The sequence below is a fragment of the Moschus berezovskii genome, chromosome 5 (assembly GCF_049115385.1).
Source record: "Moschus berezovskii isolate FMDL1 chromosome 5, NW_MosBer_1.0, whole genome shotgun sequence".
In the NCBI taxonomy this organism is placed as follows: Eukaryota; Metazoa; Chordata; class Mammalia; order Artiodactyla; family Moschidae; genus Moschus; species Moschus berezovskii.
The window spans coordinates 48,376,331-48,953,046 of NC_142464.1; the positions used below are offsets into that span (position 1 = coordinate 48,376,331).

Below are 576,716 nucleotides of genomic sequence, written 5' to 3' on the forward strand. Positions count from 1 at the left end.
CTCTCTTGGTATTGATGATTTAAGTTAAGTTTCTGTTCACTTGACCTATAGACACTTCTGCTTATACAGAGCTGGTAAGAATTGAACTGCTCATCTATATTCTGCCAGGGACACCATCATTAATACCTAACGCCAAAGGTCTCTATGAGACAGACTATTCTCACTGCTGCTTTGATTCCAATGTCAACACGGCAACCATACCTACCTTACCTTTGGTGGTTAAGTGTGGCCACATAATCTCTGGCAACCTGGGATCAGTTTGTCCCAAGTGCATTTAGGGACCCAGCTTCAATGGCAGCAGTTTCCATGTAATTTCTGACCAACAAGGAGTGACCACAGAGCTCTTCAAGGATTCTGAGACTCCCCTCACACCTTTATTTTTGAACTGTGGTATTGGAGAAGAGTCTTGAGTCCCTTGGACTGCCAGGTGAACAAACCAGTCAATCCTAAAGGAAATCAATCCTGAATATTCATTGGAAGGACTGATGCTGAAGCTTAAGCTCCAATACTTTGGCCACCTGATGGGGAGAGCTGACTCACTGGAAAAGACCCTGATACTGGGAAAGATTGAAGGCAGGAGGAGAAGGGGAAGACAGAGGTGAATATGGTTGGATGGCATTGCTGACTCAATGGACATAAGTTTGAGCAAGCTCCAGGAGATGGTTAAGGATAGGGAAGCCTGGCACGCAGCAGTCCATGAGGTTGCAGAGTCGGACATAATTGAGTGACTGAACAACGAATGGTGAAAACTACCTTCCACTTGTCCCAGTGGTTTCCACTGCCCTCCTAGGCTGGGTGAGCAGATCTCACGTGGTAAATTCACTCTAATGTTCCAATATACCCCAGGTTGTGGATACCTTCCTCTACAATACAGTCAGGCGGTTCTGACATTTCAACTAGACCTCCTGAAGGCCATTTTTTTGGTCCATGTTTCAGCCAACCAAACAGTTAGAGCCTTTTCTGACCCCTCAGACTACAACTAGATTCAACAAATAACCCTGCAGTTAAGTGAGCAATGTTTTTTTTTTTTTTCATTTTCTTTCCCAATGAAATTATTAGTTAGCTTATCCAACAGTTATTTATTTGGTAGTTAAATGTGCACTTTGAACATAAAGTCTGTTTTTAGGAAGAAACAGCAAAATTTATTCTGTGCCTTCTGTTTTATCTGGATAATGAGATTTTTCTATCACATAATATTTTCACTCAAGAGCCTGTTGTTTTTTTGTGCTTTTATCCCATAATCTGAAACCTATTTCAAAAAAGGCTTACTTTTGAAAATTGTAAAGTTCTTGATTATTATATGCTGCTGGGCTGATTTTAAATGTTACCATGATGATCTAAGCCTCCAATCATATTTTATGTTTACATTCTTAAAGTTTATTTGCACCTTTCCTCTTTTGACAATTCTTTTAAAAACTTCCTTTGACGAATTCAGATCCCATAACCAGAATATAACTATTAGTATGCCTTTTATACATAACCCAAACTCTTTGGTGGGGGGGGCAATCTCTTTACAGCTCTGGGCAACACCAAGTATTTCCTTTCTCATGTTAGTAAGGAAGATACTAGAAAAAAGTTAGCATCTTCAGATTTTTAATTAGGGCAACACCAGAGTATAGAAAATTAACAAAACAAAAGGAGAGTCTCAATTCCTTCTGCATTAATTATTATATATGCATGTAATTCTAAAATGTTGTCAGTATAAATATATTTCACCATTGTGTCACTCTCAGTCTTCATAAAATCCAATTTAAGGTCACATGTTCAAAGACTGGCATACACATCAACAAACGTTTGTTTTATATGTGTCAACAAGTTGATCTGTTTGTCCAAAAGAAATATTTTGTTTCTAGGTTTGACATAACTCTTCAACAGAAGACAATCATAAGACACATTATAGGAAGAATTAGAGGGCTCTGAATGTTTTTCTGTGCTCTTGTATTAGTTTGGCAGGACTGCCATAACAAACCTGGTGGCTCAAAGCAATGGAAATGTACTGTCTCATGGCTCTGGAGGCTAGAAGTCTGGAATCGAGGTGTCAGCAACATTGGTTCTTTCTGAGACTTCAGAAGGAGAATCTGTTCCCAAGCCTCTCTCCAAGCCTGTAGCAGTTTTCTGGAAACCTTTCATGTTCCTTGGCTTCTGCTGTATCACTCATCTTTGCCTTCATCTTCTCATGGTACTCTCCCTGTGTGTCCATCCATGTCTGAATTTCTTCATTTTATAAGGACACCAGACACCTTGGACTAGGGGCCCATCTTACTCCAGTATGACCTCATCTTAAATAACTACATTTTCAACAACCCTAATTCTAAATAAGGCCACACTCTGAGGTACTGAGGGTTAGTATTTTAACATATACATTTTGGGAGATAAAATTCAACCCATAAAAACCTGAATGCTGACAAAATGTTCTTTCTCTCAGTGTAATATTTCATTCAATCACTATGAAATTATTATGCATGTGGAGGATACCTCAGTGGAGGATTCCATTCTCCTTCACTCCAGTACTATGGGTCTTATGATACTTTAACAGGAAACACTCCTTATCATCAAGAGGCAGTTTCTGTTTCTCCCTCACACATCTTAAGCTGTAAAGCACATTTCCTCATCTGGAGAATCTTGTGTGTGTGTGTGCACATGTGTGTGTGTGTTTTTGGTCACTCAGACGTGTCCGACTCTTTGCTCCTTCCAGTCTCCTCTGTCCTGGGAATTTTCCAGGCAAGAATATAGGAATGGCTTGCCATTTCCTTCTCCAGGGGATCTCTCTTGGTTAAATGCAGAGTCTGACTCAGTAGACCTAGTTGGGGCTCCTAAATGATGATAATGATCTGAGAACCACTCCATAAGTAGCAAGAATGTAAAGGTATCTCCACAATCCATGAATTAGAAGGTAAGTCAAATGTTGAAAACAATTTCCTTAGCAACAGGCTGTACCATGGAGTCTTAACCATTGATGTTTTATGGAATAAAGTCATTTGAACCGGTTTCCATTATAACCTGACATCATCACCATGGACACCTGTCAGAGCGAAAGTCAAGGCATTCCATTTCTTTTAGGCTTATTGCAAATGACTGTAAAATAATCTCACAATTTGTATAGAAATACGAAAAACCTCTAATAGCCAAAGCAATCTTGAGGAGGAAGAATGCAACTGGGGGAATCAACCTGCCAGACTTCAGGCTCTACTACAAAGCCACAGTCATCAAAACAGTATGGTACTGGCATAGAGACAGAAATATAGATCAATGGAACAAAATAGAAAGCCCAGAGATAAACCCACACATCTATGGACACCTTATCTATGACAAAGGAGGCAAGAATATAAATGGAGAAAAGACAGTCTCTTTAACAAGTGGTGCTGGGAAAACTGGTCAGCCACTTGTAAAAGAATGAAACTAGAACACTCCCTAACACCATACATAAAAATAAACTCAAAATGGATTAAAGATCTAAATGTAAGACCAGAAACTATAAAACTCCTAGAGGAGAACATAGGCAAAACACTCTCCAACATAAATCACGGCAGGATCCTCCATGACCCACCTCCCAGAATATTGGAAATAAAAGCAAAAATAAACAAATGGGACCTAATTAAAATGAAAAGCTTCTGCACAGCAAAGGAAACTATAAACAAGGTGAAAAGACAGCCTGCAGAATGGGAGAAAATAATAGCAAATGAAACAACTGACAAAGAATTAATCTCAAAAATATACAAGCAGCTCCTGCAGCTCAATTCCAGAAAAATAAATGACCCAATCCAAAAATGTGCCAAAGAACTAAACAGACATTTCTCCAAAGAAGACATACAGATGGCTAACAAACACATGAAAAAATGCTCAACATCCCTCATAATCAGAGAAATGCAAATCAAAATCACTATAAGGTACCATTTCACACCAGTCAGAATGGCTGCTATCCAAAAGTCTACAAGCAATAAATGCTGGAGAGGGTGTGGAGAAAAGGGAACCCTCTTACATTGTTGGTGGGAATGCAAACTAGTACAGCCACTATGGAGAACAGTGTGGAGATTCCTCAAAAAACTGGAAATAGAACTGCCATATGATCCAGCAATTGCACTCCTGGGCATACACACCGAGGAAACCAGAATTGAAAGAGACACACGTACTCCAATGTTCATTGCAGCACTGTTTATAATAGCCAGGACATGGAAGCAACCTAGATGTCCATCTGCAGACAAATGGATAAGAAAGCTTTGGTACCTATACACAATGGAGTATTACTCAGCCATTAAAAAGAATACATTTGAATCAGTTATAATGAGGTGGATGAAACTGGAGTCTATTATACAGAGTGAAGAAAGCCAGAAAAAAAAACACCGATACAGGATACTAACGAATATATATGGAATTTAGAAAGATGGTAATGATAACCCTGTATACGAGACAGCAAAAGAGACACAGATGTATAGAACAGTCTTTTGGACTCTGTGGGAGAGGGTGAGGGTGGGATGATTTGGGAGAATGGCATTGAAACATGTATATTATCATATGTGAAACGAATCGCCAGTCCAGGTTCGACGCATGATACAGGATGCTCGGGGCTGGTGCACTGGGATGAACCAGAGGGATGGGATGGGGAGAGAGGTGGGAGGGGGGTTCAAGAAGGGGAACACATGTACACCCGGGGCGGATTCATGTCAATGTATGGCAAAACCAATATAATACTGTAAAGTAATTAGCCTCCAATAAAAAAATAATAATAAAAAAAGAAAAAAGAAAAATTGAAAAAAAAAAGACTCATTAACTCAAGATCAGAAAAACAAGAATTTGTTTTAAATTTTAAAATTTGTTTTAAAACCTAGGATTTAATGAACTAATTTAATTGTGGTTAATTTTCTACTTTCTAATATTATATCTAATAGATGTAAGAAACCTATTCATTTCCTGTCTATTTCTAGCCTTCAATTTAATAGTCTATATTTGAACTAAGTGGAATGAAAAACTGTAACTGGTATATCATTCTTACTGGCATCTCAAAACAGAAAAAAATCCTATAGAAGATCACCAAATAGATTATAAACTAATATAATAAAAATGTTTCTGCAAAAATAATATTTTCTGCTACCCCATGCCACTTCATGCCAAATGCAGCTGCAGTATTTTATGCTAATTCTCTCAGGAAGGGGCATGTCATGATAAAAAGAAACTGATAAAAGTCAAATTTTTTGCTTTGAAATTTCAAAAATCATGTTCAATGGATCAGCCATTATTTGGAAGATTTGGAAGAATAAATTATAACTCAAAGTCAAGGTCCAGATCTGATTGCAAAGAGACAGTGTCTTTTGATTCGTATTTTGCTTGTGACTGTTTCTTAATTACATATATTTGGTCATCAACATTTTAAAGAAAATATCAAAGGTATTATTGGCTTGACGTAATTACTTTAAAGAAACTCTGTTCCTTTTTGTACAAATTACAGACCAACTGATCATGTCCAATTATACTTGCCTTCCTCTCCCTCCATACGGGTCCCTGGGCAATGTCACAGAACTAATAAGGATCTGGCTACCTCTGATCCCAGCAGGGTGAAAATCAGAAGAAATGGACACATGGTGTGTCTAGGCAAAACTCAAAGGCAGTGTCACTAGATTTCCATGATCTCCACAGTGTGGAACCCAACAGGCGGATTCCTCTCACTTCAGCTGGAAAGAATAAAGTATTTCCTGGGTTCTTAGGAGAAAAGAATGAGAACCCTGAAGGAGAGATACGCGTGTGCTATCCACAAAGACAGCGACTGAAGGACTGAGGACCAGAAAGGTGAAAGTACATCTCAGCAGAAGGCAGCACAGGCAGATGACAATGGAGGGCTAGTTGCCCCACCCCTCCTAGCATCACTGCCCTTCCACAGCAATGGAATAAGTTCCTCCTCTAATCCAAGAAGATTAAATTTCTTCTACTGACAGAAAGAAAACCTGCAAAAGAAATTAAATTCAACTTTGAATTGGGAGTTACATGAACTTATTCTAAAATCAGAAATTCATAATCAATTAACTTTCCTTTTATATTTTGCATCTATTTTCCAACATCTAATGGTATGTTCTACATACAATGTGTGCTTGGTAGGTATCCATTTCCTTTTTTCTATATTAGTACAACTTTCTTACACTCCAGGCGAAGAGGCTAAAATATTATGAGCTAGGTGCTGCCAAGGCTGCCGCTGAAGATGCTAGGAGTGAAGAAAGGGTCAGGTGATGCAGTAAACCTTCAAGAAGCTAGAGAAAAGAGATGATACGGTGAAAATAGCTAAGGAATAGAATTTTCTTTTCTTTCTTAAAAAAATACTTAAATATGCATTGGGCTAGATATTGGGGATAGGAAAGTGATGGAAATAATTTCAGACCAGTGGAGACCATAGGAAAATACAATATAATGAATGTTAAAAGTTAAGATAGACTTGTATGCAAGTTTTGCAGAACATTAGAGAAATTAGATATGCATAGAATTCATTCGTTCAGTGCATTTAAAGAGTATTTCCTGAGGCACCATTGTAATGCCCTAGAAATGGAGAAACGGAATGAAAAAAGGCACAGTCTTGTTCTGAAGAAACTCAGAGTCTAGTGAAAATGCTTCTGGGGCAGCAATTAACATAACAAGCATGGCGTATCAGGGGTAGGGAAAGTGTTCAAACAATGTCAACTGTATAATCAGCTGTTACCCGAGCAATAAGTTAAGGCCATGGGTTGACAAAAAAAGAGGACGCTAGAAAGGTACACGATAGACAGGGCTGAAATGGTTGGGTTTTTTACTATGACACCAAATGCTTTTGTTGCAGGGGACGCGCATTTTCCTGCAGTGTTCATTTTATTGAAATAATCTGGGGTACACAAACACATTTATTTTAAAATTAAAGTATGTATGTATCACGTGCTAAGTCGCTTCAGTCGCGACCAACTCTTGGTGACCCTACGGAGGCGCTCCTCCATCTATGAGATTCTTCAGGCAAGAATACTGGAGTGGGTTGCCATTTCCCTCTCCAGGGGATCTTTGGGACCCAGGGATTGAACCCGCGTCTCCTACGACTCCTGCACTACAGTTGACTGCAATAGTATATGAATTAGTAAAATATGACAGGCAAGGAAATTCCACAGCTGGGCGGGCAGATGGCTCTGGCCTTAGCCGTAGAACACACTGGGGCGAGTTCAGGGTCCTCAGCTATTACAGGATTTAGGGCAACAATACACGGAGACCATCGAGCTAAGTGTGCGGGCGAAACGTACGAGTTAAATACATAGACTAGGTAAGGCTGCGGCGCAGGTAGTACAAGGAAGCTGTATTCTCCTTTGCTCCTTGACCCTATCATTCCGAAAATACTCTGCTCCTGGTACCCCTTTGTCACTGGAAACTGAGCGCCAAGTTCGCGAGCTGCCCTTTCAGTACTGGGCGCCTCGTTGCCAGGGCAACCATTCCTGCCCAGCACAACTCTGCGACCTCCACGTGATTGGCCCGAGGACGCAGGGTGCGTCCGACGTCACCCTACGTCACTGCGCGGCGCCGCATGATCCGGGAACCCTGCGGAACCTGCTTTCTCCCGGTCCCCGGCGGCCGGCGGCGGGACCGGCGGCTGGTGGCCCAGCGGGTGCTGGTTGGCCGCTGTGCAGATCGCGGTGGGAGAGAGGAGCGGTAGGAACGGGTCCCGGGAGCGGTGAGCTGCACACGTGCGGGCATCCGCTGTGCCACCCTCATTCTCTCGGCAGAGGCGGCTTCCTGGCTGATCAGTTGCTGTGGCCGCGGGACCACGTTGCTAAGGAGCCTGGAGATGCTGAGCGCCATGAGCCTGGTCAGGCTTTGGTTGAGAGTTGCCTTATTTGAAACTGGAGCCTTTACCCACTTTTATCTGACCTTCTTAAAAAGAAAAAAAAAGCAAAACACAACTCTTGTTTTTCTCCATTTTTTTCTTCTCCAAGTCCTCATTTTCTAACTTTGAGAACGTCCCGGCCTTGGACTGGTCTTAGGTATTAGGAAATGTGGAGGCGAAGAGGCTAGGGAAATGGAAAGCAAATATGAAGACCGTTAATATTGTCTCTTTGGATTTTCTTTACGGTGAAAAGGATTGGGATAGGTGAATACTGGGCTGTGTCGCTCTTCTTTGAAATTTGAAGGCGCTTTAGAGACGGAGCTCACCTTCTTCTGTGGGGCTCCTGTTACACTTTTGGAACTTTCCAAACACCAGATTAGAGAATAGGAAAAAAAAGTGACCTCTGTCTCTGAGAATTTAGCAGGTAGTTTAGTGCAGTGGTCTCAAAGGCAAGTGCGGGAAGAATAGGTATATGGAAGAAGAAATAAGATATGTTGAGCCGTCCAAACAATGAAAGAAAAGTACTCTTTCCTAGCACAGACCCAGATGCCTCTAACCCCTTGTAGATGACCCGCAGCATCTAAGGAAACTTACGGTGAAAAATAAGGGGTCCACAGTGGGGCCTTGCTTAGTTTGTTTGCTCTCTTGATACTGTGACATAGTTTAGGTGTTGGGGTTAAGTGGATTAATAGATTCTAGTGTCTATTTAGAATCTTTATTTTGTTTTGTAAAAGATTGAAAGGTGTCCTTCATAACATAACACAAAAGAGTTACTTTTTCATTTCTTCCCACCATTACCTCTTTACACCACCCTCACATATTATTTAATGAAAAAGCTAGTGTAAGATGAATTAAGGTTTTTTCCTTTTACAAACAACTCATGCTCTGGGTTTGTTTTCGGTGGTATGCTCCCAGGTGGATATTATTTTTAAAAATTGAGTACACTTCATTTGTCCATAAGGTAAAGGGTGATATTTTAACAGTAACTGAAAAACTGTTTTGGAAAGAAGCTCTAACATAGGTGTTTTGGAAGTGAACAGGTAAATGTTTGCATCATTGTGTGTGTGTATGTTTTGGTATTGTTGCTGAAAATTGCATAATTGTATCATACATAAAAACTGTCCTGTATATTTAAAACCTTTGGAAGATCAATATTCTGACATGTTTTTCAAATTAAGAGTTTTCAGTAGCCTTTTGAACTTATTCAAAATCTAATGTAGCACTTTCCAGTTAATACCTTATAGAAACAGCTGTTTGACCTAAAGAAACAGAAATTGTGTCATTCCAACTTGTTGAATAATCACTAAAGGGCAGTATTAGGTTCCACTTTAAATAGGTCATAATTAAAGTCTGCGTTAGCTTAGGATAGGATCTAACAAATTTAATGAGCTAATAATTACCATATTTTTAGAAAATGCCTTGGGGATGAATATGAAGTGTGATATTGGGAAGTAACTCATCTGGTAGTAGGCTGAGAAAATTAGGTCAGCATATCAAATTAAGAAAATCGAAATTTAAAATTACTCTGTTACAGAAATAATCTTACATATAGTTTATCTTATAGGGTAGTTTGATCTGGTCACATTGTATTTAAAATATTTAGAGGCTGAATGTTATTACATGGAACTTTGCCCTCCTTGTGAAGATTTCTAATTTGTCAAGTAAAATAATCTCATGTTACTACTCATTTAAGAAGGCATCAATGTTTATGTTGAAGAAGAGAGAACTAAAGAGTTGTGATTTGTGTCCCCAAATATTTGAAAAGCTGTCATTTACAAGTAGAAGACTACATCTATGTGGCCTTAAGAGAAGATCTTATAGATCTTATAGAAAAATGACTATATTAAAGACTTAAAGTGGGAAGTACTCTAATGGAGGAATATTCGGAGTGTCATGTAAATGGGGGAATGGAGTAATCAAGGAGAAATAAGGAAGCAAGGCAGAAATCCAAGTGCTGTGGAAACGTGCATCTGAGAAACTGATGATCAGGAAAGCCTGCATGGAACTTGGGATTGGCGCTAGACCTAGAAATACCAGCAGGCACTTGAGTGTATAAGTCTGGGTGTGTGGTGGAAGATTCTTTGAAATAATTTGATTCGGCAGGAAAACAAGGGCTATGAATTAGAGACCTCCTGTTAGCAAAGAGGGAATTATGGGAGAGGGAGAAGTGAACCATCATTCACTGGATAAGCTTGACATATTATCTTCTTTAACCTTCAGTAATAGCTTTGATAGGATTAGTATCTCCCCCATTTTCAGAGCTCAAGAAATCAAGGCTTAGGAAGATTAAACAGTCTGCTTAAGTTCATAAACCTGTAATTAGTAAAGAGGAGAGGCAGTCCCAAATCTGAGCTCAGAGCTCCTTCTACTTCATCATGTCACATTGATCTTATCTGTAGGGTTGAGTGTAGGAAATGGAAGAAAAGGAGACAATAGAGATCCTGAATTTTTCAGCCTGAGAGATCAGAAAACTGGTGGTATTTTGAATTGACAGGTGGATCATAACTTCAGTGTGAAAACCTCAGTTTGGGTGATGTTAAGTTTAAGGGGTCCATTTAGAGGAGAGTTCATTATGTCACTGGAAATGTAGAACTTGATATGCAGATATGAACACTGGGAACTCTGGAAATACAGAGACCAGAGAAAGTGGAGACAGTAGGGGACATGTCAACCACTTTTCTCAGAAATCTAGTCTATATTTTCTCTGTATGGCCAGAGGATTACAATTGAGTTTCTAAAAGTGTATTTGGACTATTTGAATGGAAAAATGCATATTTTTATACATTTTGCTTACAGATATTTTTAAAAAAATTCATTGGCATGACATGGTTTTTAATTTACCGTTATGGTATTATTAAAGTTGATAATTTTCATATGTTCTTACTGGCTTTTTAGGCATTTTGCTCCATATCGTACCTTTTCTGTGGAACTTTTACTGTATTTCCTACTCTGTTAGGTTTGGTCTTTACATTGATTATGAATCCTCCTCCCCAGAAACAGTGTTGAAATCAAGTTTCATGTAACTGCAGGAGTAAAGGAGAAGCAATGCAGAAATCAGAGAGCCATAGGGGTGTACAGATGAGAAACAAACTGACAGGTACAGAATGTTGCTTTTTAAATGAAGAGGTATATTTTTGTTAATGACACACTGTTTTGTACAGATGAATGCAGGGTGAGCTTTCATTTCTTTTTTGTTGATGTTCTGTTTTTCAGATAACTGTGATCTAAGGACATCATCAAGTGCACAAGTAAAACATGGGACTACAGTTCAACAAAGCAAATCTTCATCATCAACCAGTTCTCCAGAATCTGCGAGAAAACTTCATCCTCGACCAAGTGATAAACTTAACCCTAAAACAATTAACCCGGTAGGTACAAAAGAGATTCCTGACGTAGTAGGTTTTCCAAAGTATTAGACTTTTATATACTCTTGAGCCAGTCTGAATGGTATCCCGTTGCTTTTGTTAGTTTTAAGCTAGTTGTGAAGGAAGGCATGTGGTACTCATGAAGAGTGGAGGTAATGATATGAATGTGGGAATGAGAAGGTGTAAACTAGAAATCAGTCAGTTTTGGTATGTCATATCACATTCATGGGTGAGTACTATGGAGTATAAAATAAATTGCTTATCAGCTTTCTTTTTTTTTTAATTAACTGTGATTATTGTACTTCCCAATATCAATGAGTAACCTTGTAATCCCGTTGCCTAGGATGAATTACATGCTTTCATAGTTGCATAAAGATCTCTGACCATTTCTTTATGACCTGCAGATTAGCTCCAGCAGAATTCCTAACTACAGCACTAGCTTTCTTTTGCTTTCTCAAAGCAGGTGAATCACATTTAACAAACATAAGGTTTATATACATAAAAGTACATAATTGTAAGTTTCTAGGTCAGTTTATCCACAAAGTGAACATACTTGTGCTCCAACACCAGACGGTGTCTGGTCCAGCCTTACATAGATGATGATGGTTTCAGCCTTTAAAGGGGATTATGAGAGTGGCTGAGACACAGTCTTCGATGACAGGTAGAAAATAGCAGATACTTAAGCAAGGATACAATGAACTATCCAAAGGCAAGAGGAGATTGTCTGGCTTTATAAAAGAAAAATGGAAAATAGTTTAAGCTTCTGTGTTCCTTTGCTTCTTTCTGTCATTTGCAGCGTCAAGAATTTTTAGGTTCTTTGACCATCCAGACTGTACATATTTGAATGGAGGACAAGTAGGACGTATGTGATATGCAGGAGGTTAAAAATTCATCTGCTTTCCCTGGACACCTTTACTCCATTTAGCCTTCACTTTGAAAGGTCACAGTGGAGGAAGGGTGGAAAGATACATTATCTTTATTGTATTTGTTTATAATATTTAGATTTAATTATATTTATCTACAGTATGTTTATTTTATATGTGGTTTCAGCTACCTCCAAGCCTTTGAAACAAGGGTTAAAGGAAATATACAAAATGTGGAGAGGATTGATCATTTTTCTCAACCATTTTTCTGAGGAGAATGATGCACTTGATACAAGCGTGGTGGGCTTGAAAGTCAGGGTGTCTGTTTGCCTTTGACCTCAGCAGGATTGAAATTGATTAGGTATCACTAAGTGGAGATGGTAGTAATAATTATTGTATTCTTGCCATTTTTTTTTTTTTTAAATTTTAGTTTGGTGAACAGTCACGAGCCCCTTCTGCCTTTGCAGCTATTTACTCTAAGGGAGGTATTCCTTGCAGGTAAGATCAATACAAGTTATAACTGACCATATTATTCAAAATAATTGAGTAAAATCAATACAGTTTTCAGTTTAAAAGTATTGAAAGTTTTATTTACTAGGGAGGTTGAAATAAAGGTGAGTTACTTATTCATACTTTTGTCTTTTGGATTGATATAGATCCTGGGACACTGTTGAAAAAAAATAATTTTAATTCCAAAAGAGAATTACTGATAAATCTGTAGTAAACAATCAAATAATTGAAGAAATTGAATGAAACAGTTTCTAAAACAATTTAAGGATGCATAGGCTTGGGAAAATTTCAGATAACTAATCCTCTTTTGTCTGAACTGGAAGTTGACAACTAAATGAAATTGTTTTGTTATTTTTTAATTATATTTCAGAAATCAGATATTTCAAATTTTATTTGAACTTCTATTTCTTAATGGGTAGTATAGCTGTTTTTGTTTTCTTTTGATGTAATTTTTGTAGCCTTTCTTGGTGGATATCAAGCTGTTTTAAAGAAGCAATACAGGTAGTTACTAGTAGAGTAACTCCTTTTAAGAGTTCACTACTGAGAAACATTAATTTCTACTAAATATATCCAGTTTTAATTTGTTGTAGATGATAGAACATTTTATTTTCATTGTGGAAAGAATAATCATAGCATTCTTTTTCGTGTTTGAAATTTAAAGAAATGTAGTTTTTAATGATATTTTCAGATTTGGAGGCCTTGGAGTGGAAAGTAAGCTCAGGAGGCATTTTTAAATTTATTATTGTTACTATTTTGTATTTCATTCTGAACTGAAACTTTAAAGGTCTTATACCTTCTCCCCACTCTGAGAACTTCTTATTGCTAAAAATGAAAAAACAGTGGTGCCGAGTTCTTCTTAAAACTTACCAAATTTTACACTGTATTAACAGTGTCCATTTTTATTTCAAGTTCTGCTTCAACAAAGGCTGTTAGAATATTAAAAAAAAAAAAAAAAAAGGCAGCAACAGCAGAGACTTTAATTCAAGGGGCTACCACTTTTTCACCCTGCATGGGCCATTGTGTATTCCTGGCCCCAGTTTTCCTCTCTTTAACAGGGATAAAACCTGGCTTTCCTTTAGATTGTTTTTGTTTACGTTAAATGATATATGGGCTTCCTACGTATCGTTAGTTGTAAAGAACTCACCTGCTAGTGCAGATGTAAGAGATGCCAGTTCAGTCCCTGGGCCAGGCCCCTGGAGGAGGGCATGGCAACCTACTCCAGTATTTTTTTTTAATTAATTATTTTAATTGGAGGCTAAATACTTTACAGTATTGTGGTGGTTTTTGCCATACACTGATATGAATCAGCCACGGGTATAAATGTGTCCCCCTGTACTGAACCCCCCTCTCCCCATCCCACCCCTCTGGGTTGTGCCAGTGCACTGGCTTTGAGTGCCCTGTTGCGTGTGTCGAACTTGGAATGGTCATCTGTTTCACATATGGTAATATACATGTTTCAGTGCTATTCTCTCAAATCATCCCACCCTCGCCTTCTCCCACAGAGTCCAAAAGTCTGTTCTTTACATCTGTGTCTTTTTTGCTGTCTCGCAAACAGGGTAATCGTTATTGTCTTTCTAAATTCCATAGATATATATGCGTAAATATACTGTATTGCTGTTTTTATTTCTGACTTACTTCACTTTGTATAATAGGCTTCAGTTTCATCCACCTCATTAGAACTGACTCAAATGCATTCTTTTTTTTTAATAGCCAATAGTCCATTGTGTATATGTACCACAGCTTTCTTATCCATTTGTCTGCTGATGGACATCGAGGTTGCTTCCATGTCCTAGCTATTGTAAACAGTGCTGCAGTGAACACTGCCCTCCAGTATTCTTGCCTGGGCAATCCCATGGATGGAGGAACCTGGCAGGCTACAGTTCCTAGGGTCACAGAGTTGGAAACAGCTGAAGTGACTTAGCATGCACAATGATACATACCTGAAAATTAATATTGCTTATGAAAAAAACATTATTTCTAATTATCACATTTGTTTGCTTATTTTGTGATAGGTTTGCTATTGGTTTGTCTAGGGGTTACCTATTCTGTTATAGTTATGACTGAACCGTATGAAATGTAACATTTGCATTAAGACGCAAGTAGTACTCCAAAACTGTAGGCTTAACAAATGTGGAGATGTAGTTTTGTCATCAAACAATTTTGTTAAAAGGGTAGGAATTTGTAGGATTGTAAATATGCAATTATTGCTCTATAAGGTGCCTTTGTAAGATCTTTTAAAGTCATGAGGTACCTACGTGTTACAAAATAATTCTAATATGGTTTTGTTGAAGAAAGAATATGTATATCGTGATTAGTCACTGTTTGGTAAATAAGTCTCTTGTTGTTGTCACATTCACTGACTTTTATATTTTAGGTTGGTCCATGGTTCAGTAAAACACAAGTTACAGTGGGAATGTCCTCCTGAGAAGCTTCCATTTGATCCTCTTCTTATTACTTTAGCTGAGGTAAATACTCTATTTTTTCTGAGTGTTTATTTTTTCTAATTGCATTAAATGTTATTTTGTAACTCATCAGTGAATCTCCTTCTTTACTTTTTTTTTTATTTAAAAAAATTTTTTTTATTTATTTATTTTTTTCCTTTTTTTTAAATTAATTTATTTTTTTTTTTAAATGAGGCTTTTAATTAATGTTTGACAGAGCTGATTCAAGTTGAACAGACTAAATTTCTTTAAACAAACTTACTTATACTCCAAAGTCCTTTAAAAACTTAATAGCATTTATACATTGAAGGTATTTGATTTTCTTGTAACTAGCACTTCAAATGCAACAAGCATTTGAAGCAACAAGCATTTGACCCAACAAGTAAAACTTTCTACAGTTCATAACTTTTATAAATAAAATAAATTAAATGTACAGTGAATAAGTTCTCTGAAATATTTCAATATTTCTGCAGGTTTAGTAACATCGTAAAATACATTTCAACTAAAATTCACAAGTCTAAAAGCCTGTTAGGCATTTTTAGGCGTTTTAAGTTGGAAATGAAGGCCAATGTTACATCGTAATATGCCAATTACAAATAGTACTTCAAATAGCAAATACTACAGTTTGTCCCAAACTTTAAAAACTATTCATGAACTCAACACTGAACTATTGATGGCTATGAGAATTGTTTCCTAGCCTTTTTGAAAATTTCAACCCATTTACGTTTAAGGTAACTATTGATAAGTACGATCCCGTAGCCATTTTCTTTATTGCTTTGGGTTCAATTTTATACACTCTTTCTGTGTTTCCTGTCTATAGAAGATCCTTTAGCATTTGTTGGAGAGCTGGTTTGGTGATGCTGAATTCCCTCAGCTTTTGCTTGTCTGTAAAGCTTTTGATTTCTCCTTCATATTTGAATGAGATCCTTGCTGGGTATAGTAATCTGGGCTGTAGGGTATTTTCTTTCATCACTTTAAGTATGTCTTGCCACTCCCTTCTGGCCTGAAGAGTTTCTGTTGAAAGATCAGCTGTTATCCTTATGGGAATCCCCTTATGTGTTATTTGCTGCTTTTCCCTTGCTGCTTTTAATATTTATTCTTTGTGTTTGATCTTTGTTAATTTGACTAATATGTGTCTTGGAGTATTTCGCCTTGGGTTTATCCTGTTGGGGACTCTCTGGGTTTCTTGGACTTGGGTGATTATTTCTTTCCCTATTTTAGGGAAGTTTTCAACTATTATCTCCTCAAGTATTCTCTCATGGTCTTTCTTTTTGTCTTCTTCTTCTGGGACTCCTATGATTCGAATGTTGGAGCATTTAACATTGTCCCAGAGGTCTCTAATATTGTCCTCATTTCTTTTAATTCATTTTTCTTTTTTCCTCTCTGTTTCATTTATTTCTACAATTCTATCTTCTAGTTCTCTTATCCTGTCTTCTGCCTCTGTTATTCTACTGTTTGTTCCCTCCAGAGTGTTTCTGATCTCATCTATTGCATTATTCATCGTGTATTGACTCTTTTTTATTTCTTCTAAGTCCTTATTAAATCTTTCTTCCATCTTCTCAATCCTTTTCTCCAGGTTATTTATCTGTAACTCCATTTTGCTTTCAAGATTTTGAATCATTTTCACCATCAAAATTTGAAATTCTTTATCAGGTAAATTCCCTATATCTTCTTCTTTTGTTTGTGTTGGTGGGCAATTATCTTGTTCCTTTACTTGCTGGGTATTTCTCTGCCTCTTCATCTTGCTTATATTGCTTTGCTTGGGGTGGCCTTTCCCTCTTCTGGCCGTTTGTGGAGTTCTCTTTATTATGTAGTTTCTTCGCTGTGTGTGGGGTTGGACGGGTGACTTGTCCGGGTTCCCTGGTTAGGGAAGCATGTGTCGGTGTTCTGGTAGGTGGAGCTGGATTTCTTCTCTCTCCTTTAGAAGACAATGGGCTGCTTTTCTGGGAGCCTGATGTCCTCTGCCAGTATTCAGAAGTTGTTTTGTGGACTTTATTCCATGTTCAAATGTTCTTTTGATGAATTTGTGGAGGAGAGAGTGGTCTCGCCGTCTTATCCCTCCGCCATCTTGTTCCTTCCTCCCCAGAACACTGGATTCTTATATTCCACTTGGTTGTGGAGTATCTCTTCCCAGCTGCTCCAGCAAGGTGCAGCCGCTGTACCTTACCTTGGACGAGGGGTATCTCCTCAAGGCCGCCCCTCCTGCTTTGAATGTGGATCAGCTCCTCTCGGCCCTCCGGTGCCCAAGCAGCCACCGCCTCCTGGATGTGGTACAGCTCCTCTCGGCCACCGCCCTAACCCTGGGCGCGGGGCAGCTCCTCTCAGCCACGATTCTGCACGTGGTCGGTTGCGCCGGAGCCAGACGTCTCTCGCGTCTGCCTCCTTTACTTTTGAAATAAAAGCCAAAGAACAGATATTAAAACACCATACTTCCTTAGGAACTAATTATGAATGGTGTATGTTTCTCAGAAACTGATTAATCAGCTTTATAAACATGAAATTAATCTGCACAGGGGTTTGTAGATAAGTAGATAAAATATTCATACTTAATTTAAAGAGCTTGGAATCATATTGAACTAGTCAAATCGGGAGGATATCATCATTTAAACTCATACAAGAATCAGTTAACAGTGACTGTTTGGTCTTTCCTTAAAGAACCTTTATTAAGTCACCTATGTTTAGTTCAGTTCAGTTGCTCAGTCGTGTCCGACTCTTTGCGACCCCAAAGAGCACACACGCCAGGCCTCCCTGTCCATCACCAACTCCCGGAGTTCACTCAAACTCATGTCCATCGAGTCGGTGATGCCATCTAGCCATCTCATTCTCTGTCGTCCCCTTCTCCTCCTGCCCCCAATCCCTCCCAGCATCAGAGTCTTTTCCAGTGAGTCAACTCGTCGCATGAGGTGGCCAAAGTATTGCAGTTTCAGCTTTAGCATCAGTCCTTCCAATGAATACCCAGGACTGATCTCCTTTAGAATGGATTGGTTGGATCTCCTTGCAGTCCAAGGGACTCTCAAGAGTCTTCTCCAGCACCACAGTTCAAAAGCATCAATTCTTCGGCGATCAGCTTTCTTCACAGTCCAACTCTCACATCCATACATGACCACTGGAAAAACCATAGAAGTCACCTTTAATATGATATGTTTCTTAGGGAATTGATATCAACTACCTAAACGTTCTTTTGGGAAATTTTCAGGGCTTTTGCCTTCTTGTACATTTTAAGTAAAATATCATAGAGATGGTTTTTGTAGAGGATTTCAGAAAAACTTCTCATATATTCCTTTATATTAACATTTGTATCAGGAACAAAGTTGGCAGAGTATTAGCCTGAAGTGAGTCAGAGATATCTTTTGTAAATGTTATTATTTATAAATGTATAGAATTAGAGACAGAAGTTGAGAAATGAATTAACCAATTGTACTTAACCTTAACTCGTCTTCTTTAAGACTTCAGGATCATTTTTGTTCTTGTTGCTGTTAAGAAGCAAGTCCTTACATTAGAGCCTTGATGGTATTAATCTGAATAAGCAGTGCCTGTGGGATAAGTCATACAGTAGTCAGGAATCCAAAAGATATGACACTGAAAAAATTCAGATTATTTTTTTCTTCACTCAAAGAAACATTTGCTTTTCCTGTAAAACTTGTGGGAAGGGCCAGATGTCAGCAGAGCTGAAAAAGTAGACAGTTGTGCTGATTGAGATATCTTAATTGTAGTGAACGCTTAGAATTTCTAATTCTTCCTTTAGTTTTCCAAGTTTATTTACTCTTTTAAATAGACATATCAGTTACTACTGGGGCTTCCCAGGTGGTGCTAGTGGCAAAGAATCTGCCTGCAAATGCTAGAGATGTAAGAGATGTGGGTTCAATCCCTGGGTCGGGAAGATCCCTTGGAGAAGAAAATGGCAACCCACTGCAGTATTCTTGCCTGGTAAATCCCATGGACAGAGGAGTCTGGTGGGCTACAGTCCATAGTGTCACAGAGAGTCAGATATGACTGAAGCGGCTTAGCACACAGACATCAATTACTTCTGAAGACTACCAAGTTATCTAAGGTCTTAGCTTTTCTTAATTTGTACCTCAGCCTGCAGAATGTATTTTGGTGAAGAAGTAGTGGATTTTTATGGATAGCCTATTTTGAAATTAAATTTTAATCAGTCTCTTTTAAACTTTGTGTTACAAACTAAAGATGTTTGTATTCCATTAGTTCTTTTTTGAGCTTTAAACTTTTTATATATGGTAGCACACAATTTTTTAGATGAATCAAAACTATAGTGATACCTCTGAAAACATACTCGAGCTAATCATAAGACAGGGGCAGTGCTTTGACTTGAGGAATCCTCAAAGGAACTCTGAGTTTAGTTTAGATCTCATAGAGTCAATCTTTAAAATATCTGATTTTCCAAACACCACTGCTTTTATTTCTGTCCTGCGTAAACTTTTCTCTTTCCCCTCTCCTCATTTAATAACGGGAAGCAGTGACAGAACCACTACTGTTGAATCCATTTCACCTTGACCTAAGGCTCCACATCTCTAAAACGAACAGGATAGGGGTGCTCCTAAGACCATAGAACCTGTCTTCTGTGGTGCCAGTGTGCTTGGCGGCATAGTTTTCAAAAGCATAACGGCATGTAGGAAAAGAAGTGTTTCATCACCATTTAGAAGCCGATAGTTTTGTTTGGGGATTTTTTTTTTTTTTTTTTTGGCTACACGGCATGCAGGCATGCAGGATTAATTTCCTAATCAGGGATCAAACATTTGTCCCTTACAGTAGAAGCAGGGAGTCCTAACCACTGGACTGCCAGGGAGTTCCCCTGGAAGCAGATGGTTTGTCCACAAGGACAACTTGGTTGAAAATTAGTATTTTTATGCACAACCCTGCAGCTGGTTATACTTAATTCCAGCTAATGATTAGTCAAAGTGAGGGAGTATTGCTATTACTTTGTTTTTTTTTTTTCCAAAAAGATGCCTATTTTATCCTGACTCAAAATAATAATTAAAAAGAGTACTGTCTAATTGTTCCTAATGCTTTTAGGGTGAAAGGCTTTGGTGAGAAATGATTTACACAGGTTTTTTTTTTTTTTCCCCCATATTTTTGTTTGACTTTCTGATGTTAAAAATGGCATTTGAAATCTTACAGTGCATTTTAAACACCCGGGGCGGATTCATGTCAATGTATGGCAAAACCAATCAATATAATACTGTAAAATAATTAGCCTCCAATAAAAAAAAAATAAACAAAAATAAACATAGTGTCAGATTTGTCTTATAAGTATCTTAGTATTTAAATGTGAAGGAGATATAATATTTTAGAATCTCATTAAACAAGTTGCAAAGTCATCTTTAAGGTAGGGGGTCCAACAATTTTTCATTCGTAAAGTGGGATTTAGTAACATAGATTTTAAACTAATTTGTTGTGATTTCTGGCAGTGTTTGGGAGTATAAGCAACATGTTTTTAGTATCATAGTTTTTTTTCTTCTCTTTCTTTTTATTTACCTTTCCTCTTTCATCCTCCTTCCTCTTTTTATTCTCTTTTCTTTTTCATTTATTTTTCCTTGCTTCTCCTTTGCTTTTCCCTGTTCCTTTTATTTTTTCCTCTTCTTACTCTTTTTCCTTTCTTTCTTGGTTAAAGATCCTTTTTGTCTCATGCATGTCCCATGTTCCACAATTTGTTAGTTTAATTGAAATTGTAATTATTGAAATAATATTTCACAAATAGGAAAATAATACTAAAACTTGATTTTCACTTACATGAGTAAGGATTACATTTTCTTTCTATTATCATCACTAAAATGGGTTGGTTTTTGTTTGTTTGTTTGTTTTGGCAGGGCCTGAGAGAAACTAAACATCCGTACACCTTTGTGTCAAAGGAGGGTTTTAGAGAATTACTTTTGGTCACAGGCGCTCCTGAGAAAGCTGTGCCTTTGCTTCCTAGACTGATTCCTGTGCTGAAGGCAGCTCTGGTATGTCCTTTATTCCTTTAGACTTTGAGCAGTACATTTAGAATATTTTACATCTTTTTTTTCTTTCAAATATGCAAATTTGTTCTTTACCTGTGATTTCGATGTGTGTGCAGAATTCGGCCACTGTTTTTCAGGGCCAGATGATTCCTTACTGGAAGATACCTTTAGAAGATGTGCTAAAGGTAAAGAAGGACATCTTGAGTAGTTAGAGAAAATAATGAACCAGAAGTCAGTCTTTCTGTAGGCTACAATGTATTTTATTTAATGTTTCAGTCAACCCAAATTTGTTTTTTGCTTCTAGATGTCCTGTACTAAAGATTATTTTTTAAATCCCGGGTTTGGCTGGTCATTTTCTAATACTGAATGTTCACTTTTTCTCCACCTCCTTACCCTTTCTCCTTATCCATCCTTCCTTTTCCCTTTCCCTCCCTGCCTGTGCACCGTGAACCACACCAGGTCCATGTGGATGATGAAGTGTTTGAAAGAGGATTGAATGCTCTGGTACAGTTAAGTGTCGTCGTTGGTCCTTCTCTAAACGACCATCTGAAACATCTGCTCACCAGTGTAAGTGCTGGAAAGATTGGAGAGGGCTTGTGTATACATATTGCTTCCTGATGTAGTGGCTTCAAACTAATCATTAAAATGATTCAAAACCTTGAAAAAAACATCATCATCGTAACCAAAAAGTATAGACATCAGACCTAGTTGTTCTTAAACATATTTTACTAATGGGCCATAGAGTCTCTTCAGTTTGTTTGTTTGTTTTAATGGAAAGCATCTGCATGAGCAAATTTATAGTTGTGATAAAAGTAAACAGAATTGAATGGACAAAAATTAATGAACAGTGTGAGGTCTTCATGCCCATGTGGATTATCTATGAATTCTAAGCAGAGCTTATAAGTATTCTTGTGGAATTGGATGTTGCCAGAGCTATGTTATTCATCTATTTTCTTTGTATTACATTATAATTTTTTTTTAGTGAGTCTCTAGGGTTCAGGTTGAGACATTTTCCTGTTATGAATAGTTTAACCCTGTCACAACCTAAATTGGGGCACTCTGCAGTTCAGGAGGTCCCCAGGACCACCCTTAGGAACTTAGAGAAGCTGGTGCTCAGTGCTGCAGTTGATTGCCTTGAAAGGATGCAGTCATCCATGGGGGGCGCTGCGTAGGGCAGGGCCAGAAGCTGCTGGCTGTCTCTCCCAATGGAGCTGTGTGGCCAGTGCCTGTGGTTTCCAGCAGTGGTGGGTCGCAGCTCGCACGGACCATTGCCAGGGTGGGAAGCTCACTTGAGCCTGGGTGTCCAGGGTTTTCATTAGACGTTAGTCACACGACATCACTGTCTGCCTGCCTGGTTGACCTTGGTCTTCAGCCTCTAGAAGTTGAGCTGGTACCTGGTGCCTGGAGGCCCTGACTGTAAATCACATTGTTAGCACTGACCATCTGGTGTGGCCCAAGGCCCCAGGTAAACCAAGTCACTCTTACCTGGCAGGACCTTCCAAGAGTTTAGAGGTTTCCATCCAGGAGGGCAAGGACCGAACCTCTCTATATATCTCCCCTCTTTCTTGAGCCTCCCTCCTCTCCTCGCATCCCACTGCTCTAGGTCATCACAGAGCTCCCGGCTGGGCTCCCTGTGTAATATAGCAACTTCCCACGGTCTGTGTTACACATGAGTGTGTATCTGTCAGCGCTACTTTCTCAGCTTGTCCCATCCTCACCTCCCCTGCTTGTCCACAAGTCCGTTCTCTTCTAGGTTCATCGGTGCCATTTTTCTAGATTCCATATGTATGCATTCCGTTCCGTTCCGTCGCTCAGTCGTGTCCGACTCTTTGCGACCCCGTGGACTGTAGCCTACCAGGCTTTTCCGTCCATGGGATTCTCCAGGCAAGAATACTGGAGTGGGTTACCATTTCCTTCCCCAGGGGATCTTCCCGACCCAGGGATCGAACCCGGGTCTCCCGCATTGGAGGCAGACGCTTTAACCTCTGAGCCACCAGGGAAGCCCATGTATGCATTAATATACAATATTTGTTGCATTAATATACAATATTTGTTTTTTTTCTTTCTGACTTACTTGACAATGTATGGCAGGCTCTGGGTTCATCCACCTCACTACAGCTGACTCAAATTCATTCCTTCTTATGGCTAAGTAGTATTCCATTTATATATGTACCACATCTTCTTGGTCCATTCATCTGTTGATTGACATCTGGGTTGCTTCTGTGTCCTGCCTGTTGTAAATAGTGCTGCAGTGAATGTTAGGGTTCATTAGAATTGTGGTTTGCTCAGGGTTTATGCCCAGTAGTGGGAATGCTGGGTCCTATGGTAGATTTATTCCTGTTTTTTAAGGAATCTCTGTACTGTTCTCAATAATGGCTGTATCAGTTTACATTCCCACCAACAGTGCAGGAGGGTTCCCTTTTCTCTACATCCCCTCCAGCATGTGTTTGTAAATTTTTTTGATGATGGCCATAAAATCAATCAATTTTAGATTGCTTGGTTCAGACAATCAGCAGTTTAACGTAAATCTGCTGCCCTCTGCCCTTCCTCCCATTTTGTGTCAGGTATTATTTGAAGCACAGGGAATATGATACTAGACAAAACCATGCATGCCCTCTGCTCTTGTGGATGTTGGTTTTGTTTTGGGGGAGAAATACATAGCAAGGACATCTGCTGACAGTACTGGCATGCAGTAAAGAGGAAGTGAGTGTAGAGAAAAGGATCCTTCCCCTAACTGAAAGTGGAGCTTCCTAACAGCCTCCCAGCCCTGCCCACCATGCTATAGGGAGCAGACCGGATCAATGGCTGAACTCTCTTAACTGTGTTTAAAGGTCCAGCAGCATTTATCTTCAGTCACTCACAGACCTCCGATTTTCCTAAGACAGGGACTGACTGAAAGGGCCTCTTCCCTTCCTGGGGTGGTACTTTGGGGAGACCAAGCTACCACACTGGCCTTCACGCCCTCGTGGGATTCCGCAGAGTAGAGGGCCCTGGAAACAGGATATGTAGGGGCTCATCCCTGGTCCGTAAACTACACACGGTGAGGACCACTGAGTTGCTCGATGCTCCTCCTCTCTCCTCTGCCCACCTCACCCATTCAGCCAGAAAGGCTGCACTCTCACGTCTCATAGACTTCTACATTAGACATTTATTTGAAGAAAGGACTCTTCTAGAAAAAAAATTTCAAAACCAGTTACTGAACGTACATACAACTGATTTTCTTCATATGCGAAATAAGTCATATCCTTTGTGAGCTTCAACTCTGAGAGACTGTTCATTGACCCTAGGACAGTGATCCTCAAACTTGAAGGAAGAAATAAATACATCACCTGGGAATCTTGCTAGAAATGCAGAACCTGGACCTTTGTCCTGAGAGTCTGATAAAGTAATTTGTAGGGCCGAGAATCTGTACTTCAGTGGGTATATGCGATGAGATGGTGGTGGTTTGTGGATCTGCCTGTGGTCATCTGTCCAAGGGTAACATGATCTGAAGAAAATGAACCTAAGATCTGTAAGAGGCACTTTTCCTTGTTCATCCCCAGGACATTGATAAGCCCTTCCTGTCCCCCTTTTAGAATTGCTTTTGTCACATATTTTATCTTTGTGGGAGTCTCTCTGACCCTCTGTAACCTTTGATGACCTGGCTGAAAGACCCCATTACTCAGTGCTCAGTGGTGGGAATTGTCCTGGTCACTTTCAGACCTGGGAAGACGAAGAACCAGAAACCAGCTGTAGGACGGGAGCTTGCTAATTGTTTGGTGATGAGGAATTCTTGCCTGGGCTCCATTTTTATCCCCAGAAAGTGGAGCCATGAGCAAGTCCTGCTGTAGCTGGAAGGTTCAGGTTTTTGGGTGAGTGTTGCAGACGTTTGGTGGGAGAACACAGCAAGGAGTTGTGTTGAGGGCCTGAACTGCACTGTTTCCCTCTTTGCTCTCGTTATTCTGACTCCTGTGCTCTCTGTCATCTCAGTCAGAGCTCCCCGCCTGTCCAAGCAGGGCCCTTCAGGACATAGCTGGGGGCTTTAGGTGATCATGTGGGTTTTAGTTGGATTCTTCTGCCTGTCATTGTTACTGAATTATTCATGCAAATGCTCTGTTCTTTGTTGTCTCTTCCATTTTTGACTGTAGGAAACACATGTGCTAATTTAGAGGCTTAGCTTTCCATCATAGTCCTCCAGATGGTGTTACAAATTACAGAATGGGAAAGAGTGTAATTTCTTAGAAACCTTACTCTGGAAAACTTACAGTATGGTAATACTGGAGGAGATTCTGTAAGTGTGGTATTATATCAAATAATATAAATCCATCTTTGTAAACAGGTACAGTGACATCTATTCTATGTAAGTTTTTATGAGATATTTCCTAAAAGAAGCCTTGCAGTCTAAAACAAAATAAGTGGTGTTTATATACTTACTATATAGTAAAGACTCAATGGTATTATTTCTAGTTAGCTTAGTAGTGAATGTTTATGGTGAATAGTGTTACTTTTTCAAATCATTTTATTCTCTTAATCTTATTTCAAAGCTTTCTAAGAGATTAAGGGACAAGAAATTCAAAGAACCAATCACCACTGCGTTACAGAAGCTGGAGCAGCATGGTGGAAGTGTAAGTGAGCATTATTCCCTATAAACTGTAGTTTCTAAAAATTTTAGTCATATTATAAAATTGATCATATAGCATGTTTTCTGAATGTTGAGCTTCAAGCCAACCTTTTCACTCACTTCTTTTGCTTAAAGCTCAGCATTCAGAAAACAAAGATCATGGCATCTGGTCCCATCACTTCATGGGAAATAGATGGAAAAACAGTGGAAGCAGTGTCAGACTTTATTTTTTGGGGCTCCAAAATCACTGCAGATGCTGATTGCAGCAATGAAATTAAAAGACGCTTGCTTCTTGGAAGGAAAGTTATGACCAACCTTGGTAGTATATTAAAAAGCAGAGACATTACTTTGCCAACCAAGGTCCGTCTAGTCAAGGCTATGGTTTTTCCCGTGGTCATGTATGGATGTGAGAGTTGGACTGTGAAGAAAGCTGATCGCCGAAGATTCGATGCTTTTGAACTGTGGTGTTGGAGAAGACTCTTGAGAGTCCCTTATACTGCAAGGAGATCCAACCAGTCCATTCTAAAGGAGATCAATCCTGGGTGTTCATTGGAAGGACTGATGCTAAAGCTGAAACTGCAATACTTTGGCCACCTCATGCGACGAGTTGACTCACTGGAAAAGACTCTGATGCTGGGAAAGATTGGGGGCGGGAGGAGAAGGGGACGACAGAGAATGAGATGGCTGGATGGCATCACCGACTCTGTGGACATGAGTTTGAGTGTACTCCGGGAGTTGGTGATGGACAGGAAGGTCTGGTGTGCTGTGATTCATGGGGTCGCGGAGAGTCGGACACGACTGAGCGACTGAACTGAACTGAACTGAACTGATATAGCATGTTATCTCACTTCAGGCTCAAGTAGCCGTGTGGAGTTAATATTATTATTCTCTTTTTAGAGCTCAGAGTTTCTGTCTTGCCTAGGTCACACAGTTTTTTGTTTTGTTTTTTTTAATTGAAGTATAGTTGATTTATGATGTCATGTTTCAGATGTACAGAGCAGTGATTCAGCTATATATCCATACGTGTGTATATATATATATATATGTATATAAGCTTTTTCAGATGCTCTTCCCTTACAGCTTACTATAAAATGTAGTTCCCTATGCTATATGTTCGGAGAAGGCAATGGCAAGCCACTCCAGTACTCATGCCTAGAAAATCCCATGGATGGAGGAGCCTGGTGGGCTGCAGTCCATGGGGTCGCTAAGGGTCGGACACGACTGAGCGACTTCACTTTCACACATTGGAGAAGGAAATGGCAACCCACTCCAGTGTTCTTGCCTGGAGAATCCCAGGGACGGGGGAGCCTGGTGGGCTTCCGTCTATGGGGTCACACAGAGTCGGACACGACTGAAGTGACTTAGCAGCAGCAGCAGCAGCATGCTATATGTTAATAGTAGGTCACACAGTTTTTAAGCATGAGGATTCAGACCCAGGTTGTATAAATGTAGGGCCTGTGCACTTTCACTGTGTTTACCCTGTGGCACTCCTTTGTAGAACAGCTCTCCAGATTTCTTTTTATTTAGTGTTTTGGATGTTTTTGCTTTTACCATTGGGAAGTTCAAAAAAAAAAAAAAAGAGGGACTAAGAGGAAGAAAGAATAGGTTTTTTTCCCTTTTATTTGTCATCTTTTCTGTCTGAACAGTTTGAAGTCTGTCCATAATCAAAGATTGAGATGAGGTTACCAGATGACTGGGTTTTCTGTCTGGAAGGTTCGTGTGCTCGCTTGAACCTGTGTGCGTGCACACAGAGAAGTGATTTAGCTGACTAGTCTACTTGCAGGAAGGTACCGGGATGTGGGGGATTTCTTTACTCTCTGTGTGTTGTCAAATAACTGGGTTGATTGCATTTTCGTCACTTGAAAGATGTATTCAAATATTCTAGTCTTGGAAATATTTCCATAATGCAGTGATTCAACCATGTTTTGGATGTTACATTTAATCAGAGTTGCATGGGATTAACATTGCAGAACTCAGTTTCGCTCTAGGCACTTGATTATAAAGAAAATTTCCATGATCGATAGAATTTTAATATGGCAGATATTTTAGTTTAAGCATTGCCTAAATTACTTACTTTGACCAATTTCAGTGACTTAAAATTGATTGTTTTTTTTTTTTTTCATGACGAAGTTCTAGGGTAAAGTTTATAATGTGAAAGTCAGTCCCTGGGCTACTAGATAATGGGTTTCTTTGTTGTGTAATTCGAGGAAGAGGGTTAACCTTCAGACACCTTGTTAAAATGCACAGAATCATACCCTAGTCAGTCCAGTATTCCTTCCCAGCACAGAAAGGAATTCTTGCTTATAAATGTGCTTATTGTTCTGAGAATTAGAATGAGAAATAATTTGCCCCTTCCTCTCTGAAATGCAAGTAAACAGATGCTAAATAATGATGGCAAGACTTTTCAATCTGAAACTCTGCAGATGGTTTTCACATATCCTGTGGCCTGGTATGGGGCCTGGACAACTAGAAAAGGGCAGTCCAGCACCTTAGATTTCATGGGGGTATGTGTGGAAGAGGGGACAGTTTGTGAGTAAATACAGGTGAGAAATGGGCTTCCCAGGTGGTTCAGTGGTAAAGAATCCACCTGCCAATGAAGGAGACATAGGAGACGCAGGTTTGATCCCTGGGTTAGAAAGATACCTGGAAGAGGAAATGGTAACCCACTCCAGTATTCTTGCCTGGAAAATTAGATGGACAGAGGAGCCTGGTAGGCTACAGTCCATGGAGTCAAAAAGAGTTGGACATGATTGAGCACACACACAGGCACAGGTTAGAAATAGCTCACTAGGATTTGGAGAGGGAATACAGAGGATGTAGGTGACCAATTCAAGGATCCCAGTGACAGCTAGCAGAGATGTTCTCTTATTGCCACTGAATCTTATTAGTTTTTAGTCATGCTAATACAGAATAAAAAGATTTTGAAGTTATAAAAACTATTAAGTATTGGGTATTCCCTCAGACTTTTTCTGTTCTTTTTCCCTCCTTCTAATGTCTTACATAATGTTTTAGTAATAATTAATATATTTGTAGTAGAAAGTTTTGATCACATATCAAAGACTTTCCCATGACAATTATTATCGTACTTGCCTTCAGTTCAGTTCAGTCACTCAATCGTGTCCGACTCTGCGACCCCATGAACTGCAGCACGCCAGGCCTCACTGTCTATCACCAACTCCCGGAGTCCACCCAAACCCATGTCCATTGAGTCAGTGATGCCATCCAACCATCTCATCCTCTGTCATCCCTGTCTCCTCATGCCCTCAATCTTTCCCAGCATTAGGGTCTTTTCAAATGAGGAGTCAGCTGTTCGCATCAGGTGGCCAAAGTATTGGAGTTTAGGTACTTTATAATCCATCATGAAATTAATGATGTTCTTCCTTTTCTAAAAACTTCAATGTTTATATCTTTTCTTTTAATATTGGAGATGGGTCTTTATGAGACAATCTTCTCAGTATTATCTTATTTCTTAGGGCTTGTGTGTATTACAGTGATCAGAGTACTCAACTTCTGGGGAAATAGAACTATTACTTACAGACAGCCATGATGTCTTTTTCTTAGAACTAATCAGTTTACTATCTGCCTTAAATTGAAACTGGTTCGTTCTTAGCCTGATTCAGTTTTCTTTTTAAATTATATATATGTATGTCTTGGGAAAGTACATACAAATACATGTCCTGATCTTTATCAACCAAGTAAGAACTTAGTGCAGGATAGGTACTCTGTTGAGTACATTTTAGACATTAAATTCATTTAATCTTTGCTACAGCCGTCAGAAGTGGATTTTGTTGTTTATCCCCCTTTAAAGAGCTAGAAACTGAGGTGTAGAAAAGTAATGAGCCCCAGATTTGATAGGGAAGTGATTGGCTAGAGATCGATTAAAAAACTGGTAGTCTGGCTTCTAACTACTTTTCTAGTTAAATATTTTTAAACCAAAAAAAGAGACAACCTATATTTTATTTAACTCAGGAAAAAGGTTCTATTTCTCTTTCCATCATTCTGCTCCCATCCTATTTGGTTTGTTTGTTTGGAGCTTTGAACACTATTTTAGGCATGCTCCTATCAACATAGTACCTATTAGGGGAACCCTGCATAAAAAATGAGGCTAAAAATTTTTTTCTGTTGACAGGGAAGCCTTATCATCATCAAATCTAAAATTCCAACATATTGCTCCATATGCTGTTGAAGAAAGGAGTCTGAATGACATGTGTTAAACGCTGACCATGGGTATCTGCAAAACCTGTTCAGAGTCACTTCAGTTTATTCTTTTGTAAATCACAGCAATCCTTCATTATTACTGGCCTTGGATGAGTATATACACAAGTACACTGAATCATAGTACAAGTTATTCACCAAAAAGAAAGAATGGTTAATAATGGAAAACTATTAAAAATGTTCCATAATAGTACAATCTTGTGGGGTTGATTTTTCTTTTTTCTTTTTTGTGATTTGTGTGAACAGCAGTTACTGGGTTTACAGTGGATAGGTATGTATGTATTTTCTGATGCCTTTTGTATAATAACATTTATACAGTCAGTTTGTACCTGTGTACATACTTTTAGATATTCTGCCATTTCCTGGGTTTTATATTTATCAAGTCTATGGGAGTTTAAAATAGTGGTCAAACATTTGTGAATTCATTGTTAATTATATTGTTTGTAAGTATGTATTTTATAATGTAGAATGTTTGGAAAAAATTTCTTTCCAGAGTATTCTACTTTAAGAAAAAGATTTTTAATATGTAAATTCTCTTTTAAGTATGGTTGTTTATTACAACTCATTAAAACTACCTAAATTTAGGTGTTAATTGTATTTAAGTAAATATATGTTTATTTCATAGTCTGAAAATACTGGTATTCAGTACATGAAGATATTCAGAAATTAAAATCTTAAAACTCTTACATGTATTCAGTTATTTTGTTGTGCTTGCTTATATTTAACAATTAGCTTGTTGAAAAAGCTAGTAAAGCATTACTTATAAGTATAGTTCTGAGTGTTGATGTAATAGAAGCTGATTCTAGATATTTCTACAGAGAAAGGAGTAGAGGGAGAGAAACAGAAAAGAAGAAGACCCTCCACCTTCTGGGCAGGAGGAGAGCCTTAGGGCCCTGAGTAGCCACACCAAGTCCAAGGCAGACTGAGCCTTCTGAAGAGATGGAGATTAGAGCAGCAGCTCCATCCCAGAAGGAGCTTCCTTGGTGGCTCAGACAGTAAAGAATCCGCCTGCAGTGTGGGAGACCCAGGTTCTATCCCTGGGTCGGGAAGATCCCCTGGAGAAGGGAATGACTGCCCACTTCAGTATTCTTGCCTGAAGAGTCCCATGGACAGAGAAACCTGGCTGGCAACAGTCTTGGGATCACAAAGAGTTGGACACAATTGAGCATGTTCACAGTTTCACATTCTATCCCAGAAGGATGTTCATCCTTTCTTTATTCCATCCCTCAGATATGTGGAGTGATCTCTTTGTGAAGATAATTCTCATTTGAGATGCAGTCTCACAGATGTAATTTAAAATCTAAGTAACTTCTAAAGAGTTCTAACTGCAGAAATGCTCCTTCTCCCTCAGCTCTCCTGTCCTTCGTGGTCCCCTGCCTCACCCATTCTTCCCGCAGGTCAGCTCTCATCACATCCTCAGGCCCCATCAGTTCACACGCCTGCCTGCCCACTGGCCTTGCTCTGACTTTTCTTCCTTGCACTTTAGCACCGCCCAGAGAGCAAGATCTCTACAGTTTAGAAAATCCCATAAGAAAAACTTCATGTGTTTCAGTTCAGTTCAGTTCAGTCGCTCAGTCGTGTCCGACTCTCCGCGACCCCATGAATCACAGCACGCCAGGCTTCCATGTCCATCACCAACTCCTGGAGTTCACTCAAACTCATGTCCACAGAGTTGGTGATGCCATCCAGCCATCTCATTCTCGGTCGTCCCCTTCTCCTCCCGCCCCCAACCTTTCCCAGCATCAGAGTCTTTTCCAGTGAGTCAACTCGTCGCATGAGGTGGCCAAAGTATTGCAGTTTCAGCTTTAGCATCAGTCCTTCCAATGAACACCCAGGATTGATCTCCTTTAGAATGGACTGGTTGGATCTCCTTGCAGTACAAGGGACTCTCAAGAGTCTTCTCCAATACCACGTGTTTAGTAATTATAAAATTTATTGAAATAAAGACCTATAACATAGACAGTAGAGTTATAAACATTTTATTTGCTTTTATTTTTTCTTTTTGAAATACAAAATGTGCACATTGAGTTTACACAAACACGCGATGGCCAAGTTCAGTGTACATGTATTGTACTACTCTTAATTTCTACACTGGTGATAGCAGGGCAGCTTTCAACATCCTATGTCTACACCAGAATAGATACCTGATTTATTTTTGCAGAGACAGTTGCAAATTTCCTCCTACTCTAGCCTCTTAGTCTTGGTGCTATTTCTGCAAAACAAGGAAGGTGTGTGTATCTTTAGTAATATTGTGGTGGCTTTACGATTTTGGCTTAAGGTCATTAAAAATAATCTGAATAATTGGAGTTTTATGATGAGCTAAATCATAATATAATCCAGAGGAGTTGCTTAGCATTTATATTCATTTTCTACTAAGTTTGGGTATCCTAGTGCTTAATATAATGGAATCAGTGGTGCTTTCAAAGTGAATTCTGCTTGCTGTTTGTACCTAGTAGGCATTGGGGTAGCCAAGATTTCTTTGTCCCTGAATGGCACATAATGTAAAGGTGCCAGGAGGGAGTCAGGATGGAATAGGCCTTGAATGCGGTTAAGAATGAACTTGCTAAGCATTGCCATGGACTAGAGGACAGATGTCCTGACCCTTTTCAGAAACCTGTGGACATCCTCGCTTTGTTTCACACCTTCTTGGACTTCCACTTAGTGACAGAAAACAGTCAACTTATAGGATTGAACAAATCCAAAATTACATATATCATGTAGGCCTTGGCTATAATATGTATTATGAAAAATTGAGAAGTGCTTATTAAATAAGCTCTATTAGGCATATGCTAACATCTGGTGATAAACTAATTTGTTTCGCGTTGTAAAAAATGCCAGATAAATGAATGTCTTAACAGAAGGTAGCAAATCCAGAGAAACTGGGACTATGTGTGTGTTTTTTTTTTCTTTTTTCCAATTACAGTAATCTTGTTTTGTTTACTTAAAGTATAATTGGAATTACAGGATTCAAACATGAAAACTAATAGCTGGAAATCAAGTACAGATGCTACTATTTTAGAAAACCATTTAAAATCCTGAGGCTGAATACATACAAGTGAGTAGCAAAAAACACTGATATTTTAAAATCACTGATAATGTGAAAGCTTCAATAATCACATGGCTAAAGAATGAATAAAACTATATGCCAGATTCTATTCCTTTTGAATATTCACAGGGTATGAAATGACTTAGAACATCCCATGGACTCAGTGGCATTATGAAAAGGATGCAGATTTATAAATGGAAAACTCAAATCTTTTGGGGGTTGCTTTATATTGAAACAAAGCTTGTTTGCATAATGTGCCTCACTGTAAAGCTGAGCAATCTATGCTAAAAGTGGTAGCTCCAGCTTTGTGTGATAGAATCGTTCACGTTTGTTTGAGGACATATTTGACAAGTTAGATCACATTTTCGAAGAGCTGCATGGAACGCATGATGTTTTCGTCCTGTAAAGGAGAAACAGTGGAATTAAATTCACCATATCTGTAAAGGAAAGTGCACTATTTTGCCTCTAAGGATCGCCAACCCCCACCAACCTCCTGTGCCAAATGTTCAAATACTGTGTCTGCAAATGTAAATACGCTTCTATCCATTTTCCACGCTGATACTATGGAGAGCCCGTTTTATGTTTTGCTGAGTCCACCAGGCTTTAAAGACCGATTTAACTCTGACTTGGTGTTAAGAGAGGATATTTCTCCATTTAGAATGCCAGTACGGAAACTGGAGAGGTAACAGAGCATATACAAAGTGAGCAATGCAAACTGCCATATCTGGTCATCAGAGGCCAAATCACAGGGACTTGTACAAATGGAAGGAGACAGGGTTTGTGTGTGAGCTAAGAGTCAACTTCATGAAGATTGGAAGTTGGGATTTAGGAGATGGGTTGGCAGTAATTACACCTGGCCTTCTGAGTCTGTTAGATAAATCTCTGTGACTTTTAGGAACATTTAAAAATGCATGTTCTCTCAATGCCAGGGAAAAGATTGTTTGGAAGAAACCATTGCCCAGTATCTGCAGTTTAGTATTTTCCTTTGAAACTTAAGGGGACTGACTGGGCCTGATGGGGTACTTGGAGATTGTGACCATTTATAGTAATGGAAAATGGTAGCAGAATTGATGACATCCACTGCTGGAGGCCAGGTAACAACACTGCCATGAGCAGGTTGACGTCACCAAGTTAATTAAGAGAAACCATGACTTTGAAATATGAGTTGAAAAACAAGCAAGCATCAGGAAAAAAGTATATCAATTTGAAAATAATGAGAAAGAGTGAAACACCAGCAAATTGTTTGTCTCCAAAATTATTTTTTTTTAAATTATTTTATTTTTTTTTTTTTGTGACTTTCTCAAAATTTATTTGTTTATTTTTTTATAATTTTTTTTCTTTACAGTTAAAAGTATTTTTATTAAAAAAGCACAAATGCAAAGAAATGAACAGAGGAAAATTTATGCGTCGAACCTGGACTGGTCACTTATGATAATATACATGCTACAATTCCATTCTCCCCAATTCCAAAATTATTTTTAAAACTCTTTAATTGAACCACCCACATACCAAGTCAAATAATTCTAGGTATACTAAATCTGGTCTGCCACCAGATGGCGGAGAACCACATGGACTTTTCCTCAGGGAGGATTTTCTGCTGTTTAATTTTGTGACTGACTGTTTTGTTGAGCCAAAGACATATCTTGTTCACAAACACTGAAGCAATGGTGTTTATATTAGAAATTGGATATAAATTTGCTCAGTGATATACTGCTGGCCATACTGGAATTCTAAATCTCTGGAGGATATAATAGACAAGATATATTCTAGTTCTGGGGAAAGAACAGTACAAATCTCACATATATTTTATCCTCAGTGATGAATATTCTAAAGGATTTGAAGATCAAAAACACACTCATACAACCTTCACCTCTCCAGCGCTTCCCTCATATCCTGCCTCAGGGTGTATTGACTAATAGAATGTGTAAATCGGTGATTGTTTTCACAGTGGCTTGTTGCATCTCAGTTGTGTAGAAGTGGTGATTTTAGCCATATGACCTTTACACTTAGCTCAGTTCGTGGTGGCTAGCTGATAGTGCTCAGTCCAGCTGTTAAGAAAGCAAAAGGGATAGTTCCTTTACTATCATTACTTACTTTTTGACAACTTTCGATGAATTCATCTATGGTAACGACTCCATCTTTGTTTTTGTCCATTTTCTGTTAGGGGATTACAAAACAGAAAACTTTACTCAGACACACCCCTCAGTACCCTCACACCTGAACTGAACAAGCTGAAGCGGATGAAAAGAAAGCCCAGCTGCTTATTTTATGGAGAGGAACTGCTTCAAAATGCAAACTAGTTTCTTGGTGATAAGATTCATATGAGGCTGACTGATTTTAGGCTGTTGCCTTTTTAATTAAATGTGGTGCAGATCTAGAGTCTCTCTGTTCTAGAAAAACCCCACCCTCCTGCAACCATAGAGTTCAGGCAACTTGACTTACAGAACCTTGATTTTCCCATCTGTAACATGGGGCTAATGAGGATATAAACAACCTCATAGTCTTACGAGAAAGGAATGAAAACAAACACCCCAAAACATGAGACATGGCAATTACTTACTTAACTTAGTCTTCTATTGGGGATATGGTGAATGAGTTCAATAAGTGGAATTATCAATATTATGATAAATTCAAAACCAAAATTGCTAAATTAATAATGGTACTATTCCATAGTTGAATGGTAAATATTCTATAGTTCTGTCACTTTCAGTAAAAAATTATTTTCCTTCACATTCTTTTGAATTGTCATGATGCTTTGCAAACATCAGGAAATTTGCTTTTAATTTCACTCCCTCTCTATTGCATTCCTACCTGGAAAAATGTTTCAACGTGTTGTCTGGGAGCATCTTCTTTGAGGACAGGATATGTACATTTACCCATCATATCATATATTGCTTTCATAATATCAAGCATTTCCTGAAAAGGAAAAAGCAGTTACATGAGGCCACAAATGATATGAAACCACTCAGAAGCCTTGACAGATTCAGTTCAGTTCAGTTCAGTTGCTCAGTCATGTCCGACTCTTTGAGACCCCATGAATCACAGCACGCCAGGCCTATTATTCCTACTCAATTTTCCAAGTGTTAATTTTTCATTGATTCTTAATTAAACATCTTTGTTGTCCCAGAGGAATAGCCTTATGCCTTAAAAGCAGCAGAATCAGAATGTAAGAATCAAGTCTGATTTTGGTTTCAAGATGAAGTAAATTCCTGTATATCTAACATGATCAGAAAACACCCTGGTTTCATATTTGGACTTCCATACAACTTCACACAGGCTATCTTTGCATTATAGGCTTATTATATATTTTATATGTTGACTATCAATTTCCATTTATTGAGAATAAAATATATTCCACATCATGAGATTTATACTAAAACTAACTGATAAGTCTCAGAGCTTATTAGGGTTTTCCGTGTGTTTTTCCTATTGTGACTTTAAAGTCACATGTAGATTAGTCAAAATATTATGCTGGAAAAGGTTTGAAATTTTAATTTTTATTAAAACCAAATCTAGTTTTTGATTTGTGATTTCCAGTCTTAGTGAAAAAAATATCTAAAATAGACATTCAGATTTATCGTTCATACTTGTTTTCTTCTTTTCAAAGTTTCCACGTAAGAGTCTGGATTAAGTCAATAATATGCACGTAGGGAAGAAAGCTGATCGCCGAAGAATCGATGCTTTTGAACTGTGGTGTTGGAGAAGACTCTTGAGAGTCCCTTATACTGCAAGGAGATCCAACCAGTCCATTCTAAAGGAGATCAATCCTGGATGTTCATTGGAGGGACTGATGCTAAAGCTGAAACTCCAATACTTTGGCCACCTCATGAGACGAGTTGACTCACTGGAAAAGACTCTGATGCTGGGAAAGGTTGGGGGCGGGAGGAGAAGGGGACGACGGAGAATGAGATGGCTGGATGGCATCACCGATTCTGTGGACATGGGTTTGAGTGTACTCCGGGAGTTGGTGATGGACAGGGAGGCCTGGCGTGCTGTGATTCATGGGGTCGCGGAGAGTCGGACACGACTGAGCGACTGAACTGAACTGAACTGAAATATACTTTTACTTTTGACAGTATTCAATTCCATTTTGAATGATAAAATTTGTGGTTTGTAAACCATAGGTGAACCCCTATGGTTTGAGTGGAAGATTGTTTAATATAGCATTATGAGATGTGTAAGATGTAAGTGATAAGAACAGCATGTTTGTGTTAAACATAGAAAGGGATTAAAAGACCAAGAAATACCTAATATCCTGGAGGCATCTGAGTACTAAATGTTTATTGTATACCAAACATACAAGAGGCACCAAGTATCCAGGAGACATGCTCAATGTACCTGGATACTTAATACTCATGAGGTCTTAATTCAGCCACCCATTTGTAAGATCCATTCTGACCCCCTGTGTCCTCTGCTCAACAAACACAAAACCCATGGACATTGATCAGGTTAATTGTTACATTATAACTGTGGTCAGGTGAACTTGTCCCTGTATCTTCAATAGAGCCAGTTAACGTTTGTGCCAAGATACCTTCTATTTGAGGAGCTTCATGCTCAAAACACAACTCTGGGGAAAGCTAGTGAGAGAAAGAACATGTAGACATTGAATCACATCCAGGATTCAGGTAATATTGTCCTTCAACCTACCTTCACTCCATCCTCAATTTGTTATCTTACCCCGTCCTTCCCCATTTACTTCTCATTGTGTTTTAGTTTAATCAGCCATTTGATATTCACATCCTAATTTGGTCTGTGAGCCTTCTTCGTTAGATTAGCCCACCTGGAAATATACTTGGAAACCTACTATTGCCTCAGGTCATTTCCCACATAATACAGGTCACTACAAAATTCACACAATGTTAAAATTGCCTCTGTTCCCACATGGACCATATTATATGGGAGAAAAAAAGGTTACAGGCCAAATATTTTAACATGGTTTGGGTATATTTTCTTCCAATCTCATTCCAACCACTCTCTTTATTCCATGTACAGTACTTACTAAAATACTGTTAGAAATCAAGATGTAATCCTGTGTTTTATAATAACTTGAAGATTAACAATAAGCTATTTTTACCCATTCAAAATTTTTCATTAGTATGTTTCTCCACCACCACAGAAAATATGTTAGATTCCTAAAAAGTGATTTTAGAATTATAATTGCAATCATTTAGCATTTCAAGTTAAAAAATGAAAATGGTCCAAAGGCTAGCTGTGTTGGTGAGGCATTTCTTACTTCTTTAGTGATGTAGCCATCTTTATTTATGTCATACAAATTAAATGCCCAGTTGAGTTTTTCTTGTACTGTCCCCCGAAGCAAAATAGAAAGACCTTTGATGAAATCCTAAAAAGAAATAAAAATACAATTTGATATAGAATTTCTAAAAAAAACAAACAAACTAATAAAATTCTTTGTCAAATGGTACAAGTAAAGCTTTCAGACCTCTGGATTTTGAACCATTTACTTAGCAAAATGGTTCATGAATTCCTGATCATCTTTTCCCAGCATTCTTTGTGGGCATAAACACTCCTTAGGTTTAACATTTCACTTTTAAAAAATAATTATATTTATTTATGGATGTATTTTCGTTGTGCTGGGTCTTCCTTGCTGCACAGGCTTTTCTCTATTAGTGGCCAGTGGGGGCTGCTCCGTGTTACAGCGCACAGAGGCTTCTCATCGCGGTGGCTTTTCTTGCTGTGTCTCTAGGGCACACAGGCTTCAATAGTTGCAATTCCTGGGCTCTAGAGCACAGGCTCAATAGTTGTGACTCTCGGGCTTAGTTGCTCCAAGGCATATGGGATCTTCCCGGACCAGGGATTGATCCTGTGTCTCCTGCATTGACAGACGGATTCTTTACCACTGAGCCACCAGGGAAGCCCAACATTCTCACTTTCTAATTGAAAACTGTGACTTAAGTCAACTGGAAATTGTGTCAAAACAGACACCCAAAAGCAAGACCCATAAGCAAGTGTTTAAGTGGTCTTACTTCCTACTACAAGTGCATAATATTTTACTGAAAAGAATCTAATGACAATGTATCTTTTAAAATACAAGCACACATAACACGCTTCCCATGGAAAAGATCTGCTAACAAGAGATGTAGATTGTCCCTAAGATATGGGCCAAGTGAAGCCTTTACTTAGAAATCAAGGTGTGGGCAGTGGTTAAGAGAACAGAGCTGGAAGCCAGGCAGCCTGAATTCAGATTCCAGCTATATCACCTGATAACTCTGTTCTCTCAGACAACTTGACATCCTTTTATCTCAGTTTTCATGACTGGAGAATACAGTATCTAACTTCCCAAAAATTTTTATGAGGATTAAAAGAATTAAGCTGCTTGTAACTGTGTGGCATGGACAGTGGCTATGTATTTGTCAAGTAAATGGAACCCTCAGTCAACATCAAGGTTAGGTAGGTTTGATTGAATTGCAGACAATCCAGATTAACTCTATCAAGTTCATATATATTTGTTGCTCAGTTGGCAGGGTTAACATCACAATATGGTGGATTCTGAGTTCACATGGAATTGACAATCCTCTGTAAGGTAGTAATGAAAGAGCAGAAGGGAATTCCAGGAGTGGACTCTGGGCAAAGTTTTATTCTTGCTCTACATTCCAACATTTTGTAGTTGTTTTCCTGTCTCAGCTTCTTCACAAATTTTTTTTTTAAAGATGGGTGACGTTCATTTAATTAAAAATGTAAAAATATGTAAGATGTTTCATGAAAAATCTTATTCCCAATTCTGGACCCCATCCACCCTATTTCTTTCCTCTAGACAACTGACATTAGTACCTTCTTGTATTTACTTCTGAATAATTTTTGTGCATATGTGAGTATAAGGCATATTTATTTAAATATCTCTTTTCCTTTTACAAAAATGATAGTGTAACAGGCTGCTTTGTGTGTGTGTGTTTTTAAAATCTTAGCAATAAAACTTGGAAATAATTCCTGTCTTTTTCATCATTGCTACATATAAATATACCATAGTTTATTTAGCCAATATCCCATGGATGAATTATTTAAAGATTTCCAATCTTATTATAAAGAAAGCTATAGAGTGACTTTATGTACACGTAATATATATTTTGAATAAGTTTGTCTGCAGGATGAGTTCCTAGAGGTGGAAACTCTCAGTCAAAAGATTTGAACATTGATAAATTTTATATACTTATTTTCAAATTTCCCTTACAATTCTCTTCTCAAAATCTATGCCTAAGAATATTATAGCTTGTCAGTACTATATGGATCACAGTTCTGATCGTCCTCAGTCTTGTAGATTAATATTTCTGTCTTAGGTTACTAAAATTCATATTCATTCTACTGTGAATAAATTTGAGCATTTTTTTGAAATGTCTTGATTTATAGAAACTCTTCACATATTAGTAAAACTATCCCTGGTCTGGAATATATCGTCACATATTGTTTCCCAGTTCGTCATTTCTTTCTTTTTATTACACTGATTTTCTGTTGAGTAGGCATCTTTTGGTTTTTATATTCTAGAATTTGTCAGCCTTTTACTTCATGTCTCTTTGTTTATGTCATATTCACCATAAGTTTTAGAACCTAGGTAGAGCTGGGGTTCAATCCTGGTTCTGCCATCCATTAACTGTATGACTTTGGGTAAGTCACTTAACATCTCTTAAGTCTGGAACTCCTCATCTCTAACATGTGGGAAGTAATACAGGCCTTTATTTTTTTTATCTGCAACTCACCACTCCCTTCCAACAATATTTTTTAATAAACTGAAAAAGAAGAATCTTTATTGGGAAGATAGGGGTGGTGGTGAATTTTGGTGCCAGAACTCATTTAATGCCAAAATCTGAAATGAAATGTCATGAAGCTATTCTAGTATCTATCTATTTATCTGTTTATCTATATCATTAATCACCTGTTGTCTGTTATCAATCATGTTAATCAAAAGACATTAAATTCTACTTTAGTATTTCCAAGTCATAGAAGCTTGACACAGTATAAGCTTATTTATCACTCACAGGCAGTGAAATATGAGTGAGGATGGTGTTCTGTCATGTGCAGTCATAACAGAGATCCAGGATTCTACTTTGCTTCAAGGCAAACCGAAATAAGTAACCTCATGGTTTCCACAGATGGGAAGAGAGAAGATGTGGTCACTTTGACCAGTCTCCCATTGGTTGAAATTCAGTCTTGGCCCCACCCATCTGGGAAGGAGGAGAGGCTGGGAATATGGGCTGATCATGTGATCTTAAAGCAGAATGCATGGGCATTGGATCAGTAGCACTCTCTGCTACATTTATTGTTGAGGGCAAGATCTAACCAGTCAATCCTAAAAGAAAGAAACCCTGAACATTCATTGGAAGGACTGATGCTGAAGCCGATGCTCCAATACTTTGGCCACCTGATGAAAAGAGTCTTCTCACTGGTAAAGACTCTGATGCTAGAAAAGATTGAAGGGAAGAGGAGAAGGGGATGACAGAGGATGAGATGGTTGGATGGCATCACTGAGTCAATGGACATGAGTCTGAGCAAACTCCAGAAGATGGCTGGCATGTTGCAGTCCATGGGGTTGCAAAGAGTCAGACATATCTTAGCAACTGAACAAAAATATTTTTAATGTACAAATGTTGCTGCTGCTGCTGCTAAGTCACTTCAGTCATATCCAACTCTGTGTGACCCCATAGATGGAAGCCCACCAGGCTCCCCCATCCCTGGGATTCTCCAGGCAAGAACACTGGAGTGGGCTGCCATTTCCTTCTCCAATGTGTGAAAGTGAAAAGTGAAAGTGAAGTCGGTCAGTCGTGTCCGACCCTTAGCGACCCCAGGGACTGCAGCCTACCAGGCTCCTCCATCCATGGGATTTTCTAGGCAAGAGTACTGGAGTGGCTTGCCATTGCCTTCTCCGGTACAAATGTTACACAGTTGATTATAGCATACTGCAGATCCTGCAGAAGACATTAATAATATAGAGTATATGCACAGTGTTTTGTGTCTAAAATCTGCAAGACTCTGAATGACAAATTCACTTGGCTCTGAGGAATTCAGGTGAGGGACTGGGAATGTATATGTGCCTTGTTGGCCAGGCTGGATGAAGTACAGCTGGAATCAAGATTGCTGGGAGAAATATCAATAACCTCAGATATGCAGATGACACCACCCTTATGGCAGAAAGTAAATAGGAACTAAAGAGCCTCTTGATGAAAGTGGAAGGGGAGTGAAAAAGCTGGCTTAAAACTCAACATTCAAAAAACTAAGATCATGGCATCCGGTCCTATCACTTCATGGCAAATAGATGGGGAAACAGTGGAAACAGTGACAGACTATTTTTTTGGGCTCCAAAACCACTGCGGATGGTGACTGTAGCCATGAAATTAGAAGATGCTTGCTCCTTGGAAAAATATTTCTGACCAACCTAGACAGCATGTTAAAAATCAGAGACATTACTTTGCCAACAAAGGTCCTTCTAGTCAAGGCTATGGTTTTACCAGTAGTCATGTATGGATGTGAGAGTTGGACTATAAAGAAAACTGAGTGCCAAAGAATTGATGTTTTTGAACTGTGGTGTTGGAGAAGAGTCTTGAGAGTCCCTTGGACAGCAAGGAGATCCAACTAGTCCATTCTAAAGGAAATCAGTCCTGAATATTCACTGGAAGGACTGATGCTAAAGCTGAAGCTCCAGTACTTTGGCCACCTGATGCAAAGAACTGATTCATTGGAAAAGACCCTGATACTGAGAAAGATTTAGGGCAGGAGGAGAAGGGGACGACAGAAGATGAGATGGTTGGATGGCATCACCAACTCGATGGACATGAGTTTGAGCAAGCTTCAGGAGTTGGTGATGGACAGAGAAGCCTGGTGTGCTGCAGCCCATGGGGTCTCAAAGAGTAGGATACAACTGAGTGACTGGACTGAACTGAACTGAACTGGCAGGATAGCACAACTGCTAAGAGATGTATGCTGGGCCAGACTGCTTGAGTTTGAATCCTGACTCCTACTTTCTAGCTGTGCGACCTTAGGCAGATTGCTTTAGTTCTCTGTGAATCTGTTTCCTAATTTGCTAAATGATGATAATCATACCTATGAAGATTAAGTTACTGTATGTAATTCATTCATCATAATGCCTGACTCAGAAAGCATGCTAAACAAGTCAACTAGTCTTATTGTATGTAGGTATTATTCATACTATTTTTAATGTTATTTGCATATACTTAGTACAGTGACTGACACAAAATAAGTGCTTGTTTTATAATCAGATTCAGAACTATCTCTCACAGCATTGCAGACAGAGTGATCATCTGGCCTGTGCTTAAATGTGTTCATTGTAAGATCACTGAGTAATAAAATGACCAATGTTATTGTTAACTGGCTTCATTGGAAAAATCTCCATTGTAGTCCTGCTGTGGTTAATATCTAATAAATATTGAGCACATATTTGGTGCCAGGCACTCAGCCAAGCCCTTAAGTGACATCACTTTGGCATCCTTCTATTATCCTGTGAAGTAGCTTTGTTTGCTGATGTTTCACAGAGAGGAACACTAAGGCTCAGAGGATCTCACAGGCTCTCAACCACTTGATGGCAAAGGGATTTTTAGCTCCAGTCATATCTGGATCCAGGGCCCTTCCTGTCTTATGCACTCCACCCTTTGGGTTTAAGCAAATTAAGTAGGAAACTTCCATTTCCCTTTATCTTGCATCAGGATGGTTTCTGCTGTACCTCCCAGGATCTACTGCTACTCAAAATACGTTCATTTCTTAATCATTTCTACTTTCTAGAAACTTTTCACGTAGCTAATCAATTTTGAAAATTAACTACAATAGCCTAGTTTTAAATTTGATTTTGATTTAACATTTATTAATTCATCCATTAGTTTGTCTTTAAAAAGACATTTTTTACCAACATGCTTATAGTATATAGCCATTACAACTAATTTCCTAAATTTTCATCAGCATTCATCACAATTACTATGATGAATATTACATAAATATTATAATAGCAACATTAGGCATGGTCTCATATCATTAACACCAGACTAAATTTACATGTGAAATTGGATACAATGTGCTATGAGTAATTGAGGCTACATTTCTAATATGTAAGTAATTTTAAGTAATGAAACCACTAGCAGTCTTTGCCTTACCCATACCCTAGCTATGAAAGATTTTATTAGGTGAACTGGAACATTTGATTTCTATGTTACGGCTAAACTAAGGCCATGCCGGAATTAATATTGCTGGGAAAGTGCAGGAAACACTAATATGATAGTCACAGGTGATCATCGGCTGCCAAATGGAAGAAATGTGACAGGGGACGGTTACCTATGATAGACTCACGTCTCCTTCACTAATTGCTGTTGTCGCATCAGGGTCAACCCATGGACCACTGCTGGCTTCTTGGTCCACAGCTTTAGGGAGCCACTGCCAGCTTCTCCTCTTATTTTTGTCAGTGATTTTTCTTGGTTACACTGTGAGATGACACACTGAGTTTCCTGGCCCAGAACAGTCATTTCAGTAGCGCTCAACCTGTGTGAGCATCTAGTGTGTGAGGAGGTACTTTGCTCGCTCTGCACCAGGGCCACTAACTGAATGACCTCTCAGGAGTCTGTGCCCCCTTTTGTCATCCTGGTGCCACAAGGTGTTGAGATATTAGTGTACCAATTTAATTTGTATACCTCCGAGCTTGTCACCTCCTTCTCTCCAACACCTTGGCCGTAGATCCAGCCGACATCAGCCCCTGTCTGAACTCGTGGGATAAAGAGCTAATTGGACTTTTTGTTTCTAGGAACATACCTTAACTTCCTGCTGAAAATTCTTCAGTGCTTATCTTGCTCCTTACCTCCTGCAGTTCAGCCTCCTTGGCGCCCTGCCGCAGATGTGTGGAGATCTGCCCTTGGCCTCCTTACCCAGCTTTCCTGTCACTCGCCCCCTTTGCGTTTGATCTTCCAGGTGACTTAACAAATGTTTTCTCTTCATTCCCAGGCCTCTGCCTCACTCCCCACTGCTCCCCATCCTGAGCCCTTATCCTCTTTAGCAGCTCCTGCTTGTCCTTCGACCTAGTTGGCCAGGTCCGTGGCGGCTTCTCTGATACAGCCCACTGGTACCCTTCCTGGTTGACTCCACACCATCATCTGCCTTCCTTTATTCTGACACTCACTGAAATTTCTGTTCATGTGTAAGATGCACTCTTCCCAATTTTAAAAAATGCATACCTTCTAAATTATCTGGTTCCCATGATACATATTAACAATTCTGCACACAATTCCAGTGTGTGAGTGGGGATTGCCTCACTCCAACACCAGATGTAATCAAGTAATCTCCAACACCAGATGTCTTACAGTTCAACTTACTTCTGATACTTTCTTCCTGGAGATAGAGCCAGATTCTACATGACAGCCCCTTCCTGGCCCCCAACTTTAGATGCTACTGCAAGAACAGGTTGTCACCCATGCTTCTGACCAATGGGCTACAGATTGGAGTTTCCAACAAACCTTTACTTGGATTCAAGTAATTTGCTAGAGCAGCTCACAGAACTTCCAGGAACATATACTTACTAGATTGCTGCTGCTAAGTCGCTTCAGTTGTGTCCAACTCTGTGCAACCCCATAGACGGCAGCCCACCAGGCTCCGCCATCCCTGGGATTCTCCAGGCAAGAATACTGGAGTGGTTGCCATTTCCTTCTCCAATGTGTGAAAGTGAAAAGTGAAAGTGAAGTCGCTCAGTCTTGTCCGACTAGTAGCGACCCCATGGACTGTAGCCTACCAGGCTCCTCTGTCCATGGGATTTTCTAGGCAAGAGTACGGGAGTGGCTTGCCATTGCCTTCTCCGTACTAGATTACCAGTGTTTAAATAAAAGGATATTTAAAAGAGCTTTTCATAAAATTCCTAGATAGCTTACCAAGACTGAATCATGAAGAAATAGAAAGTATGAACAGATATATAACTAGGAAATTGATTCAGTAATCACAGACCTCCCAAAAGAGACAAGCCTAGCAGCAGATGGCTTCACTAGTGAATTCTGCCAAATATTTAAAGAACTAACACAAACCTTTTTCAAACTGTTCCAAAAAATTCATGTGGAAGAAACACTTCCAAATTAGGCCAGCCTTACCCTGGTGCCAAAGCCAGACAAAAAAAATCACATGAAAATTACAAGCCAATATTCCTGATACGCACAGATGCGAAAGTCCTCAACAAAACACTAGCAAACCAAATCCAAGAGCACATTACAATGATCATACTCCACGACAAAGTCAAATTTATCCCCTGGGATGGAAAGGTGAATCAATACATGAAAATCAAGTAATATAATATTCCACAGTGACGGAATTAAGGATACAAATCTTATGACCATCTCGATAGATGCAGAAAAAGCATTTGACAAGTTCAATACCCTTTCAAGATGTATACTGCCAACAAACTGGAAATAAAAGGAAAGTACCTCAACATAATAAAGGCGATATATGAAAAGGCCACAGCTAACATCACACTCAGTGGAGAAAATGGAAAACTTTTTCTCAGTATTAGGAGCAAGACAAAGATGTCCACTCTTGTTGAGTATTCTTAATACAACAATAATAAAGGAATAAAAGGCTCAAAAAGCCAAAAAAATTATACCACCATACTCAAATTTTCACCCTATCAGCACTAAATCCCTTTCAGTGTATCCAAAGTCAAAGCATTATTTAAAAAAAAAAAAAAAACACAAAAAAACCCCTAAGACTTACCTCAAAACTTACAGCTCCATTGTGGTCCGTATCGAATGCATTGAACAGAAAATGCGCATATGTTGTAGAATCTGAAATGTTGGAAATAAAATAATGATAAGTTAGCATTTCAGTATCCTACAAAAGATTTAGATAGCATGTCCAAGCCTCTTCTACTCAGGAGAACATACTTTGACTTGTGTTTTTTTTGCTTTCTTCCCAGCTGCCTGTCCTCTCTCAGTAGAGGGTTGTAATTTGAGGTTCATAGGTGTTGGGTTACCTACAGAGACCATTGGTGGCAGAAGCTCCCTAAGTTTCTGGATGGGATTTCTCTGAGAACACGGGAGTCTTGGGTGATGCTACTGACACTGGGATGAGTAATGTTACCTTAAGTGGGTGTGAGGCTTAAGCGAGTCAAACCTAGAAATTGATTAGTGCTTGGCAGGGACTATCTCTAAAAGAAGTGAAATAATAAAATGCTAATAATGAGACACAGATGAATTGCTATTATCTGTGGTGTAATTATTAGTTCATCATTTTACAACCCAGATAAGAATACTGGGATTCAGAGAAGTTGAAAAACTTGCCCAAAGCCACACAGTCCATTAGCAGTAGAGTGGGATGTCACTTAAGTCTTTCTGACCAAAACGCCATGCTAGCCCCAAGCCAGTAAGGTTGCCTTATGAAGTGGAAACAGGAGTGATTTAGGAAGTTTCTGTGGCCATGTTGAAATGGATTGTGTGGTCCTAAAGTTTCCCAGTTGCAAGCAGTGGGGTGCTCCTGGTTTGCCTGGGTCCTGGGTGGGATTGAGGCTCTGGGCAATGGTAGACTGCTTGTCCCAGGGTCACACAACGCTGCCTAAGGACACTGAAGTTCTCTGAAATCCAACACTTCCTTTGAGTTTGCTTCTAATATGTTATTTCCCTCTAATTTTTTTCCTTCCTCTTCCTTTTTTTCCTTTGTCTCTGTAATCTCTGAACTTTCTGCCTTTTATTTGAAATGTATTATATATATATATATATATATATATATATATATATTTCTTATTGTTTTCTTTCCTTAGTGCACAGTTTTCATTTTTAAGTCCCTCTGTGCTTGACCCTTGATCAAATTTACGTGATTATTTTAAATGTTTCATCTCATGGGTTTTAGTCTTTTATCTTAACCTTTTTTATATTAAAAAAGAGTAACCTTTTAGATCATTGGCTCTAGCCTTTTATCTTCTGTTTAAAATCTCATCTATTTCTATTTTATAACTTTTATCCTTTATTTTTATTGGGATTTAACAAAACTTCTGTTCACCTTTTACTTTATGAATTGCTTTTTGAAGGCTGTCAAGAGACTAAGTCATAGAAGCAGTAGAGAATTGCTCTCTCCAGATAAAGGAGGTCAGAAGTCGTGCAGACTCCTCCTAGCTTGCAGGCATCTATGGCTTTTGTAGGCATAGTTTTTCCTGAATGCTTCACCCCGCTGGTTAACTCTCTTGAAGGCCATGTATTTCATGGGGTAAACGGTATACTCAATTTCTCAAAATAATGGTGACATTGTTATTCATCTCTTACCTTTAAATATGATATGGTGGTTTAGTTTCTAAGTCACATCTGACTCTTGTGACCCCATGGACTGTAGCCTGCCAGGCTCCTCTGTCCATGGGATTCTCCAGGCAAGAATATTGGAATGAGTTGCCATTTCCTTCTCCAACATATGATATGAGGAGCCATTTATCTTTAAACATATGAATTAATATGTTTTCAATGAACCAAACAAACACCACAATTGGGCCTAAGTAGTACATAAAAAGACTGTAAGTAGAGAGGACGTCCATCTAGTGTTGACGGGTTGCAGGAAGAAACCCTTTTGGGTATGGAGCCAGGATTTTAATTACAATCAACTTAGTGCGATTGTTGGGAAGTTCCATTAGAATTATCAAGAATTGTCAGCCTTTTTTGTTTTACAAACATGTTTTGCTCTCAGCAATATTTTCATAGACTTCTTGAACTATTTAGTGCCCTATGGAGAAATGAGTTGACAGATGGAATGTTAAACTTATCTTCAGGGGAAAAAAAGAGGGATTTTGCCTATTTTAAAATGAGCTCATTAAGCAGATATTTTGTTACTTTATACAGTCAGGGTAAATGCCTTTACCTTGGCAAGCAGAACTCACCATGAATACAAGGCACATAACAAACAATACTGGCAAATTTTAAAATTTAAAACACCAAGATAACATAGGCATATAATAATTGCCATTCTTTTCAGATGGGGTTGTTTAGTTTAAACCTTGACCTGTGGGACCCACACTTGAGGGTTTGCCCTAATGTGGTTCAGAGGACATCCTTTCCTCTACATGTAACTTGGCAAGTTTCCTGGAAATGAAGCCAGTTTTCCAGCCTAGATAGGAGATACCAGGCAGAGAGATGGTATCATCTCTCAGATGGCCCGAATTTGAATCTGAGCTCAACCAACTATTAATCATGTGGCCATGGCAAATTGTTTAAGCTCTCTGTAACTCAGTTTCCTCTCCTACAAAATAATAACAATGTGTACTTCATAGAGTCTCATGAAAACATTAAATGAGGTACTACATGCAAGTTCTTAGAACAGTCTTAGGCAAATGTTAAATGTTCACTAAATATCAGGTATCATTGTTATTCTTTCATAGACAAGTCACTCTCATTTCAACCACCTCAAATAAATGTGATCATTTTTTTTTTACAGATTTAATATGTTCCATCTGAAAAAGTTCCTATTTTGTGTGTGTGTGTGTGTGTGTGTATGAAATCTCTATTGTGAAAGGGTCTGAACTTCTAATTTAATGGAACTTCAAGCCCAGGGCTTCCCTGGTGACTCAGATGGTAAAGAATCTACCTGTAATGCAGGAGACCCAAGTTCAATCCCTGGGTCAGGAAGATCCCCTGGAGGAGGGAATAGCTACTCATTCTTGTATTCTTGCCTGGAGAATTCCATAGACTGAAGAGCCTGGGGTCTGGCAAAGAGTCAGACACAACTGAGCAACTAACACTTCATGTTCAGTGAAGACTAGTATCATTATGTCATGAAAAGTATTGAGGTTCTGACAAAGCTTGAATTGCTTCAGCAGGCATTTGGAGATAGTGAAAGTTTTAAAAAGGAGAATGCTGCTACTAGCTTTAGAGCTAAGGCATTGAAAGTGTCTGCTGGGCATAGAAATGGATTCTGCAGAGAAAAAGGAAACTGTCCACAAAAGGATCTCAGTCTGATTGCATCTGACTATGCTCTTCTTAAATACTCAGTAAACATCTGCTAAAAGGATGTGTAAATGGCATTCTGGAGTCTAGATTTCAGTACAGTCCAGGGTTCAAAATATGTAACAATGGTCTTTGTTCTTCCTGTATGACTTGACATGTCTCCTCTGACCACAATTCTTTCCAAACAATGAAAACAGTTACTGAATTTCATATGCTGACTTTGTTCAGTTTCTCATAGTTTTATCTGTGAAGTTGAAAATTAAATGTTGAAATTTTACAGATAGGGGACAAAATATATGAAGTCTTAGACTAGGAAGTGATCTTTCATACCATTTTAGCTATTTATCTACATTTAACAAAAGTGGAAAATGGGTATAGGTAATGTTAGGGATAGTAGCTATGGTCACCTAGTTAGCCAATGGTAGAGTCAGTAATGAAATCAAGACATTTCAACACTTACTCTTATAAATAAAGAATATTAGGGAATTCCCTGGTGGTCCACTGGATAGGATTTCAGGCTTTCACTGCTGAGGGGCTGGGTTCAATCCCTGGGGGAAATTAAGACTCTGGAAGTCATGTGGCACAGCCCACCCCCACCCCCACCCCCCAAAAAAAGAAAAGAAAGAATGTTAGACTAGAAAGAAAACTTGAGGATTCTTCTGTTCCACATTTGGTAAATGAACAACCTGCTGCTGCTCCTGCGTCACTTCAGTCGTGTCCGACTCTGTGTGACCCCATAGACGGAAGCCCACCAGGCTCCCCCATCCCTGGGATTCTCCAGGCAAGAACACTGGAGTGGGTTGCCATTTCCTTCTCCAATGTGTGAAAGTGAAAAGTGAAAGTGAAGTCGCTCAGTCGTGTCCGACCCTTAGCGACCCCACGGACTGCAGCCTACGAGGCTCCAGAGAAATAAACTATTTAAGTCATACATCTTGGCACTGGCAAAGTCTGTCCATAAACTCAGGACTCTTGACTTAGTCCAGTGCCTTTAACCCAACTATGCCCAGACCACAGTAATAATATCAACTAATCCCTTGGTTGGAAAGGCCATTAATACACATATTTCAGAATATTTGAACAAATGAACTTGGTTATCATGTTCCAGGTCTGTGGGTTGAAATCAATCAGGTTGATTTCTTTCTTCCTACCACCATCCCCTACTCCCACCTGAATTCATGCACAAGATACAGAATTAGTTCAATGCATTTGGATATACAATTCATGGCACTGTGACTGCAGTAAGGTGGATTCACTTACTACATGAGTGCTAGTTTCTGTTCACTATGTCCTCTATAAATCACCCTGAAAATTCCTAGAAGTAGAAGTGTATTCAGTGGATGCAGTTATTTGGGAAAAAGTACTTAAATCTTTATGTCCATAAAACTCATCTAAATGCCTCAAGTGCCTTACACAGTCGATGTTCAATAAATACTTGTTTGGATTCTTCTGACTGAAACTCATTCCTTCAATAACTGTTGATCAGGTGCCTCATATAGTCAAAGTAAGTGCAAAATTCCTACAACACATGCAGGGGTGAACCAGGAAACTGTAAGTTTCATGAGCTTTAAAAATGCCTTAAGAGCTTCTAAGCTAAGGCTTCCCTGTAGGTGGCATTGGAAAACACTGCTGTAATGATATAGGTAATGCGGTTTCCTCTTGGCTTGTTTTATAGGAGACATACTTTATCCCCTACAAACAGGAAGCCTCTGTTCAGTTCAGCTGTGCTGATATCCAGAACTCCAAACAAGTTGTGCTTGGTAAACCATCCTGCTAAGCCGTAGAGAAAACTCAAGAGCCTAACACAGTATAAATTGCAGGAGATTCTGGCAATAAGACAAAGTCTCTTCCTGGAGGAAATGGTGAGACATTGTGATTTATAGTCCCATCATTGTTACGACTCCTAATGAGAGACATCTGTTGCTTTCAGGCCATCAAACTAAATAAACGACTTCACACAAGTGTGAAGACGTCCTAACAGGGATTTGACTGCCACTAGAGAATACATTCTTTCTTAGGACATTTTCCCTTTTCCAGCGGTACTGCAAGATACAATTTGCATGCATGATATTAATTTTTAAAATTGCAAGTCATCATTCTTTAAAATATTTCATTTTCTTCAGTAATGCTGGATGCTTTTAGATTTATGCATTCAATTAACATGAATATTCAAAGGATTTTTAAGAGTGCTAAAGTGATTTTTCCGCAAATCCCTTTGGACTTTGTAACAAGACTCCCTTGAAAATTATTATGCTTAAGTAGATGTTCTCTAATGTTGAAATGTTATTTTTCAGATAAAGATACATTTGTAATGTGAAGTTGTATCCAATTTGTAGTATGTAATAACTTTCATTTGAGATAATCAAAAAAATCTCTAAAAGATTTCCATTTGTGCTAAGGGCTTTGATATTACTGCCTATAAATACATTGGCAGACAGTTTATAGTAAACATCATTCTTTTAAAAAATTCCATGGTTTTTGTGGATGAAATTGGAGCCAATTATACAGAGTGAAGTAAGCCAGAAAGAAGAACATCAATACCGTATATTAACGCATATATATGGAATTTAGAAAAATGGTAACCTGAACCCTGTATAAGAGACTGCAAAAGAGACATAGGCATTTAGAACAGTCTTTGGGACTCTGTGGGAGAGGGTGAAGGTGGAATGATTGGAGAGAATGGAATTGTAGCATGTATATTATCATAAGTGACCAGTCCAGGTTCGACGCATAAATTTTCCTCTGTTCAAAAAAAAAAAAAAAATAAACAAAAAAAATAAAAAATTCCATGGTTTTTAATAGTTTAGAAATATGTATTAAACAAATGATATTCTAAATTCATTATTAATACAAGCCTGGCATCTGACCCAATACCTGTCTGTGGGTGGTTAGTAGCAAGATGGGCTGGGGGGAGTTGTCACCCATGACATACGCAAATTCATGTAATAGTGGGTCAGTGTTTGTTTTCTCAGGATTTTTATTTAATTCTTTGAAAAGTCCATCTTAAAGGAGAATTTCTATTTTGATAATCCATGCACAAAACTGTCTTCAACCTACCAAAATACATAAAGCCAAAAGGGAATCGAGTTTTTGTATGAAATAATTAATATTCAAGTGTTGTATCCATTAAAAATGCCTTTTATGGGTATCACCCTATGATGAGGTAGATGCCATTCACTCATTTTTGCAGTATTAGTGTGACTAACTTGGCACTCAGTGTTCCATGACCTGTGGATGTAGCAGTGAGCAAAACAGACAACAAAATTCCGTTCCCTTGGAAATGACATTCTAGTGGAAAAAGAGTCAGTAAGCAACAACAGAAATAAATAAAATGTACATTAAAAGATGCTCTTGAGTGCTAAAGAGAATGCTAAAGCAGGAAAAGGGCATGGGAGATGTTTAAGGGGTTGAGGTTTAAGCCAGGGTGGCCAGAGGAAGCCTCACTGAGAAGGTGGCCTTTGAATGAAAGCAGAGGTGATGAGATATTGAGATGGATGTTTGGGAGAAGAGAGATTCAGACAGAGAGAAAAATGAATTCAAAGGCCCAGAGGCAGGACTTCCCTGGTGGTCCAGTGGTTAGGGCTCTGCTCTTCTACTGCAGGGGGCACGGGTTTGATCTCTGGAGTGGGTGGGGAATAAGATCCCATATACTGGTGCAGTGCAGCCAAAAGTTTTTTAATAATAATAAAAAAAAGGCTCAGAGGCAGCGAAAGGACTGGTGTGCTGGAGGAAGGGCAAGAGGCCAGGGAAGCTGGAATGAGGTGAGCAAAAGGGAGGGTCAGTGAGGGACGAGGCAGAGAGAGAACAGGAGGCAGTGACTGTGGCTTTTGCTCTGAGTAGGTGGAAGATTCTGGGCAGAGCAGTGATGCAACCTACATTTTACCAGGATAACTCTGGCCCATGTGAGAATAAACCATGGTGGGGGAGTAGAAAAGAGGGGTGGGATCAGAAAGACTGCTTAGGAGAACACTGCAGTTATTTTGGCATCAGATGATAGTGAATCTTTTAAGTGGGAAAGAAGTAAAATGATGATGACTGGGAAATGGATGGATTTCTGTGCACCTTGGTTTCCATATGTACGGAAAGGGAGAATCGTAGCTAGGGTTGTTGGAAGGTGATGGGTAACACATGCCAGGGCCAGACATGTATTAGATGCCTGATGAATGGCGGCTCCTTCGGCTCAGGTTTGGTCTATCTGGATCGATTCTTTTTTATGTCCTCCCTGTCGTTCAGCTGGTCTAATTGTGCCTACATTGTGTTCTTATAATATTATGTTGTTAACTCCCATCTTCATGTTTATTTTTCATGCTGGCACTGCCCATCTGCTACACTAGGCTCTACCATTCTTTGGGGCAGTCTCACTCCCCTTACATCATCAGCACCTAACACACGGCTGGAAACATGGAAGGTTGCAGGACAAGTTTGAGCTGGGCATCCTGCCAAGTGATCAAAGGAGAGACTATAAGTTCCACTGGCAGAAGTATCTCTTCACTCATCTGTAATATGTACACATTGTCATTATGCTCTCTTTGTTTTCTTCCCAGTTAAAATAATGTCTAGAGTGGTATTGATTTTCTTAGACGTGTGGGGAGGGGTGATAGTGAAGAGTTCCTGAAAGAGAGGGGAAGAGCAGAAAAAAGGAGCAGCAGAAAGCCTAGATAAGACTCCAGAAATATCTGGGTTCTAACCTAGTAGTAGTTGGTTGCTCAGTCATGTCTGACGCTTTGCAGTGCTATGGACTGTAGCCCACCAGGCTCATCTGTCCATAGGCTTCTCCAGGCAAGAATACTGGAGTGGGTAGCCATTCTCTTCTCTAGAGGATCTTCCTGACTCAGGGGTCAAACCCAAGTCTCCTGCACTGCAGACAGATTCTTTATCATTTGAGCCACAGTGGATTCTAGCCTAGATCTGCCATTTTAGTGGGTGTATGACCCTGAACAAAACATTTAGCTTCTCTAAGCCCCAGATTTCAGATCCAAAAAATTGAGGATAATTACACTTTCTAATTTTTAATGTTGGGTGAATGAGACATTGTAATGCATGTGAAAGCTTTGCGGCTTTCAGGACCCATCCATCATAGTCAGAAAGCGCCATGAATTTGAGGGATGTGGCAACAGGCACTCGATAATACTATTTGTATTCAGCTGAAGAGTGAACTCTCGGATATTTGATAATTTGTAAGTAGCTCACTTTTATGATGCATTGAGAATCACATGGGCAGCATGCTGTGTATTAATTCTTGGATGCAAAAATGAAAAATGTAGAGTCATGCCATGAAAGATTAAACCAAACTCAAGATTGCAAGCATAATTCTAGCTGAAAGTATGTTCACTGGTCCACATTTGTACCTACCTCCCTGTGGAAAGAACTGCGAGTAAATCTCTTTGAAGGTATCTTCATTAACAACCCCGCTGGGACATTCCTAGAGGAAGTGGGAGAGAAGCAATATGAGCAAAGTGTTCATAAAACAGATTTCCCTGCACATTTTGAAATAGGACTGTCTACTGTGCAAAGCTGAACCAAGAAAGTTATCCATTCATCCATCATTATCACAAAAAGAATAAAAGTGCACTATAAACTTCTCTTTCTTCCAGTTCTCAGAGAATGAAAAAAAGTTGCTGATGTAAAAACCTTTGCATAGTATCCACATCACGGCTGGCCTGACACATTCAAAAACACACGGTTGTTTTTAAGAACATGTACATATGTTATCAATGGGTAGGAGGAAATTTGTTTTTCATTCAAGGAGAACACTGCAAGAGGTTTCGGATATGGTCTTGACTGGACCTTCGTGTTGTGTCCTCTGCAGATGTGCTGGACACACTTCATCTTTAGTTTAATGTGAAAATGGTGTGCTCCCTTGGGTCTAAGGTGGCCCCACAAGCCCCCAGCAGGAATAGCTACTAATTTCTGTTAACAGATTGCTCCGGACTACATAATAACAAGGGTATAAACAAGTCACTTGAGTAAGGAAAGACCCCAAGATTTTTTTAAGTTCTGAAGAGGAGGGTGTAAAAGGAGGAGGCCTGAATGTAATGAATTTCCACTTTTGTCCCGTGGTTGGAGTTATTTAAGACAGATGGATACTGACTGCAGGAAAGCCACTCAGTTCAGTTCAGTTCAGTCACTAATGATGGATTATTGACTTGATGGGGCCAGAGAGCAAAGGTACCCCTCTGAAATAGAAATTTTCTATAAAAGGAACTGAAATCTAAAATGTCATACAAAGCGAAAGTGGAAGTGTTAGTTGCCTAGTCGTGTCCATCTCTTTGTGACCCCGTGGACTATGGCCCACCAGGCTCCTCTGTCCATGGAATTTTCCAGGCAAGAACACTGGAGTAGGTAGCCATTCCCTTCTCCAGGGGATCTTCCCAAGGGATTCCCAGGGATTGAATCCAGTCTCCTGTATTGCAGGCAGATTCTTTACTGTCTGAGTCACCAGGGAAGCCCAATGCCATATAAGGTCTGCCTTTATGCCGAGGTGAGGACTAATCAAGTGAGCTTGACACTGATGTAAGGGCAAAAAATTCTTTCAGTCTGGAGTTTCAAAAACAATCTGGTCAGGAATCTGAACTGGAGAGATCCCTGGAACAGCGGAGACTGACAATCACAAAGTAATTTGACATGAAACCACACATGGGATGCTAACCGCATACCGAAGGTGGGGGAGTGATAAGTTCTGTCTGGTCCTTCTGAGTAGCTTTTCAGGAACAGGCACATTTTCTGTAAGCTCCCTCACTTCAGTTCTCACAGAACCCCCCCGGTCTACCAGCATCTCCAAGATTCACTGGGCGAGAACCAGAGGTATGCTAACTCTCCTGACATTAGCCATGGATATTCTGTGTACTTTAAATTTGAGGCTATTTCTGGGAACTTCAAAAACCATTTGTGGTCTTTAAAACTCTTAACTCTTAAAATCATTGTCCCCTCATGAATAAACTTGATGTATTAATCTGATGTTTCCTTTTTCTAATAACTCGGTTACTCACAACTGTCATGTGCTTCACATGAGGAATTTTCTATTTTCTTCTTTGTTGGTTTGAAAGGTTGTACCTTTGATACATTAACACAGCTTCAAATAGTAGTTGCCAGTGTGAAGCTTGTGTTTACAGGCTTGTCAATGTGTATTTTTCCCATTCGATTATTATAAGGACATAGATATCTCCATTCACTGAAAAGGAACTACGTTCTGTGGTCAAGTGCCTCGCTACTCAGAGATCCAGTGGAAGAGCTGGAATGTGAGCTTGAAACTTTCCAGATGGTCACAGGTTTTGTATTAAATAAGCCCTGTGGAAATAATGACCCTGAGGACCTAAGAGAATTGCTGCAAAGGAAAGACAGCCAGAAACAAATTAGGAAAAAAAAAAAAAAACCCAAGCAAGCAAATTATAATTACTTTTATATGTCAATTTGTCTGGGCCATGATGCCCAGTTATTTGGTCAAACATTATTCTGGATCTTTCTATAAGGGTGTTTTTGAATGAGATTTACATTTAAGTTGGTGTATTTTGAGTAAAAGAAGTTACCCTCCAGCATATGAGTAGGCCTTACCTAATCATTTGAAGACCTGAATGGAACAAAAGGCTAATCTCTCCAGAGCAAAAGAAAATTTTCCAGCCTTGGGACCTGACAGGCAACACTGGTTTTTCTTGGTTCTACAGCAGATTGCCTTTGAACTTGAACTTCAATTCCTTCCTGAGTTCCTGAATCTCTAGCCTGTCTCCCTCTTCCGTCAGATTCTGTACTGGCTAAGCCTTCACAATCATGTGAGCCAATTGTTCAAATAAATCACTTTCTGTGTATATACACATCTATTCGCTTTGTTCCTCTGGAAAATCCTGGCTAGTACATAAACAAATGAATAATCAAGAGTTACAACTCCAAGAGGAAAGAAGATGGTGTGTATGTAGTTCATCACTCAAAAGTTTTGACTAAATGACTTTATCTAGTTGGCAGCAACAGACCAATTTTAAGAGCAAATAAGCACTTTGTAGTTAGACCCTCTCATGCATGGAAATTGTGATTTATTGGCTATTTATCTCTGAGCCATCTGCTGGGGATAGTAAGGAGAGAGCAAATAGATAGCTGTCTGCCATCAGGTGGTGAATATATGCAAGGTCAAAACTAGACACTTGCCTCAGAGTTCAAATGACTCTAGCAAGAGACAAAGATGGGAAATGAAGGGATACATACAGTTAGCAAACTTGTCAACTGTCTTTAGTCTCTAGATGCATTTGATAGATATATCTTATAATGTGAACTGAAATTCAGAAATTGACATTCTCATATGTGTTTGCTTTATGTTTAATCATATGTCTGGGTCAGATGAAATCCTTTCTCTGACAACTGAAAACTCCTGGTCAAGTTTTAGGGTGGTAAGACTCAGCAAGCTAGTTTGTCTTTATTCATCTTTTATTTATTACATTAATTTACGGTTTTAGCCCATACATACTATAGGTCTATTATTCTAGGAACTTTTCTAAGAAATGAGGCAGCAGTAATAAACAAGTTAAATGTCTTGTCTTCATGAGACCTGCATCCAGATGGAAGAAGAAATGTAAAAAACAATAAAGAGGATGATAAAAATAATCCAGGAGTGATGATCTTCTGTTTATTCAAAAGAGTTCTTATGGGAAAGCAATATATTTTACTACCTTCAGGTGAAAAAGATTAATCATGTTTTTCAGGATGCTGCTGCTGCTGCTGAGTCACTTCAGTTGTGTCCGACTCTGTGTGACCCCATAGACGGAAGCCCACCAGGCTCCCCTGTCCCTGGGATTCTCCAGGCAAGAACACTGGAGTGGGTTGCCATTTCCTTCTCCAATGTGTGAAAGTGAAAAGTGAAAGTGAAGTCGCTCAGTCATGTCAGACCCCCAGCGACCCCACAGACTGCAGCCTACCAGACTCCTCCATCCATGGGATTTTCTAGGCAATAGTACTGGAGTGGCTTGCCATTGCCTTCAGGATGCTAGTGACTTAGAAAACAGTACAATGATCTATTTTCTAACTCTTCCTTTACCAGTTTTATGGAGTCATTTCTGCACAAAAGAGGTATCTCCACCTCTCCATCAAGAAGAGTTTGACCTGCCCATGCATACAGCTAAGTGTAAACCATAAACAATGTGGCCATGTTAGTTAGGTTAACTCTTGCCATAACAAACAAGATGCTAAATACATAACAAATTTAAAAGAATGCAGTATATTTTTGCTTGTCTAATAGGAGTGATTGTACTGATCTGAGTTATTAAGGGACATGTGTTCAAACTACTGCACAACTGCACTCATCTCACATGCTAGCAAAGTAATGCTTAAAATTCTCTAAGCCAGCCTTCAACAGTATGTGAACCGTGAATTTCCAGATGTTCAAGCTGGATTTAGAAAAGGCAGAGGAACCAGAGATCACATTGCCAACATCCGCTGGATCATTGAAAAAGCAAGAGAAAACCAGACAAACATCTACTTTTGCTTTATTGATTATGCCAAAGCCTTTGACTGTGTAGATCACAATAAACTATGGAAAATTCTTAGAGATGGGAATACCAGACCACCTGACCTAACTCCTGAGAAATCTATATGCAGGTCAAGAAGCAACAGTTAGAACTGGACATGGAACAACAGACTGGTTTAAAATTGGGAAAGGAGTACATCAAGGCTATATATTGTCACCCTGCTTATTTAATTTATATGCAGAGTACATCATGTGAAATGCTGGGCTGGATGAAGCATAAACTGGAATCAAGATTGCCGGGAGAAATTTTAATAACCTCAGATATGCAGATGATACCACCCTTATGGCAGAAAGTGAAGAAGAGCTAAAGAGCCTTTTGATGAAAATGAAAGAGGAGAGTGAAAGAGCTGGCTTAAAACTCAACATTCAATAAACAAAGATCATGTCATCTGGTCCTATCACTTCATGGCAAATAGATGTGGAAACAATGGAAACAGTGACAGACTTTATTTTTGGGGGGCTCCAAAATCACTGCAGATGGTGACTGCAGCCATGACTTGCTCCTCGGAAGAAAAGTTATGACCAACCTAGACAGCATACTAAAAAGCAGAGGCATTACTTTGCTAACAAACGTCTGTCTAGTCAAAGCTATGGTTTTTCCAGTAGTCATGAATGGATGTGAGAATTGGACCATAAAGAAAGCTGAGCACAGAAGAATTGATGCTTTTGAACTGTGGTGTTGGAGAAGACTCTTGAGAGTCCTGTGGGCTGCAAGAAGATCAAACCAATCCATCTTAAAGGAAATCAGTCCTGAATATTCACTGGAAGAACTGATGCTGAAGCTGAAACTCCAATATTTTGGCCACCTGATATGAAGAACTGACTCCTTGGAAAAGACCCTGATGCTGGGAAAGATGGAGGGTAGGAGGAGAAGGTGATGACAGAGGATGAGATGGTCAGATGGCATCACCAACTCAAAGGACATGAGTTTGAGAAAGCTCCGGGAGTGGATGATGGACAGGGAAGCCTGGTATGCTGCAGAATGTGGGGTTGCAACGAGTCGGACACGACTGAGAGTCTGAACTGAACTGAAGTCACTTCAGTCATGTCTGACCCTTTGTGACCCTGTGGACTATAGCCCTCCATGTTCCTCTGTCCATGGGGATTCTCCAGCCAAGAACACTGGAGTGGGTTGCCAAGCCCTCCTCCAGGGGAATCTTCCTCACCCAGGGATCTAACCAACTTCTCTTACATTTCCTGCATTGGCAGGCAGGTTCTTTACCACTAGTGCTTCCTGGGAAGTGCTATTAAGGGACACAGGCTAATGAAACTTGGCCATTGCCATGGGGCAATCAAAGGAGAACAAGGAGATAAAGATCCAAAGGAGCTCTTTGGTTCTCATCCAAAGGAGAAAAAGATCATTGAGGAGTGAGCATAGGAACTATTTATGGACCACGTCTTAAGGTGGTACACAGCCTTTCCACTCTAATTTATTTGGTTAGAAATCACTTAATATGTCCATCTCAAACCACAAGAAAAGGCTCATATACCCAGGAAGAAGATAAGAACACACATTAGGTGAACTGTTAGCTGTGTGTCTTAGAGGCTTACTTGAAAAATGGTTCAAATGTCTGTGCTCTGATGCTTGAGTAGGACCATCATCACATCATTTAGCAGTATAAATTATTTTCATTTCCCCTGATGTCATTTATTTATTCAGCTGCTTCGGGTCTCATTTGTGACACATGAGATCTTCATTGCATCTTGCAGGTTCTTTCATTGCGGCTCACGGATTCTTTGGTTGTGGAGCGGGCTCACTTGCTCTACAGCATGTGGGATCTTACTTCCCCGACCAGGGATTGAACCTGCATCCCCTTCACTGAATGTGGATTCTTAACCACTGGACCACTTCTCCTATTATCATTTTTAAAGGATGATATTTTCAAATAAGTTCAGTAAGGGCTAAACAATGAAGTATGAATTTGTTAATTTGGCTTTCTTCACTATAAGACCAAGAAGCAGTAGAGTTCCCAGCTTTAGAGAAAGTGAGGAAAGCTCACTTATCTATACTGTGAGAAGTTACTATAATGTTCTATAAGCTTTATGGCTTCTGTATTTTATTTTCTAATGACATTTCATCTGATTATTAGCAAATGGTCATGGAGTGAAAATATGTTGTCTGTAGAAAAAATAAAGTAGATAAAAATCACCTATAATCATATTACAACAAGGATTTTTTTGGTCCTTTATCTAACTGTATATTAATATGCTGTACATAAAAAATTAGAAGTTGGACATGACTTAGTGACTGAACAACAAACAATAATAAAATTAGAATAAGAATGTAGCATTGCATCTTGTTCTTTTTACCATAAAAAAATATCCTGACTTTAACATTTCATTACTATTAAAAGCTTCATAATAATATGTCCATTGCATTTGCCATGCTACTGCTGCTGCTGCTAAGTCACTTCAGTCGTGTCTGACTCTATGTGACCCCATAGACGGAAGCCCACCAGGCTCCCCCGTCCCTGGGATTCTCCAGGCAAGAACACTGGAGTGGGTTGCCATTTCCTTCTCCAATGTGTGAAAGTGAAAAGTGAAAGTGAAGTCGCTCAGTCGTGTCCAACCCTTAGCGACCCCACGGGCTGCAGCCTACCAGGCTCCTCTGTCCATGGGATTTTCTAGGCAAGAGTACTGGAGTGGCTTGCCATTGCCTTCTCCGGCAATTACCATACTGTTGGGTATTTAGGGAATTGCAGCACATTTTTGAACTACATAGGAATAGTAATATAATTAACATTCTAGTGCATACATCTGTGGTTCCACCTGTGGTCCTTTCATTATGATTAATCCCAGAAGGAGGCTTACAACACCAAGGGGTTTAAACCATGTTACGGCTCTAAACCATGGTAAGGCTCTTCCTATGCACAGTCACATTGATTTCCAGAAGGGCTGTACCCACATGTGCTACCACCACTGGTTTATGAGAAAGTTTCACATCGAGAGGTGTTGCTGACCAGAATCATATGGTGATTTGATATTCACCAAATCCCATGAACAAACAACAATAATTTGCTTTCCTCATGAATCTAATCATCATTCTGAAAATGACTAGGGGATATCAAGGTGTCCAGATCCCTCCAAGGGATAAAGTGATATAAAGATTTTCTTGCAGACCAGGATGCTTTGATGGCAGGCTGCTGGATGACATCACCACAGTAACAGCTGTTTAATGAGTATACATTCACTGCCTTCCTACCTACAACATCTCTTTTATTAAATAACATTTTCACTAACCCTGAAAAGTAAGGGTTAGTTAGAGATGAAAATGAAGCTTGGAGAGATGAAAATTATGTACCTTGTTGGAGTCACACAGTTTTTTACAGAGGCATACATGTGTATAAGTCAGTTCAGTTCAGTTCAGTCGCTCAGTCCTGTCCAACTCTTTGCGACCCCATGGACTGCAGCACGCCAGGCCTCCCTTTCCATCACCAACTCCTGGAGTCCACCCAAACCCATGTCCATTGCGTTGGTGATGCCATCCAACAATCTCATCCTCTGTTGTCCCCTTCTCCTCCTGCCTTCAATCTTTCCCAGCATCAGGGTCTTTTCAAATGAGTCAGCTCTCTGCATCAGGTGGCCAAAGTATTGGAGTTTCAGCTTCAACATCAGTCCCTCCAATGAACACCCAGGACTGGTCCCCTTTAGGATGGACTGGTTGGATCTCCTTGCAGTCCATGAGACTCTCAAGAGTCTTCTCCAACACCACAGTTCAAAAGCATCAATTCTTCGGCACTCGGCTTTCTTTATAGTCCAACTCTCACATCCATACATGACCACTGGAAAAACCATAGCCTTGACTAGCCAGATCTTTGTTGGCAAAGTAATGTCTCTGTTTTTTAATATGCTGTCTAGGTTGGTCATAACTTTCCTCCAAGGAGTAAGCGTCTTTTAATTTCATGGCTGCAGTCACCATCCGCAGTGATTTTGGAGCCCAGAAAAATAAAGTCAGCTGCTATTTCCACTGTTTCCCCATCTATTTCCCATGAAGTGATGGGACCAGATGCCATGATCTCAGTTTTCTGAATGTTGAGCTTTAAGCCAACCTTTTCACTCTCCTCTTTCACTTTCATCAAGAGACTCTTTAGTTCTTCTTCACTTTCTGCTTTAGGGTGGTGTCATCTGCATATCTGAGGTTATTAGTATATTTCCCAGCAATCTTGATTCCAGCTTGTGCTTCCTCCAGCCCAGCGTTTCTCATGATGTACTCTGCATATAAGTTAAATAAGCAGGGTGACAATATACAGCCTTGATGGACTCCTTTTCCTATTCGGAACCAGTCTGTTGTTCCATGTCCAGTTCTAACTGTTGCTTCCTGACCTGCATACAGGAACCAGGGATCAAATTGCCAGCATCCGCTGGATCATTGAAAAAACAAGAGAGTTCCAGAAAAACATCTATTTCTGCTTTATTGACTATGCCAAAGCCTTTGACTGTGTGGATCACAATAAACTGTGGAGAATTCTGAAAGAGGTGGGAATACATGTGTTTACTTTTTAAATAAATTGTCCTTTAGTGTGTTCTATTCATTGAGCACTCTCCTGGGCACCAAGGATACAGAGTGAATTTTTAAATATTCCATTTTGGCTTTTATAGAATTTGAAGATTAGTGTAATCAAACTTACACCTTCCTGACTTCATTAATTGCCATGTTAACTTGTCTTTTGGATTATAATTTTTTAGGACTGAAGGAGTGGGCTTCTGGAGATCCACCTATGGAAATACTTCTTTCGGGAAGACACACTACGTTTGTTTGCTTCCACATCTTCTTCCATTATGGTGGCTGTGTTGGAGAGAGCCATATGCAAAAGGAAGCCTTTCGACCCAAACTGCAGTATTGATTTAAAATTTTAAAAAATTATATATATATATACACACACACACACACACACACATACAAAGATGCATATAGTCAAAGCTATGATTTTTCTAGTGGTCGTGTATGGATGTGAGAGTTGGACCATAAAGAAGGCTGAGTGCTGAAGAATTGATGCTTTTGAATTGCGGTGCTGAAGAAGACTCTTCAGAGTCCCTTAGATAACAAGGAGATCAAATCAGTCAATCCTAAAGGAAATCAACCCTAAATATTGGAAGGACCAATGCTAAAGCTGAAGCTCCAATATTTAGTCACCTAAGGCAAAGAACTGACTCATTGGGAAAGATTCTGATGCTGGGAGAGATTGAAGGCAAAAGGAGAAGGGTACAACAGAGGATTAGAAGGTTAGATAGCATCACTGACTCAACGGTCATGAATTTGTTGGTGTCCCAAAGACACCAACTTTGGGAGATGGTGAAGGACAGAGAAGCCTGGTGTGACGCAGTCCATGGGGTGGCAAAGAGTCAGACGTGACTTAGTGACTGAACAACAACACATATAATTTTAGTTTGTGAGATTTGGGGAAAATTGAAATGTTTTAAATTTCTTTTTTTTTTAAATTTTTTTAATTGGAGGCAAATTACATTAAAATATTGGTTGGTTTTGCCATACATTGACACGAATCTGCCCCGGGTGTACATGTGTTCCCCTTCTTGAACCCCCCTCCCACCTCCCTCTTCCCCATATACTCCCTCCAGGTCATCCCCGTGCACCAGCCCCAAGCATCCTGTATCATGCGTCGAACCTGGACTGGTGATTCATTTCACATATGATAATATACATGCTACAATGCCATTCTCCCCAATCATCCCACCTTCACCCTCTCCCACTGAGTCCCAAAGACTGAAAGAAAAACATCAATACAGCATACTAATGCATATATACAGAATTTAGAAAGATGGTAACCTTAACCCTGTATACGAGACAGCAAAAGAGACATAGGTGTATAAATTTCTTTTTTGAGAAATGATTGCCTTTAGTTCAGCAAGGACCTCTCCACCTCTTTCCTTACCACATACACTTTAATCTGAATATGAATGGCTGGACACTCAAGTGCTTTGGGAAAAGTCCCAGATTTTAGGACAGGTTAAGTGAACTACTCCATCAAATGTTAAGTAGCTAGGATTTCCTGGTGCTGTGCTGGCTGGGACATTAATCTGTTAAGACCAGCAAGTTTCCTTCAACGCTTCTTAAACCCTTCACAATGATATGATCATAATGTGATAAATGTAGAGTGAGATTTTCTTAGCATGTAACTGCCGCGTCATTTTGTCAGTTGGTAAAGAGACACTTGCCTTGGAGCCGTGTGTTCCCTGTTGATCCTACTCAGCTGCCTTAGGTAGTGTTATGAGACATGTGGCAAGGTCCGTTATAAATCTACTATGACTATTTTGCTACTACTAATAACAATGCTAGTAAGTGAGAAACTTTTGTAATAATAATTAGCATGATGATGGTGATGATGATAGCGATGATTATGATGATGATAAGTTAATACATTCTGTTAAATGCTTTTCCTGGATTTTCTCATGGGAATGGATAGATGCTAGCATTACTTCCATTTTACTGATGAGCAAACTGTTAGAAACTACCCACATTCTCATAATTAGAAAATAGCAGAGCCTAGTCTATTGACCACAGAGTTTGAGGATTTAAGCAACTTTAGAGCTTAAATGGGTCTCTCATGCTCTTGAAAAGTAGAATGCTCTTATAAAACCTCCCGAAAGTTGAAATAGCAGAAAACAAAGAAGTAGTCACCATAAAGCAGAGATGCTTACAGACACAGTTCAAAGCTATGGGGGCTTGATGCTGAGATGCAGAGGGTAGTTCTCGGGGGAGGGAGGCTTGATGGTGCCCGGTGGTGCTTGGGGTGTGCTGCCTCTGTAGCAGCTAACTGTAAAAGGAATGCTGTATGCTATATTTTGCTTTTTGCTTTTCTACATCAAAGTGAAAATCCTCTTCAGATTTCTTTTCATTAGCAAAAATAGGGGCTAATGTATGTCTTTATCCCTAAGGCAGGGATACCTGTAATTTTGTCTAGTGGCATCATTTTTAAAGTGAAGAGACTGAGTTTGAGGTTATAGGAATTGTGCATAAAGCACACGATGGGCTATTGAGCCTTACCTGTGTCTGGCTTTCCTGATGTCTACACAGACACCTTCATGTCCATATAATAGCTGGTGCCATTCTGTCGGGAAGCATTTAGAATCAACTGTATGTTGGAGAAGACTCTTGAGAGTCCCTTGGACTGCAAGGAGATCCAACCAGTCCATCCTAAAGGAGATCAGTCCTCGTGTTCATTGGAAGGACTGATGCTGAAGCTGAAACTCCAATACTTTGGCCACCTCATGCGACGAGTTGACTCACTGGAAAAGACCCTGATGCTGGGAGGGATTGGGGGTAGGAGGAGACGGGGACAACAGAGAATGAGATGGCTGGATGGCATCACCGACTCGATGGACATGAGTTTGAGTGAACTCCGGGAGTTGGTGATGGACAGGGAGGCCTGGCGTGCTGCGGTTCATGGGGTCGCGGAGAGTCGGACATGACTGAGCGACTGAACTGAATTGAACTGAGTGAAATGCTTATGCTCCTGGGCTCTGGAGTGAAATAGAAGAACTGCATTGAACCTCTCTTCTACTTAAAAGCTGCAGAGCTTCAGACAAACATTTCCTCTAAGTCCCCTTGTTCTCCTCTGTCACATGGGGATAACTATTGACACTAGAGGGCTGCTGTGAGGATTAATAAGATAATTCCACATTATGCTTCTATCTTAGAACTTGTCTTTGTACATCATATTTGATCATTAAATGTGAGCTGTCAGGACAATATTAATAACCTGGAATTTGGTAAACAGAACTCCATTATACAAAGAGTGACTGTAATCTCAGCATGGCTATACTAGGGTTAAATGATATCCACCAAAGCAGTTGAACCCAGTAGAGTGCTGGGCTGATATAGTGCAATGAGCCTACAAAGCAGATATGAGTTATGCCTCCCTATCTAGCTTTATAAATTGAATCTACTTTCTCTAATATCATCAGAGTTTACCCTCAAAGACAGGGGAACACTGCAATTGTAAATGACAGCTGAGAAGAATAAAAGGCCACTATACTGGAAGTAAATGTCAGAGGGAACTCAGGAGCCTTATATTCATTAAAGAAAAGTTTTCCATACTAATGTTTAGAGGAGTATATTAGAAATACAGTAATGCATGAAAAGTGTTGGGAATGGGGCTTTGCAGACAGATCCATGTATCCATAGGAAAGTGCTAAAGAAATTCTTTTTTGAGGTGCATTGTGAGTCCTTACACTTTTACCTCTTCAGAAAATCTTTTAGCATTTCCTTGAAGGTTGTCAGAACTCTGATGGCATGCTCTAAAAATGGTTGTAGTGATATGCTAATCAGATGCATTCTGTAGCTAATATTTGTCCACTCGCTGGCTGAAATCTCCTCTTCCCATAAATAATTGTGGATCCAAAAAGAAGAATTAATACAAAAATATCATGGGAAAATGAAAACTAAAAGTCCTTGTGAAATAAATAATTCCTCGGGGAGCCTTTTATATCACGTCTTTTAAGCATCTGTTGTTTTTTATCAACCCTCACATCTACTCCTGTTGCCAAAGAAGGCATCCATGTGCTTAAGTTGAAAAGCTTGGGTTTCTACAAATAGAAGTGTCATGGCATCCATATTTTGTCCAAAGACTACTCTTTCGGTTATTCTTTCTGACAAAGGAAGTAGATGACACCTCTTTAATAAGTAGCACAGCATACTACGGGCAAAACAAAGAGTGGACACTGGGCACTTGGTCCAGGGAAGAAAAAAGGGAGGTTAAGATCACTCCCCCAAGTAAGTAGAGCGTCTCACCCTTCTAGCAGAACTGATAACAAGCAAGTTGACAATTCTCAAAGGAAGTTATCTTCTTAAGCAGTACAATTGTCAGAAACCACACTTAAAGTGAGCCCGCTATGAGTTTATAAGGAGAGACCAGAATGTACCTGGAACATTTAGAACATGTGGAAATAACCCATGAGATACACAGAAAGGCAATCGATGGATTGAACAAGGCAAGAACAGGTGTCTATAGGGCTATTTATCAACAATGTCTCCCTGCTTCCAAACTCATGGGAAAAGTATATTTCATGGTCCCTAATGGTTTGCTGGGACCAAATAACAAACTACCCAAAGAATGGAAAGCAGAAGGAACACTCTAATACTGTGATTTATAAGGAGAGATATATGTTTCTTCTGAGTCTCCATTTCTAGCACAGAGTTCCTAAAACTATGAAAGAGATAAAGGTATCTCTTGTGATGTTAATAAGGTAATTGTCGGATCCCATGCAAGATCCTTTTGATGAAACTGAAAGAAGAGAGTGAAAAGGTTGGCTTGAAGCTCAACATTCAGAAAACTAAGATCATGGCATCTGATCCCATCACTTCATGGCAAATAGATGGAGAAACAGTGGCAGACATTATTTTTTGAACTTAAAAATCACTGCAAATTGTGACTGCAGCCATGAAATTAAAAGACATTTACTCCTTGGAAGGAAAGTTATGACTAACCTAGACAGCATATTAAAAAAAGCAGAGACATTGCTTTGCCAACAAAGGTCCATCTAGTCAAGGCTATGGTTTTTCCAGCAGTCATGTATGGATGTGAGTTGGACTATAAAGAAAGCTGAGCACTGAAGAATTGATGCCTTTGAACTGGTGTTGGAGAAGACTCTAGAGAGTCCCTTGGACTGCAAGGAGATCCAACCAGTCCATCCTAAAGGAAATCAGTCCTGATTATTCATTGGAAGGACTGATGTTGAAGCTGAAACTCCAATACTTTGGCCACCTGATGTGAAGAACTGACTCACTTGAAAAGACTCTGATGTTGGGAAAGACTGATGGCAGGAGGAGAAGGGGATGACAGAGGATGAGATGGTTGGATGGAATCACCGACTCAGGGGACATGGGTTTGAGTAAACTCCGGGAGTTGGTGATAGACAGGGAGGCCTGGAGTGCTGCAGTCCCTGGGGTTGCAAAGAGTTGGACACAACTGAGTGACTGAACTGAATTGTACTGATGCAAGGATGGGGGATGGTTTTCAGGGGAGCCAACCAGGTAGTTAGAGGGTTGGAATTTTCAATCCCAGTCCTCTGACCTCCCGGGAGGGGAGAGGAGCCAGAAGTTCAATTCAATCACCAATGGATAATGATTTAATCAACCATGCTGAAACCACGAAGCCTCCACAAAACCCCAAAAGGACAAGTTCAGAGAACAACTTCAGGGTTGATGAACACATTGAGATCTGGAAATAGTGACAAGGTAAAAATATATTTAAAATTCATCTGAGGACTTAATATGTATGTAATATGTATATGTATATATTTGTTGTAACATAAGTGAATGACAAATCTAGACAGTGTGTTGGAAAGCAGAGACATTACTCTGCCAACAAAAGTCTGTTCAGTCAAGGCCATGGTTTTCCCAGTTTTCATGTATGGTTGTGAGAACTGGACCATAAAGAAGACAGAGAGACAAAGAACTATGGTGCTGGAGAAGACTCCTGAGAGTCCCTTGGATAGCCAGGAGATCAAACCAGTCAATCTTAAGGGAAACCAACCCTGAATACTTGTTAGAAGGATTGATGCTGAAATTCCAGTATTTTGGTCATTTGATGCAAACAGCTAACTCCTTGGAAAAATTCCTGATGCTGGGAAAGATTGAGGACAGAAGGAGAAGAAGGTGTCAAAGGATGAGATGGCTGGATGGCATCACCGATGCAATGGACATGAACCTGGGCAAACTTCGGGAAGTGGGAGGGACAGAGAACCCTGGGGTGCTGCAGTCCATGTGGTCGCAAAGAGTCGGACACAAATGGGCGACTGAACAGAAACATGAAATGCTTATTTTGAGTATGAATCCAACTGCGTATTAATTATTTACTATTTTACAATGTGACTGGAGTGCCCCCAGATCAGATTTAAGGTCTCTTTATGCAAGGATGCTTAAGCAAGTTGTATTGTTTGATTGCGTTATATGCTGTAGCTGTATCATAATTGTTTGCATATATTTAAATTTAGGAAAGTGACTTTTATCTTCTTAGTTTTCAAGATATGAGCATATCAAACTGAGTTATAGTATCATTATTTCATAACCAAGATAATTTTTTATCCTTTGAGATTCAAAAATATTTCCCAATCATTAGTTGATTAAATTGTAAAAACAAAGCACCCCACCACCTCCAGTAAGGATGACTTGAAAGACAGATGATGTGAATTTAGTGATACAATAAAGATGATGGATGGAGAGTCTGATTCTCAGAGACATATAATTGGGAAGCCTGACTGTCTTCACCTATTATTCCACCCTGTTTAATATGTAATCCAATTGGAAAAGCATAGGTTTTGGAAATTAAATTTCCACAGGGGTTGCTTTGAAGAGTTACTCTCTTAGTTGCCTGACAATTTAAAGATACCTCCATATTCTACACTGGTAGGAGAATTTTCAAAATTTACATGGTGCCGTGCCATGAACTTGTAGTACGTTTGTCACTACATTCTGTTTATGGACTTCTCTGCCCTGTTTAGAGTTGGTAAATACGTCAAAGGCAGGGACTGATTCTTATAGAGCCCAGCATTTTTTCCAACAGAGTATTAAAAACATCTATCCTGAATGGATATACACTCAACAAATTCTAGGCTTTTAAAAGAATAGAAAATAAACTTGCTCTGGCAGTTTCCTCTAAAACCCGTGTGCAAGATTTTAGAACTCCTTGCACCCCAGAACAATTTTTTCCCTGTAATTCTTCTGCTCTCTTCTATCCAGTTTTGCTGAGGGACATTTTTGATGCCTTGTGCTCTGTTGTTCAAGGTCACCACTTTCTCTTAAATACATCTCTGTCCTTGGACTTTTGAGATCAAAATCTTGGCTCCACTTCCCAACCCTTGTGACCATGTATCATAATTACAGTCACAGAAATTAAGGGGAGACCACCAGGGTCAAAAGAAAACACTTCTTAGTTCAATACAAATTTTAAAAACCTTACTATATTTAACAATTGGATTGTTAAAAACTCATTTAAAAATAATAGGATTAGCCCTTCAGTTTTCAGAGTATACAAACTGATCACTAAGAAGTAAAACTGGTTTTACTTCTAAATTACTAAAACTAATTTAAATTTTAAACTTCTCATATTCCCAGGTATTTGAACACCTAGTGAGTCATTTATTCTTAGTCTGTTTCATTTGTAAAATAACCTTTAAGAAATATTGATATCACAGGGAAATAAAACAAATGAAAATTAAAGTAGATAATGTATGAAAAAGGAAAAAAATGGATACAACCAATATGTTTGGTATTTTGCTGCTTCCAAAGTTTGCATTAAGAACCTTCTGCATTCCCTGAATATACTCCTTGGAGCTCAAGTGATTAAATATGAATTTCAGATTGGAAAAAGAAGTGGAGAAAGACTTTCCTATGTAATACTGGAAAAGAGATGAGCGCTGGGTTATACTCAAGATTCAACTCAGCTGCTTAAGTATGGAGATGCAGGCACATTCTTAGCCCCAGAAGGCAGCACCATCTCCACGATGAGGGAGAAATACAAGGTATGAGGCACATATTCTCCTTACCTCTGGCTCCATTCTCTAACAGTTTGAAAGCAGCAAATATTATGTGAGATATACAGCCAAAACAGAAAACCCTAAAAACCAAAAACTAGGCTCAAGTTTCAGCTATACTGACAAAGAAATCATTGAAATGTCCCAAAACTGTGTGTCTCAATCTATAAAATGTGAAAAGTAATAGCACCTTATAGTGAAGAAATGCTAACTCATTGATATTATGTGTATAAAGATCCTAGCACTATTCTAAAAAATTGATAAATGTTGATTTCTTTTAACATTCTCTTTTCAGTTCACTTAGGTTGATTCTGCAAAATGAAGGTCCCCAAATTTTGCAGGAAAAGGCCTCCCAGCATGCAGGGAAGCTAAACAAATATGCTATGTTATATTATTTATTTATTTAGCTGTGCCAAATCTTAGTTGTGGCACATGGGATTTTAGTTGCTACGGATGGGATCTAGTTCCCTGACCAGAGATCAAACCCAGCCTTCGCATTAGGAGCATAAAGTCTTAGCCACTGGACCACCAGGGAAGCCCCCTAGTTATTTGCTACAAAAAAGTGAGAGTTAAAATTGTTAGTCACTCCACTGTGTCTGAATCTGTGACCCCATGGACTATAGCCTGCCAGGCTCCTCTGTCCGTGGAATTCTCCAGGCAAGAATACTGGAATGGGTAGCCACTCCTTTCTCCAGGGGATCTTCCCGACCTTGGGATTGAACCAGGGTCTCTGCATTGCAGGAAGATTCTTTACCTTCTGTGTCACCAGGGAAACCCTAAAGAGTCTTTGAAAATGGATTTTCCCAACTTTGTAAAAAAGAGGGTTCATTTAGTTGACTCACTGTGTCAATTACAACCCAGCTAAATTCTACAGGTACTCAAAACCATTTGAGGAAAGACAGACCAAAGTGCCCAGAGAGCAGGCATGTGTATCAGCTTTCTATCGCGGTGTAACAATGCCAGAAACTCGGTACTTACAACACAGGCTTATTACCTCACAGCTCTGTAGGGAAAGTCTATCATGGCTTGGCTGTATTCTCCACTCAGGGACTCACATTCAAAGGTCGCCTGACTGTGGCTGTCATCTGGACCTCACAGTCTTTTTCTAAGCTCATTCAGCTGGTTGGCAGAATGTAGCGCCTTTTGGTTGTTAAGACTGAAGTCCTTGTTGTCTTGCAGGCCACTAGCCCACGTGGCCTCTGTTCACTTTCTTTTCACGTGTGTGTGTTAGTCACTTAGTCATCTCCGACTCTCTGTGAACCCATGGACTGTAGCCTGCCAAGTTTCATGGGATTCTCCAGGCAAGAGTACTGGAGTGGGTTGCCAAGCCCTCCTCCAGGGGGTCTTCCCAACCCAGGGATTGAAATTTGGTCTTCTGCATCGCAGGCAGATTCTTTACCGTCTGAGCCATGAGGGAAGCCCTTTTCTTTTCACATAAGTTCCTGCATCTTCAGGTCATTAAATGCATGTTAAGTCCTTCTCACACTCTGATTCTCTCTACTTCTCTTATAATTTAAAGGGCTTATGTGAAGAGATCAAACTCAAGAGTGTCTCTGTATTTTAAGTTCAACTGACTTGGAGCTTTAATTACATCTGCAGAATCCCCCCACCCCTCATGGCAATATCTGGATAGGTATTTGGCTGAATAACCAGGAGACAGGACTTTTGGGTGAGTTATCTTAGATCTCTGCCTACCATGCCTGCTTTATCTCAGTATGGGTTGACTCTGGTTTTCTTAGCAATTTCAGTTTAACAATCTTTTTAATAGTTACATTCACTGTAAATCAAGCAATAGAAACTCTTCAGACTTGTACAAATACTCTACTATTTTGACCACAGCTAGCAACTATACTACTTGGAGCCTTAGTCTAATTAGATTTGGAAGGAATATATCCTGTCAGGGCTGTGCTCAGCAGTGCACAGGACCAACTGAGCCTGCAAATCTGCATATCCTTACTACGAATGCTATGAATAGTATTCCATATGCAGAGGTATGCCCTGTCCTTATTTGTTTCTGCTCTATGTCACCAAGATCATTATTCAGATTTTGTGAATTGATCAAATCACTTTCAAATTGGCATGCCATCAGCTTAATGATTTGGGGGGGAAAACTGTATTAAAATATTTACTTAAAAGAATCATGTAATTTTTCAATCAGAGAGAGTTAAACGCTAAGACAATGATGTACATGTTCAGACAACAACATCATTGTAAGATAATACATTTCCTGGAGCGTTGCAATAATTGTATCCTCTGTGTCTAATTTTCCCACCTACAAAATTGCCTAGATTCTGGCTCTTTGATAACTTCATTGTGCCTGTCATCTCTTGGCTTCTTATGTGAGAATATTTATTTTCTTTATTTTGTAGGCCCTTTTTATTTATTGGTTTTCAGTTCTTTATAGTTAAAGGCACTTTAACATAAGCGATAACCTCTTGTCATTTTATTACATCTCTCTATAGATTGGGAACATGAAAATGAGTTCTCTTTACTGCTTGCTGACAAATATGATGGACATTCTACTCTACCCAAAACAATCTAGGGATTACAGTGATATGTGTGTGTATGTAGTTGATTTGATTTGTCTAGGTCCAAATGTTTCAAAAACCCATTCGAGGGTATATCTAAAGAAGTTGTGAAAGACTGTAGAGGTTGGAGGATTAACAAAAGGGATGTTTAATGATCACCCGTGGTCTGCTGAGCCCTGAGCCTGGTCTTTTTTTTTTTTTTTATGTCTATATAATAACATTTATTTCTTTTTTTTTTTTTTGAACAGAGGAAAATTTATGCGTCGAACCTGGACTGGTCACTTATGATAATATACATGCTACAATTCCATTCTCCCCAATCATTCCACCTTCACCCTCTCCCACAGAGTCCCAAAGACTGTTCTAAATGCCTATGTCTCTTTTGCAGTCTCTTATACAGGGTTCAGGTTACCATTTTTCTAAATTCCATATATATGCGTTAATATACAGTATTGATGTTCTTCTTTCTGCTGAGCCTGGTCTTGACACATGTCATCATTAAATCCTCATAACAAGCAAAGGAGGTAGAGATTTTCTCACATGATACAAAAGAAATGAGCGGTCAGAGGAGTTTAAGAAAGTTCCCCAAGATCACACAGATATTAAGCAGTAGTAGAGATCTGATGGAGAAGACAATGGCACCCCACTCCAGTTCTCTTGATTGGAAAATCCCATGGATGGAGGAGCCTGGTAGGCTGCAATCCATGGGGTCGCTAAGAGTCAGACACGACTAAGTGACTTCACTTTCACTTTTCACTTTCACGCATTGGAGAAGGCAATGGCAACCCACTCCAGTGTTCTTGCCTGGAGAATCCCAGGGACGGGGGAGCCTGGTGGGCTTCCGTCTATGGGGTCGCACAGAGTCAGAGACGACTGAAGCGACTTAGCAGCAGCAGCAGCAGCAGAGATCTTAAGTGAAAGAGAAGTCGCTCAGTAGTGTCCGACTCTTTGCAGCCATAGCCTACCAGGCTCCTCTGTCCATGGGATTTTCCAGGCAATAGTACTGGAGTGGATTGCCGTTTCCTCCTCCAGGGGATCTTCCCAACCCAGGGCTCGAACCCAGGTCTCCCACATTGTAGACAGACGCTTTGCCATCTGAGCCACCAGGGAAGTCCAAGAGATCTGAACCTGAGTTTGACTATAAAGCTTTATACGTTACAAAGCTGTCATTGTGAAAGGCAAGTATAATTATAGAAAAGAAAAATAAACCAATAGAGAACTAATTATCCTAATTTTTTATCCTTATTAATTCACCAAAAATTCATTAATCATTGATTCAACAGATATTTCTAAATCACCAAGAACAATTATCATACTATGTGAAATAAGTCAAAGACAAATACATGATTTCCCTTATATGCGAAATCTTAGAAAAAAAAACGGATACAAATGAAGTTATGTACAAAACAGAAGCAGACCCACAGTCTTAGAAAATGAACTAACTGGGGGTGGGGAGGGATAGTTGGGTAGTTTGGAACAGTACCATACTGCTATATTTAAAATGGATAACCAACAAGGATCTATTACAGTGCACAGGGAACTCTGCTCAATACTCTGTAACAATCTAAATGGGAAAAGAATTTGAAGAATAGATACATGTGTATGTATAACTGAATCACTTTGCTGTACCCTTGAAATTAACATTGTTAATTAATTGCTATTACAATTGATACTGCAAAATAATTTTTTTTAAACAAAGGGAGCAATTAACCAGAGTCTCAAAAGCTGCCTGAGAGGAGTGTGTCTTGACCTGCACTGCTTCTAGGCTTTCAAGGCTGGCACGATGGCCCTGAGACCCCTGCCTGGTTATTGTCAGTCATAGCACTCATCACAGGGCCCTCTGGAGCTCAGAGACCAGCTGGGTGAGCAGCCTTTCTCCGTGTATTTTATTACAGTGTTTAGGCACGAGGGGGCAGCAGTGTCCTCCAGGATCGCTAGAAACTCCATCTCTAGTACATAACTTTGCCAATTCTTTCCACAAACTTGGTGCAAGTCTGGTTAGATTTCTTTCCAGAAAGTTATTTTCTCTTTATGAAAGGTGACAGGAGAGCTCCTGTTTCCAAATCAGGTAGAAACAAAATTAACTATTTCAGGGAAAGGTTCCCAGAGACTATCTCTTTTCTGGATATTAACTCCGGAAGTTGGTGATGGACAGGGAGGCCTGGTGAGTTGCAGTCCATGGGGTCTCAGAGTTGGACACGACTGAGTGACTGAACTGAACTGAAGTCAGCCTAAAATTGCAATCTCTTAATTTTAGTCATCAAAAGTTTATAGATTGCAGGTTTAAGAAAACAAGTAAGCAAACAAGACAACCACAAAAATTCTAAAGTTTGAGTCTGAAAGCCTTATAAATTTGCTTTTAAGTGTATATGGGATCTGCTTATGTGGCTATTTATTGGGGGAAAGTTTTAAATCCTCCATAATACAGGAATAATTATGATAATACCTATCTTGAGGTTATTATAAGTCTTAAAAGTATAACCTATATACAGTGTTTAGTGTGATATCTGGCGTTAATTATGATGGGGATTATTTCTATAATGGTAGGAATGAATATTCATTATGAACCTTTTCAGTTTTCGTTGCTTTTTCACTTTATCAAGGCTATTAAATTTATCTTATGTTTATTATATGCTATCTGCTTATTTATCTCAAAGGTATCTTATAATCCCAAACCAATCTTTCATTTTCTTAGTTGCTCTAAGATACAGCTTTTGAAATTTGATATCCCTAGCCTAAAATTCACTCATCACTTACTAGCTGTGGGACTTTGAGTAAATTACTTAACTTCTGTGACCTTGAGTTTTCCCATCCTTCATTTACTAATCACATATATTTGAAAATATAGTATACATCAGAGAGTGTAGTAAATGTTGGGTATAAAACAATCAAAAAGACACATGACGACCCCCATGGGGAGTTTACAGTTCTGTCAGAGAAGGCACACAGAAAGCCAAGAGCTGAACAGATAATCATTTAGGGTTGTGCTAAATGCTACAAAGGAAGTACAGGAAAACCTATTTGAGGAAGTCCCACTTTTCAGCTGGGGTAGAAGCCAAGGACACATACGTTCAAGGGCTGCAGTGATGACAAATGAGCCAGAAGTAATAGTCTCAGGCAAAGCTAGTTCATGCAAGGCCTGCTAGATGTGTTAAGGATTTAGGTCTTTGCCATTCATGTGATGGGGATATGCCTGTTTCACAGACTCTGAAGATAATTAACATAACTTATATACAATGCCAAGCAAAAGTCCCAATTATAGTCTACATGATCAATATTGCTGTTTTTTTTTTGCTTGTCCTACCAGAGCTGAATTTCTAACTCAGCTTAGTATCTATTCAACACATAATTATTTAGCATCTGCTCTGTACTAGGCTCTCTGCTGCAAGCTGAACAAACAGAAGAGGAAAAAGAGACACGGTCTTGTCCTTGCCTCGGGTCTTTCCACTGGTTAGGTATTATGTTCCTTGTGTTATCTGACTTTATTTCAGCTGAACAAGAGTTTCAACATAACTGAGACATGAAATCTCTTGCTCTCATCTCCCATTACATTGCTGTGGATTACAATGTAAATAACTCAGGATTATTCATTCTTCAGTTCAGTTCAGTTCAGTCGCTCAGTCGTGTCCGACTCTCAGGGACCCCATGAATCACAGCACGCCAGGCCTCCCTGTCCATCACCAACTCCCGGAGTTCACTCAAACTCAACGTCCATCGAGTCGGTGATGCCATCCAGCCACCTCATTCTCTGTCGTCCCCTTCTCCTCCTGACCCCAATCCCTCCCAGCATCAGAGTCTTTTCCAGTGAGTCAACTCGTCGCATGAGGTGGCCAAAGTATTGCAGTTTCAGCTTTAGCATCAGTTCTTCCAGTGGACACCCAGGATTGATCTCCTTTAGAATGGAATGGTTGGATCTCCATGCAGTCCAAGGGACTCTCAAGAGTCTTCTCCAGCACCACAGTTCAAAAGCATCAGTTCTTCGGTGATCAGCTTTCTTCACAGTCCAACTTTCACATCCATACATGACCATGGGAAAAACCATAGCCTTGACTAGACAGACCTTGGTTGGCAAAGTAATGTCTCTACTGCTGCTGCTGCTGCTAAGTCACTTCAGTCATGTCCGACTCTGTGTGACCCCATAGATGGAAGTCCACCAGGCTCCCCCATCCCTGGGATTCTCCAGGCAAGAACACTGGAATGGGTTGCCATTGCCTTCTCCAATGTGTGAAAGTGAAAAGTGAAAGTGAAGTCGCACAGTCGTGTCCGACCCTTAGCGACCCCATGGACTGCAGCCCACCAGGCTCCTCCATCCATGGGATTCTCCAAGCAAGAGTACTGGAGTGGCTTGCCATTGCCTTCTCCCAAGTAATGTCTCTAAGTAGGCGTTATTCCGAAGTCTTCCTTCACTTTAGCTAATGATTAACAATAATGATGATACTTTCTAGACTTCCCCAGTGGTCCAGTGGTTAAGACTCTGACTTCCAGTGCAGGGAGTGTGGGTTTGATCCCTAGTTGGGGAACTAAGATCCCACATGCTGTGCAGTGCAGCCCAAAAAAGATGATAATTTCACAGTTCATACTTGTACATGGTGCAGGTGATTAAGTTGGATCTGTATACTATTGAAAGGGCTAACATGGCCTCTGTGACATATTTGAGGTGCTAGCATGCTTCTGGGGAGAAGGCAATGGCACCCCACTGCAGTACTCTTGCCTGGAAAATCCCATGGATGGAGGAGCCTGGTAGGCTGCAGTCCATGGGGTCGCTAACAGTTGGACATGACTGAGCGACTTCACTTTCACTTTTCACTTTCATGCATTGGAGAAGACAATGGCAACCCACTCCAGTGTTCTTGCCTGGAGAATCCCAGGGGTGGGGGAGCCTGGTGGGCTACTGTCTATGGAGTTGCACAGAGTCGGACACGGCTGAAGCAACTTAGCAACAGCATGCTTCTGGAGGGCTGGAACACTAGCATGCTATTTGATGTAGCTAATGGCAAACCACTCCAGTGTTCTTGCCTGGAGAATCCCAGGGACGGCGGAGCCTGGTTGGCTGCCGTCTATGGGGTCGCACAGAGTCGGACACGACTGAAGAGACTTAGCAGCAGCAGCAGCAGCAATGCCTGTGTGGCTTTGTTTACTCTAAAACTGAAGTAGTCTCTTACTCTTCTGTGCTTACCTGTTTTAATATATTTATAATATATGCGTATATATTTATTTGTTTAACATATAAAAATCTTGACTTCTCAAAAATATTTCAGGTGTAGAAAAGAACCATCAAACCATCAAATCACAAAACTCTACCACTTTTACTTTTCATTTTTATCTATGCTCTTTCATTCTTAGAGCTCAAAGATATTTAAGACATTTATTTGCAAATATGGTGAAGCCATTATTCCAATCAGCAAGAGAGCCACTTCAAAATTCCTGTTATATAAGTTTGTGAAAATTTTTATTCTCTCTAGTGAGGCATAAAGTTACAGGCTTTATGTTCTCGCCACATACTGAAGGAAAAACAATGCATATTTTTTTCACCATCTCATAGATAATTTTCTGGTTCATCAGCCTTAGGGCTTCCCAGAAAGAGATTAATGCTTGAATTTCATTATGATAACTTTACCTCATGTTTTTTGTTATTTTTGTTGAGAGATAAGAAGTCTCAAGGGCTTCCCAGGTGGCTCAGTTGTGAAAGAATCTGCCTGCAATGCAGGAGATGTGGGTTCGATCCATGGGTTGGGAAGATCCCCTGGAGGAGGAAATGGCAACCCACTTAAGTATTCTTGCCTGGAAAATCCCATGGACAGAGGAGCCTGGCAGGCTCCATGGGGTCACAAAGAGTCAGACACAACTGAGCCATGGAGCATGAGGAGTCTCGAATGGTCTGACCTGATACAACCTTTTGATAATATTCCTGAAATTGTTTGAGTATTTTTAAGGGTGAAAGAGACTTAAGTTTAGAGGATACAGGGAAGCAGCCAGGAGAGAGAGGATTGAGAGAAATTACAGATCCAGACAAAGAGGGAATGGGATTAATAACACAGGGAATGGGATTAATAACACACGGAAAATAGAACATCCTTTTCTTTTGTACTGGAAAAAATAAACCAGTAAATAAATCTGAATCAAGTGCCAATGGTTCTCTAGACCCTAAGCTAGGAATTGAGGATGGGTGGTGATTGATGAAGACAGACAAAATACCTCAGTTTGTAGCTCTCTGTGGGAGAAAAGATATTTCTGTAGATGCACTGATTGATGCAATCAGGAGAGTTTTACAGGATGTGAAGGTATGTAACTGAAGTTAAAGGTAGATGAAGAGATATTTTGGGCTTCCTTGGTGGCTCAGATGGTAAAAAATATGCCTGCAGTGTGGGAGACCTGGGTTTGATCCCTGGGTTGGGAAGATCCCCTGGAGGAGGTCATGGCAACCCACTCCAGTATTCTTGCCTGGAGAATCCCCATGGACAGAGGAGCCTGGCGGGCTACAGTCTATGGGGTCACAAAGAGTCGGACATGACTGAGCAACTAAGCACAGCACAAAGAAGAGATATCTGATCATGGAAAAATAATGAGACCGTCAACTTGTGTGTGAAAATTCTGAATAAGCAGTGACAATTAGGCAAGCAGTCAGTGAGTGAAGGGAGATTATTGGTTGATCCCTGAGTTGACTTTATGCCAAACGGGTATTGAAATAAGCTATAGGTGAAAAATCTACCCCTGCCCCAACTCAGCCCTGCAGAAAACTCTAATCCCTGGAAACTGCAAATATCACCTTATATTTTGCAGATGTAGTTAATTTAAGAATCATGAGATAGATTATCCCGTATTATCCAGGTGGGTCCTAAATGCCATTACAAGTGTCCTCTAAAAGAGAGGCAGAGAGATTTGATACACACATAAACGAAGAGGCAATGTGAAGATGAAGCAGAGAGAGCTTTGAAGATGCTGGTCTTAAAAATCGAGTGGCTCAGTCACAAGCCAAGGAATGCTGGCCCCATCCAGAAACCAGAAGAAGCAAACAGTATATTTTCTCCCAGAGCCTTTGGAGAAAGCACAGCCCTGCCAAGACCATGATTTTGGCTCAGTGATACTGATTTCAAAACTATTACCCTCAGTCCGTGAGATAAAAGTGTCTATTGTTTTAAGTCACACATGTCATGGTATTTTATTACAGCCACTCTAGGAAACTGATACAGTATGATTATAGAGAAAAAGACAAAAGGTAAAGGAGTCGGGATGCTCAAGAGGTGTACTGAATGATGGATGCCATACAGTCTAAATAATATGAAACTGGGGAGACCACACAGGAGCTGGTAGTAACAAAGCTCTGGTTTGCAAAGTCAATGGGCAGGATGCACTAGGCAATAGGGCCCAAGACAATTGAACAGATGGAAAGTTGTCAAAATGACAAAACTAATTAAAGATTTCAAGAGCTGCATATTTTCAGGTAAAGCTCAAGCTGTATCCATCAAAGTGAAAAGTGGAATGGAAAAGAAAATAATGGTGTTTAAAAAGTCAAAAATAATACTGAAGCTCAGGGGGGTGCTTAGTGTATCAAGAAGATTTTAAATTCAGAGATCCAAGTCTTGAATGAGTATGATAACAGTGATTCTGAAAGTGATAGCATAGGATACCCTGACTTTAGCTTTCTGTGGTTCTGTTCTATTCTACTGTCTTACTTGCTTTGCTGCTGCTGCTAAGTCACTTCAGTCGTGTCCGACTCTGTGCGACCCCACAGACGGCAGCCCACCAGGCTCCCCCGCCCCTGGGATTCTCCAGGCAAGAACACTGGTGTGGGTTGCCATTTCCTTCTCCAATGCATGAAAGTGAAAAGTGAAAGTAAAGTCGCTTGGTTGTGTCCAACTCTTAGCGACCTCATGGACTGCAGCCTACCTGGCTCCTCCGTCCATGGGATTTTCCAGGCAAGAGTACTGGAGTGGGGTGCCATAGTCTCAATCCCCCATTTCATATGTTGCAGGTGGGGCTGTCCATCTCAATACATACCATTCTCCCTGGCTACAGGGCCAGCTCATTGTTTCAAGCTTGTCCAAGGAAAATTCTCCATCCCCCAAGTCACAGTGATTAGTTCAGGTATGTCATGGGACCAAAGTCAGATCCTTCCTTATCAGGACTGGCAGAGAGCAGAGAAGAGACAGAATCCTAACGATATTATTAGAGCCTTGATCCAGCTTGCCTGATGCTATAATCATTTCTCTATCCCAGTTATGTGATCTAACAGAACTTTTAAAATTTTAATTTAAGATACTTCAAATTGTACCTTAAGGATAAGAAATTATTGAATAAGCCAAGAAAAGGAAATACAGATTGGGAAGGAAGGCATAAAATTATCTTTGTTCTCACATGACATACTAATCTGTGTACTAAAACTGAAAAAATCAACTGAAAAATTCCTGGAACTAACAAGCAATTAGTTCCAAAGTTGCAGGATGTGAGGTTAATATATGACAGTCAATTACTTTTCTATATGCCAAACAAGAAAAAGTGAAGACTGAAATTTTAAAAAAATGATGTCATTCACATTGGCACCCCTGAAATGAAATATTTAGATATAAATCTAGCAAAATACATATAGTTTCTAAATGAGGGAAAATATAAAACTCTGACGAATAAAATCAAATAAAAGTGAAACAAATGGAGAGACAGAAGTTTGTCTATCCTTGTTTGTGGATAGAAAAATTCAAGATTGTCAACATGTCAGTTTTTTTCCAACTCAGTCCACAGATTGACTGCAACCGTAATCAAAATCCCAGCAAAGTTATGTTATGAATATTGACAAGCTTATTCTGAAGTTAATGTAGAAAGGCAAAGGACCCAGAATAGCCAATAGGAAGGAGAAGAACAAAGCTGAGAGACTGATGCCACCCTACCTCAAGACCTAGTTTGGAGCTACAGTAATCAAATGAGTGTTGTGTTGGTGAAAAAAATAGACAAATAGATCAATGGAACAGAATAGTGAACCTCAAAATAGGCCCACATAATATAGTCAACTGATCTTTGACAAGGAGCAAGGGAAATAAAATGGGTGAAAATAGTCACTTTAGCAAACGGGACTGTAACAACTTAACATACAAAAAGAAGAGAATCTAGACACAGATGTTAAATCTTTCAAAAAACTAACTCAAAATGGATCATAGACCCAAATGTAAAACATAAAATTGTAGAACTCCCAGAAAAAGTAGGCGAAAACCTAAATGACCTTAGATATGGTGACATCTTTTTAAGTACAACACCAAAGACAACAAATATTACATAAGAAGCATAAGCAATATTTGATAAGCATACACAACTGGTCAATCTTTTCTAGCTCCCTTTCACTGCTCCTTTCTCTTTTGTGGCATCTTATGAGAACTGTTTCTTGCTTACTTATGTTTATGTATTTGAATTTATCGCTACTTGTGTTTTTATGAAATTAAAAGACACTTCCCCCTGGAAAGGAAAGCTATGATAAACCTAGACAGCATATTAAAAAGCAGAGACATCACTTTGCTGACAAGGTTCATATAGTCAAAGCTATGGTTTTTCAGTAGTCATGTATGGATGTGAAAGTTGGACCATAAGGAAGGCTGAACAGTGAAGAATTGATGTTTTCAAATTGTGGTGCTAGAGAAGACTCTTGAGAGTCCCTTGGACTGTAAGGAGATCAAACCAGTCAACCTTAAAGGAAATCAACCATGAATATTCTTTGGAAGGATTGATGCTGAGGCTGAAGCTCCAATACTTTGGCCACTTGATGTGAAGAGCTGACTCATTGGAAAAGACCCTGATGCTGGGAAAGACTGAGGGCAGGAGAAGGAGGTGGGTAAGAGAGGATGAGATGGTTGGATGGCATCACTGGCTCAATAGACATGAGTTTGAACAAACTCCAGGAGATAGCGAAGGACAGGGAAACCTGGCATTCTGCAGGTCATGAAGTGGCAAAGAGTCAGACATGACTGAGTGCCAGAACAACAACAATATGGAAACAGTAAAATGATCCCTGATTGTCAGAGGTGAGGGTGGAAGGTGGGTAAATAGGCAAGAGTACAGAGAAATTCTAGGGCAGTGAATATACACCATTGTCAGGAAGCATAACAAGAGGCTTCCTGTGTGCTGTTTTGGATCTGTCAGGAATTCTCTGTTCCTTATTAATTCCTGAATATTCAGGAATTAAGAGGAGAGGCAAGCCTCTCCCGGGGGCTGAGGAATCCAGGCATTTCCTTCGTTAGTTTTTCTATACGGTGATAAATACCCTCTTCCTTTTTATGAACCATATGGTAAAAGTGATTATTTACAACTCTCTCTGACCTCATGTTTCCTTGATAACTTGTAAGTTTTTATTTTATCTCTGCTGAAAATAGCTGTCTTGTAAGACAGTATAAATACTGTTGTGTTGAATAAACACCTTTGCTCCATCAGAGCTTTGTCCCTGTGTCTTGCTTTTTCTCTCTCTCTCTTTTTCAGGCTAATTCCTGGAGCATAGAGGCTCTCTGTGTTTATTTTCCTGCCTGGGCTTCTAAGACCCTCTCGAGAAGGCACTCTGTGCTTTCACCCCATCGAGAGGGCGCCTGAGGCCTTCGTGAAAGGAGCAAGCCCCGTGCCAGGGGCTTTACTGGCTTTCTGCGTAAACCAAGGAATATCAGCCGCTTTCTCTCCCCTTTACTTTCTCATTGGTCGACTCCAGACCACCAGGTTCCAGTCCATTAAAGGATCTCAACACACCATATGATATAATGGTGGATATTTATTTATACATTTGATCAAACCCATAGAATATATAATACCAAAAGTGAATCTTCAAATAAGCAATGGACTTTGAGTGATTATGACGTGTCAATGTAAGTTCATCCTTGGTAACAAATGTACCATTCTTGTGAATGATGCTGATAATGGAGAAGCCGCTATGAGTCTGACATGACTGAGTGACCTCACTTTCACTTTTCACTTTCACACATTGGAGAAGGAAATGGCAACCCACTCCAGTGTTCTTGCCTGGAGAATCCCAGGGACGGGGGAGCCTGGTGGGCTGCCGTCTATGGGGTCACACAGAGTTGGACATGACTGAAGTGACTTAGCAGCAGCAGCAGTGCATTTGTGGGGTTGGGATTTATGAGGAATCTCTGTATTTTCCTTTAAATTTTGTTTTGAATTTTAAACTGCTCTAAACAAATTTGATCTTAGAAACTACCCAGAATTAGTTTTTATTACACATACTCCACAATATCCTAATCTATAACACGATGTCATTTTTCTCCCTGCTTTTTGTTCTTTGTAGGAATAAATGTAGTCCCTTGTTTCTCTTGTTGATGTGTTTTGGTGCTTCAGGACATAACAATCAGATGAATGAGGAAGAGCACATATATTTCTTAGTTATTATTTTAATCTCTAACCCCAGGCACAAGAAATTATGTATTAGCTTATTTCATGAACTTTGTTTTCACTGACAGAGGATTTGAGCTTCAGATAATTATTTCAAAACCCAGTAGGATGCTGAGACAATGCAAAAGAAATACAACGAAAAAAAACAAATTAATCTAAAAGAACATTTGAAATTTTAGGAAATTCCAATATCACAGCTGTTCTTATTCATTCAAATCAAATCTATTCAACAAATATCTATTAAACCCCTACTGTAAGTCAGACACATATAAATGAGTAAGATGAACAATTTGAATTGACTTCTTACTATATGAATATGAACTTCTTTGAGGAGCAAAGTGTGGTAGAACACTGAACTAGATGTTCTAGGTCTACCATGAATTAGACAGAGAGAAATATAGTGGGTCAATGTGAGTAAATATTGAAGATTATATGAAAATAAGATTCAGTAAGAATTCCTATTCAGAATTTGCAATTCTGTACATTATCTGCTAATTAAGAGTCTGAGTGTTATTATTTGGAAACCATAAAGGATCTATTCCATTAACAATATTTTTTTCAGTTTCTATGACTTATCTGACATTGAACTGGGCACTGGGGGAATACAGTTGTGAAAAAGATGGGTCCAGCTCTTGTTCCTTGCTCTGTTGTGATTTCTGGGTACCTGCCAAGGCATCATCATTATAGTTACTATCCACTTAACTCTTGACATTTAGTAGGTGATAAAACTCACATTCAAACACTAGAGTCCTCAAACAGTACAAAGATCTCTCCTAAATATTTTTATTATTTTTATTTCAGTCATCCCAAAATAGAATTCTTAATTCCTGTCCAATTTGATATCTGAATAACTGATAATTATTCACAGAACATTAGTTTGCTTGAGTTAGAAAGGCTCATTGTGTTCAAGTGTCTCATTTTTAATCTGGGTAACTTGGAAGGAAAGTTATGACCAACCTAGATAGCATATTAAAAATCAGAGACATTACTTTGCCAACCAAGGTCCGTCTAGTCAAGGCTATGGTTTTTCCCGTGGTCATGTATGGATGTGAGAGTTGGACTGTGAAGAAAGCTGATCACTGAGGAATTGATGCTTTTGAACTGTGGTGCTGGAGAAGACTCTTGAGAGTCCCTTGGACTGCAGGGAGATCCAACCAGTCCATTCTAGAGGAGATCAATCCTGGGTGTTCATTGGAAGGACTGATGCTAAAGCTGAAACTCCAATACTTTGGCCACCTGATGCGACGAGTTGACTCACTGGAAAAGAGTCTGATGCTGGGAGGGATTGGGGGTGGGAGGAGACGGGGACGACAGAGAATGAGATGGCTGGATGGCATCACCAGCTCAATGGACATGAGTTTGAGTGAACTCCGGAAGTTGGTGATGGACAGGGAGGCCTGGCGTGCTGTGATTCATGGGGTCGCAAAGAGTCAGACACGACTGAGAGACTGAACTGAACTGAACTGAACATGAGACAAAGAATGCTAAGTGATCTGTTCAAGGTCAAAGCTTGACAGAATGGGAATAAAATCCTCTTATTATCACTCTCAGCTCAGGTTCATTCCACTAAACCATGCATGTCTGTTAAAAGACAGAAATCAATGAAGACATACAAGGTTGCCATGTTTAAAGTTTTCTTACATACTTCAGTTGTACAAGTGATGATGAGAAATACTATTCTTACTATTTGTGGTTATTATACTACCTGAGTGTTCAAATTTCGGATGACTTACTCAACAAGATTGGAATTCTCACTCTAGAAGTACTTTGAATTATCAAGAAAAATTCCCCCCCCTTTTTTTTTCCCCTCCCTGTTTGCCTTCATTTATCCTACTTTCCCTTCTTTTTCTGATTCTTTGCTTATAGTCCTTTATTCCACACAAAGTTTTTCAATGAGTAGGGTGTTTATGCTGGGACATAAACAGGAGTAAGGCACACTCCCTGATCTTAATGGGCTCACAATCCAGTGAGAAGAAAGGTGCATCACTGAATCATCACAAAACAGCATGATGTGTGGGTTATGGTTCATCATAGACAGTGTTCACTTTACTGGGGAGGAAGGGATTGAGAGTTGGAGGGCTGGGAAGGATTTGTAGGGAAAAATGTCTAAAGACTTATTAGGAATTTACTAGAGTTTGAAATAAGGAAAGGGCATCCAAGGATAAGTAACTGCCACCTACAAGGGCAGGAAAGGCTGTTTCCTGCAGGTTTCCCATTTCTCGCTTTGCAGAATCTGGAAGAATGTATCATTAGGAAGAGATACACTTGGTAGACAGGAAACAGCATTGGACTACTCTTCTAACTTCTTTTTCTGAACTGTAAGGCAGGACTAGCAAAGCATCTTGCGTCAAAATAGGATTGGGATGGGAGAAGGGGATGAAGTAAGGCAGGGAGGATGAGAAAGTTTGGTATCGGTTTATGAAGGTGAAGACATAGGCAAGACCAAATATTAGCTATATAAACACATACCAATTATTTTCTGGATTAACAACTAGCACTTTCCTTCTTTGCTTTTTCTGATACCATGCCTCTTTGATGACTGATGCCAACTTGGGAATGGATTTATGATCCACTTGCTTCTCAAACAGTTGTGTAGAAACCACTTAGGAAGCTTATATTAGTGTTCCCAGATGCAGGAGCAACACTATTCAAGAATAATTATCTGGGATGATCTCTGCTGATATATCTAGCAATTAACTCAGATCATTGGAAGTTGATTTGATAACACATACAATTCTCAAGAGACCCTGGTTCTGAGTTGAGTGAGACAATTCAGAGCACAATGAGGGTAATATATTTTATTTATTTAACCTGGCTTTGTATGAGTTTGATAAAAATTGCCAAGACTTCAGCTGGTCTTTCAAAGAAAATTACAGTAGAGGATAGAGTGTAATTAGTGATTTTTAATTTTCTTCGTTATAGTCTTTTATATTTTTCAATCTTTATGTAATGAACATGAATTAGCATTTTAGATAGAAACAGATAAAAATATTATAAAAAGAATAAAATCATCATCACCATCAACACATTTACCTAAGTTCCCATCATGTTCCTTTATGAAAGTCACACATATTTAAAAAATTATTTATTGTTCCTTTAGAATTTGTACAAGTTTCTAATATGTCTCGTCACTGGCAGTTTCTTGAAAGTCTTTTATTTTTTTTTCAGACTAGGGATGTAGAGGATGGGTTGCGGCAAGAGGGACCATGTGGTGGAGAGTAACAACTGCAGGACTAGCAGTCAGGGGACCTAAAATATAGTTCTTTACCGTTTCCTATCTGTCACATGGCCTCAGACGATTCATTTACTATTGTAGTATCTATTTTCTCAACCTAAGGTGGGCCTAATAAAACATCCACCATCTACCAGACAGAGTGGCTGAAAAGCAGTACCCATATTTTTCAAGCTGGAAGATGCTATGCCCATGTGAGTTGTTTTTAAGCACAGTTATTCATAGTCATAAATACTGCCTAGGACTTAGCTTACGGAGTCGTGTTCTTGAGATTTGCTTGTTGTACAGCTGGCAAAGAGGTTCATTTGAAATGTTTACATATAGGTAGGCAGTTTAGATATGGGTACTAGAAATGATCAAACTGTAATATCTACCCTCCCCACCTTTTTATATCTGGAGAGGAAGTTTTCATGTTCATAATAATAATGGCATTTACATATATAAATTCTCTTTCAAATGCCTACATCTCCTAACTGATTTGCTGCCAGAAATTTGTATTTTAGACAGTTTTATTCAGATGACAATAGTTTATTTTAGCACTTGGGAGTTGCTGTCTTAGAATACTACGTAAGAGTATTGAATTCTGTATTATATTTGTGATGCTTTTGAAGATTTTCTTTTCTGTCTATAAGTTAATTTTCTTTTTTTGAATATTTCTCTTGCTCTTTTCATATTGATTTTATTTTATAGCACCATTAAAAATGTTCAGTGAAAAACCCTTTTGAAGTGAAGGTAGATAACTATATATCCACATGTACAGGCATTTTTCAGTGTGCTTAATTTTAGTGTAAGGCTATTATGTAATGATTATTTTGCTATCTAAATTTTAATCCTCTTGAATCAATAAGCACATTTTATTGATTTTTGAGCATTTAGGTTATCAGTAGTTTGATGAATGTTATTGTTGTAGCTCACATTTAAGTTTACAATGGTAAATTTACTTAAAAATCATTTACTTTTGTTTACAGCATAATCAGGTTTTAATGGAAATTCTCACTTGAGTTTTTTTTTCTTTTACAAGTGATTATGAGATAATTGTCTGAGTATCCAATTATACTTTCTTACTTAAGAAGGTTTTAATATTTAATTATACCTTAAAATGGGCTGTTCTGTAATAGTTTTTACCCCTTAGCTATAGGAGTTTTTCTTCGTACTTCTTTCCGCAGTATTTTATTTTTCCCTTAAACACTTTTCATTCAGTATTGTGATAGCTCATTTGCTTGTATATATTTCACTCATTAGATTGTAAGCTTTGTAGGAAAAGGACTTTCCTGTGTATCATGTTAACTTGGTATTCCTACAGGCAGTATATCCCTGATAAGTAACAGACTAGTAAGTGTTTGAAATGAACTAATGAAAGAACCACATACTACATGAGACCAGAGAAGATATGTGCATATAAATGCATGAGGATATAATCCACATGGTAATGGATGTGTTACATTAAAAAGAGTACTCTGAAATACATCAGACAACATGTTATAAAGTATTACCTGGGCTTCCCTGGTGGTTCAGACAGTAAAGAATCTGCCTGCAATGCGGGAGACCTGGGTTTGATCCATGGGTTGGGAAGATTCCCTGGAGGAGAGCATGGCAACCCGCTCTAGTATTCTTGCCTGGAGAATCTCCATGGACAGAGGAGCCTGGAGAGCTACAGTCCGTGGGGTGTCTAAGAGTCAGACATGACTGAGCGACTAAGCACACACACAGCAGAAAAAGTCAAGATTGCTATTTTTCTATACAATGATGAATGCCTTAGATCCAACAAACCAGTCTTTCCACAAAAAGGAGCAGCATTTCATCCAACCTATTATTGTAGTGCATGGTAGAAGGTGAGCACAGAACATGCTAGACTTACATCTTCTGGTGGAAACTCAGCTTTGAAAATACAGATAAAGAAGGCAGTCCCAACACAGTAGATCATTTTGGAATTCAGCATCTCATAGAGGATGTTGAAGGAAAGCAAAGATCCTCAAACAACGTATTTATACCTAATCTATGCTCATAGAGAACTTTTAATAAGTACATAAGCAAAGACTGCAAATCTTCAGCAAATTGCACAAAGTGCTGATGAAAACAAAGGAATACCCCAATGTAATTATCAAAAAGGGGAGAAAGAGGTACCAGAAGGCAATCTAGTAAGTAGTTGGTGAACTCAGAGCAAACTAAAATGGAAAAATATGTTTTCTCACCCACACAAAACAAATAATTTCTAAGGATTTAAATTAAAAGTTCCCTAATGAGGGGCTTCCCCAGTGCCTCAGTGGTAAAGGATTGGTAAAGAATCCGCCTGCAATGCAGGAGATGCAGGTTCGATCCCTGCATCGGGAAGATCCCCTGGAGAAGGAAATGGCAACCCACTCCAGTATTCTTGTCTGGGAAATCCCATGGACAGAGGAGCCTGGTGGGCTGCAGTCTATGGGATAACAGAGTTGAATCAGACTTAGTGACTAAACAACAACAAGGGTAAAGGAACAAGATGTATGCAACTGATTCTCAAATAATTCAGAATGAAAAAAAAGGAGTTCCCTGGTGAGGAGGAAGAGAGGTTGACCTGAGAATTCCTGATCATTGAATAAGATATTTTATTTCTATAAGGACTTCAGTTAATGAACAAGAAGCCATTTGTTAAGGCCTCCTTCTGGAGTGTGAATTTAGTCCTTCTCAAAGAATCTGTTGGATAAATAAAAATACTTTAAAATAATTTAAATATCTTTAAAAGATAATCAATTGTTTAAAACAAAATTAGTAACAATGCTTTTTAGTTATATTTAAAATAAAATGTATGAACACAAGCCAGGGACAGAGAAATGCGAGTATGCTGTAGTAAGATTTTTCTTTTTTTATTCTATGTGGAGAAAAATGGTATCACTTGATAATAGACTGTGATAAGTTAAAGATATGAACTGTAACACTAAAGCAACCACTAAATCATAAAACCACTAATAACACAATTAAACTTATAGCTAATGTGATGGTTAATTTTATGTGTCAACTTAGCTAGGTCACAGAAACCAGATATTTGGTAAACTTAGGTGTTTCTTTTTTAATGGGATTAACATTTAAATCAATAGACTTTGAGTAAAGCATATTGCCTTCCATAATAGGAGGATGTGATTCAATCAGTTGAAAACCTTAAGAAAGACTGACTGCCCTTAAGTGAGGGGGAAATTCTGCTAGCAAACTACTTCTGGACGCTTCCCTGATCCCAGTCTGCTTAGCCTAACCTGCAGATTTTGAACTTGCTAGCCTCTACAATCATATAAGCTAATTCCTTGAAAATATATTTCTTTATCTCTCTATATAAACACATCTAGTTGGTTCTGTTTTTCTGGGGAACTTTGACTAGTGCACTGAAAAGTCAACAAAGGAGATAAAATTAAATAATAAAATTTACTGAATTAATATAAAAGAGTCATAAAATAAGAAAAATTCTTGTATCTTCTGTGAAATGGACATTAACAACTACTCATTGTGCGACTATGAAAATCGAGAGGTTACAGATCAGCTAAAATATATTTAAACCCCTTAGCACTAAATAATGTAGCAATTCTTAAGAATATTTGCTTCATCACTATCAGTAACTATGTTCTGGTTTCCATTCTAATCTTTTTTTTTGTTTGTTTATTTACTGATTTCTTATTTTTCTTCTCAATAATGTAGTCTTTCTCTGAGTCATGGCTTTAATGTTCTTGATCCAGTGACTCAAGCCAGTATGTTTAATTTCTCAAATTTGAGAAAAGTTTTTGATGCAGAATGAACAAGAAAAGATAGAAATAATTAAGAAATAAGCCCCCTCCCAAACTGAGGGCCCCATAGAAAAGTGTTTTCAAGTGACTATATAACTTGCATAATTATATATGGAAGTAATCTGTATTACATGACAAGCTGATTTCCTAAATGCAAAATATTTCAAAAAATGGTTATTTTAATAACCCAGCAGTTTGTACAAAAGCAAAATTCTGAAATATCAGTAGTTCTGTGTTTTTCATTTCTCTTAGTAAGTCATGAGATTACTTCTATTGCTCTAATATAGAAGATATGAGGACAGGTCCTTTAACCCTAGCTGGCTCTCAGTGTTTCCTTTTACCAATCCTTAAAATGAATGTAACAATCCAGTTTTAGTGCTACAACTGAGAAGGGCTCCAGAGTGGCTGGATTTTTCTAAGGGGATATTTTTTGTTTTTGTCTACATTTATATTCCACTTATTTAATGGAAGGAAGTGATAGAATTTTTCTATCTGCTGTAGAAGCTCTTTTAGAAGAACACAGATGCAAGGTTAGAAAATACATTTTAAAAAACTGAAAAGGGAAAACAAAATCATTATTGGTTTTGAACCCTGAGGTCTTCCAACAAAATAATCAAGCATTCTTAAAATATCAAATAATGCATTCAGAGAAGTACAGTGGTATGCCCTGGCGTCCACTGAAGTCATCTTCCATGGTATGGTGGAAAGAATTCTAAGGTGGCCTCCAACATTTCCTGCCCCTTGTGTGAATTTGATAGACTTTATTTTGTGATTGGGTAATATTACCTGGCACAGTTAATGTGTAAACTGTAAAATTTGGGTCTGACCTAATTACATGATCCCTTTAAAGCAGAGAGCTTTCTCTGGCTGACTGAAGAGGAATCAACCAGAAATGGGAAGTAGGAAAATTGGAATCATCTTTGCTGACTTAAGGATAGACAGGAGAAGATGGCAGGGAATGGATGCTGTCTTCTGGGAGCTGAGAGCAGTCCTAGCTTCTCATCAGCAAGGAGATGGAAAACTCGGTAATCTAGACCTAAGGAACTGAAATCTGCCAATAACAAAAACGAGCTTGGAAGTGAATTTTCTCACAGAGTCTCCAGAAAATAACTCAGTCTGACCAACACCTGGATTTTGGCTCTATGATTCCATTGGTAGAGAACCCAGCCATTCTGTGCTGGACTTCAAACTCACCCAACCGTCAGTTAATAAATGGGCATATTTTTAACCCTTAGATTTGTGATAATTTGTTATGCAGTCATAGGCAACTAATAAACATAATGTGGATTGTACCCAAACTGTTTTTGTTCATTATTTTACATTCATTAATTTACTTATACAATCATTAATTTCCAAATATATTCATTAAATGCATATGGTGTGCCAGACTCTCAGCTTTCTCAGGAGTTTTAAACTTACAAGTCAAGTTCATGACCCAAAGCCTGAAGATGATATTATTAGGACACTGGAATGTAACATCACCCACTCTCTCCAAACATAATCAAATACAGATGATAGAGACACTGCAAGTTAGGAAAATAACAATTCAATATACAGTCTTGTGACTCATCTAGAAAGTTCAGTGGGCTTTGTGAAAAGCTGTAGATGCTGTCCATATTTTAAAAAATGATGCACTAGATGACAGCATGTCAGCCTAATTATTTTGGCCATCTCACAAGTTATTGAAATTTCCCCATAGCTTTTCAGATATCCAGTTACTATCATGCCTAGAAGTTCCAAAAACAGTGTCCCAGGTCACTTTAATTAATTTTTTTCACCACAGTGGTGGGGAAGCAAACAGGAACCTGAGCAAGGTTTGCTGTTGGATGATTCTTCTCCACTGTGCCAATGTCTACCCCATCAGCAAGGCAAATCTCATGACTCTGGGGAAATGAAGTCCTTGGCCTCCTCTGGGTTTTGCTTTTTAGACCATGAGAGGGCAAATGAATATACCTCCACTCAACATAAGGCTTTCTTCCTAAATAAGAGAAAAAAATTTGTGGCCAGACATTTCATGGCATCTGCAAGTAATGGAAGATACTAGTTGCAACCTGGTTCCTGCACTGAGGTGTTCATTGCTAATTGATTTGTAACCTATCTCTTCAGAGAAACATGGAGTGTCTCTCCTTCTTTCTTTCTTCCCCTCATCTTTCCTTTCTGTCTTTTATTCTTTCTCTCCTCACTCCTTTCAATTCATCCTCACTTCCTTCCTTCTCTTTGTGTCCAATTTTCTTCTTTTTGTAAGGATACCAGTCATATTGAATTAGGCCTTAACCTACTCTGATGTAGGGTCTTCCCAGGTGGTGCAGTGGTAAAGACTCTGCCTGCCAAAACAGGAGATGCAGGAGACATGGGTTCAATCCCTGGGTCAGGAAGATCCCCTGGAGTAGGAAATGGCTACCCACTCCAGTATTCTTGCCTGGGAAATCCTGTGGACAGAGGAGCCTGGCAGGCTACAGTCCATGGGGTTGCAGAGTCAGACACGACTGAGCAGCTGAGCACACATAAACACTAGTCAAATGTAAACTCATCTTAACTAAATACATCTGCAATTACTTTGTTTCCAAATAAAGTCATGTTCTGAGGTACTTGGGGTTATGACTTTAGAATCTGAATATTGGGGGACACAATTCAACCCATAACAATGCATACATATCAATTAATATTGCAAATATATCATTATGCCAAAAAATGCAAATCACAGAAGAACAAAAACAATATGATTCTATTTACATGGAGTTTAAAATATGACCAACCTAGATAGCATATTAAACAGCAGAGACATTACTTTGCCAACAAAGGTCCTCTAGTCAAGGCTATGGTTTTTCCCATGGTCATGTATGGATGTGAGAGTTGGACTGTGAAGAAAGCTGAGCACTGAAGAATTGATGCTTTTGAACTGTGGTGTTGGAGAAGACTCTTGAGAGTCCCTTGGACAGCAAGGAGATCCAACCAGTCCATTCTAAAGGAGATCAGTCCTGGGTGTTCATTGGAAGGACTGATGCTAAAGCTGAAACTGCAATACTTTGGCCACCTCATGCGACGAGTTGACTCACTGGAAAAGAGTCTGATGCTGGGAGGGATTGGGGGCGGGAGGAGAAGGGGACGACAGAGGATAAGATGGCTGGATGGCATCACTGACTCGATGGACATGAGTTTGAGTGAACTCCGGGATTTGGTGATGGACAGGGAGGCCTGGCGTGCTGTGATTCATGGGGTCGCAAAGAGTCAGACACGGCTGAGCGACTGAACTGAACTGAAAACATATTATTTAGTATAGATACATTTGTTGTGAAACTTTAAAGAAAATGAGAGAATTATACCCACAAAGTCTAGAAAGAGTGCTTACTTCTGGTGTGATGAGGGGAGCATGTGACTGGAAAAGGGGCAGTTAGGGCGGTGCTATCTTTCCTAAGCTAGATGGTGGGTAGAGGGCATTTGTTGTATTACTATTCTTTAAATATTCTTTAAATTATACCCGTGTTGTATACACTTTATAAGATATCTGACACTTATGAGGACTGAGGGATGAGGCTTTAAAATGAGTGATGGTGGTCAAAAGGTACAATCTTTAAGTTAGAATATAACTAAGTCATGGAGATATAATACTCAGCCTGGTGACTGTAAGTACTGATGCTAAATTGTATATTTGACAGTTGCTAAGAAAATAGATCTTAAATGTTCTTATCATAAGAAAAAATATTGTAACTATGCATGATGATGAATGTTGACAAACTTATTGTGATAATCATTTCACAATATTTACATGTATCAAATCATTATGTTTATATCTAAAATTAATGCAATGTTATGTGTTAGATATACCTCAATTTTTTTCAAAGTAGGATAAAATGTAACAATAAATGAATTCAGAGGCCAGAAAATATGACATATTTCATAATAAAATAATCAGAGGGAAGAAAATAACTTGACAAAGCTGCTCAAATAAAAATACAGTTTTGCTTTTATGATTTCTGCACAAACTATCATAATGAATATATTCTGAAATGTTATTTTTCATTAAATATTTTTGGATCATACATGAATCTATGTAGAGTGCTAGCTCATTCATTTTCAAAGTTGTTTATTTATTTATTTCTCTATTCCTGGGCATTCCTAATGTCCATCTTTCCCTATTACTGTTTTCAAGGTTTGATGGTAAATTTTCTTTAACAAGTTCTGGTTGCCTGGCAGGGACTTTAGCAAGTCACTGAAGCTAGTTTTCCTTTAGCTAAGTTTCTCCCTTTGAAAATTATTTATATGAACAATGTAGCATTTCAGTAATTAGTTCCCTTGTGGCTCAGCTGGTAAAGAATCTGTCTGCAATGTGGGAGACCAAGCCCTGGGTTGGGAAGATCCCCTGGAAAAGGGAAAGGCTACCCATTTCAGTATTCTTGTCTGGACTTTCGCTTTTCATTTTCAACTGCTTTGGTAAATATGTTACATTCTGTTTTCCTCTATTTTAAGTAGAGAAAGGAAGGTCATACTCTCTTTTGTGAGTATTCAGTTCAGTTCATTTCAGTCACTCAGTCATGTCCGACTCTTTGCGACCCCATGGACTGCAGCACGCCAAGCTTCCCTGTCCATCACCAACTCCCAGAGCTTACTCAGACTCAGGTCCAACGAGTCGGTGATGCCATCCAACCATTTCATCCTCTGCCATCCCCTTCTCCTCCCGCCTTCAATCCTTCCCAGCATCAGGATCTTTTCAAATGAGTCAGTTCTTCACATCAGGTGGCCAAAGTATTGGAGTTTCAGCTTTAGCATCAATCCTTCCAATGAACACCCAGGACTGATCTCCTTTAGGATGGACTGGTTGGATCTCGTTGATGTTCAAGGGACTCTCAAGAGTCTTCTCCAACATCACAGTTCAAAATTACCAATTCTTTGGTGCTCAGCTTTTTTCATAGTCCAAATCTCACATCCATACATGACTACTGGAAAAAACAAAACTTTGACTAGTTGAACTTAATGTCTCTGATTTTTAATATGCTGTCTAGGCTGGCCATAGCTTTTCTTCCAAGGAGCAAGCATCTTTTAATTTCATGGTTGCAGTCACCATCTGCAGTGATCTTGGAGCCCCCAAAATAAAGTCTCTCACTGTATCCATTATTTCCCCATCTATTTGCCATGGAGTGACGGGACCAGATGCCATGATCTTAGTTTTCTGAATGTTGAGTTTCACCCACCCCCACCACCACCCCTCCACTGGTACATTGTTTTGACTCTAGTCAAAAGAGTTTTTATTTATTTTTTTAATTTTAATTGGAGAATAATTACTTTACAATATTGTAGTGGTTTTTGCCATACACTGACATGAATCAGCCATGGGTGTACAGAGTTTTAAGCCAACTTTTTCACTCCCCTCTCGCTTTCATCAAGTTTTAAGGAATAAATAAACTTATCTTATTCAAAATCTCTCTGTGTGTTACCTCCAGCTCCATCTGGGCCTATCCTTCTCACTTTCCTTCTCTCACTCACCCACATGGCTTCTGTCCCTTACGTTAGAAGGACTTCTTAAACTCTATTATTAGTCTGGACGTCTCTCGTTACCTCTTGCTGTTGTTCAGTAGCTAAACATGTCCAACTCTTGTGACCCCATGGACTGCAGCCCGCCAGGCTCCTCTGTCAGTGGGATTTTCCAGGCAAGAGTACTGGAGAGGGTTGCCATTTCATTCTCTAGGGGATCTTTCCGACCCAGGGATTGAACCCACATCTGCCAAATTGGCAGGTGGGTTCTTTACCACTGAGCCACCTGGGAAGCCCTTTTCCTTACCTACAAACGTGATTATCTGCTTCTCAGTAGTTCCACCTTCATGCAACGTAATCATGCCAAAAACAACAGTTCCCCAGGGGAAGGCATCATCTTACCTTCAGCAAATATTCTTTCTCCTCCCTCCCCTCCCCACCTCAGAGACTAAATATTGCAGTCAGGATCTGGAATGCAGCCCTGAATCCTTCCATCTTTCAGCTCTTCCTATTCTACCTGCTTGATACCCAAACTTGCTTTTTTAAAACCATTTTTACTACCATTTTCTAATCCAACCTTTTTCAAAGTGTGGTCCCCAGGCAGCAGCATCCACAAGCACTGGAACTTTTTGGAAATGCAGATTCTTGGGCTTCACACCAGACTTAATGAGCCAGCAACCCTGGAGGTGGGGCTGTGACCCCTGGCCCCCTCCATCTCCTTCTCACTCAGACCCTGTAAGAGGTGCCACATTGATCTCTCAGCCCCTGGAGTCTGCCTTCTTGTACAACTGTAGTTCTAATTGTACCATTCTCCTGCTTACAGTTTGACACTGGCTGACCAGTATGTTCTAAATAAAATTTAAAAAGTCATCACTTTAAACCTACCAGGAATCTGGCTGATGCGTCCACCTCAGTCGTATCTTATCTCACCTCGTCTTTCTCCCACCTCTGAGAACACAAGTTCATCCAACTCTCTGGCAGTAAGGTAAGACATGCATTTCCTGAGTGACCCGGCTCTCTTGAACCTCTGGGAGACTTTCAGAAGGCTGATCTCCCTCCTTCGTCTTTCATAGCCACTCTACATCAGGCTTGGGTTGCTTCTCAGGGTCCTCTGTCCCTCCATGTCATGCCAAAATTCACTATGTTTTTTTAAATTAGCCCACTTAGGTTTTTGAAAGACATAAAGTTATTTGGAAATGCAGAAAGAAAGTATCTTTGCAAATGGAGCAAAGTTTAAGGTTTCTGGAAAGAAGTTTAAGAGAATATTCTTGGAGTTTTCCTCTGGGGAGGGGATAGGAAATTGGGATTAGCATGATGAGGAGGTCTACCACCTGTACTCTGGATTTATTATCATGAATGGGCTTTATTTTTATGACCTAAAAATCAGCTTAAAAATGAACACACAGTTGTCACAGGATACATGGATATGTGTTGCAGGGATCTGTGTGAGTGTGTGTCCTCAGTTGTGTCTAACTCTTTGCGACCCCATAGACTGGGATTTTCCCAACAAGAATATTGGAATGGGTTGCCATTTCCCCCAGTGATGCTAAAGGGTAAGAAATCGTGCAAATAAATAAATAAATAAAAGCAAGGCTTCAAAAAACAAGAACTTGGAAAGGAGGAAAAACGCATATCCTAATAATTATTTTAGAATTTCTCCACCTTGAGAAATGTATAAAAGCCTTTTCAATGTCAATTTTTCTCTTGATTCCCTTCTTAGTGTTTTCAAATTCTTTTTATTATTCTTTATTTAAATATGTATAGATAAACAAAGGAAGAGTGATGAAATCATATTCCATTATGAGGATTATACACACACACACATATATAATTTGTTAATCTTAAGTAATTTACACAAAGGTAGGAAGTGGCAGAACTGGGTTTTGAATCAAGGAATATGATTGTGCAGTCTGCAGTGTTTCTGTACAGTTATAAGACCAAATTAAACTCAATGAGTTAAACACAAACACATTAAAAAGCCAGTCAATTTGAAACTAACAGCATTGATTTAATAAGATAAGTGCTGTTATTTTGCTGAAACAAATTTGCCCCTCACAGTGTGAATATGGAACAGAATTCCACTCCACATGGAGCAAATTCATAGCCCTTGTGTTTGCATGGTTCTGCCAGGGCTGTGGACTGTTTGCTGAGTTCATTCACTCTCCATCTTTTGAACGACTTGAAATCTTTATCTGTAGATTGACTTTCTGAGGTTTGGCCTTCTCTCAGAACAAACATGCCATTTACAGTTAATTATAGTTAATGCTAGCCTTCTTTATTCCCTCATTACCCCACATCAGTGCAAACAGCACCATTTGGCACCAGCAGAAACATTAGTGCAAACACAATCTGAAGACCCTGTGATCGCACAGCAGTTTTCAGAAATGAGGTCATCCAGTGGTCCTCAAACAGGGGTCAAGAAACTATGGCCTGTGGGCCAAATCTCATATGCTGCTATTTTGTAAGGTCAGTGAGTTAAGAACTGTTTTTACATGATATCTGTCTTTCTCTGTCTGACTTGCTTCACTTACTATAGCTTATATGTGGAATCTAAAAAAATGATACAAATGAATGAACTTACAAAACAGAAAGACTCGTAGACATGGAAAGCATACTTATGGTTACCAAAAGGGGAAAGAGGGGAAGGATAAACTAAGAGTTTGGGGTTAATATATGGACACTACTATATATAAAATAAGTAAACAGCAAAGACCAACTATGTAGCACAGGGAACTATACTCAGTAGTTTGTAATAACCTATCATGGAAAAAAATGTAAAAAAGAATACACGCACACACAGAGCTGAATCTCTGCTGTATACCGACCTGAAACTAACACAACAATGTAAATCAGGTATATTTCATGGATATTATTTTTTTAAAGAGTGGTCTTTATACTTTTAAATGGCTGGCTATATAATGCGGATAGGAAATTGGGACTAACATGGTGAGGGGATATATCACAATGAACAAAGAACAGAGATTACTGTTGCTGTCAGTAGGTCAAACAGTAACAAAAAGTAGGCACTAAATGTTCTGCCATCCCAACCCTAATTCACTCTAACCTTACAATACATCCATGTCATATATGGCACGTGACAGGGATGCATGCGGCACACAAAACCTAATATATTTACTATTTAGCCTTTTCATAGAAAAAGTTTTCTGATTCTTGTCCTCAAATATCCTTATATATTTTTCTAAAAAAAAAAAATAAGCAAAAACACAAACAGGACAATATTTTTTAGACGGCTTTAGGACCCTTGGGAACACATTTTCAGAAAACCAGGAGGAAAACCCATTTCTTCCTATTGGAAAATGTGGTCTGTTACTCACTGTTGAATCTTTGTGAAATAAATGTACAAACACACAATTGCCCAGGAGAAACACAGCCATTCTTGATACTAAGACCACTCAGATATTACTCCTGGGATTGTGGAAATGGAAATGTTACAGTGGAATGTAACATGTAACATGTCCTTTCTGGCAAAGTTAACAGATGTAGCAATAACAGATGTAACAGTATCAGTAGTTTTATATAACAATCCCATATTTAGCCTGGTTCCATTCCGTTCCATCGCTCAGTCGTGTACATCATACCAAATGTGACTCAGGAAACATACTTATCAAGGGACTTTTGAGTGTGGGTCAGATATTTGGCTTTCTATTGATGGCTCAGTGTGAGACTAGTTTGTAGCCTCTGTGGGTATGGAGAGACTTGGGGCAAATCTCCCTCACTACCCTTTCACTTGGAGGAGCTCTTTGACCACAGGAGAAAACACCTCGCCACACAACTGAAGGTGGGCTTGTCTATGTCGCCAGCTGAATTCGTACCTATGTTTTCACTGTGGAGGAAAATGGCATATATCTGAGAGCACTGGCAATGCAAAGTTCTGTGTTAGGATTAAACACATAAATAAAACAGTTAATGATGTCATGAAAGCAATAGATCTGCTTCTTGAAACAGTTCTTCTATCTACATATTGTGAAAATGACAGAGGACCCCTGAGTGGTCACAACCCAGCAGTGACATCCATGTCAACAGGTACTGAGATGAGATCTCTGCTTTGATTTGGTAAGAAGCAACTATGCTTAGCTCTTTCAACAGACTGATCATTGTATTTACTAAATTATATACTTTAAAAGATATAATTATTTACATTTATTTATAAACACAATCATTTATATTTTATTACTAACTGCTGAGTGTCATGGTTCATCATACTTTATGCCTGTTCAGTCAAAAGTCAGAGTGCAAACAACCCGCGTGCTTCTCTTGAAAAGTGTCCTGAGAAACTCCAGGATAAAGAGTTGAGGTCATATGTGCCTGATAGGTTGATGGTGTTGCCATCAGTGATTAAAGTCATTGGTACTCTGTGTCTATGAGACAGATCCACTTCCAGAGATAATAAGGATGAGCTCATTATAACAGAATTTCAGATCACCATTTGGAAATACTCCCATCTCCATCTCTGCAGGCAACAATTTATTTTCTGGGAGCTTTATGCAACTTGGATCTTAAAATCAGTTTTCAATGATCTATCTTCCATCAGCTGTTTGCGACCTTGTCCTCTCTAGTCCTCAGTAAAGTTGATGAGCCCTTTAGGATCAGAATTATTTGTAGTTACAGCACGCTCATGGATGGAGTAAAGATGCACTGGTTCCCTCACACCTTCCATACTCGAGATACCCTAAGCTAAAAGGACTTATGTCTTTAGTAGCAGAGTCCTTTGGGGGAGACAAACTCACATTTACTTAGTTAGTTGTCTGACCTCTCCAGTGACAGGAATAGTCTGCAAAATCACTGGGAATTGGGAATCACTCTGAGAGATTTTGGCCAATGACTTTTGTTAATGAGAAGAAAATTTGAACTGAAAACCACACATGTGACTTCCTGCCATTCAGTGGGTGAATTGTGAGGTTAGAGTGAGTTAGGGTTGGGATGGCGGAACATTTAGTGCCTACATTTTTGTTGCTGTTTGACAGCAACAGTAATCTCTGTTTTTTGTGGACAGCAATCTCTTCACCCTCTGACTATGAAGTGCAAGGGGAACACTGGAGGAAGTTGCACCCTGGCCCCTCTCTGCATAGATTTGGACTTGGGCTGCTTTCCTTTCCCTTTTCTCTCTGTTTCTCCCTCTTGCTCTCTTCACTTCTGAAATGGATTGATAAATTCTCATCATTCTGGTTCTGTATTTTTATGTTTCCTGGCCATCAATTCTATGATCAGGATGAGTGTCAATTGCTGTCATGCTGCAAGTCACAGGGGGCAGTATCCACCTTCCTCTTATCTGGAAAATTTAGGCAGTAAACTACCCTCCAATGTCATATGGAATTTTCCTTCAACAGTCATGTACAAACATGAAACTTTACAAATATGCAGTTGCTCCGTGGAGGTGGCAAGCAGCTGCAACCCACCTCAGGAGTCCGCACGTGCATACGCTCTTCATTCTACTCTTCCTGCTCCTCAGCAGGCTGATACCCAGTCCTCGTTCCTGAACGAGATATCCAAAGGCTCCTGCCTGCTGGAGTGCTGTCAAGCCTGCTGCTTAGAGCAGCTACTCAGAAGCCAAATCAGAGAAACCTGATTTCTTCAGCAGTCTTGCTCTGTGTGAACTCGGCATGACTCACTCAGGCCAAGGTGAATACTCTGATGTGTACAACCAATTGCAGCCTTCAAGAATATTTGCCTCTCTCTGGCAATTGGGGCCAATCTGCTGCTCCCTAGCTCCCAGCATGGACGGTTCATCACTTGAAACAATTTTCCTCATTGTTGTGGTCCTTGGAGAACAAAGACTGCAAAAGCAAACCATTGTTCAAGATAAAATTCATTTTGTGGAGAAAATGAGGTGCTTGGACCAGTCTCTTTGTCCTTTATTTTATCTTCCCCTCTGGCATCCATTTATGGATTTGATTTGATTTCTATTTTCATTTTGAGTCTTTCCTCCATGACCTCAGGTCAGAGACAATATCAAAAGCAGTGTATTTTGGTGGGCTTATTTATCTGGGTCAATGGAAGAAGAGAGGGAACACAAATGGTAGCTGGGAGAGAGAGTGACCAACTGAGACTAAAGCTACCTCTGTATGAAAGGGAGAAATGACCACACTGGATGTGGAACTCTGACCATCTTCCCTGCTAACCCTGATGCTGTTTACAATGTACAACCTACTTAAATCTTCAACATGGCTACAGTTGTCACAGTCCATCAATATTTTATTCCATTTACAAGGTCACCAAAATGAATGGAAAGGGTTGGAGTTAGAAAAGGGAGAATAGGGAGATATCCAGCATTAAGAAATAACACAATAGATTGTCTTTTTCCATTGAGACAGCAAATTTTTATAGTAAGGATTTAAGATAACAAATTGATTTCGCAAATACTCTGTACCTGCTTTGTGTAAAATTTCGTAAAACTTTCAAATCAGATTTCGACTGGAACCTTGGCATGCTTTAATTAAGTGTATCTGTGTGCTCGTGAAATCCCACTTTTGTTGTTTCCAGCAATGTAGGAAATCGGCATGTTGGCAGCAAGAGATGGTTGATACACAGGAAATGGGTTTAGCAAGTGAACATAACACATGTGGGGAGTACACCAAGTGACCACCTGTGGCTTGTGTCAACATTGATGCCACCAAACAGCTCAGGAGAAAGACTCCTTTTCTTAAGTTAGAGAAGAAAAGTAAACCACAGGCTAAAAGTTCTTTTCAAAACGTGGGCACTCAAACTCTATCATTTCCAAAATATCTAAATGAGCAAACAAATAATGCAGTGAATATTTTTTTAAAGATGGTCAAAACATCTCCTTCAGGTGAATAAAACTGTTGACAAGAAAAAAAATTTAAAAAGCTTGTTGATGTAGTGATGCTTGGTTCAGTTTTCCACTCTGTTTCAGAGACTTTCCGTTCCCATCCCCATTTAAATGAAAAAAATTAAATGGATAAATAAATGCTCAGAAATAAGAAAAAATGGGAGCAGTCATATTTAACTGAATCTGTTTTGCTTATTAAGTATGACATAAGGCCATAACTTCCGACTTCAGTAAGTGTTTAAAACTGCCTTGGCCGCATGTTGAAAATACATGTGCCCAGGCTAGGCCACTCCTAATTATTCTGATTGGTTCTGGGTTGTTGCTGTTTAGTCCCAAAATCAAGTCCAACTCTTTGCAACCCCATGGACTGCAACCTGCCAGGCTCCTCTGTCCATGGATTTCACACATAAGAATACTGGAGTGTGTTGCTAATTCCTCCTCCAGGGAATCTTCCCGACCCAGGGGTTGAACCTGTGTCTCCTGAGTCTCCTGCATTGGCAGGCAGATTCTTTACCACTAGCACCACCTAGAAAACCTGAAGTCCTGAGTAAGGCTCAGCAATTTCCTTTTAAAACAAATTTCGCAGGTGATTCTGATGATGGTGGTACATGGACCACACTTTGAGAAACAGTATTATATGCATGGTTGTGTGTGTGTGCGCGTGTATATGTGTAGAATGCAAATGTAGTGGTAGGACTTCAAGTTAAAAAATTAATTTGGGTTGTCTTGTGAAAGCACTTGGTTGATATGCTAAGTTCATGTTTTTAATAAGGAACTAATGAGACCAAATTTGTCCTTTTAGAAGTTTAACTCTGATGACAATATGGCTTGGAGATGGCGGAGAGAAGAATCAAGGCAACAAGAAGTTTTGCCACAGATGAGGTTTGATCTAGAATTCTGCCCCCACATGATGTAGGTAATAATGATGGATAAGACATGACCCCTTCAAGTTGCTTACAATCTGGTAAATGAAGATCCAGTAAATGAGACAGAGGTGGAGAGGTCAAAGAACTGGCTGGCTGGGTGCACAGGCTGGAGATGAACAAACATTGAATTTGGCAGAGCTATTCGGACCAAGGGAGGAGTAAGTTCCCAGATGAGGATAGATCTTGAGAGGAAAGTCATTAAATTGGATCAGAGTTTGGTGGTACTGTGTTCTTTTCACCTGTGGGGCCAGAACCATGACTCTAAATTTGCAGGAGTGAATGAGAAAATGAAAGCACAGAATATTGCTTACTTTTTGCAGATCTGGATGGCAAAAAGAAAGAACTAAAACTGCAATTTTATGGCATTATAAAGCTAAAGAAGGCATATTTTTTTCTTTTTGTGCTTTTTTTTTTTTTGCTTTTGTTTGTATTACTTCTTATCTGGAGCATTGACAAATATTTGAAGGAAAAGGAGAAAGTAAAGTGAAAAGAATGGGACCAAGAAAAGTGATGAGGTGGAGAATTTAGCCTTGGATAGGAAGAAATTAGAAGGTTATAGGAGATGCATGACTCCAAGTGGCACATTGGAGGCAGGGAGGGAGCAGCAGGAGACAGAGGGAAGCTTTGAGGAGAGAAATGAGTTGCACAATAGAGGTTACCACCCAGTAGACATTACACCATATCTTTCTTAGTTTGTAGGAACCACAAGTGTAAATTTTGTTCTCATGACAATGTGCTAAGGGAAGTTTTGTCTTACCTCTCAGTCTTGGAGGATGAATCACAATTGATCTAAACTCAGCATGGCAGCCCCATTCCCTTCTGTTGTCTATTGATTTGGGGGTGGACAGAGGACCAAATGGAGAAGGCAATGGCAACCCATTCCAGCACTCTTGCCTGGAAACGTCCATGGATGGAGGAGCCTGGTAGGCTGCAGTCCATGGGGTCGCTAAGGGTCGGACACGAATGAGCGACTTCACTTTCACTTTTCACTTTCATGCATTGGAGAAGGAAATGGCGACCCACTCCAGTGTTCTTGCCTGGAGAATCCCAGGGACAGGAGAACCTGGTGGGCTGCTGTCTATGGGGTTGCACAGAGTCGGACATGACTGAAGTGACTTAGCAGCAGCAGCAGAGGACCAAATATATATCAAGGAGATCTCTGCTGAGGACACTTCTGGAAGTTATTGTGTGTGTGTGTGTGATGTGTGTGTGTGTCAGTGGTGTCCAACTCTTTGTTACCCTATGGACAAAGTCTCTAGGCAAGAATATTGGAGTGGGTTACCATGCCCTCCTCCAGAGGATCTTCCTGACCCAGGGATCAAACCCAGGTCTCCTGCATTGCACATAGATTCCCTACCATCTGAGCCATCAGGAAATTATTTTGCTCCATGATAAATAAGTTTCTTTCCTTGAACTTGGTAGTATGAGGTCATGATACTTGGAATGAGGGAGCCATCAGAAAACCACAAGGCAGAATCTAAGGACCAAAAGTTAAACACTCTGATGGAGCAGGAGAAATCTGGGTCTAATGATAACATTTAGCTAGTGTGTTATCTCCGGAACTGCTTTCCTCCAGTTTCCTGCTTGAAGAGAGATTTATAGTCTTCATTGACTATAATCAATTGACTATAATCACAATCACTTGAGTTTTCTGATATTTTCATCAAAGATAGATGTATGTGACTTTAGGAAAATTTGTCTCCATCATTACATTAAAGCAGGAGGAAGAGGGATGCGAAGCACCCCTTCTGCTAAGAGATGGAGACTCATCTGGGATATGGGTTTGGGATACGTGGAAAATCTCTCAAACTACCATTGAGGAGACTGAAGATCATAGTAAATGAAATAAACCAAAGGAAGGTAGCAAAAATAGTACACCCACAATAAAGGGAGACTGAGTGTAGCCAGAATAGCTTTGCAACATTTCTAGCTTCCCCATGAAGGAGTAAAAGAAGAGAAAGTCTGTATTGAGAATGGGTTAAAAGTGGATACTGAAACATAGCATCAACCCAAAGTCAGAGAGATGGGATGTATACAGGGGAGCAAGGGCAGTGTGGAAACATTCCACACAGGTGTCAGATCAGTTTTAGACAGTGCTGGGTCACCTCGTATAATGTATTCTGGGATCAGTTTCATCATTGTTTAGCAATGAATATAAAAATAACACCCAGCTCATAGATTTCTGTGAAAAAAAATAATGAGACAATACATGCCATTGATTTCACATTGTATCTAATATATCTTAAGCACCCAATCAATATGGGGTGGTAATTACACTCTAAGCTGTCAAAGCTGGGAAGGGGAGCACCAAGAGCCTCCCCTCAGTCCCATTAGAAGTAACGTTAAGTAATGACTTCTGAGTGCTTTAATTAGCAAGCCATATAAAAATTCCACTCACCATGCACATTAGTAAGTTTTTCCAAAGTTGAATTAAGGAGAAAGGAAACCATTTCTGGCATAAAACAGCCTGGATAGTTTTACAAGACAAACTCCAAATAAATAGGCTGCTGTAGCCACCCACTGATTATTTGCCAACAATTATTTTTTCAGCCAGCACATGCTCTTTATTTAGCTGGGCCAGCAAGCTGCTGTAGGTGTGGTTACTCATCTCATTGCTCGGGTCGGTGGAAATGTGGACACAGAGGAGTGAGCTAGCCAAGGAACCAGCTCTCCATACAGCTACGTGTTAGATCCAGGAAACTGCAGAATTCTTACGGCGTGAGATCATTTAATTTTTTTCCTCTAAAACCTCCTCCATGGTACAGCATCCTCAGCATCGGCATCACCTGAGAATTTGCTGAAGATTTTTGGGCCCCCTCACAGAATAGAAGCAGAATCTGCCTTTTAATAAGACTTCCACATGATTTGTGTGTCTATCAGCGTCCAAGAGGACACTGGTCTTATGGACTTGTCTGAAGCCAGTTCCTGTGATAGGCGAAGAATCAGTTTCTCCCAAAGACCTTTTCATTTCCTTGCTATATTTGCATGATGTTGGATGTGAGTGCTTAACCAAGGGCCAGCTTCACAGAGACTTTTGCTGTTGCATCCCACTGAGGCCAGCCCCGAGTCACCAGTGAGCGCTGCCTTGGACCCCTTTGATTAGAAAGTAAAAATGGAATGAACTTGGGTGCCACCCAGGCTTGGGTTTATTCTAGTTGTTTGACGCAGGACAAATGAACCTTGCTCTGTGACTGTGACTACCCCACCCCAATTTACAAACAAGGTACTCTGCAGCCCTGCCTGAGCCCATTCACTCTCTCGTGGTGGCTGGCACTGACTGGGACAGAGGAGGACACTCGGGAACAGGAGGGGAAGGAACCTAAGAGAAGACTGGCAGGTTAGCTTTGCTCCCGGAGTACCTGGCTGGGGAAATCAGAGACACCAGTGTCTCTCTCAGTGTTTGAGCAAAGCGGAATCGTAGGAACACTTGCAGAGATTATTTCTCTGATGTGGGTTCAGAGATACAGAAAAAGCAAAGACAGTATGGCTCTAGAAATATGAACCTTAATTCCTGACAGTTTTTCAATTTGGATCCCAGTCTCTACTGAAATTCATTGGTACTTTCTGCTTTCGGTTTCCTTGAAATACCTTTTTTTTTTAATCCAGTAATCAATCTCTCTGTCTTATGCTCTCTCTTAATCTCTCTCCCAACACTAAAAAAAAAAAAAAATTCTTCAATTCCCAAGTCCAGACCAAACAATAAATTTTAAATATATGAAAATTATCATTATTGCTACTATTAGATTATCAGCATTATTATTATTATTTGAATACCTCCCACACCAGGCTATCTTTTCATTCAGAGGTAGTACCTGATAATTCCCCAAACTATAAGAAGGCCAATCGTCTGAATATGGGAGAAAATATCACTGATGGATTGATGTTCAAAGAATTAACTAAAAAACTAATGACACCAACCATTATGGAGCATCATGATAGCTGCCTTTCAAGAGCACATTTTAGACATTAACCACTGTACCATGGAGAGAGGTAGTTGTCTCACCCTTCAGGACTGTGAGGTGCCAAACTTCTTGATTTCACAAGCATGCTAACTGAAGCCAGAAGGTAAACTTAGTGACCTAGGTAGCAAAACTAGCAAATTATAAGTGAAGACTTACAGGTTCTGGAGAAGGGAAAGGCTACCCACTCCAGTATTCTGGCCTGGAGAATTCCATGGACTATATAATCCATGGGGTCACAAAGAGTGGGACACGACTGAGTGACTTTCACTTCACTTAGCCACCATTGTGTGTATATAACAGCTTTGTTTCAAGTCTGCAGAAGTTTATCCCAGCTGGCAGCCAAACCGGGAAACCCATCTATTACACTAATCTGAATTCCTTCTTGAGTTACCGACTTCTTGAAAACACCAAACATTCATTGAAAGATTGACCGTTGAATGTGTAAAATAGTCAGCATTGTCCCATGGAAGATAGTCATCATTATCACTGTTAATGATAAAAAATAATAACCTGCACTTGGATGGCAAGGATTACAAGCCTCTTTTCAAAATAAAACAATGTTGTTAGTCATCTTATGTTTTTGTATAAAGAAGTGTGACACTTTGAGAAGCAAAATAACTTTCCCAAGATTTCCAGCTCACCCTCTAAAATCACACTGTGTTTGCTTAGTCGCTCGGTCATATCCGATTCTTTGTGACCCCATGGACTGTAGCCTGCCAGGCTTCTCTGTCCATGGGGATTCTCCGGGCAATAATACTGGAGTGGGTTGCCATGCCCTCCTTCAGGGGATCTTCTCAACCCAGGGATCAAACCCAGGTATTCTGCATTGCAGGAGGATTCTTTATCAGTTGAGATATCAGCTAAGATTATTTATCAGGCCAAGAATACTGGAGTGGGTAGCCTATCCCGTCTCTAGGGGATCTTTCTGACCCTGGAATTAATTTGGGGTTTGCACCATTGCATACAGATTCTTTACCAGCTGAGCTACCAGGAAAGCCCCAAAACATACCATTGTGACAAATACAGATAGTTCTGCTGAGTGAACTCACTTGGAAATGATCTTAGAGATCACTGAGTTGAAGGCTGAGCCTTTCTAGAGATGCTGTCCAATTGAAGTTTCACGTGCTTCTTTCGTAGAAACTGGGAAATTGACTTTGGAAGAAACTGCCTCTTATTTAGACCTGTGACTGGCCAAAGGTGGAGGGCACTAGGGATGCACCCCAACAAAGCAACCTCTGTAAGAAGCAGGTCAAAGACTAGACGATTCCAGTTGCCATGGACAATAAATCAAATATCCTCATTTCTGGCAGGTGCCTCACAGCCAAGCACAACTCAGCGTCATCATGATTTCTAGTGTACTGATATGAGAAAATGTTTCTGAAAGAGATTAGTTCTCCAGTGAAGACTTGAAGACCTTTCAGCAGTTCTTTTATCTGAGGACTAAGTAATTCAGTAGTTTTGTTCCAAGGAAAGGCAGATTTTTTATTTTGAAAATAACCAGAGTTTTACCTACTTGAAAGTTTTAAACAAAACTGAAAGGGCTATGGAGGTTGCACAAACCATTTGGGTTTTTCACAGGTTGGCATAGACCTACCAAAAGGAACTCCAGGATGAATTCTATATTTTCTTGTGAAAGAATCAGTTCAGATTCTGTTAGCCTTTCTCTGTTTCTTTGAGAAATTGAATATGTGTTGGCCTGGGGGACTTAGAAATTGGATTGTGTAATTCTATGGCTAAACAAAAATTCTTGCTCTGATATTCAGGCCAATTTTATAGAGAGTAGTAATTTAGAGGCATTCAAAGTCTCTTTCATGGAGAAGGAAACAAGTCAATATTTTATTTATTCTGAACCAACACCATTAGATCAGAAAATCTTCCTGCTAAGAAAACAATGTCATGGAGGCTCGACCAATCACTAGAAGAGCAAGAAGACTTCAAAAGAGACTACATGGTTTAAATGTGCTGGCAGGAAATTCTGAGCCCTCCTTGAGTGTGTGGAATTAGCCCTAGCCTTAGGGCTTCCCTGGTAGCTCAACTGGTAAAGAATTCACCTGCAATGCAGGAGACCCTGGCCAGGTTCCCATTTTGGAAAAATCCGCTGGAGAAGGCATAAGCTACCCACTCCAGTATTCTTGGGCTTCCCTGGTGGCTCAGCTGGTAAAGAATCAGCCTGCAATGTGGGAGACCTGGTTTTGATCCCTGAGTGGGGAAGATCCCCTGGAGAAGGGAAAGGCTGTCCACTCCAGTATTCTGGCCTGGAGAATTCCATGGACTTTACAGACCATGGGGGTTGCAAAGAGTCAGACATGCCTGACCGACTTTCTAATACCTCCTTTCCCCACACTTGACATAAACCCAGCTTCATGCTGCTCCCATCTGCCCATGCTTGGTCACCTGTCCTTCCAATGGCTGCAATGCCCCTTCCCTTCTAAGATATACTCTGTGGTCTTTCAAGTCTTAATTCAAATTTCACCTTCCCCAGACTCCCTTTTCACTCCTCTTATCCTGCCTTGCAAGCTTAATAATTCTCACTTCATTCTACCTTTACTATTGCCTTATTCTGGTTTATCTTGGTAACTCATTTTATCATTTTTCTCTCCCCGTTGAGTACAAGCTCTTTGGGGGCTTTTTATCTGCCTGCCCAGGATCCAAGAAACATAAAATGTTGGAACAACATAAATATGAATGATGCAATTACTGTGGATCTTAAAATCTAAGACCAAATCGTTATATAAGCAATATAATCATATGTTATCTTTGAAAAGTTATACTTTTTCCATTCAGTGGCTCCTTGGAGGGTTGGTGCCAGGCGATGGGGACAATGGTGGTAAAATCAATCATTGGAATTGTGCAAAAATAAAGCAAAACAAGACAGAAGTTACTCTTTAGATCCACGTCCATGCATTCATGCTGAGTTGATATTCACAGAATTAACTGAAAATGAGTGCTACTTATCGCTGTGTAACCATGAGTTTTACACAAATTCTGTGGCTTCCACTGTACAAGATGATGTTATGACTGTAATTTCTAATGACCTCAATTCTACATGAGACATTTCTTGCCCAGTTTGAGAGATGGGGAATCTGAGGTTTAGAAGTGTTCAAATGATACTTCAGATATCAAATAGCTAAATAAATGGTGAAATTAAAAGGGGAGTCCCTCAAAAAGATACATTTCAGGCTGCTATCACAGAATACCACAGACAAGGTGGCTTAAACAACAGAAATTTATTTCTTACAGTTCTGGGGGCTGGGAAATCTGAGATCAAAATGCCAGCTGATTCAAAGTCTGGTGAGAATGTGCTTTTTATTTATGGGCTCTCTTGTTGTATCCTCATATATTAGAAAGCAGAAAGAGAAGGTAAACTCTCTCATGTGCCTTCGTATAAGGGCACTAATCTCATTCCTTATGGATCTACCCTCATGACCTAATTAACTCCTAAAGGCCTCACCTTCTAATTGCCTTATATTGTTTTGTTGTTTAGTCACTAAGTCTTGTCCAACTCTGTTGAAACCCCATGGGCTGTAGCCCACCAGGCTTATCTATTCATGGGATTTCCCAGGCAAGAATACTGCAGTGGGACTTCTCCAGGGGACCTTCCTGGCCCAGGGATCAAACCTTGGTCTCCTACATAGCAGATGGATACTTAACTGCTGAGCCACTTGAGAAGCCCTTCCTTATGCTGAGAGTTAGGATTTTAGCATAGGAATTTTAGGGGATACAGGCATTCAGTATCAGAAAGTCAGGGTAGTGGGGTAATTGTGTTAGTATCAATTCCAGTACTTGTAACTGGATATGAAAGTGTCTGAAACAAAGTTATTGCAGGCTATTTGGCACCCCACTCCAGTACTGTTGCCTGAAAAATCCCATGGACGGAGGAGCCTGGTAGGCTGCAATCCATGGGGTCATGACGTGTCGGACACAACTAGCGCCTTCACTTTTACTTTTCACTTTCATGCATCAGAGAAGGATACGTCAACCCGCTCCAGTGTTCTTGCCTGGAGAATCCCAGGGACAGGGGAGCCTGGTGGGCTTCCATCTATGGGGTTACACAGAGTCGGACACGACTGAAGCAACTTAGCAGCAGCAGCAGCAGCATAGTAAACGTGCATGATGAGACTTGGGTTCCAAGTTACTGGGAGAAATGCAGTCCTCTTCAGAAGCCATGACTAGCCCTTGGTGTAGCTTGTCAGTCGATTGGCTCAGCTCTCATAACTGTGGCATTCCATGGAGACATAGTTCTTGAAGGCTGAAATTCTCTTGACATAAGTAGTTGTCCAGGGAAAGCATAGCTTTTCCAAATACTAAGGGCTGATTTTCAAATTTCCTAAGTGTAGAGTCTCACCAGAAGAATATCTGTAGCATTGCAGTGAGGGAAATTATTGCAGTGTCCACCAGGAAGAGCTCTACTTGTGTTTCTGTCAATTATAACATTAATCCAATAGGCTTGAGGCCTATCAGGAAATTAAATTCAATGTAAAATTGGTATGGAGTGGGATTATTGTCTTTTTCAAATTAAGATTCAGAATTTTAAAAAATGCATGATACTTTCATGAACACAATGATGTTAAATGATCCAGAGTAATCACAGGAAGATGGTATAATATTTTCAGATATTTACCTGGATAATCTTTACATATATATTAACTCATTTAAACTTCTCAAAGACTTTGTAATATATGTAGGCACTATCATTGTCTCATTGTATAGGTGAGATGACAAAGCTAAGCTATTAGTAACTGATGGATCTTCTGGTCAAATCACATATAGTGATATGTGTATTTATCACTGTAAATTCATTGAGGATTGAAGACTCAGAGATGAAGGGACACAGCACCACCCTCACAGTATGGTAAAGAAATGGACACATAAATTATCTACACGATATAACCATGTCATAAGCTAGGTGCACAGAATGGTCTGGGAGGTTGCTGGCAGACAGAAGGGGCTTCACAGATAACTGAGACTTGGAGTAGTAAATGGAGTACCTGAGTTAAAAAAAGCAGATTATGAAGTTGACAAGAGAACATATCACATGCTCTGGGAAGGATGGGTGTCGAGTTCTGTAGGACTAGAATACAAAATTTGAGTCAGAGAGGAAAAGGTCAAATCCTAAAGAACTTTGAATGTCATGCAAAGGAATTAAAATTTTACTTAACTTAAAGATAGAGAGTAATTGAAGAATTTAAGCAGAATTAGCATCAATAGACAGAAAATTTGCTTTAATAAAAGCATAGTGGATTGCTGATGGTGAGACTAGAAACAAGGAAGTTAATTAAGATATTGCAACAGTCAAACCCTTGAAACTGAGTAGGGAGAGTGGAAATGAAAAGCAGATAGCAAATTTGAGAGCATGGAAAACAGAGAGTGTTTAAGAGCACATATTCTGGGCTGACTGCTTAGCTCAAACCCAGCTCTGCTGCTTCCTCACTACGTGTTCTTAGGTTATCCCCAAATCTCTGTGCTTGAGTTTCCTCATCTGTAAAACTGAGATTATAATGGTATGTATTTCATAGTGTTGTTGTGTATATTAATATAAGATACTTTGTATTTAATATGACACATTATTGTTGAACATTATTGTACAGTTAATGCAAAGTGCTTCACACAATGCCTAAGAAAGGATTATACAGGAGACATTTGGAAACTGGAAGGAATCTATACATATACTTGTTGCTAACCTTCACTGATGCTAAAGCTGAAACTGCAATACTTTGGCCACCTCATGCGATGAGTTGACTCACTGGAAAAGACTCTGATGCTGGGAAAGGTTGGGGGCGGGAGGAGAAATGGACAACAGAGGATGAGATGGCTGGATGGCATCACCGACTCTGTGGACATGAGTTTGAGTGTACTCCGGGAGTTGGTGATGGACAGGGAGGCCTGGCGTGCTGTGATTCATGGGGTCGCGGAGAGTCGGACACAACTGAGCGACTGAACTGAACTGAACTGAACCTTCACAATGGGCAAAATTAGTTATTTTTCTTTTTGTAAAATTGCATCTTAAGACAAATTTAATTTGCTTAAAATGAAATTCAGACAAACAAAGCACAAAAAATCAACCTGGTTTAGAATTGCAAATTTGTATAGAAAGCAAAAACGTCATACTTCAGTCGTTTAATGTATATGGTCCTTTTGCGGTCTTGCAGTTGCATGTGCTTAGTTGCTCAGTCATGTCTGATTTTTAGTGACCCCATGGACTGTAGCTGACCAGGCTCTTCTATCCATGGGGATTCTCCAGGCAAGAATACTGAAGTGGGTTGCTATGTCCTGCTCCAGGGGATCTTCCCATCCCAGGGATCGAACCCAGGTCTCCTGCATTGCAGGCAGATTCTTTACTGTCTGAGCCACCAGGGAAGCCTAAGAATACTGGAGAGAGTAGCCTATCCCTTCTCCAGGGGAAATTCTCAACACAGGAATTGAACCAGAGTCTCTTGCATTGCAGGCAGATTCCTTATAAGCTGAGACTTTGCAGTTGCATAGTGTAATTAATTTGGAGGCTGAGTTTTCCAGAATAGGTAGCATTGTCATGTAATACTGTTTTTCATAATTGCTGTTTTTCTTGTTACTACTCAGTGCAATAAAAATGATATATAACCACAGACAAGCCAGCTCTCAAGAATTATTAACACATAATTAAATATATCATTATTTTTAATTTGGTTAGATCCTGTATTTGAAACTACTGACTTCTGCAGTCCATATACTCTGAGGATTTTAATTTGTTTTAAAGAAAAATATAAAGGGTACTTCCCTTTTAACTGTATGTTGGACTCAGACTTTCTATCTCATCTCATTCCTCAGGGTAAACTTCAGAAGCAGACAAAATGCTTTGGCTCAGTGCTTGAGAAGTTTGGTTTCATGAACAGAAAATAGAGTCAGTAAAGAATTAATTTCGATAATGCATTGCCATGATTGGTTTTCTGTTTTACTTGTGAGATCTGGTGTTGGGATGGAGACTAAATTCTGAATAGAAGATAGAGGCACATAGATGGATTCAGATTAGATTAGATTAGAACATTTCTTACTGCCTCATAAGACAGATGACATGGACTTGAGCTAAGGCATTGAGGACTGGGCTTCAGAGGAGGGGATACATTTGAGAAAATGAAATCTGACAGAGCTTGATGACTAATTGGATATGGGTCATGAAGGACAAGAAAGGATCAAGGAAGATCCCTGGTTTCTAGGCTGAGTAATTGGGTGGAAAATCAAGTACCCTAAAAGACAGAAAATACAGGGACATGAAAGAGAAAAATGAAGCTTAAGAGTATGAAGAATGGCATGTTTAGTTTCAGTTCAGTTCAGTTCAGTTGCTCAGTGGTGTCTGACTCTTTGAACCCCATGGACTGCAGCACACCAGGCTTCCCTGGCCATCATCAACTCCTGGAGCTTACTCAAACTCATGTCCATCGAGTTGGTGACGCCATCCCACCATCTCATTCTCTGTCATCCCCTTCTCCTCCTGATTCTAGAAGCCTGTGCTAGAGCTAGGCAGATGTGACAAGTAGATAATCGGACAGCTTGAGTGAGACAAGGGGTGGTGAGATTGATTTGAGATTTATTGGGACAGGTGGTAGATGGTTCTGTGAACATGGATGTGTTCCTCTTAGGAGAATTCTAATTAAAAAGAACACTCGGTCAAGAATAAAACTCCAAGGAAAAGCAATGTTTAATAGATGTATCTAGGAAAAAGAAGCCCTTGAAGATGACAGAATGCTGGATTAGAGACATGGAATGAACACAAGAGAAACCAAGAAAGTAGAAAATATTTTCAAGGGGGAGATATCTATTCTATAGTAAGATCACCTCTTTAAAGACCATCTCTGAATATGGTCACATACTGAGATACTGGGACTTGGACCTTCAGCACATGAATGTTGTGGGACACAGTAGCACATAACACTAGCCACGCACAGAGGTCATCGAGCGAGAGAAAGAGATGTTCTAGTTCTAGTGGTTCGAGCCTTCCCTGCTGAGGAATCAGCTTGTGAATGCAGAGGCTTTCTCAGATACTACATACACGAAAGGACTTCCTGCTGGAGCCCTGTCCAGTTTGAAGAATGATGTGACTCTAAAGTCTAAATCTAGACCACTCCTTATGCTTCCTTGCTGTTTTGATCACCAAATTTTAGGGAAATATGTAGCAATAGCTAACTGAAACAAATACCAAAGCTGACAGGAGCTGACTACGAAGTCACAGGACTGGTGGACAATGTGAGGATCTGTCTGTCCCTATTCAGTTGTATTTTCACAAATGTGATCACCCTTCACATGAGGCCATTACTGCATATAGAGTAAAGTTGTGCCAAACTCTTGTTAATTTCATGCTGTAGGCACACCCTTTTGTTTGAAATTCACACACAAAACCCCTTTCATCAACATCTCTTGATGGAACTAGATTTGACATGTAAAAAAATTTAAAAAAACTTACAGAAACCTGGCTTGTGAGACTGTGCTACTTCACTTGAATAATAAAATACCTGCTAACATCACTGGCTTCTGATTCAGTTGTGCCATACAAGAAAAGTTCACTGAGGATATTTATTTTTCTTTGGATTATTTTAAATAATTTGTGGAATGGCAAGAACTGGAGACTGCAATTTCTCCTGTCTTTATAACATTCTGTACATCCCTTGGGAAGTTCACAAATCTGAAACTTTAAAATCTACAGGAAGTCAAACAATGCCAGTTTAAGTAATTTCATGAAAAGATCTATATTATTGTAAGGGATTAATATTTAGTTATGTACTTTGGTTCAGTATCCAAATAAAATCAGGATCAACTCTATCAAAGGGGAGAAGACTTCACCCCATGGACTGTCCATGGAATTCTCTAGGCCAGAATACTGGAGTGGGTGGCCTTTCCCTTCTCCAGGGGTCAAATTGTCCAGTTTACCCATTTCTCAGCATCCTAATTGAAACTCCAGTAAATGTTTTCCCCAAACTGTCACCTGTTCCCTTTAATTCCTTTTGTTTTTCAAGCAACACATGTTCCAGTTTCTTCTGTTTTGTTCATTTTCTTATGTACCTTGTTCATTGAATTGTAACATAGACAAACATGCCCACCCCTACTCCCATCTCTCCATGCATATAGATTTATGATATATGAATGCTGAACACAAGGAATAAAGAATCATAATTAGGCACTTGGAAGAAGAGAAAGCTTAGCAATAAGGAAGATAGGCTTTTCTAATGCCCACATTTGCTGGAAAGGAGACAATATCCTAAAGACAGTACATATCAGAAACTTCCCAGACTGCCTCTTGTGTTGCTTTCTTTAAGTGGTTGTGTTGGTAAGGGCAGGGATGAAGTGAGGGCAAACTCACTACGGGATTATAGTATACGTGCTAAAAATATGTGAGAGTTCATCTTTAAAAGATAATGCGATTTGTCTTTTCTGAGTTGTAGGTGAGATTCCAGTCTTCTCCGTTTAGCCAGTGGTACAAATTCCAAGAGACAAATTAATCTCTGCCTTCTATGCTGTCCAATCACAAACATAGGAGGAAGGGCCTGGCCTTCGCAGCATTTTTAAATTTTTTACTATATTTTCACTGTTCAGTTCAGTTCAGTTCAGTCGCTCAGTCGTGTCCGACTCTCCGCGACCCCATGAATCACAGCACGCCAGGCCTCCGTATCCATCACCAACTCCCGGAGCTCACTCAAACTCATGTCCACAGAGTCGGTGATACCATCCAGCCATCTCATTCTCGGTCGTCCCCTTTTCCTCCCGCCCCCAACCTTTCCCAGCATCAGAGTCTTTTCCAGTGAGTCAACTTTATATTCATTTTCAGTATGCTTCCATCACATTACAATTCATTTTTTGTTATTACCATGGTTACTGCTCTCATTTATTTTCCTCGCTGGTCTCAAGCTTGAACTACTGCAGCAGGTTTCAAGCTGGCCCAGGAGTGTCCATTCTCATTCTTCTTACTCTGCTCTGTTGGGGCGACGTTTCTAAAACATAAATCTGATCTATCTTGCACTTGTTCCCTTGGTGATCTCATCTAGTCTCATGGAGATAAATATGATTTAGATATTGAGGTCACTGATACTTATTTCCCAGCCTGGACCTCTCCCCTTGAACTCTAGAATCTATATGCTACTGCCTGCCCCATAAATCTCCTCGGATGACTGCAAGACAGCCTAAATCCTCAAACAAGATGGGGCTCTTGATCTTCTTCTCCAAGTGTGGTCCTCCTTCAATCTTTTCAAGTGTCAATTCATTCTTCTGATTGTTTAGACAAAACCTCAGAGTCATATTTGAACAGGAGCTCAGATACAGCGAGGCTAAATGATATCTTTAAGTTCACGGGTAAGTAAGCAGTGGAATCAGGCTGTGAACCTGGCAGTCTGACTTCAGAGTCCGTGCTTTACCTTTCCACTAGGCTGCTTCTCTATCTTATAAAATCTTTTGCATGTAGTCTGGAATTTCATATGGCACTTGCATGACAAATATCAACTGTTCACCCCAGGACACTCTTGCTAGATCAAATTAGAATTACAAATTCTGGTTCTACCTAGTTGTCATACAAAAGAGCTGAAAATTCCCTTTGTTCAGGGCCAAGATTTTTTTTCCCCCACTCTATTTTTTAAAAGACATTCTGTGTATTCTTACAGGCTACAAGGCTGGGATTCCGGGATTGAACCTCAAATGTGTCTGTTACAATTCTGTCTCAGTTACTAATTAGCTGTATGACCTTGGGAAGTTTTTAAATCTCTTGATGTTATGATTGGTCTGCCAAAAAAATGCCTCACATTCAGTCTCTGTGGTAATAATGTGGAAAAATAAATAACAGGATACATGGTCCCTTTACTGGCTAGGGGCAAGAATCATATCTATTTGTTTACTATCCACTTTCCAGGATTTTATCGCAATCTGTCTTCTGCAGAAACTCAATAAATATGTGTAAATTGCTGGCTGAGGATTTCATGATTAAGTATGGACAAGGTGACTTAAAATTCCACAGTTCGTTTGGGAGAATGAACCCTGATTTGAAAGAAGACAAGGTCTGAAGGCAAAGAAGGCAGAGATTTATTTTTTCATTGGCTGTTTCACTGATTATCTGACATCAGGACAACGAGTCTTCACCTAGGTCACTTTCAGTATGGCCTCTGCAAAATTTGGAGAAGTTTGGGTTAGTTCTTCTCAAAGTTGTATTAACAGAGCTCTGATCGTATAATTTACCTTCACCACAAAACACACTGTCAATGTGGCACACTTTCGTTTGTGTTGGATTTATTTGGTAGAAGGGCTCAGGAACTCAGCATCAGGACCTATGTAGCACACATAAACATCTCAACTTACAAATGATTTGTTTTAGACCCCTCACTGATATTGTGGTAGATAATATTATTCCCACTTACAAAGAAGGAAGATGAAATTCAGGGAGGTATCCCAGGGTAAAACGACTAGTAAGTATAATAGGTGGGATTGGAATCCAGGATGAGGTGGCTCTCAATTCTTCTCCTTTTCCTTCCTGAATCTCCAGTCCTGGTGAGGCACAGAACAGGGCAGTGCAGGGTGCTGCTGGAGACGGCCTTCAACACCAGTTTCATCTGACTCTAGCAGACAGCCCTATGATCAGCTGAAGGATATTCTAGTCACAAAATACTCTAATTAATTAGGAAAGCCCTGGTAATTAATTGCACACTCCCATTCTGTTTTCAAAAAGTGTAATCTATTAAGTCACTAGCACTTATTCATGATAATACAAAGCGTGTTCAGTAGTAGGCTTGCCTTCCATCAGGGAACTAATATGGGGTTTTATGTGGCGTTCCAGGAGAAATCAAGTAGGAATTGTTAACATTCACTTCATTGCACTGATTACATGCTGCCTTGATTCTGTGGTTCAGTTCAGTTTAGTCACTCAGTCGTGTCCGACTCTTTGCAACCCCATGAATCACAGCACGCCAGGCCTCTCTGTACATCACCAACTCCCGGAGTTCACTCAAACTCATGTCCATCGAGTCGGTGATGCCATCCAGCCATCTCATCCTCTGTTGTCCATTTCTCCTCCCGCCCCCAACCTTTCCCAGCATCAGAGTCTTTTCCAGTGAGTCAACTCGTCGCATGAGGTGGCCAAAGTATTGCAGTTTCAGCTTTAGCATCAGTCCTTCCAATGAACACCCAGGATCGATCTCCTTTAGAATGGACTGGTTGGATCTCCTTGCAGTCCAAGGGACTCTCAAGAGTCTTCTCCAGCACCACAGTTCAAAAGCATCAGTTCTTCGGCGATCAGCTTTCTTCACAGTCCAACTCTCACATCCATACATGACCACGGGAAAAACCATAGACTTGACTAGACGGACCTTGGTTGGCAAGCAATAAACTGCTCAGTAGAGTATGGTGTATTAAAATGTGTTTAATCTACTATTAGTTCCATGGAAAACAGTATTGCCTATCCCACCTCCAGTCACCCTGGATAACATCTGGGGACTCAGAGTCTTAATATAATTACAGACCATGAGCTGTAACAATAAACCACAAAGGGGCTAATCATATCCTTTTTTTGAATTTGTTTATTTCAAATAATGTCTGGTTAACTTTTTTTCTATCTTTTTTTCATAAACAGCTCTGTATTGGATGACATTTTTGGTAAGATGATGGAAACATGGATTTTAACTACAGAAGTTATGTTATTTATTTTCTTAATGATAAGGCACTATCTGCTTGGAATATTTTATATTTTTCCTTTTTGGTAGATATTTCAACAAATATTTTTATGATCTTTTTTTGGGACAAGAAAAGACATAATATTTAGAAAGTTAAATGTTTAAATTAAATATCTAGATAACTGCCTAAACTTGAAGTGATATAACCTATGCTGAGAGGTCTTAGAAAGAAAAAAAATGATAAGATAAAGTTTCATTGCCTGTTTATTCAGAGCCAGTGCAAAAAAAAAAAAAGCTGATTAGTTTGCTTCTGAGAAGTTAAGGACTAAACGTGATGCAAAATAGTACTACTTCTCTTAGCCTACACTTTTGGTAAGTAAGTTTTCTCCTTGGTGCTATAGAATCTATAATATATGTTACACCCGTCATATTACGTATATGTTTTATGAAAGTTTCCTTCAGAATTTTTTGGTGATCAGTAGGTATATTAATTGCACTCATTTGCACAATTGCACTCATCTCACACGCTAGTAAAGTCATGCTCAAAATTCTCCAAGCCAGGCTTCAGCAATATGTGAACCGTGAACTTCCAGATGTTCAAGCAGGTTTTAGAAAAGGCAGAGGCACCAGAGATCAAATGGCCAACATCCGCTGGATCATGGAGAAAGCAAGAGAGTTCCAGAAAAACATCTATTTCTGCTTCATTGACTATGCCAAAGCCTTTGACTGTGTGGATCACAATAAACTGTGGAAAATTCTGAGAGATGGGAATACCAGACCACCTGACCTGCCTCTTGAGAAACCTGTATGCAGGTTAGGAAGCAACAGTCAGAACTGTACATGGAACAGCAGACTGGTTCCAAATAGGAAAAGGAGTACGTCAAGGCTGTATATTGTCACCCTGCTTATTTAACTTATATGCAGAGTACATCATGAGGAACGCTGGGCTGGAAGAAGCACAAGCTGGAATCAAGATTGCTGGGAGAAATATCAGTAACCTCAGATATGCAGATGACACCACCCTTATGGCAGAAAGTGAAGAGGAACTCAAAAGCCTCTTGATGAAAGTGAAAGAGGAGAGTGAAAATGTTGGCTTGAAGCTCAACATTCAGAAAACAAAGATCATGGCATCTGGTCCCATTACTTCATGGGAAATAGATGGGAAACAGTGGAAACACTGTCAGACTTTATTTTGGGGGGCTCCAAAATGACTGAAGATGCTGATTGCAGCCATGAAATTAAAAGATGCTTACTCCTTGGAAGGAAAGTTATGACCAACATAGATAGTATATTAAAAAGCAGAGACATTACTTTGCCAACAAAGGTCCATTTAGTCAAGACTATGGTTTTTCCAGTTCTCATGTATGGATGTGAGAGTTGGACTGTGAAGAAAGCTGATCGCCAAAGAATTGATGCTTTTGAACTGTGGTGCTGGAGAAGACTCTTGAGAGTCCCTTGGACTGCAAGGAGATCCAACCAGTCCATTCTAAAGGAGATCAATTCTGGGTGTTCATTGGAAGGACTGATGCTAAAGCTGAAACTGCAATACTTTGGCCACCTCATGCGATGAGTTGACTCACTGGAAAAGACTCTGATGCTGGGAAGGATTGGGGGCGGGAGGAGAAGGGGATGACAGAGAATGAGATGGCTGGATGGCATCACCGACTCGATGGACATGAGTTTGAGTGAACTCCGGGAGTTGGTGATGGACAGGGAGGCCTGGCGTGCTGTGATTCATGGGGTCACAGAGAGTCAGACACGACTGAGCGACTGAACTGAACTGAACTGAGGTATATTAAAATAGAAATAGATATATTAAAAATGAAAACAGAAATTTGTTTGTACACGATCCTGGCAAGAAGGGTTTAAAATTCATACTGGAAAGAAAAGTTTTGCTTATTTCCTTGTTGACCTATTTGAATGCTTAAAAAGTAAGATCCATCAGCTTAAATGATTCGGTAGGTGTTATTTGTGCTCACCCTGTGCATTTCTGTCTGTTAACCAAAGACCTTTGAACAGTACTAGGTCAATGTACGGCAAAACCACTACAATATTGTAAAGTAATTGCCCTCCAATTAAAATAAATAAATTTTAAAAAATGAACAGTACTAGGAAGCTGTTCAAGATGCCAATGAGTTAATCTTCTGGAGTACTGTTATCCGTTCTAGTGAAATGGTCCTATCCTCTCCTCATTGGTTTTTAAAGGCGCCCTCTTATTATTTGTAGATTACATTGTTTCAAGTTTTCTTCATGATGAGTAGATGTTGCTCTGACAAAACGAAACTGACATAAAGCTAAAACTTTAGCTGATCCAGATTCTGTCACCAAATACGTTGTGATTCTGAGTCATTCTTACAAATATGTTGCCCCTTGCTTACTTCCTCTTTCACAAAATGTTAACGCTCCTCTTGATGTGTCTTTGGAATGATATGACTTAATGTATGTGAAGGCATTTTAAGATAACGTTTAGTGCATGCTATATATCAGACTTTATTAACATATTAATAACATACCTCATCTGGTGACATGATACTCTCTTTTTCCCTTAAGATATTTCAGTGATGGTTCTCAAAATCTTTGTGGGTCATATTTGCCCCCTGAGAGTTCTCCAGCTTCTCCCTTCCATTCCTGAAGTTTTCCTATTAACTTATTAATAGGAAATTAACTTATTTAACCTATTAACTCTGAGATATTTCCACCCATTTCTGTAACATGATATTTGGTACCATATAAATTGGTTATTTATGCAAATTAATTTTATGGTGATTAACTTGATCAGACAAATATTAACTCTTTCCTCAAAGTTGCTGGGCTTCCCAGGTGGCAATAGTGGTAAAGAACCTGCCTTTCAATGCAGGAGATGTAAGCGAGGCGGGTTTGATCCTTGGGTTGGGAAGATCCCCCAGAGGAGGGCATGGTAACCCACTCCAGTATTCTTGCCTAGAGAACCCCATGGACAGAGGAGCCTGGCAGGCTACAGTCCATAGGGTTGCACAGAGTCAGGTATGGCTGAAGAGACTTAACAGGCAGGCAAGGTTGTTAGCCTCACTTACAACGAAGTTAAAATGTTTACAAATGGTGTTCCTAAAGTATTTATTTCCAGACAGATCTTAGACTCAAGGTTTATTTTGTAATTAGCTTGTGAAGCATTTAAAGACAGACCATTACTTTCTTAATCTTTGTATCTCTTTGTTCCAAACCATTTTTCAGAACCGTTAAGACAGAGAAGCACCCCTAAGCTAGGTATTTGGTGAAGAAGGGTTATGTCCTGTGAAGGGCTACAGGTCTGGGGACACAAGAATACCTGGAAGGTAACTTGTGAGGGGATCCACAATCTAGATCTCCACAGAATTCACCTGAAAGGTTGGTAAAGAACCCAGAACCCAGGGATGAAGAACAGAGATACCGTATCATGGTGAACAGGTTCTAAAGGGAAGAATTAGCCAAGAGGAACCCCCTGAGGCTGAGACTAGCCCCCGGGGCCCTTTATAGAGTGCCCACAACCCTGCTTAAGGTTAAGGAAGGAGCTGTCTGAGCTGCCCTGAACATGTTCATTTATTCAAGCAACACATACCTATTAAAAACCTATTCTGTCCCAGGAAAATTACTGGGTACTGAGTACAAGTGGGTGACCCAAGCGTCAGTGGCCCTGACCACGTTAATATCCCATCTCATAGGGATTCAGAAAACAAACAAGTTAATTAATTATTGCAGATAATCATAAATACTGAGAAAGGAACAAGCCGGGTGCAGTGATAGAATATATTTGGGAGTAGTGATTTGACCTACATAGACCTGTAATACACAGGCAGGTACTCAGTGGAGGCAAGATTTGAGATGCTATTGGAAGCATTAGGAGGAACCATCCATACTAAATAATAGGGAAAGTGTGTTTCAGAAAATAACATGTGAAAAGGCTGTAAGAGCAGAAAAAAATCAGAAGCTCTTTACCACAAGTGATTTTTTTCCCTCCAGTAATGTTAAAAAAAGAAATGCAGCCTGTAGACAGGGATTTGGGGAGGAAAGGAGAACACAGCCAAGGGCAGGGTGTGTTTTGTTCTCCCAACTCTTCCAACCAAGCCAAGGTCCTGCCTCCACATTTCTTCCTGCAGGGATCAGAATTTGGTTATTTCTCTGGAAAGAATTTGTACTTAGGAAACTGAAAGGAGTCCAACATGGCTAAAACATAGAAAATGAGTAGTGTTTGACAGAGTGTAGATATAGTTGTGGGCCGGTGAGTCCTGTGGCCACCAGCACTGCTTCACTCCTGACTACTTCCCTGGAGCTTCCCGTGCGCGTCTCTCTTACAGGGCTTGGGTGCTCGTGTCTTCATTCAATTCTCTGAGCTGCCTTAGATGCTTCCAAAGACTTCTTTTCTTACCCTTCTTCTTAGCCAGGCTAGGTTTCTGTTGCTTCCCATCCAAGAGCCTTTACTGATATAGACACTCCTCTGTCTTTATCTTGTTTTCTTTCTTGCCTGCTTGGCATCATTCAACATATTTCCTACTTCCTGGAGGGGTATGGTCTCAAGGCTGATGTGATTCCATATTCTCCTGGCTTTATCCCCATATCTCTGTGCTTCTTCAGTATTTTTTTTTTTTTTTTTGCTGCCTTTGCCTTGTTCACATCCCAAGCCTGAATTCTCTATTTTCTCTTTTCAGTCATTCCCAGTGGTTAAGAGCATGGGCTCTGAAGCCAATGGTCCAAATTCTAGACTTGTTCATTGCTGCCTGTGTGACCTTAGGAAGGTTACTTAACCATTCTGTGCTTCAGTTATTTTATTACATCATATATTATCAAGCTTACATGGAATGAAGGGAATTAATTACCTCTAAAGTACATTGAAAAGAGTTTTTTCATCATATGTACTCAATACATGTTATTTTTGCTATAGTTACTACTAATCATCTATTCTCATGACCCTATATGCTGGTGACTCTTAATTTTATATCTTCAGTTCCAACTACCAACCATAGTAATTTATAAAACTTTATGAGACAAACTGGAGAAGGCAATGGCACCCCACTCCAGTACTCTTGCCTGGAAAATCCCATGGACAGAGGAGCCTGGTGGCCTGCAGTCCATGGGGTCACTAAGAGACATGACTGAGCAACTTCACTTTCACTTTTCACTTTCATGCATTGGAGAAGGAAATGGCAACCCACTCCAGTGTTCTTGCCTGGAGAATCCCAGGGATGGGGGAGCCTGGTGGGCTGCCGTCTATGGGGTCGCACAGAGTCGGACACCACTGAAGCATGAGACAAACTAACTCTGAACTTTTGGTCACTGACCCACTCAACTTTTTTCTCCCAATTTTCTGTTTCTTAGCAAATGTTTTCCATTTGTGTAAGTCAGAAAACCTGAAATCATCTGTATTGTTACTTTTTCTACTGGTCACTTTCAATCCATCATCAAATTCTGTCATTTTTATTTTGAAAATACAGATCAGACACTTTCACTCCTTAACCTCTTTTACATCTGAAATACCACAATTTTCAGTCCAATTCACTATCATATCTTGTCTAGACTCCTGCAATATCTTCCTTACTGCTTTTCTCTTCTTCATCCTTCCCCCTTGATCAAACCCTTTACTGTCAAATAGTGTTTTAAAAACACAGGTAATGTCAGTCTCCTACTTAAACCATCAGTGGCTTCCTACCATGCTCAGAAACAAATCTACCCTACAAGACTCTATGTGTGACCTGCTCCATGCCCACCCGGGGATGGCCTCATCTTATGAATCCCTCTCTCCTTCAACCTCAATCATGTTAATCTCCCCTTTCTTAAGACTTTCACTCTTGCTGTTTCTTCCACTGGGGATAACCCTTTCTTTGCTCTTTTCAGGAATGATCCTTTCCTTAGGGCTTACATAAAACACCTAGAGTTAGTAAAGACCTTTTGTATCAGTTAGTGGAGTAGGAAATGGCAACCCACTCTAGTATTCTTGCCTGGAAAATTCCATGGACAGAGGAGCCTGGCAGGCTACAGTCCATGGGGTCACAAAGAGTTGGACAGGACTGAGTGACTGAGCACACAAGCATGTATCAGTTAGGGCGCTTCAGGGAAACAAAATTCAGAGAGTGAGACAGAGGGTGGATTTTAAAGTATTGGTTCATGGGATTGTGGAACTCTAAGTCAGAAATCTACAGGCAGGCTGGTAGGCTGGAAACTCTGTTACAGTCTTGAGGCAGAATTCCTTCTTTTCTGGAACCCCTTCTATTTTGTTCTTGAGGACTTCAGTTGATTGAGTGATGCTAACCAGATTATCAAGGGTCATCCACTTTAAAGTCAACTGACTGTAGATGTTAATCACACCTACAAAAATAGCTTCACAGCAACATCTAGACTGGTGTTTGAGGAAACAACCAGGCACCAAGGCCTAATCCAATCAACAAACAAAAATTAAGCATCACACTTTCTAGGTCCCCTGTGCCCACCTGTGAGTCTCACTCACAGAATTCTGTCCGTCTCCTTCATGAAATATACCACAATTTGCCCTTAATTATTTTTTACCTTTCTTATTAACTATATACTTCTTACACTAAACTCTAGTGTTGAAAACAATTCTCTTTTATTCATAAATACATATCCAATATTAGCCAAGTACCTGGCATATAGTGAGTATTCAGTAAATGATCAGTGCTTCATACATGTTTATGGAAAGTATTTACAACTGGGAGGAGCTTGCAATAAGTTTTGACTCAGTCTCCTAAAATTCTATGGGAGTTGGAATGTCATAAATTAAGCATAATTCATTAGAATGTGCATAGTTAAGGAAATTACTGATTCTGTCTCATTTTCTTTTGACATCCTTTTGTAGTTCTCTCAAGCTAAATTATTCAGCACAGATTTTAGAGGATATATAGTCTAACACACTCATCTCAAATGTAGCATTGAAAAGACAAAGTTTGGCAACGTTTTATTTTAATGAAGATTTGAATGCCTGCCAGGGTCACTGGAATAATTGCCATTTGGGTTTATATTAATGAACACATTGAAGTGGAATTGTAAAAAAATGGGAAAAGATCTGACTTTATGGGGTAGGTTAACTGCCGGCAACTTGCAGTGATGAATGGTGCCCTGGATTTGTTGTTAGTTTTAGCCACAAGACACCCAAAGTTGCACAGCAGGCTCTTTAAAGAACATGTACTGAATTTGAAAAAAATTATTTATTGGGCTCCCAGTGATCTATTTGTATGAATTAATTAGTTCATCCAAAAAGATGAGAAGGAGTAATACTGTTAAAGTTGATCCACATAGCATCTTACCACCACCCTGTGCTTGGGTTCTGGGTCGTGAAGACTGGATTTCTTGTACAACAAATAGTATTCATAAACCCTTAGAGGAAGCAGCTCCTGAACTTGCTGTGTATTCATTTCTGATACTGTGCTAAGTGAAGTAGCAAGCCTTGACACACTCAGAAGACAGACTATTACTATTATTTTAAAAAATTATTGATGCCTCAAGGGATATGTGAGTTTGAGGTCAGTAGACACATGACTCCCAGACTAAAAAACTTTGTCTCAGGAGGATTAATTAAACTAACTTAAGAAATCTGTAGGATTCTCTAGAAAAATTCTGTAGAATATTTTATTGATTTTTGCAGAGTACTGGTTGTTCCTCTAAACCAAATTCTCCCTCTATACTCATACACTGCTGTCCAGGTAGAGATGACATTTCTTAGCTTCCCCTGGCAGTTTATGTGGCTCCTGAGCCCATGGGATGTAAATGAGAGTGACACACATACACGCATATATCTTTTTTGTTACGTCTAACTTGGTACAATCACCTGCCCCTCTCTATGGCTCTTTCATCTTCCCTCAGGGTAGTAACATGAAAATGACCTAGTTTGCACAATGCAGATGGGGCCAGCAGCCCAGCCAAGGGATGCAGGGCAATGTGTTGGAAGGAACCTGGATCCCTGAATGTCCTGATGGAAGACAATTTCCCCATCAGCCTGGACCAGCCCTCCTGTGACTTGAGAGAAAAATAAAATTTGATCTTGCTTACAGGATTGTTGTGGGAAAAAATCTAGATTTTAGAAGTGCTTCTAGGAAATATTTGCTTTCTATAAGAGCTGCTCTTATGAAAGTTGTTTTTTAAAATTATATGCATCTCTAGGTTGCATTTTATGTTTAAAACATTACAGTTTATGTTACATCTTTTGATTTTCACAAAATCTCAGTCAGGACGTCGTTAGGAGAAATACTATGTCAGTTTCTCCAATAATTCAAAACAGAGTAAAATCAAACAAAAAGCGCACTGTTTCCCAGTGTGTCCTCAGGGCAAGGTGCGGCGAAGACATCTTAAGGAAGAGCTTCTAGACAGTACCATGATTCAAAGAAACAGCAGGATGACAGTGGTGCTAATGATAATAATAATGATGGGAGTAATGATCATAAACCTGCTTTTGGATTGTCATCACGTCACAGGCTCTGTCTCTGTGTTTTACCTCCATTATCTTTGCAAAACATCTGTGAGATGATGTTTCTACAGTTTGGCAGATGACATAAGTGAAGCCCAGATAGGTCAAGTATCTTGCCCAGTGGCAACCAGAACTGGAGTCTAAACACATTGACATTTTACTCCATAATATGTGCAGTTTTGTGTAGAGATGAGTTACCGCTGCAGGACTGAGAGTGCTGTCCTTAGGAAATTTGCTTGCAAGGTTGACCAGGAGACTGGGAGGCCATGTGGTCATGCAGGTGAAAGGTGGCAGCTGTGTGTGAAGAAACAACAGTGTAGAAGAGAAGGAAGGGGTAGATATGAGAGATATGAAGACTGGACAGTTGGCTGAACCAGGAGATTAATTAGAGGCAGGACGTTCTAAGGGAAGAGTTCAGAAAGATATTTGAGTTTCTAGGTGACCAGACCAATGGAGATAACATTTATTGAGAAAAGATGGGTTTAGGAGGCAAAGGTAAGTTAAATATCTTGCATATATATTTCACTTAATGAAACCAAAAACTATCATTTAGGTATTATATGGATGATACAGAATGAATTTTATCTGTGATTAAAGTCTAATACTTTAATTCCAAAATCAATTACTGAGTGGTACCATGAGCCAGATGCCTGGAATAATGAGTGGAGAATATTGAGGTGCATCAAGCTCAGCGCATGGTCTTTAGGAAGCTCATAGATTAAACAGAAATAAAAGTCTTAAGTCTACTTTTTATTTCTTTTTTTCTTGAGTTTTTATTTTTGTTTATTTATTTTCATAGAGGGAGAGGGGGAATGCTGGGTAGGGTTGTTATGGCCCTTCAAGGGTAAATCCCTCTTTGGAACAAGGATGGGATATCGTGCAATCCTTAAACTGCTGCCTTCCCTATGGGGACTCCCAAACAAACAAGAGAGGAGCCTGAGAGTTGGAAAGTCAAGCCACTAGACTGAAGTGTTCCAAAACAGGGAACTCCTGGTCAACATGGGTATAATGATTACCTGAAAATAAAAGTGAATGTTCATGATTAATTATTCATTGTCAGCTAAAAATGATTAATCTTTAGGATATATGTCAAAAGAATCTACCCCTGCTTCTGCCACACCCACATAAATATATGCCTATAAAAATTATCTGGAAGAATAAAGAAGAAAATTAAGAGTAGTTACCCCAGCAAGGTGGAATGGAGGGCTGATTGTAGATAGGACAATTATGTATTTCAATTTATACCCTGTTTGCATGGCATCTTATTAGGTTAAGATAGAAAAGAAACAAACCAGGAAGCATCCAATTGCCCAAGTATATATTCACATAAATTCACATTTAATGCAATCTACTTTGAGATGATATCACAGGTCTCCCTTAAGAATTTTAGTTACCCTAGTACTTAGAAGAATGAGAGGAAAATACTAAAGGACTTCAATGTCTATTTTTCACATTCTAAATGAAGGGGATTATGCAGAACATTTCTCATCATCTTCTCATTTACATCGGTATTAATGTCCTGAATCTTCAAATTAAAATTTGATACCCTGAGAGGCTAAACTATCTGCTCATGGTGAGAAATGAAAGGTTTGAGCCCAGAAGAGCACACAGACCATGCCAGACTTGGGAGTCAGAAAGGCAGCCATGTTTATCTGCTCAGACCTGTAGACAACCTTCTCCTCAGAAAGCCCTTCTTCTTGGAAGTCTGACAGAAAACTCTGCTAGAGCCTAGGAAATAACATTTTCACTGTTCTTATACCTTGAATCTAAAGTACATGAGTAATACTTTGCACTTAAGGAAGAGTTTTATCTGACTCTTTCAAGAGCTGTACAAAACCAATTATTACCCACCTCCCTTCATGATTGGAAGGGAAGATCTTAATCCCTAATTTGCTGACGGGGAAACAGAAGCTGCCAGGGATGAAGTGATTTGCTGAAGGTCACACAATCAGTCTATAAAAGCCTCAAGAATAACTCCGAGGGCTTGTGACAAAAGAGAAATTGCCTTATACAATTAGCAGCTTATTTTTCTACCCTAATCACCTGACTCCACTCCTTTCCAGGCATGTACAAAACTCCCAGCTTCTCCCTCTCCACCATAAGTGGGATTTAGAGCTTTTATGTACATGTTCTTTGTCAAAAATGTAGATCTCTATAATTTCACCCTCTGTTCCCTTAATCTATTTTTAAAGTGCAGAAGTTCTCAAATCCTTCGAGAAGGGTGGGGATGCGCCATCAAAGAATTCTCCTCTCCTGCTGGTTCCTTTGGCTATTACATCAAATCTTTTGTAGAAATCAGGGGGAAAGGCTAGTGCTACTTTTGGTAAAATACCTAAGATGTCTGGATTGCAGGCATAATATTGAGGGTGGGATTAACTGTGCTTGAAAGTGACTTCAGACTGGATTTAGCCATTTTAACCCATAGCAGTTTCTCTTTCCTCACAAACACCACTGTGATGGACACCATGCAGGTGTGACTCCCTACAAATCATGCCGTTTTTAATCCCTTTGCCTTGAGTTTTGGGATGTACAAGGGTGATGGGAGATGTTAGGTCCACGGTTATGTTACTTTAAATAAGACTCTGATTTAGTAGAGAGACTCTCTCTTTCTGGCTTTGGAGAAGTTGGCTTTCAAGTTATGAAAAAGTCTCTGATAGGGCCATTGGTAAGGGACTACAGACAGCTGCTTGGATAGTGGTCCCTAACCTTTTTGCCATCAGGGATTGGTTTCATAGAAGACAATTTTTCCACAGATCAGGGTGTAGGGGATGGTTTCAGGATGATTCTCAAAAGAGGTGAGTAACCTAGATCCCTTGCATGTGAATTTCATAGTAAGGTTTCAGCTCCTATGGGAAAAATCTCAGACAGTAATGTGAGTGAGTGATGGGAAGTGTCTGTAAATACAGATGAAACTTCACTCACCTGCCAACAACTCACCTCCGGTTGTTTAGTCCAGATCCTAACAGGCCATGGACTGGTACCATTCCATGGCCCAGGGTTATGGACCCCGGCCCTAGAAGATGAGTGGTCCCAGGTTGACAGCTAAGAGTGAGGACCTCAGAAATATAATCACAAGGAAACGAACTCTGCCATCAACCATATGAGCTTAGATGAGGGCTCTTAAATCCAGATAGAACTGTAGCTTTACCAATAATTGAATTATAGTTTTATGGGGTCCCAAGCAGAGGACCCAATTAAGTCATTTTCGGACTCCTGACCTTCAAAACTGTGAGATAATGAATGTGCATTTCTTTAAGTCACTAAATATGTGGTAATTTATTACACACAATAGAAAACTAATATAGACATCTTGCACTTTTAGATATAAAGAATATTAACACAACATTTTTAGGGAAGAATGACATTTACAAGTATTAAAGTGATACCTCAAAGATGTATCTGAATTTAAAGGATACTTTGACCTGTTAAAATTCAAAATAGTGAGAGAAAAGGAAGCAGGGAAAGACTTGGAACAGCAAGTAGCTAGGTGTCCAAAACATATTAAGTCTAACTAGTTGCAAATATCTTTCATCTTGTGCCTTAAAAAATGGGAAGAATATGCTGTAAATTATTAATTAACGAGAGGAAATGTCCAAAAGGCATTTTCCATATGAAAAATTAATGCTCAGAACACCATTCATTATCACCTAGTGTTGACTGAAATTATGCTTGATTTTGAAAGAGAACAGCAAAGGAAGTTTATGAGTTATGTATATAGATTCTTGTATGACCTTTTGGGTCAGTTTTTTTCAAATGCAACTTTCTGTTAGCAGTCTATTAAAATGGGATTTTTAAAAAATTAAGACTTTTAAAAAAAGATTAGTAAGCATCACCCAGGATTTAACTGAATCAGAGTCATCTGAGGTAAGACCACTTACACACACCATCCCACACACCAAAGGCTTAAGATTCCAAGAAGTCTGTTTAACTATTAATATTTGACATTATCAGGCTCATCACAAAGAGGTCAATTCAGTGTGTGATAGAAGCAGCTTTATGTCTACAATCTTATACATCTTGTTCAGTGGTTCTCAAACTTGTCTGCACATTATAATTATCTGGAGAGCTTTATAAATTCTGATGCTCAAGCTTCTTCTGGGAGCAATTCTATCAGACTCACCAAGCATCGTGCCAGTTATTTGTAGTTTTTAAAGTTCCCTAGATGATTGTAACATGAAATTGCTGATGTGTCGCTAACACCTTGCATCTTTCCACATACTTTTTAATGTATAATTATGTAGCTCAAAACCTAAAACACTGGTGGGGGATATTTGGGTCAACCATGACTGCCCCACTTTGATGGAACATAAAACTGAAGCTGACTGCTTAGGGCCACACTATAATAATTCTTTTTTTGCTGAACTTCATGTTTACTATCTTAATTTATTAAAAAAAACCTCCAAAACATCAAAACAAGGCAAACTCCATGTAATGAAGTTACATTATCCCGATTTGTAGAGACAAGGACAGAGAGACCACTGATTCAAAGGGATCTCCCTAAACAAATAAGATATGGACCTGAGTCTGAGTCCATAACATATGGACACCAATGTTTCTGATGTTTGAACTGTACTTGTGATTCTCAGTGTGTGGTCCCCAGACCAGCAGCATCAGCATTGCTTTGAAACATGTGAGAAAGGCAAATTCTCCACTCCAATCTCAGACCAACTAAATCATAATCTTTCCAACTGGGGTCCAGCAATCTTTTTTAATAAATCCTTTATGTGATTCCTAGGCACAGTAAAGACTGAGAAACACTGTCCTGTATTCTTCATTTCTGTCAGTAGCCTACTTTTGAAGACCTAGTTTAGCATGTGGTAAGAGAAATTAAAATGTGGGGATAAGATATGGTGAGGGCTAAGGAATTCTCTCTCACTATCTTCCTTTACTCCCATTTCCCATTTATATTAACAATATATTTTGGAGAAATGCTATCAGATATATAGGCCTGGGAAAAGATTGGGGGGGTGGGCACTAGCGACCTTTACTTTCAGGGATGTTCAACTACTTTCATATAAATACAGCTGTTTTAAGATGCTGATGAATAATTTATCCTTTTAATCAAAATATGAGAGTTTTAAACGGTTTCAGTAAAAATGAGTATCTTGGGTCTTTACCCTTCTATTCTACACACACTGAGGATGGGAGGCCGATCCCCCCAGTACCAGGCTCCTCCCCTGGACTGAGGATGGGAGGCACCGCGTTGGCGTCCTGCTGGTGAGGACCTGATTCTAAGAAAGAATGTGTGAGAGCGAGGGGTAGAGATAGGGACAGACACACAGGCAGAGAGAGACATCTGTCTCTAGGACTGACCAGGTGAAGCCCATTCCTCACCGTCTGATCCCAGCCTACGCTGGCTCCAGAGGCCAAGGCTCTCATCACACTTGTTTGCACTGTTGTCTTCAGTTTGGGTCCCTGCCCACCCGACATGAGTTCCTTGAGGACCCTTTTCCCTCGTTAAATGTTCCTGTGGGCACAAAGAGGAAAGACAGGAAAGCACCGGTCTGGGAGTCTGGTGCCCCACAGGTGCTCAGAGCATGTTTACCATCTTATGAGTGATGATAAGGTTGAATACAGAATGGTCTCAGGATAAGCTGAGATAATCTGCTGGGAAGAACAGTACACAAGTTACCAGTAGCTGCAGAAGGACTTGTGGTAAGACTGTGTATTTCTGCCTCCCATCTCCACATTGGAGAATGTTCTAATATAGAAGGAGTAGCTGATGGTTAAAAAAGGGAGAGGAGTGAAAATTGCAGGAGCAAAGTCCCTGAGAAAGTTTTAATAAAAGGCATGAGATCCTGAACAGATGTGAGGGACTGACTGCTGTTAGGATCATGTATGCAGAAGGGATGGCAGAGAATTCCTGGTCAAAGACAGGGAGATTAGGTTTGGAAAGCTCTGAGACGCCTAACCTGATTACTTGCAACTTCTTCATGAATTATTGCAGGGGGCTCATTAGAAGGCAGGAAGTTGGCTAGTGATTGTGGAGGAGTAATGAAGTAGTGTAGGTAGGATAACAGTAAAAGTTAGAATCAATTTTTTCATAGTCCTCAACTTAAATAATTTAGTATGATCACTTCATGACAAATAGATGGAGAAATAATGGAAACAGTAAGAGACTTTATTTTCTTGGGCTCCAAAATCACTCCTGATGGTGACTGCAGCCATGAAATTAAAAGACACTTGCTCCTTCGAAGAAAATCTATGACAAACCTAGACAGCCTATTAAAAAGCAGAGACATACTTTGCTGATAAAGGTCTGTATAGTCAAAGCTATGGTTTTTCCAGTAGTCGTGTACAGATGTGAGAGTTGGACCATAAAGAAAGCTGAGCACTGAAGAAATGATGCCTTCAGGCTGTGGTGCTGGAGAAGACTCTTGAGAGTCACTTGGACTGCAAGGAGATCCAACCAGTCCATCCTAAAGGAAATCAATCCTAAATATTCATTGGAAGGACTGATTCTGAAGCTGAAGCTCCAGTACTTTGGCTGCCTGATACAGATGACTCACTGGCAGACCCTGATGCTGGGAAAGATTGAAGTCAGGAGGAGAAAGGGATGACAGAAGATGAGATGGTTGGATGGCATCACCGACTCAATGGACATGAATTTGAGCAAGCTCCAGGAAACGGTGAAGGACAGTGAAGTTTAGTGTGCTGCAGTCCATAGGATGACAGAGTCAGACATGACTGAGCGACTGGACAGCAACAACCAAGTGTTGGACAGCCTCTTGTACTGGGCTATGAGTTGTTGCAGGAATAGAACTTTGAGTTACTGTCCTGTGTTATCACACAAGTAATACAGTTATCATCCCTCCACGTGACATGCCAGCATTTACAGGACTCAGTCATTCCCAGAGAAGCTTGGGGATTATTGGAATATCTGACATGGACCTAAAAGTTATGCAATTAATTTATTTACTTATATCAGTTTTAACAGCTTTATTGGAACATAATTTACAAATCATACAATAGACTCCTTGAACATGAATATGCCAGTGATATTTAGCATATTCACAAAAGTGTGCCACCATCAACACAACTTAAGAATTCTTAAGACTGTTTTAATCATCCAAATGAGAAACCCTGATGCCACGCCCCTACAAATGTACTTTCTGTCTTTTCTCAGCATTTTACATAAGTGCAATCATACTTTATATTGTTCTTTATGACTGGTTTCTTTGACTTAAAACAATATTTTAAAGGCTCATCCATGATGTATTTCATTTTTTATTATTGTTGAAAAAATTTTATTGTATGAATGTAGCATATTTATTTATCCAGTTTTCAGTTCATGAATATTTCTATTGTTTGTACATATTGGCAATTATGATTAATGCTACAGTGAACATCAGATACAAGTGTTTTTGAGTATACATAAGTTTTTATTTCTTTGGGAGTATATACCTAGGAGAGGAATTTCTGGGTCATATGATCACTGTTATTTAACTTCTGAGAACCTGCCATATTGTTTCGGAAAGCAACTGTACCATTTTATACTCCAACCAGCATTGTGTCTGACTTCCAACTTCTCCGCACTCATTTTTATCTGTTTTATTGTAGACATCCCAGCGGGTATGCAGTAGTATCTAACTGTGGCTTTGATTTTCATTTTTTTGAAACTAATTATGTTCAGCACCTTCTCATGTGCTCATTGGCTATTTGTGTATCTTCTTAGGAGAACAGTCTATTCAAGACCTTTGCCCATTTTTAAATTGTGTTTCTTGTTTTAGGACTGAGTCTTAAGATTTCTTTATATAGTATGGATACATATTCCTTATTATGTATATGATTTGCAAATATTTTCTCCCATACAATAGGTTGTCTTTTCAAAAAAAGAATGAATATCTCAATTAGTGACATGGAAATGACTTTTTGATCTTAAGGACTTGAGATAATTGGTGTTCAGGAACCCAAGGGTGGTTAATTTCCTTTCTCTGAGGCTAAACTGATTCAGATTGCTGTCATTTTGTAAAATAAGAGTGTGCTGCTTTAAGTCCTCTCTTGCTATATTTTAGACCACATTTGAGTTGTACACTGACTACAAGAAAATGAATGAAAATCAAAAGGCCACTCTTATTTATCAGAGACATTCATTAGTAATATTTTGAGCAAACTATGAAGCCCATTCATTTAAAGAATTATATAAAATATGCTTTGGGCACATTCAGATCTTTTGGATATTTATCTCATTGGATGGGGTAAGGGAACAGAAAGATAATGAAGAGAGAATAGAAAAATTAAAGACAGGAAGGAAGGGGAAGAAGTGAAAATAAGGAGACAAGAATTGACATGAAAAAGAGATAAAGGAACTAAAGGAGGAAGGAGAGATTGGAAGGATGAAGAAATAGAGAAGTGATCAGGAGGACAGGAAAAGGGGATGAAAAGAGGTCAGGAAAAGAGAGGGAAGGGGAGCAAAGAAAAAGAAGGCAGGCAAAGAGAAAAACAAAACAAAGCAATGAAAACAATGCAGACTTCAGAGCCTGGGCAATTTTTCATGAAGTGCCACTTGTAGAGGACAGACTGAAGAGATGCTGGCTCCGAAGGTTGATGGTGGCAGTAATCATGATTCCAATTTGCAACAAACAGTATGAAAGGCAGCGGGACCCCAAACGGAGAGCCCTACACTGAAGGCAGTGAAGTGATAACACAGAAGTAGTGGAGGAATGCAGGGATGCTGAGAGGTTAGTCCTCTGTTTGACAGCCATTTTGCATCTGATGCGTAATCCACTGTTGCAAGGAAAAAAAAAAAGCTTATTTATCACAAGGTCTCTCATCTGGAACAAGGAAGTTTGGATGTTCACAGGAATGCCTGTGAAGCGTTATTCTGTGATGAGCTTTAACTCAGCATTTACTTTTATCCAAGACTTGGTCGTTTTCACCTCTTCTCTTCCCCATCCTCACCACTCATTGGTTTGCTGCTGTCAGTGGTCAGTGCAACTGACTCATAGCAACTTCTTCCTCTCTCTGGTGTGGCTTCCCTGGTGGCTCAGATGGTAAAACATCTGTCTGCAATGCTGGAGACCCGGGTTTGATCCCTGGGTCGGGAAGATCCCCTGGAGAAGGAAATGGCAACCCACTCCAGTACTCTTGCCTGGAAAATCCCATGGACAGAGGAGCCTGGAAGGCTACAGTCCATGGGGTTGCAAACAGTCGGACACGACTGACTGACTTTACTCTCTGGTATAGCCTGCTGCTGCTAAGTCACTTCAGTCATGTCCGACTCTGTGTGACCCCATAGACGGAAGCCCACCAGGCTCCCCCATCCCTGGGATTCTCCAGGCAAGAACACTGGAGTGGGTAGCCATTTCCTTCTCCGATGTGTGAAAGTGAAAAGTGAAAGTGGAGTCGCTCAGTCACGTCCGACTCATAGTGATCCCATGGACTGCAGCCTACCAGGCTCCTCCATCCATGGGATTTTGTAGGCAATAGTACTGGAGTGGCTTGCCATTGCCTTCTCCACTGGTATAGCCTAGGCATAACTAATAATTCTTGAGCCTAAATTTCAAAGCCCCTTTCTCTTTATGCCTGTTTATTTGTGCGTGTCATCTTGATAGATTATATATTACAATGTATAATATAAGTCCTGCTTGTGTGGGGTAAGCACCAGTTCCATTGTATCGTCTTCCTCACCACCCTAGTCCATCCCCGCAAAGGCCACCGGAAGAACTGCATTTCAGAGACGCAATGGAAGGAAACATTTAGGAAGCGTAGGCAAGGAGAGTGGTGAGGAGCAGAAGTGGGATAGAGAAAAAGCCCATGGATTCAGAGAGAATAATGGTGGAAAGTAGCATGCAACATGCATGTTGGATCCTTATAAAAATATTCTGAAAAGGCAACTAGTATTACAAATTCTCTAGGTAAATTTTTGTGTGGATACCATAGAAGAGGCAGGGTTTTTCATCTCAATGAAGTTGGACAGAGACAGCATTGAGATGGACAGATTGAAAGAGGTTGGCATCATCAGAAATCTTTGGACACTATAGATTCCTATGAACCATGGAATGGGGACTTTAAGGGAGAAGATCTGAGAAGGAATCAAAGCAATTTCATCTAGTTCCCAAGGGGCACCTGTGGCATATGTAACTATGGTTTACAAACGTGTAAGAATGGAATACCTGTTGGGCTGCATATGTCATTTAATATAAGACCATTTACTAATTTGCAGGATGAATTACCTTCAAATAACTTCTTGACAGCAAGTGTTCTCTCCCTATTCAGACCAGCAGCTCCTTGAGGAAAAATATCTCCTCTGACTTTCGAATAACCAGCAGTATTTAGCTTAATGCTGAGCACATAGCAAGGCATCCCTAAGACTGTGTGCTTGGCAGATTGCCCAGTCCACTTCTTGACTCTCACCCTTGCCCTTTGGTGTGCAAGGACAATCACAGTTCTTGAAGACGCTCCACTCAGGAGGGAGCATGATAGGTCTACTTGGATCATAGCGAACCAGAAACAGGGACCTACAGACACTTGTGGTCCAGAGCCACGGGTAACATGGTCTTTCAGAAACTATCAAACTTACCATGACTTTTCTCCAATGCTGGGAACAGAGTTCTCTGATGGGCCCCCATCTACACACAACTAAACTTACAGATGTTAGAGCTTATTGAAATGATGGCAATATAACTGAAAGGGAAAAAGAAAAGCCCAACTAGGAATTGAATTGAGGAAACCTTTCTTCTGTACTCATCCTTGTTTGATTGTGTGAGTGATAGTGTACCAAAGTGAATCAAAGTCCAAATGGATATTGACAATTTTCATATGTAGAAAAGATTGATAAGGAGTGTACATATGATGGAATATCACAGAACTGCACCTTTTCTACTTTTCCCTCTCATTTCTCAATGATCCTCTGAGAACTGTGTGAAAGTAAAGTCAGAAAGAAAGTTCTTACATTCTTAAATCCTCTGTAAAGAATCTGGAGCTCCTTCTTGGTAAATTTGCTCTGGGCTTCCAGAAGCTCGAGAGCCTCGGGCCGATGCCTGACGGTGGCCATTTCCAGTTCATCTTCCACGCTGTCTGTGGAGGAAAACCAAAGTCTTAAGAAAAGTCACTGCTCGCCAATGGGTATTCACAACAAACAGGAAAATGGAATGAAATGCTTACTGGATGTTTGTGACACCTCCACAGGAAGGATTCTCACACTGCCAAGAAAGGTCTTTATATTTCCCAGGATATACAGTATTAAGCTAATTCTACAGAATATTTTTTCAAACTTTCTAGTCATTAAATGTCACAATATGAATGTTTTTACAATATAGATTGAAAAGTGTAAAAATTATGAACAATCTTAAAACCTCAAAACACATTTGAGGTTTTTAAGATACATATATGTATATAGACTTATATATAGATACATATATACACAGTCTCATGACCCCATGAGCTGTAGCCCACCAGGTTCCTCTGTCTGTGGGATTTCCCAGGCAAGAATACTGGAGTGAGTTGTCATTTCCTTTTCCAGAGGATTGTCCCGACCCAGGGATTGAACCTGGATCTCTTACGTTGCAGGCAGATTTTTTTGCCAACTGAGCCACCAGGGAAGCGCTATATATACTAAGTACTAGTGATAAAAATGGAATTTTGTTTAATAACAGTCAGTACCATACTTGTATCATGCAACTATGAGGCAGGACTCCACTAATACACTCTGAAGATTCCATTAAAATCAAGTATTTTGCCAGGAGCTACAAATAAGTCAATCAGATTAGTGCAGAATGAGTAAAGGCTTTGACTGCTGGTTTGACTGGCATAAACCCAGCCTTCACATGGGATGGACTGGAGCCAAGGGGAGCTTCTGGCTATACCCCACTGTGCAGCAAAGGGAATCCATACTTATAGATTAATGCTAAAATATTGTACTTTGCTTTGTGAATTATATATACATATAATTTCCCAAAGATTCTCTACACAAAATAAGAATTTTGTGTCTATGTAAACTTGGGAGATTCTGTAAAGTTTAACACTGTTTCAGAGCAAAACACTGGAGAGTTTTCAACAAAGAGTTCTATTTAACTTCGTTTAACCCATTGACCCCAAAGGGTATTTGTCCATCGAACCCCTTCTCTCTACAAGGAACCTCTGCTAAAATCTTCATATGGAATTAATGAATAAGTGAATCAAGAAACAAATGATGTTGCCACTAAAGTTTCCATTCTTCTGGAGCCCTTTGAACCTTAGCTGCCTTCTGGAAAATTATTTCTCAAACTGAGGTTAGTGGAAAGTTGGTGGATCTTGAATATCTTGTTTGGAATCACAATGTTCTCTATGCATTTTTCTGAGAAACATAGCCTGGGCAAAAGTAGAGGAAATTTTAATTAGACTTTCTGAGCAGTCTCTCAATCATAGCATAACCTCCTCTGGACCCAATGACCCTTCCATTGGAAAGAAGCAAAGTAGAACATTAACCTCTCAACCTTTGCAACCACACAGCAAGCTGAATCACACTATCAACGTGATTTCTCCCTCCAGCTGGTGCAGATTTACAGATGCTGAGACTGAGACAAAAGACCCAGAGGGTCAATGCAAGTGAACTAAGTGTGATGATGAGCATCACACACAGTATTCAAAGCATCACACTTGAATCCGCCTGCGGACTCTCGTTTACTTAGCTAACTGGTACCTCATTTCTTAATGACTCCCACTTGCCAAAGGGCTGTTTTTATTTCTAGAAGGCTTACAAGCTCTAAAAACATACCTGAAATCATTAGCAATCACCAGCATATGATACGTTATAGCAGCAGCACCGCCTAACCTAATCAAGACTCAGATTCCTAGAAGAAAACATTGCGGAGAGCACAACATGATTCCAAAAAGGACTGGAAAATTCACAGTGTGACTCAGCCACTGTTTAAAAGTGTGCGCTTTGGTTGGCTTTTTTTCTTTAATTCGCTGTGCTGTGCTTAGTAGCTCAGTCCTGTCCAACTTTTGTGATCCCGTGGACTGTAGCCTGCCAGGCTCCTCTGTCCCTGGGGATTCTCCAGGCAAGAATACTAGAGTGGGTTGCCATGACCTCCTCCAGGGGATCTTCCCAACCCAGGGATTGAGCCCAGGTCTCCTGCAATACAGGCAGATTCTTTACCAGTTGAGCTAAGAGGGAAGCCCTTTTAATACACTATTTGGAATTCATTAAGTTTCAAGAGATGGGCTAGGTGCTCTGCTGATATAATTCTAATCCTCATAATAACTCCACAATGAGGTAGAATTGTCCATTTTTTACATAGTCGGATACTGAGTCTCATAGAGGTGAAGAAATGTGTGTCCCAGTGTCACATAGAAGAAAAGACAGAGGTTGAATTTATACCCAAGTGTTCGATGCCAAACCTTATTTTTGCCAAACTCTCTCAATACCAAGAGAAATACCATTGATTAAAAATAGCATTTTTTTTCTCCTCTCCTTTGCTGCTCTGTCAACTGAGAAGTGAACTAAATCCACCAGGTCCATTTCCTCCCTCCTGTTCTCTTTTTGTCGTTGATTTGATAGGTCGTGTCTAACTCTGCAACCCCATAGACTGCAGCATGCCAGGCTTCTCTTTTTAATCTACTGCAATCTGACTTTCTGTTCTTGTTATGGGTTAAATTATGACCCCTCCAATATGACTGAATTTGGAAGGATGACCTTTAAGAACATAATTAAAGTTCAAAGATGTCATAAGGGTGGGGCTCTAATGCACTGTGAACTGTTTCTTTACAAGAAGAGAGAAGGATAGCAGGGATACACAGGCGCAGAGGAAAGGCCATGTGAGGCCTCGGTGAGAAGGCAGGCATCTACAAACCAAGCAGGGAGGCCTCAGGAGAAACCAACCTGGTTGGCACCTTGATTTTAAACTTCCAGCCTCCAGAATCATGAGAAGCTAATTTCTGTTGTTTAAATCAATTAGTCTAAGACATTTTGTTATGACAGCTGGAGCTAATACATGCACCTAAGTAACTTGTTCAAGTTCAGACTGTCTCTAGCACCCTAAACTCCAATTTTTTTAAACATCCTGATGAGAATGTTAATAAGAACCTCCATCCTCCAGAGAGCTTTTGCTCTAAGCCTGGCATATTTTATGTCATTTGAATACCAACAAAAATCATGTGAGACATATATCACTGTCTTTATTTTACATGGAATAGAAAGGGACTCACAGAAATTCGAACCTGATGTGAACAGCCGACTCATTGGAAAAGACCCTGATGCTGGGAAAGATTGAAGGCAAAATGAGAAAAGGGCAGCAGAGGATGAGATGGTGGGGTGGCATCAGTGATTCAACGGATATGAACTGGGGTGAACTCCAGGAGATGGTGAGGGACAGGGGAGGCCTAGCATGCTACAGTCAAAGAGTTGGACACAACTGAGCGACTGAACAACACAGAGATTAACTAACTTAAGACCATGTTGCTACTAAGTGACAGTGTTGGGATCTGATCTCTGACTTTTTAATGTCAGAAGATCATGAGCTTAGTAATACACTGTTTTAAAAGATAGCAACAGTTATATATCTTAGTTAAAAATCTTGGAGACGAAGTATTTTCAATCAGAAACCAAGCAACCAGGGAACCCCAGTGCTCTGGGAAAACATGCCTGGGTGCCTTGAGGAGATCACTGTGGTGGTGTTTGATGCCTTGCTGATTAGAAACACATAGAATAAGGTTTGGAAGTGATGGGACCGCAGAACTGAAAAGAACACAAAATGTTGTTTGCTTTCCTGTATTTTGTTGTTGTTGTTCAGTTGCTAAGTCAAGTCGGACTCTGCTACCCCATGCAACACAACCAGGCTCTGGTGGGCTGACTTCCACTATCTTCCTCTGTCTTCCACTATCTCCTGGAGTTTGATCAAACTGATGTCTGTTGAGCCGATGATGCTATCCCATATTTTACCAGTGAGAAATCTGGGTTCAGATAGGCTGGGTGGTTTGTTTGGGCCTAAAGCCAGAAGCAGGTGGCACTCCAGTCCCCTAAATAATCTCGAGGCTTCTGCCAAGGTGTAACTATTCAGGAGCCTTGCTGTCAGAGCAGCACTGCTTATTCAATGGTGCTTTTGCATCCTGACAAATTGAATACAACTAGTGTTTTAACTCATGTGTCTTCTAACAGATCTGTTTTTAATCAGATGACAGATTCCCAAACCCAGATACCCTTGAGCTTCTCTGTCTCTTTTTACTTTTTGTTCCTTAGACTTTAGTCTCTTAGGGCCAAGGATGTCCTATGTCTGTGTCAACTGTCCTCTCAGGCCATGACACAGTTGGGCGAGAAATTGGAATTCAAATCACCTGGAAACAATAGTGAGTGTGTTAGTCTTTCAGTTGTGTCTGACTGTTTGTGACCCCATGACTGTAGCCCGCCAGGTTCCTCTCTCCATGGAATTCTCCAGGCAAGAATACTAGAGTGGGTAGCCATTTACTCTGCAGGGAATCATGCAGGGGTCAAACCCAAGTCTGCATTGCAGGCAGATTCTTTTCCTTAGCCACCAGGGAAGCCCCCTGAAATAATAGCATGAGCTTTAAAAATAGGTTTCTTTCTCTTATGTCTTGCAACTTCTCTTAAACTACAGTAGAAGCTTATTACAGCCTGATTCATAATTACACAAATTTGACTCTATCCAAGGAAGGACTGATGCTAAAGCTGAAACTCCAATACTTTGGCCACCTCATGCGACGAGTTGACTCACTGGAAAAGAGTCTGATGCTAGGAAGGATTGGGGGTGGGGGGAGACGGGGACGACAGAGAATGAGATGGCTGGATGGCATCACCGACTCGATGGACATGAGTTTGAGTGAACTCCGGGAGTTGGTGATGGACAGGGAGGCCTGGCGTGCTGTGGTTCATGGGGTCGCAAAGAGTCGGACATGACTGAGTGACTGAACTAAACTGAAGGTTGAACCATATTCCCAGAAACTAACTATAGAACATCTTGCTTTATAAACAAATCTGAATGTGAATCCTGCCTTCCTCAGGCACATATTTATAACCAAAGCTTGTAGTGCTGAAATAAAACCTTTTTATGAAGAATAAGTCACCTCTTCCAAGAAGTTGGTTCAGAGATGAGCCCTTGCCTTATTGTAGCAAGGAACATTGTGAGACTGTTGGCATGTTCTTCCACCTGAGACCTGCCAGACTACTGAATAGCCCAACAGCATCTAATTTGGCAGACTAAAAATGCTCCATTTAAAATGATGTGAGATCAATGAATAACTACTCGAAGCATCCTAATTGTAGTGGGTCTATCAATAGAAAGTTCATTTCTCAATATAGCATGACCTTTCTCTAAAAAATGTATCCTTTTTTATCATGAAAAATCACAAATACTAAAACTTAAAATTCTATCTGAGCTGAAATTGATTTGTCTACCAAAAAATTCAAATGACTTGACTTATATTGTTTTATCTCATTTATAAAAATACCTTCTGAGTCTTTGCACCTAGTGTTTGTCCTTTTTATTAAATTAACTTAAAAGTGATCTGATCTGTATGGCAATAACATCACGATGAGGATGATTACTTTCCAAAATTACATTGTTATTAACTATTTTGAAGCTTCATCCAGTGACATATTGGAAGAGGATTTAACTAATTTTGCTCCAGGTTTCAGCTTTCTACTAAGAGATGCTGGAAGATTCTTTACTATAGCATTGGAAACTGATCCTGAGAACTTCCAGAATAAGAGGGAGATGTTTAGTATTCAAGTCTGATGTCTGTGTGCATGCTCAGTTGCTTCAGTTGTATCCGACTCTTTGTAATCCACTGGACTGTAGCCCGCCAGGCTCCTCTGTCCATGGGATTCTCCAGGCAAGAATACTGGAGTGGATCGCCATGCCCTCCTCCAGGAAACCTTCCCCACACAGCGATTGAACCCAGGTCTCCTGAGTCTCCTGCACTGCAGGTGGATTCTCTACTGCTGGGCCACTGGGGAAGCCCATTCAAGTCTGACACATTGGGATAAAGATAAAGCTGCCTGGGAGGAGCTTTCCAAAGCTAATATTCATGACACCTATGTAATTTCTTTCTTCTCTCTCTCCTTTAAAAACCTGTCCAAGCATAGATAAGATGTCATATACTCAGTGTTCCGTTCTGTTCCTTAGTTCCACGACTCCCAGTGCTCAAAGTGGCTGGAATTATAATCAGAAAAGAAAACTTAGTTTCGGGGGTTCAGAGAAGGCAATGGCAACCCACTCCAGTACTCTTGCCTGGAAAATCCCATGGACGGAGGAGCCTGGTGGGCTGCCGTCTATGGGGTCACACAGAGTCGGACACTATTAAAGCGACTTAGCAGCAGCAGCAGCAGTTTCAGAGGTTATAGAATTGGCTTAGGTTTGCACAGCAGGTGATAGCAGGTGAACTGCAATGACACTTAGCCATCTTCTTTCATGTTTTATCATTTGACTTCTCTGGATGGAGAGTTCAAACCTGGCTCAGGCCCTAAAACCCCTTTTTACATTTTGCCAACTTTAAATGCTTAATCTCAGGAAAGTGAAGGCTTGGGAGCCCTCTGGACTCTTCCTGTCTTCACAACCGTTCACCCACCCACCTGCTGGGAGCTATTTTCTGGTGCACAAGGAGAGGATAAACGCGATTATCTCGAAGTAAATCATGCACAGCCCACAACAGAAAGCAATCTATCGAAATGAAGCAGTGTGGGGGTCATAGCACTTCCCAGACCACCCTGAACAATTAGTACCCCCATATGTTTGTTAGTTGGACATGCATTACTTCAATTCTGACCCTAAAAGCATGTTAGGACACAAAAAACCCTTTATAATTAGCACTTTATCCTATCCATTATTCATATATCACATGGAAAATGAAAAGTATCTTGAAAATGGCCAATTATGTTGAATGTCCTCTGTTAGAGGTGGTTGTTGGCAATAACATTACAGTTTCCATTCCAGGAGAACTTGAATTGCCTTGCAATTTCATGATTGAATTCAATCACTTATAAAACATAACTACTCAGGGGAAAATTGCTGGAGCTATTTCTCACAGCACTTCTGAATGGATTGTCTCTACCTTATTTATAAACATAAATAACTCTTCAAACAAGTTTAGATTTTAAAATATAATCACCTAATTGGAATGCTTGTTATTAGCATGAACCATAATATTACTGCAGTCAGTCATAAATAGCCCCTTATGATAGGAGCTATTGTTCCATAGGTGGTAAGGTCTGTTTTTTTTTTTTTTTTTATTTTTCGGTAAACAAGGGAAATAAATATTGCCAGTCATTATACACAGAGGAAAAAAAAAAATTCTACGATAGAAATCCTGAGGTAGGGGGAAAAGGAACAAGAAATGTGACTGAACTTTCATATAAAAGGCATACCAAAAAGGTAGATATACTAGTTTGGAAAGTAAACAGCTGAGACAGACTATGATCAAAATTTAAAAAGTAATGAAACAGATAAAAAATGATAACCCATCATAGTTCACTAAATTGAAAATGCCCCAATAAGAGTTTCTTCTGAACCTTGATAAACTTTCTCCTGTTTGTCCTAAAAGTCTAATAATAATAGCAAAGCACTTTTATAGCATTTGTTCTGTGCAAGCACTTTACACACAAGAACTTATAAACTCCCCATCAGCAGTCTCTGGATGTTCTATTCTATTCTACAGATGAAGACGCTGTCAGCAAGAGATTAAGTAACTTGCTTCCAATCACACAGAAGCAAAGCCAGGGTATGAACTCTGGAAGGACTGGATTCAGGGTTGCTGCTGCTGCTGCTGCTGCTGCTGCTAAGTCACTTCAGTCGTGTCCGACTCTGTGTGACCCCATAGATGGAAGCCCACCAGGCTCCCCCGTCCCTGGGATTCTCCAGGCAAGAACACTGGAGTGGGTTGCCATTTCCTTCTCCAATGTGTGAAAGTGAAGTCGCTCAGTCGTGTCCGACTCTTAGCGACCCCACGGACTGCAGCCTACCAGGCTCAACCACCCATGGGATTTTCTAGGCAAGAGTACTGGAGTGGCTTGCCATTGCCTTCTCCGGGATTCAGGGTTACATAATTACTATTCTGCTCTTCTGTCTCCTACAGAAAATGAGGGAAGATGATGCTCTGCTCATCTACAAATGCCACACCCAACCCAGAATCATAAAATTAGTAGCAAAAGGGCTTTACACCGAAGATAGAGTTATGTTAGAACTGAAAGTGACCTGGAATCCAGCCTCTCAACTGTATACATTTAAATACAGTCTTAAATTTAGTGGTTGTAGACCGAGGGTTCTCGGGCACTTCGGTGACAACTGTTCCCATCCTCAGTGCATTCAGATTCTAATAAGCTTCTGACTCCACATCAGGAGCAGGCTGGGATGTGGGAGGAGGGCCATCGACTAAAAGGAGCCCTGAGGCACAGCAATAATATCCGACATCTGATGGCTGGCTCTTTGTAGGAAACAAAGTTATTTTCCTTTGTTGCTAATGCTAAATGTCATGATTATTCTGTGCACAAGTATCATAACCCCCTTTTTATAGATGAGGAAATCAATGTTGGAAGGAATGTTGTAACTTCTGAAGGACATATAACTTCATCTATAACTTCTGGGATATATAAATAGGAAGTTATAGAGTCAAGAAGGACTTAACCTCAAATTTACCGACTGTACAGTCTAGAAGTGATGGCTGATTACCTGAGAACAAAGGAGGGAACATAAAGTTGAAAAGGCGTATGAGTGTATTATAGCAAATAATAATTACAATAAAAGACTCAGGGACCAAATCATGATCTTTAATCATTAGGAAAAAAGCTTTCTTCATTTTACGTCGTTTCCAGAGGTAACGTGCAGGTGATACATTTCTAAAAGCTTCTTAATTAAAAATATTACATTTATAATATGGAATGAACATTTGGAAATTTTATTTATGCCAAATATAATGCCCAATTCGTAAGATGTTACTGTGCTGTGTGTCACTTTAGAAGGTGGAAGGTAAATAAATGGAATTCATTATCTAGGGGAGTTAAAAGCAGGTTGTGTAAGTTTAGTGATAATAAAGTCTTGGCAGCATACTAGGAAAATGTTTTCAAGCTAATGTCAGTGATGGCAGTAATATTCTGCCATAACACATTTATCCATCATGGCTGTGTTTAAAACAGTGTACTAGGAAGACTGAGCAGTGACCTAGGTTTTGTTATGTTTCTTCTGGGTTTATGCTATTGATAATTTCTTGGTTCAAGAAAGTTAGACTGTGTAGTCGACATGTCAGCTGGACATTTGTTGGGTGACAAGGACAAGTTGGTAAAACATTCTGTGCCTGAGAGCTCCCATCTGTTCAGTGCCATAGAAATAAGCATAAAGTTGTACCCAACATTGAAGCATAGGGTGACTCAGAATTAGCTAAGATTATATTAGTTAGATAGTAACATAGTAAACACTCAATTGTAATGTTATTGTTAGATTTGTATTAGTATTAATTACAATAACATCTGGTGTCACCCTTCACAGGATAAAGCAAAATGGTATCTAGAACCCTTCATTCTAAGAAATTATTCGGTAGCTCTAAGTTTTTGTTTTTTCTTGGGTCTATTTCTCACTTCTGGCACTGGACAATGTGTTTTACCACTCCAAGCTTTCATTTAAAAATCTCTAACTAGGGTTAATATTTGCTCCAGTTTCAAAAAATTATTTTGAGAGATTGCTGACATACATTAATCAATCAATAAAGGACAAAATTATGATTATTAATAGTTATTGCATACTTCCTCAGTTCAGTTCAGTTCAGTCGCTCAGTCGTGTCCGACTCTCCGCGACCCCATGAATCACAGCACGCCAGGCCTCCCTGTCCACCACCAACTCCCGGAGTTCACTCAAACTCATGTCCATCGAGTCGGTGATGCCATCCAGCCATCTCATTCTCTGTCGTCCCCGTCTCCTCCCGCCCCCAATCCCTCCTAGCTGTTTCTATACTTCTTCAGTTTGAATTCCTTTTCCGACTCCCGTTAGCTATGACCTTGGGCACAGTGTATAGTCAGTTTATGCCTCAGTTTCTTCATCCACAAAAGGGGGACAAGAATAGGACTTGACAAAGAACTACCAAGAGGTTGAAATGAAACAATGTGCAAAGAGCATTTAAAACTAGAGCCTAGCAGATAGTGTTTAAAATATTATTATATCATTTAATTATTAAAGAGTCTTTTGGGATGAGCATTATTTTATCCATTTTAGATGGCTGAACTGAGGTACAGGGTCATTGAAAAACTCATCCAAGAACACACAGCAAGGGTAATTCCATCATTTGTCAAATCCCTTGCCCTAAAAATTGCACCCAGTTTTTTTTTTTTTTTGCAGAGACTCAGTGCTGAGCAATTGTTGATCATGGGATCCAGCAGAAATCACAGCTTCCTTGGGGACCTTTTATGCTTTTCTAGTTGGGTACTGATTAGAGAATAAGGACCGTTTTTTTTTTTTGGAATGGAATTTGAGGCAACAGCTTAGCTTTATTGCTTGTCATTTCCTCCTACATACCTTATGATCTAATATCTAGGATAATTTACTATTGTGTGACAAAGCCTGCATTATCAACTTTAATCCTTTTGCTCACACTGTGTCCTCTACATGGATCTGCCTTTCTTCCTCCTCAATCTCTCTCTTTTCTTTGAAGGCTCAGCTCAGAGGGTTTCACAGAGAAGAGGCCCCCTCACATTTCCATATAGCATGTGAAATGTCTGTTGTCAACTCTGATGGTGGTGTATGTCATCGACCTGCTTGAAGAGCTGTAAGTTCTTCTGTAATATGAACATTTTGAGACAAGAGATCTATGTTAGTTATCGTGCTACCACTAATGCCTAGCATGGTTCTGGACATTAGCGACAGTTCATTCACTCATTCGCTTCGTATTTACTGAGTGCCTCTTTTAAGCCAAGAATTTATTCAAAAATAGAAAAGACAAAAATCCTTGCTTCCATGGACCTTACTCTAGTGAGTCACAAACAGGACATCGGAACAGAACTGTCAACTGAGCAGATGGATATATAGGTCTGGGGGTGAGAAACAAATTCTGAGCTGAAGATGTAAATATCAGAGTCATCAGCATGCAAGTCATATTTAAGACCGGAAGTTCAATGAGATCACTAAGGAAATGAATACCAATAGAGAAGAGTACTTCTTTCTTTTAATCAATGAAAGAATACAGAAAGGAATTAGAATGTCAAGAGAGTAGGCAAGCCCAGGACAGGACCAGCCCATAAATGATCCAGTTTTTAAGAATTACTTTTCATGGAGGGGGTGGTATTCCCTCCTGGGAGCAGCTCAAAGAATAAAGTAACTGAGTTGTATGTATGTTACATGTATGTGTAACATTCATGGAACACAGACCCAGTTTCCCCAATGGTCTTCACATATTTTCCATGTTTTAAAGCATTTATTCATGGTAAAGAGGTGTCTCTCTTTGACTCTATTTTTCCTCAGCAGCCAAAGACAGCTTGGATGTAATCATGACTCTTAACTGAAGGTGCTTAAACTCATCTTAAGGGAACTGAGATGGAGCAATTGTGGCAAAAATCATAGACTCTCCCATTGCATCACCAAGTGGGAAAAGAGTTGGATGTGACCTCAGAGAACCAGGGAAGAAAGCTATGGAGCAACAATGCGTGGGGTCTTATTGCACAGGCTCCGCTTCATCTTTACCACTAGAGTGTAAGTTCCTGATGGATAGGCTGTGTATTTGGCTTGTTCATGGTTGCACCCTCAGCACCTACGATAATGCTTACCGTGTGATAGGTATTTGTAAAGCTTTGTCAAAATGACTAAATGACCTGGGCTTGAGTTTCAGCTCGACTGCTTAGTAGCTATAGAATTTGGGGCAAGTCACTTAAGATCTCAAATCCTCAGTCTTCTCATCTGTGAAATGGAGATAATAATAGCACTCTAACAAAAACTCTGAAGATTAACTAGAATAATATATGGATTTTGCACAACGTATGATGCATGATAAAAATCCGCATTCATGCTTTTTGCTATTATGATGATGATTTTGCCATTGATTCCTCTAACAATCTGCTTATGTAAAACATTAACTAGTTTTACAGTGTCATTGAGATAAATTAAATTTTTATTTAATTTATTTTTATTACCTTCAGAATACTCACTGTAGAATAAATATCTACCACCAAGCAGATTCACAGAACACTACAAGTTACTTCGAATCGCTTTTCTACCCAAAGTCTCAAATGAGAGTGTTTTGCAAAAAGGTGAATAAGATTTTCCCTGTTAGTACATCTCCAGAACTTGTTTTTCTGTTATTCATTTTTTTCTCTGAAAGCTTACAAGCAAGGATGGTCATCGTTTCTGTGAAAAGAAAACCTTTTACCCATCACACTTGCTGCTCTATATCCCCTAGCAAGAAAGCAATTTGAAACTAGGAAAGTTAAACTTTAACCTTGTAATCTAAACAGATAACACAGCAATGCTCTATATTTTATAGACCTGGTGGAGTGTAAAATTGAGTCTGCTTGAGGTGTTAGGCTCCCATTTTAGTGCCTAAAGGAAATCAGCAGAAGCCAGACTGGACTCATGTTCAGCCCAAGTATTACTTCTGCTGCTGCTGCTGCTGCTGCTGGGTCAGTGCAAATGGAAAATAGGTATTTTGACTCTTAATAGAAACTGCACAAGTGACCAGTCATGAAGTCATTAGTTAAGAAAAGAGAAACATAGAAGACTTTTGTTTATCTAAACTTCGCTATAGCTTCTTCTAAGTAATCATCACTCTAGCCCTTTTGGACCAAATTAACAGTAAGGAAAATCATGGAAAGATCAAGTAGAAAGTAAAACATTTCATCATATAGGTAACTTGAAAAAGATGTATCAACCAACAATAAAGGTTTTATTCAATAGTGGTTTGTGTTCTTCAGACACTTTAAGGCATTGTGTCTGAAACAAAACTATCATCATCTTTTCTTAACCCGCTTTCCTGACCTCTGTTTCTTATCTTGCTTACTGCCACCACTATTCTTTTGGCAGAATCATTTTGTCCCTTTGCTGTTTTTCACTTAATACCACCAATTGTTTCCCAAAGTTTCCAGCTACACCTCCAAATCCATCCCTTCCCTCCCACCACTGTTGCTTTTTGTGGAAGTTTTTTCCTCCCCTGTACGTCTAGTGGTGGGGATTCTAAGCTTTGGCATTCACCCTGTCCTAGGTCAAATTTTTGTTTTGAAACTTGGTGATTGTTAGATCTTGGCTTAGTGATTTAGTTTTTTTGTGTGTTCTCTCATCTAAGTGGGAATTTTAATTGTGCTTTCCTTATAGGTTTGTAGGACATGTTTACAATACTTGTTTAGGCTTAGAATATTGTTGTGCCCAGTAAGAATTAGCTGTTTATATTGCTTCTTGCATAAGCTTTTTAAGCAGTTTCCCAGCTGATCTTCCTGTTTTTTGTTTTTTTAATCTCCCTCAACAGTTTACCTGTTTTCTGATTTATTTTTTGTCCTTTTCTCACTCCAATGTTTGGTTGGCTCCTTGATTCAGAAACTAATACCCAGCTAGCTCTTGCTGACAGTTTTGAGACCTTATCTATGTCTTGTCTTCAAATGTTGCTTTGATCCTTTGCTACTCTTTAACTTCAAGTTCACCATCAAGCCTTCTGAAGTTGGAATTGTGTCCAGCTCCTTTGACCATTGGCTGGCTTTAGCCTTCTCAAAACCTCATCAAGACAAAGAGTCGAGACGCGGGAGATGCCCGGCTCCGGCGCAACCGACCACGTGCAGAATCGTGGCTGAGATGAGCTACCCCGCGCCCAGGGTTAGGGCGGTGGCCGAGAGGAGCTGTACCACGTTCAGGAGGTGGTGGCTGCTTGGGCACCGGAGGGCCGAGAGGAGCTGATCTACATTCAAAGCAGGAGGCATGGCCTTGAGGAGATACCCCTCGTCCAAGGTAAGGTACAGCGGCTGCGCCTGGCTGGAGCAGCTGGGAAGAGGTACTCCACGACCAAGTGGAATATAAGAATCCAGTGTTCTGGGGAGGAAGGAACAAGATGGCGGAGGGATAAGATGGCAAGACCACTTTCTCCCCCACAAATTCATCAAAAGAGCATTTGAACGCGGAGTAAAGTCCACAAAACAACTTCTGAATACTGGCAGAGGACATCAGGCTCCCAGAAAAGCAGCCCATTGTCTTCTAAAGGAGAGAGAAGAAATCCAGCTCCACCCACCAGAACACTGACACATGCTTCCCTAACCAGGGAACCCGGACAAGTCACCCATCCAACCCCCCACACAGCGAAGAAACTACTTAATAAAGAGAACTCCACAAACTGCAAGAAGAGGGAAAGGCCACCCCAAGCAAAGCAATATAAGCAAGATGAAGAGGCAGAGAAATACCCAGCAAGTAAAGGAACAAGATAATTGCCCACCAACACAAACAAAAGGAGAAGATATAGGGAATTTACCTGATAAAGAATTTCAAATTTTGATGGTGAAAATGATTCAAAATCTTGAAAGCAAAATGGAGTTACAGATAAATAACCTGGAGAAAAGGATTGAGAAGATGGAAGAAAGATTTAATAAGGACTTAGAAGAAATAAAAAAGAGTCAATATACAATGAATAATGCAATAGATGAGATCAGAAACACTCTGGAGGGAACAAACAGTAGAATAACAGAGGCAGAAGACAGGATAAGCGAACTAGAAGATAGAATTGTAGAAATAAATGAAACAGAGAGGAAAAAAGAAAAACGAATTAAAATAAATGAGGACAATATTAGAGACCTCTGGGACAACATTAAACGCTCCAACATTCGAATCATAGGAGTCCCAGAAGAAGAAGACAAAAAGAAAGACCATGAGAGAATACTTGAGGAGATAATAGTTGAAAACTTCCCTAAAATGGGGAAAGAAATAATCACCCAAGTCCAAGAAACCCAGAGAGTCCCCAACAGGATAAACCCAAGGTGAAATACTCCAAGACACATATTAATCAAATTAACAAAGATCAAACACAAAGAACAAATATTAAAAGCAGCAAGGGAAAAGCAGCAAATAACACATAAGGGGATTCCCATAAGGATAACAGCTGATCTTTCAACAGAAACTCTTCAGGCCAGAAGGGAGTGGCAAGACATACTTAAGGTGATGAAAGAAAATACCCTACAGCCCAGATTACTATACCCAGCAAGGATCTCATTCAAATATGAAGGAGAAATCAAAAGCTTTACAGACAAGCAAGAGCTGAGGGAATTCAGCATCACCAAACCAGCTCTCCAACAAATGCTAAAGGATCTTCTATAGACAGGATACACAGAAAGAGTGTATAAACTTGAACCCAAAGCAATAAAGACAATGGCTACGGGATCGTACTTATCAATAATTACCTTAAACGTAAATGGGTTGAAATTTTCAAAAAGGCTAGGAAACAATTCTCATAGCCATCAATAGTTCAGTGTTGAGTTCATGAATAGTTTTTAAAGTTTGGGACAAACTGTAGTATTTGCTATTTGAAGTACTATTTGTAATTGGCATATTACGATGTAACATTGGTCTTCATTTCCATCTTAAAACGCCTAAAAATGCCTAACAGGTTTTTAGATTTGTGAATTTTAGTTGAAATGTATTTTACAATGTTACTAAACCTGAAGAAATATTGAAATATTTCAGAGAACTTATTCACTGTACATTTAATTTATTTTATTTATAAAAGTTATGAACTGTAAAAAAAAAAAAACAAAAATAAAAAAGAAATTAAGACATTCCCCCCCCCCAAAAAAAAAAAAAAAGACAAAGAGTCATACCCTATCTTGATCTAGCAATCCCATTTCTGGGTGTGTATCCAAAAGAAATGAAAATAGGATCTCCCCTGTTCAGTGCAGCAAAACTAAGACATGGAAACAGCTGAAGTGCCCATCAATGGATAAAGAAGTGAAGTAAGTCAGAAAGAGAAAAACAAATATTACAAATTAACACATATGTATGGAATCTAGAAAGATGATACTGATGAATCTATATGCAGGGTAGCAATGAAAACACAGCAACAGTGAAAAGACTTGTGGACACAGTGGGGGAAGGAGAGGATGGGACAAACTGGGAGAGTAGCATTAAACATGTCGATTACCATATGTAGAAAGCCAGTGGGAATTTGTATGACACAGGGAGCTCAAATCCAGAACTCTGCGACAATGTAGAGGGCTGAGATGGGGAGAAGGCGCTGGGAGGGAGGTTCAAGAAGGAGGGAACATGTGTATACCTGTGGCTGATTCATGCTGATGTATGACAGAAACCAACACAATATTGTAAAGCAATTATGTCCAATTAAAAATAAATACATTTAAAATTAAAAAGTAAAAATAATAAAAAAGAAGATGTATGTGTATATTTAAGGAAATATTCTTGATCCATGAGAAAAAGGGAAACCCTGCCATTTGTGGCAATATCGGTGGACTTAGAGGGCATTATGCTAAGTGAAATAAGCCAGGAAGAGAAAGACAAATATTACATGGTACCGCTTATACATGGGAATATTAGAAAGAGTCAAACATAGAAACGGAGAGGAGAAAGGTGGTTTCCAGGATCTAGGGGGTGGGGGAAATAGGGAGAGGTTGATTAAAGGGTACAAACGTTCAACTATATGATGAATAAAGTCTGAGGAGCTAGTGTAAAACATGGTGATTATAGGTGATAACACCGTATTGTATAATTGAAATTTTCTGAGAAAGTAGAACTTAAATATTCTCACCAAACAGAAGATACATGTGTTAGGTGACAGATGTGCTGATTAATTAAATGGGAGGAGGGAATCCTCTTACAAAGTTTACAAATATCAAATTACCATGATGTACATTTTAAATGTCTTGCAACTTTATATGTTCAGCTATAACTCAACAAAGCTAAAATAAAAAATAAATAAATAAAAACCTTGACCAGCTCTCTCCATTTCCTCCCTTTCAGTTCAGTTCAGTACAGTTCAGTTGCTCAGTCGTGTCCGACTCTTTGCGACCCCATGAACCACAGCACGCCAGGCCTCCCTGTCCATCACCAACTCCCGGAGTTCACTCAAACTCATGTTGGCTGTACGGACCTTCAAGCTCTGGTCCCAGCTCACCTTTTCTGGAGGCTTCTTTTCCCTATGTCTCACTCCTCTATCTTACCCTTGGTCTTTTCAAGTGCTAGAATATTCCTACTGCTTTTTCTCCCTCCAGTGAAATAGTTCTCTTCAAAGAGCGCTACTAAAATATCACTTCTTTGTGAAAAGCACCTGGGGGGTATTCAGTCTCATCTCTGTGGGTGAAGGAAGCCATTGTGAACATCACAAGTAGTGACAGAATAACAGTATTTGCAGCCAGCACAAAACTAGTCAGTCACTGTTATCAAAACTTCCCAAGCTCATTTAATCTTTTGATCAAATGTGTAATATTTACTATTATTACCTCCACCTTGAAGATGGGAGTATAAAACTCAGAAAGGGTAAGCAACTTACTTAAGGTTTCTATAGCTAGTCAGTCACTGAACCAGGATTTTAACCAAATCAGGTGGTCCCAGAGTTATTATTCTTAACTTCTTGACTCTAAAGCACTCCCTAGTATCGCTTCTCACAACACTTTACTTGTATTCATAGTATCTGGGTGATTTTTATACATGTTTATTTATTGCTTTACAGTGTCAGCTTTCAGTGTTCCCCTGTTCCTGGCACTATTACTGTTCAAACAGTTAGTGCTCCATAAATGTCTGCCACATCTAAGGGAAATCTAAACCTGCTAACAGGAAACAGTTGCCCTGAGACTTCTGCCTCTAGCTCTCCTGTATCAAGACTCATTCACAATTTAATGAAGACTTCAAGTTGATAAAAGATGAACCAGAAAAAGGAACACATATCTTCCTATATGTCACTAAATACCTATGCAATTTTAGATAAGCCACTTAATCTCCCCATTTTTTAGTTCGTTCAATGGAGACGACTTTAAACCCTAGAATCTGTCATTCTCCCAGGAGTTCTGTGAGGGTGAAATAACACACCTAAGAGGAAGAATTCTAAGACCTGTAAAAAGGCCATGCAAAGAGAAAGGACACATTCTAGTCAGTAAAATACATTGTTGACAGTAAGTAAATGATGTGTGTGTGTGCATGTGCTCAGTTGCTAAGTTGTCTCCAACTCTTTGCCACCCAATGGACTCTGGCCCAACAGGCTCCTCTCTCCATGGGATTTTCCAGGCAAGAATGCTGGAGTGGGTCGCCATACCCTTCTTTAGGGTATCTTTCTTACCCAGGGATCGAACCTGTGTCTCTTGTGTCTCCTGCTTGGCAGGTGAATTCTTTACCACTGAGCCACCTGGAAAACCCCTAAATGATGGTGCCAATTAATCTTAATTCTTAGTAAGTGAAGTTTCTAACTTTTCCCACTTCCTATTTCTCATGGGTAGTGAAGTGTCATGAAAGAAGAAATTTTTGTGCTAGTTTTGAACATCCACCATTTGTCAAGGCAGAAGAGAATCACTGACTCCCAAAGCTCTGGAAGGAGACTTGAGACACAACCTGTGCTTCTCGTTTGTAGATGATGAGATTGTCATTCAGAGAGGGAACAACTCATTTGAGGGGCTACCACATCTTTCTGGACAATATGGACTAAACAAGGGTGTCCTAGGTAGATTAGATAAGTTGGGAAAAAGACTCTTTTTTTTTGGTAAAACCGAACAAAAACAATGAACACAACTAGAGAGCTGGTAAAGCGCAAAGGTTGTAGAGCCCCATTTCTGGAGTCAACCTCTCACTCTTCCCCCACATTTATTACAGATGATTTGGGTGAGTTAATTAACCTCTCATCCCTTGGTTTTGTAGTCTGTAAAACTGAAATAGTAAAGAGTGTCCATCTTTCAGGATTATTTTTAGGATATGATGAGTTTAACTGTGCAAAACTCTTAGACCTGCACCAACCACAGAGTAAGCCCTAGATGCTTATTAAATAAACAAAAACAATATCTGAGAATTTAGCATTTTTGGAATTCATACATATGATGAAATTGAAGGACTGTGTTTTCTACTTGCAAATTAAGTTTACAAAACTTCATGGGTTATGCTTCTGTTCTTCCAAAGATTTTCCTGAGTACATGCCCAGGCAGAGCTTTTGCTAAGTCACCAGGAGTTACCATGAGATTCATTGTCAGAAGGTTAATTTTTGTTTTTTCAGTTTCCTGGAGATTATTGTTATATTTTTCATTGGCAGTATATTGGCAGTTCAAGTCATTTTTGAAAACAAATTATCCAATAGCCAACTGCTGATAGTTTCTCTGCCAAATAAAGGTATGTAAAACTTTTCATGATCAATATGCTACCAGGAATAACAAATACACTGAAATGTTGTGCTGTATTTGATACTAAGAAACTGAAGTTGAGTTAGGAAATTATGTTTTGCAATTACTCAAGGTAAATGCTGATGATGAGTAGTTATCAGTTATGAGTAGTCTGGCCTCAAAACAGCCTTGTTACATTTGCCCTCTTGCTCAAATCAACAATAAAACCCCCTGGATGAAGTTTAATTTAGTGAATCAATTATTTTGATTGAATAAGGGCACTGAGATTTTATTGGGTAGATGTTATTATGAAGTAAATTTAAACGAAAACATGCATATAAACACACATAATCAAGTGCTCAATATTTTATCTTTTATATTAGTTCCTAACTATTATCTAGTAAGCTTTTTGTCACCATAATGTCTTTTGAAAAAATAGGGAAGTGATTAGGAAAAATTAACCGGGGCATGGAGAGAGAAAGTGAATGATTTGGAATTATCTAAGGAAAAGATAACAACTACAGACTTGACAGCATTTATTTTTCAAAGAAAAAGTATTTGTGCTCACATAGAGTATAGTAGCTAGGGATTTCTTTTTTTTTTTTTTAAGTAAAGTATATTTGTTACAATATTATATTAGTTTTAGGGATACAACAGAGTGATTTGATATTTTTGTAGATTATATTTCATACAAGTTATTACAAAATATTGGGCATATTCCTTGTGTTCTACATTACATCTTTTACTATAGTTTATTTTAAACCTAGAGTTTGTATCTTTGATTCTTTTCCCCTATCATCCCCTCTCCATACCCCTCTCACCACTAGTTTGTTCTATGTATCTGTAAGTCTGCTTCTATTTTGTTGTATTTTGTTTCTGTTCATTTGTTTTAATTTTTAGATTACACATATAAATGAAAAAAGGGCATTTTTCATTCAGACAGAAAGATTGACTGATTTATTTCACTAAATATAATGTTCTTCAGGTCCACACTTGATGCAAATGGCAAAATTTCATTCTTTTTTTAATGGCTGAGTAATATTCGTGTGTGTGTGTGAACCACATTTTCTTTATTCATTCATCTGTTGATGAATACTTAGGTTGGTTCCATTTCTTGGGTGTTGTTAATAGTGCTGCTTGACAGCCCTAGCACAAGAGATAAAAAGAAGTTAATTTAAAAGATATTTCAGAGAGAAATTGACCAGAGGTTAGTGGCCAATTAGATGGGGGCAGGGAGCAGAAAGTAAGGGGTCAATCATTCTAACTTCAGCAACCTGGCAGCTAGAGATACAATGAATAAATGATGGTGATCATACCAGTACATCTGGCGGGTGGTTTGATCTACATCCTCGCTTGGGTGTTCAAAGAGCAGGGGGCAACTAGCCAGCTTAGGGAACAGCTAATCCTTAACTCATGGCCCAGGTGTCATCAGCCACAGTTCTTAGTCATTTCTCACTTTGATTTGAGAGTTATTAGAGTCAGACAGAAGACATTCTAACTCCTAAATTAACTCTCAGTAGATCACATCTATCACTCTTGATCAACCAGTCAGGCTGCCCCATGGGAGGCCACTGTGTGCTTCTGTCAATTCCTTCTTAAAGCCTTGTTTGTTATTCCCCAACATCTTGCCAAGAGAGTTGGACTGATTTTTGTCTGACAGTCTTCTCAAACATCAAAGTCAAGATGTGTGCTTAGCTTAACAAGATTGGGACTTACTAATTTTACCTTTTGTTAAAAATGAGTAATACATTTGTTTTGCAAAAAAATATAATAATGTCTATTGTTTTTTGTGCAGAAAAGCTTTGTCATGTGCTACTTCTTAAAAGAAGCTTTAATGCTGTCATTTGAGGCACAAGTACCAGAACTAATATTTCAAGTCTGCATTTAATAAATGCCTATAAAATACATACAGTTTCCAAATATTGAGGATATTAAGTCTATGTTAGAAAATACTCCAGAGGTAATAAGTAGTGTGCTTAAATATTTGAAAGACTAACTCAAAAAACAATTTTCTAATATACATGAGGAAGCTTGCATTCACGTAATTTAATTATTTCATACAGTAGTTTCAAATCTGGGAGAAAATAATCTAAATTTGTAGAAAATAATCTAAATGTGTTGATATATACACAGATATATTTGTCTCAGTGCTATTTATAAGTAAAAAAGAGCAAAGGGGAAAAATCTAAATATTCAAAAGCCAGGGAATGCAGTAAAATACAATATACTGTAACTATATAATGTAATATTATGATTCCATTAAAATGATATTTACATTTTAATAACAAGGTTAGCAAATATGAAAGTGTGCAATGTAAGAAAAGGATGAATATTTGGTATGGTTGCAATTATTAATGAATGCGCACCTCTGAAAAAAGATGTCATTTATTATTTGTTGTTACTTCAAGGTAATGGAAGAGGAAATGGTAACCCACTCCAGTATTCTTGCCTCTAATATTCCAGGGACAGAGGAACCTGGCAGGCTACAGTGCATGGGATCACAAAGAGTCAGACATGACTAAGCAACTGAGTACGCACTTCAAGGTAAAGGAGCATAGTAGGACTGTGTGTTGTGTAGTGTGAATATGTCACGTGTTGTGTGTTGTACTTTCCAAATTGCTGCCATGAACATGAGTGACTTTTATAAATAAACCACTCACCCTCTCAACTCCAAAGGAGAAAGAGGAGGAGGAGGAAGACGAGGAAGAAGAAGGAGCAGACATGCAGATTACTCTCAAGGGCAGAACTAGGATCCATACTGTCGCAAGTTAAAGGAAGGCTGCCTTTGGGCTCAGCATGAGCAAGACTGCTCTGCAGTCACCAAATAGGTATTTCCCTGAAGAAGCAGGAAATACCAGAGAGGTATTTCCTTGAAGAAGCTGCTCCCTGGTAATGACAGAGGGAGTCTGTCAGGGAACTGGATGAGGGAAGGCTCCCTGCAAACTCTTGGGTTCTCTGGTTTGGGGGATCTAAGTGCTCTGTAACTCAGCAGAAGCTTGTTTCTTTTCCTATAGAAAACATTTTTTTTTTCTTTTTTATTTGTATAATACTGATAAATCTCACATTCCTGCCAAAGGAATGAAAACCCTTTCTTTTCTGCCTTCCTGAGAACATAAAATGAAATTTAGAATGAGTATTGGCATCTTCACTGGTGGCTCAGTGGTAAAGAATCCTCCTGCCAATGTAGAAGATGCAGGTTCCACCCCTGGGTCCTGAAGATCCCCTGGAGGAGGAAATGGCAACCCACTCCAGTATTCTTACCTGGAAAATCCCATGGACAGAGGAGCCTGGCAGGCTACAGTCCATGGGGCTGTAAAGTCAGACGTGACTGACTGACAATGTTGACTGAAAAGTGAAAGTGAAAGTTGCTTAGTTGTATCTGACTCTTTGTGATCCCATGGAATACTATCCATGGAACTCTGCAGTATTCCATGGAACACTATCCATGGAACTCTGCAGGCCAGAATACTAGAGTGGGAAGCCTTTCCCTTCTCCAGGGGGTCTTCCCTACCCAGGGATCAGGTCCAGGTCTCCCTCATTGCAGGCAGATTCTTTACCAGCTGAGCCACAAGGGAAGCCCAAGAATACTGGAGTGGGTAGCCTATCCCTTCTCCAGCAGATCTTCCCGACCCAGGAATCGAACTGGGGTCTCCTGCATTGCAGGCGGATTCTTTACCAATAAAGCTATCAGGGAAGTCCACAATATTGATTGGCCTCTTATTAAAGTAACTTTCAGCTCTCTAGCTTTGAAGCTGCACGGGATCTGGTAGAGAATATTTCTGCAGCCCCTGTGCAGGTGATTCAAGCCCGGAACTCTCAGTCAAGTCAGACTTCATCAAGGGGCTCTCTGTGATCCCCTTGGAGATGTTCGGTGCCCTTGCTTTTCCCCCTGGTGGCCTGGGGTTGGGGTCCTCTGTAACTCTGGTCCTTATCCCCAAGCACCTGCCTCCTACCTCATGTTTTCATGTCATCCTTTCAGTCCTGTGCCCAACTGCTTAGGGCCCAGATCATGGTTAGGGGTCTAATAATAATATGAGTAAAACTTTTCTAATATAGCAATGAAATGAATGTGGTCTCCTTTTCAAGTCATCTACTTCTACATGCTGTGATTTTCTTTTCTTCGTGGCTAACAGGGAAGGTGGTGACTGGTGAGGGAGGGAGTTTTAAATCTGCAGACTTTCGTGAATCAACAAATCACAGGCCATATCTCATATGGGTTCAATAAAAGCCAGTTTTATGACATCCCATTTTTATAAAAATATCAACTTTTAAGTCAGGCTGCTGATTTTTTTAATGTCTTATTTTTTTCTTTTTAACAAATGTCCTTTTCCCTCACACTTAGTTGAAAATTGCATTGCATCCTCTGTGATCACTTATTTAGGGATGTGGCTTTCTGCAATACTGGTTCAGGAAGAGTGATAATGGGGCAGGGTGATTTTGTTCTTCCCTAAAGAAGCTGCCTGCAATGCAGGAGACTCTGGTTCGATTCCTGGGTTGGGAAGATCTCCTGGAGAAGGGATAAGCTACCCCCTCCAGTATTTTGGCCTGGAGAATTCCATGGACTGTATTGTCCATAGGGTCGCATAGAGTTGGACACAACTGAGCGACTTTCATGAGATGGCTGGATGGCATCACCGGCTCGATGGACATGAGTTTGAGTGAACTCCAGGAGTTGGTGATGGACAGGGAGGCCTGGCGTGCTGTGATTCATGGGGTCGCAAAGAGTCAGACACGACTGAGCGATTGAATTGAACTGAGCGACTTTCACTTCACTTCACTTCAGGTGAATAGAGACATCCATTGGAAAATTTCATTTTATTTGTCTACTTTGTACAGATGACTATGTTTTTGGTAAATATCTGATAAATTGGCAATTTTTATTTCAGCTTCCAAGGGGAAAAACAATGGCTCTAATAACCAACATTCACAGACAAATAGTAGCAATAAAAATGTCCACAGCTTCAATATCATGTAGAATTGAGGTTTTGTCATCATTCTGAATTGTGGCCTTCCAGGTTGCTGATGGCATATAATGTTTTGTTTGTGAGATGGTGTGTGTGTATACACAATGAAGGAAAAATATCAAAGCAATGTATCTTAACTATACAGTTTTTGTACACAGGATTATTATTGATAAAAATAATTTCATCCTGCTCACTTTCCCCACAGAAGATTCTAGTAGGAAAGTGCTTTTTTAAAGGTTGTTGTATTTACTGCTCTAACTCGCAGCACAGGAAGTGACATATAATAAATATATACTGAGTGAATAAATGAATTAATAAAATTTTTTTATTATGACATATTAACTTGGGTCAGTGCCACTGAAATAAATTACTATTCTACTCTGGGAAGTTTGACTGAACATTTTGGGTTGTTTGAGGTACTTTCCATATTTTCTTTATTTGTGTTGTTGAAAATAGTGGACTTTGACAGCATTCACATTTTTAAATCACTCACTAAGTTCACTATTCACTGAGATAGTGAAGGACAGGGAAGCCCGGCATGCTTCAGCCTGTGTGGTTGCAAAGAGACAGACACGACTTAGCGACTGAACAATAAGAACTGAGTTCATTAGTTCCTACAGAAAAGAGAATAGTGAAGTTATGGGTTATAGTCCTCCACCAGGAGTATCCCATCTAGCTTCTTAATGTTTTGTTTCCTCACTGGCAAAGAACGCCACCTTCTCTATCTGATTCTAACATTTGTTTTGTGCTTGAAAAAACTGTGTATGAAAGACTATAAACATAGAATCCTTGTAAAGGTTCATTATAAATAACTGGTGGCATATTTATGAAATAAATAGAGGGTATCCCTTTACATATCCTCTATATTTTACTCCTTAAGAATACCACAAAATTGGAGGAAAAAGAGGATGGAGAGAGGATTAGTCTGATGGTCAACTTGTCTAGCAATAACACCAGTTATGCAATCAAACATTAATCTAAGTGTTGCTCTGAAGGTATTTTGGAGACCTGGTGAAGATATTGCCCTGGAAATGTGAGTGGTCTTCACCCAATCAGTTGAAAGGCTTGAAGCAAAAACTGAGTTTTCTTGAAAAGAGAATTCTGCTTCAAGATAGCATCAAATTTGCCTGAGTTTCCAACTTTATTGACTGATCTATAAATATCAGAACATGCATATTTATATGTATATGTATATACACATATGGGATTCCCTGGTGTCTCAGATGGCAAAGAGTCTGCCTGCAATGTGAGAGCTCTCAGTTGGATCCCTGGGTCAGGAAGATTGCCTGGAGAGGGAAATGGCAACCCACTCCAGTATTATTGCCTGGATAACCCCATGGACGGAGAAGCCTGGGGGGCTACAGTCCATAGTGTTGCAAAGAGTCGGACACGACTTACCAACTTCACTTTCACTTTCATATACACATATATATGTATTATGTATGTACACACACATATGTTTGTGTGTGTAGGTATATGTGTGTGTGTGTGTGTGTGTGTGTATACAAATGGCCCAAGACTTATAATGGTTTGACTGGTTTGACTTACAATTTTTCAACTTCACCAATGATGCAAAAATGAAATACAGTCAGTAGAAACTGTACTTTTAATTTTGATCTTTTCCCTGGCTGGCAATATGCCATCTGGTAGATCCTTTCTCGTGATGTGGGGCAGCCGCAGCGACTGGTAGAAACCCATAGTCCACAGTCAGCTATGAGCTCATGAGGGTAATCAGTTGATACACTTACTATTCTGCACCCAGACAACCATTTTGTTTTTCACTTTCAGCACTGTATTTAATAAATCACATGAGATAGTCAACACTTTATTATAAAATAATCTTTGTGTTGGATGGTTTTGCCCAACTAATGGAAGTGTTCTGAGCACATCTGAGGTAGGCTAGGCTCAGATACAATGTTCAATAGGTTGGGGGTATTGAATGCATTTTAGACTTAAAATATTTTCAACTTACCCCACTGGTTTTATCAGGATGTAACTCCACTATAGGTTAATAAATGTATATGTATATGTTTGAGGTGGTTTTGTTTTTCTACGATACTGGGAAAGAGTGGGCAGAGAAAAGTCACGTTTGTGTAATCATTTTCCACTTTATAGTGTCTTTTCAGACCTAGTATCATTTTTTATGTTTGCAGTACAACACAACAAATCCATGTATGGTGAATCAGAAAACTGACAAGCAATGCAGTTTAAAATGTACAGCTGTTCCACTAACAGTTTAAGCAATGGGAATCCCAAGAGTTATCTGAGCCAAGTCCCTACACCTCAGATCAAGCATAAATTTTCAAATGTTTTGAAGCCCAGGCTCTCGTCATTAACACTGTGCTGTCAGTCTGCCAAATGGGAAGTGGTTTGTAATTGCACAGACATTCCCCTGGGTATTTAGGTAAACAGGAGTACATCAATGGAGTTGGTTTTGCGGAATACAATATATTGATTGATTCTCTTTAGAAGCAGAGAACTGCAATGCATTCAGACCTAAACAAACAAAACAGACTTTGGGGGAGAAAAACAAACAAACAAACTTGCTTTGAACAGCAGGAGACGACGTTTTGGCAGCTGAGCAGGGCAAGAGCTTCATGAGCCGCTCTTTAATGCTGCGCTTGGTGCTGTTCTGAGTGTAGAGGAAACCTAGAAGATACCGGATGGGTTTTGTTAATGCCAGCTGCAGAGAGAAACCTGGGCCATGCTGCTCCGTGTGTCAGCAGATGCCATGGCAGGCAGGATCTGGGTGCAGCCATATTTGCTCAGGCAATCACAGGCAGAGGGTTGGGACCCCAGAAGGAAACAAAACAAAACAAAACTAACTAAATCCTGGTGTTCCCTTTTAGGTTTATTTCATGTTACATTAGATCATGATTACCCCGTTAGCAAAGAATCATGCAAATAACTCTTTTGAGTAGCAAAAATAAGATTTGCTGACTTTTGGAGGTCTTAAATTGGGAATACAGCAAATATCACTAAAAGAGTGGATTGAAATTTCAACATTCAAAGTAGTGTTAAGGGCCCACGTGACATTTTCTGCACTCAACACTCCCGTCTTTGCTTCCAGGGGAGTGGGTGCTCTGCATAAATCATTCACACCGCAATCACCTGTTAGTACCTTTGCCTTCCCTGAAAGTGAGAAAATTGATGTCCTTGATATGCAGCTTTATTAGCATAAACTGATGTGCCCAGAGAAGGGACATTCTTCACATTTTCACATGTGGACATTAATGGATGGGGCTTATTCAAGCAGAGTGATTCTAAAAGACACATGGAGTATTCACAAAATGTTAACCCAGGAGTAGATGGAGCAGTATCTGTGACGTTAAGTAGTTAGTGAGGACTCAAGGAAAATCAGTCGTGACCCAGTGGGCCAGTTAGCAAGTGCTTGAAAACCTGCTGGTGCCAGGAGCCATATCTGTCCAGCTCAGCATCAACTTGCCCATTCTGAGTGACCAGAAGCCTGAATCTTCACGTCACTATATAGATTACCACCCCAAATCAGTTTGGAAAGTGTAGAATACAAAGCAAGAGCAAAAGGACCAACTTAAATCAAGGTTAGACCACCCTTAAAATATTAACTTGGCAAATGGACCCCTTGTTGCTTTTCTACTTTCTAATTCCCGTCTTGGTGTTATAGAAAGTCCTGAGTGCAAGGCTACTGTTCTATCTCCCTTTGGAGCTATTCATCCTACCTTTGGAGCCCATTGGCTAAAAAGCCTGATAGATATGATAGATCTTGTGTCGAGATGACAGTAGATGAAATAGATCATATTGGATCATTTCCCTACTTAAAAAACCCCTAAAACTTTCACGCTGTCTTTCAAAAAAATCCACTTTCCACCACGGACCCCAATCCCTGCACAACCTGGCCCTTCCTGACTCTGACAGCATTGTTCATCATCCTCCCTGCTGCCTGACCATTAGCCATTGGCCACACCACCCTTCCTGCATGTTCCCACACCAGGTCCCTCCTCTGCCCTTGATCCTTACATGGTGTGAAACATCTTGCTTAATTGATAATGCCAAGTGCTGGTTGAGAGTCTGGCACATAGTAAGAGATCAATAAATGTCTGACAAATGAGTGAACAGATTCACTTTCCATACCAAGAGAAGACCCAATTTCATTTCCTAGATTAGCATCTAAGGAAGCTTTTAAACTTATAAAATCAATCTGATTTACATACTGCAGACTCTGGTTAGCTTCTTCGTACTACATTTCTAAAGGGACACATCTATCTAAGTATACTCTCTTTGTAAACCTGTCTGGGACATGATGATTTTGCTTTAGCTTTTCAAGCAGGACATTGTGCGTCTTCCACTGGTGTCCTTTCAAACCTTCATGCCACTGGGTGTATAGTCAGGTGGGTCCTTCAACAATTACCAACTTCTACCAAGGACAAGATGGTTGGATGCCATCACCAATTCAATGGACATGAGTTTGAACAAGCTCCAGCAGTTGGTGAAGGACAGGGAAGCCTGGTGTGCTGCAGTCCATGGGGTCACAAAGAGTCAAACATGACTGAGCGACTGAACAACACCTGCTCTTGCAAACTTGAAAACTGTTCAAACACACTCATCTTGATAAAATTTTCCTGTCAGTTTGCAGCCTTCCAGAGAGAAGAACCCCCTCCCTCCTCTGCTCTATCTTCTCTGTTGTCCCTGGTTCACACACAGCCCCATTGCTCTGGGCATCACCCCCTCTTGCAGAGACCCTCTCCTGTCAAGGAGTTAGAGAGTAAAGGTTCTGCTAACCTTCGGCAGTAAGAGAGAGACTATTGTTACCTCTTACCCAGCTTCTGTGTTTCAGATTGGACTTCTTGATATCTAGCCAAACTTTTCATACTGTTCATAAGTTTCTCAAGGCAAGAATGCTTTGTCCACCTGATGTGAAGAGTCAATTCACTGGAAAAGATCCTGATGCTGGGGAAGATTGAGGGCAAGACAAGAAGGGGGCGAGAGAGGATGAGATGGTTGGATGGCATCACTGACTCGATGGGCATGAGTTTGAGCAAGCTCCTGGAGATAGTGAAGGACAGGGGAGCCTGGTGTGTTGCAGGTCAGTGGAGTCACAAAGAGGCAGGCAGGACTTCGCAACTGAACAACAAGGCAAACTCTACAATCATGCCTGAAACTGGCACATAGCAGACACTTAAGAAGTATTTGCTGGTTGCTCAGTTTCCTCCTTTTCCTTTAAATTCTGGTATCTGCCAAACTCTCTCTTTGACAGGTTCCTAGACCCTCAGGCTTGGGTGTGGAGAAGGGACTTTTATGCTTCTCAAGTACTTAAGTACTAATGTTGATCTCCCTGCCTTCAGCCCCATCCCCAAATTAATAGTTAATGATGTTCTTGCCTGGAGCATCTTTTGAACCCAGACATGGGACTACAAAGTATACAGGTTTTTGTTTTCAATCAGTAGTTGGAAGTCTTAGTTTCTAGTCCCTGTTTTATTATTTCAAGCCAAGTGACCTTGGGCAAGTTATTAAACTTCTCAGTGTCATTGTCTTTTCTTTACAAAGGAAAAGGCTTTACACTAAAAAGATCTTGGTTGTCAAAACATAGTTTTAAAGTCCATTTTAGGAATAGATTTACATGTAAATTGCATATGGTGACTACGTTATTCTTATTGTGTTTTCTCCTCAGTGAGAGCTTTGGCTTCCTGCAGGTAGGACCTGAATATCATGGAATCCTCAGGCTCTCTTTCTCACTTTGGCTCTTGTCTCTCCCTTCCAGTCTCGCCTTTTCGGTATCAGATCACTCTGCACTTTTCCTCTTAGAATGTCTGATTGTTCAAGCATGGTAGTAAAACAGCCTAGGTAGATCCTGGCACCATGGTTTTGGGTAACTTTATTTAATCTGAATCTCAGTTTCCTCATCAATAAAATGGATTAGTACTAGTATCTACCTTGTACTATTATCAGAATCTAATGAGATAATAGATAAAGCACTTAGTATAGTGACTGTTCATAATACTTTCAGTTAATGTTCAGTTCAGTCGCTCAGTCATGTTTGACTCTTTGCGACCCCATGAATCACAGCACGTCAGGCCTCCCTGTCCATCACCAAATCCTGGAGCTCACTCAAACTCATGTCCATCGAGTCAGTGATGCCATCCAGCCATCTCACTCTCTGTCGTCCCCTTCTCCTCCTGCCCCCAATCTTTCCCAGCATCAGAGTCTTTTCCAGTGAGTCAACTCGTCGCATGAGGTGGCCAAAGTATTGGAGTTTCAGCTTTAGCATCAGTCCCTCCAATGAACACCCAGGACTGATCTCCTTTAGAATGGACTGGTTGGATCTCCTTGCAGTCCAAGGGACTCTCAAGAGTCTTCTCCAACACCACAGTTCAAAAGCATCAATTCTTCGGTGATCAGCTTTATTCACAGTCCAACTCTCACATCCATACATGACCACTGGAAAAACCATAGCCTTGACTAGAGGACCTTTGTTGGCAAAGTAATGTCTCTGCTTTTTAATATGCTATCTAAGTTGATCATAACTTTCCTTCCAAGGAGTAAGCGTCTGTTCATTTCATGGCTGCAATCAGCATCCGCAGTGATTTTGGAGCCCCCAAAATAAAGTCTGACACTGTTTCCACTGTTTCCCCATCTATTTCCCATGAAGTGATGGGACCAGATGCCATGATCTTTGTTTTCTGAATGTTGAGCTTCAAACCAACCTTTTCACTCTCCTCTTTCACTTTCATCAAGAGACTTTTGAGTTCCTCTTCACTCTCTGCCATAAGGGTGGTGTCATCTGCATATCTGAGGTTATTGATATTTCTCCCGGCAATCTTGATTCCAGCTTGTGCTTCTTCCAGCCCATGTTAGATATTAATTTTTCTCAGTCCTTTGAGCATATACCCTAGTCCTTTCTACATGCTACTATCTTTTTCTGAAATTTTGTTTTACCTTATTGTGGCTTTCTCTTTTGCCATATTTGAGATTTCATTTCAATAATCACTTCCTAAGGAAAACTTTATCTGACAGACCAAACTAGATTATGAACAGTTTTATCATAAGCTCCTATAGTTTCCTATATTTCTCCTTCATAGGATTATCACAAATATAATTAAAACAATTGATGATGCAATTATGTTTTCGACATGTCTTCCCTACTACAATTTAAGATTGAAGATTTCTACTTCCAGTCTTTAGAGAATAAATACTTACTGGAAGTATTGTCTCACCATAAACATATAGCTGGACAAGCATACCTCAGAGATATTGCAGGTTCTGTTCCAGATTGCTGCAATAAAGTGAATACAGCAATAAAATGAGTCAAGTAAATTTTAGGTCTCCCAGTGCATGTAGAACTTACATTTATACTATACTGTAGTTTATTAAGTTTGCCAAAGCATTATGTCTAAAAAACATTGTACAAAGAGTCAGACATGACTGAGCGACTGAACTGAACTGAACTGAAGAACAATACAATACAAGGTTGCCACAAATCTTCAATTTGCTAAAAAATGCAGTATCTATGAAGCACAGTGAAGCTAAGCACAATAAAACGAGGTATGTCTGTACATGAGACAACTGTTCTCAAGCACTGAACAATAAGCAATGCAGAACTATGGTACTGAAGAGGGAAGAAACCCCTGAGATGAGCTCCATGAATGCTCAGCTCCCTCTGCCTGGGGCAGGTTCCTTCCAAACTTCAGAAAGATAAGGCACAAGCTCAGTGTACTGAGGTAGAATTTGCAGAGCATGGTGCTGGAGAAGAGAGAACTGTTATGTGTGTCGGAGGAAAGGACCCATGTAAGAATTAAACATGGCCACTGTGATGTTTCATTGTATGTGTCAATGTAACTGGGCTAAAAGTTATCCAGATAGCTGGTGAAATATCATCGCTGTGTATGTCTGTCTGTGAGGATGCTTCTAGAAGAAGTTAGTTATTTAACTGGTAGATTGAATAAAAAAGAATACTTTCATTAGTGCTGGTGGACATCATCCAAGAGGTTAAGGGGCTTGAATAGAACAAAAATGTAGAGGAAGGTGGATTTGTTCTCTAACTGAGTTCAGACATCCCTCTCTCCCACCTTCAGACATTGGAGCTACTGGTTCTCAGGTTTTTGGACTCTGACTGTGACTTACATCATGACCCTGGTTCCCAAGTTTGGGCTGAAACTATCATCAGGTTTCCTGGGCCTCTAGGTTGCAGATGGTAGATTGTGGGACTTTGCAGCCTTTTTGATTGTATGAGCCAATCTTTCATAAGTATCTTTCTGTTTACCTCTATATATCCTGTTGGTTCTGCTTCTCTGGAAAACCCTGACTAATACAGTCATTGACCAAGGCCTGGGTGATGCATGATCAGGGACATACTTCATAAAACTCAGCAAGTAAGCTGTTGTAAGACTGAGAATTGAACAGAGGTATCAGAAATCATTCAGTACTATGAGATACTGGAGTTCTTGCCAAGGCCAAAAAAGATAAATACATAAATAAGAAGAAAAAAAGAGTGAGAAAGGACAGAAAGAAATTGCACTGTTGCACTGAACACATCTGGCATGCACTTGAGAACTCAAATGGACTATGCTTTTAGAGTAAGGGTCATCACCCAGAGTAAGAGCCACATCCTGTAACTAATTATGAAATAAAAATGGACCTATCCTAACATTTAATATAATAGAATTGTAGTTGGCAAGACCAGAAGTGCTAATAACTGTGGAATGCCTTCCAGAACATTACTCAAAACATTTTGAAGGAAGATAACACAATGTAAACTCCCTACGGTGTACTATAACAAAATCCATCTGTGCTACCAAACATTAGCAGACATGTGAAGGACTAGAAAACTGTGACCCATACTCAAGAATTTTTAAAAAGCAGTCAATAGAAACAGACCCTAGGATGACACAGATGTTGGAATTTCAAGGAAAAAATAGCCATAGGAAGTAAACGAGTGAAACATTTCAGCAGAGAAATTAAACCACAAAAGGAATCAAATGGAAATTTTAGATGAGAAAAGCAAAATATCTAAAAAGAAAAAAAATTTTTTTAGATGGGCTTAAACAGTGGGAACAGTGTCAGACTTTAATTTCTTGGGCTCCAAAATCACTGCGGATGCTGATTGCAGCCATGAAATTAAAAGATGCTTACACCTTGGAAGGAAGGTTATGACCAACCTGGATAGTGTGTTAAAAAGCAGAGACATTACTTTGCCAACAAAGGTCCGTCTAGTCAAGGCTATGGTTTTTCCAGTAGTCATGTATGGATGTGAGAGTTGGACTGTGAAGAAAGCTGATTGCCAAAGAATTGATGCTTTTGAACTGTGGTGCTGGAGAAGACTCTTGAGAGTCCCTTGGACTGCAAGGAGATCCAACCAGTCCATTCTAAAGGAGATCAATCCTGGGTGTTTATTGGAAGGACTGATGCTAAAGCTGAAACTCCAATACTTTGGCCACCTCATGCGATGAGTTGACTCACTATAAAAGACTCTGATGCTGGGAGGGATTGGGGGCGGGAGGAGACGGGGATGACAGAGAATGAGATAGCTGGATGGCATCACCAACTCGATGGACATGAGTTTGAGTGAACTCCGGGAGTCGGTGATGGACAGGGAGGCCTGGCGTGCTGTGATTCATGGGGTCGCAAAGAGTCGGACACGACTGAGCGACTGAACTGAACTGAATAGCAGATTGGGGACTCCTAAGGAAAGAGTTGAGAGCTTGAATGGAGGTGAAAAAAGACAAATCATCCAATCTGAATAACAGAGAGGAAAAGGGATTAAAAGGTAAACAGATGAGACAATATCAAATAATCTAACATAAATGTAATTAGAGAACCAAGTGAGACAGGAGAGAAAAAAATAGAAAAATAAATGGTTAAAACATTCCAAATTTGCTTGCAAACATCAATGCACATATCCAAGAACCTTGAACTTCAATAAAGAAAAATACAAGATGAATCACATATAGGTATGTCATAGTCAAATTGTTGAAAAAAGTTAGAAAAAAATTTCAAGAAAAAGCAGACTAAAAGGACATGCCTTACATCTAGTGGTAAAATAATATGATAATGGTTTTTAATCAGAAACAATAGATGACAGAAAACAATGGAATTACGTGCTGGAGAGAAAAAAAAGCTTTTCAACCTAGAATTCTATATTCTGTGAAAATAGATTTTTTTAGAATGAAGATGAAATAAAGGTATTTTCAGATAAACTAAAGCTAAGAGAAATCATAGATACCAGATCTGCCTTAAAGAAATACTGAAGGAATTTCTTCAGGCTGAAAAGAAATGATACAGGAACTTAGAGCTACACGTAGAAATGAAGAACACTGGAAACTGAAAGTATGTGGATAAATATAAAATACTATCTCATTTTCCTATTTCCTTTGTTAAAAACAACCAAAAATATTGTGGGGTTTATTACGTTTGTTGATATTACATTTCTGACAATAATAGCATAACGTATGGGGGAAAATAAATGAAATTTTACTGTTGTACATTTTACACAAAGTGGGACAATATTAACTCTAAGTAATCTGAATAAGTGAAGGAGACATATTATAATCTCTAGATGCCAGGAAAACAAATGAAAATAATAAAAGGAGGTGCAGTTAAATTTCTAGTTGAAGAATTAAAATGTAACATCAAAAGTATTTGATTAACCCCAAAGTAGTCAGGGACAGAATAGAGAAACCAAGAGACTATATAGGAGAGTAGATTTAACATTCTACCATATCATGAAACCAGAAACTAAATCTTTCTTATTCATGATTGTATGCTCATTACTTTCCACAGTGCCTAATATATAAAGTACTCAATCAATATCTAATGAAAGCATGAAATTAGACTCTTTATTTTACACGATGGTCTCAAAATGTGCACATTGGTGGCATGTCTGTAACTGGCAGATTCATTTAGAATCTGCATGATAGGCTTCCTCTCAGTATGGAAGCAGTGTCCTCTTCACCAATTGGACATCTGTGTGTGAAGGCAATCTACTAAGGATGCTACTGAGTGCATTCCCAATAACACTAGAAAGAGATTAATTGGTGAAGGTAGGTCAACAAGCAAAGTGCCTTAATACGGATGGCATTTTACCCCCATAGAAAGCAAACACTCTTGGATAGATTAACTGGATCACATAAATATTTATTTACTCATTTATTTAAAAAGCACTTACAATAATGCATATGTTGTAAATAATGTTTGTTGTAGAATTGTGGATGCACAGTGGTCGTACAAGAAAAAAAATCCCTGCTCTCTAGGGTCTAACCATCTACACTGATGGTAACTTCTATTATATCCCGTGATGGATAATTCAGTTTCTTTTATTAAGCCTTAACTCTCTGAGGGGAGGACTCTGTTCACTGATTAACACATTATTCAAAAAAATTTATTGAATGTCTTCAGTGTGCTTTGTACTATCCCAGGTACTAGGAGTACTTCTCACTTTAACTGATCTTATAGTCAGGGAAGAAAAAGTAATAAAAAGTAATAAACAAAAATTAAAAAAAAATAAAATAAAATCAGTGTTAAGAAAAAAAAAAAAAGTAGCAAAAACTAAATAGGACTGATACCTATTGGTGAACAGGTTGGGAGGTGGAATGGGAAAGACATAATTTTCAGTGTGGTGGCCAGGGAGATTTCACTGGAGTTACATATCAGCAAAAATACCTAATGAGCTGAGAAAGTTTCTTATCCTATTTTGATTATTAGCAACCAGCACATGTTAGGCACTAACATATATATTAGTGATTCATCTTACTCATTTCTTAATCTACTCAATATTTTTTGACACAATGGACAGGTTAATACCTTAAATTAATTGGCTACATAAACTGCTGAATCCAATAATCTATCATAAATGTATTGCCTTACAAATCAAAATTAAGCCAACTCCCTTATCCCTGAAACTAGAAGTTAAATCAATGTAATAGGGTACTATTACTTCAGAAATCAGGAAACAAGATAATATAGAAAAGAGAATAAGAAGTAAGTGTGCAAGTAAGTAGGTTACTTTAAATTGTGATATAACTTGTCACGCGAGTGTATGCTCCTTGATTTTTGTCTCATCACGACAAAGATTTGGAGTGCCGGACATTAAAGCCCCCTTGGCATGTCACAGCTCTCGGGTCTTGGACAGACCATGTTATAGCTCTCAGACAAATCAGTGTTATAGCTCTTAGACAAATCAGTGTTACAGCTCTATTTTAGTTAGAAGATAGCAGGAAAATCCATCTCCAAGGCGTGAGGGCACGTCGATCCAAAGACGCGAAGAGAAGAGCGCCCCAGCGTGCGGGAGAGAGAGAGAGAGCCCTTTGGCTCCTCTTTTTATATGTCTTTTTCTTCCCCCTGGGCCTGCCCTTTGCAAATTGGGCTTAGTCAGGAGTGCTGTTCTACCTGCAGTACTCACTCTGGTCCTCGGACCTTCTTTTGACCTACCTCTGTTCTGTTATCACGGACTTTTCCCTTCCTTGTCTTTTAGCCACTGCCATTTTGGACTCCTTTTCCCTATTCTACCTACCTAACAAACAATTAAAATTCATTCATGTTTATCAATAGGAAAGGTTTCATCTTACAAAGGCTGACACTACTAAGAACACCACCATTATCTCTGTTGTTCCATATTTCTGACCCCTCCTCATCTCAACAGTGTGTAAACAAGTGGTCATTTTCACAGACTGCTTTCCAGTTACACAAAAAAATGCAATTACATGTAAACGACAGGCTTCCCGGTGAGTGATGGGCCATGAATTATCAATTCAACAAGTAATAATGATGGTAATAGAAGTGGTAGTTTCACCATAATGAAAATTACCCTTATCGTTCTCCTTTATCTAGGAGAGCTGATAGTAAGAACGGATATTTCCTGTGGCTTTGCATGGGAATAAAGGCTTCTGCTCCATAATTCACATCACTGTTTAAGCTTCCATATTGTGCTTCTGAATTATGACCAATGTTTTTCTTCTTAGATCCTAAACCTGTGGCTGTCTGTTGGAGAAAAATGGCTAATAATGTTTCCACAGACATGGTGTCTTCCATGAATCAATAACTATGACAAAATCAGTAGGCATTGCAGTGGCCCTGTGATCCTGTCTGGATCTCCTTTGAGTCTGTGACAAGCTGCCCTGTGAGCAGTGACTTGGTGCTAAAGTGACTGCAAATAGGAACTTACCACCAGCATGCGAATTTTTAAAACGGGCTTAGAGCTGGGGCTTCCCAGGTAGCACATGGTAAAGAATCTGCCTGCCAAGGCAGGAGATGTAAGAGACACAGGTTTGATCCCTTGTTTGGGACAATCCCCTGGAGAAGGAAATGGCAACCCACTCCAGTATTTTTCCCTGGGAAATGCAGTGGACAGATGAGCCTGGTGGGCTACAGTCCATGGGGTCTTGAAGAGTTAGACACAACTAAGCAACTGAGCACACACACACACACACACACACACACACACAGGGCTGATAAAAACACAGACACACTCATGCACACACAGAGTTCATTTTACCTTTTCAAATTTATTCCTTAAGAAACAAGACTCCAGATAATTTGGAGTATGTACTCTGATGATAATTCTTGCTGAAAATTGCTATCCAACCACATCAATTGTTACTGGATGCTACAGTCAACCCCCAGTCATAATGACTCATTTTTAAGAAGGGCACCAGCAGAGTTAGTGGCCAAAAATCAAGGGGAAATGCCTACATTTAGTTTTGCAGCTATGAATGTTGGAGCTATCACACTGACCTTCCTATTTTGTTTTGTCTGATTGTAAATCAAGTTGCCTCTTTATTAGTTAATCTAGAAGGAGGGAGCCAGAAAGTGCTTGAATTTGCTGGAAATAATCTACAGGCTCTAAATGCAAATAGAATAAATTTGAGTCTCCTGAGAGCTGCCAGTTGAGGACACCTGTTTCTTGTAAACGATGCTGGTGTGTCAGCCTCTCTGTCTTTCCTGCTCCTCTCACTTGCTTCAGTCTGTCCCGCTTCCTTACCTCTGTGTCCTCTCCCGCGCCGTCTCTGTGTTTCTCTGGCTCCACGTCTATCTGTCTCTGCCCTTCTTTGTGTCTGTTTGTGTCTCTCATCTCCCTGTCTTTCTCCGCTCTCTGTCTCACTGCCTCTGTCTCAGCCTCTCTCTCTAACAAGACAGGGTCCCTTTTGATTTTCTTTACCTTTGTGTTGACTGCATACCTCATGAAACATTTAGAGAGAGAGCCTTGGTCAGCGTAGGTATGGGATAATCATTGTAAACTACTGCTAGGTGAATGTCAGTAAACAACTAGACTGTCCAAAGCTACAGTGCTTCCCAAACCAGTGCTGAGTGCTCCTGTTCATCCACATTTCTGCCCTGCTCTATTGGCAAAGCTCACAAGAGCATGTTAACAGAAAAGAACAACTTGGCAAAGGTATCCACTTTCTTTGGGATCCGTTAAGATTCATCATTGACAACAACATTGTAAAGCAATTTTCCTCCAATTAAAAAAAAAGCAAATAAAGAAAATATTCATCATTGAAGTCTAATTTTCCTTTGCTCCTCTGCACAGATTGCCCAAACTGCTTATAAGGTGATACCTTTTGTGTGGGGTTGGGAAATTGTTTGGAGCTCCCTATAGGTATGGTGACAAGGTCTCCTGTTGGTCCAGGACCGTGCCAGTTTATGTGTTGTCCCAACATTCAGTTTGTTAGCACTCCCTTTTTGTGTTCAAAATGTTCTGGTTTGGATGGCAAATGATCTAGTCATGCTGTATTAGCAACTGGTAAGTTCCATTCCCACAGAGTAATGTGCAGTCATTGACTCCATTCAACTATCAGCAATGTAAACTGTGAAACTTCATTTTTAAAATGGTATTTAAAAATAGCTGTAATCAGTAGTCAAGATGAAATAAGGGTGAAAATATCCGTATTTGCATAGGATGGAATATTATTCAGCTTTAACAAAACAAAGGAAATCCTGCCATATGTGAGAACACAGATGAACCTAGAAGGCATAAGCTAACTGAAATGAGCCAGTCACAGAACATGGAATTCTACTGAGAGGAAGCCTCCAGAACAGTCAGATTCATAGACCCAGAGACTAGAATGGGGCTTGCCAGGATCTGGGGGAGGGGATACAGTGTTCTCCTGTATAAAGTTCAGTTACATGCGATGAGTTAGGTCTGGAGATCTGTTGTATGCAATACAACATAGCACTTCTAGTTAAGCAGACACTGTTGTGCACTCAAAAATGTAAGGGGGTAGATCTCATCTTATGCAACACAACAATGTAAGTAATATAGCAACATAAAAAAAATGCAATATAAAAATGTAAGTAACTTGGGTAACATTTGTAGTGGAAAGACTTATAGCTTTGGAGTCAGTCAGTACTGGTTTGAAAAAGTTTCTGCCACTTTTTGTTCACAAGATTTTGGGAAAGTAATTTAAGCTCACCAAGCCTCTTTGATCTCAGCTGTATCACAGGAATGATAATAATTCAGCCTTTGCTATGTCCTGGGGTGTTTGGAGGTTCAAGTGAGGTTACATATACATAGCTCCTGGCAAGATAAATGTTCTCCTTCTGAAATATGTTTAAGGCTTAGCACCCAACTCAAAAAGGAGTATTTCAAAATAGATAGCAGTATCTTTTTTTTAATATAGCAGCAATTAAAGCATCCGCCAAATCTCTATCTTGCATATTGCCCTTTTAATAATAATTGTATTATAAATATGAATGAAACCTAAACCCAACTGCAGTATTCCTCCAAAATACAAATAACCCATTTTTAAATATACCCCATTTAAAAATATATATATAACTCATTTAAAAATATATATTGTTTTATGTGATTTAATCATTACCTATTTTATAATTTTAAATTTTCCTTTGGAATTAGTCAATCATGTATTTGAAATTAGAAAGCTACTTATAACTGAGTAAGGTTGAGGCTTCTGATGACAAGAAACCAGAAATGTAATTTATAAATCAAGTTTTAACAAGATTTGATATTATAAAGTTCACTTTCTTGGTAATCAGAGTGTTTATTATATATTGAGTCTTTCTGCCCCTCCACTACCCCAGTCATATTCATTTTAGTATAATGCAGGCTACCCTGTTCATTTTATAATTGGCCAGTTACCCGACTGCTCCCCTTTAATAACATGCTTGAAAAAATTAAAAAAACAACAAAACTGTTTCCCTTTATTCATTCTACTCAGCTCCTTTTAGTATAAAATCCTATAGAGTCTCATAGTCTGTTATAAGAACTTTGGCTTTCACTTAGGCAGAAAGTGAAAGATTTTCAGCAAAAGAGTGAGGTAATCTAACTTAAGCTTCATTCTAAAAATATTCATTGCATACCTACTAAGAAGTGGCAAACAGAAACCTAGTTTCTGCTCTCATTAAACTTTGAGGAAGGTAAATATGAATAAAGAATTAAAAAATAAAACAAAATTTCGCTAAATTATACTTGAATATGATTTTGCCCTAAGAAACAATAGAGATAAATAATACCTAGAATTTAGGCTTCTAACAATGACACTAACAAGACCTTTCTGCGTGCCAAGTACCTTAAAAGCATTGTATCATTCAACCTTTACAAGAATTCCATGTGGCAGATAATATTATGATAGACAAATCACAGGTGAGGAAATTAAGCACAGACAGATGCATGCAGCTTATAAGTGGCAGTACCTGGATGTAAGCACATGTCCATCTGTTTGTCTTCTGGATCTGACACTTTGATTTCCTTACTGTACTCGTAACGGCTCCAATAAATACCTAGACTACTTCACTTACTGAGTGTGTCTAATTGTGTAACCTTCAGCTACAGGATATTTGTTTCACTTCGTAGAGTGATTTTTATTTCCTTCCATGCCCCTTCAGTTAGGGTTCTTAAAACTCATCTTATCTTGATGAGTATATATGAATATAGTACTGAAAACTTGGTGACCTGCATTCTTCTACCAGAAATATTGCCTCTAATTCCATTTTTTTACAGGACATCCATCAAATTCCCAGTGGTATTAAAAAATAATAATGCAGTTGAAGAGAAAGCTGCACTAGGAGATCCAATTTCTTCATCTGAAAAATAGGGGTAATAATATGTGACACTCACTAATCTCAAGGAAGTTAGGAGACGAATGAAGTAATTGTCTCTGCAAAATTTCTCAAATGTAGAAGAAATAACATATAATCCATTATAGCTTCTAATGTGAAACAGTACTTTCCTATCCTTTTGGGCCTCTGTATTCAATCTTGATACTTTCACCAATGTATTTATTCTACAGAACTATTTCTTTATTAGTCTAACAAATAGTGTTTGTTGAGTATATTGTAAGTAAGACCCTGTACTAGGCACTTGGGATAAAAATAAGATATGAAATGAAGCTCAAGTTTACTACCTTTTGAATACCAATTACTTGGTCTTGGCTGCTTATAAGAATCAAGAGGATAGCTTAGAATAATTATCCCAGCCTGATCTCTCCAGACTATCTAAATCAGGTAACTCCAATATGAAGCCAAATTTGAGAACCATTTTTCTGTTCTCAGCTGATCTCATACCAGAGAGATTTAGTTGTACATTTCTGATATCACAAACTAGCTGTTTCTACATGGACATTGTTCCAGGTTGAGAAGGGTCTCTCAGAAATTCATGCTCACTCTGAACCTCATAATATGAGGTTTATTGGAAACAGAGTTTTCTCAGATGTAATTAGTTAAGATGAGGTCACACTGAATTAGGGTGGGCTTTAAATTGAATGCCTTGTGGCTTTATAAGAGAAAGGGCACACACACACACATCTCAGAAGAAACCATGTAAAGATGGAGGCAGAAACTGGAGTGATGCAGCTATAAGCCAAGGAAAGCCAGTGATTGCTGTCAGCCACCAGAAACAGGCATGAAACAATCTCCTTCAGAGCCTTCAGAAGAAACCACCCATGCTGACGCCTTAATTTCAGACTTCTGGTCTCCTAAACTATGAGAGGATAAAATTATGGTTGGTTAAAACCATTTCCTCTATAGTTGACTTCCCTGTAGCTCAATCAGTAAAGAATCTGCCTGGGATGCAGGAGACCAGGGTTCCATCCCTGAGTCAGGAAGATCCTCTGGAGAAGGGAATGGCAATCCACATCAGTATTCTTGCTTAGAGAATTCCATGGACAGAGAAGCTTGGTGGGCTTCAGTTTGTGGGGTCAAAAAGAGTGGGACACGACTGAGTGACTAACACACACACTTTACAGTTATTTAATCCAGATGCTCTAGGAAAACTAATACAGACATCAATTAACAGTTTTTAAGTATGCCAGAAAAAAATCAAATTGTACCATAGCTCTGTATTCATTCTCAACATTATATATGGAGTCCTTGTCCATATAAGAGGGACTCCTTGTCACTTGTGACATCTTAATAGTACTGATAGGTTGTGCAAACTGCTGCTAATCATATTCATTTTAGGTAAATTAATTCATTTCACACTACAGTTGAGTGATTTTCTAACTGTGTGTGGGTGCCATGTTCTTTATTCTGTAGTTCAGTTCAGTTCAGTTCAGTCGCTCAGTCATGTCTAACGCTTTGCGACCCCATGAATCACAGCACGCCAGGACTCCCTGTCCATCACCAACTCCCGGAGTTCACTCAAACTCATGTCCATCGAGTCAGTGATGCCATCCAGCCATCTCATTCTCTGTTTCCCCTTCTCCTCCCGCCCCCAATCCCTCCCAGCATCAGAGTCTTTTCCAGTGAGTCAACTCTTCGCATCAGGTGGCCAAAGTATTTGGAGTTTCAGCTTCAGCATCAGTCCTTCCAATGAACACTCAGGACTGATCTTTAGAATGGACTGGTTGGCTCTCCTTGCAGTCCAAGGGACTCTCAAGAGTCTTCTCCAGCACCACAGTTCAAAAGCATCAATTCTTCGGCGCTCAGCCTTCTTCAGAGTCCAACTCTCACATCCATACATGACCCCTGAAATAGGGTTAGGTAAATCTCTGTTGAAGACAGGCATTCACAAAGAACTAACCCAGAAGTAAGGGTCTTCTCAACTTTGTTTCTAATTAAGTAATCAGATATTTATTGAATATTAGTTGACTCTCCTTAACACTGAGACTAATGACTAGATTCCCTACAATGGCCTACAAAGTGGGTACAAGCCTCCCACAAAAATTCATCAGTCTGTTTTATTTCCTATTTCACTCTACTCATTCTGTCTGTGCCATCTGCTAGAACTGGTGTCTGAAATATCTTATCTCAAGTATCTTCAAGGTTGCTTCCTCACCCCTTTCAGGTCTTTAATCCAAATTTACCATCTCAGCGAGAACTCCTCTGATCATCTTTCCTCACCTCTCCCTGTATTTCTTTCCTGCTCTATTTTACCTCATAAATTGCTTTATGTTGTTAGCTGGATTGTGTATTCCTTCCCTCAGATTAGTACATAGAAGCCCTGGTCCCCAGTTCCTCAGAATATTCGACAATATTGGAGACATTATTGGAGTTTTTAAAGCAGCAACTAAGTTTAAACGATGCTATTAGGATGGTCCCTAATTCAATGGTGTCCTAGTAAGAGACCCTGGAAATGTGTGAACACAAGAAAGGGCCAGGTGAGGAGGACACCGTGAGAAGGTGGTTGTTCGCCAAGGAGAGAGGGTCAGTTCAGTTCAGTCGCTCAGTCGTGTCCGAGTCTCCGCGACCCCATGAATCACAGCACGCCAGGCCTCCCTGTCCATCACCAACTCTCGGAGTTCACTCAAACTCATGTCCACAGAGTTGGTGATGCCATCCAGCCATCTCATTCTCGGTCGTCCCCTTCTCCTCCCGCCCCCAACCTTTCCTAGCATCAGAGTCTTTTCCAGTGAGTCAACTCGTCGCATGAGGTGGCCAAAGTATTGGAGCTTCAGCTTTAGCATCAGTCCTTCCAATGAATACCCAGGATTGATCTCCTTTAGAATGGGGTCAGGAGAAATCAAACTTCTAAGACCTTGATCTTGAACTTCTAGACTCCAGAACTGAGAAATTACATTTATGTTGTTTAAGTCACTCAGTGTTTTGTTAGAGCAGAGGAAGCTAACACAGTCAGCCATAAAATTTATTGTCCAATCTGGAACACTACTGAGACAGGAAAGGGTGCACTATTAATATCAATACAAGAACAATTGGCATAAGCTGTGACTTCCAGGGTGTAGCAAGACTTTCGGAAGCCTGTCCATAGAACTGGTCACTATTATCATGTGATGTACTTTGTGTGTGTGTGTGTGTGTGTGTGTGTGTGTGTGTGTGCGCGCGTGCATGGGTGCGCGCGCATGCGTGCAAAGTCACTTCAATCATGTCCGACTCTTCATGACCCTATGGACTGCAGTCCACCAGGCTCCTCTGTCCATGGGGATTCTCTAGGCAAGAATACAGGAGTGGGTTGCCATGCCCTCCTCCAGGGGAGCTTCCCAATCCTGAGATTGAACCCGCATCTCCTGTGTATCCTGCATTGGCAGGCAGATTCTTTTCTGCTGAGCCACCTGGGAAGCCCATCACACACACATGCACCTCTTAATGTGAAAAAGATGCTTACACATTCTAAGCAGTTAGCAAAAGCATAAATGCAGATTTTTAACTCATTAAATTCATTGAAATGATTAATACTAGTCATAGTATTGTACATGTTGAGGTACAAATGATTCCCACAAATCATGTCAACATGGGTTCATAATGTCATATTTAACTAAACAGTATAGTTGGAAAGATCCATAACACTTTAATCCTAAATTTTCTAATAGCACTATAGAAAAATCAAGGACAGCAAATCAATGTCTCTAAGATAGATACAAGTAGCTCTTCCTTCTAGTTTGACTTTTAGTAACTAATGCTTTAGGCTGAAACACAATGTGAAATACTGTCCTTGAAGACAGGCAACTCTGTCTGCCTCTAGACATTTTTATTTATTAGAAACCGAGTCAGGAAAATCTGAAGTTAAAATTTATCACAGCAGCTGAGGGGCTATATCTTGCTAAAGAAAATTAATTTTATGCCAGTTTGGTAGACATTGTCTGATACCTTTCCATAAATAACTAAATTGACCACATCAATAATTTTTTGAGTTGCATAAAGTGAAGTCATATTTTGAATGCAAATTCAAAATAGAGTCATATAAATAATAAAGTCTCATACCATGTGTCAATTTGAAAGTAATGCAATAATCAAATGTTTGTTACATTTGTCAAGAATTTCATAACTTAGAAGCTGGCAGGCTGAATGAATGGTGAGATATGTAAAATATCACTTTAAGGCAAATATCCATTGAAGTCTGTAACAGAAACTCCAGCCATCCTTTTCAACCTTACAGAAACATCCAATTAAGAACTTAAATTACTTGAGGTCATCAAAAACATGTTCTTCAAATAAAACATAATCCCTCTATAACTCACACTAACTAGGCTTCACCCCAAATACAGTGGGACTAAAATTTTAATCCTGAAAATCCTTAGTATCACTCATTTCAACTTTACAAATGTCTGTTGATGCTTTAGTTTGATCTTTGATGCCTTCTCTTCCCAGGGATCTTAGAGTTTTATTGGAGAGAGAGTGAACTTTTAGGAGATAAAAGTGAAAAAACAAACAAACAACGCTTTATTCAATTCTATGTCCTCCTCTATCATTCAGAACTCCTTACACTGTATTGGAGTTATTATTAGACTGAGAACACAATATTGTTTTCTCTCTGTAAGGATATATTATCTCAATCCAGGTCTCCATGAAATGAAATAGAGGGCTACTTAGGAAACCCCAACCATCCTATTTCAGACATCTGCTATGACTAAATATTATAAAAGGCACATTGTAAATACTGTCTTGTATAAATTTCTTAAAAATCATTTATCAAGGAAGAAAATGAACTCAGAAATGTTTTAGTGCACTCAAGATCTGAAGTCTAAAAACTAATGGAATGTGTCTGTGAACCTGGTCTGTCTAAACACCAAGGCCACAATACACTATTTATATTTCATTTATCTCTGTCTCTCCAGCATCATACTTGATGCGTAGCATTGGCTGTTTAATGCATATTTGTTAAATGAATGAATCAATCATTGTTGGTTGAATTCCAAAGGAGAAAGGAAGACTCCTTGTTAATGAATAAATCATGATTTTTTCAAGGTTTCCAAAAACAATTAGCATTTCCTTGGGACAATCTGAAATGCCAGATCCTAGCAAACCTATTTGTCAATTGGAGAAAAGGACATTCACAAAACTGAGCCTTGAAAACTTGCTGAGCCATCACTTCCTTATTCAATGGACTTTGGTGTTAGGCTGCTGATTACTGGGAGTTGTGGGAGCAGTAGGGAGCCCAGCATTGTCAACAAACTTTAATAGTCTGAGGTAACAGTGCTGTTAAAGTATACTCAGTTTGTAAAAAGGAACAGATTAAAGTTATGAAATTGAGATAATATATCCTTACAGAGAGAAAACAATATTGTGTTCTCAGGCTAAAATTTCATAGGAAGTTTGTGCAAATGGTTTTCTGGATAAGATAAACTGTTGTTGTATAGTCGCTAAGTTATGTCTAACTCTTTTGGGACTCCATGGACTGTAGCAGGCCAGGCTCCTCTGTCCATGGGCAGAATAGTGGTGTGGGTTGCCACTTCTTTCTCCATTGGATCTTTCTGACCCAGAGATCTAACCTATGTTTCCTGCATTGTAGGCAGATTCTTTACTGCTGAGCTGCCAGGGAAGTCCAAGGGAAATTATGGATCCTATCTTATACTCTGTATGAGTAAAGTCATTGATTTTAGCATGACCTCAGGATCCCATGTGTATAGAGCCAAGCAGGACAATTTGCCTAATGAATGTTCTTTTTATAACCAAGATAGATCTGAGGTTCATGTAGGCTTCTGGGGACACTGAACTGAAAGAGTTTGAACTTCATGTTAATGATGATAGTAACACATGCCTTTTTTGGGAGTACTTTACAAAGCACAACCCAATTTGATCATCAAAACAGACCTTGTAAAATAATCTGCAAGGGTATACTGCAGTACAGGGAACATAGCCAATATTTTATAAGTGTAAAAGGAGTATAACCTTCCAAAAATGCGAATCACTGTCATATGCCTGAAACTTATATAACATTATACATCAACTATATCTCAAATTTTTAAAAGTTTGAAAAGTAAAACAAACAAAACCCAGTCCTGAGGTATACATGTTTGGTATTATATTTTGCAAATGAGAACATTTAAGAAAGTTTAGGGAATGTACCACTCAATTGCCGTCTAGCTGAGACTCTATTCCAAGGCTTCTCACACTGGTTCCACTTTTCTCTTCTAGCTACTTAAAATGGTACTCAGACTATAAGCCTCATTTGGGAGCTTGTTAGGAATGCAGACTCTTGGGAACCACCCCTGAGCTACTGAATCATAATTTGCATTTTAATAAGATCTTCAGGTGATTTGTATGCACATTAAATTGTGAAAATCACAGTATACATCATGTCACATTAGTCATCTAGAATGCCTCTACTTTGAAAATCTCATCTGGAGTCGATATGAAGGAGGAGTTAGGGGAGGGCACTATCATTAAAAATAAGCTGGCAATCTCTGAATCTTCTCAAAACATAACCAGTTTTAAATACTGGCTGCACCAATAATGTAGATATATTTAGTACACATGCGTGCATGCTGAGTCACTTCAGTCATGTCTGCCTCTTTGTGACCCTATGGACTATAGCCTGCCAGGCTTCTCTGTTCATGGACTTTATCAGGCAAGAATACTGTAGGGGGTTGCCGTGCCCTTCTCCAGGGGATCTTCCCCACCCGGGGATCGAATCTGCATCTCTTATGTCTCCTGAATTGGCACGTGGGTTCTTTATCGCTAGTACTACCTGGGAAGCCCATATTTAGTAATGGTTAAGATAATAGACTGTGAGTCCTGTTTCACCATTTCCTGTGTGGCTTTGGGAACACTCCCTAACTCTTGAGGCTTCAGTTTCTCATCTGGAAATGAGGATAATAAGCACACCACTCTCAGGAGGCCGCTGTGAAGGTCAAAGGAGCAGAGGACTCTGAGCTGGTGCATGGTGAGCATGCAGTAATGCTCATTATTTTAAGGGTGATTCACAACAAAGATTTACTCCATATTACCAAGGAAAACTTTAAAATAGGTTCTCTTGTTTTTTCATTAGGTTAATCCTTTGAACTCTCCCAGAGACTCACTTCATGTTAACTCTGACCTATGGAATTCTGTCAGGGGCACAAGGTCATTGTTAGTTTCAAAAAATTATCCCAGAAAGAACCCTTGACACATTTCCTAGACTTTTCCTCTCAAGGATTATTCATTTTATCCATATTCTGATCCTAAGAGGCCAAAATTATTAGGTAATGGAAAGATTTGAGCTTCCACTTTTGTGGGAGACCTGCAAGTCTGGCCCTTAGAGAACTTGATAAACTTTAAAAAATTGTTTTTCTTTAAATCTGTGGAACAGCTGAAAGGAAGTTCAGATGAGTTCTCTTCTCTAGGGGTCTGAAGAGAAGAGGATGAAGGAGAATAGTCAATGCTGAGCTGCTGGAAGACAGAAGCTGAAGAAATTGAGTTTTAGGGGATTGAGCCATTCATAGCAGGAAAACAAGGACCCCATGGGGTCCTCAGTTCAGTCCCCTGGCCCCACCCTGCTGGTGCATTGGAGCATTTTAAATAAAGGTATTAATTTATCTTAAATTAATTGCATCTGCCCCCTCTGGTATGTGTAGAGGTAATATAAATACTGAACTTTCATTCCAATGAGCCAATGAACATGAAAAATGTTTTATCAAAACATATTGAATAGCAGTGAGTTATTAAAATAACCAACAAGAACCTACTGTAAAGCACAGGAAAATATACTCAATATCTGTAATTACTTATAATGGAAGATAATGAAAGAAAGAGTATATATTTACATATGTTTGTACAGCTGAATAACTTTGCTGTACTTCTGAAACAAATACAATATTGTAAATCAACTATATTTCAACAAAATTTTTAAAAATAAAAAAGAAGTGAGTTGGTGTTAGTTAACAATAGCTAACATTGTTTCTCATATATGAAGAATTTCCTAGCTTCAGTATGTGTGGTGTGTAATTTAAAATTAGGTATCATAAACCACTAGGGTAAAAGTATATGAGGCTATGAGGCTAATACCACTCTGCTGTTCCTGGATGCAGAATCATTGGTCTTTCAGTTCAGTTCAGTTCAGTCGCTCAGTCATGTCCGACTCTTTGCGACCCCATGAATCACAGCACACCAGTCCTCCCTGTCCATCACCAACTCCCGGAGTTCACTCAGACTCATGTCCATTGAGTCGGTGATGCCATCAGCCATCTCATTCTCTGTCGTCCCCGTCTCCTCCCACCCCCAATCCCTCCTAACATCAGAGTCTTTTCCAGTGAGTCAACTCGTCGCATGAGGTGGCCAAAGTATTGGAGTTTCAGCTTTAGAATCAGTCCTTCCAATGAACACCCAGGATTGATCTCCTTTAGAATGGACTGGTTGGATCTCCTTGCAGTCCAAGGGACTCTCAACAGTCTTCTCCAGCACCGCAGTTCAAAATCCATAAAAGGCAGATCGAAAACAAGGATCCCAAAACACTGCAAACTGTCAAGGTCCTACAATGAACTTAACAAAGCAAAATGAAATGAATGGCGTATCTTCATTCTTACTTTTCCTACTGAAGAACAATCCTGTATCTTTCTCTGATTGTTATTTTGCACCATTATTTGACTTGACACTTCCAATACCTCACTGATTTCCACTGGCAAATACTAAGAGGACACTGGCCAGGATTAAAGCTGGTCTTCTCATCTTTAAGGATCATTCAGTCCACCCTCTATTCCTCCTTTTATAGGAAAGAAGCAATTTTTTTCTTCATGTAGACTTAAAGACATAAATAAAAAATCATGGGTCACAGATTTTACCAGCTCTCCAAAGTTAATTTTTTAAAAAAATTTTCAAATGTAGAATAACTACTTTTCTTTAAAATAAGTAAAACCACAACATTCTTTTAACACATTTCCTCATATATATATATTTTAATTTCTCTGTTTTTTTCTGCTGACTCTGTGATGCCCACCTGGTGTTCTTTTTTTCTTTTTTTATTAAACTTTTTATTTTGTTTTGGAGTATAGCCTATTAACAATATTGTGATAGTTTCAGGTGTATAGAAAAAGGACTCAGCCATACATATACATATATCTATTCTCCCCCAAACTCTCCTCCCATCCAGGCAGCAACATAACATTGAGCAAAGTTCCCTCTGCTATTCAGTAGGTTCTTATTGGCTATCCATTTTAAATATAGCAGTGTGTTCATATCAATCTCAAATTCCCTAACTATCCCTTCCCCCATCCTTCCCACACTACTCCCCACACTTCACAACTATAAATTCTTTCTCTAAGTCTGTGAGTCTCTTTCTGTTTTGTAAATAAGTTCATCTGTATCATGTCTTTTGAAATTATACATGTAGGGGATATCATTTGATGTTTATGCTTCTCATATTTTGAAGGAACTAAGAGTCATCTTCAAATTATTTTAAATTAGTTGATGCCTAGTTTCACCTACACTATCATTCACTTGTGGCTTCTTTCTTAGCTAAATTTGGAAGATTTGCCTCTATTTTTCATTAACTACTTAAAATTTATTTCTCTCTTCAACCTCATTGAGCTCTTTCTTTTGAATTTTGTCTTTTTTCTTTTTACTGATGAGTGTGTTTATCATATTTTATTTTTTGTTTTATTGCTTTATATGAGTATTTCTTTTGTCCAGTTTATCAGAAATTTTCAACATATTTCATTCTGTTTGAAAAGTTTTGGCTCATTATTTTATTATTTCTTCAGTTTTTATAACTTGTAATCATTAGTACTTTTTAATTCCACCTTGATTTTTTCTGTTAAGACCAGGCTTTTAGCCAGTTAAATTGCTCTCATTTTTATTGAGTTTTGGCTTGTTTCCAGCACTTTAACTCAGTTTTCATCATGCTAAAAAAACTTTAAGTTAATCTTGTTTTGGCCACTGTTGTGTTTACTTTTAACTCTTAATTTACAACAGTAGTCAGAGAAAGTGGTCATAAGAGTGGTATCTGGCCGTGGAACCTATGATCTAAACAATGGAGGTTAAAATGGGGCAACATTACCTCCCTTCTTTGGTTTGTTTTCCTTCCAGAATGCAAGCTTTCTGAGGGTAGTGACCCATACCTGTTTTGATCTTGTTGTATCTCCATTGTTGGGCTCATCAGAGATACTTAATGAAAATTTGTGACGAGTAATAATGATTCACAAGGATTACTAAGGATTATGTGAATCTATTCACAACAACAACAATTTATTAGCACTATGTATCAGACATTCTCCTGAGAACTTTCCACCCATTAACTCACTTAATCCTCACAACCACCATATGAGGAAGTCCTGCCCTGATTAGTAAGTGGTAGAGTTCAAGTCTTGACCTTGAACCCTTATAATCTATTGCTGGGTTTCCCAGGTGGCACAGTGGTAAAGACTCCACCTGCCAATGCAGTAGACGCCAGAGACAAGAGTTCGAACCCTGGGTCAGGAAGATCCTCTGGAGTAGGAAATTGCAACTCTCTCCAGTATTCTTGCCTGGAAAATTCCATGGACAGAGACTGTTGGGCTACAGTCCATGGGGTCACAAAGAATAAGACATGACTGAGTGACTGAGCACACACACGCACACACAGTCTATTGCCAGCTCTCAACCCTTAAGATCACTTGCTCATCTGGCCCATCATGAACCAAATGGTCAGTGACAGGCAGGTACTATGGAAAAGGATACCTTTAAACAGATCTTTCTGCAATTATACCTAAGACACAACTAAGGTATGCATCCTCTCATAAATCAATGTAGGCTAGCTCAAGAAAGAAAGAAAAGCCTGGAACTTATCTAGAAAATTCACGACAAGCTGGCAGTACTTTCATTGCCTGAGCAAACTGCTTTGAGTGGGCTCTCAACTCCTTCCTGCTTTGAGGCTGTCCTTGCATTCTCACTCTATTAGATTATCAATTTTAAATCAAACACCGCAGGTGGTACTGGGCTCTCCTTGATGGGCTCCTCTCAGTTTGCCAAAGATTTATGGAAGCAGTATTTTAAGGAATTGCATTTGCCCACTGAGCTAATTTTCTTCTCAGTTAGAATCCCATCATTCTTTAGCCCTAAGAGTAAAAATGGAATGAAGAACAGAATCAACTTAGAACTTTCTACATTTCTGTATGTGATATATTACCCTTCTTTAGTAGAATAACTCCCAGCTCTCATAGTCAAGCTGTTCACCCAGATTTGAGTTTCAAGAGATGAGAGAAAGTTTTCATACATGCTTAATTTTATAGGGTGTTATTGGTTTATTGATTTTCTAGGGTACTGCTGATTTAAGACTACACTATTTGAAATCCTAGCCCAATCTTACAGACTTCAAAGCTTTGAAGCTGTTTGTCAATTATGCAATGATGATTCAGAAGTTGTCTGTAATTTTCTGGGGGGAAAAAAGAAACACTGTGGCTTTCATATTGTCTTTTAAGGCAAGTGCTTATATTTTATTATTTATTAAGTTATATATTTCTAAAATTAATATAAAAGTATCTAACTAATGCATGGCATTGAAACAACTCATCTATTTCTCTAGCAATCTTGATTACAGAGCCCTTAACAAAAACATGTTTAATTAGCTTCAGTTGTTTTTTTAAATCCTGATTAGAAAATGTTGAACTAATAATATAATCTTAAATTATCAAATTTCAAAATATATGAACTTTATGCAAGAACTCTTGCTTCAAATTCAATTTCATTTCTGTCTAAACAAACCTATGAGGTTGTACTTCTCCTCATGGTTATCCTCTAGGCGTTGGATTTAGCAATAGATAGCAGTCAGAGGGTGTTTTAGGAAGAAGAAGGAGAAGGAGGGGTGGGGGAGGGAGGGAGAAGGTGGAAGGAGTTATCTTTGGAAGAATGTGTTTAAGGAAAACATTTTTTCAGCACAACTCTAATATATTGGGTGATATCATTAGAATTTAAAAATAAAAATATTCCCTTGGATGACACAGCATTCTACATATAGGAGGTGTATTTGTTGACTAGGGGTGTTATAACAAAATACGAGACTGGGTGGTTTAAAGAATATAAATATATTTTCTCACAAATCTGGAGGTTTGAGGTATGAGGTCAAAGGGTTAATAATTTATTTTTTGTTTTTTCCTGAGCCTCTCTCTTTGGCTTGCAGATGGATGCCTTCTTACTGTGTCATCACATGGCCTTCCTCTGTGATGGAAAATCTCTATGTGTCTCTTTCTCTTCTTACAAAAACACATATACTGGATTAGGACTCCATCCTAATAGACTTTTCCCTTAATCATAGTAACTCATTTCCAAATACAAATACAGTCACATTATGAGAAAGGGCTGGAAATGTGGTTAAAGGATTTAACTTACAAATTTTGCAGAGAATATAACACAGCCAATTAAGAGGGGGCTTTTCATAAATGTTTGCTGATTCCAAGAGGTAAATGACTATCAACTGGGCATGAAAGTGATCATGAGGACTGCTATTCAACATTCTGCTGACGTGGTGGCAAATGGAGCTTGTTAATGTTCTTCTGGCCATCTGAAGCTTCATGTCCCCCTTCCCAGTCAATCCCTTCCTTCTTCTTGTCTGAATTATTACAATAATGTTATAACTGGTGACCCAGACTCATCTATATCTCACACTTCCATGAGACCAGTCTTTCTACAACATAATTTCAACATAACAAGACCACATTCATTCACTAATCCATGCTTCAGAGTGTGTGAACTTTACTAAAACAGGAGATGCTAGAGTGAAGTCTTTCCATTGTTCTCATTGCTTACCATATAAATTCCAAATTCCATAATATGGTATTCATTCAGTATCTAGACCTTATCTACTTTTCAGTGTCCCTTCCATAAATATCCTTACTATTGTATTCATATAAGGCTATTTTTTCCTCTTCTAAACATATTTTGCACTTTACAACCATCACATCCTATACTCTAGCTTTTCATCTTCTCTCTTACCTGTAAGAAACCTACACATCCTTCCATTCTAGCTTTCAATTCAGTTCAGTTCAGTCGCTCAGTCGTGTCCGACTCTTTGTGACCCCATGAATCACAGCAGGCCAGGCCTCCCTGTCCATCACCAAATCCCAGAGTTCACTCAAACTCATGTCCATCGAGTCGGTGATGCCATCCAGCCATCTCATTCTCTGTCATCCCCTTCTCCTCCTGCCCCCAATCCTTCCCAGCATCAGAGTCTTTTCCAGAGAGTCAGCTCATTGCATGAGGTGGCCAAAGTATCGGAGTTTCAGCTTTAGCATCATTTCTTCCAATGAACACCCAGGATTGATCTCCTTTAGAATGGACTGGTTGGATCTCCACCATTGCATGCTGTAATGAGGCTCAGGGAATCCGTAGGTTGAAGGAAAAGGATAATTTAAATATTTCTAGATTGTGTGTCTGGGGGGAATGATGGAGGGCTCATTCACTGGAGACAGTAAGGCAAAAAACAGGGTTTGTTATATTGGGGATGTTGAGTTCAGCTTTGGAAGCTCCGTGGAAACATATGGATCTGATTTGTTTACTGCTGAATCTTTGGTGCCTAGAACAGTTTTTGCCACACAGAAAAACTCATTTGACTGAATGAGTATATGCTGTAGACCATGGTAAGAAAGAAATCATTAAGATCTAGTAAGAACCCATTTATTCCAATATAACAAAGTCCCAGAACCACAAAAAGAATAAAGCTTACTCTTGAGATTCATTATAATGAAGACTGGGTTGTAAACATGAACATAGGCTAAAATTGAGGTGATTTATTTTGTCATTATGTAAATTAAAAGAATTTTTAATATATTTTTTGGACAATTAAGATAGAATAGTCAAGAATTTTGACTAAAAATTTGGAAGCTCTAAGCTTGACTGTTCATCTACTAGATTTGCAACTTTTTGTAAGTTACTGAAGAGATATCCTCAAATCTATATAAAATGCAGTCAAATAATACACCTACCCCATGTGATTACTGATTATGAAAAATCAAATAATAAACATTGAAACACATTAAAAACTGAAAATGTCATTGGGTATTAAGTATAGCCATGATAACCATGATAACATAGTCTTGCTGAGTAAACTCTATTGACAAATTCAAGTAGGAAACACATTATTTATTTAAAAGTATATTCATTGAGAATTTAAGAGAGATTGTTAGTTTGATAATTCAGAGATGTGACTACTCACTTTGATTTTTCTCTTTGTGCTGTTGTTAGAATTTAAGGAATTAAAAATAAATTAAATTTCTTTGAATAAGCGACTGTTACCAAAGTATCAACTTTATTAAGCTAACAACTTTTTCCCATACATGAGATTCCTATTTAAAATATCATACATTTTATAATATTCCTGAGGACCTACTGTAGGGTATTAATCTAATTAATGAAATTAGATATAATTGCTTCCTATATCTATCAGGCATTTTGTCATTTTTTCTGAAAGTCTAATTGTTTGAATGCTCCATATTGTCATTATGGCCTTTCCAGCCTGTTAATTGTGCTGAAAATTGATTAAGGATTGTTTCTGCACATAGTTTGAAGCTCCCATCTAATATTTATTTATTGTAAAGCTGGGAAGGATTCCCCTCAAATGGATGGATTAAGATTTATACTCAGCCATCTGTTTTCAACAGAGACTAGATCAGGGGTAATTTTTCAACTGTGCTAGGTTTTAGGGACATTTCCTCGGTGACTTTTTCCCTCACACCTTCTTCTCTTGCAGAACTGACAGCTGCCATTTGTGATACTCTTCATATACATGTGTGTGGCATGCAGAGCTGTGTTTCTTGGGCAAGTTGCTTAAAATGCTAAGGCTCAGTTTCCTCATAAGTAGAGATAATATATATCTTAGGCAGAGATATTAACAGTGTTTGCCTCATTCAGTTCTTTGAGAGCTTAAATGATACCATTAATAAAAAGTACTTATTATAGTGCCTGCTGCTGCTGCTGCTCAGTCGCTTCAGTCGTGTCCGACTCTGTGCGACCCCATAGACGGCAGCCCACCAGGCTCCCCCATCCCTGGGATTCTCCAAGCAAGAACACTGGAGTGGGTTGCCATTTCCTTCTCCAATGCATGAAAGTGAGAAGTGAAGTCGCTCAGTCGTGTCTGACTCTTCCCGACCCCATGGACTGCAGCCTACCAGGCTCCTCCGTCCATGGGATTTTCCAGGCAAGAGCACTGGAGTGGGGTGCCATCACCGTCTCTGATTATAGTGCCTACTGCTTGGTAAATAGCTCACAAATATTTGGTATTGTTATTATTGGGATAGCTTAAACCACAGCAAATTATGACAATCGATAAGTGGAGACAATCTCATGCCCACAATCAGGGATTGAGTAAATTAATTATGATAACTCCAGATGACAAAAATGATATGTAGCAATTAAATGTTGTTATAGGAGAACAGGAAAATAGGAATGTGCTCTAGATCCACTGATAAGTGAAACAGTAGGCTACAAATAGTATGCTTGTAGAATATACTAGAAAACATCCACCAGAACATTACTAGTGGTTACCTTTGGATTCTTGCCTTTTATTTCTTGTCTTATTTTACTTTTGTATTTTTCTGCTTTCTTCCTAGTTTTTCCTAGAGTGCTATCTGTGTACTGAAGAAAACCGCTTACAAGAAATCTACAGTCCTTATCACTCAGTGTACAATACTTCCCATTATTAGATACTCACACTGTGATTGAACTGGCTATTCACATCACTGTTGGCTCACCACCCCAGCAGAGTGAGATTTTATAACGCATACAACCCTCCACTAAGTTCCTTATGCACAAGCACAGAGGACACAGCCTATCATCCCATTTAAGAAGCCCAGTAGGCTCTCCCACTAAAGGGGCTGGGACTCATGAATGCCAGAAACATTCTCCCATGTTCCCCTTAGTAATTTTGTCAAATAGGACACATTGAATTGGTTACATTTACATGTACTAATTCCAGCCTTCTTTTCCCTTGCCTGCCTCCACTATAAAGACTGAAAAAAATTTATTCATTTCACTTGTCTTCTTTCCATTCTGGACGGAAGAGGAAGTACAATTTGGGCAATGAGATGTTTACCAATGTCTATTGTGTTGTTTCCATGCGTGGGTGGCAGTTTGAGACTTAGGATAAGATGACAGTTATGACTAGCATATCATTTCCCTCCCACTTGCCTGAGAGTAGGTACCACTGGGCAATTGTAATTATTTTACACCATGAATGAAAGTCTGAATCATTCTCTAAATGATGCTAGTCCTGACATTACTGAGGTACTAAATTCACACCAACAAAACTCTGCTTCCAGTCTCCTCATAAAGTGACAAATAAACTCCTATAGACTTAAGAAATCAAAAAGTTTTTCAATGATTGTAACCTTAAATTATCCCTAATCAATACATCATTTCTACTTAGTCCCACTGAGATCCAGATCCCATTGGGTTTGTGGTTTTATCAATTATTATTTTGGTATAATCATGCTTTTGTCTCTTTTTAATTTATTCAGATTTCTTGCACTGACTCACTTTCACTTTAAAATAGTAAACTTATCCCCATCCCTCAAAGACTAGTTCTCATTCAAGAGAAAGAGTGTGTGTATGTGTGTATGTGATTGTGTGACTATATGTGAAATTGTGTGTTTATGTGTGTGTAGTATGTTACTGCTGCTGCTAAGTCGCTTCAGTCGTGTCCGACTCTGTACGACTCCACATACGGCTGCCCACCAGGCTCCCCCATCCCTCGGATTCTCCAGGCAAGAACACTGGAGTGGGTTGCCATTGCCTTCTTCAATGCATGAAAGTGAAAAGTGAAAGTGAAGTGGCTCAGTGGTGTCTGACTCTTCGCGACCCTGTGGACTGCAACCTACCAGGCTCCTCCGTCCATGGGATTTTCCAGGCAAGAGTACTGGAGTCGTGTACCATTGCCTTCTCCAGTAGTATGTTAAGGGGAGGGGTTTTTGATCATCACATACATTTTTTGTCAAAAGTATATGGCCAAGTAAAAACTAACCTTTTTAAGGCATCATCACCTTTCAGATCTACCTCACTCGGCCTAGTTCACTTCTTTCTCCTCTTCTTTATTTTAAATTGGAGGACAATTGTTTTACAATATTGTGTTGGTTTCTGTCATACAACATTGCAAATCAGTCATAACTATATATATATCTTTTCCAGTGAATCAAATCGTCGCATGAGGTCGCGAAAGTATTGCAGTTTCAGCTTTAGCATCAGTCCTTCCAATGAACACCCAGGATCGATCTCCTTTAGAATGGACAGGTTGGAATTCCTTGCAGTCCAAGGGACTCTCAAGAGTCTTCTCCAACACCACAGTTCAAAAGCATCAATTCTTCGGCAATCAGCTTTCTTCACAGTCCAACTCTCACATCCATACATGACCACGGGAAAAACCATAGCCTTGATTAGACGGACCTTCGTTGGCAAAGTAATGTCTCTGCTTTTTAATATACTATCAAGGTTGGTCATAATTTTCCTTCCAAGGAGTAAGCGTCTTTTAATTTCATGGCTGCAATCAGCATCTGCAGTGATTTTGGAGCCCAAAAAAATAAAGTCTGACACTGTTTCCACTGTTTTCCCATCTATTTCCCATGAAGTGATGGGACCAGATGCCATGATCTTTGTTTTCTGAATGTTGAGCTTCAAGCCAACCTTTTTACTCTCCTCTTTCACTTTCATCAAGAGGCTTTTTAGTTCCTCTTCCCTTTCTGCCATAAGGGTAGTGTCATCTGCATATCTGAGGTTATTGATATTTCTCCCAGCAATCTTGATTCCAGCTTGTGCTTCTTCCAGCCCAGCGTTCCTCATGATGTACTCTGCATATAGGTTAAATAAGCAAGGTGACAATACACAGCCTTGACGCACTCCTTTTCCTATTTGGAACCAGGAAAGACTCTGATGCTGGGAAAGGTTGGGGGCGGGAGGAGAAGGGGATGACAGAGAATAAGATGGCTGGATGGCATCACCAACTCTGTGGACATGAGTTTGAGTGAACTCCGGGAGTTGGTGATGGACAGGGAGGCCTGGTGTGCTGTGATTCATGGGGTCACGGAGAGTCGGACACGACTGAGAGACTGAACTGAACTGAACTGAACTGATATATATATCTATAGCTCCTCCCTCTTGGGCTCTGCCCACTCTCCCCACCCCCCTACCGCCGCCTACCCCCAACCATCCTGCCCCTCTAGGTCATCACAGAATGCCAGGCTGGGCTCCCTACCTTATATGCCAGCTTCCCACTAGTGATCTGTTGTATATTTGCTAATCTATATATGTCAGTGCTCCTTTCTCAATTCATCCCACTCTCCTTCCTCTGTTGTTGTGTGTCTCCTCTTCTTCCCTGCCTCCTTCAACACCACCCCAGGGTTAGGAAAGTAAGATACAGGGCTAAATTTGACAAGAATTGTGACCATAATCCAGGTCTCAAAAAAGAACTGAAGCAGAATAAACCTAAAGAAAATTTCAGGAGAAAGTGTTTTCCTTCTTTTTTCCCACTCCCGTATTCTAATGTCTCTCTAGTCCTTTCCTCTAAAAGTTTAGGGATCTAACAGCAGCCTCTGGTTTACTAAAACTTGGAGTATCTTACCCCAGTTATTGATATCCATGGTGTAACTCTTTATTCCAACATAATTATCTCTTCTGATCTGATCTCTCCAATAAAACTCCCCTCCTCCTCTATTAGAGAAGCTATCTGATGACACTGCATTGAAGACACAGTTGTTCTAGTTCTTGTTTTGAACCCCGGCTTGGCTCAGACTCTTCTGAATGTGACATAGTTCCCAGGGGATGCCTTTGACCTCCTTTCTAAGAAAAGCTTTGCCTCCTTTAGCTGAGAATTTGCTTTTTTTCCTAGAAAATGAAATAATAGCTGTCTGAATCTTTTGGTATTCTGAGAATCTCACAATGAAGACTTCTACTCAAAAAGAAAAAATGAGCTACAGTGCAAACTATATTTCTAACTTGAGAAAACTGCATCAGATTCATTAGGACAGAAACTTAGACTTCTTGTAGCAGGAGTTTTCTGTCAGTTTCTCACAGGGCTACCCTTTCCTCTGGTTAAACAAAGAAATGGCTTGTTTGATTATTAAAATTACAAATTATTCTTGTTTATGAAAATGACCTTCTTTTATGACTAAGTTTATGGTAGAGCACAATGATCATTATTAATATTATTAAACAAGTATCCAATACTTGTTAAATCAGTAAAACGGGTTTACTTATTTTATGTACTTATATAATGTACTTTAATGTATATTTTGATTGCTTACTCTGTGCCTTAACTTTGCATGGTTTTCAGTTTCCATGCTTCATCATTCAAAAGCCATGCACTTTTGGCTTAAAATTTTGATAGACTACAGGGAACATTAGCAAAATATGAGCAGAAATAGGTTTACTTTATTTTACTATTCCTGCTGCTTTGAGGTGAGATTAATTAGTTTTAAGAGATTATGCATGAAGGAGAGGAGGGTGGGTAAATCTGTGGTAATAGTTCATAACTTCAGTGTTTTCGGCTCCCGACTCATTGTAAAAGTTAAGGGCAGTGAGGTTGAATCACATTGTTGTTATCCACCTGACATCTTAATGACCTAGGCTGGCAGTGATTAACTGAGGCTTTGCTCCTAAGACTTTTCTTTTTCTTTATTAAAAATAAATCAGTGTAGAAATGGCCTTCATATATTGCATTCACAGTCTTCTTTGACTTACAAAATAAATTTTAACTTTTTTTTTTACTTTCAACTATTTATAAATAAGTTTATAAGCCTATCAAACAGATTTGGGAATGACTCTATTATCACCGCAGTTGCAGAAGCCAGAAAATCAGGAATCGTTATGGGACTTATGCCTTCAATTAATTGTCCAGGTAGACAGACACCAGATTGAATTTCTGAAGTGATAATCTGATCACATCCCAATCCAGGTCACAATGCATCAATGCCTGCTTAGTACTCCTCTGCTTGATAACAAGATCTTCCCTAGTTTCACCACCTGGTTACTTACTAAATGTCATCTTCTCCCACACCCTTGCTCAGACTAAGGCCTTCTTAATCTGGTACTATGGTTACAAGAAGGCAGATTATTTTATGTTGGTGGCAGGGGGTGGGAGGAGGGGTGTAATTAGAGTCACTTCTCTGACTATCCTCCAGGTTAATCCTACATATATTTCAAAGTGAAAGAAAGTGAAAGTGAAGTCACTCAGTCCTGTCTGACTCTTTGCGACCCTGTGGACTGTAGCCTACCAGGCTCCTCTGTCCATGGGATTTTCCAGGTAAGAGTACTGGAGTGGGTTGCCATTTCCTTCTGCACGGGATTTTCCGGACCCAGGAATCGAACCGAGGTCTCCCACATTGTAGGCAGATGCTTTACCATCTGATCCACCAGGGAAGTCACATATATTTCAAAACTCAGATGAATTTTGAAATATATGTGACTTAATCTGAAGCAAAACTATCTCTGTATTTATCTCACACAGAAAAAATCTGAAGGAATCCATCCAAAAACAGAGTTAATAAATGAGATCAGCAAGGTCATAGTATATGAGATCAAGATACAAAATTCAATTCTATTTCTCTACAGTAGATGTGAACAAGTCAAAAGGAAATTAGGAGAACAATTTCATTTACAGACTCAAAAAGAATATCATGATTAGAAATAAATTTAACAAAAGAAGAATTTTTAACACTATAAACTATGAAATTTTGAAAGAAATTAAAAAATACCAAAATAAATGAAATATTACCCATGTTTATGGATTGCAAAACTATTTTTCAAGATAGTAATAATTCCAAATTGATTAGCAGATTCAATAAAATCCTTATCAAAATCCCAAACAAAAAAGATTTTGTTTTAGGTATTGACAGGTTAATTATAAAATACAAATGGAAATATGAGGGACTCAGAATGCCTGATAAAAATCTTGAAAAATAAGAACAAACTTGGAAGCCTCACATTTCTTGATTCAAAACTTTGCAAAGTTATATAAATCAAGGCTGTGTGGTATTGGCCTGAAGACAGGGATATAGGTAAATGAAACAGAACAGTCCAGAAATAAACCTATACAGTTATTTATGTTAAGTATAGCTTTTTTTATTTTTTTAACAAGGATGCCAAGACAATTCAATGAGAAGAGAATAGTCTGGATTAATATGTAAAAGAATGGATATTCATATATAAAAGAATGAATTTGGGCCCATAATGCATATCATAAGTAAAAATTAACTTGAGATAGGTCAAAAACTTAAATGTCAGAGCTAGAATGATGAAATTCTTACAAGGAAAATACAGTTGTAAATCTTCCTGACCTTGAATTAGTTTTCTTATAAATAAAACTTATGCATAGGCAACCAAAGAAAAAATAAATTGAGCACCATCAAAACTAAAAACCTTTTTGAAGGATATCATCAAGAAAAAACAGCCCTCAGAATAAAAGAATCTTTTTGTAAATCATATATCTGGTAAGGATCTAGTATCCAGAATGTATTAAAAACTCTTATATCTTAACAATAACAATCTTAAGATAACCAGATTTTAAAATGGGAAAGAGATTTCGATAGAAATTTGTCCTAAGAAGATATACAAATGGCCAATAAGCATGTGAAAAAGATGTTTAAATCATTAGCTATTAGGGAAATATAAATAAAAACGATAATGAGATACCATTTTATGGGTATTAGGATGGCTATAATCTAAAAGGTGGACAATAATGATTGTTGGAGAAGATGTAGAGATATTTGAACATTTATTTCTGATGGCAGGAATGTAAAGTGGTGCAGCCACTTTGAAAAATAGTTTAGAAGTTCCTCGAAAATTAAACATAAAGTTATACTGGCCAGCCATTCCAATCCTAGGTATATACCCAAAAGAGTTGATATATGCTTACACAAAAACTTATACAGAAACGTTCAAAGCAGCACTATTCATAACTGACTGAAAGTGGAAACAATAAAAATATCAACAGATAAATGGGTAAACAAAAGGTGTTCTATTCATTCAATGGAATATAATTCAGCTGGAAGAAAGAATGAAAGAGTAATATAGGCTACAACATGAATGGATCTTGAAAACATCATACCATGTGAAAGAAGTCAGACACAAATGCTACATATTACATCATTCCTCTTATATGAAATGTCTTGAATAGACAAATCCATGAATATAAGAAGTAGATTAGTAGCTAACAGGAGCCAAGGGGAAGAGAGAATGTGAATATTAATTGGTGATGGGTTTCTTTTGAGGATGATGAAAATGTCCCAGAATGAGCTAGTGGTGATGATTGCACAACCTTGTTTATATACTGAAACTCACTGAATTATACATTTTTAAATGGTGAAATTTATGATATGGATATTATATCTCAATTAAAATAGAAACTCAGTTTAGCTACTTTTTTCTGTGCAAATCTTCCTAACCCATAAGTTCAATTCCTGCACTCTTTTCCCAACTAACCCAGGGCAGTTTGCAATTATTGGCAATCATATGTAGTGGTTAAACAGGTAGGCTATAGAGATAGTGCCTTTCTTAAAATCCCTCTCTAATTTTATGATTCTGGGCAAGTTGCTTAATCTCACTGGGCCTCAATTTCTTCATCTGTAAAATATTGTTAATAATACCCCTAGTTCACAAGGTTTCCATGAGGATCATTTAATATTTAATTTAATATTGCAAAACACTTGGAGAAGTACCAGGCATTCAGTCATTCAATATGTACTTAATAAATTAAGTATTAATATTAAGGCAATTGCTATATCATATCTATTATTATTATTTAGCTTCCATTTTCACTTCTGTTGTTGTTATCATCAATGTATGCTGAATGGCAGGTTGGAAACCTCATTCTAAAAACTCTGAGTCCACAGAGAAGGTGGGTTCCATCTTTCCTCTCTGAACTAGAAGCATTACAAACACACACAGGGATGTGCTACAAATGATTTTTGCTACACAAAAGGTTTCCCCCCATTACTAAGTTAATAATACTAGGCAAGGACTGTGTATCCTGCCCCGTGACAATCCCTGTGGGAAGGGGTTCATTTGTTAAGCATCAGGGCCTCAAAAACTTTGCTGGTATGTTTGAAATGAACACAGTCTTTCTAAAGAATGCCCTAGTCATATGTATCACAGTTTTAAGTACATATACCCTTTGACCTCAGATATGCAGATGACACTACCCTTATGGCAGAAAGTGAAGAGGAACTCAAAAGCCTCTTGATGAAAGTGAAAGAGGAGAGTGAAAAGGTTGGCTTGAAGCTCAACATTCAGAAAACAAAGATCATGGCATCTGGTCCCATCACTTCATGGGAAATAGATGGAAAAACAGTGGAAACAGTGTCAGACTTTATTTTTTGGGGCTCCAAATTCACTGCAGATCCTGATTGCAGTGATGAAATTAAAAGGCGCTTACTCCTTGGAAGGAAAGTTATGACCAACCTTGATAGTATATTAAAAAACAGAGACATTACCTTTGCCAACAAAGGTCCGTCTAGTCAAGGCTATGGTTTTTCCCGTGGTCATGTATGGATGTGAGAGTTGGACTGTGAAGAAAGCTGATTGCCGAAGAATTGATGCTTTTGAACTGTGGTGCTGGAGAAGACTCTTGAGAGTCCCTTGTACTGCAAGGAGAGCCAACCAGTCCATTCTAAAGGAGATCAGTCCTGGGTGTTCATTGGAAGGACTGATGCTAAAACTGAAACTGCAATACTTTGGCCACCTCATGCGATGAGTTGACTCACTGGAAAAGACTCTGATGCTGGGAAGGATTGGGGGCGAGAGGAGAAGGGGATGACAGAGAATGAGATGGCTGGATGGTATCACCGACTCTGTGGACATGAGTTTGAGTGAACTCTGGGAGTTGCTGATGGACAGGGAGGCCTGGTGTGCTGTGATTCATGAGGTCGTGGAGAGTCGGACACTACTGAGTGACTGAACTGAACTGAACTGAACCCTTTGACTTAGTGTTACTATTCCATTTTTAGGAATATACTCAAGGAAACAATTGGATGAATATAAAAAGCCTAACTCTTAATAGTCCTAAAATATTGGTTGATGAACTCTGAGTTTATGACTATATAGTTAATATCCTTTGTTATTTTAATATGGAGAATTACACTGATTGATCTTCAAATGTTAAACCAAGCTTGCATACCAGAAATTAACCCCATTGATCATGGTGTATTATCCTTTTTACATAAAACTACATTCAACTTGCTAATATTCTCTTAAGGATTTGTATACCTGTGTTCATGAGAGATATCAGTCTGTAGTTCTCTTGTCTTGTAATGTCAAGTTTGGTTTAGTTTTTGTGTCAGAGTAACATTGGTCCCATAAAATTAACAGAAGTGTTCTGCTGCTGCTGCTGCTGCTGCTGCTGCTGCTGCTGCTGCTAAGTCACTTCAGTCGTGTCCGACTCTGTGTGACCCCATAGATGGAAGCCGACCAGGCTCCCCCATCCCTGGGATTCTCCAGGCAAGAACACTGGAGTGGGTTGCCATTTCCTTCTCCAATGTGTGAAAGTGAAGTCGCTCAGTTGTGTTCGACCCTTAGTGACCCCACAGACTGCAGCCTACCAGGCTCCTCCATCCATGGGATTTTCTAGGCAAGAGTACTGGAGTGGCTTGCCATTGCCTTCCTATATTTTCTGAAAATGTTTGGTAAGATTAACATTGTTTTTGTCCTTAAGTGTTTACTAGAATTCACTATGAAGGCGCTTTCTTTATGGGAACACTTTTAATTACAGCTTCAATGTAATAAACATGTGCTGCCCTGCACTCAGTCCCTCAGTTGTGTCTGGCTCTTTGTGACCCCTTGGACTGTAGCCCCCAGGCTCCTCTGTCCATGGGGACTCTCCAGGCAAGAATAAGGGAATGGGTTACCCCGCCCTCCTCAAGGGGATATTCCCAACCCAGGGATTGAACCCAGGTCTCCGGCATTATAGGCAGATTCTTAACCAGCTGAGCCACCAGAGAAGCCCAAGAATACGGGAATGGGTTGCCTATCTCTTCTCCAGGGACTCTTCCCGACCCACAGAAAAAGCTGGGGTCTCCTGCATTGCAGGCGGCTTCTTTACCAATTGAGCTACCAGGGAACCTATTCAGATTTTCTATTTTTGTTGTGTCAGTTTTAATAATTTTTGTCTTGTAAGAAATTTGCCCATTGCATCTAAGTTGCCAAACTTACTGCTTAGAGTTGCTCTTGGTACTTCTTTATTTACCTTTATTGTGGGTAGCATCTATAGTAATGCATCCTTTTTCATTCAGACTATTAATATTTTGTGTTTTCTCTCATTTGTTTCTCAGTCAGACTAACTATAGGTTTATTATTTTATTGATCTATGCACACAGCCAGATTTTGTTGTTTTCATCTATTTATAAATTGCTTTTCTATTTCCCATTTCATTGATTTCACATTTATCTTTACCATCACTTTTTCCCACTTTGGTTTTCATTGGCTCTATTTTTTCTGGCTTCTCAAAGTAAAAGTCTGTATCATCTTTAAATCTTTGTTGATATGAATTATACTTATTGATTTAAAATATAAATAGTACATATTTCATTGTTATAAATTATATTTATTGTTATCATCAGTAGTAGCTATTGTCTCTTCTACCCTTTGCCCAGCTGTATCCCTGAAGACATTCAGATATTTGTTGTTTCCCACTAACTAGTCCCAGGATTTATTTGGAGTCATACCATGCCTTTTTAGAGTCCACAGCTCAAATGCAGTCTGGTAATGATATCTTTGGCCAAATTGTGTAAAAATATTAAAGGTAGTGACCAGCCTACTTAAGTTGGATGATGTACTAAGCATAGTGTAAGCTGCTTCTTCTAAAAACCATGTTTGCTTATGTGACCACAGAAAGAAAGACCTGCCTCTTTAGTAGAGTCTTTAGGAATCAAAAGACAGATCTGAGAAGTAATAATTCCCTGAGAAGTCCTGGATATTTTGGTTCCCTAAGAGACTGCTTGTATATACTAGAGAGTCAAAGAAAATTTTCTGTGGTGGTTTATATTCCCTATCCAGTAGGGCTTTTCCTCTCTCCAAATGGTGAGTTTACCCATCAGTTGATAACCTTCCAGCATGACATTTATTTCTTTTAAAGTGCCAAAATGTTTATTCTTTTCATGAATATTTGTTTTATATCTCCCAGGAAATAAAAAGATTACACTAAGTTTCTTGTCCTATACACCAACCCTTGCAATCGAGCCTTAGGCAATGCTTTTCCAAGTTCATCTTCAGATCTACTCAGCAGGAGTGCAAACAAGATGAGAAAATGGCTCATTACTTATTTTTAGGAAGGATGAGTTCCAGAAAGAAAATTAAAACTATGAAGATAGTTGCCTTGTGGTACATATTTTCAGATTGGGCAAAAGGAACAAAAGGAGACATTTTAATTTATGTATGCTTAACAGGCAGCATATTACTATACATCAATTAATACAAATTGATTTTCTCCCTGCAAAATTTAGAAAATACCTATATAGTCAGTAGATGTTTTTCTAAAATAGCATTCCATTAAAATTAGCTTCAAGGCACTCTGGGAAACAATCACTTTTCTTTTTTGTCAGGTAAAAGATTTAATGTTTTCTAATGTAGAACAAAGAAGAAAATAGATACATACATTTGTATGTATATAAGTAAATGTACACAGAACAAACATGTAAAGGATTCAAAACAGAATAGTATCTAGTCTACTAGTCAGTGAAGAAGTAAACATTTTGTGATTTTAGACGCACTATTTAGCACAGGTTTATCACTGCCAGCATGACTCTACTCTCATCTTCACACAGAAGCATGATAAGTGCTTTCCCTCAGTTTAACATTGCAAGGGATGAATAAGATCGAATGCTTCTTTAATTCCAGAGAAAAAATATTTTTTCCTCTGGATACACTGGTGTTGGAAAGTCTTTGCAAACTGAATTTTTAAATTTCCATTTTTGAATTCAAATATATATATTTGAGCCATTACAATTTTTCCCCATTATATATCTATATTTTATATAAATTATATATTTTATTTTATATAAATATAATAATATAAATATATTAATAATATAATATAATATATTTATATTTCCCCATTTATATATATATACATATATATATATATATATATTCCTGACTAAATTTGTGAGAGAGAGAGTTTAGGTGGAAGGATGATGAGTTCAGTTTTCAGTGTTTCTCAGTCCTTCCATCCATTAGGTTACTCCGTGATCCTACCACAAGCAGCTTTGTCCACCTCAGTTCAGAATCAACTCTCTTATAAAATGTTCTCTTCACTCCCTCAAGTCTTTTTCACCCCCAAAATTTCTCTTTTTTGACATGCACTAACTTTTCCTGTCTACATGGCCCCAAAGTGGCTCTTTAGAAACTTTTTGTGGTTGTCATAATGCACTTGGTTTATCTTATTAAAAATAGTAATGATATTGCATATTTCTCTCATGAAATTTTCTGTACATTTACCTAGTAATAGAAAATACATATGTGGTCTCCATGTGCAACTCAAGGGGAAAATTGTGATATAAAATAGATGAGAAAAACAGCAGGGAAGGGAAAATGAATTTCCCATGAACTGATAAGTTCAAGAGATTTTAGAAGTTCATTTTAATTGATTGTCCTTAGCATCCACTCATGGAGAAGGAAATGGCAACCCACTCCAGTGTTCTTGCCTGGAGAATCCCAGGGACGGGGGAGCCTGGTGGGCTGCCATCTATGGGGTCGCACAGAGTCGGATACAACTGAAGCGACTTAGCAGCAGCAGCAGCAGCATCCACTCAAGAAAAAATCAGAAAGAATATTACTTATTATCATAGCATGTTCTGGATGCAGTTTATGTTAGCTAAACTGAAATCTAGTTTAAAATTTCTCCCTGTTCACCCAAACCTTGGAGCAAAAGCTTGCTCACAGTGTATACCGCTGATCAGTTTTCAAGCCATTTATTTTGAATCTTAATGGTCCTGCAGCAACAGTTAAGCCAAATGCATAATCTACTAACATTTTTCTAATAATCTCTGATATGATTAGCTGCTCTAATGTAAGCCAAATGCATAATCTCCTAACCTTTTTCTAACAATCTCTGATGTGATTAGCTGCTCTAATGTTCTAAACTAGACTGTTTTTGCTTAACCCCAGTTCAGTTCAGTTCAGTCGCTCAGTCGTGTCTGACTCTTTGTGACCCCATGAATCACAGCACGCCAGGCCTCCCTGTCTGTCACCAACTCCCGGAGTTCACTCAAACTCATGTCCATTGAGTCGGTGATGCCAACCAGCCATCTCATTCTATTTCCCTTCTCTTCTTTCCCTCCCTAGCTCACTCTTTTTATTTTTTGGTTCTTCTACCATTAAAAAATGTTATGCTTATCACATATTTTTTGAAGGACTCTTGCCTCAATTCTTTTCTCTAGAGGGGGCAAGCAGGTAATTATTTACATTTCTCCCTATTGTCTTCAGAAATGGCTGTCAAATACCTGCTGTATCAAACTCTGCTTTGCCCTGGGATGCAGCGGTGAGCAAAGACTAGGTCTGGTCCTGCCTTCAGGATGCTTATAGTCTAGTAGGAATGGGTGACTTATTCACACTAATGTCTAAATAACCACAAATGACTCAATGTCCTGAAAGAAAGGAAATTGAGTTTCTAAAGAAGAATAAGAATGAAAGGAAAGAATAGGAATGAAATGGGATATTGGGAAAGGACAAAAGGACAGCTGGTGATGACATCTCAGGGATGAGTAGATTATGTTTGTAACACAAATCTGATTAAATTCTACCCTTAGCTCAAATTCAATCTAACCCTTTCAGTGGCTTCCCATTGCTCTTGAGATAATATTCACAAGCTCTGTTTATTGTGAAAGTTTTTCTTGTTGCCATACCTCCTTCTTCTACATACTGGTCTCTTCAGCACTCTTTTAAGTATTAGATGCTTTATCTATCCTCCTGACACAGGGCACTGCACCTGCTCTTACATCTTTAGTTCCTTCTTTCTATTCATGTTCTGCTTCCTAAAGAGGTCTTTGTGGGCACATTTTTAGAGCCTTACTGCTCTCAAAGACTGCCTCCAATCATCCTTTATCAGACTGTTTTGACTTGTTTACTTCATAAACCTTTTCATGTAAAATTACACTTCTCTTTGGCTTACTTATTTAACTCTCTCCTTCACTGAATAGGAACTGCAAGAGAGGATACTTTGTGGGGTTTTACTTATCTCTTGGAGCTTCCCAAGATGGTAAAGAATCTGTCTCCAATGCAGGAGACCTCAGTTCAGTCTCCGAATCGGGAAGATGCCCTGGAGAAGGGAATGGCTACCTACTCCAGTATTCTTGTCTGGAGAATCCGTGGACAGAGGAGACTGGCAGGGGTCGCAGAGAGTTGAACACGACTGAGCCACTAATGCTTTTGCTTTCACTTATCACTCAATTTTAGCACTTGGAACAGTGCCTGGAAATGAATGAATGAATGAATAAAAAAAAAAGATCTGTTTTTCCAATTATACCTAGACATTTAAATGACAGCTTCCGAATCTGTGTTGTTACAAAATATCTCATAAATTGGCTGTTAAATCATTTACTTCAATTCAACAAACAGGTACTGAATACCTCTTATATTCCAGGCACATGCCAAGCACTGGTGAGAAGGTTTGGCAGGAAAGTCACAGTTTTGTGAGAAAGAAAACCTGACAAATGCTTCCAAATATTTTATAAGAGAGAAATGCCAAGCCCTGCTGGATCTTTGCTATAACTGACCATGTGATCTTAAGGAAGGGGAACTATCCCAGACAAAGCCTGACCTCCCCGAATCTCAATACAGAGTCTCAGCTCTAGAAAATGCATAAAATTACATTATACAATTAATTTTCAGGTAACTTGACAAGAGTAAGAAAACATTTGGAAAATTGAAAGATTTAGTCTTCCAGAAGGTATTTGAAGAGTCCGTTGACAGAGGAGTGATGGGAGATGAAGGTGGAAACTTACTTACCTACCACATTGGGAAAAATTTTGTTTGTCAAGTCTGTAATTTAGAACTTAACCGCTAGCAATAAAGGACTCTGGAAGATTGTAATAGGGCCAAGCTATGATTAGCCATGTGGTTTAGAATGCTCACTTTCATAACCATGCCCGAGATAGATGAGACAGAGTTACTAGTTGCTAGATTTCAGAAGTACATGTTATAGCTTCAATTGTGCCTAATACTCATGTCTCCATAAATTGAAGTGCTAAAGTCCTAATCCCCAATAGTTGAGAGAGTGACCTTATTTGAAGATAGGATCTTTACAGAGGTAATCAAGTTACAGTGAGGTCCTCATCCAGTATGACTGGTTTGCTTATATAAAGAAGAAAGTTGGGCCCAGAGATATACACAGAGGGAAGATTATGTGAACAAATACGGGAGAAGACCCCTATCAATAACAACCCAGGAGACATGTATAGAAAACGGCCTTCTCACTCGTCAGAAGGAAATAAGTCTGTTGACACTTTGCTTTTGGACTTTTAGCCTCGAGAACTGTGATTATAAACTTCTGTTTCTTAGGCCACCCAGGCTGTACTTTGTTACACAGTCATAACTAACTAATAGAGGGGGTGAGTGAGGGTCTAACTAGCTTAGGAAAAATGAAACTTGCAGATTCTGAAGAGGCAGAATGGTCCAGTGGAGATTATATACGTTCTAATCTGGAGTTTGAATCTTGGCATTGATACGTTCAACACTTTAAAGAAGATACGTAGTCTCTCTGAGCCTTGGTTTTTCAACCAGGAATAATGCCCATTTTGTAGGTTTGTTGTGACAATTTGAGACAGTATTTAAATATCAAGCACAATGCTTAGCATATAAGAGATGTTATATAAATATTATCGCTGTTAATGGTGATGATGGTAGTATTATTAAAAATTATTACTTGAGAGTTATAAGAAGGTACTGGAGAGTCTAGAGATATTAACCAACAATGGATCCAATCTCCCAATCACTTGAGTGACACAAAGGACATTGCTAGGTGGGAAGTTTGTTAGCATGGAGGAACACTGGCTTTCACTTGCAATCACCAAAAATGTCTCAAAATATTAATTCTAAAGGTTGTTTCTTCTATAATCTCTAGGAATGAAGACAGTCTTATAATCATTCTTTTCTGTGAACCAAACAGATTTGTCACTGAATGAGCTTATATTTGTTTATTTGAGTATGTCCTTTCCTAGACTAGTTGTTCCTGGAGGGCAAAAGCCATGATTTGGTCTTTTTATCCCTGGAGGACCTAGCATAGTACATGTAGCTCTAAGTTCTCAGAAATATTTGGTGGCTGTATAAAAAATGAACTAATGTAGAAGTCCATCTTTGTCTTCCATTAGGCACAAGAAAACTTGCAATGTCTGGGGAAGAAAGTGGGTAGGGGGGTGCACTGCTCAACAGATCACCTCCCTGAGTTCAAACAATCCTCAGTTCAGTTCAGTTCAGTCGCTCAAAAGAGTCAAACAATCCTACACAAATTATAAACACTGTCCCTTAAGAAAACAGTTAGCAATGAAGTGTGATTCTTCCATAAAAATCTGTTTTAGCCAGCTGACTCATATGAGTACAATCTAATAAATTGTAGATACAGGGAAAAGACTACCATTTGGGGGCCCTTTTGTCTTAACACAACTGATATAACTTGTCCTCTTATAACGTGACATAGATCTAATTTTCTGCAGGTAAAATTTTAGTTTTAGTTTTCCTCCTTTCTGAGAAAGTTCTCAGGCATTATTACAGGCAAAAGTACTGATACACGTTTGGTACAAGTTTTTTTTTGTGTGTGTGGATTATTTATTTTGGGGTGAATTGTTCAAAGTCACCAAGTCGCAGAGTCAAGAGCAATGGTAAACAAGTTCATCTCTGGTGTTGCCTACTCCTCTGCTCAGCCATCACACAGAGGGGAGGCTGATTTCAGAGAGGCATATTCTGTCAAACATTCCAGGGCTTCACAACCTCTCTGCTGGAAAACAATTTGACATCTTACTTCTTTTTTGCACTGTAAGTCTATATTCTTCTTTAAGTGCAGACGAAGAACCCTACACATTCTTGATAGTAATTGGTTTCTATGATATTAAAAGAATTCATAGGTACTAGTTATAACAGTGGTGCATCCCAGGTGGCTCAGTGGTAAAGAATCTGCATGGGAATGCAGGAGACACACAGGAGACATGAGTTGAATCCGTGGGCTGAGAAGATCCCCTGGAGGAGAAAATGGCAACCAACTCCAGTATTCTTGCCTGGGAAATCCCATGGACACAGCAGCCTGGCAGGCTACTCCATGGGGTTGCAAAGAGTCAGACCTCACTGAGAGACGGAGTGCACACACACCCCTATCATCTCTGACTCCTTTCTTCTGTCACCAGACTTTAGTGAAACTGGCCTCCAAAACCTAATTTCAGGCTTGCACATCGCTATATATGTAGTAAAAGGTCTTCTTTATTTTCAAAGATCTTGCTTTAAAGTCTCAAGAGGAGCTGTTCTCTACTTTCTTTTATCATAGAAATGTTTTTCAAAGGGCTTTAGGCATTTTGAATAAAAGAATTACAAGAAATGAAAATTACAATGTTATTATGCCATTCTTAACTAATTAAATTAATTCAGAATGTAATTTTCATGCACTGAAATTTATAATATCAAATTATGTGCAATTATATGCAATGTCCAAGAGAGATGAGAGAGAAGCCTATTTGAATTTTCTATTTTATCAAACTTATTTGGTTTTAAAAGCACTCATTTTATAAGATTTTTTCACTTTGATGGTCTAAATGGCATACTAGGCTATTCCTTGACTGTTTTATAGATGGTGATTGGAAAAGATTGATTGTCATTGTATTTTCAGTGTAAGATTTATTAATATTATTAAGATTTGTACAATAACATTAATAATTTTATAGTACAGTACTCCTCAACTTTAAACACTTTCATTTCTATCTTTACATAGTCCTGTCACATTGAGAACATTCTATATGGAAAGGATAACCCAGCATAGGCTTAAAATCATGAACAGGCATATTTGTGGAATAGTATGAAATCCAAGTGGCTGAAGCAAAGGATGTGCAGTGGGTGAGGGAAGGTGTAGCTGGGATTAAGTTCAGCAGATTTTGATGGGACATGCATGATACACGGAGGAGTCAGTCCTTATTACTATGGAAAGTTGGGAGTTATAGAGAATGACAGTGACCTATTTGTATTCTTAAAAAGAACGCTGTAGAAACTAATGCAACATTGTAGAAACTAAAGCAACTGTATTCTAGTAAAAATTAATTTAAAAATAAAAGCAAATGAAAATTAAATAAATAAAAAGAACCCTTGCATCAGGGTAGAGGGTGGATTTGAATAATAAAAAAAAAGAAACAGAAATGTTATACAAGATGTTGTTTTTATAGTTCCAAAAAGAGTAGATGAAAAGCTGAACATAGATATTAATTAGCAGTGGAAAAATATGGAGATACCAGATTCAAGAGACATTCCTGAGGCAAACTGATGAGATTGGAGGGAGAGGAATCTAAGATAAGACATAGCTGTAAGACATGGTTGATGAGAGTGCAATTGAGAGCACGGAGAGCATGGTTGCTTTGGCTCCCATTTGCATTTTTTGAACAAAAAGAGATACACCATGGATTTATCATGCTGCTGCTGCTGCTGCTAAGTCGCGTCAGTCGTGTCTGACTCTGTGCGACCCCATAGAGGGCAGCCCACCAGGCTCCCCCGTCCCTGGGATTTTCCAGCCAAGGACACTGGAGTGGGTTGCCATTTCCTTCTCCAATGCGTGAAAGTGAGAAGTGAAAGTGAAGTCGCTCAGTCATGTCCAACTCTTTGTGACCCCATGGACTGTAGCCCACCAGGCTCTTCCGTCCATGGGATTTTCCAGGCAAGAGTACTGGAGTGTTTTGCCATTTTATCATGACCACTGGTAAAAAGTCTAGATTCCTCTAGTGCTTTTAGTTGTGTATATAATATTTTCAAACACAGTGTCTTATATTAGAGCCATCTAATAACTTTGAAATAGGTAACTACACAGATAAGGAAACGAAAACCCAGAGAAGTAGACTTTGTTGGTAAGATCACCTGATAAAAAGTGAAAGGCTCTTATTTGTTTACCATGCTATTTTTCATTAAACACATCCAATGAAATACAGAAAGTTATATGTAGAAATAGAACTATTTGGGATTTTAAAACGTAAGACATATTTGGTTGCTTTATATCTGCTATTTATTTTAAAAAGTGGAATTTTAGAATTGAAATTATTAAAGACTCTGGTTAAAAAATAAATTCAGTGGCTAACTACACAATATTTTTTTTTATGTATAAGGTTTTATGTGGAACATGTTATTCTTTTGAAATAAAGGCAATAATGAGTAAGTTTTGTTGAGTTGTTAGAAATAACTATTGATCAGTCAGTTAACAGCTGAATATTAATGAATGGCTATCTCTATCATATTTGTTCATGGAAACTTTTGATATCTTTTTGAGCCAAGAGTGGCAGTATCAATAAATAGCCACCAGAATCCCAAAGACAATTACCACCATATATCCTGAGTCATCAGTGAATAGTTCTACTAATAAGTTTATCTTTCTTTTGATATATTTATATACAAACCACATATTCTCCATGTATCCATTAGAAGAAGAATTACTCTAAAACATCTTATTCTATTTCCTTATTTTTCAACTATTAGAATAATGGTCTGAGTATTTTGGACTGTAAGGAGATCAAATCAGAAAATCCTAAAGGAAATCAACCTTGAATATTCACTGGAAAAACTGTGGCTGAAGCTGAAGCCACCTGATATGAGGAGCCAATTTATTGGAAAAGATCCTGATGCTAGGAAATATTGAAGGCAAAAGGAGAAGAGGGTAGCAGAGGATGAGATGATTAGATAGCATCACTGACTCAACTGATATGAATTTGAGCAAACTCTGGGAGATAGTGGAGGACAGAGGAAGCTGGTATGTTACAGTCCGTGGGTTGCAAAGAGTGAGACATGACTTAGCAACTGAACAACAACAGTGTCCTAATTATTAAAATAGAATACTATGGTGAAACCCAAACCAGATGACTTATTCGAAATGGAGTATCTTTGGCTATTAACTTTGTTTTAATACACAATTAATTTTCCTCAAATGTTGGACTGTGTGTCTGGACATCAGTCTTCGAAATTACTCCTTCTTTATTCTCAGGGAACTTTCAGATGTACAAGCTAGATTTAGAAAAGGCAGAGGAATCAGAGATTAAATTAGCAACATTTGCTGGATCACAGAAAAAAGCAAAGCAATTACAGAAAAAACATCTGCTACTGCTTCACTGACTATGCTAAACCCTTTGACTTTGTTGATCACAATAAATTGTGGAAAATTCTTAGAGATGGGAATATCAGACCACCTTACCTGCCTCCTGAAAAATCTGTATTCAGATCAAGAAGCAACAGTTAAAACCGACATGGAACAATGAACTGGTTACAAATTGGGAAAGGAGTACATCAAGGCTGTGTGGTGTTACCCTGATTATTTAACTTATATGCAGAGTCCATCATGCAAAATGCCAGGCTGGATGAATCACAAGCTGGAATCAAGATTGCCAGAAGAAATATCACCAACCTCAGATATACAGATGATACCACTCTAATGGCAGAAAATGAAGAGAAACTAAAGAGTCTCTTGATGAGGGTGAAAGAGAAAAGTGAAAAGCTGTCTGAAAACTCAACATTCAAAGAACTAAGATTATGGCACCTGGTCCCAATACTTCATGGCAAATAGATGGGGGAAAATGAAAATAGTGACAGATTTTCTTTTCTTGGGCTCCAAAGTCATTGCAGATGGTAAGTGCAGCCATGAAATTAAAAGATGCTTCCTTCTTGGAAGAAAAGCTATGACAAACCTAGACAGTGTATTAAAAAGCAGAGACATTAAAAAACAGGTAAAGAATCTGCCTGCAATGCAGGAGACCTGGGTCTGATCCATGGGTTGGGAAGATCCCCTGGAGGAGGAAATGGCAACTCACTTCAGTATTGTTGCCTGGAGAATTCTATGGACAGAGGTGGGCTATAGTCCATGGGATCACAAAGAATCGAACACCACTGCATGACTAACACAGACCTAAGTACTTCAGATATATAATTTAGATATATAATTCATGAAACACAATAACTCTGAGGGTTAAGTAATGTTATTATCCCATTTTATATATAGAAATTGAAACTCAAGGACATAAAAATGATAAATATAAATGTCAATATTTTTTAATTGCAAAATTTAAAAATTATACGAAGAGAATATGAATGCTACTTACTTCATAGGACCCCATGCTGAGGATCAAATGAGCTAAATAAAATGTCAAGCATCTGGACCCAAAAAACACAATGTGAGTTTAGATGTCATTATTGTTTAAGGTAAAAATTTTCTGCACTTAAATACATACAAATGTAAAGGAAAAATGTAATTGATGTTGAGGCCATTCTTATTCTGGTAGCTAATATGAGTCTTCCATGGAAATGTGAACCAAGGGACAACATTCCAATGAACCTTTGTTTTGTTTAAATTATTTTCAAAATTTGAAATGAATTCTTTTGATATATAGTACACTGTTAATGATTGTCATACATCTAAACAGAAATTTAAAAAAAATTGAATTTGTAAAGCACAATTTAAAAAATGAAATTTCAATTCATACACATACTTTTTTGTAGAGATATATGATAATGTGATGAATAAAAGGCATATATATGATATGCCATAAAAAACATATAGTTAAATAATTTCCTCTGGAAAAAGTAAAAAAATGATGAACACTTTTGCCTCTAAAGAAAAATAATGAATATATGATGGGCATCAGTTTTCTATAGCAGTTAGATGCAACTTAATACATTTAAAAGATGGATGAAACAATTTATTTAAAATATCTGTACTCATAGTATGCTGGGAATTACAACATTCAGAAGTCAGTAATTAAACTTGTGATGAAAATGTTCTAATTTCAATAAAAAATATGCAACAGTGTAAATAGTTACTCAAAATTATTTTAGAAAATATGAGCCAAAAAAAAAGACTGTTTAAAAAACAGTAGACTTAGATGCAGAAGACCCACATATTAGGCCTGGTTTAGTAACTGTTATTAGTTTTAGGATCTTAGGAAATTTACCTAATGACTCTGAGCTTCAATTTTTTTTTACCTGAAAAATGAGATTAGTTATGAAATTTAAATAAAAATATATGGAAAATTCTTAAAAACCCTAAACTACTCTGTAAGTATTAAAATGTGGAAAAGGTCTTCCCTGGTGGCTCAGATGGTAAAGAATCCTCCTGCAATGCAGAAGACCTGGCTTCAGTCCATGGGTTGGGAAGATCCCCTGGGGAAGGAAATGGTTACCCACTCCAGTATTCTTGCCTGAAGTATTCCATGGACAGAGGAGCCTGGGGGACTACAGTCCATGGGGTTGCAAAGAGTCGGACAGGACTGAGCGACTATCAATACACACACATGGAAAAGTCAACCATGAAAAACACCTGGAAATATTTCTTGCAAGACTCTTACAGCCTAAGATGTGGAATTCTTTCAAATGTGCTAAACGTTCTTTAAAAATTTTGTGTATAGAAATTATTTTACAAGTTTGTTCTCCTGGTGTACAAAATGTGCCCTAAGTTATCTTTGAAAAGCTTAAATACATATAATATTTTATGGTCCATAGTTGAACCTGTGCAATTTTTGTTAAATTTGACTGCAAAACAAGAGATGGCTATCCCTCCTTAGATTGTAAACTGGCTCTGTAGATAGTTTCAAAAGAATAATTTATCAAAAGATTCTATCAGTATCATTGGAATCAGAGAATGGTTTTTTTAAGGTCATTTCATTAAAAGCTAATCATTTGCATGTATAAATCTGGGGTGTCTGCTAAAATTTGTCTTTACCTTACAGTTTTACAAGTTGTATGCTTTTTTTTTTTTTAACAAGTTGTATTTTTATTTTCTCATTTACTTGTACAAAAAACACCTCAAGTCACACTTGGCATGAAATTAACACCATGAGCAGACCAGCTACATGATGATATTAGAAACAAATTTGAAATTCACTCAGGAAACTCAACTATTGTGTCAGCTTGTGAATTTCCACATCACTCTTGTTATTTCCTCCTGATTTGGAAATGGGATCTCTGCAGTGAATATTATTAAATCATTAGTATTTTCTTGATAGTATGTTGTCTGGATTCTTTATTGTACAGAAGCATCACAATAACACAAATAGTCCATAATTTGTCAGAATGACTCTAAAATGGCTTCAGTGAGAGACACTCACAGAATAGCAATTTGAAAGAATGAAAGGATTACACATAAGGGAACTATCATTCCATGAGTTAGTATTGGTTTTCTGCTCCACGCGGACCATAGCAACATAATCAAATAACTATTTATTTCTACAAAACAAAAGTGTAGAAATAGGAAGTTCAATTTAAACCTTCTTCTAAATTTGATTCATTTAATCCGTGACTTGCTTTCTCATGCTTAAAGATGGCTGTTATAGATACCTCTAGACATTCCTAATAAGTTTTGATTAGTACATTCCAATTAGAAAGAAGGTTGAAGGGCAAAAGGCAAGTGTCAGTTGAGCCCATTCCTCTTTGTCCTCTTCTTCTTTCCCCTCCTCCTCCTCTTCTTTTAATTGGGAAGACTATAGTTTGTCTGGAAGTTCTACCCATTAGATTTCCACTTGTAGCTCATTGTTTGCAATTGCATTATATGGCTATTTCAAATGCCAAAAAAACCCTGAATGATTGTTCATTTTATCTTGGCTACTTGTTGCCCCAATTAAACTTGGTGTTCTGTAAGTGAGGAAGAAAAGAGAATTCACAAAAGTAGTGTCCAGTCTTGTCTAACTCACTCAGGTTTAATGATGAATTTTTTAAAAAAAAATTCTTTCAAAGGTTCACAAAATTCACTCCAATTAAACTCAAATAATTTCTTTCTATTTGTAGTTTTCCGGCATCTTGTCATGTACTCAATTGCATATCCCTCCTCAGGATCGAATACTGTATTTTATTCTTCATTGTGTAGCTACTAGTACATATAGCTGGTACTTGCATGTATGTGTGCTTCGCTGCTTCAGCTGTGTCCGATTCTTTTCAACCCTATGAACTGTAGCCCACCTTGCTCCTCTGTCCATGGGATTCTCTAGGCAAGAATACTGGAGCAGGTTGCCATTTCCTTCTTCAGGGGATCTTCCCCACTCAGGAATCAAACCTGGGTCTCCTGCATTGCAGGCAGATTCTTTACTGTCTGAGTCACCAAGGGAGTCCAGTGGGTACTTAACCATGATTTTTCTTATATTAGGATTATATCATTCCAGCTCTGGGATATATTAAAATGCCTGATACATTCCTAATAAGTTTTGAGTATATAATAGCTAAAATTGGACTTCTCTGGTGACTTAGACAGTAATCTGCCTGTAATGCAGGAGACTGGGATTTGATCTCTGGATCGGGAAGATCCCTGGGAGAAGGGAATGACAACCCACTCCCGCATTCTTGTCTGGAGAAGTCTGTGGACAGAGGGGCCTGGTGTGCTATAATCTATGGGGTTGCAAAGAGTCGGACATGACTTAGCCACTAACACTTTCATTTTTTATTTTTTTCAGTAGCTTAAATTACTGGAGTATTAAGTGATGAACACTAAGTAAAGTGCCTTGAAGCTTCTGTACTTTGAGCCTAATTACCTTGGTTTGATTGCAAGTATGAGATAGTCCATGTTATGTCTTTAATCGAATGAAAGATTCTTTAAACTCTGTAGTACTTCACAATTTTCAAAGGTTTTACACACATGATTTCATATAATCTAATAATAACACTTTTTTTCTTTCTTATTTTGTCCCTCCCCTTCTCCCTTTCCCCACTGGTAACCACCAGTCTGTTCTATATCTGTGAATCTGCTTATTTTTTGTTTTATTCACTAGGCTGTGGTATTTTTTAGATTCCACATATAAGTGATATAATTCAGTATTTGTCTTTGACTTAACTTAGCATATGCCTTCCAAGTCAATCCATGTTGCTGCAAATGGCACAATTTCATTGTTTTTATAGTTGAGCAATATTTCATTCTCTCATCTCTCTCTATATATATATATGTGTGTGTGTGTGTGTGTGAAAAATTAACTTTTTAATTAATTCATTCATTTGACTAACAGAGGCTGCTCTAGACACTGGAAACATAAGTAGAAGAAAAAGAAGCTATTTTCTAGTAGCTCATAGTCTAGTGTGAGAGACAGAGAATAGTGTATGATAAATGCTTTAAGTCTGTCTCCTTACCTTTCAATTGGGTTAGGGCTGTCTGCTTCCCATCATTATTATACAAGTTCAGTCAATACGTATCCAAACCCACCATGTTTTAAAATGTTAATAGCCCAGAACAGTGTTGGCTGGGAGAAATCACTCAGCAAGTCTTTTCTCTCTCTTACCAACTCTCTTTAGAGGAAAACTGTACATATTCTTGAAGTTTTTTCTATAAGAACATTCATGCATGCTCAGTCACTTCAGTCATGTCTATTTGGGACCCCATGGACTCTTTGGGGGCCCACCAGGTTCCTCTGTCCATGGGGATTCTCCAGGCAAGAATACTGGACTGGGTTGCCATGCCCTCTTCCAGGAAATCTTCCCGACCCAGGGACTGAACTCAGGTCCTTTACATCTCCAGCATTGGCAGGTGGGTTCTTTATCACTAGCACCACCTGGGAAGCCCCATCCCTGAGGATGATGTAGAGACAATTTGGGGCTTCCCCGGTAGCTCAGCTAGAAAAGAAAATGCCTGCAATGCAGGATATCCTGGTTCAATTACTGGGTTGGGAAAATCCCCCAAGAAGGGAAAGGCTACCCACTTCACTATTCTTGGGCTTCCCTGGTGGCTCAGATGGTAAAGAATCTGCAATGAGGGAGAGCTAAGTTCGATCCCTGGGTTGGGAAGATCCCCTGGAAGAGGGCATGGCAAACATACAGGGCTACATACAGTCCATCGGTCACAAAGAGTCGGACACAACTGAGTGACTAAGCACAGAAAATCACAGCACAGGGACAACTGGGGAAGCTATAGCATGCACAGTCTTTTTCTGCTAGGCTTCTTCATCAGAACCATGGAACACAAAACAATGATCTGTGTGACTCTTTTCTCATTTCTTCCTCAAAAGGAACAGAGCTAGTACCATTCTAGATGCACAGGAGAGAGTCTAATTCATTATATACTATATAAACACAGTTTTCATAACATGTGCTTGTTTTGGAAGTACAAAAGACCACCCCTGGATTTGATGATTCACTTTTGGAGCGGACACAGGACTCAAAACATGGTTCTACTCATGGCTGTGACTTATTACAGTGAAAGCATACAAAACAGAATCAAAGAAGGGGACAGGTGTATTAGGCAAAGTTAGGAAAGCTGGTGCACTCATCCAACAGTTCTCTCACAGTGGAGTCTTATTCAGTTCAGTTCAGGCCCTCAGTTATGTTAGACTCTTTGTGACCCCATAGACCGCAGCATGCCAAGCTTCCCTGTCCATCAACAACTCCCAGAGCTGACTCAAACTCATGTCCATTGAGTCGGTGATGCCATCCAACCATTTCATCCTCTGTCATCCCCTTCTCCTCCTGCTTTCAATCTTTCCCAGAATCAGGGTCTTTTCCAATGAGTCAGTTCTTTGCATCAGGTGGCCAAAGTATTGGCGTTTCAGCTTCAGCATCAGTCCTTCCAATGAATATTCAGGACTGATTTCCTTTAGGATAGACTGGTTGGATCTTCTTGCAATCCAAGGGACCCTCAAGAGTCTTCTCCAATACCACAGTTCAAAAGCATCAATTCTTCAGTTCTCAGCTTTCTTTATAGTGGAGTCTTATGGGATACACTATTTCTCCAGCAAGAGTTATGACAACATGTTGAATTGTTGTCCACTATGAATGCTTATTAAAGACACCCAAGGTTTCTACTCGGGTCAGGTTATGTAGACATTCCCTGCCTAGAATGTACCATGGTTTCAGACTCTCAGAAGGAAATAACGTGTTCACTATAAACCATAGTTTTTGAGCAAATAGTTTAGGAAGAGTGAGTCACTTTTACCAGTTATGAAATACAGGGAATCCGCCCAAAATCCAAGTGCCCTGATGCCAGACAAGGGTCCACCTTGCAGGCAACCCTTTCTGTCAATATCAGATTTAGCTGAGAAAGTTGCTTGGCCTTTTAGAGGCTTGCTATTCTTGGCTAAAGGCAAGCTTGAGAGGAGAGGTAAGGGGTGCAGAGTAACGCAGGAATATAGTGGATCCCATCTCCTCTTCTGGGCGGAAGGGGATGAAAGCTTGGACAGTGCCTGGGTTTTGCTTCCCAGGTGGTGCAGTGGTAAAGAACTCACCTGCTAGTACAGGAGATACAAGAGACTGAGTTTCGATCCCTGGGTTGAGAAGATTCCCTGCAGTAGGAAATGGCAACCCACTCCAGTATTCTTGCCTGGAAAATTCCATGGACAGAGGAGCCTGGTGGACTATAGGCAATGGGGTTGTGAAGAGTCAGATGTGACTAAGTGACTGAGCACACACAGACACCGTGTCTGGATTAATTGTATAATCTTGTCTTCCTTTTTGACTTTACTGCTCATCATAAAAGAAACAGAGGCGATTTTCAATTGCAAGACACCTTTAGCTTCTTTCTGAAAAGTACTCATATACTGTGTTCCTGGGTTTTGTTATGCATTGGAGTTTATAATGTAAAACCAACCTCTGAAGAACAATTTGGCAAAGAGAGAAATTTATTTATAAGGCTCACTTCTTAAGTTGTTCATCCTATAAATTCAGAATTTAGTGTTTTGAGATTGTATAAAAAGGCACAGTTACGTGATTTTTTTTTCCATAGCTGAGTTTCTATATGAATCAGCCCAACATACTGAACTTCTTGGAAGTTACTGAACTTAGAAGAGCTTCTCCTGGATTTCTTGCTATGATATGGGATTTGTGCTTCCAACTTGAATCCTCCCACTCAAATAATTTAGCTTTTGGACACTGGAAACAATTGTACAGCCAAAAATAAAACCTTACATCTCTCTAAACAAAGCTAGAAATTATAAAATCAACAATTAGTATCAAAATATAATCCTTTTGCATTTTTCTTAAGATATTCTTGCTGCTATTATTTTGGGACTGTTGTTAAATGGCCTTTTTCCAAGAAAGTGAGTGATTATTTTAGGGAGCAGAAAAGGAGAAAGAAGTGTGTGGGAATAAAATATTTAAATTGCTGTTTTCTTTGTAGCTGTAATAGTGCCTGTAACTTATGTGACTACAATATTTAGAACTCAATGGTATTTATCCCTATCTTAAAATATTTTGAGAACCATAATGTTTTTCAGTTGTATTTCTTTGAAATATGATGACAATTGATTAAAAGTGAAAAAAAAAAAAAAGCTTTTTCCTTGATGTAATATTAATGTCTTTGTGGAATAGCTTTACTCAAGAAAGAAAAAATGGAAGATAAAAATATTTCTTTTATGCTAACATTTTAACTTTTGGAGGAGGATTTGAGACTGAATCCTAGTTGTTTTCAGTATTTACTACAGTTTAAATAAAAATGTGTGGGATTTAGTCATAATGTCTGAATACCATTTCAGTTTATACAGCTTAGCAGTTTCAGTGCCTTCAATACAACATTTATCTATATTTTTAAAAGGGTATTTTTAAAGCTAGAAAACAATACAACAGCATATATTTTTAAACTGTTATTTGTCTAAGAAGTATTATATTAAAATGTCTACTGTTTCTAGGGCTTCTTAATAACTGAAGACATGATTTATTTCCAGGGGACTAGCTTATTAAATCGGAGAAAGCAATGGCATTCCACTCCAGTACTCTTGCCTAGAAAATCCCATGGACCGAGGAGCCTGGTAGGCTGCAGTCCATGGGGTCGTGAAGAGTTGGACACGACTGAGCGACTTCACTTTCACTTTTCACTTTCCTGAATTGGAGAAGGAAATGGCAACACACTCCAGTGTTCTTGCCTGGAGAATCCCAGGGATGGTGGAGCCTGGTGGGCTGCTTGCTGTCTATGGGGTCGCACAGAGTCGGACACGACTGAAGCGACTTAGCAGCAGCTGCAGCAGCTTATTAAATTCTAAGAGGAACAATAGAAAGAAATAGAAAAAGAAAAACTAAGAACTTAGCATGTGTGTGTGTGTGTTTAATTGGGCACAGGGAAGAATAATAAAAGTGATAAAATATATTCAAAGACATGCATTTTTCAACATACACTCTAATGTTTGGTATCAGGGAAAACTATATAAAAACAATAGATTAAATTATCTTATGCTTAGAAAATACCAAATTTCTAAGATTGTTCCAATTTTATCACACTTTATTCTTTTCTATCACAACTGACTTACCAAAACGTGCTTAAGTGCATATTTAATTTTAAGCTTTTAAATATTTTTAAATAAATTAATTTTAACATTTTGCTATGGCATACATTAATCTAGAGAAGCCTGATGGGTCATGGATTTTATTTCAAAAGCTAAGTACAACAGTACTGCACGATCGGAGGTTGGTTGAATCTACCTACATGGACAAACTGAGGAACTGAGGATATGGCGGAACTGAGTATTCAGAGCACCAACCACATATTAAGTGTAGATTTCTTCTTTTTTTCACAGCTTGGAGGGTCAGGTCCAGCAACTTCCCATAGTTCTAGGGTCAACTGTACAAGGTATGACTGTACAGTGACACTACGGTGGATTAAAAAGTAAAGATAAAAATCTGCACCATTATGGTGTCAAAATTCTAGTGAGGAGAGATGGACAATCCACACTGTAAAAAAATACAAATAGATTATTATTATTATGCCTCAAGTGCCACAAAAATTAATTCTCTCACAGTTCTGGAGGTCAGAAGTCTGAAACCAAGATGTCTGTAAGGCTGTCCTTGCTTCTAGGACTCTAGGAGAGAATTGTTTCTTGCCTTTTCTGGTGGCTCTCAGCATTCACTGGTTTGTGGTAACATTACCTCCATCCCCCGCCTCTATGCTCACATGGTTTTTTACCCTGTGTTTCTGTCTCTTTCATATCTCTGTGATTTCAATTTTCCCTATCCTTATAAGGATACCAGTGGTTAGATTTAGGATCCATCCAAATCTAACATGATTTCATCTTAACTTGAAAACATCTTCAAAGACCCTATTTCCAAATAAGGTCCCATTCACGGGTTCCAGGTAAATATGGACTTTTGGGGAGACACTATTCCACTCACTATGGAGGCAAAGGAATGTTGACTGCAGAGATAGATGGAGAAAATGAAGAAATTATTAAGATATATGGAAAGCTTGAGATTGGACCTCAAATCCAACATATCCAAAGTGGAAGTCATTGTAATTCTCTCTTAAAACCAGCTTTGGAACTCTTGCAAATACTGACTCTGGTTCTTACCTAGAAAACAAGAAACCATCTTAGACTCTTAGGTCTTGCTCAGCCTACCTCCATCTCTAAATCTGTTAATCATACTTCCTAAATTCCTACTCTACTGTCTTTATTTAGGCCATGCTTCTGTCCAAGTTCCCCACTCTTATTCTCTACATCGCCTTAGAGGAAATTTCAATGAGAACAATGTTTTCATCTCACTCTCTTGCATAATCTCCTTTAATAGCACTCCAACGTTTGAGATAAACTATGGTCTCTCCTGCAAGTACATAGACATTTCACCAATACTCTTAAAGAAACTCCTATGACTCAAAAACCCTTTCTGTGATTTCCAAAGACTTTCTCATCTTGTATCAACCAATATCCCCCATTCCTCACCCACCACAATCAATCAAACAATCTGTAAACCAGTCATTCTCAACTAGTGGCTACCTGCTAGACAGTCATGGCTGTCACCATCACGCCCACCAGTGAGCGAACAGCACCAGAGTATGTGACAGAGGTAGGTGATATGATTCATATTATAAGCTACAAGGTGGAAATATGAGAGCTTAATTTTCTTGCTGGGTCCTTTGTCATACACAGGATAGTTTTGTTACATTATAAACTAGAGTTAATAATTTTTGCCTCTCAGAACTGTCATTCGGTGGATCATCTTAATTCAAAAAGATATTTTGTACAGACACTGGCACCCTAGTAGGTATTCAAGAAATGATAATAATGATGACATGCCTTATAATGTTCTGACAGAAAAGAAGGAGGTGTTCATAGGAAAGGTTTTGCCCAAGATAAATTTGGTCCTGAGCCTGTAACAGCATTGAAGAGTACTCTTTCCATGCTGACAGATATCTACCACCTAGACTAAGGTAGGCTTACCTAACACAACCACAGGATAGTAATGGTTTTAGAGTTGTTGCTGTTTTAGTCACTAAGTTGTGTCCAACTCTTTTGCAACCCCATGGACTGAGGATTCTTTACCATCGAGCCACCTGGGAAGCCTAGTATAAAGAGGATTGTTCCAATCAGTCATTTAACAAACTTCTTTTCAGGATCTTTGTATGCCAGATTCTAAGTTTACATAGATTTATTTATTTTTAAAAATCCTATTCTAAAAAAAATTATCACACAAAAAGACATTGGTTTATGTATATATCAATATATACGAATCAATAGTAATTTTCATTTCTCAACAAATATTTATTGAACACTTACTCCATACCCATGAGCTAGTCCGTATGAAAAATATCCCGATGTTCCAATCTACAAGGTAGAGGTTTAAAATGTCAGTACTATTGATACCTACACCCTCCACCAAACAACAAAAAACATCAGTATTCAGGCTGCATAAAATATTGCCCAGATCCCACCTGTATCCACTCTTCTCTTAATCCTCCCACATTATTTGCATATGTCTCTATCATGAACTAGTTCATGAGCAATTATAGAAAAAAAAAGTGTGTCTGGTTTATTTTTAATCCCTCACTGCTTCTTACTCAGTGAAAAGCAAAATAGTTAAAATTTAGCCCCAGGCTGGTACCTGAAAAATGGCTAGTAATAAAACCACAGTTATTAAAAACAGTGCAGATCACAAACATGAAATAATAGCTATCCTTTCAAGCCTTCGCTGTGGATACTCTGGGACCTTCGCTGTCTAGGGCTTGCTTTCAGGCAGGCAGGCCAGTGGACTCATCTGTCAGCTGAAGGAAAATGTCCTTTTCTCAATGTCAGTTCCACTCCCTTGCATGGCTTTGCTGTTATAAAAGAAGAGGGATAAAAGCCTTCTTGGGGCAAGGGCTGACTTGGTGCTGAAACACCCGACAGCACCTAGAGTGTGGGGTCACTTGTATGACTTGCAGGGATTTCTTTGCTTTTCCTGGATATTCTCAAGCGCCTAAACACATGCTTGTTGTTGTTCAATTGTTCAGTTGTGTCTGACTCTTTGCGACCCCATGGACTATAGCCCACCAGGCTCCTCTGTCTGTGGGATTTCCCAGGCAAGAGTACTGGAGTGGGTTGCAATTTCCCCATTTCCTTTACCGGGGGATCAATCTTCCTGACCAGAGATCAAACCCCCATCTCCTGCTTGGCAGCAGATTCTTTGGGAAGCCCAAAGCACCAGCGAGAGGTGATCCCAAAATGTTTTTTTGTAAGAATTTCGTGTTTGAATTGGGAAAAAAATGCGTTTATGAAATCATCGTAACAAAACCAGAATACAGTTTTATTTTCTTGCCTTTATTTGATCATTTGGAATTTAGTTTCAATACATTCAGTTCAGTTCAGTCTCTCAGTCTTGTCCAACTATTTGCAACCCCATGGACTGCAGCATGCCAGGCCTCCCTGTCCATCACCAACTCCCAAAGCTTACTCAAACTCATGTCCATTGAGTCGGTGATGCCATCCAACCATCTCATCCTCTGTTGTCCCCTTCTCCTCCTGCCCTCAATCTTTCCCAGCATCAGGGTCTTTTCCAACAAGTCAGTTCGTCGCATCAGGTGGCCAAAGTATTGGTGCTTCAGCTTCAGCTTCAGTCCTTCCAATGAATATTCAGGACTGATTTCCTTTTGGGATAGACTGGTTTGATTTCTTTGCAGTCCAAGGGACTCTTGAGAATCTTCTGCAACACTACCAAGCATCAGTTCTTCATTGCTCAGGTTTTTTTATGGTCCACCTCTCACAACCATACATGACTTCTGGAAAAACCATAGCTTTGACTAGACGGGTCTTTGTCAGCAAAGTAATGTCTCTGCTTCTTAATATGCTGTCTAGGTTGGTCATAGCTTTTCTTCTAAGGAGCAAGTGTCTTTTAATTTTTTTAATTTTTTAGTTTCAATGCATAAGGGGAAATTACCAAAGATTTTTCAATATTTAATGCTTCAGGAAATTTTCACATGCCCTTGACTGGATTAAAGGTGGGATCTATTTTAGACAAGGCCACTCACACAACAAGACTCTTCCCTGTTTATAGCCTACCTTTGGTCTGTCCAGGGTATTTCATAAATAAATAACTAGGTCACTGTTATTTATGCAAATTAGTAAAGTCAAGTCAAAGGTATAATATTTCTTCAGTTCACAGTCTTATCCACAATTTTTAACGTAATTTTTTTCCCAATGATACCACACAAAGATTAAGCAGTCATTTCATATGAAGTATATGTTCTTTATTTTTCATTTCTTAGCAAAATCAAATTTTTTAGATTTTTACCTAATCAAAACTTCCTTTTAACCAAGTATTTTATCCAGATCATAACTCTTCGTCCAGAGAGTATACTTCTTACTATTTCTTTCATTCATCTTTGACCTGTCTTTATCCATGTCATCCTGCTTCCATCAAAGGCTAAACTTTAGAAGAAAACATGAACGTGGACTAAATAAATGCCTGTTGTGGGAAGGCAGAGCAAGACTGTGGAAAAAAACGTGGGCTGAGAGACAGGCTCACTGGCTTGTATCATCAAGCGTTTAATGACTTGATCACACTGAGCAAGTTTCTCAAGCACTTGGTCCTCATTTCTTCTCCTTTTGAAAGAGGAATAACAATGCTAATCTACCAGAATTTTGTGAGGTTACATGAGTTGATACCTTTAAAATATGTGGCAGAAAAATTTGATTTTCTCTTTCACTATCTAGAGATGTAATGGAAGGACTAGATAGAAAAGTTTAAGAGAGATAAATAAATATTTGAATATTCTATTTGCATGCTCTCTATTCATATTAACATGCATGGTGAAAATAGGGCTTCTCGCAAGTAAGCTTCTCAGTAAAATAAAATGAAAGTGAGTATGATATGAATTTTTTTTTTTCTTTATGGATAATGAACTTATTTCTGTTTTGCTTCCTGGTTGACAAAGCTTTTTTCTTGACTCTATGAAAGTAGGAATTGGTATGAACTTTTCTTAATTGGCCAATAAAAAAAGACAAAACCTTACCTCAAAGCAAAAGTTATAAAATAGAGATATTCTTAATAGAATGCTTAGCATAGACAGAAAGTTGCAATAGAACGTTCTGGTGTCAAAAGGATGGAGAATGAAGAACAAAAAGAGAGGAATTTTTAAAGATAGAAATTCTCTCATTATTAGGATTGATTATTTAAGCAAAGTTAGTTTTTTGAAGCTCATGGACCTGTTATGTTTAAGATGGCAAACAACAAAATGTTACTGCTAATTAGACATCCAGTGAAATGTCACATGGAAAGGTTAACTATTTTAAAGAATGTTATGTATTCTTATAGTTAAAATGTCATTGTTATTAGTTTCAAAACAGAATTCAGTCACAAAACAGGAAAGAATACATGATCCAGAGAGGGAGGCAGAAATATTTTACATTTTGTCCAGTATAGAAAAAAAGATATAGTGAACTTTTATCCTTCATTTGAAACATTCACACTTGACCATTTCTATAGTGACTTCTACCCAGAATTATTTTGGTTCATGCAGATCTGACCCCAGGCTTCCCTGGTGGCTCAGATGGTAAAGCTTCTGCCTGCAATGCAGGAGACCCAGGTTCAATCCCTGGGTCGGGAAGATCCCCTGGAGTAGGGAATGGTTACCCACTCCAGTATTCTTGCCTAGAGAATGTAATGGACGGAGTCTAGTGGGCTACAGTCCATAGTATTTCAAAGAGTCAGACATAACTGAGCGACTAACACTTTCACTTTCAGATCTCACCCCAGACAGACTTGCAAACAACAGAAAGTATACGTGTGGAGGATCTATTATTTGCCAAGTACTTCCCTAGACACTGAAGAAAGAGAATGAATCAAACAGGTGAGGTTCCTGGCCCCATGGAGGTTATATTCTAGTGGAGGATGACTTACAACAGGGAAATCACCACATAATATGATGTCCTAGAGTAATAGGTACTCTAGAAAAAAGTAGGATTCAGACACCGCTATTTCCCTGACTACCCACTATAATAATGACAGGTGGTTAAAATTCCCCTGAGGAGACAGAGTAAGCATGTGACTATCTCACGCAAGTGTCTTGCACACACAGGTGACAACATTTGGCCATGGTGCCTGGTCTTGCCTCCCCTCACTGCCACCTTTGGCCATCACTGCTGTGGGCAGGTGACTGGAGTTAGAATTAAGAATTTTGTTCTGGGCACTGAGCAAACCACCTGAGGAAAGCCATCACATTTCTCCCTCCTACTCAGCCTGTGAGACAGGCAGAGCTACCTCCATCCTCCAGATAAAGCAAATGGGATTCATGAAACTGATGAATGCATATGGGTCTCTCAGCTAATAAACTCTTAATAATTCAGTCCCCAATCCTATCCCTGAGGATTCCCAAAGCTAATGATTTGCAGAAGTAACTGTAACACTTATTCTTTAGTGAGAGCATGCTCAGCACCAGCGATTTTCTATGTATGAACTCCTTTGGTCCCCACCACATCTCTGTGAGATAGAACTGTTCTCCACAGTGCTCATCATGGAAACTGAAGCTACAGAAGGTTAAATAATATGTCCAAAATGATGATGGTTCCATAATAAAAGCGAATCCTTGCTATTTCCTTCTCTCTCAGGAGCTTGTATATTTTGCCTGAGGTTATTGATTTTAATCATGAGTCAGAATCAAAATGCTTGATTAAGAAATGCATTTATGAAAGTAACAGAAATGTACAGATGAAATAAAGATGAAATAACACAGATTTAGAATGTATGGATATTGCATTTATTTTTTGGATTCATCTTAGAATTTTTGTTTAGTCATTTTATGCTGACATTTACTATAACATTTCCTTTCAAATAGAACTCACTGAATATAAGTGGTGAGAAATTCAGTGGTGTCATACTGGTCTCTATGCTTCAGAAAACAAGAGGCTGTTAAGACATTGGTTTGTGGAGCCTCAGCTACAAATGCTCTTAGAAAGCAGCAGTGTGCATGCCAACCAGTGCATATTCTGTAAGGCCTTTGTCTCTTAGGGATATTGAGCATCTATTAATAGCCTACACTTCCAGTTTGCGGCAGAGGCAATATTTTAGTGATTAAGAGCTGAGGTTGCAATGCCTGCTCTGCAATTTACTACAATTGATGTGCTGCCTACTACAGCTGTTTTTGTTAACTGCTCATTAGGTTGCTGAATGCTTATTATGGGTCAGGGACTATTCCAGGCACTTCGTATTTAATCCCCTTAATGGTTCCAAGATGGATTATTGATCCCATTTTATGGAAGAGAAAACTGAGCTCGGAGAGGAAAAATAAATTGCCATGCAATTAATAAACTGCAACACTCTCATTTGAAACCCAGATATCTGACTTAACAGCCAGTGTTTCCTTCCCAATGTGACTCTGTAGGACTGAAGAGGGATGGTAATGTGACCATGCAAGAGCCAGTATCAGCTTTGTCATGAGGGCTAGGCTGGTGGAGCCTATACAAGCTCCACGAGGCACTATTACCTCAGTCCTGTCAAATTTGTAGCAGTTTGGATGAGTAGCCTAGCCTAGGACCGAATGTGCAAGTATATATTCTCGGGTGTGTGAGAAAGCCTGTGGATATCAGAGACAAGGATGGAAATGTTGATTCTGATAGATGAAATGGGGACTGAATTACAAGGTGAGTCAAGGTCATCATGGGATGCCTTGGCCAGTTGCTTCACCTGAGGCTATGTTTCCTCTCTGTTCTATGAAATGGGAATGACCATGCCTAACTCTCTGGGTAGTTACGATCAAACATGTGACTATACGTCCAGCACCCAACTCCATTCCTGTGCGTACACCAGACGCTCCATCTAACACTCCCCTGGCATTCTCCGTGGCTGTGGCCCTGGAGGGCCTTCCCTCCAGGCCATGATATTGGGGAGAATAGCAGAAACACCTTGACATGATGGCAACGGTACTTCCATAGACCCAGGATGTCCTCGCCTCTTGAAACAACACTGTCCATCTCACTCACTGTGACTGTGGACAGCTATGACAGATCAGGCCCTGACGAGGCTCGGTGGAAACTCCACCAGGGCTTCACTTGGTGGTGTTGTTCAGTCACTAAGCTGTGTCTGACTCTTTGGGACCCGGACTGTAACTCACCAGGCTCCTCTGTTCATGGGATTTCCCAGGCAAGAACAATGGAGTGGGTCACCATTCCTTTCTCCAGGGAATCTTCCTCAGCTGGGGATCGAACCCGTGGCTCCTGCATTGGCAGGCGGTATTCTTACCACTGAATCACCAGGGAACCCCCTGTGCTTTACTAGATGATGGAAAAGCACTAAAATATAAAGATTCATGTTATCTTTATAAGCCTAGATGTTTTCTTCTCAAATGAAATTCCCCAGAGCCTGGTCTAATATAACAATGTTCCTGACTCTTCCTGGCCAAGACAAAGAAGGCCTCTGGTTAGCCCTGGGTGCTTCCGCCAAGCTTTGAGTGGCTCCAGGAAATCGAGGAACCTGCCTAAGCCTTAGACTATTCATCTACTGCCAGGTAACCCTTCCTCTGTCTTCCCCCCAAGATAAAACGAGATAAAGTTAAGCCAGGAATGTGTGGGGACTATATCCAGTCACTTGCTCATATGTAAAAATGCCTCCTATTTTGGGGGAACTCAAAATTGTTTCCAAAGCCTTTGTTTGTCAAAACCCCCACTTCCTTGCTAAGCTTAAATTATATATTGCCTCTTTCAGACAGAGTTAGATCCCTACGAACCAGCTCAGTCAGACTAAGTGACTTTTCTGAAGATCACAGCTCAAACAGGGATGCACCTGAGGAGAATCTTAGTCTCAGAACAGCAGTTCATTAGAGCAGGCTTCTCCAGTTCTTTTCAAGGACTTCCCTGATAGCTCAGTTGGTAAAGAAACCACCTGCAATGCAGGAGACGTGGGTGTGATCCCTGGGTCAGGAAGATGTGCTGGAGAAGGGATAGACTACCCACTCCATTATTCTTGGGCTTCCCTTGTGGCTCAACCGGTAAAGAATCCGCCTGCAATATGGGAGGCCTGGGTTGGGAAGATCCTTGGAGAGGGGAAAGGCTACCCGCTGGCCTGGAGAATGCCATGGACTGTATAGTCCATGCAGTTGCAAAGAGTCGGACACGACTGAGCAACCTTCTCCTCACTTCACATTCCTCCTCACTTCTCCAGTTCTACCCTGGGCCTGCAAATCCCAGGGGATCTCTTCACCTAAAGTCTGGTTAGTTCTAATGCCTCAGTATTTGGAGTGTAGTCCATGAACTGGCAGCTTGGGCCTTATTTGGGAGCAGTTAATATTCATGAAAAATGCAGAGTGGCAAGCCCTATTGAGACCTGCTGATTCAAGACAGGGATTCAACAAGAGCCCCAGGTGATCCACTGAAACAATGAAGTTAGAAAGTCCTGCCGTGGAGGACTCCTTCTCTCATATTCCAGGGAGGGAATCTCAGCATCAGCCAAATCACTTTCCAGTGCATCCCACAGCAGAATCCATTTTAGATTTCAGGATTCCAATTCAGCAGTGTAACTTTGGGCACTATTGTGAACCTCTCAAAAGTAGGAAGTCAAGAAACACCTGGAGTAACAGGCAATATTGACCTGGAGTATGGAATGAAGCAGGGCAAAGGCTAATAGAGTTCTGCCAAGAGAACGCACTGGTCATCGCAAACACCCTCTTCCAACAACACAAGAGAAGACTCTACACATGGACATCACCAGACGGTTGACACTGAAATCAGATTGATTATATTCTTTGCAGCCAAAGATGGAGAAGAACTATACAGTTAGCAAAAACAAGACTGGGAGCTGACTGTGGCTCAGATCATGAACTCCTTATTGCCAAATTCAGACTGAAATTGAAGAAAGTAGGGAAAACCACTAGACCATTCAGGTATGACCTAAATCAAATCCCTTGTGACTATACAGTGGAAGTGTGAAATAGATTTAAGGGACTAGGTCTGATAACATAGTGTCTGATGAACTACAGACGGAGGTTCATGACATTGTATAGGAGACAGGAATCAAGACCATTCCCATGGAAAAGAAATGCAAAAAAGCAAAATGGCTGTCTGAGGAGGCCTTACAAATAGCTGTGAAAAGAAGGGAAGTGAAAAGCAAAGGGGAAAAGGAAAGATATATCCATTTGAATGCAGAGTTCCAAAGAATAGCAAGGAGAGATAAGAAAGCCTTCCTCAGCGATCAATGCAAAGAAATAAAGGAAGACAATAGAATGGGAAAGACTAGAGATCTCTTCAAGAAAATTAGAGATTCCAAGGGAACATTTCATGCAAAGATGGGCTCGATAAAGGACAGAAATGGTATGGACCTAACAGAGGCAGAAGATATTCAGAAGAGGTGGCAAGAATACACAGAAGAACTGTACAAAAAAGATCTTCATGACCCAGATAATCATGATGGTGTGATCACTCACCTAGAGCCAGACATCCTGGTGTAAAGTCTGATCTCAGTGGCCATTGTTGGACTTCTCCTCCCCCTCTTCCCTTTCCTGCCGGCGGGAAAAAGCCCTGCCAGACTCTGACTATTGTGCTCTATTCTCTCATTCCCTCCCCCACTGCTGGAGTGTCCTTGAGGTATCAGTTCCTGGCAGAGATCAACCCTCTCCTAACCTCCCCCTCCTAACCTCCTGTCCAGAAACAGCATTCTGCCCAGAAACAGCAAGAACTATTCTGCTGCGTCAGCACAAACTTAAGCAGACCGGGCAACCAACCCAGTCTTGCCCCCCAGCTAACTGACCTATGAGAGACCACCACTCCAAATCTTGCTTTAAGTTATTTAACTTGCCTCTTGCCTTTGTTCAGCGCGGACTTCCTGACCTCACTCTGTTAGGTCTTGGGGTTCCGCCCCGGGATGAGCAGTCATTAAAGCCTGTTACATTATCTATTTGGTGTCTGGGTTCTCTTATTCAACATCATTGGGCCATCTCTACCTTACACCTGGAATGTGAAGTCAAGTGGGCCTTAGGAAGCATCACTACAAGCAAGACTAGTGGAGGTGATGGAATTCCAGTGGAGCTATTTCAAATCCTGAAAGATGATACTGTGAAAGTGCTGCACTCAATATGCCAGCAAATTTGGAAAACTCAGCAGTGGCCACAGGACTGGAAAAGGTCAGTTTTCATTCCAATCTCAAAGAAAGGCAATGCCAAAGAATGCACAAACTACCGCACAATTGCACTCATCTCACACGCTAGTAAAGTCATGCTCAAAATTCTCCAAGCCAGGCTTCAGCAATATGTGAACCGAGAACTCCCAGATGTTCAAGCAGGTTTGAGAAAAGGCAGAGGCACCAGAGATCAAATTGCCAACATCCACTGGATCATAGAAAAAGCAAGAGAGTTCCAGAAAAACATCTATTTCTGCTTTATTGATTATGCCAAAGCCTTTGACTGTGTGGATCACAACAAACTATGGAAAATTCTTAAAGAGGTGGGAATACCAGACCACCTGACCTGCCTCCTCAGAAATCTGTATGCAGGTGAGGAAGCAACAGTTAGAACTGGACATGGAACAACAGACTGGTTACAGATAGGAAAAGGAGTACGTCAAGGCTGTGTATTGTCACCCTGCTTATTTAACTTATATGCAGAATACATCATGAGGAACGCTGGGCTGGAGGAAGCACAAGCTGGAATCAAGATTGCTGGAAGAAATATCAAAAACCTCAGATATGCAGATGACACCATCCTTATGGCAGAAAGTGAAGAACAACTAAAAAGCCTTTGGTGAAAGTGAAAGAGGAAAGTGAAAAAGTTCACTTAGAGCTCAACATTCAGAAAACTAAGATCATGGCATCCGGTCCCATCACTTCATGGCAAATAGATGGGGAAACAGTGGAAACAGTGGCTGACTTTATTTTTCTGGGCTCTCAAATCACTGCAGATGGTGATTGCAGCCATGAGATTAAAAGACGCTTACTCCTTGGAAGGAAAGTTATGACCAACCTAGACAGCATATTAAAAAGGTCCTTTGCCAAAATATGTCCATCTAGTCAAGGCTGTGGTTTTTCCAGTGGTCATGTATGGATGTGAGAGTTGGATAAAGAAAGCTGATTACTGAAGAATTGATGTTTTTGAACTGTGGTGTTGGAGAAGACTCTTGAGAATCCCTTGGACTGTGAGGAGATCCAACTAGTCCATCCTAAAGGAAATCAGTCCTGGGTGTTCATTGGAAGGACTGATGTTGAAGCTGAAACTCCAATAATTTGGCCACCTGATGTGAAGAGCTGACTCATTGGAAAAGACCCTGATGATAGGAGGGATTGGGGGCAGGAGGAGAAGGGGTCGACAGAGGATGAGATGGTTGGGTTTGGGTAAACTCCAGGAGTTGGTGATGGACAGTGAGCCCTGGTGTGCAGTGGTTCATGGGGTTGCAAAGAGTCGGACACGACTGAGCAACTGATCTGAACTGTGAACCTCTCTGGGCCTTTGTTTCCACATCAGTGAAATGAGGGTATTCACAACTGCTTACTTCTTAGTATAAAATACTACGACGATAGCTGTGAAAGCACCTCATTATTGTCAAAGTGAAAGTGAAAGTGAAGTCACTCAGTTGTGTCCGACTCTTTGCAACTCCATGGACTTTAGCCTACCAGTCTTCTCTGTCCATGGAATTTTCCAGGCAAAAGTCCTGGATTGGGTTGCCGTTCCCTTCTCCAGGGGATCTTCCCAACCCAGGAATTGAACCCAGGTCTCCCGCACTGCAGGCAGATGCTTTACCGTCTGAGCCACCAGGGGCTAATGCAAAAAAATGTGTGTGCCATTATAGCCAATAAAACTATTTTGAATCTTCAAATATTGTGTGTGTGTGTGCGTGCGCACTTGCATGCTCATGAGTTCTCGGAGCAGAACTGGGCCATATATGACAATTTTTGCCCTACTTAATTGACAATGTAACCTAATTCTCAGACTAGTTGCCAAAAAAAGAATCCTTTCTCTTTTAAATCTCGGAAGAGCTCTTAAAATGGATGGACCCTCTGGGACTCACGGATGTGTTTCCACTGCCACATAGTCAAAGAAGCCTAAAATCACAGGAATTTATATCAAACGGCATTAGATTTGGGGGCATGAGCTCAGGGGACAGACTTCATGGGAAAGGTGGGTGGCCTTTTATTTTTCTAATTCCTAAGAGCCACCCAAATTGAGTATAGAGTATAGAGGGGAAAGAGAAAGAACAGGAAAATAAAGATTGGGAGAAGAGGAAAAAGACAAAGTAGGGAAGGGTTCTGTTTACAGTATCCATCCATTCACTAAAGAAATATTTACTGATCAGTTTCATATGGCAGACATTGTTCTAGGTATCTTAGACACAGCCATAATCAAGGTCAGCAAGGATCCCACCCTTAGATGGTCTAGTGGTGGTGGAGAAGGAGTCCCCTGTAAAAGCAAACAAATAACCGGGACCACTCAGGATCATCAAATGTGTTTGAGAGGGACTTCTCTGGCTGTTTAGAGGTTAAGACTTGCACTTCCACTATGGAGGTCAGGGAACCAAGATCCTCAGTTCTGTGTGGTGTGATCAAAAGAAAAATAAAGGAGAAAAAATAGCATTACATATTAAAAAAAAAACAAAACACTGCTTTGAGGGACATGGGGTAGAGATGGAGTTCTGCTTTTGATTGGGGGACAGCATCTTCTGGGTCACGGTCAGGAGTGTGGGCATCAGTCTGAGGGTGGTAGGGTATTGTTGCCAGTCCAATTCATGATCTAAGCGCAGAAATTACAGTCTCAGGATCCCAGCACAGCAGCTCAGGTTCATAGACTCAAAGCAGGGGGACAGCAGCATCTTTCTTACTTTTTTCTACCTTTCATCCCTTTTTCCTTTCAGATGTTTATTAAATGTTTACTACATATCAGTTGGGCTTCCCAGGTGATGCTAGTGGTAAAGATGCTGTCTGCCAATGCAGGAGACATAAGAGAAGCAGGTTTGATCTCTGGCTTGGGAAAATCCCCTGGAGGAAGGCATGGCAACCCACTCCAATATTCTTGTCTGGAGAATCCCATGGACAGAGGAGCCTGGTGGTCTACAGTCCATAGGGTAGAAAGAGTAGGACATGACTGAAGTGACTTAGCACACGTGCGCATACACACACACACACACACACACCAGTTACTGTGTCTCTGAGAGCATGAGCATTTGGCTCACTTTCTTATCAAGTTTGATTCATCTCTGTGAATTAGTACCAGATACCTAATCAAGAGCAATCAGTGACCGCCCCCCCGCCCCACTGCCAGGAGCAACTCCAGTTTGCTGTACTGCAGAACCTATAACATGTAAAACTAGGATTCCATCCAGCTATATGGAATCAGAATCTTTAGGGGTGGGCCTGCCCATGGGTGACAAGTGATGCAGAGAACCAGCAAGCCTCTTCTCTGGGGCTCTTCTGCGGTACCAGCATCTCATCTCTGCTTCCTCAGTTGCCCTTAGTCTCTAGGGATCAGATCCAAGCCCCTTTCCTATACCAAGTCTCATGAGCATCTGTAAGTCACATTACTCTGAATGCTATTCCTGGACTTACATCTTCATTGCCCCTCCCAGATGAAGGATACTGTCTTGAGGACTTGAGCTGATCCTTTAGCATTTCACCCACCCAGGATCTTGCCTCCTACTCAAGAGAAATGTAATAAATGGTTATTGCTGATGATAAAAGTATCCTCACTACAGAGAAACCTCAAGGGGCAAAGATGTCTCCACTTTATTTCAGGATGGGAAGAAATCATCGTAAGGATAACAATGAATAATGGTTAGTCTATACTGAACAGCGTGCTAGACACTGGGCCAGTTGTTTACACCACCTCATAATCTAAGCTATTCTCTATCTAGTCTTTACCTTCATGACTGAATTTGATCCTAAAATTTAGGAAATTCCTTTTCCTAGTGGGAAATGCTCTTAGTAAACCTGGATTCTTAGAGTAACAGAGTGCTTCTTTTCAATCTCTCTGAACCTCAGTTTATACATATTTGGAAAAATGGAATGATAAATCCTTGACTTTTCTCAAGGTTGTTGTGAGGATCAAATGTGACAAGTGCTCTGTAAACATATTAAGGAAGGCTAGACATAAAAATGAAGAAGAAAAATATTATTTGTTTCTGGCGCAACACCAGAATTCCAAAAGAAATTGATTGTTTACTTTCCTGATCCTGAATTGGATCTTATTTATTTGCAACATTGCCTCTTTACTGGTTAAATCTGGACTGATCTCAGAAACAGGTCATAAGTGAAACAGAGTTTGATTCAATGTAATATTGGAAGGCTGAAAAGCCCAGGGAAACAAAATTCAATAAGTATCGACCAAGGTCCTTCATTTCTAGCTCACTTTGACAATAACCTTTATTTTTCAATTAATTAAACCAGCGTTTCTTCTACTCAAATAACAGGCTGGACTTGGCAGGGCCTGGTGCTTAGCTCTTGTCTCTGCTCTCTCCGTGCTAGCTCTGAGCACGCTCTTCCATCCTGGAGTGGAAGGTGTCACCCACCCCACCTGGCGGGAAGGAGAATGTTTCCCATGCTTCTGCAGCGTGATGGCCACCAAGGGAAACAATTTCTCTGGGAAACAGCCTTTCTGCCTGGTGCAGCTTTGCCTAAACTCAGAGTTCAGGACGTGGCTCTGTGGGAGATAGGCTTAGAGGGCCCCCCAAGGAGAAATGGAGGCATATTAATTGAGAGGAAACAGGAAACCCTTTTGTCTCCCCGATAATATGAGCACTATTATTGGAGATGATTGATGTTTTTGTTTTCTCTGGAGGTTTTTTTTTTAACACTGATATCACTGCGGATGCTGATTGCAGCCATGAAATTAAAAGACGCTTACTCTTTTATGACCAACCTAGATAGCATATTAAAAAACAGAGACATTACTTTGCCAACAAAGGTCGGTCTAGTCAAGGCTATGGTTTTTCCAGTGGTCATGTATGGATGTGAGAGTTGGACTGTGAAGAAAGCTGATCACCGAAGAATTGATGCTTTTGAACTGTGGTGTTGGAGAAGACTCTTGAGAGTCCCTTGGACTGCAAGGAGATCCAACCAGTCCATTCTAGAGGAGATCAATCCTGGGTGTTCATTGGAAGGACTGATGCTAAAGCTGAAACTGCAATACTTTGGCCACCTGATGCAAAGAGTTAACTCACTGGAAAAGACTCTGATGCTGGGAAAGATTGGGGGCGGGAGGAGAAGGGGACGACGGAGAGTGAGATGGCTGGATGGCATCACTGACTCGATGGACATGAGTTTGAGTGAACTCTGGGAGTTGGCGATGGACAGGGAGGCCTGGCGTGCTGTGATTCATGGGGTCGCAAAGAGTCGGACACGACTGAGCGACTGAACTGAACTGAACTGAATATTTCCAAGAATGGTAATCTATAAAGTATTAGTATCTCAGTGTCAATTTGTCTATTAGATGTCTTTTCTGACAGGAAGGAAGTTCTAGGTTCATAGAATACATATTTACACATTGCAGGCTGTGTGTGAGGCCTTTTAACTGCAGCATCTGACTCTTCACCATGCCTCCGTTAAGAACTGAAGGTCAGAGGAGGACAGTAACTCCCACAGGTCACACAGTTGGCAGGTGGCAGTGATGTTTTGAGCACATATAAATGTGGCCTTTATTCTATTATTCCTCGTAGCTATATCAAACTGTATCAAGGGGTCACACAGAGTTGGACACGACTGAATTGACTTAGCAAGCAAGCAAGCAAGAGTAGTAGTAATAGCAGTGTTAGTCACTTAGTCGTGTCCTACTCTACATGACCCCATGGACTGTAACCCGCCAGGCTCCTCTGTCCATGGGATTCTCAGCAAGAATACTGGAGTGGGTTGCCATTCCCTTCTCCAGGGGATCTTCCTGACCCAGAACCTGGGTCTCCAGCATAGTATACTCTCAGATGGTCTCGTTACATTTTGAGCCACCAGGGAAACCCAAAGGCGAGTATACTAATTCTGATTTCTTGAAAGAGTGGGGAGGAATCCTGAAATTGCAGTGTCTTTTTTGTAGCACCCCAAAGTCCTGAATGGAAGGTATTATATTTGTATTAATTTTAAAAATAGTACCAGTCCCCTTACACATTACTCTAACACACTTTTTGTGGCTCTGGGGTCTTTCCTTTGGGCTTTCTGTTCATGCAGTTCACTAACTGGGTGAAACAGATTTCCTCTGCCACCAGTTGAAATATGGATTCTTCCTCCATCAGGGAAGGAGATTTCTAGGGACACAGTTTTTACCTGGAAGATCTATGGCCATTAATTAGCCTGCCTTCCTGTTATTTCAGCTCCTTGCCTTCTTACCCTTTGCTTTTTCTCTTGATTCTGAGCAATGATGTTGAGTAGAAAGTGAGAAACTTGCCCAAAGGTTCATTGACTCCTTTGCTGTGGATATTCTATTTTGCCCATATTTTCTGGCCAGAATGAATAAACCTGGGTTCCTTTACAACTGCATTGCTGTTCTCTGATATTGGAAAATATGCCACTCAGCCATTCTGCAGTCAAAATTCCCAATCCATTGAGGAGAGATCTGACTATATTTTTGGTGGTAATTTAACTCCAAGTTAATGCAATCCATACTCAGCACAAGTGAGTGTGATGCCATTAGAAGCTTTCCTCCCTTTGTAGGTCCACAGATTTGGCTTTTCTAAGCATGTGGTGTTGATGCCAATGAGATTATTCCCCTGAATCAAATACTGCAGTTATTGATGCAATCATATATTTTTCTCCAGGACTCCTACAAAACCCACTTGATTTCCCCAGATAATTTGATGCCTCAATGCTTAAGAAGAAAACTAATATCAAATGAAATGTGCACTACTTTGCTACTATATTCTTTGATGTTTTTGCTCTACTTTCTGTTATTCATTTCAAAATACACTCATTTATGGAATACATTTCTAAAGTGATACAAGCTCTATTTGTTAGGGATTGAATATTTGTCTCCTAAAACTCACATGTTGAAGCCCTCTAACCCCCAATGTGTATTTGGAGACAGCCTCAAAGTGGGACAGAGTAAAGAGACAAAGTAGGTAATTAAATAGTTAACCCCACTAGGGGATTCCAGGTGGTCCTAGTGGTAAAGAATCCAATCTGCTTGTCAATGCAGGAGAGATGAGATGCAGGTTCTATTCCTGGGTCGGGAAGATGTCCTGGAGGAGAAAATGGCAACTTGCTCCAGTATTCTTGCCTGGAGAATCCTGTGGACAGAGGAGCCTAGCAGGCTATAGTCCATAGGGTCACAAAGAGTCAACATGACTGAAGCAACCTAGCACATACCATTAGGGGATTGTAAGTAAAGAAAAAAGTATGGGAGCCCCTGTAAGTTAATGATCACTGAAGAAAGCAGGTTTGCTTAACCACAAAACCAAGCAGGCTTGCTTAGTAACAAAAGCATTCAACAGCAGTATGAGATATGCCCCAGGACAATAAAAGAATCACGGCATGAGACCCATATCCTGTCCAGTGAGCTCAGTAAGTTAATGGCCCTTAGGACATGCTCTCTGCACACATAAAATAATAATAACTTATCGAAAGGTGACATTATACTGAAACCTGAGATGATTTACCATTTTCAACATATATTACCACTTTTTAGCATATATTTCCACTTTTGTGCCAGGACAGTCCTGGCTTGACTATGTAGGGACAAGATGAGCCTGGCAGACTACAGTCCATGTGGTCCCAAAGAGTCAGACACGACTGAGCAACTAACACTTTCTAACTAACTTTCACTTTCACACACTATATGATAATAATAATGTAATTTACTGAATGAATGGATAGGGTTACTGAGATCCATCTCTGTATTCCACAGTCACACATACTCACTCTAATCTTGTCCGTATTCCCCCAGATTTGGTCTTATTCATGAAGAGTTATCAAAACAGAATCATTATCAATCACTAAGAATGGATCAGCCCAGATTCTTCTTCTCCTAGAAATGTGATTCAGACTTTTCTTTACTTAGAGTGGGTCATACAGGTTAGCAAGTACAGTCACATGGAACACTTCCCTGTGTTTTTCTCAAGGAACAGACAGCCTTGCTGTGCAGAAATACAAATCAACATCCTCATTTCATAAGTTTATGCACATCAATTCTACTTGATATATGTCTGCATACTCTTGGAGCAAAGCTATCTTTATGAACAAATATCAGCTCAAGTGAACACAGGAGCTCAAAAAAAAAGTCATAAAAAGAACATAAAAATCTGATGGGCTTCAAGTCCACAGTCCATAAACAGGTGTACCTGCTATGGTGCTCCAAATTGCCTTCTAAAGATTCTGGTAGTCGCTCAGTCATGTCTGACTCTTTGTAACTCCATGGTCTGTTTATGAACTTCTCCAGGCAAGAATACTGGAGTGGGTTGCCATTCTCCAGGGGATCTTCCTGAACCAGGGATTAAACCCTGGTTTTCAGAATTGCTGGAAGATTCTTTACCATCTGAGCTACCAACGATTCTGTACATGTGGGAAAATAAGTTCTTTTTCTAAAGGAGGCTTGGCAAGGATGGGGGGAACCCCTTAAAAACATGGGTTTTAGTAAGCCTGAGACCTTGACATGATATTTTGTGCAAACTGAATCCTGAATTAATGTCTTTTGATGGAATGATTGAGATTTTTAAAATCAAAGCAATAGATACAAATTTCCTGTATATCAAGTACTGTGCAGGGTGTAGACATGATTAAATCCTCAAATAATTTATAGTTTGCTTTTATTCAATAACGTATGATGATCATGATCATGCAAATAAGTCAATCGAGATATAATTAAACAGTGGCAACAACAACATCAAGAGTGCCACAGACTTTATGGAATAACCTGCCAACTAAGCTGGTCAGGCAGCAGCTGACTTATGGGAAGAATGTGCTTTCATAGAGCTCTGATCACTTCATGCCCAAACTGTTGGCAGACATCACTAATCAGCCACCAGACTTTATCCTGCTGGGCCAAGATACATCCCTCAAATCTTTCCCAATGCAGTGATATTGGCAGACAATTAGCTAGAGCTGGCTGGCAAGATAAAATCTATTTGTTAACCCTGTCTTATACTATTCCTCACATGATATGGTTTGGGTCCCCTGATCTTATTTATCACTCTTTTGGATTCTTGGCAGATGGTCTGGATTTTTCTCATTTAACACCTATTTCAAGCTCCTTCTGGAAAGTCACTTTTTGTTGTAGAAACAAGAAAGTTAAATACTACTTAACCCAGACTCCCTTGCAGCTAGAGATCTGTATTTTAGTTCCACCTGAATTTGGAACAGAGGGGAGAGAAGCAGGGCTGGGCCAGAGTTCAGAGATCACAGCTCCTGAACATAGGGCTCCATGTTGCAGTGGTCAGCTATGCTGACCATGGCAGAGGTAAGCTGAGGCTGGGAGCCAAAAGTTTTTCCCAGAATCCCCTCCTGGAGCTTGTTCTTTAAGTCCTTCCAACTAGTTTGTAAGCCACCAAATACCCGGCACCAAAATATTTTTCTTTAAAATCTAATAAAATGCTCCTGTTGTCTATAACTGAACACTAATCTATAGAGAATTTGTCCCTTAAAATAGCTATTAAAATAAAGTCTACCATAAACCAAGTAGAATAGCTTTCTATTTCTGCCCTTATCCAGAAAATAGATTTCTGTGAACAGATACTGATATTATGACAAGTACTGAAAAAACTTCAGCCACCAGATGTGTAGCTAAGAGTCTGACTTTGTACAATTCTCTCAATTCCTCTGAGCCTCAGATTCCTCATCTGTGAAATGAGAGAAGTGCCGGCCATTTCTATCTCTAGCAATCTTTACACTTGATAAAATTATTTTCTACCATGGCTCTTTAAATAGCTAGTTATCCATGAAATTTTAAAAATCTACTGATTATCTACTCTGCATCTTTCTTGCATAAAGTGGATTTTTTTTTTGTAAATTATTGATCAATGGAGAGAGAGGTGACCTGAAGTTACTTCTAAGATAAGCACCTTATAGCTTAAGGAAATTTTGGGGTTCCTATTTCCATTTTATAGATCAAGAAACTTAGGATCATGAAGAAGAAATTACCTAAATTCAGATATCTATGGGATGACACTTGTTTCTTATTCTACAAACAGTGACATCCCCCTTTCATTATTTCAGTTTTACCAAAGAGAAAAGGGGAAGAATATAATGCAAAATTGGGTGCTTATTTTTTGAACGGAATGGAGGTAAACTAATGTTTACATTTTTATTTCTCAGCAAAACTCATTTAGTACATGACCAGCTCCTGTGCCATGGTTCTTTGTGTCTTTTTGATACTTATTAAATTTCAAACATCTAACATTTCATGTCTATACATGTTTGTATGCATGCTAATTCACTTCAGTAATGTCCAACTCTTTGTGACCCTATGGGCATTAACTCACCAGGCTCTTCTGTCCATGGGATTTTCCAGACAAGAATACTGGAGTGCGTTGTCATGCCTCCCTTCAGAGGATCTTTCTGACCCAGGGATCAAACCTGCATCTCTTATGTCTCCTGCATTGGCAGGCAGGCTCTTTACCATTAGTGCCATCCCGGAAGCCCCTATACATGTTAATTCACGTCTAAATTTGATTGTAAACTTTTTGATAAGTATCTGATTTTAACATTTTCAGTGAACTTTGATGCACCTTGTATCAGAAAGGAATTCTATAAATGTTTGTTATTCTTTACTTGCTGCTGCTGCTGCTAAGTCGCTTCAGTCGTGTCTGACTCTGTTGCGACCCCATAGACGGAAGCCCACCAGGCTCCCCCATCCCTGGGATTCTCCAAGCAAGAACACTGGAGTGGATTGTCATTCCTTCTCCAATGCATGAAAGTGAAAAGTGAAAGTGAAGTCGCTCAGTCGTGTCAGACTCTTAGCGACCCCATGGATTGCAGCCCACCAGGCTCCTCCGTCCATGGGATTTTCTAGGCAAGAGTACTGGAGTGGGGTGCCATTGCCTTCTCCTATTATTTACTTAAATTATACTTAAAAGCAAATAAACTTTTACTTCCATAAGAAGTCAAGTGGATAAAAATTCAGAGTACTTTTTTAAAAGTCTGCTCTGACTTCATTATTATTATTATGTAGCTGTTGTTTTTGTTATTTTTCCCCACCTCATTTAAGGTAATCTTCAAAATGTATATTCACTGTAGAAGAATAAAGTAACAGATCTAAAACATGAGAGATTATTAACAAATATGAAGATATGCATTATAATTCTTTTAGTCAATGTGGGTTTTAAATCAGATATTGAGCTTCCTAGTAGCAAAAGCAAGAAGTAAACCATAACATTTGACCAAAAAAACACTGATTGCTACATATAAATTTATAAGGTGCTTGAGATGACAGGTTTTCCTAGAATGAGTGGAAAAGACCACTTAGCAGAAGTCAGAATAACGTAAACAATTAGGAAAATTTGCATAACATCTATAATATAGAAAATACATTATCTACATTACAGTTCACCTAAGCCACACAAAAATTCTGATGTATGTTTATGTTTACTAGTAGTGTTTCAATTTTTAAATGAAAGGAAGAGAAAGAGGAAGAAAGGAAAGAAGAGAAAGGAGAGATGCGAAAGAAAGAGTGTGAGAGACTGAATCAAGTTTGTCTGGATTCAAAGCCCATGTTTTGCTGCTGAACCAGTCACCTCCTTGCCAACCAACATATGACCTGGAGCAGGCTGCTTACAGTTTTCCCCATGACATTCATTGCTCATGATCTTCAGATATGGAATAATGACCCTGTCTTTCCTGCTATGAAGGGTCATGGAGACAAATAATGAAATGCATGTGGAAGCCCTCTGAGGTACTATTATAGCTATTGAAAATCTGCTAATTGCACTACTAATAATATTAACAACTATAGTTAAATTACCAAAAAGAATATAGAATTATCTAAAATCAATGGTTTGATTTGTACCTGGTATAAGATATATTGCTGATTATTCTCAAATTCTCATGGTGTTCTCTGATTTCGGGCCTCCTATCCTCTCAGAGGTGTAGCCAGCATGGGATGAAAAAAGGAAGGGAGGAGTTTGCCTAGTGACTCTCTTAAGAGAATACGTGCAAATATGTCTCAGTTTTATCTTCTGGGGAAGTTAGGAGTCTAGTCTTGCCTTGGGGCAGGCTAGGGTTACAGTTGTACATGTCATCAACCTGTCACAAAGAGCCATTACTTGGGCCTGTGGTTGCCTTAGTAACCTTTCTCAGTAAGCATTTAAGGGAAGTGTCCTAATGTGAGTGTTGTAGAAAGAACCCATGTGACGTTTACCAGACTAAGGAGATTCGCTTTCATGGCCCAAAGGATGCGGTAGGTGGAGTTCCTAATGGCCAGTGAATGTCTTCCTTAGAAGAACACTAATCCAATGTTGGATGTTCATTGGAAGGACTGATGCTAAAGCTGAAACTCCAATACTTTGGCCACCTCATGCGACGAGTTGACTCACTGGAAAAGAGTCTGATGCTGGGAGGGATTGGGGGTGGGAGGAGATGGGGACGACAGAGAATGAGATGGCTGGATGGCATCACCGACTCGATGGACATGAGTTTGAATGAACTCCGGGAGTTGGTGATGGACAGGGAGGCCTGGCATGCTGTAATTCATGGGGTCACAAAGAGTCGGACACGACTGAGCGACTGAACTGAACTGAACTGAATCCAATGTAACATCTACAAAACCTACCACCATGCTCACTTCCATGGAAAATAGGGTGCTTAATGGAGAAATGCATGGGAAATAAAGATTTCTACAAAATTCAAATGGCAAAAGAAACCCACTGTACTATCTAACAACATCACACTATTGAGTAGGCCAAGAAAGTTACAAATTCCTCTGGAGACAAGAATAAGGACAGATTTTTTATGTCTAACTCTATAATAAAAACTGATGAAGAGGACACAGGAAGTGCAGTTTCCTTTTAAGAATATCTCAGTGAATGTATCAACTAAGTTGAGAGAGAAAGGAAGATTTTTAGACCAATCATCTCTTTGTTTCCCTTGCTTTCACTATGTTTTATTGACATCATAGGTTGTTAGGGTTAAAAACAGGGAGGCTTGTTTCCAGGCAACCATTCAGAGAACAAGGATGATGGCAACTCTGTTATCTTTAATCTGTGATTTTAAAGGTTTCCCTGGGGATCATTATTCCAACAGCAGGAAGGGGAAATCATGAAGGAACCCACAGGAAGAATTTATGGCTGTGTTTAGAAGTGACCTCATCCATTTCTGTTCTCATTTATTGGCTGAAATTCAGGCACATGGCCAAATCTAAAGGCAAGGCAGGTTGGGAAATGTGGTCTAGCTGTGCATTCAGAAAAGGGAAAGAAGATGGAAATGGATTTTTCTCTGATGCTTATGTTTCTTGCTATTAATACAATGTTTCTTGTTATTAATATAATCTTAATTATATGTTTCTTGCTATTAATATAATCTTAATATTTTGGTAATTAAACTTCTCTCCTCACTTTAAGGATTGTCCTAGAGGTTTGACATTCCTTTGAAATGACACTTTAGAATAAATACTTTTTATAAAGGACTCATCTATATTCATGCAAGATTTTCTGGATATTTGTAGATTTCCTAAGCCCACTATTTAATCATATGATTTTTCAATGGCACCTTGGGATCAGGGACCAATCATTTCCTAAATTCCACTTATTTGCAGAAGTAAGCAGCAGCATCTTTCTTAGCAGTTTATTATAAGACCACTTCCATAAACCTATTTGGAAGACAGGCACACCTCTAAAGTAATCTAAGCCAAATTAGCCGATACCTGCAGCTGACAAGAAGGATAAGAGTACTCAGTCCTGCTCTGTGTCTCTGACATCAAACAGCGTCTGGAAGAGGCATGTTGATTTTCACCAGCATGAATATCAGCAGTTGCAGACACCTTATTAGAGGAGGAAAGTGATGGACAAGCACGGCCTATAAAGAGATTGACATTGCTGGGCACGGTGCTGAGGATTAATCCTTCACAGCTGTGGGATGCCAAGCAAAACCGAAATCCAACCGTCATAGAATACGTTAAACTCAGTAGGTCTATACAAAGCTCTAAATGATTACTTTGAGCAGAGAGGAAGTGTTCCATTTATTATATGCTGTAGAGAGCTTAGTTGTTAGCACTGAAGAGGGAAGAAAAGTTTAAAGTAAGCTATTTTTCGTATGCTTTAAGACCATTGTTCAAGAATAACATAAGAGAGGATAGTTATAAAACCAAATGGATGACACGCTCCATTTCTTATCTTCTTACAATAAATGGCCAAAGTGACTTCTGTACTTAGAAGTAATTCTATTTAGCAGTGAGTGTTCACTGTCTTCTCTTATTACAACAACCATCCAATAATGATGCACATTGAGGGTTTAACTTGTTTCGGACAGTGGCTTTTAGGTTTCTTTACAGATGAGCACAGGTTAGGTTTGATCATTGCTTCTATAATGCTCAGTGCTCAGACTGTATCTAAAAGAAAGAGTATGGATAGGAACTGTTAAAAACTAGTATAAACTTATTCAAAAGAGATTAATTAATAAAATTCTTTGTCCTCTTTTCAGTCTACATCCCTCATGATAGTCATCATATAGCCCATGATGCTGTCCTCTGAAGCTCTTCCCAACTCCAGTAAAAAGAGTACGTTGCTTTGTCTTTTGTTTTTATCACACTACTTTCATCACGTTTTATGGTGTATCTCTTCCCATCTTGAATCCTTTAGGAAGGAAACCATGTCCATTAATGGAATCAGCATATGGCTGTTAAAAACAGGGTCTTCAACCAGACAGCCTATTATTAAACACCGGTTCCACAGCTGTGCCACCATTAGTATAATCCTTAGTATCATCTGTAAAATGAGGAAAATGGGAATACCTGCTTTGTTGTGTCATTGCAAGCATTAAATGAGCTAGTAATATACTAAATGCTTTGAATAGTCTCAGGTTCAGTTAAATGTTTGCCATCATTTCATCACCATGTCTTTAATGTCAAGCATAAAGTAGATGCACTCTGATTGTGTACAAAAAAAGAAATTCTATAACAATTAAATTCTCCAAGCCAGGCTTCAGCAATATGTGAATCGTGAACTCCCAGATGTTCAAGCAGGTTTTAGAAAAGGCAGAGGCACCAGAGATCAAATTGCCAACATCCACTGGATCATGGAGAAAGCAAGAGAGTTCCAGAAAAACATCTATTTCTGCTTCATTGACTATGCCAAAGCCTTTGACTGTGTGGATCACAATAAACTGTGGAACCTTCTGAAAGAGATGGGAATACCAGACCACCTGACCTGCCTCTTGAGAAACCTGTATGCAGGTCAGGAAGCAACAGTCAGAACTGTACATGGAACAACAGACTGGTTCCAAATAGGAAAAGGAGTACGTCAAGGCTGTATATTGTCACCTTGCTTATTTAACTTCTATGCAGAGTACATCATGAGGAACGCGGGGCTGGAAGAAGCACAAGCTGGAATCAAGATTGCCAGGAGAAGTATCAATAACCTCAGATATGCAGATGACACTACCCTTATGGCAGAAAGTGAAGAGGAACTCAAAAGCCTCTTGATGAAAGTGAAAGAGGAGAGTGAAAATGTTGGCTTGAAGCTCAACATTCAGAAAACAAAGATCATGGCATCTGGTCCCATCACTTCATGGGAAATAGATGGGGAAACAGTGGAAACAGTGTCAGACTTTATTTTGGGGGGCTCCAAAATGACTGCAGATGCTGATTGCAGCCAGGAAATTAAAAGACGCTTACTCCTTGGAAGGAAAGTTATGACCAACCTAGACAGTATATTAAAAAGAAGAGACATTACTTTGCCAACCAAGGTCCATCTAGTCAAGGCTATGGTTTTTCAGTGGTCATGTATGGATGTGAGAGTTGGACTGTGAAGAAAGCTGATCGCCATAGAATTGATGCTTTTGAACTGCGGTGTTGGAGAAGACTCTTGAGAGTCCCTTAGACTGCAAGGAGATCCAACCAGTCCATTCTAAAAGAGATCGATCCTGGGTGTTCATTGGAAGGACTGATGCTAACGCTGAAACTGCAATACTTTGGCCACCTCATGCGATGAGTTGACTCACTGGAAAAGACTCTGATGCTGGGAAAGATTGGGGGCGGCAGGAGAAGGGGACAACAGAGAGTGAGATGGCTGGATGGCATCACCGACTTGATGGACATGAGTTTGAGTGAACTCCGGGATTTGGTGATGGACAGGGAGGCCTGGCGCGCTGTGATTCATGGGGTCGCAAAGAGTCGGAAACGACTGAGCGACTGAACTGAACTGAACTGATAACAATTAAACACTCTAAGGTATTTACTTTTGCATGGTTCTTCAAATAGTTGTGAGGATATGGGAACACATATGTGTTCAGGAACTGAGCTTGAATTTCCCCTTATCCCAAATCATAGTTTCTTCAATAAGCTTCCACTTATATTCCTAAAATATCTTATAAGGAATCAAGAATATTTGTAAACATGTTTATATTCTACAGAGTTCTAAAAGAGAATTCAGGCACAGAGCAGTGGCTCTGGTTGGCGAGATTTATATTAAATGACTTTCTTCAGAAATGTTTTGACAAAATCAGGTATAACCGAGGAAGCAATAAAGAATCTGCTCTTCTCATTCACTTTCCATTAGCTGGCCCTCCTGTGGAGACACTAGGTGCTAATTCCTGTTCTATCTCCTTTGTGCACATGTCCGGCGGTGAATTTTTACCAATAAAATTTTTTTGCCATTTGAACAGGGAATGGGAACTCAGGTATACGTGCAGGGCATGGGGATTCATGCAAAGCAATGTCCATGTCCTGAGAACTCCATCTAGCAGAGGCTATAATCCACTGAAACTCTGGTCGAAATGCTTTCATTCATTTAACTAGTACTGAGAAGTACAACATTATGGCATAATTTTAGGGGCTAGAAATCCAGTGGTGAATAATTCAAGAGTATAAACAACAGACAAACCATAAGCAAAATAAAGTCCATTGGAAAATAATGATGCACTGTGGGGATAAATGAAACAGAAAAGGGGGTCAGATAAAGTAGGAGACATGCAGTTTTAAATGGGAGGATCAGGAAAGGCCCCATGGAGGCTTCTGAGATTTCTGATCATGTGTGCAATGGACTGAATGATTATAACGTTGTCCCCACCTTCAGTTTATATGTCAAAACTGTAACCCCAATTTGATAGTATTTTAATCTGGGCCTTTAGGAATAATTAGGTCATGAGGGTAGAATCCTCCTGAGTGAGACTGGCGTGAGAAGAGGGCAGAAAGCCAGTTGGCTTTTCCCACCACTCAAGGATACACTGGGAAGTTGTCAGTGTGCAACCCAGGAAGGGGTTCTTACCAGAACCTGACCCTGCTGGCACCCTAATCTCAGAAGTCTGCCTCCAGAACAGTAAGAAGTGTTTGTACTTTGAGCCACCCCGTCTACGGTAATTTGTTACAGTGGCCGAATGGACTAAGACAATGTTGATGAAGCACATATATGGGAGAGCTCTTGTCTTTTTGAAAATAGAGTCTGTTCTTTTATGGTATAACTTATTTCATGGAAAAGAAATGTTTTTAAACATTTGCCTATCTAATACATTTTGAATACTTAGGAAGATTTTTCCATTGCTTTTCCCCTGTACAAATAGCAATGGATTTCTCAGGCAAAGAAAGAGCTCAAGAAAAAATAAAATAGAATTTTAAGAGGTCAGTAAAAGTTAAGGTTACATTTATTAGCTTTCAATAACAATTCCCTAGACAAATCACAAAATTCGAAATAACAAATTGGCTTTATGTTTGGGATCATTTAGTAAACAAAAGGAATATTTTCTTAAAATTCTCTGATAGCTCAAATTAAAAATAACTAAAAAGGTATTCAGCTCCATCAAGGCTCTGTCTCCATGTTGTACCACAGATGATGCAAAATTCTCTTTGTGCATAAAGACTCAACTTCTGGGACTTTAGAAGACACTAATGGTTTTGAGAAATTAATACATTTATCTCCAGTGAAAAATAGAAGGGTCCTCAAACTCATCAGAAGCAACAATTCAAATTATTACTGAAAATGAGCATAAAATGTACGTTTGGAACATGCACGGAGTATTTTAAAAGATGGAAATTGATTTCAATAACTCAGATTTACATTAGGTGCTTCATAAACTTAAACTGCCTTGCAATCACTTGGGTGCTTGTTAGAAATACAAAGTGTCAGGTCTGGTCCCAAGATGTGAATGTGAAAACAGAACCAGAGAATCTGCATGATAATCAAGCACCCTGAATATTCAGGTCCCAGGGATCCCCAGATGGAAAACAATGGTCCTGGAATGTGATGAAATCAAAGAAACAAAAATCCACTTCTACTAAGGAAATATTAAAGCACTGTACACACAATCCTGAATATTTCACACACTTTGATTAGTGGTTCAGCAGGAAAGAATCTGCCTGCAATGCAGGTGATGTGAGTTCGATCCCTGGGACAGGCATATTTCCTGGAGGAGGGCATGGAAACCCAATTCAGTATTCCTGCTTGGCAGGCTGTGGTCCATGCGGTTGCAAAGTGTTGGCCACTATTGAAGTGACTGAGCATGCATACAATTTTATAATTAATGATCCATGTGTGCTTTGACTCATAAAACTAGCACTTGCTATTTGGAAATTATCAAAATATCAGTGTAAGGCAAAAGTATTCCGTTCTCACTTTTCTGTCTTCCCTAAACCACCCTGTCATCACTGGACCCTCACTTCTTTCTTTGGGGAGAAATGACTTAACTGATGGGTAAATATGAAAAGGATAACTTCCCTGTTTTGCTTAATTTCTCTCCTTTTTCACTCTGGGAACAAACTGCCCAATGAGAGCAGGTCTCTCCTGTGCTCCTCCAAGCCTGTCTCCCCAGGCAGCACCACCCTACCTAGGCTATGTGCGAGGTCCATCCAGGGCAGCATCGCCTCTGACTAAGAGTTTCCCTAATTCTGGACCAGTCAGCAGGACCACGTGGCTCTCATACCACGCTGCAGCTTCTGACCTGGTTTCTATCATTAACAGACCACACTCCCACTTCTTTATATTAGTTCTTATTCCTTTAGAACAAGGTGTGGGTAAGAGGGGATGATGCTTATTCTGCTCCTTTCAAAACCTTGAGAGTCAGAGTCAGAAGGGCTGTTGTCAGATACACATGTCAACATCACAGTAGCAATATTGGTCGTTGACCCAAAGATTGAAACCAGCAAGCCATGTCTGTACCATTTATTTAAAAACAAGCCTACATTATATTTGTTTTTATCATTTTATTTATTCCATACTATAAAAAGAAAGAAACTGAAGGTAAAAATTCATACTATCCAAATCACACATTGAGGTGTTGAAAAATACTTACAAATTTATAGGCAGCAATAACACAGGTTTATGACTAACTCTCAATCTCAGCTTTAGGATGTTTACCCAAATCTCTAAAGTGTCATTCAACTCATCTATTATCTATCTGATCTGCACTTACAACAGGCATAAACATTTAGTTAGAATATACTGACACAACAATACTGGAAAGTCATTTCATTTCTTGAACTTGCAGTTTCTTCATCTGTAAATACGTTTTTTCTCTTCATATATATTTTTTCAGTTTTTTAAATTTTATTTTTTGGCCTCACTTCCTACTTCCCAGATCAGAAATCAAATCCATGCACCCTGCATTGGAAGCATGGAGTTTTAACCACTGGACCGCCAGGGAAGTCTCTTCTCTTTGCAAATTTGTGGCAAAAATATAATGGGAGTACTTATCATAGTGATTTATAAGTAATAAAAATCATTATGAATTATTATTACTTTCATGAATTAGTATTCCTATTACTCGGGAATTTGATTTTTCTTTTTTTTCTCAAGGAATCAGGTAACTCTGTTCTATGTATGCAGTGTGCTCAGTCATACCTGACTGTTTGCGACCCCAGACTGTAGCCCACAAGGCTCCTCTGTCCATGGGATTCTCCAGGCAAGAACACTGGAATGGATTGCCATTCCGTTCTCCAGGGGATTTTACTAATCCAGAATCAAACTCACATCTCCTGTCTCCTGCATTGACAAACAGGTTCTTTACTACTAGCGCCACCTGGAAAGCCGAAGGAAATCCTTGGTGCCTTGGGACAGGTGCTCTATATGCTGTGTTGTGCTTAGTCACTCAGTTATGCCTGACTCTTTGCGACCCCATGGACATGAGGATCCTCCAAGAAAGAATACTGGAGTGGGTTGCCATGCCTTCCTCCAGGGGATCTTCGCAACCCAGGGATCGAACCCCGTCTCCTGCCTTGCAGGCAGATTCTTTACCAGCTGAGCTAACTGGGAAGCCTGCTCTATATGCTATGGACAGTAAAAACAAACAAACCAAACACAAACTCATGTTTCCTGTGCTCAAGAAGCTTTTACTTAAAAGAAGAGATGCAAGAAACAGTGGAAGCAAAAAAAAAGAGAGAGAGAGAGAACAGGAGAGCGCAGTAAGAGTTATAAGGAAAGAGGAGATTAAAGACCTGAGAGGAGAATGGGTTCAATTTATAAAGATATCCTAGACTTGCATGGATGGAAGGGGCAGGCCGGTAATTTCAGGAAGGCAGATACATGGGCAGAATCAGACAGGAGCAAACATGCTGTGAGTGTTCCAGTAGTCAAGCAAGGTGATTTCCTGTTCCTCGGCAAGCAGTTCACCAAGCATTGTTCTTCTCTTCAAGGTAACGAGGATGCATACCAACCTTTCAATTACGATTTTTGATAAGAATCAAAATATGGCAAACATATGGTTTTTGAAGATCTGTGTTAAAAAGTCTCTTTGGATTATCTTTAGCCAACTTTTGTATCTTTGGAAGGAAAAGCAGAGCTAATATGGACCAACTGGTGGTGAGACAGGACAAGAGCAAGTCTACTTTTAAGGTTCAGAATTCTCTCTTACAAAGTACACTTGTCATCAAGTCAGAAAATGTTTGGGGAAGATTATTTTAATTAGGAGGCATAGTACATAAATGGGCTTCCCCAGGGACTCAGCGGTAAAGAGTCCACCTGCAATGCACGAGACACTAAAGACATGGGTTCTATCCCTGGGTCAGGAAGATCCCCTGGAGGAGCAAATGGCAACCCGCTCCAGTATTCTTGCCTGGAGAATCCCATGGACAGAGGAGCCCAATGGGCTACCGTCCACGGGACCGCGCCGAGTCTGACTCGACTGAGGCACTGGGTGCACCCACAAGCACCAGCAACATAAATGCTCTCTGGCCTCGCAAGGATTCCAGGGGAGAGAAATCTCTCATTTGTTTGCTTTGTTTCAGCTTTAAGTAATCTTATTTAATCAAAGAGACAATGCAGAGGAGGAAATAAGAATGCCATTAACTTTGTTGTTGGAGAAGGCAATGGCATCCCACTCCAGTACTCTTGCCTGGAAAAGCCCATGGATGGAGGAGCCTGGTAGGCTGCAGTCCATGGGGTCGCGAAGAGTCAGACACGACTGAGCGACTGAAATGAACTGAACTGATGCAAAGAAGTAAAGCAAGGAAGGATGGCTAATTAGTCAATTCCATCCTACATCCCTGTGTATATCTGGAATTGTACTCCAGCCAATAATGGTACCTCTGTGCCTTTATGATGCAAAACATAAAGCACATCCCAGAGTGAAAAAGATAGCACTGCAAGGAAGCACCGCTAAGACATCATTTATAATGAAATGAGTGAAAGTTCTTTATGAGGAGGTGATATGGTATAGATGTCATGGTATAAGATCATAAGCAATTCCTGTTCACTTCAAAAATCTCCCTCCTTTCCTAGCCTGAGGAAATTCGTTTAAAGAAGCTGACAGATTTTCCTTAAATAATTATTCCAGCACTAAACTGTTCCCTAAAGAACAGTCCTTTTGGAATTGTAGTAGGGTGAGATTTGTTTCAAGCAAACATTTCTAGACTCACCTTAGATAGCCACTGGCAAGAATGGTTCTTATTGTTGTAAAATGTGTGCATTTGAAATATATTAGCTAGGCAGGTCAATTCAGAGGTTTACAAAGATTTTGCAGCTACAGAATTTCTTTGCTGATTCTGCATCTTCATTGAATATACCTAAAAAATACCAACAAATGCTAAGCTATTCGTTCATTTTATCACTGATGTATTCTAGGAGAGATATATAACAATACTGAAGCCAATGTACTATTCTGATCATTATATTTTTAGTCTAAAATCTTGTTAGGGACCTACAGCTTATGTGCAAATTTGTAATGGAGATATATTTTCTAAAAGATGTCAGCTTTGTAACCTCTGTTGTCACAAAGGAAGGCATTCGGGTCATTCCCCCTGTCTCTGTGAACATTTTCAATAACAGGAAGGAGTTAATTCTGCTTTTCACTCAGGTGATGTTTAAAAGGCTCTGCTAATTTCTCCTTCAATGCACCAGTGATATTTAGGAATTGCTGAATATAGTGAAGACAGATGTGGGATTTGGGTGCTTGTTCAGGTGTTTCTGGTTTCTAATTATTTTATCATTATCCATTTTCCCCTGTAATTTGTTTAAATTTGGAATCACATCACCAATATATCTCATTGCTGCCAGGTCGTCAATATTCTCCTGTTTATTCATTAGCGAGTTTCTGTTACCAAGTTATTAATAACCATGAATTTACTGAGATATAAAGTCACTCATGTACTTAGTTCTATTCAAATAGATGTCTGGAAAAGCACTTATTCCAAATATATTACCTTGACCTTTCTAATCCAGGAACCTTAGAGTACTTCTTCAGTTGTAGAAACTTAGGGGAAAAAAGGCTTCCCTGGTGGCGCAGGTGGTAAAGAACCTGCCTGCCAATGCAGGAGATGTGGGTTCCATCCCTGGGTGGGGAAAATCCCCTGGAGGGCATGGCATTCCACTCCAGTATTCTTGCCTGGAGAATCCCATGGGCAGAGGAACCTGGTGGGCTACTATCCATAAGATCACAAAGAGTTGGACACAACTGAAGTGACTTAGCACAGAGGAAAGAAAGAAAAACAACCTAGCACCTACAAGAAATGTTGGAGAGAAAAAAACATATGAGTTCTAGCTTCTGAAGTTTGTGGTTGATTCCAGTTCTACTAATTGGTTGCTCAGAAATGAGACAAGTTCCTTAGCTCCTTTGAGCAAATGTTTTCACCTATAAAAGTGGTTACTGAAAATAACCCATGCACTATCCAATATGTGGCAGAACCCTGTCTAGTATAAATTGCAACACGAAGTATTCAGAATCAGCATAAGGAAAATTACGTTTTTAGCAGTTCTGCTCTCAATGTTTAAGAGGCTTTCTGCCAGAAGTTTTGTAAGAAGGGAGAGTGAAGAAGTCATTCAAAAATCTGAGTTACAAAAGGGTATGTGCCTTGTCTCAAAATTATTCCATGATTCAAAACCGTTCTATGATTTTGAAGATCTATGAAGTTGGCATTTTGATTACCTCGCTCTTATGGATGAGGAAACTGAGGTTCAAGAACTTTGGTGACTTGCATAAAGCACACAGCCAGCATGTTTCAGGGGTAGCATTTGACCAGTGTGTGTCTGTTTTCAAGGTTCAGTGTCTCCTGGATTCAATATTGTCCTGCCCCTACCACCAAGTTCTACCGTTAAGTCACAAAGGAACTCTGTGGAGCTCATTACTTCTTCATGACCTGTAATGGGGAGTTTGACCGGATGGGCTTTCATATTTGCCTACTCACAGTATCTCTGATTCTTGGTCAGACTTTGCCACATACACAGAATGTCCCACATTTCTATTTTAGATGGACACACGCATACCTCTCAAAAGAGACATTATGTTCCCTCCCTACTATGTAAATGTGTCTCAGTAAAATGCATATATTAGTAATGTTCAGGAAATATATATTAATTATAGTCATAATTTTATGAATTTTAATTTTTCTCCTCAATGCATACAGGCCCAGGAATTACTTCATCTAAGGAAAAAAGGTATTTTTTTTTCAATAAATAATCTTATGCCTACTAAACGCCAGTCTTGATGGTTCAAAACGGTCATGATGATAGATAAGAGGTGGAAATAATTTCATAAAGGAAGTGCATCTTGATTGACAAGAAAGCAGAAGAGAAAGAGCGTCATCAAGCCACAATGAGAACTTCTAATCTGTACGTAATTATGAGTCCTAATGTTAGATTCGGAGAAGGCAATGGCAAGCCACTCCAGTACTATTGCCTGGAAAATCCCATGGATGGAGGAGCCTGGTAGGCTGCAGTCCGTGGGGTCTCTAAGGGTCGGACACGACTGAACGACTTCATTTTCACTTTTCACTTTCACACATTGGAGAAGGAAATGGCAACCCACTCCAGTGTTCTTGCCTGGAGAATCCCAGGGACAGGGGAGCCTGGTGGGCATCTGTCTATGGGGTCACACAGAGTTGGACACAACTGAAGTGACTTAGCAGCAGCAGCAATGTTAGATTACAAGGCATTAGCAATTCAGCCCTAAGACAGGGCTTCTTAACATTAAGCTTGCTAACATGGTCTTTAGTGTCCACCTTCAGAATGTCCCCTAGTCAACAGAGCATGGTGACAGTGCAATGAGCACAGTGCAGAGAGCCCTGGGCACACCTATGTTACAGCAGGACAGGTAAACTTGTGCTATCACTTTGAAAACCAATTTGATCTTTAATACATATCAAGATACTCAAAACAGTCCATTGTCTTGTTCCAATCATTTTTCTTCTAAGATCCTATCCTAAGAAAATAACTCAAAATATGTAAGTAACTTCACACCCAAAGATTTTATTACAGAATTTTTCAGATACTGGACAAAATGCAAATAATTTGTATGTCCTAAAATCAGGGTAAGTAAATTATGTTACACACATTCATAGAATATAATGTAGGTATTAAAATATTTATGAAAGATCTATAATCTAATAAAAAAAAATTTCTGCTCCGTTGTTGAATTTAAAGCTACATCAAATTTTTTACATGCAGTATTATTAAGTTTAAAGAAACAAATCTATGTGTATAGAAAAACTGAAAGTAAATAAGTAAAAATATTACCAATGATTATTCTTTGAATGGTGAGATTATTGGTATTTTATTCATATTTTTTCTTTTTGTATATTTATAAACTTCTTATAATGAATGTTTATTACTTTTGTAATGAAAAAACATTTCCCTTCAGGTTTGATTTCCAATGCTGTAATCTTTTCATGCTTAAATACACTTTAATGACTTACAAATATATGTAAATAAAAAGACTAAAACACAAATTGTGTTTGATTGTACCTCAACCCAATGGCTCTCAGTATGGTGGGAGGTGATTTTGCCTACCCTTCTTCCCATCGTGGGATTCAGCAGTTTCTGGAAACATGGTGGTAGTGTGAGTCTGGGGATATGTGCTGCTGGCATTTAGTAGGTAAAGGCCTGGGATGCTGCCAATAGCCCTATCTTGCAGAGGACAGCATCCTCCACAAAAAAATCACCCAGCCAACAAATGCCAATAGTGAAGTTGAGAAACCCTGCCTTTTAAACAAAATGGCTAAAAATTAAATCAGTTCAAGACTATGATGGGAAATCTGAGTTTATTACTAGAACCTTTGAATCAACTTGCCTGTCTGTCACCAATCCATCCATCTACTCACTCCCAGACATAGAGGATCTGTAGACAAGCACTCCTCTTATGTGGGGTTTGAAGTTTAGTGAAAGAGAAAGGCAAAGAAATCAAGGGCTTAATGTAGTTTGAAATGCTAAGATGGAGTGCTTTGGAATAACAGAAGTAGGAACTCCATCCAGCTAGGCAGTTCAAGGGAGGTTTTCTAGAAGAGATGGTTCCAACCAGTCCATTCTAAAGGAGATCAATCCTGGGTGTTCATTGGAAGGACTGATGCTAAAGCTGAAACTCCAGTACTTTGGCCACCTCATGCGACGAGTTGACTCACTGGAAAAGAGTCTGATGCTGGGAGGGATTGGGGGCGGGAGGAGACGGGAACGACAGAGAGTGAGATGGCTGGATGGCATCACCGACTCGATGGACATGAGTTTGAGTGAACTCCGGGAGCTGGTGATGGACAGGGAGGCCTGGCGTGCTGTGATTTATGGGGTTGCAAAGAGTCGGACATGACCGAGCGACTGAACTGAACTGAACTGATACCTTGTAAACATTTGAGACCAGGAAAATTTACTAAATCAATTTGTCTGTGCGTAAACCTCTTTAGCCGAAATTATGCCCTTAAGTTCCCAATTACCAACCTCTTTACGATTCCAGTACACTGCCTGGTACACAGGTCACTTAAAAAAACCTTTGTTTCACGGATGATTGAATGAACGATCATGTTCAGTAATAGGTACAATGGAAGTTAAGCATAAAGGCAGCAGTGATACTAACTCTTTAAGTCATACAAAGTATTTGGTGATAATTTTAAGAAATATCATTTAATTTACTTCTTACAATAATTCTATGAGGTAGCTACTATTATTCTCCCCATTTTTGAAAGAACTGATGTTCAAGGTGGTTATCAATCTTGCCCAAGACCATATGGACCATCACAATCAGAGCTGTGAACTGACTTCAGGTCTGTCACACTTCAAAGAACATGCAATTACCCACTATTTATATATTTTCCATTTTCAAGAGAATTCAAACTTAAGGTGATTTTACTTTAAAAAAAAAATTGTTGATTCAATGTATTTGTCCTCGACCCAAAAGACTCAGTATGTTAATAATATAACACTAGGAGGATCAGTTTACTTTAAAGAGTTGAAATGTGTTTTTTAACAAACCTACAAGATAAGGGTTTATAAACTCAGTGAAAAAAGCAAAATGCCTCCGTGTCCAAGGGGCAATGAAACCTAAACAAAAATCAGTAAGAAGCGGGTACCCTAACTGTCTAGCCCCAGCATTGACTCAATGTGTAACACAATCATGTGGATGGCTTCATTTATATTACAGTTGTCAAAATTATCCTAGAAATTGTGAAATTAGGGGAAGGGAAAATATTGCACAAGCACATACACCCTATTTTAAATCACTTGCTAATTTGGCAGATAACTTCATCAACATCAACCCCAAACAAAGGACTAGATATACATCTACTCAGTGAGACCAACAGGCTCAAAAAACCTAGACAAGTTTCCCAAAGGCAAGATCTCATCAACCTGAGATCATTTCTCAACCAGCTCTTTTATTGCCAGCTGTCAGTGTAGGGGTTGGCAAATGAGAGCAAAAGGCCAAATTCAGCCTGCTACCTGCTTTTGACCTTTCAGCTATGTTGTTTTACATTTACAATGGTTACGAAATAAAAATAAAAAATATTTATGACATGAAAATACGAAATTTGGATATGTGTCCATAAATATTTATTGGAAGAAAGCCACATCCATTTATTTTTATGCCTTTTGTGCTGCAACAACAAAGTTGAATAGTTAAGCAGACTGCATGACCCACAAATACTACGATACTTACCATACAAAAAGTTGACTGGCAACTGTTCTAGAATAAAGGTAGGCAGGTGCCAAAGATCTCAGTGAAGAAATCATTGCAAACATCATGGATTTGGCTTTTTAGATTTATTGCCTAACCAAATGGTTCTCAAAGTGTGCCCTGGATCCTCAGCATCCACGGCTGCAGCTGCTGCTGCTAAGTTACTTCAGTCGTGTCCGACTCTATGCGACCCCATAGACAGCAGCCCACAAGGCTCCCCCGTCCCTGGGATTCTCCAAGCTAGAATACTGGAGTAGGTTGCCATTTCCTTCTCCAATACGTGAAAGTGAAAAGTGAAAGTGAAGTCGCTCGGTCGTGTCTGACTCTTCACGACCCCATGGACTGCAGCCTACCAGGCTCCTCCATCCATGGGATTCTCCAGGCAAGAGTACTGGAGTGGGGTGCCACTGCCTTATCCTTCAGCATCCACTAGGAAATGCCAATTTCCTGACTTCTCTGGTTGGTGCGGTTCCATCTCCGGTCCAGAATTTCCACGTGCCACATGATGCAGCCAAAAAATAAATGCCAGTTCCCAGATGCTAACCAAGATCTACTGAATTTGAAAATCTTAGGGTGGGGACTAGCAATCTTTTATTCTAACACATCATCTTGGTGATTCTTATACATGTTAAGTTTGAGAACTGTTGATTTAATCCAGGAATACAAACATGTTATCCTATCATAATAACAAGAAAGACATATCTTGGCTTCTATTTGTATCCCAAGCACAGAGCTAGATCTTTCACTTATGTTTCAATTTCCTACAACAATCCTGAAATGTTGGGCTTATTAGCCTCATTTTACAGAAGGAACTCAAGCTCTGGAAGGTTAAGTAACTTGTTCAAAGTTACTTAATTAGGATTTAAACTCACAGCTTCACTTGCCCTTCACTTTACTCTGCCCTCTCCCTTATCATGTGTGAGAGAAAGCAGCTCCTGAGAACCCTAGGGAGGGGCCCTGGTTCACCAGCTAGGCTTTAGCATTCTCTTGCTGAATATAAAATGTCACAGAGTATCACCATCAGAAAAGACCACTCTCTACCTGTGATTAATCAAGATAAAAATTAGACCACTCTTGTGAAGAAAGCTGATTGCTGAAGAATTGATGCTTTTGAACTGTGGTGTTGGAGAAGACTCTTGAGAGTCCCTTGGACTGCAAGGAGATCCAACCAGTCCATTCTAAAGGAGATCAGTCCTGGTTGTTCATTGGAAGGACTGATGCTAAAGCTGAAACTCCAATACTTTGGCCACCTCATGCGACGAGTTGACTCACTGGAAAAGACTCTGATGCTGGGAGGGATTGGGGGCAGGAGGAGAAGGGGACGACAGAGAATGAGATGGCTGGATGTCATCACCTACTCGATGGACATGAGTTTGAGTGAAATCTCGGAGTTGGTGATGGACAGGGAGGCCTGGCGTGCTGTGATTCATGGGGTTGCAGAGTTGGACACGACTGAGCGACTGAACTGAATCATAGCTGAGAAGAGGAAAAACACGAGCTTTGTTTAAACCACAAATAAACCAAATATCCACTGTCCTAGCTAATGTAGCTTGCTTTTTGCCAATTGCAGTTTCAGCCTCTGTCTAGGGTTTACTGCTGCTGCTGCTGCTAAATCACGTCAGTCGTGTCCGACTCTGTGCGACCCCATAGACGGCAGCCCAACAGACTCCTCCATGGGATTCTCCAGGCGAGTGTACTGGAGTGGGTTGGCATTGCCTTCTCCGCTAGGGTTTACTACTTGTATGTAAGATTTACTAAGCCAATTACACTGGCTTCTTGACTTTATTCAACCTGGAACAAAGCCCTACTTCCTCAATCAGAGTCCCTTAACACAAGCTCAAATCCCGTAAGTCCTTTCGAACACTCTGTTTCGAGATGCCCCACAGTTCTCCATGTTGTGTGTCCTTCGTGGAAAAGAATGTGCTGTGTGCTAAGTCGCTTCTGTTGTGTCTGACTCTTTGTGACCCCTGGGCTGTAGCCTGCCAGGCTCCTCTGTCCATGGGATTTTCCCAGGAGGAATATTGAAGTTTGTTTCCATTTCCTCCTCCAGTTGATCTTCCCAACTCAGGGATCAAACCTGCATCCCTTAGGTCTCCTTCACTGGCAGGAGGGTTCTTTAGCACCCTGCTGCTGCTGCTGCTAAGTTGCTTCAGTCTAGCACCACCAAATTTTTTGGACCACAGGTGTGTTCCTGGTGACCTTTGGCTGGAAGTCATTGAAATGTATAACTCCTCCACCCCCATCCCTCCTCACTAAGATTCCAGCTCTCTGCTCCATGATGGAGTAGGAAATGGGTTCCCAACATAAGCAAAACTAAAATTAACAGAAGTCCCCAAACCCATCAGTACCAAGTACATTGCCAGGTTCAGAGCAATAACTGACACAGATTGATTATATCTTAAGTGGATTAATGGGCTTTTTCGAGTCAACCTGATGACAAATAATGACTTCGGGGAAAGTGCTATTTTTCTTTTGAATTACAGTTTATATTCCTATTTTTAGCTTCCAGTCTTTATCAAAGTTTTGATCCCTCAACTCATCAGATTTCAAATGCCACCATCTTTGTGTAGCTTTCCCTGCATGTGATTGCTCTTCTGTTTGTGTTTTCTAAAGTCCTTGCTCCCTCCCACCAGACAATTTTTAATCTTGGATTAGTTATTCAGGAGCTATTTGGTCTTTAATTTGAAAACTTTTTAAGGACAGTACAATGCCCCATGTTGTCTATGGCTTTTCATATAGTAGGTGCCTAATAGATATTTGTTCAATTTCATTTAGAAATCCAAGGTCTTCTCCCGACCTTCACACCCCTGTTATGGAATTGAAAGGGCTACTTTCCCAGCCATATCAAAGCCTGTCTAAGCTGTGTTTTTTTATCTCTCTGCTGAATGTCTCATTTGAGATTATTTCCCAGGGCCATAAAATTCTAATGAACAGCTGCCTCTGATGCCTTTGGTGTGTGGCTATCTCTGCTTTGCTGGGTAATTCTGATGTGAAATCTTAATAGTAGAAAAAAGAAAGAGTTAAAAAAAAAGTCATAATCAACTAATCAATAGTTTCTAAGCTACTTTGGAGACTTGAAAGAGTCACTAGAAGCTCTTAGTTACATAGCACAAGGAGAAGTGCATTGGCACTACTACTCTACGGCAATAAATTGCACTCAGGCTCTCATTTTTTTTTTTTTTTCAGTATGTTCTACATATCAAAAGGAGATCCAACCAGTCCATTCTAAAGGAGGTCAATTCTGGGTGTTCATTGGGAGGATTGATGCTAAAGCTGAAACTCCAATACTTTGACCACCTCATGCAATGAGTTGACTCACTGGAGAAGAGTCTGATGCTGGGAGGGATTGGGGGTGGGAGGAGACGGGGACGACAGAGAATGAGATGGCTGGATGGCATCACCGACTCGATGGACATGTGTTTGAGTGAGCTCCGGGAGTTGGTGATGGACAGGGAGGCCTGGCGTGCTGTGATTCATGGGGTCGCAAAGAGTCGGACACGACTGAGCGACTGAACTGAACTGAACTGAACATATCAAAAATTGTGCTGGGGCAGCAAGTTTAATTATATAACTAAGGAGAGGGAATAAAACTATGTTAATTCTGTTACATTTACATGTTATCTGTTGTTGTCCCAGGACTTCTGCATTTTATACCATGTTCCTATGTTGATATTACCTCACCCAGTACCCCTCATATAGAACTTGTGCAAACATTTTTCTGGCATATGAATTTGATAAACTTCCCTTCATCCATAAAATCCCGGCTTTCCCCTCCTCTGGGGAGTCATCTCTGATCATTTCTATCTCTTTCACTTGGGCTTAATTACTTTCCATTCTTCCTCTGTATCTTGGACTCACTTGTACTGATTTATCTACCATAATATATTGCATTTTCCTTGATTATATTCCCCACTCCTTTATACAACTTGAGAATTCCTTGAGGTAGCAACTGAGTCTAATTTATCATTGTATCTTGGCCTTACCAGAGTACCTGGCATATTAAAGACAACCTAAAAACATCTGTAAATGTAAGCCATTGCTGAAATACAAATAACAATGTTGGTAATTATTGAAGGTGGATGATGGGTACATCAAAGTTTAATGCTTTTCTCTGCATTTTTGTGTGTAAAGTTTTCCAAAACAAAATGTTCAAAATAACTGAAGACCTTTTAAGATGTCAGGTACATCTTTGGAACTTTAAAATTCCCACCATAAATGAAGATACTATATTAGTATCTTCAGGAATTCTCAGCTACAACCTCTGTGTGCCCTAGATTTCTTTCTTATCTCATCAGAAAAATATTTGAAGACAAACAACATTGTCCTGAAATAAGAAAACAATTATGCCGTTGCAGAATAGGTGCAGGTCAGGGATATTATATTAAACATGAGTTTCTAGAAAATCTGGAAATTGACAGTTCACCTTAAATATTTTGTTGATGAGGACAATCAATGGATTCCTGCCTTTGTGGTCTCCCACCTGAATTGTCCCTGGTACCTCTACTTCCACTCTCTTACCTCTGAACTCATCTTTACCTACTTCCAAACTGACCTATCTGAAACACGAATCTGCCATACTGCTCATTGGTTCCCCAAAGCTGAAGACTTTGGGTCAATGGCTATTTATCGTTGAGGAAGTACATGTGCCCTCTCAGCATTCACCCCAATGGACTCCTTCAGACACATCTCATTTCAACATTCTGATGCCCACTTTCTATAAGCCACAGCTCTTGTCCATCAAAGCTACTTTCTCTCAGTGCTCAGGATCAAAATTCAAACTCTTTGCTCAGCCTGGAGTGTTATTTCCCCATTCTTCCATCTGGGAACCCCTTCTCACACTGATAAGTCCTATATAACTGTCTATTTCTCCATGAAACCTTCCCTTCAGCCCTTTCCAGAATGTTCCACTCCATTTGTGCTTCTACTGCCCATTTCTTGGGACGCTTACTTTCTTCTGTCTTGTTGAGTGATTAGTTTCCCTTTTTAGAATGTAAACTTACTGCAGGTTCATTCCTTCAATGTTTAGCTTGTCCCTTTCCACTATCTCAATCAATGCCTAACAAAGGACTCTGCCTACACTTAGAATCCAATATCAAGTGTTACATGCGACACTGTGAAATGAGATTATTCTTGTAAGTGTTCTTCCTTGTTCCCTTTATTAATAAAGGGAATATGTGAAACCTCAAATCATTATATTAAAATCCCATTAGTCATTTTAATCCTCCTTACAAATTGCTTTTGCTCCCTAAACCTTAAATTTTGACTGAAAGAGAATTATTTTTTAACCCAGGGCTTTACTGAAATAAGAATCTAATTTATGTGGGAGTAGAAATGTTTCCCTTTACCTTTTCCTATTCTTGGCAAATTCTCACTAGCCATTGTAGATGATAATAGTAAGGCAACACTGCTTTTTCTTGAAACTGATACAGAAGGTCTCATCCACATAGACTCAAAACTACTTTCTAAGTTAATCAATGCAGAGTCACACTAGAGAAAATACTCTACAATGGTACCAGTGAAGAATCATTGCCCCACGAGGACAATATAAAAGCTCCATGTTACCTAAAAGAAGCTCATGGTTCTGCTCTGGGCCTCAGCTTTACTTCTCAACAAAAATAAGTGGCTAATTCTCTGGCCTTTTTCTGAGCTATATTTTCTAAGTGGTCAATCACAGGGAAATGTTTAGCAATTTTTATTGGGAAAGCCCTTTTTGCTGGTGGAAAGGATGAAGGACTTGATAATCTATTATTTTGTGACTTGCTCTGTAAATGCTTTTTTCTTATATCTCCATTTGATTGGAGATCACAAAGCCTAAGTTCTGTTTCTTCTTGGACACTGCCACAGTCTGAGAACACACAGACAGGAGGCCTAGGTTAGATTTCTTATGACTTCATTGGGTCTCACTGTTTGATTGTATTTGGACTAGCCATTCATGGACACTAAATATGTCACAGATACATTCAAAATTCAGTGAGGATCTTAGAGTGAGGGGACTCAGGAGACCATCTGGCTTCCTTTTGTTCAGATCCTGCCTCTAAGGTATGATGGAGTATGTAGTTTGATTTAGCTTGCTTATTTAGCTGGGTCCTAGCCTTGGGTTGAAAAATTGTGTATATATTTTGTAATCTTATTTCCTATGAATGCATTTCCCTCAGATACCTCATAAGGTGTTAGTGGACAGTTCCTATAACCAGTCCATCTGAAAGGAAATCAGTCCTGAATATTCATTGGAAGGACTGATGCTGAAGCTGAAACTCCAATACTTTGGTCACCTGATGCAAAGAACTGACTCTTTTGAAAAGACCCTGATGCTGGGAAAGATTGAAGGCGGGAGGAGAAGGGGACAGCAGAGGATGAGATGGTTGGATGGCATCACTGACTCGATTGATATGAGTTTGAGTAAGCTCCAGGAGTTGGTGATGGACAGGGAAGCCTGGCATGCTGCAGTCTATGGGGTCACAAAGAGTTGGACCTGACTAAGTGACTGAACTGAGTGGACAGTTCAGGACAAGATTCAGGAATTCAGGAAATTTCCCACCTATGTTTTTGTTCATTCTCTTCCCAATATTAGAAAAGAGAAATAAGTGAAAAGTGTGTTGTAATAGGAAAAAGCATGGTGTAGGATTCAGCGCTCTTTGGATTTGGTTCTGTCTCCATTTCCAATTAGTGTTGTTTTCTAATAAATCAGTTACCCTCTCTGGGTTGCAGTTGTCTCCCATGTGAACTGAGTCAGATGGACTAGATCAGTATTTTTTAACATATGCTTTGGAACAAAAAAGGAATTTTTCCCCTGTATTTTTCCACTTGTCAAGGAAATATACCACCTGTATGGTGGTAACCTGCATCTCTGTCATTTTAGCACAACCAAGACTTACATATTGAATCCAAAGTTTGCCCAGTTTATTGGACATTTTGGGCTTCCCAGGTGGTGCTAGTGGTAAAGAATTTGCCTGCCAATGCAGGAGATGCAAGAGATGTGCATTCAATCCCTGGGTTGGGAATATCCCTTGGCGTAGGAAATGGCAACCACTCCAGTATTCTTGATGGGAAAATTCCATGGACAGAGGAGCCTAGTGGGCTACAGTCCATGGAGTACAAAGAGTTGGACATGACAGAGAAACTAGGCACAGCACACTGGACATTTTACACAATATTTTAAATGTGTAGGCACATCATCTATATATGTGTGTGTATAGAAACAAAGTGTGTATTGAACTGTGGAGTTGAAGAAGACTCTTGAGAGTCCGTTGGATAGCAAGGAGATCAAGCCAATCGATCCTAAAGGAAATCAGTCCTGAATATTCATTGGAAGGACGGATGTTTAGGTTGAAGATCCAATACTTTGGCCACTTGATGCAAAGAGCCAACTCATTAGAAAAGACCCGACTCTTTAGAAAAGACCCTGATGCTGGGAAAGATTGAAGTCAGGAGGAGAAGGGGATAACAGAGGATGAGATAGTTGGATAGCATCACCAACTCTATGGACATGAGTTTGAGCAAGCTCTGGGAGATGATAAAGGACAGGGAAGTCAGGAGTGCTGCAGTCCATGGGGTCACAGCTGAGGGACTGAACAACAAAAAAATTAGAAATAAAGATTCATATATAGACATGGGTATTATTATTTGGGTATAGATATGGATACCTACCCCAAGAAAGATGTTTCAGACTATCTCAAAATTCTCTGATTCTCATTGGAAGAGTTGTTTACAATTTTACTTTTTGTATTGTTGGAACTCAAATTTGAAGATTTTGTCTGAAAATCTTTACATGACATGAGAAGGAACTTAAAGAATAAAAGCTGAGTCATTTGCAAGGGGCTTTTGCAAACTTGCGACTTTTGATTAGAAGTCTGTATTACCAACACTGGCAATGGAAGAACTGTGTGCTATCCTGTAACCACTACGGGGCTGTGAGAGTTGACTTGCTCAAATATCGCTGTGGTGTGTTTCCTTTATGCTTCATCTAGATCTGAAACGAAACCATCTTGAGTCAAGCGCACTAAAACTGGGGGCTATGGCTCAACGGATTCCAGAAAACAAAAACTAATACAGCGAAGAAATGAAACAGAAGCAAATTATTCCAATCACATAAATTAAAATGATCTTATCTGTATTTTGTTACGATACCACTAGAAAGGGTTGAGGCAGACATCTCAAAATAGTGCAAGATCGCTGTACAGCACTTGGAAAAAGTTTGTTTCTGTATTGCTTTCCTCTCAGGAGAAATGTGAGTTTAAATAAAATTATTCCCACAGTTAAATAAAATTACTGTGTAATATGAGAAAAAAACCCAGAAATTCTATTTTCTGAGGGTTTATTTAGTCCTATTACAATATTACTGTTCTGTGTGCCTGAGCAGAACTTGTTACAGATTGAGAAGACTTAAAAAAAAAAAAAGATATGAAAATTACATGAGAACTTCTGATGTTCTTACACTGGTCTAAACAGTAAAATCTAATGGACCCACTTGTAGAAGGAAAGACTTTCTGAAGATAAGATACACTGACCATTATTAACATATTAACAGCAACAACCTGTATACCGGATGTAGTTTGGGATGCTGTCATCTTAGCTAAGCTCCTGAACTCTGTCAGAAAGATTAGAAACACAGGCAGGCTTAAATGTTTTCATCATCTTCCCACATTCCACACAATGTGAGAAGTGAATATGCATAAATAACTCGGCAGTAAAAAATCTATCCTTATCCGAAAGGTATTAGCAAATGTCTCAGGAACACCATTCTTTCACTTGAGAATAAAGAATGGCTTGGATGTAGAACTGACATCAATAATTAGGGTTTAAATAATTCAAAGCATGTTATTTCAATGAAAAATGATATATACATATGTAAATATATACATATATCACTGTTAAAAAGAAGTTACAACTTTTTAAAACTTGCCAATCTTTGAATAGTAGAATTGATTTTGGTAATAAAATTCATATTAGGAGGATAAAATATTAATTGATAGCAGCAATGCTGTCCTGGGCTTATATGGTTTTCACTCAAAATACAAATGAGCAAAGTGGCTCACTGGGAAATGTAAATGAAACACTTTTGCGAATTAAGTGTTCAAAGCACATTTTTGCTAAGCATTCATTAACTCAATTTTAAATCAAACGCTTACCCATTTTTTATCATAATCAATAACTCAGCTCCACCCGCACATCTCCTAACTAATGAGGTACCTACATATTTCTCTCACAAATCAGGGTACTCCTCCAGAGGATGGAATTACTAATGACATTAAGGCGTGGTAAACTTGACAACCAAAACAGCAACCTGTGTTATCACCCTAGAGTAGAGAGAGCCCTAATTTCCCACCTTAGAAGTACATTTAACCCATAATATCACCCTAAACTCAAATAAATTTCAGATAGATAATGGCACAATATCCCTTCCTTTCGAATTCAAATATCTCAGTAAACAGAAATGAACTGTCCAGTGCTAGGGTGCTCCATGTCAAGCATGCATATTTTAAAACTTTTTGCGTATTTTAAACTCCTCAACTCTGCAGCGTCTGTATCCAGTTCTGAACCAGACCTGACCAACAGCACAGATGGGAGCGACCACTTTACCTTCTGAAAAATCAATCAGTCCCAGCAAATGAAGCAGCTTCAGAGATGCACATATGATCACAACAATACCCACTGTTTGCAGTCCTTCCGACTCCCACTCAAGAGTCAACATCCTTCAAGCAGGTAGAGGCATCCCAGCCTCCGAACTCCTTCGGAATGGAGGGAGTTAATTAGAGAATCCGAGTAATATCTCGCTTGGAACAAAGGCTCGCAAGGGGGAAAAGTGAGCAGCTCCTCAAAGATGCACCGGGCAAAGCAGCGGCCCCCCGGGGTGAGGACCGACCTGGGCTGAAGTCCAGGCTCTCATACTGATGCTGGCATTTGCCTGGTGGGGTCCCTCCACCACAGCCCGCCGGCCCCGGGACCCTGCGCTGCAGCCAGCGAGTACTTGGACTTCAGAGCTGCGAGGGCAAGAGCTGTTGGAGAACTGGAGACTTTGCAGTGTCCGTGGAGAGAAGGGACACTCTTAGGAACTTGCCCGGGAGAGCACAGCGGCGCTCCGTGCGCTGACACTGCAACCCCGGGTTGGGTGGGTAGAGCTGTCTGCGCGCTAGTTTGCTGCCTGGGAAGCTTGCGAATGTCCCCTTTTCCCCAGAGCAGCTTCTCTCTCTTCCCTGAGCTTGCTCCGCGAGGCAGCTCGACCCGCTCACTCTCGGGATGCTAGGAAAAATTCAATTTTGGTGGCTGGTGTCTATCGCCTCTTTAAAAAGCCCCTGCGGAAGCCCAGGGGCAGCTTTTCTAGAAAGAAAAGTGCAGAGGCAAAAATATTCATAATTCAGTGGCTTTTTTCAAGCGGGAGCATCCAAGCCGCCGCCCACCTGCCACTCCACTAGGGCTGTTCTGGTCCCTGCTGACACATATTGAGAGAATTATTAGGGAGATTGATTCAGTCCTCATATTTACAAAAGTGGATGGGGGTGGGGTGGGGTGCGGCAGAGCAGTACCTGGTAAGAACACTGCTGTTCAGTAACTGCCCCCTGGAGGGTGAGCGCAACTATCATCCTTAAATTTTTGCTTTAGCCTGTCTCAAAGCAAAGTTTCACAAACTTCCCTGATAATAAACGTTACTCGGGTGCTTGTTAAAAGAATCTTTTGTGGAGACTCTGACTCTGAAGATTCTGGAGCTTATGTTCTTAAACTAGAAGCTAGGTAATTCTTATCATCAGCTAAGCGTGGGTCTCGCTTGTCTTGAAAGATCCCACGGGGCGTTCTATTCCGAACCACACGTAGCAGGCTAGGGAGCTTTGGGGGCACAGATTCTGGGCCATGTCAGAACCACACCAGCTTAGTCACTCTGTGAGTTATCTCCTCTGTGCTGAAACCCAGCCCAAGAGTGGTGGTGAAAAGAATCAACTGGGACTCAGTACGTGAAAGGAATTTTAGCCTCTGAAACTCACTAGGAGACATAAGGGACTTATGAGTAATGTCTGAGGCCCCAGGGAACATTTCCTGGTTCTGCCGCTTCTTGCTGTGTGATATTTTGCAAGACACTTAACCACCCTGAAAACAGTTCTTGTTCTGTGAAGTTATGCTTATGATACTTCAATGCTTTATTTAAAGTTTTCTATTTAAAGGGAACTCTGGGAATTTAGAATGGTCATAATAATAATAATAATACTTACTGAGCATTTATTATGTGTTCATCCATATTGGGACCTGTAGGACCTTAGTTCCCCAACCAGGGATTAAACCCATGCCCCCTGCAGTGGAAGCTCAGAATTGTGACCACTGGACCACCAGGGAAACCCCAATCCATATTAGTTCATTAACTCATCCCTACATCTCTATGTGGGCTTTTCAAGTGGTGTTAGTGGTAAAGAAACCACCTGCCAGTGCAGGTAGTTGTAGGAGACATGGGTTTGATCCCTGGGTGGGGAAGATTCCCGGGAAGAGGGCATGGCAACTGACTCTAGTATTCTTGTCTGGAGAATCCCATGGATGGAGGAGCCTGGCCGGCTATGGTCTATAGGCTTGCAAAGAGTCTTCATGCACACATGCACAGCTCTGTGTGGTAGGAATTATAGTCATCTCCACTTTACAGACGAGGAGCTGGAAGCATAAAGAGGTCAACTTGCCAAACCTGGGAATGCACTGTTTGGTAGGCATTCTTTCATTCAGTTATTCTTTAACGTTTATTAAGCTGCTACTCTGAGCTATGAGGAGGTCATGGCAACCTACTCCAGTATTCTGGCCTGGAGAATTCCCATGGACAGAGGAACCTGGTGGGCTGCAGTCCATGGGGTTGCAAAGACTCGGACACGGCTGAGCGACTAAGGACAGCACTGAGCTACGGATGATACGTGAATGATAAAATGAGAAATAACGTCCAATCCTATCCTTTGGGGACTTACAGGTTAACAGAGGAGCCAGGCATGAAATGTGACCCATAAATGTTCTCTCCCTTGAGTAGATACCTTTGAACATACAGTGTGAGCACAAGAAGGGAAAGTCAGCTCCACCTGGGGAAAGGTGGGTGGTAGTAACAGGACGAAGACTTTATGGAGGAGGAAAGGATCAATGATGGTAGCTTTCAGCATTATTGGAGATAATAGATCATACAAGCTTCAGGGTAAGTACTACTGCTACTGCTAAGTCACTTCAGTCGTGTCCGACTCTGTGTGACCCCATAGATGGCAGTCCATTAGGCTCCACCATTCCTGGGATTCTCCAGTCAAGAACACAAGTAGGCTTGGGTTAAATCCTGATTCTGTCACTTGCTTGCTCTGTGAGTTTGGGGAAACTGCTCCATCTCTGAGTCTCAGTTTTCTAAGTCCAAGATGGAGATCCAGCTGCCTCCTTGTCATGGCTGACATGAGAGTTAACAGAACATGGAGAGCTGAGCCTATCTGCTGGTGCTCCCCTACTCAGCACCGGGTAGTGTGGGATTATGGCAGAGGTCCCAGCTCTTTTGAGGCTCTGCTGGGTCGAGATGGATGAGATGACTGATCTTCTCTGGTCCCGCTGCTCCTAAATCTAGTTCCAGTCTTTTTCCGATAAAGATGTTTGAACATCCCAGCCCACAGGGCTATTTTTCTCCGCTGGATTCCAAGACTATAACTGGTACACACAACTTCAGGTCATTAAAACTGGCTCTGAAAACAGTGCTTTTTGTTATGCATAATATGCTTATAGGAGATATTCTATCAATCTGCCCAACCATGTATCCATCTAAACAGGTTATTTACAGTTGTTTCACCAAGCCAGTGAAGGAGAAGTAGTTCTCAGAAGTTGATGAGAAAATAAACGTTTTAAGTAACCATTCTCTGAAATTCCTGCCTACATATAGCTAGCTATAGAAAGTAAAAAGTTAAAAAAAGCTGCAAAAATTAATTAGGTCAGTCAAACTATAACTGTAATTTTTAATCCTACACAATACCATATTACAGTTGGAAAAAACTGAGGTACAAAGAGGTTAAATGATTTAGTCAAGACCACACAACTAGAAAGTAATTGATCTAGAGTTTAAATATCCTTTTGTCTGACCTGCATGTATGCTCAGTCACTCAGTCATGTCTGACTCTTTGCAACCCCACAGATTGTAGCCCACCAACCTCCTCTGTCCATGGAATTTCCTAGACAAGAATACTGGAGTGGGTTGCCATTTCTTCTTCTGGGGGATCTTCCCAACCCAGAGATTAAATTCGAGTCTTCTGCATCTCCTGCTTTGGCAGGTGAATTCTTTATCACTGAGCCACTTGGGAATCCCTTAGCCTGATACTCAAATTTATTATTCTCCCTTTACACCTTTCAGTAGATTTCAACAAGTATTTGTCAGATGACCTTTTGATTTATGGAGTTAGGCAAAGTATTTTAAAATTGCCATATCTCATTTTCTAGGAAAGAAATCCCAGCTTTGCTTGAAATTCAGATAAAGCACCACGGGTTTGATTTTGTTAATATCAGGCAGTATTTCCCTTTAGGACAATGACATTCCTAGTGTAGGATTCACCAGCTGAGGGTCTTGGAGGCCTAACCTTTTCCTCTCTATATTAGTTGCATTTGTCACTTGGTATTCTGAACTCTTTTTGTTGGTTCCAGCCATAGGATCCTGCTCTCAAAGAACACAATGGTTCTTTCACATGCAGCCCCCAGCACAGGATTTGTAAGATAACAACACCATTGAAGAGTTTCATTCTTCATCTGAGAAATCTAGGGAAATGGGGAACACTTGGAGAAGAGTGTTTCTCTAGGGGCGTTTTGGAGAAGAATAGTTGGTTGCATATTATTTAAAAAACCAACAACTCCAAATTAGGGTCTGTCATTTTGTTGCAGTAATTTTTCAGCCTCAACCCATGTTATTATATTAAAATATGCTCTGGCTTTTCCGCTCCATTCCCAGGCTCACTCCTTTCTTTACATTGTAAGGAGTATCTAGCTTGGGCATCCCTGGTGGCTCAGCCGTAAAGAATCGATCTGCCAATGCAGGAGATGTAGGTTCAGTCCCTGGGTTTGGAAAGATCTCCTGGAGAATGAAACAGCTACCCACTCAAGTAAGTATTCTTGCCTGGAAGATTCCATAGACAAAGGAGCCTGGCAGGCTATAGTCCATGGGGTCGCGAGAGTTGGACATTAGCAGCTAAACCACCACCACCACATCCAGAATAGGAAAGGAATATCAAAGGATTAAACTAACATTTCATGCCCAGTTACTCTAAGGTAGGCACCATACTATGTACTTTACATGTAAAAATTAATTTTTTTACCACAAACCAGAGTTAGATATTGTATCCCTATTTAAAAGAAAAAAACCAAAGCTTGTTGAGATTATGTTTTTTCCACAAAGTCACATTTAATAAGGGGGATATTGAGGATTTATGTTTGATATACTCCAAAAACTAATAGCCACTAGCATTAATGGAGAACTTATAAATGTTAGACACCATTCTAAAATTTTTACACATGTTAACCAATATAATTATTGCATAATTCCCTGAGATTAGTATTATTACTTTGGTTTCGAGGAGACAGAAGAGTTGAGATTTGAAGTTCGGCACCCCGGGCTCCAGATTCCATGCACCTCGCCATTCATCACTGCTCCAGTCTCAGTCCTTGGGGCACCACATTGAAGGGTTCTTTCACTGAGGCTCTGGAAAGGGATTCTGAACAACTGCCAGAAACTTTTAGGAAAATTAAAATGTACTCAAAGAGGCATGACCAAACCAATTAACTAGTCTGAAGAAGAGAGAGGATCAGGGAGTACACTTTTAATTTCCTTGCATCAATTCATCCTTTCAGTAATCTTGACTGAGCTAATTTCCCTGAAACTTGAAACTGATCATTTCTTTTTCTCTTTTGTAGCTTCTAGCTTCAGTTTGAAGTTTCATCAAGTGATATGCCTTAGGTAAGAAATGATCCTTGTAGTATTGACATGCAAATATAAAAATAAACATAGCAAAGTTGAGAAAAATGTTACAGTGAAAGTGTTAGTCATTGATTCGTGTCCTACTCTTTGCCAACCCATGGACGGTAGCGCGCTAGGCTCCTCTGTCCATGGAATTCTCCAGGCAAGAATTCTGGAATGGGTAGCCATTTCCTTCTCCAGGGGATCTTCCTGACCCAGGGATCGAATATGGGTCTCTTGCATTTCAGGCAGATTCTTTATCATCTGAGTCACCAGGGAAACTTATAAAAATGTTTAAGTTGGATAGATTTACTTACCTATTTTATCTTCAAAAACACAGGTAGAATGACTAAGCACATAGGAACTACTGAAGTCAAATTTAAATTTAAAAATATTAGTTTATATTTGTGTAAATACCTAGACAGCATATTAAACAATCTAGACAGCCTAGACAACCTAGACAGCATATTAAAAAGCAGAGACATTACTTTGCCGACAAAGGTCCTCCTGATCAAAGCTATGGCTTTTCCAGAGTCGTGTATGGATGTGAGAGTTGGACTGTAAAGAAAGCTGAGTGCCACAGAATTGATGTTTTTGAACTGTGGTGTTGGAGAAGACTCTTGAGAGTCCCTTGGACTACAAGGAGGTCCAACCAGTCCATCCTAAAGGAAATCAGTCGTGAATATTCATTGGAAGGAGTGATCCTGAAGCTGAAACTCCAACACTTTGGCCACCTGATGTGAAGAACTGACTCATTTGAAAAGACCCTGATGCTGGGAAAGACTGAAGGCAGGAGGAGAAGGGGATGACAGAGGATGACATGGTTGAATGGCATCACTGACTCGATGAACATGAGTTTGAGTAAGCTCCAGGCATTGGTGATGGACAGGGAAGCCTGGAGTCCTGCAGTCCATGGGGTCACAGAGAGTTGGATAGCACTGAGAGACTGAAATGAAATGAACTGAAATACCTGGAGATCATTTAGATATAAAATAATCCAATCATTTTATCTTTTACAGGTTTAAAAATGAGGTGCTGAGAGCAGAATTAACTTGTTCAAGGTCAAAGGATTTAGGAAGTGGATAAAACTGGCTTAAAACACCCCATATTTCATGATTCTGAAACTGTTAATGACAGGCAATATCAGAATGAGATGTTTAAAAGAGAAGTTAAAAAGCGATTAAATTCTATTGGAAAATTTTTCTATTCCTAGTCAATAAGGAGTTAAGAGAAGCAAGACATCAGTTGGCATCACTGAGAAAGTTCCATTGAAGAGAAAAACTAATCTAGGTCTCTAAAAATAAGTGAGGAGAGGAGGAATGACTTTCCCAGAAGTGTAAATGGACACACAGTAGGGCAACACTCATGATGGTGGTGTGGCTGGACTGAGGCCTCCTAGGCAGAAGAGAAAAATGGTCCTGGGAAGTTGTTGAAAAGACCTCTTAACTTAAGGGATCTTTTAGGGCAGATAAGGAAGACAAGGTTGTTGTATGACCTTCAGAGTCTCTTCTAATTTTAAGATTTTCTCAGTAAAATGATGAAAACTGTTAACCTTCTGATGTCATCTATTCTATTCCAACCCTTATTTCCACCCTTAGTATATCATATACCTCATTGATAGGTCTCCCAAATACTTGCAAAGATCTGTAAATGTTCTCTTGACAAACTTCCACTCAAACATGACAGAACTCAAGCTATTTTATTTAGCTGCAGGGCTTCTTCTGAAAGGTTAGTAAATGTACCTAGAATGCATTTCTTTAAAATATGTATGCAGTTGTCCATTAAACAATTAAATATCCGGTCTCCTGGTTTGAGTGTCCCATTGAATCCATGAATTGGCAGTAGAAGTAAAGAATGCTGACTGTGAAGACGCAGATCATTGCCTCTCTTCCTGTGATGCCAATATTAATACTCTCTGTCCCCTTGCCAGATACCAGGATCATACTGCCCCACTGCTGCTGCTGCTGCTGCTGCTAAGTCGCTTCAGTCGTGTCCGGCTCTGTGCGACCCATAGATGGCAGCCCACCAGGCTCCTCTGTCCCTGGGATTCTCCAGGCAAGAATACTGGAGTGGGTTGCCATTTCCTTTTCCAATGCATGCATGCATGCTAAGTCACTTGAGTCGTGTCCAACTCTGTGTGACCCTATGGACAGCAGCCCACCAGCCTCCTCTGTTCATGGGATTCTCTTAATAAGAATACTGGAGTGGGTTGCCATTTTCTTCTCCATACGGCCTCATTGTGAAGTGCTAATCTGTAACTATACTTCTCTGTTGAATTTTTGAAGGAATAATCCCCTGCCAAGTTTTATGTTCTAGTAAGGTATAATACTATGCTAAAGCCATGCTTCAGTGGAACATTTCTTAGAGCTGAGAGACTGTCTCCTGGGCTATACCTTCAGCTTGACTTGAATAAACCTCTTTCTTAAACTGAGTTATAGACTGGTTATTGATTTTCCACCTGCACTGCTTGGCAGAGTTGACAGGGTATCAGAGAAACCCACCTGAGATCACCCGGAGTCGTCTTTGAACTGATATCCAACACAGGCCCCTTGAGCCCCTCCGGATTCCCACCATTCTCCCAGTGCTTTGGTGAATTCTCCTGATATCCAGACCTCACTGATTTCAAAAAGTGACACTTCTGAGTTTTGCCAAAACCGTTAAAATTTTAAGACTTGGATCTTATGGGGGTACCAGTATATTTCCTAGGTGGAAGGATTCTATAGGGAAGTTGCTAGACAGAAAAAGCAAAAGGAACTTTTGAATGGATACATGTATGTGTATGGCTGAGTCCCTTTGCTGTTCCTCTGAAACTATCACAACATTGTTTGTTAATCAGCCAACAAAGTAAGAAGTTTAAAACAAACAAACAAAAAGGAAAGCAAAAGGAACTTTTGAGTCAACTGGGTTGGCTCAACTTTTTTTTTTTTTAATGTAGCTTTAAATTGGAAAGATTTGTACTTTATGGTAAAATGAAACAAAAAAGAGGAGGGGATTGTGTTTCTAAACCCTACCAGCTCCTGGATGTGCAGTCACAGGTTGGAATGCCAGAGAGCTTCATGTACAATGGATACAGTCAATACTTGCAAGTATTTATCTTGCCCCCAAATCACCAGGAGGGGGCTCTTTTGACATTCCAAAACTGTTTTCTTACATACTCACAGAAACTAACTTGATAAAACATCTTTCCACAATTCTGACTCCAAGAGAACAAAGACTGTTCCTAGGAGAAAGCCTGAAAATATAACTCTTACCATGTCCTTGAAATGAAAACATAGCTAACATCACTTGAGACTACAATCTTGGCTCAATTAGTGGGACCCAAAAAAGAGAAGAAAAAGGAAACGAGGCCTTTTTAAAATTTAAGCAGGAAAACCATGCAATCTCTGCGTCTATCTGGATATATTTATGTCTGTGTGTATATTAAAATATGGTATGTCTCTACCTCTGGAATGTATTACCAAAATTACTCTGTAAAAGAGCTCTATTTAACTGATTTAAAAGTAAGCACTTACAAATCAATTATTTCTAAATATAACATAAATTGGCACCAAATTTAAATGATCACATGATCTAGGATTAATCTTTAATGAATAAAAAAGTTTGTGTTGCTGATTTAATTAAACAGATATGTCTTTAGAGTCATCAACATTAAATATACTTTTACTGTACCTAGGGCTTCCCTGGGGGCTCAGATCCTAATCTACCTGTAATGCAGGACAGTCAGGTTCAAACCCTGGGTCAGGAAGATCCCCTGGAGAAGAAAATGGCTAGCCACTCCAGTATTCTTGTCTGGAGAATTCCATGGACAGAGAAGCCTAGCAGGCTACTGTCCATAAGATCTCAAAGAGTTGGACAAAACTGAGAGACTAACACCATGATACACTACTTAAAAATAATTTTCCAATATTTGGTAACTTGAAACTTTATAAAGTTTCACTGAATCAATTTAAATGATGGAAATTCATTGAATTCCAGTTCATTTTTAAATAAGATAAAATACTGAAACTTTAATTGCTAAGGAAGCCTATGTTTACCTACTTGTAACCACTTATTATTACAGCACTGTTAAATACATTTGAGACTATTAGTAAATACATTTTGTGCTTGACTGAAATATTATACTATGAAGAGGAATATTTTCCTAAAAATAAATTTTTAATAAAGACTGTATGAATAGAGGAAGATATATGATGTTGGTAAGGGAAAGTATAAAACATTGACTTTTTTTTTGTTTGTTTATTTTTTAAGGACAAATAAAGTGATTTTGTCCTGAAACTGGTTATTTCTAAATGGAAAACAAAAGAAGAGACAAACTAACAAGAGTATAAAAATTTGTGGAAAGGGAACCTTGAAAAAATGAATTTTATGTGAGATTAAGTTGAATTTACTTGAGTTAATGAATTTTAATACAATATTAAAGGTAAAATGGTGGAAAATTAGAATTTGCTCTTTGCTAAGAAAAGGGATTTCCTGGTGGCTCAGGTAGTAAAAAGTCTTCCTACAATGCAGAAGACCTAGGTTTTATCCCTGGGTCAGGAAGGTCCCCTGGAGAAGGCTATGGCATCCCACTCCAGTATTCTTGCCTGGAGAATCCCATGGCTGGAGGAGCCTGGCATACTCTAGTCCATGGGGACACGACTGAGCGACTTCACAAGAAGACAAAGTTTTCTTGAAATATTGATCTGTTGTTTTTGACAACTGATTGTAAAGCTTCTTAATCTCTTAAGTAATCTCTTATAACTTTCTGTATTTGCCTTTGACTATATTATTATCATTTTGATTAAGTGAATAGGCAGTGTTTCACAGTGACTTATGGTCCTATTTCACTTAAAACATTTAAAAGACATTTTAAAACATTTAAAATCTTTTAATATCTTTGACAAACTTCCTTAAGTCAAACTCTAAACAAAGTTCTTTTAGCCAGGCCTAGCAGCCAAGATTTATAGCCGGGTCTTTAGACCCTCAATTCACTGTATATCTACTGTAACAGGGAACCTAAGATCTCTACATAACCAGTAAGATATAAACAAGGAGGGACAAGGCACTGTAGAAGAAAGAGAGTCCTCCCAGTGAGATCAGAAAAATCCTCAATAAACAGAAGCTATTTTAATTGGCCATGAAGGTCAGGCCTAGTTTTACATATGTACAGGTATCACTTCCCTGGTGACATTAGTAGTAAAGAACTTGCCTGACAATTAGAAGACCTAAGAGATATGGGTTTAGTCCCTGGGTCAGGAAGATCCCCTGGAGGAGGGCATGGGAACCCATTTCTTACCTGGAAAATTCCACGGACAGAAGAGCTTGGCAGGCTACAGTCCATGGGTTCGCAAAGAGTCGGGTATCATTGAAGTGACTTAGCATGCATGCAGGCACAAATACTATTCATGAGTGCTACCATTCATGATTTGCTAGGACCCCAAATCAGACAAACTGATGACTAGCTGCCAAGATCTGCTTCAAGCTAGCAGCAAGTGATCCTGGGGGCTGTGTCTGAGTAAATCTGTTTAGCAAAAAGACTAAGCCTGATTTTTTAAAAAAGAGGTACAGTTTAAAAGGTAAAGAATCTGCCTGCAATGCAGGAGACTAAGGTTCGATCCCTGGGTTGGGAAAATCCTCTGGAGAAGGGAATGGCAATCCATTCTAGTATTCTCGCCTGGAGAATCCCATGGACAGAGAAGCCTGGCAGGCTACAGTTCATGGGTTCGCAAAGAATCGGGTATGACTGAGTGACTAACATACATCCCTCAGCTCCGTAAACAGAGGCCTGGAGAGTTAGAAAGGGAATCATTTCTTTTCTAAGAAGTACATATTTCCCAGAACTCCTAGTCAATCAGTGTGGTAGCTTATCGCTGCTGCAGATTGCTTGTGTGTGTGTGTGTGTGTGTGTTTTTAATTATTGTACTTATGTTGCTGTAATGCCAAATCAGTCTGTATTAGTTTCCTATTGCTACTGTAACAAATAGAAAATTAACGGCTTGAAACAACACAGATTTGTTATCTTGCAACACTGGAGGGCAGAAGTCTGAAATGGGTCTTACTGGGTTAACATCCAGGTGTCAACAGGATTATGTTCCTTTAGAAGGCTCTAGGTAAGAATTTGTTCTCTTGGTGTTTTCAAGTCCTAGAGTCTGCACACATTCCCTCACTAGTGGCCACCTCTAACTTCATTGCCAGCAGTGGAGAGTTGAGTCTTTCTCAAGTAGCATCATCCTGAATCAGACTCCTTTGCCTCTTTCTTTCATTTATTCCTGTGAATCCATCAGGCTTGTCTAGATAACAAGGATAATTCTTCTTTGTTAAGGTCAGCTAATTAGTGTTGCCCTTTTACCCTTTAATTACCCTGTCATACCACCTAGTACATCCATGGGTTTTGGAGATTAGGATGTGGATGTCCTTGGGGGAGCATTACTCTGGCTACCATACAGTTACAATATATAAATTACTTTTAATAGAAAACAGTCCTTTAAATAAGAAAGGAAAAGCTAACCTTAAACTGAAATCCACAAAAATAAACTGCATTTAATCAGGAGCAAGCCAACTGAGATATGTGTATGTGTGTGTGTGCTTCTGCACTTGCATGTCTGTTTAATATACACAAAAAGAACCTTGTCTTTGAGACGCAAAGGGAGGCTTTAATTAGCATTTCCGTCTTTGAACTCCTAATTTTCACTAAGAAAAGACTCTGAAGAAAGTACATTTGAAAATATTAACAAGGAACAGCAAACGATTTAGAAAATTTAAGCTAATACTCAGACCAAGGGACATTCTACTCTCATTTTAGTGGTCAGAGAGGCAATTAGCTGCGGAGCAGGTGTTTTCTGTGAGCCCAGAGCTAACCTTAGAGTAGCAGAACTGGGATAATGTTCCCCCTTTATAGAATTTCTAGGAGGATAACAGAAGATAGTAGAGGAAGAGGTACTTCTTAACAGGGAAAAGGCACTCACATGTAACACTCTAATTAACTCATCTAGATACCCTGAGATGGATAAGGATAGAAATGAGCCAAGATCTGCATCTATAGAAGTTTTCATTTTTACTTAAAGCTGTCAGTCCTCTGGACATGCGCAGGTCACAAATCTTTAGGAAAGACATTTCACTGCGATAACAAAGCTGTGGTAAATGAGGGACTTTCTTCTTTGAAGATCCATTTCATGCTTTCTCCTGAGGACACTGAATTTACAAGGATTGGTTCTTACACGCTTGAGCTAAAAATCAATTTTAACTTTTTCCAAAAATCTACACTTATCCAGGACTTCATTATAATTTTACGTGGACTTTCACAGACTGTTTCGTTTATTCTTTTTATCAGTCCACTTTAAAAAGGAGAGCACTGAGGTTATGAGGGTTTGCCACATCCAAGGTCAAAAACAAGCAGGAAACTGGGTTTTAAAACTTAGTGTTTGGCTCCATATCCATATTTTTTTCTCTAGTATTTACAGAATGTTTTCTCTGTGTTGGATATTGTGGTCAGGGCTTTCCAGTGATTTATATTTATTTTTTAGTGATTTATAAAATTGGAATAAAAGTGTATACCTCCCAGTGTTGTCAGGAGCAATAAATGGGTTAGTACATAGAACAATTAAAGCACTCAGTCCATTGCAGAGAAAGAATACAGCAAGTGCTCTATTTATAAGAGCAATTATTAGTAATTTTTCACAAGCCATCTCTGAGGTGTTGCTATTATTATATGCATTAGGTATATGGAGAAACTGCAATTTAAAGTGGTTATGACACTTAATCACTTTTTCTGCTATGTGACCAAGTGAGCCTTGAGACTCCTCTCTCACACAGGCCAGCTTCATGTTGACTTTCTGGGCTTGGTTCCGAAACAGCCACTCTTAATCACGCAGCTAGTCCTGGGTTTCCAAGTGAGGCAGAGCCTCAACTAGCCAAGCTCCACAGCTGTTCAATCTATCTGGAAAGATCCTCAGATTTCAGATACCCATAGCTTGGTGATAATTTCTGCACTTGAGATATTTGACCTTCACATTATTCCTATTTCATATCATTCATGTGTTTTTCTTCATGCAGTCTTCAAAATAGCTGATACTCATTGTGTGCCATGCAAAATAAAAAAGGGACAGAAGGGGGCAAATATTACTAAGAAACTTACAGTCCAGAAGGGGAGGTAAGAAATACACATAAATCTCTAAATCCAAGCAAGAATATTAGTGTTCATGAGAAAGTGTGCATAAGAGGAGTGGGAGTTTAGAGGAAGAAGAGGAACAAGGAAGTAGGAGGGTGAGGTCCATTAGAGAATGCTTCATGAAGTCAGAGTTTGAGGGTTGATTGTTTCTTTCAATGCGTCAGTCAACAGCATTCATTGTCTGCTATTTGCCAAAATATACAAAACCTATCAATTTAATCCAATCAACAAACCCTGTTGTCTCCCTATAAAAAATATGTATAAATATAGCTTCCTTGTACAGCAGAAACTAACATAACATTGTAAAGCAACTAGATGCTAATTAAAAAGGAACATTTAAAAAATATAACCTTTCTCTAATTCTCACTAATTCTGCTAACATAGCCCTAGACTCAAGCCACTATGTGACACATCCCCATCTGATTTTCTTGCTTTTACTCTCACACCTCTACAATCTATTTTAACACAGCAGTCAAATTAGTGTGTATTTTCATGCAACTTTCTGACATCATCTTCCAGTGGAGAGTTGGGGATAACATTCAAACTCACTATGTTTAGGCCTCTCTTTGGTCTTGTCGGAGACTAATCTCATTTGCCCCTCACCCTAGATCATACATGCTAGCAAAGTAATGCTCAAAATTCTTCAAGCTAGACTTCAACAGTCCTTGAAACTCCAGATGTTCAAGCTGGATTTAAAAAAGGCAGAGGAACCAGAGATCTAATTGCCAACATCAGCTGGATCATAGAAAAGGCAAGAAAATTCCAGAAAAATGCCTACTTCTGCTTCATTGACTATGCTAAAGCCTTTGACTCTGGATCACAACAAACTGTGGAAAATTCTTAAACAGATGGGAATACCAGACCACCTTACCTGCCTCCCAAGAAATCTGTATACAAGTCAAGAAGCAACAATTAGAACCAGACATGAAACAGTGGACTGGTTCAAAACTGGGAAAGGAGTACATCAAGGCTGTATACTGTCATCCTGCTTACTTAACTTATATACAAAGTACATCATGCAAAATGTCAGACTGGATGAAGCACAAGCTGGAATCAAGATTGCAGGGAGAAATATCAATAACCTCAGATGCATATGATATGAGATGGCACCACCTTTATGGCAGAAAGCTAAGAGGAACTAAAGAGCCTCTTGATAAGAGTGAAAGAGAGAGTGAAAAAGTTGGCCTAAAACTCAACATTCAAAAAAAGATCATGGCACCTGGTCCCATCACTTCATGACAAATAGATGGGGAAACAATGGAAACAGTGACAGACTTTCTTTTCTTGGGCTCCAAAATCACTGCAGATGGTGACTGCAGCATGAAATTAAAAGACACTTGCTCCTTGGAAGAAAAGCTATGGCCAACCCAGACAGCATATTAAAAAGAGACATTATTTTAAAGGTCCATATAGTCAAAGCTATGATTTTTCCAGTAGTCATGTCTGAATGTGAGAGTTGGACCTCAGAGAAAGCTGAGTGCTGAAGAATTTATGCTTTTGAACTGTAGTTTTAGAGAAGACTCTTGAGAGTCCTTTTTACTGCAGGGAGATCCAACCAGTCCATCCTAAAGGAAATCAGTCCTGAATATTCATTGGAAGGACTGATGCTGAAGCTGAAGGTTTAATACTTTGGCCACCTGATGGGAAGAGCTGACTCATTAGAAAAGACCCTGATGCTGGGAAAGATTGAAGGTAGGAGGAGAAGGGAAGGACAGAGGATGAGATGATTGGATGGCATCACTGATGGAATGGACATGAGTTTGAGCAAGCTTCAGGAATTGGTGATGGACAGGGAAGCCTGACGTGCTGCAATCCGTGGGGTCGCAGAGTCGGACGCAAAAGAGTGACTGAATTGAGCTGAACTAGACCACAATCCTCCTCTCACATAGTCTTTCAACTCTTTGAATAAACTAAGATTATTCCCAGCTAAGGCTTTGGTGTTTCAGGACCCTCTGTGTGGAGTACTCACTCCTCCAAGGCTGTCTACTTATTCCTTGCTCTTTCTCATTACTCATTTCTAGGCTCAAATGCTGTCTTCTCAATATTGATAAGCTGTTTCTCCTGTCACTACTGCCAATCACTCTATTAAATTGCTGTTTTATTTTCTCGATAGCACTTATCACCTTTCCTGAACTTTTTTTTTTTTAAACATGTTTGTTAGCTCATTCATTTCCCGTCTCTTTGCACTTGTATAGAATCCTTCCAGTATGACCTAGGAGAGTGCTTGGTGACTCTAGGCTTTTCATAACAATTTTTTGCATGAATAAATGAGTGGCATAAGACAGTGCTCTTCACTCATGCAGGCATTTGAAACCACATGGCTTGCCTCAGCAATAGTCATAATCAGAGATTAGCAACTAGGCTTCATTTTATAGTATATTGAGTTCAAGAGAGAATTCATCAGACTGGAAATGTGGGGGTGGTCAGACTATGAAGTGTCATGAGTATCTGTAAGAGAGCTGAATGATGAGGCTCTAATAAGTTTTTCTGGGCAATAGAGTGGCATGATTACAGAAGCATCCTGTTTGTTTCTGGTAATAATTAAAACAAAAGCAATCACAGCAGCGAGAGAAAAGAAACTGAAGAAGACACTTGAGTAGGCTACTGCAAGGGTCTAATTCAGAGGTCACATCAGTAGGTGGAAACGGTACAGGGATGAGCACAGGCACTAGAAAAGGTGCAGAGATGAACCTGGAAGAACCGTGTGGAACAGATACTGAGAAGAGGAGACATCAAAGGTGACCTGAACTGATTGTAAAACATGGAGATTTATTTGTTAACTTTTTACTGGAACTGACTAGCGAGGAAAAGAAAAAAAGGTGGTGGAAGTGTATTAAAAAGATGCAAGACTACTACATGAACTTGAAGTCAAAACTAATCAACCAAAACTTAGCAAGGGGCAGAAAAAAGGCAGCTTTAGGTGGGCCCACAGCAGCAGTAACTAGACTCTACTTGAGGAGGTTCATTTAACTAATTTCATTTCCAGGCACTCTTGAGCATGGTATTTATCCATCTCTAAATTTCATATTTAAAAAGGAAAATCCTGCTTGGCTCACTTGGGTCAGGAAAATACCTCTGGATCAATCAGTTATAACCAGAAGGCAAATCACCTAGAGCAGAAGAGCACTCTCCTGGTTGGTGGCATTTTTAGGAGACAGGAAATTCTTGGTGTTCAGCCGACCACACCAGATCATCCCTGGGTGAAAATGGAAACGAGAACATGCAGGGAGATAACGATAACTGAAGCTTTGATAGTTATGCTTGTGTGATGAGCAGGGTAGCCAAGTAGAGCTTTGAGTTGATAACTTAAATGTTCAAGTGTACCTTGGGAGAGAGGATAGAGCTAGAGATAAAAATCTGGGATTCATCCATTAAAGGGAATTGTTGAAGTGACAAGCATGGATAAGGTATTCAAGGAAGAAGGACATATATATAAAGAGAGATAAGAGCAAAGAATCAGCACTTTGTAACAAAGAGTAGCCAACTGTACCAGAACAAAATTAGTGAGAGGAATCTAAGAAGACTTTGGAGAGTAACATTTTCATAAGAAGCAAGAGATGAGAGAGTTCCAAGGAGAGAATTGACCACTGTGTTAAATGTGGAAACCCAGCCGTTCTCCAGGTTAAAGTGTGGTCCTGTTTTGTTAAGTTGCCAAGTCGTGCCAAAGCCTTTGACAGTGTGGATCACAACAAACTGTGGAAAAATTCTTAAAGAGGTAGGAATCCCAGATCACCTGACTGGCCTCCTGAGAAACCTGGATGCAGGTCAAGAAGCAACAGTTAGAACTGGACATACAGACTGGATCCAAATCAGGAAAGGAGTACGTCAAGGCTGTATATTGTCACCCTGCTTATTTAACTTATATGCAGAGTACATCATGAGAAATGCTGGACTGGATGAAGCACAAGCTGGAATCAAGATTGCCAGGAGAAATATCAATAACCTCAGAAATGCAGATGACACCACCCTTATGGCAGAAAGCAAAGAAGAACTAAAGAACCTCTTGATGAAATTGAAAGAGGAGAGTGAAAAAGTTGGCTTGATACTCAACATTCATAAAACCAAGATTGTGGCATCTGGTCCCATCACTTCATGCAAATAGATGGGGAAACAATGGAAACAGTAACAGACTTTATTTATTTATTTATTTTGGCTCCTAACTCGCTGCAGATGGTGATCATAGAGACTGACTACTCCTGGGTGGACTTGCTTCCAACGGCTTTGCTCAGACTCAGGATGACCCCACAGTCCCAAGTCCCTTCCCATAATAAAACAGGTGTCAACAAATTTGCCTCAGGTAAGGGGGGATAGGATTTCACAGCAGATGGAACTGGGTAAGGTAATATCAGGTAACTAAGTTTGTACAAGAAAGGGTGCCGTTCCCCCTTGGGGAACAGATTCATGAGTTTACGCTTGGTGACCAAGTATGGGTCAAAGATTGGAAACATGATTTGCTAGCCCCTTGGTGAAAGGGCTTTTATGTTATTCTAACTACCCCTACTGTAGTTAAAGTTGCAGGTATTGTCCCTTGGATCCATCATACGAAGGTGAAGAGAACATACCACGCAGACCCAAAAAACGCTGAGTGGATTGCACAGAGGGACCCTGCTGACCCTCGAGAGACTAAGACCATCCTTAAGACGAAGGAAAAGAAGATCCTGGATGAACCCCTTCAGGATGAAGCTGCACGATCAACTCTTGCTGCTTGGCCTCTTCAACATGATTTTAAATTTAACTTCCGTTTCAACTCAGGACAATGTTTACATGTCATGGGCATATTCCTACGTAGACTTCCACAACACTTCCACTGCTGGGTATGTGGGGCTATGCCTCTGTCAGTGATGGATGGACTTCCTTGGTGGATGTCACTGCTCTGCCAAGGAGATTTCAAACCACTCTGATCTCTTCTGGGATGACAAAAAGACTTTCCTCTCTCTTGTCAATCATAACCTCTCCTTGCTCTCTTGGCGTAAGACCTACAGTCAATAGACTCGGGTCATGGGGTTACATTTGATATAAATGCCAGTGTAACAAAAGCCTAACCTACAACAAGCCCTGGTAAATCTACCTTATTTACGTGCTAGGTGGACAAGCTCTGTGTTTCAATGGTATGAGTATATTGCTGCCTTATTCGTACCCTCTATAGGGACAACAGACATTATGATTAAAGTAGAGGCCTTGACTAATTTCACAAAACAGGCCCTCCTAGATAGAACAAAAGCCATCCAAGCCTTAAATGAAGAACAACTCCAAATGAGAAAAGCAGTAATTCATAATAGAATGGCTTTGGACATACTCACAGCTGCTCAAGGAGGGACCTGTGCTATAATTAAGGTTGAATGTCGTGTATAGATTCCTGACTTATCTAGGAATGTATCAACTGCTTTAGATGACATGAAAAACCAGGTAAAAACAATGTCAAATGAAAACATTCCTTTCTGGACTTTGGTCCTCTATTGGGTGAAGGGCGATTGGTGGAAAACTATATTTACCACTGTTATAGTTGCCTTGATCGCTCTTCTTTGTAGACCCTGAATTTTACAATGTATTATGAACTTTGTAACCCGAAGGTTGATGCCATTCTCCCAAATTGGCGGTCGGAGAGCCAGGGTGCAATATATCCCTATGAGTGATGCTCATAATATGAGTTAAGAGCATCAAGAAGGGGGAATGAAGAAGGAATTCATAGGGCCTGGACTCCATCTTAGGCCTGTTCATGCTGATCATGCTCGGCCGCCTCTCCAATGGACTCTGAACTCTGTGCTTAGTGCCTATGGAAACTACAACAGAAGGATAAGACCCCCTCTGGACAGGGGAATCTTGAGGATCATATCCTGGTTACTCATTGCCTAAGAGAAAATGTACTCTAATCACCCCTGCCTCCGGACAGGTGATAAATTTTTTCTGTATCTATCGGAATGTAACCACAGGCTTATCGATTATTAACTGGTTGGAATGTAACCACGGGCTTATTGATTATTAAATGTTTGAACACATAACACACGAATGATGGGGTTATTGTGATTGTATTTACCCTTCCTTTGTTTATGTAAGTCTCAAGGAATTTGGGGTGGTGGGTTCAGACACATACACATGGGGTATAAAAGATTTTCACAAATGTTGGTCAGGGTCCTTGTCTAAGAGGAGACTCTGTCTTGGACCCGCTGGTGTAATAAACTGCACTCCACTATCTGCATTGTCCTTCTGAGTGAGTTTGTTTCCCTGAACGCATGACTATAACACTTCCAATGAATGTTCAGGGTTGATTCCCTTTAGGATTGACTGGTGTGATCCTGGCACAAATTGGTTTGAGGTTGGTCAAAGTGCAAGTATGCAAATACAGGTGTATGTGGGAAGGGGTGTTTGTCGGTGTGTGTGCATGTACAGAGGACTGGGGTGCAGGGGAGAAAGGAGAGAGATAATGCTTGAAAGGATTTTCAGCTATGATTGTTATGGTTTTCCATTCAGTCCAAGACAATTCTAAAAGTATGATTGGCCATTCAGTATATGTCCAACTTTGACACAGGTGCAGGGGATACCATCTGCACAAGTGAACTAGGCTCTGCTCTCTTGGAATCTACAGTCCTATGGCAAATGCAGAGAAGTAAGCAAGCAGTTATTAAATACTTTAATGGGAGCAAACGCTTCCCTGGTGGCTCAACGTTAAAAAATCCACCTGCCAATTCAGGAGATGCAGGTTTGGTCTCTGGGTTGGAAAGACTGCCTGGAGAAGGCAATGGCAAACAACTCCACTATTCTTGCCTGGGAAATCCCGTGGAGAGAGGAGCCTGGTGGGCTCCAGCCCACAGGGTTGCAAAAGAGTTGGAAATGACTTAGAGACTAAACAACAGCAACACTGAGTCTTTTATGTAAATTCCTAATCTCACCTCTCATTACTTCCCTCTTCCTCATTCACTCCAGCCACTCTGATTTCAATGCACCTTGATCATCAAAGGCTGCTCCTGCCTCAAGATCTTTGCATCAGTGGTTTCCTCTCCCTGGACCAATCTTTCCCCAGTTTGCTACATGATTCACTCCTTTGGCAATATCAGGTCAATATTGCATGATCCCCTTTAAAAGTATTCCCAATCCCTGCCCTGAGAACACACTTGAAATGTAGTAGGTGCTGGATAATGCACTGATGTATGTTGCCGAATTCTCTACTCAAAGCAGCAAACATTCATCCATAAACACACAGTTTTCCCCTTAATTAACACAAATAGATGTAATATATCATTTTAAATGTTTCATATTTAAATGTAACAGACAAGTAAATAGAGAAAAAAACTACAGATTTCCTCTAGAAGAAAATACTATGAAATTGTTTAAGACACTGTTTATGAAGACACTGAAAATGTAACAGGCATCTGAACTTCAAAAAATGTTTGAGTGATATGGAAAGGTCACTAATCTGCCTTTTGAGTCCTGAAATGGAGAATGCTTAATGGTTTTTTTGAGTGTTGAGATAGATCCAGGTATAGAATTTCGGATTTGAACTGGCTGACCGGAATTGCTCTGCTTCATTGAGAAAGACGGGCTATGAAGGGCCATGCTTCCTCCTGTTTCTGAGCTCTTTCATGCCTATGGTTCTGTGCGTGAAGAAAGGCATGGAAGTGAAGAGGCAGAGACAGAGCCTGCAGGCTCCTCAAGAAACAACAACAGTCATTTATTGAGTGCCTACTTTGTTCAAGATATGGGAGCAGAGAGGCTGAAAATATATTATCACCATTTAATTTTCACAAGGGCTCTGTGAGCTGTATATTATCTGCTCCCAGCAGAAAAGGAAACTGAGAGAGGTTTAAAGGGCTTTCATTTTTGCACCAAATTTGTTGGGCTGAGATTAAACCTAATCTACTGTAACACCTCTTTCTCCAAGAAGCACTGCTTGTTTGTGCTTTGAACCACTCATTCCTTCTTGCTGCAAGAGTAGGAGCCTTTTTTTTTTTTTCTTAAAAATTCCTTTACAAATGGTAATTTGGTTTCTAGGTAAGTTCATTAAAACCCTTTGTGATGCATAATGCAGCCAGAAGAACATGATTGTTTCTATGGAAATATGTGCCAGGAGTGCTAAACTGCCAACTTAACAAATGAACTTTGGGGATGTAATCTGTTTTCTTTTTCTCAGAGGAGATAAATAGGTGGAAATGTTCCATTCCTTAACATGCTCTGTGTATCCTCTTTGCAGGTAACTTTTGGTTGTGTTGCATTTTCTCCCACCACCGAAGTACAAAATCTGCAAGGTTTTCTACTGCACAGAAGTAAATGCTGAGCCCCAGAGCCAATTTCTCATTTCAGACACTGCAGATCTCAGTGTGCAATTGTGAGCTCCAAAAATGACTCTAAACACGTCAGCCAAAACAAACTGTAATTTGTATAAAATAAATCTTGGAAGTACGTTTTTCTGAAAACTAATGCTCTTGTCTAAGAGTGTAGTTGGGGAAGTCAAGGATGGGGGGAAGGCTCAGACTCCATTCATCAGCAGTGCTGTATCCATACAAAATCTAGTAGGGGATAATCAAGATAAACGGTCTCACCTTTCTCTCTTTGCCACTTCTAACAGTGAGGTGTTAAAGAAGCTAAGAACTCCTCCTAACCAATTCAGAACAGTTATCTATTGCAATGCTACTCAAAGTAAAGCATTGGCAATACTTGGAGCTTGTTAAAATGCAAATTCTCCAGCCCAACAAGTCTACTGAATCTGGATCTCTGGGGAGGGGTGCGGCAATCTGTGTTTTATAAGCTCTCTGGGTGATGGCAATAAAACTAAATTTTCAGAAACCTGAACTAAAAAGAATAGCTTAAACTGTGACTCATAGAAGAGGGTTAAATCCCTGTAGCATCACTTGATAGAGAATTCTTTTGGGGTAAGTCGTACAACCACTCTGAGTTTCATGTTCCTTTTCTGTAAAATAAAGGATTGAACTAATTGATGTGATGGCCCTAATATCAGAGAACCATTGGTTACCATTACACTAATATCTCTTAGAGCTAGTGTGATTATCATGATGATGATAAAGCAATAATATCTTTGCCATGTGTGTGCTATGCACTTTGTGAATAGTGACTTTTGTGTGACCTATGCCCTCTACTGGTAATTCTTTTGATTTTAGTACTAACAAAACCTAGAGAGGTTATGTAACTTCCCTAAGGCCACAAAGTAAGTGACAGTGCCAGGATTTATCTATCTTCCCAGAACTGGTATATTTCGCTGCTGCTGCTGCGTCACTTCAGTCGTGTCCGACTCTGTGTGACCCCATACACGGAAGCCCACCAGGCTCCCCCGTCCCTGGGATTCTCCAGGCAAGAACATTGGAGTGGGTTGCCATTTCCTTCTCCAATGTGTGAAAAGTGAAAGTGAAGTTGCTCAGTCGTGTCCGACCCTTAGCGACCCCACGGACTGCAGCCTACCAGGCTCCTCCATCCATGGGATTTTCTAGGCAAGATAATTAAATGCATAGAAGCTGCCTGCAGTGCAGGAGACAAGGGTTTGATCCTTGGGTCAGGAAGATCTCTTAGAGTAGGAAATGGCAACCAACTCCAGTATTCTTGCTTGGAAAATTCCATGGACAGAGGAGCCTGGTGGGCTATAGTCCATGGGATCCCAAAGAGTTGAATACAACTGAGTGATTAACACTTTCACACTTCCATTAAAGTAAAAACAAGTTCATCTTTTTTCAACATAGGTCATTTGTCCAGAAGAGCAGTTTGGATGGAAACTCAATCGAGTGGGGATGTTGGATATGGAATTAAGAAAAGGAGTGTTTCTGTTTTAAGGGTTTAAAAAAATATTAAAGGAAAGGGAGAATGTGGGAATGGAATGACATAAGACATAACATAAACATATTGAAGAGCCAGCAAAGAAAAGGAAGGTAAAGTCGAGAGAAAACAGTTGATGGGGTATCTCTGAAAGTGGAGGAATCAACAAATGTTATTTGGAAATGGCTTAGAGAAATCTTAACTCATATGAATAACTAAAGTATAGACCTTTTCATATCAGATGCTACTTTTATGGGAGTTAATTCCATACTACAGCTGGAGACTCCATGTAGAACACCAGGGATTTCAAGATGATAATATTCACTGAAGACTGGGTGTCTGGAAAGGCTTAAAGATTTTTTTGTGACACTCATATGGTGGCATGGAGTGTCTCACTAACATCCAGAGGAACAATTAGTCTGATTTGGCAAGCACATTGCGTATCTCTCTGATCACCAGGAGAATATACCCTGGCAATAGAGGTATGACAGATAAAATTAACAGTAATTATTGGGGCTTTCCCACTTTCCTTCACTTATTATAATGTTTTCTGAAAAAATATCAAAGGGCCTAATTGTAGAAGGCTTTGTTTAAACTCTGACATAACAGATGGTTAAGAGAATTTATATTTAATATTTATTTATTACATAAACTTCCTTGAAACATAGTGTGCATATATTTGTGTGTATAAGTAAATCCATACATTTCTATTATATATGTATAAACCTTTTTTCAATATTTGACTTGCCTGGGAGCTCAGACCAAATGGATTTCCAAATTGTGCTGACGGTGGAAAAAGTTCGATGAATTTCACTATGAATATGGTTTGGCAGAACTTTGTTTGCAAATACAGCAATCAAATTTGAGGCAGCTGGTCTCCAGCTTCCTTGCATGGTTTGAATATATAATGACTTTGGATATACAGTGAAAGATCAGATCCTTGCCAGGTATCACCCTTCCAGGGAAGTTCTATCCAATTATTGTGAACAGTTATTGTGAATTAGTGTGATTCTAGAACATACAATTTCCCCTGACATTTTAACTTCTGAAATTTGCATGTAACTTTTGGTTACTCTGCTCATTGAAAATATTAATTTTTTCCCCTAAAGGTGGTTATAGGAGAGCAATAAAGAGCTTTAGAATGGAGGAGATTGAGGCATAGAGAGATGTATCTTGGCCATGGATACAAACTGGGATGAACCTGTATTTAAATTTATTTAATACAATTTATTAAAGGGATTTAAACCCAGGTCAATCTTACTTGAAAGCTGGTCAAGAACACATGTTTATTCACCATCTACCATGCTCATGGAGACAGTATTCTAAGTACTAGCATATAACAGTAGATAGAATAGACAGGTATCTGCTTTCAAGAAGCTTGCATTCCAAAGGAGGGAAATGGACACTAATCAGGTAGATGAAGGAAATATAGATGGCATAAATGTCATAAAGCAAATGGAATACGGCAAGGTGGTAGAGACAGACTGGGGAGCTGCTTCTTCTAGGAGGTAACATTTGAATTGCTTCCTACCCTTGAGTGCCAACAACACATGTGTGTGAAGAAAGAGCAACTGCAAAGAGAGGTGAAGAAACTTGCTCTTGACCAATTTTCGAATCAGACACGATTGTTAGCCCTAAATGTCTCCCTTCAAGAGCACATGATCTAATTCTGTCATGTGATAAATGATGGTGTTAGATATCAAGAGCTGTGATGGAGATATGTTCAAGATTCTACAAAGGAATGGAACAGTAGAAGTTATGGTTAGAGTAAGGGTGCCAGGGAAGGAGACGTGGGTTCATCTGGGTCCTGAAGGAAAAGGAGGATTTTGCCTGGGATGCAGGACAGGGAGTGGATGTGCCTAGAAAGAACAGCGTGTGAAACAGCAGTGAGGTGTGAAGCAACATGAGGCTTCCCAGGTAGTTCAGTGGTGAAAAATCTGCCTACCAATGCAGAAGACACAGCTTCAGTTCCTAGGTCAGGAAGACTCCCTGGAGAAGGGAATGGCAACCCACTCCAGTATTATTGCCTGGGAAATCCCATGGGTAGAGGAGCCTGGTGGGTTACAGTCCATGGGGTTGCAAAGAGTCAGACACAACTGAGCGACTGAGCATGTGTGAGTGTGCATGAGGAACATGGGGTATTCTGTACATACTCATGGATTAGCTAACTTGGGCTTCAGAAGGGAGAGTAGCAGGGGATAGTTCAACAAAATGCAGCACCTGGAAATTATTTAGCTTGTCAAGGTCTTGCAACAAGTTCTTCTCTCAGTTTTTAAGGATAATGTCACTAAAAATGCTCTAAGTGAATTTCCTGGCAGTGACTGTCTGGCTTTCCAAGCTCTCTTAATGAGTGAGATGAAAGGTATACTGTTTAAGTCAGTAGTTCTCAGTCCTGGCTGCCCATAAGAATCACTAGTTAAATTTATAGTAAATATAAATTAAAATGTTTTTTAATCCCTGAACAATTAAAATCAGATCTGGGAGTGGAGTTTAGACTTTGGTGGTTTTCTAAACTCCCCAGGTAAAACTAATGGGCAATTGGTGTTGAGACTCTGAAAGATCAGCAGAGAAACTGAGTTTTCCTAAAGATACTGGGCATCTAGTGTGTCTGTACAGATCTGTACAGAAAAACAGTCACCCACAAAAGAAGGAACTGGCAAGGATTGATTTGAGGACTGATAGTGTTACAGGGTTTAAAGAAAGTCATTTTGAAAATTCAGCAAGTGAAAGAAGTGTAATCATTATGCAACCAGGCTCTGAAATGTAATGGAGAGATGTGAACTTAATGGTGCCCCCGAACACTCCTCGATAATTATCTCAGAAAGAAACAATGATGCCAAAGGGAGACCCTGACTCTACCAAGCCTCAGTAAATGAGAAGTAATCTGACTGAGAAAGTGATTGTGAATCATGCCTTTACTTGCTTTTCCATAATGATACCTGAAGCATGCTTGTTTGTTCTATAAACCTTAGTTAAGCAAAGTTACCCTCCAAGACACCAGAGGTTTTCCAGAGAACACTTACTTTAATTGGAACTCATCTGTTTTGTTCCTAATGTGTCTCCCATTTTATACCCTGCTCCTAGTTTCAAATAAAATGCCCTTCACCCAGTCTGGGATGATTAAAAACCCATTTAAGCCTACAATATATGGTAGCTGCCAAATGTTTCCACCAAACAATGCTGCTCAGAACTGAGGCCTGCAGGCAGGATGGGAATACAGAAAAAACTTGATTGCTCTAGCTTTAAAAATTCCATCCAATTATCCCTGGTTTTTGTTGTTTAAAAAAAAAATCTTAGAATTATATTCCCTTTCTAAGGTTTGCTATCATACTCTACCTCCATCTCATCCTCTCTTTGTCTTTCAGTTGGTTTCTCATTAGGAAAAAGTATGATAAACAGTTTTGGGAGTCCATACCATTAAGTCTTATCACTGTTTATGGCTAAAATTTGGTTGTCTATTCTTCTTGTCAAAAGGCTGCTATGCTATAAAGTTACTTCATTAAAAGTAAAGCTCTTATTTATGGAATTAGTCATTCTTATGGGTCAGAATTAAGGCAAGTTCTTCTTGTAGCTATGGGCATTTTCTTTTTAAGAAATTGTAAGGTGCTAATCAGTTTCTTTAGGAGGAACATTTAAGCAATATAATATCAAGAACCTTTGTTCTCAGGCTTATAAATCCCTTTCATTCTCCTCCATAGTGTGGGATCTCAGGATTTCTACTGTCTGTTTTGTACATTTTGCACACTGTTGGAGTAGTGTACTGGGAAAAAACATTCACAACTAATAGAGAAGCAGATGTTTCTTGGATCATAATAATCAACTAGAGTGAGCTAATTTGCTCATTGATCTGCTGTTCTTAATCATTTGAAAATCTGATTAAAGGTGTGAAACTCTTTGGAAAGGGCAAACACACTCATCCTATTTCACACATCATAAACATAAATGGTGGGCTCCATGACATATGTATCTGCACCTGGCTCAGTGAATGACACAAGGTTGATACTCAATAAATACTTGTTCAACAAGCTATATTTTACCTAAACTTAAACCAGGTATCCTCATGCTCTACTCTTTTCTGGTTCAAGCACACCTTTCAAAACTTTTAGTCACACAATTACCTTTCCAGCTGGTTGTTTATTTCCAAGATCAAAGAAGTAGAAATGAAGAATAAATAATTAGCAGATGACCAGATCTCTACCCTAGCTTATGCTTCAGAAATCTTGCAAACGAACTGTGTGAACAAGATAGTATCCAAAGAAAGATCATGAGGCATCAACAAGCCTGCACACAGAGGGATATGGCTATGAGTCCAATCCCCTATCTCAGTGATTAACTGCAATTACTTCCCCCTTTCCATTTAAAAAAACTTCATGGCTGAACAGAATCTTCAGATTCTGGATTCATGGTTTGGGGACATGAGTCTGTCTTCTCTCCAGATTGTCAGCTTTTCTGATTAAAGCATCTTTCTTTTCTATAATGCTAATACTTGCCTCTAGATCATGGGCTTTTGAGTGGCAAGCAGCCAAATCTGAGTTTGGTAATAAATGAAATTTCAGGATAAGTTTGGATGGCCATGAAGGCTAGTTTCAATAAATTCTGAGTTAGGAGACTCCACCATGAATGAAAGCATTATGAAACTGAATTCTTAAAATTTCTTCTGGCCCTGAAGACTTTCTTTCCTTTTCTGAATCAAGAGTTGATCATCTCCTTCCTGGCAACACAATTTAAATCTAGAAAGAGCACACATGTGTGATTAGGTTTCCAGGTAGAGAATATAATCATTTCCAGACTTTTTCATAGAAATTAACCAACATTTCCTTGATGGAATCTTCCATTGTTCCTAAATTCCTCTGTAATGCATTTAATTACCATCTCTTGTCCCCCCACACACACACACACATTATCTATTGCAACACACTTTAATTTATCTTCATTCTCAGAAGACATTGTTTTTCCTCTATTTCCAAGTTCCTAGGGCATCTTAGTCCATATCCTGCCAAAGGCAGCTGGAAAACATTGGCTTGGCTTCCTCTCTGTGGCTGAGGCAGGCTGCCTGCTCTGAACTTCTCCAGACACATGCTCTAAAAAGGGTCTATTTATAGGAAAACAAGTTCTGCCCACCTCCCCCTTCCCACTCAGTTGTCCAAACTGTGTCTATGCAATTTTAAAAGTCTTGTTTACCAACATCTTAGTCTGCTTGGGCTGCTATAATAAAATACCATAAACCGGGTAGCTTAAACAGGAGAGAGATATTTTTTAGAGTTGACTGGGTAGTCCCAAATCAAGGTGCTGGCTGATTTTGTTCCTGGTGAGAGCTCTCTTTCTAGCTAGCAGATGCTTGACTTCTTAGTAAGCTCTCACATGGCCTTTCCTTCGTATGTGCACACACCAAACACAGAGAGAGATACACACACAGAATCTTCACCTTCTTATAAAGCCACTGAACCCATCACGAGCGCCCTGCCTTCACGATCTAACCTAACCCCAAAGACGCCACCTCCAAATACCATCACACTGAGGTTAGGGCTTTGATATGAATCTTAGTATCACATTCAGTCAACATTAAGTCTATAACACCTACTCACTGAGGAGAGGAGTAGTGCTGAAAGAAAAGGAAACAGGGATTCTTCTAAGAACCTGTTGTGTACCAGACAAAGGTCACGTGTGATTTGTTAAACCCTAACATCATCCGGGTAGCAATATACACTTCAGTTTTAGAAATGAGCACCTTGAGGTTCAGAGAGGTTAAGTAACTTGTGCCTGGTCATGTATTCACTTCAGTTCAGTTCTCGCTCAGTCGTGTCCGACTCTCCGCGACCCCATGAATCACAGCACTCCAGGATACCCTGTCCATCACCAACTCCCGGAGTTCACTCAAACTCATGCTTCATGTATTAGGAAACAGCAATACAGGGACCCTCACCTAGGTCTCAACTAGCCTTAGATGGATACAAACACCAGTCTGAAAACTGGATGTGTTAGTCTCACATATGGGAATCTTCAAATAACACCAACATCTAAGACCCACCCTCCATTATAAAGATTCAGCAAGACTGAGGATAGGATCATCTCCGCAGGAGACTCTGACTCATGGTCTGTTTAGAAAGCAATTTACCTCAACTCACTCCTTTCCAGGATTAGTAAATACTTAGGTTGCCTTTCAGGTATGACAAGGACCTTTGATATTCTAAGACAGACAGAATTTCAGGGATCATCCCTGCCTCCCTAGGAAGTAACAAGATTATACCAACTACAAAAGTTCTCTGTGGAGAGTAATTATAGTCACATACCTACTGTTTCTTGGACATGTCTCTGTCACTAATTAAGTATGGAGGGTCTTGAAGATACTAGAGAAGCCATAGGAGACATAGATATCACCGTCAACAGCAGCAATGGAAAAGCACCAGACATTTTCTCTAATTCCTTCTGTAGAAATACATTCATACTTTTTTCTCCTCTACAGGCTATGGGGTCACAAAGAGTCAGACATGACTGAGCAACTAACACACACAAAGAAAGAATACTAGATGTGACCATAAAGTCTTCTGTTTGATTTTAAAATTAAAACAACAACAAAAGGGAACAAGGAAACTTTTGGAGGTGATGGATATATTTATTACCTTGATTGTGATGATGCTAATGTGACTGTACACAAAGGTCTGAATAATTCATCAAATTGTAAGGATTAATTATGTGTAGCTTTTCCCACACCAATTATACCTCAATAAAGCTGAAAAAAATCTGCAAACAGAATTATACATCTAAATGAAACATCGTACCATCTCTAGAGATAGCTTGGGGAGCCACGTGTTTACTTTAATGGTGTGACTGAGGCTTGAACACCTTTTTGAATTCCCCATGCAAATGCTTACAGAATTTGTGGCATATTCTTTGAATATCCTTTGCCAGAAAAACCTCTGATCTTTATGCTATGGATTTGATTTTTGGAAATAGCAAAATTGTATTTGGAGACAAGGTCTGCAATCAAGTTAAGTGATCACACCAGGGAATTCTGCTTTGAGAACAAAACTGGAACAGATCATTGACTAATAAGAATACCTTCACTACTAGGTTTCCAAAACTTATTTTGAGATGAATTACAGTATGGGTATTTTCCAACTGATTTTCAGCAAAAATGGCATAGTATATTGTGTGGAGGTGGTGTTGTTTAGTCGTGAAGTCATATCTGACTCTTTGCCACCCCAAGGACTATAGTCCACCAGGTTCCTCTGTCCATGGGATTTCATAAGAAAGACTACTGGAGTAGGTAGCTGTTTCCTTCTCCAGGGGATCTTCCTGACTCAGGGATCAAACTCGCATCTCCTGCATTGGCAGGCAGATTCTTTACCACTGAGCCACCAGGGAAGATCTTATATTAAGTATGTAGAATAGATGAAAATTTTGTAAGACAAGATACATTTGAAAATGAAAACTATGATTTTTTTTCCTTTAATTTTTTTCAAGATTTTCTTTGTACACTTTGATTTTATTTGACATAAGATCAATTTCAGTTGATGTTAGGTAATTTGATGCTATCAGGCCAAAGTCTGATGAAACCAAACAGTTTTAGAGTTACTTTGGGCTGAACCAGCCTGTCCCATGATTATCTTTCAGGAAACACAATCTGGACATATACCTCATTATTCTACTCAATATCTCCAGATATTGTAGCAGCAACTTATGAATAATAGGGAAATAATTGGGCAAAAGATGAATAATAATTTTGATTATAATTAAGGCAGCAAGAGAGAGGAAATAAAATGCAGTCATGTTAAATAAACAACTGGAAATAATGGGCATTTTTACCCTCTTGTGAAATAACACACTAACCCAGCATCATGTTTTTTCCTCATTAACTTTAGAAGTGCTCCTTCTACCATATTAACTTCCCAGTTGCATTGCAGGGGATCTGTATGCACTCTGACTGACTCAAGATTTCATACAATCCTGGTTTCTGAAATGTCTTCTGATCATTGAATCGTAAGGTTAACCATCTTCAAGTTGTCATCATTCTGATCCTTTAAGGGCCTGGGATTCTTGAACAAAGCTATTATTTCCCTCAGTACTTTTCCATCTTCTTGTTCATGGTATTATTTACAGCCAGCTTTGGAAAAATAGCACCAATCATCATAACAGCTTTGCAAACTTACATTGCACCTGTTTCTGCACTATAAATGATTATTTTTAATTTAGATTTATAGAAAATATTCATGGTAACCAGATCTCTGGGCACATATGTGCCTACTCAGTGCTTCTATTTCCCAGATAGAAAAACATGTTTATAACAAAAAGCTCTTTTTCATTTTAAGACAACAAATATTAAGGCTCTTTTATATTGGCTGTATAGATGATACAAGGCTCTTTTACTGGCTGTAAAGATGACACTCCCAAATTTGGCCTTAATGAAGCATAACCAAGCCCATTAAAATCCTATTTCCAAAGTGCCCTTTGAAAAAGTTCCTTACTTTCTCACTATCCCCAGATTCAACAGATGTCTTTTTGGTTGTACTTAATGTTTTTGTTTGTTCATCTTAGAATCTAATTTCATCACGTAGCTTCTGTGGTATAATCGAAGCAAGCTGGATAAATTATCTCCTAACTGGTTCATCATGAAAGAAGCCCAAACTAGTCTCAAAATATTTTTGATATTTGGAGTCTTTCATAGAGAAAGAAAGAAGAATCAAACAGAAGCATGATAAGAATTTTCTAAGCTAATTTGTAAGTGAGCCAATTGTGGCATAACTGAACAAGGATCTCACATATTGATTCTACACAAAACTCAAACATTTCAACAGAACATGAGCTTTTAGAGGGCAGAGATCAAGCCTCATGGCTCTTGGTGTGCTAAACTCTTAGCATTATGCTTGGCATAGAGTAGGTATTAAGTAATTGTTTGTTGAATATATTAATCTCCAAAATATACAAGCAGCTCCTGCAGCTCAATTCCAGAAAAATAAATGACCCAATCAAAAAATGGGCCAAAGAACTAAACAGACATTTCTCCAAAGAAGACATACAGATGGCTAACAAACACATGAAAAAATGCTCAACATCCCTCATAATCAGAGAAATGCAAATCAAAACCACAATGAGATACCATTTCACACCAGTCAGAATGGCTGCTATCCAAAAGTCTACAAGCAATAAATGCTGGAGAGGGTGCGGAGAGAAGGGAACCCTCTTACACTGTTGGTGGGAATGCAAACTAGTACAGCCACTATGGAGAACAGTGTGGAGATTCCTCAAAACCTGGAAATAGAGCTGCCATATGATCCAGCAAACGCACTCCTGGGCATACACACCGAGGAAACCAGAATTCAAAGAGACACATGTACTCCAATGTTCATTGCAGCACTGTTTATAATAGCCAGGACATGGAAGCAACCTAGATGTCCATCTGCAGATGAATGGATAAGAAAGCTTTGGTACATATACACAATGGAGTATTTTTCAGCCATCAAAAAGAATGCATTTGAATCAGTTTTAATGAGGTGGATGAAATTGGAGCCTATTATACAGAGTGAAGTAAGCCAGAAAGAAAAATATCAATACAGTATACTAAAGCCTCTTGATGAAAGTGAAAGAGGAGAGTGAAAAGGTTGGCTTGAAGCTCAACATTCAGAAAACAAAGATCATGGCATCTGGTCCCATCACTTCATGGGAAATAGATGGAAAAACAGTGGAAACAGTGTCAGACTTTATTTTTTGGGGCTCCAAAATCACTGCAGATGCTGATTGCAGCCATGAAATTAAAAGACGCTTGCTCCTTGGAAGGAAAGTTATGACCAACATTGATAGTATATTAAAAAGCAGAGACATTACTTTGCCAACCAAGGTCCGTCTAGTCAAGGCAATGGTTTTTCCCGTGGTCATGTATGGATGTGAGAGTTGGACTGTGAAGAAAGCTGATCGCCGAAGAATCGATGCTTTTGAACTGTGGTGTTGGAGAAGACTCTTGAGAGTCCCTTATACTGCAAGGAGATCCAACCAGTCCATTCTAAAGGAGATCAATCCTGGGTGTTCATTGGAGGGACTGATGCTAAAGCTGAAACTGCAATACTTTGGCCACCTCATGCGACGAGTTGACTCACTGGAAAAGACTCTGATGTTGGGAAAGGTTGGGGGCGGGAGGAGAAGGGGACGACGGAGAATGAGATGGCTGGATGGCATCACCGACTCTGTGGACATGAGTTTGAGTGTACTCCGGGAGTTGGTGATGGACAGGGAGGCCTGGCGTGCTGTGATTCATGGGGTCGCGGGGAGTCGGACACGACTGAGCGACTGAACTGAACTGAACTGAATGCATATATATGGAATTGAGAAAGATGGTAACCTTAACCCTGTTTATGAGACTGCAAAAGAGACATAGGTATATAGAACAGTCTTTGGGACTCTGTGGGAGAGGGTGAAGGTGGGATGATTTGGGAGAATGGCATTGTAGCATGTATATTATCATATGTGAAATGAATCACCAGTCCAGGTTCGACGCACGATACAGGATGCTTGGGGCTGGTGCATGGGGATGACCTAGAGGGAGGATACGGGGAAGAGGCATGTGGGAGATGGGTTCAGGAAAGGGAACACATGTACACCCGGGGCGGATTCATGTCAATGTATGGCAAAACCAACCAATATATTAATATAAGGTAATTTGCCTCCAATAAAAAAAAAAAACAACTTACTCTTAGCATTTCTAGGGAGAAAAAAAAATGGTCTGAAGTTCAAAGTGAAGACTCATTATTAGACTTTCCAAATACACAGGTGTTTTGCATGTTTGGCATTCCTTATCATAGAACAAGAACTGGAGAACCAGATTAGGGTTTTAAAGTAGGGGTTTCGTTATCACACAGAAAGTAAGACTAAATCATGTCCCCCTTCCATATTGGAAATGAATTAGTCCTTCAAAGTACATCTGTCCTGTGTCCCTGAAGATCTCACTTGGTGATGGGAAAGTAACCAGTTTGTTATATAGTGTGATGTTAACAGGCAATGACAGCCTAATATGCTGACTTTTCTAGGTAACACATTTACTTTAGAGCAGACTCCTTTAATCTGAAGGCATGAGTTATTCTACTCCTAGGAATTATAGCAACTTGGTGGTAGAAGCTCATGGTCCAGGGCAATGTCTTGATTTATTTTTCTTCAAACTCCATCATGTCTAATCTCTCAAGTTCTGTTCATGTTGCTTCCACACTTTTTATGGATTGGGTCTCACATCTTCTCTCTCTCTCTCTCTCTCTCCTGCACTGTTGAATTGGCCTTCCTTTTGCCCTTCCTGCCCTAGTCATCTTCATAAACCCAGCATTCACATTCCAGCCAAGGTGATCTTTTAAAATACAAATATACTTCTACTCCTGAATCACAGGAAACAATGAGTGCAACAATCAATGTCTGCAGGTTCCTCAAAAATAGTGTTCAAAACTGCGTGCCCTTCATTAGAGAAATGCAAATCAAAACAACAATGAGAAACCACTTCATACCCACTAGGCCAGTTATTAGTTTAAAAAATGGAAAGTAACAAGTGTTGGTGAGGATGTGGAAAAAAAAAATCCTACTTGTGCATTGCTGGTAGGAATGTAAAACAGGGCAGCTCCTGTGGAAAACCATTTGGTGATTCTTCAAAAAATTGAACAGAATTACCATATAATCCAGCAGTCTACTTTTAGATATGTACCCCAAAGAACACAAAGAAGATACTGAACAGATATTTGTAGATCAATTTCCCCAGTAGTGTGATTTACATGATAGCCAAAATGTGGAAACAATTCAAATGTCCATCAATAGATGAATGGATAAACAAAATGTGGTATAATATATATATATATATATAATGGAATGTTATTGAGATTTTCAAAGAAATGAAATTCTGAAAACGCTATGCTAAGTGAAATGTAAGACATACAAATGTGTTATTCCACTTATTTGAGGTACCTGGAATAGGCAAATTCATAGACAGAGAAAGTAGAATAGTAGTTATAAGTGACTATGGGGAGGGGCTATTGAGAATCATCGTTTAATGGGTATAAAGTTTCAGTCTGAGATGCTAAATACATTCTGGAGCTGGACAGTGGTGATGGATGCATTTAATGCCACTGAATTTTAGAATTAAAATGGTGAAAATGGTAAGTTAAATGTTACATTTTTTATCAGAATAAAAATAAAATGAGTGAAAGTTCCTGCTTCACCTTTGGTCTCCAGTAGCTCTACAGTCACTAACACAATCTTCCTTCACTCCACACACCCTGTCTGTGTTAACCTGACACTTGATCAGTGCTCCAGGACTCCTCCTCTGCTCCCTCCCAAGTTGGATGCGGGGCTCAGCCTCCTCGGCTTGGGTGACCTGCCATGCTCTACACATCCTTTATCCCAAGCGCAGTGCACTGCAATGGTCTGGTCTTGACTGCCCCAAAGATAAAGAGCTTCTTATTGGAAAAAACTGAGTCTTTTAGATCCTGAGTGTTTTGAGTAAAACACCTGACATGAAGTTGGTTCTCAATAAATACTAAGAGAACAAGCTTGGGAGAAAGCAGCTAATTTTCAAAAATATAAAATGTCAAGATTAAAAGAAATCTTAAAACTTATTTAGTCTAAAGTCCTTAAGAAAATAATTAAATTCTAATGGCACAGTAGCTAAAGTGTTGCCTTCCAGAGGTCTAATTTTCACTTGAAATTCAATAGCATTTTTTCATTTTATCATTGATTTTATCATTTACTAACTCAAATCTGAATTATATATTCATCATGTCTATGTTTTCCAAACTTTAATGAGACTTACAACATCTTCATAGGGTTTTCTCTTCCCATGGACTAGTTGTCCCACTGTCTAATTAAGTTCATGTTTAGTTTAAGCAATACTGTCAATTTAGATAGCAGTTGTATGTGTTGTTTCTTTTTTTCTACTATGTTAAATAGGTAATTAACTATAAACTAAAAAATCACCCACATGCCACCTCAAGTCATCTTGCTACATTTTATGTGCTCCCAGCCTATAAACAATCAACATGTACAAGCATCGTAAAAATAAACTCAAACCCATTTTCATATTATGTAGCCCCAAGGCAAATTCAACTTCATTTTATACTACTTAAAAAAATTTGGTAGTGCAGAATGACAAAGCCATATAGATTGTGGAGGGGAAGTTCAGAGGTTAACATTTAAAATACTTTCAAGATAATTTTGATTGTTTTGACTATATATTCAGGGGTAATTTTGCACTGCCTTTAGCATCACCTAGGGATAAAATGGGGAGAAGGCAATGGCAAGCCACTCCAGTACTCTTGCCTAGAAAATCCCATGGACGGAGGAGCCTGGTAGGCTGCAGTCCATGGGGTCGCTACAAGTCAGACACGACTGAGCAACTTCACTTTCACACATTGGAGAAGGAAATGGCAACCCACTCCAGTGTTCTTGCCTGGAGAATCCCAGGGACGGGGGAGCCTGGCGGGCTGGCATCTGTGGGGTCGCACAGAGTCGGACACGACTGAAGTGACTTAGCAGCAACAGCAGCAGCAGGGATAAAACGAAAATCCACAGGAATTTAAACCTGGATTAGATCAGGTAATCAAGAAAATTTGATAATTTTTTCTTTGATGCATGTCAGAAATAGAGCATATACAGTAATACAATAAATAAAATTCTAAAGTGTGTTAGTTGCTCAGTTGTGTCCAACTCTTTGGGACCTCATGGACTATAGCCCACCAGGCTCCTCTGTCCATGGCATTTTCCAGGCAAGAATACTGGAGTGGGTTGTCATTTCCTTCTCCAGGGGAACTTCCTGACTCAGGGATCAAATCCAGGTCTCCTGCACTGCAGGCAGACTCTTTACCTTCTGACCACCAGGGAAGCGGGGCAAAATTTTAAAGGTATTTTTCTAATCGTTGCTAAAATTGTCACAAAATAGCTCTACAGATTTTTTCCCTAAAAATAAATCCCAAATTATGGGGTCTAATGACTCTAAATTATGGGGTTTAAATGACTAAATGATCTAATGGTCATTTAATATGTCTTATCCTGTTATTCCAGAATTTTCTTATTTCATATATACCTCCAAAAGGTAAATAAGAAAATTAATGCCTCAAGAAAGAAAACATCAAAACAATGGTGATGTCTTTCCACAGGACTGGAAAGGGTCAGTCTTCATTCCAATCCCAAAGAAAGGCAATGCCAAAGAATGCTCAAACTACCACACAATTGCACTCATCTCACAAGCTAGTAAAGTCATGCTCAAAATTCTCCAAGCCAGGCTTCAGCAATATGTGAACCGTGAACTTCCAGATGTTCAAGCAGGTTTTAGAAAAGGCAGAGGCACCAGAGATCAAATGGCCAACATCCACTGGATCATGAAGATAGCAAGAGAGTTCCAGAAAAACATCAATTTCTGCTTCATTGACTATGCCAAAGTCTTTGACTGTGTGGATCACAATAAACTGTGGAAAATTCTGAAAGAGATGGGAATACCAGACCACCCAACCTGCCTCTTGAGAAACCTGTATGCAGGTCAGGAAGCAACAGGTAGAACCGGACATGGAACAACAGACGGGTTCCAAATAGGAAAAGGAGTATGTCAAGGTTGTATATTGTCACCCTGCTTATTTAACTTATATGCAGAGTATATCATGAGGAACGCTGGGCTGGAAGAAGCACAAGCTGGAATCAAGATTGCCGGGAGAAATATCAATAACCTCAGATATGCAGATGACACCACCCTTATGGCAGAAAGTGAAGAGGAACTCAAAAGTCTCTTGATGAAAGTGAAGGAGGAGAGTGAAAAGGTTGGCTTGAAGCTCAACATTCAGAAAACAAAGATCATGGCATCTGGTCCCATCACTTCATGGGAAATAGATGGGGAAACAGTGTCAGACTGTTTTTTTGGGCTCCAAAATCACTGCGGATGCTGATTGCAGCCATGAAATTAAAAGACCCTTACTCCTTGGAAGGAAAGTTATGACCAACCTAGACAGCATATTAAAAAGCAGAGGCATTACTTTGATAACAAAGGTCCATCTAGTCAAGGCTATGATTTTTCCCATGGTCATGTATGGATATGAGAGTTGGACTGTGAAGAAAGCTGAGTGCCAAAGAGTTGATGATTTTGAACTGTGGTGCTGGAGAAGACTCTTGAGAGTCCCTTGGACTGCAAGGAGATCCAACCAGTCCATTCTAAAGGAGATCAATCCTGGGTGTTCATTGGAAGGACTGATGCTAAAGCTGAAACTGCAATACTTTGGCCACCTCATGCGATGAGTTGACTCACTGGAAAAGACTCTGATGCTGGGAGGGATTGGGGACAGGAGGAAAAGGGGATCACAGAGAATGAGATGGCTGGATGGCATCACTGACTTGATGGACATGAGTTTGAGTGAACTCCGGGAGTTGGTGATGGACAGGGAGGCCTGGCGTGCTGTGATTCATGGGGTCGCAAAGAGTCGGACACGACTGAGTGACTGAACTGAACTGAACTGAACTGAATTGAACTGAACTGAATGCTTCAAGTAAGAAAACATCAAGACAATGGTGAAGACATTAACTATCAGTCATTAAAAAACATTCAAAGACCTAAAGGAAATCATGATCATAGAAGTAATGGGAGTAATGTCTCATCAAAGAGAATGTATCAATAAATATATAGAAATTGTTTTTAAAAAGAACCAAATGGAAATGCTTAAATTAAGAAGTAACTAAACCAAAATAAGTGAAAGTGAAAGTCGCTCAGTCATGTCTGACTCTTTGCAACCCCATAGTCCATGGAATTCTCCAGGCCAGGATACTGGAGTGGGTAGCCTTTCCCTTCTCCAGGGGATCATCCCAACCCAGGGATTGAACCCAGGTCTCCCACATGGCAGGCAGATTCTTTACCAACTGAGCTATTAGGGAAGCCCCAGCGAAGAAGAACTAAAAAACCTCTCGATGGAAGTGAAAGAGAAAAGTAAAAAAGTTGGCTTAAAACTCAACATTCAGAAAACTAAGATCATGGCATCTGGTCCCACCACTTCATGGCAAATAGATATGGAAATGATGAAACAGTGAGTGACTTTACTTTTGGGGGCTCCAAAATCACTGCAGATGGTGACTGCAGCCATGAAGTTAAACGACGCTTGCTCCTTGGAAGAAAAGTTATGACCAATCTAGACAGCATATTAAAAAGCAGAGATATTACTTTGCCAACAAAGGTCTGTCTAGTCAAAGCTATTGTTTTTCCAGTATTCATGAATGGATGTGAGAGTTGGACTATAAAGAAAGTTAAGTGTTGAAGAATTGATGCTTTTGAACTGTCGTGTTGGAGGAGACTCTTGGGAGTCCCTTGGAAAGCAAGGAGATCCAACCAGTCCATCCTAAAGGAAATCAGTCCTGAATATTTATTGGAAGGACAGATGCTGAAGCTGAAGCTCCAATACTTTGGCTACCTGATGCAAAGAAGTGACTCATTTGAAAAGACCATGATGCTGGGAAAGATTGAAGGTGGGAGAAGAAGGGGACAACAGAGGATGATATGGTTCAATGGCATCACTGACTCAATGGACATGAGTTTGAGTAAGCTCCAGGAGTTGTTGATGGACAGGGAAGCCTGGCATGCTGCAGTCCATGGAGTTGCAAAGAGTTGGACACGACTGAGTAACTGAACTGAACTGAACTGAACCAAAATAAAATGTTTACTATTAGACAGTGAAAAGATAACCTGTAGATTGGGCGAAAACTTTTGTAGATCACATATCTGACAAAGGGCTTGTTCTACAATAGGTTAAGAATTTCTAAAACTCAATAATCAAAAGATAAATAATTCAATTTAAAAATGAGGAACAGATCTGAAAAGACATTTATTCCAAGAAGATATACAAATGATCAATAAGTACATGAAAAGACACTCCACATCTTTAAGTCACTGGGGAAATGAAAATCAAAATTACAATAAGATACATTTTCACACTTAGTAAGGCTGTAATCAAAAAGACAGATAAGAATAAGTTCTAGTATGGTGTCTAAAAACTGGAATCTTCATATACTGATGGTGGAAGGTAAATTGTGCAGCTTCCTTGGAAAGCAGTCTGATATTTCCTTAGTTAAACACAGAGTTACCTCATGATTTAGCAAGTAGCTATAATTTTATATCATAGTTTCTGTTGTTCACTTTTAATTAATTCATTTTACGGATAAAATTTAATTTATTATACTTATAAAATCACATCTACATTTTTCCAATTTAATATGGTTTGAATTTAAGTAAGTTAATGCTTTTACCCTGTAACATTATTAGCTGGTATAATGAGTCTATAAATACCAATTGGTATAGTTCATCAACAGAATCCTCTCTTTAACAGATTCTCTGGTTCAAGATGATTAATGCTCATGTGACTGACATGAAAGTTCAGCATAATTATGAGTTTTCTTCTGAACCATGAGTAAAAACACTGAATTATATTCAGTACCATGTTTTGTTAAGTCATTTTATTCTTGGAAAATTGGTAAGCCTTCAATAGAATGTACAGTTATTCTCTGACAACTGAAAGTCTGATTAAACCTATCAGATAGTAGAGTTTACAGTAGGATTTTTAAAGCTTGCATTTCATCTGAATATATTTCCAAAGAAATACTTATGTGTTGATACCTTTTCTAAAGTCTTCACTAAATACCAGACAATAAATCGATTTTTATCTGTACTAATTGGCTATACTTAGATTGAGTAGAAAGGTTTCCTTAATGATTCCTTTAAAATTTCATCCTTATTGCTGGCATTTAGTGAATGTCAAGATACTTAATTCAGGAGTGAACTTTCTGTTTTGTTTTGTTTTTTTTTTCAGTAAGATTCTATTGTTACTGACTTTATCTTGAAAAAAAAATTACCTCCAATCTTAGAAAATACATTTCTGGGTCCAGTAAGTGTGTTACTTTCTTAAAGTGACAAATCCCTCATGGGACATTTTTACTTCTTTTTTTTTTTTCAAAATTTTAAGAAGGGTGGTCGGTCCTAAGATGGCAGAGGAATAGGATGGGGAGACCACTTTCTCCCCCACAAATTCATCAAAAGATCATTTGAACGTTGAGCAATTTCCACAAAACAACTTCCGAATGCTGGCAGAGGATACCAGGCACCCAGAAAGTCAGCCAATTCTCTTCGAAAGGAGGTAGGACAAAAGATAAAAGATAAAAAGAGAGACAAAAGAGTTAGGAATGGAGACCTGTCCCCGGGAGGGAGTCATGAAGGAGAAGTTTCCAAACACCAGGAAACCCTCTCACTGGTGGGTCTGTGAATCTCAGAGGGTAACATAACCAGGAGGGAAAAAAAAACAACTCTCAGATTATGTGCCTAACCGCAACTCACAGTGGAGAAGTAGCCCAGACACTCTCGTCTGCCAGCAGCAAGCGGGGGCTGAAGAGGGAGGCATGGGCTTCATGCTTATGGTAAGGACCAGGCCTGAATGCCCTGAGGACAATCTGAGGGACCTAATGTGAGGTAACAACCCAAACTGTGGCATAGCTAGAGACAGAAAAAAAAGAGAGAGAGAGAACTTTCCTATAAAAGCTTTAAGGCACAGCCTGGCCTGCTCACAGAACAAAGGATTGAGCAAATACCATCTATGGACCGCACCCCCCCAGGTCGGGGGAGGAGAGACAGGTGGGTGACAGCCAGAGGTGGAAGGCGAGGGGCAATCTCGGCCCCAGAGACAGCATCCTTCACCAAACTGTGAGCAGGCTCTAGTTGCTAACCAAGTCTTCCTGGGATCCTGGATGGTTGACATCCGCCAGGAGGGTCTCAGTCAGAGATCAGCTCCCCAGGGGAGACACAGGGTGCTCTCACAGCACACCCAGGAAACTGAGCAGCTGGGACCAGGGCAGTGATAAGATGTACCACCCAACTGGGAGAGTGCACTCGCCAAGCACCTGGTCGCCTGAGCTGCTTGGATTTGGGAAAGGTACAAAACGCAAGCCCAACTGAGTCTGTGATTTTGTGGAGTACCTGAGAACCTGAGCCTGAGTGGCTTAGACTTGGGAAGTACATGCAATCAGAGGCCTGCTTTAGATGGTTCCCCTGTGGAGCAACCTGGAGCCTGAGGAATGTAGACCAGGAAAGAACACACACCATGAGTGGGGGCAAACCCAGTGTGGCCCAGACACTGCGAGCACTCCCCACACACACCAGTGTTATCTCTTTGCAGTGCTCCTCCCTCCCCACAGCACAACTGAACAAGTGAGCCTAAATAAGTGACCACCTTTGCCCTTTTGTGTCAGGATGGAAATTAGACACTGAAGAGATCTGCAAACAGAGGAAGCCAAAATAAAGAAGAGGGAACTACTTTGGAAATGACAGGTGCAACAGATCAAAACCCTGTAGTTAGCATTGACTACATTGGAAGGGGACTATAGACCCTGAGAAGAAGTATAAGCCGGAACAAGGAACTATCTGAAACTGAACTGACCCCACACTGCCCTCAACAGCTCCAGAGAAATTCCTAGATATAATTTGCTATTATCATTTAAAAACTTTTTTTTAATTTTTAAGTTCTTTATTACTCCTTTAATTTTCATTTTTATAACCTACTATTACCTTGCAAAAAAGAACTTATTTTAAAGCAAATTTCATAGATAATATATTTCATAATTTTTGTGATTTTGTTTTGTTTTTTTAATTGTATGTTTGAGAGTCTAACCTCTACTCTAGATTTTTAATCTTTGCTTTTTGATATTTGTTATCAATTTTGTACCTTTAAGAATCCAATCTTCAGTACCCAATTTTACTTAGGAGTGTGATTACTGGCTTGATTGCCCTCTCCCCCTTTTGACTCTCCTTTTTCTCCCCCAGTCACGTCAATCTCCTCCCTCCCCCTTCTCTTCTCTACCCAACTCTGTGAATCTCTTTGGGTGATCCGGGCTGTGGAGAACACTTAGGGAACTAATTACTGGCTAGATCTGTCTCTCTCCTTTTGATGTCCCCTCCTCTCCTCCTGGTCACCTCTGTCTCCTTCCTCCCTCTTCTCTTCTCTATGTAACTCCATGAACCTCTCTGAGGGTTCCAGACTGTGGAGAGCACATGGGAGGTGATTACTGGCTAGCTTGCTCTCTCCCCTTTTGATTCCCCCTCTTCCCCTCCTGGTCACCTCTATCTCCCTTCTCCCTTTTCTCTTCTCCATGTAACTCTGTGAACCTCTCTGGGTGTCCCTCACTGTGGAGAATCTTCTCACCGTTGACCTAGATGCTTTATCATCGGTGCTGTATGGATGGAGAAATCTTGAGGCTACTGTAAGAATAAGACTGAAAGCCAGAGGCAGGAGGCTTAAATCCAAAACTTGAGAACACCAGAAAACTCCTTACTCCAGGGGACATTAAACAACAAGAGCTCATCCAAAAGCCTCCATACCTACACTGAAACCAAGCTCCATCCAAGAGCCAACAAGTATCAGAGCAAGACATACCAAGCTAATTCTCCAACAATGCAGGAATATAACCCTGAGTATTAAAATATAGGCAGCCAAAAGTCACACCAAACCCACAGACACCTCAAAACTCACTACTGGACACTTCATTGCACTCCAGGGAGAAGAGATCCAGCGTCACCCACCAGAACAATGATGCAAGCTTCCCTAACCAGGAAATCTTGACAAGCCACTCATACAACCCCACCCACAGGGAGGAACCTCCACAATAAAGAGGAACCACAAACAGCCAGCATACAGAAAGGCCACCCAAAACACAGCAATCTAAACAAGATGAAAAGGCAGAGAAATATTCAGCAGGTAAAGGAACATGATAAATGCCCACAAAACCAAGCAAAAGAGGAGGATATGGGAAGTCTACCTGAAAAAGAAATCAGAATAATAGTAGTAAAATTGATCCAAAATCTTGAAAACAAAATGGAGTTACAAAAATAGTCTGGAGACAAGGATTGAGAAAAAGCAAGAAAAGTTTAACAAGGACCTAGAAGAAATTTTAAAAAGTCAATCAATAATGAATAATGCAATAACTGAGATCAAAAGCACTCTGGAGGCAACCAACAATAGAATAATGGAGGCAGAAAATAAGTGAGGTGGGCGATAGAATGGTGGAAATAAATGAAGCAGAGAGGAAAAAAGAAAAAAAAGAATTAAAAGAAATGAAGGCAACCTCAGGGACCTCTGGGACAATGTTAAACTCCCCAACATTCAAATCATAGGAGTCCCAGAAGAAGAAGACGTAAAGAAAGACCATGAGAAAATATTTGAGGAGATAATAGTTGAAAACTTCCCTAAAATGTGGAAGGAAATAGCCACCCAAGTCCAAGAAACCCAGAGTTCCAAACAGGATAAACCCAAGGCAAAACAGCCCAAAACACATATTAATCAAATTAAGGTAGATCAAACACAAAGAACAAGTATTAAAAGCAGCAAGGGAAAAACAACACATAACATACAAAGGGATTCCCCTAAGAATAACAGCTAATCTTTCAATAGAAACTCTTCAGGCCAGAAGGGAATGGAAGGCCATACTTAAAGTGATGAAAGAGAAAAGTCTACAACCCAGATTACTGTACCCAGCAAGGATTTCATTCAAACATGAAGGAGAAATCAATAGCTTTACAGACAAGCAAAAGCTGAGAGACTTCAGCAACACCAAACCAGCTCTCCAACAAATGCTAAAGGATCTTCTCTAGACAGGAAACACAGAAAAGGTTTATAAACTCGAACCCAAAATAACAAAATAAATGGCAATGGGATTATCAGTTCAATTCGGTCGCTCAGTTGTGTCCAACTCTTTGCGACCCCATGAATCACAGCACGCCAGGCCTCCCTGTCCATCACCAACTCCTGGAGTTCACTCAAACTCATGTCCATTGAGTCGGTGATGCCATCCAGCCATCTCATTCTCTGTCGTCCCCGTCTCCTCCCACCCCCAATCCCTCCTAACATCAGAGTCTTTTCCAGTGAGTCAACTCATCGCATGAGGTGGCCAAAGTATTGGAGTTTCAGCTTTAGCACCAGTCCTTCCAATGAACACCCAGGATTGATCTCCTTTAGAATGGACTGGTTGGATCTCCTTGCAGTCCAAGGGACTCTCAAGAGTCTTCTCCAGCACAATGGGATTATACTTATCAAAAATTCCCTTAAATGTAAATGGGTTGAATGCCCCAACCAAAAGACAAACACTGGCAGAATGGATACAAAAACAGGACCCCTATACATGCTGTCTATAAGAGACCCACCTCAAAACAAGGGACACATATAGACTGAAAGTGAAGGGTTGGAAAATGATATTTCACGCAAATGGAGACCAAAAGAAAATAGGAGTAGCAATACTCATACCAGATAAAATAGACTTTTAAATAAAGGCTGTGAAAAGAAACAATGAAGGATTCTACACAATGATCAAAGGATCAGTCCAAGAAGAAGATATAATAATTATAAATATATTTGCAACTAACATATGAACATCACAATATATAAGGCAAATGCTAACAAGTATGAAAGGGGAAATAAACAGTAACACAATAATAGTGGGAGACTTTACCACTCACACCTATGGCTAGATCAACTAAAAAGAAAATTAGCAAGGAAACACAAACTTTAAATCATACAATGGAAGAGTTAGACCTAATTGATATCTATAGGACATTTCACCCCCAAAACAATGAATTTCACCTTTTTCTCAAGTGCACACAGAAACTTCTCCAGGATAGATCACATCCTGGGCCATAATCCAGCCTTGGTAAATTCAAAAAAATTGAAATCATCTCAAGCATCTTTTCTGATCACAATACAGTAACATTAGATGTTGATTACAGGAAAAAAAACCATTAAAATACAAACATATGGAGGCTAAACAACACGCTTCTGAATAACCAACAAATCACAGAAGAAATTAAAAAAGAAATCAAATATGCATAGAAACAAATGAAAATAAAAACACAACAACCCAAACCTATGGGATTCAGTAAAAGCAGTTTGAAGGGGAAGGTTCATAGCAATACAAGCTTACCTCAAGAAACAAGAGAAAAATCAAATAAATAACAGAACTCTACACCTAAAGAAACTAGAAAAAGAAGAAATAAAGAACCCCAGGGTTAGTAGAAAGAAAGAAATCATAAAGATTAGGGTGGAAATAAACGAAAAAGAAACAAAGGAGACCATAGAAAAAATTAACAAAGCCAAAAGCTGGTTCTTTGAGAAGATAAATTAAATAGACAAACCATTAGCCTCATCAAAAAAAAAAAAAAAGGGAGGGGGGAGAAAAATCATATCAGCAAAATTAGAAATGAAAATGGAGAAATCACAATAGACAACACAGAAATACAAAGGTTCATAAGAGACTACTACCAGCAACTATGTGCCAATAAAATGGACAACTTGGATGAAAAGTACAAATTCTTAGAAAAGTATAACTTTCCAAAACTGGACCAGGAAGAAATAGAAAATCTTAACAGACCCAAGCACGGAAATTGAGACTGTAATCAGAAATCTTCCAACAAACAAAAGCCCAGGACCAGATGGCTTCACAGCTGAATTCCACCAAAAATTAAAAGAAGAGCTAACACCTAGCCTACTCAAACTCTTCCAGAAAATTGCAGAGGAAGGTAAACTTCCAAACTCATTCTATGAGGCCGCCATCACCCTAATACCAAAACCTGGCAAAGATGCCATAAAAAAAGAAAACTACAGGCCAATATCAATGATGAACATAGATGCTAAAATCCTTAACAAAATTCTAGCAAACAGAATACAACAACATATTAAAAAGATCAAATATCATGACCAAGTGGACTTTATCCCAGGGATGCAAGGATTCTTCAATATTTGCAAATCAATCAGTGTGATACACCACATTAACAAATTGAAAGATAAAAACCATATGATTATCTCAATAGATCAGAGAAAGACTTTGACAAAATTCAACATCCATTTATGATAAAAACCTCCAGAAAGCAGGCATCGAAGGAACAAGCCTCAACATAATAAAATCCATATATGATAAATGCACAGCAAACATTATCCTCAGTGGTGAAAAATTGAAAGCATTTCCCCTAAAGTCAGGTACAAGACAAGCATGCCAACTCTCATCACTACTATTCAACATAGTTTTGGAAGTTTTAGTCATAGCAATCAGAGAAGAAAAAGGAATCCAGATTTGGAAAGAAAAACTCTTACTGTTTGCAGATGACATGATCCTCTACACAGAAAACCCTAAAGACACCACGAGAAAATTACTAGAGCTAATCAATGAATATAGTAAAGTTGCAGGATATAAAGTTAACACAGAAATCCCTTGCGTTCCTATACACTAACAATGAGAAAACAGAAAGAGAAATTACGGAAACAACTCCTTTCACCATTGCAACAAAAAGAATAAAATACCTAAAGAAACAAAAGACCTATATATAGAAAACTATAAAACACTGGTGAATGAAATCAAAGAGGACACAAATAGATGGAGAAATATACCGTGTTCATGAATTGGAGGAATCGATATAGTGAAAATGAGTATACTACCCAAAGCAATCTATAGATTCAATGCAATTCCTATCAAGCTACCAACTGCATTTTTCACAGAGCTAGAACAAATAATTTCACAATTTGTATGGAAACACAAAAAACCTCGAATAGCCAAAATAGTCTTGAGAAAGAAGAATGGAACTGGAGGAATCAACCTGCCTTACTTTAGACTATACTACAAAGCTATAGTCATCAAGACAGTATGGTACTGGCACAAAGACAGAAACATAGATCAATGGAACAAAATAGAAAACCCAGAGATAAATCCATGCACCTATGGACATCATATATTTGACAAAGGAGGCAAGGATATACAATGGAGAAAAGACAATCTCTTTAACAAGTGGTGCTGGGACGGGGGAGCCTGGTGGGCTTCCGTCTGTGGGGTCACACAGAGTCGGACACGACTTAAGTGACTTAGCAGCAGCAGCAGCAGCAGCTGGGAAAACTGGTCAACCACTTGTAAATTAATGAAAATAGAACACTTTCTATTACCATAAACAAAAATAAATTCAAAATAGATTAAAGATCTATGTGTAAGACAAGAAACTATAAAACTCCTAGAGGAAAACATAGGCAAAACACTCTCTGACATGAATCATAGCAGGATCCTCTATGACCCACCTCCAGAGTAATGGAAATAAAAGCAAAAATAAACAAATGGGACCTAATTAAACTTAAAAACTTCTGCACAAAGAAGGAAACTATAAGCAAGGTGAAAAGACAGCCTTCAGAATGGGAGAAAATAATAGCAAACGAAGCAATTGACAAAGAATTAATCTCAAAAATATACAAGCAGTTTCTGCAGCTCAATTCCAGAAAAATAAATGACCCAACAAAAAAATGGGCCAAAGAACTAAACAGACATTTCTCCAAAGAAGACACACAGATTGCTTACAAACACATGAAAAGATGCTCAACATTACTCATTATGAGAGAAATGCCAATCAAAACCACAATGAGGTACCATCTCACACCTGTCAGAATGGCTGCTATCAAAAAGTTTACAAACAATAAATGCTGGAGAGGGTGCAGAGAAAAAGGAACCCTTTTACACTGTCGGTGGGAATGCAATCTAGTACAGCCACTATGGAAAATAGAGTGGAGATTCCTTTAAAAACTGGATATAGAACTGCTATACAACCCAGCAATCCCACTGCTGGGCATACACACTGAGGAAACCAGAATTGAAAGAGACACACGTACCCCATTGTTCATCATAGCACTGTTTACAATAGCCAGGACATGGAAACAACCTAGATGTCCACCAGAGATGAATGGACAAGAAAGCTGTGGTACATATACACAATGGAATATTACTCAGCTATTTAAAAGAATGCATTTGAATCAGTTCTATTGAGGTGGGTGAAACTGAAGCCTATTTTACAGAGTGAATTAAGTTAGAAAGAAAAACACCAATATAGTACATCATGCATATATATGGAATTTAGAAAGATGGTAATGATGGCCCTATATGTGAGACAACAATAGAGATACAGATATAAAGAACAGTTTTGGACTCTGTGGGAGAAGGCGAGGGTGGGATGATTTGAGAGAATAGCATTGAAACATGTATATTATCATATGTGAAATAGATCATCAGTCCAGGTTCGATGCATGAGACAGGATGCTCAGGGCTGGTGCACTGGGATGACCCTGAGGGATGGGATGGGGAACACATGTACACCCATGGATAATTCGTGTCAATGTATGGCAAAAACCACTACAATATTGTAAAGTAATTAGCCTCCAATTAAAATAAATTAATTAATTTTTAAAATTTTTAAGAAGAAATAGAGAAGTGAAACGTTGTTTAAATATACAAATCTCATTGAACTCCCTGAAAAGAGAAAGAGAATGTGAGATGGTACCAAGTAGAACCTGCAAGGAGATCTACAGGAAAGGCCAAAAAGAGCTTTGACTTTGACTTATGATTATGAACAATTTCCTCAGGAAATAAAAGCACAAGAATTTAGCATGTTAATAGCTATATAGTCACCATCATTTAATTTGCTGTCAGTTGTCGTAATTCATCATTTGTCATATAGGGTTTGTCTGATCTCTACACAGGAGGGGTAGGCAAGGGAGAAGAGAAGGGGTGGGTCCATCTCTGGTGCCTGCCTAGGTGGTCAAAGCTTAGGAAGTGAAGGAGAACTAAGTGGCCAGTGGAGTTAGAATTCTTATCCTCGGATGAGCCAATTATCATGGCAGTTGGAGTAAATTTTGTTCTCAACTCCAAGAATTTAGCAAAGGACTTAGACAGACACAGACAAAACTTTCCAGATGCCAAGCAGACACCAGTGTGGAGTATGGAATGAGGACAACTAAGGGAGAGAGAAAACTGAAAAAAAGTTGATCGATTGATTTTTTCCTTTCAAATATTTAATAACTATTTATTGAGTAGGTTCAATATGCCAGGTCTACAGTAGAATTTGGCAATATAATGATAAGTAACACTGGCACAATCTTTGACATCATGTGGAATAGATTCTAAGAGAAAGAGAAAGCCATTAATCTAATAGTTCTTAAAATCAAATTAGAATTATAGAGAGTGACAAAGGAAAAAACTGCTATAAGAACATATAAAGAGGAGATCTTACTTCTATGTACTGCATCTCTAAGGATCCTTTTCCTTCTGGTTTTCAGTTGAATTCAACCAATGGTAGGTGCCGGTTCTAGGTAGCAATTTGTTACGGCAACAAGAGGAAATTAATACAGGAATCACTGGCTTGTGGGCAACAAGAGGCACCAAGATAATTTTCCAGTAATGGGGATGGTATGCCAAAGGATTGTTTTCACTGGAAGAGTGATGTGTGTAGAGCAGACTTTTATAAATGTTGTGTTTGATGCAGTCATTTATTCAGAGATGGTTTTGACAGTTGTGCTGATATTTCAGACAGGATCCCTCATCATTTTGAGTTCTAATCTTCTTGAATTTACCACCAAATCATTCCAATGCTGAATAAGACTCCATTACTCTTTTGTTAGTTGAATGGGAAATTTTAAAATAAATTCAGATTCTCCTCTGAAGAACAGTATCAGAACTCTTTAATTTAATATAAAAAAGGCCTTTTTATATACTCACTCCTTTTTTTATCTTATCCAACCCCATGGATATAAATAACTTGTATATGGAGAAAATTCACCTTTTACATTTCTAGCTCTAATCCCTTAAGCTCCAGACTTATAACTAACTGCCTACTGGATATCCTCACTTGAATGTTTAGTAGACATCTCATAATCAACATGTGCTAAAGTGAATTCCTGACCTCACTCCTAACCAGCTCCTCCCACAGCTTTCTCCTTTCCATTAATGAAATGCTTGAATACTTTCAGTCTTTTAAATCAACACTGGAGTCCTCCCTAGGAACCCTGGTATCTCTACCTTGAGATCAGCTATCCCTACCTTTACCTCTTCCCACCACCTGCACTGCCGCTACTCTGATCAGAGATTCTATCTTCTCCAGCCAGAGTTCCTAGTTAGTAATAGCTTCCCAATAGGTATACTTGCTTCTCTCTCTACTCTCTAGATGTTCTGTTTCCAAAGCAGCAGAATAAGCCTTTTAGCATGGAGTCAGAACATGTCACTTAGCTGTTTAACACTATGAAACAGCCTCCAATTTCAGTTACTCAGCCAAAGTTCTTAAAATTGTCCATAAAGCCTGACATAACCTGGCCACCACTTGTCCCTCTGATCCTTTACTCCAATGCATTCATGAGAACCTCCTTGAATGAATATGTTCCTACTTCAGATATACTGTAATACAGGAGTGGAAGTACATGTAACCCCCAGAGAGGGACTAGTGAGATGGCTGGAGGTGTCTCTGCTCCTTCCTTCCCTCCTTCCTTCTTTCATAACTTCCTTGCATAATTCATATGGTAAAACATTTGGTACCTTCTCATACATGTTATGTAGCTGATAGATGCTAGGAGACAGGAAAATCAATAAAACACAAGCATTCACAATTCAGAAGGGAAAACTCTTATGTAAACCAACCAATACAAAGCAATGTAATAAGTGCAGACATAGAATTGTAGGGTGCAATTAAAGAACAGCATGTCAAAGTTGGGGACAATGATTCTTTACCATATAAGATCATTCTAACCAGTGTAGTGTGGAAGTACCCAGATATCCGACATTATACAGTGACCTGAACGTAGCTCTACATGGTAAACATATTTCCCCAGTAGCCATGCCAGAGTTCTCTCACAAGGCATGAGCTAACCACTGAATTTTGTTTGTTTTGTCACAATTTTAGAACATTATAATTTCATATTATTATTTTTTCTTTTCATGAGTTAGGGATGATGATGGTTATAGGGAGCACTGCCATTCTGAAATCATACTGAGACTAGAAGTCTGAGAACAGTTTTAATTAACACCTCTTTAAAATGCTTTGCAGAATAATGATAACCTGAGAACCAAATTGTAATCAAATTTTTATGACTTTCTCTATAAGGCAAAGTTCCCAAGAAAATAGAAAATGAAAGGGAATACAGTATATTCCCTTCACAAACAATAAGATTTTTTCTAACTCTTAGCATCTATGATAAAAGAGTGAACATTTTATCTTTCTAGAAAATTGAGTCTAATATTCTGACATTAAAATCTGAATATTTTGTAAATTTTTTTTAAAAAACAAGATTCAAACAAATTTTGAGTGACTCTGTGTATATTTCAAAGTATATCTCTATATTATCTTTTCAGCAAAATTCATTCTTAAATAATTAGTCATATACCTGCATGTGTGCCAAATCACTTCAGTCATGCCCAACTCTGTGTGACGCTATGGACTGTAGCCTGCAAGATTCCTCTGTCCACGGTGATTCTTCAGGAAACAATACAAGAGGGAGTTGCTATGCCCTCCTCCAAGGGATCTTCTGACCCAGGAATTGACCCCAAGTCTCCTATGTCTACTTCATTGGCAGGAGGGTTCTTTACCACTAGCACCACCTGGGAAGCCCAGTCATACATCTACTCCACAGTAATAACTAAGGATGTGATGCGTGAAGGCAAGCAAACACAACTGATAAAAGTAGATGCTGTAAATCCAAGAAGACTGAAATCATATCAAGCATCTTTTCTGACCACAAACTAGAGATCAATTACAAGAAGAAAACTGGAAAATTCACAAATATGTGGGGGTTAAACAAAATGCTACTGAACAACCAACGGGCCAAACAAGAATCCAAAAGAGAAGTCAAAATATATCTTGAGACAAACGAAAATAGAATACAATATACTGAAGAAGGGGGCGGACTTAAGGGCATTATACTAAATGAAACAAGCTAGACAGAGAAAGAGAAATACTGTATGGTGTCACACCTGCGATATTTAAGAAGGTCAAACTCATAGAAACAGAAAGCATAAAAGTGGTTGCAAGGGCTCAGGAGTTGAGGAAATAGGGAAAGTTGGTCAAAGGGTACCAACTTTCAGCTTATAAGATGAATAGGGTCTGAGAATTTAAAGCATAGGATGCTTGTTATAGATAATAGCACTGTATTGTATAACTGAAATTTTTCAAAGAATAGAACTTAAATGTTCTCACTGAAAAACCAAAGAAAATGATAAATATGTGAGGTGATGGATATATTAAATATATGAGGAAATCTTTTTACAATGTGTGTATATACATATATATATAATCATCATGATATACACTTTGAATATGTTATACGTTTGTCAATTATACTTTAACAAAGCCAAAATAAACAGATTAATGGAGAAAATATCAGAATGTCCTGCACATGGTAACAGTAAACACTGTTTTTTAAAAAACTTGTTTTAGCTATATGAGAACACAGGCATATACATAGATGCTCACTGAATCTGCTTGTAAAATGTATTCTTATTGTTGAGTTGAGACAAAAGAACTTAGAAAAAATATTTATAGGCCCTGGTTTCCTCCACAGTGCTGCAAAGTCACCATTTCTCCAATATACCCATACTTTGAGCTTCTTATTAATATGCAGAAATGTCTCATGTGTTTATTAATGGGTAATAACAAAACATATGGAGTATCTTATATGGTATATGTATTAGCCAATCAGAAAGGATGCTGAAAGAGAGAACCAGAGGTCTCCATCTCTACCAAATGTCAAAAGATAAATCAACGAATATAAATAAAAGAGATAATAAAATTAGAATCATATGCCCAGATATTTGCATGTGGTAACAATGAGCTGAGATAAATAGAGCTAAATGACCTTTCAGAATTTGTCCTGCCCCTTTTAGTTCTTGGTTCTAAAATATATTCCTCATCTTAAATCACAAACATTCCTCCAACAGTAGATTTGACTTAATTACCTATACCTTTCAAATGTAAATGCAGCCTTTCCAAGAGGAGCCTACATTTTAGTTAAATTATTCTACCAGATTGCCTTCTTTCTAAGATAAGGGTAAGTCTAATGTTGAAGTGAAGACAGTAGAGATGTTAAGAAATCTGCCCTAGGGCACACAGATGATGAGGGACCCTCACTTAATCTTTTTAAATGTTTGGCTTACTGAGTATTGATTTATTACATTAATTCCTACTTCAGAGGACTGTTTTGAGAACTAAACATGGTAATATCTGAAACATGTAGGACACTTTCTATGATGTACTAGTGACTCAGAAAAAGTTTGTCTCTCCCATACCCCACAGCCAATCTGTTCTCCTTTGCTGTAAATTCAAAGTTACCGATTCTGTTTTAAAAAAATACATTTAATTATTTTTGGTTGCACTGGGTTTTTGTTGCTGTACATGGGCTTTCTCTAGTCGCAGAGCAGGGGCTACTCTCTAGTTGTGGGGCTCGGACTTCTTATTGTGGTGGCTTCTCTAGTTGTAAACCATGGACTCTAGGCACATGGGCTCAGTAGTTGTGGCTCACAGGTTTAGTTTCCCCGTGGCATGTGGAATCTTCCTGGGCCAGGGATACAACCTGTGTCCCCTGCATTGGTAGGCAGATTCTTATCCAATGTACCACTAGATTCTTAAACAACCCACTCAAAACTGGACATAACTAATGATGCACTTGAAAATTTCCTTAGGATTCTGAAGAGCAGAAACAGAAGTTTCTGTGTCCCACTGGGTGGATTGAAATGCTTTCCTTCTCTGTTAGAGTTGAGGTTTGCTAACCATGGAAACCAGATTGGAGGGAAACCACTGAATCTTGTTCCTGCTGCTGAGCCTCCATTGTTAGGATCCTTCAGGAAAGTCACTGTCAGAAATGTATCTAATTACACTGGTTGGTGAGCATCCTTAGGGAACATGAGTGGGCCATCCTTCCCCACCTTCACGCTTTTATTAACATATTGATGTGGGAGCCTTTAATTGCAGAGAGACCTCTGACTGGATGTAAACAATGACTTTTTCAGTCAGATTCACTCATTGTTATTTTACTTAAACTTATATCATATGAAAATTTTAGTCCTAATATTTTACACAACTTCTACACCCAACACATTTATTATTCAGTTCTTTCTGTAGAATTAAAACTTAAACCTTGTTTTTGTTAAATGATCCAGTGGGAGATGTCATCTAATACCCAAGCATTTAGCAGTCTGTTTTTAGTCCAACCACACATGAATCGACTGACTTACAAATGCTCTAACTGGAAGATTTCAGAACCTTGGTAGTTTGATTTTATCATTTTTAATTACAATACACTACTACTATTAGGGCTTCCCTGGTGGTTCAGAGGTTAAAGCGTCTGCCTCCAATGCGGGAGACCCGGGTTCGATCCCTGGGTCGGGAAGATCCCCTGGAGAAGGAAACGGTAACCCACTCCAGTATTCTTGCCTAGAGAATCCCATGGACGGAGAAGCCTGGTAGGCTACCGTCCACGGGGTCGCAAAGAGTCGGACACGACTGAGCGACGGAACGGAACGGACTACCATTAAATTACATATATAAATTTTATATAATAATAATAAATGTGGCAACTACTTCAGCTCAATAAAATGTATAGTTAATAATTGCTGCTAGATTAAAATATTTGTTGACTAGAATTTATGTAACTGAACTAGGATAAAAGGAACTTGAGTACTGTCTGTTCGTTTACTATAACAAATGCAGTCAACGTCTTAGCCATATCCCCTTGAGTTATTCTGTAAGTCATCTAAGACACTACAGCTGCCTGAGGGTGCTCCTTCCTGAAACCCAGCAAAATGCCTACCAAGGAGGTAATGGTATGGGAGCAACAATAATTCACAATCACCCAACAAGACATAGCACTGTCCTACTGGGCAGTCTCTGAGAGGTTCTCTGTGAGACTGAGCCCCACACGCCCATTACCTCTACTAATCTTCCCTTCTTCTTGTCTCCCTGCCTCATTTCTTAAGATGGTTCCTGGAGTGACTTCCCAAACAAACTCCTTGTACCCACATGCTTGTCTTGGCATCTGATTCAGGGGGACCTGAACCAAGACATTTCTTGTTAATTTTTTGAGATTTATTGAATCCTTGTTCTGTGCCAGACAACTTTCATTTATTATATCTGAAATCTCAGCAACAGTAGTTCTATTATTTTAATACTCATTTTACAGACAATAAATGGAAGCTTAAAGAGATTAAGATAACATATAAATCATAGTAGGTGGCAAAGCCTAGGATCAGTTTCTGCTCTTCCACTGCTCCTATTGTTCCACTACCATCCTTTGCTTTTATGCTGTGATTGCTGATTCATAAAGTGAACATGGACTATGTTGTTATACACTGGCATTCTCTAAAGCTCAAATTTCTGATTGGGTTTTGACCTAAACTATACAAAGTTGTGTCTTTTTGCTGTGACACAAGCGAAGAAGGCTCCTCTTGGCTGGACGAGCTCCCATTGACTCTGTACCTCACGGACTTACTGCTCATAGCTTCATTTTCATCAGGTGGGGAATGAAAAGCCTTGATCTAAATGATCTTTGGGATCCATTAAAGAGTCAATGTTATACAAACCTGAGTAATGTGTAGTCTAGTCCCTCTAGCCAATCCTACTGCTTTAGTTTTTTTTTTTTTTTTAATGTTGAATTCTCTTTAAAAACACTTCTAAAGCAGAGATCATCAACATCTTCTATGAGGTGCCAGACAGAAGATATTTTAGGCATCGTGGTCCTTAAGGGGTCTGCTGCAATGACTCAATTCCGCAGCTGTAGTTGGAAACCTCAAAAGACAATACACAAACAAATGTGTTCCAAAGAAACTATCTACTAAAACAGGCAGCCAAGCCTCTGGGCAGTCTCCACACAGCACACAGGAAACACTTCTCTGAGGCCTTCATGTCAGAAGACGGCAGATGAGAGATGGCAGGAAAATTCCAAACATGGCTTTTTTCTGTCTTCCTGGTCTCCTAGAAAGTTTGGAGAGCCTTCTCATAGAGCCCCTCAGAGAAACAAAGGAAAAAGAAAGCTTTTCTTCCTCGTCTGAGCCTATCTGAGTGGCTTTTATTTGACAGGGTGTGTTTTGTGTTTGTGTTTGTGCTAGGCTTAAAGGCTGAAAACAGTCAATATTCAATGTCGCTGTCATCTGGAGAACACATAAATACTGCATTTGGGTTGTACTTTTCTTTTGAACAAAGTTTCTGAACAGGTTTGCTTGCTATGGGTCTATTATTGGCATTTTCATTATAACCCCTCTAACACCAAGCTGTTTCAAAGGACTGATGACTCAGAACAAACATTTTCTTGAGTTTGAATGTGGCATACTTAATGTTTTTCAAGAGATACACTTCTTTGTAGAAACTTTCCATAGAAAACTCCCTAAGCCTTTTTTAGGGAATCCAGAGGACCCTAAAAAAGAAATTGCTGCCTTTGAGTCAGCTCTCTGAACTGACAATGAGTAAACATAGTCCAAAATTATTTCTGATCCTATTAGTATCGAAAATGTCCTCTAGACTAGTGACTTGTAATTAATGACAGTTCAGGAAACCTATGTAAGTATCTTAGGACTATGGAACAATGAAACAGGCTTCCTTTTGAAGCAATGAGTTCCTTGTCATTAGATGTAATCAAGCAGAAGTTAAATAAAAATGCACCAATGATTTTGTTTAGAGATTTTGCACTAGGTGAGGGTTTGAGCAAATAGGCTCCCAATGCCCCACCTACTCACCTGTTAGGGGGAACTGAGGGAGGGGCCAGAAAAATCGGTCTGGACTGCACACCTTACCTTCCCACCCATTTCCTCGTTGAATTGGAGAAGCTTTGCTTTTACACAATTTACATTTTGGGCATTTAGGATGTTTCCTTTGTAGAAGGAAATGGCAATCCACTCCAGTATTCTTGCTTAGAGAATTCCACAGACAGAAGAGCCTGGTGAGCTATAGTCCATGGGGTCACAAAGAGTTGGACACGACTGAGCAACTATCACTCACTCACTATACTAATAATTTTTTTTAAATAAAGAAAATAAATTTTAAAGCAGAAGAGATTTCAAGTTTTTCTAACTCTTAAGATATTAGCTTTCCTGCAAGTTGGCTTTGACACAGTCTGAACATGAACTCTTCCCTTTCTGTCTTTCCCTGAAATGTCCCCTGATGTCCACTTGGCAAGTATGAAATCTGTTAACTTTTGGTAAATTTTATAGTTGACTTCCAATGAAAGAGCAAGAAATTCCCTATAGATCTTGCATTCACAGGAAATAACCGTCAGGTTTAAGGTTTTGACCATCATTAAGAAGTAAACTCTTCAAAAGTCAAGCAGAGCTGTGTTCATAGAGAACACAGTTCTTTAGGAACAAAAGGAAACCTTTAATTAATATCTAAAGGCCTATGCAGCCTTAGGGACACATTATTTGTGCTATTTCCTTGCCTGACTTTTGGATGTTTCTCCATCTTGAAAGCTGAAATTCTTCCAAATAAAAATAGAATTGGCAAAAAGTCATGAGAGACTCCTCTTTTTTCTTTAAATGACAGTTGTTTCTTTCTCTCTTAGGTAAAAATAATAAAATCAATTAAAAGTAGGACGGTATTAGAATAAAATAAAGAAAAAACCCAAAATACTACCATGAAACATATATCAAGTAGGGTAGGAACTCAATAAAAATATAGTGAATTAATGAATGACTAAGGTCATTATTAAAGACTGTCTATATTAAATTCTCTATAAAAAGAAACAATCTGAAACAAACATCTTCTAATTTAAATTTTGGGACAACGTGTGTGTGTGTGTGTGTGTGTGTGTTTAATAGTAATTTGGGCAAACTGCTTCTACTGGTAAACTTTAAAGCAATAAGCAGGCATTCTGCTTATGTGGAAGCCAATACTGATGAAAAATATTGACTTATTGTGCAGGCTCTGAAGGAAACTAAAGATGTTTTTCAGGCAAAAGCTTGTGAATTTATGGTGAAAAGAAATTTGCTTTGTAAGGCAAGTGTCATAAACACATAGCTAGATGGTAAACAAATATAATTCCATTTGCTTTTCTGAGTAATTAATGTTTTAAATGTTTGCACAGAGCCATAACAACAACAAAAATGAAAAGAAATCTGTGTTTCCATGTAAAACCTAAGAAGTTGGCAGGGGGGAAAGGGAGATATTTTTCACAAATCATTTCTAAGATTCAGTTCACACTTATAAATGAGTACCTTTGTTGAACCTTAGAGCTCTGGCATAGAACAGAACCAAACCTAATTATTACCACCCTAGAGAAGGCAATGGCAAGCCACTCCAGTACTATTGCCTAGAAAATCCCATGGATGGAGGAGCCTGGTAGGCTGCAGTCCGTGGGGTCGCTAACAGTCGGACACGACTGAGCGACTTCACTTTCACTTTTCACTTTCCACTTTCACACATTGGAGAAGGAAAGGGCAACCCACTCCAGTGTTCTTGCCTGGAGAATCCCAGGGACGGGGGAGCCTGGTGGGCTTCCGTCTATGGGGTCACACAGAGTCGGACACGACTGAAGTGACTTAGCAGCAGCAGCAGAGCTTCAGCAGGAGAATCACTTATATTTGTTTACTGATCAGTATTAAAAACAAATTAGCCAGAGGCTTTAGTTGTCCTGGATGGAGACTGTTTGACTCTTCAACAACACAAACTGTGTTGAGTGTTCTCTCTGGGCTTTGTATGCTCTTCTGCTTTGTTTCCACTTTCAAATGCAGATTGAATAAAATTAGAACGACTTCTAACTTCTGCCAAAGTCTCCAATGCCCTAAGATCAAGGAGTATCCCTGTCTTTATTCTGATCATCCAGAGCATGGTAGCCTGTGAAGCTTCTCAAAGTTGAGTTCTGGGTGGCTGGGACAGCCTTAGAGATCCTTAGTACCAGAGATGGCTTCCCTGTGTCAGTCCACCAGCAGAGGGACACATTCATTCTCAAGGCACGGTGTAAGTTCCATCTGTTATCCTAAGTGTTAGTGGGGATTACATGCCAGACAAAAGAGTTACTGAATGAATTAAAAGTAAATGTCATTTCCCCAAACTCAGCCGAGTCAACACAGCTTGGGGAAATATTTCTTGTCTCCTGAGTTACAGCATTGGAGTTAGGCAACATGGCACTTTCAGACCTGGTTCACAGCTGGAAAACCTCACAGCTGCCCTGCCCCAGATGGTAAGGATCACTGGGTGGTCATTTCTTGCTGAAAAGTGAAAGTGATGTCTCGTCCGACTCTTAGTGACCCCATGGACTGTAGCCTACCAGGCTCCTCCGTCCATGAGATTTTCCAGACAAGACTACTGGAGCAGGCTGCCATTTCTTTCTCCAGGGGATCTTCGCAACCCAGGAATTGATCCCAGGTCTCCTGCATTGCAGACACCCACTTTACCATCTAAGCCACCAGGGAAGCCCATTTCTCACTACCAGTTTACAGAGCATATAACGGGAAGCCTACGTGAGATCCACAAACAGCATGACACAGTCCAACACAATCAATAAGACAACCTTATAATGGCCCAATGCAATTCCCTTCTTTTATCTTCGGCTCTCAATTACATTTGCTTTTAATGGACATGAATCCCAGCTGGCAGTTGCTGAAAGTTTCTCAGATGCAACGTTTCATGTGAGTGCCTCAAGCTTCATTTCCCATCTCAGTGGCTAGTCAATTCCTGTTCTCATCTTTAATACATTGAAGAAAATTTGCCTCTCTGGTGAACTTGTCAGAACTGCTAGTGTCTCAAATACTGAATCCTTTACCTGGCCTGCAATTGTTAAAGCTAATTTCAATATGTATCAACATTTCTATATTTCCAAAGTATCCATATTTCCAAAGTTAGAAATATGATATTCCATTGGTCATTCACGTATAAAAAGCAGAATGATTGGAATTGCCATATGCTCTGTAACAACTACCAACAAGCAATAATCATCTTTGTCGACCATCCCCATGTGCCGCTGAGATTTACAGCAAAGCAGAAATGAATAATGATCTTAGTTTCACAATTTATGCCTCATGTTCATATTCCTGTGGGCCCACCACTACTTATTGCTGGTGGTATAGAATCACTGGAAAGCCAAAAAATATACAATCTCTGACCTCAAAGCTTCATTAACTAGGAGGCTAGTTATGGCAGGAGTGGAGACTGTTTAGGAAGAAGAACATTTACTGAGGCAACATTCAGAAATCTAAGATCATGGCATCTGGTCCCATCACGTCATGGGAAACAGATGGGGAAACAGTGGAAACAGTGGCTGACTTTATTTTTGGGGGCTCCAAAATCACTGCAGATGCTGATTAAGCCAGGAAATTAAAAGACGTTTACTCCTTGGGAGGAAAGTTATGACCAACCTAGATAGCATGTTAAAAAGCAGAGACATTACTTTGCTTTACATTACATTACATTACAAAGAGTCGGACATGACTGAGCGACTGAACTGGCTGGCTGGCTGAGACTAGACTACGTGTTATTGTAGTGGACACCTTCTGTGCTCTGCCTAGATCCCCTTGGGTCCCTGTCACTGCCTTTTAGAGCCTCTGGCTGCTTCGGTAATTTCACTTCCTCTACTGGCCTGCATCTGTGACTCAGCTTGGGTGGATGGCCCTTGGGTTGCTGGAGCCCTTATGTCCACTGGGGCCGAGAGTGAGAAGTGCCTTAGGTTGATGGCTCCACTGTACCCTGCAGCCACACTGATTAGTGAACGAGGAGGAGGCCCAGCTTTTTAATGTCATGGTAAGCTCTGATGCATAATTTGCACAATGGATTTACTCTCTACAGGGTCATGCTGAGAATGGGACTTTGACTGGAATCATATCCTTGCTTGCATTTCCCTTCCCAACTTTCCTTCCCCCTACTTCCCTCCTCCTTTCCCTCGGGAGCACTTTCTGAAGAAATCACTTGTCTCAGAACCCTTGTCTCAGGTTCTGCTTGAAATATACTCTGCAGGACCTTTTACTTATGTTCTAATACATATTATGCTTTTTGTGTATATTATATTACATAAACTATACCTTTTTTCTATAGTATTTTAATCTGCACAGTTCTAGGAGGAAATTGAGGATCAATGATTTTATTTAACCTGTCAAATATCACAGAGCTATAAGACAGAGTATGTGTCTCCTGAACCTTAGTCTTATCTCCTTATTTATCGCATTTTATCCTCAGCATGGCAAAGTGTATGGAATGCATAAAGGCTACTTTGGAAATAAATGCATTTGGAGATAGATGGTTTCCTTGAACTGGGCCTGATAAAAATACTAACTTTTTACCGAGAAGATATCATTTGAGAAGGAAAGGATAAGCACCAGGTTTGCATTCTGTGTTTGCTGAAAAAGCATCAAGCATATCTCTTGGCAGTGGAAGAAAAATGAATCTTAAAAACTGCTATGTGAGTTGTTTCATGCCTACTTTTAAAAATAAACTGCTTGAGCTACAAGTTGCTAGATTCACTGTAACATAGTCTTTACTGGAGACAAAACTTTGCAGAAATTAGATCAATGATGTCACCCTTTGCTCCCTACCAAGGATGTTAATAAGCTTGGCAGAAAATGATGAAGATCCAGAAAACCTTCAGGTTGGATTTTTTATAGCAAATTAGTTCAAATTAATGACCTCAAATGGGTAGAATTATAGTTCCCATTCAGCTTGATCTTTCTCATTTATTACTTCCACTGTGTCTGCCACAATCAGTTTTACAAAATTGCCCTGAAACCAAACAAAAGAATTGCTTTCCACAACTTTCACAATAAAACATACCTCTTCTATTGCCAATAAATGTACCTTAACTCTGATGCTGGGAAAGGTTGGGGGTGGGAGGAGAAGGGGACGACGGAGAATGAGATTGCTGGATGGCATCACCGACTCTGTGGACATGGGTTTGAGTGAACTCCGGGAGTTGGTGATGGACAGGGAGGCCTGGCGTGCTGTGATTCATGGGGTCGCGGAGAGTCGGACACGACTGAGCGACTGAACTGAACTGAACTGAACTGAAAGATTCCATTGTTTTTTGCTTCTTTTCTTCCTCAACTTTGGTACTTGGGGAATTTAGAGATGCCACAAATGCAAGGTAGCTGATACCTCACATGAGAAGCCCTGCCTACAGTCTCAAGGCTGTGACTTTGAGACTGGCCTCCTCCTCCCACTTTCTGGGAGCTTCCAGGCCAGACAAATAAACACTGACCACTTCACCTTCCGTTGAAGGGCTTTGAACACCTTAACCAATGTTAGGTGATGGCAGTGGGCGAGGGTTGTGCGGGGCAGTAAAAGTTCTGAAGTCAGAGTCCTACTACACAGTAAAAGGGATGATTTATGTCATGGAACTCTCAGAAAATGGGTTGATAATCTCTAAAGGTTGATTGGCTTGAAGTTAAACATTCAGAAAACAAAGATCATGGCATCTGGTCCCATCACTTCATGGGAAATAGATGGAAAAACAGTGGAAACAGTGTCAGACTTTATTTTTTTGGGCTCCAAAATCACTGCGGATGCTGATTGCAGCCATGAAATTAAAAGACGCTTACTCCTTGGAAGGAAAGTTATGACCAACCTAGATATCATATTAAAAAGCAGAGATATTACTTTGCCAACAAAGGTCCGTCTCGTCAAGGCTATGGTTTTTCCCGTGGTCATGTATGGATATAAGAGTTGGACTGTGAAGAAAGCTGATCGCCAAAGAATTGATGCTTTTGAACTGTGGTGTTGGAGAAGACTCTTGAGAGTCCCTTGGATTGCAAGGAGATCCAACCAGTCCATTCTAAAGGAGATCAGTCCTGGGTGTTCATTGGAAGGACTGATGCTAAAGCTGAAACTGCAATACTTTGGCCACCTCATGCGACGAGTTGATTCACTGGAAAAGACTCTGATGCTGGGAGGGATTGAGGGTGGGAGGAGAAGGGGACGACAGAGGATAAGATGGCTGGATGGCATCACCGACTCAATGGACATGAGTTTGAGTGAACTCCGGGAGTTGGTGATGGACAGGGAGTCCTGGCGTGCTGTGATTCATGGGGTCGCAAAGAGTCGGACATGACTGAGCGATTGAACTGAACTGAACTGAACTGAAAGGTTGATTGCACAAATGCAGATTCAACTACTAATGCACATGAAGTGCTAAGGATTTTATAAGCAGCTTTGTGAGGAAAGTGTGATTACTTTACAGGTGAGTAGTCTGAGGTTGAAAACTTGCTCACTCCAATCAGCAGAAGAGATGAGATTCAAAGCCATAAATTTCCAGTCCAAGCTCAGGGCCCCAGCTCATTCATGATGTACCGTTGTCCTCGACTGTCCTAAATGGGAAGGCTGCCTCAGGAGAGGCCATGGGGAATTCCCCAGGTCACCATCCCATGTTTACATGGGTGAGTTGAGGCAATTTTGTGCCTTAAAGTAAAGCCGAGAGTGGTAGACGTGGGGGCAGATATATCTGCAGAAACAAGCTTCAAGAGATTGTATAGCAGAAAATATTTTATAGGCATCAATAGGTTTATCATTTCTGGATCCTAGAATCCTCTATACGAATCCACTATTCCAATTTATACTATTCTATTTATTAAGCTCATTCTTTTGGGTGTCTCCACCTCTTTGCAACCCCATGGGCTATAGCCTGCAAGGCTCCTCACTCCATGGAATTCTCTAGGCAAGAATACTGGAGTGTGTTGTCATTCCCTTCTCCAGGGGATCTTTCCAACCCAGGGACTGAATCAAGGTCTCCTGGATTGCAGACAGATTCTTTAACTTCTGAGCCAGCTGGGAAGCCTATAAGCCGGACCCCTGCCCTCAGAGCATCTACATTCTAATAGGAAAGAATAAACTAGATTATTTCAGGTAGTTATAACTGTTATTTTAAGGAATTAATGATACAATGGGGAGTAACACTTCATGTCTCATATTTATTTTCATGTCTGCTTTCACTAATAGACTGTGAACTCCTGGGAGTGGTACTTTCATTTTTTATTCATCTTTATATACCTGATGGGCTTCCCAGGTGGTGCTAGTGGTAAAGAACCCGCCTGCCAATACAGGAGACATAATGAAATGCAGGTTCGATCCCTGGGTCAGGCAGATCTCCTGGAGGAGTGCATAGCAACCTACTCCAGTACTTTTGCCTGGAGAATTTCATGTACAGAGGAGCCTGGTGGACTACAATCTATAGGGTCACAAAGAGTCGAACACAACTGAAGCAACTGAGCATGCACATACATGCCTAATGTCTAGCATGATTTTAGATACTCAGTAAGTGCTCATTTAATGAATGGACAGACTAGTGAGCATAGGAAGCAGGCTATTAATACAGTTCTCCAAAAGTTTGCTGGAGGAGCAAGAATAAGGTTGGCCTTTTCGCTCCATTGAAATTGAAGCCAAATGCTTTTAGACTTTCCGTCTTTGAAATGGTTGGTGTTCCCCTAATATTAATAAAAAGGAGACTTGACTATCACATTTTCCACTAGTGATCACTGTCCATGAGCACTGTAAGGGGAACAAGGTCAAAACTGGCTATTAGACAGCAATGATTTAAAAATAATTATAAAGGAATATTGATTTGGGGCTTCTGGACCTAGGGGATTGGGGTTTCTTTGTTGAGTTTAGAAGGCAAGCTCACTGTCCAAATATTGCAGCTGATTCTCTTACAGAAGTGAAAGCAGTCACATTTTAAAAGTGCATCTTAACTTCTACCTACCACTTATCTTTTAAAAATTGTGTGAGACCTAAAATCAAAGCACTGCTTTCACAATATAACCATACTCTTCTTTATTACAAAGCTGCTTTAGGCAGGATATATATATAAAAGACTAGTTGAAGAAAACATAGAATCTGTACTTCAGCTTAGCCTTGACCAAGTCAAAATTTGAAGTTACTAAGGACTAATGCATCAGATCTCAGGCACCTTGAAAATTCACAAATAGGACTGTAGGTATGTGGAAGGAAATGGCTAGAGAATCTTTCAAATGCCTTGTTCAAAATGTATGGAGTTTTTTTTTTTCTTTTAATAACATGGATTTTCCTTTTTATCTATGTTACTATTATGATTAGCTTTCTTCATATGATAAGATAATTGCATTTTTTTTTCTTGAAATAAGACTGAGATTTGAAGAACTTAACCATATAAGGCCAGGCCAAACAATATTCTGCATATCCTTATTTTCTCAGCTTGTCTTCTTCAACCTTTAACTACAAATATGCTTTTAGCTTCAACCCTAAAGTTTTATAGAAAGGATACCTGATAATGTATATGAATATCTACAGATACAAAAGAGCGATAGTTGATATTGTAGAGTCAGGCATTGAGGATTCAGGTTTTGTGTACGAACAGCTGACACTTTCGAGATACATTGTTGATTCTTGGTGAAATGAAGCATTTTTTTTTTTAACTTCTCTCTTGGCCTGTATATTTCATGAAAAACTGGCTCATTAGAGAGAATTAACAATTATTATTTGCCCCCTCTCCACTTTCCTTGCCCAATGAAGTATTCTATCAGAGATTTCTCAGGCAGCCTCACACTTAAAGATTTAACTTCACATTTCCAAAAACTAACCATGCAAAGCAATTTCATATTAAAGTAATTGAATTTGGATTATGGAGCAAGCAAGCCAGAAGAAGGGCCTTCTAAAATAAGTGACTATTCCTATTTTAAAAATCACACATCTGGGAAAGACACAAATAAAATTTTACTCCCTGTGCTCTATTTGTTCTTGACCACAATTTTGTTGCAACCATCTAGGAACTTATCCTAGGGAAATGCAAAGAAGCCAGAAATGACAACGAAGTTTTTTGGTCTTCACCATAACTAGAAAGAAAACAACCTCAGAGTAAACATGGGAGCATAAGTAGACAGCAGGTATATGTATCTGGAAGGCAAACATTATTTATCTAAATGAAATATATTGTGGATTCAGCAGCCAACAGCTTCCGTGATTAAATCAGCATGAAATAGAGGAAGTTCGGATCAGGAGAACAGGGTCTGACATTATCCCTGCCACTTGCCTCTGTGCCCTTACCTAATCTTCCTGGGGAGCAGGTGGAAGGATTAGGTTAGATTATCCAAGTGCAAACAACCAGCACAGTACTGCGTGAAGCCACACTCTCAGGCTACTTCATGTCCATTCTCTGCCTCCCTCCCCCTATCTTTGGACTGCTTCAGAGCAGTCTTCACACCTGTGAAACAGGAACAGTCTTACAGGTGTTCTTTGTTGTCCTATGACTCTAAAAGGAGGGTCAGAATGTGACTTCACAATGCTATAATTGTGCTTGGGAGAAAATAATAAAAGATAGAGATAGGTCTTATGACCCTAGAAAGAAGAGGGGAAGAATTGTCCTTAAGACGAGAAATCAGAATTCTAACTGGCATAAATATATTTATAGCCATGCAGAATTTACTATCTTGGCAGATTCATTCACCTCATACCCTATGTTTAAAGGCTTCATTAGGCTACCTGGAGGAACATTCAATATATTTCTCTAGTCTGTTTACGCTGCAGAGATTATTTAGGAAGTAGTTACCGGAGGTGTTTTGAAGCACCAAGAAAGAGGCATATTATCAGGAAAGAAAGTTATCTTGGCCTGTGAATCACAGATTGCAGTAGTCTCTCATCCTCAGATTTACCTAATGGGGGAACAGATTCTTACCTAGTTCCATTAAAATAAAATAATACAAATGAATCATGACAGAGACAAGCAATACTTTTTAGTGGTATGTTTTACTTTGTACTTGTGTTTTTGCTTTACAGAGTAGGAGAAAATAGAACCAATGTTTTCTTGAAGACTGACATGTACTATAAACTGCTAAATTTTTTTCAGATTAATATAAAAATGATCATTTATGTATCAAGTACTATGCCCTGTGTTTTGCATGCATTGTGTCCCTTCGTTCTCATATGCATAGGAAGAAACTGAGGCACAGAAAGGGACATTTGCTAAAGACAGCCAAAACTCAAATCCAAAGACACAAAACGTACTACATCTCACTACTGTACTATGTTGTCCAGAAAGTGAAAGTGAAGTTGCTTAGTCGTGTCTGACTCTTTGCGACCCCATGGACTGTAGCCTACCAGGCTCCTCGGTCCATGGGATTTTCCAGGCAAGAATACTGGAGTGGGTTGCCATTTCCTTCTCCAGGGGATCTTTCCGACTCAGGGATCGAACCTGGGTCTCCCGCATTGTAGGCAGATGCTTTACCATCTGAGCTATGTTGTCCAGAACACTTATTAAAACTTTGAGCAAAATGTCATTGGTCTCTATTGGATGAATTAAGATTATAGCTGGGTTAGATCAATCCCATGTCTTATAATCCTGGAGCAGAAGTTCTTCTCTGTGGTCCTGGCAGATATGACCTCCACAAACATCTGCAGAAAACTTTATGACTGACCTTGCTCACAGCTGGATGATCCTAACAGAGTCACAGAATCAATAGCATCTCCTGGAAGGGGCAATTGGCATCTTCTTATTCATTTAACTCACTTCTATCTCCCCAACAGTCTTTCTCCACATCATTGTTGTAAGATTCTTATTTGAATTCTCCAATAAATGATCTTATTGCCTCAGTTTTCTCATCAATATGCTGCACCTGTGTTCTATCTCATCCCTTGTTGAAAGAAATGCAGACTTGCCCCCAAATGTCCCCATAGCAGTAACTCTAACCCCCTAAACTGCCAATATTTATCTCCAAACTCACTTTCCAGGATACATCTTGTCCTCCTTCTGGGACATTTTCTCTGCCCTCTTGCTCACACCTTTCTCTATCATCTAAGTCACTTTGATGAGTTTGTAGATTTCTCTTACCCTGGGTATTCTTCTCCCACTCCTCAATACTGTTAAGTGATCCTTACATAGCTAAGGATTAGATATGGGACCATCATCTCTTTGACCTGGCTAATATTCATCTTGAAAACATTGGGATAATCATCACAACTTGCACTTTCCAGGTTTTTGGTGAGGATAAATGAAATCATGCATTTGGAAGGGACTTTGAAGGGTTATTATACAAATATAAGACATCCTCATTGTTTATTATGGGTCTTATTTTCCAATGAAAGGGATGCATAATTTTGCTTTCAGTTTTATTCTGAGACTAGCACTTTATTTTACTTCATGCTCCTTTATGAATAAGAGATCTATAGTGTGTTCTTGAGGGACACAGAAATTCCTTTTATATTTTTCAAACTAGTAAGTTTTGGATTGAGCTGCAAAGAAGCAGGTGAGGATAGCAGAATACGCTACCCCCATATATCCCACTTTGGCATAAGGATTATTTTGAGCTGAAGGCAGTTGAGAATAACCAGATACTAGTTATGATCTTGGTTTACCCTGATGGCTCAACAGTAAATATTCTGTCTGCAATGCAGGACGCATAGGTTCGACCCCTGGACTGGGAAGATCCTCTGGAGAAGGGCATGGTGACTCACTCAAGTACCCTTGCCTAGAGAATCCCATAGACAGAGGAGCCTGCCTGGCTGCAGTCTATAGGGTCGTATAGAATTGGGCATGACTGAAGCAACTAAGCAGCAGCAGCAGCAGAAAGATCTCTGCCCTTTTCCTATTTACCTAAAAGCACGACATACAGTTTTCAAGTGTCCTTCTCTACCAGGAAGAACAACATTTAATCACTGGAGATAACTTTTTACCCTATCAGCCAGGAGACTGCACCAGAGGTATGTATAAAACACATTTTACTAACTAGCCTTTGTCTCTGTTCTTGGAAGCCTAAAACTGCTTTCCTCAGACCTGTCATCTGTCTGCACATTTATTGTTCTTTGATAAAGATGCTATACAAGCCAGAGTTCTAAACTACTTCTTTGAGCTTCTCATTTTTCCCTGGGTATCTCCGCTGCATACATGAGGTATATATTATAAAATTCTGCTTGCTTTTCTCTGATTAATTTATCTTTCTGTATAGAGATCTCAGATAAGAACTTAGAATGGTAAAAGGAAAATTATTTTTTCCTCTCCTACAGAATTGTCTCTGTCTCTGAGTGGGGTTTTCCAGGCTTTCCAGAATTGTGTGCCCACCATGTCTATCTGCTTCTCATTCCCACTAATTTTTATTATAAACAGATATCCTACTCTTATTATCCCTCTGAATGCCCTCTGTACAACTTTAGAGCATGCCAGCTTTGGTCTTGGTAAGTTTTCCTGTTTCCCATGTATAAATTTTGTGACTTCTTCCTCATTTACTAAGACAACTCTACTTTCTCATCAGTGTCTGGTTTAAATTCCACCTCTACTGAAGAGACTTTTATGATGACTCCAGTCATCACTGATCAGGCAACTCATTAGGATTATGTGTTATTCTGTCCTGAATGCTAATTGCCTATATTATATAATAAAGTATCATATGCACATCACATCATCAAACTCAACTGTCATTTCCAGGGGGAAATTATGCCTGAAAATGCTCTTGATAGGTTTAATAGTTCATGAAAAAAATAATGTATGGAAAGTACCTGTATATATGAGGCACTTCCCTCATAGCTCAGTCAGTAAAGAATCTGCTGGCAATGCAGGAGACCCAGATTCGATTCCTGGGTCAGGAAGATCCTCTGGAGAAGGAAATGGTGACCCACTCCAGTATTCTTGCCTGGAGAATCCCATGGACAGAGGAGCCTGGCAGGGTACAGTCCAGGGGGTTGCAAGAGTGGGACACAACTTAGCCACTAAACCACCAGCTAAAAATGGCACAGAAAGGTGACTGAAAGATAATATGACATTGTGTATTTCTAACAACAAGAAAAAGTACAAAAAGTCAATTCTCATTATTTGCAGTAGCTATGTTCTATAAAATTGCTGTGAACACTGAATTAGAAAATATTGAACCACTGCTCTAGGGGAAATACAGGGTTAGGTTCCCGTGAGCCTCTGGTCACAAGATTTTCATCAACCCATCAGTACATAACCTTATTTTATATGTATTTCTATTTAAGGATACATTATTTCATATACATTGTTAATTCAATAATATTGAGTTCATAGCCAACAACACCACAACTCATACCTGAACAAAATTTATCTGACATACGTATTTTCTCCAGAAGGTAACTCACAACCTTCTAAAGTGTAGAAAAACTACTCAGCAATCTAGCACAGTGTGTGAGGACCATCAGAAAGAGTGGAATCACCAAAAAAAAAAAAAAACACAAAAATGTGAAAAACATGAAATTAAACAGATGGTGAAAAGGATATCTGTTGACAGTGTGAGAATTTAAACAAGAGCATTTCCGTGTTCAACCTCAGCTAGGAATGCATGCATCAGACTCAAAGTTTTCCATGCTCTATGGATGTCCACAATGACCACAAAAGTGCCATGAATATCAATGGGGTTACAAATAAATTTTAGTGAGTTGATGAGTTTGAAAATGTATACTATATGAAGACTGAACAATAGATGTATGTATAAAGAAAAAAAATGGAAGGGATTGTGCAATATCTTTAAAAATAACTTTTAGTGTCTTTTAAATTGCTATTCTTAAATAGAAAGTGAAAGTTGCTCAGTCATGTCTGACTCTTTGACCCCATGGACTATATAGTCCATGGAATTCTTCAGGCCAGAATACTGGATTGGGTAGCTTTTCCCTTCTCCAGGGGATCTTCCCACCCAGGGATTGAACCCAGGTCTCCTGCATTGCAGATGGCTTCTTTACCAGCTGAGCCACAGGGAAACCCAAGAATACTGGAGTGGGTAGCCTATCCCTTGTCCAGGGGATCTTCTTGACCCAGGAATTGAACCAGGGTCTCCTGCATTGCAGGTGAATTCTTTACCAACTGATCTATGAGAGAAGTCCATTCTTATAAAGGCATTGCTTTAATACCCAGGAGAAATGCATGTTTAAAAAATTTAAATCAGGCACATTAGTTTCATTAACTAAATTTCAAAAGCAGAGAAAGAAAAACCTGCTCACAGGGATTATCAATACAATTATTTTCCAAGGTGATATAGGTCAAAGGTCAAAGTGAACTCAGGTCTGCATTCACATCCTACTTTTACCACTTAACAACCATCTAACTTTGGCAAGTCACACAGCTAGCCAAGTTCTAGTTTCCTTAACTTCGTGTGAAATCTTTCTCCTTGAGTTGTCCCTCAATACAGAGCACTTCCTCTCTTTATGACAGAGTTTTTGAAGTTTATGGTTGATGTTTGCATCTCCAGGTATAGTGCTTCTCATATTTAACAGGCACATAAATCCCCTGGGAATCTTGATACGATGTAGACTGATTCAGTTGGTCTCAGTAAGGCCTGAGACTCTCCATTTCCAACAAGCTCCCAGATGCTGCTGATTCATGGACCACACTTTGTGTAGCAAAAACTTAGAACAGTTCCAATGACTTCTAATATCCTCAATATGCTTTGCTTTGAAATATTTCCTTTCTTCCGTTTTTCACTAGCCCTTATTTATTGGCAAAACTCTGAATCCTAAACCTAACAAGCTTCATGCAGTTAAAGGAAGAATCACAGCCAAAAACTGCTAACAACTCTCTTGGTTTCTCTATGCTACTATTGTTTCAGATCCACTGAGCATAGATTGTAGGTAAGCTTGAATGAAGGGCACATTTAAGATGTGTTCTTAGATAAGATAGCTGATGTGAAATCGTAGCTCTCAAATGCATATTTTAACTATTAGGAAAATGGAATTGTGGAAAAATGAACAGAGAAATCTGAAGAGGAAAATAATATGAATAACAAATTAAAAATACAGTTTGCCTTTCAATTATAAATAATATCTGCCATTTATTAAGCACTTCCCATGTGCCTGGCATATCATTACATGAGTAATGAAATTCTCTAGAAATGAGTGATTGATTATCTGAGTAATTTGATAAGTTCAGGCAGCTCTTGCCTTTGTTTTGTGCTGTATGACATTGCTGAATTTTTTTTTTTTTTCATGCCTGTGAAGTGACAAGCATTTAAATAAGAGAATGGGGAATTTTAATTTGATTTGGTTGACAAGATGTTTGATGGGGCTGTCACAATGACAGCAAATTTTCAGTGCATTTATTGGGATTACCTGTGTTGACTGAAATTCAAAAGGCAGTCAAAAAGGTTTTCATTCACACTGACCTACTTTGAGTATAAAGTGAAGAAAAAGAATAACATAACATGGAATTATCATGATTCCTAGTAAGAAACTCCTGTACAACTTGTATTGAGGAATGAGGAGAATCGCAAATAGAAGATGACTGGGCATATTTAAGAGATCTGAAATGGACCTCCTAAAGGAACAAAGCCCTGGACATCAGTAGAGAGAAGGGCTGAACCTTTGGAATCTCTTAAAGTTGTTATTATTTTGCAGAAACAATCATAAAATATGGATCTTCACTTCTCAATTTTTGTCCTGGCTGTGAAGATGTTAGTTCTTTATAGTTTGACATTTCTGTTCTGAGTTTCAAACAAAGAGTGGTAAACAGAGCAGAAGAAGGTAGGATCTGGACTTTTAAATCAAGTCAGGATATTCTGTTTGAAAAATGAGAGATCTTTGAGGGAGAGAGTTCTTGGCTAATTTATTAAAGATAAAATATATGTTTGATACATTTTTACTAAAATCTGATGAGATCCATTGTACCCTGCCACTATAATAGCATGAGCCCTAAAGAACAAAACATAAAAGGCACAGTCTAGGACTGTCACTTTCTCTACTTGGGAAAGTATCTAGAATGGTTCTTATTAATAATACAAGAAGTGAAGTGAAAGCCGCTCAGTCATGTCCAACTCTTTGTGACCCCATGGACTTACAGTCCATGGAATTCTCCAGGCCAGAATACTCGAGTGGGTAGCCATTCCCTTCTCCAGGGGATCTTCTTGACCCAGGGATCAAACCCAGGCCTCCTGCATCACAGGCACATTCTTTACCAGCTGAGCCACAAGGGAAGCCCTATTAGTAATAATATATTTAAAATTAATAACATGAAGTTCTACTGGCTTTAGAATAGCTTATCTTCTCACTGATAAAGTACATATTATCTATATCATTATATTAAAATTTATTTAGAGCATCACGGCTCTCTTTTTCTAAGACTTTTCTTACCACTGTATTAATTTATATAAAAATGGTTTTTCCTCTTATCGTCTGTAACAAGACTTTGCACATAAGGATAAGGACTATGTTATGAGTTTCTTGGGCTCGTCCAAAGTCTCATGAGTGCCAGCCTACGTTATTAGTTGTAATAAAATGATAGTTACCATTGTACGGAAAATCTCTATATGAAAGACATTCTGATAAATTATGTACACATATAATTGATATTCCTTACAATAACCCATCTGAGGCAGCCTTATTTTTCATTTTTGACATGTGAGGAAATTGAGTCTCAGAGAACTTAATGATGAGTCTCATGTCACAGAAATACTGAGCAAAAGAGCTGGATTTTCTCTGACTCCAAACAGATCCATCATCACCATCAGTGTTGAATAGCATTTATTGAAGAAAATAGTATTTGAGAAAATTTTATAGTGCTGCCTATCTGCCATTTTTAGTCTGCTGTTTTGTCAATCAATTCTAATTCCACATGCCAAAGTCATTGCCAGATGTCATTGTAAAGGTACCCCCAAACCCAGAAGTGTGGGGTAGTTTCCAAATTAATTTGTTAAAAAATACTGGACTACATAGTCTGGTTTTCAAGATCTTCCTCCATTAGATAATTCCAACATTATATTTATTATTATTCTTTAAAAGTTCAACAGACCAGTTTTTTTTTTTTTTAATGCTAATATCATGTGTATTCAAATACCAAGGACATTTGCAACCCTGGAGAAGGAAACAGTAACCCACTCCAGTATTCTTGCCTGGAGAATCCCATGGACGGAGAAGCCTGGTAGGCTACAGTCCACGGGGTCGCAAAGAGTCAGACATGACTGAGCAACGGAAGGAACTAACGAACGAAAAGGCAGGCAGTATGGTGGGGTGGAAACAGTCTGGGGCTGGGTTTGAAAGTTTTAGGACATTTTAATAACAACATGTCTTAATTCTTGTCCTGATCATCTGTCTACAACTGTACTCCTATGTCCACAGTCATTCAGTATCCCCTTACTTTAGATTTATTTTTTCCTTCATAGCACTAAATATATGCATCCACCAGGTTAAGTAATGCTACATTATTCTGTGGTAATACACAAACTCCAAACCTCAGTGGATTATCAAAGCAAAGACTTTTCTTGCTTCCTTCAGAGATTGATGTGGGTTAAATGTCCCTTTTCTATTTTGTTGTCAAATGATCTAGCACGTGTAAACTCTAAAGACAAAAAAGTGAAAGAGGTATATCACCTTGTAACTGGCTTGGCCTGAAAGTGACATGTCTCTCTTTTGCTCAGTCCACAGATCAGAACTAGTCAGATGGCCCTAAAAAATTGCAGGCAAAGCTGGGAAATGTAGAGGAGCTAATGTGACCAAGGTAAGAGAAACCCAAATAAGACGGTAGGTATTGCTAGGGGGCATCAGAGGGCAGACAAACTGAAATCATAATCACAGGAAACTAGCCGATCTGATCACATGGACCACAGCCGAATGTGGTCCACTGGAGAAGGGAATGGCAAACCACTTCAGTATACTTGCCTTGAGAACCCCATGAACAGTAACAAAGGGCAAAATGATAGGATACTGAATGAGGAATTCCCCAGGTCGGTAGGTGCCCAGTATGCTACTGGAGCTCAGTGGAGAAATAACTCTAGAAGGAATAAAGGGATGGAGCAAAAGCAAAACCAATACCCAGTTGTGGATGTGACCAGTGATAGAAGCAAGGTCCGGTGCTGTAAAGAGCAATATTGCATAGGAACCTGGAATGTTAGGTCCATGAATCAAGGCAAATTGGAAGTGGTCAACCAGGAGATGGCAAGAGTGAATGTAGACATTCTAGGAATCAGTGAATTAAAATGGAATAGAATGGGTGAATTTAACTCGGATGACCATTATATCTACTACTGTGGGCAGGAATCCCTTAGAAGAAATGGAGTAGCCATCATGGTCAACAAAGGAGTCCGAAATGCAGTACTTGGATGCAATCTTAAAAATGACAGAATGATTTCTGTTCGTTTCCAAAGCAAACCATTCAATATTACAGTAATCCAGGCTTATGCCCCAACCAGTAACGCTGAAGAAGCCGAAGTTAATCGGTTCTATGAAGACCTACAAGACCTTTTAGAACTAACACCCAAAAAAGATGTCCTTTTCATTATAGGGGACTAGAATGCAAAAGTAGGAAGTCAAGAAACACCTGGAGTAATAGGCAAATTTGGCCTTGGAGCACGGAATGAAGCAGGGCAAAGGCTAATAGAGTTTTGTCAAGAGAATGCACTGGTCATAGCAAACACCCTCTTCCAACAACACAAGAGAAGACTCTACACATGGACATCACCAGATGGTCAACACCGAAATCAGATTGATTATATTCTTTGCAACCAAAGATGGAGAAGCTGTATACAGTTAGCGAAAACAAGACCAGGAGCTGACTGTGGCTCAGATCATGAACTCCTTATTGCGAAATTCAGACTTAAATTGAAGAAAGTAGGGAAAACCACTAGACCATTCAGGTATGACCTCAATCAAATCCCTTATGATTATACAGTGGAAGTGAGAAATAGATTTAAGGGACTAGATCTGATAGTTAGAGTGCCTGATGAACTCTGGACGGAGGTTCGTGACATTGTACAGGAGACAGGGACCAAGACCATCCCCATGGAAAAGAAATGCAAAAGAGTGAAATGTCTGTCTGAGGAGGCCTTACAAATAGCTGTGAAAAGAAGAGAGGCGAAAAGCAAAGGAGAAAAAGAAAGATATAAGCATCTGAATGCAGAGTTTCAAAGAATAGCAAGGAGAGATAAGAAAGACTTCCTCAGTGATCAATGCAAAGAAATAGAGGAAAACAACAGAATAGGAAAAACAAGAGACCTCTTCAAGAAAATTAGAGATTCCAAGGGAACATTTCATGCAAAGATGGGCTCGATAAAGGACAGAAATGGTATGGACCTAACAGAAGCAGTAGATATTAAGAAAAGGTGGCAGGAATACACAGAAGAACTGTACAAAAAAGATCTTCACGACCAAGATAGTCACCATAACGTGATCACTGACCTAGAGCCAGACATCTTGGAATGTGAAGTCAAGTGGGCCTTAGAAAGCATCACTACTAACAAAGCTAGTGGAGGTGATGGAATTCCGGTTGAGCTATTTCAAGTCTTGAAAGATGATGCTGTGAAAGTGCTGCACTCAATATGCCAGCAGATTTGGAAAACTCAACAGTGGCCACAGGACTGGAAGAGGTCAGTCTTCATTCCAATCCCAAAGAAAGGCAATGCTAAAGAATGCTCAAACTACCGCACAATTGCACTCATCTCACACGCTAGTAAAGTCATGCTCAAAATTCTCCAAGCCAGGCTTCAGCAGTATGTAAACCGTGAACTCCCAGATGTTCAAGCAGGTTTTAGAAAAGGCAGAGGCACCAGAGATCAAATTGCCAACATCCGCTGGATCATGGAGAAAGCAAGAGAGTTCCAGAAAAACATCTATTTCTGCTTCATTGACTATGCCAAAGCCTTTGACTGTGTGGATCACAAGAAACTGTGGAACATTCTGAAAGAGATGGAATCCAAGACCACCTGACCTGCCTCTTGAGAAACCTGTATGCAGGTCAGGAAGCAACAGTCAGAACTGGACATGGAACAACAGACTGGTTCCAAATAGGAAAAGGAGTACGTCAAGGTTGTATATTGTCACCTTGCTTATTTAACTTATATGCAGAGTACATCATGAGGAACGTTGGGCTGGAAGAAGCACAAGCTGGAATCAAGATTGCCGGGAGAAATATCAATAACCTCAGATATGCAGATGACACCACCCTTATGGCAGAAAGTGAAGAGGAACTCAAAAGCCTCTTGATGAAAGTGAAAGAGGAGAGTGAAAAGGTTGGCTTGAAGCTCAACATTCAGAAACAAAGATTATGGCATCTGGTCCCATCACTTCATGGGAAATAGATGGAAAAACAGTGGAAACAGTGTCAGACTTTATTTTTTGGGGCTCCAAAATCACTGCAGATGCTGATTGCAGCCGTGAAATTAAAAGACGCTTGCTCCTTGGAAGGAAAGTTATGACCAACTTTGATAGTATATTAAAAAGCAGAGACATTACTTTGCCAACCAAGGTCCGTCTAGTCAAGGCAATGGTTTTTCCCGTGGTCATGTATGGATGTGAGAGTTGGACTGTGAAGAAAGCTGATCGCTGAAGAATCGATGCTTTTGAACTGTGGTGTTGGAGAAGACTCTTGAGAGTCCCTTATACTGCAAGGAGATCCAACCAGTCCATTCTAAAGGAGATCAATCCTGGGTGTTCATTGGAAGGACTGATGCTGAAGCTGAAACTGCAATACTTTGGCCACCTCATGCGATGAGTTGACTCACTGGAAAAGACTCTGATGCTGGGAAAGGTTGGGGGCGGGAGGAGAAGGGGACGACAGAGAATGAGATGGCTGGATGGCATCACCGACTCTGTGGACATGAGTTTGAGTGAACTCCGGGAGTTGGTGATGGACATGGAGGCCTGGCGTGCTGTGATTCATGGGGTCGCTGAGAGTAGGACACGACTGAGCAACTGAACTGAACTGAACTGAACTGATCATTGCCGTACTACCACTCAATCAAACTTAACATTTATTTGCTTTTCTCTTCTCTTCTTTACAAGAAAATTTCATCGTATAGTCATAGATTTTATTTGCCATGGTAACAAGATCAAATAGAACAGTGGGTGGTATACAGTGGACACTGAATAAGTAGTTGTTAAATAATACTTATGATTGATTAAAGATGGCCACAAATTACATGATTTTCTTTCATTGAGAAGTGGGTCTGTGTTCCCTCTCCTTAACTCTGGACTGGCCTATGATAACTTTAACCATAAAACCATGGTAGAAATATACTATGCCAGCCGCAGGCCTAGACTCTAAGAGAGCTAGCAGTTTTTACTTTTTTCCTAGTTGAGCCCTACAAAATGTTAAAATATGTCCGCTTATACTGCGGCAGTCATGCTCTCAGGAGGCAAAAGCTAGTCATTTGTGGAGTATGCACAAAGGAGGAGAGAGAAAGATGTCCAAACAGCCTCCCCAGCTATTTCAGCACCTTTTTCTTCACTTCACTTCTTCTTAGCTAAGGTCACAGGCATTGTGAAACAAAAACATACCATCCCTGTCTAAATATTTGATCTACAAAATAAGATGTATAATGATAAATTGCTTTTTAAACCACCAATTTGGGGGTTGGTTTATTATGCAGCAGTAAGTAATTGGGCTAATCCTTCACAGTGGCTGACTTTGCCTGTTCAGTCTCACTACCCATAGTCTCAGCCCTAATGCATGCATTCTCTCTCAGGACCTAGGGCTCAGCATCCCAGAGAGAGGATAAAGGGAGGAGGGAGGTGGGAGGGGGATTCAGGAGGGGGAACTTATGTACACCCGGGGCAGATTCATGTCAATGTATGGCAAAACCAACCAATATAATATTGTAAAATAATTAGCCTCCAATAAAAAATAAATAAATTTAAAAAAATAAAAAGATGCTAACTTTTTTATGTTACTGTACAAATAATTCTTTACCAAGACATCTTTACTTTCTCTCTGGTCTGATTTTGAGGACTGTCTTCTCTGAGATACTCTGAAAGCTCTGTATGAAAGTTCTGTATGTGAGCATCTCTCATAGCACTCAGGACACCTGATTACTTCTATATGTCTATTATTTATTTGCTATGATCTGCATAGCTGTGCTCACCATGTGACATTCCAGTGCACATTCTCAGGAGCCCCTCCTTATTCCCCATCCCTTGTCTTCTATCCAAGGAGACAATTTGAAACACAAGCAAATGAGAGTGATACTTTTTGAAGGATAAGTTTTAATCCATTCTCATGTATTAGAGACAATTTTAAAAGCCAATCATTAACATTTGCTTTTATTAGTTAAAGTTTACTTGTGGACACGATTTACAAATGAACATCTTTTATCTCAGAGCTCATCCTGACATACCCACCTATCCAGCAGGCAGAGGTGATAGTAGCTGCTTTATATATGCATATATTCAAAAGCATTTCTGTTTCTATTGCTTTAAACCTTTAAGGATTTGACTCAATCTTTACAATTTATCCCTGAGTCACAGATACCCAGTTGAGATAACCAGCAAATACTAATATTTAAGTTTAAAAGTGAATAAATGCAAATAAAATTGGCAATTTCATAAAAGCTGAAAATATTTTGGGGGTATTCTTAAATCTCTTTTTAAACTTTCAAGCCATTTGAAACTATAATACAATCAAAATATCATTATTTTGGTAATACAAAAGAATAGAATTATGGTGGCACTGTATTTTTTAAGTTTCTTTTTTTATGTGGACCATTATTAAAGTCTTTATTGAACTTGTTATGGTATTCTGTTTTGTGTTTTGGTTTTCTGGCCACAAGGCATGTGGGATCTTAGTTCTCTGACCAAGAATTGGACTCACACCCGCTACATTGGAAGGCAAAGTGTTAATCACTGGACCATCAGTCTCATATTTGGTACTATTTTAAATCTCATTTAAATATAAGAAAATATTATGATATATGGTCATAATTGCAATTTGATGGAAATTAATATGAAAAAATTAGGAAGAAAATTTCTCTTCCCTCTCCCAAGTCAATGGCTCTGTGGCTTTTTAGTGGCAAGGTAAAAAGAAGGTACACATTTATCTAGCACTTTAGATACTAAGATATAAAGTAAATTTGGAAAAGTTAAATCAAAATTCCCATAGGAAGGAAATGAAGCAAAATAAGATCATTTCAAGCAAGAATCATATATTTCCTGGAATATTCTCAAAATAGAAATCTATCTTATAAACTAAATGGAACATCAGTTCAGTTCAGTCGCTCAGTCGTGTCTGACTCTTTGAGACCCCATAGACTGCAGCACGCCACGCCTCCCTGTCCATCACCAACTCCTGGAGCTTACTTAAACTCATGTCCATCGCCCCGGTGATGCCATCCAACCATCTCATCCTCTGTATCCCCTTCTCTTCCTGCCTTCAAACTTTCCCAGCATCGGGGTCCTTTCCTAAGTCGGTTCTTCACATCAGGTGGCCAAAGTATTGGCGTTTCAGCCTCAGCATCTGTCCTTCCAATGAATATTCAGGACTGATTTCTTTTAGGACTGACTGGTTGGATCTCCTTGCTGTCCAAGGGACTCTCGAGAGTCTTCTCCAACATCGCAGTTCAAAAGCATCAGTTTTTCGGCACTCTACTTTCTTTATAGTCCAAATTTCTTTATAGTCCAACTCTCACATCCATACATAACTACTGGAAAAAGCATAGCTTTGACTAGATGGGCCTTTGTTGGTAAAGTAATTTCTCTGCTTTTTAATATGGTATCTAAGTTGGTCATAGCTTTTCCTCCAAGGAACAAAGGCCTTTTAACTTCATGGCTGCAGTCACCATCTGCGGGGATTCTGGAGCCCTCCCAAAATAAAGTTTTTCACTGTTTCCATTGTTTCCCATCTATTTGCCATGAATTATGGGACTGGATGCCATGATCTTAGTTTTCTGAATGTTGAACTTTAAGCCAACTTTTTTACTATCATCTTTCACTTTCATCAAGAGGCTTTTTAGTTCCTCTTTACTTTCTGCCATAAGGATGTTGTCATCTGCTTATCTGAGGTTATTGATATTTCTCCTGGCAATGTTGATTCCAACTTGTGCTTCACCCAGCCTGGCATTTCACATGATATACTCTGTATATAAATTAAATAAGCAGGGTGACAATATAGAGCCTTGATGCACTCCTTTCTCAATTTGGAACCAGTCTGTTGTTCCATGTCCAGTTCTAACTGTTGCTTCTTGACCTGCATACAGATTTCTCAGGAGGAAGGTCTGGTGGTCTGGTATTCCCATCTCTTTCAGAATTTTCCACAGTTTATTGTGATCCACACAGTAAAAGGCTTTGGTGTAGTCAATAAAGCAGAAATAGATTCTTTTCTGGAATTCTCTTGCTTTTTCGATGATCCAATGGATGTTGGCAATTTGATCTCTGGTTCCTCTGCTTTTTCTAAAACCAGCTTGAACATCTGGATGTTCACAGTTCACATACTGTCGAAGTCTGACCTGGAGAATTTTGAGCATTACTTTCCTAGTGTGTGAGACGAGTGCAATTGTGCAATAGTTCAAGCATTCTTTGGCATTGCCGTTCTTTGGGATTGGAATGAAAACTGACCTTTTCCAGTCCTGTGGCCACTGCTGAGTTTTCCAAATTTGCTGGCATATTGAGTGCAGCTCTTTCACAGCATCATCTTTCAGGATTTGAAATAGTTCAACTGGAATTCCATCACCTCTGCTAGCTTTGTTCATAATAGTGCTTCTTAAGGCCCACTGGACTTCATATTCCAAGATATCTGACTCTAGGTGAATGATCACACCATTGTGATTATCTGGGTCATGAAGATTTTTTTTTTTATAGCTCTGTTTATTCTTCAGTTCAGTTCAGTTCAGTCGCTCAGTCATGTCCGACTCTTTGCGACCCCATGAATCACAGCACGCCAGGCCTCACTGTCCATAACCAACTCCCGGAGTTCACTCAAACTCACTTTCATCAAGTTGGTGATGCCATCCAGCCATCTCATTCTCTGTCATCCCCTTCTCCTCCTGCCCCTAATCCCTCCCAGCATCAGAGTCTTTTCCAGTGAGTCAACTCTTTGCATGAGGTGGCCAAAGTTGCTACCTCTTAATATCTTCTGCTTCTGTTTAGCCCATACCATTTCTGTCCTTTATTGTGCTCATCTTTTCATGAAATGTTTCCTTGGAATCCCTAATTTTCTTGAAGAGATCTCTAGTCTTTCCCGTTCTATTGTTTTCCTCTGTTTCTTTGCATTGATGTCTGAGGAAGGCTTTCTTATCTCTCCTTGCTGTTCTTTGGAACTCTGCATTCAAATGGGCATATCTTTCCTTTTCTCCTTTAACTTCAAACATCTATAATCCTTTTACAAATATATGGCTTATGGAATTATGGAAAATATGCTAGGTCAACCCAGCCACGTAAACACTGAATAAGAATTAGGGGTGATGACAGTGATATTTTCCTTTGGCTTATCACACAGGTTCAAAAATACCCAATTTATCTTGAGACATTCTAATTGAACAAAGCTATTAATACTTGGTAAAGTGAGTGGTTGGAGATCAGAAGTATGCATCCAATTAAAATATAATTGAATGTTTTTAATGTATTGGCCTCTTCTGTTTTCTGTAATTCAGTTCAGATTCAGAACCTCATTGAAGAGCATCACATCCAAACTCAATTTATTCTCTAAGACCTACTTAAATGCCACCTACTTCAGAAATGGCTCCTGGGGTTCCTTCCTAGAACCACTCGTCTCTTCTCCTAAACTGCCATACAGAGCATGCATCAGGAATTCTATATTTTCCCCTCTGAATTGCAATTATTTCTGGGCATTAGCTTGTCTGCTAGCCTAGAAACTCTTCAAGGAGCAAAGCACATGTTTTATTCACATTCTATCCTCTGTGGGCCGTGTTTCTTTGAACACCAAAAGCAAAAAGTGTTATTTTCCTTTCACTTATTTTTCACATCCATGTCCTTTTCTAGATTAGATCTTTGCAAGGCATTTTGTTGTGTTAAAGATAAAATGTTTAAATTCTGATAGATAAGTGAGATAAATGACAAATCCAAGAGTGAACAGGAAACATTCTTTTCTGCTGAAGTATCTGTTGTATATTTCAGTTATTTGAATTTTCAAGTCCATTTGCTTTCATGATTGACAGATTTTTTTTAAAAAATTAAAAATGGTAATTGTTTTCCCTAATGAAATATTACTACCACGTACTTGTCACTAGATGATGTGGCCAAGAAATCAGATTGTAGAGAAAAAATACTCATTGCTTTGAATCATAAACTGCAGGTGTAGAGTAGATGTTATCCAAATATTATTTAGTTCGTTTTCTTTTATGTTACATATAGTGGAAAATGTTTGACCAGTCTCAGAAAAGCAATAAGAACTGAAATTCCTCTACTGAGTTTTGAAATCCTTCTGACTCTAAAACATAAGTTTAATTACAGTCTTTAACTTATTAAAGTATTGAGTTTCTGAACAACAATTAAGTTTCTACTAAAATGTGAGAGTGTACAAACAGCGTAGTGCTGAAGATGCATGGAAGATGATGATGCTTAGTTGCTAAGTCATACCACCTCTTTGCAAGCACTTGGACTGCAGCATGCCAGGCTCCTCTGTTCTCCACTGTCACCTGGAGTTTGCTAATTGCCCTGTGTGTCCTATGCTCTTCCCAGTAGCATATTGGACACCTTCTAACCTGTTGGTGGTGGGGTGGGGACTCATTTTTCTGGTGTCATATCTTTTTGTCTTTTCATACTGCTCATGGGTTCTCATGGCAAGAATACTGGAATAGGTTGCCATTTCCTCCTCCAGTGGACCATGTGTTGTCAGAATTCTTCACTATGACCTGTCCATTTTGGGTGGCCCCGCATGGCATGGCTCATAAGCTTCACTGAGTTATGCAAGTCCCTTTGCCATGACAAGGTTGTGATCCATGAAGCGGGATTCATGGCAGTTTAAGACTGATTTTGCTCCCAAACTCTTCCAGTTTAATATCAATGGTAAGGGGTTTGAGAAAGGTACGCTACATCTGCTTTACAACATGCAGTAAGATTTAGGTCACAAAAGAGCAGCGAGTTTCAAACAGAAAATAAGTTCATCTGCAGGAAAGACTGGCTCCAGAGCATGTTAGAGTTGCTGGGATTCTAGACTATCTTGGATATTTCATGATAGAGCTACAACTTCAATACATTGGGATTTGAATGTAGAGGGAACATCAGTCAAATTCTATTTCCTTCATATATCTTATCCCCATTTTCTCCTTTCTATTTTCCTGGTTTCCTTCCTAGTGTACCAACTTGTCATCATATTTCCTCCCATTGATAATCTTTATATTTTAGATAAATTTTCTCATACTTTCCAAGTCTTAGAATTGAAAGTCATGCTTATGTCTTTTGCTAAGAATTCCGAATGTCTTCAGTTTAACCTTTAAATCCTCTTTTAATAATATCTTTGAACAAAATGCCTTTAATCTAGAATTTATAGATGCAACTAACATGGCAATGGATGGTCTTTCCAAGAAACCTTTGAACCTTCTGAAATGACAGACAAAATTTGTATGAATTTTTCTGAGATTAGTGTCCATGGCTTTTGTAAAATTCTCAAAGGGAGTCCTTGTTCTACTGCACTGGAAATTTTATTGCTTCTAGACCATTGAGAACAATTTTTCTTTAATACTGTGAGAATATCTTTTATTAATGCTGTGAAAAAGCAGCATTTAAGGCTTGCAAATTTCCTGAAGGTGTTTAATTGGTGACCCAAAAGAGGGACCATACAATCACTCCTTTTATAAAGCTTTCATTAGTGAATAACTCCCTATCCCTTACCAGAATTTCAGCATTGAGTGAAAAGTCTAACTTCCCCAAATTGTTATGCTTTCTGTACCTCCTTTGTCTTTCTCAGGCTTAAGAGGGCCTTCTGTTGACTTAAATCAGAGTCACATTCAGAGCTGTGATCATTGCTGATTCACACTGCCACTTGTGAGTTGCCAGGACAGTTGCAAACTTCTAGGGCTGGAAGAGGTAAGGTTCATGGTGATTCATGTGTGTAGGTGTCAGAGAGATAGAGAAGAACAGAGACATACAGAGAGAGAGGGACACAAAGAGAGATACAATCTCAATGGCATTCTCATCAGACTTCTCAAACAGGGGACCATGCAAATAAGCATAACTGAGAGATCTAGTGGGGCCATTGGTAAACAAGACGGAGGTCTAGCAGCTGCCTCTTCATTTCCACTGATTTCAGTGATTGGACAAGAGATTAATGTTAAATTACATAATTTCTGTGAAAAGCTGAGAGTATGAATTTGTGTGTGAAATTTTCTGAGATGTGTGCCTTGACAACTAATTAGGAACATTTAAAAGAACAAAGACATTTTAAAAACATTTAAAAAAACAAAGATAAGACTTATCTTAGCTAATGCAGACTCTAGAGGCCTAAGTTTATGAAATTTGGGGTAAAGTTAATCCTTCAATTATTTTCTTCCACCATACTTGTAGTAAATTTGGCTATTTATTATTCCCAGCAATCACCTTGAGATTCCCTATTTTGTGGCTTACTCTCATAAAGTTTCCTCAGTTAATAATTCATTATCTTCCCTTACCCATATCTTTACTCTACCAAGCCCAAGTAATTTACCTTCATGGGGGAACTTTTCCCTCTAGAACCAATAAATATGCTGTTTTTACCACATCCATGACAAATTGTCATATATTTGCCAATAAGTTGTTTTTTATGTGGCTGTTATTTTTCCATATTCACGTGTTTGTCTCATCTCTCTTCATTATTCATTTATTCACCCTACAAACACCTGTTCCCTACTTTGTATTATTGTATTTGGCACTGAAGATGAAACAGGGAATCATATGCTTTCTGCTCTTCCAGAACTCATCATAAATGTATGTTTAATATTCTGCTATTTCATCAGAGGATTATTATAAACTATAGGGAGAGTGAAATTCTCAAGCTTTTTGTACTGACCTATATTATTGACTGAACGGTTGTGTCTCCTCAAAATTCCTGTGTTAAGCTCTAACCCCAATATAATGGTATTAGGAGGTGGGGTCTTTGGAAAGTCATTAGGTTGAGATGAGGACATGAGCCTCTCTGTTCTATGATATTTTGTTATAAAAGCCTGGGTCAACTAAGACAAACAGTATGTAGAGAGTAATTTTTTATACATGGTGAATATTTAGAAATATTTATTGTTTGGCTACTCTTTTTCACATGTAATCATTATAACTTATTAACAATATATTCTTGCATTTCACAATATGAATGTTATTGCCACTGGGTATCTGTGTAGGGAACCAGGGACCAGCGATGATTTGTTCATTTGCCTACATTGCCACCATCTATGTAGAATATTCTTAGTGATTCAAAAGAAGCACATAGTTCTGCTGTGAAGTCGATTTTCAATCATTTTTTATTTGCATTTATTTGGGAGAGCTCTTGCAATGCCTTTCATTTGTGAAAGAAGCCTTTGTTAGCCTAAAATGTAGCTGTAACAATTATTTCTCAAAAAAAAAAAAGGAAAAAACCCCTCAACACAAGGCTTTTAAACCTTATTTGATTACCTCAAAATTTTTCCCAAAGAGTGAACATGGACTAAAATCCACTTTGAAAAAAAAAAGATTAACCATTGTTTCTTATAATCTTAGTCAGTGAGAATCGAACAATAGCATCTTCATTTGAAAGAGACTTTTGCTACAAGGTTGAAATTAACTTTAACTTCTTTTTAAATGGTTCAAAAATAACTCAGCATAGTGGTTATCTTAGAGGTGAGAATTATCTGTTTTATTAGCTCTCTTAGGTTGTATTTCACAGAAAAATTCTCATGACTCACTAATGTATTTCAAACCATTGTTTGGAAAGCACTGGATAAGAACTGCAATGATAACAGCTAAAATATATGAGGACATTGAAAACTGAGGTTCTCATTATTGTAGCATGTTGGTTATCTGTATCTCATTCAAACAGCATATTTTAAAAGTGTCACATTGACATCCAAACAAAAAAGAACAATTTGAAGAGTTTCAGACATTGCATGCTGTTTAAACCTATTGTGGTAATGTTTTATATTCACAGACATTGAAAAGATAACCTAAGGAACAGAAAAGAGATAAAAGTGTGCATAAAGGTAGTCAGTGCTTGATAGGTATATAGTTTAGGGCAATGACCTGAGTTCAAATAATAAAAACCTGTGTGTGTGTGTGTGTTTTGTCACTCAGCCACATCTGACTCTTTGCGACCCCATGGACTGCAGCCCACCAGGCTCCTCTGTCCATGGGGATTCTCTAGGCAAGATTACTGGAGTGGATTGCCATGCCCTCCTCCAGGGTATCTTCCCAACCGGGGGATTGAACCCAGGTGTCCAACCCAGGTCTCCCACATTGCAGGCAGATTCTTTATCATCTGAGTCACCAGGGAAGCCCAAAAACCTACCTTGATCATTTGAATTTCTTTCTGACTGTTTAGAGGTTAGCTAGGACTGATGCTAAAGATGAAACTGCAATACTTTGGCCACCTCATGCGATGAGTTGACTCACTGGAAAAGACTCTGATGCTGGGAAAGGTTGGGGGCGGGAGGAGAAGGGGACGACAGAGAATGAGATGGCTGGATGGCATCACTGACTCTGTGGACATGAGTTTGAGTGAACTCCGGGAGTTGGTGATGGACAGGGAGGCCTGGCGTGCTGTGATTCATGGGGTCGCAAAGAGTTGGACACGACTGAGCGACTGAACTGAACTGAACTGAGGCAATAAAGAGGAAAGAACAAAACTTCCAATGGCCAATCAAGAAGCATAACTTGGAGCAGTAGGTGTTGAGTCTAAAGACTGGTGTCCTAGAACAATAGAGAAAGAAGAAACCAAACTGGACAAGAAGGAAATGGATCCTCATTGCTCAGAATCCCATCTCTTTTACAGGTTATAGACACAAAGGAAGATAAATCTGTGGATGTTCAGAAATTAAATAGGTAACACATCAGAGTCACTAGGGTCAGTCTCTAGAGTGGACCCATATGGGTTTAACACTGCTGCATAGGATATTAGTTTTGTCCATGGGCATAGGTCTTCCCAGGTAGTCCAGAAGGTAAAGAATATGCCTGCAATATGGCAGACCTGGGTTTGAACCCTAAGTCAAGATGATTCCCTGGAGAAGGGAATGGTTACCCACTCCAGTATTCTTGCCTGGAGAATTCCAAGGACAGAGGAGCCTGGCAGTCTACAGTCCTTGGGGTCACAAAGAGTTGCAACTTGACTTTAACACCCCTTCCTTGGGTTTCCCAGATGGCGCTATGGTAAACAACTTGCAGGCCAATGCAGGAGACTTCAGCGAAGGAGGTTCTTTTCCTGAGTCAGGAAGGTCCCCTGGAGGAGGGCATAGCAACCTGGCCTATTGGGCTACGGTGCATAGGGTTGCAATGAGTCAGACAAGACTGAAGTGACTTAGCACACATAGCACTCCTTTGTAACTCGTTTCATCACCTGTAAATGGGAGAATAATGGTACCTGTCACATAACACTAGGGGTATTAAACAAAATACTGAAGAGTTGAACACAATGTCTGGCATTTTCCAAGCCCTCATGGAGTCCAATCATAATGCCCAATTGTATTACTAATTAAACATATATGAAGGATTTTATCCATCTTTTGATAGTCAGTAAACCCCCAATTTTTTTTGTTTTCTCTGTAGCAAGCTCTTCCTACCACCATCTATATGGATAATGCCATCTATGTGGAGGGCCTGGGTTTATCAGAAGCTGGGAGAGTGGCAGGAAACAGATTCTCTCTCACAGCTCTAAGAAGGAACCACCCTGCTGATAGACCAACCTGCTTCCAGAACACGAGACAATAAATCTCTATTGTTAAGCTACCCAGCTCGTGAAACTTTGGAATGTCATTATGGCAGCTGTAGCAAACTTATGCTTCATCTGTTCCACAATAAAAGTTGTATTTTAAATTCTGGAGTGAGTAAACAAATCCTGCTACTCGACATTTAGAGCCAGGAGAGTAAGTCATGCCAGTCTTACATCAGTTTTTTCATCTGCCATTCAGCGATGTACCCCCTGTTCTTTCAACCAATGCATATTGAGTAATATCTTCATTCATATTCTTTATATTGTGTCATAGAAAGTATGATAAATACCACTGAGCAGGAAATGCCAACCTCAGATTTTAATATGTGGTAATTCTTAAGGAGACATGGAACAATTACCTGAAACTAATTTATTTTCCTAAATGAAATTTCATATATTCCACCAAAGGAAAACAAATTTGAAAGGTAATGATTTCACTTTTAAGTACTCATTGAGGGATAAGAAGACCAAAAAGGCCAGATAGGCTATGCTAACTTAAATCACAAAATAAAGTAGATACCTGTGGGAGAGAAAATAAAAAATACAGTTTCTGGTTATTTTAGAGTACTTGGGAAAATGAAGAGAAGGGAGAATGAAAAAAGATTTTATTTATTTATTTTTTGTTTTGTTTTGTCCAGATTTTCTCTGAATATCTCCTGGATGTATAAGAAACAGTGATAGTAAAAGAGAAATCAAACTTTTATGGAATTATCCTGTGAGTTAAGAATAACCTACTCCTTTTGTCTCCTATAGCCAGGTAAACATTTAAATTCTCCTAAGTAGTATCAGTCCTATTCTCAATCTTTGAGACTCTAGGGACCATAGCTTGCCAGGCTCCTCTGTCCATGAGATTCTCCAGGCAAGAATACTGGAGTGGGTGCCCATGCCCTCCTCCAGGGGATCTTTCCCACCAAAGGATTGAACCTGAGTGTCTTATGTCTCCTGCATTGGCAGATGGGTTCTTTACCATTAGCACCACCCAGGGAGCCCCATTATTCAGGTATGATGTTCTTATTCACATGACCCTTGACTCAATAGTAATGTGAAATATATTTAATTTTCATACAAACTGAACACATGTATCCAGATGTCAGTGTCAAGGAAACTACTCTGAGTTAAATTTCTACAAGTTTAAAGAGCCATACTACCATCTCAGAATTAGAAAACTATAATTGAATAGAAGCTTGGACATAATTAATTCTTAAGCCGTAAAATTTTTCACTTTCTATTTCAAAGATTGTCACTAAAACAGTAATTTTTTTTTTCTCTTCTTGCTAATCCAACAATTTCATACTGACAGCCTGTCATCATGGGAATTTACTATCACATTACAGCTTTACACACTTTAATACAAATATTTCCAAGCCAAAATTAGATACACTGACAAGAAATATGGCTTTTAATGATTTACGTTTCTGCTTTGGAAAAAGAACAGTTCTCTTAAATATGTCATACTGTCAAGTGGCTTCTGAACTTTTTGTTGAAGCATTCAAATGGACTGCTTTATGATTTCTGATCAATAAAAATAGTTCTTTGACATTTTTATATCACTCTCCCCACAAAAATGAAAGAAAATACTACAATATTTAGTCATAGCAATTAACAGTATGTGCATTGGAAACTGGTAGACCAGGGTGTAAATCTTGGATTTTCTGTTAACTAGCTCTGTGGCTTAGGTCCATGGATTACCTTCTTATGCTTTAGCTGTTTCAGCTATAAAACGGGGTACTGGAAGAGTTTAAAAAGAATTAATAATACAATCCATGGGAAACTAAGATAAAAAGTTCATTGTTGAACTCTGGGTTCAATAATTGAAAATATTGGTTCACTAATTGTTATTTGAGGTTATGATCATTGCTTATTGAGTACTACTGAAGAGCCAGGTACTGGGCTAGATGTGAAGCTATAAAGATTAAGAATTCACACTTCTCTTGAGACCCTCACAAATTATGTTGTGAAGCACAAAAGAGGTGGCATACGTGAAAGCACATCGAAAAATAGGAAACTTAACATAAATGATACGGCTGGATGGCATCACCGACTCGAGGGACCTGAGTTTGATTGAACTCCGGGAGTTGGTGATGGACAGGGAGGCCTGTCGTGCTGTGATTCATGGGGTCGCAAAGAGTTGGACACGACTGAGTGACTGAAATGAACTGAACATAAATGAAAAAATTATTTGTCAATACAAGTGATTGCCAATGCCCTCGGAAATAACTTAATGCCCAAATGTGGGTCATCAGCTCACTTATGGTAGCCTGGATGGGAGGGGAGTTCAGAGGAGAATGGATACATGGCTGAGTCCCTTTGTTGTTCACCTGAAATTACCATAACATTGTTAATCAGCTATACTCCAGTATAAAATAAAAAGATTTTACAAAAGCTATACTTTTGTGTAAAAAAACATACTGCCAATAGTTTAATCGTAAATTCATTGAGCTCTTGCTCAGTACTGAAGTGGGTTGCCTTTTTCTTCTCCAGGGGATCTTCCCGACCCAGGGATTGAACCGAGGTCTCCCGCATTGAAGGCAGATGCCTTACCGTCTGAGCCAACAGGGAAGTCCCATGAATTCAATAGTGCATTCAATTCATGCACTTAGCAAACATTTGTAAGTGTCCACTCTATTCTGGGCACTCAATTTCTGGCCTTTATGTTTTTATAGCAGCCTCATGTTTTTCTTTTGGAGCACATAGTCACATATTTCTTCCCTTTTAATGTCAGTTTACTCCTTATTTCATGTTTGACCTTCTGGGGAGGGTTTATGAGGCATTCTGAGCAGAATGGTCTGTCAGTAACTTACAAATATTTTTCAAAAGATTAAGCTTCCCTAAGTCATCAAAGCACCAGTTCTAACTGAAGAGGCTGCCATGAAAATGAATATGACATGACTGGCTAGGCTTGAGAAAACTACTCAAGAGCCTGCTGCTGCTGCTAAGTCACTTCAGTCGTGTCGGACTCTGTGTGACCCCATAGACAGCAGCCCACCAGGCTCCTCTGTCCCTGGGATTCTCCAGGCAAGAACACTGGAGTGGGTTGCCATTTCCTTCTCCAATGCGTGAAAGTGAAAAGTGAAAGTGAAGTCGCTCAGTCGTGTCCAACTCTTAGCGACCCCATGGACTGCAAACCACCAGTCTCCTCCGGCCATGGGATTTTCCAGGAGAGATTTCTGGAGTGGGTTGCCATTGCCTTCTCCGACTCAAGAGCCTAGATTTTGGCAAATAATAACATCAAGATCTATTGGAATTGCGCTCAAATATTTTATACACATGGTAAGACCCATCATCCACCGAAATTGGTTTGATTTACAGCTCAAGATAACAGAGTTTCTTGTGTTTAAATGCTAAAACACCTTATTTAAAATTTTAATTCACTACTAATCAGTTTTCTTAATGCTCCACTAAAGAAAATTTCTTTCCAATTCCACAAGTGTAACACAACCATGTTATCTTTCCAAATTGCTGACAGTACAATATTGTGAAAGTTAAAATATAATGGAAAGATTTAATGTTACCACTGAAATGAGAAATTATATGTTTGTATTATTTGTAAAATCTCTATAACACAAAAATTTAATTTTTTAAAAAAGTAAATGCAAACATCAAATGAGTTAAAGTAGATTTTATAATTTACTGTTTTAAAATAATATTAAAATGTAAATATAGATGAGATCTTTTTAGCATGACCCTGGAATAATAATAATAGTATATTTCAATATTTGTGACTTTCAGCATTTAGAAAGTCCCTACTTGCCAAGGTGCTTAAGAATATGGAAGAAAAATAGTATAATTTAGGAAAAATACATTAAAAGTTAATAATTAAAAACATTTTCACTTTTATAGGATCTATGGGTTAGAAGAACTCTACTCTTGGCTTCATTTATTGTTTTTGTGGATTGCTTATAGGGTAAACTATAATGAAGGGGAACATCCAAGAATTCATTTTATTGTGGACAACTCTAATGGTCCCAAGATTTTTCCTTCTGCTGAGCAGAAACCTATCTGTAGCTTCCATTCATTAAATTTTAGTCTTCATTTTGGTGCTAAAGGAAAGAATCCTATTTTCCTTGTGCTTCTTAGTCCTTTAACCCCTGGAAGGCAGATACTTAGTCCCATTTTTTTCCTTATCAGCATAAACACTCAATTTCATCAACTTTTCATCGTTCAACATGGTTCTGACTCATTATCTAGGTGCATCTCCTCTGAACCTGGCTTAGTTTGATTTTCCTCAAAATTTTTTCATAATATGGCTCAGCAATATAATTTATCAAGCTTTATTTCCTATAGTTTTCATTATGAAAGAGGGGGATTTGCTTGTTGTTCATGTAAAGAAAAACATTTTTAATGTTAAATTTATTAAATGTTAATATTTTATATTAAAGTATAAATTATTTGTTAAAATATTTAAAATGTGATAGTATGCATACAGAAAGTTCTCTGGCTGTTCTAACAGGCTCTCATCCTCACCCTATCCTGTCACTATCCTTCATATAAATGATGTTAAGAATTGAATACATTGCTTTGAAAGTAATTTGACCAGCAAAGAACTGAGCAGAACTGACAGCTACTTCCTTCTGTACACAACTTCTCTCTATATCCCCTGGCACAGTTCCTGTCCATGTCACAATTATCTCTCTGGACAACCTGCACAGGCTCTTATTTGGTCATCTCTTCCTCTCATGGTGGTGGCGGTAGTTTAGTCTCTAAGTCATGTCTGATCCTTGTGACCCCGTGGACTATAGCTCCCCAGTTTCCTCTGTCTATGGGATTTCCCAGGCAAGAATACTGGAGAGGGTTGCCATTTCCTATTCCAGGGAATCTTCCCAACCCAGGAATTGAATTCACATCTCCTGCATTAGGGTTCTTTGTCACTAGTACCACCTGGGAAGCCCCCTTCTTCTGCATACATGCCTACAACTTGTTCCCCACTAGGTAGCCAAAGGACTCTTTTGAAAGCATAAAACAGATAAAGTCATCATCTGTTTGAAACACTCAAGAGACTGTCCATCTTAATAGAATGAAATCTCACTCATCGCTCTGTTGTCTACATAATCTCACCTAGCTCAGTCTCTGTCCTACCACTTACAGTGCTCTGCTCTAGTTATATTTTTCTCATGTCTCAATTAGGCCAAGCTGATTCTACCTCAGGGCATTTGCACTGCCTGTTCTCACATGGAATCTCTTTCACCACAAATTTGGATTGTTGCCTCCTTGCCATTCAGGTCTTAGTTTACATGTGCCCTCCTCAGGAGGCCTTCCTTGGACACTGAACACAGAGTATCTTCCCTCATTACTTCCTATCATGTCATCCTATGTTAATACTATAATACTTGCCACCATTTACATATTATTATTTGTTTGTTTACTGTCTATTTCTCTATGAATAAGACCCATGATAACAGGAATCTTAGCTTCCCAGGTGGCAGTATTGATAAAAATCCTGCCTGACATTGCAGGAGACCTAAGAGACACAGGTTCAATCCCTGGGTCAGGAAGATCACCTGAAGAAGGAAATGCCAACCCACTCCAGTATTCTTGCCTGGAGAATGGACAAGGCTTCATGGACAGAGAGGAGCCTGGTGAGCTACAGTCCATGGAGTCACAAAGAGTTGGACACAACTGAAGTGAATTAGCACACATATATAGCACACAGCAGTAATCTTAATCATTTTATTCCAAGCAATTCTTGGTACGTAAGGATTGTTGAAGGGATGCATGCATGACTACAGGATAGCAGATTTATGGCTGTGGATAAATCAAGTGTTTAAGATCTAAGAGTCGGAGCCTGGGTTTGCATTGCTGATCCTCACTTATTAGAGGTGAGAGACAGAATAAACAGCTTAACATTTCTGTGTCTGAAGTTGTATACCCAAAATGTTGAAGATAAAAATGCTATTTTCCTCATAAGTCTATTGCAAGGATTAAATAAACTGACTTTGTGTGAAATGCATATATAGCTACTATGTAAATTTAATAATTAATAGTAATGCAGCCTAATTTTTAATGTTTGACAGCTATGCTGTTATTCACGTTATATTTGAAATATAATATAACATTCTCTGAGTCTTTTTGGTGTTGTTGTTGTTCAGTCACTCAGTCATGTCTGACTCTGAGACCCCATGGACTGTAGCCCACCAGGCTCCTCCCTTCATGGGATTTCCTAGGTTGCCATTTCCTCCTCCAGGGGATCTTCCCAACCAAGGATCAAAATTGTGTCTCCTGCATTGGCAGGAATATTCTTTACCACTGAGCCACCAGGGAAGCCCCCCCTTTTCTGTGTGCTGCTGTGGAATATCATCTCTACCTTTCTGGGCTCATGCTGTTGCCTTTTGGGGGCCAATTATAGGATTTTGTATGGATTGGCTTTATTTTGTCTTATTATGTTATCTGAACCTGTTGAACGGAGAAGGAAATAGCCACCTACTCCAGTATTTTTGCCTGGAAAATTCTGTGGACAAAGGAGCCTATGGGGTTCTGGTCTATGAGGATGCAAGGAGCTGGACACGACTGAGCAACGAAACAACCTGTTGAAAATGCTGACAACTTCAATTTTGTTATTCACTAAATATCATTTTGGATATTTGGAACCAGATCCTTCATCTAAAATCCAAGATACTCAACACCGTTTTGCAGTTTTCTTTCTCTAATCCCGAGCAGAGGCTTGTGAATGCCCCACCTGGGTATGCAAAGTATGTACCACGTTGGAGGAAGGACAAGGGCTACAGGGAATTGGGCCAGAAGCAGACAAATGAAGCAATAAGGACACCTCAGCTGGCAAGGATCAGGTTTATGGGAAAGAGATGTGGAAAACAGGAACACAGTTACATAGTAACTTTTTTTTAATGTCTCATTTTGAAATATTTGTAAATAGGAAGTTGCAAAGATAGTTCAAAGAGTATCCTCCACCACTTTTCCTCTTAATAAGGACTTTCACAGAGCAAATTTAACTTTGATGAAGTTTATTTGCTGGTTATTTTTCTTTTTATGGATCACATCTAAGAACTTGTAGGTTTTAAAGAGTTTCTCCAATGCTGACTCCCAAGAGTTTCCTAGTTTTATGTTTTACTTTTAAATCTATAGTCTATTTTAAATTAATTTTTTAAGATGTAAAGTTTAAGCTGAGGTTCTTTCTCCTTGCCTTTTTTGTTGTTGTTGTTGTTTTTGCTTATTGTTGTGTGATTTCTCCAATATATTTGAAGAGATGATTCTTCCTCTATAAAAATTGCTTTTGCCCTTTTGTGAAAAATCACTTGAGTATAGGTTTATTTTGGGGTTCTCTATTCTGTTACATTGATTTGTGTGTCTGTCTTTCTGCCTGTACCACAGAGTCTTGATTACTGCTGCTATACATCTTGATGTCAGATAGAAAGATTGCAGCTACTTTACTCTTCTTTTGTAAAATGATCTTAGCCACTGTAGTTTCTTTGGTTTCCTATATAAACTTTAGAATGATCTTGCCTATGTGCACAAATATCTTGCTGGTATTTTAATAGAAATTGTGTTAAGCCTATATATCAATTTGGAAAGAATTGACATTTTTGCTATGTTGAGTCCTCCCAGTTTGCATGTTTCTCCATTTGTTTAGATCTTAGTTTCTTTTATCAGCATGGTTTTAGTTGTAGAGCCAAGTGGCACAGGGTGCCCAGGTTCCCTGTGTTATCTCCACTGTCACTGTTCGAGTTGGGGATTTCTGCTTGGCCTTCTGTAACATCACTCTGGTGTGTTGGGGTGACTTGTAGCCAGGTGAGTAGAAGTCTAGACTGTCCACGAGTCCTTTGCTTTCAGGCTTGGGAATAGGGTCATAGTGGTTTTGGTGATGTCTGGCTGGGGTAGAACTATTATCTGAAATTCTGTTTTGCTTGGGTGCCCCATCCTGGTCCTTTGGCTAAAGGGAGCAAGCTTTGCTTAGGGCTTCTTTCGTCTGCACCTATTGGTGGTTCCAAGTTGCTGGGTTCCTCACTTACCTGTGGTCCTGGGCTACTTTCTACTCTACATCTATCAGAACATCTTACTTTTGTTTTATATATATATATATAAAATCTTCCAGAGTTTTTAGTTATATCCTACTAGGAGGAATTGGAGAAGGCAATGGCAACCCACTCCAGTGTTCTTGCCTGGAGAATCCCAGGGACAGGGGATCCTGGTGGGCTGCCGTCTATGGGGTCGCACAGAGTCGGACACGACTGAAGTGAAGCAGCAGCAGTAGGAGGAATAGGGGGAAGTACAGGTAATCCATCTCTCTGGAAACAGAACTTAGAAATTATGAAACAAATGTTACCTCTCTGCAATATGTGCTTCTGTTCCCTGCTTTATTAGATTATTAGAAAAGGCTGGTATCCCACTGCACTTCTGAGGAAGTGGGACGAGAAAGTACCCTGTCCAGTTGCATCTGGTCAGTTTGTGTGTGTCCTTAAAATGTGCACAGTGTTAAAGACTAAACTTTCTCCATGTGAATACAATAGTCATTGTTATTAAAAACCATGTAAATGCCTGGGTTATACTTAATCCAGGTAGAAGTTAGAAAATATGCTAAGTTTGGTTTCACTGTCCATAACTCAATATTGCATAAAATATGCCAGTTGGAGACATGTTCCTGAGTTCTGACAGAATATTTAAGAGTCCTGGTTCTCCTAATGTCTTGTTAGTTTTCTTAGAACTATGGCACTTGATTTTTCCAAACCTGCTCATGAGAGAGGTGATATGTATATATATGTGTGTGTGTTTGTACATACTTGTGGCTGATGGGCGTGTTGTTAAGCAAAACCCAGCACAATATTATAAAGCAATTATCCTCTCCAATTAAAAATTTAAAAAGGAGGACCATTTAAAAAAGAGTAGTGATAACACCTTCTTTGCTTATTTCTCAAGGCTATTGTAAAGATCTAACAAGATAACATATGTGTAAATATTTTATAAATTGTTAAGCTATTTGTAAGTGTAAAATGTTATTTTCATCTTCATCATTATTACTCAAATGGCTGTAAATATTCTTCTTATCCAGCAGAATGGAAAGCAATAAAAAGTATGCTTTAGGAAGGAAATATCAGCAATCACAATTATAGGCAATGTACATGTAATATGTTCAATAAATTTGAGTTTATTTTTTAAGAATATGATATTATATACACAAAGATATGATAAAGAATTACATGTAATTATATAAAACAAGGAAATTAGTTATGAGATCAATTTTCCTGGAACTATAAAAATTAGATTTGTTATCCAATGGAGTTTAAAGACACCATGAAGAAGGAAAACTGTTCACTTTAATCCCCCTTTCATTCCAACATAAGACGTCTATTCCTATGGGGCCAGTCTCTTTAAGTCCACACTGTGCTTCCCACCCCATTATTCCCCTGCGTTCCCTCCTACACATTCTTCAGAATGCTACCAGTATCCTCACCTCCTTCATGAACTTTCTCTGACAATTCCAGCCCACTCTACTCCTCCTTTTCTGAAATCTTACTGCTCTCATAGCCAGTATCACAAATTTAGGCATGTAATTATATATTGTCTTGCATTGTTTTCTAATTGTGTCATGAGTATTTTCCTGCTATGCTAGCTTGTAACTTCTCAGCAAAGGACCAAATCTCATGTATTTCTGTTTCTCCTTTAGCATTTAGAAAATACAGCATATAACAGGTGCTCAAGGAATAATTGTTAAGTGACTAAATGACTTTTCTAGGCACTTTATAAATCTTTAGCTCTATGATATTAAAGAAATACAGAGAACAAGACCACCGATGCCATATTACGACCCCAAATGATGATGTCATTCAATATATCTGCACTCTGACAGCTATGGAGCTATCTTCTTGATAGAGTGAACAGTACTGGTGAATTAAAGGGCCATCCAAAATAGCTCCCATATATTTGAACTTGAGAGAGTTTTCACAATCTACTGAGTAGACTAGTTTAAGAAAAATATTTGAATTCTATCCCACCATTTACTTATGTTAACATCAACCTTTCAATATCTATTGCCTCAAAGTAAATCAAGAAGACCAGAAGGGTTAATTTGTAATGGAGTGTTATCCTGTTTCACACATGGATTGAATCCCCGGGAAATAAGACAAAAGACTTTTATTAGGAAGTTTCTGATTCTTGAAAAATCTGTAATGTTCTTTTATCTCATTGCAAGGAAAAAAATGCACATCTTTGAGGAAGTTACCACTGGGATCTTGGAAATCATTTAATCTAGCCTTCTTACTTATAGACCAGAAGCCCTGGAATTAACACAACAATGTTTAATGTCACAAGGTCCCTTTATCAGTTCATAAAACATTCAAAAAACATTGTTTTTTACTAATTTATTCTTTTATCTTCTAGATTTTCAGTAAGCACCTCAAAGTCAAAGTTCATATATTTTGTAATCAGAGTGTTGAGTCTAAATTCCAGATTTCTTACTTAGTAGATATGTGACTCTAATTAAATTTAATGGCTTCAGTTTTCTCATGGGTAAAATGGACAATGCAATATTTAGTTTTCAGGATTCTTGCTGAGAATTCATTGTCTCCTTTAAGAAATGGGTTTAGCACTATTCAGGAAAACACATAAAAGTATAAATAATGTTACTCTCCGTATTGAGGCTTCCCAAGAGGCACTAGTGGTAATCCACCTGCCAAAGCAGGAGAAGCAAGAGACGAGAGTTCAAAATGTAAGCTTGATCCTGGAGTAGGGACGATCCCCTAGAGTAGGAAATGGTAACCCACTCCAGTATTCTTGCCTGGAAAATTCCATGGATATAGGAGCCTGGTGGGCTACAGTCCGTGGAGCTGCAAAGAGTTGGACACAACTGAGCACACACACACACACATACGAGAGCCATTCTTCTTATTATAATATTATAATAATCACTATTGTTTACCTCATCTTAGAGGAGGGCACATATATTAGTGATTAAAATGTAAATAATAATCAAATTTTAGAACTAGACTAAGTTGCCTTAGTAGCATAGAAGAGGGAACCTCAAAAACTCAATTATCAGAATGTATACCTGAAGACACCCCTGGAAGAGGAAATGGCAACCCACTCCAGTATTCTTGCCTGGAGAATCCCATGGACAGAGGAGCCTGATAGGATATGGTCCATAAGGTTGCAAAGAGTCAGACATGACTGAGCAAACTAGCATGCACGCACATACTTGGAATAGAGAATTCTTGTTATGAGTCTTAGAGTTTAAAAAGAGTCACTCTTGGGGACTCTGGCGACAAGGTGGTTGGGTATATTTAGATTTTAGATACATTTATTATGAGGGAATATGGTGGAGAGAGGGTATGACATTAGAACATCACTGAAAGTTATTTCAGTAAAATAATGATGTGTGTTAGCTGATATAGGGCAGATGGAATTCATCTGAGAAAAGGTCAGCCTTTATGATTGACTGAAATGAGTCAGTTACTGAGGATGAAGAGTCAAGGGTGATTCTCAAGTGTCTAGTCTTGGAAACTCAGTATATAGTGAAATGATGAGTTTATGTTGAGCCAGGATGAACTTGAGATGCATTATGGGGGAAATGTTTCTTGCTACTTCTCATGCGTCCTGCCAGGAAGAGAAAATTCCTCTTTTGACTTTCTCTCTCTTACATATTCTGCTCTTGGGGAGGAATGATTTCTTTGATTGGAAAACTGGGAAAAGTCACATGGGCCAAGTTACTCCTCCATTATGAAGAAACCTGCCTATGGATAGCATGATCTCTCCTGTTTTACTCCTTACTGTAGATTTGTAGGTTGTGTAGGAGCCTGACCTTTGGAGAACAAACTGCCTAGTCCAGATCAATCTGTGGTTCATATTAGCAGTCCCACTTACCCAGATTTGTAAACTGTGTGTCTTAACCTAGTCATGGCTTGACTTTCATCTTTACTCCTTAATTCCTAGATTTATTAGTGCTGAGGCAGGAAGGAAAAGTGTATCTTATTGAAGATTCTTCAGACACCACACAACAAAGCCATCTTCCTGAAACTTATCATGATTTTAAGTGCACATCTGACACCCTCTTGGGCATCTCAAACAACTGACTCATTTAAATTTTTAAATGTTGAACCAGTTACAAGCATGCTGTATGTTTATATTCCTCCAAAGTACATAATGAATGCTTAATAGGTATCTATAGAGTTTACGTATTTCATATTAAGAGAGAAAGTAATTATCCTGACTGAAAAGATACTTTTAGAGAAACTTAAAGATATTAATTTACTGAATTAGTAGTTTGTGAATTGCCCTCTTTCAAATTTTGACAAACTAGATTGGCTTTCCGTTATTAGATCTTTCTCTTTCTTGTCAAGGAACTTAAGCTCATGCTTTATGTGGTAGGTGGGATAATTAACCTCTAAAGATTGTGCTGCTGTGCTGTGTTATCTCACTTCAGACTTTTTGTGAACCTAGGGTCCATAGCCTGCCAGGCTCCTTCTTGTCTGTGGGATTCTTCAGGCAAGAATACTGGAGTGGTTTGCCATTTCCTTCTCCAGGGGATCTACTAGACCCAGGGTTCGAACCCACATCTCTTATGTCTCTTGCATTGGCAGGCAGGTTCAAAGCTCATGCTTTTATGTTGTAGGTGGGATAATTTACCTCCAAAGATTACCACATCTTAATTCCCAGACCATGTGACTATGTTGTTTTATGGAAATTAATGTTGCAGATGGAATTACAGTTGATAATCTGCTGACTATAAATTAAGGAGATTTTTCTGGACTCCTTAAAGAAGAAGGCAGGAGAGTTAGAGTCAGAGAAGATGTGCTAACAGAAGCAGAGAGCAAAATGACGCAGTTGACTCTGAATGTAGAAAGGAGCAGAAGTAAGTGATGGGGTCAGCCTCTAGAAGCTGGAAAAGTAGCAGAAACAGATTCATCCACAGAGCTTTCAGAAGGGAATGCACATCAATGATATCTGATTTTAGCCCATGAGACCCATTTCGGATGTCCGAACTGTAGAACTGTAAGATAATAAATTTGTGCTGTTTTAAGCTGCTAAATCTGTAGTGGTTTGTTATAGCAGCAATAGAAAACTAATATACTCTGCAACTCACCCCACAAGTTCTTCCTCTCTTCTCTGAGTGGCAGTTTATAAATGGATTGACTCCCATCCAGACTGCCAGAGATGAACCTTGGCTCCTCCACTTGCTCGTTCTGTGACCACAGGCAAGTTGTTTAATTTTGTTCCACTATTTCCTTTTTTCCTCATTATAAAATGGGGATTATAATAATACCCTCCTTGAGTAGATTAAATGTGTTAATACATGTGAAAGGATTTAGAACAGTAAATACATAGTAAACACTATAAAGGGCTTCCCTGGTGGCTCAAAGGGTAAAGAATCCACCTGCAATGTGGGAGACCTGGGTTCGATCCTGGGTGGGGAAGATCCCCTAGAGGAGGGCATGGCAACCCACTCCAGTATTCTTGCCGGGAGAAGCCCATGGACAGAGGAGCCTGGCAGGCTACAGTCCATAGGGTCGCAAAGAATCAGACATGACTGAGTGACTAAACATACACACACAGACTATAAAAGTGTGTTATAATGCAGTATTATATCTATCTATACAAATTATTTTATAACCAGTTCAAATCTCTCTTCTTCCATAAAAAAATGACTATCCCTTCTCTTCCTTAAATCCAAGAAGTCTTTATATTTACAAGTTTTAGTTGAACTTGGCACTTGTAATTTTTACTTAATTGTTTTTGTGCATATTGGACTATCTCTCCTAAGATACAAGATCCTACACAAAGTCACTGATATGTGTTTTTGTTCATTTTACTTTGTATCAATCTTGTTAAGCCATAGTTTCTGAGCTAGCATTTTGGATATCACAGACACTCAATAAACATATTTTGAGCTGTGTGTTCATTGTTCAGTTGTATCCGACTCTTTGTGACCCCTTAGACTGTAACCCACCAGGCTCTTCTGTCCATGGAATTCTCCAGGAAGGAATACTGGAGTGGGTAGCCATTCCCTTCTCCAGGGGATCTTCCCAACCAAGGAATCGAACCTGGGTCTCCCTCATTGCAGGCAGATTCTTTACCATATTTGAGCTGCTGCTGCTAAGTCACTTTAGTTTTGTCCGACTCTGTGCGATCCCATAGACAGCAGCCCACCAGGCTCTGCCATCCCTGGGATTCTCCAGGCAAGAACTACCTGAGCTACCAATAGTATTTTCCACTTGTACCAATTTCAAGAAGCAAACTAAATCACCCACTATTCAGCCAAGCAACACTCATATAAAGTATTAATCAAAGCCTGGATGTGTCACAAAATTAATATAAAACATTATCTGCAGTTATTTGGCAGGGAGTGCAGAGTTTTTATGAGTTTACTCTAGATGTTCAGCTTTAATTTAAACCACATGTTGGAGCAAGTTTTCTTTTTTTTTAATTATTTGCCCATAAAGTCTGTGCTCTATAATCCACTCTGAAGATTATTTCTTTGATAAGCAAGTATGATGTACTATGAGGGCTGAATTTAGTTCTATGCAAAGACTTGCCTAAATTTAGCATTTCTGAACTTCTAGGATCTCTCCATTAAGACTGGAGTGCATTGTTATAAAGTTGACTACAGAGGGTTTTCTGGTGGCAATGGTCAGCTGGTTAAGCTGGTTAGTGTTTCAAAAATAGAATTTAAAAAGTACAAATGTAATTGCCACAGGTGTTAATATTTTGGTGTTGGAGAAGACTCTTGAGAGTCCCTTATACTGCAAGGAGATCCAACCAGTCCATTCTAAAGGAGATCAATCCTGGATGTTCATTGGAGGGACTGATGCTAAAGCTGAAACTCCAATACTTTGGCCACCTCATGAGACGAGTTGACTCACTGGAAAAGACTCTGATGCTGGGAAAGGTTGGGGGCGGGAGGAGAAGGGGACGACGGAGAATGAGATGGCTGGATGGCATCACCGACTCTGTGGACATGAGTTTGAGTGTACTCCGGGAGTTGGTGATGGACAGGGAGGCCTGGCGTGCTGTGATTCATGGGGTCGCGGAGAGTCGGACACGACTGAGCGACTGAACTGAACTGAACTGATAGTGGCTATGTTCATTTTCTTGGATATATCTACAGTTAATCTCAAAACATTAATAATTATTGTAGGGTTATTAAATTGTCATGACACAAGAAATGAAATCCAACTGAGGTCAATTTGGTATTTTTCATAATACCAAACAATCACTCTTCAAACAGTTCTAAAGTTTATTAAAACTGGTGAAGAAAAAATTACTTATTGAGTGTAAGGAAAATTAAATCTTCTAAACACTAGAAACTCTTATTTAGAAACTCTAATAAAAATGCCAATTCACATGGTTCTGTTTTTGTATCATTATTTTAATTTTCCAATATAATATTTGACAAAATTATATATATATATATAAGGCAAAAATAAGTCTTTATTACATACTTATGCTATGCTGAGGAAAGAACATTCACTCAAATGAAGAACTCACTGACTTTTGAGAAGGTTCTTAGGCAATTTTTTATTTTATATAAAACAAAAAGATGGCAATGGCTCATACATTAAGATACTGAAGATAATATTTGAAACTTGCATACTTTAGAAATGAAGGAACTGTGCCTTCAGTTTGAAAGTTTTTCAAAGCTCTGTGTCAAATGAAGAGATGCATCTTTACTTCTGATGCCACTAATTTCACACTCAAAAATTAATTTTCCTTTCAGAAGGCAGATCACTGATGATGTCATGGATATGAAATCTACTCTTTTTGTTGTTGCTGTTGTTATTGAAGTATGATTGACTTACAATATTGTGTTAGTTTCGGATATACAACACAGTGGTTTGATATTCTTATATATTATGAAATGATCACCACTATCTGTCTAGTTACCGTATATCTCCATGTCACAATATTATTGACTATACTCCCTATGCCATACATTACGTCTATCCCCATGACTTGTTATTTAAGTCTACTCTTTTTAGTGGGTCTGAATTGATCTACTAATGCAGAGGCTGACTTTCTCAGATTTGTTTATCTTTGGTGTGAGTAAATTTGTTTCAATTTCTCTTTTACTCTTTTAGAAATAACCATAATGATTTCTTCTCATGCTGATTTTTTAAGTGTTTAAAGGAAAACAAGGGTTGATAGCTCATCAAGGCACATGAGACTCCCCTAAGAGCTGACAACTTCCACTTGGAGAATGCATTAGCCAAACACTTCCATTTCCACTGGAGGGTGTTATTAGGTGCACTTAAGCAAAGAAAGCTACTAAAAGCAAAAAACACCCCAGAGATTTTTTTTTTTTTTTTCTGTAAAGGCATTGTTATACCTTTTGCCCCAAGTTTCAAAATGATGTATCACTCAGAGATCAACTTTATTAACAGGTCATTTTGATTATGATGAGTTATGATGAACTCAAGCCTCTAATATTCTAGCCCATCAACTTGCTTTATCACAGCAATATCACAGAAATATGCCCTACAGAGTAGTCTTACTTCCTCTTTTCTTGGATACCACTAGGATTTACAGCATCTGGAGCAAGAAGCAGAAGTAACAAAGTCTTATAGAAAAAAAAACTGTTACATAAAGTCATTAACAGAAATGAAGAAATGATGAGCAGTGGGTGAAGCCAAGATTACTAGTTCAATTAGAACTGAAGAAGATGGCTCTAAATCTGGTCTCCCCTGGTGGAAAATTTGCTTACATCTAATGTGCACTGAAAAATAAGTGACTGTGGAGTTCCCGTTGGCCACATTTTTGTTCCCCATGATAAATAAGTAAAAGTTTAAATTATAGATATAGATGATTTGATGTAAGTGCTAAAGTAATGATGTTTAGACATTGTCACTGCCACTTTAAAAACACCCCCAGAATAACTTAGCTAGTAAGTCATATAGGTGGGGTTTGAATGCAGTTCTCATTGGTTTCAAAATCTGTGGTCTTTATTCTATATCACATTGGTCAACCTTTTGTTCTCTTCTCTCTTTCTTACCCAGGAAAGCTAAGAATTGATAACAAGTAAAGACGAGGAACTCAAAAGCCTCTTGATGAAAGTGAAAGAGGAGAGTGAAAAAGTTGGCTTGAAGCTCAACATTCAAAAAACAAAGATCATGGCACCTGGTCCCATCACTTCATGGGAAATAGATGGAACAGCGGAAACAGTGTCAGACTTTATTTTTGGGGGCTGCAAAATTACTGCGGATGCTGATTGCAGCCATGAAATTATAAGACGCTTACTCCTTGGAAGAAAAGTTATGACCAACCTAAATAGCATATTAAAAAGCAGAGACATTACTTTGCCAACAAAGGTCCGTCTAGTCAAGGCTATGATTTTCTAGTGGTCATGTATGGATGTGAGAGTTGGACTGTGAAGAAAGCTGATCGCTGAAGAATTGACGCTTTTGAACTGTGGTGCTGGAGAAGACTCTTGAGAGTCCCTTGGACTGCAGGGAGATCCAACCAGTCCATTCTAAAGGAGATCAATCCTGGGTGTTCATTGGAAGGACTGATGCTACAGCTGAAACTCCAATACTTTGGCCACCTCATGAGATGAGTTGACTCACTGGAAAAGACTCTGATGCTGGTAGGGATTGGGGTCGGGAGGAGAAGGGGACGACAGAGAATGAGATGGCTGGATGGCATCACCGACTTGATGGACGTGAGTTTGAGTGAACTCCAGGGGTTGGTGTTGGACAGGGAGGCCTGGAGTGCTGAGATTCATGGGGTTGCCAAGAGTCGGACACGACTGAGTTACTGAACTGAACTGAACTGAACTGACTTTTTGCTTCTTTAAATATTTTTATCTCCATGGAAGATTCAGATTCATTCTCTCGCTCAATCTCTTTCCCCTTACTTCTCCCTCTAAATAACTGGCCTTTGATTGAATCACGGCTTATCCCAGACACACACCGGAATCTTAAGCCCAGAAGCTGTGACTGTTACCTTGATTCAGAAAATGGGTCTTTGCATATTTGATTAAGTTGAAGACCTAAAGAGGAAGAATTTGTTGTGAAATATCTAGACAGTCCCTATATGCAATCACATATACTCCTAGAAGAGAGAGATCTGTCTCCCTCTGGGTTTCTTGGTCTAGAGGGATGACATACACAGAAGAGGGGGAGGTGATGCAACCAGAGAGGCAGAGCCTGGTGTAAGGCAGTCACAAGTCAAGAAGCACCAGAAGCCACCATAAGCTGGAATGGCAAAGGATGGATCGTCCCCAAGAGCCCCTGGAGGCAGTGTGGCCCTGCTGATACCTTAAGACTTCTGGCTTCCACATCTGGTGAACAAATGTTTCTGTTGTTGTAAGCCAGTAAGTTCATAGTAATTTGTTATGACAGTCACAGAAACTAATATAACTCCCCTCTTTTCAAATTCTGAAATTGGTGGCAGGGGAAATTGCAGTGTAAACACAGCACAATGCTGACTTCTAGCCTGTGAAGAGACAGTAAAAACAGATACACTTTCGGAAATATAGGCACACGTTACCTCTGCAGAAGCCTGTAAAGCTCCTGACAGTTACACAGTCTGCCTTCTTCCACCTTCTTGTCCCCCAAGGTAATCTTCTGATTGTTGGAACATAGCCCGTGATCAATAGGTATTTGTTGAGCAAATCAACCTGACTTTGCAGTGGCTCCAGCAGAACTGGAACATTTCAAGAAGGAATAAAAGGTCATTTATCCTGAGAAAAGAGTTAATTCTCATCTGAATTCTCTTGGATACACTAACAACTGCTCTGACTGGCACCGGCACGTTAGAACTAGCCAACCTTTGTAAGTGAGAGATGTAACACTGAATTTGGAGAGTCAGTTATGACTTAGTCATCAAAAGGAAACATATTTTAATATATTAAGTAACTTTAATATATAGTAAAGTGGATATTTCAGAAATCTTTAAAATGTGAGAGAAATGGGAATGGCAGGACATATATGAATATAGATGGCATTACATGGGAAAATTCTCCCATGGTACTTCTAAAGTTAGGAGAAGTCAAATCAGATCCAGAAACAGACTGGGTGATTTTCAGTGTGGATCCTCCACACCCAGGAAGCTCGTTGGCCAGAATGCGCCAGGTCCACCACCCTGGGGCTTTATAGTCAAAGTCCACTCTTCCTAGTGGGTGCTGGCAGGACCAGCTGCCAAATATTTTAGACATCATTTCCATTCATTTATTTTCTCTAGAATAGATATTCTCTTCTTTCCATCCCCAGTGTTGTGGCTCCAGTCCCTGCCTCTGTTTGGATATTTGCTTCCCACTTGGATGCCCAAAGGGCTTCCCTTGTGGTTCAGCTGGTAAAGAATCTGCCTGCAATGTGGGAGATGTGGGTTTGATCCCTGGGCTGGGAAGATACCCTGGAGAAGGGAAAGGCTACCCACTCCAGTATTTTGTCCTCGAGAATTCCATGACTGTATAGTCCATGGGGTTGCAAAGAGTCAGACATGACTGAGAGACTCACTTTCACTTGGATGTCCAAAACAGCTTCTTCAGAGACCCCTCTTTCTACAGACATTCTCAGGACAAAATTTCTGTAAAATCAATCCAAACATATAACTCCTCTATTAAAATGTGTATATACACAAAGGTAACACAGGAAAACTGAGCTTCCCAGGTGGCACTAGTGGTAAAAAATCCTCCTGCCAATGCAGGAGATGCAGGAGATGCGTGTTCAATACCTGGGTTGGGAAGATCCCCTGGAGTAGGAAATGGCAACCTGCTCCAGTATTCTTACCTGGAAAGTTCCATGGATAGAGGAACTTGGTGGGCTACAGTTCATGGGGTTGCAAAGAGTCAGACACAACTGAGCACAGATACAGAACAAAGGAAAAGTCATCTCTTTCAGTTTCTTATCACTCACAAGATTAAATATGGATCTCATTTTTATATATGTAAAAATATGAAAAATTACATATATATATATATATAATTATACATACACATGTGTGTGTGCCTAGTTGCTCAGTCATGTCTTTTTGTGACCCTATGGACTGTAGCCCTCCAGGCTCCTCTGTCCATGGAGATTCTCCAGGCAAGAATACTGGAATGGGTTGCTGTGCCCTCTTCCAGGGGATTTTCCAACCCACGGATCGAACTCAGGTTTCCCTCATTGTGGGCAGATTCCTTACCATCTGAGCCACCAGGGAAGCCCTATATCTATATTAAATAAAGAATAATAATGTCAATATTATAACTATATAATCTATATATTAATTTGAACCCCATCTGCCTCTGCTGCTACCTCTGCCTTGACTTTGGGGTCTATTTTGTAGCCATACACACTTCTCATGTCTTTTTGAAATTAACAATTTCCTGACACTATAGCAAGATTTTTATATAAACCTATTCCAACCCTTCTCATTGTCCATAAGATAAGAAAGTGGATGTGTTAGTCACTCAGTCGTGTCTGACTCTTTGTGATCCCATGGACTGTAGCCCACCAGGCTCCTCTGTCCATGGAATTCTCAGGCAAGAGTACTGAAATGGGTTGCCACTTCCTTCTTCAGAGGATCTTTCTTACCCAGGGATTGAACCCCAGTCTCCTGCATTACAGGCATATTCTTTACCAGCTGACCCACCAGGGAAGCCTGTCCGTAAGCTAAGACCCAACACTATCTGGCCCCACTTATCTCACAGCGTCGTCTTTCATCACTCGCTCCCTCTCTGTGTTCCAACATTACTAACCTGTCCATTACTTAAAGATATCAGGAAACAGACCTGGAATGACTTCTCCCTCCTCCTTCTACAAAGTGTGTTCTGTATGGACATACTGGTGAGGCCAAACCTACAAACATCTATTCTGATTGATCAGGGCATCTGCTCTATCCAATTGATGGATTTGGGCTCCCCAAAAGGCAGAGTCTGAGATAAGGACTTGGATACAACCAGTTTACTGAGGAGATGACCCCAGGAAGCAGGAGTGAGGAATCAGTGAGAGTGATACAAGGATGGAGAGAAACAGACATCGGTGTGCCTTGCCAAGATTGCTGCTGAGGAAGCAGAAGCTCGCAGATGCTAAGACTTCTGAGATGCCTATGGAACGCTCCCAGGTGTATCCAGGAAAATGAAGCTTTGATCCTTCTATCAATGACTGAGTTGTGCAGACAAGCTAAGGGAGTTCCAGTGACATTACCGTAGGCCAAGAGTAAGAGAAGACCCACTGGTTTCTGGCCCCATGCATCTAGCAGCCTCATCTTTCATCCCTCACTCTCCAGCTCTGTGTTCCAGCACTGCTAACCTTCCCATTACTCAAATATGTCAGAAGACAGGCCTAGAATGATTCTTTCTCCTCCTTTTTCCACACTAACTCCTCATCTTACAGGTCTCAGTTTCAATGTCATTTCCTCAAGACATTTTTCCTTTTTAGCCCAGACATGATCATCAGGCACATATTTTTCTCCCTGGTATTGCAAGCTACTCTTACTCCCAGAACTCAGCAGCATTTATTATTTGTTCAAAGTCTATCTTGCCAGCCAAACAAGAAGCTTCAAGAAGCCCATGTTCTTGTTTTATCCACTTACTCACTGTTGTATCCCCAGGGGCCCTTTCAGTGCTGGGGTTACAGCAAATATTTGTGAAATAAAAGAATATGTATTTGAAAACAGAAAGAATTTTGGACATTGTCATATCCTATTGTAACAGATATCTTGGTTAAAAATGAAACTATATTAAGGAAGGAAATTAAAGTCATTGTCCCTCATAAAATTTTAGCAAGGTTTACCATATTCTATTGAATAAGATTTCAACGAATGTAATAGTTCACATTAATTTAAGTACAACTAGAAAGAAAAGTAATATTTGAAAATAAATCATGAAATGCCATGGACTAAAAGACACATCCAGTTTCCAGATGTTGAAACTGAAAAAATGGGGAAGACCACAAGGCGACACATACCAAACCTATCTTCAGTTCAGTTCAGTTCAGTCGCTCAGTTGTGTCCAGATGTTTGCGACCCCATGAATCACAGCACGCCAGGCCTCCCTGTCCATCACCAACTCCTGGAGTTCACTCAAACTCATGTCCATCGAGTTGGTGATGCCATCCAGCCATCTCATTCTCTGTCGTCCCCTTCTCCTCCTGCCCCCAATCCTTCCCAGCATCAGAGTCTTTTCCAGTGAGTAAACTCTTCGCATGAGGTGGCCAAAGTACTGGAGTTTCAGCTTTAGCATAAGTCCTTCCAATGAACACCCAGGACTGATCTCCTTTAGAATGGACTGGTTGGATCTCCCTGCAGTCCAAGGGACTCTCAAGAGTCTTCTCCAACACCACAGTTCAAAAGCATCAATTCTTTGGCACTCAGCTTTCTTCACCGTCCAACTCTCACATCCATACATGACCACAGGAAAAACCATAGCCTTGACTAGACGGACCTTGGTTGGCAAAGTAATGTCTCTGCTTTTTAATATGCTATCTAGGTTGGTCATAACTTTCCTTCCAAGGAGTTCAGTTCAGTTCAGTTCAGTCGCTCAGTCATGTCCGACTCTCCGCAACTCCATGAATCACAGCATGCCAGGCCTCCCTGTCCATCACCAGCTCCCAGAGTTCACTCAAACTCATGTCCACAGAGTCGGTGATGCCATCCAGCCATCTCATTCTCTGTCGTCCCCTTCTCCTCCTGCCCCCAACCTTTCCCAGCATCAGAGTCTTTTCCAGTGAGTCAACTCGTTGCATGAGGTGGCCAAAGTATTGCAGTTTCAGCTTTAGCATCAGTCCTTCCAGTGAACACCCAGGATTGATCTCCTTTAGAATGGACTGGTTGGATCTCCTTTCCAAGGAGTAAGTGTCTTTTAATTTCATGGCTGCAGTCAGCATCCGCAGTGATTTTGGAGCACCAAAAAATAAAGTCTGACACTGTTTCCACTGTTTCCCCATCTATTTCCCATGAAGTGATGGGAACAGATGCCATGACCTTCGTTTTCTGAATGTTGAGCTTCAAGCCAACATTTTCACTCTCCTCTTTCACTTTCATCAAGAGGCTTTTGAGTTCCTCTTCACTTTCTGTCATAAGGGTGGTATCATCTGCATATCTGAGGTTATTGATATTTCTCTCGGCAATCTTGAGTCCAGCTTGTGCTTCTTCCAGCCCAGCGTTCCTCATGATGTACTCTGCATATAAGTTAAATAAGCAGGGTGACAATATACAACCTTGATGTACTCCTTTCCTATTTGGAACCAGTCTGTTGTTCCATGTCCAGTTCTAATGGTTGTTTCCTGACCTGCATACAGGTTTCTCAAGAGACAGGTCAGGTAGTCTGGTAGTCCCATCTCTTTCAGAATTTTCCACAGTTTATTGTGATCCACACAGTCAAAGTCTTTGGCATAGTCAATGAAGCAGAAATAGATATTTTTCTGGAAATCTCTTGCTTTTTGCATGATCCAGCTGATGTTGGCAATTTGATCTCTGGTTCCTCTGCCTTTTCTAAAACCAGCTTGAACATCTGGAAGTTCACGGTTCATGTATTGCTGAAGCCTGGCTTGGAGAATTTTGAACATGAATTTACTAGCGTGTGAGATGAGTGCAGTTGTGCAGTAGTTTGAGCATTCTTTGGCATTCCCTTTCTTTGGGATTGGAATGAAGACTGACTTTTTCCTGTCCTGTGGCCACTGCTGAGTTTTCCAAACTTGATGGCATATTGAGTGCAGCACTTTCACAGCATCGTCTTTCAGGATTTGAAATAGTTCAACTGGAATTCCATCACCTCCATTAGCTTTGTTTGTCAGTGATGCTTTCTAAGGCCCACTTGACTTCACATTCCAAGATGTCTGGCTCTAGGTCAGTGATCACACCGTCGTGATTATCTTGATCATGAAGATTTTTATTGTACAGTTCTTCTGTGTATTCTTGCCACCTCTTCTTAATATCTTCTGCTTCTGATAGGTCCATACCATTTCTGGCCTTTATCAAGCCCATCTTTGCATGAAATGTTCCCTTGGAATCTCTAATTTTCTTGAAGAGATCTCTTGTTTTTCCTATTCTGTTGTTTTCCTCTATTTCTTTGCATTGGTCGCTGAGGGAGGTTTTCTTATCTCTCCTTGCTATTCTTTGGAACTCTGCATTCAGATGCTTATATCTTTCCTTTTCTCCTTTGTTTTTCGCTTCTCTTCTTTTCATAGCTATTTGTAAGGCCTCCTCAGACAGCCATTTTGCTTTTTTGCATTTCTTTTCCATGGGGTTGTCTTGGTCCCTGTCTCCTGCACAATGTCACGAATCTCCGTCCATAGCTCATCAGGCACTCTGTTGATCAGATCTAGTCCCTTAAATCTATTTCTCACTTCCATTGTATAATCATAAGGGATTTGATTTAGGTCATATCTAACCGCTTCAGTATACTTGCCTTGAGAAACATATCTTAAATCTTCATAATTCTTTCCATACGTACCTCTCTCTCCTTGGTCCACAGAGCCACCACATGATTCCTGAGTTATTGAGGCTGTAGTTACCTAACTGATATCTTCCCTTGCAGTTTTCAACCTCCAGCTCATTCTCCACTCAGTCAGAGTGATCATTTCAAATTGAAAACCTGATTATATAACACAAATGCTGCATGAACATATGCTCCTGCTACTTAGTCACTCAGTCATGTCTGACTCTGTGTGACCCTATGGACTGTAGCCCGCCAGGCTCGTCTATCCATGGGATTCTCCAGGCAAGGATATTGAAGTGGGTTGCCATGCTCTCCTCCAGGGGATCTTTCCAACCCAGGGATCAAACCTGGGTCTTCTGCATTGCAAGCAGATTCTGTACCACTGAGATACCAAGAAAGCCCACATGAACTCATACCTGCTATAAAATATTTTTTCTCTGTTATATCATACACATTTCTTCTTACTTTACATTCCTCTGATAGTGTTTCTAACATATGCCACCTCTTTTATTTACCTGGACTATTCTTCAGCTCACTGTCCTCAATCTTTCTCCACCTCCTCATCTTATTGGTTTTAGTATAAATGTACCTTCCCTAGAAAGACATTGTGTGATCCTGCCACTGTAAATCAGCAACCCCCTTCCTCCACTCCTGACATTTTTTCCCAAACACATACCTCATTCTTTTCCTGTGTGGCACTCATCTCAAGCTTCTGCCTATATATACAAGTGTTTTAATGTATATAATGTCTGTCCCTTTCACTGAAATTTGAGCTCCATAAGAATAGCCACCACGATGTCATTTGGCATCACATTCTAGAACATGACAGCAATCAAAGTGCTAAATGATTATTTGTTGAGTGAATGAGGCAATGGGATAGACACATTTTGCCAAAACAAGGACAAAAGGAAATCCAGCACATCATTTGAAGCATTGATTGCTGCTTGAAAAGAGCAAAATATTTTTCAAAAATTAGGCAGGGGACAAACATAAACTTGCCTTCCAAAGGCTTTGTTTTAGGATAATGCATATTGTACTATTTCAGGTAACTTTGGACCTTCCATTCAAGAAAAAGAAAGAAAGAAAACTAGTTTTTATTGTTTTAGTTTTCTCTAAGATGTTTTCTTTAAAAAAAATATTATTTATTTGGTTGTGTCGAGTCTTAATTGAGGTGTGCAGGCTCAGTAATTTTGGCACATGAGCTGAGTTCTGTGACATGTGGGATCTTCCTGGACCAGGGATCAAACCCACATCTCATGCATGGCAAGGCAGATTCTTAACCACTGGGCCACTAGGGAAGTCCTCCAGAGAATTTCAAATTATTTTAATCATAGTTTTACTAAAATAACTTTATTTATTCTTATAAAAATATTTTCAAAAACACAAACACATTCATAGACCTCAGTATCATTTGTTATGTTTTATTTTGAAAAGTAATCAGATTCAAAATAAAATGTGAAATATGAGACTAGAACATTATAAATAACATTTTTTCTCAACTATGCTTGTGAAAATATTGGGTGAATGACTAATGAGAAAACATCACTATGCTAGATTTACAAAAATTATAGAGCAAAACCAGACTGATTTTAATAGAATCAGTGCCAATTACATCTTGCGCTTCAATGGCAGTGAAAGTAAACTTGATTTTGACACATGTAATTGTGTTAGGAATAATTTCATATAGAGGAAAATGTTATTCATCTTTAATATCCTTGGGGACATATTGCTCAACTAGCTTCCAATTTTCTAAGGCCTAGCTGCAGCTTGTGTGAAATGAGGGCAGTCATTCTGTCCTTGAATATTGCTAATGCATTATTCCTACAAAAATATATGTATGCTTCTACCCATGCATTCATTCATCCCTTTATTCTTTTGGCATTTATCACCTTTTATATGGCAGGCACACTTCTAGGCTTTGGATATGCAAAGATGAATAACTCTAAGGGTTATGGCCAAAAAATACATTAACAAGCAATTTATTTTTTAAAGGTAAGCACCAATAAAACAGGAGTAATTGGTAAACATATGTATAAATATTGGATACCATTTCATCTTGCTTTTCAGTTTCCAGAAAATGACACTAAGGCTTAAGGGAATAAAGGAGTTTTCTGAAGATTTCATAGCTAATGAATACAAAGGCTGGGGCTTGAATTCAGGTCTTGCAATTCCTATAAGGAGGAATTCCCTTTTCTGAGTGATCTCTGGTACCATGCCATCAATTTTCTATAAATCTGATTACATAAACCTCATTTAATCTTCATGACCATGAAAATGAGTAATCACTTTTTTTTTATCTTTTCACTTTATATTGGAGTATAGCTGATTAAAAATGTGTTAGTTTCAGATGTACAGCAAAGCAATTCAGTCATACACATACGTTATCTATTTTTCAAATTCTTTTCCTACTTAAGTTGTTATATAATATTAAGTAGAATTCCCTGTGCTGTATAGATGGCCCTTGTTGGTCTTTCTATTTTCATTATATGTTGAGGAAACTGAGATTCAGATAGTTTCAGCCAGCAAATGCTCAAGACACAGAGTTAGTAAACAGCAGAGCCAGTATTCAAACTCCAGTATTTCTCATCCCAAAACCGATACAATGTCTCTAATCACTAACTTCCTATCTATTTCAGTCCACTCAATCCCATGCATTTGTGGAATAATTTAATTATCATAAATAACTCAAATATTTCAAAATTGAGCATTTGAAATGTACCAAGCACTCCTGAAAGATATTTCCGATGAGTTAATTTAAAGGTATTCCCATGAATCAACTTATTTAATCCTCACAGAAATAACAGAAAGGTACTACCTGGGGCTTCCCAGGTGGTGCAGTGGTAAAGAATCCACCTGCCAATGCAGGAGACATAAGAGATGTGGGTTTGATCCCTGGGTTGGGAAGATGCCCTGGAGAAGGAAATGGCAATCTGCTTCAGAATTCTTGCCTAGAAAATTCTGTGGCCAGAGGAACCCAGTGGGCTACAGTCCATAGGGTCACAAAGAACTGAGCACAACTGAGTGACCGACCACATGCGCGCGCACACACACACACACAGGATTCCAATACATCCTGAGTACTATCTGCTCTCCTAAAGATGGCGAATTCAAGGACTAAGCTCTCTGTATTACTCAACAGAGGTCAGTCTAAAGAGCAGAGTCATCTATGTGTAATTACTGATCAGCCAGAAAAATAATGCCATTTTCAAATCACGTGCACAATTCATTACATGTTCCAAATCCAGAGCAGTTGACGTTGTTTTTCTTTTCTATCCACTTTGTTTTGCAAATATTTATTATTGAAAATTATGAATTTGAGTGAGTAACGGGAATCAGAGCCATCTATTTAAATTGCTGCTGTGACTTCTCCCCTCTCAAGGCCACCCTCAACCACTTGTAGAGATTTCTGGCAGAAGGAAAAAGAGCCAATGAACGAGGAAGAAATGTGGTTTCTTCCCCTCAGCATTAGGCCTCAAGGTTCCACACGGCAAGTAGAGGCAGAGAGCATAGCTTCTTGATAGAAATATAGCAAGGTTGCTCAAGTAATGACTAACCTGCTAGGTCTCTGGAAACTTCTCAGGTAAGCATCAGCTTGAAGCGTTGTCTGGAAACAGTGGTACAAATGACTAAATGTAATGTGACCTACGGGCTGAAGTCATCTGAAAGCACTAGGAGAGAACTTATCATGTAGAAATGTAAAATAGAGGTTAAAACTCATCAGCTAAAGGCATGAAAGCACCTTGCTACCAGAAAACACCTCAAGAACTGTAAAGGTTTTGAGATAATATTATAAGCAAAGATAGATAATTGAAAAGCCTGTATGTACATATGCATAGATGTTTCAGTTCAGTTCAGTTCAGTAGCTCAGTCGTGTCCAACTCTTTGCGACCCCATGAATCACATCACGCCAGGCCTCCCTGTCCATCACCAAATCCCTGCACAAATAATTTGCTTTGTACTACACAGGCTGATTTTGAGGCTTTCTCCAGTGAAATTTTAAGATTGAGCAGACAGCAGTTTTTAAGAAAAACAATTTTGTGTTGTATATGACACATCATCAGAGAAGACATTACTCTACATAATTCATGGGTGATACTGTGGTGTTTCCAAGTCCAGACATAACTGATATCAGATTTGCACGAAAATGAGTTATCTTCCTAACAGCCCTTAATTAAAATCAGAATGTGACTTAACTTGTATTCTAACAATAAAAGTGTTGACTCTCATTTTCCTCCTGATTTAAAGGAAAACATAACCTGAATACAAAATGTGCTCCAAAATTAGAAAAGCAGTTGAGCAAACAGTATGCCCTGTGCCCCAGGATGACATGTAGGAAATTTCATCACAAGTAACATATCAGAATATCCAGCAGAACCCTTCTGACTTCAAGGTTTGTGGACTAACTAAGAGACATGTGGGGAAAAAGAAAAAAGATCTCAGTTACTTGATCAAACTCAATCAAATACATGTTTATAAACAGCGTTTACATTTTTTAGTTACTGAGTTAGACACACTATGCGCTAATCAGAAAGAAGATAATAGCACAAAGATGGGAGTGTCATGCTGCTTGATGGCAAAAGTACAGTATTGGTACAAAAACAGACACAGAGATCAATGGGACAGAATAGAGACTAGAAATAAACCCATGCACACATGATCAATTAATCAATGACAAGGAGAAAAGAAATATACGATGGGTAAAAAAGTCTCTTCAATATATAGTGTTGGGAAAACTGGAAAACTGCATGTAAAAGGATGAAAATTTGGAATATTTTCTTACACCATACACAAAATACACTCAAAATGGATGAAATACTTAAATGTAAAAACTGAAAGCATAAAACTCCTAAATGGAAGCTAGGCAGTACATTCCTTGACATTGGTCTTAGGGATATTTTCCTGGATCTGTCTCTTTGCTGCTGCTAAGTCACTTCAGTCGTATCCGACTCTGTGTGACCCCATAGACGGAAGCCCACCAGGCTCCCCCGTCCCTGGGATTCTCCAGGCAAGAACACTGGAGTGGGTTGCCATTTCCTTCTCCAATGTGTGAAAGTGAAAAGTGAAAGTGAAGTCACTCAGTCGTGTCCGACCCTTAGCGACCCCACGGACTGCAGCCTACCAGGCTCCTCCATCCATGGGATTTTCTAGGCAATAGTACTGGAGTGGCTTGCCATTGCCTTCTGTCTCTTTAGGCAAGGACAATAAAAGCAAAGGTATACAAACGGGATTGTGTTTGTGCTAAGTCACTTCAGTCGTGTCTGATGCTGTGTAACCCTATATAGACTGTAGCCCTCTAGGCTCCTCTGTCCATGGGATTCTCCAGGCAAGACTACTGGCCTGGGTCACCATGCCCTACTTTCGGGAATCTTCCCAACACGGGATTAAATCCACATCTCTTACATCTTCTGCATTGGCAGGAGCTTCTTTACCACTAGAGCCACCTGGGACGCCCAAACAAATGGGATTATATCAAACTAAAATTGATAAGGAAAAGCTCTGATAATGGCTAGAAGATTTCTGGAGCTCTTAGAGGCATAAAGAACTACTCAGTTGGATGCACCCTGCAAGAGAAAAGGAAAGGAAAGCCAGATTTGGAGTGAGAGCGCTGTGCAATTAATAAGAGGAGCTACCCCGGCTCTGCAGCAGCTCCAGGGAGCCTCACCTTCTGTTAGTCACCTTTGTGGAGAGGTCCCAAACAGACCTATAGAGCCAATAGGTTACTACATAAATGGCACTCTCTGACTTCTGAGGCTAGGTTATAAAAGATACTGTGGCGTCTGTCTTATACTTTTCTGATCACTTGCTCTGGAGGAAACCAGTTGCCATGTTGTGAGAAAAATCCCATGGAAAGGCCCATGTGGAGATGAACGGAAACTTCCTGCCAACAGCCAGCATCCATTTACTCATTGCACAGAAGAAGGAGCTGCGACACAGAGGATAAGAGTCTTGCCCAAGTTTACACAACTAAGAAATGACAGATCTAGAATGAGAAACCCAGGGTCTGTGTCCTTATCCGCTACATGATACTGCCTCTTAATTGGAGAAACTGGAAGGAAAACTGCCAGCAATTGTATGAACGTGACAACAACAAAAAAGAATAATAAAATTCAGAAAACATTTGGATATGAGGGCTTTAGAGAGGTTGGGGGGAGGGTTAAAAATGAGTCTAATTTTTACATACGCGTAACACGGAGAAGGCAATGGCACCCCACTCCAGTACTCTTGCCTGGAAAATCCCATGGACAGAGGAGCCTGGTGGGCTGCAGCCCATGGGGTCGCGAAGAGTTGGACACGTCTGAGTGACTTCACTTTCACTTTTCACTTTCATGCATTGGAGAAGGAAATGGCAGCCCACTCCAGTGTTCTTGCCTGGAGAATCCCAGGGACGGGGGAGCCTGGTGGGCTGCCGTCTCTGGGGTCGCACAGAGTCAGACATGACTGAAGCGACTTAGCAGCAGCAGCAGCAACAGGGACAATAGTAGGGTAATTAAGGTGGCTATCAGGTGCTAGCAGCTTCAGAAGCAGTGTGTGTTACGAATGTATACAGGTATTTATTCACCGAGTCTAGAGAGTCAGTAGATACATGGGGAATGTAGTGAGTGGAGTAATCAGACAAGAAGAATTAAAAAGAGGTTTCACACCACTAACATGATTAAAAGATGGCTTCTCTCAAATGAAAATACCTCTTTCTGGAGATTAGAAATTCCCTCATGCCAATTCTTTTTGACCATATCTTATCTTTACTAATCAGGCTGCTGCTGCTGCTAAGTCGCTTCAGTCGTGTCCGACTCTGTGCGATCCCATAGACGTCAGCCCAACAGGCTCCGCCGTCCCTGGGATTTTCCAGGCAAGAACACTGGAGTGGGTTGCCATTTCCTTCTCCAATGCATGCAAGTGAAAAGTGAAAGTGAAGTCGCTCAGTCGTGTCCGACTCTTAGCAACCCCAAGGACTGCAGCCCACTAGGCTCCTCCGTCCATGGGATTTTCCAGGCAAGAGTACAGTAGTGCGTTGCCATTGCCTTCTCCGACTAATCAGTCTAGGTGTGGACAAAATCTCAAATTTTTTTTTTTATTTTTTTATTGGAGGCTCATTATTTTGCAATATTATATTGGTTGGTTTTGCCATACATTGACATGAATCTGCCCCGGGTGTACATGAGTTCCCCTTCCTGAACCCCCCTCCCACCTTCCTCCTCCCCTTATCCTCCCTCTGGGTCATCCCCGTGCACCAGCCCCGAGCATCCTGTATCATGCCTGGAACCTGGACTGGTGATTCATTTCACATATGATAATATACATGCTACAGTGCCATTCTCCCAAATCATCCCACCCTCGTCCTCTCTCACAGAGTCCCAAAGACTGTTCTATACACCTGTGTCTCTTTTACTGTCTCGTATACAGGGTTATCATTACCATCTTTCTAAATTCCATATATATGCGTTAGTATACTGTATTGGTGTTTTTCTTTCTGGCTTACTTCACTCTGTATAATAATATTAAGTAAAATCCAATTAAATTAAGTCAGTGAAATAAAAATAATTGAACTGGTTGCTTTGCAATAGCTGGAATACAAATGAATACTCCAAATGTATATCCTGTGCTTCATTAGTGTGTGAGAAAAAATATTCTAGTTGGAGAATTAATGTCATCTCCATGATTCTCTCATGGCTAATAACCACGAAGAGAAATGTTAGCTTTTTATTTTTTGTGTTTTGTTCCACAAATGTATGTGACTTTCTTTCATTTTAATGTGTCGTTCACATTAATAAATAAGATTCTCTCTTTGGGGAGCTGTGAAAAGTAGATGTCACAGGTGTTATTTTTGAAGAGTTCTGTGTGTGTTCATAGCTGCTTAGTTGAAATGCACCGCTGCAGGTAATAGCCAAGAAAATTCAGCACAGATGCTACAACAAAAATTCCCAAGAAATCAGCAAAAACAAAATTGGACAAATCCTAATACATAATGTATAACACTACAATATCCTATTGCATGTGTTTGCAAATTTGAATATGTCACTTGGCTTATCTTTGTATTTTACTAAAACAAAATTAAAAACTCACAGACTCTCTGGGGAGATTTACATTTACTATACACAGAAACAAAATTCTCAAGGAAGGTTGAATTCCTTTTATGATAGAGGAACAAAATTTACTAAACCATGGCCTGAACAATGCACTTTACTGAACTATTGGCAAATGAATGGATACTCTTGTTCTACCATCCTGTCTTAATTTACTGCCAATCTCATGAATTAATCTCATTTCTTACTGCCATACCATTTTTGTTCCCATTTCACTTGCATAGGAGAAAAAAATTAGATTCTAAAAATCAATATGTTGATAAATCCTGAGTTAATCTTCAGTCACTGCTGTTTACATATTTTATTAATAGTCACATTTTATTTCTAAATGGATCCCAATGCTCACTATTATAATGCTCACTTATTATAGCTGTTTAATAAACTACACTCATTTTAATCTTCTTAAACTTTTATGCTATTTATCACTATGTGTTGTATTAATCAGGTATCTCCTCATCTGGACGCCAAACACAATAATTTTCATTAGAGAAACCAATAAGTATCATGATCAAAAGCACAGATGCTGGTTCTTCAAGAGTTAATCTGAAAATAGTTATTTTGAATATAAAAACAAATTTCTTTGTATTTTATATTTTAGACATTAAATATATACATTATAAATATGCATTTGATTTTCTGTTGATATTCTCATCTAATTCTCACCTCAGAATAATTTTAACTTAAAAAGAAGACAATGTTTATTTGTTTAATAAAGTTTCTTACAGTTTTTACATTGTACAATAAATAAATAGCTATGAAATCTGACTGGAAAATCTCATGAGCAGGAATGAATGAAAGGATGAAATGAAAGCATCCTCAAAGGATGCTCTGTCTGTGCACCTGGCCAGTCTCAAGAACATACAGCCTATTCAAAGTTGAACAAACAACATGACAAAGTGACACACTTTCTGCAAAGCTTTTGTCAATGTCCATTCAGGTGTCAAACTCCAATGGCCTCAAAAGAAAAACAGAAAAAGATACATACAATTCTACCAAAAAAACAAAACAACCAAATAGCATGTCTTAAAAAGTTAAACATGGACTTAACATAAAACCATATGATGATTCAACAACTTCACTTCTAGGTGTCTTCTCAAAAGAAATGAAAACACATGCCCTAACCAAGATACTTATGCAAAGTTCATAGCAGCTTTATTCTGAGTGGTAAAAATGTGGAAATAACCCAAAAGCCCATCAACAGGTGAATAGATAAACAAAATGTCCTACATCTACACAAGAAAACTTTATTCAACAATGAATAAAGCAAAATCTTAATACATGTTATAACACAAATGAACCTCAACAATATTATGCTGGGTGAAAAGAAACCAGGAACAAAAGACTACATATTTATATGATTCAATTTATATGAAATGTCAAAAAAAGGGGCAAATGTATAGAGACAGAAAGTAGACTCAAGGTTGTTTGGAGCTGGGAAAGATCGAGGAGTAGATGTAGCTAAGTACTCAAGAAGTTTCTTTTGTAGGTGATAAAAATGTCCTATTGTTAGTTTGCAGTGATAACTAGATAAATATAATACAAATCCATACAATTATACACTTAAATATGTGAATGTTAGAGTATATAAATTATACCTCAGCAAAGTTATTGAAAACATATAGTATAAACATAAAACTAACATTACTATGGTTATAAAAATTCTATTAATGTAATCTGGATATGGCTCAGATCACAGAGAGAGGTGGCCTAAACATAGAAACTGTGGTTTATGATGATCTTTAAGTGACTGAAGTTAGGTTCTCTTTAAAGATGTTTGGTAAAAGAAAATGAAAGAAAATCTTTCCCTTTGAAAGCTAAGGGAGATCAAAAGGTGGGGGCACAAAAGAAGACCAGGGTCAAGAGTCCCAAGTGTACCTAAATTGTAAGAATGGGCTTCATGATTCTTGGGGACCATTGCCTGTGTATACCCTCATGGATAGCAACTAGAAAATCTCTTTAGGAGGGAGGTTTACAAACGTTAATGTTATACCATATGGGGTTTGTTTGAAATATGTAGTGGGAGATAATGAGGTTGGTTTTGGACATGCTGAATCTAAGAGGACCCCTTCCATAGAATTGGATTTGCTTAGCATGCATCTCTATGTAGCATTCTGGAGTGCAAATACAAATTAGGAAATTTTCAGTGTAGTTTAACTCATGACTTAAAAATCAATAACAAATCAATTTCTTTTAAGTGGTACGCAAAACATTCCCAAGCAGTTTGTTCAGTCTGGGGCTCTGATTTTAAATCTGAATCAAAGCCTACCAAAACATAATGCATTTTCTTTAAGAACATAGTATCTGTAACCAAAGCTGTCTTTGTTGTCTTGAGAATATTTGCTGTTCTCTCCAATTACCTTCAACCATGTGAAAGTTCCTCTGAGACAGAGCCTCACCCTGCAGTTATTAGTTTCTCCTTCTAATCTCACTTGGCTACCTTTCTGCAATACACTCCTTTTAAGATGCCCAGAATCTGAAAAAATGGAGTCAATTTACAGATGAACTTGTAGGAAAAAAGAAAAAAGTATAACTATTCTCTTTTATTAAAAATTCATTCAATGTAAACTCACTCAATCCTGCTGCGCAGTATTTGAATATTCATTTAATTTCTAGGGCTGTTAACATATTATCAAACAGGGGTAGAGATATTATGAGAGGACAAAACCATGATTTGGGGTCAAGTGAACTTTGACTTAACAGCTTTTTCATTTACCAACTTTAAGATTTTGAGTAAATTGCAAAATTAATCTGAGATTCAGTTTCATCAACCATAAAATTTAAATATATTTATGTCCTCAGCATGGTTTTAGTGAGACTAGGTGAGATAATATATATAAACCCAAGTAAATTGGTTGCTGACTATATACTTAGTAGATGGTAGACAGGATGATTATGGTGATTTCTTTTAATTACACCATTGTTTTTGACATCTAATGAGATCTTAACTCAAATAAGACATTATTCCGATGTATTTCCCACAAAATTCAATACAGCTAAGTTTTTTTGGAGCAACTCGAAATGTGTTTTTTTTCCTACTGTCCTCTCTGTGTTATTTCCCTCTAGTCGTCTTTTCCTTGATCTCAGCTGCTTTTGGAAACACTGCTTACTTATTTGAAACTACTCTTATTCAAGGTAAGCAAAAATTTAATTTTTTAAGAAAAAAGGACATAAGGAAAACAGATATTGTTCATATCTCTGGATTGTTATTTAAAATACACATTCATCATTTATGGAAAACACCAAACATTCTTGCACCTGATGAGGTCTTCCAGACATAGCTTCAGCTCTACTGATAACTATGTAGTTTGGGGTTATTATTATTATTTTTTTGAGTTTCATAATAACCTTTATCACAGGCTTTCTTAAAAATTGAAGTATAGTTGATTTACAGTGTTTCAGGTATACAGCAAAGTGATTGAGTCATGCATATATATATTTGTATACAAATATTTTTTCAGATTCTTTTCCATTATAGATGATTACAAAATATTGAATGTGGTTCCCTGTGCTATACAGTCAGTCCTCATTGTTTATATATTTTATATATAATAGTAGTGTATATCTGTTAATCTTACATTCCTAATGTATCTCTCCCCCTCTCATCCCCTTTGGTAACCATAAGATTGTTTTCTATCTGTGAGTCTATCTCTACTTTGTAAATAAATTCATTTATATTCTTATTTTATTTTCTATTTTATGATTCCAGATATGTGATATTGTATGATAATTGTCTGATTTACTTCACTTAGCATGATAATCTCTAGGTTCAATCATGTTGATGCAAATGGCATTATTTTGTTCTTTTTTATGGCTGAATAATATTCTCTCTCTCTATATATATATATATATATATGCTGCTGCTAAGTCACTTCAGTCGTGTCCGACTCTGTGCGACCCCATAGACGGAAGCCCACCAGGCTCCCCCGTCCCTGGGATTCTCTAGGCAAGAACACTGGAGTGGGTTGCCATTTCCTTCTCCAATGTGCGAAAGTGAAAAGTGAAAGTGAAGTTGCTCAGTCGTGTCCGACCCTTAGCGACCCCACGGACTGCAGCCTACCAGGCTCCTCCATCCATGGGATTTTCTAGGCAAGAGTACTGGAGTGGCTTGCCATTGCCTTCTCCGATATATATATATAATACTTTATTATCCATATATATGTTCAGTTCAGTTCAGTCGCTCTGTCGTGTCCGACTCTTTGTGACCCCATGAACTGCAGCACGCCAGGCCTCCCTGTCCATCACCAACTCCCAGAGTCCACCCAAACCCATGTCTATTGAGTCAGTGATGCCATCCTACCGTCTCATCCTCTGCCATCCCCTTCTCCTCCTGCTCTCAATCTTTCCCAGCACCAGGGTCTTTTCAAATGAGTCAGCTCTTCTCATCAGGTGGCCAAAGTATTGTATATATATATATCTTTTATCTGTTTATCTATATATCTATATATATCTTCTTTATCCATTCTTCTGTTGATGGACATTTAAGTTGTTTCCATGTTTTGGCTACTGTAAATAGTACTGCTGTGAACACTGGGATGCATGTGTATTTTTTGTCTTTCTTTTCTTGATACATAGCCAGTAGTGAGATTGCTGTATCATATGGTAACTTTATTTTTAGCTTTTGAGGAAGCTCCATACTGTTTTCTATACTGGCTGCACATTTCCACTAACAGTGTAGAAGGGCTCCCTTTAGGTTATTACAAATTATTGAGCAGAGTTCCATGTAGTATACAGTAGTCCTTTTTGGTTATCTGTTTTAAATATAGCAATATGTACATGTCAGAAGAAAATTTTAGACTTGGGGCTTTAATTTTGATGACTGTGCCAAAAAATATATCATAGTATGTATCATCAGGATGACCACTTGAATATGGTCATCTGATTTCAATCTTTATGACCACTTTGGTAATGCTACTTCCCTTAATGGGGGCTACTATGGAGTGAAAAAAAACAAACACATATAAATGATGTATCAACAACAGCAAGCTTAAATATCACAGCTCACTGTATCATTGAAAGTTTCACTGGAGTTTGTGCTGTGTGTCAGTCGCTCAGTTGATTACGACTCTTTGCGACCCATGAACTGTAGCCTGCCAGGCTCCTCTGTCCATGGAATTTTCCAGGCAAGGGTACTGGAGTGGGTAGCCATTTCCGTTTGCGAGCAGAAAAGTGATAGAGGAATTGAGTTAATATACGACTCGATGGACATGAGTTTGAGTGAGCTCCGGGAGTTGGCGATGGACAGGGAGGCCTGGCGTGCTGTGATTCATGGGGTCACGGAGAGTCGGACACGACTGAGCGACTGGACTGAGCTGAGCTGAGCGACCTATAGCAATAAACACGTCAAACTGAACCTGCTCCTGGCAGTCAGTACCATAACCTTCTGTCACATTAATGCCAGTTACTTCAGGTGTCTCTGGCCTTGCAATTTTGCTTACACCATTTCATTTACAAATGATTTTAGGTTTTGGGGTTGTTTGAGATTTGTCAGCATAAAGAGTTTTGTTTTGTTAGGTATAATCTCATATTTGCCTTTATAGAGAACTTTAAAAGGAAGTTTGTACTTTGCTGAAGATTGAGAAACACTGAACTAAAAAAATTTCAAGATTCCTTTCACTTCTAAGTAGCAACTCCCTTTAGGTGCAATGATTTTCTTGACTTTTTCTCAGTAATTCACAAAAGACTCGGGAACCACATAAGCTTGTTTTCTTGTGACTCCTGCCTCATAGCTTGTTGGTGAGATAGTAGATACCAACATTGACCTAAAAATATAGCACAGCTGTTAGAAAATTACAGGCAAATGTTACAAGATGCTCAGAATATAAGTACATTTTTAGTAATATAGCTAATGTTATATTAAATGCATTCTAGAAACTTTTGACAATGCATATATTCCATGGTTTCACAGCTCTTAGGCTCCACACACACCCTTACTTCTTTCTGCTTAGTGAGCTCTGTTGTTCAAGAGAGATCAATACTAACCTTTTCTGCAAAGAGTTCTCTGTGCCTCACCCACCCCATTCACATAAAGTGTCAGATCAATTTCTCTTTGCTTACAAACTTTTACCACTATAGTGGCACTGATCATAGCTCCATTTATCCTTCCCAAGTCATCTCTGTCAAACTTTTATCAGTTTTCTCATGGCAAGCATGGTGTGTTATAACTATCTTCCTTCTCATTACCTGACATAATGCTATGCACATAATAATGTCCAATAAATATTAGTTCACAAAATGAAATACACCCCCATCTTAAAAGTTATTTGCAACTGCTTCAAATATAACTTCCCCAATTGAAATGGATGTAATTTAGTCATTTACTCATTGTGGTACCAGGGAATGAGCTCAGACTGTAAAGTCAGATTGACAGATCTGAAATCTAATTCCATGTCTAATGCATCTTAGTAGTATGATCCACAATGGCTCAGTGGGTAAAGAATCTGCCTGCAATGCTGGAGACAAAGGAGGTGTGGGTTCGATCCCTGGGTTGGGAAAATCCCCTGGAGGAGGGCATGGCAACCCACTCTAGTATTCTTGCCTGGAGAATCCCATGGATAGAGGAGACTGGCAGGCTACAGTCCAAAAGACAGCAAAGAGTAGGACACAACTGAGGAAAGTGAGCACACACATGCAGTGTGGCCTGAAGTGAACTACTTCCTGTGTGGGGTCTCAAGTATGCCATCTCTGAATTGGGAACAATAGTTAGAAACCTTGCAAGTTTGTTCTGAAGGTTAAGAGAAATCATTGACAGATTTTAATTTCTTTACACAGTACACATCATAGGACAATGTAATCACAAGGAAATGTTAGTTCTTTGCTCCTTTGAGTCTGATGGACTTTTTCTGTTAAAATATTCCAATCATCAGAATTTTCAAATCTCTCTCATTTGCTGGTATCTCAGTAATTACCACAGAGGGAGGATATCTTGATTTATGAATCAATTCTGTTTTTCATTCCCCGCATTTCACTATCCCTAGATGTTTCCCCACTTCCAGCAGCAGCCAGAGAAGAAAGAACACAGGAGATAGAACAAAAGAATCAATCGATCCCTGGCATCAAGTTTCAAATAGCTAAGCTCCAACATAGACAAAAGACTTGGCAGAATATATGATTAAAGAAATGTTTACCTGCACTCTCTTCCCATCCTCAGACAAGACCAAGATTCCACAGGGCTGAATTCAAAGGTGGGAAGTAAGGGAGAGAGTATAAATCCCGGACAAATTTAGGGAATGAGCTTTAGGGGGACTGTGACCTTCACCTTCAAGTCAAGCCTAGGGAACTGGCAATCCCCTGGAGGTCTTTTCATCTAGCACAGGCGGGAACAGAAACAGGCTCCTGCCCCTGGGTTGCCCGTGGACTGGCCTGAATCAGTTTCTCAGAGTCTGTGGCACCAGAAGAGTTACCTGATGCCCGAAAGGGGCTCAAGGAAGGGTTTATTACAGCCTACCATGGAGTCAGGTGCAGTAGAGTGTTTCCTGTTTACTCTGCAGTGGGGTAATGGGGTGGGGTGGCTTAGAGAACTGTGGTCCTGAAGAGCTTCTACAGGCAGGAATGAGGCTGGACACAGTAGGGACAGTGCAGAAAGGTAATAAAGGCCCAGACATGATCCACACCCCATCCCATACCCACAAGCCCCCACCAGGTCCTTACACAACATAAGCTCTACACAAAAAGAAAGAGACGGGTGTGCTGATTCAATGCAATCACATTTCTAATACCTAGTGGGATGAGAAATTAAAGCAGAAATAAAGTTTCTTATAAAAACAAAGTAAATATGTTGTCCTAGGTCAGGTTTCGCTAGAAGCTGAGTCTAAAAGTGGGATTTTGGTGCATATGATTTCTTAACGGAGTATTCTTGAGAAGAGGGGAGTGAGGAAAAAGAAATAATACAAATGAACTTACTTACAAAACAGACTAATAAACTTGAAAACGAACTTACAGTTGCCGGAGGGGAGGGACAGTTGGGGAGTTTGGGATGCTCATGTACACACTGCTATATTTAAAATGGATAACCAACAAGAACCTACCATATAGCAGGTGAACTCTGCTCAATGTTATGTGGCAGCCTGTATGGGAGGGGGATTTGTTAGAGAATGGATGCTTTATATTTATGGCTGAGTTCCTTAGTTGTTAACCTGATACTATCACAACATTGTTAATCAGCTATACCCCAATACAAAATATAATGTTAAAAAAGAAAGTAAAAACAAACAACAACTCCATCTATCTCTCTATCCACATATCAGAAGTTGTGATGGACCAAGAATTATGAGGAAATTAAGCCTGGACTGAAGTTTAAGATACTAATTTTTTTTTAGAATGGGAGAGGAAAGGATAAAATGAACTAGGAAAGAAGCAGCTTTTAGAGGGATCCAAAGATCAACATCTTTAAATCTATCTTGCCCTATTTCCAAATTTTCTACAGTGTTGAACTTTTGGGTTTTAATCCTGATAATACTGAAGAGTCATCATGTTACAGTTCTAATGAAGAAACACAGTTAGGTGCACTGGTTCACTGCTCACAGCTTTGGTCATGGATAGTTAAGAGGTGATAAACAGAGAGCCAGGAATGGGAGGTCCAGATTTCCGATATCCTCTAAATAAGGAGAAGCATTTGTGTCACTTTAGAGAAAACAATCAATGAAGATGGACTGCCTACAACAAGAAGAAGGAAAGGGAGAAGGCTTTGTTTATAATCAAGAGATCTCCAAGTAAGGAATCAATGCTGGGATTCTTGATACCTTCTGTCTGCTGGTGGGTGGTTCCTGAATTACTGAGGTTAGAATCAGAGCCAACTGAATTGAACCAGGTCTATCTACTCAGCCATCTAGAGACACTGAGACTATCCCCCAGACCATAAATGCAACCTATAGGCTTCTGTTCAGTTTAGTTGCTCAGTCGTGTCCAACTCTTTGTGACCCCATGGACTGCAGCACACCAGGCTTCCCTGTCCTTCATCAACTCCCGGAGCTTACTCAAACTCATGTAGCTTTGAGTCGGTGATGCCATCCAACAATCTCATCCTCTGTCATCCCCTTCTCCTCCCTTCTTCAGTCTTTCCCAGCATCTGGGTCTTTTCAAATGAGTCAGTTCTTCACGTCAGGTGGCCAAAGTATTGGAGTTTCAGCTTCGACATCAGTCCTTCCAATGATTATTCAGGACTGACTTCCTTTAGCATGGACTGGTTGAATCTCCTCACAGTCCAAGGGACTCTCAAGAGTCTCTCCAATACTACAGTTCAAACATGAATTCTTCGGTGTTCAAATTTCTTTATAGTCCAACTCTCACATCCATACATGAATACTGGAAAAACCATAGCTTTGACTAGACAGACCATTGTTGGTAAAGTAATGTCTGCTTTTTAATAAGCTCTCTAGTTTGGTCATAGCTTTTCTTCCAAGGAGCAAGTGTCTTTTAATTTCATGGCTGCAGTCACCATCTGCGGTGATTTTGGAGTCCAAAAAGATAAAGTCTGCCACTCTTTCCACTGTTTCTCCATCTACTTGCCATGAAGTGATGGGACTGGATGCCATGATCTTAGTTTTCTGAATGTTGAGTTTTAAGCCAACTTTTTCACTCTCCTCTTTCACTTTCATCAAGAGGTTCTTTATTTCTTTCTCACTTTCTGCCATAAGGGTGGTGTCATCTGCATATCTGAGGTTATTGATATTTCTCCCGGCAATCTTGATTCCAGCTTGTGGCATCCATCCTGGCATTTCTCATGATGTACTCTGTGTATAAGTTAAGTAAGCAGGGTGACAATATATAGCCTTGATGTATTCCTTTCCTGATTTGGAACCAGTCTGTTGTTCCATGTCCGGTTCTAACTGCTGCTTCTTGGCCTGCATACAGATTTCTCAGGAGGCAAGTCAGGTAGTCTGGTATTCCCATCTCTTTCAGAATTTTCCAAAGTTTGTTGTGATCCACACAGTCAAAGGCTTTGGCATAGTCAATAAAGCAAAAGTAGATGTTTTTCTGGAACTGGCTTGCTTTTTTTGATGATCCAGAAGATGTTGCCAATTTTTTCTCTGGTTTCTCTGCCTTTTTCTACATCCAGTTTGAACATCTGGAAGTTCACAGTTCATGGACTGTTTAAGCCTGGCTTGGAGAATTTTGAGCATTACTTCACTAGCATGTGAAATGAATGCAATCGTGTAGTAGTTTGAGCATACTTTGGCATTGCCTTTCTTTGTGATTGGAATGAAAACTGACCTTTTCCAGTCCTGTGGCCACTGTTGAGTTTTCCAGATTTGCTGGCATATTGAGTGCAGCACTTTCACAGCATTATCTTTTAGGATTTGAAAAAGCTCAACTCGAATTCCATCAACTCCATTAACTTTATTCGTAGTGATGCTTCCTAAGGTCCTATAGTCTACTTGCCTCAAACTGATTAGGAAAACAAAAAAGGGAAGCTTGTTTCCATACTCCTCTGACACCTAGGTGTTGATATAAATGTTCTTCCCCTTCTTTTGTTTTTCTCCAACAGCCATAGAAGAAAACCAGAATCTCATCCTACTGATAGTAAAATAACCAATCTGCTACCATTTTTGAGATCTGTGTTTGCTTTTCTAACTTTTCTCTGATTGTAACCCTTCCATACTTAATGTTCTTCTGTAAATGTTATCAATACTTAAAACATAAAAATAAAGATTTTTGACATTCTTGACTATCTCTTCCACTGAGTCTAAATTCAAGGGAAATATATATCTGATAATGTACAAAGGAGCTGCAAAAGGAACATGGAAAATGAGGCTTGCTGACCACACATGGGGTAAGAAACTTTGCAGTGGCAACAGCACAATCTAGTTCTAAGTAGGACTCTCAAGAAACAGGTTCTTTCAGTACCAGTGACAAAGAAAATCTCATCAAGTTGGATTTCACACAGACACAGGGCTGTAATTCAGCTGAGGCAAACAGCAGGGAAAGTCATTTGCCTGCCTACTTCAGCTGACAAAATGATGCCTCTTTTCCTGTTTATGGTTTGATGTTTCTCTTTTGCTTTTGAAGGCTGAATGAAATACAGAGATTGCATCTATCTCGAAAGAAAGGGAAAGATGTGTTTGGTGCGAGAGACCGAAAGAAACACTTCAGTTAGCTTCTCTGGGTCCTAATCTAGACTGAGCTCTAATATCACAATTTGCTACTGTTGAGGGAGAGATTGTTTAACGCGTCTCCTGTAAGTAGTGAAAGTGATTATATAGCTTCAGGCCACATGTGGGCCCACGGAATGCCCTGGGGTTGAATTCAAACACGTGTAAGACATAAGAATTTTCACTAATGCTCAATATTTGTACAGGCAATATCTCATTACCGGGGTTTTTCATTGTTGTTGCTGTTTTAAGTAAAAAGTTGGCAAAATCTAACACACAAGGTGACATCCTAAACCTTAACTGGATTTCCAGCCTTATGTATAACTTGAGCAATCAAATCAATATTAAATCATTCTTATATGATTTTTCCCCTATTCTGAAATCTTAGACGGTTTGAAGATTCTAATTCTCACAGTGTTTTTGTTCTTTTAGTTTGATGCTGGTGGATTTTTCTAATCAGAACCTCTTATGCTGTGCTACAACACTTTGGCTTACTCTCGACTCTACTTTGGTTATGTTCCTCCTATCTCACCCATCACCCATTTATCCAGTTTGAATAAGACACAAGGCAAGCCTAAGTCCACAGTAATATTTTATCTCTTACCAGAGTCACTGAGCTGGTCAATAATTTCTAGGTTCCTAAGCATTAACCCATTCCTCCTAAATTAAAATCTAAAGTTTTTCCTAAAAATCTGCATTTTTAAGAAACTCTGAAGTTCTATATACATGAAAAAATCTGAGAAGCTCTGCTTGTAACCTCTTTAGTGAATTTATCTTGTACTGCTGGAATGTGCCTGGCTACTGACTGTTTGATTAATACTTGTATAAAATGAAATAAAGTCACACACTAATTCATTTAAACAAACACCAAATAGACACGCTATCATGTATAAAATTGGTAAACAACAAGGACCTGCCATATAGCATAGGGAACTATAATCAATACCTTGTAATAACCTACAATAGAAAAGAACTTAGTAAATGCACACACAAGTGGTTGAACCATGCTAAGAACTAAGGGACATTTGACTTAATTTTAATATTTTTTAATTAGTTCATTCCTTTATCAAAAAATCAAAGTAAGTCCATTTTGATCTAAGTCTAGACTTGAGATTGCTTTCTGACTTTCTTTTGGCTAGTCATTCTGATCAGGATAAAATGGGGAAGATAGACAGTTCGATATGGTCCAGAATCATCTGTAGCCTATTTCCTATCTCTGCTTCAACCTTGTCAGATCTTTGTCCATAATCTGTAAAACTACCTTCTCACCTCCAGAATATGATAAAGTACTTGGACAGAAGTGCTGTGTCCAACATATAATCTCCTTCTTTGTCTTTCCTAGCATAGATAATGCTATTTTCTGAGCTAATGTGATCATCTAGATGACTCATCTTAAATTAAAAGACACAATTCATCTGAGTCTAAGTTGCAAGCAAAAGTACAAATTGTGACCAAGATTAATCTGCCAAGTGGTAAACTCCTTATTCCCCTTTCATGTGTATATACAACATGCAAATCTATTGTACCACAGAGTAGTCTGGATTGTGTGTGTGTGTGTGTGTGTGTGCGTGCACACTCAGCCGTGTTTGATTCTGTGACCCCATGAGGCTCCTCTATCCATGGGATTTGCCGAGCAAGAATACTGGAGTGGGCTGCCATTTCCTCTCCAGGGGATGTTCCCAACCAGGGAAGATCAAACTCACATCTCTTGCATCTCCTGCATTGGCAGATGAATTTTTTACCAGTGCACCACTGGGAATACCAAGACCTAAATAAAATAATGTGGCTTTAAAAATGCATATATTGCTTTTATTGACAATATCTAATTCCATGGCTTCATTCTTATCTTAAACTAAATATATTTTAAAAACAAAAACACTCTTCACTGTCTCCCCTTTTAGGTGATGATCAGCACTGAACTATTAACCACAGTAGATTTCTAACTTAGTAGTTATAACAAAAGTTATACTGATATAACAAAAGTTATATCATATACTGAGTACTTCCGATGTCCCCAGATACAAATACTAAATATTTACTAGTTGCTATTTTATTAAAAACTCAATTCAATTCTACAGAATATAAAACCATTAATACCACCATTTACATATGAAGATAATCAGGTTTAGGAAGGTAAAGGAACTTGTCCAAAGTTACACAGCTAGTAATTCTCAGAGACATGAATTGAACACAACTCTCTTTGACACTAAATTCCGAGGTATTAAAACTTGGCAACATAGCAAAGTCATTCCTCCAATCAAGAATCATCAATGGGGATAAAAACGTAATATTAATCAGAGTCAATATGTCAAAAACAATCTGAAATAAATGAGATTTTGGACCTTCTAAAGTTAAACTAAAACAGAATGTTAAAATTTTAAGAAGTCACACATTTATGGTTGTGTACTTTGATGGGTGTGTGATATATTTAATAATGAAAAGATGTATAAGAGAGAAATATACTTGCACCATCTTTTATATATTCCACAATAATTAAGTTCATATATGCAACTGAAAAAAATATTTCATGAATTAATTTTAAAAAATCATCAATGATTTCATGTTCTATGTCAGGGGAACAAAAAACCCTTAAGATTTAGTGATCTGGCTACTTATTAATTTAATCCTTATTTTCACCAGTCTTTCACAGGGGTCCCCACACTACCAGGCCATTGTCCCTAAAGTTCCTGCCATGGCTCAGTGAGCTGTCACCTTCCTTCATGTGGTTTTCCCAGAATGCTCTCCTGAAAGGTATTTCCTGTCTCTCTTCCCATAATCCCACCGCTACTTCACCCTTCTGATACCTTCCATGTCCTGACTCTAACCACACACACTTAAATATAGTTACAGAGTTAATACCCATACTTTAGCTCCTATAGGGAATAGTTTCATGTCATTTGCATTCATATTTTATCTAAAGTAAACTTATTCATTGAAAACAGGGTCTGTGGGTTCACAATTTGTCTTTCACCTGAAAACAGAATATAAAACTCATAGAAAGCTCTGAATAAATTCTTTTCATATAAGTGATAATAAATGAGAACTAATTTTAAGCATAAAATATGACCACATGAATTTTTAGAAATTTCATATTGGTTGAAGTCACTTCAAAATAGTAGAAAAGGGATCAAACACGTATTTTTCCAATAGCTATTGAGATGTTTGACAATTCAGCTTCAGTAGGAGTTTAATTATAAAACGAAAGTAATAAAAGATGAAAAAAATCTAATCCAAAAGATTTCTGCACTATACTGAAAGACAGATCAATAATAATAAATTGGATTTTTAGCCTTTGGGAATACATGGGTACCAAAAAGAAAAGCAAACCTTAGAAAAAATATTCTGGGCTATCTCTAGTGAATGAACAACATTAGTTTAAAATCAATGTTATATTTCACTGGAATGAAATAAGATGTATTAGAACCTCAGCAAGATAAACAGATGCTTGATGTCTAATAATAACTCTAATAGATAAAAGCTTTTTAAGGACACATGTGTGACCAAAATATTGGAAGGAGGGCCAGTTAAATGGCTAATGTCATTAAGTTATCTAGAACCACTGACAAAAGTATAACACTTTCTAAACTTTCAGCCAGGATCAAGCCTAGGTGAATGATGAAAGAGATGACATATGAATACTTCATTTTCCTTTTCACTCTCTACCCTCCACTTTATACCACAGTCGTCATGAAGCTAGTGAAGACAAGCTTTGTTGTAGTTTAGTCATTAACTTGTGATCAACTCTTTTGTGACCCCGTAGACTGTAGCCCACCAGACTCCTCTGCCTATGGGATTTCCAAGGCAATAATACTGGAGTGGGTTGTCATTTCATTTTCCAGGGGATCTTCCCATCCCAGGGATCAAACCTGAGTCTCCTGAATTGGCAGGAGCATTCTTTACCACTGCACCACCTGGGAAGTCAAGTTTTAGTATCTCCATTTTACTCATGCCCCATCTAATTCTCTACATTTGTATCTAGTAGGTCAGTGTATTTAAATTCCTTTTCTTAAGGAGGGCTGTTTAAACTTCAGGTCCCACAATCCTTGGTTAGTCCCTTGACCATAAGCACACACTCTCTTGGAATCTAAGAAACTTTTAAGATTCTATTTGGCAAAGATTTGCTTTATTCTGATTATCTGAAGGTCATTTATTTATGTTCCAAAGAACAGAGACAAATTCTCCTTATCTCCTGTCATGTGGGGAGGAGGAAGGACATTTGAGGGAACATGGAAATAAGCAAGACAGTCTCAGGCAGTAAAGGTTCAGGTTGCACTGGAATATCTCTAGAGTTTGCAGGTTATCGACCTAATTGGAATTTGAAAGACTGAAAAGCGAAGCTTTAGGCATCAAAATATTTCATTTCTTCCTTGGCAGTAGAAATAATGGTTTTTCATTTCTATAATGACTGTAACTTCCTATCTCTTGTTCTATGACTTCTGTCACTAATAACGGAATATATCACACTTTTCTTTGGGTATTTTTTCATTACCTATTTCTTGTAACTTTGTGGTTCCCTACATTCATCTTATAATTTTTGCTGTAAGTAGTTCATCCGATCTCGGGCTTACCATTCCCAAGATAAGCAAGTGAATGGTTCTAACTGATGTTATTCCTATTGAGTCAAAGCTTGCAAAGTAAATCATCTGGGAAATAATTTTCTAGCCATAAATTGGCTGCCCATGGATAACATGCCCTGCCCTGGCCAAATGGATATCTGGGTGTAAAGAGATGAGGACAGAACCAGACTATCTGTGCAGAAAATGTCATTGGCCATTATAACTCCTTTGGCAGGGACTGTGGATAGAAGAGTTTCCCTCAGAAAAAAAACTAGATATGGCAGTCCTTGAGCTAGTCAATACAGTCTTTCATCTTTACTTACTCAGGAAGCTAGGCACATTAGGAACTTAACCAATTTTGCTTTTCTCTTCTGGGATTTTCCAAAAGTATGATAGAACCCAAGATTTCAATATATCCTCACCTGCCCATCCATGCCCAACTCACCAAGGATAAAACTGTATTCACAAACAAAATAAAACAAAACCAGTTAGTTCTTTTTGGTCTGTTTAAAGTTGTTTTCAACTCAGTTATTCACAAATAAAATTTTCTTCTTTCTAGATATCGAATAGCTTACCTGGTGACTCAGATGGTTAAGAATCTGTCTGCAATGCCAGGGACCTGGGTTTGATCCCTGGGTTGGGAAGATCCCCTGGAGAAAGAAATGGCAACCCACTCCAGCATTCTTGCCTGTGAAGTCCCTGAGACAGAAGAGCCTGGCAGGCTATAGTTCATGGGGTCACAAAGAGTCATACACGACTGAGTGACTAACACTAAATATAGAATCATCATAAGAAAAGACTTGAGACCCAACTAAATTGTTCCTATTTCAAGGATGACTTCCATAGATCTACTTTTACATTTTTTTTTCTCATAACACATGATTTTATCCTTATATCTACATAAAATATAATTCTGCTCAGTAATATAAACAGTTGAATACATATTTCCTTATATTTTACTATTTTTTAAATTTTCATAGGCTTACTAGAAATAACAATATTTATTAAACTAATAATAACGCAAGTATACAACTTGCTATATGTGTCAGAAACTGTACTAGCATTCCCATGTATTATCTCCCTTCAGTTCAGTTCAGTTGTCACTCAGTCATGTCCGACTCTTTGCGACCCCATGAATCACAGCACGCCAGGCCTCCCTGTCCATCACCATCTCCCGGAGTTCACTCAAACTCATGTCCACAGAGTCGGTGATGCCATACAGCCATCTCATTCTCTGTCGTCCCCCTCTCCTCCCGCCCCCAATCCCTCCCAGCATCAGAGTCTTTTCCAGTGAGTCAACTCGTTGCATGAGGTGGCCAAAGTATTGGAGTTTCAGCTTTAGCATCAGTCCTTCCAATGAACACCCAGGATTGATCTCCTCTAGAATGGACTGGTTGGATCTCCTTGCAGTCCAAGGGACTCTCAAGAGTCTTCAACACCACAGTTCAAAAGCATCAATTCTTCGGCGATCAGCTTTCTTCACAGTCCAACTCTCACATCCATACATGACCACGGGAAAAACCATAGCCTTGACTAGACAGACCTCGGTTGGCAAAGTAATATCTCTCCTTTTTAATATGCTATCTAGGTTGGTCATAACTTTCCTTCCAAGGAGTAAGCGTCTTTTAATTTCATGGCTGCAATCAGCATCCACAGTGATTTTGGAGCCCCAAAAAATAAAGTCTGACACTGCTTCCATATCTCCCTTAATCCTCCCTAAAACCTCTGAGGTAGATTCTATTCGCTTCATCATATTACAGATGAGAAAATGGAGACTCGGGGCTATTAAGCAATTTGCTCAGTTAATAGGCAGAGTTGTTGTGATTTAAACCATGAAGCCTCATTCTATAGCAGCAACTTTCAAATCTGGCTAGATACTGGAATCACCTGAGAAGCTTTAATACTCTGGGTCCCTACCCCAGGGTTTCTGATTTATTGATCTTACAAGTTTTTTTTCCCTCTCTTTAGGGGATTCTAATATGGATCCAAGTATGTAACTACTGCTCTACAACCTAAGTTATTAACCACTAGGCAATAAATGAGTTAATGAACAAGCTAATGCATTATCTCCTCATTGTCCATTTTTTAAAATAAATATGGGATGACAGTTCCTTTTAAATAAAAATAACAATAAGATTTAATTGGCCACTCAGGGAAAATAATGAAACCAATTTTGTCAAAATTGATTTACCCTGACTAGACCACTTGTCAAAGAGTTAATGCTATTTCCCAAAGAGAGGCAGTGAGTGGATTCTATAAATGGCTAGATCAGTCTCACTCACGTTTTCATGTGGACAGGGACTGAACAGGGAAGCTACAAACGGCATCAGACTGACTTTAGCTGTTCAAATGGGCCCCTTGGTCCATTTCTTTGTTTTATGCTTTCCAATTCCCTCACCCTATTATCCATAATGCCTCGTTCCTCCTTGCTTTGTCTCTGCTGCGAAGTGGGAGCCGCATTGCTTTCAACAATTAACAGAGTAGGCAACTGGAGTTTTATTATCTGCCCTGGAGCCAAATCTTTTCTATTAGTCACAGTCAATCTGAAGATACAGATAAAAGAACCTAGACAAAACTATAAATACAAATCAGGCACTAATTCTCTATGTGTTAGTCACTAAACTGATAGTAGAAAATGAGTAAGAGAAATTTCAAAGCACTAATAACCTTGGACGGAAGCTGTGAAGACAAATGGGGAAGGATGAGTTGGAAAGTTTTAACTTGCTTCTTGATATGTGTGTGTGTGTGTGTGTGTCTATCTCCTAGTGTTTGTGATTCAGTATGATCAAGCTAAAGTTTGAGAACTACTGCCTTCTTCAACTAGTCCTACCTGTTCCTCAGAGGGCTGAGAAATAATACATAAACAGACAATGGTGAGACCACGGATGATGATGAAACTGACCCACAAATAATGCAGCCTCAAACATAGGCAGCCAAAAAACAACCCCTGCAGCAATCAGCCTAGAGGCAGCACTTAGAAAATGACTGTCAGCTTCCCTAACTTTTATCTCTCAAAAGCTGGTTTGCAACCCAGAATGAACTAGAAAAAAGATAAATATGCTTCTTGAAACAGTCACAGGAGATGATCTGCTTCTACTTGGCCCACCCTGTTTTTCCATACCAACAACATGCAACCGGAGCATATCTGCAGTTTTACACCTTCTCACTGTAAAGCTTTCCTGCTCTGCCTGCTTTTGAGTCACCGTCAAACAAAAGTGGTAGTGGTTGACTCCTTTACAGCAAGATCTGAATAAATAACCTCTATTTGTTCTTACTGATGAGTCTTCATTTATTTCCACAGAGCAAGAGGAGGAGGCATCTGTGCTGTGCTGGAAATTTAAGCCCACCCTCTCCAGACAGGTGAGCTTTCCTGTATGTTTCCTTGAAATCCCCTTGTCTCCCCCCATTAAGATGTCTTTAGGGAGGCAGCAGCCATGACTACAGAAGGGGTGATTGGAACCTGCATCGAGTTTGGAAAGATCAGCTTGACCTTCTGCCAGTATCACAGTGGTGTTTGAGTAAGAACCTCAGACCTCAGCAACAATCTCAAAAAAGGGATGAACTACTGAATTTAATCACCTTTACACCTGAGATAAGAAAAACCATATAAGAAAAACCATAGAATTGACCTGGAAATTATAAGTCATTTTTTTCTTCTTCTTAACATCATACAGAAGGAGGGTTCAAGATAGAAACCAAGTTCAGCTAGGGGAAAATAAAGTTATATTTTGGTCCACTTCACTACTTAAGTGGTGCTAACTTGAGTTGGCTACTCAAAAATTTGGAGGAAAGGGCATATTTGCTCTGATAGAGGGAAAATCTCCACACCTGATTCATGGAGAAGACTATATCTTGAGCAAGAAAGTTGAGAAGAGTTTTGAAACACCCACCTTTCAGTTCAGTTCAGTTCAGTTCAGTCGCTCAGTCATGTCCGACTCTTTGCAACCCCATGAGTCACAGCACGCCAGGCCTCCCTGTCCATCACCAACTCCCGGAGGTCACTCAAACTCATGTCCACAGAGTCAGTGATGCCATCCAGCCATCTCATTCTCTGTCGTCCCCTTCTCCTCCCACCCCCAATCCCTCCCAGCATCAGACTCTTTTCCAGTAAGTCAACTCGTCGCATAAGGTGGCCAAAGTATTGGAGTTTCAGCTTTAGCATCAGTCCCTCCAATGAAAACCCAGGACTGATCTCCTTTAGAATGGACTGGTTGGATCTCCTTGCAGTCCAAGGGACTCTCAAGAGTCTTCTCCAACACCACAGTTCAAAAGCATCAATTCTTCGGCGATCAGCCTTCTTCACAGTCCAACTCTCACATCCATACATGACCATGGGAAAAACCATAGCCTTGACTCTCCCTCTAAACCCCAGAACTATTAGCACAAACACTTTGTCAAGTTAACCACAGAAGATATCACCATGATGACCATGCCCCAAGCTTTCACTGGCTGAACCAGCTCAGTGGTGAGAATATGATATAATGCACCCCAGTCATTTCATACCAACCCCCAGACATCACTTCACTCATAACTCCCTAGATGTGAAGATGAGCTTCTTTTGGATTTCTACAATTATTAAATATGAACAATTTAAAAAGGGCATAACCAAACACCAAAAGAAACTATTTCTTATTAAGGCTGACTATTTAAAAAATGTCTTTTCCTACTACCTAACCTACATTTCTTAAACAGAAACTGGGTCCTTTACTGAATTAATTGTTCCTCTTCATCTCCAAAACTGATGTTTTAAAGATTATTTTTCATTTTTTCTAGAAGAATGAAGCAGAATTAGCACAAGTAATTAGCAGGTTTAGTTAGAATTTAGAAACTGAGAGGCAAACGAAATTAAAGTTGGGGCAAATAAATTAGTAAAAGGTGCTAGAGTAGTGTGTGCTTGTTAATTAAGTGTTGTTATTCAATGTGTCAGCACCGACAACCCAACGCTTTGTGTAGTTTAGAAACACAGAGGAGGAAAGGCTGACACCCAAGGGAGCAGAATGGGAAGGTGTTGAGTGTGGTGTGAACTTCCTGGGAGGGGATGAAGAAGCGGGCATCTCCAGGATCATTCCAGCCTTCCCAACTGTGACCTGCCTTTCCTTTCCATGAAAGCCCAAATGTGGCGTGGGAGAGGGAGTCTGAACTGTTTCTAGACTTTGGCAAAGCTGTGCTTGGGAGCCTTAGATGCCAATATCCAGTTATAAGAGGTCATCTTTGTCTGTTTGGGCTCTGGGATAAAGTACCACTGTGTAGGTGGTTTATCAAAAACAGATATTTATTTATTTCTCACAATTCTTGAGGCTGGAGATCTCAGATTGGGGTCCCAGCATTGTTGGGGTGAGTGAAGGCTGTCTTCCAGGTTGCAGACTTCACTGTGTCCCCATATGGAGGAAGAGCTAACTCTCTAGGGCCTCTGTTATAAGGACACTGATCCCATTCAAAAGAGCTCTGCTCTCATCACCTAATCACCTCTCTAAGACCTGACCCCCTGACACCATCACTGTGGGCATTAGGTTTTCAGCATAGGAATTTTGAAGGCACAAGCATTCTGACCATAGCAGAGGCCAAAGTGTTCATGAAAAAGCTGAGCTTATTTATTAGTGTGCCATAACAGCTGCCACAAGTGCCCCCAAACAGGGTGGCTCAAGCAACTGAAATTTCTCACAGTTCTAGTGGCTGGAAAGATCTAGGTGCTGGCAGAGTGGTTTCCTCTGAGGCTTCTCTCCCTGGTTTATAGACAACATCTTCTCCCTGTATCCTTCACATGGTCTTCCCTCTGTGTGTGTCCTGATCTCCTCACACTATAAGGAAATCAGTCATGTTGGGTGAAGGACCATCCCAATGACCTCACTGAACTTTTATTACCTCCTTAAGACTTGATTTTATTTTTTAAAGTCCTATTTGAATTTGTTAAAATGTTGCTTTGATTTTATATTTTGGTCTTTTGGCTGTGAGGAGTCTGGGATCTTAGCACTTCAGCCAGGGATTGAACCCACACCCCCTGCACTGAAAGGCAAAGTCTTAGCCACTGGACCATCAGGGAAGTCCCCAAACTCAATTTTAAATACAGTCACATTCTGAGTTACTGGGGGTTAGGTCTTAAACACATGAGTTTTGGAGCACAGAATTTTCCCCATTCAGCCTGCTGGAGAGTTCTGTATTTTTAAATAAATGGAGAAGGAAACCATTTATTTAAAAATAATAAACTAGCTTCTCATGAATACACATGTCATCTTATTCTGGAATTGTCCAAATGCTTTTATAACCCCCACTTTCTAGCAAAACTGGTCCGTGAAGGCAAGAGAATTTATAATCACTAAAGTGATTAAATCTGTATTCAGCCCAGGTATCCCCTGCTCGCAATTTGCCTTCTGCTCCACTCTTATCTTGTCCACAGAAGATGGAATAGAAATGCAGAAATTTGTGGTGTCTACACTTAGAGATTGCATTCTAATGATTCTTTTTCTTAAATTTTAAAAAATTTATTTATTTTTGACTGCACTGGGTCTTCGTTGGTGCTAGGAATTTTTTCTAGTTTCAGCAAACAGAGGCTTCTGTCTAGTTGTAGTGTGCAGGCTTCTCATTGCAATGGCTTCTCTTGTTGTGGAGCACGGGCTCTGGGGCACCTGGGCTTCAGAAGTTGTGGCACATGGGTTCAAGAGTTGCAGTTCCTGGGCTCTACAGCACCAGCTTGATAGTTGTGGCACACGGGCTTAGTCGCTCCACGGCATGTGGGATCCTCCCAGATCAGGGATCGAAGCCGTGGCTCCTGCATTGGCAGGTGGATTCTTTACCACTAAGCCACCAGGGAAGCCCTCTAGTGATTCTTAATGTGAGTTAAATACTAATTTTCTTGATTGGTGGATGATTTAATTACTTAAATGTTTGAAATCATCTTAGTTTTTATTTTTATATCATTATTTGATGCTGGGTAATCATGCAACCAAGTTTAAATCACTGTCTTCTTGTATATATATATAATATATATATATAAGAATCTTATATCTGGAAAGGTAATATTCCTTTTGAAGGTACTTCTCATTTTGAAGGTACCATCTTGTAATAGAATCCACAAAGAAAGGAAATATATCTTATTAAAACACTGTGTGACCTAATTCTAATTCTGGCTGTGTGACCTTTGGCAAGTCACTTAATGTCTCTGAACTGCACATTCCCCGTTGGTTAAAATGTGATAATGTAAGAGAAGAAGTAAATAAGATACTGCATGTAAATCAAAAAGCATGCTGCCCAAAATATTGCTTTTCTCGACTCTAGGTTAATTATGCAAGTGGAAATATGATTTTATCAGATCTTTCCAATATATTATCATGAAAATAAAAACGTCCTTCAAAAGTACTCCAAAAGTCTAGATTGTAACTCCAATTTGAAATCTTACTCAGAGTCACTTTGCCTCTTTGAGCCTTAGAGTTTTTAATATTGAAATGGAGATGATGGTCTGAATGTTTTTGGCCCATTTCCCAAATTCATATGCAAAATGTTAGCGTCCAGTGTAAAGGCTTTTGGAGGTGGGGCCTTTGGGAGGTTCTTAGGTCATGAGGGTGGAACCCTCATAAATGGGGTTAGTGCCCTTAGAAAAAGCACCACAGAGCTTTCCTTTGCTCCTTAGGCCATGTGAGGACACAACAAAAATCTGGTCATCTATGACCCGGGAAGCAGATACTTACCAGACACAAAATCTAAAAAATATCTTGGACTTAGCCTCTGGAACTGTGAGAAATATTTTTCTTTCTTTATAAATCACCCAGTCTATGGTATTTTGTTATAGCAGCCTGAATGGATTAAAATAATGGCCAAATTTTGGACTTGTTACAATCAATCAAGAGGACAATCCATGCAAAACACTAAAACAAAAAGTCACTCTGTCTTGTACACAGCAGACTCTGATGACAAGATAAGAACAGTTTCTGTGTCAGGATCAGTTCCACTTTGGGGAAGAAGCATTAATCCTGACATGTTACAGAGGGCTGGAATGGTTAGGTTTAATTTACTAAACATTTCTCTGTAGGAATTATTTCTCAGTGTAATGAAACAAAATTTGTAGCCTAAGGAAAATAGAGCAGGGTGTAATTTTTACAAATCTATATTTTCCCCAGTTGTGCAGAGTCATCTGATAATTCTGAGCACAATAAAAATGGAAATGGGGCCAGAACTTCATATTTCCTAAGTTATAATTTGCCAGATCACCTCTCTGCATCTCAAGATAAACCTGGTACTCAAAACAGAATTGTGTGGAAGATGGGGAGGCTCAGGAAGCAGAGACAGGAACACAGGTGAAGAGAGGCCCTCGCACACCGTCTTGGGACTTCTTACTTTGTGCTGACTTTGGCATATCAGGATGTCAACTGAGCTTGAGGCATCTGCCACTGGTTCTAGTTTTTACTCCCAAGACTCTAGGGGTGGAGCAGTTTCTGTGAAAGAATTTTCTCTCTGAATTATTTTAAAACTATGTTGACTACTTACTGTTGATTTTGTGTAAAATATGTTTTCTTTTACTTATTCAATTCACATTTTTTGAATGCCAGGCACTTTAGATTTAAGGACTTGGGAAACAATTCTAAACAGATAAAGACAAATATGTCTACCCTCACAAAGGGTAATTTCAAAATTGTCTTTTCCTAACTGTGTTAAGATTCAGTCATTTGTTTTTAATGCCATGGTAGAGTGTAGCTGTTCTTAAACATTATGACCTCTTAACACTTAAAAATTTTAAGAACCACAAAGAAATTTTGTTTATATAGGTAGGTATTCTATCTATTAGTGTTTACTATATTAAAAATTGAAACTAAAGATTTTAAAATATTATTAATTTATAAAATAAACCTAAACCCATTTATACCCCAAATAACATATTTTATGAAAAAGAAATATGTTTTCTAAAACAAAGAAATAGTGAGAAGAGTCACATTGGTTTGCATTTTTGGAAATCTCTTTTCTGTCTGGTTTAACACAATGACTAGATTTTTATGTTTGCTTCTTTATTTAATCTGTGGTATCTATAGAACACAGTCTTTGGAAAAACTTCTCTGTATTTGAGATTTTGAGAGAAAAAAAGCAAATAAGGTTGTAGTATTGTGATGAACAAATGTTTTACTTTATGGACCTCTAAGATGATCTCAGGGAGCCCTACAGTGAAGTTCAGGGACTCCATGGTATAGTGGCAAAAACATATTTATAAAACCCAAGTTCTAATCTGTGATCTTCAGAAAGTATTTCATCTCTTAGTCTCTGCTTCCTCCATCTGAAAACAGGAGGTTTGAATTAAATTATGACCAGAATCTTTTCTAGCTGTGACATTTCATGCTGTGTGTCCTCTCTAAGTTGGTCATTTAATATTTTAATGGGATGGATATTTTCTTCTTTTGATTTCCCTTTATCCCCATCTTTCCAGGTATGGGACTAACTGAGCTAGGAAAAAGGGAATATTTGTGACATTCAGAGATTAAAGAATTACAAAGTCTTAGCAAAATAAAGCTCAAGACCATTCTATGAAGATGTCACCTTGACAGTGAGACTGGCTTAGTACTGACAACAGATGTTTGGCCCCAGAATGGACTGGTAAATGCTGCTTCTGTTTACATACTTATTTGTCCTGTCCTGTATCAGCATAATTTCATCCACATGATCTCAGTCCCTTAGCACTATTATTCTGGAAAACCCTGATGACTGGCAATAGTCATTTAAGCCAAAGGCTTAAAGGAAGTGGTAAGGCTTTGGGAGAGTGAAATTAGTAGTTTAGGGATATCCAAGGTACCTAAAGGATGCAGGCAAACAGGAGTCCCCAGGGCCTGCCCCACCTGAAAAGGGTGGGTTCCCAAGTCCCTCATAATGTCCCTGTCCCCACCCTTTGCTCTGGAAAGGTTCCTCTTCCCTACTCTTTGAGAGATGAATGAGAGAGTGGTTCTCAAACTTCAGTGAGCATCAGAATCTCCAGGAAGATTTTCTAGGCCAACCCCCACAGTTTCTAATTCAGCAGGTCTGGGGGTGAGGATCAAGAGTTTGTATTTTCAACAAGTTCCTAGATGATCCTTGGGCTTGCCTGAGACCTCAGCTGTTAAAGAACTGCCTGCAATGCAGGAGACCCTGGTTCAATTACTGGGTCAGGAAGATCCCGTGGAGAAGAGTTAGGCTGCCCACTCCAGTATTCTGTCCTGGAGAATTCCATGGACAGAGGAGCCTGGCGGGCCATAGTCCATGGGGTTGCAAAGAGATGGACAGGACTGAGTGACTAACGCTTTTACAGATGATCCTATGGCCTAGTTTGCTGGATCTCAGACCACACTTTGAAAACCACTGGAATATAAAAAATTACAGCTGATTTGAGCTGAAAGAAAATAGCAAGGATTTTGATCTCTGATTGTCTCTGCAATCAGATTTCAAAACAACTATACTTCCCACCCCCACTGCCCCCCAACATAATGGTCTGTTCCATTCTAACCTCTTCATATTAAAAGTGAAGTAAGAGGGTCACATGACGCCTCATATGTTTTGGCACAGCAAATTCCATAAGGACCATACTAATCATAATATTCTCTTGCTATTTTGCTTCCTCTTGAGTTGAGGAAAGGGAGTTTTCCCAGATGGATGACAGGAGTTACTCTATGGCTGATTCCTTAATTTGAACAATTCCTTTTCAGTAATTGCAGTTCAGTAAAGTATTAGGAGTGAATATGTGGCTTCTGTTCGTGATTCAGACTCTTTGAGTTTATAAATTCCCTGCAATTGTCTTGAGCAGATGAGCCTGTAACCTTTCCAGTCGAGGTTAACTTCAGTTTTCCGAGAGCTTTCACCAAGCATAAACACGACATCAAAGATGCTAATGATTAAAATAAATGCGGCCTATTATGTTATCTAAACAGTGTTCTTTCTTTGGAAGCCCAGGATGGCAGTCAAAGCACTTCCTGGAGACCATCATGGCCTTGAGATAAGCTTTCACTGGCCTTATAGGGCCAAAGATGGGTTGCTAATAAATCAGGTAAGTGCTTGGTGTTAGAGTAGGTGGTTCCATATATAGTATTTCATGTCATGCTAGTGATTTTTGTTAAGAGCAGCACTGCCTCCAGTCCTTTGTTGCAAGACTTGCTTTTGTACCAACCCAAACATATAGTCACTGTCATGACTCTGTTTATGCTTTCATAGCACTATTTTCTATCTAAAATTACCTTATTCATACTTTGTGTCATCAGATGTTCAAATTACCACACAACTGCACTCATCTCATATGCTAGCAAAGTAATACTCAAAATTCTCCAAGCCAGGCTTCAACAGTATGTGAACTGCGAACTTCCAGATGTCCAGGCTGGATTTAGAAAAGGCAGAGAAACCAGAAATCACATCTCCAACATCCACTGGATCATCAAAAAAGCAAGAGAGTTTCAGAAAAATATCTACTTCTGCTTTATTGACTATGCCAAAGTCTTTGTTTGGATCACAACAAACTGTGGAAAATTCTTAAAGAGATGGGAATATTAGACCATCTGACCTGCCTCCCAAGGAATCTGTATGCAGGTCAGGAAGCAACAGTTAGAACTGGACATGGAACAACAGACTGTTTCCAAATCGGGAAAGGAATACGTCAAGGCTATATATTGTCACCCTTCTTATTTAACTTATATGCAGAGTACATTATGCGAAATGCTGGGCTGGAAGAAGCACAAGCTGGAATCAAGATTGCCAGGAGAAATATCAATGACCTCAGATATGCAGATAATACCACCCTTATGGCAGAAAGCAAAGAAGAACTAAAGAGCCTCTTGATGAAAGTGAAAGAGGAGAGTGAAAAAGTTGGCTTTAAACTCACCATTCAGAAAACTAAGATCAAGGCATTGGGTCCTGTCACTTCATGGCAAATAGATGAGGAAACAATGGAAACAATGAGAGAATTTATCTTTTGGGGCTCCAAAATCACTGCAGATGGTGACTGCAGTCATGAAATTAAAAGACACTTGCTCTTTGAAAGAAAAGTTATGACCAATCTAGACAGCATATTAAAAAGCAGAGACATTACTTTGCCAACAAAGGTCGGACTAGTCAAAGTTTTGGTTTTTCCAGTAGTCATGTATGGATGTGAGTGTTGGACTGTGAAGAAAGCTGAGTGCCGAAGAACTGATACTTTTGAACTGTGGTGCTGGAGAAGACTCTTTAGAGTCCCTTGGACTGCAAGAAGATTCAACCAGTCCATCCTAAAGGAAATCAGTGCTGTATATTCATTAAGAGGACTGATGCTGAAGCTGAAACTCCAATACTTTGGCCACCTGATGCAAAGAACTGACTCATCTGAAAAGACCCTGATGCTGGAAAAGATTGAAGAAGGGAGGAGAAGGGGATGACAGAGGATGAGATGGTTGGATGGCATCACCGACTCAATGGACATGAGTGTGAGCAAGCTCCAGGAGTTGGTGAAGAACAGGGAAGTCTGGCATGCTGCAGTCCATGGGGTCACAAAAAGTCAGACACAAACTGAACTGAACTGATACTTTATTTATCATCTGCACAGCCATCTTATCTGACCCTCCACCTCCTCCCCAACATTCTCCACACCACCAGAGGTCCAGGAGAAATAAACTTCATGGTGGCATGACTTTGCCTGTTCTGTTCCCTGAAGCATTCCCAGAAATTAGGATATCTCCCAACAGAATAGGTGCCCAACATATGTTTGTTGAATAAGTGAAGTGGTTAATTAAGATGCTGAATATAAGGGACCCTCCAACTTATCACTGTAGGGAAACTCTGGCTTATAGGTTATATTCTTCAATTACCAAATCATTGACACTCTCCTTTGGTGTTATTCCCATTTTTGTAGCCTCCCCTTGATCAATTACTTTCTGTTAAATGAGATGTCCTGCATAATGAACATTTTACAACGTTATATAAAGATTATGGGTTTCCCAGATGGCTCAATGGTAAAGACCGTGCTTGCCAAGCAGGAGGTGCTGGTTTGATCCCTGGGTTGGGAAGACCCCCTGGAGGGGGAAATGGCAAGCCACTCCAGTATTCTTGCCTGAGAAATCCTATGCACAGAGGAGTTTGGAGGTCTTACAGCCCATGGTATTGCAGAGTCAGACATGACTGAGTGACTAAACAACAGAAAAGTTCATTCCAGGCTTTGGGGGCCTAGAAATTCAGCATCGACCTCAATCTATATTTATAAGAGTATGCTGAAGACCACCTAAACAGAAGTTTCTGTTCCTTTGGCTCCCATCACATATGCCTTGCATAACCATCTATGTTTATTAAAAGAACTCCTGCTCTGTTTGTGTTTAACACTGACCTTCAAGTGTTTGATTTAATAAGCTTGGGAATTAGAATAAATTGTATTGGCTTGTTCCATCATCTATATTACAAAGACCTTTAGAGAGGCTGCTAAGTCACTTCAGTCATGTCCGACTCTGTGTGACCCCATAGACGGCAGCCCATCAGGCTCCCCTGTCCCTGGGATTCTCCAGGCAAGAACACTGGAGTGGGTTGCCATTTCCTTCTCCAATGTGTGAAAGTGAAAAGGGAAAGTGAAGTCGCTCAGTCATGTCTGACTCGTAGCGACCGCATGGACTGCAGCCTACCAGGCTCCTCCGTCCATGGGATTTTCTAGGCAAGAGTACTGGAGTGGCTTGCCGTTGCCTTCTCCGGTTAGAGAGGCTAGAACAACATAAAAACTCAGGAACTCCAAACATCTATCATAGAGATGAAGAGGGAAAATTATGGGAAAAAATTCCAGGCTTAGAGATCTGCATGTGAAATGAAGAGAACAGAAGCCCATGACTTTTAGGATCTTTACCCCAAGTTAAAAAAAAAAAAATGTCAGGAAAAATCAACTTAGTACTTGCTTTAAAAGCAGGCGATGTTTCAAAACATGATGAAGTACACTTATGTTAACAAGTTTTTAAGTAAATACCACCTAAGGAAAAAAAAAAAAAACATTTGTGGCAGTCTTTTTCCCTCTACCAGGTCATATAGAAAGCTGGATGGAGGATAAAGACCCTATTTCCTGAAATGTCCTGCCCTCCAAAGAGACTACAGTGTACTGAGACTACAGTATTTCCCCACCCCTTCTCATACACAAGGCCTAGAAGAGGACCTGGCATACAGTAGGTGCAGACATAATTACTGATATTTTTTCTGGGAGAAATAATTCTCACCAGCCACATACTCAAACCAGTGTAGCCCATCTTTTGCATATATCATAGCAAGGGGCACTATCACTGAGGGCTTTTTTTACATATCCTGTTGCCTCCAAAGAAACAGAGAATATGCCATTTCTTAATATATTTTGTGTAAAGAACAGAGCACTATGCAGTAAGTAAAAAAGTCAGGATTTGGAGTCAAGCACTTAAGCTTTAAGCTTCCTTTTCCTGATATGTAAAATGGCTATCAAAGCTAATTACTTCATAGTAAAAGAAAATGTAAAGAATCATGCCTGGGACAAGGCCAGAGAGGGCTAGCAATGCTGCAAAGCTCGACAGATGCAGGGGCCCTGGTAGAACATGGCTATCTTCAAAGGGCTGCCCTCTTTTCAACCTATTCCAGATGTAGAAAGCTACCTGCTTGTGTGGGAGTCTATCTAGTAGGAACTCTACTTTCTACTCCTTTGGGAAATCTACAAACCCTCAGGTCTCTCTTGCTCCCTAGTGATGCAAAAGCAGGGGAATGAAAGTGGTGGGAGCAGGGGTCGGGCAGCAGGCACTGCATAGCTAGTCTATAGGGGAAATTCATTCATTAGGGGATTGTATACTGTACTTGTTGAAAGCATATGTGCAATGCTTGGGAGAGAGTTCACACTCAGTAAAGTATTTGTTACTTTTTCATTTTGCAAATGAGAAAATGTTGGTTCCATAGGATCACATGACTGTCTTCAGGCTCATCTCTCTGGGAACTGATGAAAGTGGGATTTCGGAAAACAGGAAGTCAGAGCTTTCTAACCACAGAAACCCTAGTTTTTCTCCACACTCCACTGCTTCTGGTGCGGGGAGCATAATTCAAGTATAAACTTGGCATATCTTCACTCTGACTCACTCACACGTGGCAGCTGCTGGTGTTTAAGCAGTGAGCAGGCTGTTGTTGACCTTGGAAAAAGCAGTGAATTTACAGAAATTCTCAACACTGGAGAATTTTCCTCACTACACAGATCTGGGGTTATTATAAATGCAAAATATTTAGGGGCAGATTCTCTTAAGTTTACTATTTTAAAAGTGTTTGTTTGGTACAAGTTGATGTTCTTGGGATAAATGTGTCAAAAAATGTCAGGTAATGTAACTTGTGTTGAAGCAGAAATGCTAATTAAATCAGTGCAAATGTAAATGATATTTTACGCACTACTGACTTCTGACTTGGAGACTTTGTAAACACCATTCCCCTACCTATTCTCTGTGCTGTATTACATAAAATGCCAATGTTGTATTGATAGCCTGCTCATTGATCCTCAGTTCTAAGATTTTTTACTACTATTTCCTCTCTCCTACTGTGCATAAGCTGTATAAAATAACTTGAAGTATTGTAAAGCCACTAAACCAGTGGTTCTCAATCATGACCTTACATTAGAATCACTTGGAAAGATTGTAAAAATTACAGATATCCTGGCCTTACCTGTAGAGATAATGAATTCATCTTCGATGGATACCAAGTGTCATATTTTTAAAAACTTTATAGATGATTCTAATGTGCAACTAGGTTTGAGAATTGCTGCACTGTTTTTCTGCCTCTGAGCCATTGCACAACTAAAATTGCTTTCTTTCTCATCTATGGAACTCCTGGTAATTCTTCTAAATGCAAAATTCTGAAGCATCAGTTCCAAGAAGCTTTCCATCGGGTCATGTAGGTCCTCATCCTTTTATTTAAAAATTGCTTTATGTACAAATGAACTTATCTATGAAACAGAAGCGGGCTCACAGACATAGAGAACAGACTTGTGGTTGCCAAGGGGGAGGGGTGGTGGGAAATGAATGGAGTGAGCCTTCGGGGTTAGCAGATGCAAACTAGTATATATAGGATAAAAAACAAGATCCTATTGTACAGCATTGGGAACTATATTCAATATCCTATATTAAACCATAATGGGAAATAATATGAAAATAAATGTATATATATTTGAATCAATTTGCTGTATAGCAGAAATTAACACAACATTGTAAATCAATTATATACTTCAACTAAAAAATTGCTCAGTGGTTCATCCTAATCCTTACTAGATTTCACTCAACTATTAATTCCTTGAAAGTGAAGATAGGGGATGAAAGTTACTTTTTAATTATATCTACGGTACCTAGATTATCCATATAAGAGCTATATGTAAATATGTTAAAGAAAGAATGCTGCTGCTGCTGCTAAGTCGCTTCAGTCGTGTCCGACTCTGTGCGACCCCATAGACGGCAGCCCACCCGGCTCCCCCGTCCCTGGGATTCTCCAGGCAAGAACACTGGAGTGGGTTGTCATTTCCTTCTCTGAAAGAATGAATGAGTGAATGATAAAAAGATTATTAGAATGGGATTAATACTCTGGGTACTTGTCCTGATTCTGCAATTTGTAGATTTGTATATAACTGATGTCATATCAACTGTAAATAAATTTTAAATGCTATAGTATATAAAGTTGAACACACGCATATGTTTTTGACCCACTAACATCACTCGTATTTATATATCCCACAGAAATGCATATGCATGTTCACAGCACAGCACATTTTCAATAGCCACAAATCAGAAATAACCCAAATGACCACCAATAGTAGAAAAATTAAATAGCCTAGATAACAGACTAGGTAAAATGATTATGACCTAGAGTTCACACATAGAATACCATGATCCAACAATGTGGATGAATGCATAAAGATAATTTTGAGCTGATGAAGCCAACAACAAAGGGATACACAGTGTATGTTTTACATTTACATAGAGAACCAAAAGTAAAAATGTCATCTCTGCTGTTAGAAATTAGGAAAGTAGGTGCCATAGAGGGAGGGCATAATGAATGGAAGGGAGCATGAGGGTGGTTTCTGGGATGCTGGTTAGATTCTCAGTCTACTCAGTGGTTACACAAATGTAGCCAGTTTGTAAAAACCCATCAAATTGTAAATTCCTGACATGGGTATTTTGATGAACATAGATTATGCTTTAATTTTAAAAAGTTAAAAGGTACTTTGGCATAAATGATATGATGTATATACTTATACATTAAGTAACTTCCATCTAAAACTCAGGAACACTTGGTTCATATGTTGGGCAATCTACTTTCCAGATATGGTTTCTCAGATGGAGTCATTGGATTACGTGGCGATGTGGATCAATTTTTATTTCTGATTCAAAAAGTGGGAGGGAAGAAGAGAGAGGAGGAGGGAGGAAGAAAGAAAGAAAGAGGAGGAGAAGAGGACCATAAAGAAGGCTGAGCACCGAAGAATTGATGCTTTTCAACTGTGGTGCTGGAGAAGACTCTTGAGAGTCCCTCGGACTGCAAGGAGATCAAACCAGTCCATCCTAAAGGAGACCAGTCCTGAATATTCATTGGAAGGACTGAGGCTGAAACTGAAGCTCCAATACTTTGGCTATCTGATGGGAAGAGTTGATTCTTTAGAAAAGACCCTGACGCTGGGAAAGATTGAAGGCAGGAGGAGAAGCGGACAACAAAGAACAGGATTGTTGGATGGCATCACCGACTTATGAGTTTGAGCAAGCTCTGGGAGTTGGTGAAGGACAGGGAAGCCTGGCGTGCTGCAGTCCATGGGGTCACCGAGAGTCAGACATGACTGAGCAACTGGATAACAACAATGGGGAAGATAAGTGAAATAAAGGATGGCTTTATGCTGGTCTGGTAGGCTCTTTGAGTTTGAAAGGATTTAAAAATAAATCATTTAAAATATAAAATGAGAGCATTTCGTTGCACGTGCTTTCAGGACTTTCACACAAAATGTTTATCAAGATGTATAAAAGGCCAAGAGCAGGAACTTCACCAGGAGTGTAAGGACAGCTTGTATTCACCCCCCTTGTTCTTATAGCACTTGCTATTAGATACCTGTACATGTGGCAGAAGTGGATTTGCCCCTTGCTTTTGTAATCTAGCAAACCATCCGAGACTTCCAATGTTTACCCGTCTCCTCACACTTGTTTACTAGAGACACTAGATTAGGATAACCCTCTTACCCTCTCAGAGCTTTCATTTCTCTTCCACAGAACAAAGGCTTGTACTAGATGACATTCCCAGTCTTTAACTGAGATCTGGTTAATAATTGAGAGTGTTCCCTTCCTCTTTCAAAGGTGTTGTGGTTTGGAAAGCAAATTATGTGGTCTCACTGATCACTGTTCCCAAGGAATCTTCCAGCTTTAGCTTTCTAGAGCTCAGTAGCTCTGAAGATGTAGGGCTGGACTCCACAGGGCTTGAGACTGCAGCAGAGGCAACTGACAGGATGTTAGAATAAAGAGTTTTTTAAAATGTCAAAATAATCCTTTTTTAGGGATGGAAATTCATTAATAGCCTCACTGGTAATTATTACTTCTCTCTTTGGGTAGTGGCTGGGAGTGGGACAGAAGGGAAATGTGGTTAAGATATTCCAATTTTAAATGTCTCTAGGTTTTTCCTATTTGCAAAAGGTGCTTATTTCCTGGCATATACAAATTTAATATTTTATTTAAAAAATGCTCTGTGTTGAACAGTAATTATCAACTTATGTAGCAATATGTATGATCTTCTATGTGCCAAGAACTAAAAAGCATCAGGGCAGATTCGTGAAAATGAGGACCATATCTTCAATCCTGCTGCCTCCCATAATCTTATGGATCCCAATGGGACTCTCATTTTCTCACACTCATATTCCCCAGTACATCATGGTGCCTCATTTATGCTTGCTTTGTGTTCTGTCTAACCTCCAAGGTTACGCAATTCAACCATTCTTTCCTTGGATCCATCAACCTCCTTGATCTTCCACCATCCTGATCAATGCTACTGACTCAGTAAATCTTACCACCTTCTCTGTTCTGAATAATGGAAGTCCCAAGTAATTAAGGTAATATTATTACAATTTTTTTTCTGATTCTACAACAACCTTATTTTACAAGGTTTCAGCTAAACTCATGGGACTTTTCATCATTATTTTTATTAAGTGGTATTTCATTTTCTATCTACTACTCTTATGCCACCGGCCTTCAAATAATCAAGCTAACATACACAGGAAAGCTATGGCTTTTTGCTTTAATGAACAGATCGATGCCATTCATATCCTTTCCAATTTAAAGTCTCTGTTCATTATTCATACCTTTCTACTTCCCTCCTGCAGTGGAGGGAAAAAAAATAATCTTTCTTCTTTCCCGTTTCTTTAACACCAACTTGCCTCTGTGCAATTCTTCCTTAAACCATTCCCTTCAAAACCGTGTAATCTAGCTGGCATCCTCAAAATGAAACCAAAGGTAACTGAGGTTCCCCCAAACCATCTTTTCCCAAAGTCAATAACTTTTCTAAGTTCACTCTCACTATCACCAAAGGGAATTAAAAACTGGACAGACTGTTCTTGAAATTACCTTTCTTCTTGGCTTCTGCTCACAAATTCTTCCTTTTTTATAGGTTCCTATTCATCTCCTCTACTCTCATTTTCTGAAAATATATACCCCTGAGCTTAGGTTCTCTGTCTACTCCCTTCTCAAGATGATCACTTCCATTATCCTCAAAGATCCATAACAGCCTTTTTCACAGGAAGGCCACATTCTGACTCAACAGAGAGTACTGTACAACTCTGTGAAGCACCACAACATCTGGCCTTGAACACAGCTGGGCTATGCAAACAGAAACTACATCATGGATGAGACTTCCTGACTTAGGCATCTGGCCCCTGCTGGCAGCACCAGCAGGCAAAGCTGTAAGCAGAAGCTGATGCTTCTCCAGGCACCAGCAGGACTATGGGATGGAGACCTAGGCCAGCAGGAACAACCTCATACACTGAGTTCAGGGAATCTCCAGGATCTTTTAACAATAAACCACTCAAGACAGAATCTGTGTCGATCTTACAAGGTGGACCTTTTTGGAAAAGATGGTCAGGTTCCCCAGACTTACTCTTATAAAGTATATCATTGCTGCTCTCTGCTGGTCAAAAGCATTATTCTCCTCAATTAAAATTAGCAGAGATGTGGTTATGGGTCAAAGGGGGAAGAAACAGTGCTTTCAAAATGACAGGGATGGGTGCTAGATGACCACAGTCACTGAGATGACTTTATAGGCTATGATACATATTCTCATGTAGAAAAACCGATTCAGTGAGGCTCTATTGAACCACTACGGCAAAGATGCTCAATTAATCACCACTTTCCTTATTGTGGTCAGAACACTTAACGTGAGATTACCCTCTTGACAAACATTTAAGTGCATGAGACGGCATTGTTGACTACAGGCACAGTATTGCGCAGCAGATCCCGAGAACACGCGCATCCTGTATAAAGGAGCTGCGTCCTGTGGAGCCACGGCCTTCCTCTTCCTCTCCCCACATCCCCTGGCAAGCACCATTCTACTCTGTGTCTCTGTGAGTTTATTTTAGATGCCTCATATCAGCTCAAATCATGCACCATTTGTCCTGTCACTGGCTAGTTTCACTAATTAATATTTATATTTATAGATCTTTAATTAATTAAGCATATGACCTATATCACATATTTCAAGCAATTAGTAACCAATTTTTAGTGCCAAACTTTCTATTAGCCATCATATTTGCATTTTTGCAGGATCATTAACAAGTCCTATCAAAGATTATTACCTTGATATAGGGCAAAATCCTAAAATGTTTTCTGAATCCTGAAATAAGGTCAAATTTAATTATATATATTTGTACAATATTTTAATTGAAAACTTACTTTTGAAAGTGTACCAGTAACTGCTTTTGATTACTCAGAATATTTGATGCTAAGAGTACTGCACAGTGAGTGACAAATCTGGGTTCAAAAGCCCTAACACAACAGGTTTTGCTTGGGCTTCTGTCACTTACTAGCCTTGGATCAATTACTGAATATCACCAAGCTCAAATTTCTCTACATGGGAAAAGCAATAATACCTGTCTCATGTTGTTTATAGATAGTTATTAAAATATCCCATATTAAGTGCCTGATAGTCCTTGGCACAAAGTAAATGGTCAGTAAATCTTCACTGTTACTGTTAATTTTACAATTCAAACTAAGTAGAAGAATTTTTTATATTTTCAAAAAGAAAATTGTTTACCACAGGTTTAAAATATACTCTGTAAGAATCTGGAGAAAGTTGCTTTTAGAATACAGCCTTAGCTCTGACACTAACTGTGTAATTTAAAGAAATGTCTTAAATTTTCTAAGCCTTGAAAATGTTTGAAGATGCTTGCTTTGCCCCAAGGTCCCAAGATATCTCTGGGGTTTAATTTTATTTACAACTGTTTAATGGCCTATGGTACAAAGTATTTTGTCTTCTGCCCTTCTGGACCCCATCTAATAACTTGCCTGAAGAACAAATAACCACTGGAGAAAGAGAGTAATCTTTTGGGAAAATAAGCAAAGAATACTTTTTGGAAGGAACATTGGGAGCAGAAAAATACACAGACTCAAGCACGCATCTTCTTTTTAAGCATCACCACACTGAAATGTGGTGTTAGTTCAGTAAACAGGGGTTGGGCCATCATGGGGTTTGTGAGCTGAAAGTTCAGTGTGCTGAGTCTTGAGAAGACTGTTCAGCAGCTAGAGATGGGTTCTAACCAGAATGTTTCACTTAGTTTCTCTCCTTCCCTCCTTCCCTCTCTTAGAAAGCATCTTAGAAATGCTAGTTTGATAGTTTAATCACCTAGTTTGATTACAGTTCTCCTGGGATGCAGTTCAGTGAACCAAACATCTAAGAGACATGCTAGGGACTCATTCCAATGCAAGCTAACTCATGAAGTTCTGTACTGTTGCTGGAGGGTTTCAGCAATTTGGAATCTACAGTAGATTTTATAGAGAAAGCAGCTTCAGTCAACCCCCTGAGTCCTGATACCACTCAGGGAGAAGGAGTGGTTCAGGCCTAACTCTTAATTTGGCAAAATTGTGTCTTCAGCAGTGACCCCTTCATTTTGAGCACATTTTCCAAGAATCCTCCTAACTTCATTTCGTTCGTCTATAGAACCACAGCTTATCCATGCTCTGCCAAGACCCATCTTCCTTAGCTGACTCCCTGTGAACCTCTCATCCCTTCTCAAAACTGACTTCTGTGTTCCTTCCCGTGGATCATCCTATTAAACTATCAAATACATCAGGTTAACGTCTCTTGGTTCTGTCCTATTGTCTTGGTGAAATAGTCTAGTAATAAGGATCAAGGTGGAGTGTGGTAAAGGATCAACTTTCATGGTTAATTTTCAAGGGCAGAAAGATATAAGAGTCCCTTTAAAATTTTGGTATCTGAATACTCACTGGTACACTAGAAGATCCAGCTATCACAATTGCAAATCACTAGCAGTGAGTGCCTTTTCCTGATGTGGCAAATGGCCTAAGCACTTAATGCCTGTGAGAGGCATTTCCCAGCTCTCAACAGTTGACTCTTCAAGCTTTCTAATCAGGAGAGTCAGAAGGGATTCTTTTTCTTTCCCCTCAATTTTTTTTCTTTCATTTAGTTTTAATGTAGAACTACAAATTTGAAGATACCATATCTTTAGCGGGGGAAAGAGCCTTCTTTTGATTCTGTATTTTATCAAATTGACAACCTAATAATTTCTTATATAGTCTTATAAATTGTTTTTAAAGAAATATCTTGGATCTCTCTCTGTGTAATTTAAAGTAACATTTTATTTTGTCATACCCTCTGTTCTTCATCTGTTCAATGGGTATAACAATTCCTAACTTAGCACTGAATGCTATGTTGGTAGTGTAAGAACTCTTTCAGTTCAGTTCAGTCATTCAGTCATGTCCGACTTTGTGACCCCATGAACCGTAGCACACCAGGCCTCCCTGTCCATCACCAACTCCCAGAGTCCACCCAAAATCATGTCCATTGAGTCGGTGATGCCATCCAACCATCTCATCCTCTGTCGTCCCCTTCTCCTCCTGCCTTCAATCTTTCCCAGCATCAGGGTCTTTTCAAAAGAGTCAGCTCTTCGCATCAGGTGGCCAAAATATTGGAGTTTCAGCTTTAACATCAGTCCTTCCAATGAACACCCAGGACTGACTTCCTTTAGGATGGACTGGTTGGATCTCCTTGCAGCCCAAAGGACTCTCAAGAGTCTTCTCCAACACCACAGTTCAAAAGCATCAATTCTTCTGCGCTCAGCTTTCTTTATAGTCCAACTCTCACATCCATACATGACTACTGGAAAAACCATAGCCTTGACCAGATGGACCTTTGTTGACAAAGTAATGTCTCTGCTTTTTAATATGCTGTCTAGGTTCATCATAACTTTCCTTCCAAGGAGTAAGCGCTTTTTAATGCCATGGCTGCAATCACCATCTGCAGTGATTTTGGAGTCCCCCCCAAAATAAGGTCTGACAGTTTCCAGTGTTTCACCATCTATTTGCCATGAAGTGATGGGACTGGATGCCATAATCTTAGCTTTCTGAATGTTGAGCTTTAAGCCAACTCTTTAAAGGATAATTATTATTGGATTATTGACATTGTTGTTTTGGTTACTATGGTCTATAGCCTGCCAGGTTTCTCTGTCTATAGAATTTCCCAGGCAAGAATACTGAAGCAGGTTTCCACTTCCTTCTCCAGGGGCTCTTCCTGACCCAGGGACTGAACCTGAGTCTCCTGCTTTGCAGGCAGATTCTTTACCACTGAGCCCCCGAGAAAGCCCAGAGTTATTGATATAGTAATGGAAAAAAGTACTGAAAAGTTTAGCAACAAGAAAAATTTTCCATAATAATGGAAAAATTCCAAAGTTGGTATGAACATGTTTAGAAACAATACTTAGAGAAAAATGTATTTTCCCTAAATGAGTCTTTTCTTCTATCTTACCTTTTTTTTTTTGAATCCTGAAGTATCAACTTTGTGACTAATAGAAACTTTGGATGACCTTATTTCCCAATACATTATTTGCATTCCCTAGGATGGTGTCAAAATGAATATGCCTAATTGTTTATATTTCCGTGCCTTTGCTGGTAGTGTTTCTTCCACCTCCTGGAATTCTCTCTTTATTTCCAATTTCCTCTAACCTCTGCTTCCTTTGGATCCCATTCAAATTGTTTAAATATTACTACTTCCTCAGAACTCAGTTCAGATGCCCTCTTTTTCATCTGATTTTCCCATCTAATTTTTTCTTATTATACTTATATCTTTCTTTGAATAACAAAATTAATATATTTCTGTATTTCTCCAGACATACATAATACTTTTTCATGCTGTGGTCTTTCTGTTGAGAAAGTCTGTCTTCATTTTTATTACCCCTAGGAATCACTCACTAATCCTAAAAGCTCAAATCCTGAAGTCTTTCCCAATAGTTCCCCAGGCAGAGGTAAATCACTTCTCTTTTGTTCTCTCACAATTGGTTTGCATCCCTCTGGCAAGTAGAATAATTGCCTACTGACTTCCCTGGTGGCTCAGATGGTAAAGCATCTGCCTACAATGCAGGAGACCTGGGTTCAGTCTCTGGGTTGGGAAGATCTCCTGGAGAAGGGAATGGCAACCCACTCCAGTATTCTTGCCTGGAAAATCCCATAGACAGAGAAGCCTGGTAGGCTACAGTCCATGGGGTCGCAAAGAGCTGGACATGACTGAGCGACTTCATTTCATTCATTTCAAAGACATCTAATCCCCAAGGCCTGTGACTATGGAACCTAACACCACAAAAGGGACTTTGTACATGTGATTAAATTAAGAATCTAGAGTTGGAGAGATTATCCTGGATTGTCTGGGTGGGGTCATCAAATTCCTGAGGGTCACAGGTGAAAGAAGAAGGCAGGAGATTATCAGAGTTATTGCAGGTTTAATTAGTTAAGATGAGGGAATTAGAGTAGAGTGGTCTCTAATCCTATACAACTAGTGTCTTTACCAAAGTAGACTTTTGAACAAAGACATGCACACCCAGGTAGAATGCTATACTAAGGTGAAGGCAGAGATCCAGTCTATGATGTGTTTATAAACCAAGGAACAATAAAGATTGCCAGCAAACCACCAGAACCTTGAACAGAGGCAAGGAGAAGCTTCTCCATCACTGCCCTCAGAAGGATCCAACCCTGCCAACACCTTGGTCTTGGTCTTGTAGCCTCCAGGCTGTGAGACAATACATTTCTTTTGTTTAAGTCCCCTGGTTGGTGGAACTTTGTTACAGCAGTTCTAGGAAATAACAGAGCCACTAGGGTCTGACTCATTCACTTTTCCAGTCTACTTTCTGACTTCCCCCCCGGCAATGTTCACTAACCTAGCCAGTTTAACATATGCCTTTCAGCAAGAGTGCATTAACTCAAGTTAGTTTGGTGAGAAAATTCCTCTTTAACCTCTATCACTTTAAGCCCCTTGAAGTTCCAGTTTTCTCCAGGAAGCCTTTCCTCTGGAGCCAGCTTCCCTCTCTGCCCCCACCAGCATGCGTTATCTGGAACAATCATTTGTTTCTTGCTTCTAAAAACTGCATAACGCTATTGATCTTTTTGGTCAAGTGCAGTATGTTTGTAAATTAACTCTGAATGCCTTAGGGACAAGAGATCTGGTTTTTGCCCCTTTTCCATAGCAAGGAGTATGTAATTATGCTTATCATACACATTCAATGTGCTAAGTTGTTTCATGTGTATCTGACTCTGTGACACTATGGACTGTAGCCCACCATGCTCCTCTGTCCATGGGGATCCTTCAGGCAGGAATACTGAAGAGGATTGTCATGCCCTTCTCCAGGGGATCTTCCCAACCCAGGGATCGAACTCAGGTCTTCTGCATTGCAGGAAGATTCTTTACCATCTGAGCCATCAGGGAAGCCCCAATACATTCCATAACTAGATATTAATTTTCATTGAATGGTAATACTTAGGTAATGATGTTTTATGGTAAAGAACCCACCTGCAATACAGGCTGCCAGGGATTGAAGTCTGGGTCAGGAGATCCCCTGGAGAAAGACATGATTACCCACTCCAGTATTCTTGTCTGGAAAATTCCATGGACAGAGGAGATGGTGGCTCAGAATTGGACACATCTGAGTGACTAACACTTTAGGTGAAACCTTGAGTTTTCTTTGTAAAACCCTAAGCAGAGAAGCTAGTTGAGCCATGCCGGACTTCTGACTGATAGAACTACAAATGGCTATGTTTTAAGCCACAAAGTCTGTGGTGATTTAATACACAGTAGTAGAAAACTAATACACTGCATATCATCTTCTGGATTTTTTTTATTATTCTATAGGGTATCTGTGCCTTTCACTTTCCTTGAATTATTTTACAGCTCTGTAATTCAGAGAAAACTGATACTCATACAGATGGCTTTTGTCCAGAGACATGCAAATGAATTTTATTCATCAGAAATACAATCTCCCTCTACCCCATGGCATAACCAGTATTGCATCTACTTGTAAATTCTTTACAGCATTCTTGATATGCCTGTACATGGGTGGTATTTAAAATTCTTTTTTGATTCAATTGTAACATCCTGCTGGTTTTCATATTCATTAATGAGTTAAATAAAATATTTGACATGTGTTCATTTTATATCTGTATAAAAGTTGTTTTTACCCTCTTTTGGAAGTGTTAGTCTCTCAGTCTTTTCCAACTCATTGCAACCCCATGGACTATAGCCCACAAGGCTCCTCAGTCCATGGGATTCTCCAGGCAAGAATACTGGAGTGGGTAGCCGTTCCCTTCGCCAGGGTATCTTCCTCACTCAGGAATCAAACCCAGGTCTCCGGCATTGCAATCTGAGTCTTTATCATTTGAGCCCAGAGGGAAACCCTTATCCTTTTCCTAAAGGTATCATTTAACAGAGATCCATTCAGGGATATCCAAAAGGTATAGGGCAGGAACAAATATCTGTCTCATAACCTAGGTCAAGAAGAGAGTCAAATGCCATACTTAAATTCTCATCTATTCCTCATACCAAATGCCTGATCCTGGTAAAAGGCATTCCCATTTAAAATAAGGAAATGAAGACTCAAATGTATCACAACTTTTATTGAAGGACACACTGTTTGGAATTTTGAAGCTGAGACTTCAACGTAATATAATTTTGGTTACCCCTCATTCCCTTTTACCATGTAGTTTCCCAGTGTCAAATGGGCTTAGCTGCTTTTACCTAATCCCATACCCCTTCCCTATTTCCTTAGTCCATACTTGATGTCAACATTTTCCTGATCACTCAAGCTTCACAACATAGAACTAGTCTGTCCTTTTATTTCCCTTTCTCTCTGTATCCAACTGGTTATCAGATGCTGTGAATTCAGCATCTACCATCTCTTCTGTAGCCACCTCCACTTTCTATTTCTGCTTTCATTCATCCTCATTCTTTCTCACACTAACAGCCGAGACCCAACTGTTGGTGCTTGACACTTCTAATATTTGAAGGGCCATCTTCAGGGAAAATATAGTCATGTGTTATGAATATAAAGTTAGATATTTCTTTAGAATGAGAAAAGAACAGTAACAACTATTGTTTATTCTTTATTTCTATTGGACTATAATTGCTTTACAAAGACGTGTTCGTTTCTGCTACAAAACGGAGTGAATCAGTTATATGAACTTCCCTCCCGTCACCACCATCCCACCCCTCTAGGACATCACAGAGCACCGAGCTGAACTCCCTGTGCTATAAAGCAGTTTTCCACTAGCTATCTATTCTAAACATGGTGGTGTGCCTATGTATACTAATCTCCCAATTCGTCCCACCCTTTCCTTCCCCCTGTGTCCACATGTCCATTCTCCACACATATTCCTGCCTGGAAATAGGTTCATCTGTACTATTTTTCTAGATTCCACATATATGTATTAACATATGATATTTGTTTTTCTCTTTCTGACACTTCACTCTATATGATAGACTCTAGGTCCATCCACATCTTCACAAATGACCCACTTTTGTACCTTTGTTTTGAGATCTCTTATGGCAATTTACCAACCTAGACAGCATATTAAAAAGCAGAGACATTACTTTATCAACAAGGTCTGTCTAGTCAAAGCTACGGTTCTTCCAGTAGTCATGTATATATGTAAGAGTTGGACTATAAAAAAAACTGAGTGCCAAAGAACTGATGCTTTTGAACTGTGGTGTTAGAGAAGACTCTTGAGAGTCCCTTGGACTGCAAGGAGATCCAACCAGTCCATCCTAAAGGAGATCAGTCCTGGGTGTTCATTGGAAGGACTGATGCTAAAGCTGAAACTCCAATACTTTGGCCCCCTGATGTGAAGAGCCGACTCATTTGAAAAGACCCTGATACTGGGAAAGATCGAAGGCAGGAGGAGAAGGGGACAAAAGAGGATGAGATGGTTGGAGGGCACCACCAACTCAATGGATATGAGTCTGAGCAAGCTCTGGGTGTTCATGATGGACAGGGGGGCTGGTGTACTGCAGTCCATGGGGTTGCAAAGAGTCAGCCACAACTGAGTGACTGAACTGACTGATGGGAATTTACCACTAATGTTCACATAGTAATGATTTCTGATTGTAACCTGGCCCCTCCCCACTCTAACCTTCCTGCAACCTGAGAAGTCACTGGGGCCAAGAAAATGAGGGTCCCTAAAACTTCACACTTCCTTCCAGTCTACTGTCAATTGTTCCCCCATTCTTAGTAAAGGAAATAAGTTATGCAATAAGAGATCCAGAGAATTATCTGGAGTTTCATGGAGGTGGGGAGAGGTTACAAACCCAGGAAATTTTAAACACTCAGATTCCTGAACTACAGCCCAATCTCCTGAATAAAACCTCAGAGCATCTGTGTTTTTAAAAAACTCTACAGGAAAAATGGATGCAACTGGTCTATGAATTAAGAGTTTGAAAACCACTTCTCTAGCTCACCTGAAAAGTAACCCTATGTCTACTCGGGCTAAGCTCTCCAAGGGCAATGGGGTCCTCCAACATTTCCTGGGCACAGTAGGGAATGCAGAAGCCATAAAAAATGCAGGCGAAAAGGTTTCTGATTAAAATCTGAAATTGAAGCAACTGTTTTTTCCTTTCTGAAGTAATTATATATGTTTTGATTCCAGTAAAGTAATGTGCTTGACAAGGATCATCACAGCACAGAAAATACCCTGGTACTCAGAGATGAGCAATGAGTCTCAAGTACAAGGGAAATCAGATAGGAACCAGAAAAAATGTTTCCAATAGTGACACCCAACACAAGATCTCACGGGACTGGAAGAGATTGGACCATACTGCACATATGTCTGTATATTATTTGCAATTTTAATATCATTATACTTAAATTATGCTGTTTAATTCAGTACATATAATCCATTTTAAATTGTGAATTTATTCTCAGTTATACATTGGTTTTATAAAATTCATTATTAAAAGAATTATTTCAGGTACTATAAAAGAGAAAATTCCTTAAAAGTGGGACAGTGAAATGAAGAATCAAGACTCTGTCATATAGAGAGGGATTACCTGTTACCAGTATTATTTTTACATTCCCATCACATATGCCCACCCCAAATGAAATGCAGGTTGGAGAGTCCTCTGTATTTCTACAATGATGAAAATAAATCTTCCTATCACTTTATGTCACAGTCTCAGAGTCCTCGAATAACCACCCACAGATAGAATCCCAAGCAAATTTATTATCAGAGATATGTGTTTACACATGGCAAATTTCTGAGAAGTAAAAAAAAATTAATAATAATAAGAAAATGTTATTAGTGAAAGAATGATTTTCCTTCCAGAAACTAATACAAGATTATAAAACTTAGTAGAATTTTTTAAATATATTGAATAAATGCAAAACAAGCCAGGCAGTTGTTTAATATTAAGCACAATGGAAGTGAAAGTGAAAGTTGCTCAGTTGTGTCTGACTCTTTGACCCCATGGACTATACAGTCCGTGGAATTCTTCAGGCCAGAATACTGAAGTGGTAGCCTTTCCCTTCTCCAGGGGATCTTTCCAAGCCAGGAATCGAACCCGGGCCTCCCAAACTGTAGGTGGATTCTTTACCAATTGAGCCACAAGCGCAGCCCAAGAATACTGGAGTGGGTAGCTTATTCTTTCTCCAGTGGATCTTCCTGACCCAGGAATTGAAGTGGGGTCTCCTGCATTGCAGGTGGATTCTTTACCAACTGAGCTATTGGGGAGAACCACAATGGAAATGGTTGTAAGTAAATATTTTTTTGTTCATTTACACTATTGAAACGCATTCCATTGTTTCTCGTGGTTACAGGGAAGTTCATCTCTGTTTGCCCCTCCCTGCTCTCTGTCACAGGAGGTAGACTGAAGTATTAAATGCTCCTATGCCCTCTAGTTTCTGGTTGGGTTCAGACCCTGGGGCGCGCAGGCCTGAGTTGATAGGAAGGAGGAGCCGGAGATGGGTGTTTTAGGCTCCTTCCCTGAATCCTAGCTGCAGGTGGGTGTACTTCTTGCCTGAAGGTCACTGTTCAATCTGTTGTCCTCTGCAGACAACCACCACTTCAACACCCACCAGCTTCCAGCAGCTGTTCCTCCTCACTTCTTCAGGTCTCAGGCTAACCCTCTTGGTCCTGCTGTCACAAGCCTAAGAGACTAAACTATTTCTTGTGGCTTCCATATACACTTTAGAAGTAGTTCCTTTGTTAAGCTCTTCTCAAATTACCCATTGCCTGAGTTACTTCTCTTCCTGACTTTTTGATAGATATATTTACTGAATGTTATAGTTACCAGTAAGCCTTTTACTTATAGTTACTTCTCTTCCTGACTTTTTGATAGATATATTTACTGAATGTTATAGTTACCAGTAAGCCTTTTACTTATGAACTGCCTGAAAATTAACTGCCCACATGAAACTTTTCTTCTATTATCAAAGTTTTTTAAAGATGTACTTATTCCTAATTTGTTCCAAAATAGATTTATGGCAGGATTCTTTTTTGAGGTTATAGAGTAAATCATTAAGAAAAGAGGAAAGGGAAAATAAAGTAATATTTCTATGTATCTGTTATTTTAAGTAGATTTATGCCCAAACAAGTTACTGGCAACTTTTTCTGCCAAATCATAGACTAAATACTACTCCACTAAGCTGATTGCAGCCAGGAAATTAAAAGACGCTTACTCCTTGGAAGGAAAGTTATGACCAACCTAGATAGTATATTAAAAAGCAGAGACATTACTTTGCCAACCAAGGTCTGTCTAGTCAAGGCTATGGTTTTTCCCATGGCCATGTATGGATGTGAGAGTTGGACTGTGAAGAAAGCTGATTGCCGAAGAGTTAATGCTTTTGAACTGTGGTGCTGGAGAAGACTCTTTGAGAGTCCCTTGGACTGCAAGGAGATCAAACCAGTCCATTCTAAAGGAGATCAATCCTGGGTGTTCATTGGAAGGACTGATGCTAAAGCTGAAACTCCAATACTTTGGCCAACTCATGTGACAAGTTGACTCACTGGAAAAGACTCTGATGCTGGGAGGGATTGGGGGTGGGAGGAGAAGGGGACGACAGAGAATGAGATGGCTGGATGGCATCACTGACTCGATGGACATGTGTTTGAGTGAGCTCCGGGAGTTGGTGATGGACAGGGAGGCCTGGTATTCTGTGATTCATGGGGTCGCGGAGAGTCGGACACGACTGAGTGACTGAACTGAACTGAACTGAATCTCTTCATAGTAAATATGAAGAGAAATATACTCTTCATATTCTCTTCATATAAGGCAGAAAGTATTCTTTACTGCCTTAACTTTTGATGCAGTACCTTTTGCTTAGTATCTTAATTCCATTACAATGTTTATATTGGTTGCATTTTTTGCCCTTAGACTAGGAAGCCATGTGCTCTTAAACATTGTTCATTATAAAAGAACAATCTATCTCAAAATAACCTTCAGAGAATAGAAATAGAATATGCTTTCATCAACAGTTTGAGATACTGGGCAAGAAGGTGAGTAGTGGAGCTAATAACCTGGAAATATGAATATTGATACTACCAAAACCACCTTTGGATGATTAATAACACACCTTTCTCCCACTTGTATAATGTGTATATGTTTACTGATGTAGTTATGTTTTATTTAATATTAAGGCATGCTTACACTATTCTTCCATACAATGATTTTACCAAATGCTAATTATCTTCCTAATTTTTAACATATTTAAATTCAAACAATAAACTTCTGTCAAGATGCATTGTTCATAGCCTTTTCCTTTTTTTCAGTAAAATGTGTTTTTCCTAAAAGAGAACTGGGCCAAATTCAAAGTGTGATACTCTGGGAAAAAAAAGTATCTGAAGTAAACAACATTAAGAAAGGCCAAGTAAAGTGACAAATCACAGCAAACAATAGACAATTTATCCCTACTGAGAAAGATAGCACAATTCAATTTGCTAAATTATTTTATTTTTCTCTGAGCAGTAATATGAATGATCTATCTGTTTTGATGAGCAGTCAAACTTTGCTGAATGGAAAATTGCGCCGCTTCTAACCTGTCAAATTTGGATACAATAAAAGAAGATGTGAATTGAATTGGCTTTGAGTATGCTGCATTAAAAGATGAATTGTTAGCTTAGAAATATCTTTCCAGTAGTTTTATTTGAACCAAAATACTTTGCTTAAGAGGAATTACATAAGTGCGAAAACTAAAATAGTAATTGATTATGTCTTGGTCCCTACATTTGAAATGTTCTTGAAATTCTAAATACAGTAAAAGGCTAAGTAGATTATATAAAGAGAAAGATCCAGTTTGATCAAAGACATTGGCAGTGAATTAGAAAAGGTTTTAGAATTTCAGACTAAACAATTCAGAAAAACTTTGAATTTCAGTCTCTTCATGCATTTATGCATTTTACTATTTATTGAAGTACTCTTATGTGCAAAGTTTGTTCAAGGAAGTGGGAATTAGATACTGAAACCTCCCTGTCGTCAAAGAAAAGTATTTGTAGTATTCCATTTAGTAATTGGAAGTGCCATGTATTTGAACGTGCTTTAAGTGACTACTTCAGAAACACATATTTCTGCCTCATTTTTTTTTTTTTTGGTCCACATCCCGTGATATATGAGATCTTAGTTCCCTGACTAGGGATTGAACCCTTGCCCTCTGCACTGGAGTCATGGAGTCTTGACCACTGGACTCCCACGGAAGTCTCTGTCCCATTCTTGCGGAACCTGAGAGATGAGTTCTAAGTTGAGACCTGAAAGTTGAGGAGGAATGATCTAGGTGACAAAACAAAGGTCACAAGGGAAGGAGTTTCCAAGGAAACATAGCAACATCTTCAAAAATCTAGAGATGAGCGAGCCCTGGACCATTCCAGAAATTTCAAGCAGTTCAGTTTGACAAGAACAAAGATGAGAGAAAACTTTTGAAAGAAGACATTGTTTATATAAACTAAGGTTAGGAAAGAAGTTTTAGAATGCTGAGGTGAAAAATATATATATATCTTATTATTATTTGGCCCCAGAATCTCTGTTAAGAAGATTTGTTTATGAATATATTCAAATTTTGGATTGGGATATAAGATTCTGAAGAAAGCTGGTAGCAAACAATGAAATCAAGAAAACAGAGAGCTAATTGACCTACACTGGAAATGAACAGAAATTTTATGGTTTGAGGATATGAGAAAGATAAGGAGGAGAAAATAAAAGAGTAAGAATAGAAATAATAAGGGCAAAGTAGAAGAAAGGGGATTTTAATTTGATTATTTCACTGTCCTGAAAATGACTTTTTAATCACTCCTCACTCCAAGCATTCTTGTTTTCCACAAAGACAAAGGACATGTATAGATTGTAGTGTTTTGTTCTGTAGTTAGGGAATTCAAAGAAAGAATCCAAGTTCCATAAGGATTGTCATATCAGGGAAGAGAAAGATTAATGGAATTGCTTGTTAGAATCAGTACGTAGACTAAGTAGTGTTTTTACTGGACGGAGAATTCAGGAGTGAGAGATGACTCTGGGACCTGTAGAAACCTTGGAGAAGGCAAGAGACTTTCCACAAGGCAGAACTGGATGCCAGTACTATAGGTTCCAAGGAGAACCAAGCTCCAGTCAATACCTAGGATATGCAGAACTTGGGGATTTATGGGGCAAGGATGATAGAAGTGTTAGGTGGGATAGTGCTTGAGTCTATTTGTGCTCTGCATATACTGTGGAAATGGGTTTGAAGCCAGGCGTGACTGTAAGAAGGGAGGCTGGTTAAGGAGGCATCTAGCTGGGTCACTTGCAAAGCTACTCTTTCTGGGAGGGCTTTCTGAACTGTAATTTCAGCTAGCCTGATCCCAACTTGGGTACTCAGACCAGGTACTAGATCTTCATAAAATACATTATTCCTTGTCTTAGAGGAGTGTGCAATATAGTTAAATGATTCTATGTGTGTGTGTGTATGTGTGTGTAAGCACTGGGGAGGAAATAATTATAAAGAAAGCAAAAAATAACAATACAATTAAGCTGCTTATTATGCTAAAATAATTTGTGAGTATAAAATTGTGTTATTTACCCATTTAGAAAGAGAATTGTCAAGAGTTCAATTGAATCATATCAGAAACTTATTTTCTGATAAATTTTTGTAATTCTTGTAATTCTGTTCTGGTAGCAAACCAGAAATGAATCCAGAGACTATCAGTCTTAATAAACAGTTAATGAAGGAGTTTGAAATAAGGCAATCTGTTGAAATGGTGCTTTGCAAAGATGGGCCCTGAGCTAGCCATTACTTCTTGTTAATCGACACAGAAGCTAATGAATATAAACTTTATATCCCTGTTATCAAAATGTTTAAGTTACATCTCTCCATTCATTCTGTATCTTGTCATCACAGAGTTATGTTTCAATAGAAAAATGTACCTCCTAAAAGGACAGAGAGCCTTCCTGTAATATTGAAAAGTTTCCTTTTAATAGTTGCAAGGACTATGGACTTCAAGACTAGTAGTGTGTGCTCATGTGCTTTTATTGAAACAATTGCAGTGGAAATCTTTGTTCCATAAAGGCTTACTTGTAGTTTGTCATGGGAGATTGATTTTAATATGAATCCTAATGACATTGACATCATTGATCAAACTCTCAGTAATTTAATTAGTATGAAAAAACTATGAAGATTTTAGTAAAATTAGAACTATAACTAAATGACTTCCCCAGGCTTCCACAATCACATCTGGCCCTTAGCTCTCTGTCTTAGTCTGCTCAGGCTGCCAAGACAAAATAACATAGTCTGGGTGGCTTAAACAACTGAAATTTGTCTTCATAGTTCTGGAGGCTGGGAAGTCTGAGATCAGCGTACCAGCATGGTCAGGTTTTGGTGAGGACTCTCTTTCCAGCTTGCAGACAGCTGTCTTCTAGTTGTCCTCAATGATGTAGAAATAGAAAGTAAGATCTCTCTTGTCTTTCTTTATAAGGGCACTAATTCCATCAGGAAGGGATCATCCTCATGACCTCATCTAAACCTAATTACCTCCAGATGGCCCCATCTCTAAATACCATCACAGTTGGAGTCAGGACTTATACGACATAAGAATTGGTCAGGAGAGGGGGTCACAATTCAGCCCACAGCAGTCCTGCTGTGCTCGTTTGACAGCCTTCCCTTCCTGTCCATGAACAGTGAGGGCTCCTGTCTAAGGCTACCCACACCCCTCTGTGCCTGGCTCTCAGGAGTTCTTCCTGCACAAGGACTTCCCTCCAAGGATTCATACCCTTTCTCTTCTACATCCTTAATATCCCCCTTCCTGCTGGATCAGTATTCATACTACTATGGGTGTTCCTTTACATATGAAAATAAAATAAAAATTCAAGACCTTTTGACTATATCCTCCTCTGGCTTACTGATTCATTCCTTTACGCCCCAATTCAACAAAGCACGCTAGTTAATATGCTTACATTCACTATCTCTAGCTCCTCTCCTTCCATTTTCTCATTTTTAGAGAAATAACTCCATGACTCAAAATTCAAGAAAGGCAGAAAACTATGTATCTATAGTCTAACATTTCTCACCACTAGCCTCTCTACCACCTTGCCCCTGACACTAGGGACTCTTCTCAGACTATTGATCTCCCTGTTTAGCTGGGCATGCCTCCTCTGTGTTCTCACTATAACAACCAGAGTGAGTCTTCTGAAACATCAGCAACATTATGTTATTCTTCTGCACAAAACCTTCCAGTGGTTTCCATTGACACTCAGAATAGAATTCAAAGTGTTAATAGTAGTTCGCAAGGTTTCACATCACCTGCTACTTTTTCACTATATTCTTTCTCTCTTCTTTTGCTTTAAACATGCCAGCAGTCATCTCGCTCGTCCTCCAATGTGTCACCATTTTGAGAGGCTTTGCTGTCCTGAGTACTTCTCCTCCAGCTGTCCACAGGGCTTTCTTCCTTCCTCCTTTGCCTCTTCTCTCATATCATATCTTATCCTTATGGCCTTCCCTGAACATCTCTTTAAAATCATTAATCCTCTGTCCCCCACCCCCTACTGAATATTTCCTATCCTGCATTAGTTTATTCTGCTTTAGTATTGTGATAACATTTGTCTTCTAACGCAATATTTATTTTATTACTTTTTATGTATTGTTTCTCTCATTGCTGTAGGATGTAAGTTCCAAGACAATGGCAATTTTTATCTGTTGTATTTTCTGCTGTACCCCCTGGTACATTGCCTGGCTAAAAGCATGTGCTCACTAATAATTTCTTAATGAAGAGTCACATTCTTCCTTATGGTACAGATTTTAAAGTAAGATGACTCAGTGGATTTACTTTAAAACAAAAATCCAAAGCTCAATTTTGTCTCTACAACAGTTGAAGGACGCTAGAGATACTATGATAAGATATGACCTTGCCTTTAAAGGAATTCAGAGTACAGTGGGACTGTTAACAAGAGTGAATGAATATTTATATGTGAACATTATAAATCCGGATTTCCCAGATGACTCAGTGGTAAAGAATCCACCTGCCAAGCAGAAGACTCAGGTTCCATCCCTGGATCAGAAAGATCCCATGGAAAAGGAAATGGCAACCCACTTCAGTATTCTTACTTGAAAATTCCCAAGAACAGAGGAGTCTGGTAGGCTGCAGTCCATGGGGTCACAAAGAGTCAGACACGACTTAGCAACTAAACAATAACTAAGAAATTCAAAGTAAGTTGGATCTCAAAGGATATGCTAAACCATCATTATGCTCTCAACTCATTTAAGAATTGTGATCAACCTGTTATATTAGAGTTTACATTAACGGCACAAGCACTGTATGATTCATTACTGCTGCAACTCTGAATTAACGTTGAAACAGCAACCTAGAGAATTCAAATGAGTTATTATCAGATCTGCAACAGAGATGGGTATCTGCTTATCCAACAGAAATCTTTGTTAATAATAGAATGTTGATGTTCTTAGTAGTGATAACATTCTCAGCTGAAAGAGTATATCTTTCCAGATTTTATGGAGCTTGATCTGACCACATAGTAAAGTTTAGTCTTGTGTGGTAGTAAAATGTGATGTGTAAGAACTACAGGACTGCTCCTTTCCCTCTGCCTTCCATCCTATAGAAGGCATGCTCTTCTTGTCATTTACTCTTTTATCCTTTCTGCTGCTTGGAATGAGAGAATGATGGCTGAAGCTCCAAAAGCTATATTTGACAATGAGGTGAGCATATAAATGAAAATTATGCTCTATGGCAGGGGTTACCAAACTCTGTAAATGGACAAGAGAAATTTTAGGCTTTATGGGATACATCTGGTCTTCACTGCATATTTTTCTTTATTGTTTGTTTGCTTTTTGTTTTATATTCCTTTAAAATATAACAACCATTTTTACTTTATAAGCCATACAGAAACAGTCTGTGGCCTAGATCTGCTTGTGGGTGGTAATTTGCTGAGTCCTGTTCTATGCTGGTGAAAGAGAAAGACTAGAGGGCTCCTCTCAATGGTGGAGCCATCATGCCAGACATTTTTTACCTGCCTCAAAATTTCCTTTACATGAGAGAGAAATTAATATCCAACCATTTGAGCTATTGTTGGGTTTTCAATTATATGCAGCCAAAAAATTTCTATCTGCTAGATCTCCCTTGAAGAAATATTCATACTACTTCTGCCTAGCAACCTTAGAAGACATTCTTTTGAGGAGAAACTCTGTATACAAAACATGGTTTTGGGAGCAAACTGCAAGGAAACATTTAGGAGAGAAGGTTGAAGTGAAGAATTTGCTGTGGAGGTTACAGAAAGACATTTTGATGCATATTATTTCATTGATAATATCAAGCAGAGACAGTTGATTGTAGTCCTGAAAGTCAGGCTGAATAGTTTGAACTTGATTCAATAGGTACTAAAGAGTAATTGTAGGACATCAGCAAGCCATGTTTCAGAGGGAGTCATTTGGTAGTGATGTATTCTAGGGCTGGAATATTGAAATGCCATGCTGATGATTCTGGAAGGCTAAAGTTTAAAAGTTTGAAATGACAATGGGAAGTAAAAGTTGACTTTGAGAGAAGTAGCACAGAGAGGGACAGAATACACAGACCAGTATTTGTTAAATAAGTGTAGGTAAGCTTTAGGTCAGGACCCCAATACACCTACAAGTAAAAACTCTGATCTTATATCTCCCATAACTATTTTTGGCCGCCTTCTTCACTTATATGTTATTTCCTATATTTAGTCATTTCAGCAGAATAATTAATAGTGCAAAACCCAGAATATCATCTGTGACCTGACATAATTTTATATATTTTAGTGGAATTTCCTAATCTCTTTCAATTCATAGGTTAAGAAAACCCAGTTTCTGCCTAAGTTTTCTTTATTATATCCAGATCAATAGATTGATTCAATAATACTTCCCAAATTTTTAAGAGGATTGTTGTTGTTTAGTCACTAAGTCATGGCTGACTCTGTGACCCCCACCAGGCTCCTCTGTCCACGGGATTTCCCTGTATACTCAAGAACACTTCAGTGGCTTGCCATTTCCTTCTCCAGGGGATCTTTCCAATGCAGGTATAGAACCCGCATCCCCCACATTGGCCAGCAGATTCTTTATCACTGAGCCACCAGGGAAGCCCTTTAAGAGGATGCTGCTGCTGCTAAGTCACTTCAGTCTTGTCCGACTCTGTGCGACCCCATAGACGGAAGCCCACCAGGCTCCCCTGTCCCTGGGATTCTCCAGGCAAGAACTCTGGAGTGGGTTGCCATTTCCTTCTCCAATGCAGGAAAGTGAAAGTGAAGTCGTTCAGTCATGTCCGACTCCTAGCAATCCCATGGACTGCAGCCTACCAGGCTCCTCCGTCCATGGGATTTTCCAGGCAAGAGTACTGGAGTGGGTTGCCATTTCCTTCTCCTTTAAGAGGATAATATATGCCAAATGCTAAGAGCTCTACATATTATTCTTTCTTCAGTCGTCATAATAATCCCACGAAAAATGTATGAAAGAGAAGATCAGCTTCTCACAAAAGATTCAAGTTCACTTTCAATAATGGAGAGTGGTTACTGGAGAAAACCTAGCTAGGAATTGTATTTCCCATACATACAGCATTTTAGTGATGCTTTGTGGCTGGATTTTACCAATGAATGTCAGCAAGTCACTGATAGTCAGCAAGTCACTGATGTCAACATCACTTCCTGGTCAAAATGGTGAGGAAAATGCAGAAGATATTTTTTGAGTTTTCTTTGATAACTAGGGGGCTTCCCAAGTGGCTCAGGGATAAGAGAATCTGCCTGCCAAAGCAGGAGACGTGGATTTGATCCCTGGGTTGGAAAGATATTCTGGAGAAGGAAATGGCAACTCACTCCAGTATTCTTGCCTGGAAAATCCCATGGACAGGGGAGCCTGGTGGGCTACAGCCCAGGGGCTCGCAAAGAGTTGGACACTACTTAGCAACTAAACAACAACAACAATAGCTGCATCTAAGATGCCCTGGAGGTAGACTCCAAAGCTATTCTAGGGGATGGTGAAGCAATGAGTTGGAGACATAGTACTTCTCTGAGAGATTACATATGAGAAAGCTACTCAGGAGAGCCACCTGATACACCCCAACCATGACAAAATGAGAAATACATATTCATTTTCTTAAGCCACTGATACTTTTGAACCAAGTGTGGCCTGTTCAAACTGACAGAGAGGGTCTTATTAACATTACCATTTATACTCGTGGAAATAAGATTTGAGAAGATTAAGCATCTTGCCTAATATATTAAATGGCAGAATTGAGATTAGATCATGGGTTATATCATTTCAGAGTCCATGCTGTTAACTGTAACTCAGTTTCACCACCATCTTATATAAATTTATGAACATTCCTATTTTTTTTGTAAGCTAGAAAGAAATTACAAAACCCTGCATTTTAAGGTGTGCAGTCCATGTTCACAAAGCCCCACAGCCAGATTATATGGTAATATGTACTCCTAATGGTAATAGTCCCTTGGACTGCAAGGAGATCCAACCAGTCCATTCTAAAGGAGATCAATCCTGGGTGTTCATTGGAAGGACTGATGCTAAAGCTGAAACTCCAATTCTTTGGCCACTTCATGCTAAGAGTTGACTCACTGGAAAAGACTCTGATGCTGGGAAGGATAGGGGGCGGGAGGAGAAGGGGACGACAGAGAATGAGATGGCTGGATGGCATCACCGACTCAATGGACATGAGTTTGAGTGAACTCCGGGAGTTGGTGATGGACAGGGAGGCCTGGCGTGCTGTGACTCGTGGGGTTGCAGAGTAGGACACGACTGAGCGACTGAAATGAACTGAACTGAACTGACCCAGACCAGAACATGACTTATATGACCTTGAACAAGACATATAGCCTCTCTGAGCCTTAGTATTTCCTCTGCAAAATCAGCTTTTTGAGATGATTCTAAATATTAGAAATAATGATGTAAATCCTAATGAATTACTCAGTGCACAGTAGATGGCTACTTAATTTAATGAAGAACTATTTATATAATGCCAACTATATTGAATTAGGGCTTCCCTGGTGGTTCAGCTGGTAAAGAATCCACCTGCAATGTGGGAGACCTGGGTTCTATTCCTGAGTTGGGAAGATCCCCTGGAGCAGGGCATGGCAACCCACTCCAGTGTTCTTGCCTGGAGAATCCCCATGGACAGAGGAGCCTGGCATGCTGCAGTCCGTGGGGTCACAAGGAGTCTGACATTACTGAGCAACTGAGTACCGCACAGCATACACAGGACAGTATTTCAAGCACTAAGACTACAATAGCTAAAAAAAGACCAAAATATCTGCCGCTATGCTTGCAATATATTGCATTTCATTATATATTTTTTTCTGCTGCTGTTGCTAAGTCGCTTCAGTCGTGTCCGACTCTGTGACCCCATAGACAGCAGCCCACCAGGGTCCGCCATCCCTGGGGTTCTCCAGGCAAGAACACTGGAGTGGATTGCCATTTCCTTCTCCAATGTGTGAAAGTGAAAAGTGAAAGTGAAGTCGCTCAGTCATGTCCAACCCTTAGCGACCCCATGGACTGTAGCCCACCAGGCTCCTCTGTCCATGGGATTTTCTAGGCAAGAGTACTGGAGTGGCTTGCCAGTGCCTTCTCCGATATTTTTTTCTAGCAGTTCATAATAAAGAAGTCACCATTTAACAATTCAATGACCAAGATGGAATAATAAGCTAAGATATACCCTCCAACCTAAAATAGGGAGCAGCAAAATAGAAACAGGCAAAACATACTTCACAACATTTTAGAAGATATTGTTATGTTGTTAGATTTCCCAAAGATGACTTATCAATTCAACACAATCAAAATCAAATTCCCAGAGATTTTTTTTTTTTTTTTGGTAGAAAGGAAAAAGCTACTTCCAGATTTATGTGAAAATTCAAAGAATCTATAATAGCCAGGGAAATTTTAAGAGAACAAAGTTGGAAGAATAACAGTATCTTATTTCAAAACTTACTATACAGATAAATTTCTTGGTACTGTGTGGCATGGGAGTAACAACAGACAGATTAATGGAATAACAAGAGATCACTGAATAAATAAAATTTGATTTTTAATAACAGTGCAGGCAAATCAATTGAAAAAGATAGTCTTTTTGACCAATGACGTTAAAAATTAGCTATCCATAAGAAAAACAATATCTTTAATATTTACCTCACATTAGATAAAGATCTAAAATTATAACATTTCTAGAGGAAAAAAAAATCTTAGTGATCATGGATTCAGCAAAGATTTTCTAGATATCAAAACATAATCCATTCTAGAAAAAAATGTTAATTTGGACTTCATAAAATCAGAAACTTCTGCTCTTTGAAAAATATTGACAAAAGAAAATACATCTGAAGCTTATACAGGGGGGAACAAAGAAATTTTGCCCAGAAATGTAAAGAACTCTCAAAACATAATAATAATAATAAAACAAACAACCCATTAAAGAATGATAAAAAGCTTTGAGCAGGTACTTTATCAAAGAGATACACAGATGGCATAAGAGCACAGGCAAGATGCTCAATATCCTTAATCATCAGGAAAATGCAATTTCACACCACAATGAGATACATTTACACTCCCAGTACGCTGGCTAAAATTAAAACTCTGATCATACCAAGTGTTGGTGAGGAGGTAGAGAAACTAGAATTCTCATAATTTGCAAGAAAAACTGTCAGGGAACAGTTGGAAAATAGTTGAGCTGCTTTGTTTTGTTTTTAACAGGTTGAACATAGGTCTATAACATGATCCATCCATCTCAGTCCTAGAGATTTACCCAAAAGAAAACATATGGGCATACAAAGTTTGGTACACAAATTTTCATATTGGCATTATTCCTTACAGCACCAAATTGGAACAATCCAAATATTCAACAAGAAGTGAAGGTATAAAATGTTGTTTATCTATACTCAGCTTTAAAAAGGAATGGGCAACTGATACATACAACAAGGAATCTCAGAATAATTATACAGAATATAAGAAGCCAGATAAGTGTACATACTCCATAATGCCATTTATTTAACATTACAAAAAAATGAGAACTAGTATAGTTTATATGGAAAACTGACCTGTAGTTGCTTAGGGAAGGTGGTAGGGAGGCTGGGAGTAAGAAATTATAAAGATATACAAAAAATCATTTGAGGAGATAGATGTACACATTCACTATTTTGATCGAAATTATTTCATGGGTATTTACATATAAGAAAATGTATCATATTATAAACTTTGAAGATGTTCAGTTTACTGTATGTCAATATGCTTTAATATAAAAGTATAAAACAAAAAGAATTATTATTTAGGATATTTTCCTGATTCAAATATATCACAGATTCATCAAATTCCTTGCTTCCCACCATTCACACAACCACTTGCATGAGAACTAGAGATCACCTTGATGTGCAGAAACAGGCAGTGTTCCTCTACTTCCCAGTGCTAAAAATTCTCTTTTTAATGTAAACAGATATGTTAAATGTTTATTTGCTGATTTTTTTTCTTCCATGTTGACATTCAAAGCATTAATGCCCCTCAAAGATTAGTGCATCACGACCCATCAGTAATCACTTTTGTTTAAGCATATTTACAAAATTATAAGTTGATCACATACTCATGACTAAGAAAAACTCAAATTATACCCAAGAGTACAGAATGCAAAATGAAAATCCTCTTGCTTACCTCCTACTTCTAAGTACTTCTTTAAGATTCACATTGAGGCCAAGGGTGACAAAGATGATGACCCGCCATTCCCAGTTCTTACTGACAATTGCATTCACTTATTTTCTTTTGTGAACAGGAAAGTACTTAGATGGAAATTATGCAGTGATTGACGGTACTATGGAAGATTGCTGTTACTCTGATGAGGCCACCTCTTCATCCTCAGGAAATCAGTGTCCTGTCACTGTAGCTATTATCATCACAAAGCTGGGCTGCTTTAAACCACTTTGCCTTTCAGGAAGCACATGCTCATTTTGTTTTGCTTTGTTTTGTTTTAACAAAGGGTGTTCTTCTAAGAGGTTCTTTGGCCATTTGCTTGATCAGAAGAACATAATTTTCTTCCAGAAAAAAAGAGAAAGAATAAGAGACAGAGGAAGAAAGGAAAGAATGAAGAAAGGGAGAGAAAGAACGAAAGAAAGAAAAGGACGGACGAAGGAAGGCAGAAAGAAAGAGGAAGGAAGCTTCACATACTAGAGCACTTTGCTTTTAATCAGGCCTTCATCCCAGTCGTGTCTGGTGGTACATGGTACAGACTGGGAATCCTTTATCTATGGGCACAATGACTATAAAGAGAGTCTTAGAAGCAGTGTCAGAGAATCAAGAGTTTCAGGCCTTAGTAGCCCTCCAGGAAGAGTGTTGAATTCTGTCCCACACCTCCTGAAGGTTAATGGCTGTGGTGGACTCTGTCTCAAGTGCACCAGAGAGAGATGCCCATACCTCGAAAAGACTATGCAAAGGTAGGCAGGGTCTCTAGGCTGGGCAGGCTATAGAAATGGATATGCAAGTGGAGGAAAATCAGCTTCACAGAAACCATCTCAATTTTTCTCCTATATCCTGAGGCCTATTGTTCTAAAAGAGATGGAGGCTTAATTTCCAACATTCACAAAAAATAACTGAACAGCTTCTGATAGATTAGAAAGATAACAGTATTTATTGAGTTCCCATTATCTATTTCCCCTAGCTCCTACTGTCTAAAACAATTAGGAAGTTTATATTTGTGAGCATTATATCTCAGGACCACATTAACCTGAAAAGTAAAAGAAAGAAAGTGGAGTCAAGACAAGAATTAGCAAACAGCCTATCTGCCTCAGCCTTCATTGTCTTTTGTAGGAACTCAACACCACCACTTTTAAATATGACTTTCCAGTATTCATGATGTTGTGCAGAAGGCAGTGATCAAGATCATCTTCAAGAAAAAGAAAAGCAAAAAGGTAAAATGACTGTCTGAGGAGGTCTTACAAACAGCTGAGAAAAGAACAGAAGTTAAAGGCAAAGGAGAAAAGGAAAGATATACCCATCTGAATGCAAGGTTCCAAAGAATAGCAAGGAGAGATAAGAGTCTTCCTCAGTGATCAATGCAAAGAAATAGAGGAAATCAATAGAATGGGAAAGACTAGAAATCTCTTCAATAAAATTAGAGATACCAAGGGAACATTTCATGCAAAGATGGGCTCAATAAAGGCCGGAACCGTTTGGACCTAACAGAAGCAGAAGATATTAAGAAGAGATGGCAAGAATACACAGAACTGTACAAAAAAGATCTTCATGGCCCAGATAACCACGATGGTGTGATCACCCGTCTAGAGCCAGACATCCTGGAATGTGAAGTCAAGTGAGCCTTAGGAAGCATCACTATGAACAAAGCTAATGGAAGTGATGGAATTCCAGTTGAGCTATTTCAGATCCTAAAAGATGATGCTGTGAAAGTGCTGCACTCAATATGCCAGCATATCTGGAAAACTCAGCAGTGGCCACAGGACTGGAAAAGGTCTGTTTTCATTCCCCTAAGAAAGGCAATGCCAAAGAATGCTCAAACTATCCCACATTGCACTCATCTCACACACTAGTGAAGTAATGCTCAAAATTCTCCAAGCCAGGTTTCAACAGTACATGAACTGTGAACTTCCAGATGTTCAAGCTGGATTTAGAAAAAGTAGAGGAACCAGAGATCAAATTGGCAACATCCATTGGATCATAGAAAAAGTGAGAGAGTTCCAGAAAAACATCTACTTCTTCTTTATTGACTCTGCCAATGCCTTTGATTGTGCGGATCACAACAAACTATGGAAAATTCTCAAAGAAATGAGAATACCAGACCACCTGACTTACCTCTTGAGAAATCTGTATGCAGGTCAGGAAGCAACAGTTAGAACTGGACATGGAACAACAGACTGGTTCCAAACCAGGAAAGGAGCATGTCAAGGCTGTATATTGTCACCTTGCTTATTTAATTTCTATGTAAAGTGCATCATGTGAAATGCCAGGCTGGAAGAAGCACAAGCTGGAATCAAGATTGCAGAAATATCAATAACCACAGCTATGTCGATGGCACCAGCCTTATGGCAGAATGTGAAGAAGAAATTGACAAAAGAGAGTGAAAAAGGAGAGTGAAAAAGGTGGTTTAAAACTCATCATTCAGAAATCTAATTTCATGGCATCCGGTCCCATCACTTCATGGCAAATAGATGGGGAAACAATGCAGACTGTGAAAGACTTGATTTTCTTGGGCTCCAGAATCACTGCACATGGTGACTACAGCCATAAAATAAAAAGACACTTGCTTCTTGGTAGAAAAGCTATGACCAGCCTAGATAGCATATTGAAAAGCAGAGACATTACTTTGCTGACAGAGGTCCGTCTAGTCAAAGCTATGGTTTTTCCAGTAGTCATGTATGGATGTGAGAGTTGGACTATAAAGAAAGCTGAGCAGTGAAGAATTGGTGCTTTTGAACTGTGGTGTTGGAGAAGACTCTTAAGAGTATCTTGGACTGCAAGATCATTCAATCCTAAAGGAAATCAGTCCTGAATATTCATTTGAAGGACTGATGTTGAAGCTGAAACTCCAATACTTTGGCCACCTGATGGGAAGAGTTGACTCTTTAGAAAAGACCCTGATGCTGGGAAAGATTGAAGGCAGGAGGAGAGGAGACAACAGAAGATGAGCTGGTTGGATGGGATCACTGACTTGATGGACATGATTCTGAGCAATCTCTGGAAGTTGGTGATGGAGTGGGAAGCCTGGCATACTGCAGTCCATGGAGTCGCAAAGAATCGGACGTGACTGAGTGACTGAAATGAACTGAACTGCCAGTATTCTGGGAGTTTTCTAAGAACTATACAAAAGAGATTTTAATGAGCCAGATAACTACGATGGTGTCATCACTCAAAGTTTCCTGGTGTATCACATATGCTTACAAATATAATCCTCTCAGATGCCAGGAAGCACCTGACAGTTTTTTACTTGTAGCTCAGTTTCCTTTCAACCATGACTGTTATTAGAGCTGGTGACAGGAAACACTGCTAAACCACTTCTATCCTGCCAATAGCATCAGGAATGTTGGATGCACAAGTAAATTTATGTAAAAGTTCTTCTTTACATAAAGTGATGCATGGATGTGTAAGTCAAATTTTATCTATAACTTTGATCACCTATGGCACTCTAATCAGGAGTTGAAACCCCCCAGAGGTAATGACTTAAGCTCTTCATATACTGTTATCAAACTCTATTCCAGATCGTTTATGGGCAAAATAGGTATTAGAAAAAATTTACACTCCGTATATGCTAGCTTAATGCTACCAAGGGCTTCCCAGATGGTGCTAGTGGTAAAGAATCCACCTGCCAGTGCAGGAGACTTAAGAGACACGTGTTTGATCCCTGGGTTGGGAAGATCCCCTGGAGAAGTAAATGGCAACCTGCTTCAGTATTCTTGGCTGAGAATCCCATGGACGAGGAGCCTGGTGGGCTACAGTCCATGGGATTGCAAGAGCTGGACATGACTAAAGTGACTTTGCACAATGCTACCAAATTTGGTCACAGACTTGAAAGGTTTTTGCTTGGTTCTATTTATTTTTCATGGTATTATGTCTTATGCTGCTGCTGCTAAGTCTCTTCAGTCGTATCGGACTCTGTGCGACCCCATGGACAGCAGCCCACCAGGCTCCCCCATCTCTGGGATTCTCCAGGCAAGAACACTGGAGTGGGTTGCCATTTCCTTCTCCAATGCATGAAAGTTAAAAGTGAAAGTGAAGCCGCTCAGTCATGTCCGACTCTCAGCAGCCCCATGGACTGCTGCCTACCAGGCTCTTCTGTCCATGGGATTTTTGCTTTTTTACTGCAGTATTCTCTTCATTGGCTTCTGATACAGGAACTTAGTTCTAAACTGAAAGATTGGAATGGCTGGCCCCATGTGATACTCAAACACTCTCTCAGCCTCTGGCCTTGATTTTTCAGATTCAGAGTTTCTTGTATATCTCTATGCTTTCTTAATTTAAGAGTTATTTTCTAGAAGAATCCTTGTTGTCTTAAGGAATTAGAGAGGTAGGCCTATTCCATAATGCCAGCAAATATTCCCCCACATACCAGAGAAGAACATACCTACCCTATTTCTATAAAGAGAAAAACAGAACTTGTCTTTATTTAGAGTCTAAGTGACTAGGAGTTCAAATAGAACATTTGTAGGAAAAGAAGGAATATTGAAACTTAAACACCTTCAAGGAAACAGTAAATTATATTTAGGAGGGCTTTACCACTGAGATTTATTTTTACAAACTACCCTGATTGCCCATTCATGGAGTTCTGTGTGGAGACATCTACAATCATAGGTTAAACATGGTAAATTTTTCTTTAGCAGCAATTTATCAGCTACTTCTGGCAAGATAAAGGGAAAATTTTTGTTTCATTTTGTTTTGTTTTTAAAAAATATAACCATGAGTATACTATGGAATAAAACACATAATTTGCTTGAGATGTCTTTGAAAATATTTTGCATGTGTGGTCAGTCACCAGTGTAAGCCCCTAGGCCTCTCTGGAAAGTTTAGATAAGCATGAAAATGTCATATTTGGGACTGTCAAGACGCATAAGAGCATTTTACCCAAATGTAAATTTTCTATATTTTAATTTTTTAACATTAAACGCTAGAACTCAAGGAAGAGTTGGAGCAGGGGAAAGGAAGAGCATCGGTTTCAAAGACTAAATAGGCTGCACTGTTATTATTATAAAACAATATTATAATAAGTGTTTAGACATCTAATGAAATCTGAAATTAACTTCATTATGATCACTTGGTCTGTATTGTAGCTATGTGTGTTTTAAACTTAATTGCCAAGATTTATTTCACACATGAAAAATAAAACACAAAAATATAATTTAAAATATATTTCTAACATTTATGATAATACATCTATGGCTTATATATCAGCTGAAATATGTTTTCTATACTTAAAAGATAAATTTCCCCTTTTATGCATAGGAAAATTTTGTCATTCTATTTCTTCAACTCCCTTTATCAGATAGTTCCTGTATCTCCAACTGTTATATTTAATTGCTAGTAGATTTTCTATGTAAGTGGAAAGTTGGGTTGAAGTAGAAACAAGTTTTGATTTAATATGCCAACTATTTTGCTTTCTTTACCTTTAACTTGCAATTCTGAGAGATGGTAATATTTTTCAATTCAATTGCCCTTAACAACAGAGGTAACAAGTAGTCTAGATTTAAGTTACACATAAATCTACATAAATGCTTCCGTATCATTTATTGATTCTTTTTGCAAACTTCTAATTATGCTTTCAGGTAGCTAACTGGCCAAATCCAACTGCATGCACCGCAAAGTGAGTTTTGCTAAACCACTGGGGTAAAGGAGTCCTATCTGAGCAAATAGTCAATGTTTTCCTAAAACAACTTCTTAACAAGCTCCTAGACAAATGGTGACCTATGTAGACTCAATAAAAGCAAATTTTGCAAAACAGCACAGTGCTCTGTGCTGACAAAGGATTCTTTGTCTTTGTTAGAGACACTTAGAGGGCCGTAAAGCTGGAATGCTCTTGAATAACTAACTATAGCCAAGCAGGAATCCTCTTAGTGGGCAGTTTCCAAACCATTAAACTTTCTAAAATAATTAGCATGAACATGTGTCCATATACTATATAAAGCTAAATGCATTTTTAGAAGGGTTAAGATCAAAATTCACTCTGAGTCACTTATAAGGAGAATCAAGGACCCTCACAAAATTTCAGTGGAGTGATTAAGAACATGGATTTAAGGTCAGAAAGCCAGAACTTGAGTCCTGACCCTTCATCTTTCTAACTTGGCACCTTCGGCCAGGTAACCAGCAATGGCTTATTTGTAGAGTAGGAACAGCCAGCGTGAGCTCCATGATTCCTGGGAGGAATAAATGCGCTAATGCACGCGCAAAGGGCTTAGAGTGCTTACTTTCTGTACATGCTCAGTGGTAGCTCTCACAAGTTTCTGAGACCCCAGAAACTAGCTGAATTCCTACAAGGTCTTGTCTCAGTTCTTTGGGCAACTGGGAACTTGTGCTCTGCAAACTTTGATCATGTAGTCAATATAACTTCACTTCACTATTCATAATTACTATATGACTTTCCTAACAGCGAGTATCTTGTGAGCACTTACCACGTACCAGGCTCTATTGAGAATGTTTTAATTAACTCATTTAATAGTCACATTAACCATTATAAGGATGGAAATGACACTCATTTTACAGAGAAAAACAACACAGGTATAGAATTGCCTTGTATTGCAAAACTAGTGGGAGATCCAAGAGCTGTAAAAGATGGGACTGAGATACAGATAATCTAACACAGGAGCACATGTTCTACTATCTCTCCACTGAGATGTTAGGTTTTTAAGGGAAAGATTATTATAATGTTTCTTTGAAACCCCCTAAGCACTCAACATGGTACACTGGTATGGCATACATATTGGTCTTCAAGAAGCTCTCCATTTCTTTAAGGAGATTGAATATTCAAAGATAATAAAGCATAATACTATTCATAAGTGTTTCCCTGGTGGCTCAGTAGGTAAAGAATCCTCCTGCAATGTGGGAGATCTGGGTTTGATCCCTGGGTCGGGAAGATCCCCAGGAGGAGGGCATGGCAACCCACTCCAGTATTCTTGCCTGGAGAATTTCATGAACAGAGGAGCCTGGCAGACTGCAGTCCATGGGGTCGCAGAGTCGGACATGACCAAGCAACTAAGCACAACACACAGCACATACCATTCATAAAGACCCCACTTTGATGCAGGTATTGGGTTCAGTGTAATGCTGACCTTCTTTACTCTTCAAACTGACTTTACACCAAAGGTGTGCTGACATATAACACTCAGTGTTTTTAGTAGAAAACATAGACCCTGTCTGAGTTAGAGCAAAAATGGAATTCATTAAAATATATTCGTTAGCTCTGAGAATTTCCAAAAGTAGAAACATCATTCTAGAGTGAATGTTGGTCAGACTCAGTGCCCATCCACACCTCCAGCACTGTTGATGGGAGCAGCAGGACAGCTTGCTCAGCTAATACTGGGCATCTAAAAACCCAATGGTTCTCTCCATGGAACTTAAGTGACTCTACCACCACCCTTAACATAAAGGCACTCTTAGCAGCCCCTGTCTCCTCACATTCAAATCAAAGGTTGTGATGGTGCATGATTGATGGCCAGAGGATCAGGTTGGATGTCTGAGCCCTACCTGCAAGGGAAGCTGAAAAGTGAGTTTGTGATTTAAATTTGGAGAGGGATACTCATAATGTGGGGGTTCTCCAATTACTGGAAGGGTATTTTAAAAAGTGATAGGCAAGTGAAAAAAAAAAACACGTGGAAAATATCCACTATGCCTCCATTTTGCAGATGAGGAGGAGACTGTGGTGGAGGTTAGACCATTTATTCCATATCACACACATGGCAAGCAGCAGACTGAGCATACAAGTGTAGATCTGCCTGTCTCTGACTGTTGGTCCACTGCACCAGGCTGTCTCCCACACAAAGAACTAACTGTATATCTGAGAGGTCTAAACAGTCAGCAGGGTGGGGCTTCAGAGAAGGAAGACTCTCTTCCGGCTAACAAATATGAGTTGCTCAGTCATGTCCGACTCTTTGCGACCCCATGAACTGTAGTTCACCAGGCTTCTCTTTCCATGGGGATTCTCCAAGCGAGAATACTGGAGTGGGTTGCCATTCCTTTCTCCAGGGGATCTTCCTGACCCGGGGATCTTCCTGACCCAGGGATCAAACCCAGGTCTTCCAGATAGGGTGATCCCAAAAGACTCCTGGAAAGAAACATCATTTGGACAGTTTTCTAGAATCCTAATTACAAGATAGTAAGAAACCAGTTTTAGGAATGATTTAGTTTACATTCTTCAGTGAAGGAGGAAACTGAGACTTGGGGCGGGGGGTGGTGGAAATTGTTCTGTCCGTGGTCATAAGTTCTTATTGAAAGTAACTTGAAACCCAACCCTGTGACAGTATGTTCAGTACTGTCCTCAGAGAGCTGCCGACCTCAGCTGGGTGAGTTCACTTGCTAAATCGCATCTCCAGCAGAATTGTTGAATAAACTTTCTTTGAATTGATAGGCAGAGTGGGAGAGAAGAGAAAGTCATATGCTGTGATCTTAGCAAAAAAAAAGAAAGAAAGAAAAACTTCTATTTTGTTTGTGGCTCCTCAGAGAATACTTCTTTCCCAACTGTGCATTAGAAGGCAAAAGGTTCTTGCTTATGACAAAGAAGTGTCCTTGTGTCTGCACTCTCCACTTTTTTCCTGCTAATGCCAAGTAAAGAAGGCAGGGAAAGAAAAGGTCACCTGACGTCTATTTAATGGGGCACTGATGTTCTTGAGTGCCCACATGGCCTGTCCTAGAAAATGTCAGGTTGTACCCTTAGAGCTCTTAGCTGGCAGTTGGTTGAATAGCTCTATTGTCTGGTCAATGGGTCCACTCAATTTTTGCCTTTCATTTTAACACCCACACACAGTCAACAAACTTGGGAACAAAATAATGGAAAGGTTGACCACTCTGTTTTATCAACAGGGTGACTATATAATAGGTATGTCTTCTCTGGCCTTTGGCATGATGAAGTTCCCGAGAAGTTTGGTCATTTAGAAGAAAACAAAGGCTTGGAGTTTAGACAGTACTGTGGTCGGATCACAGCTCTGCTGCTGCTGCTATGTGACCTTGAACAAAAGACTTAGAGTCTCTGAGACTTAATTTGTTTCTCTGCAAAATTAAAATAATGATAAATTTGTAGGAGATTAGAAAAATGTAGGTAGTTGACATTTATTAGGGACTTGTTATACATGATAAATGATCCATTTTATCCTTTTCACTTAGTCTTTTAACCAAAGCTGGTCTCCTCTAATAAACTCTCATTTGTTCCCTGATATTTATTTGTGTGGTATTAAATTCTATATGTAAATTGCATTAGTAATATTAACTCATGTAATTTTCAAAAAGTTTCTTAAGAGATAGGTTTGTTACCTTCTCTTTGCAATGAACATCCCCTCAGTTGTACTAAACTTTAGACAAATGTCTTCCTGAGAACCTCCCTTTTCTCAGAGTACTGGTACTATACAAAACTTAAGATCGTAAATTTTCTCTTTCACTCTTTGAGATGTAAATCTTCTACAACCCAGAAATGTCTTTCTCAAGGACTTGATTATATTTTCTCTGAAATGTAATCAGTAACAAAGAGAAGGCTCCTATTTCCAATCTCTGTGGGAGAGGAGGAGCCTGACTTCCATCAGCAACAATTACCAAACACAGATGGCCTAATACCACTGACCAACTACTCCCTCTAATATCCTCCAGTACTTTTCCATTAGCTCACTCCAACTTTTAAAAATCCTTCCAAGTTGAGTTTAATCTCGCTCCTCTGTTGCAGTAGTCTTGACCCTTGTTGCAATACTCTTGGATAAAACTTACCTTGACTGTTTAATTTGTCTGGTGAAATTTCTCTTTTACACTGGCCCAGGAGGCAATGGCAAGCCACTCCAGTACTCTTGCCTAGAAAATCCCATGGATGGAGGAGCCTGGTAGGCTGCAGTCCATGGGGTCGCTACGAGTCAGACATGACTGAGCGATTTCACTTTCAATTTTCACTTTCATACATTGGAGAAGGAAATGGCAACACACTTCAGTGTTCTTGCCTGGAGAATCCCAGGGATAGGGGAGCCTGGTGGGCAGCTGTCTATGGGGTCACACAGAGTCTGACACGACTGAAGTGACTTAGCAGCAGCAGCAGCAGAATTATCCAACAAGACAAGGCAAAGCTGGGATTTACATCAAATCATTTGTGCCCCTTTCATATGGACTTGAGAGAGGATTCAAGTTTAAGATGGTAGCCTGAAGGCTTATCCTAAGAAGGGCACTATGTTGCAAACATAATCTAACTCGGATGGCTATGAATTTTGCTTTTCTAAAGACTGAGAAAATTGGACTACATTCCTGGCTGCACAGCTGAACTTGGCAGATGTCTCACAAGCCTCCAAGCACAAGAGAAAGGGGGTCCATGGGCAGCCTACATGGGGGTTTCAAGGTCATCTATATTTAACAAATAAAAAAGTGGAGTTCTGTTCTGACCTTATTAGAAAGAGATGGGTACTGCTGCAACTAAAAACAAGTGAAATTACTACATTCTGACATTTTTAAGAGTTTTCAGTTCTAATATTTTGAGGTTCTCTCTAAACTTCAAACCCCCTTCTAGGATATGAAATTCAGCATTTCTCTCCTTCTCTCAGGGTCTGCTTTCAAAACTTTGCTATCTTATATCTTAATCTAATAGTATGGCTGATAAACAGTTAGCCAGTGAGCAGATACCCTAAGACAATACATAGTTACATTTTAATAGACTCCACTTTGGATATAATTTTCAAATCTATAAAACAAAATGATTTCATGGTGATAATTCCAGATCCTTGGACCAGAATGACTGGTGCAATTAACTTTTTTATTCAAGTTATTGAGTGCCTACTATTTGCAGATACTGTGTAGGTATTTCAGTGCAGAGTAAAAATAAAGTAACCCTTGATCTCCTGGGCTTATACCTAGAGAAAACTGTAATTACAAAAAAAAAAAAAAATACATGCACCCCCAATGTTCATTGCAGCACTACTTACAATAGCTAGGGCATGGAAGCAACCTAAATGTCTGTCAACAGGAGAATGGATAAAGAAGACATGATACATATATACAACAGAATACTACTCAGCCATGAAAAAGGAATGGAATTGTGCCATTTGTAGAGACTTGAATGGACCTAGAGACTGTCATACAGGGTGAAGTAAATCAAAATGAGAAAAACAAATATTGCATAACATGCTTTTTTGTGGAATCTAGAAAAATGATACAGGTGAACTCATTTGTGAAGCAGAAATAGAGACACAGACCTAGAGAATGGACGTATGGATACTGGGATGGGAGAAGAAGAGGAAAAGATCAATTGGGAGACTTGGATTGACGTTTATATACTACTAATGCATAAAATGGGCTTCCCTGGTGGTCAGAGGTTAAAGCGTCTGCCTGCAATGCAGGAGACCTGGGTTCAGGGTTGGGAAGATCCCCTAGAGAAGGAAATGGCAAGAATCTACCATATAGTGCAGGGAAGTCTACTCAATGTCTCTGGTGACCTAAATGGGAAGGAAATCCACAAAAGAGGATATATGTGTATGTATAGCTGATTCACTTTGCTGTACAGCAGAAACTAACACAAAATTATAAAGCAACTATACTCCAATAAAATTTTTTAAAAGTATACAATCTAGTAGAAGATATTTACCATTCCTCAGCATCCTTAGAATTCTAAATTTTAAAATGCAGAACTGCTGGTTGGGTTCCTTGGCGTTCTAGTTCACTAAGAATGCTTTAAGCATAAAGCATGTGCATGGTCTCTTATCACATCATATATAATGGGTAACTTGTGATTATGGGATTCCCAAGGTCAGGGGAGCTATCACTCAACTTTCCATCTCTTTAACCCTCTACCGTACAGGCACCTTGAACAACAGTTCAGTTCAATTCAGTCGCTCAGTCGTGTCCGACTCTCCGCGACCCCATGAATCACAGCACGCCAGGCCTCCCTGTCCATCACCAACTCCCAGAGTTCATTCAAACCCATGTCCACAGAGTCGGTGATGCCATCCAGCCCTATTTAAATGTATGAGTGAATATTTTAAAACTACGTCCTGCATTAGCATTATAGCACATCTATAAAGCAAACTTTAAACGAAGTTTCCAATAATTCTGCCATATTTCATAGGTTATCACAGTTTTTCAAATTAAATTCAGCGTTCAACTGTTAACCTTAGCTGGAACAAGTCCTGTCTATTAGCAATACAGGGAGGTTTATCAAAAACATCTTTTCACTGTTAAAGCTTCAATCTAGTTCAGCTACAAATCCCTGTGGACTTACTTAGCATAAGATACTATCATTTCTATCTTCATTACAACATATTTTAATTATCTTCCTTAGAAATAAGGCCCTACCTCTTAATGAAAGTTGTTAGTCTGGGGTCTCCAAAGGGCATAAGCCAGTTTCAAGACTTACTTCTGATTATATATGCAATTATAAGTTAGAAAATATGTTTCAAAGTCAATGTAAGTTTTTCATCATTTTCTCTAGTTGAAAAATAAATATGACAGAATGACGATTTATTGTTGCAGCTTTACCTCTTGTTCAGAGCAGTGTTTTTCAAACTTGATGATGTCACCTCCACATGCCACCTAGTGTCATCTGGCGTCGGTTCCATTATTGCTGCTAGCGTTTGTATGAGGGCAGTAGATTCATAGATCTAAGTTTATTTTCAGGTATAGTAACCATTTGTCTTATATAGTTTCTCAAGATCTTTGAGCTTAGTTTCTTTATCTATAGTCCTATTTGGGGGAGTTGGTGAGGCAATTAAATAACAATACAATTAAAGTCCAAGCCCCATTCCTGGCATGTGATTGGTATTCAGAAAGTGTCAGTATTTGTACTGCTTTGCTTACTGTCCCTTTCAAACATGGATTTTCTAGAATTTTCTTTAAGTCTTTGCATTTCCAACTTCTCATTCTCATCATATGAGAATATTTCCTGTGTCACTGAAAATAGGGACTATGAAAAGAGTAGTAGAAGAGGACCTTCTCTGCTTTTCCTTCTTCCAACACCAAACATCTATATTTTCCACCATTTTCCCCTCTTTTTTTCTGTCTTAGAGGAAGTAGATCATGGATCCTTTTAAAGACCCATTTTTCACATCAAGGTTTACCCATGTCATTTGATCTTCCACCAGACCTTGCTGCATTATTTACTCTGTTCTTTTAGTGAAATTTCTAAGTTTCTGTTCACCCTAGTTTATTTCCTTCAATCCTGAAAGTATATTTAGTTTTATTCAATGAACAAATCATACTTGAATTAAATCTACCCTAAGTTGACTCACTAGAAAAGACTCTGATGCTGGGAGGGATTGGGGGTGGGAGGAGAAGGGGATGACAGAGAATGAGATGGCTGGATGGCATCACCGACTCTGCGGACATGAGTCTGAGTGAACTCCGGGAGTTGGTGATGGACAGGGAGGCCTGGCGTGCTGTGATTCATGGGGTTGCAGAGAGTCGGACATGACTGAGCGACTGAACTGAACTGAAGGAAATAATAGAGATGTGTCTAAATATTTTTTTTTCTCAAGGATAGCCATTGTGGAAATATAGTAGCAAACACTGAAAAATGCCTAAATGGCCAAGAATACAGGTTGGTTAAATAAATTAGGAGATAAAGAGATAGAATGGGGGAGGGAATAATGTAATGTTTTAGATAGATAACTAATGACATGGGAAAATGTTGAGTCATGAGTAAATATCTCAAATTTGTTTTTAAGAATCATATAAATTAGTATGTGTGTGTGTGGGCATGTGGGTATATACAACAAGAAAAAATTAGAATTATCATTTCTGGCTTGAGCGATCAGGGGTGCTTTAATTTTCTGTGCATTTCTCTGAATTTTCTATAACAAATTCATGCTGCTTTTATAATAGATAAGAAAACAATGGTACTTATAAATGCTTTTTATTTTTGGACCATGTCCTCTTCTAAATGACATCTCATTTTTTCTTTTCCTTTTTCCTTTAAGCTATCCACCTCCTTGAAGTAAGGGCTTCCCAGGTGGCGCTAGTGCTAAAGAGCTTGCCTGTCAGTGCAGGAGACTTAAGAGACAATCCCTGGGTCTGGAAGGTCCCCTGGAGGAAGGCATAGCAATCCACTCCAGTATTCTTGCCTGGAGAATCTGCTGGCCAGAAGAGCATGGCTGGCTACAGTCCATAGGGTTGCAAAGAGTAGGCCATGACTGAAGCGACTTAGCAGTCACATACACACTCCTTAGAGTCTACAACATCTACCTTCACTTCTTTCAGCTCATTTAATATTCATGCCAGTGCCAGTTCATGAAGCCCCAACCTGAGTCACACACTGTGTATAGAACAGAGCAGGTCACTGAAGTGATAATGATGTTGGTAGCTGAGGATACAATTCAGACAATAAATAGTTTTTTTCCATCAAGGACTTATATCAGGCTGCTAGGACACCAAGTACTCTTTCTATTATACCTAATTACTCAAGCAGGAAGTCCACAAAGAACACAAATACACTGAAATGTCTATGATGACACCATTTTTAATAAGTGCCTAAAAACACAATTGCCTAAGGTCTTACAAATCTGTCTTCTGTATCCTTCCAGAATCCATAAACAAATACTTAATATGCTCTTAAAGTAATTCCAGATTAATTATGTGAATAAGACTTCCAGTTCCAGAGTTTATTACTAGAATTCCAACACCATATTTTCAAATTTATGTTGCTTAAAAATAAGCAAATCTGATTGATACACAATAATAGCAAATAGTAAGACAGCTGTGTACTTAGAGTTCTGCTTTAGAAATATCAAAATATAATTTTTTCTGATGTTGCAAGTTGCAATGGGTTCTCTCCTTCAAGTGCTCTCCCATATCGCTCCCACTCTGAATGTGTACATGCATGCTAAGTTGCTTCATTTGTGTCTGACTCTTTGCAGCTCAATGGACCATAGCCCACAGGCTCCTCTGTCCATGGGATTCTCCAGGCAAGAATACTGGAGCGGGTTGTCATGCCCTCCTCCAGGGGATCTTCCTGACCCAGGGATCAAAACCGCATTTCTTATGTCTCCTGCGTTGGCAGGCAGGTTCTTTACCACTAACATCACCTGGGAAGCCCCACACTATGACTACTTCCAGGCAAATACAAAAAAGAATGACTATGTTATGTCTTCACAGATATCCTCTGTCAATTAAAAACACAAATGTCTGTCTATCTACTTGTCTATCTATTTACCCATCTTTCTATTTATAGTATCTTATGTAGTAAATACAATGCTGACCACAAAGTGATTACAGCAACAATTTAATCTCCTGATTACAGGAATACATTTAAAGGTTTACGCTGGAAGAAAGGGATCTATTTTATATTTGAATTACAACTAAACTGACTTCTTCCACTAAGAAGCAACCTCTTTGCTAATTTTAGCTTATACTAGGTTTCAACCACTGAGGTTATAACTTGGAATAATGTGATGTAACATTTACATAGAAATTACAGTATATTCCTGTACCATAGAGGCACTTGGATAGGCATGCAAAATGCCTTGGAGCTTAGGAATACATTGCTGAAAAACATGACCTTAAGAAATTTGAGCTGAGACAGAAAGAGTTAGCCAGTCTAAAAGAGAATCAGGATAGATTTCAAGTTTTGTCAATAACATTTGATTAAATGTCCTTGACTTGCCTGGCTCCACTCTCAGAAACAGTAGTGGTAAAAATCAGCCATTCTCTAGATATTAAAGTTGATACTTCTCTAAAACTGATAATTGGTAATTTTTCAGGTTTTATGTTATCTCATCCAGTTTGATCATTACCAAGTTCCCCTTGTTTGCACAGGGAGCATTACTTAGACTGCACTCTGACTCTCAAGATCTTTGAATTCTCGTTTATCTATTCACCCACCCATCCATCCAAACCAACCATTTGTATCTTGTAAATTACAAGTCATCAAGCTTGATGTGGTGGTAATAAAAAGCTGTAAAGCTACTCTGTTTAGGTAGTTTTCAGTCTAATAGGTAAGCCTAAGATATAGGTACAGGCAGAATGCTGAGGAAGTTCAGACTCCATGCATTTGAAGAAACCTGTACCTTGCCTGCTTCTGAAAACTGCAGTTTGCTTCTGTTCTCACTGTATTCATTATATACATTACTACAGACAACATAATTCTTTCCTTTGGGCCTTTAGCATTCATTGTGGGAACATTATTCATTAGATAGTAAAGTCCTGAAACTTAATAAAACAAACATAGAAGAGATTCATGACTATCTGTGGCACACTAGTGCCCTTGGGTCAAACATTTGCTTTACTAAATGCCAAACAGTCTCCAGTTTCTAGCAATAAAACATGATTTCATTTGCTTTCAGCACTGCTAGAATGCATCTACTGTAGTTCTTAGTCAGAGGCGACACAATTACGGCTATGCCTTCACTGATATTGGATACTGTAAGTGGACATTTAGACCAATTAGAAAGAAGAATGTCAGGATAATAATACTAAAGAGAGAAAAAGCTGTTGGTCTTTCAACAAGAAAATAAGCCAAGGACAGTTGGAATATTAGACACAGGTCACCTATGTACCTGGTGAGATATCCAGGTAGAAGCTATGAATAGAGAAAACATTTTTAGCAGAAATGATCTGGATAATGGAAGGGTTTGTATCATTTCTTTGCTCAAAGCCACCCAGTGACTTCTCATTGTTATTAGAATTTCAGAGGGCCTGGCAGAGCCAGGCAGTACCAGATGACACATTTTCTTACTTTTTGCCTTCAGATTTAAGACTCTGCAGGATCAGGGGCCTGCTAGCTACTTCTTCAGCTTCTTCCCCTCTACATCCTTTTCTCTACACTCTAACTGCAAGAGCTATCTTTCTTCTCCCTGAACCTTCTCAAGCATCCCTCTTGCCTTTGCACTTGCCATTCCTTCTACCTGTTAGGCTCTTCCCCGCTGATCTTTGCAGAATGGATTATTTCATATTCTTCAGGTCTCAGCTCCTCAGAGACCTCTCTGACCACCCAATCTATAGAAGCCCCTCTATTATCCTCCCTTCTCTCCTCCAAGACCACTACACCCTATTCATACTGTTATATTTGACTTTCCTTACGTCTCATTTTGTAGAGTAGAGTGATGCTACAGATGCATGCTGGACCCATAACCCTGAGGCCGATGGATTGAAACCATCCTTTGCTTAGTTCAGCTTTTTGGGCTTCCCAGTTGGCACAGTGGTAAAGAATATACCTGTCAATGCAGGAGATCCAGGAGTTGTGGGTTTAATCCCCTGGGTTGGGAAGATCCCCTGGAGGAGGAAATGGCAACCCACTCTAGTATTCTTGCCTGGAAAATTCCATGGACAGAGGAGCCTGGCAGGCTACAGTCCATGGGGTGGCAAAGAGTTGGGCAAGACCGAATTACTGAGAACAGCAGCATGGCTCATTTTCCTACTGTAAACTATTTTACAATAATAGTAAATTGGAAAGCAATTATTTTTCATTGTAAATTACTATAAATCTGCTTATTAGTAGGCTTGTTTATTGTTTGTTTTCTTGTTTTTTGAGAGGTGGTGGAAAGCAGTGGTGAAGAGCAGACTCTGGAGTAGGCTTGGGTTTTGAATCTCATCTCTATCGCTTATTGTTTGTATGATCACGAGCAAGTTACTTAATTTCTCTGTGCTTCAATTCCTTCATTAATAAGTTGAGATAAAAATAGTACTCCCTCAAAGGGTTGTTGTGAGAATTAAATGAATCAATCAAAATAAATCACTGGGAACAAAGCCTGGCATAAAACAGTGCTAAATAAATATTAGTAGTAGTAGCAATAGTAGTAGCAATAGTAGAAGTAGTAATATTAGTGAAAGTGGTTGTCTCCTTCCATTAGAACAAAAAGAGTTGAAATTCAGCTCTTTAGTTCAGTGTTAAATCCACAGAACCTAAAATAGCATTTGGCAGTAGTGTATACTCACTCAATAATAGCTGAATAAATGTTTTATAGGAGGGTGCCTTGAGGAGGATAAGACATTTTCAGGGAACTAGATCTAAAAACCAATTTAAGCCGGTAATGAAAAAAAGAAAGTCATTGTTACATAACGATGGGGGAGAGACTGGAAAGTGTTGTTAGCACAATTAACTGTAACCTGGTATTAACGAGGCCAAGGTGATAAGTTTGACACCTTTGCATGTTCTACTTTAGTTGGTTCTCTGCTATGCTCATTCAGTTGGCATTCCTACTGCTAGTCTATTGTCTGATGCATCAATGCCTGAAATCAAGGAGAAAGGGAGTGAAAAAGTACACATCTATGTATTATGGCTAAAGAAAATTCTCAGAAAACATTTCTTTATAAACAGTGGGGAGACTCTTGGCATTGGCAACATGACAAGACACTTCAGTGCTAACTCTCCAGTGAGTTCAAACCACTGAGCACACATTACCCCATACAAGTAATATTTCTAGGACGTAGCATCTCCTTCCTGAGACTGCAATTGGAATTTGAGAAACTAGGAATTAGTTTTCTCCTTTCCTGAAATATTTTTAGCTGCCACCAGGTGGTACTAGGTAAGCACATCCAAATAGGAAAATGCAATTTTATTATATACAAAATTGCCAAGAGTTGCAAAAAGTTATTTTTCTTTAGTATAGTATCTAGAAACATAAATTTTGTGTAACTCAGAGTACACATTATCCTTGGTTTGGACTTTTGAAACAATGTTTGGTTTGGTTTTCTCTAAAATTCAAATTGTACTCAGATTTCAGAGAAAAAATTTATCTTCCTGTGACTCAGACTCCCATTTTAAGAAAGCTTCTGTTTTCCTCCAGAAGTCACACAGATCTCTGGGCTCCCAAAAAGTCTTTACATTTTCCCTCGGACATTTACCTGGCTTTTCCTTCTGCTTTTCCTCTCTGATTCATAGCTTCATGCTTTTGCCTGCCTCAGTTTACTCAACATCAGTGGGAAAGGGGATAGAAATATATACATTACCAATTTCTGCAAACGTGACAGCTTGTCAAATCTCTGAGTAAAAGGTAGGTAATCATGATCATGAATACCCTCGCAGACCTTCCCAACTAATCCTTAGTGGCAAAATACTTCCAGTCCATTTTTACTATCTGAGAGGAGTTTATTTTTTCCCTTCATTTCCTCAAGGCAAATGGGTCCATGCTGGCCATCTGTTGCACCAGCAGACAGCAATGAGAAGCATCATAGAAAGAATAATTTCTTCAGGTTGAATACAAACTCTTTGTTACCTTTCTTCACTGTCTTTATTTCTGATCCTTTAGCTGCACTGCTAATTGCTCAGAGCTCAGTAGATCTTTGAATGCAGGCTCCAAATATAGATTTTCTTTTTTGTCTGGAGTACTAAGAGATGCCTTTTCCCCTTGATTTCAAACACAAAGTCTCTTATTTCCAAATTCATAACTATCTTCCACTACTTGCTTTCCTGCTCACATGTCCATTTTATCAAGTATAACCTTAATACCTTTTGAAAATACTTATTTCCTCTTTCCTTTCTCTCTGCTATTCTCTTGAAAAGTGAAGTCACTCTGTCACGTCCAACTCTTTGTGACCCCAAGGACTGCCAGGCTCCTCCATCCATGGGATTTTTCAGGCAAGAGTACTGGAGTGGGTTGCCATTTCCTTACTCGTTTAATAATTTTCTGCTCTGAACTTTAATTATCCTAAAGATGACAGCCACATTTTTATAAAGAATCAATGATTTTTATGAAGGAAGAATATACCTAACCCAGCTCACACTGAAATAGACCAAGCAACATCTACAAATATTACTATTTCCAGCAAAGCTTCCTACTGTGGTCAGAGAACCATTGCAATATATCAGCAGATCTTTAATATCCATCACTCTGGGGAAGTGGGTAATGGGCCCAAGGCAGAGGTAAGGGAGAGATGCGTGAGTCTGTGCTTAGTCGTGTTTGACTCTGTGACCCCATGGAGTGTAGCCTACCAGGCTCCTCTGTCCATAGAATTCTCCAGACAAGAATACTGGAGTGGGTTGCCATTCCCTTCTCCAGCAGATCTTCCTGACCCAGGGATCGAACCCATAACTCCTACGTCTCCTGCTTTGGCAGGCAGATATAACGTATATAAAATTGATCTCCTGAAGAACACATATCACCTATCAAGCATCTGTAAATAAAATTAGATCAAATCCTAATCTTGCTTAAATATTCACTTATTAAACAAGGTTTAGATAATATTCAAACCAGCATGACTTGAGGCACTTAGATGAAACATAATTTTCCTTCCTGCCTTTCTTAACCCATTTTTTTTTAATAGCCCAACTCAGGTTTTGGAAAAAACAGCCACCAAGCATCATATTTTATGGTAGCATGGGCTTTTAATTTTCTTTGCAGACTCCATATGCTTGACTGAAGGCAACATAGGTATTTTCTCATTTCAGTTTCTTCTGGGCACTATGGCAATAAATAGTTCATTTATTTTGTTATATCTCTAAGGGATAGCTCAGCTGGAGCCAATAAAAGTCAAAGTTATCATTTACATGGGTGTATGGTCCATTTCTGACAATCCTCAACCATAGTATTATATTTGTTTAATTTTCAGTGATCTTATATATTTATTTATACAAACATTCAAATTTCTCATTCCAAACTAAGCAAATCTGAAATTCCAAGAAAGATAACCATGTGTGACTGCAGACAGCAGAATTCAAATGGATCGTCTAACGGCAGAGGTAGTAAGTATATAATAAGATCATTGATATTTATTAAAGGCAAAGAAACAACCAAGAGACTGTTGCAAGTTGCAAAGGGCACAGCCTCTAAGAGCAAGACCTACTCATTCATCCTCATTGAGAAGATATCTGTTTTATTGAAATGTATTTTTTGTTTGAGTATGTGTACTTGTCCTCTGCTAGGGACAGAGGAAACAGAGTGAGAAATGTTATAGGGTGTTGATTACTTAAAGAACAAAGGAGAATCACTTTTCAGGAACACACTGCCTGCAGGTCAATCTTTACCAGAAACCTGATGACCCTAACATTAGGACAGGTACATCTTCCTTACTCTTTCTCTAGCATTTCCTTCTTCTTCAGGTTTTTAGCTCTGTTTTCAGATCATGCACTGTCTATGCTTGATACATCCTGACGATATACTGCTCCTATTTTAATTGCCCTGAGACAAAATGACAACAAATATGGAATAACCTCCTGACAAAGAAGACTGGCAGTCCACGGGGTCACAAAGACTCAGACATGACTGAACAACTAAGCACAGCACAGCACGGGGCAAAATGAGATAAGCTCTATAGCCAACAGCCCCAGAAGCAAAACCTGACTGTGCACCTTCTAGCCTTTGACTTTGGGAATTTCCCTCAATTCTTCTTAGTTTCGGTGTTCTTATCTGTCAAATTGGTCTAACAATATCGGCATCAGTCAATGGCACCAATTCTGGTTCATCAGGTTGGTGTGACAGTAACATGGGGAAATATTACAAATCATGTGGCACTTAGCACTTCGTTAACAGCCATGAAATATTAACATCACCACTCTAGATGGAGGAAAGGATTGTCATATTCAACAGTCTGTCAGGTGTTTATCTTCATGATGAATTTTGAATGGCAACAACACTGTTCCAAAAAAATTCCTGCTGCAATTGCCTTATAGACTCAGTTTTCAACGGGGGACAGTTTTTGTTGGATAGAAGGAAAAATCAGCAGGGGTAAAGAAAATCTTCCAAGCAAAATCTTTTTGACTAACTGATCCTGCTTTTACTCACTCGAACTGCTAAATCCATAACAGAAAGCAACCACAAGCCAGAGATTCCAAACAAGCATTTGATCAGGTAAGACACTGGGTCCCAGGATGGCTTTTTTCTCTCTTCTCAATTGGTATGGAAATATGTTGAAGGTGATAACAATAATAATATTTCATATGAAACAGTTCTTATGTTATTATTTCTAAAAATTGTGACTATATTATCTATCAAAGACTGCTAAGAAATTTAATTCAGTCCTTGGCAAGTCAAACATACAATATTGAAAGAATATTTTGAATTGATGAATTTTGAAATTAAGTTTTAAAAAAATTTTCTGACATATATAATGCTCATCCTTCCATATGTATATTAGGAGTTCTTTATTTTGAGCACCATCTCCCTGCCCACAATAGCAGCCCGGACTTTCCCTTCATAGCATTAACCATTGGTAATGAGTAAAGTGCTTATATAATTTGTTTGAGATCTAACTCACTAACTAAAGAGGAATATCGCTAAAACCAGGAGTCATACCTCTTCAATACTTTTTCCCTGGAATCTGGAAAGAAATTGAGCATGCAGTAGACCCTGAAGAAATATTTGGAGAGGCAGAATGGGCCAGGGGTTGAGGAGACAGCTTTAGACTTAGAAAGATCTAGATTTGAATCTGGATAAAACCCTGCCCTCTGCATATTTGGGGAAAATTGTTAAGTTCCCTAATCAGTTCCTACTCAATAAAATGAAGAGAATAATTCTTATGCTGTAGAGCTATTGTAAAGAGTAAAAGGAAACATGCATTAAACACAGAGGATTGTACTTGATACATGTCAGTGTGTATGTGTTAGTCTCTCAGTCGTGTCTGACTTTTTGCGACGCCATGGACTGCAGTCCGTCAGGCTCCTCAGTCCACAGAATTCTCCAGGCAAGAACACTAGAGTGGGTTTCCATTCCCTTCTCCAGGGGATCTTCCCGATCCAGGGATTGAACCCTGGTCTCCACACTGCAGGCCACTTCTTTACCCAAGTGTTTCATAAATAATTACTGTCAATATCATGACTATTACATAGTTAATATATGTAAAAGCAATTATTTAATGTAATGATGAGGACTAGGCTTTCAATGGTATCACCCCCTCCCCACCAGCCCCCTTTACAACTCCATCCATATGCCTTTTTAAAATGTACATCCAGCTTCCTGATCCCTTTTACCCTTCAGCAGAAAGTACCAACATAATGTCAATGAAATACAATATTGCTAAGTCTGCTTGTTTAAGACTACACTCCTGTTTTCAATTAATATTTTGACTAACAGAATATACTGTTGCTTGTAGCAGTTCATGTCCATTAGTAACATAAAAATGCTTTTCATAATATTGTATGCAAAATGTACTTGTTTTAAAAGCCCAATGATAATTCACTAAGGACAGCATTGTCTTCAATAAGAAGTTGTCATCTGATAGTTCTATAGGAAAGCAAAGCACACAAATACTTGCCATGTAAAGTGAAAATGTTCCTTCAGAAAGCCAATTAATTCAGCTCTTCTCTTTCGTTGGTTATTTTTTAACCACTTGAGAGAGAAATATTATGTTCACAGAAGTTATGCTTTTTAGAAATTATTTAGGTTTATAAAAAGTTTATTCAAATACCAGAAGTCTAATGAAACACAAAATTCAAGAGATTTCATTTTCCCCTTCATTTTATTTCTAAAATTTGCATTTCTTTTTGTGTTTTATGCCCTCAGCTATACCAATGATGATTCAAACATGTTCATCACCAAACTATTGATGTGCCTGAGTATCTATAATTGTGTAATTCAACTCCATTCCTATTGTTAAATACTGAGGAAGAAGGGGAAAAAAAAAGTCCAATATGATCTATGTAAGGAAACATGTGTACTCCGGGAGTTGGTGATGGACAGGGAGGCCTGGCGTGCTGTGATTCATGGGGTCGCGGAGAGTCGGACACGACTGAGCTACTGAACTGAACTGAACTGAACTGAACTGAACTGAAGGAAACATGATTCTCAAGAAGTATAAGAAGAGTGTCAAAGAAGATTTCAAAATTTCCATGTCAGTGTTAACTACTTTGACCATTTCACACTTTTCAATTCTAGGGCTTTTCCATTGTACTTTAAATTGGTTATATTGTTGCAGTTTCTTTTACTAAAAGCCTCCTACGAAACAACCTTGGGGCCTGTCAACAACAGACCTCATGAGCTCTCCTTCAAGTAGCTAATCTCTCTTTAGCCCTTTTGCAACATTGGAAACATGACTTCAGGTCTATGGGAAGGCACTGCCCAAGCAGAATGTGGTCTTTGTGACACTTATCTTACCATGTAAATTACGTACAATTTCTCTCTGTTTCTTTTTTAGGGTACTTGGGGGTGGGTAGACAATTCTTATGTTTCAGATGTGGGAGCAGGTGCTCGAAATTCAGTGATAAACCAAGAAAGATGAACAGTAATCAAAAGAGAAAGGTTAGCAAATAGTTAGAAGCAATGTCCTAAACTTCACAGGCTTTAAAAATAAACCTAGGCACATTTGTACCTTATTTGGTATCCTTAAAAAGAAATCCTACTGGTTGATGGAGTTGTGACTCTATTTACATATTCTTCCTCCTACCAAGTCTCATGCAAATTAAATATGTGGTTACATTTAGGTGGCACAGCTGCTCTGGGCCTCTTTCCTCTCAGCATTTATTTGTGCATTTCAAAGGTTTCATAAGAAACCTTGAAAGAAAAAAAGTAAATATTTTGAAAAGGAGTTACAATTTGTCAGCAGTAATCCTTCCCTTGGTAGGGGAAAAAAGGCAAATCCTAGTAAATCAGAGAATTGTGGCTTTCAAAAGTAATAGCATTACCCTGAAATTCAATCTGCTAGTATCATTTTTCCAAGCAATCCCTCTATACATTCAATTTTTTTGTCATTTATTACAGTAAGAAACAAAATGATTCAAAAGAGAATTGCTTGCAATAAGCACAGCGATATTCTGAACAAAGATAGAATTTGATATCAGGCACAAACATGGGGGAAAAAATAACACTTTACTTATCTGGCATGCTTAGTCACCTCATCAGAGAGCTTTGTGTATTTGACAGCAGAGGAAGAAGAAATCATGTTTATTGAATGTTAAAATATGTGATAAGGTGCACTTGATATTTTAAAGAGATATTATGCTCCTACACAGGAAGCCTGAAAAGAATTCATAAACGATCAGTTACATACAGCTTAATGATGGAAGGTGGACACAGGTCTTCTAGAGCTTTTTAAACTATCAGGAAATCACGTACTAGGGGCTGGCAGCATAGGCCGATTTGTTTTACTGGTGCCATATAATCTCTGAGCACTCTGGGAGATGTTCTCTAGTGCTGAAAGATGGTGGTCGCATGTGTGATAACAGGATGCTAGTTAACTAGGAAATGAAGATCAGGGATCCACATTGCCATGGCCAGTGCACCCCATAATGAAACACAGCTGTATACTCTTGGAAGATGAACAATCCCTCATGGATAGGAGACAGATTTTCCCAGAGATCAGTTAAGGTTTTTAAATGATGGATGGAACCAATTTAAGAGTGGAAGACTTAGTCTCAAATAATAAAGCTTAAAATATTTAAAAGGAAGCAATGTTTTTATTCCTGATTTATCAGTTTCTTTACATCCTCCTCCTTGACTACTTGGCACTTATAAAGCAGAGTGTACACAGCCTGGCACACAGTAGGAATACAATAAGTGGTAGAAATTCTCACTTCTGTTACTGTTATGATTATTTTTCTTTCTAGAAAGACATGGCTTAAACACAATTTTACGCTTTTGTATGCGGCTGCTGCTGCTGCTGCCAGGTTGCTTCAGTCGTGTCCAACTCTGTGCGAACCCATAGACTGCAGCCTACCAGGCTCCCCTGCCCCTGGGATTCTCCAGGCAAGAACACCGGAGTGGGTTGCCATGTCCTTCTCCAGTGCATGAAAGTGAAAAGTGAAACTGAAGTCGCTCAGTTGTGTCCGACTCTTCGCGACCCCATGGACTGCAGCCCACCAGGCTCCATCCATGGGATCCTCCAGGCAAGAGTACTGGAGTGGGATGCCAGTACTGCCTTCTCTGATGCTTCTGTATAGAGATCTTAATTATAACTCTTCCTAACATTCATCCATTACACACTTTTATATTATTCTTAAGGACATGAATTGATTTTGAATCCTTTTTTCTATACTTACAACTTACAAGCAGCCATCCAATTATATTCAGAGGTAAAATTTATCATAATTCAGGAGAGGAATTTAACTGGAAGCTATCCCCCAGTGTGGACTTTTCACGTGCCTCAATGGTAAAGAGTCCACCTGTCAATGCTGGAGATGTGGGTTCAATCTCTTGGTTGGAAAGATCCCCTGGAGAAGGAAATGGCAATCCACTCCAGCATTCTTGCCTGGGAAATCCTATGGACAGAGGAGCATGGTGGGCTACAGTCCATGGGGTAAGAAGAGTCACACGCGACATAGTGACTAAACAACAGCAACATTCCACCAGTATACAGTCAGCATTTTCTTACCAGTAAATAGGTTCATCAAAATGTTATATTGCTTTAATTCTAAGATGATGTAAGTTTTGATCACATCATTGCTTTAGTCTCAACTTTTTTCTCTTCTGAGAAAAACACACTACTGAATGTAAAGATTAATTATAAATAATACCTTGATTTTAGAAACATTCTAAGATAATAAATTGCTTCTTTTCCATGAGGAAAATGATATAGTAACTTGTGAGCAGCAATGAAATGTATAGAAACTTACATACTTTTATGTTTTGTTCATGTAACTTAAAATTATAGTACAAAAGAAAAAATGCTAAACCTAATTACAACTATTTTATTAATGACATCTCTCATCTTATTCAACCTCCAGTTGTCTCTTGGTCTGTTCAAGTTGCTGTAACAAAACATACCCTGATTGTCATAAACAATTAACATTTCTTCCTTAGAGGTCTAGAGGCTGAAAGTCCAAAATCAGGATGCCAATATTGCTAGATTCTTGGTCAAGGCCCTCCTTCCTGATTTACAAGGATGGTCTTCTCATTTACATTACAAAGATAGAAGAAGAGCCAGTTCTCTTCCTCCTTTATAAGGACACTGATTTCACCATGGGGACCCCATCCTCTTGACCTAATTACCTCCCAAATATTCCACCTCCAATTACCATCATATTAGCACTTCAACACATGAATTTGTGTGTGGGGGGTGGGGTGGTGGTACAAAAATTTTATCCATAGCATTCTGGTGAAATGCTGTGGATATCCCTTACTCCTTGAAAACCCATGTCTTTATCACATGTAATATTTATTCCAACCTAATAGTACCCAAATCTTAACTTTTTCCAATATCAACCCTAAGTGTAGAGTCCGTAGTCTTACTTCAGTTCAGTTCATTTCAGTTCAGTTGCTCGGTCGTGTCTGACTCTTTGAGACCCCATGAATCACAGCACGCCAGGCCTCCCTGTCTATCACCAACTCCCAGAGTTCACTATAATCTAAATCACATATAGGTGAGACTGCAGGTACAATTGATCTCAGGCAGAATTCTTCTCTAGCTGCGAGCCTATGAAATCAAACAAATCACATGCTCCCAAAACACACTGACAGGAACAGTGCAGGATAGAGTTCCATTTCAAAAGGGAGACATAGGAAGGAAGAAAGGAAACAGGAAAGAAGGAATAGGAAAGACAGGCCCCAAGAAAGTCTAAAATTCCATGAGATATTACAGTTGGAAAATAATCCTCTTTGACTTGATGCTTTGCCTTCTAAACTCACTGGGGTCGCAATGCCACCCTTCCAGTTTGGAAGGATGCTGCTGCTCTCTTCCTGGTAAGAATGACACCCTGATGGTTCTAAGTGACTCTTCCCCCACCACTACTGTTGCAGCCAGCTTGACCTGTTGAGACCTAGGCTATGACCCTGACGATCTCTGGATCATCTTAAAGATCCTTCTTTTCTTTCCTTGAAGGATTGACAACACAGGTTCCAGCCTCCCTTCATCAGGTCCCACCACCCTCTCTTTCAGTTCATACCAGCAGTTTCCTGCTGGAGAGGCTGATTAGTTCTGTGGTTCACACCCACATGAATATCTTTATGGAAAGTTCAGTCTTCAATACCTTGGGTCTTGTCTTCTGAGCACACTTGCTCATTTTTTGGTAATGTGAACAGTCTGAGATCTTTAAGTTCTGTTTCCTTTCACTTAACAATTCTGTCTTCAATTTATTTCTCTCATACCGCATTTTGCTATAAGCAGTTAGGAGGAACTAAGCCATTCCTTCAACACTTTGCTTAGAAATCTTCCCACTTAATATCCAGTTTTATCACTCACCAGTCCTACATTTTACATCAAATGTGACCTCTGCTTCTCCATAAACATTTGTCTCACGTTCTAAGGAAATCAACCCTGATTATTCATTGGAAGGACTGATGCTGAAACTGAAGCTCCAATACATCGGCCACCTGATACAAAGAACTGACTCCTTGGAAAAGACCCTGACACAGGAAAAGACTTGAAGGCAAGGGGAGAAGGGGATGACAGAGGATGAGATGGTTGGATGGCATCACCAACTCAATGGACATGAGTTTGAGCAAACTCCGGGAGATAGTGAAGGACAGGGAAGCCTGGAGTGCTGCAGTCCATTGGGTCACAGAGTCAGACACACTGAGCAAATGAACAACAAAAGTGATAGATGACAGAACTGCAAACAGGGATGGCTTCATGGGCAGGCAATCTGTTCAGTTGTTCAGGGTCCCATGCTCAATACGCCTCCCTGCTTAATATACTGCTCCAAAGTTGCCGTTTTTAAATTCTTAACAGTTTTTTTTTTTTTTAAACACAGGTTCTGCATTTTCATTTTTCAATGGGCAGTCAGATGATTTAACTAATACCCTCTTTCAACAACACAAGAGAAGACTCAACACATGGACATCACCAGATGGTCAATACCGAAATCAGATTGATTATATTCTTTGCAGCCAAAGATGGAGAAGCTCTTATACAGTTAGCAAAAACAAGACTGGGAGCTGATTGTGGCTCAGATCATGAACTCCTTAGCCAAATTCAGACTGAAATTGAAGAAAGTAGGGAAAACCACTAGACCATTCAGATATGACCTAAATCAAATCCCTTATGATTGTACAGTGGAAGTGAGAAATAGATTTAAGGGACTAGATCTGATATAGAGTGCCTGATGAACTATGGATGGAGGTTCGTGACATTGTACAGGAAACAGGGACCAAGACCATCCCCACGGAAAAGAAATGCAAAAAAGCAAAATGGCTGTCTGAGGAGGCCTTACAAATAGCTGTGAAAAGAGAATTTAAAAGCAAAGGAGAAAAGGAAAGATATAAGCATCTGAATGTAGAGTTCCAAAGAATAGCAAGGAGAGATAAGAAAGCCTTCCTCAGCAATCAATGCAAAGAAATAGAGGAAAACAACAGAATAGGAAAAACAAGAGATCACTTCAAGAAAATTAGAGATATCAAGGGAACATTTCATGCAAAGATGGGTTCAGTAAAGGACAGAAATGGTATGGACCTGACAGAAGCAGAAGATATTAAGAAGAGGTGACAAGAATACACAGAAGAACTGTACAAAAAAGATCTTCATGACCAAGATAATCATGACAGTGTGATCACTCACCTAGGGCCAGACATCTTGGAATGTGAAGTCAAGTGGGCCTTAGAGAGCATCACTACGAACAAAGCTAGTGGAGGTGATGGAATTCCAGTTGAGCTATTTCAAATCCTGAAAGATGATGCTGTTAAAGTGCTGCACTCAATATGCCAGCAAATTTGGAAAACTCAGCAGTGGCCACAGGGCTGGACAAGGTCAGTATTCATCCCAATCCCAAAGAAAGGCAATGGCAAAGAATGCTCAAACTACTGCATAACTGCACTCATCCCACACGCTAGTAAAGTCACGCTCAATATTCTCCAAGCCAGGCTTCAGCAATACATGAACCATGAATTTCCAAATGTTCAAGCTGGTTTTAGAAAAGGCAGAGGAACCAGAGATCAAATTGTCAACATCCGCTGGATCATGGAAAAAGCAAGAGAGTTCCAGAAAAACATCTATTTCTGCTTTATTGACTATGCCAAAGCCTTTGACTGTGTGGATCACAACAAACTGGAAAATTCTGAGAGAGATGGGAATACCAGAACACCTGACCTGCCTCTTGAGAAACCTGTATGCAGGTAAGGAAGCAACAGTTAGAATTGGACATGGAACAACAGAGTGGTTCCAAATAGGAAAAGGAGTACGTCAAGGTTGAATATTGTCACCCTGCTTACTTAACTTATATGCAGATTACATCATGAGGAATGCTGGGCTGGAAGAAGCACTAGCTGGAATCAAGATTGCTGGGAGAAATATCGATAACCTCAGATAAGAAGATGACACCACCCTTGTGGCAGAAAGTGAAGAGGAACTCAAAATCCCCTTGATGAAAGTGAAAGAGGAGAGTGAAAAAGTTGGCTTGAAGTTCAACATTCAAACAAAGATCATGGCATCTGGTCCCATCACTTCATGGGAAATAGATGGGGAAACAGTGGAAATAGTGTCAGACTTTATATTTTAGGCTCCAAAATCACTGCGGGTGCTGATTGCAGCCATGAAATTAAAAGATGCTTACTCGTTGGAAGGAAAGTTATGACCAACCTAGATAGCATATTAAAAAGCAGAGACATTACTTTGCTAACCAAGGTCCATCTAGTCAAGGCTATAGTTTTTCCAGTGGTCATGTATGGATGTGAGAGTTGAACTGTGAAGAAAGCTGTGCACCGAAGATTTGATGCTTTTGAACTGTGGTGCTGGAGAAGACTCTTGAGAGTCCCCTGGACTGTTAGGGGATCCAACCAGTCCATTCTAAAGGAGATCAGTCCTGGGTGTTCATTGGGAGGACTGATGCTAAAGCTGAAGCTCTAATACTTTGGCCACCTCATGAGAAGAGTTGACTCACTGGAAAAGACTCTGATGCTGGGAGGGATAGAGGGCAGGAGGAGAAGGGGACGACAGAGAATGAGATGGCTGGATGGCATCACCGACTCAATGGAAGTGAGTTTGAGTGAACTCCGGGAGTTGGTGATGGACAGGGAGGCCTGGCCTGCTTTGATTCATGGGGTCGCAAAGAGTCGGACATGACTGAGCGACTGAACTGAACTGAACTGAGCTATGATAGGGGAATAATGAGAGGCTATGGAAGCCCAGAACAAGGGTCTAAATGGATTCTTTGAAAGGCAGAAGAGGTGGTATGGGAATATTTTTCACAATGAGGGAGTAATGGGTAATCTGTTTATTGACATTGGAGGACTGCAGAGAGGAGCAGGTCCAGGTAGATGGAACAAGAAAAGGGACACAGGTAAGATATTACAACTTAAAGAAGGTCCAGATATTCCAAGTACCAATGAAAATTTGCAAATTTCTTTTGTGTCTAGTTGTTTCTAACAAAGAGTAACAATCAGTTCAGTTCAGTTCAGTCACTCAGTCGTGTCCGACTCTTTGCAACCCCATGAATCACAGCACGCCAGACCTCCCTGTCCATCACCAACTCCCGGAGTACACTCAAACTCATGTCCACAGAGTCGGTGATGCCATCCAGCCATCTTATTCTCGGTCGTCCCCTTCTCCTCCCGCCCCCAGCCTTTCCCAGCATCAGAGTCTTTTCCAGTGAGTCAACTCGTCGCATGAGGTGGCCAAAGTATTTCAGTTTCAGCTTTAGCATCAGTCCTTCCAATGATCACCCAGGATTGATCTTCTTTAGAATGGACTGGTTGTAAGAGTAACAATAAAGATCCATAAATGATTACAGCATTGCTCCAAAAAATGGCAGAAATTATGCTATTGGTGTTGGGGAAGCTATATATATATATATAATATATATATATATATTTAGGTTCAATTAGTTAATTGCTTGTTGCTTTAATTATTCACACTCTTTTTAAAACTATCTTTATGTGTCACAGCTTTTAAAACAATCTTTATGTGTCACAGCTAAAGCCAAGAAGAAAGTAAAACAGAGATATTCTTCAAATGTGGATGGAAACTAAGCTAATGAGTTTATTTGATAATTGATGTTCAACAGTGTGGTGGCCATTGGCTCAATGGCTCAATAGTGCTTCTATCAATCAGAAGATTCCAGGTTCAACTCCTGTCTTGGGGGCTCAGAAGGTAAAGAATATGCCTGCAATGCAGGAGATCCAGGTTCGATCTCTGGGTTGGGAAGATCCTATGGAGAAAGAAATGGCTACCCACTCCAGTATTCTTGCCTGGAGAATTCTATGGACAGAGGAGCCTGACAGGCTGAAGTCCATGGGATTGCAATGAGTCAGTCATTACTGAGCGACTAACACTTTCACATGGTGTTTAAAAAGGGTCCTACTCATACTTAGGAGAGTGTGTTATCAGCCAACTGACCCCAAATAATCAAGAAAATATGGAGGAAAATCTCACATTTCCCTCTACTTGGGTAACTTGTGAATCTGCAAATCCCTCTCTAGTAGATATTCAATACTGATCATATACTGCAGCTTAAATATTTATTTCAAAATTATAAGAAAGGACAAGCAAAGTTATTACGTGTTTCTTAACATCTTCTTTAGCAATTTTAGTAAACTTTTGAGCTTTTCAGAGCATAAAAGGGGTGGTTTATTTACAGTAATTTGAATGACTATTCCTGGGGCATCTAGCAGAATGGGAAAAATTAAAAGAATGGAGCAATGGAAAGGTACTAAAGACACTTTTACAAATTTTAGTTGATAAGTGCCTCTTTCAAGAAAAATAATAAACTCCCTAAGATAAAATTTCTCCCTAATTCTACCCATTCTGCATTGATAAGAATTTAAGCACCAATGAGCAATGACATTTTTATCCTTAAATGAATACTGAAAATATGAAATTAAAAGTTTTCCTATGTTTCATTTCAATATTTCTTTTTGGAACCTTGTTCATGCTATTAATTTCTGTGTGAAAATGTGGTTTATTGACCACTTGGTGTGGCACAGCATACATACCTGATAAATGTCCTAGGAATAAATGGATAAAAGAGTGAATAAATGCGTAAAGGAATGAGCAGATATTTCAGCTCAGCCACAAGCGATAAACCATCTTGGATTCTAATGGTCTCAGTTATAATCTATACAAAGTTTCTAAAGTCTGCATTATTTTCTTAAAATTGCAGTTCCTCTGTAGATTTGGCCATCCTTTTGGGGCAGTTTTTATTCCAATCCCAAAGAAAGGCAATGCCAAAGAATGCTCAAACTGCTGCATAATTGTACTCATCTCAACGCTAGCAAAGTAATGCTCAAAATTCTCCAAGCCAGACTTCAATAATACATGAACCTTGAACTTCCAGATGTTCATGCTGAATTTAGAAAAGGCAGAGGAACCAGCGATCAAATTGCCAATATCCGCTGGATCATCAAAAAAGCAAAAGAGTTTCAGAAAAACATCTACTTCTGCTTTATTGACTATGCCAAAGCCTTTGTGTGGATCACAACACACTGTGGAAAATTCTGAAAGGGATGGAAATATCAGACCACCTGACTTGCCTCCTGAAAAATACGTATGCAGGTCAAGAAGCAACAGTTAGAACTGGACATGGAAGAACAGACTTGTTCCAAATAGGAAAAGGAGTACGTCAGGGCTGTATATTGTCACCCTGCTTATTTAACTTATATGCAGAGTACATCATGAGAAATTCTGGGCTAGAAGAAGCACAAGTTGGAATCAAGTTTGCTATGAGAAATATCAATAACCTCAGATATGGAGATGACACCACCCTTATGGCAGAAAGCGAAGAACTAAAGAGACTCTTGATGAAAGTGAAAAAGTTGGCTTAAAACTCAATATTCAGAAAACTAAGATCGTGGCATCTGGTCCCATCACTTCATGGCAAATAGAAGGGAAAACAATGGAAACAATGGCAGACTTTATTTTGGGGGGGCTCCAAAATCACTGCAGATGGTGACTGCAGCCATGAAATTAAAAGACGCTTGCTACTTGGAAGAAAAGTTATGACCAACCTAGACAGTATATTCAAAAGCAGAGACATTACTTTGCCAACAAAGGTCCATCTAGTCAAAGCTATGTTTTTTCCAGTGGTCATGAATGGATGTGAGAGTTGGACTATAAAGAAAGCTGAGCAGTGAAGAATTGATGCTTTTGAACTGTGGAGTTGGAGAAGACCCTTGAGCATGTCTTGGACTGCAAGGAGATACAACCAGTCCATCCTAAAGGAAATCAGTCCTGAATATTCATTGGAGGGACTGATGCTGAAGCTGAAGCTCCAATACTTTGGCCACCTGATGCGAAGAACTGATTCATTTGAAAAGACCCTGATGCTGGGAAAGATTGAAGGCGGGAGGCGAAGGGAATGACAGAGGATGAGATGGTTGGATGGCATCACCGACACGATGGACATGAGTTTGAGTAAACTCCAGGAGTTGGTGAAGGACAGAGAGGCTTGGTGTGCTGCAGTTCATGGGGTCACAGAGTCAGACACGACTGAGTGACTAAACTGAACTTGTCACATTCCTGTGATACGAGTGGGAGGGTTATATTCCCTTTCCAGACCTGGGTCCAAAGAACACCCCATACTATCCCCCTTGCTCTTTCTCTTCCCTCTGCAGCCGGACTGTCAATGCACAAATGGACATAAAAGCTCAAGCACCGATGACCGTGGAACCTCAGTCAGCCATGGTTCCTGAATGACTATGTAATGCAGTGGCCCTTGTTGCAGTTTTGGACTGTGAAAGTGAAAAATAAGCAGCTATTATGTTAAAGACACTGATATTTCAGGAGGGTTGTTTTGTTTTCTGCTCTTATAGCAGCCAGTTTGTTTTCTTTAACATATTCCCCTGTCCACACCAAGCTCCCTTCCCTGAAAGGGTTTTCCTCCTCTTGTTCTGATGTCACCTTGTTAATTCCCACATATCCTTTAGATCTCAGTGTAAGTGTCACTTCTTAAGGGGATATTTTTCCCTCCCTGCCTGGGGCATATCTCTTCTATGTTCTTCTTAGTATGTGGCTCTCCCATTTTGTCACTTTTCCAGGGAATTTTCAATAACACAATGTCTCCTTCCCCAAGGTCACTGATAAAACACAGACTTCAAAGTGGCCTCAGGATCTGTGGGCATGCAACCAGGGGCCAGGGCAGAAAGGCAGGTGAGTGTATGTCTTAGGAGATGCTCAGTCACTTCAGTCATGTCTGACTCTAAAACCCTACAGACTGTAACCTGCCAGGCTCCTCTGTCCATGAGATTCTCGAGGGAAGAATATTGAAACGGGTTGTCATGCCCTCCTCCATGGAGAAGGAAATGGCAACCCACTCCAGTGTTCTTGCCTGGAGAATCCCAGGGACAGGGGAGCCTGGTGGGCTGATGTCTATGGGGTCGCACAGAGTTGGACACGACTGAAGTGACTTAGCAGCCCTCCTCCACGGAATCTTTCTGACTCAGGGATGGAACCCACATCTCTTATGTCTCCTGTATTGGCAGGCAGATTCTTTACCACTAGCGCCACCTGGGAAGCCCGAGAATATGTCTTAGGACACCCAGAGATAACCGAGGGAGGTGATTGCCGGTATAATGCAGGTGAGGATAAATTCAAATGTTAATATATATAAAGCCTTGCTTATGTTAGCAGCCTTCTAATTCCTTGGAAAGTTCATGATACAAATGTTTGCTGAATGGAAGATTTACTATCAGTACAGCCAACCATTAAGGAACAGTGAAGAGTTTTACTAAAAATCTTAAGGTCCACATTCACTTCTGTATCCAAGCAGCTCAGAGTCATCATACTTTCATTTTAGCAGTGTGCTTGCTTTGTGCTACTGGATCTTCAAAAAGTTCTAATGGATCAACTGTGCAGAAAAAAAGAGGCATTATTAGCTACCATTCAAGACTCCAAAGTAATAAACTAATAGTTTTTAGTTTAGATTTGATTAGTTTAGTTTTATTATGCTTTCTTTCTCAAAGCTAATAGTCATTCGTCATCTATAAGTCAACTTCCTTCACTTGGATTCCAACAGAGGATAGCCAGCTTGCAATGAGACACAGATGTATAGAACAGTCTTTGGGACTCTGTGGGAGAGGGTGAGGGTGGGATGATTTGCGAGAATGGCATTGAAACACGTATGTTGTCATATGTGAAACGAATCACTAGTTCAGGGTCGATGCATGTTATAGGATACTCAGGGCTAGCGTGCGGGGATGACCCAGAGGGAGGATAAAGGGAGGAGGGAGGTGGGAGGGGGGTTCAGAAGGGGGAACTTATGTAAACCCGGGGCGAATTCATGTCAATGTATGGCAAAACCAACCAATATAATATTGTAAAATAATTTGCCTCCAATAAAAAATAAATTAATTACTTAAAAAAAAAAAAAAGAATGAGGTGACTTTCTTCAGCTCAGATATCCTCTCATTCTCTCCCATTGGAGGAGGGAATGGCAAACCACTCCAGTATGTTTGCTGTGAGAACCTCATGAACTGTATAAAAGGACAAAGAGATAAGACACTGGAAGATGCGTCTCCAAGCCTAAAGATGTCCAATATGCTACTGGGGAAGAGTGGAGGAGAATTACCAATAGCCCCAGAATGAATGAAGAGGTTGGGCCAAAGCAGATATGACACTCAGTTGTGGATGTGTCTGGTGATGAAAGTAAAATCCGATGCTGCAAAGAACAATATTGTATAGGAACCTGGAATGTTAGGGCTATGAAACAAGGGAAACTGGATGTGGTCAAGCAGGAGATGGTAAGAATAAACATTGATATCTTAGGAATCAGTGAACTAAAATGGATGGGAATGGGCAAATTTAATACAGATGATCATTATATCCACTACTGTGGGCAAGAGTCCTATAGAAGAAATGGAATAGCCCTCATAATCAACAAGAGTCCAAAATGCAGTACTTGGGTGCAACCTCAAAAATGACACAATGTTCATTTCCAAGGCAACCGATTCAACATCATAGTAATCCACTATGCCACTTCCACTGATACCAAAGAAGATACTGAAGTTGATCAGTTCTATGAAGATCTAGAAGACCTCCTAGAACTAACACCAAAAAAAAAAAAAAACGATGTTCTGTTCATCATTGGGGATTGGAAGGCAAAAGTGGGAAGTCAAGAGATATCTGGAGTGACAGGCACGTTTGGCCTTGGAGAACAAAATGAAGCAGGGCAAAGGCTAACTGAATTCTGCCAAGAGAACGCATGGGTCATAGCAAATATCCTTTTCCAACAACACAAGAGATGACTTTATACATGAACTTCACCAAATGGCCAATGCAGAAATCAAACTGATTACATTCTTTGTAGCCAAAGATGGAGAAGCCATAACAGTCAACAAAAGCAATGCCTGGAGCTGACTGTGGCTCAGACCATCAGCTTCTCATAGCAAAATTCAGGCTTAATTAAAGAAAGCGGGGAAAACCACTAGGCTAGCCAGGTACAATTTAAATCAAATCCCCTATGAATATGCAGTGGAGGTAATGAATAGATTCAAGGCATTAGAACTTGAAAACAATGTGCCTGAAGAACAATGGACAGAGATCTGTAATACTGTACAGGAAGTAGTGAACAAAACCATCCCAAAGAAAAAGAAAAGAAGGCAAAGTGGTTATCTGAGGCGGCCTTACAAATAACTAAAGAAAGAAGAGGACAGCAAGGGAGAAAAGGAAAGATATAGCCAACGAAACAGAGATTTCCAAAGAACAGCACAGTGAGACAAGAAGGCTTTCTTCAGTGAACAGTGTATAAAACTAGAAGAAAACAAGAGAAGGAGAAAGACTAGAGATCTCTTCAGGAAAATTGGAGATATTAAGGGAACATTTTGCCCAAAGATGGGGTCTCTACTAGAGACCTAGTAGAAGAGATCACGCTGATTTAGCTGAAGAGATCAAGAAGAGATGGAAAGAATACACGGAAGAACAGTACAAAAAAGATACAAATGAACTGGATTACTACGATGGTGTGGTCAGTCACCCTGAGCCAGACATTCTGGAGAGCGAAGTCCAGTGGGCCTTAGGAAGCGCTGCTGCTGCTAACAAAGCTCATGGATATGATGGAGTTCCAGTAGAACTATTCAAAACTCTGAAGGATGATGCCATCAAGGTGCCACATTTAATATGTCAGCAAATCTGGAAGACCAGAAGCAGTGGTCACAGGACTGGAAAAGGTCAATCTTCATCCGAATTCACAGGAAGGGTAGTACTAAAGAATGTACTAACCATCAGACAGTTGCACTCATCTCCCATACTAGTAAGGTAATGCTTAAAATCTTGCATGCTAGGCTTCAGCATTATATGAACCAAGAACTTCCAGATATACAAGCTGGGTTTAGAAAATGAAGAGGAGCCAGATATCAAATTGTCAATATTCGCTGGATCATAGAGAAAAATAGGGAATTCCAGAAAAAACATCTACCTCTGTTTCATCGACTACACCAAAGTGTTTGACTGTGTGGACCATAATAAATTGTGGAAAGTTCTTAAAGTGATGGGAATATCTGTCTCCTGAGAAACCAGTATGTGGGTCAAGAAGCAACAGTTAGAACCCAGTTGTGGATGTGACTGGTGATAGAAGTAAGGTCCAATGCTGTAAAGAGCAATATTGCATAGGAACCTGGAACATTAGGTACATGAATGAAGGCAAATTGGAAGTGGTCAAACAGGAGATGGCAAGAGTGAACGTAGACATTCTGGGAATCAGCGAACTAAAATGGACTGGAATGGGTGAATTTAACTCAGATGATCATTATATCTACTACTGTTGGCAGGAATCCCTTAGAAGAAATGGAGTAGCCATCATGGTCAACAGAAGAGTCCGAAATGCAGTACTTGGATGCAATCTTAAAAATGACAGAATGATTTCTGTTCGTTTCCAAGGCAAACCATTCAATATTACAGTAATCCAAGTCTATGCCCCAACCAGTAATGCTGAAGAAGCTGAATGGTTCTATGAAGACCTACAAGACCTTTTAGAACTAACACCGAAAAAAGATGTCCTTTTCATTATAGGGGACTGGAATGCAAAAGTAGGAAGTCAAGAAACACCTGGAGTAACAGGCAAATTTGGCCGTGGAGCACAGAATGAAGCAGGGCAAAGGCTAATAGAGTTTTGCCAAGAGAATGCACTGGTCATAGCAAACACCCACTTTCAACAACACAAGAGAAGACTCTACACATGGACATCACCAGATGGTCAACACCGAAATCAGATTTATTATATTCTTTACAGCCAAAGTTGGAGAAGCACTATACAGTTAGCAAAAACAAGACCAGGAGCTGACTGTGGCTCAGATCATGACCTCTTTATTGCCAAATTCAGACTTAAATTGAAGAAAGTAGGGAAAACCACTAGACCACTCAGATATGACCTAAATCAAATCCCTTATGATTTATACAGTGGAAGTGAGAAATAGATTTAAGGGACTAGATCTGTTAGATAGAGTGCCTGATGAACTATGGACGGAGGTTCATGACATTGTACAGGAGACAGGGACCAAGATCATCCCCATGGAAAAGAAAAGCAAAAAAGCAAAATGTCTGTCTGAGGAGGCCTTACAAATAGCTGTGAAAAGAAGAGAGGTGAAAAGCAAATGGGAAAAGGAAAGATATAAGCATCTGAATGTAGAGTTCCAAAGAATAGCAAGGAGAGATAAGAAAGTCTTCCTCAGTGATAAATGCAAAGAAATAGAGGAAAACAACAGAATAGGAAAAACAAGAGATCTCTTCAAGAAAATTAGAGCTATCAAGGGAATATTTCATGCAAAGATGGGCTCGATAAAGGACAGAAATGGTGTGGACCTAACAGAAGCACGAGATATTAAGAAGAGGTGGCACGAATACACATAAGAACTGTACAAAAAAGATCTTCAGGACAAAGATAATCACGATGGCGTGATGATCTCACCTGGAGCCAGACATCTTGGAATGTGAAGTCAAGTGGGCCTTAGAGAGCATCACTACGAACAAAGCTAGTGGAGGTGATGGAATTCCAGTTGAGCTATTTCAAATCCTGAAAGATGATGATGTGAAAGTGCTCCACTCAATATGCCAGCAAATTTGGAAAACTCAGCAGTGGCCACAGGACTGGAAAAGGTCAGTCTTCATTCCAATCCCAAAGAAAGACAATGCCAAAGAATGCTCAAACTACTGCACAATTGCACTCATCTCACACGCTAGTAAAGTCACGCTCAACATTCTCCAAGCCAGGCTTCAGCAATATGTGAACCGTGAACTCCCAGATGTTCAAGCAGGTTTAAAAAAAGGCAGAGGCACCAGAGATCAAGTTGCCAACATCCGCTGGATCATGGAGAAAGCAAGAGAGTTCCAGAAAAACATCTATTTCTGCTTCATTGACTATGCCAAAGCCTTTGACTGTGTGGATCACAATAAACTGTGGAACATTCTGAAAGAGATGGGAATCCCAGACCACCTGACCTGCCTCTTGAGATGCCTGTATGCAGGTCAGGAAGCAACAGTTAAAACTGGACATGGAACAACAGACTGGTTCCAAATAGGAAAAGGAGTGCATCAAGGTTGTATATTGTCACCCTGCTTATTTAACTTCTATGCAGAGTACATCATGAGGAACGCTGGGCTGGAAGAAGCACAAGCTGGACTCAGGATTGCCGGGAGAAATATCAATAACCTTAGATATGCAGATGACACCACCCTTATGGGAGAAAGTGAAGAGGAACTCAAAAGCCTCTTGATGAAAGTGAAAGAGGAGAGTGAAAAGGTTGGCTTGAAGCTCAACATTCAGAAAACATAGATCATGGCATCTGGTCCCATTACTTCATGGGAAATAGGTGGAGAAACAGTGGAAACACTGTCAGATTTTATTTGGGGGGGGCTCCAAAATCATTGCAGATGCTGATTGCAGCCATGAAATTAAAAGACGCTTACTCCTTGGAAGGAAAGTTATGACCAACGTAGATAGCATATTAAAAAGCAGAGACATTACTTTGCCAACAAAGGTCCGTCTAGTCAAGGCTATGGTTTTTCCCGTGGTCATGTATGGATGTGAGAGTTGGACTGTGAAGAAAGCTGATCGCCGAAGAATTGATGCTTTTGAACTGTGGTGCTGGAGAAGACTCTTGAGAGTCCCTTGGACTGCAAGGAGATCCAACCAGTCCATTCTAGAGGAGGTCAATCCTGGGTGTTCATTTGAAGAACTGATGCTAAAACTGAAACTCCAATACTTTGGCCACCTCATGTGAAGAGTTGACTCACTGGAACAGTCTCTGATGCTGGGAGGGGTTGGGGGCGGGAGGAGACGGGGACGACAGAGAATGAGATGGCTGGATGGCATCACCAGCTCGATGGACATGAGTTTGAGTGAACTCTGGGAGTTGCTGATGGACAGGGAGGCCTGGTGTGCTGTGATTCGTGGGGTCGCAAAGAGTCGGACACGACTGAGCGACTGAACTGAATTGATGGGAAGATTAATTGGTTCAAGATTGAAAAAGGAGTATAACAGGGCTGTCTGCTGTCACCCCATTGTTTCAATCTATATGCTGAGCACATCATGAAAAATGCCAGACTGGATGAGTTACAAGCTGAAATCAAGATAGGTGGGAGAAACATCAACAACCTCCGATATGCAGACGATACCACTCTAGTGGCACAAAGTGAAGAGGAACTAAAGAGCTTCTTGATGAGGGTGAAGGATAGAGTGAAAGAGCTGGCTTAAAACTAAATATGAAAAAAAAAACAAAACCCTAAGATCATGGTATTTGGTCCCATTCAGTTCAGTTCAGTCCAGTCGCTCAGTTGTGTCCAACTCTTTGCGACCCCATGAATCACAGTACGCCAGGCCTCCCTGTCCATCACCAACTCCTGGGGTTCACTCAGACCCATGTCCATCGAGTTGGTGATGCCATCCAGCCATCTCATTCTCTGCCGTCCCCTTCTCCTTCCGCCCCAAATCCCATTACTTCATAGCAAATAGAAGGGGAAAAGGTGGAATTAGTGACTGATTTCCTCTTCTTGGGTTCTAAAATCACTGGGGATGGTGACTGCAGCCATGAAATCAGAAGATATATGCTTATTGGCCGGTAAGTTTTGACAAACCAGGACAAATGTGTTGAAAAGCAGAGATGTTACTGTATTGACCAAGGTCCATATAGTCAAGGCTATGATCTTCCCGGCGGTCAGGTAACAGCTGTGAGAGCTGGACCATAAAGAAGGCAGCGCGCTAAAGAATTGATGCCTTTGAACTGTGGTGCTGGAGAAGATTCCTGAGAGTCCCTTGGACAGCAGGGAGATCAAATCAGTCAATCTTAAGGGAAATCAACCCTGAATACCTGTTGGAAGGACTGATACTGAAGTTGAAACTCCAGTATTTGGGTTATCTGAGGTGAACAGCTGACTCATTGGAAAAGTCTCTGATGCTGGGAAAGATTGAGGGCAGACTAGAGCACCAGAAGATGAGATGGCTGGATGGCATCACCGATGCAATGGACGTGAACTTGGGCAAACTTTGGGAGATGGTGAGGGACAGGGAGGTCTGGTGTGTTGCAGTCCACGGGGTCGCAAAGAGTCAGACATGACTGGGCCACTGAACAACAACAGACTCTCGCATTCTCTGAAGCCCTGTTCTCTGGGTACCTGTTTCTGAAAGGCAGGGAACTGCATCATCATGCCATGCTGCTCATTCAGTGGGGAGCAAGCATCACTCCTATAAGGAAACAAAGTCAGTAACTGGCTACCTGGGCATTCCCAAGCCTCTCTGCTTCCTGTACTCCGTTTTCACGATCTCTTAATCTCACTGTCTAATGTCATATACTTCACCTTGGAGGCACGAATTTTTCAAAGAATTTCAGTATATTTAATGATTACTGTTGCTGTTTAGTTGCTAAGTCACGTCCAACTCTTTGCTATCCCATGGAGTATAGCCTACCAGGCTCCTCTGTCCATGGGATTTTCCAGGCAGGAATACTGGAGCGGGTTGACATTTCCTTCTCCAGATGATATTCTTCACCCAGGGATTGAACCTGCATCTTCTGCATTGGCAGACAGATTCTATACCACTGAGCCACCAGGGAAGCCCATATTTAATGATTAAAGTAATATAAATACAGTAATAAAATTTTTCAATCAGAGAACAATAGTTATTACTAATATACATGCTAGTCAAAGCTATTGCTTTTCCAGTAGTCATACATGGATGTGAGAGTTGGACTATAAAGAAGACTGAGAGTGGAAAAATTGATGCTTTCGAATTGAGGTGCTGGAGAAGACTCTTGAGAGTTCCTTGGATGGCAAGGAGATCAAACCACTCAGTCCTAAAGGAAATAAATCCTGAATATTCATTGGAAGGACTGATGCTGAAGCTGAAGCTCAAATACTTTGGCCACTTGATGTGAAGAGCTGACTCAATGGAAAAGTCCCTAACGCTGGGAAAGACTGAAGGCGGGAGGAGAAGCGGGTGGCAGAGGATGAGATGGTCAGATAGCATCACCAACTCAATGAACATGAATGTGAGCAAACTCTGGGAGACAGTGAAAGACTGGAAGCCTGGCATGCCGCAGTCCATGAGGTCACAAAGAGTCAGACATGACTGAGAGACTGCACAACAATACACACACTATTCTATCTTATTATCACTGTACCATTCCAATGTTTCTTTCCAAGCATGGAGAGCACTACACTTTTCATTTTAACAGAACACATGTTTTCTATTCAGAAGCCTCACGTAAATTTTTCCCTCTTAAGGCAGCCTATGTAATCTCAGTTTTAGTGTATTTTCCCTAGTAAATATTTATCCTATTGTCTTTTCAATAGAGTAGAACCACACATTGATCATCTAGCCCAATAAGACAAGACCCTTTTAACTCAAAACTATGCTTTCCTGGAAAAATGAATAATCTCTAGCATTCATTTTATCTCACTCAGATGCCAGATCTTAGCAAGCTTTTCTTGCTTTTCAGGATAATTTCTGAGTTATCTTTGTGCTGGACTGGCCTCGTGGGCCTGCATTATGGCTCAAGCTTAGATGATTCCTACACTTGGCTTAATGTTCTGTTCTTGCCATCATGAAATTCTTAATAATATTTGAATAAAGGAATTGTATTTTTATTTTACACCAGGCTCTATCTCTATGCAAATATTGATACTTAATGCAAGGCAAAGATACAGGCCCAAATTTTACATTGTGCTCATTATTCAGAGAAAATAGATACAGTCTTGTTTGTGTTTAATTTAATATCGAGGCAAAAAAGATATAAAAAATGCAAAGCTTAAGTAGATATCTTGATGAATTTATATGTATACACACACACACAAAAACTACCAGTTATTTCAAGATAATGAAGATTTTCAACCCATTGTATGACTACCTCATACTTCTTCCTAGTTAATATCTGTCCATATCAAGGGTAATCACCATTCTGACATACAACCTTTTTCTTGCTTTTGAACATCATATTAATGGAATCACACATAAAGTTGTTTAATGTGCTTGGGATTTGTTGTTTGTCCTTTGTATTTTTCAATCTCACAACCTTTTGAGTTAATAAATAACTCTCCATTTTTACATATATTTTCCCATATTGTGATTTATAGAATTTACAAACAGACCAAGGTCTCAGAGTTAGTAAATGGCATTGAATCTAGTTCTACTACTAGTTTAGTTTATGTTCATATGCAACCTATCTGTGTTTGTTGAACTTATATATTAAAGAGCAGTCATAGAACAGAAGTGATAGAAAGATTCAATAGAACATTGATCCAAATGTCTGGTATATACTAATTGTTTCATAAATATTCCATAAATATATATTGAACTGTGAGTATCCTATCAGTTAGAAACAAAAAACCTACACAGCAAACTATATTTTTCTAAACATTTTTATTAAAGTTATTTATTATTTATTGTTCCAAGAATAGCTTTGGATTCAGTTAGAATCATCATCCCAGGAGCAAAAATATGCTTGAGTTTCACTAGTAAGTAAAGAAAACATAGTTATAAATATATTGCTTCAAATATTAGAGTGAGAAATCACAATTTCAACAACTTCATTTAAAAAGTCAAGATACTCTTGTAAGACATTTTTAAAAGAAGTATTAAAAATGATATATGGAACTCTACAGAGACCTCTCTCTCCTATATGTGTATACATAAATAAATATGTGTGTGTGTGTGTGTGTGTGCTCATATGTATATGGCTACCCACTGCAGTACTCTTGCCTGGAGAATCACATGGACAGAGGAGCCTGGCTGGCTTCAGTCCATAGGGTCACAAAGAGTCCATAAGGTCACAAAAAGTCAGACATGACTAAAGCAACTTAGCACGAATACTTGCATGCTTCCCTGGTGGCTCACAGGTTAACAATCTGCCTGCAGTGTGGGAAACCCAGGTTCGATCCCTGGGTCGGGAAGATTCCCTGGAGAAAGAAATGGCAACCCATTCCAGTATTCTTGCCTGGAGGATTCCATGAACAGAGGAGCCTGGCAGGCTACTGTCCATGGGGCTGCAAAGAGTCAGATAGAACTGAGTGATTAACACATATCATCATCAAAATAGTACTTTATTTTACTTTTCATATATATACATACACACATATATATATACTTTTTTTTCTTCAGAAAATCCAAGTAAGCATGTGAAAATCATTCAGTCATGTTGTGTTTGACTGTGACCCCATGGATGGTAGACCTCCAGGATCCTCTGTCCAGGGGATTTCCCTGGCAGGAATACTGTAGTGAGTTGCCATTTCCTTCTCCAGGAGATCTTTTTGACCGAAGGATCAAACCCTCATCTCCTGCATTGCAGAAAGATTCCTTACCATGTGAGCCACCAAAAAAGTGGGCAAGTAAGCATATTAAGGTCAAATTACTGCATGCTGCTACTGCTAAGTCACTTCAGTCGTGTCCGACTCTGTGTGACCCCATAGACGGAAGCCCACCAGGCTCCCCCGTCCCTGGGATTCTCCAGGCAAGAACACTGGAGTGGGTTGCCATTTCCTTCTCCAATGTGTGAAAGTGGAAAGTGAAAAGTGAAAGTGAAGTCACTCAGTCGTGTCCGACCCTTAGTGACCCCACAGACTGCAGCCTACCAGGCTCCTCCATCCATGGGATTTTCTAGGCAATAGTACTGGAGTGGCTTGCCATTGCCTTCTCCGAAATTACTGCATAAAAGAGTAAAATTGCTAATTATTAGAGAAATACTAATTAAAACCACAGTGAGGTATCAATTCACTCCACTCAGAATGGCCACCAACAAAAAGTGTGAGTAATAAATGTTAGAGAGGGTATGGAGAAAAGGGAACACTCTTGAACTGGAAACAGGGTTGCTGGAAATGTAAATTGATATGTAAAATTAATAAATTGATACAGCCACTATGGAGAACAGTATGGAGCTTCCTTAAACAAAAAACTAAAAATATAGCTAACATATGATACAGCAACCCCACTCCTTGGCATATATCCAAAGGAAACTATCATTTGAAAGGTTGCATGCACCCCAATCTTCATTGCAGCACTATTTACAATAGCCAGGACATGGAAACAACTTAAATGCTCATTAACAGATGAACACATAAAGAAGAGGACACACATATATACGATGAAATACAACTCATCCATAAAAATAATGAAATAATGCCATTTGCAGCAACATGGAGGGAAGTAGGGATTATCTTACTAAGGTAAATTAGACAAAGACAAATATCATATGATATCACACATACGTGGAGTCTGAAAAAAAAAAAAACTATATATATATATGGGCTTCCCAGGTGTCCCAAGTTGTGAAGAACTCACTTGCTAATGCAGGAGACATAAGAGATGCAGGTTGACTTGAATATCTGACTTGGAAAGATCCCCTGGAGAAGGAAATGGGAGCCCACTACAGTATTCTTGCCTGGAAAATCCCACGGACAGAGGAGCCTAGTGGGCTATAGTCCATGGGGTCACAAAGAGTCAGAGATGACTGAAGCAACTTAGCACATGTGGGAAATAGATGGGGAAACAGTGGAAACAGTGTCAGACTTTATTTTTTTTGGCTCCAAAATCACTGCAGATGCTGATTGCAGCCATGAAATTAAAAGACGCTTACTCCTTGGAAGGAAAGTTATGACCAACGTAGATAGCATATTAAAAAGCAGAGACATTACAACAAAGGTCCATCTAGTCAAGGCTATGGTTTTTCCCATGGTCATGTATGGATGTGAGAGTTGGACTGTGAAGAAAGCTGATCACCGAAGAATTGATGCTTTTGAACTGTGGTGCTGGAGAAAACTCTTGAGAGTCCCTTGGACTGCAAGGAGATCCAACCAGTCCATTCTAAAGGAGATCAATCCTGGGTGTTCATTGGAAGGACTGATGCTGAAGCTGAAACTCCAATACTTTGGCCACCTCATGCATCAAGTTGACTCACTGGAAAAGAGTCTGATGCTGGGAAGAATTGGGGGTGTGAGGAGACGGGGACGGCCGAGAATGAGATGGCTGGATGGCATCACCGACTCGATGGACATGAGTTTGAGTGAACTCCGGGAGTTGGTGATGGACAGGGAGGCCTGGCATGCTGTGATTCATGGGGTTGCAAAGAGTCGGACACGACTGAGTGACTGAACAAACTAACTAATCCTATATATATATATATATAATATTCATATATATATATGAATTGAATCACTTTGCTATGCACTCGAAACTATCATGACATTGTGAATCAACTATACATCAAAAAAAAGAAATAATACAGGCAAGTGGAATTGCAGAAGCATATTTGGGGATATATGAATGCTTATTTATTCAGGGTAACCACATTGAGGGCTTCCTCACTGTTCCAGATATGATGTTTAGCACTTTATAAAACATTTTTAAAAATTAATCTTCACAACACATCTATGTGCCCACTTTACAAAAGAGGAAACTGAGTCCAAAAGTGGTTAAGCAACTTGTCCAAGATCACTAGTGAGAGAGGGGCTCATGCACAATATGTTAGATCTTTCTCATTCCAAATCTGGGTTTTTCCCCATACTCTTCTCCTATAAACTTCTGTTACATAACATCATTTTACTAGAGAATGTACGGTGAGGATTTATTGGAGATTGCAGATGCTGATGCAACAGTATAATATGAGGTTGCACAATCCTTTGTGCAACCCTCTGTTCTAGCAATTCTCTGTTATTGACCAAGTGCTTTTAAACTGAGGCACTAATGCAGTATAAAGCTAACTCAAATCTTTTCATTATTGTGGAATAGAGGTTGACGGGCTTTGAAAACCTTCATGTTAAAAGGACAAGTGAAGGATAATGAAAGAGAAAAATATGAAAATAAGAACTAAAACATGATTAAAAGTCAGGAAAGGTTCAGAAGTGGCATCTACAGAACTCCTAAGTGCTCACAAATTTTCATTAATTATACAGTTGCCCAATATTGTGAATTGTGAGCATCTACTGCTCATTTATTATAGTCTTTTGAAAAAGAGGAAACTGCTTTTTAGTTGCATTAAGAAATTAAGCAAATTAGTTTTCTCAAAACAGAGCTATCTACCCTGTTAGACATTCAGTGGACATCACCTTCCAGTTAATCTTGACCTTTCTGAGGTCAACAGTCCCTGCTTCATCCTAGGTTCATTTCTATGTAGTAACTTCTATTAATACTTCCTGATTACCCTGGACATTGGTAAAATAACTACCTTTATAAAATGCCTACTGTGTGGGTGAAGTATCTCAGTGCATGCTGTTGCTGTTGTGGGTAAGTTGCTCAGTTGTGTCTGACTCTTTGCAACCCCAAGGACTGTGACACACCAGGCTCCTCTGTCCTCCGCTATCTCCTGAAGTTTGCACAAATTCACATCCATTGAGTCAGTGATGCTGTCTAACCATCTCATCCTCTGCCGCCCTCTTCTTTTGCCTTCAATCTTTCCCAGCATCAGGATATTTTCCAGTGAGTTGGCTCTTTGCATCAGATGGCCAAAGGATTGGAGCTTCAGTTTCAGCATCAGTCCTTCCAATGAATAGATACGGTTAGTTTCCTTTAGGATTGACCACTTTGACCTCCTTGCTGCCCAAGGGACTCTCAAGAGTCTTCTCCAGCACCACAATTCAATAGCATCAATTCTTTGGCACTCAGTCATCCATACAAGACTATTGGAAAAACCATAGCTTTGACTATATAGACCTTTGTCATCTAAGTGATGTCTCTGCTTTTTAATATGTCGTCTAGATTTGTCATAGCTTTCCTTCCAAGGAGAAGGCATCTTTTTATTTCATGGCTGCAGTCACTGTCCACAGTGATTTTGGAGCCCAAGAAAAGAAAATCTCACTGCTTGCACTTCACCCTTTCTATTTACCATGAAGTGATGGGACCAAACGCCATGATCTGAGTTTTTTTTTTCAATGTTGAGTTTCAAGCCAGCTTTTTCATTCTCCTCTTTCACTCTCATCAAGAGGCTCTTTGGTTCCTTTTTGCTTTCTGCCATTAAAGTAATATTATCTGTGTATCTGAGGTTGTTAATGTTTTTCCAGGCACTCCTGATTCCAGCTTTTGATTCACCCAGTCTGGTATTTCGCATGATGTTCTCTGCATAGAAGTTAGATAAGCAGGCTAACAATACACAGCCATTTGTACTTCTTTCCCAATTTTGAACCACTCACATGTTCCATGCCTGGTTCTAACTATTGCTTCTTGACCTGCATACAGGTTTCTCAGGAGACAGGTAAGGTGGTCTTGTCCTCTCATCTCTTTAAGAATTTTCCAGTTTGTTGTGATTCACACATTAAAAAACTTTACCATAATCAAGGAAGCAGAAATAGATGTTTTTCTGGAACTTCCCTTGCCTTCTCTATGATCCAACAGACATTGACAATTTGATCTCTGGTTCCTCTGACTCTTAGGAATTCAGCTTGTACATCTGGAATTTCTTGGTTCACATATTGTTGAAACTTAGTTTGAAGGATTTTGAGCATTACCTTGCTAGCATGTGAAATGAACACAACTGTAGGGTACTTTGAACATTCTTTGTCACTGCCCTTCTTTGTGATTGAAATGAAAACTAACCTTTTCCAGTCCTGTGGCCACTGCTAAGTTTTCCAAATTTACTGACATATTGAACACAGCACTTTAACAGCATCATCTTTTAGGATTTTAAATAGTTCAGCTGGAATTCCTAATCACCTCCATTAGCTTTGTTTGTAGTAATGCTTCTAAAGCCCACATGACTTCATACTCCAGAATGTCTGACTCTAGGTGAGTGACCACACCATCATGGTTATCCAATTCATTAAGACCTTTCTTTTTACAGTTATTCTGTGTATTCTTGCCACCTCTTTTTAATCTCCCCTGCTTCTCTTAGGCCCTTACCGTTTCTGTTTTTTATCGTGCCCAGTCTTGCATGAAATGTTCCTTGATATCTCTAATTTTCCTGAAGAGTCTCTAGTCTTTCCCGCTCTATTGTTTTCCTATTTCTTTGCATTGTTCACTTAAGAAGCCTTTCTTATCTCTCCTTGCTATTCTCTGGAACTCTGCATTCAGTTGGGTGTATCACTCCCTTTCTCCTTTGCCTTTTGTGAATGTTACTCACATCTATACCTTTCCACTATAATTCTGTAAGGCAGGTAAGAATTTAAGCCTTATTTTAGAGGCGTGATTTTAGAGAGGTTCAGTTATTTGTACAAGTTCCCAAATCTGAGAAGTGTCAGGTCAGGGTCTGGTGCTACATATGTCTCATAAAACTTTCCCACTAGTTTACATTGCGTCTTCTATCATATGCATTCATGCTCCAGGATTTTAATAGATTTCTATGCATTTGCTGATAAATATAGTGAGCCAGGTAAGTGCCCTGCTTACTACTTCACTAAATAGAAAACAAAAGGGCAACAACTCAAGAAGCTGCTGGGCCCACTCTTTATGTTTGTGAGCCATGACAAGAGGTACACCAAAGCTCTCAGAGAATGACCTATACTCTGTTCTCACTGCTTTCTCAGTTCTGCACAATAAGAAGCCTTGTGTGCATAGGTAGGGACACTCCAGGTGGTATGTGCAAGCTCACTCCACACCCTCCACAAACAACACTATTCTTCCAGGCTAGAATTACACATACTTGTGTGCAGTCCACCACTCAGAAGTTAGACTTGGGAAAGTGGTCAGTTACTGCAAGCCCTGAAAGCTGACTTGAGCCACTTGGGTAAGAGATTTTGGGACCCTGGGTACTTAGAATGTGGAATAAAAGGGCAGAGCATGGAGTACAAGTGGTCAGGTCTCCTTAGCCCTGTGGGTAGGGGTGTGACTGGAATAGATTCATAATAAACCTCTCAAAATCCTATTACCCATGAGTCTTCAGAAAGTGGGTTTTGACTGGATTGTTGGCAGGAACGAGGAGCATTGCAATAAGTGGGATCATTCCAGGAATTGAAGAAAGAGCTATAATCATCATTTTTATTTTTCTCTTTGGAGTTGCTAATTATTCACCATCTACAAGACAACTTCAGCTTACTCTACTGTGATTCCAACTGAGAACAGCCAAGTTGCAATGCCTCATTAAGAATGTTGTGATTTTTTTCTGCCTGGGTAGACACACTTCTCCAGCTTGCTGATCCTGAGTACCAGTCCAAGAGCTCCTGCCTCTGAAAGGCAGACTACTGCCCTGTTCACACCCCTGCTGGCTCTCACTCTGTGGGGAGCAGGCCCTACTTCTACAGGGAAGAAAGGTAAGTAATCATGCCTCCTTCTAAGAACCTTATGTCAGATATTCTATCCATGAATCAACCTCATAGATCTTCCTTCTGAATTTCCTGAAGAATTTTTATGCGTTTTAATAATGCAAGTGAGATGAAGATAGTAGATGAAAAATGGTGTACTAATATAAATTTTCTAAGATAGATCTCAGTTTCCTCTTTTTTGGTAGGAAAACTTATCCAAAGTTCAATTTCCTGCAATATCTGGTTCTCTTTTTCCTATTTTTAACCCCAAAAACCTCCTAGAGAGAGGGAGATGTTATTTTTCTCATGAATTAAGTGAAAGGGAAACGTGCTTTGTGCTCATCCTTGAGTTAGTTTCAGTTGCAGAACTCAGTTATTCTAATTCTCAGAATGGTTCAGTTGCTGTTTGATAAGGGGAGACCATAGGAAGCCCTTTTGACTCTGACTATCACCACTCACTTGGTTGGGATACATTTCATTCTTCCCATTTTTTAAGGTATCTCCATTGTTATGTACCTTTTCTTAGTTGCTCTACTGGAAGGAAAAAAGAAGTGAATTGAATCTGAAGACCTGGATTCTGTTTCAACTTTATCATTCCCCTGATGCAGGATGTCCCTGGGCCTCTTTGAGCCTTTGTTTCTCTCTATAAAACATGACAACATGATGCTTATTCTTACAATAAATATTTAAGGGATATTAAGGGATCAAATAAATATTAAGGGATCAAAAATTCCTGTCTTTTGTAACTTAAAGGAGCTTTGTAGGTAATTCTCTGTCTGTCTGGTGGTTAGGACTTGGTGGTTTCATTGTCGTGGCCTGGGTTCAATTTCTGCATCTCTGGTCAGGGAACTAAAATCCAACAAGCCATGCAGCACAGCCCAAAAAAGAGCTCTGTAAATTGTAAAGGGATTGCAGAATGAGGCAGTGGAAGTAATGTGATATTAATTAAGTCAAGAAGACCCAACCTTAAGACCAGGCTGTGCTGAACATTGGTTTTGGATTCTCGATATGTAAAATGCCCAGACAATTTTTACTTTCTTTGCTGCTGCTGCTGCTGCTAAGTTGCTTCAGTTGTGTCCGACTCTGTGCGACCCCATAGACGGCAGCCGACCAGGCTCCACCGTCCCTGGGATTCTCCAGGCAAGAACCCTGGAGTGGGTTGCCATTTCCTTAGAGGTCCATTAAATTAAAATGTCACGTATTTAAAAACAATCTAAGTTCAACTCCGAGCCAGGAAATGAAAACTGATCTCTTTAGATTTTAAAATTTAAGATATAATAATTTATATGTAAATAGAAGGAAAGATTGAAGGGAGGGGATGTTTTATTTAAAATAAGCTACATTCTCAGCAAGGAAATGTAGCTTATCATTTGGGAGATCTCTAATCATTTAATTCATTTACTCAGTAAATATTTACCGAGCATATACTCCACATGGAACTGGGAGATATGAACATGAGTAAGTTAGTGATTCTTTACCTATTACTGATTTACCATTCAGTAATGGAGACAGGCTCAAGAACAGAAAGTGGGATTTTTAGCAGTATTACCTATTTTAATGTGACATCTATTCTTAAAAGTTCCACTGGAATATAAGAGAAAAAAAATATATTTACTCCAAGAAAGACTTAATTGTGGATTGTTGGAAGTTTCAATGAGAGGCTAATGACCATCTGTCAAGGATGCAAAAGAGAATATTACTGTGTTGGGTAACGACTAAATTGAACTTCATTTTTTCACAATTTTCTGAGTCTAATTTGACATATCTTGTACATCTTAGCAGATGTCCATGTGACTCTTTTCTGAGGACGTGTGTCTTTCTTTTTGCTCTTTTACACACATTAATACAGAAAGTCCTGGGGCAGACCCAGAGAATAAGATAGAGTGTTTACTTCAGGGAGCTTCTGGTCTGGTTGATGAAGTAAATACCAAGATATGAATTATCCAACGGCCAAATGCTTTGCATACATCATCTCATTGAACTTTCACAATTTTGTAAAGCAGTTGCATGTTTAGACCCGTTTCTCAGATAAGGAGCCCAAGGCTTAAGAGGCTAAGCAACTTCTATTAGGAGTGTAGCAAGTAAGTGGTACCTCTGGGAGGCAGGACTGTAGCTAACAAATACTTAAACAACACTTCCTGTGTGTTTCACAAATAGTAACTCCTTTGTTCCATCTTCCTAACTACTATATGAATAGTTACCAGCATCATTCCCCTTTTACCGAAGGAAAGATACAGAGGCCCAGTGACTTGTCTGAAGGCATACTTTTAGTAAACTGTACATAGCTGTGTTTGAAGCCAGGCAGTCTGCTTCCTAAACCCGGGTGATGACCAGTCCATGAGCTGCTTCCCAAATCCAGCTAGATCTGACATCAGAGTCCTTACAGTTACCACTGCACTGAATGGCCTCTTCCTCAGTGTGCTCTCTTCCGAGGACAAATAGCTGTAATTCAACTTCCCTGACACCAAGAGCTGATAATTCAACTGTTTATATATATATATTTTGCCCTTCTGTGCTCACCCAACTTTCCTAAAGCACCAATACCCCCTTCTTTCCACTGTCGACATACACTTTGCCACTCTTTTCCTGTGTCTTTAATTAAATGTTAACATTCATTTGCCCTTTTCCATTGTATTAAAGATAACCTTTGCTTCCTGTGGCATCTAGATAAGCTTAACTCAGGAACAGGAACCAAACAGGTTATTGTGATAAAAAGTAAAGAATGGGAGCCCTGATCCATTCCACTTACATATTTTAAAACAGCAGTTTGTTTGTTTTGCACTTACTTCTCTTATGTAACGTCAGGATAATAAATTATTTCTGAATACTGTGATAATGAAAAGATTTGAGTTCAAATTAGTCAGACTAAGTAGCTGTGACCCCACCTAAGAGTCAAACAGAGTGTGTTGAGAGGTGGTTTGTTTGTTTCTTTTTCCTTTAAATAGTTTTGAGTACATTATAGAGAGGGGTCCTAGAGGGGAGTTAGACACTCACAGTTCATTGATTTGGGGGAATGGCATAAGGAGATTGACTGTTTTCCTGCAAAATCCATCTACTGGGAATGGAATGGTTTCTCGTTACACTGGGAGGATACTGGACTGAGAACCAGGCCTTGATTCAAGTCTCATTTCTGCACTGATGCATTACATGACCTTGAGCAAGTCTCATGTTCTCAGAAGCTCTGTTGCTTTATTGTTTTAAGGGTTGTCATGCATTAACATGGCATTACTGTTCTGATATCAATGAAGGACGATGTTGTGACAGGTACTTTATATAAATTATCTGATTTACTCTTGAAAACAAATTTCTGAAGTCTATGTTTTTATTTACATTTTAGAGAAGAGAAAACTGATCCTTAGAGAGGCTGAGTAACATGTTCAACCTCATGACACAGTTGGTAAATCCAATTGAGAGCTATCCATTTGGGAAAGCGGCACCCTTAACCATTCTGGGTTCCTTCCAGTGCTGTTCAGTTCAGCACGTTAATATTGTACTCATTGTTCCTTTCGACCTAGTTCATTTTGTTGTTGCTACATTTCCCATTTATCTCCTGAACATGTCAAGTGGGCAGGGTTTTTGGCAGCCCAGTGCAACCTGAGTGACTCTTTCTCAGACAAAACTCGCTTTCCCAGACTCTGGAAATTAGACATATCCCTGGTTAGCCAGATTGTGTGGCTGTGTCTATAGCATCTCTTGAATTTTTGTAGAAAGTAGGGAATTCTCTATGTTTTCATACTGTGGAACTAAGTGAAATGTTATGATTATATATTTAGAGATTATCATGTATTGGAATAAACATATTTAAAAATAAAAGAGATGCAAAGAGAAAACAAGAGTTAAAAATAAGCCAGGGGAGGGACAGATGGTAGAAGGAAGACTACCCTTAGAAATGCTTCTTTTAACAAGTAATTATATACCTTGAGGATCTAGGAGAACAAAATACTTCAAAATGCTAACACTACTCATGGATAGTGGGATTGCAGCATTTCTCATTTCTTTTGAAACTTCGTTCTGTTCAGTTCAGTTCAGTCGCTCAGTCATGTCCGACTCTTTGTGACCCCATGAATCACAGCACGCCAGGCCTCCCTGTCCATCACCATCTCCCGGAGTTCACTCAAACTCATGTCCATCGAGTTGGTAATGCCATCCAGCCATCTCATTCTCTGTCGTCCCCTTCTCCTCCTGCCCCCAATCCTTCCCAGCGTCAGAGTCTTTTCCAGTGAGTCAACTCGTTGCATGAGGTGGCCAAAGTATTGGAGTTTCAGCTTTAGCATCAGTCCTTCCAATGAATACCTAGGATAGATCTCCTTTAGAATGGACTGGTTGGCTCTCCTTGCAGTCCAAGGGACTCTCAAGAGTCTTCTCCAGCACCACAGTTCAAAAGCATCAATTCTTCGGTGATCAGCTTTCTTCACAGTCCAACTCTCACATCCACACGTGATCACTGGAAAAACCATAGCCTTGACTAGACGGACCTTGGTTGGCAAAGTAATGTCTCTGCTTTTTAATATACTATCTAGGTTGGTCATAACTTTCCTTCCAGCAAGTAAGCGTCTTTTAATTTCCTCGCTGCAATCAGCATCTGCAGTGATTTTGGAGCCCAAAAAATAAAGTCTGACACTGTTTCCACTGTTTCCCCATCTATTTCCCATGAAGTGATGGGACCAGATGCCATGATCTTTGTTTTCTGAATGTTGAGCTTCAAGCCAACTTTTTCACTCTCCTCTTTCATTTTCATCAAGAGGCTTTTGAGTTCCTCTTCACTTTCTGCCATAAGGGTGGTGTCATCTGCATATCTGAGGTTATTGATATTTCTCCCAGCAATCTTGATTCCAGCTTGTGCTTCTTCCAGCCCAGCGTTCCTCATGAAGGACTCTGCATATAAGTTAAATAAGCAGGGTGACAATATACAACCTTGACGTATTCCTTTTCCTATTTAGAACCAGTCTGTTGTTCCATGTCCAGTTCTAATGGTTGCTTCCTGACCTGCATATAGGTTTCTCAAGAGGCAGGTCAGGTGGTCTGGTATTCCCATCTCTTTCAGAATTTTCCACAGTTTATTGTGATCCACACAGTCAAAGGCTTTGGCATAGTCAATAAAGCAGAAATTGATGTTTTTCTGGAACTCTCCTGATTTCTCCATGATCCAGTGGATGTTGGCAATTTGATCTCTGGTTCCTCTGCCTTTTCTAAAACCTGCTTGAACATCTGGGAGTTCACTGTTCACATATTGCTGAAGCCTGGCTTGGAGAATTTTGAGCATGACTTTACTAGCGTGTGAGATGCATACAATTGTGCAGTAGTTTGAGCATTCTTTGGCATTGCCTTTCTTTGGGATTGGGGTGAAAACTGACCTTTTCCAGTCCTGTGGCCACTGCTGAGTTTTCCAAATTTGCTGGCATATTGAGTGCAGCACTTTCACAGCATCATCTTTCAGGATTTGAAATAGCTCCACTGGAATTCCATCACCTCCACTAGCTTTGTTCGTAGTCATGCATTCTAAAGCCCACTTGACTTCACATTCCAAGATGTCTGGCTCTAGGTGAGTGATCACACCGTCGTGAAGATCTTTTTTGTACAGTTCTTCTTAATATCTTCTGCTTCTGCTGAGTCCACACCATTTCTGTCCTTTATCGAGCCCATCTTTGCATGAAATGTTCCCTTGGTATTTCTAATCTTCTTGAAGAGATCTCTTGTTTTTCCTATTCTGTTGTTTTCCTCTATTTCTTTGCATTGATTGCTAATTTTTTCCAAATAAATAATTATTAGCATACTAAAAAATACATACACAGAGCAAACTCTGGGAAATGGTGAAGGACAGGGAAGCCTAGCATGCTACAGTCCATGGTGTCACAAAGAGTCAGACATGACTTAGCGACTGAACAACATCAACAATATATAGACCTGAAAGGGAAGTGAAAGTGAAAGTCACTCAGTTCTGTTCCGACTCTTTGTGACCGCATTGACAATACAGTCCATGTAATTCTCCAGACCAGAAAACTGGAGTGGGTAGCCTTTCTCCAGGGAATCTTCCCAACCCAGGAAGCGAACCCAGATCTTCCGCATTGCGGGTGGATTCTTTACCAGCTGAGCCACCAGGGAAGCCCAAGAATACAAGTGGGTAGCCTATCCCTTTTCCCGGGATCTTCCTGACCCAGGAATTGAACCAGGGTCTCCTGCATTGCAGGCAGATTCTTTACCAACTGAGCTATCAGGGAAGATACATACAGACCTATAGCAAGCAAGTCACAAATCATCAAGTAACCTTAGGCTAGCTAACATCCTAGATAGTAATTTGTGTGCAAGCATGCTGAGTCATTTCAGTTCTGTCTGACCCTTTGTAACCCTATGGACTATAGCCCACCAGGCTACACTGTCTATGGGATTCTCCAGGCAAGAATACTGGAGTGGGTTGCCATGCCCTCTTGCAGGAGATCTTCCTGACTCAGGGATGAAACCTGAATATCTTATGTCTCCTGCATTGGTGGACAGGTTCTTTACCACTAGCGCCACCTGGAAAGCCCACAGATAGCAATTTACTTTGGGGCAAATTTCTAAACTAGGCTAACTTCCCAGGCAGTGGTGGCATCAAAAAAATATATGTTCCTTTCTTTATATCTCTGATGTTGCTCATAATTTTCGGCCTCATTTCACATTAAATCATCACTGTGACATTTTCCTAAAGTAATGTAACTCCTAAGTAACTATATGACAGGAAGTGCTCGGAGGAAGAGACTATCTCAATGTTAATTATTTCCATTTTTAAAAACTGTATTTACTTCCTATCAATTAAAATAGATCATTTAAAAACATGCAATTCATGAATTGCATCCTCCTTTATTATTATGTTGTCCTCCATTCTAGATGCCTCAGTTCAGTTCAGTTCAGTCGCTCAGTCGTGTCCGACTCTTTGCGACCCCATGAATCACAGCACGCCAGGCCTCCCTGTTCATCCCAACTCCTAGGGTTCACGACTTCTCCAAATTTCTGATTTATTACAGCTTCTCTGTTTCCCTTCTTTCTTCTCATGATTTTTAGCCTTAGATTTAATGCCACCAGACTCGTCCTTCAGTTTTGAGTACATACAGTAATTTCCCTGTTACCTATAGGGTCTCTCCAAGATAGTTACAAAATAATCTCTTCTCCTTTCTGGTTCACTTTCATATCAAACCACATTTCCTTGGAGTCTTCCCCAGACTTTCTGCCCCATGTTCATGCCTTGCTCAGCCTCTGGTCTTGTGCTTTGATTCTTATGTTTTCCTGGTCTTTGACAGTCTCTTTCTCTTCTGCTTATCTTCTTTCTAGTGGGATCTCTTTCTAATACCTTTTCCAATTACCATGCATATTGAATGCACTATTTTTAATTATCTTTTAATAATGCAAATCCTTAGCACCTATCTTGTCACTTAGAAGACTTGTATTCTCTAGGATATATATATGAGGCTCTTCAATAGGACTATAAGATTTTGAAAGGAAGAAATCTGTGTATTTCCTTTATATCTCTATCAGTATTTTATAGTGTTGAGAATATAGCAGATACTTGACAAAATCTCTAAATTATATTTAGGTTAATGATAACTAATTGAATTGAATTTTCCACCAGATAAATGCCATCCCGTCATTTGTAAATCAAATTTTAAGCACAAGATTTTTCTAATTAAACAAACTTTAATAATTAATGTTTCATCCATTTTATGTTTTTATCGCTAAATGGAGCACTGCTCATGCTCAAATGCTTAACTAGTTGAAAGGAGCTCTTCCTCTGACAACTTCCTGTCAAGTGGTTATTTAAAACTCTGAGGTGTGTTGCTTTAGGAGACTGACACATGGTGATTTAATATGGAGTGAAGCCTAAATAATGAATGACAGGGGAGCTATTAATAAAGGAACCTATATTGTGGTGCCCTCAAAGACTTGTGAATAACGGGAGAGTTATCTTAAGTAGACTAACTGCCTGCTAGAGGTTGTGGGCTCATAAAGAATCATTGCTCTTTTTTTCTTTTAGTGCTCTAACTATTTCTGGGAAGTTTTGTTCTTAGCTACTGTTCTCATTAAACTGCCGAATCCAATATGGAAGGCGGGGTTGTGCTTTTGTAATTTAGTATTCTGATCTGCATCCTCTCTCTCTGAGGATTTTTACCATCAAAATAATCTAAAGAATTAATATGCAGATTAAAAATAAGCTCTGAATGCTATCAAAAGCTAAAAGTCTATTATTTGCAGAAATCCAGGCATAAAAATGAAGACACTCTATGTAATTACTGGTTATACTCCTATTAGCATTTTCCTTTAAAGTAAAATTATTTTAAAATGGCATTTGCAGAAAAATGGCTAGAGGTAGGATTTATCTAATAACTTAGGTTATAAAAACAAAAAAAATCAATTTTATCATTATTGCCCAATATTTCATCTTATGCGCAAAACTTTATATTATTATAAAAAGTTTCTTTTAGTATTCCTTCCAAGTACATGCCAAAAAGGCTACAATTTTCAATCTTTCCACCTAAAGCTGATAGAAAAAAAAACTATTTTATTCAATCCTTTATTCAATGTAGAATTAAACCGAATTTCAAGCATTATTCAAAGACATAAAGAGATCTCAATGAAAGGTACAGCAAAATAAAATGCACAAAATTTAAACTTTACCAATGGAAAACTAACAAAATTGAAACAAAATTAATCCTACTTAAAAACCTTAAAAATTCAGTAGATGTTATGCTTGAAAAGTGACGATTTATAAGCAATATTAAGCAATTGTGGAGTTTAGTTCTAGATTTAGAATCAGAGAAATTAGATTTGAATTCCAGCTACACAATCTATTGCTATGTGACCTTGGGTTGGTCATGTGATATCTGAGTTTTCTGACTTTTATGTAAAATAAGAATAATAATGGGCTTCCCTAGTGGCTCAGCAGTAAACAATCTGCCTGCTATGCAGGTAGACCCAGGTTCGATCCCTGGGTAGGGAAGATTCCCTGGAGAAGGGAATGGCTACCCATTCCAGTATTCTTGTATGGATAATAACATGAACAGAGGAGCCTATGGGGCTACAGTTTATGGGGTCACAGAGTCAGATACAACTGAGCGACTAACACACACACACACACAGATAATAATGTCATTCCTACCTATTTCACCAGTGGTCTTGCAGAATAGGAATGTGAAAATATTTCACAATTATGAAATACTCCTGAAATATAAGTTATTATACCCTCATATTTTCTGCTATACAAAGTATGCATGTTTTAATCCTTCATGTGTGTGGAATAATTGTACTCTGTGACATTTCAGAGAAAAAAGCTGCTTAAAGAGTAACGTACATTGGATACAATGTGCTAGGTATTTATGGAGACACTGATTTAATTTTAAAAATAAACCTCTAATGTATGTTTGTTTTAAATCCAGTTTACAGATGAGGAAACAGCTCAGGTGGGTTAAATACTTGTCTAGGTCAGAGCATCAATAGTAGAGTTAGCCTGATCCTAGGTTCTCTCCGAATACTGTCCTCTTCTCCTCCACTGGGCACTGAAGATCTCTTCCACCCAGGACTGATAAAAGTGAGAGTCCACTTCCGGTTGGCATCTACCCCCATGATAAAGCCTTGGATGTTTCCTTTATCCGTGTAGACAAAGGATAGAGGATGCTGACTCATTAGACAACCCAGGCACTATACCCATTCCGTAAGTTTTCCCAACACGATGTATTGCTATTTTACTGTGTATTCAGTCTTTTCTGTGGCTACTCTGCCTCCTTCCTTCTATCTTCTCAGACAAGGGAGCAAATGAGGAGATGGAAAACAAACTATAAAGGCCGAGTTTGAAAGAAACTACAGCACAAAAATAGAAGAAAGTCGCATTCTCTACGTTCCTATTATGTCTTTGCTTTTAGGTTATCTGTTAATAAGACTTCCTTCAGTTCAGTTCAGTTCAGTTCAGTCACTCAGTTGTGTCCGACTCTCTGCGACCCCATGAATCACAGCACGCCAGGCCTCCCTGTCCATCACCAACTCCCGGAGTTCACTCAAACTCATGTCCACAGAGTCGGTGATGCCATCCAGCCATCTCATTCTCCGTCGTCCCCTTCTCCTCCCGCCCCCAACCTTTCCCAGCATCAGAGTCTTTTCCAGTGAGTCAACTCGTCGCATGAGGTGGCCAAAGTATTGCAGTTTCAGCTTTAGCATCAGTCCCTCCAATGAACATCCAGGATTGATCTCCTCTAGAATGGACTGGTTGGATCTCCTTGCAGTATAAGGGACTCTCAAGAGTCTTCTCCAACACCACAGTTCAAAAGCATCGATTCTTCGGCGATCAGCTTTCTTCACAGTCCAAGTCTCACATCCATACATGACCATGGGAAAAACCATTGCCTTGACTAGACGGACCTTGGTTGGCAAAGTAATGTCTCTGCTTTTTAATATACTATCAAGGTTGGTCATAACTTTCCTTCCAAGGAGCAAGCGTCTTTTAATTTCATGGCTGCAATCAGCATCTGCAGTGATTTTGGAGCCCAAAAAAATAAAGTCTGACACTGTTTCCACTGTTTTTCCATCTATTTCCCATGAAGTGATGGGACCAGATGCCATGATCTTTGTTAGGATTATATTATTATCACCATTTCTTTAACAGTATAAATTTGCATGCAGTCAGGTTAGGTAACTTATCTTAGAAGCTAGTTTGGTTCCAAAGTGTCTGTTTCCACAATTCCCCATTTTCCTTTTACAACAGAGAAAAATAGAGAATGTGGTATAACATAAGCTCTTCACTGTCATTGGGGCTGTACACAGTCCCAAGGGAAAGAAAACTGGTTCATGGTGAAAAGATTTATTCTTTGTATGTGTAAAGCAAAGATACATGTATAGTATGTAAACAAATATACAACATATTTGGAGTATTAAAATTTCATCAGTGGTGATTAGGAAATAAAAAAGGCTACTTAGGAGGACAGTATTATATTTACACTGGCTTTGGTTCTTGTCACAGTCAGAACCAGGTCAAAATAATTTCTCAGTTGCTTCAACCATGGATCTGAATGTATCATCATATATTATCCTAGAATACATGGAATAGAGTAGGTATACTTTTCAACCTCTGGACTGGAGTGCTGAAATGACATCCAGTACAACAAAAGTCCAGAAGAATCAGCAAGATGAAACTACCATGATTCTAAACAATCAGAGAATCAGAGGGAGACATGAGAGCCAATCATGTCTTTGATGTGCTCACCTCTCCACAAAAAGTTTCCTACCACCAGCCTCTGGAATCCTGCCCTCTATCCATCTTCCAGGAGTCAGTCCTAGCACCACTCTTCCAAGAAATTTTTGCCTTATTATCCAGGTTACATCTTCTTTCTCTTCAGGAATGGTCTAATGTTCCTGTACAGGGTGCCTTACAATCCAGATGCTTCATTTACAAAGACTCAGATTTGAATCCAGACCCTGCAACTTATGACTGGGTACAACTGACTTATCCTCTTTGTGTGCCTCAGTTTTTCCATCTGTAAAATGAGAATACTGATGTGTACCCCTCTTACAGCCAGGAAGAGAAAATATTTAAAATATTTAACACTGTGCCAAGTTGGCAGAAATATTTACTTGATGAGAATACTTAATACTTTCAACAACTAACTCAATCTCTCCTTAGATCTGTGATATTACAGAGTATGTGCCCACTAAAAATCATAAATCACAGTTCCGATGTCACCTCCTGCAAAAGTCCCGCTGTCCCCTTCCTCTTCTCATCTAACTCTGTCCCTGGTTCATGCTTCTTTCGTTGTACTATTTAAACAAAGATTTTTGATGAATTTCTGTTAAATGATGCGTATAGATAATATCTACAAGTTCAATTACTTGTGTTGTATGAATATAGCCCATTTTCCCATCTATATATGAAAAGAGATACAGCATTATATCCACGTATCTGGAAGCTAAGACATAAATCCTTACCATTGTAGACAAATTTATCTTTTATTCATTTAAACTTGAATGCCCTGCAAACATTTTGATATGAAATCTACCTTAAAATTTAAAAACCTGCGCCAGGCTCTGTTTTCCACAGTCTACACTTGTTGCTTTTTTTCATGCTGTTTTCTCGTTTGTTATCAGCCTTTCTCACACACTGAGACTGAGCTCTTGGGACAGTCAAGCAGGAGGTGATGCATTTACATAGTCTTTCCAGTGCTCCAGGGCTAATTTTTAGCAAATGTCCTGGGCAGACTTTTTGAAAAGATTGATAGTGATTATCTTGTAACCTTGTATTATGAGTCCCAAGAGCACCAGCATCCAAATATCAGTGAGAATAATATGCACTGATAGCCATGCAGTGTGCGCTGGTGGCCCTTATCTGCAGAAGTGTAATAGTGCTTAATCTTATAAGCACATATTGACAGCCAATTTATCTAATTACTCACAGTCACAAATTAACTGAAGTGATAACAGAATGTATTATCTTCACTTTGACATGTTTTTGGAGATCTTCAGGGAGACCTCTTTGATCAAGGATGAGCTTGAAACAAAGGAGCTTCTTGAAATTGTTTAAAAGGATCTGATTTATAAAGCCTGGCTAATAAAGCATCTTCATTCCCTTGGTGTATTTTTTTCAATTAAGGTATGTACTTCAATTAGCAAGTGGGGCATCTTTGTTGTCATGAAAAATGTGAGCTTTTTTATGGTTAAGTTCAATAGCTGATGCTATCATCTACATTTCTTTGAGATTTAACTAAAAGACACATTCATTGATGCAACCTAATGAGTGTTCTTTTCTTAGTAACACTTTCTTCTCCTTTATCCTTTGAAATTCGGTGCATGCATCAATTCATCAGAAATCCTGTCTGTGCTCCTTACATCTGTAGGGGGCTCCTTACATCTGTTGCGGTGGGGGGGGGGGGTTGCTCCTCCTCTGCTCACCTGAACTCCACACACACTCTGGTCATTACCATGATCTTCCATCTCCTCAGTTCTTGGAGGACCAAGGCCTATTGCTTGGCACATTTCTGCAGGCAAGGTGCTGTGTCAGAGACTAGGGGTAGAAGATGAACAAGAGGGGAGTCTCTCCTTGAGGGGATTCCATTTAGAAGGAAATGTGGAAAAGTAAAGTAACAATTATAACTCAAGGGTTAAAGTCTATGACCAGGGTATCTCCAAAGTATGAGGAATACAGACTAGTGAGAAATCACTTCACAGAGGTGAAGAATTCACAAAGATCAATTATCCACACTAGCTGTTTGTAAGTGATATTGTAAGAGATACCCCCAGGTATAATTCTGATATGCAGTTATTAATTCATAATAAAAATAATACTACAGCAACCACAAATGTGGGTAATATATTTATATTGCAATGTGTCCTTACTTTTTATATGGCCGTTTGCTATCACTGGATGTAGAAGCAGTTTAATTGGACTCAATACTTTCTAAGCACTGCATATTTGTAACAGAGTGTGCTAACTTCTGTGAAGAATACAAAGTTGAGTAAATCTGTCTTCCTGGAGAGAGTGAAGAGGAGAAATTTATTTTGCCTCTAGACCCTGCCTACATGCCAGGCACTGCTATTAGGTGCTCTTTCTATGCCAGAGTATTAAATTTTCATCAACAACTTAGAAGAAAACTATTATTGTTCCCATTTTAGAGATTAGAAAACTGAGGACCAGAGAAGTTGAATAATTTGCTTCATGTCACACAGATGATAATCAATGTTCAAAACCAAGTCCTTTTACCTTATGCCTTGCTTTTTTTCCTGTCTATAATACATTGTTTCAAAAACTATCCAATTCAAGAAGATAAAGTCCATTTTTAATATCCCTATTTAATATCCCAGGATCAAGAATAAACATGAAAAATGATATTTAAAAGGGGGAATCAATTAGAGACGTCTGCGAGAAGATTCCAAGGAATCTTCATAATTTCTGACATAATGAAGCGAGATGCAGACTATCTAACAAAAGAATAGATAGTATCTACCCTTCTGGTAAATCTCATACAGAAATACAGATAATAATAACTATTTTGAATACCTGTTATGAATTTTAATGATAATATTAACGATCAACATTCACTGAGTGATTTCTACACATCAGGCAGCGCAAGATATTTTACCTTATATACTCCTCACTACAACCTATGAAGTGAGTTTGTTGTATCTTATTCAATATCCCAGAAAACTGAGGTGTAGAATTTAAATAACTTGCCCAAGTCTTACAGCTAAATAGGTTGCAGAGCTGACATTCAAAACCCACACTCTTAGTATTATGTTGCATGATCTGCCATTCATAATTGGAAAGTGCTTAACCCAGTTCCAGAACCACAATAAATGCTCAATAATAATTATACAGGTTGCTATCACTTATCAGTCAGCTTATTTCCAGACACAAAGTGAGACTACCAAGAAGGACTTTAGGGAAGTCTTCATGGTGCTTAGTGTTGTGGTGGTTGGAGGTATGTATGCTCAGGAAAGTTGTGAGCACTAAGTGTGCACATATCAAGGTCAGGAGTCTGACCTTGATTTAAGAAGTGATCATGAAACAATAAAGCTTTTGTAGCAGACCAATAACCTAATTACAGCCCAACTTTTAAAATGCACGTTTAAAATTCATGTTTTGTAATGAAAGATCATTGAGCTAGACTTGGAAAGCGATTGACTTGGAAATTTGTGTCCCTGAGCCTAGCCCTTCAGAGGAAAAGGCAGGATTAATAAATAACAAAGATTGTGGAATGATCCAGAATTGCATAATACAAAATCATTTAATGTTTACTCAGTGTACCTAAAGTAGCTCTGGCTACTACAACTTTGTATAGATGGTGATGGTGGAACTTTCAGTAAGTGAAATTATGTATGCCATGTACAGTCATCATTATCTTGATTACCTATATTTCTCACTGCATGACTATGGGGAATTTGCTCAACTGGTTCACTGCTGTCTTCCTGGGTTTCAGACTGGATACGTGCACTGTCTTCCTAGTGCACAGCATGTAGAAGGCACTCAATGCATATTGCTCATATGAATGAATGCATTAATGAAGAAAAGTGTCTCAGTGTTTACATCCATATTGAAAAACTTGTTCTTTAATAGGGCATTGACACTTCTAGGAAAATGAGATTTGTGAATTATCTGCTTAGAAAAAGCCACACACACTGCAATGTCTCATACAACCATGAAGAATTCACAGATGTCCTGAGGGTCATGGATTCGACTCCATGGGATCTGGGATAAAATCTGTGTACTCTGTCAGTGTTTTTCTCACTGCAAATTTAGGGTTTCTGCTATATTTTTTATAATTGATTTTTAAATATCTCAATAAAATATCTCATATATATGTGTGAAAGCTAACTCTGATTTACACCTTAGAGGGGTTAATGTTTGAAGTACCCAAATCAAGAGTTCAAATTCCAGAGATGGCCATTGCATATCTTGACAGTGTTTTTAGGAGTCTTATCCTGGAAACATTTTTTTGATGGACATGATAAATTGGTTTCAAAAATTGTAGTTGGATTGACACCTGCAAATGCTGGTGAAATGTGGAGCAATGGGAATTTTCATTCACTGCTGGTAGGAATGCAAAAGGGCACAGCCACTTTGCAAAACTGTCCAGTAGTTTCTTACAAAATTAAACTTATCTTTCCATATGTCAGCAGTCATGTTCCTTGGTATTTACCTAAAGGAACTGAAAATTTTATGTGTATATGAAAACCTGCACCCAGATGTTTACAGCTGCTTTATTCATAATTGTCAGAACTTGGAAGCAACTGAGATGTCCTTCAGTGCGTGCATGGATAAACATACTATGGTATATCCATACCATGGAGTGTTATTCAGTGCTGAAAAGAAGTGAGCTAAAAAGAAGTAAAGCCATGAAAAAACAAGGGAAAAACTTTGGTTTTAAAATTAGAACACTGGTGATTTTCAAGAAAAAACAAAACTAAACAGAATGGTAAAGTGGAAATTTTTTGAATAAGTAATGATAAAAACTTACTGAATGTTTGTTTTATGCAAAATGTTATGCAATAAACTCAAAAGGTTTTGTTGGAAAAAAAACGCAATATTTGACAGACTTTCTGAGTTTAAACAATGTTTGAGTTTCTTTCAACTGCCTAAGAAGATATTATGAAAAAATACTGTCCAAGAATGATGAGGCTAAAACAAGGTATTAATTATTTATCTGGTTTTTAATTCATTCATTCATTTCTTAATGTCCAGTATATTCATTGTTCTTTTGGTAAAACAGTAAGAAGTTTTCCCTTTAAGTAAGTACTCTTCCCCTATTTTCACTATCAGCTAGTTGATGACACCACCATCAACTCTAGGTATGGGTCCAAATTAAGTTAGGACAGTTGATATAATGTTCCTGTGACAATAACTGATCAATGAAGCAGGGTATGGCTCAACTCAAGTCAATGAAAATAAGGTTCAGGAATTGTGTTAGCCTTCTAGGGAATTGTTTTCTTTTTTGCAGATGACAGTAATAGGTGAGGTCCTAACTAAGCCCTCTGGCTGCTACTTGAGATTAAACCTAGAATAACCAGGAAGGCAGACTGGTTATAGAATAAATCAGACTGGAAGGCATAGAAAAGAAGGAAATCAGGACGCAGGTGTGATAACATCTGAATTAGTAGATTAAGCCTCACCTGAAGCTTTACTTTTAGATAGTTTCTAAAAGTTTAGAAGTATTTCTAAATGAGTTAATATATTCCCATTACTATTTTTACTGGAATCATGTGAATTTTATAAACTTGCCTTTCAAAAAAGTCCTAATGGAGAAGTCTCTAGTAGTTTGTAAAAAAAAGGCAGAGATGAAAGTTCATGAATGCAGAGAATGGACTAAATCGAGAGACTGAAACGGGAAACAAAGGCTCTTCAGAGGTACTTTATTTAGCTAGAGCTTGGGCTCTTAAATAATTAATTCTTTATTCCACTGTGCTCTAGAAGCTGGTTTCTTAGACTCCAGTTGACACTGATGTCATCCAACTTCGTATTAGAACTCATTGTTCAAATGTTTCTTTTTTTCTACTAGATTTGTAAAAGGAAACTTTCCAGCCCTTGCTGAATGCCTGTCACATAGTAAATACTTATAGATAGCATTCTGTTGACTTCTTGAGCAGGGAGGGGTGTGGTGAGAGCATTATTTGGCAGATTACTTTGGCAGCAGTGGGTTGAAAAGACTGGGATGGGTTAAGGAGGAACAGAGAGGAAGCCCAATTAGGTATGCATTTCAGTATGCCAGGGGAGAATGCATAAGGGCTCTGAGCAATAAATCATCAAAATGTTAAGATCTAAGTCTAGACAGCCATATGAATAAAATGGACAAAGCCACACAGACAAATGTTCAGTATTTTTTATCCTTTTCTCTTTTATTCATATAAAGTTCTTAAAACCGTTGCCCATGGTAACATTCAGTGGAGAACTGACCGGCATTTGGAGGCATCTATCAGATCAAACATTGATGAAAGAGCCTGTTTCCTTTTTCTACCCAGTCAATTGTTCTAAATATAGACTAGACATGTTTCTCAGAGCAATAGCAGTGGCTAGAACCGGATTCCAGTAAGGCAGTGTCATTCCCATACACGAAATATAAACAAGCTTGAAATTAACGAGTATAATCTGAAAAGGCTAAGTATTTAGAACATTCCAAGTATTTTCCAATTTTTGTATTTTAGAGTGTTGACTTTCCACTTTCTGACATGGTAGTATGATGCTGAGTAATAAGAGGAATTTGTAATCTAAGGAAGTATTGGTTGTAAAGAAAACTATAATGCATTTGAATGAGAGACACTGTCTTCTAGAACAAACTTCAGAAACAGGTCTGGCATCCATTTCACAGCTGATTGAGAAAATTTTCTACAGATTCAATCTTAAAGGGCAATACACACACCACCCTTTTCATAAAACACTGTTTCTTTCATTTTTGTAATTTAAAGGTAATAGTTCATCATTTAGAAAATTAAGAGAAGAAAGAAAGAATGATATAACTACCCCATGATTTAATCTCTTATCAGAACCACTATCAATACCCTTTTAAAATCATGTCGAGTATTGGATGAACACACTATATACTTTTTTTCATCATTTGGGTTTTTGTTTAAATGCTGCTTCCTTGGAGAAGTCCTCCTTGAGCTCTAATTTGTAATTTTCTTCTTCTCTGTTTCTTTTCCATAACGCACTGTTCTTTGCTTTGTGGTTATGTATATGTCAGGACCAGTACTGCACATGAGATTGGGATCAGAGATGTTTTGTTCAGTATCATATGCCCAACATGAGGCAAATTCTTGGCATATAGCACACACTTAGATAAAATATATGTTGAAATGTTTTCAGGCACTACGCTTCAGTAGTTCACAACAGTATCTTCTGCAGCCATACTTAGGCATGGACCTTGCTGTGGAAGGCAGAATACCATATGCCACTTTACACAGTGAAAGGAAGTTTACAGGTATGACTAAATTAATTATCATGAGATAGGATAATTATCCTGGGTATTCAGTGGGCCCAATGGAAGCAACAGCAGCAGGAAGTGACGTGACGACAGAACCCCAAAGAGAGAGAGATTGGAGGGTGCTATGTCACTACTGGCTTTGAAGTTGGAGAATAAAACCATGAGCCAAGGATTGTAGGTGGCCTCTAGAATCTAGAAAGGACAAGGAAACATTCTTCCTGGAGCCTCCATAAGGAAACAGCTCTGGCAGACGTCTTAGATGTCTGATCTCCTCAACTATATAAAAGAGAATAAATTTGTATTGCTTTGCGTGTGCCTGCTAAGTTGCTTCTGTCCATGGGATTCTCCAGCCAAGAATAGTGGAGTGGGTTGCCATGCCCTCCGCCAGGGGAACTTCCTGACCCAGGGATCAAACCTGTGTCTTTTATGTCTCCTGCATTGGCAGAGGGGTTCTTTACCACCATTGCCACCTTAAGTCACTTTTTTATGGTCATTTGATCCATCAGCTGTGGGAAACCAATCTGCCCACTCTGTGGGGAAAAGAAAAAAGTCTCAAAGCAATGGCACCCCACTCCAGTACTCTTGCCTGGAAAATCCCATAGACGGAGGAGCCTGGTAGGCTGCAGTCCACGGGGTTGCTAAGAGTCGGACACGACTGAGCAACTTCACTTTCACTTTTCACTTTCACGCATTGGAGAAGGAAATGGCAACCCACTCCAGTGTTCTTGCCTGGAGAATCCCAGGGACGGGGGAGCCTGGTGGGCTGCCGTCTATGGGGTCGCACAGAGTCGGACATGACTGAAGCGACTTAGCAGCAGCAGCAGCAGCAGGCAAGTTAATCATCATCTCTAGACCTCACTTTCCTAGTCTGTAAAATGGAAAACAAAGCAGTACCTTCCTCACAGAACATTTTAATTCTGTAGATACATACAGAACATGGAGAGCAGTATTTGGCATGTCCTATGGCGTCACCAAATATTAACTGTTGGTAAAGTACAAATGACCAAGCGAATGCAATGAATATTACTGATCCCTCTCTTATTTTTCCATTTGCAAATACAATCTATTGGTGATACATTTCCCAGAATTACTTAGTTGACCAAAATCAGGTATAAATATGTCCTTTCTTTTTATAACAGCTTCAAGTTCACTGTTGGGTTAGCTTACTTGCTGGAAGAAGGGATGGCTCCTAGTCATCTTTATTCTCTGGCTTATATTTAGGTGCCCGTTAGGTTATCTATATCTCCCCCCATCCCCCTCTCTCTCTCAGACTTGCCTTTCAGTTGCCCTGTCCTCAGTTTTAAAGGTCTCCCTAGGCCTCTACAGTCATGCCTTAGTAATTGGGCTTGTCTTAGTTTGCGCTGCCATAACAAAATACCATAGACTGGATGGATTAATCAATAGAAATTTATTTCTGACAGTTCTGGAGGTGAGGAAATCCATGTAACATGACTGATCATCATGGCATACAATACCTATTCCTACTGGGTTAGCTTCTTTCCTTTTCAATAATGACTGAGTACCTTTTAAAACCAAGGCAAGAAATGCAATCAGACCGGGGTCCACTGATTAATTAGGTTTGGAAGAAGGTAGCATTTTTGCTGGAGATGGAGACACAGGCTTAGTCAACTTGCCAATGGCCTAATGCTGATTAATTAGGTTTGGAAGAAAGTAGCATTTTGCTGGAGATGGAGACACAGGCTTATTCAACTTGCCAATGGTCTAATGCTAGGAAGGACCACCAAAGTAAAAAAAAATCAGAAACAGAAAAGATCTTATTCATCATCAAGCCTAATCTCCCCTCTTATATACTGAAACCTCCTTTCAGGACTATCTGTTAATTATTAATGTCAGTGGTCAACATTTGTAGATTTCATACCATGTCTAGAACATCATGCCAGCCACCTTACAGTTGTTACCTTGTATGATCTTTATAAGAACCCTAGGAGGTAGGTACTATGAACACCTCTCTGTGAAGATGAGATTTGCATATTCATGTGGTCAAAATCCAGTCTCTTGCCTCTTAATGTACTTTTGGTGGCCATGTGGACTTTTGGTGAAATAATTAAAAACCTAAAATTTGCATCTGGGAAGCAGAGAGCTCAAAATGTCAAAAATTTCAAAAATTTCTAAATAATTTACAGGTGTTTCTTCATTGTAAAGGTAGCTTTATTTTATGAACTTTATTCTGCAAATGTTAATTCCTGTTTGTTAGTGGTTCTGTCCTTAACCATCATGGAATGCTACAGTATCTTGAAACACAGTGAGGTCTTCCACAGTTACTGGGGAGCAGCAAAAATCAAACAGAAAATTTTTTCCAACCACCAACTGATTTCATCGTTTGGGAGTTTTGTTGTTGTTGTTTTAACCAATGGTAAAGTCATAATGTGAGAACCGAATAGTTGACAGAGAAGCACTGAAGCATACTAGAAATTGTTCAGCATCTTGCAGATAGGAAAACTTCACCCTGCTTGATCTGAAATAACTCATTATGTGAGCTTGAACTGGTTGTTTTATTACTTTGTGACTTAATTACCTTTCTACAAAATGGAAGCTTGGCTAGACTGTCACTAACATCCTTTCAAGTTTGATGAGGCTCTCTGGTCAGACCAGATTCAATGAAATATGGCCTAGATTCCATGCAAATTGTCACTCTGGCAACACAGCCTGGTGCTTAGAAAGAGGTCGTGGCATTCAAAACAATTTGATTTTGTATTTTGCAGATGGAAACTAATTGAAATTCTGTAGGTAGATCAAGTGTAACAACAAAAGCACGTGTAGACACCAGTACCCTGAGCCCAGAACGACTTCAGCCTGTCCACAGCACCACACATGTTGCTGTGCGATGAGTGATCATCTGTCTTTCTTCAGGAAAGTCACCACCGAAAGCAGAGTTTTGTTGGGTCAAGGACACTAGGCTGCTTATTTTGGGATGGATCATGTTCAGGACCTTGGAAACTGGAAGCACTTTTCCCATTCTGCACTAATAGATGTTTAACTTGATCCAGAACAGAATCAACAGTCTCAGAAGGAAAGTGTGTTCATCAGTCAGATCTCACTGTGCCCTGCGATTCTGAGGACAGTTTAAGTTTTAGCCTCTCTTCTGTCAAGTGGGCCTTAGAAAGCATCACTGCGAACAAAGCTAGTGGAGGTGATGGAATTCCAGTTGAGCTATTTCAAATCCTGAAAGATGATGCTGTGAAAGTGCTGCACTCAATATGCCAACAAATTTGGAAAACTCAGCAGTGGCCACAGGACTGGAAAAGGTCAGTCTTCATCCCAATCCCAAAGAAAGGCAATGCCAAAGAATGCTCAAACTAACGCACAATTGCACTCATCTCACACGCTAGTAAAGTCATGCTCAAAATTCTCCAAGCCAGGCTTCAGCAATACGTGAACCGTGAACTTCCAGATGTTCAAGCAGGTTTTAGAAAAGGCAGAGATCAAATAGATCAAACCTGTATGCAGGTCAGGAAGCAACGGTTAGAACTGGACATGGAACTACAGACTGGTTCCAAATCCAGAAAGGAGTATGTCAAGGCTGTATATTGTCACCCTGCTTATTTAATTTATATGCAGAGTACATCATGAGAATCGCTGGGCTGGAAGAAGCATAAGCTGGAATCAAGATTGCCAGGAGAAATATCAATAACCTCAGATATGCAGATGACACCACGCTTATGGCAGAAAGTGAAGAGGAACTAAAAAACCTCTTGATGAAAGTGAAAGAGGAGAGCAAAAAAGTTGCCTTGAAGCTCAACATTCAGAAAACTAAGATCATGGCATCTGGTCCCATCACTTCATGGGAAATAGATGGGGAAACAATGGAAACAGTGTCAGACTTTATTTTGGGGGGCTCCAAAATCACTGCAGATGCTGATTGCTGCCATGAAATTAAAAGATGCTTACTCGTTGGAAGGAAAGTTATGACCAACCTAGACAGCATATTAAAAAGCAGAGACATCACTTTGCTGGAAAAGGTCCACATAGTCGAAGCTATGGTTTTCCCGGTAGTCATGTATGGATGTGAGAGCTGGATCATAAAGAATGTCGATCGTTGAATAATTGATGCTTTCAAACCGTGTCAAATTCACTTGAGAGTCCCTTGGACTGCAGGGCGATCAAAGCAGTCATAATCCTAAAAGAAATCAACCCCAAATATGCATTGGAAGGATTGATACTGAAGGTGAAGGTCCAATACTTTGACCACCTGATCTGAAGAGCTGACTCATTGGAAAAGACCCTGAGGCTGGGAAAGGTTGAGGGCGGGAGGAAAAGGCGAAACACAGGGGATGAGATAGTTGGAGAGCATCACTAACACAGTGGACATGAGTTTGAGCAAACTCCGTGAGACAGTGAAGGACAGGCAAACCTGGCATGCTGCAGTTCATGGGGTCACAAAGAGTCAGGCACAACTTAGCAACTGAACACCAACAACTGTTTATGTCTATTTGTGTCTCCTAAGTTTCATTTCTATAACTTCTACCCCACGCAATCAACCTGGACCTGCTCTCTCAACAGGAAAAAACGATTAACTAGTTATCAAGATCAATTCCATTCTATTTATTGATGACATGTGTTGTGCTTTCACTCATGCTTGAAAACTGAGGTTTACAAAGGATGCAAACAAATTGCTTCTTCTCCACTGAACTGGCAAGCTACTGGAGAAATGGACAGATAAATTATGCTTTATTTCAGTGAAATTGACTGGTTTTATAAAACAAGAGCTTCTCAAAGAGCCTATGGCAAAGGATCAGTTTTTGTTTTGTTTCCCCAGTCCATAGTATACAGATACAATATTAAAATAGAAAACAGTAGTTATGGATGTTGTGACAATATCAGATTGCCACCAGTTTCTAAAAGTTTGTGCTCAATTTCTGTATTTTATCCTTGCAAATGGGCAGCTAATGGTTTGCAAAATAGCCTTCTCCTACAGACTATAGTTTGTGTAGCATTTAGTTAGAAAAGCTAAAAGAAAATACTGTTGGAATACAGATGAGTGTGCAATTCATCCTGGCTAGGACATGGGAACAGTCTCACAGAATCACTGGAATACACTTTTTAGTTCTCTTCTTCCTCCATCCTTGAATTAAAATAAATAAATTGTAAAACAAATAACTAAAAATAAAGGCCAATGAGTACATCCATCTTACAAGTCCAGTTTCCCTTTACTGTTTTCTAGATCTGGTAACCTCTGCCTTTCGAATCACTCTTCCGCTCTTTCATTTGTAACAATTTTTCCCCTGCCCCTTATCCAGACGCATCCTATACCTCAGCAGTACGCCATCTTTACACTCTACACTGACTCCCTCGCGTGCTTCTTCTGTACCTGTCTACAGATTTGGGCAGTCAGGGTTCACCACACAAAAGCGGACAGGGCTCTGAACACACCCTTCTTCCCTTATACTCCTGCAACATCTCTCTGTACCGCCACTTAAGGCGTCTGTGTTCTAGCTCTCATCTAATTTCCAGTTGTTTTCATCACAACTGTCTAATTATGTTTGCAACCCGGCATCACAGCTGAATTACTTACTGGTTTTCAATGGATCCTAGATGTATACATCTTCATGCCCTCAATCATGTTTTCTTTTCCCTTCTGCCTTAAAGTTCTCCCACCCTTCATGATTCCCCAGTAACCCCACCTGGCCCACCAGAACACCTCCACAAGAAAGAGCTATTCCTCAGTGCTCAGCTTGATTCCCACAACTATCCTGAAATCTCCAGAGATTGTCATACAGTTCGTTAGAATAAAGGCCCAATTCGCTAGTTTTCTGATGTATTCTATTTTGCTTTCTTTCTGGTATTAGAGACTGCCTTCTCAAAATATGGTGATATGCAGGCACATCACCCATCATCCATGCAAGCTTGCCAAGGGCAGAAGTGATACCTTGATCACTCTCAAATAGGGACCTACAACTGTGCCTTGGTTTGTCCCTGTGTCAATTGTTTACTTATTCATTTGTCTACATGGAATTTTCTGAACCATCCCAGCCTTCCACGAATGCACAGTGTACTGGGAGAAAGCAGGTACATTAGCAGGTAATTACCATGCTATTTGGTAAATGCAAAAGAGTGTTTTGCACTGAGCAATATAGTAGACAGAGAGTGGATGTCCAGCTCAGGATAAAGGTAAGAACAGTGTCTGGGGAATCGTTCTTTAGGAAGTGCCATGATAGATGAGAATAAAAAGCCCAAAAGAGGCATGCAAGAAGGGGCCCAGAGGGAAGTATCCAGTCTGAAAGGACAGCCTGGACAAAGGTTCTAAGGCAGGAAACAGCTATATGATGTACACAGGAGGTAAAAGCAAGCAAATCTATAGAGAATGTAGCTTAAGAGGGGGGGCTACTCAGGAAGCGGGCACATAAAATTTACAAGTGTAAAGAAGCAAAAGACTTCTTGCAAACAAAATTCTTTGATAAGCCAACATAAACACTAACAATATTAAAAAGTAAATGATGAATGATCTATAATGCTAATATTCAAAAGATCGGTTTAATGTACTGATACTTTACACCTCCCTGGGTCGGGAAGATCCCCTGAAGGAGGGCATGACAATCCACTCCAGTATTTTTGCCTGGAGAATCCCATGGACAGAGAAGCCTGGTAGGCTACAGTCCTGAGGGTCACAAAGAGTCAGACACGACTGAAGCAACTTAGCATGCACACATGCACTTTACACCTATCTGAGTGTTTTTCCCTTTTGATTCTGCTACCTGACACAGTTACAAGAGTAGAACTTTGGTGTCGTCTCATGGGCAGCTGAGGCCTACTTGTTGTGCATGGTTAAGAATCATTTAACCAACCATTATTTCAAATAAAACACTGAAGCAACTGTACCAGAGTGAATTAAGTCCCACCAAAATTCATGCCCACCTGGACCTCAGAATGTCATCCTATTTGGAAACAGGGTCTTTTCAGATGAAATTAGCTAAGTTGAGCTCATACTGGATCTTCCATGGTGGCTCAGTGGTAAGGAATTGGCCTGCCAATGAAGGAGATGAAAGTTCGATCCCTGGGTCGGGAAGATGCCCTGGAGAGGGAAATGGCAAAATACTCCAGTATTCTTCCCTGGGAAATTCTGTAAATAGAGGAGTCTGGCAGGTTACCTGTCCATGGGGTCACAAAAGAGTCAGACATAACTTAGTGACTGAGCCTGCTTGCATTTACACACGAGCTCATGCTGGATTGGAATTGACCCCAAATCCATCTGGTGTCCTAACAAGGAGAAAATTTGGAGGCAGAGATGAACACACACAGAGAGAAAAGATAGCCATGTGAAGATGGAAGCAGAAACTGGGGTGGTGCAGCCACAAGCAAAGAAATACCAAGGATTTCCAACAACTACCAGAAGATAGGAAGCAATGAGAGAACTCTACCTGGGAGTGTTCAGAGAAACCATCCCTGCTGACACCTTGATTTCAGACTTGTAGCTTACAGAACTCTGAAATAGCAGATTTTTATTGTTTTAGGCCACCCAGTTTGTGGTCATTTATTGCAGTAGCCCTAGGAAACTTAGATAACAATCTAAATAGATGAGACATATACACTCTTTCTTAGTTTGGCCTAATCTTCTCAGAAATGTCTTCTTCCTTACTGTCCTAGACAATTTCATTTCCACAGTGTTATACTGAATTTCACAAACTGATGCATGACCAGATTCTCTTAAAGGTCTATGAATTTATTCTTGCTCTCTTAATGCACTAAAATTTGCTAAATGAATCTCATTTAATTTTAAACAAACTTGAACTTCCTCATATTTTCCATGTACAAAACTTTTAAGTTCCTTGTATAGTTGTATCTTTCTCATATAAAGTCACTCCAGGTTCAAAGCACATTTGTTAAATGTTTCCCAAAGTACTATTTCCCAAGGCATATTGTTTACCTAATCAAGGAATGTTACTTATGTAGGAAAAACATCCAAGGCTACGAATAGGTATGATATGCATTTTACTAGTGTGTAAGCTTTGATAAAGATGAAGTCTCTAGGGTTCCAACATGTCTTGGAAGGGTATCTCAATATTGAGTTGGCTCTTTGATAAAAAAACATACTGTTATTACTCCTCTTTCTCATAATGACAGGCAGCCACTGAGTTCTACTTAAAGGGCTAACCATGTGTATTTACAGGAAGATTTGCAATGATTATACTTCCCCTTAAATGTCTCTGCCTAGACTTGAGAGTGCCACTTGAGCATTCATTTCGTTTGACAAAGATGGGAAGCCGTTCGTCGGGAGGTGAGAGAAAGGGTGGCATGGCACTTGAAGCTGCAATAACATCAATAATTTGTGGGATCTCAGGTCTGTTTATCTCTAATGTCCAAACCTTGTGCACAGAGGCCTGACTTTCCCAATTGTGGTCAATGTCAAGACACAGATAAGCGTACGCACTCAATCAAAGGAAGGAAGGAAGCTGCTGATAGACAAGGGCACACATCAAGAATATGAGCAGGTTAATGATGTTTTCCTCAATGAGGGGAAATTACCTGTTCTTTACCCCAATGCTTGCATTTGACAAGGGGACCTTGATTCACTGCTGCTGATAAATTGCTTGGTAGCATGAATGCCTCTGTGCTCAGACCCTGTTATCTGTTGGAGATACAGTTTTTGTTCTTTCTCCTGGTAAGCCAAGCTACAAATTCCCCAGCAACTTCAGTGGTGTAAAGCATCAGTGTCACTCTAAGGAGAGTTCTGCATGCACAGAAGGGCAATGAGATATACTTGTTAAAATACAAATTTGGACTTACGCATATAATGCTTTGATTAAGACCCATTTTAACCTGTTTATAAAACAGTTCTTGATCAGTGACAATATTATAGATAAATAAGGAAGAATTTAATAAAAAAAGAATTGGGTAACAAGAATTGGTTATAACAACTGGCTACTGGGCATATGTCTAACAGACAATGTATATATAAACTTAAAAATTATTTCCTGTATATCATTCAATAGTTTTTATGTCTATTTATTTGAACTAAAGATATTTTATTCATTATATTATTATTGAGAACTTACTATGTCTTAGGCACAGCTGAAGATCTGGGGTTTAATTCATTGTTGAAGGAATAGTAGAAGAATTTAATTAATTCACTCTTCATTTGTATGTTCACTCATCCATACAGTCACTCATGAATATTCTCAAGAGTCACATCCTCTGCAAAGCATTGTGTTAAGAGTTATTATTTATCTTCATGGAAACTCCCCATTCTAGTACAGAAGATGGATAAAAAAATTATTGCTTGAAATGCAATGTGTTAAATATATACATATATATGTATTATATATTGTATATACTTATATATATAATACATGTTGCATATATTATATATATTCCATACATACATATGTATATATGAAACATGAGGTTTGCTGATAGAGATAATGAGGTGGTCACTTCGCTTAGGAGGAACGATGCAGGGATGAGGGAAAGGGGCAGGTGAGGCAGAGAGCTCAGGTAGGAGGAAGCACTTAATCCAGAATTTGAAAGTTGATTAAATCTTTGCTAGAACATCTGAGAGAAAAGGCATTCCAGTGAGGGGTGAGGGGATGTGCGAAGTGAAAGAGGAAAAGGAAACAGAAAATTGTGGTATGTCATCACTGGTAGGAAGGAATGAGCCTAACAGGTGTGGAAAGCAGAAACACAGAGAGAGAGGAGTCAAGTAAATTGAAGACTAAAAATGCCCCTTGAGTTTGGGATTTCGAAAGTCACCGGTGACATGATAAAAGCTATTTCTGTGAAATGAGGGCAACGATGCTCGATTATAATTAGTTGCAAGACTGTCCCAGGAGGCCAGGCGTTAGCTCGTGATGCCTGAACACAGATGGTGCCTAGTAAATATTTCCTGACTATTGAATGGATACATTCATAATATTTTAATGTAAATACAAGAAAGGAAAGAGTACAAGGCTTCGGGAAAGAGGGTCATGATTTGAGGGAGAATCGTAAGTTTATTTACAGATTCACTGACAGGGAAGAAGCAGAGACTCAAGATTCAGAAGAAAGAGAGATGAATACCAGAGAACAAAGCCGAGTGGAAAAAGGGGAGACAGAAGGAATCAGACCCACTGGAGAGGGTAAGCCTTGAAGCAGAAAGAACACATTTCCTCTCAGGTCAGTCAGTTCATCAAGAAACCTGTATGGGGCACTTCTATGTTGTGGGGACTAGAGTTTCACAAATGTATCCAGAATCATCTTACCTTTTGTCAACGTTCTTCCATCTAATCTGTTAACCTTCAACATTTTTTATTATGATCCACAGAAAGAAACAGATCTTATGCTATGACTCTCGAAACACTCATACACACAAACATAGATAACTTATACAAAAGTTTCACAAAACTTATTCCTAACATGTGTTTATGTTATGTGTCATGCCCTGAGATAGACTGTGTTTTATTCCATTTTATTTAAAAAATTGCTGGTTAAGACTACAATACCTATTTCACTGCTGTAAGAATTCTTAACTTTTCTTGTACTATGGACATCTTTGATAGTCTGGTCAAGCCTGTGGACAACTCAGAAGAATTTTTTTTTTTATTATATAAAATAAAACACATGTGGTTACAACGAAAATCAATTCTATTTCAATGCAGTTATCAAAACATAAAATGACATTAATAGTCGGTCTAATTACTATAATTTCAAAAGAGTGAAGAACACAGAGAGTATTTGAGATATCTACAATTAGTGATATGAAAATATTTTAAAGTCTATTGGTTATGAAGTCACAAAAACTACAACTAGTAATGTGACTTTGTTGTTTCCCCTTACAACTAAACAAAATGCTAAATTTCTCTTAGTGTTAATGAAAATACAGATGAAATGTTCTCTGTATCCAGTTTAATACAGTTTTTGAATGTTCTGGCCCACCTACCCCAGGTTAAGATCTTTGTGCTAATAGTGGTTTGAGCCCTGGCGCCTGGTTCTCTGAATCACTTCCTGCACTCTTACCCTCACACACTCTGCTCTTAGTCATATCAGTCTCCTCACCTTTTGTTAGGCTCATGGGGCATGCTTTGGCCTCAGGGCCTTTGCATTTGCTGTGGCCTCCTCTGGGCTTCCCAGGTAGCACAGTGGTAAAAAAACCCACCTGCCAATTCAGGAGACACAAGAGACGTGGGTTTGATGTCTGGGTAGGGAAGATGTTCTGAAGTAAGAAATGACAACCTACTTCAGTATCCTTGCCTGGAAAATTACACTGACAGAAGAGCCTGGCGGGCTACAGCCCATGGGGTCGCAAAGAGTCGGACACAACCGAGCATGCACACATAACTGAGAATACACACATACATGCCTCTTTCTATAATGTTCTGCCTAGTGTTCTTCATCTCAGGTCTCTGATCAAATGAGACCTCCCCAGAGATCTCACCCTGACTGAAGGCCCTAGAATTTCTATATTCCTTTAGCCTGTTTTATTTCTCTTTACAGTATTCATTTATTTAGCAGTGTATTATAGAACTATTTGGTTAGTGACTCCTCTCTGTAAGTTCTCTGATGCAAGGATTTCTATTTTTTAAAAAATGTTTTTGTGTTGTGGTAAACTTCACATAATATGAAGCATACTGTTTTGACCATATTTAACTGTATAGTTCACTGGCCCCAAGTACATTCACACTGCTGTGCAACTTTCACCATCAGCAGGAATTTCTTTGGTTTAACCACATCACAGTGTCTGCCATGTAGCAAGTGCTCAGTTAATACTTGTTGAAAAAAATAAACTCAATAGGCTGATAGGTGCTTAAATATCAGGCCTATCCAACGTGCGGGGGGCTCCAAGAGGAGAGAGGGATCCCAGGGGGAGGTGTTGTCTGGTTACAGTCAATGTCATCAAAGACTGGAGGAAAGGAGAAAATGAAGCACCTGGAGAGATGTTTAGGTTTCTATCTAGATAGTCTGAAATCATGTTTATTGAAAATAAATGACTTTTTCGATCATACATTAATGGCCTTGACTTTCAAGACTATTTTTTGCATTTTCTCTTTACTCTCTAAGCTCTGCATTAATTAAAGATTCGAGTAAGAAGCAACTCAAAGTAGGCTTATAGAAATAACACAGATGGCAAGGTAAATATCATCCAAGTGTTTGGAAAGATGAGTTCCATTAACAAAGAATGGGGCAGGCAGCATCGGTATAGCATTTGTATTGATATAACCGTGTTACTTTCCATAAGGAAGATTAATTTTTTATTAAATATAGTACAATGATTTAAATCCATCAAGAGGGAAATGTGACATTTGTCTTAGCCTGCCACTCATTGATTTTACTGACTTTTTCCTTATTCAAATGTTTTTTCTCCTCATTCAAATTTTTATATTAACCAGGCTTGAGATAGGCATGATTTTATGATGATTGAAAGAGTATTTCAAGATAAAATGTCAGCAAGTCTTATCTGAAAATGCCAGATCCAGTAAGTTATAGTATCTGATACTGAAATCAGAAATTGACTTTTTTTTTGGCCCTGCTGTGCAGCATCCTGGATCTTAGTTCCCTGACTAGGGATCAAACCTGTGCCCCCTGATGTGGAAGTTCAGAGGTATTTTTGTTTGTTTTGTTTTTGGCTGCATCACCCAGCTTGTGGAATCTATTCCAGGTGGTCCAGCAGTTAAGGCTCTGTGCTTCGGCTGCAGAGGGCACAAATGCATCCCCGGTTGGGGTACCAAGATCCCACCTTCCACCTTCCAGGCTGCTGTACAGCCTGGCCAAAAAATTTAATAAATAAAATATAAAAGGAAACAGAGTCTTAAACACTGGACCACCTTGGAAGTCCAACATGCTTTTAATTAGCCTCCAGTTTAGTGAACAAATATTTGATAAATGTCATTTAGTTTTCCCTTTAAGTTAAGCCTTCAGTTGGTGCAAATTCCTCTCTACATTACGTCCCTTTGTCCTTCAAGAGCATCCTATAAAGCTATAGAGAAAATGTACATATGTGGTGAAATTACCTGATGCCATATTCAAAACAAAAAAATAACTAGTAAATAATTTATTACATACTAAAAATAAGAATACTCAAAGTATCCGAAAAATTCTTTCATTCATTTATTCTGCCAATATTGAGTTCAAAATAATGCTATCTGCTGGGCTTGGTGCTGAACATATAAAGGGAACAAGTTAGACAAGTTTATCTTCTTGGCAGTAGACAATGAATAAGGAGATAGTGACAAGCTCACAAAATCAGTGAGTTCAGATACTTATAAGTGTTATGAAGACAATAAGATAGATAACGGGATTTGGTACACATAGATTTTCAAAGTCCCTTAGAGTAAAGGCAATCTAATCTAATTCTTGACCCTACCAAGCCCTCATACTTATAAAGTAGCTTCCCAGAGAAGCAAGGAGAATTCCTACATTTCTTTACATATTCAGGCCATCTGTAGCAGACAACAGATCCCATGGAGCAAACATTACTTTCTGAAATCCAGTCTCTACTAGGAAGTTACTCATGCCAATAATATTCCTCACAAGCAGGATTTCCCAAAGGTCATTCATCCCCTTTTACCTGATTCTATTGCTTCCCAATGCCTAGCCTCAAGCCCTGTCTATTTACTTAGAGATACCAGGTGTGATATGATCTGTTAGAAAGAGCCTCCTGGCTTCCATGTAAGTCAAGACATTACTGGTTAATTACCCTGGAGAACAGTATAGCTGAAAGGGAAGAATGGAGGGAATGCAAGGGAAGTGAGTAAATGAAAAGTCACTTCCAAGTGGTTGCCACTTCCAAACTACCTTCCCCATCATTCCTCACAGTGCAAGAATGCCACTTGGTAGATAGCCATCCCTTGGAACATTACTGAGACCCTTTTCCCTTAAAAATGTACATTTGCTTTAATGTAGCAATTTTTCCAGTCAACCCTAAGGATAGAACAAGAGATGCAATCAAATATTTATTCAGGGGATGTTCAATTCATTGTTATTTATAGTATTAAAAAATTGAAAGTAAGAGTCTATAGAGGTCAAAATAAGGAATTGGTTAGACAAGTTACAGTATATACTTACATATTTATGTGTGTGAAATTCTCCAGAGCTATTACAAGTGATATTGCAGAATATTTAATGAGAGTAGGTGTACGTAAGAGCAATTTACACACAGCATATGTAGTGCAATCCACATCGTATGTGTGTTCACAGAAAAATTACTTAGCACATGTATCACCAAAAGTTGATAGCACTGCATGCATGGATGCTTAGTTGCTCAGTTGTGTCTGACTCTTTGCGACCCTGTGGACTGTAGCCCACCAGGCTCCATTGTCCATGGGATTTCCAAGCAAGAATACTGGAGTGGGTTGCCATTTCCTCCTCCAGGGGATTTTCCCGACCCAGTGATGGAATTCAGTTCTTCTACATTGTAGGAGGATTCTTTACTGTCTGAGCCATCAGGGAAGCTCTTAATAGTAGTAAATTGGGTAATTTTCAAAAATTGAATTATACTTTCCCAAAAATTTTTCAAAATTTTCTAAAACCAACATGAGTTAGTGTTTATAATCAGGGAAACATGTTACTTTGTCAAAACCTCTCCTTCTGAGTGGTGAACACTTCTTGAAGAGGCCACAGGTTCATCCTCTGACACTTCCAGGATGTTAGAGTCAAGTCAGAGGTTACATCTGGGTCTATAGGTGAAAAGGATACAGACTAAAGGCAGAGCAAAGAATGGAGCTTATAACAAACTGGTCTTTGCAGACAAATGATCCAGATGTTGTATGAGGGTCTCTGTTAAGAAATAACAGGAATGAATCACAGCGGCTTTGGAAACCAGCCAATGGGGCTTTTATTATACTGTGAGGAAATTCACTGTGCAACATGTGTCACTCTCTGAGATGAACTGAGGCTTTATTGTTTTGGTTTAAGTTCCACAGTAGGCCTTGAGGTATCAACTAGAGCTGCAGGTACTGAGCTCTAGGTTTCCTACCATGGATACAATACAAGATGTGGTGCTGTGCATCTAGCCACTAAAACTGCAGCGTGTCTATTGGTATCATGGGCAGGGTGTAGGGGTGGCTCCCCTACAATCTCTTATGGTTATTGGAAGGGACAGAGAACTGAGAAGTGCTCTTCTCAATCTATATCATGCATCATAAATACAAACAACTAACATCACAACCCTGGGTAAGGAAAAGTTTTCGCAATTTTTAAATATTTCACTTAGTTGAGAACTTGACCCAATATTATACTGTTTTTGAGATTCTGTGATATTATCTGTAAAATAAGGATAATAGTCACAGATTTCTACAATGATTGAATGTTTCTATGTATATAGAACACTAAGCAGAGTGTCTAGTATATGTTAGTGCTTATGGTTAGTCATTATTAGTAGTAGCAGTATTACTGTTATCAGGCTTCCTTGATGGCTCAGAGGTAAAATTCCACCGGCAGTAAGGAGACACAGTGATGCAGGTTCGATCCCTGGGTTGGGAAGATCTCCTGGAGGAGGAAATGGCAACCCACTCTGGTATTCTTGCCTGAAAAATCTCACAGACAGAGGAGCCTGGTAGGCAACAGTCTAAAGGGTAGCCGAGAGTCAGACATGACTGAGTGACTAAGCACAGCACACGTTACTGTTATCAACATCAATATTATAGCCTTTACTCTGTGCATTTGTCACTTTTCTCAGGGTGATTCATAGACCTGTATTTACTCCCTCAGTGTATTTATTCTCTGAACAAAAATAACTACTTCATGATAAGTAGTACTCTTTATAAGATAGTTTTACTAATTTATGGTGACAATCCAAAATACAATGATGATTTAAAAATAGAGAGCCCTTAGTCATGTCAGGACCTTTCATTTCAGGACCTATAGAATAGCTTTGCATATGGACCAAATGTATAATTTTATAGAACAAAATCTGTAAAATCAGAGACAGAAACAATGAAAGAAATTTATATTTATGTGGAAATGTCTTTAATTACAATTACTAAGCAAAAGGTATTATACATTAAAGCTGCAAACAAATCTGTGAAGAGTGTAGGTTGGCGCTCCGTAATGGGGTCTGTCCCAACACATCACAGAGTGGTCAGAACCTGCACTCAGGTTCTGAGTGGGCCATGGAAGTCATCTGCAAGCTTGTAAAAGCTGTGTATGGAGTCACTGCAAGAACTAGAAACTCTCCACCTGTAATTATTAGCCTTAAATATTTTCTGCAATACAAGAAATAACACACAAGCAAAAACAACGAAACTCCTTACTTATTCTGGTCCTTCAGTAACTGGTTTAATAAACCTGTCCATTATTTTGTTATTGTCTGAACATGGAATCACTGATGATTACAAAATCAAAATCAGAACACTGTTCTTTAGAGTGCTTATTGTGTGAATTGCTAGAGGCCTTATTGGTTGGAGAATATCAGTGGTCAGTTTATTGGAGAAAATTACATGTGCCAAGCCCCACAGGCAAGAAGTGTAATTTTTCCTGCAGGATCACTAAATTCATTGAGTTAGGGATAGCTTTAGTGAATTGTAGCAAACATGGAGGAATTGTTACTGAGGCAACCATTTGCTGAAATGGCTTTCCAGACAACGGAAAGCAATACTGGCCCATTTAGTTAGCTTAATTATTTTAATAAACAGTTAATTTTAATTTTCATTCACTTTCTTTAATTATGGAAAATTAACAAATGCTGGTGAATAGTTTCCCTCTATACCACTTTCCACCAAAACCAGGCTGTGGATAGCTAAAGATCAAAGTCATTCCTAAAATAGCTTCCTCATAAATTGTTCAGTAATTTGAATACTTAATTTTTACTTTTTGAATAGACAAATGTTTACTAGCCATAATGCTATACCACAATGAGAGATATCCTATGTTTATACCAGTATAAAAATATAATTTTGGAAAAATCCATTTGCAATTGGCTATGGGTCTATTCTATTTATAATATTGAATATAAACACACAAATCCCACAGAGAGGAAAATGTCTTTCCAGTTGAATTCTCTATCAAACTGAGACATAGAATGCTAATTCTGCACCAGTGTTGATGAGTTCTAATTCTAAAAATATTCTTTTTAATGCATCGCCAAATACTTAAGTTTGAGGTTAGTTGAAACTATTAGAATATTTTTCAAATTTTAGAATAAATGCTTTATTAAAATGCACATTTAAATGAGACACATCTCTGAGACCTGATTCCTTAAGTTGCTAAGTCCTCAATAACAATAATTAAAGCTTCCATCTCATTACTAATAAAATGACAAATTGAATATTGTTTATGCACTACTAAAATTAAAATTTATTTTTAAAAAAATCTTGAATGTTACTGAATCAAAAGTCAACACAGATTGATACTTGAATCTGTTTCATCTATTACATTTATTTCCAAAATAAAAAGAAAATAGACAAAGTAACAAATTCCTTTCTATTCTGTATGAATAACATTCTAGAGCACTGCTATGTGTGGGGTGAAGATCTGGTTGCAAATCTTACATTTATGGCTTACAAGCTGTTTGACCTATGACTGCTTTATTTAACTCAGCTTCCTTTCTTTACTAGATGTGTCCATGAATACTACCTTATTAGTTTTCTGGCAGTCACAATAAGAAGACAAATGTCTTTCCCTTGCCTTTCCTAGGGAATGAGGAGTGGACTGGTTTTCCGGAGATTCATCCTGCTCCCAGGTCTCCACTGACTACCCTGACTACATCACATCTCTTTATTGTACACATCTTATAGAACTGGAAAGAATTACATGTGCTCTTTTGACTCTATTCATCTATTACTTGGATAAGCAGATAAGTATCCCAAATTGAAGAAGCTCCAAATGTGAGTTCTATGAATATAGTATTTTCATAGCTTTCGTCTTTGCTTTGTTGTATTATTTTTGCTCATTTCTGTATATTCCATGTTTTTGCTATAGCTTTCACACAGTAGGTGCTTAATAAACACTTGTTGAGTAAACAAACATAAAATTCCTATAGAACATGTGTGATAAGGTTTTGAGTGAGGAATACTATTTAAAACTAATAAGGGTCAGAGGAGAAAAAGTAGAATATGTCAGACTTGGAACTGGAAATTCAAGAAGAATAAGTTCTGCATGTTAAGTGGCTTCAGTTGTGTCCAACTCTTTGTAACCCTATGGATCGTAGCTCACCAGACTCCTCTGTCCATAGGATTCTCCAGGCAAGAATGCTGGAGTAGGTTGCCATGCCCTCCTCCAGGGGATCTTTCTGACCCGGGATTGAACCTGCATTTCTTATGTCTCCTGCATTGGCAGGTGGGTTCTTGACCAGTGAACCACCTAGGAAGCCCAACTCCTTGCCAGGTACAGTTAGTCTTCGGGAAACTAGGGGGGATAAGAATATTACATACCCTTTATTCTCATGAAATAAGAGTGCAGAGTTCAGAGACTCACTGCAACAGATCCATTGGTTATAAAAAATAATATTGTAAAAGTTGAAAAAATTAAAAGAAAGGAAAATTACTTCTTCAGGGAAAAGGGAATGTAAAACTAGAACTAATTTTTTATAAGCACTAATTGCTTAATTCTGTTATTAAGTGAAACACAGATCCACAATTATTACCATTTAAAATGCAATTATGAAAATATAATAAGTTCCCATTTCTTTTTTATCTTTTATCTAATCTTCTCCACATTATTTATTAATTAGTTCTTGCAGTAATCCCAAGAGATAAGGGTAATATTACTAACATCCCAGTAGTACAGATTTCAGTAGCTTACCCCAAATCAGTAGAATTGAGCTTAAAATAGAGACAAAATGAACAAGGGAGATTAGGTATTTCACTGGATCCAAGAACTGAAGAATTGGAAGATGCCTAACCCAACTTTACATTATATATAAAGTGAGACAGGAGGGGATGAATGACTTTCTATAAGGTCTCACAGCTATCACCAACAGGTCCAATTTCTAAACCACCTGCACTCTATTTCCCATTCCTTCACTTAGCCATCCCATACCAATTATGCCCTAACTGTGCAGAACTAAGTACCGGGCAAAATGCTGTGATTCTGTGAGCCAGGGCTGTGCTTCTTGCTCATTAGGACTCTGGTCTATTAGGGGGTGCACTAAAGGGTTAAAGATGCTGAAACAGAAGTGAAGGGACCTAACAGGCACTAAAGGAGGTTTGGTATAATTCTGGTGTTCTCTAGAAATCAGTTCCAACATGCATGGAGAGCAAAGGTATAGGCCAAAAGACATTTACAGCAGGGTTCAGTGGTAAAGAATTAGCCTGCCAATGCAAGAGACATGCGTTTGATCCCTGGGTTAGGCAGATCTCCTGGAGAAGGGAATATCAACCCACTCTAGTATTCTTGCCTGCAGAATTCCATGGACAGAGGAGCCTAGTAGGTTACAGTCCATGGGCTAGCAGGGTCAGATACAACTGAGAGACCGAACTGGCACCATGCACACATAAACTCTAAGGGGGTTCAACACACAAATGTCTGCAAGGACTGAGAATTTCCAACAAAAGGGTGAGTCCAGCATGGTGTGGGTACACATGCCACACTGTGAGTGGTGAGGGCTGTGATCTCTGGAGGTTGGGTCCCACTTAAAAGGGGCAGCCATACTCAGACCTGCTTCAATATTCCTTGTGTTTATGTGAGCCCAGTGCTGCTAGATTCACTCATTTTTTTTTTCCCCTCAAAGGCATCACAGCATAGATTTTGTGAAATTTCATGAAGCTCCTAACTTGGCTGCTGGCCTCATAGAAGCAGAGCTGGAATAAATTGGCCAGCCAATTAGCAAACGTATAACATATGAAGAACATCTTTAAAATAATTTGTACTTTAATTCACTCTTTTCCCCTTGAGATCTTTGTATAGTCTTGTTAACTTATTTTTTTCTATATGGTTGTTCACTAGTGATGGTCTACACTGCTCAAATCCTTGAACACTGAGGAATTTCCAAAAGCTGCATTTTTTTTAAATCCAGCCAAATGCCATGGTATGGTAAATGTGAATTTATGTGCCCTTTTGTAGCAGTGCTTGAGTATCCAATATACCTTCTGGGATTAATCTATCCCTACTACAGATGTTAAAAGAGCCCATTTCTACAAGTGGGATGTTCAGCAGTTCTTGATGCCATGCACCATTTTAACAGGTTTAATGCAGATCAGACACAGTTGCAAGGGCTTTGTATAGAGTATCTCATTTATCCAAACAAGCACTGTATGGTATGGGTACTATTACTGTTGAAATTCATCTGCAAAACTGAGGCTCAAACAGGTTAAACAACTTTCAAAGTCACACATCCATTCCGTAGTTCAGTGTCATTAGAACCTGGATAATAATAATCTTAAAGTCAATGCTTTCGTTATCTCCCTATGATGCCAACACAAGAGTTCAACTAGTGAAAAACTTAGTAAGTACCCAATACTTTCTCTATACAACAGTGAACAATCTAAAGCACATATTTTCTTTTGAGTCTAGAGTAGAAATGTTTAGATTTTCTGATACTCTGAATGCAGAGGTTAACAGAACAAAAGGAAAGAGGCTGAGTTTTCAGCCTCTTTACAGGCACCATAAATTCCTTGGGGTAATTACTATTATAATGGGTATCACACCATTATGTTTATGTATATATATATATATATATATACACACACACATATATATATGTAGAACTAACACCCAAAAAAGATGTCCTTTTCATTCTAGGGGACTGGAATGCAAAAGTAGGAAGTCAAGAAACACCTGGAGTAACTGGCAAATTTGGCCTTGGAGCACGGAATGAAGCAGGGCAAAGGCTAATAGAGTTTTGTCAAGAGAATGCACTGGTCATAGCAAACACCCTCTTCCAACAACACAAGAGAAGACTCTACACATGGACATCACCAGATGGTCAACACCGAAATCAGATTGATTATATTCTTTGCAACCAAAGATGGAGAAGCTGTATACAGTTAGCAAAAACAAGACCAGGAGCTGACTGTGGCTCAGATCATGAACTCCTTATTGCGAAGTTCAGACTTAAATTGAAGAAAGTAGGGAAAACCACTAGACCATTCAGATATGACCTCAATCAAATCCCTTATGATTATGCAGTGGAAGTGAGAAATAGATTTAAGGGACTAGATCTGATTGATAGAGTGCCTGATGAACTCTGGACGGAGGTTCGTGACATTGTACAGGAGACAGGGACCAAGACCATCCCCATGGAAAGGAAATGCAAAAGAGCGAAATGGCTGTCTGAGGAGGCCTTACAAATAGCTGTAAAAAGAAGAGAGGCGAAAAGCAAAGGAGAAAAGGAAAGATATAAGCATCTGAATGCAGAGTTCCAAAGAATAGCAAGGAGAGATAAGAAAGCCTTCCTCAGTGATCAATGCAAAGAAATAGAGGAAAACAACAGAATAGGAAAAACAAGAGACCTCTTCAAGAAAATTAGAGATTCCAAGGGAACTTTTCATGCAAAGATGGGCTCGATAAAGGACAGAAATGGTATGGACCTAACAGAAGCAGAAGATATTAAGAAGAGGTGGCAGGAATACACAGAAGAACTGTACAGAAAAGATCTTCACGACCAAGATAGTCACAATAACGTGATCACTGACCTAGAGCCAGACATCTTGGAATGTGAAGTCAAGTGGGCCTTAGAAAGCATCACTAGGAACAAAGCTAGTGGAGGTGATGGAATTCCAGTTGAGCTATTTCAAGTCTTGAAAGATGATGCTGTGAAAGTGCTGCACTCAATATGCCAGCAGATTTGGAAAACTCAGCAGTGGCCACAGGACTGGAAGAGGTCAGTCTTCATTCCAATCCCAAAGAAAGGGAATGCCAAAGAATGCTCAAACTACCGCACAATTGCACTCATCTCACACGCTAGTAAAGTCATGCTCAAAATTCTCCAAGCCAGGCTTCAGCAGTATGTAAACCGTGAACTCCCAGATGTTCAAGCAGGTTTTAGAAAAGGCAGAGGCACCAGAGATCAAATTGCCAACATCCGCTGGATCATGGAGAAAGCAAGAGAGTTTCAGAAAAATATCTATTTCTGCTTCATTGACTATGCCAAAGCCTTTGACTGTGTGGATCACAATAAACTGTGGAACATTCTGAAAGAGATGGGAATCCCAGACCACCTGACCTGCCTCTTGAGAAACCTGTATGCAGGTCAGGAAGCAACAGTTAGAACCAGTCATGGAACAACAGACTGGTTCCAAATAGGAAAAGGTGTACGTCAAGGTTGTATATTGTCACCTTGCTTATTTAACTTATATGCAGAGTACATCATGAGGAACGCTGGGCTGGAAGAAGCACAAGCTGGAATCAAGATTGCTGGGAGAAATATCAATAACCTCAGATATGCAGATGACACTACCCTTATGGCAGAAAGTGAAGAGGAACTCAAAAGCCTCTTGATGAAAGTGAAAGAGGAGAGTGAAAAGGTTGGCTTGAAGCTCAACATTCAGAAAACAAAGATCATGGCATCTGGTCCCATCACTTCATGGGAAATAGATGGAAAAACAGTGGAAACAGTGTCAGACTTTGTTTTTTTGGGCTCCAAAATCACTGCAGATGCTGATTGCAGCCATGAAATTAAAAGACGCTTGCTCCTTGGAAGGAAAGTTATGACCAACCTTGATAGCATATTAAAAAGCAGAGACATTACTTTGCCGACCAAGGTCCGTCTAGTCAAGGCAATGGTTTTTCCCGTGGTCATGTATGGATGTGAGAGTTGGACTGTGAAGAAAGCTGATCGCCGAAGAATCGATGCTTTTGAACTGTGGTGTTGGAGAAGACTCTTGAGAGTCCCTTATACTGCAAGGAGATCCAACCAGTCCATTCTAAAGGAGATCAATCCTGGATGTTCATTGGAGGGACTGATGCTAAAGCTGAAACTCCAGTACTTTGGCCACCTCATGAGACGAGTTGACTCACTGGAAAAGACTCTGATGCTGGGAAAGGTTGGGGGCGGGAGGAGAAGGGGACGACGGAGAATGAGATGGCTGGATGGCATCACCGATTCTGTGGACATGAGTTTGAGTGAACTCCGGGAGTTGGTGATGGACAGGGAGGCCTGGCGTGCTGTGATTCATGGGGTCGCGGAGAGTCGGACACGACTGAGCGACTGAACTGAACTGATGAATGTGTATGTTTGTGTAAGTTGGTGTGTTAGTCACTCAGTAGTGTCCGACTCTTAGGAACCCCAGGGGCTGCAGCCCACCAGGCTTCTCTGTCCATGGGATTCTCAAGGCAAGAATATTGGAGTGGGTTTCCATTCCCTTCTTCAGAAGATCTTCCCAACCCAGGGATAGAACTCAAGTGTCTTGCACTGCAGATGGATTCTTTACTGTCTGAGTCACCAGTAAGACCAGTATATAAATTAAGACCATATATATATATATATATATATATATAAAGTGAGACCTTTATACATATATATATATATATATATATATATACACACACACACACACATAAAGCAGATCTGCACAGTAAAAAACTAACAGGGAAAAAAAGCCCATAGTTTGAAATGGAAGTACAGTTCCTTTCACTACCAGTTAGTGATGGTGTTGGAGATGCATTGGGTTGGAACAGAGTAAAATCAATGTTATGTGGGTACTGAGATTTTCCTTCCAACCTTGCAGCCAGCCTAAGTTTCAAATACTTGCTCCATACCCTGTTAACTTGGTGAACTTTGGCAAATAACAACCTGTTATAAGCCTTATTTTCTTGGCTTTGTAATGTCAGGTGAAAAGATTAAATGAAATGTTTATTAAGTTCCTAGCGGAGTGTTTAAAACATAGTTGCTGCTGCTGCTGCTAAGTCACTTCAGTCGTGTCCGACTCTGTGTGACCCCATAGACGGAAGCCCACCAGGCTCCCCCATCCCTGGGATTCTCCAGGCAAGAACACTGGAGTGGGTTGCCATTTCCTTCTCCAATGTGTGAAAGTGAAAAGGGAAAGTGAAGTCGCTCAGTCGTGTCCGACCCTTAGCGACCCCACGGACTGCAGCCTACCAGGCTCCTCCATCCATGGGATTTTCCAGGCAAGAGTACTGGAGTGGCTTGCCATTGCCTTCTCCGTTAAACATAGTAGATAACCATAAATACCACTTTTCCCTTTATTGTTTGTTTCCTCATATTGTTTCTCTTCCTTGTTTCAGAGACGGGCTGGGGACAATTCTCTTAGCGTTAACTAACCACATCGCCCCCAAGGATGGATCCAATTGATGACAATAATGATGAATGTTTCCTAGTGTTAGATATTGTGCCAAGTCCTATAATGGACTTGCATTAACTTGTCTAATAAATTGTAGCATTTGAACAGGAACTTGTTTCTGTGCTAAGAAGCCCAAATCCGGGCACAGTCATAAAAAACAACTGTAGCTGGCCACTTAACCTCAGTCAAAATAACTAGAAGCACCATAAATTCTTTCTTTAAAAAAGAATACACATTTTGGATAAGAAAGCTTTGGTACATATACACAATGGAGTATTCAGTTCAGTTCAGTTCAGTCGCTCAGTCGTGTCCGACTCTTCGCGACCCCATGAATCACAGCACGCCAGGCCTCCCTGTCCATCACCAACTCCCGGAGTACACTCAAACTCATGTCCACAGAGTCGGTGATGCCATCCAGCCATCTCATTCTCCGTCGTCCCCTTCTCCTCCCACCCCCAACCTTTCCCAGCATCAGAGTCTTTTCCAGTGAGACAACTCGTCGCATGAGGTGGCCAAAGTATTGGAGTTTCAGCTTTAGCATCAGTCCCTCCAATGAGCATCCAGGACTGATCTCCTTTAGAATGGACTGGTTGGATCTCCTTGCAGTATAAGCGACTCTCAAGAGTCTTCTCCAACACCACAGTTCAAAAGCATCGATTCTTTGGCGATCAGCTTTCTTCACAGTCCAACTCTCACATCCATACATGACCACGGGAAAAACCATTGCACTGCCTTGACTAGACGGACCTTGGTTGGCAAAGTAATGTCTCTGCTTTTTAATATACTATCAAGGTTGGTCATAACTTTCCTTCCAAGGAGCAAGCGTCTTTTAATTTCATGGCTGCAATCAGCATCCGCAGTGATTTTGGAGCCCAAAAAAATTACTCAGCCATTAAAAAGAATGCATTTGAATCAGTTCTAATGAGGTGGATGAAACTGGAGCCTATGATACAGAGTGAAGTAAGACAGAAAGAAACGCACCAATACAGTATACTAACACATATATATGGAATTTATAAAGATGGAAATATAACCCTGTATACGAGACAGCAAAAGAGACACAATTGTATCGAACAGTCTTTGGGACTTTGTGGGAGAGGGTGAGGGTGGGATGATTTGAGAGAATGACATTGAAATATGTATGTTGTCATATGTGAAACGAATCAGCAGTTCAGGGTCAATGCATGTTACAGGATACTCGGGGCTGGTGTGCGGGGATGACCCAGAGGGAGGATAAAGGGAGGAGAGAGGTGAGAGGGGGGTTCAGGAGGGGGAACTCATGTACACCTGGGGCGAATACATGTCAATGTATGGCAAAACCAACCAATATAATATTGTAAAATAAAAAAAAAAATCAAAAAAAATTTTAAAAAATAAAATAAATAAATAAACCTAAACAAACAAACAAAAACAACAACAACAAAAAAAAGAATACACATTTATTTATTATCTCACCATTTCCATGGGTCAGAAGTTCAGACATAGCTAGGTTCTTTTCTCAGGTTCTCACAAACAGCAATCAAAGTCCTGGCTGGGGTTGTGGTCTCTTCTGCGGCTCTGAGTTCTCGTCCAAGCTCACTGGTTGTTGATGGGATTCAGGTTCTTGCAACTACAGAGCTCATGGCAGCTTGCTTCTCCAACACCATTAGGAAAAGCACTCTGAACTCAGGGAAGGTCTACATTCTTTTTAAAAAGTCTCAACTAATTAGGTCAGGCTCACCTTGAATAATTTCCCTTTTAAAGAACTCAATGTCAAACTGACAACATCTTGATCAATGTGCAAAATCCCTTCACTTGTGCCATAGAACATAACCTGATCATGAGAAAGACATCCATAATGATTACAGAATTCATCCACATCTGGGGGAAAGGAGATTACATAGGATTTATGGCAGGACACTGTAGCAGACAGAATTCTACCATAAATTCCTGATTTTGTGCCCTCATTTTTGACAGTGAAACATGAAATAATACAGAATTCCTTCTCAGATGATAGTTATTTCCCCCTTTGCTCCAATATTGCTCCCTTAAACATTTTTTCTTTAATATAATATTCCTGAAATAATGTTTAATTTATGTTCATTGGAAGGACTGATGCTAAAGTTGAAACTCCAATACTTTGGCCACCTCATGTGAAGAGTTGACTCACTGGAAAAGACTCAGATGCTTGGAGGGATTGGGGGCGGGAGGAGAAGGGGATGACAGAGAATGAGATGGTTGGATGGCATCACTGACTCGATGGACATGAGTTTGAGTGAACTCTGGGAGTTGGTGATGGACAGGGAGGCCTGGCGTGCTGTGATTCATGGGGTCGCAAAGAGTTAGACACCACTGAGTGACTGAACTGAACTGAACTGAACAGGTTAATATAATAGGATTATATGAAAATGTTCATTTAGAACATGCACACATGTTTTTATTTAAATATGAATGTTCTTTAACTTCCTTTGTAGCAACATTTTGGGAATGAAAAACTGAATATGCCAGTAGCATGAATTATGTTAAGGCTTGTGCCATATTTTTCTATGAAATTATCTTTTTCTTCAAAGTATTCAGCAAGCTCGTAGTCAGCAGTTTAATTATTCTTTGCAAGCACAATAGCTTCCCAAGAACGAAGGGCACTATCTTGTGACAAAGCTGGTTTCCACATATTTTTTTAATAAGGAAGGGTTCAGAGTGATTTCTTGATCCCTGAAGGCTTTTTAGGAGTGATCTTATCCAAGCAACACATTTTCTAAAGATGTAAAGGGAGCAGTAAACTGTTCAGAAAGGCTGAAGCATCTCATTTCTTTCTTATGTTTCTGTTTTCTAGGGATAGTTCTCTGCAAGACCACAGGTAGTCATAAAAGCATCCAGACAACCTCCTGCTCAAAATCCTAGGCCTGTTAAGAAATATTCATATCTGCACAAAATTGCTGATGATAATAAAATAATGAAAATAAATTTGACAGACTTGGAAAGTCCCAAGAAAATTCCTCCCTATAGTTTTAGCACTGTCTTTGCATATTCAGCTCTGAAACTTCCATCTGCAGTAATGCTGAGTGTTCTGCTTGAGTGAATACCTAATCCTTCCAATAAGTTACAGTCACTAAAAAGTGCTTGTCCCATGAAGCAGAAACTGACTATTTTGCTGAATTTTACTGCTGGTTATCAGGAGCAGTGTGCAGGACAAAACAATTTCATACTGACCTCTCTACTGTATCAAGTATATAAAAATAGATCTGTTCCTTATGATTTTTAAAAGTTAGATTTTTACACTGATTCACTTTTCACTTTTCTGCATTGGAGAAGGCAATGGCAACCCACTCCAGTGTTCTTGCCTGGAGAATCCCAGGGACGGGAGAGCCTGGTGGGCTGCCATCTATGGGGTCGCAGAGTCGGACATGACTGAAGCAACTTAGCAGCAGCAGTAGCAGAGACTGGAAAGGAAATGGTAACCCACTCCAGTATTCTTGCCTGGAGAATCCCATGGACGGAGAAGCCTGGTAGGCTACAGTCCACGGGGTCACAAAGAGTCGGACACGACTGAGAGACGGAACGGAACGAACGGAGAGACTGGAAAGAGACCTTTATGATTTTGGCTGATAATCCTATAGGACGGATAATTTAATCTGTAATTCAGAATTAATTATTTGGTTTTAAAAAGAAAAAAATATTATATTCAGGGAACACCCTAGGAGATTCTGATCTAGTAGCTACTTTATGCTGGGGCTTAAAAGGCTGTGTTTCTGTTTTTAGTATCCTCAGGGAAAAAAGAAGCAACATATATCTAGCATATGTTAAAGTATTGAATATCTAAATGCATCTTAAACATATATTTTAGTCATATTATGTCTATATGTTATGAATACGTACCTATTTTAAAAGATACAAATAGAAACTCTAGCTACACTTTATCCTAGAAATTCCTTATCAACAAATGTTTTGACACAGTCTCTGTTTTGACACATAGAACTGCTTCATGTTCAAGACTGTTCAGTACTTACAGCTTTTTCTTTTCATTTTTAAATTATTGAATAACTAAAGATAACTTAAATGTCTACACTAGGAAAGTGAAAGTGTTAGTCATTCAGCTGTGTTCAACTCTGCAACCCAATGGACTGTAGACCACCAGACTCCTCTGTCCATGGGATTTCCCAGGCAAGAATACTGGAGTGAGTTGTGATGCCCTCCTCCAGGGGATCTTTCCAACCCAGGGATCAAACCTGGGTTTCCAGCATTGCAGACAGATTCTGAGCCATCATCTGAGTCACCAGGGATGCCCTAACAACACGAGGGGATTTGATTGAATAAATAATTAATATTATTTAGCCATACAATGGAATACCATGTAATAGAAACAAATGTTAGATTTACACAGTTGAAATTGACTAATGATAAATTATACAAGATATACTGTTAGAATATGTTGTATTTGTAGTACAATCCTGAAAATTTAGCAAAATTTTATAGAGAAGGAGGTGTTTACTTTTCATTTTAAGTTCTTCTCTCAAAGCTAAAAACCTCTACATGCAAAATTCTTTTCATTTCGTATTTGCATGTATTAATTGTATAATTTAAATGATAAACCAAATTAAGAATGCACACAACAATTCTGATGTTCTGATATTTGTCCTGTATTAAGAACACTCTGGTCCTCATATGATATTGATGTCTTAGAATAAGTTTTAATGACTAGAGTGCTGAATAATCAAATCAATATTACTATTTAAAATTTTGCCCTATGGGAAAAGTATTTATTTTGTAGTCAAAAATAATCACACCTCAGTTATCCTTTAAATAGACTACATGCATGATGTTGCTTTATAATACTCCTTCTGTGACAGTGAAATGAAATATGATAAAATATACCAGATATATAAGCTCAGGAGTGCAATCAATGGGCCACATGGTAATGTTAGTTTTAGTTTTTAAGGAACCTCCCTACTGTTCAACAGTTGCAACAATATATCCAGAGAAAACTATAATCAGAAAAGACACATTCACCCCAATGTTCATAGCAGCGCTCTTTACAACTGCCAAGACATGGAAACAACATATGTGTGTGTGTGAGTGTGTGTGTGTGTGTGTGTGTGCAATATTACTCAGCCAAAAAGAAGAATGAAATAATGTCATTTTCAGCAACATGGATGGATATAGAGATTATTATATTAAATAAAGTAAGTCAGAGAAAGACAAATGCCCTATGATAACACTTATATGTAGAATCTAACAAAATGACACAAATGTACTTATTCACAAAACGGAAATAGACTCACAAACAGAAAACAAACTTATGGTTATGAAAGGGAAAGGGGGAAGGAATAAATTAGAAGTTTAGGGTTAACATACATATACTATTGAATAAAAATAGATAACAAAGAGGAACCTACTCTATACCACAGGGAACTATACTCAATACCTTGTAATAATTTCTTTTATTTTAATTGGAGGCTAATTACTTTACATTATTGTATTGGTTTTGCCATACATTGACATGAATCTGCCCCGGGTGTACATGTGTTCCCCATCTTGAACGCCCCTCCCACCTCCCTCCCCATCCCATCCCTCTGGGTCATCCCAGTGCACCAGCCCCGAGCATCCTGTGTCATTCATCGAACCTGGACTGGCAATTCGTTTCACATATGATAGTATACATGTTTCAATGCCAACAGAAAAGAATTTGAAAAAGAAAAAAAAGTATATATATATATATTAAATCACTTTGCTGTACACCTGAAAGCAGCACATCATTGTAAACCAACTATATTTCAATTTAAAAAAAGGAAAAATAAAGCCAGAGGAAAAAGGTGTCCAGAGCATGAAAAGAAAAAAAAAGTGTACTATTTCACACCACCGCTTAAAGATAACACCTGACGGAGATCTGATGACATACTGATGATAATGCAACTGTATTATGTTCAACAAATAATAATAATAATAAATGAATGTGAAAAATCTGCCCCCACGGTGAATCAATAATGACATCACAGCCCTGATAGAAGACTCAATTCAGGCAGCTGACAGTACTAGATTGAAAATATCCATCTTCTACATTGGCAGATTTTTTTCTTTTTCTTTTAGTACTATCATATGTTACCCTTGTGATGAAAAGGCAGGCAGGTGACAGGGCAAGTTGCGAGGACTCTGGAAGCTAGGGGCCTCGAGTTTCATCCTCGAGGACGGAAGGACAAGCTTGACCACACTATTTAACCTCTCTGCATTTCAACTTTCCTTTCCTCTGTGAGGTGAGACTAACACTTGCCATCCACCCCACAAATAGGTTGAAAGGACTGTGAGGGAGTCCATGGAAAGCACTTTGAACTTCTCAGAAGTAAGCTTTTACAGAAGTACAAAGCCTCACATCAAAGGACTCGTTCTTACCTTTCTGAGGCAATAGGGAGCAGTTCCTGGAAAGGATAATGTATAGGTCTGACACTGAGGGTTCCTTTTCATTAAAATAATTGCCGTGGCAATTTCTTTTCTTTCTTACATGGACATTGCTCACGTGCAGCCTTGACAAAACCCGACGTCCCCTCTCTGATCACTGTGAGGGGTCTCTGAGGCTCTTTTTTGGCTCATTCAGCTGCGTTATTCAGCCGACAGGTATAAAACATGCTACCCTCTATCTCTCTCTTTAAGCATTGCTAGAAAGTAGTCTTCTGGGGGGAAAAAAAGTAGAATACATTTCAGGAAGTTATTTATGCCTCCACCCGCTGTGGACACATTTGAGGCAGGACAGAGTTAATTCACTCATACTGATTGTTCACACGGACCTGCTTTAGAATCACAGCTCTTTCTCCAGCTATCCATCCTGCATTCTTGAGTACCATTTGTGCACTGAGCCCAACAGAAAATGTTACATCAGTCCTAGAAAAGGAACTCGCCTGCTAAATAGTGCTGAAATTGCATAGCAATTTAAATCTTTGTTCAAATCAACACCTTGTGCAGTTCACAGTACTGTACTGGTCCCACATTAAAATTACCTGGACGATTTTAACAAGATGAGTTAAATTAGAACCTCCGAGGCTGCTGCTGAAGCCTCCGCAGAGAGATGTTTTAAGACTGGTGAATATACATTGTAAGTGTAAATGAATGTAAATGAATGAATGGATGAATAAATTGTTTTCCAGGTATTTCCTGAGGAAGACCCCTGATCTAGAGGGTCAGCCATGGCTAGGATACCAGTACCACTGTAACCGTGAAGTACTGGCTCTGTTCTGTGCAGCTCCATCAGTGACCACTGCATTTCTCAAGGCTCTTCTCAGAGTGACTCATGGATGGCTTATAAGAGAATCAGCTAGAGTGATGGCTTGTTAAAAATTCATATTCTGAGGCCCAACCGCTGAACTGCAGACTCAGAACCTTATAGGGGGTAGATAGGGCAGGTTTAGGCATTTAAAATCATTTTCTCAAGTGACTGATCTTTACATATTAAATTTTAAAACAAGAACTAAAACTCTCTCTGGACCTTTCCTTGACTATCTATCATTTTTTGAGCTTTCTCGGGACCCAGTCCTCTGCTAAGTGTTTAGGGCACATTACCTCTTTTTATCTTCACAAATGATAGCAATTCTTACTCAGAGAAGAGGAAATTAAGACCAAGAGGAGAGAAATGACTTGCTCAAAATTTCATGCTTAGAAACAGGTAAAAGCAGTAACCAAACTGATGTTTATTTTTTCTCAAAAACTCAGTAACACTTTCATTCTTGACACTTAACGTTATTTCCTCCAGTCATCAGGTCCTGGCGTCTCCTTATGCCATTGGTCTACCTTTTAATATAGTCTCTGATATGCCAAACACTCATATCACACTCATCAGAGGATCATATTTACTTGATTCTGGACTCCTCAATAAATGAGCCACTATTTTGAATGATTCTTTTCTGAAGGTTCTAGGCCTTCTGACAACCCAACTTTGCTCATCACATCTCACTGAAATCAGGTCAGTCTTGTTGGATGAGCTCCTCTAATTCTGCCCTGTTGGCTACAGCGCCTTCTCCTGCTTGCCTCTCTCCATCTTTCCCACAACTGTAGAGGGAGAGACAGCCTTTGCTGGGACCCCTGCCTCTTCCCACTTTCTGAGCTCTCTCCTGCCCAAACTCAGCCCCACCCTGGACTCCCCCTCTCCACTGGCTCTAATCTCAACTTTGCTTCAGTTCAGTCGTTCAGTCGTGTCCAACTCTTTGCGACCCCATGAATCACAGCACGCCAGGCCTCCCCGTCCATCACCAACTCCCGGACTTCACTCAAACTCATGTCCACAGAGTCGGTGATGCCATCCAGCCATCCCATTCTCTGTCGTCCCCTTCTCCTCCCGCCCCCAATCCCTCCCAGCATCAGAGTCTTTTCCAGTGAGTCAACTCGTCGCATGAGGTGGCCAAAGTATTGGAGTTTCAGTTTTAGCATCAGTCCTTCCAATGAACACCCAGAATTGATCTCCTCTAGAATGGACTGGTTGGATCTCCTTGTGGTCCAAGGGACTCTCAAGAATCGTCTCCAGTACCACAGTTCAAAAGCATCAATTCTTCGGCAATCAGCTTTATGTTTAAATTCCACCATTTTCAAGTAATAAAAGTACGTGAGTTTGAAAATAGTTTTCTTTCTGTTTTCCCAAACAATCTCTCCTACACCTCTCCTCTGTTTTCTCATCACTACTTTCCTCCTTAACTCCACTCTCCCCTTGATATGGCTCTCTTCAAAGTTATCGAAATCCATCTTCAGGCCAAATCCATTTGTCAATGTTCAGTTTCCTACTCAGCATCTGCTCCCCTGGCATTTAATCTTCTTTAACTCTCCCCACCCTCAGCCTATGGGATGATCAGTCTTTGTTGTTTTGTTTTGATTTCTCTTGTTCTTTGCCTCTACTTAAACAAGTCTCTTAAACTTTTTCTGAACTTCAGAATCTTTACCTCTAAAACAGAAAAAAAAAAAAAAGTTGAATTCAATATGTCATACAGAGGCACAAGAAAGTGAAATGTCTATTTTATTTTTGACTTATTCAACAAACATTAATTAAGCATCTACTATATGTATATGACTAAACACTGGAGTGTAAAGATGAAATTGACATGGCCACTAATGTTAAGGAATACCAAAGTGAAGACCTTGGCAATTAATCACAGTGCTTCATTTATTCATTCACTTATTTATTCAATTAATTTTAACTGAGTATCTATGATATGTCAAACAATTATCTAGGCACTGGAGACATAACAATAACAAGTCTGAATAAGCACTGCCCTCATGAAGCTTGGTGGAATCACCCATGCAGCTAGCCTGCTAGATAGTATCGGTGAGAAGTAACAGATATGAAGGAAAGAGTGAGTAATAAATGATTGTGACAGTGAAGTGTGCTAGCACCATGGTCAGAAACTACTTCTTTGTGGAGGTAACATTTGGTCTAAGGCCTCAATAATGAAAGGAGAATCAGATATTTAGGACAGCATATGGAGATGGTACTGCAAGTACAAAGGGCCTGAAATTTGAATGAACTTAGTATGCCAGAGGGGCATAAAGAAGGCCAGGAGACTTTATGAAGGTGAAGAGAGTTTGGAGAGGTCTTCCATGCCATGTTAATTAAAGCATCTAATTTTAACACTACATGCCAAAGAAAGTCACCAAGAGGTTTCAGGTAGGAGAATGCCATAATCTAATAAATATTTTAAAGAATCATGTGAAAACTGTGAGAATAATTGATTGGGCTTGGGAAACAGTGGAAGCTGGAGAAGTAGTTATGAGTTCATCTCAGTAGATCAGGCCAGAGATTAGCTGAGGTGGTATAGGTAGTGGCAATGAAGATGGTGTGACATGCTCATATTTTGTTTATAGTACATGCTTTATACTAATATTTATTTACTTGGTGTTTTATATTTTACCTACCAGAATTTTAGTTCTTTGAGCACAGAGATGTCATTTCAGGCTCCAGCCTCTAGAACATCTCCTGACATACAGAAGGTGATAAAAAAAAAGTAACCATTTGTTGAATAAATGAGTAAATAGCTTGGGTGTGGGTGCTGAGATAAACCCATCAAAGTTTTCACTTTGAGCACTTGGGCTGAGAGTCTGTTCTCAACCAAGGACTGGGAGAAAGAAGAGGTTTGGAAAGGAAGAGTTCCATTTTAGGAGCTTAGGGCTAGAATTTTTTTTTTTTCTTTTTAATTCATTCAAGTTTTATCTTTCCATTTGGCTTACAAGTCAGCAAGAGCAGGTATTCCCTTCAGTTCTCCAAGGGTACTCTCCGGGACCAGCAGTATCAACTTAACCTGGACTTGTTAGAAATGCCAATTCTTGGGTCCCAGACCAACTGAATCAGAAGCTCTAGGGGGAGTTACTGATCTGTATTTTAACAAACCTTCCTCCAGATTCCGATGCACTCAAGTTTGAGAAACACTTGTCTAAAACATTGTTAGGTAAATATAGTCACCAGGAAGAGTTAAACAGAAAATGGATAGTTTGGGGTAACTTCAAATTAGCACACTTCAGATTTTTTTTTTTCTTGTCTCTTGTCAAATCCCCTTTTATCAGTCAGCCTTCCTTAGCTACTTTAGTTTGTCCACAGAATCCAGTGTTTTCCTATTTTAAAAAATTACATAGCAATAGTAACAATAAAGTTTCCCAGAAATAATTCTAGTGTTTCAAAGCACTCTCATAGAGCATTTAATTTTAGCTTCAGAGGAGCTATGGAACAGCAGAGATGACAGTTCATATCACATATGGACATATTTAGCCAAAGTTCTGTTAGATGATTTATTGATGATCACACGATGATGTTAGGCAGATATGAGACGGTGTTCTTTGGTAAATATGAGAATATACCTCAATTTCAAGTTTTCCTCATAATATTCTGGTACTATCTAGTATGTCATAGAAGCTCAATAAATATTCATTGAGTAAATGAATAATTCCTGAAATATTCTGTACATTGCAAGAAAATGCAGACAAATCTTAGCAAGACAAAACCAAGCAGGAGAGAATGAGAGAAACAGAGAGACCGAGCCAAACACACACACACACAAACGTACATATACACACACAAGAATAATATATAATCCTGTTTCCTTTAATTGGAAACTCACTAAGCATTTGGCAACTCACTCACATCTGGCAACACTATCCAGACCCACTATCCAACAACATGGGAATTTTGGAGGAGATATAAATTATAATTTGATATTGACTATCATTTTCTTCCTTATCTCTTTAAGACTATATTTGATACTAACATTGTATAATTTTTGATGCACTTTTCTTCTCATACTGTCAGTTAATTGTGCATTTAGAAGTGTTTCATTATTCCTGTATTTTGACCTCTGTTTTGAATTACTCAAGCAAGGCAAAAAACTGGCAACATCTCCATCTCACTGAGATTGTTTCTTGCCAACATCACCCATCTCCCTTTATTTTAAATCTAAAACACATTCTCTGACTAGAATGCTTTCAGTCTATCAGACAGATGATGATAATGAAACATTCCTATATTTGCATAAAGATGTAGAATTTTGAATGTGCTTTCAAAATAGGTTGTCTGACTTAGTCTAGTTTAGAACACTCCGGAAACAATTGTTTGGTTTTTATCCTAACAGATAATTTAAACCTAAGAAGGAGCGTCATTCCATTTATAGTTCCATTCATTCAGTACATCCATTTAGCAACTAACTGAAAATTAGTGATGCAGATAATGATACCACTAGTAACAGCAAGCATTTTTTGAGTGTCTACTGTGTACCAACCACATGGCTATGTTTTGACATGGCTGGTAGCATTTATCCACCACATGAGTAGTACTGCTGTCCATGCTTCTGCTGCTGCTGCTGCTGAGTCACTTCAGTCATGTGCGACCCCATAGACGGAAGCCCACCAGGCTCCCCTGTCCCTGGGATTCTCCAGGCAAGAACACTGGAGTGGGTTGCCATTTCCTTCTCCAATACATGAAAGTGAAAAGTGAAAGTGAAGTCACTCAGTCTTGTCCGACTCTTAGCGACTCCATGGACTGCAGCTCACCAGGCTCCTCCATCCATGGGATTTTCCAGGCAAGAGCACTGGAGTGGGCTGCCATTTCCCTCTCCGTCCATGCTTCACAGGTAGTCAAACTACAGCTCAGAGTATAAATGACCTCTCAAATCACACTTATAATTAGTAGTTTGAGATTTGAGCCCAGAAATTTCATACTCTAAAGCCTGTGGTATTAATCCCCTTTCCACTCCCATCCCCTTAACACAATTACCACCACACCTGAAGCCTGAATTCAAAGTTAATGGTTCAGGTAATGACAAAACCCATTTAGTTCACGTAGTCAAATGCAATGGGTCTATCTGAATTAAATCGATGTTTTGTTGAGCCATGAGGGCATAAATACACCTAGTTGAAAAGTGAAAAATTCCTTCAATTTCCTGGTTCCAAAGTTAGTCACAACCTTGCCACACTTCTTCCATAAAGTATGTTGACAATCTCAAATTTTCACACCATTTAATCACATCTCTAATTTTCACCACTGCTCTCTTCCCCCCACGTCATTTTCTGTCTTTGGCTACTGGTTCTGATATTGGAACTCTTGTTATTTCAGAAAACATGTGTTTGTCTCCTATTACACAGCAAGCCCATTTTAAGCATGAGAAATACAGAGATGAACGAAAGCAGTCCTTTCTCTAAAGTTTCTTACAGTCAGGTGGGGAAGGGAGCATGTAAATAAATAAGGCATTTGTTCTTTTTATATTTTGGTCTCAGCTCTTTGCAACTTGTCTTAGCTGTCATCCTGGGTGTCAGTTGCCGTGGTTCTTTCTGGAAAAAAAAGAAAAGTCTCCTGCTTCTACTTCTAGTTAAGAAATACCATCCGGATGATCAGACATTTGGCAGAGTGCTTAAAGAAAGAAAACGTGTGTGTGTGTGTGTGTGCATGCGCATATGTGTAAACTAGGTAGGATTGCTTCTTTCCTGCTAGATCTCAGTATAAGCAGCCAATTTAAAGCTATGAAGCAGAAAAAATTTAATTATACATGGTGATCATGTATAATTAAAATCAAGAAGATAAGATGGCCATGAATTTAGTGCTGAGATTTTGACCTTGCCTTCAATAAGGGTTAGCCTGTGTGGATCCCATTCCTGTTTAAGGATTCTCTTATTTTAAGAAGCTGTGCCTAACTGTGCTTTCTTAGAAGGTTTATTTGAAATATTCTGGGGTTTCAAAGTATTGCTTAATTATAACAAAAAGTCTTTATCTTAAAACTATGAAATCAAGGTTATATTTTTACTTTTTTAGGACAGTTTGGAGAGGCAAGGCCTTCTCTAAAGGACCACATATAGCTATCGATAAAGTAGATGGTGTGGATTGCTTTATGCTATAATACATTGATTTAGGCCAGACATTTTAGTTATCACCAGTTTAACATTTAAAACTTTTGAACAGCATGTATGATATTCAGTTTCTGAGAAAAGGCAAACCGTTAGATGTAAGGACTGAAATGAACTTCAGAATCTTCTAGCTGTCACATGCTCTTCTGAATGCCCATGGTAAATGGAGCATTTGCCCATGGATATATTATTTTTCAGAATCCAGAAATGGTCTAAGAGTCCTTCTCTACACAGTGCTTCAAGAATTCACTGATAATGGATATGAGTGGGCTCATGACATTGGACCTACTTGCCAATACCACTGTAAATCAAGCTCTTTCACTTACAGAGGACTACAGTCCATAGGGTTGCAGAGAGCCGGACCCTACTGAAGCGACTTAGCATGTAAGACTGATTTTCAGAATGGTGCTGTGACTTATCCAAGGCCAAGCAGGTCAGTAGCCAAGTTGCTTCTATTTCTAAGATTACAGGCGACCTCTACTCATTAGCCCAACTACTTGGTATGGAGATTGTGTTAGGCAAGGGGATGATTTTTGATTGAGTTCCCAGTTGCCTTCTCATCAACATTAAAATCAACAGGTTTCTACTGACAGAGCTCCCTCCCACCCCCACAGTGATTCTAGATTTTAACTGCCAACTGTGCAGTTCCCTGTGTTTAAAATTGTTTGTTCCTATTTCTTTTCTTGCAGAGACTATTCTTTCCTTCTGTTTCCATGTAAGACTTGATTATAATATCAAACAAAGGAAAAGAAAGTGTTAAAATGCTTCAGTGAATACCCTGAGGGACTCTGCCTTTAAATCAATGCTTGTTTAAGTGGGGGAATTAAATGATATTTCATTAAAAGAAACTGGAACATGACCCAATGCTGAAAGAAAAGAGAAACATTTTTCAAAAAGGATTTGTTCAAGATGATGCTTAATATGGATCTGCTTACGAATCACATAGAGATTTAGAATAGCTCCATCAGTGTTGCTTCAGAGGCAGATTAGAGTAGACATCAAGAAGAAATCCCTTGTGTTCAAGTCACCACCTTCCACTGAACCAATTACACTCCTTTGTCATGAAATCACTAAGATTTAACACAGCATTGTTACAAAGTTGAAGGTCATTCAGCGACCTTAGCATTATCGCCATCTGACTTGTCGTATTGGTTTTTATTCTTCACAGTCTCAGTAAGCAACCACCTCATCCTCCCAGCTACTACACCCAGAAATCTAAGAATTATTACAACCCCTTTTGATGTTCTCACTTGCACACCCCATGCATGAGCAAGGCCTACTGGCTTCATGTTCGCAACATAGGTTACCTTCATCTCTCCCGTCTTCACTCCTCCCAGCCTAGCTCATGCTGCTATCCCCTCCCACATCAACTACAATAGTAAACGACAGAATGGCGGCCCTGCGTCTACTCTACTTCCCCCGCTCCAGCCTATATTCCATAAGTGGTCAGGGAGATTTTCCTGTCACCAGAACCACATAATGCTACTCCAAGCCTTGAAACCTTCAAATGGAAATCAACACAGAATAAATCCTAACTCCTTTACACGGCCTGCAAATTTCTGGACTCTGCATTTTTCCTCCGTCTTATCTTGTAATCTTCTTCTCACTCATTATGTTCCTGGAATACAAGTCCTTTCAATTCATTAAAAATGCTTTTCTCTTCCCCATCTCATTGTCTTTTAACAAGCAAGTCCTTTTTCTGCAAAATGCATTTCCCTGTTCTTCACAAGGCTGAATTCGTCTTATCTTTCTGCTCTTGGTTTAAACATTCTCTTAGCACAAAACACCCCCTGAAGCAGAGTCTGTTAGGACTCTTCCCACATCACCTTGGGTCTCCCTTTTATCTTCATGAACATGAGCCCCAGTGTGCTTCACACCCAATTGCCAGCACCTGTGTCTCTTTGTCAGCAGAAGAATTTCAGTCTGCCAAAATGGCTTTGGCTATACTTGGAGAGCTGAAAGTGCCTATTGATTTATGTTCTTCTCCACCCAAGAGTACTGCCTTAGCCAATGCCTGATGGATGAGGAGTATAAATGCTGCAGCTCCCTCGATTCATGACTGGTCCACCTTCGAAGCTGAATTTCCATTCCATTACAGCTCTCTTGCAGGACTGAGCCAAAGTCGTCCTCTGAGAGTCTTTGCTTCATATTGCTGCCTTTCTTTCCTGGACCTATTTCCATTTCTCAACCACATTTCCCTGGAAGCACCTTCTGATATTTCACATTGACACAAAATCGAATCTGAAGATCTGCTTCAGGAAAAGAAAGCGAAGCAACTACCCCAACTTCTACCCAATTGTTCTCCAACAACGTGCCTCACTCACTTCCTTTGTAGCATGTGTCAAAAGCTATTCTTATAGAGCAAGTCACTTGTTCAGTGGTTTATTATCTTTATCTCTGACGGACTGTGAGCAAATGGAAGGCAGGACTGTATCTCTCTCTTTAGTACATCCCCAGTACCTAGAACAGTGTTTGGCTCATGGTGGTCGTGGTTTAGTCACTAAGTCATATCCAACTGTGACCCCCATGGACTTTAGTTCACCAGGCTCCTCTGTCCATGGGATTTCCCAGGCAAGAATACTGGAGTTTGGCCCATTCTAACTGCCTAGTTAATATTTTTAATGAAGAACAAGTAACAAAACCTTTACCAATGCTCCTCTTCATTCAGGCTGAGTTATACAGGTCTCTTCTCTGGTTTCCATAGCTTCCATCAAGTAGCTTATTCTTAGGCTCCAGGTTTTCATGGAGCGTGACTAAAGGGTAGCATGTCTTAGTTCTGTTAACATCAGTACTCTGTGGTAATTCTAGTTGTTATAACATACCATTATCTTTTAAGAATTTATGATGTGTCAGGTAGAACTAAGGTAGAGACATATTTTATTAAATGTTAGCAAACACCACCTTTGTAAGGAAGGTGCATTATCTATGTGTTTCAGAAGAGAAAACTAAAGTTCATAACTAAGGAATGTGCCCAAGGTCACCCAGCTCATCTGTGGTGAAGGTGCTATTAGAACCCAGCGTGAAGTGTCAGTCACTCAGTCATGTTCGATTCTGCAGCCCCATGGACTGTAGCCCGCCAGGCTCCTCAGTCCTTGAAATTCTTCAGGCAAGAATACTGGAGTGGATAGCCATTCCATTCTCCAGGGGATCTTCCCAACCCAGGGATCAAATCTGTGTCTTCCAGCATTGCAGGCAGATTCTTTACCATCTGAGTAACCAGGGATGCCCATTAGATCCCAAGCTGACCGCAAATTACATTCCCTTAACTCTTATCATGCTGTCTCTGTGGGGTTTGCTTAGCTTCAGCCATCTTGTTGGGTATTAATCAAGTGAAAAGACTGAGGTTCTGGGCCTTCAGAGTAGACACAAACTCCCGGAATGCCATGACTTATTCCAAGTATTCACCTCTAGCTGGCCTTGATGCCTAAAATGCCACTGCCACTTTCTGCTTTCAGCAGAGCCAGTACTCTAGCATGGGATTGTCTGACCCCAAAATTATAGCCCATTTCCTGCCAAAGATAAGGGGTATTAAAGATAGGGAACTTCTTTGCTTTCTATACCCTAAGTAAAATGGTAAAGACTCAGAGCTTAGAGAGGAAGAGTATGAGTGGAGGAGAGTTTTGGAAGAGCTGTTGTAAAGTTGAACCACTTCACAACGTAAAGTTAGGTCTTGTTGTGCAAGGAGATAATCTGGAAGAGTTGAAAAGTGCAGGGAATGATGTAGGAGTAGCATTGAATTATTTAATGTATCCAACTACTTCTATGTATCCAACATGTACATATAGCTAGTATGCACTTAATAGGAGAAAGACACACCAAAATAGAAACCAAAAAGGGTCCTTCCAACACCAGTGTGGGAATAGAGATGGTTAACATTGTGGTTGAGAATGTAATGTAGAAGTTAATGCTTATGCTTAGGGGGTTTACTGCCAAACTTAAATGCTGGCTTTATGTCTCACTTCTAGCTGTGTTTTTTAATCTCTCTGTGCCTGAGTTTCTTCACGTATAAAGTGAGGATAAAAATGCTATACCTACCTCAGCATTTTCCTGAAGATTCAATGAATTAGTATTTCTAAATTTCTTTGAACAATCCCTGACACAGAGTGAGCACCACTGAAGTTTGTTCAATAAAGAGATAAGAGCTAGAATAAAACAGATACAAGCTATTACACGCATACAGAAGGGAATTCTTAACTCATCTTGGAGTGAAGCTACAAGGACGAGAAAAGGATCACAGAGATGTAAGATGTTAGGTAAGTCTTAAGCGATGATTTGGAATTCACCAATGAAAGAAATGAAGGCAAGAGAAAGGGGCAGACAGGCAGAGGAACAGCCCAGGCCAAGTCTGGGAGATGAGAAGCTGTTTGTTACATACCTGATATATGCCTAAGTGTGTTTGAACAGGTAATAAGAAACGAGGAGTGGTGAGATATAATAATATTAAGAGGAATCAAGGCATCAAAAGCCTTATAGGAAAAAAAGGGAGTTCTGACTTTTGTCATTCATGAAGTATTTTTAGAGAACATTAAGCAAGAATTTCATGATCAGATTTGTAGTCTACAAAGATCACTCTGACCACTGTGTGGAGGATGGATTTTATTGAGTGGAGCCAGGAACATGGAAATGACTTACTGACCTGCAGGAGTGAGCCAAGCAAGAGTGGCAAGAGCTGAAAATAATAAATTATTATGGGAAAGGTGATTTCTCGGAAATGATAGCAAAAGACAAACCAATTGTGCTTGTGATGGTCAAGCTTGTAGTATTTTTTGAGTGAAGATATTGACCTCTGAGGCAAAGACACAGAAGCACAATGTAAAATAACCTTCACAGTGAGAAATCAATGCTCAAAATTAAAAGCCAATAGTCTTCACCCATTTGATGGGTGGAAGGGCAGTTAAGTACATGCCATTTGTTTCTGACTTTTGAACACTTGGAATAAGCCATCAACTTTTATGCTGCCTGGAACATGGAAGAAACCATTATATATTTTAAAGGGCTGAGGAACTGTATAAAGTGTCTATAAGTAAGTATTGATGAATTACTTCAGTAACATTGTAATAGGAATTTCATGACCACTTGGTCATTTCCACTATGCTAGCAAATTACATATATTATCTCTGTCCTCTCAATAATTCAATAAGATAGGTATTATGAGTACCATTTCACAGATGAGAAATAGAGGTTTAAAGAGACTTAAATATTTGTTTAAAATCATAGGAATATCAAGTGGCAGGGCAGAGAATTCACATTTTTGAAGGTTAGGGAGTTCATACTGATTACATTTGTGGGGTTAGCTTCTGTCATATATGTATTGAACTTAGGCATCCTTTATAGGAAAATAAACATACAACTTAATAATGCATGCTATGAACAAAAAGACTGCTTTTCCTATTTCAGTCTCTTTTTATATACATTATTCCTTAGTTTTCAAATAATATTTTTTTTCAGTTAAGGCTCAGCATCTGACTTTTATACTAACAAATGAGTTATGCCAAACAAATAAAAAACTGAAAAAAAAATTGATAGTAATGCAGACTGACCATCTGATAACAGTTCCTTGTTAACAGAAAGAGACATAATACAGTTATGACAAGTTGGATGATGTGGAGTCAGCCAGGATGGAATTCAAATCTGAGTTCTATCATTTACTACTGGTGAGATATTAAGCAAGTCACATAGTGTCTCTAAGCCTCGGTTTCTTTATCTGTAAAATGGGGATGATGACTACTGTAACACAGGTTATGAGATTGAAAGAGGTAATATAGGCAAAGTGCCTAGTTCAGCTAGATATTACAGATCAGATAAAACAGTGATGATGAAAATAATGAATATTGGCTCAAGTCTAGTTATTTTTTTCCCAAATATAACAAACTCAAAAATTTTGTATTATTGGATTTGCTTAGGTAGAATAATATCCATAGTGGCAGTTTCTCATTGTTTTGTGTGTGTGTGTGTGTACCTTTAATTGAATTTGTGTTTCATTGAAGAGTGCATTAAGCTGCCTTTTAATTCTCTCATGAGGATAATGTCATGCCCTATCTTTGGCTAATCTCAGGCCCTGAATGAAAAAGGGGAATGTTTAAAATCTCTACTAGAGTTATTTTTATACCATGTATCCTGTGTACAACACAACAGTCCTGCAACTAAATTTCACAACACATTTTAAAAGGTCACTTTTAATGAATTGGGCTTTTCATGTATCAATCTTTCTACATTTACATTTTCTGAAACTTCAACTGCAGAGTTTTCTTAAACTAACTGAATAAATATTCAAGTCGCAGTGTGTATTTTGAAATGACTATTTGCATAATAATGCTTTCAGATGAAAACAGAGTCTCTGGCTGCACATAAACAGGTTTTACTGATCTTTTAATGGGACCAGCTGAAACACAGAGGCCTTTAACATCAAACAGTGCTCTCAATGTTTATGAATGCTTGTATAGAGGTGCCATTTTCCCTTCTAACCTTTTCTTCCATTAATACAAATACTACTATGTTTTCTTTCACTAATTAGCCATTAATGTTTCACAAAATTAATTTGGAAGACATAGATCACTTGACAGAGTTCTAAATTAATGAGCTTGACTTTATCTTGAGGGAGGCAGGGGAGAACAGAAAGTTATAGACATGTGTTGACTTCTGCTTCCATTAAGAAGAGTGTTTCTTACAATGTCTTTGAGCCTGTGGGCTATTTGTCCTAAGGAGCAACTCACCAATAATTTCTTAACACCAGTTTTACGTCAGGCAGTGTTTTAGGCATGCAGTGGAGATGGGAAAGCATGAACTTAAGAGAATGCATAAGATATGGTAACTCTTGGGATTTACAGTGTGGTTGAGGAGTCTGAATAGGAAACAGGTGGTTAAAGTCTGGTTAGGGTTCCATGCTAAGGGTCGGACACGACTGAGCGACTTCACTTTCCCTTTTCACTTTCACACATTGGAGAAGGAAATGGCAACCCACTCCAGTGTTTTTGCCTGGAGAATCCCAGGGATGGGGGAGCCTGGTGGGCTTCCGTCTATGGGGTCACACAGAGTTGGACACGACTGAAGTGACTTAGCAGCAGCAGCAGCAGGGTTCCATGGGAGGACAACCAAGAATCACTCTGTCAAGTCTTGAGACTGATACTCAGGGAGAGCTTCCTGGAAAAAGTCATGGCTAGGCTAAGATGTGAAAGTTGAGAAAGATAGTCTTAGGGAATGGGAGAAGGAGGTGATGAATCCTGTCTACCAAGCAAGAGAAACAGTATCTAGAAATGCTCCTGTTCTGGCAAGCAAAAGAAACAATGACTACAAACGCCCCAGTTCTTGATTAGTAATCCACTGATGGGGGAGCCTGGTGGGCTGCCGTCTATGGGGTCGCACAGAGTTGGACACGACTGAAGCGACTTAGCAGCAGCAGTATTTCAGTATGGCTAGAAAGTAGAGTTCACAAGGTGGTGTATCAAAAGGTAAACCAGACAAGCAGCAGGAGACTGCATGCTCTGTTAAAGAGCTTGGCTGTGGTTTTACAGAGAAAGGTGGTATAGTCATAAATTGGCTATCGTGAGGAAGGAGGAGTAGAAAGCTTCTAAGAAGAAGATGGAGAAACATCTTAGAAGGTGGACTTAATGATCTAAGTGAAGCATGGCTTTCTAGAGATGGAAGATGTACTGGATCCAAAGATAATTCATATAGCTGATAGAAAGGCTTTGGTGATTGACTTGGTATTACAAATTTCACAAAACTGGGGGACTGCTTCTGGACAAATTCAGTGTATCCATCTATAACTTTTTCACTGACTTCTTTAATCCCATTCTTTTTTTAGGGTGGCTTGGGTGAACATTGCCATGAATCACAATAAACTAAATTAGAAATTTTCAAGAAGGGAAGAGAAAATAGATGGCTCAAAAGTTGGAGGAAGGAAAAAGACAGAAGAGGCCTGGAAAGAACTGGGACCCTGGGAGTCAAAGCCCAAATCAGGCACCACCTGCAGCAACTGCATAACTTTCAGAACGATCCTTGGTTTTGCATGGGACCTAAAAAGAAATAGTTTGGCAAGAGAAACTAAAAATTAAATGCACCTTAGTTCTGCCTATTGTTGTTTAGTCGCTAAGTCATATCTGACTCTTTTGAGACCTCATGGACTGTAGCTGGCCCAGGCTCCTCTGTCAATGGGATTTCCCAGGCAAGAGTACTGGAATGGGTTGCCAGTTCCTCTTCCAGAGGATCTTCCAGATTCAGGGATCTCCTGAATTGGCAGGTGGATACTTTACCACTGAGCCACCAAGGAAGCCCATGAGGTCATAAACTATTGCTTGTTTATTTTTTCAGCAACAATGTCGGTAGGTCATAGCCAGACACTAATGGCTCAGAGTCTATGAGATTCATGGCATAGTGTTTCATTCTTGCTTTGAAAAATCAGATGAATCTGAGACATTTGATGAGCTCCCATTCTGCTGTTGTCTTTCCAGATAAAATGGAAACCATCAGATAAGAAAGAATTGCTTTTTATTTCTAAATATTGAGCTTGCCATCGAGACAAAGCAAAAGCTGTCAGTAGTAAGTAAAAAACACTGATTCCTACTTTGAGACACAGAATCTCAGAGGATGTGACATTACTTGTGTTCATACACCCTGAACACATGTTATTTATGATTTTCAGGGTGCCAGTGCTTATAAATAGTTCTTGGAAGCAACTATACTAACATTGTCTGAAGGACTTTTGGAGCCAAAAGGAGAGACCTGAAGGGGGCTTTTTGCCTTTGATAGGGGTAGAAGGGGTAGAACCAGGAGGTATAAACGTGTAAGTGGTCTTGGCCTCATGATCACTGCGTGATGCTTTTAAGCAGTATCTCTGGAAGCCTAGGATCAATAGGAGAAATAAAATCTTTCTGTAAATAAAGCAGCAGGTTGCTAAAAGACTCACAGTTAAAGAAAACAGGACAGAAACTATTGACAAAAACAGGAAAGGAAAAGAATTATCACATAGTTTGGCAGTAATATATTAAGAATGGGAAAGCAAATTATTTAGCAATCAAAAATGCTCTTAGGATAGGGTGAGAGAGAGAGGTAAAAAGAAGCACTTACAGAGAGTATTTACTGTGCATGGTCTTTCTCCACCAGCACTCCATATATTTGCTTATTTTACTGTTCTTTAAAGAACCATCATTACCTAACTATAGAATATGAAGAATGCCTCTTCTTAGTCAAATAGCATTACTAAATTACTAGCAATTTATCTTGAGGCAGTTATCATATAGTGGTCAGACACATTGTCTCAAAAGCAGACTGCTAAGTTCCATTGTCAACTAAATACTTTTTGACATTTTTCTTAAGCTTTCTGTGCCTTTGTTTCATCATGTATAATTCAGGATAACAGTAATACTCACTGCATAAGTTGCTGGAAGAGTAATTGAGTTATTACATGAAAAATACTGAGAATAGTATCTGGCATATTATAAATACTGTATTAGATTTGGCTTTTATTCTTTATTCATATATAAAAAGAACACTAAACTATTATAATAACTAATATTTCTGAGTGCTCTCTGAATCAGATATCTTGCCGACCATTCTGTATGCAATATATCACATGGCAACCTATTAGACAGAATTTTGATCATTATTATTATTTTTTGGCCATAGCCCTGCAGCTTTCAGGATCTTAGTTCCCCAGCCAGGGATCGAACTTCGGCCCTGTCAGTGAAGGCTCTGAGTCCTAACCACTGAACCACCAGGGAATTCCCTAGATAGAATGATTATGAACCCCATTTTCCAGATTAAGAAATTCAGCAACACAATTCAAGCTGGAAGCTCTTTATTACAAACATGAATTTTGTATACCCTTTTCTAATAATTTCAAATATTTTCCTCATCTTGAAGAACAATTAAGTAAAATGAATATATTTTTTGAAAAGGGCTATATCAAGGAAAGAAGAATTAAGGCAGGCTCTTCTTATTTAGTTCAGTTCAACAATTCATATTGCCATAAGCCATGACACTGCCCTCACTGTATTTCACTTTAATGTCACTATTTTACTAGGCAACTTGTATGTATAAATATTTTATACAGATTCTCCTTTTATGCCATAAGGATGATGAAGCATATATATGCTAATGGAATTCCAACGTCCTCTGGCTTTTCCTCTAGGGCAAATTAACAGTTATCTACAGCACAGTTATTGTAAGATTAAGCAAGTCTCAATTCCATATTTTCTTAACAATATCACCTTTTTCAGATGAAGCATTTGGGTGGCAATAGCCTTCCGCATAAGCTGGATAGATAACAGGGTCTCATCACATTGTGTCGTTGCCAAGGACAACACGGGAACATTCTTATGGTGCAACTTTGTTGACAATACAGTTGCCACTATTTTTACTCTTAATTATTAATGATAGTACAACAAATGTTGAAAAGAATAATTGAATAAGCACTCTCCTTATTGATCTGATCTCTTCTAAAAAGCACATGATCCCTTCGACTTCATTTCATGTAAGTGTCTGCCTTACTACCCCCTAAGTGTCTGCTTAATCACCCCATTTATAGAGCTGCTTCTAGAGAAATTTATCTCTACTGTGGATTGATACTAATGGCAAGTGTGTTGGCTGGAAGCAACATGATGCAACGGAGAGATTACGTAACTTCTATGGGAAGGAATGCAGCAGTATTCTGTCTTTCCTTCCTCCCTTCCTCTTTTGATTCCTTGCTTTCTGTATTACCCTATCTGTATTACCTGTATTACTTACAAGGTATTACTTCCTTACTGTATTACTCTATACTGGTGAAAGTCATTTCCATCCAACCAGTCACTCAAGCCAGGATCTCACAGTCATCTTCTGACAGTGACAGTGAGAAAAGATGTCTAGTGGCATCAGCATACTCTCCATATTCTGTGATTTGGATAACTGATATTTCCCCAATCCTACATGGAATTCTTTTTTAACAGATTTAAGACAAAAAACAAATGTAGCATCCATATCTATCCAAATTGCAGAGCAACTAAGCTCCCCCTTTTCTGAAAAGCTAAGGCTGCTACAGATCTTATAACTTTTTCTCACACTAAATCCAAACCCCCATGGAGAGTGGATTACCATTTCTACAGCGGTGCCTTGTACATACTTCTACCGTTGCAGTTCCCACACTGTCTGTATGTATGTGTGTATGTATGCATGTATGTAGTGTATGTGCATATGTGTATATACATATGTTTCTGTTAGACTGGAGCTCTCCACAGGCAAGGTCTTATTTATATCTGAATTGCACGTATATAGCAAAGTTCCTGGTATGTGGTAGGAAGGTGCTGAATTCAGAAAATGCTGAATAAATTCATTCAGAAGGTGATGAATAAATCTTTGTGGAGTAAATAGCTGATGGGTAACCTTAGAGATAGATTTAGGGGCCTAGATCTGACAGACAGAGTGCCTGATGAACTGTAGACGGAGGTTTGTGACATTGTACAGGAGACAGGAATCAAGACCACACCCAAGAAAAAGAAATGCAAAAAAGCAAAAGGGCTGTCTGAGGAGGCCTGGCAAATGATTGTGAAAAGAAGAGGACAAAAAGCAAAGGAGAAAAGGAAAGATATACCCATTTGAATGAAGAGTTCCAAAGAATAGCAAGGAGAGATAAAAAAGCATTCCTGAGTAATCAATGCAAAGAAACAGAGGAAAACAACAGGCTGGGAAAGACTACAGATCTCTTCAAGAAAATTAGAGATACCAAGGGAACATTTCATGCAAAGATGGGCTCAAAAAGGACAGAAATGGGGACCTAAAAGAAGCAGAAGATATTAAGAAGAGGTGGCAAGAATACACAGAAGAACTGTACAATAAAGATCTTCACAATACAGATAATCATGATGGTGTGATCAATCACACTCACCTAGAGCCAGACATCCTGGAATGTGAAGTCAAGTGGGCCTTAGGAAGCATCACTATGAACAAAGCTAGTGGAGGTGATGGAATTCCAGTTGAGCTATTTCAAATCCTGAAAGATGATGCTGTGAAAGTGCTGTATTCAATATGCCAGCAAATTTGGAAAACTCAGAGGTAGGCAAAGGACTGGAAAAGGTCCATTTTCATCCCAATCCCAAAGAAAGGCAATGCCAAAGAATGCTCAAACGACCGCACGATTGCACTCATCTCACACGCTAGTAGAGTCATGCTCAAAATTCTCCAAGCCAGGCTTCAGCAATATGTGAACTGTGAACTTCCAGATGTTCAAGCTGGTTTTAGAAAAGGCAAAGGAACCAGAGATAAAATTGCCAAAATCCACTGGATCATCAAAAAAGCAAGAGAGTTCCAGAAAAACATCAATTTCCGCTTTATTGACTATGCCAAAGCCTTTGACTGTGTGGATCACAATAAACTGTGGAAAATTCTGAAAGAGATGGGAATATAGATCACATGACCTGCCTCTTGAGAAACCTATATGCAGGTCAGGAAGCAACAGTTAGAACTGGACATGGAACAACAGACGGGTTCCAAATAGGAAAAGGAGTACATCAAGGCTGTATATTGTCACCCTGCTTATTTAACTTATCTGCAGAGTACATCATGAGGAACGCTGGGCTGGAAGAAGCACAAGCTGGAATCAAGATTGCCGGGGGAGTTTCAATAACCTCAGATATGGAGCTGACACCACCCTTATGGCAGAAAGTGAAGAACTAAAGAGCCTCTTGATGAAAGTGAAAGAGGAGAGTGAAAAAGTTGGCTTAAAGCTCAACATTCAGAAAACTAAGATCATGGCATCCAGTCCCATCACTTCATGCCAAAATGATGGGGAAACAGTGGAAACAGAGGCTGACTTATTTTGCTGCTACTGCTACTGCTGTCACTTCAGTTGTGTCCGACTTTGTGTGACCCCAAAGATGGAAGCCCACCAGGATCCCCCATCCCTGGGATTCTCCAGGCAAGAACACTGGAGTGGGTTGCCATTTCCTTCTCCAATGTGTGAAAGTGAAAGTGAAGTCACTCAGTCGTGTCTGACGCTTAGTGACCCCATGGACTGCAGCCTACCAGGCTCCTCCATCCATGGGATTTTCTAGGCAAGAGTACTGGAGTGGCTTGCCATTGCCTTCTCCGTGACTTATTTTGGGGGGCCCCAAAACCACTGCAAATGGTGATTGCAGCCATGAAATTAAAAGACACTTATTCCTTGGAAGGAAAGTTATGACCAACCTAGAGCATATTAAATAGCAGAGACATTACTTTGTCAACAAAGGTCCCTCTAGTCAAGGCTATGGTTTTTCCAGTGGTCATGTATGGATGTGAGAGTTGGACTATAAAGAAAGCTGAGCACTGAAGAATT

General features: G+C 39.4%; 2 protein-coding genes across 10 annotated transcripts; one reads left to right on the top strand and one right to left on the bottom strand.

Moving 5' to 3' along the window:
- Nucleotides 1-7,521: 7,521 nt before the first annotated feature.
- Nucleotides 7,522-30,436, top strand: PACRGL (parkin coregulated like). Of its 8 annotated transcripts, none has more exons than XM_055434853.2 (10): nt 7,522-7,644; nt 10,814-10,916; nt 11,033-11,187; nt 12,478-12,545; nt 14,932-15,022; nt 20,824-20,958; nt 21,093-21,140; nt 21,415-21,522; nt 25,479-25,559; nt 29,685-30,436. In XM_055434853.2, the coding sequence occupies exons 2-10, from the start codon at nt 10,865-10,867 to the stop codon at nt 29,739-29,741; spliced, it is 795 nt and encodes a 264-aa protein (XP_055290828.1). In that variant the 5' UTR covers nt 7,522-7,644; nt 10,814-10,864; the 3' UTR covers nt 29,742-30,436. The 8 variants fall into 8 exon arrangements, with proteins under 8 accessions (XP_055290828.1, XP_055290823.2, XP_055290825.1 ...); XM_055434848.2 differs by having other exon boundaries at nt 10,849-10,916; XM_055434850.2 differs by having other exon boundaries at nt 7,524-7,801.
- A 2,600-nt stretch (nt 30,437-33,036) lies between these two features.
- KCNIP4 (potassium voltage-gated channel interacting protein 4) lies at nt 33,037-275,326 on the bottom strand. Of its 2 annotated transcripts, XM_088836042.1 has the most exons (9): nt 141,689-141,805; nt 82,238-82,249; nt 68,964-68,972; nt 55,064-55,133; nt 46,509-46,579; nt 38,050-38,157; nt 35,628-35,732; nt 34,911-34,973; nt 33,037-33,216 (listed from the first exon to the last, which is right to left on the bottom strand). In XM_088836042.1, the coding sequence occupies exons 1-9, from the start codon at nt 141,788-141,790 to the stop codon at nt 33,169-33,171; spliced, it is 588 nt and encodes a 195-aa protein (XP_088692168.1). In that variant the 5' UTR covers nt 141,791-141,805; the 3' UTR covers nt 33,037-33,168. The 2 variants fall into 2 exon arrangements, with proteins under 2 accessions (XP_088692168.1, XP_088692167.1); XM_088836041.1 differs by lacking the exons at nt 68,964-68,972; nt 82,238-82,249 and adding an exon at nt 275,215-275,326 and having other exon boundaries at nt 141,689-141,813.
- Nucleotides 275,327-576,716: the final 301,390 nt, after the last annotated feature.

Excerpts from the sequence above, each read along its gene's own strand:
- PACRGL (XM_055434853.2), top strand. The coding sequence starts at position 10,865 with ATGCAGAAATCAGAGAGCCATAGGGGTGTACAGATGAGAAACAAACTG. Across the intron at positions 20,959-21,092 it reads CTGTGCTGAAGGCAGCTCTG|GGCCAGATGATTCCTTACTG; the intron begins GTATGTCCTTTA and ends ACTGTTTTTCAG. Across the intron at positions 21,141-21,414 it reads CTTTAGAAGATGTGCTAAAG|GTCCATGTGGATGATGAAGT; the intron begins GTAAAGAAGGAC and ends GAACCACACCAG.
- KCNIP4 (XM_088836041.1), bottom strand. The coding sequence starts at position 275,326 with ATGTTGACTCTTGAGTGGGAGTCGGAAGGACTGCAAACAGTGGGTATT. Across the intron at positions 46,580-55,063 it reads GCAGTTCTTTCCACAGGGAG|ATTCTACAACATATGCGCAT; the intron begins GTAGGTACAAAT and ends CCAACATTTCAG. Across the intron at positions 35,733-38,049 it reads ATGGCTACATCACTAAAGAA|GAAATGCTTGATATTATGAA; the intron begins GTAAGAAATGCC and ends TTTCCTTTTCAG.